The 506,764-nt window shown below is 45.0% G+C and overlaps 12 protein-coding genes, 3 long non-coding RNA genes, 1 other non-coding gene and 2 pseudogenes across 57 annotated transcripts; 7 read left to right on the forward strand and 11 right to left on the reverse strand.

Annotated features, from left to right (window-relative positions):
• Window positions 1–59,820: 59,820 nt before the first annotated feature.
• CACNA1I (calcium voltage-gated channel subunit alpha1 I) lies at window positions 59,821–213,368 on the reverse strand. Of its 11 annotated transcripts, XM_085517461.1 has the most exons (38): window positions 212,852–213,085; window positions 212,643–212,704; window positions 205,568–205,869; window positions 142,991–143,102; window positions 142,300–142,433; window positions 126,172–126,269; window positions 113,192–113,351; window positions 110,873–111,188; window positions 110,096–110,188; window positions 104,280–104,586; window positions 102,509–102,912; window positions 95,317–95,468; window positions 94,526–94,711; window positions 93,728–93,845; window positions 93,106–93,261; window positions 92,599–92,689; window positions 90,733–90,935; window positions 88,587–89,003; window positions 87,596–87,696; window positions 86,580–86,703; window positions 85,600–85,668; window positions 84,528–84,712; window positions 84,077–84,203; window positions 82,908–83,033; window positions 82,368–82,457; window positions 81,279–81,498; window positions 80,084–80,235; window positions 78,375–78,484; window positions 77,681–77,814; window positions 77,179–77,249; window positions 73,183–73,261; window positions 72,479–72,600; window positions 71,409–71,747; window positions 70,649–70,795; window positions 66,368–66,484; window positions 65,632–65,824; window positions 64,608–64,804; window positions 59,821–62,679 (listed from the first exon to the last, which is right to left on the reverse strand). In XM_085517461.1, the coding sequence occupies exons 3-38, from the start codon at window positions 205,846–205,848 to the stop codon at window positions 61,978–61,980; spliced, it is 6,633 nt and encodes a 2,210-aa protein (XP_085373587.1). In that variant the 5' UTR covers window positions 205,849–205,869; window positions 212,643–212,704; window positions 212,852–213,085; the 3' UTR covers window positions 59,821–61,977. The 11 variants fall into 11 exon arrangements, 10 of the variants coding, with proteins under 10 accessions (XP_085373587.1, XP_085373589.1, XP_085373594.1 ...); XM_085517463.1 differs by lacking the exon at window positions 212,643–212,704 and having other exon boundaries at window positions 205,568–205,853; window positions 212,852–213,368; XM_085517468.1 differs by lacking the exon at window positions 212,643–212,704 and having other exon boundaries at window positions 205,568–205,853; window positions 212,924–213,085.
• Window positions 213,369–224,902: 11,534 nt separating this feature from the next.
• On the reverse strand, window positions 224,903–235,104 carry LOC107312745 (uncharacterized). 4 transcript variants are annotated; one of them, XR_014935007.1, is made up of 6 exons: window positions 231,680–235,104; window positions 231,147–231,313; window positions 227,748–227,819; window positions 226,030–226,164; window positions 225,414–225,544; window positions 224,903–225,268 (listed from the first exon to the last, which is right to left on the reverse strand). XR_014935007.1 is itself a non-coding variant. In XM_085517573.1 (5 exons), exons 2-5 carry the CDS (start codon window positions 231,228–231,230, stop codon window positions 225,482–225,484), a joined length of 354 nt encoding a protein of 117 aa, XP_085373699.1. In that variant the 5' UTR covers window positions 231,231–231,313; window positions 232,541–235,104; the 3' UTR covers window positions 224,903–225,481. The 4 variants fall into 4 exon arrangements, 3 of the variants coding, with proteins under 3 accessions (XP_085373699.1, XP_085373705.1, XP_085373687.1); XM_085517573.1 differs by having other exon boundaries at window positions 224,903–225,544; window positions 232,541–235,104; XM_085517579.1 differs by having other exon boundaries at window positions 224,903–225,544; window positions 226,072–226,164.
• A 47-nt stretch (window positions 235,105–235,151) lies between these two features.
• On the forward strand, window positions 235,152–237,297 carry RPS19BP1 (ribosomal protein S19 binding protein 1). 2 transcript variants are annotated; one of them, XM_015860410.3, is made up of 4 exons: window positions 235,152–235,223; window positions 235,307–235,447; window positions 235,579–235,739; window positions 236,666–237,297. In XM_015860410.3, the coding sequence occupies exons 1-4, from the start codon at window positions 235,175–235,177 to the stop codon at window positions 236,798–236,800; spliced, it is 486 nt and encodes a 161-aa protein (XP_015715896.2). In that variant the 5' UTR covers window positions 235,152–235,174; the 3' UTR covers window positions 236,801–237,297. The 2 variants fall into 2 exon arrangements, with proteins under 2 accessions (XP_015715896.2, XP_015715906.2); XM_015860420.3 differs by having other exon boundaries at window positions 235,642–235,739.
• Window positions 237,298–241,723: 4,426 nt separating this feature from the next.
• On the reverse strand, window positions 241,724–244,672 carry ATF4 (activating transcription factor 4). Its single transcript, XM_015860392.3, has 3 exons — window positions 244,461–244,672; window positions 243,193–243,504; window positions 241,724–242,662 (listed from the first exon to the last, which is right to left on the reverse strand). The coding sequence occupies exons 2-3, from the start codon at window positions 243,404–243,406 to the stop codon at window positions 241,812–241,814; spliced, it is 1,065 nt and encodes a 354-aa protein (XP_015715878.2). The 5' UTR covers window positions 243,407–243,504; window positions 244,461–244,672; the 3' UTR covers window positions 241,724–241,811.
• Window positions 244,673–245,369: 697 nt separating this feature from the next.
• On the forward strand, window positions 245,370–249,897 carry LOC107312728 (uncharacterized). 3 transcript variants are annotated; one of them, XR_001554592.3, is made up of 4 exons: window positions 245,370–246,222; window positions 246,367–246,558; window positions 247,426–247,637; window positions 249,177–249,897. It is a non-coding gene; the product is annotated as an uncharacterized LOC107312728 (long non-coding RNA). The 3 variants fall into 3 exon arrangements; XR_014935014.1 differs by lacking the exon at window positions 245,370–246,222 and having other exon boundaries at window positions 246,250–246,558; XR_014935015.1 differs by lacking the exon at window positions 245,370–246,222 and having other exon boundaries at window positions 246,250–246,558; window positions 247,426–247,589.
• Window positions 249,898–250,908: 1,011 nt separating this feature from the next.
• MIEF1 (mitochondrial elongation factor 1) lies at window positions 250,909–259,440 on the reverse strand. 3 transcript variants are annotated; one of them, XM_085517545.1, is made up of 6 exons: window positions 258,822–259,440; window positions 258,160–258,308; window positions 257,858–258,038; window positions 256,226–256,488; window positions 255,753–255,814; window positions 250,909–255,201 (listed from the first exon to the last, which is right to left on the reverse strand). In XM_085517545.1, the coding sequence occupies exons 2-6, from the start codon at window positions 258,301–258,303 to the stop codon at window positions 255,198–255,200; spliced, it is 654 nt and encodes a 217-aa protein (XP_085373671.1). In that variant the 5' UTR covers window positions 258,304–258,308; window positions 258,822–259,440; the 3' UTR covers window positions 250,909–255,197. The 3 variants fall into 3 exon arrangements, with proteins under 3 accessions (XP_085373671.1, XP_015715865.1, XP_085373668.1); XM_015860379.2 differs by lacking the exon at window positions 255,753–255,814; XM_085517542.1 differs by lacking the exons at window positions 257,858–258,038; window positions 258,160–258,308; window positions 258,822–259,440 and having other exon boundaries at window positions 256,226–256,362.
• On the reverse strand, window positions 258,960–259,440 carry MIURF (mitochondrial elongation factor 1 upstream open reading frame). Its single transcript, XM_085517589.1, has one exon. The coding sequence runs from the start codon at window positions 259,202–259,204 to the stop codon at window positions 258,992–258,994; it is 213 nt and encodes a 70-aa protein (XP_085373715.1). The 5' UTR covers window positions 259,205–259,440; the 3' UTR covers window positions 258,960–258,991.
• Window positions 259,441–264,986: 5,546 nt separating this feature from the next.
• On the reverse strand, window positions 264,987–285,391 carry MGAT3 (beta-1,4-mannosyl-glycoprotein 4-beta-N-acetylglucosaminyltransferase). 3 transcript variants are annotated; one of them, XM_015860368.3, is made up of 2 exons: window positions 285,101–285,391; window positions 264,987–271,263 (listed from the first exon to the last, which is right to left on the reverse strand). In XM_015860368.3, the coding sequence occupies exon 2, from the start codon at window positions 271,260–271,262 to the stop codon at window positions 269,754–269,756; it is 1,509 nt and encodes a 502-aa protein (XP_015715854.1). In that variant the 5' UTR covers window position 271,263; window positions 285,101–285,391; the 3' UTR covers window positions 264,987–269,753. The 3 variants fall into 3 exon arrangements, with proteins under 3 accessions (XP_015715854.1, XP_085373655.1, XP_015715845.1); XM_085517529.1 differs by lacking the exon at window positions 285,101–285,391 and adding an exon at window positions 273,138–284,329 and having other exon boundaries at window positions 264,987–271,269; XM_015860359.3 differs by lacking the exon at window positions 285,101–285,391 and adding an exon at window positions 272,426–272,856.
• A 1,043-nt stretch (window positions 285,392–286,434) lies between these two features.
• On the reverse strand, window positions 286,435–295,063 carry LOC146762388 (uncharacterized). Its single transcript, XR_014935025.1, has 3 exons — window positions 294,954–295,063; window positions 286,861–287,103; window positions 286,435–286,775 (listed from the first exon to the last, which is right to left on the reverse strand). It is a non-coding gene; the product is annotated as an uncharacterized LOC146762388 (long non-coding RNA).
• Window positions 295,064–296,774: 1,711 nt separating this feature from the next.
• TAB1 (TGF-beta activated kinase 1 (MAP3K7) binding protein 1) lies at window positions 296,775–305,385 on the reverse strand. Of its 5 annotated transcripts, none has more exons than XR_014935017.1 (12): window positions 305,339–305,385; window positions 304,613–304,749; window positions 304,296–304,449; window positions 303,591–303,677; window positions 302,909–303,047; window positions 302,329–302,442; window positions 299,695–299,806; window positions 299,447–299,591; window positions 298,852–299,074; window positions 298,400–298,556; window positions 298,032–298,296; window positions 296,775–297,451 (listed from the first exon to the last, which is right to left on the reverse strand). XR_014935017.1 is itself a non-coding variant. In XM_085517611.1 (12 exons), the coding sequence occupies exons 1-12, from the start codon at window positions 305,369–305,371 to the stop codon at window positions 297,419–297,421; spliced, it is 1,368 nt and encodes a 455-aa protein (XP_085373737.1). In that variant the 5' UTR covers window positions 305,372–305,385; the 3' UTR covers window positions 296,775–297,418. The 5 variants fall into 5 exon arrangements, 4 of the variants coding, with proteins under 4 accessions (XP_085373737.1, XP_015715820.1, XP_085373757.1 ...); XM_085517611.1 differs by having other exon boundaries at window positions 298,263–298,296; XM_015860334.3 differs by lacking the exon at window positions 298,032–298,296.
• A 3,839-nt stretch (window positions 305,386–309,224) lies between these two features.
• On the reverse strand, window positions 309,225–321,364 carry SYNGR1 (synaptogyrin 1). Of its 3 annotated transcripts, none has more exons than XM_015860344.3 (4): window positions 321,161–321,364; window positions 315,182–315,419; window positions 314,577–314,722; window positions 309,225–312,884 (listed from the first exon to the last, which is right to left on the reverse strand). In XM_015860344.3, the coding sequence occupies exons 1-4, from the start codon at window positions 321,257–321,259 to the stop codon at window positions 312,666–312,668; spliced, it is 702 nt and encodes a 233-aa protein (XP_015715830.1). In that variant the 5' UTR covers window positions 321,260–321,364; the 3' UTR covers window positions 309,225–312,665. The 3 variants fall into 3 exon arrangements, with proteins under 3 accessions (XP_015715830.1, XP_015715839.1, XP_085373790.1); XM_015860353.3 differs by having other exon boundaries at window positions 309,225–313,444; XM_085517664.1 differs by lacking the exon at window positions 309,225–312,884 and adding an exon at window positions 314,190–314,371.
• RPL3 (ribosomal protein L3) lies at window positions 321,258–329,577 on the forward strand. The gene is made up of 12 exons (XM_015860321.2): window positions 321,258–321,536; window positions 323,115–323,207; window positions 323,709–323,897; window positions 323,984–324,019; window positions 324,394–324,586; window positions 325,025–325,193; window positions 326,069–326,204; window positions 327,142–327,328; window positions 327,732–327,994; window positions 328,492–328,587; window positions 328,875–328,994; window positions 329,460–329,577. Exons 1-12 carry the CDS (start codon window positions 321,258–321,260, stop codon window positions 329,502–329,504), a joined length of 1,806 nt encoding a protein of 601 aa, XP_015715807.2. The 3' UTR covers window positions 329,505–329,577.
• On the forward strand, window positions 327,434–327,526 carry LOC116652828 (small nucleolar RNA U83B). Its single transcript, XR_004306047.1, has one exon. It is a non-coding gene; the product is annotated as a small nucleolar RNA U83B (small nucleolar RNA).
• Window positions 329,578–355,518: 25,941 nt separating the features above from the next.
• PDGFB (platelet derived growth factor subunit B) lies at window positions 355,519–368,648 on the forward strand. 4 transcript variants are annotated; one of them, XM_015860305.3, is made up of 7 exons: window positions 355,519–356,673; window positions 361,166–361,262; window positions 364,013–364,102; window positions 364,314–364,519; window positions 366,036–366,177; window positions 366,465–366,634; window positions 367,586–368,648. In XM_015860305.3, exons 1-6 carry the CDS (start codon window positions 356,584–356,586, stop codon window positions 366,599–366,601), a joined length of 762 nt encoding a protein of 253 aa, XP_015715791.2. In that variant the 5' UTR covers window positions 355,519–356,583; the 3' UTR covers window positions 366,602–366,634; window positions 367,586–368,648. The 4 variants fall into 4 exon arrangements, 2 of the variants coding, with proteins under 2 accessions (XP_015715791.2, XP_032300634.2); XM_032444743.2 differs by having other exon boundaries at window positions 355,842–356,673; window positions 366,465–366,630; XR_014935021.1 differs by having other exon boundaries at window positions 355,848–356,673; window positions 364,013–364,179; window positions 366,465–366,630.
• Window positions 368,649–397,739: 29,091 nt separating this feature from the next.
• Window positions 397,740–398,405, forward strand: LOC146762389 (uncharacterized; annotated as a pseudogene).
• A 20,516-nt stretch (window positions 398,406–418,921) lies between these two features.
• On the reverse strand, window positions 418,922–422,838 carry LOC146762390 (uncharacterized; annotated as a pseudogene). The gene has a single exon (XR_014943287.1). The product of XR_014943287.1 is annotated as an uncharacterized LOC146762390 (transcript).
• Window positions 422,839–441,873: 19,035 nt separating this feature from the next.
• On the forward strand, window positions 441,874–491,985 carry LOC107318157 (protein arginine N-methyltransferase 8). Of its 12 annotated transcripts, none has more exons than XR_014935057.1 (11): window positions 441,874–442,563; window positions 460,605–460,790; window positions 462,839–462,994; window positions 472,722–472,785; window positions 476,270–476,412; window positions 476,770–476,900; window positions 480,268–480,383; window positions 482,530–482,633; window positions 483,715–483,865; window positions 486,608–486,729; window positions 490,340–491,985. XR_014935057.1 is itself a non-coding variant. In XM_032446737.2 (11 exons), exons 3-11 carry the CDS (start codon window positions 460,710–460,712, stop codon window positions 490,421–490,423), a joined length of 1,005 nt encoding a protein of 334 aa, XP_032302628.2. In that variant the 5' UTR covers window positions 441,874–442,563; window positions 443,522–443,582; window positions 460,605–460,709; the 3' UTR covers window positions 490,424–491,985. The 12 variants fall into 12 exon arrangements, 8 of the variants coding, with proteins under 8 accessions (XP_032302628.2, XP_085373861.1, XP_032302626.2 ...); XM_032446737.2 differs by lacking the exon at window positions 482,530–482,633 and adding an exon at window positions 443,522–443,582 and having other exon boundaries at window positions 476,813–476,900; XM_085517729.1 differs by lacking the exons at window positions 441,874–442,563; window positions 482,530–482,633 and adding exons at window positions 442,806–442,856; window positions 443,522–443,582 and having other exon boundaries at window positions 476,813–476,900.
• Window positions 448,598–449,797, reverse strand: LOC146762391 (uncharacterized). Its single transcript, XR_014935092.1, has 2 exons — window positions 449,632–449,797; window positions 448,598–448,939 (listed from the first exon to the last, which is right to left on the reverse strand). It is a non-coding gene; the product is annotated as an uncharacterized LOC146762391 (long non-coding RNA).
• Window positions 491,986–506,764: the final 14,779 nt, after the last annotated feature.

Raw genomic sequence — 506,764 nt, forward strand, 5'->3', positions numbered from 1 at the left:
AAGGAAGCTTAACTTAAGCAGCCAATGCTTAATATCAGAAAGAATCTACTCAGAATTTTTGGCTTGTTTTTCAAAGTCTTAAATGCCAGATACTGAATGCAAAGTTACGGAACATGGCTATTCAAGTTGACACACAGCCCAACCAACCAAAGGCACTGCGTACAGCATTTAGTCTGTTGCTGCACCTTTCACCCTGACCCATCATTCTTAAATACTTTTTGCAGCTTAGAGGCAGCCAGTAAAACACAAAGGATGTCACATATTGTTTTAGTTTCACCAGGAGAAAAACAGAACTGTTGCAATTTTTGGACAGGGTGGCAAGAAATGTTGCGTGATATGACAAAGTAATTTGAAATAGACAGAAGATTACATCTGTTTTTATCAGTTGGGACACATGGTCTGTTGGCAGCAGCTCCCATGGAGAGCTAGTATGTGAAATCCTTTGCTAGGCATTCCTTTGCAATAATATCTAAGATTTGTATGTGTAACAATCCAGGTGCAGGATAGCAGAAGGCATGTTTATGGCAGCTGTAGTGTATGGTCACCAGTCAGCAGGCACGCTGTGTTTAGGTGCTGTGAGGTCGTCAAACACAGCTTAATGTTTCCATACCATATGTACTGTAATATCTGATCACCATGGGACTAGAGTCTAGAGATTCAGCTTAGTTTATTTGCTGGCTGATAACAAACCAGCTAGCATGCTGAATGCCATCCTTTCATTGTCACCTTTTAAACAAATTTTAACCAAGACAAAGAAAACCACTCTGTTCTGCAGTTTTTTTTTCCCTTTTTGCCTCCCAAGCTTGCTTTTTCCTTCTCACCAGGCAGCAGCCTTTGCCTTCTCCATCTTCCAGAAAAGTTTCAATTTTCCAGGCAATTTATTTCACCTGATGTATTTGTCAAATCTTGGGAAGACTGCATAGTTCCTAACAGAAGAACTTCAGAGTTCTTTCAGAGCTCATTTTATAAGAGTGATTAAATCACTCTTGATATAAAAGAAATTCCTAACTGCTTATGTACTTTTCCCCTCGCAGCTTCCCAATTCTATAATGCAATGTTAGCTACAAACAGGCTTGCATGAGAATCACTGGAGTCTATGAAATAATCATATTTTTTCCATACTAAATTCTGTTTACAGTTAACCAGGGAAAAATAATAATCACATTAAAGCTAAGAAACTGAAGAATTAAGGTGCCTCCAGTGTGTGCTTTGCAGTACCTTGCAGAATATATCTCACTCACAGACACATAACTTTTCCTTTTTGAAGCAAAACAATGCTGAAAGACACATCTACATGAGACCTTCACAACACAAAGAGAATTGATTTTTCTCATCGTGATTCCCATGACCATGTGCTATATCATATTTGAATTTCCAAAGGAATATTCAATTCCAAAGCATAGGAAATCACCCCTTTCCATCCTCTCAGTTTTAGCTCCACCTATGTGCTTGTACAGAAAGCTGTACTCCGCTCATCCTACAGGAGAACCTAAAGTCTTTTTTAGAAGTGATTAATTTTTTCAGTGTAGGTCCCTTAATCTCTATAGAAGTTCTAGGGGAAAGTAGGCAGGAGAAGAGGAGAAGGGAAGGCGTGAGGCTGCTCGTTTAAACTCCTGCCAACCATTGGGTGCATTTAGCTGTATTACAAAATCACATCCTTTTACACAGCTTTGGCAACGATGAGAAATTTGAAAGCACATGTAAATTACGTTGCATTTGCATCCACTCAAAAAACACTTTACATTACCAGAATGATGTAAAAAAAAAAAAACAACAACACAAAACTGTAGTGCAAATAAAAAGTAGATCAAATATATACAGTGCTGAATTCCACTACCGGTATCTTCCTTTTGATCAGCTATCCCTGTGGAAAATATACTGGATAAAGCAATTTCTTTCTATTTACAGAGAAGTCCTAGAAGGCAGTGGATTTCAACCTTTTTGATCAGCAGAGCCCTAAAGATTGTACAGTTAAGCTGAAGACTACTGAACAGAAAAACTAGGCGTAATGATGGTAGTCTTTTTTTTTTCTGAGCTCTCAGATGACTTAAAAGCACATCATGGAACTGGTAAATATACCTTAAGTATTTGGATGAAAGCCTGAGAACCCTTTATTACAAATAGGTTAATATAGCTGATAAAAATTGCATCAGCTTTCTTCTATGTTTTGCAGTGGTTACAATATAGATGTGCAAGCCTGAACACATAACACAAAGCTCACTTAACCAGACTGAATATGTTTAACGAGACATACTCACTGACAGAAACATAAATAATGAAATATGCTTAGCTAATACCACATGACACCTGTCCCCCTAGGAGCTATGAAGAAAAAAAACAACAAGGCCAGTTCCTCCTGCAAAGCCCAACGAGTAAAACTTTTTTGTAAAGATAATGGTTTTAGTTATATGGTCTTATACGCTGCATCACCAAAAGCAGAAGGAAGACACAAACTGTAAACATTCTATGTTAGGTGACTTTTTGCTGTTCGCTCTTTTTAAAAATTAAAATTTCCAATTTAAATTATGCCTGGAGCAATAAAGGGTTACCTGAAGATACATCTCTACCATTCAGTGTGTCTGTAACCAGAAGTCAAGACTGAAAGTCAGGCTTTCTTCACCATGACCATAGCAACATAGAACTGTCCAGCTGGTAGCTAGATGATCTTAGAGGTCTGTTCCAACCTTAATGATTCTATGCCATGGGGATCTCTCATCAGCATATCTCCTGTGGCTCAGTGTTATGCCAACAGCCCTGCATTATTGCCTTCTTACCTTGATAGAAGATTGGATGGCTTCATGGTGGTGTCACTGCACTGGACACAGGCCTACATTACTATTACTGTCACAGATCTCTGGTACAGTCTTGGACCAATAATCTCTTTATGCCTCTGATGGTAAAACAAGGCTAACATATCTGAAACTCACTAGGATATTCTGAAGATCAGTTGATTAGTCTTTGTGCTTGATGCTTCAAAAAACCAGTAAACATACAGCGATCTTTGATTTCTGATCTTCCATGGCTTTTTTCCCCACTTAATAAATTGCAGCTGGATGACTGCATTTTTTACTCAGCAGTTCTCCTATTAGTTTTCTAAGGTGGAGCCAGTTTTCTTCCCTTCTCATGTCTGGAGCTCTTCACCCTTTGCTGATTTAGTACAACGCATACTTTCCAAACATATTTATTTGCTGCTTTTTATCCTCATGTTCTCAAGTGCCCTTCTAAATACACATATACAAAAAACTTCAAAGAACAAAGAAATAAGAGTGCTGCAGAGATCCCACAGAGCAAATAGATAAAAAGGCTCTTGAATAGTTAGCTATATTGTCCTCTCATGATCGTACTGGAACACCCACAATGGAACTTACAGTGGAAATACCATATATTCCATAGAAACTACAGAGAGGACATTTAATTGTTAAACAATCAGAACCTTAAAAATTTGTGATTAGTCTTTCAGCTATTCCCTACTCTCTTGCTTTGCTCCCTTCATTATGGAGCAAAGTGTCAGACATAATGTAGCAATAATGCTCCCCTTAAAGTAATAAGCAGATGTGGGGGAAGGGATTCTGATCCAGGTTTGCTGGGTGTTCACTCGTCTGTATAATTTTCACATAAATGAGCAAAACAACCCAGCTTCTCATATTCACATCTCCCCTGTTAAAAAAGGAAGCAAGTTTCAGACACTGGGGATATAAACACAGAAGGCAGCAGGTAAGAACAGGAGGGCTACGCTGAACTGTGAATCTGTCTGGCTTTGTCAATTATTGTGAAGAGTTATAAAATCTGTTAGCATTCAACTCCAGACATTGGCAGTTGGCATTGCAGTTAATGGACTGAATGATGCCTCAGAGGCATTTTCTACCCGATTAACTCCAGGAAATTTAACACCTGTGTAAAAAGACACCACCCCAAATAATTAAAGAAATATATATATTTCTCAGCAGAACATTTTTGCAAGGCAGAATCCATGCTGCATTGAAACCCACTTTTCCCAGCATCTGGGTGAGCAGCCTTGACTCAAGACAAGTTCTCAACAGCACTGCTCTGAAATCACCAGGGGCAAATTTTATGGGTAACAGTGCTGATTTAGAAGGGAAGAGTTGATGGATATCTAACAGATTTATTTTCATCATCATTCAATTTCGTCACCTTCACAGTAACTAACAAATAGCGAGCAGCTGGTGCTAGCAATGAAATGCTCCAAATGACAACGTGCTCTCAGGGGCAGATTTTTGGGCCCAAATATCTGAAATAAACTCAGCAATTTTGTCTGTCATCTTATTCTTCTGGTTTCAATGCTGCTGGAATTTGGACTTCACCGTGACTTGCCAAATTTCTGTTATTTTTCTAAATACAAGGGGCCATGATATCTTATTCATCTCTACGCAAGTGGGAGAAGTTTATCAGGAGTAGTCAACATGGATTCACCAAGGGGAAATCATGCTTGACCAGTCTGGTAGCCTTCTATGTCATGACTGATTGGCTAGATGAGGGGATAACAAGAGATATTGAATACCCTGACTTCAGCATGAAGATACTGCAAGCCTGCCTGGAAGTTTTCCTATGTAACTTGCTGTAGGGAACCTGCTTTAGCAGGAGGTTAGAGAAGATGACCTCCAGCAGCCCCTTCCAGCCCTCAAGGTTCTGTGAATCTGTTTCTTGCCTGGCACCCACTGACAGAAATCAGAATTCTATCAAATCAAACACACAAACTGCCATTTAAGAATTACCTTAGAGGAAAAACCTGTGCCATCTAAACATTAAAGCTTTATCTGGGTCTTCCGCACGATCTGCAAAGCGTGACATGCAGCTCAGACTACTTCAGGATAGCTCTCACTGGGATATTTTAGTACACTGAAGTGGAGCTCATTTTATCTCACGTTGTAAAACTGCACTGATCCCAGGTCCCAGCGAGACACCCCTTTTGAACTGTGCCGTGCATTCACATTTAATACTCTTACATCATCAGTAATCCTGTTTAAATCAACCAGATGCTACCCAACATGAATAAATATATCGCAATTTGACTTAGCAACATACATAGGAGATTAGGCTACTTGGCTAAATTGGTTCTGGCATCTGACTACCAGTCAGCAGAAATGAAGCCCTGAGAAAGTATCTTTTGTAAAATGCTGTGTCATTTGCAGAATTACTTTTATTAGTAGTGAATAAATGCATAAAATATCATAAAACTGTGGCTATTACAGTGCAAAACTCTGTAATACCTTAAGTTACACTGGATGCCTGGCTGTGCACAAAAGAGACTATTTTAGAACAAGTTAATTGGTATGTGAATCATCAGTGTTTTATATCTGTCAAGCGTATGAAATATTTCACCTAGCTAGTTAAAATGTTTAATTTGGAAACTGATTTATACATAAATATAATACTATGCATATTTCTCAAGATATGCTCATAATTACTATGTGCTGAAAGATTGCAGAGTATTATGGAACCTACAGTCTTTAAGGTAAGGTGACTACACCATGGTTCTTCCATTAATGTTAGGACACAGGGAAGGACACCACTATGGCCTACACTGAAACTGGGAATTGAGAAAATAATCTATAAAATTATTAAGCAACAACCCACTCCTTAGAGTTTACAGTAGAAAAGACGGACCATGGCTGGATTGGCATTCAGCTGTTGGGTAAATGAGATCTCCAGCAATTGAACTGCAAAGCAGCAGGAGAAGGAAGAAATAATAAGAAGAAAATCTGTACCTGTCCTCAGAGGAGCACTTTTTAAACAAATTGTAACCAGTTATAACTCCACACTGCATGATTCAGAGGACGGATTTTCCAGTCAAGGCAACTAATTCTTTATGCACCCACAAAGGGAGCAGTATGCCCCCAGATATTTTATGATATCTCAGAGGGAAACGGAGTGCAGCCTCATCTCTTATTCCTGCTTACCTGTGATGATTATTTCAATGGGCTCTGCAAAGACCTGCTGTAAATGGTTTGCCTCCTTGAATCCAAGTCACCTCCTATAAACCGTGCCCCTGCTTTTCAAAGAGGTTTGGAAATTACACACATATATATATTGTTTTAAGGACATTTTTGTATTATGGCAATATTCTGCCATATTCTTGCCAAATTTCTTCTCTTATTAGTATTAGCAGCATCCACAACAACCCAACTCTTCTCTCTGCTCAGCAAGCTGCATTCTCAGTGGTTGATGAAACCTGGCATAGATAAACAGTAAATCTTATTAGCTATGCCCACACGTGCTGTGCAAGGGCTTGTACATGATCTATAGCGCTGAAGGATGACATGCAATCTGATTACAAAAGAGGATTTTCTAAAAGGTTCATCTCTATGGTTGCTAAATCAGCATAGGCAAAGCTTGCACGTCTTTTCTTGGTTTTTAATGGTTTAAGATAAAACCTGTTTTCGTCCATTCTGATTTTCATGCATAGTCCACAGGAATTTAGGAAAGCAGAGCTTTCCAACTCATTGCAGCTCTCTCCTCTACCTACTTTTTCATGCTTTGTAACACTAATAGTTAGCATTTAGAAGGCACTTTACTGTTTCAACTCACTGCCTAATTAAATATCACTGCAAGATACTAACTCCTCTAAAACTGCAGTAGTTACTCAGGCACAATACTGCACAATGTTATGATATTTTGCACCATTCTAAAAATAGGGAACTGCTGTACTTTCTCATAATATGATGGCAGCAGGAGAACAGCTGACTTCTTAGTTATAAGAGCATTAGTCTGCACTCTTTCGGAAGTTAGAGGCCTGAATCTTATTGATGGTAGCATTACTTTAAGGCAACATAAAGAGGTTTTTAAGTGTTTGGACACCACTGCATTGTTTAATTCCCAGTTTTGCTTCCGGTTTTGTGTTCTCCAGTTGTCCAGCCTGGGCTCCATCTGGAGCCAAAACCACAAATTTCCCTTGTAAGAGAAGTTCAGCACACTTCAGATGTGGTTGTAAACCATGTTTAGAGCAGCCCATTTTAATACATCATAGAATCATCATAGAATGGATTGGAAAGGACCTCAAAGATCATCCAGTTCCAATCCCTTGCCACAGGCAGGGTTGCACACCACTAAATCAGGCACTAGATCACTTTGCCCAGGGCTCCATTCAACCTGGCCTTGAACACCTCCACGGATGTGGCAGTCCTGAAGTTCCTTCATGGTACGGCCTGGAGTACATATGAAGTACTTTCAGCAACAACCTATAAAAACACAATTCTGGCAAACTAAGAATTGCCCTTGATAGGATATGATCACCTGGCCTCATTAAAATTTTTTAAGTGCTGCTTCATGTCCAAGCTCTTTGCAGCTTGGTTCATAGGCAAATACCAATATATGAGCATCTTCTCACAAAACTAAATGTGGTAGGCACTGGGATGCCAAGGTGATATACCAACATCTCCTTTCCCATCACAGAAGAGATTACCTGATCTTCCTTTAAAAAGGTGCCAAACACTTTAGAGAACAAGCATTCTTAATGAAAGCAACTACAGACAATAAACATCAGATATTTGCACTTCTTTAACATTCTATAATAAAGCAGTGGCCTTGATGCCTCTCTACTCACTCATTTTTCTTTGCATTTTTTCCTGTTCAAGCCACACTTTTGCTAATGCTTGTCTTCCCCATTGCCCCATTCTAGAAATACATGGCCTGGCCACATTCTGAAGCTCCCTGGATCATGGAAGTTTGGACTATGGCAGGCTCACTGTGTAACTGTGCTACAGGAAGAGCTATCCCTCATGCCATCAGAGTGAGAACATGTGCTGTCTGCTACACATCGCAAACTCCAGATACTGAGGCAAAATCTGAGCAATTCAGCTGAGCAATACAGAGGTGAGAGGCTCTTCAAAAATGGGACCTTAGGTTTGTTTGTAATACCTACACCAACATTTTCCATGTGGGACTTGCGGAGTGGCACAGATCACAAGCAGAGGCACAGACTGCAATGCCAGTACCCCGTTGTCTTTCATAGTTTTAGGTTTACCCTGTGGGCCATGCCTGGCCTCCACAACTTGTCTCCAGTCACATCTACAGTTATTGCCTGCTGAAGTGTAATGTCAGCTGACATTATTGGAGATGGCCCAAGAAGAAGACTAAGAGATGAAGGTACGGAAGCTCTTGGGGCACCTTTCTTCATTTGAACTTGCATCCACAGAAGCATTTTTTTTACTGGGAGGAGCCAGTGTAATCTCTGGCCGTAGCTTTCCAGCCCCAGATCAGCCAGAACATCCAAGACCTAATCCAGCTGCCTTGCCACTTGCATCACAGCGGGTAAGTGCCCTGAAGTCTTCCCAAGTGTGTGTCCAAAGTGCCTTTGTTCTGATTTTAAGTGACTTACCATTTCTTTCTCCCCCACAGGTACCCGTGTCTAACCAACGGTTATAGTTATAGAGGTAAAAAAATCCCAAACATCAGACCTTAATAAATTCTGGAATGCTTCTCAAGACTGTAGAAACAAATTGCACAAAGCCCAGAAGCTCATGATGATTCTCACAGTACTGAGGATTTTTATATCCAGTTTTTGATAGTAAGCTCCCTTAGCAATCAGCAATACGAGAAGCAAGGCGCTAACCATGGGGTTAACTGAAAGTTATCTTCTAACATCTTCCACATTTTCATTCTGATTCTGCCTCTGATATATCAAATGTCACTGTAAGAACACACTCCTACTTTGTTCAAGACCAGTGTGTCTGGTCTGGTGTGTCAAGGGAGATGAAATCCAAGTCTATGTGAGATAAATAATTCACTACAATTTAATATAGGAACAGGTGTCTGAGGTTACTGTCAGAATTCCATCATTCAGAGAACAAGAATAATTGTACAGAATAGACAGGAGGTTCCACTAGTTCACTATTCTCTGTTCAGTAAGAGAAGAACAGAAGTACCACTTCATGAAAGGCTACAAGAAGTTAAAAAAATTAAGGGTGATCTTTTGATACAACCTTCTAGATTCACAACACGTTACACTTTCAAGAACCTGACATAAACAGTGTATGTTGGACATGTTCAGCAGCCACACATGTATTTACCCCACAAAAACTTTGTCTGGTTTTGAATCCCTTTCTGTTCTTGGCCTCATCAAAATGCCGTAGCACTAAGTTTTACAATTACATGTTGCGCAGAAAAGCATTGCTTTCAGTTTGCATTAAAACTAATTTATCATAGCTTATAAATTCAGTGGGTGCCCTTTAGCTCCTGTGCTGTGAGAAATAACAAGTAGTCATTTCCTATTCACTTTCTCTGCAACACACATCTTTTATAGATCTGCACAACAGCTCCTGCTTTTTTTTTTTTTTTTTTTTTTTTTTTTCCCCTCCAAGCTAAATAAACCATTTTGCACTTCCTCCTATGTGAGTGACTCCATACCCTAAACCACACTTGCTCTCCTTCCAAGTAATCTTTCTAGTTCTTTGCAATAGTCAAGGTGAAAACGCACCAGGAATTCAGATGGTAGTACAGCAGTGTTTTCTAACTTGTGTAACTCTTAGCTTTCCCTTTGCCTTTTTTCACCTCTGTGCAACAATGAGCTGATGTTTTCATTTATTTGAGACAAGCATAAGATGTCTTTTGCAAGCACTAATGACTAACTTAAAATCCATCATGGAATGCCAGAGGACACAGGAAAGATGAAGTTACTTAAGATCTGAAGGAAGGAGGACTGTGAGAATTTTAGCAGGTTAATTCACAACACCAATGCATCACTTTTCCAGTAAACTGAATTGATTTCCTCAAGCCATCCTCCTACAGAGCCTTTGTTGCATCACGTAACATTGAAATTTCTTGTATTGTGATATAGCAGTAATGGGGTAGGTGAGCACTGGGTCAGAATCAGATGGATCAGACACACATGTATTCAGCTAAGTCATTTTGAACCCATCTCTAGGAGTTCAGGATCTGTTCAGGATCTAAGGACAGAGAGGGAAATCATATCCTCATCAGTTTTAAAGGTATGGACTTGCAAACCTGGTTGTTAAGAACTTTTTTTACTAGTAGTCATACAATTTTACATCGTAACATGGTCCATCAGAAACTGATATTCCTTTATGACTAGGTTGAAAATGATGAGCAAGGGCAGAGGTGGAAGATTAGAGGAGAAAAAGAAATGATGGTGGAAAAGGTTTCAGGAAAAGAAGAGACTGTTACACCCAGACATGATGATAAGAACCTTTTGGACAAATTATTTATATGGTATTCCAAATATGCATTATAACATTAAATATATGCACCAGGTAGAGTGCCTAATTAGCTGTTCTGTAACAAGATTTAAACATTTCTCAATGCTTAAATGCACAAACAGAAGTCTGAAGCATATTTTATTGGAAAAGTAACGTACAAACAATGCAGAGCATAAATGAACAAAATCATAATGCTGCCTAAACTGCCAACGGCAAGCCAAGAAACACATATTTTTAAGTATGTTGGAAATGCTCATTGATTTATCATATAATCTCCCATTTCAGTCCATAAAGCAGGTCTCAGAAGACAAGTTACATCCACTATAATTAATACTCCATTTTACATAGTAATAGTGGGGGGTGGGGGGTTGTGGTTTTTTTTTTTTTTTGCTTTTGTTGTTGTTTTGTTAGTGATTAAGGACATTTCAGAACAGATGTGCATGCTGCCTAGATTTAAAATGACAGCAACAATTTGGTAGCCCATAAAATGGAAGAAATGTAGGGGGAGCAGAGCTAGGTGCAAAAACACCTAGGTTGGTTTGTCTCCTTAAGCCTGAAGAGAATGAGATCAGCCTTAGAGAGCAAATGGGAAGGCTTCAGTAAGGAGAACAGAAATAACACAAGAAAAGTTTTGGAACAAGAGAGAAGTGCAACACTTCTCAGGTAGCTCTGAAAAGAGACTTTCAGCAGACATATACGAGATTAAGCAGAACAAACTACAACATTAAGTTCTAACAGTTCGACTGCTGCCAGATGCATCAGTCTAAGTGAAGGCAGTGCTACTTAATAGATCACAGTGTACTTCACATCTCTTGACAAAAGCTTCACTTCTTAACAAGATCTTGGAAAGAAGAACTGAAATTGCATCAAGATGTCCTGAACAAGGGAGATAACATTGCTATTGATCTTCATTGTTTGCTTTTTGCACCTGGCTTTGCAGTTTTATTTTCTGCATCATTAAAAAGCTCTGAGAATCATTTTGCTGGCCCTAAGAAATCATCACTTCAAGAGAAAGAGTCAGAAGTTTTGGATTTAAGACCTGGAGCATCTAGCAACTATGAAGATACAGTAGAGGAAAAAAAAAAAAAAAAAAAAAAAAAAAAAGCAGACATTGGGCAAAGTATCAATTAATAATTTCTACTGCGGATATTGTTACATCATTTCTTTTGATTGGCTACATACAAAAGCTTTGCCCTAAGGCAAATCTTAAATACAATGCTGTTTCAATCCCAAACATTGTTAATTTACCTTCTTTAATCTTTAATAAAAGCTGAAGACTTCTTCAGCTTTCCTTCTTCCAACTAATCCTGATATGATCACCAGGTATGGCTATTAGAACGACATGTATCAACTAGAGCCTGATTCTCATTTAGAAACAAAACAAAAAAACCAGCCATTGTCTGAATTTGGAGTTAAACATAAACAAATAGTTCTAGAAACCCAAGAATTGTCCGTCAGCTTTTTCCAGTCATTTTTCATTTCAAAGTTCTGTATTTCCAATGTGAAAGAAGATAGATCATTGTTGAAAGGATCTCCTCTTCAAGTAATTCTGGCCTATTTTTTGAAATCTGAGAGGAAGGGGGTAAAAAAAGCAACAAGTAAACTCTTGGTCATTAAGTTCACGTGAGTGTCCAAGACTTTAAAGTTGGGCCAGCTTGGAGCCGCCCAAGAGCAATTGAACTTCTGTAATATGCTTTTTGCTGGGAGAAAAAAGGAACAGACATAGATATGAGTTATTCTTTGTGTGTCTAGTTTTCTTATTGCTGTCATAATTGTCTTGAAGAAAGATAAACAAAGAAGAGAGAAGCATGAATTTTGTGGCATTTCCTGAAGATCTGTGTTTAAACTTTCATCCTGTGCTTCATCAAGCAACTGCTTCCAACTTCTACATGTCTGTTTCTGTTAACCCACCCACAGAACGATCCTATAAGATCATACACATTTATGTCGCTCACAGTTACTGCTACCAGCCATATGTCAATCACAGTTCCTCCCTATCTACCCTGGGTGGCTGTCAATCTGTTATCAGGGCAGAATCTCTAACCGGTTCTGAGAATTTATGTCTTTCATCATGACTGCAGTACAGAAATATCCTTTGCTAATAACAGGTGTTAGCAGTAGATGCAATTAAACTTGTCCTGACATGCTTGGACGCTATTCAGCATTGTATTTCAACTGCATTTCTTTCTATCATCTTCCTCTAAGAAAGTTACTTTTATTCTGGTGTAGCAAAAAGCCTTAGTTCTCCATTCAGTGGCTTTTCACAGTGCACTGATAAACATAAACTATTTGAACAACCAGCATCCTGCTGTAATTTTTAAGGTTTTCTGCAGAAGGGAGATAAGCATCTTAAATATTACACGCTCGGATACTAGCTTTGCATGCTATCAGCAGTATACAAACAGAGAAGCTATTTATCAGTTTCTGGTTTCTCCCTGAGTATTTACAAAAGTCAGTATAGAGAGAGAGACAGATTGCCCCAGTCACTGGGGCAATTCCAACTCAGCTCATGGATAGAACTGACTGCATTTGGACAGTGTGGAGAGATGCAAGACCTCTCCCACATGTCCCTAAGTGTATATCGTTGACCTATGCCAAAGTTTCCATACCTGGTAAGGCACCTAAGTACTAATTTCCTTGTAAAGATTGTGTCAAGAGTCTCCACTCCCCTCCTCCAGATGTTCTGTATGTGGTTGCATAATGCTTCCTCTCTGGTCAAGATGCATTTGGCCCTTTTGCAGCCTATTACACAATAGCACCACATAGCTCATTTGATTTAATTCTCAAGTATCTTAACACAAAAGATACAATAAAATATAAAACGCTAGAAGCACAGTCAAGAGAAGTAAAAGCACTAACTGTATAAAAGATATCCCTTTTTTGAATATGTTTTCAATAGCAGCTATGAAAATGCAGTGTAAGGATTATTTTTTTGTTCTGTTTTACAAGCAAGGTTTGGTCTAGGAGTGACAGTTGCCCGTTAGTAGGCCAGGTCCACTAAAGAGGTCCATTATGTAGTTTTAGGAATGATCAAAGAGTTATGCAAGATCTCCTTACAGGTTTCTGTTCTCTTGCAGAAAAAGCACAGAGCAGCAGCTGCAGTAGTTGCACTGGAAGCACAAGTGGTATTACAGCCTGCATCACAGGAAATATTCTAGTCTTCCCAACATCCTGTTGCAAAGGAGGAAAACAAGCATTCATTTGTGTTTGTAGTTAAGCACCTGCCTCTAATAACCTCAATTTCTCATGGTCACACATGCAGTTACCTGCAGTATTTAGCATTTTAAAAAATACTGGTGCTTGGGCCAACAGGTCCATTATGCACCAGTATCAATCAGATAGGTTGCAATTTGTAAGCACCTGGCCCTTCTTCCTCCAACTTAAATCAGATGGAAAAAAAAAAATATAAGTCATCTTAACAATCAGAGTGGCTCATAAATGAATATTCAGCCCTCCATTTATCATTTCTTCTATTTCTTTTTCATCAGTACTTGAAGACGAGCTGATACCCTCCATCACTACTTCAGCATCATCCTGTTTTGCCAGGAGGTCTGCAGATGAATGGCCACTGGTGGATAAGGATGCTGTCAGCCACGTCTGGAGCTGAAATACGATGTTTAAAATGTGCACAGCTTGAGCAGAGCATACATCCTGGTTACCACACAACCTTTGGCTTCCTGGAGTTTATAAAAATAAATCTGATTTGAAAGTTATCACAATAAATACCAGTACAGAAAGCAAAACAGGCCCTACTTCATATATTAAGATATGCATTTGATAGTGAAGCCCAGTCCACCAGGAAGAACTATCATAAGCAGGGATTCTATAAGATGTTTGGTTTGATTCAGGCAATGATTCACAAGTGCAGATACACAGTGCATCTGTAGATGTTAAATCCTTTTTACTGAACCCCCTTTTTCTTCTAACTCATGGTGCTTGAATCCCACAACAGCTCTGCCATGTACAGATTATCATTCCCTTAGGTTATTCATAGGCATCCTTTACCTTACCATTTAATTACTAACAAAAATAGAGAAAATATAGTGGATTACCGAATTCAGCCTCTAGAGACATTCAGTACTATAAGGGGGGAGGCACAAATTCATTAGATACTGAAAGTTGGTTGGGAAGGGTATGTAGCAGGGGAACATTTTAGGAAGCAGACGGGAGTAGGAAGAGAGGAAGACAGGGTGGTAAAATAGAAATGAGGATCAGATCTAAGTGACATGAGAGGAGAGTACAGGCTAGGAAGACTGAAAACAAAACTCTTGCTAGTATTTTTCAGATGCATTTTGCATAATTCTAGTATAATGAAGGCAATCCTTGAAACTGAGTTTTCTGTATATTGATTTCTAACAGCTGACGTGTGCTTAAAATATATTTTTATGTAGGAGAAGTTCAGCTTCCCCCCAATATGTTCTGCACTTTCCTTCCTTATATCTCATTGGGACTAAAATCAGCTTCTTGAGGACAGTCCACCTCTTCCTCCTGCTGCTTTGTCTCCCACACCTCCAGAGAGAGCCCTCTCTAACGTCACCTGTGTTGTCACTAGCAGAGGGCTAAGGCTGTAAAATAAAAAGCATGAGGTAACAGAATTAGAATGGGAACAAGTGAACTATCAAGAAACCAGGAGACTATTTTCAAGGCAATGCTTGTCTCCTTAGAGATGAAAAATGAGGAGGAGTCAGATGAAGGAAATCTGAGTGATTAAAAAGTGAATTGGTTTTCTGATTTATTTATTTAATTTAAAACATATTCAGTGATATTTCAGCAACTCTTTACATTCATAATGAAGACGCAGAACTGAAGATGTGAAATTGAAGATTTAGGCTGGCTGTAAAATTGTATTTAGGTATGCATATGAGAAATGCATACAGAAGAATATTCCTGTTTATTCCTTCATTGAGGAAATACTGGGGAACGTGTTACTATTAATTGTGCACATAAAACAGGCTATAAATTTCTTTCTAAAAGCCTGTAAAAAGCCCTAGGTGTGGTGGCAATGTAGCAATGCTGAGAAGGTTCATTTTGACTCCTGTTAATGCAATATGCTTCTACAGAATCTGTTGCAGTAAAAGTCAATTAAAGAGCCAAAAGAATTGAAAGACTTGACTATACACATAAGACTGCATTCTTCCAGATAATAGAAATAATTGTATCATTTTCAAAAGCCTCTAATAAGTCCGAGACTGGCAGACCTACAAATACAGGGTGACAACACAAACCTAACATGGCCTTAGCAAACAACAACCTCAAAATGCAGTGAATTTAATGTGGTGAATTGTCTGTCTGTTTTCTAGATTGTTACCTGTCTCAGTTACTTTTAGTTTGGCTCATCTCATGCACGTTTTTACTCTCAAAACATGTAAGAAAAGTACAGTGTAGAGTCTAGTCAGAAGAAGGAATTGAACATCAACAATCCATGAAACATGTATATATTATATGCATATTACATTAGCAATTTTGTGATCTGCATTAGCTATACCTCCACAAGTTGGTATCTTTGTATCAACTGAACAATGCATCATCAGTCATGCATAACTGGTTATATAATCAGCATCTAGGCAGCAAACAAGTCTGTATCTAACTGCAAAGTAACATTCGCTTGCCAATAATGTGGAAACATTCAAGACATCATCTTCTTTCAAATTCCTTTTAGGTGAAGATTAGTGTTTGTACATTTGAACCTTGTAACATAAAACAAATGAATGCTCTTCACATTCTTCAGTGTGAAGCCAGCTTGTTCATTTAAGCACATGATGGAGGTGCTTTAAAGCAACTTAGTTGAGCTATAATTGTCCACACTTGGAATGTAAGGTGGTATATTTGAGTTCCTGGCAAGAGGGAGAATTCTTAATGTAAAAACTTGCATTTTAAAATGCAGTTATAACTACGTTATTGTTCTTGATTTTATACCCCAAACTTCAGAACAGACCATATGGAAAAAAGACATTTTTACCATTCCATTAGTAAATCTAGAGCAATAGGAAAAGGACCAGTGACATGGAAATCCATTTTTAAAAATAATAATTTCTTGTAGCACTTACAGCCTCCTATGAGGTCTTCATTTTGCTATGAGCTGTGACTTAAAAGCAGTCCTTTGAAGAGCTTAATTTTGTTTTGTGAGAAGACAACAGGTAAATCAGACGTTATGGAAGGGTGCAAGTGATACAGCCCTGATTAGCTTAATAAGCTGCAGAATTGCCTGCAGCTGCCCTTGCCTGAATTGCAGCTTAGCAGCAAGTACTTCAGTTTTAGAAACAAGAACACTACGGACAAGACTAGTTTTTCAAATAGACTTTTCCTGCTGACAAAATGGTGGAACACAAATTGTGCTCTCAGTTAAGGCCATCTCAGCTCTTTAGAAGTAGTGCTCCCCACCCCAGCCTTATTTGTGCAATCTAGCAAATGCCATGTGTTTCCTACTTGCAAACCCAATTTCATTGCTTCTCAGCAGCTCACCTATATCCCCTAACAACAGAGGAAAGGTATACTTCAATTTTTAATAAGCAGCAGCAACCTGAAATCGGTGCAAGCTGCTTAGCTCTAGATAAAGCAACAGCAGTTAAAAGGACAGTTAAGCCCCTAAAGAGAGAATGACTGAGAATTGGGAGTGCACGTAAAAAAATGCAGCATTTAACTGTCTCTCGTGATATATACTGTAAGCAAGGTATGAATACAGTCAAACGCAACTGAAGAAATGTTTATCTCGATTCCCTGCTCTTTTTTTCTTTGAAAACAAAGATAATGCTGTTGTGCAGTTCCCCATGCTGGAGTCATGGCTGCCTGCAGTGCCTTGCAGTAAAACTGGAGGACAGCTGAAGATGGTTTTTGACCGAAGCCATCTTATTTCCACGTGATAACTTCAGAAACAGATTAAGAAACTTCAAAGAATCTTTTGAGTTGAAAGGGACCCTTACAGGCCATCTGGTCCAACTCCCTTGCAATGAACAGGGACACCCACAGCTCAACCAGGGTGCTCCAGCCTGACCTTAGTTATCTCCAGAGCTGGGGATCCACCACCTCTTTAGGCAAGCTGTGCCAGTGCCTCACTACTCTTAATGTAAATATATATATATACACACACACACATGCATATGGAAAAGTTTATAAACTGCAGGTTTTACATATATATGTATCCAGTCAAATTCTCCCCTCTTCTTGAAACCATCTCTCCTTGTCCTCTCCCAACAGACCCTGCTAGAGAGACAGTCCCTTTCCTTTTTAGACACTGAAAGGCTGCTCTGAGGTCTCACCAGAGCCTTGTCTTCCCCACGTTGAACAGCCCCAGCTCTCCCAGCCTGTCCTCATGGGGAGTTGGTCCATCCTTTGGATCATGTTTGTGTCCCTCAATTTATGCCTATTTCTCTAGCAGCAGGCACAGCACAAAAGCGCTCCCATATACAGGATCCTCTGCCTTAATACCAGCAGAGCTATTACAGAGTACTTAGACTTCACTTCTTTTAAACTGCCCTGCCACTAAAAGAGGCTGCAGGCACCAGGATAAGCCCAGAGGCATGGCAGAGGATTTGCATCTTTTCAGTGGTTGTGGTTAAATAGGAGACTTCTCTGCCTCTAAATTTTTGTTCAGCATCTTCAGTTACTGCTCTGTCAAAATAGCCTTGAATTTGCCCATAGGCATCTCTGAATGAACAGACATAAACCACAGGCCTTGGAACAGAGACCTACGGAGATGCAGTGAGAAGTCATTCTCTCATCTATGTTTATATATGTGATTTTTTTTTTTTTTTTATACACTGGTACACTGAAGAAGCAATTCTGTGTTTGAATATAGTATTTTTATCTACTGCAGGTGAGATATAAGTCAGACCAGTAACCTTTCCTACAACAGAATCATAAAATATCACAAGTTGGGAGGGACCCACCCCTCATACCTCTTCCTCTCTAGGCCTTTCTCCACTTTTGTAGCCCTACTCAGACAAGTACAAGCAAATTATGGTAAGACACTGGTCTGGTCTGCTAAGCTTTCTCCAATAGCAGAATTCAAAGCCTAAGTGCATGAATCAAACACACAGTTCAGTAGGTGTGCATGCTTAGCATAGGGCTTGGAGGTTCCTGGGTTTGCTACATGCTCCCCTGGGAGTTCACCAAGATGGAGAAAAGGTTTTATAGCCCTACAAAAGACTGTTTTGAACAACATGATGTTTCTCATCTCTGGGATATGCACATAGAGCAAGCTGACCTCTCTGCCTCAAGCCAGTCTGCTACTTTCTTCTCTATAGATTTGCTCAAAGAATCTAGTAATCTAAATGTACCTACTTACTTGACCATGTTCTTTTACTTGGTTACACTCTGATTTTCTGTTCTTCTTTCAAAAGAATTGGGCAGGGATTTGTTAAAAGCTTTTGCTTTACAGGGACTACGTGTGGCATTTGAGTATGTCCCTATCCCTATAATTTTTTAAATTACTTTTTCTAGCTCATGGAACATTAAAGTTGAAGTCTCTTTAGATGGTGGGTACCAAGTTCCTTGTCTATTAGTGCCAAAGCTGCTTATCTCTTTGGGAGCAAAAAACAAGTTTCAGACACTCAGAACGTTAACTAGCACGCTACTGCAGTAATATAGCAATAACAGGATCACAGAAAGCAAGATTATTTTTCTTTTAGCCTTCTGTGCTCCCTCACAGGCATCTAGTTCATTTTTGAGCTATATCAGAATGATTTCTATGGTTAGTTTTCCTTGATGTCAAAGCAGCAGATGAGCAATTAAATTGGTTTTTATTTTTATTTTTTACTTCATTTTGGAAATGAAGAAAGGCAAGCAAACCCTTCAGCTACATTACAGGCACTTTTTGCAAGCAAAGTAGTCAGGTCTATTTCTGTTGAGATAAAACAATGTATTTTTTTTTCAGAGGTGCAGCAATGAAAACAGAAAAGTAGCGATTATTAAACATTAACCACCTGACAGCATAACAGCTGAACATCCTGCCCTCAGAGCCAGGGCCCAAGGAGGGTTTTAGATCCCATGTGCAGTGCCATGGTGCTCTGACAGAGCCTCTCCTCAGATGCCCTTTTGGTAACCCTGTTAAAGCCACTGCAAAGCAGCAAAGACCAAGCCAAGCCTTTGCTTAGTGCTAACAGGCTCAATAGATGTGTTGAGTGCACAGATCTGGGTTGCAGCAAGCATTCATTTGTCCTACTGACTTCCTGTGAAGGTTCGGTGTCTGCAGTGGGGTGCAATGCCAAGAGCATGCATGGGGTTTGATGCTGCACTGCACACCCAGAAACAGAAAGCTACACCTCAGCTCTTATGGCAATACACAGCTGTGTTGGGATCAGGGCTGGACAAGGAAACGATCAAAAGCAGCAAACAAACCCAAATGAGATTTGCCTCTGATCCCTGTCTCGGGAAACTTTGCTACACAAACAAGCTCAGCTCCTAAAATATATTTGACACCACATGTCCAGTCACCATGAGCTAAGGTTCTTACAGTCACAGCAGCTGTAAATTATTGAATGTGACTAAATCCCATTCTCATCCCCCCTGAAATGGGCTGACATTACATTTGTGTGAACAATTTCCCCCAGCTGTTTCAGTGAGCAGAACAAAATTACTTGGTCTGATCCAAACCAAGTTGGTTGCTCCCCCCCCTCCACCCAGTTTTTAGAAAGTCTGCACAACCCAAAAAATTTCTCTTCCCCTCATTTCACACCATCCTTGGCCAATAATAAAGAAAAGGAAGCAAAGGACCATGAACCTGACTAAAACCAAAATAAAGCAGCTAATGAAGAGATTGAGATGCGACTATCACTATTGATATGTCTCACTTTGAACTAAAAACTTAAGCATTCATGACAATACAGGTATTCCATTTCCCAGATGATTACCTAGCAATTAGTCCCTAGTCTTTGGTTTGATGAATATTTTAATCTTTCCATGCCAAGCAGAAAAGGTACAACAGGGAGTTTAGAAGTAAGTTGCTGTGCCAGCCTCACAAAGCCTCTCCTTATCCACAGGGTTTCCCCTTAGCTTGGCAGTCAGGAGAAGTAGATTTAGGTCTTCTCAGGTGGCATCCATTGCTTAGAATCATCAAATCACCATGATTTAGTGATTAGTGTTTCAAAGCCTTCACTTGTGGTTGGCTTCAAGAGGTGCGAACAATCTGACTTGTTCCAGTTCTCAGGTAGCATGGTAATAAGAACCTCTTTATGATGGCACCCATCCCTGTGCCCAGTTGTATTGGTGGTAACTACACAGGCGTTAACAAGGATGGTAACTACAAGGATGGTAATAGAAGTATAGAAGATATAAGGAAAGGGGAACACACCAGTGATGACGCTAGGAGCTGAGGCAATCTTCACTAGCAAGTGATCTCCAAGAGATGCTGCCTCAGTGAGGGTCAGCCCTTAAATGAGATCTCAGAGGAGGTGGAGTTGAGCTCCACCCCTCCCGGGAGCACAGCTACATTACTTTCACCTGTGCTCCCGCAGCTGACCCCACACTCGCCTCAGCTGATTAATCAGTGGTTCACGCTGTGATTACCAATCTCCCATACACCAGTAGACAGCTTTTCACAGCCAGAGTGCTGAGGCAGAGATGTACTTTGGGCAGTAGTTCCTTATTTTAGCATTGCAAACAGCCTTTTATTGAGGCCCAGGCAGGCAGCTCTGGACACTTTAGGAGCCGTAAGGGGCCACTGCTGAAGCCATGCTTGGTCTCTGCAGTGATTACAGGGCTGAGCATGTGCTAGCAGTCAGGACGATGCCAGGAATAGAATCATAGAATCACCAAGGTTGGAAAAGACCTAGAAGATCATCCAGTCCAACCATTCACCTATTAATAATAGTTCCCACTAAACCATGTCCCTATAGTAATGCTAATGGAAGAGGTGATGGCAACATAGCAGCTCAAGGGAAGGACGCAACACTGCTGAGGTCCTCACCCAGGGAAGTGAGGGCACTGTCTGGGTGTGATGGCAGAGTGCTTTTTGCAAGCACTTTCACACTCCCGGCTTGCAATAAACAAATGAACCAATGTTTTTTTCAAGTGAGGTACATGTGAACATATTTTGAAATAGCATCTGAGTCTTCATGTGTGGCTGGGAGACAGCAGGGTCTGCACTGCACACAGATGGCTGCCAGCAGTTGTTAGGGCTCTGATAGCAACCACTTTGCTCTCACTTCTGAGCACACATCATAGCAGCAAGTCCACTCTGCTCCTTCTCAGCCTCTGCCTTCAGAGGTGGCCTTTCCTAAGGGAACAGAAGATGCACTCTAATTTATCAAGAGCTCTTGCATCCCTTCAGAACAACCACATACTCTCATCTACTTGGCTCTTGCACCCAGGAGAGGATATTGCTCATAGAAGCCAAACATCTTTAGGTTATTATTTTTTCCTGGAGCTGAAAAACCCACCTCTTACAGATTCTATATACTCCCCACATTCTGTTACAAAGGAAATGCTCACCACTTCTTCTTTTACTGCCTATGTTGATTTTTCAAGTGCCTTATGTCTCTGGCTTTGTGCACCTGCATCTAACTGAACCAAATACAGTCTGATCAGATAGTCCACTAATCATTTGCTGCAGCACTGTCTAACAAGACTGAGGGAAATAAAACTCTCATTTTAATACTTATACTGAGTATACTTTGCCAAAAATCAAACTCCTACAAAATATTGGAACCTGTAAGAATCATGATATTTCTTCTACATGCAAAAGATTGTCTCGGTTCATTTAGTTTTTCCACAGCCAAAATGCCCCTTTTTGGGTACAGTTTTAAAGGTTCTTCTGATATCTTCTCATAGAACTGAATTTTCTAGAAGATCAGTGCCCAATCTTCTGAGCAATGAAACATTAACTTCATGACTACCCACTGCATATATAGAGGCTGTAACAGAGCAGTTACTATCCCAGTGCTCCATAGATGTATACTCAAGGTTGCTCTCTCAAACCACATAAAATGACAACTTGAACATATCATGTATGTGCTGTTGTATGGGTTGCAAAACATCCACCCAACAAAGAATTCTCTTTCTAGCCATTTGGCTTCTCTTGTGGCCATCTCCTTTTTGTGGTGAAGCTTTATCACCGCCTGATTCTTGATTCTTCACAAGGATCATCAGGAGAGAGCACTGAAATAAAAATATGGTTTGCCTCATCAAACCATTTGCAATCTATTTTAGGATCTCTCACAAGTTCTGTCCTTGTTGAACACAATACCTTTCAAGACTCTGTTACGTGGTTCCATGACTGAGTTTTATTGTTAACTGAAAAGTATTTAGCATCTCATGCTTCATACCCAGACATATTTTCATGTCCGAAAAGAAAGGTCTTCTCTGACTGCCTTTCATTTTCCAGCATCCATTCCTTGCAGAAGAAAGTTTCTGTTTAAATCTTTTCTAACTCTCTTCCTTAATTCTAGAAAGAAAGAAAAGCCTCTTCAGATATATATAAATGCTTTCCTCCCCCCTCCCCCCCAAGTACTATTGTTGCTCAGCAGTCACTCCAAGCCTGCTTGCCTGACAGAGGTCTGCTCCTCAGTCTCTAATCAGAGCTGCATATGCTGAGCTGCTGCACAAGAAAAGCAGAAAAGCAAGCTAATTGTTTCCGGTGGTTAGGTCAGAGCTTCTTAACTTGCAAGAAAATTGGGGTCAAAAGGCATCAGGAAGAGTGACAAAGTACCTTGCCCATCCTCAAACTCTCACCACAAGTTTCAATAACTCAAGTCAAACACATTGAGCCTCAGTACCTCCAGCTTCATGCACACATTGAAACACAGCTTTTATTCTTTCCGCAAAGATTCGCACGACGAAATGAACAGTAAACTCCTCCCTCACCAATCCCCAACTCTAGGATCTTAAGATCAGTTGTATAATAATAATTATTTTTTTAAAACAGTAGTCTGCAGTCAGCAACTCACTCTTACAAGGCTGCATGCTACATTACTCTCTGCAGTGCTTGTCTCTGGGACAGGATCAGGTCACATCCCATTGCTGATGGTGCAGCGTGGACCCTCAAGATCAGGCCACTCTGCCTCCCTCCTCAAGCCTGGCCACGCAAACAGACCAGGCACATTTGCGCTTATCCTAACATACAGCTGAGAAAGGGGGAGGGACAGGAGAAACAGGATTACAAACTACATCATAAAGCTCACCTGCCTCAGTGTCAAACAAGAAAAAACAACAACAACACAATAACACTGAATTCAAGCACTTGAAAAACATCCAATCTCTTGAAAATTCACTGAAGAATTTAGGATGCTGATAGTATTAAATGCCTTGAGACGTTAATATGCTCACAACAGACTTGCTGGACTGTGTATAGAATGCATGGTATGGTGACAGCCCCCATGTCCTTCTAGGTGCCAAAGTTCAGGAGGGTGGTGGAGTTCCTGTACAGAACCTGCAGCCAGCTCCTCATTCACAATCTGTTTTACTACCAGGAGGTTTGAAGAGTTTTCTAGAGCAACAGAAGTTTGGCTGATATCATATTTACCTGCTTAAATCTCCTGTGTCCTCTGATATTGCAGGGAATGAGTGTTCAGAGGGAGAGAAACATGGAAGAGAGGGGAAGGGGTTGAGTTAAGTGAAGTGTATTTTAGAAGCAATATTTCATGGTATTATGTATATGGAAGAGGTTTAGGTGAGTAGACTGGTATGTACATTAAAGCAGTAACTATTTCATCATTAGCATGAGGACAGAAGTCCAGTGAAGAATGAGTTGCCCAAAACACAAGAGAGAAAAGGATCTGTACCTATGACATTTCTTGACAGAGCTCTGCTTTACAGGAGATAAACTCATCAGCTTCACATCAGGTTCCAATGTGTGAAAGCCAGAGGATACTATGTAAAGAATACACATTTTTATCTAATTGGCTGACCTTTAGATGTGTTTTCTGCTGAAGCAGTAGCACAAGAATCCTGAGTGAAGATGCTTCCCCAAAAGTAAGGTTTTTCAAGATCCATAAATCTACATAGACATTTTATTTGTCCATTACTGGCAGAATATTATTGCCTCATCTTTCTATAGGTGGTGGGAGAAAGGAAGAAGGAAAAAATAAGAATATCCCTCTTAAATGGGGTATCTTGAAGAACAGATGCAGGTTGTGTTCTTGGACAGTGACTATCTGCCTTTACCTCAGTTAATTAAGCAGTTCAGATCTCCCCACTGTATCAACTGTTCAGTACTACAAGCAATTACTACACTGGACTTTCTGTTATCTCTGAGCTCTATTTCTTTGAGCAACATAATCACTGATGGCTACATTCCCCCCCCCCCCCCCCATTTATACCTTCTGAAATCAAGAGATAAATTTTCTAAAATCCCTTGTCATGCTTGCCGACTCTGCTTTGTAATCTTTAATGGGATATGGCATATCAGGCTACAAAAGAAATTGCTTATACAGACCATCTCAAAAAAAAAAAAAAAATTCCCTAGCTTTCTGTACGAAAGCTCCAGTTAGCAGTGCACAAAGAACAGTGCAGGATATGCTTACAATAAGAAGCTCAAGAAAATTAGTAGTCAAGAAGAAAAAGGTAGTACAGACCTGTGCAAGTTATAGTCACTGTTGCTCAGCTGGCATTAGTCTGTTTGGCTCAGACTCGTATTATGGAAGAAGCTACATCTCTGTATCACATATCATCTCTCACATGGTAAATAAGGCTACATCCCCATACAGAGCTTCTTGTACCACTAATGTGCCCTTGATTTGGATGTAGCCATAAGTCACATGCAATTCTGCATGTTGTGCTTCAGTGGCACAAGAATCCAATGCACACACCCAAACTGTCCAGCAGAAGATGCCATTTGATACTGCAATGGTGTACGCAGTGAAATGGCATGTCCTAAGTGTGGAGCTGCCCATGGAAGATCCAAGCAACTCCTTGCGTTGGGATCTTCTGCACATTGGTAATGACTTAAAACTCTCACGTACTGTGGTAGCTGCCTCTTCAGAAACCAGCCATGGAAAACTGACTGAAAGAAACTAGAAAGGAGGGGAGCCACATTAACAGACTTCCACTATCACTTATAGAAATGAAGGAAAAAATATTACCATATGCTACACAGTTCTTGAATTTCTACAGATGGTACTTACCTTCTGTTGTGTAGTTGGGGGAAATAAATAAATAAAAAAAATGGGTTTTACTCAGTTTTTACATGGGTCCTATAGTTTTTTGCACACTTCCCTTGTAATCCATGCCAGCATGCTTACTCCTCTCAGTTTACTATACTTTCTCTGTATAACTCCCTGCTGCACACTGTTTTACACTCACCAGAGGGAGACAACAAGATGCTGTGGGGGCACCTTCTGGAGATGCAAGCAACCCTTCATTCTCTTTATGCAAGCTGTTTCCAAAGACTCTTAATCCGAGATTTCCATGCATGGTAGAAACCTCTCTCTACTTTCCCATGACTCTCAGTTTCCAAACAATCCCATTTAAGACCATTTGGTGCCAGCAGCTAACTTTTAGCACTGCTCAGTGAATATGCTGAATTGATGCGGGATGAGTGGGTGGAATGTTTTCTACTGTTTTACTTTTTATGAGAAAATAAAACTAATCTGGTGATATTAACAGTTGTGCTGTCACGGGTATGGCCATAGTGACAAAGAATAAGTGTTCAGTCTTGACAAGATCTTCATCAGCAACAGCAAGACTGCTCATTAGATTTCATAGCATACACACTTCAACTACATTCTTTGCATCTGTGGTACTGTCAACAGTTTAGGATTAGACACACACGCACACACACACAGAGTCTTCAACTTCAAGCTTTTATAGTTGTGGTTCAGTTTATAAACAAACAGGATCCCAAATCTTGACATTTTAGCTCTTTGCTAGTGCGTAATCATCAATATGCTAACCAGGATCCAGCGTGCTAATGAGAGTTGCTCCATTAAGAACAACAATATCATCATCAGAATTACTTCTTTCCAAGAGGCTATGTAAAATCAATTTTACTGGCTGATTTTAGCTCATTATTTTCAGTCTATGATGGGCATTTGTTTCCATGCCAAGTGCTTCTGTAAATCACCTGTATTATGATGCATTAAAGCATTTTAATTTGATAGTCAGTGGTAAAAGCAGACAGATAAACAAAAAGTTTCAATCCTACTCCATAGTGCACTAATTAGCAAGAAGATTAGGGTATATATCTCTGCCCGCCCCCCCTCCCCCCTTTTATTTATTTTTTAAAGTAATATTGGAACAATGAGGCCTATTAGAAAGGCTCCACATTACTTAATTCTAAGTGTTGTGCTCCAGACATCTGTCAGCCCCTACATAAACCCAATTCTCAGGGCTAGCTGTGGATGGAAGAAAAAATGTGCCACTTGACAAATACTGTCACAGCAAAAGCCTTGGAATTATCTTCTAAAAGGACGAAAACATGAGAGGTACGAAATCTTTCCATTGTGTTGTAATTCAATAAAATATTTTCCTTGCAAATGTTAAGGCTACCGTCTAAAGGGGCAGCAGAAAATATTCTCCTCCATAAATAGTATAAAGGATATTCTCTCATTCCATCAGCACATACACCTTAACATGAACAGGCTCAGGGGAAAAAAACAGCTCTCAGTGACTTTCTCCTTCATACCCTTTAGCTGACCTGCTGCCATTAAGCCATGTACCAACAAGTAGCATAGGTGCCAGTAAGGTTTGTAGCAAAGTTACATTTCCTAAAGTTCTTGGGCAAGTTCATTGCTCTTTTTCTCTGACAGATGATTCAGTTCTGTCTTATGTCATCTTTCTTTGTGACTTATCAAGACTAACTCACTTGTTTATTTCACAAGACCATAAGATGATGAATCACAATAAGATATGAGGCCTTCGTTTAGGAGCTGCAGATTAATTTCTAGCAATTTGGTCACTTGAGTTCACTTCCTAGGACACCAATCAAATACCCTAAACCAACGTCACACGTCTCTGCTGATTAGTATAGGCTGGGGGAAGACCTGCTGGAGAGGTGCTCTGCAGAGAGGGACCTGGGCGTCCTGGTGGACGACAGATTGACCATAAGCCAGCAGTGTGCCCTTGTAGCCAAAAAAGCCAATGGCATACTGGGGTGTATTAAAAAGAGCGTGTCCAGCAGGTCGAAGGAGGTGATCCTCCCCCTCTACTCTGCCCTGGTGAGGCCTCATCTGGAATATTGTGTCCAGTTGTGGGCTCCCCAGTACAAAAAAGACAGGGATCTCTTGGAAAGAGTCCAGCGGAGGGCCACTAAGATGGTGAAGGGCCTGGAGCATCTCCCCTATGAGGAGAGACTTAGGGAACTGGGTCTGTTTAGCCTTGAAAAAAGAAGGCTGAGAGGGGACTTGATCCAGGTTTATAAATACCTGAGGTGTGGGAGCCATAGTGGTGATTCTGGTCTCTTTTCAGTAGTGCGTGGGGATAGGACTTGGGGTAATGGGATGAAAGTACAGAATAGGAAGTTCCACACAAATGTGCGGAAGAACTTCTTTACAGTAAGGGTGACAGAGCACTGGAACAGGCTGCCCAGGGAGGTGCTGGAGTCTCCTTCTCTGGAGATATTCAAGACCCACCTGGATGCCTACCTGTGTGACGTGGTGTAGGAAGCCTGCTTTGGCAGGGGGGTTGTACTCGATGATCCCTAGAGGTCCCTTCCAACCCCTACAATTCTGTGATTCTGTGATTAGATCTCCTTTGGACATGCATGAGAAAATTCCCTTTGGGCAAATCATACACTATATTAGAACACTGTGAAGACAGTATTGTTTTAGCAGCTAAATACAAAAATAATAGAATGACTTGGATTGGAAGGGACCCTAAAGCTTCTCATCTCCAGGCTGAAAAAGGCAAGGTGATACACAAAGGGCTTTTATCCCAGGATACGTAATTGTCAGTTCTATCAACAGCACTTGTCCTATCGCTGAACTTAATTGTTGGTTTTTCATTGCCAGCTGATATGGTAAATGAACTTTCTCCATTGCTTTGTTGTTTAGCTACTTTTGATATAAAAGATGCATAGATTCTATCAAAAAGATTGCCTGAGAGCATCCTCATCCAACATAAATGGGTAAAGAGCTTTCCTCATATTAGTAGTGGCATGCTGATACTGGATTATAAAGACTGATATCAATATTTATAAAGTATTTTTAAAAAGCAGTCTAAAACTTATTTTTCAGTTATGTTCCACTACTCATATTTCATAGCTGTTTGACTGATTTATTGCTGCTCATACTGAGCTACTGAGAATTAGACAGGATTCCCTTAGCAGCCATATCTTCTAAGCTGTATTTACAGCTTGGTCATGACAAAGATAGTCATTATCATCATGGACGTGAGCTTTGCATACTACTGTCCTGTCTCAGATGTAATGGAGTAACTCAGATACAAGAAGAGAAGTCTCTGCTCTCTATAAATATAGTCCATCTGCAGTAGAATTAGACATTCTAATCAATGAGAATTTCATTACCTTAAATAGAGATGTTTAATCTTATTTTTTTAGTCAGTAATCAAAGAAAATCTCTGGGAGTGTGAAGTCATTCTCAGCTCCATCAGAATTCATGGAAAAATGCTCTTTTTGCTTTAGCACCTTGTTTCAGAGTGAACCGAGAGTGCTGACATGATAAACTGCTCCTATTGCGCTCATGTCACCAGCACTTAATTTCATCACATTGATTTATCATGAGGAACTGTAACAATTACCCGACCACAATGTTTCCCGTGTTGGTACAGGCGTGTTCAAAAGTGATGCGTTCTCTGCTGCGCTATTTCCTATTTCTCAGTTTATGCTTTCATCAATATCACTACTTGTAGGTAACTTTCTGGAAGCAGAGCTCTTCTTCAGCCCATACAGCAGCCTGAACCCATCTGGAGCCTTTCTGACTTCACTGAATTGTCCCATAGCTGATGAGATTTGATTTATAAAACTCCTAGGCAAGGAAATGGTCTTCAAGTAATTTACCTAACCAAGCCTGAAGATGCAGTGCCTTAAATTATTAACCATATGAAATTTTAATTTAATATCCTATCCTGATAGGTACTATACCCATTTACCAGCAAATCCTCACAAAATTCTATTGATGATATGAGCACTGGATCAAGTCAGGACTAAAGGAGTAACATATTAGGTTACATTTTTCATCTTCACCTTGTGCATTATATTTGGCTCTTCCCACATGGGATCCATGTCTCAGGCTGGCAGTCTGTTTTGCAGCTTTGTTCCAGTCACACATTTCACACCACATAAACACCTAAGTGATCAGAGCACATGTCAGCAGAGAACTCAGAGCCACCTGCACTCACTTAGCTTTAAGAAATGAGTGCTTAACAGATATTGTCTGCATAGCAGGAAGGGAGTGACATCAGTAGAATTGTACCATATGGTTTATCAGCAGGTCAAGCTTCATGCTCTGATCATCACATTCATAATTCCACAGCATTAAATTACAAAGTGGTTATACCAAATAAGGAGGTGATGCTCCTCCAAATTTAAGATCTGAAAGTACAGAGACTATTCTAAATGCATAAAGTAAGCATACAGTTAAGATCATACTCCTGATTAAAGTAGCTTAACAGTTGAGGTTAACACAAAAGCAACCCCTTCACTCCATTTGAGTAGATCAGAATGACTGCCCTATATATTTTGCTACCAAATAATCTTCTGTGCCTGATTCAGTACCAGAGTAAGAAGATTGTAACTTTCTGATTGTTGATGCTCTATTAATAGAAAAGAAATTTAGATTTAGCAACTTATGCGCAATTTGCTATAGCGATTGCAATTTGCTATCCATTGCAGTTTCCTTAAATTATTCTGAAGAACTACTTGATACATCAGTCAGTTTCCTCCCAGTTGAGGCACAGCACAGCTGCAGCAGTCACTCTGGGAGCCTCAACTGTTCCTTCTCTACAGACACAAAGCTGTATGACAAGATCACTATTTAAGACTCTTAAAGAAACTAACTTGCCACAGGACAAGTGTCCTCAAGAGAGCATGTAACAGGTAAGAGATAAGTATTAAAGTCTCTTTGTTTTTTTGTTTTTTTTTTTCTCCTCCTTTTCAGTAGAACATCCCTAATAACATCCCTCAGGAAATCTGTTCACAGACATACCCCACTTAATATACTCCTGAAATAGAACATGCCATGAGATGACAAACTTTGCCGAGCATCCTAAAGGAATCAGATAAATAAGACAAAGATGACCACACGCATTTGCTAAAAAACTGGAGAGAATGATTATAAGGCAGCATAGGTCAAATAACACCCATAGGGAAAAACAGCAACTTAATCCCCAAACCATTCATTTTGTGATGGCAATGAACACTTGGGAATAAGGCATTGGAACTTATCTGTGAAAGTATCAGCTCAGTGGTCAAAAAACACATGGAATGGCATTCCAATTAGGAAGAGAAAGACACCAACATAGATCAATATGCAACCATATACACTTAAGGCGTGCGTATATTTCAAGCATGATATCATGTTCTTAGGAATGGTCTAGAGCATGAGTCATATGGGAAACAGCTGAGTTCAGATCCTACTGTTTGTTATAATTTCAGTCATTGTATTCAATGGTGCATTTTAACAACAAAGGCTAGAAAACTAATAATGAAAACCAGTAACCATAATCCTGAAATGGACATTTCAAGATAGGGCAACACATCTGTACATATCCACTTACACTGGTTTCAGACATGGCTGGAGGCCTTAACTTACTGTGTACAATACCCCAAACTCTCCAGTTACCCATAAAACATGAATAATTTCATCAGGGACACAACAAGCTTTTCCTTGATGCAGCCTCCTCTGTTTGTCCTTTCAATTCAAACTTAAACTTATTTCAAGACAATAAATGAGTCTTAGCTTACAAAACTGCCATCTGTGATTTACTCCTGTAGGTAGGGCCATAGAGAGCTGCACTTAGGCTGATATGAAAACTGATTGTTTTGGTAGCTGAGCTGAAGAAGTGATGCTCACTCATCGTTATATTGTTCACTACTGGAAAATGGAGGTGGCGTTCAGAACAGCCGCTCTGCTGGAAGATGTTGCTGTGGAGTAAGTTCCTGCCTTCTGTCCATGGGTGTTCTGCAGAGTGTAGAAAAGAGTTCAGAGCATCCTAGAGCAGATCACTGCTCACAAGGACTGTCTGCTGGCAAAGAGGAGCCATAAAACTTTACTGAAGAAGACATCAGCACATTCCTCCATAGACAGGGAATTATGCCAGTTCCAGACACACTCCTGCATTCCAAAGGAGGAATATATTGAACTGTAATAAATGGCTGCAGGGTTATTTCAAACCAGCATAATTAATGAGCTCAGAGACTGAGAAATCCCCTCCCGGCCCTAGGAAGCAGAGTAAGAATATGAAGCTGACATTCCTATTTGTGCAGTTAGTCCTCGGTGTGATCTTGTCATTGGGTTGGAGGCAGCGCTTGCAGGAGCGGCATAGATGGAACTTGCAGGTAGAGGGGGAGTGAAGAGCATGTGTGAATTTTGGAGCTGGTAGCTGCTCTGCCTGTATCATAGGATCATTAAGGTTGGAAAAGGCCTCTATGATCATCTAAGTCCAATCATCCACCTACCACCAATATTGCTCATCGTGAATCTGCACCTAGATATGTTGCTGTTTAGCTTGCAGTGGTTGGGTAAGTGTTTTCTGGTACACAGATCACACCTGGAACTGTACCAGGAACAGCACTGCACTATGACAGGTAGGGTCACATCACACTTAGGTTTTCTGAGGATGTGTTTATCTGCAGGTGTGCGGCTGTTCTGGGAGACAGAACCCAGATCCTCAGTAAAGCTGTAGGCAGCTCTGCTGACAGCATCTGTTTTTTCTCTCTCATCTCTCCTTCCCTGCTAGGATACCCCCAGGCTTCCCTCCTTAGGGATAGATGTTGCATCACTCTCCAGTGACAGTTCCTCAGGCCCACAGCTGTCAGAGGAGCAGGTCTTCCTCTCTCAAGTAATATGCTGCCACACTACATGTGTCCCGTCAGGTTGCTAAAATCAGTTTGGGTCATAAAACTTTTGCAGGAGCCTGCAAAGCACAGAGCCAGTTTAGGTTTCACCTTTCCAGAAGAGGTACCCAAATGTTGCTCTCTGCTGCAAGCCAACATTTTCTCCCTTTTCTTATCCCTGGGCTCTGGCTTGTTCACTGCTGTTACTACTCTGTTACCACTTTTTGCAATATAAAATAATGGATTTTAAACAAAAGGCCAACACCTTAAATTTACACTCCATGTCAAAGCCTTAGCTTTAGTTTAGACAAACATTTATTCTGCAATTTAAATATATTTTCCACTTAGAGTCATAGAACCATTAAGGTTGGAAAAGATCTATTCCAATCATTTGCCTTCCACAAATACTGCCTACTAACCACATCCCTCAGTTCCGTGTCCACACGGCTCTGGAACACCCCCAGGGACTGTGACTCCACCACCTCCCTGGGCAGCCTGTGCCACTGCAGCACCATTCATATAGACAAGAAATTCTTCCTAAAATCCAACCTGAACCTCCCCTCATGCAACTTGATGCCTCTACCTCTCATTCTATTCTTAGAGAAGGAAAAACTGCTTACAAACTGACATCAACAACTAAAAAAAACCCACAGAAACAGAAAATTAAGGTAATATCTTTTCAGATTTGTAGTATATTAAATCCTCCATTTTATTTTACAAGAGTATTGTGAAGAAATGTTCCTATATATTTTCTCTTGGAGAACTAAATATGATTTTTCCTCTTCTCCCTTTTGACTTTCCATTTGGTGGGCTGAGGATTACTGTAGCTTCACTCTGTGTGTTTTGATACAGATGGATGAGGAATCATGTGGAGTTATTTTTCCTTCTTGGTATGTAGAACTGAGTGATCCCACAAATGAAACTACAGATAAGTGAGTGGTACTTGCAGGGGAACACTTATCATTTTTAAAAGATCTTCTTAGTTTAAAATAAGCAGTGATATTCAGTCCCATACAAACCAGAATGCATGACATCTTCATACAATAACACTACCTGGAGTCTTGAGGTTTGGTATTTACAGCAGCATAAAGTTGGATGTGAGTCCTTGCTCATTTTAAATTAAGCTTTTACACTGACCTTTGCCAGAGCATGCAAAAACCTGCCAGAAAATCATCAGGAAGCCTCATTATTTCCTTATTTTTCTTCCCACATCCCCTACCCCCACTATTGCCTGTGGTCAAACTTCTAAAATTCGCTCAGTTTAGGTAGCAATCAGGTCAACAGGAATTTTCATCAGATACCTGTTAGCGTACCCATTAGCAAATACCTGCTGTAAATAATTTCTCTCTCATTTCAGAGCAACTATTTCTGACTGAATATTTAGTGTTTAAAACATGAATAGTTTCAGACACCTGATTTTGGACAAAGATGTTTATGTTTGTGCTGTTTTCCACAAACTTTCTGGGAATTCTTAAATGAAGCCAGCACAGAAAGGATTCAACACACTTTTCCAACTACCTGGCTTTCTGTGAAGTACAGATACATTCAGTGTGTCTTGAAAGGCTATTTTAATGAGGCTAATTTGCTCTGCACTCACTGCTAACAAAGACTCTCCTTAAACCTTCCTTTTATGAAGCCTTGGTAAAATTCTGATTTCTGTCTTTTTCACGTGTATTTTAGATTCAACCACTCCCATGACATCAGCTTGTCTTTAAATGTCTCCTTGTCTGATTTAGTTGACCCAGCAGACTAATCATCCCTTCCTTACTCCTGCCATACAGTCTTCACATTTATGTTCAGCTCAGGAGTTCTCATCTTCCATTTCATTCAAAGAGCTTAAATACTAGATCATAATCAGATTCCAAGCAATGTCATCCAAGCATATTTCCACTGACTTGCAGTTCTCAAGATGACAACACGAGCCTTTGTTTGCAACTTTATTCTCTCCTAATCTATATCATAGAATACTTAGAGTTGGAAGTGACCTTTAAACATAATCTAGTCCAACTCCCCTGCAATGAACAGTGACATCCGCAGACAGATTAGGTTGCTCAGAGGTCCAGCTTGGCCATGAAAGTCTCCAGGGATGAGGCATCCACCATCTTCATGGGCATCCTGTTCCAATGCCTCACCACCTGCACAGGAAAAGACTTTTTCCATATGTCCAAGGAACCTTGGAACCTTCCTTAAATCCATGTCACATGTGCCATCAGATTTCATTTATGATGTTCAAGTTACTACAATCTAACACCAATTTTTTCATTTCCTTTCTTGAAAATACACTTTCTACATCTTAATATTTTCTTACTATTTAAACTGTTAGTGTGACCCACTGTTCGAGAATGTAATCCTTAAGGACACACCACTTATACAAAATAAAGCACTTATGCTGTCCTGCTGCCTGAGTATTGCTAAGGAGTTTGCATTTTCATCTTTATTTCCATCTGTGGACTGTCCCTCCATGTCCCAACCTTCTCATTTTCTCATAAACAGGAAAATAAATATGTCTTATCAAGATAGCAACAGGGTAGTAATAGGGAAATATTTAAAGTGATGGTATGAAGATAGTCCATGAGCAGCTATAGGAAATAGTGGGCAAGAAGTGGAGAATTTACGATCAAGTCCTTAAAAAAAAAAAATTGAAATATCTATATATTTTTTATTACATCAAACTATATTGCAGAGGGGGAAAAAATAAAAACACTGCCATAAACTAGGGAATATTCTATGCAACACAAAACCTGACATAACAGTTCTAAACAAGGGCCTACTTCTCTAAGCAATGGGCTTCTTAAAACATTATTTTACAATTTGTTTCACATACCACAGACTCAACAGAGTCCAAAGCCGTCTGTTTTACAGCCCTCAGCCTCTGCTATGTACCGTCCTTCTACAGCAATCAGAAATTTTCCTCTTGGCAGCTTGCCAGTGTATGTTCTGCATACCTCCATAAAACAGCTGGCAGTTTCTTCCCTGGCTATCAGACCAAAACAGAATAGACAATTTTTTCCCATTATCCTGAGAGGGGTCCTGTTGCGAGGGCAAAGCACAGATGTACAGTGGTTTCCACTCTTAGGAACTGTCCAGCCCTGCAATAGACCCAACCCTATTTTGCTCTGCGTATCATGGGAATAAACAATGAACTAGAACTAGCTAGCAACTAAAATATATGATTTAACTTCTTCCTACTAGCAAAGTCCAGATGCACACATAAATTAGTCTTAACAACCCTGTGAATTACAGAAAGAAATCTGCCCTGAAGTTCCCAGGATGTTCTCACTTTTAGAATATCTTCCGAGCAGACATTTATTATGTGCTCTGTGTAGAGCCTTAGTTGGAATTGAAGACTTCTCCTTAGGCAGGTTCCTAAATACAAGCAACCTGACTTTCAGTAAAGCAGAATGCATCCATGGCATGCCAGACTACCAAAACCCATCTCCTTCTTGGCGCATGGCATTTGAAAAACTGAGTAAAGCAGAGAGCAGCAGAGAAAATAGTTTGATCCCTCCAGCATAAAGAGCCAGCAGTATGATTCAGACAGGTTGGACTGAGATGAGTGGTTGACACATATCCCTAAAAATACTAGTATATTGAAGAAAACAGAAGCTGCAGTTCACATGACATCTTTCAGTTTAAGCTAAAATTTAACTGATCAGCAAGATATAGAGGAACTAAGGGCTCACGTGCACCACCTAGCAGAGATAGCACAAGAGAAATTCTGAAGGCTTGCCTTCTTCTGTGGTACACTTGTTTGTGACAAGGCTTTACAAGTATAAAGCCCTCCTGCACTTTAACCACAACTCCAGAATATTTCATTTAACATAAAAGTCCTCCCTGCAGTTTTACTGAAAGTATATTTAATTCCCTGTCATTAATGTCACATAATATTGCTGAGAGCTAGATGAATTTAGCCTTAGAAACAGCAAAGTTCTCTCTATGGTTCAAATATAATTTGTATAGCTGTTTAAGTAATTTAGGATCTATTTGGAGAATATGTCTGTATGTAATATTACAAAAACATGGAACCTCCCATCCCCTCAAAACTTAGTAGCAATTTCAATCCGCAAGTATCCTTTTCAGACTGTCTTTAATATCAGGAGGTGCCAGCCACACTTAATACAACACAAATTATTGTATATAATCTCTGGGTCTGTTATACAATATTCCATACTCAATATACAACCTTCCTTGCTAAAGTATGCTCCATATGACAAGAAGGGAAGGGAGAACAACAAGAGGTTAACACAATTATGTGCCAGCATGGAATGAACAGACTGATGGGTTTAAGGACACTGAAGAATACACAATGATAACAGAAGTTTGACTGGAGTAGCTGAGAACTGGAAATAGAAGGGGATATGCCAATAATAGACTCAATGCAGCTGATTTCAAGTGGCAGTTTAAGCACTGTCTGATAAAGGACTAATGGGAAAAAAAGTGACTGGTGAGGGTTGTTTGGAAGGCAGCACACAGAGAGAGACAGAGGATGGATGGGCCCTGATCGTCATGCTTCAGTGAAAGAGACAACTCCTGTTAATCAGAATCTGTCTGGCACTGATGAATATATTACAGTCCATTGTGGGCACATGTCCTTCTTCCCTCTGTCCACTCAGAGGAGCAGCTGGAAAGCTTCCATTGTGATTGCTGCTCACAAGTTGTATTTTGCTATACAACAAATTTGCTATAGCAAATTTTTGTATCCCTAAGATATGCCTCCTCCCCTTCCACTCCCTTCACCCCCCCCCCCCCCCCCCCCCGCCCAATGGGAGGTTTGTCTGCTGAGAATCCAGCTTTGCAAACCCTAACCAGAAAGGTATCCAAAATCAATCCAAGTAACCTCCATCAAAAGGGTAGGCCAAAAAGAACTGACAGTGTATAAAACAAAGCTGGTAATCAAACAAGCACAAAGAAAATTAGTCCAATGCTGGCCCTTCATCCTCAGTTAAGGTAATGAACCAGCAGCGGATGTGCAAGAAGCACAGGCAGCCTTTTCTCCTACTGCGCAGTTTTCACGCTCATCTTAAACTCCTGCCAAATATTTTTGTTCAGTGTTAATCTTTCCTTGTGACCCAATTTCCACCTCCCCCACAATTTGGAGTATTTTGGCAGATACCTGTAATTTTTACGAATTAATGTAAATGTCAGAAAGGAAAGCTGCTTCTCCCATCGCTCTCAAAGAGCTGGAAATAAAACCCAGTGTCTAAGGTTATAAAGCTCAATGCTTCACTTTGGAACATGGATAAAACAAGTTAACTCAGCAGCTCCACATTACAAATATTTCCAGAAAAATTACTGAATTCCCTGAAACCAATTCAAAAAACAGCACAAGCTATATCCCAAAGTCTTTTTCTTTTTCCAAATGCTTTTCCCGTAGCAGTTTCAGCCTGCATGCTCATTTTAGCACTAGTCTTCATGCTTTATAGCTTTTCAGATAGATTTGTAACTGTAAAAGTCTTAAAGCAAAGCTTTTAAAGGCGAGCTGAACTTTATCACATTGACCCCAAGCCCCAGGACTGCAAAAGGAAAGGAAACAAAACAATTTAGTGGTCAGATGTGCAACTTCACACATACGCTTATGAATCTGAAACTCTCTCTCATTACCCCCATGTTCTTTTTAGTTTCTTCTCCTAGCTTCAGGAATTATCTTTGTCCACCTCTGCAACCACTCATTGCTTTTCCCAGTTTGAGAAAGCGCCCTTACAGGCACCATAATTTTCCCAGTATGAGCACATCCTAGGCTCTATAGCAGCACTTTTCTGATGCTTGCAAAAGGTTCCTGTGGCCTTTTTTTACATGAGAAATGAGAAAAGACAGCAACAGGGAAAAGAGAAAAAGCAACGGGCAAACATTTCTCCACTGTGATGGGACAGAAGGGCACAGGCAAGAATTTCAGATCTGCAACTTATTTGAGGTGTACTTTCACCTCTGCTCCTCAGCATAGCACACAGTTCTCGTGCAGACCTTGAGCTGAAGCTCTCAGTGGAGCTGACCACTTGAAGATCCCCCAGGTCACCGTAGAAAGGTAAATTACTACAGCAGTGAGACATTCTTTATGTATGTCCACTAAGAGCAGAAGAGTAGGACTCAGTGACCCTCGTGGAACTGTTCCAATTCAAGATATTCTATGGTTTCATTACTTATTTTTTTAACGTGTTTTGAAGTTCTCTTTTTATAAGTCGAACTACAAACTTCTTAAAAACTCAGCAAGTCTGCAATACTGAATGTGTGTTTCTAGCCTCTAGATTAATTACGTTAATGATCTAGGCAAGCTAATCTGCTCCGACTCAGACAAATTAGTATTTCCATGTGGCTCATTCATCCTTACCTCTTCATGTTAAGACACAGTACTTCACAGGGCCAATGAATATGAAAAAAAACCACCAACAATAAAAAACAAAAATTAAAAAAAAAACAAACACACACACACAAAAAAAAAAAACAGCTTGTCAGGAATATCACAGGCTGGAAGGGTTGAAAACAGCAGAATGGCCTCAAATTTATCTAGACGCATACAGTGGCATTTTGTAGACTCCCCACCTTCCATTTATTCCCTCCTTTTAAAAAAGCCCAGCATATCACATAACCACTAAGGTTGGAAAAGACCTTTAAGACCATCTAGTTAAGGAACAGTCATATAATGAATGTTTTGCCATTTACGCTATTGCCATCTGGACAAAGAAGAAATCAAAGCATCTGCAAATCTGGTACAATTCCTCTTTAGGCAGTGCAAAATCTACAGTCCAAATAAATTACACATGATAATTATCAGTGCTTGTATGCGATCACGCACAAAGTCCCTAACAAGGACTGGTTTTGGTCATTGTACTTTGGGATCCAGCCTGGGGATCAACTCCCTTCCCTCACAGTCAGTCCCAATTTGGAGTGATTTTTCTGTTCTTTCCAGGTACTTGATCCCAAGGCCCCAAATCCTCAGTGTAGGTGCCACTGCTCACAAATCAATTGATACCATCACATATCATATTGATTCCTGTAATGCCTTGGAGCAGCAGACTGAAAAATGCCAATTTCAATTACTAGACAAAACAGGAGATTAATTTGTGATTATATGGCAAGAGGAAGATTACCACTAACTACATTGTGGGGAAAAAAGAAATCAAATGTCCTCACTTCAGTAAAGATGCAGAAGTCTATAACAGGTACTTGATGCATCCAGCTACATCTTTTCTTTTTCCAAACTGAAGTACTTGCTTTTACTTATGTATTAATTAGCTCCATGGAGATAAATAAATATGTATACACACAAACATACCACCATACCACAGTAAAATACCCTACAATTCAGACCCATGAGAGAAGTGTGACAGGGAGATTTTTGAGTGTATTTTTCTGGACTCTCACGAGCTGCAAAAAATTTATAAATTCCACTTGGATCTTTTTAAAGTCCTCCCTAGCTGTCTTGTCCAAGCTTCTCATTGTTATTATAGAATTTAGTCCAACAAAACACTCACAAGTGGGAATAGTATCTCATTGTAGATAGAGAGGAGCTGGAAGGGTAAGTGCAAGAAGAAGCAACAAAAATGGTTGAAGAGATGGAACTCCTGCCTATGACGACTGGATGAGAGAGCTGGGGCTGTTCAGCCTGGAGAAGAGAAGGCTCTAGGGAGACATGGGAGTGGCCTTTCAGTATCTGAAGGCTGTCTGTAAGTAAGAAGGGGACAGGCTCTTTAGCAGGGTCTGTTGGGATAGGACAAAGGGAAGAGGTTGCAAACTAGAAGAGTTTTAGACTGGATATAAGGAAAAAGGTAGCAAGGCACTGGAACAGGTTGTCCCAAGATGTGGTAGATGCTCCGTCCTGGAATCCCTTCAGGGTCAGGCTGGACTGTGAGCATCTTAATCTAGCTGTAGGTGTCCCTGTTCATTGCAGGGGAGTTTATGGAGGCAGACAGAGAAGCTCAAGCTGACTTTGGATGGCTTTGACTCAGATCTTCCACAGTAGGGATGTCATAGGTAGAGGTGGTCCATCCAGTACTGCCTCAGTTGTCAAGAACTTTATATTGCTGATGGGATCTCGTGTCATCCTAATTCTTTTCCACTGCATGCATGTAACATAGAATGACATGTGACACTGTTTTTGTGACACACAAAAACACATGACAATATCCAACACTTGGTTACATGCAACACAACAATTTTATGACATGCAGTGATGTGTGTGCACCATGCAATGACACAATACTATTTTCCATGACATGCAAGAACATGCATGTTGCACACAGCAACAAGCAACACTGCTTTCATAACCTTTTCATCTCTCCAGGTCATTACTGCCAGCAAGTTGGCACTTAATGATGGTGAAACTCTGTACTTCTGTCACAGAGAATCATAGAGACATTTAATAGAATCACCAAGGTTGGAAAAGACATCCAAGATCCTTTATTCCAACCATCCAACTTCAACTGCTGGGTGAGACCTGGCAATAATTTGAATTGTATGAGGTTAATTGCTAGACAGTAATACATGTCATCACTACTATGGTTGTTACATGCCTCATCAGTGGTATTACAGTAAGAATCACCCAGACTAAAGAAGAAAGAGTTCTGATGGAAGCAGAACTAACTTCAGCTAGCTGTAATCCAACACTATGCACCATCCCTTTCACACTGAATGACTGTTATAACAAGATGGTGTCAAAAGTCATGGACTAAATTAACTTCATGGACAATTTACTGGGATGGCCTCCCACTGGGAGGGGGAAGGGAAGTAAGGAAAAGGCTGCTTGGTGTTAAGCTGCTTGCAGGATTAAACTACAACAGCAGCTTGGAAGAAACATACCATCCCATGCAGTCAGCTGAACTTACTCAGAGCTGGAATGAGACAGGAAAAGAAAGCTATCATTATCATGGTGTATGTATCTGAGCCCAGTACCACCAAGACAGACTAGGAGTCCCAACACTGCACTCCCTGGTGCTACTGGGCTGAGGAAGCCCTTCCTGTTGAGACCTCCAGCCATAGGAAAAGGCAGTGCCTGCTTAAGTCCAGAAAGTAAAACATTTCTGTGTTATGGGAAGGTCTGCCCATTGGAAAACCAATTTGAACCCCAGATGACAGAACTGTCTGTGCAGTAAGTCAGGAGCAAGGGCAATACTGTTATCCTTCGTGTCCACTGTGACCCTCACATTAGGAACTCCAGTCTCAGGGCAGGATGAGGAATAAAACTAAATACTAATACTCCAAATGGAGTGAAAAATCATTTAAAAATTCAACATTTTCTTTTTCCTTCCCCTGCTGGCCTTCTCCCTCCCTCAGTAATGCAGCAGTACACTCTCTGAAGGCCAGGTGCTTCCTGACAACCAGTAACATGATTCACACTTCCATGGCAATTTCATTTTAATGGATGGGAAAGGACACTTTGAACTATCCTTTGTAGAGAAATTCTTATGCCTGGTTTATGAAAAAACTGCATCACAGAAGTATCACATGGTAGCTTCATGACAAGCAAAGATGAGTATCAAAGGTAGTTGCAAGAGGACTTTTGGTGAGGTTTCTCACACTGGTTCTGGCTGGAACAAGAAACTCAGCATCTTCCCCATTCTTAGGAGGGATGGCACAAAGGTCTCAATAAGTACAGGTTTTTGTATCTCAGAAGATTATATGTCCTAGAGCCAAAATCATATCAAGAAACTGGAAAAAGTGGAATTAGTAATAAGTCAAAAAGAAACGAATTCCACTTATGGGGTCAGTCCTCATTACAACCCACCATAACCCTATGTCTTCCCTCCAGCACTCACTCATCATGCTCATAATGACTTCAGATGAAATCACAGCCAAGCTCAAGGCAATGCGTCTGGATGCAGAGGGCTCATCCTCTGCCGAATCAAACTGACAAGATGCCATTGAGGCTGATGAAGGACTATCAATTTACAACAGCCGAAGATATGTCACATAAGGTAATCAGACTTTAAAAGAAATATGATGGCAAGAGTCCTAAACATTTCCAAAACACTGTGCTGTCAGAATAGATATCAGAGTACAAAGCCCTACTTTGAGAAGTTGTCAGAGACCCAGATGGGTTGCTGATTTTATCCTGCCTGGAACATTGTGCATCTACCTTTCACCCCTTTCCTGTTATTACTAATTCTTTTTTTCTTTGTACCTTAAGACCCTGAGAGAAGTCTCTGATATTATGCCAGCCCCAAAGCTTGGCTTAGAACAGGGCAAATACTTTGCTGAGCTCTTTCCTCTCTAACTCCTTGTTGCTAGAAATCTCACTTGAAACACTGCTTTATCATGATGTCTGTAAAGTGTGGAGTTTCAAAAGAGAAAAACAACCTATAAAAGGCAATTAAGAATATATGCCAGTGCTCTCCAAACTGTTCACAACACTTCATTCAACAAATGAACTTAAATTGGCCACTGCAGTAGAAGAGAATAAGAAATCCTTTTACACACATATCAATGGTAAGAGAAGAACCAAGGAAAATTTTCCTCCTTTAGTTGATGCAGCAGGGAATGTGACTACTGAGGATAAGGAGAGGGCTTAGGTCCTCAGTGCCTTCTTTACATCTACTTTTAATTGGCAGATCAGTTATCCTTAGGGCACTTAATGCCCTGATGTGGAAGTCTGGGATGCTATGCAGAATACACCCCTGGTGAATCAGGTGGAGACAGAGAGCTCCTCCTCCATCTGGACTGTCACAAGTCCACGGGACTGGATGGGCTTCATGCTAGGGAGCTGGCGGGGGTGATTGCTGAGCTGCTCTCTGCCATCTATCAGCATTCCTGGCTATCTGGAGAGGTCCCAGAGGATTGGAGACTTGCCAATGCGACTTTCCAACCTTGTGATTCTATGATTCAAAACACTGATATATAACGACAGCAAAAGTTGCTAAATAGCATGCAACTAAGCTATATCCATGGAAAGGTAAAATAACTTGCATCTTTTAGGATATTTTATCAAGTACTTTTCAGACGTATGCATAACATATAGGAATCATTCATCCAACCCTGAAATATAGCTGCTTTCACATCAAAACTGAGTTATGTAACAGGACATAATAAGTATAGCAGAGTCAGAGAGAGGAAAATGAAGAGTAACTGTTCTAGCTGAACTACCGAGCAAGTGCTATGTCAGCAGAATACTACTTTATCTAGGTGAGATTTAGTGGAACATTCAACATTGCATTCCAACTCATGTGGAAGATGTTACAGCATTGCTAATGATTAAGCCCTTGGGTTTACAGCTAAATGAAAATCCAGTACCTTTGGTAACAAAATACCTCAGCCACAGTGTGGGAGGGCTCAAGTATTACTTAGTCAGCCATCAGCATTAATTCTTGAATTGCCTGTACTTCCTCAAAAGTCTCGCAGCTTAGCATCAGTCAATGACACCTAGTAAAGCCAAATATTTCTCAAGAGCCACTGTGATTATAGACCAGGCACTAAACTCATTCTTACACTTCTCTTAGGCCAGGAGCACTCAGCGCTGTTTCTGAGGTAGGTCAGTCAGGCCAGAGGATGTTCTAATGGTTATACTAAGGTCTGAAATTAAGTCCCTCACATGCCAGTGGGATTGCACAGAGAAGGGAGAGATTGTATTTCTGTCTGTGAACCACACAAAGCAGTTAGGACACAAATTCTCCCCCCATCAGCTGGAGCATCAAGATTAGATACCCTTTAGAAGGTCCCTTCCAACTCAGTTTTATGATTCTATGAATAGCCTTTCAGAGCACTGGAACCACAGCTTGGTAATCCCAAGTGCCTTTATATCTCCAGAAAGCTTAGAAGGTAGCCGGAGCAAAGCCACCAATTTAAACTCTTCTCCACTCAACTTTGGGTGCTCTGACTAGCTACTACCCACTGCTCCTCTTGGCAACAGCTTCATTCAGGAAGAATTACAGCTAGAGAAGAGGTCCAAGATAAGCACTGATCTCCGTTAGACTCATACCAACTATCACTATCAAGTATGGCAACAGACAGGCAACAGTCCAGCTATGAAACATATGGCTTTCTGGACAAGAAGGAAGCCTAGGCGTCAAAGAGAAGGTATCTGTGACCTGGCGTGCTTCATAGGACTGCAAAGTGTGATCTGCTCTTTGCCCCTACTAGATGATGGTCAAACAACAGTTTGTGTCCTGCTCCCAGAGAAAACTGCACAGCAGTCTGTAATGGTGATAAGAAAAAGAGGTACCATCATCCTTCCCTTCATCCCCCCCTACCCCAGAAAAAACACCAAACAACTATAGGACTTATAGGATCAACACACTCACAGCTGATGAGAGCCAGCCTGGCTGTAGGTGCACCTCCTGCTGAAGCAATATCACCTTCTGTCATTTCTATCTGTCCTTGCCTCTTTCAAATCCACAGCAGTTAAACGATGGTTGCAGGCAGACTTGCCTTCTTATCTTTGCAGTCTGCTTTTCTATCTTATTCACACATATATTTGTTTTCTGTGGTCTAAAATATCTGGAGATATCGTTTTAACCTGTAGCTGAAGCAGATCTAACTAGTCTGAATTCACCTTTGAAAAATAAATAGGAACATGTAAAGGCGTTGGAATCAAAGCTACTGCACTCAAAGACTAGATAGCTCAGCTTTGTCTTGACAGAGCTGATCTGGAGATGAGAGCCCTCGCAATCTGAGAAAAAGATAATATTAACTGACTACTGCATGTCTCTTTCAACTCCTATTTCTCTTAATTTCTCATCTTCACATGGCTTTTGTATTCCATCTCCTTCCAAGCTATTTAGAGCAACACACCAGCCTGAACACAGGCAATACTTTGCCAAATCAGGGAGATTACTGGGATGGACCCTCACCAGTCAGTCAGCACCAGCTGATAAGAAATAATTCAATACCGCCTATTCTACGGTGTCTGGCCCTGAGACACTAATCCAGAGGCTAATAAAACAGTAATCCTCTGCTGATCCTCAAGCTCCATTTCCCCTGCTCAGCCCCACATCATTGCTCCTGGATAGATCAGGTCTTGCCACCCTCAGTCTCCCCTACCTCACTCTCTCCTCACTGGTGCAAAATTGTACCTGCCTTTTAGGACCATCCTCATCTGTTCATATTGTTGTTTGCACTTTGCCTCCTGAGTTGCTGCTATCCCTAAGCACAGAATATGTCTCTGGATTTTTGTGTTGGAGTTGAGTTTGTCTCTAAGCATACTCCTGGTGCCCCCACAGTAGGTTTCCCCCTCCACAGTTGCCCAAACGCACTGCAGAATGGTACATATACAAATGAGCTGGTGAGAAGCCCTGCTTACAATATGACAGACTACATTTAACCTGCCAGGAGTTTGCTCATTTGGAGTGGGAAGCTGTAAGTCATAGCATGATCATCAGACACTCTGGTTCACTTGATCTTCCTGTAAACATCACTGAGAGCTACCAGTAAAGATAGAGCAAGGGAAGGGAACTTCTATACTCTGATTTCTAAGACAAAGCAGCCCTTGAAAAGAGCTGTTTCTAATCATATCTAGATTCATGGAAGACAGCAGAGCTGCAGTAATCTCCCTAACCATGGAACCACTATTTAAAGAGGATTAAAAAGCTATCTATGTTCTTCATCTTCAATCTGTTCCTCCTGCCTTTCTTTCATCATCCCTAGTCTCCACATACCAAGGAAAATGGTTGCAGCCTGAAGGCCTACAAGTTGGGGTGTTTCCATTGCTTCTTTCCCTCTAAGAGGGAATAGAAAAGCAAAAGCACAGAAGTTTGTAAGTGACAGGATTGCCTCAAAGATACAGGAAATCTCTAAAGGCACATCATACCTATGTATAAAATAAATGGTGACAATAAAAACTCATCTAAAAGCCTCCATCGTTCGGTGAGGCTTTTTATTGCCATTCATTAGTGGTCACAAGCACCCAGTGTCAGAGGGACCCTCAGCTGCTGGGCACAAAACTCCCTGCACCAGACCTTACCATGACCTAAGTGGCAAACCTAATATACACATGCATCCTTCTTCATGTTCTATGGGAGAAAGGAAAATCTTAAAGTGAGAAAAAAGAGCTGAGGAAGACACAGCAATGTCTGCCCATCCTTGCTGAGGATGCACCACTGCTTCCAACCAACTCCTGTCCTCCTACCATTAGAGGGTTTGAATGTGCCAGCAGGATAAGGACATGATACATCTGTGATGGCCCAGCATTGGCACCAGGAGGAATCTTAGTGATCTGAATCAACTTTGGAGTGCAGACACTGGCTAGGAAGGTACATCACCACATCTTGTGGCTCTTGCTAAATAAAATGCTAGAATGATCCTTGCCCCAGGTTGTCTATTCGCTATGCAGTGACTGACAATCTGCATATAAACCCTGCAGCTACAAAGGATCCTAAAGCAGGTGGGCAATCCTGCATCCTTCCCACACACCACCATTTCCTTCTGTTGTATAGTCAGAAGAATTCATCACCTCCTTCTTCCCTGCCAAGCACACAGGAACTTTGCTGCTCTATCTGCATTGCTTCTGGCTACCTGTTGGCTCTGGAGATGGCAAATCTGTATCTGATTAACAGATCGCAAGGAGTCAGTCAATGAAACCACATTGCTGTGTCAAGATCTGGAGATGTGAAAGCAAGGCTGCAACCTCTTCTGACCCCATCACCCACTCCTCCTTGTGGAAACCTAACCTGTGACAGCCATCCTGCATCTAACTTCTCCCCTAGAGATAGGTCCTGTCCTTAAGCACCTGGCTAATTCATTTGAGATTACAGTCACAGACAGAGCATATGCTTGCTGCAGCCGTGCCTCTCTATGCTCTTTACAAAGCTCAGACGGCATGAGGATGCAGCACAGGGAGACAATGAAGGGGGACAGAGAGGGAAAGGATATTTGAGTGCTGACTGGGCTGTCCTCCTGGTGAAGGACGGTGACAAGCCAGGATTCACTGCCCACAGCTGCTCCCATTTAACTGCTTATGATGACTACTTACAGAAGGAAAATCATGACATTATCTGTTCAGTTGTTTTTTTCTTTTTTTTTTTTTTCAGCAGTTTTTTTTTTCCTTCCAGAGGAGAGGCCAATGACAGCCAGCCAGGGTGCTTCCAGCCCTCTCTTTATACCCAGCTGCCAAAATCACTGAGTTTGTACATACATACACACACCTGATCCATCTCAGTACTGATGTGAAGAAGCCTAAGAAAGCAGATTGGAGAAAGTGAGGCATAGGAACAGGTTGCCTACAGGAGTGGTGAATATCCCATCCCTGGAGAGACCCAAGGTTAGGCTGGAGGGGCTCTGAGCACCCTGATCTACCTGTAGATGTCTCTGTTCATTGCAGGGGAGTTGGACCAGATGGCCTTTATGGGTCCCTTTCAACTCAAACTGATCTGCAGCACACTTAAGACAAAGAGGCTACTCCCTGCAGGCAGCTGCTATCTGACACTTCATCACCACCAGGCAAACCAAAGCATTAACCAAAACTCCCAAAAGCTGAGCAATAGGTCTGCCTTGACTTCATGCTTACCCCTGACTTTGGCGAGGAGAGGGACCACAGCTTCACCAGTCTCACCTCATTGACACAGAGATGTGGCACAGCTGAAACAGAACTTGGCCAGATGGGATTCTCAGGAGAAAGAGATATTTCCCACCTTGCTGCTTTCTTCACCTTTGGAAGAAGAGCCAAATAAATAAATAAATTTCACTTTGCTCCTCCCCTTGTACAGCTCTTTATTCTTCCTTGCTTGCTTAGGCTGTGCACACAGAATCATGCCCCAATCTCCAGTCTATGTTTGCCAGTGCTTTGAAACAGTCCTCAAGGGGAAAGTCAAACAGCCTGTGCTGCTGAGAGCTGTTGTTTGGAGAAAACAGGCAAGCTTGCTTTGCTGAGCGGTCTCATTGGGCTGCAGCAACCTGCAGGTCTGTTCTGTTCTCAGGGGAAGGTTGGTACTGGATGATGTTTATGTCCCTTCTAACCCAAGCCATTCTATGAGTCTATGTTTGAGGTTTGGGAGGAGCAGGTGAAGCAGCTGCTTTGCTATTTTAGTATTTCACCAACTTCTGGGCTGGAAAAGCCTTAGTCCCAAGGTTATTTTCACTCCCATCAGAGGGCATCAATAACTCTCCAGCAGGCTCAAAAGAATACAGCTGCTTTAAGCTCCCACCCTTAAAGCTAACAAGCAAATCCCTTTGTTCTCTAGCTAGCATCAGGTTTTTCCACCATCTCCTCCAGTTCTGGAGTCATCTTGTGAGTGTTGTGTGCAGCCACTGATGGATGCTGATAGCTGTGGGTGGGAGGGTGTCTGAGCACAATGATGACCCCTTCTCAGAGGCTCAGCAGCTTAGAAGAATTTTCCTTGAGAAAAGAGAGTGGTACCAAGTACAGGGCTGTCCCTGTCAGCCAGCTTATTTCCATTACCTCCATCCAAGTGAGTGGGAGAGAGCTGTCTGCTTGCATTGAAGTGGCTGCACTGTTGACGAGCTGCATGCCAGAAAGGAGTTCACTCTGGGAAAAGCAAGAAGTGCAGAAGGGCAGTTGAGACCCTTTTAAAACACGCTTGTCTTTTGATAATCACAGTAATAAGGTCTCTGGTGGAAAAATCATACCTAATAAAAAGTTCAGTAAGTCCAAGGAGATACTGAATGCTAGACAGGGACTAATTGGTGAAAACCTGAGACTTACTCACTGCCCATCAATATGTTAGCATGTGATATTCTTGATAGGAGGACATAACCCCAGGCTCAAGAGTTACTGCTGCAAGGAGGATGGGGTGAAACTGGTAGAAGGTAATACCACACTCTTTCTTCAGAAGTAAAGGGAGTAAGGAATAGATCAGCTATTTCTACATGGGCAATTGCAAGGACCTGCCTGAAGTCCTGAAATCATTAAGGCTGGTCAGCCTCAGTTTCTGTAAAAAGCATTTCCAACAGGAAATCCAAGCAAAGTGAGAAGATGGTTTTAACGGGCAAGCGCGCAGACAAGCGTGAGCAGTAACACAAGAGTAAGGCAGGGTGCCAGAAAGGCACTTCCACATGACACAGGGCAAGCTAAGAGACATCTCTGTCTGCAGAGTACAAGGAAGGAGAGATGTGAGGACTTTTGAGCACTTGCTCAAATAGGACCATGTGTCCATTCTTTGCCAATAGAGATGTACACAGGACAAGTTTTCCTGCACTATCAAAAAAAACAGAAACAAGCCCTGCACTTCAGCTGCTCAGGTCAAGAGATGACGCTGCTGCTTAGAGGAGTTTTGGGGGAATGCTACCTCATGCACCATCACACAAACCCCGGCAAACAGGAAGGATTCACAGCATATTTTAGGGACATGGAGATATTGGTGCTCAGTACCTCTAGCACTAAGTCCAGGACTCAAAATAACAAATGCAGATCATCAGACGCATGAAAATGGTCACCAGATTTAACTCTGGGCCTGTAGCCCAGGAATACCCATCCCTGAACCCATCTAAGACATAGAGAAATTGAGATGCAGCACTGGGCAATGAAACTGCCAGCTCACCCCCCTTCTCCATCCCTCTCCCAAGTGCTACACAGGAAGATGAGCAAATTTACCTTTCACTCCTTCCTTCACTAACTGTCTTATCACCATAGCAACTGTAATCCTAGGTCATGCTGCTAGGAAATAAATAAATAAATCAAAATGCAGCACAAATGAAGATACACACTATCACCAAACACAGCCTCGGTGGTAGAATCTAATTTCCATTAGAGACATAACAGTGGTTTTGCATAATTATACATATATTAATGCCCAACATGCCCATCTTCAGTTAAAATTAATGAATTCAGTTATAAATAAAAAGCATGGCTTATTGCAGATATTTTTTTTAAATTAAAATGAAAAAGGGTGGGGGAGGAGTTGGGGGGGGGAAGCATTTCCAAAAGTTCAAGTCACACTCGTGTGGCAGTTTCTTAATCCTGAGATTAACAAAGAGAGCAAAATGTAATGATTGAGTCAGCTTTCAAGTAGGAACTTCACATAAAACACACCAGGAGAGTCTGCAGCTTTCACAAAACGTGGGAGGGAAGGGAATAGTATAGAAGCCAGTAGATGCTGGAGCATACCTGGGATTGAGACCCAAAGGAGGACGTCTCACAGCTTCTCCCACTGGTGCTTTTGGTGAAAGCAGTACCACAGCATCACACAGAGGACCAACATACCCTTGCAAGTGGTTGAGCGCTGGTCTGGCTGTCAGCAGCATTCACAGGAAAGGGTTTGTTTATTTACTCTGATGGAAACATGCAGGTAACAGTCAAGGAAATCCTGAAGAACAAAGAAACTCTTTTTCCTCTCCTTTTTTATCTGCTTCTACCTCCAGCTTCCTTCAGTACTCAATAACTGTGAATGACCTTGGCCTGATTAGCCAATTCCCCCTCTTTATTACCAAGTTTCCAGGTGGGCCTTCCTCGAGTAATGGGGCAGCCTTGGTTCTGGACAAACCCCACCTTTCTTACTGCTTGCTTCCACCATAAGTGATAGGGATCAGAGTACCTAGAGGCATCTGGACTTCACAGCAAGTGCTCATGTTTCAGCTATGCACATAGCTCTAAAGGTGCTCCCAGAAACCTGATGTGGCACCAGACAGGATGGTCTTCATCCTTCAGACATAAGTACCAAACTGCCCTAAGAGAGAGCAGCAAGGACCGATGTGACGTGGCCCCTTGTTCCCTCGGGGGAAGAAGCCACAACAGGGGGACATTTCAGCCTGCTCTTGAAGCATAGGGCTCTCCCACCCCCTACTCTCATGCATTCATCTCTCTCCTGCACACACTGATTAAAACCACAGTCATTGCAAGTGTATTGGATCAAGCACCTGGTCCTTTAATTGCTGCAATGAAGAGGACGGATGGAGGAGATTCTGAGATCAGCAAGGCAGAAAATTAGCATTTAGTGTGAAAATGATACCACTGCATCATCACCGGTGCAAAGCAAACAACACAACTGGACAGGCTACCTCCTTCCCACTCTACCTGCACATTCAGAGCTGATGGGTGCTGCACCCATGGGGCTGCTGACAGGGACTTGACAAGCCATCAGGAGTGGTGATGAATCAGATTTATATACTCACTTCTGAGATAATTCTCCCTCAAATGTCAAAAGTGCCACTTTAGCTGCCGCATTGATTCCTGCAGGGTTTACACAGCAAGAAAATGCTGCAGCAGCCAGCAGGAGGCTGGAGGGAAGAAACCCATACCTGCAGGGTGTCCCTCAGGGCAAATCAGTCTAGTCTCAAGGTAGAAGCCAGATCTTTGTTGTAGAACGGCAGGAGACAAGCAAACGACCACACCTGTCATTGACATATGATCAGTTAATCTCATTTATTCCTTGGCTATGTGTACATTTATAATACGGATAATTAGCTCATACATGTTGCAAAAGCGGAGCTCATCATTGGTTCCCAAATACATACCATCCCCAAGTATCTTTGCAGCTTGTTGTTATCATCCTGAAAGTTACTCCCTTGCTGAGTTCACGAAACGATGGCTAGTTTCTCACCATCACAGGGCATCCTGTTGTTCTTGTTGTCCTTGCAGGTGGTATGGCTGCTTTTTTAGCTGCACTGTGTTTACGACCCTTCTCAGCTAACCAGCTGTAAATAACACTCTCTACAGATCTTCACCTCCTCCAGACCCTTAACTAGCTTTCCCCATCATTAGTGCAAATTCCCCTTGGGCCTTTCCACCTTTTTGTTACGTAGGCTGTATTTTTGCCTGGTTGGACACAAATAAACATTATGGGGACTGTGTCCATCCAAGCATGAAAGGGAGGCCTGCTTCCCAGCCAACATGGGATGGAGCCATCAGCCCCAGCCCCAGGTGGAGGCAAAGGCTCTGTAGCAGGTAACAAGCAATACAACCTTGCTGGTTATTATTATTATTATTATTTTAAATTTTAATTTTCTAATTTATTTCCTATGCCTGGGCTTAATGTAACAGCAGAAACTAATCAGTGGCCAACTCTGATTAACAGTCTTTCACATGTTATTAACTTTGTGCTCAATGGGAGGTCATTTTTTAAAGATTTGCAAGAAAGATAAGTGTACCTGTAGGTGTGAATGTGTGGGGAATATATAAGTAGCAAAAACACACACACAAAAGCAGAACTTTTATCCAAGCCACCCCTTGACATTCCTCTCGACTCTTTCTTAGAAGTACCTATTATTATCCATTATGTGTGTAGCAGATTGTATCTTGAAGCCCCTCACAAGGCTCAGAGGTGGGAGAAGTGTGTAAATGGGAGAATAAATTAACTATGACTTCTTAATTGAGAGGAGAAATGGAGTCATTTGCTTTTGTTGCTATCAACCTAGCAAGGATTAGAAGCAGCTAAAGGTGACAGAAGTTATTTTAGAGGAAAGCTCACCTGGCACTTCATATCTAAAGCTGTGGTAGTTCAAGGGCAAGGGTTATCCTGAGCACTGGCAAGTAATAAAGATAATGCACATGCCATGTACTTTAGGTTCGTGCATGATGCTTCCCTTACTGTTGTGGGCTGAAGTGTACTGGCCTCCAGGAGAATTGGAACAGGCTGCCCAGAGAAGCTGTGAGTGCCCCATCCCTGGAAGTTCAAGGCCAGGTTGGATGGGGTCTTGAGCAGCCAGAGATGGTGAGGGCTGGGAAATGGGTGGGCTCTGAAGTCCTCTCCAACCTAATCTATTCTATGACTTGATTAAATGTCCTTGGAAATGCATTGATGTGGGGCATGTACCCTGCCATCTGCGTGATCCCACTACCTGCACAAGCTGAAAGGAAGAACCCGGAGACGTCTGCTTGAGCAGGAGAGGCGTGCTGCAAAGTGATGGCTGGACTGCTGGGTTTGATGTGTGTATGGGAGATTGGTAATCACAGTGTGAACCACTGATTAATCAGCTGGGGCAAGTGTTGGGTCAGCTGCGGGAGCACAGGTGAAAGTTATGTAGCTGTGCTCCCAGGAGAGGTGGAGTCGAGCTCTTCTGAGACCTCATTTAAGGGCTGACCCTCACTGAGGCAGCATCTCTTGGAGATTGCTTGCTAGTGAAGATTGCCCCAGCTCCTTCAGCTAAAGCATCATCACTGTTGAGTTCCTCTTTTACTTATATTTTCTGTACATTTGTTACTATCCTTGTAGCTACCACATATAAATTTGGCAAACCAGGCAGGAGTCACTGACTCAGCACCTATAAAATATAAGAGGAAAAATGTCTTTTGTTTGGAATATCTTTAGTTGGTTCAAGGGGGAGAAGACCACCCCCTTAAGAAAAATCCTCCCTGGACAAATCCCAGAATTTGAGGCATCCCAATATTATCAACTGGCAACAATTACTGAACAATGGGGCCCTTTATGAGTAACAAATAATATGGACCCCTACCATCTAACCAAATATTTCCAGGGACTGCAAAAAAATATTTTGATTACAAAAGAAAGGTGAATGGCTGTGTCTATGGCAGCCTGGCCATTACTAAATGCCTTAAATCAAGCAGAGATAAAATCAAACAATATTGAACATGAAAATAAATTGTTAAAGGCCTGCACTGAAAAACTGGAGGGCGAGATCAATTTGTTGACGGGGAAGAATCTGTCATTTTTTTCATTCAACTCCCCAATATGGCCAGTGCAAAAGATGGATGGAACATGGAAGATGACAGTAGACTACAGGGAATTGAATAAGGTCACGCCGCCCGTTCATGTGGCTGTACCCAATATTGCCTCCCTAATGGATACACTAAGCAGGGAAATTAAAACATATCACTGTGTCTTAGATTTAGCGAATGCATTCTTCAGTATTCCAATCAGTGAAGAGTCACAAGATCAGTTTGCATTTACATGGGAAGGGAGGCAATGGACTTTCCAGGTCCTACCCCAAGGGTACGCCCACTTTTTGTCATAATTTAGTGGCGTGTGATCTGGCTAAGTGGGAAAAGCCAAATAATGTCAATTTATATCATTATATTGATGACCTCCCGTTAACATCTGATTCATTAGAGGCAGTGAGACAAGCAGCAGATTTGTTGACGGCTTATCTGCAGAAAAGAGGGTGGGCTATAAACCCACAGAAGGTGCAAGGCAAGGTGCGGGGTTATCTGTAAAATTCCTGGCAGTAATTTGGTCCGGGAAAACCAAAGTACTACCCAGTGTGGTAGTAGAAAGTCCAAGCGTTTCCAGTTCCTACAACATCAAAACAGTTGCAAGAATTCTTGGCTATGCTGGGGTATCAGTGCTCCTTTATACCTCATTTAGCTCAGCTATTGAGGCCATTGTATAAGCTCACGAAGAAGGGTCAATCGTGGAATTGGGGAAAGGTAGAACAGGATGCTTTCCAACAGGCAAAACTGGCAGTTAAACAAGCTCAGGCATTGGGTATATTTGATCTGACCCTCCCAGCTGAACTAGATGTTCCTGTTACCCAGGATGGTTTTGGCTGGGGCCTGTGGCAACGCCAGAGTTCTGTTCGAACCCCCATTGGATTCTGGTCTCAGGTTTGGCACGGAGCAGAAGAAAGATATAGCATGATTGAGAAACAGTTATTGGCTGCCTATTCGGTGTTACAAGTGGTAGAGCCGATAACACAAACAGCAGAGGTCATAGTTAAAACTTCATTACCAATCCAGGGGTGGGTGAGAGATTTGACTCACCTTCCTAAGACGGGGTGGCCCAAGCACAAATGGTAGCACAATGGGTCGCCTATCTAAGCCAGTGAAGCAGTCTGTCTTCATCTCCACTTAAAGAAGAATTACAGAAGATCCTAGGCCCAGTGACGTATCACAGTGATACATCAAAAGAACCGATGGTTGCTCCACCAGAGAAGAGTCCCGTTCAGGAAGGAAGATATCCTATTCCTGAAGATGCTTGGTATACGGATGGGTCCAGCAGAGGCAACCCGAGCAAGTGGCGAGCAATAGCATACCATCCCTCTACTGAGACCATCTGGTTTGATGAGGGGGATGGTCAGAGCAGCCAATAGGCAGAATTGCGAGCCGGGTGGATGGTCATAACTAAAGAACCTGGTGATGGTGTCCTGAACATCTGTACAGATAGTTGGACTGTGTACCAGGGGCTCACTCTGTGGATTATGTAGTGGGCTACCCAGGAATGGACTATCCACGCCCGACCGATTTGGGGTAAAGACATGTGGGTAGACATTTGGAATACAGTCAAACATAGGACAGTATGTGTCTACCATGTCTTTGGTCACCAACCCCTGCAGTCACCAGGAAACAATGAAGCTGACACAGTGGCCCGAATCCGATGGATTGAGAATTCACAATCTGAAAATGTTGCCCGTTGGTTACATCAGAAGCTACGGCATGCTGGACAGAAGATAATGTGGGCAGCCGCTAAAGCATGGGGGCTGCCTGAACAACTATCTGATATTGTCCAAGCATGTCAGGATTGCGACGCTTGCTCAAAGATGAGCCTGAAACAACATCCCACATTGCTAGAGGATGTAGTCCTCTTCAGAGATGGCAGGTTGACTACATTGGGCCCCTCCCTCGGTCTGAGGGGGTGAGATATGCCCTGACCTGCGTTGACACTGTAAGTGGACTGCTGCAAGCCTATCCTGTACCAAAGGCAAATCAAGCGTACACAATTAAGGCGCTTACTAAACTGATGTCTGCATACGGGACACCATCAACCACTCAAGTTATCGAGAGTGACCAAGGGACTCACTTTACTGGAGCGATGATACAGCGACAGGCAGAAGAAAACAACATCGAATGGCGATTCCACCTGCCATATAACCCAACAGGGGCAGGCCTTATTGAACGCTACAATGGTATCCTTAATGCTGCCCTGAAGACAGACTCTCAATCCCTGCAGGGGTGGACAAAAAGATTATATGAAACCCTGCAGGACCTGAATGAAAGACCTCGGGATGGCAGACCCAGTGCCCTGAAAATGTTACAAACTATATGGGCCTCCCTTCTTAGGATCCAAATTACAGGTACCGATAATGAGGTAAAACCGCAGGTTGGTAATGAAAATCATCTTCTGCTCCCTGCCCCTGAGAACTTAAAACTGGGAATCCATAAGATAAATTGGCCCTGGAAGGTGCAGGTAGGACCCAAGTGGTGTGGCCTACTTGCACCTTGGGGGAGATTATTGGAGGTGGGAGGTTCAGTCACCCCCTTGGTGATAGGTACATGGCCTACTGGCATCGTGGTCAATACTCCGGTCTTTATTGCTAAAGGAACACCTATTATGTCCCTATGGCAGATCAAGACTCCTCCTCTGGTGTCAGATATACAACCACAGATATCTGGCCAGAGGGTATGGTATCGGAGGCCAGGACATAATCCAGTACAAGCAGAAGTATTGACCCAAGATAAGAATATGGCTTGTATCTTGCCCTGGAGGGCAGATCTTCCTCTCCTGGTACCTTTGAAACATTTGTATTATTCCCCTTAAGATTCTAAGCCTCTAGGACCATCAGAGAACAATTCCTTTGGACTGATGAAATGCAGATGGACCTGCACCTTAAGATGGCTTGTCTCCGCTAACATCTATCAAGCACTGACCCATGGAAGATCGTGAATACCCATCCAATCATCATCATCTGAATAACATCAACATTCAGTGCGATGGGAGATTGTATCAGTGCCGCGTTGGGTCTCTGTAATAAGGGAGAACTCACCTAATCATCTGGTCTAGAAGTAGCCGGGAGGCATAAATATTGAATATCATATTGCCAGCTCTTGTTCAAAGTGTGTCAGGATCCTAGTAGAAATAAACATGGGGCTTGGAAATATGCAGAAGGGAAAAGTGCTAGAGAAGAAATATATTTATCTAAATAAGAGGGAAGAAATGAATAATAATTCAAAGATACTGAGCTCCTACTGGAAACCAGTGCCTAGCAAGGAACAAAAATAACATGGAACAACTGAGAAGTAAGGCACATCTCATAAAATAAAGTATTCACGAAGACCAGAGAAAACAATATTTGGAAAGTTAGATCACATGCAGACAAACTGATCTGGATGGCATACATCCAGGGGCCTGCCTTTGCAAAGCACTGAACACCTCCTACAAGGTGTGCTGCATGTTTTGTACTGCAGTCTACTAGAAAATCAGCAGGGTTGAATCTGCCTCTTCTTTGTGCAGTTCTGGTGATGAGATCAAGCAAAGTGAAGCTCCTTTAACATCATGACTCTGTAACAAAATTCTGAATTTTCTGTTGGCAATTGGAAGCACATTGGCCAAAATAACTCTGCTTCAAACCATTGCAACTATACCTTTTGCTTCCATTGTGAGTGCAGAGGACATTTCCTGTGATGCCTCTCAGATGTCTCCCTGGAAGAGGACTCAAATCATAGAATCACAGAATTGTTAAGGTTGGAAAAGACCTCTAAGATCATCTAGTCCAACCATCAACCCATCCCCATGACCACTCTAAGCAATGTCCTTCATTTCAGTGTGACATCTGTCCTTTTGTTGAATGCCTCCAGGGTCAGTGACTCTACCAACTCCCTGGGTGGTCTTTTCTGATGCCTCACCAAACACACAGCAATGCTAACTTTCCATTAAATGTAACTGTGTACACTTGACCAGTGCTTCCCATGTCTTTAAGCTAATGGTAGCTGGGGTGAGGAAGACAGATGAAGATGGAAGAGCCAGGAGAAGTAACTCCAGCAGTGCACCTTGTTCATGTGGAAACTCTGGGAAAGTGTCTCTGAAAAAAGACCAAATACTGGTACATTTTCCATGGGCACGTTGGAGCAGGTGAAGAGTTTGGGTGAAAGAAGAGGTGGGAACTACTCTGGATGGATACTGCTTTACAGCTGCAATGAACTACACTGGCCTGAACTGAAGGATATGACAAGAAGGTCACAAGTGTTGTTCCCCAGGGGTAGGTACTGGGGCTCATCCTTTATCCTCACCTGAGCAAGGGTGCTGAGTGCACCCTCAGTAAGTTTGCACATGATGCTGTGTCATGGGGAAGTGTTCATCTGCCTGAATTAGGAAGACTCTACAGAGGGACCTAGACAGGCTGTATCAATAGGCTGATGCCATAAGATGAGCATCAAAAAAGTGCTAGGTCCTGCACTTCCATTGCAACTCCACACAGCCTGTAGCAGAGGAAAAGGAGCTGGGGGTGTTAGTTGATAGCTGGCTGAACATGAACATGAGTGTTCCCAGGTGGATAGAAATTGGGCATGGTGGGCATGGTAATAGGCTGATGGTTGGACTAGATGATCTTAGAAGTCTTTTCCAACCTAATGATTCTATGATTCTAAGGCAAAATACACACAGAGGGCTTAGTAAAAATGATGAAAGGAGGTGTATGAACCTGATGGCAAGGTAAGATAAAAACAGTGAAATGCATCCAGCTTGGCAATGCAGGAGCTGAAGAAGGATTCAGCAGCAGTATGTGAGCATAAGGAAGAACCTGGCATCAGAGTGAGGAGATGCTTTTGGTGGCAAATGGAGGGGAGAGAAGGGTATAAAGATGATGTGGCAGTAGGACAGAAAGGAGTGATCTTGGGCTGGTGCCAGCAAGGAGCACCCAAACAGAAGCTGCTGCAAAATGGTCCCTGCTGGGAAGTGGGAGTATGGGAGGCTGGGCACATCCTAGGCTGCTATCAGGTGTTGTCTGGAAGGTGGGCGGGTGATGATGGAGATTTTTGCTGGTGCCAACAGCTGGGCAGACCTGGGAAATGCAAGAGAGAAAGCCTGCAGCCCACCCCACCACAGGAAGCCCCAGCAGATACATGATGCTCTTGCTGGGTGTTATCATCCTGTGTCCTCCTTGGGAAGGATGGATGTTTCCTTCTTCAAGCAGTTGGTAAATAATTAAAAGAGTGAGACAAAATATTCTCTAAAGATAACCTAGTCTTCTGTTTCCATGGCAACCTCTTTCCAAAGCCTTCTGCTCAAGTCATACGGCCCAGGTTGAAAGTCCTTGCAGGGAGGCAGAGGCTGTGGCATGACCCCAGCAGGAAGTGAAGAGGAGGCCTCACAAGGCACAGGACTGCCTCAATCCCCAAACCATAGTGAAGCAAAGATTTCCCCTTGCAAGTTACTTCCAGAGGGCACTGAGAACAAATGGAGGCAACATCCTGAGGGCTGCAAGTCTCCCCATGAGGCCACCACCACAACCCTTCCCATTACAACACGGAGGCTCAGAGCTGTCACTCAGGGACCTCTGCCAAACAAACAGAGGGGACTCTGCAGAGAAAGCAGATTATTTGAGCTCCTCACAGGAGGAACTGAAGCCTTCAGCCTGGCCATCCATCTATCCCTCCTGCTGCTTACTCACGTTGAGGTGATGAAAGCAACCACATGGACAAAGGGCTGCAGAGACATGCTGAGATATGTCTCAGAATCACCTGCATCTTCAGTGGGGCTTTATTCCATTTAACGAGGGAGGAGTGTTGATGGGGTGACCTCTTCCTGGAGTGTCACACCTCTTCCAACTATCTTAAGAGCAGGCCATATATCTATCGTGACAGTATAGCAGGGTAACTTCAACACTATGTCGGCCTACCTCCAAGTCCCCTTATCGTGGAATCATACTGTCATTAAGGTTGGAGAGACCACTAAGATAGATCACCTTGTCTGACTGGACTTATGGCCACCTAACAGGACACAGTCTACATACTGACCTGTGTAGGGTTTGGAATTTTTTTTTTTTTTTTTTGGTTAATTTGTTTTGGAAATTTCACGCAGTCTGAGTTTGATGTTCAGTTTTTGGGACTGACTGGTCTCCTTTCCCAAGGACAGGGAATTAATTATGGGGGGTTGGAGCTGAATAATGTTTTAGATTCCTTCCAATCCAAGCCGTTCTATGATTCTGTGTGTCTCATCTCTCCTCTCTGCCTCTGGGGGAGTGGGCAGGGCAACCCAAAGAACGACGAGTGCAAAAAAGGCATTTAAAGACCCTTATTATTGCTTTAATAAATCTAGACCAGCAATCTTTCCGCAAGGAGAAGGACCTGGGCTCTCCTGTCCTTTGCCCACAGGTCTGACCTCCCTGCAGTCAGTCTGCACACTTGTAAGACAACAAACGTTCCTTTCAGATAATAAGTCAAGTCCATGTAGCAATTATCTTTTTCCTTTCTGTTCTTTGTCCCATTTGATGTGATTACTGTTTACGATTCCAGTTCGTAAGATGCAGCAGCAGCTTAGTAATCGGACAGATAATGACAAAACCAGAAAGTCTGTGGTGTGCCACCCACTCTCTGCAATGCCTCAAGTGCCAGCAAGGAGAGCTTTGCGACAGCAGCCCTCTTTATCTGATGGAAAAAAAGGGACGGGAAGTCTTTATGCCCCCCTACCAGTTGGCTTCTGATGCCCCTTCCTACCTACCCAACAAACCTGGGCAGGGTATAAAACCAGGGGAGATGCAGGCTGGCCCCAGAAAAGGGGGAGATGTGTGTGGTCGCATTGCTGTTAAGGGAACAGGGGTTGTGGCCCCGGAGATGCTTCTGCAGCCACGTGGGAGAGAATCACATCTGCTGGACTGAATCCTGGGTCCTGAGGCAGGGCTTGGTTCATGGAGTTAGTCTGCCTTCACAGCCACCCTGCAGCACACAGATGGTGCCCTCTGATGTAGGGCAAGGAGAGCCACAGCTCCCTCCTTCTTCCTCTCCCTTTCTCACCATGCAGTGAGCCAGCCAGTACACAACACACACGAACATCTGCCACACACCACACACATACACACACACAGCTGGTGTTCTCTGCTCCTCACATCCGTGGTTTTTGCTGAGCAGGGGTTTAGTCCCAGCAACACCAATGCAAAACGCCAGAGGATGGCAGTGATACTTGAGAAGAAGAAGAGCTGACACTAAGCCAAGGATGCTCTCGTAGGGTCTTCCTGCTGGGAGTTGGGGCAGGGTTGGTATCCAGCCAGAGGGCCCACTACAATTTATGTTGAAGCCCTCTTTGCGTTTATTTGTCCTTTTCAGAATTCCGTTTTTTGTCTTGTTTATATATATATATGCATATATATATATAGCTATAGATACAAAAATAACAGGTTTCTCTAGAGATGGTTTTTGCAACTTTGGGCTTCTAAAAGAAAATATCATAATTACTGCAAATGAATGGGAAAAGTGCAGTTTCCCCTCCTTTTTTACCTCCTCCTCCCTCTTCTGCTCCAGATTTCCCTGTAACCCTTGCCATTTTTTTTCCCTCTGGAACAAAACAAAAGGCATAAAACCAACAAAACAGCAACACAAATACACCGTGGAGCCCACATCCCCTCTACCCATGAACATGCCTGCTGTGCTCTCTCACTCCCTTCAAAGCCAGGTTTTTCACCTCTGTTTGTTTCCCATACTCCACAGCTGTTTGCTTTTCACCTGCTGTAAATCAGCAGCGAATCCCCCTCCAGCCAGAGCACCGCTGCTCTGCACCAACAGAAGAGTACAATCAACATTTGCTCAATTTACGCTAGACTTGAAGACTTGGCCCACGGTTTTTAATGTTTGAAATGGAAGCATGAACAAGAAGAAAGTTCCCAGAAACAGACGAGGCAACTTCCGGGTGCTCTTCCCTTGCTACTTACCCCACTTCCTTCTATCCCACCCCACTGGCCCACCCTCCTTAGTTCTGCATAGCACCTCCTTCAGCCCCCATTCGCTTGGTCCTCCTTCATACTTTCTGAAATTCATAATCTCTCAGTAAAAAAAATAAATAAATCAATCTCTCTCTATATATGTATATGTATATAACTAAATGGCTGCCAGGCAGTGGCTGCCTGGCCGGAGGGTCCCGTCCCTCCCAGCCCCATGGCCTTTTCTTGTCTCTGTAGTCTCTGCATTGATGGTCCAGGTCTTGCCCTAGGGCAGGACTGTTCCCGTATTGCTTGCATTCTCCCACGCCTCTGAGGTACGGTACCAGAGTATTTATTCTATATATATATATATATATAAATTTATGTATATATATATATTTATAATTTTTTGTTTGCCTGGTTCTTTTCCCCCAAAATCCTTTGGAATTGCTGCTGGGGAGCAGCTGCCAAAATGGGCTCCCCATGCTGTTGGCCAAACACTCTGCACACCCCATCCCCCAGGGACCCTCATCTGTTCCTCTTGCTGACCCCATCGCCAAGCTCCAGCTCGGATGGCAGCGGGGAGCTGCATTCCCCTGTTCCCAGTCTACTGGGGCCATCAGGCTCTGCTCCTTGCACTGGTGGAGGGGTGTCCTTGCAGAAGTCTGTCACCCAGGAGGGCATGGATAGGAAGCCCTTGGGGTCAACGGTGTAGAAGGGCTTGGTGTGGTGGGCAGTGGGACGGCAGGGCGAAGGGCTGGCGTGGAGGCTGCTGGTGCTGCTGCACTTCTTCCCCAGTGTCAGCCCTGGTGGTGGGGGTGAGAAAAGGGAGGTCAGCGAGAGGCTGCTGAGGGTCTCCGAGGGCTCACTGTTGTTGCCTCCCCCCCGCAAACTGCTTCCTGCTCCCTCCTCATCTGAAGGGTCCATGGAGTCATGGTGGGTGCAACCAGGGCTGGTGCTCCCACCACTGCTGTGGCTGCGCTGGTGCTGACGGATGCTGCGCAGGGTGAACAGCCCCCGGCCCCGCAGGCTGCGGCGACAGGAGGTGGGGGACAGGGGGGCTGCCAGGGGTCTTGGGTCACTGGTGGCTGGCATGGGGCACAGGGCCACTGGGAGGTCCAGGGCACACTGGGGAGAATCACTGAGGTTGAGGCTGTCCTCCAGTGTGGTCTGCAGGCTGCCCACCGAGCTGCTGCTCCGACTGTCCAGCGACGTGTTGCTCTCATGAGCCTGGGGGGTGAAAATACATCATGTTCAGATGGGTAGAGTAGCAAGACAATTATTTGTATTTTTTATTTTTAAATGATTCAGGGTATGAAAATAAACTCCATTTCTTCTCTCACTCTCCCCCTGTTGGGAGTGGTAACTGTCATCCACCTGAAACCCACTCCAAAGCAGCGTGCCAAGGATGTTCCCTTCTGGGGGAGGAAAGTTTCTGAGCTTTGATTCCACAGAATCACAGAGTCATGGAATAACCTGAGTTGGAAAGGGCTCTAAAGGATCACCAATTCTAACTCCTGGCTCCATTATAGGACCACCAAAAAAAATCAGACCCTATGGCAGAGAGCATTTTTCAGATGCCTGTTGAACTCCTACAAACTCAATGCCATGATCACCCTCTCATGCTGCTCCAGGATGAACTTTTCCATCACCCCTGTTCTCCACCAGAAGGAAGGAATCCTGGGTCTATGAGCTCTGCTGTCAGTCCAGGAGGCAATGGGGCCAAGGTCCTCTGTAAATTCCTACTCTGGTGCTCATGTGAACCTGCCACACAGGCTGCAGGCACATCAAAATCATCAGCTGGCCAGAAAGCAGGTGGGCTTCTGTGGAGACCTCAAGAAGCCTCCTCTCATTAAAAAAATAGCAACATTTTGGGAGAGAAAAGAGTTTCTTCTGACCAGCACAAGCAGCAGTGGCTATATTTAGGGGAGAAAACTTTAATCTCCTTTTAGGAAGAAGGGAAAATTACCTTAATGTCCTTGTGACAGTACTTAGTTACTTAACCCACACTTCATTTATTCTCAGGAAAATGGTCTGAATCATGAGGTTTGCATGGGCCCACCCCTCAAGCCTGTGCAGGTCCCTGTGGATGGCATTCCTTCCACCCAGCATATTGACTCCACCACTCAGCTTGGCATCATCTGACTTCCTGAACCATAGCTATTCTATACAGTCTGTCTCACATAATGAGAAGTTTACCAGTTTCTCCTTTACAGCACTTTTTCTTCAATGCCACGCAATCTCCAGAGGTCTTTCTCTTCATGTCTAAACTTATATCAGAAGTTTCAACACTGCAACAACTCAATGGTCTCAGCTCAAGGCTAAATTGATCCCTGGTGAATTCACAGACGTTTGTATTGTGCCAACAGTGTCTAACACATAGAATAGGATAACATATGATTTTGTTTTATAGTTTGTCTGGAATAGAGTGTCCCTAGGAACAGGAATTGTTCATGGGGTGACTTCCAAGAACAATAAGCGGGATCACTGATGGACTCCAATCTCTGTCTCATCTGCAATTCAGAGACACTTGATCTTTCCTCAGTGCCTTTATTCTTCTCAGAGAGAAACAGATGCCTTTTCAGAGATAAAGTCAGTGTCTTTCTGAGGTGCAAGAGCTAAGCGGCCAGGGGAAAATAGAACTCAGAAACAGAGCATGACTATGGCACAAGTGGCTGTGTAGAAGGAAGGTGGGGAGAGGCTCCTGCAGCAAAGCAGGTGTGTGATCCAGAGCCACAGCACCAGGAGAAGCCGAGGTGGTTGTGTGGCTGCCATCTCCCTGGCTCACACAGTGACTGCTGTGCATGCAGGTGGCTGCAGTACACTCGGTGCATGGGGCGCAGGGGCAAGCTAAAACGTGATGCGATTCCATATTTACATGGTGCTAGCTGCAGCTGTCAAACTGCTTTTTGATTCAGAGCAGAAGAGAATGTAATTTTAGTGGGTAGAGCTATACAATCCTCCCTTGCTGTACAAATTATCTCCTTCCCAGCCCTCCTGCACACTGTGGTTCCCTGTGCTCCTCCAAGTCAGGTCACCCAGCCCATGACCACAGCTGGCCTCTCTCCTTCGTCTGCCTTCCACCCTATTCAGGTCTCTTTTTTTGGGTGTGATGTGGAAATCAAGGTTTTCAAGCAAAAGCAAGCAGGGTACCTCACCTGGCGAAGAAGTGAACAGTTCACACTCGGAGATCTCAGTGATGCCCATGAGCCTTGCAGAGAGATCTTAGGAAGGTTATGTGTGCACGAGACCTTCTCAGGCCCTGTCTGGGCAGCAGAGATGGCTGGGTGGAAAAATTCTGCTGGTACAGGTAACAGAGGGCAAGATGTACCTGGAGAAAAGGGGCTGGAAGGGGCTGAGAAAACACCAAAATAAATGGGGAAGAGAACACAAACGGAGAAAAAAAAAAGTTCAGGAGTCCTCCGATTGGATTTGGTGCTTTTGCTGCTGTTATACTGAGGGTCCTGAAAGTCCAGTGTATAGATGATATCTGACAACACACACTCTTGGCCAAGAAGCCTCACTCTAGAGTTCACACAATGAATCCCACTTTCTGCACAATACCAAAAGCCTGCACCAGACCCTAAAGATCTAACACAGCTCAGAGCTGTAAATCAACAGCCCAGCTTGCCTCTCTTGTTGCTGCTCTTAGAGAGAAAAGCTGAGCCATAAGGCTTTGATTGAACCAGGTATCATTGCCAGAGGGCTTTCATCCCAGATCCTGCAAGGCAGGGGATGAAGGGAGATAAATAAACTGGTGGCTTAGGAATCCTGTGCTCAGGAGTAGAACAGCGGGACTTCCACAAAGGGCAGATGTTTTATATGTTCCCTTTGGCTTTATCCAAGGAGCCTGGTCTCATGGGATAGCAATAATTAACCCTGCAGAGCAAACACAGGTTACCCAGCTTGATCATCACTGAAGCCTGTGTCCCTTCATCTCTTTGACACTCTGCTCTGACTACATGCAGGTGCACTACTGCAAATAGGAAGCAGCTCTTTCATGATGCTTCACACTGGCAAGTCTGAAGGGGTGTATAAGATCTAGCAGTTGAAGAAGGAAATGATCTTCACTCCCAAGGACTGGTGAATTGAAAGTGAATTCTTTGTTAGTATAACCTTGCCTCACATTAACTCCATTCCTCACAGGAGAAAGGCAAATAAGCTGAACCAATCCATGCAAACCTGGGGAATTATGAGAGCTGCCATCACCTTTGGTACCTTCATGCTTTAGCCAAGACTGGACTGAGTTGAAAGGAGTTTTCTCTATTTCACACAGGTAACTGTCTGGGTTTGTGGAGCCATCTGTGCTGGATATTGGAAGCAAGCATTCCCCCAGATCTCCTGCCTCAGTGGAGTCAGGGCTGTCCTGGCCATCCTGGGAAAAAATAAATAAATAAATAAATAAATACACACACACACACACACACACACACACACACACATATATATACATACATATATATATATACACACACACACACACATATATATATACACATATATACACACACACACACACACACACACACACATATATATATATATATATAAAAATTAACCATAATAATAATAATAATAATAATAATAATAAAGACAAAGCCTGGTGAAATTTAATGGCAAACCACAGAGCAGACTTGTCAGGAAAGGGCTGTCTCTGAAGGTGCCTATGAATTAGTTAAAATGTGCTCATATTTCACACTCAAATCCCTTAAATTTAGGCTCATTCAGAGGCAGTTATTAATAGTGATGGAGAGAACATTCAAAAGCATACATCCCTTTTTTCTCTTCCATGGAGAAGCTCTTGAAAAGTGACCAACATTTATATTCCTCAGCAGGGACATATGGATGAAGACAGAGCACTTCTGAGGAGCAGGGACAGACATACAGTGCAACATGCCCACGATCACCTGAGGCTAACCTTGGTCTCCTTAGGACTCAGCTGAGAAGTGCTGCGATTATCTGACTCATCTCCTAGAAGGATGGAAGAGGACTTGTCTGAATTGAGAGATAATGCTTCCATTTCAGCCAGCTGGACCTGCAGGAAGGGAAAGGAGCTGTCATGGGATGTCTACAGCATTTCAAGCAGTCACACTGTTTATGAAGGATAAGTAAAAGCCTGTAGGCTTGAGATGAATTTTAAGTTATATTCATTGGATACATCAGGTTTTGCCTAGCCCAGATTTGGGCTGGACAGGAGAATCCACTTTCTAAGGAAGCCTGAACACAGAATCTGCAAGCAGCCCATCTCCAGTCCATGCTCCCCTGATTGCCAGTATTGTAGAAAGCAGTCCCGAATCTGTCCCAGGGTTCCCTCTGCTTAGTGGCAAGGCAGTATGCTTTATAGAGGGATGAGGAATAGACCCGTCTCTAAAGGTGTAAAGGACAGCCCTGATTCAACACAAAGATGTTTTCATTCCAGGGATACTCATGCCTCTTGCAGTCCATGCCAATATCATGCTTTTCGTATTCTCTTACCTTCATCACTGAAATCCTACCTCCCTCCAGCTTCCCTGCATCTTCTCTTTCATCTCTAACCTACCCAAGATTTCAGCTAACATCAAGCCCCCCCCACCCCCCCCCCTCTCCATTGCAAAACTCACCCCTCTAGCTCACCCTGAACTATTTATCTCCTGAAATCTATTTATCTCCTGAAAACCAGTCTGACTACTGTGTCTTTCTCATCCTTGAAACTCAGCTTTGCTCTAGTCCTGCTCCTGAGCTCACTCCATCATTTGGCCTGTCTCATACCCATACCATGCATACCCCTCTCCCATCTTTCCTCCAAACTTTCAATTCCCCTCTGCCAGACCTCATCTTGTCCTACAATTATCCTTTTTCTAGGAGCCTAAGCACTGCTCAACTTATTGGATTAGATTATTTTAGTGGTCTTTTCCAACCTTAATGAGTCTCTGACTTTCTGTGGCTGGTCTCTTGAGTCCCATCAGTTCCCACCACCAGCACCTGACTCAACAGCCATATTCTAGGTTGCCTCAGTCAGGAGAGCTTTCTTCCTGGGCAGTAATTTTGTTCTTTCCTGTATTTTTGTTTGCAAGAACTGGGTGCAGCTTCTATACTGTAAGAGCAGGTGGAATACTTGTAGACATGACTCCTTTGAGCTGGGAGTTTGATGGCTTGTGCCAAGTCCAGAGACTGGAAGAGTCTCCATCCTTGGATAAGGCACATAGAATAAACAGAAGGGAAAAACTGAGCTGGATTTAAATAAAGGGCACAAACAGCATCTGTGTTTGGGATATTATTCTGGCACTTGAACACGGTGTCACTCAACCATGTACAGAGCTCAAATTAACCAACTGATGCTTGAGGTGCATACACACACCAGAGAACCCACAAAGATGTTACACCAAGCACACTACACAGCCACCAGTCAGTAGTTGTGTACAGAAACACCATCTTCATCCACTCCCATTTAAGGTGCATACTCATCCATTACTTGCATAAGTGCTTGTTACACCAGAACAACCTTACAGCTTGTAGAAGCGAGAGTTTGAAATGTGACAACATCTGCAACCCCCTTCACCATCCATAAGAAAGAGTTTCGACAAAAGCCAGATTTGGCTGTTCTTCACTGAACTGCTTGCTCAGAATTTCTGGCCAGCTTGGGATCTACACAAAAAGCACAATCAACAAAGTCATGAGCAGATCAACGGTGTGAACACTGTTCACTGCTGCTCCCTGGCTAAGTATGCCGTCAGCCACCAATACACACATCTAATTGTCAACCAGCCCAAAAGTGAAAGGGCAGAAATGACCTGAGAAGAGGTTAGTCATATTCTGTTATGTTCTTGTAGCTTCCAGTCCTGGAGAATATTGAAAAATGCTCTTAACTAAAGATGAAGAGAAAAAAAAAAAAAAAAAAAAAAAAAAAAGTGAAACAAATGGCAGTGCAGGACTAATGGGATGTTCAGTAGAAGCACAAATTGTCTGGGACACCAACTGCACCAACTGCAGGCACTGAACCATTCACACATATCCCTTGGAAAATAACTAATTGCAGGTATAAGCTATGTTTTAAACAGAGCCATGATTGGGAAAATCCTTAATTGTCCAAATAATTGGTTCGAAAATAAGGACACCAGCAGTTTAACTCAGAAAGACACTGAGCACTTCTACTCCACGCAATACAAAGCTTAGTACACATTAAAAACTTGAGCATATGTTTAAGCATTGTATTCATCCACTCTGCTCGGTATCTTCTCAGATTAAACTACAAATTAAATGGGGAAAATAAACAACCTTTTCATTTTCTGATAATGTGATCGCTTTCACAAGGGCGAAGCTAAGGGTGATTTGGTGTGCATCCAACATCCTGTTTAGTTATAAAAACACACGTACTGAAAAAGACAACATAAAAGCGATACAACTCCATGTGCACAATCTACATTCTGGCAGTGTACAACTGGTACTAATGCACAGCTCTGGTTATGTTGATGCACCTGAGTATGGTTAATTAATGACTGTGTATTGCTGGTGTTACTGCTGGGCTCAAGTCTAGCTGTGATCTTCTGTTGGAATTTCTGCATCGGTTTCTACACTATGAAATACAAAGAGAAGGTCACAATCAACCCATGACTTAAAATCCTGACCTTTCACTTTGATTCATATAATGAGAAATAAAATAACTACTCTTCACTACTGAAGTTATTCCTATGGATGTAGATAATTTCATTTCAATTCCACACTTTAGATACACTGAAATATCAACTTAGAAAATCAATTTATAACTCTGTAACAGTCACTAGAAAATTTGAGCTAAGAATAATTGTTTGGTGATGATTATTCTGTTAAACTCTTTGCTGTGGGCTGCATTTGGAGATTTTGCCATCCAGTTTCCTTGATGGGATGGTAAGAAAATTGATGTTGCCTTAATTCCCAGGCAGGACACTGAAGACTATCTGGAAGGTTTTCAAATGCAGCAAACTAGCTGCAAATGACTTGATTTGAGGGCAGTCATTCTAGAATTCCTTTAGAAGACCTAATTTTTCTGAGAAGGCTTAGTATCAGCTGCTGAATGTAAAGACTTACCTAAAGCACTGGAAAGCGCAATGACTTGAAAACATTTATTTGACAGCATTAATGCAGTATCCATGGGTAAAATGTTGCACTACTGAGAAACATGGCAATTTTCATTTTGATATTTCCAAATGGAAGCTATTGGGATAAGCAGATTGCTGAAAGACTGAAAAAATGTCAAGCATCAGAACTAGGGGTCCAAAGCCAAATGAAATATTGTCATCTTCAAATGTGGATATCTACCAATAAGAGCTCTCTTCTCAACTTTGCTGGTTTCCTTACAAGCAAGAGCAACATAACAAGTTAATTATGGGGAAGGAGATGGTGTAGACTGCTGATGATGTAGTGATGTACTGACAGATGAGAACAGCTACTGATATGAGACTAATCACAACCACAGTACTTAAATACAACAAATTGATTTCAGAGAAAAAAATAATTATGCTTCTCACCTAACATCTTCCAGGCTACTTTTCTCTGGTTTTATAACATGAAAAGACAAATTGCTTATGAAGTGGTTTTCCAAGGTATCTATGGTCCTGCTCTCAGCAGCAACTCATTTGTCAGCTAACAGATTTCACAGCAGAAAAGAGGACCTAAAACTTCCTCAATGGGCTCACTTTTGTTTAGTTTTTTATCAAACTAAATAACCAGTTTTAATCACAAACTAATCCTGCCTTACAGACAGCAACTCTATTCCACAAAGCATGTAAGCATGTGCTTAGCTAACTCTCCTCAACAGGAAGTAAGCAAACACATGCTTCAAATGAAGATGCAACATGCTTAAATCTTCCACTGAATTGTCTTCAAGTGCTATTACCGGGGTGTGAACCTTCCAGTTCTTTATATGCCATGATCTCCAACCTCTGCTCTTCTTGCAGAACTGAACACAATGTTGTCTTCATCTACATCTCAGTCAGTTCCGCCTGACCTACATCATGGCACATCTCAGATTTCTACCACCTCAAACATCCCCCCATGGCTAAGGTGGGCAGGCTCATACCAAAGGCAGTCTCAGCAACACATGATAGATGACAAACACAGGCCAAGCCCTCTGCCTACACAAACTACAGCCAGGAGAACGCACTGGATGCCCTGTGGGCTTATGAGTATGGATGTGTAGGTCTTGGGGGAAGAATCCCCTCACGCATCCTCGTACGCAGGTTACCTCTTGCTTGTCATGGTTACACTTCTCGCACATGGCCGGCGAGGAGTAATGATGGAAGACGGAGCCCGATAGGTTATCGATGATCATTAACTCCCCGTCGAAGGAGTCCTTAATAATTAAAGAGACACTGTCCAGCCATAAGTTCTCCTAGGGGACAAGAAAGGGGGGAGGATGGGAGAAATCATTTTAAGAATGCCGAGCTTTTGCTTCAAAGTTCAATGTGAATTTGGGGCTGGATTCTCCACCCTGACTCATCTGAAGCAGTACCTTGTTCTGCAGGTACTTGCACAGGGTCACAGGGGGAGCATTTGCTCCTTAGGGTGTGTAAAGGTGCCAAAATCCAATGCAAAAAAGAAGGATGGGCTGTCTTCACTCACTGTAAGCGCAGCCTCGTGCTGCTCATTCCTCCCTTCCAGCTCTGCTGGTGTGCTTCACTCCATCTGCCGTCTCTTTTCTTCTGAGCTCCCCTCTCAAATTTGCTCCTAACACAGCTTCAGCTAATCTGCTCCATCCCTCCTCTGCTGACCCTCAGGATCCTACACTATAATGCCAATGAGCCTCCAGGCATTGCTACAAGACCTGCTGATATTACATCCTTGCCTCCTCACAATGCTACCAACTCAAAAGTCTACTGCTGAAAGCAAACCTCTCACCCTGAAGTGGAAGAGTCTGCCTGCTGCTGCTAAGCCCTCAATCATCTAGGCCCCTTGGCTTCTCCCACTTGCTGCAGTCTGGTTGGTAAGCTCAAAGGTGTACCCACCTGTGCTGGAGAGTAGCATCTCGTGCACAGATGTCCTTCAGGCTCTGTTCTCCCACCACCGCCTCCTGTTCCTGCTCCTTTTCCCTGCCTTGATTTTGAGGAGGCTGACTTGCGGGAGCACAGCCCATGTGCAAATTCCAGCTCAATCTCAGCATCCATCTCTGCATCCTCCTGGGCTTCCTTGTTGCTGTCATCCAGATGTTTCATGAGAACAGCTACCACCACATTGATGAGGACAAACTGGGCTGTGAGCACAAAGCTGACAAAGTACAGTGGGGAGATGAACTGCAGGTTGCTGAGGCAGCTCCGGTCATCATGGCTGCAGTCGCGTAAGGTATCCTTGAGAGGAAGTTGGGTTTGAGAAGGAATGATGAAAGGAAGGAAGGACTAAAGTAAGAATGCAGGCTTGGGTGATCTTTCTGTCAAAAAACACCAATGCCACTGGAAAGAACAGAGCAATGGTTCTACCACTTTACAGCCTCTAGAATCATGAAGTCCTCCAAGAATCAAGGACATTATCTGATCACGGGATACAACTTGTGCTCTCCGCTTCAGAGTAAATATGCCCAAAGGTCTACAGAATTAAGTCCTTCAGACCCTTGCATTTTGCTGCCACTGTAGCCCCAGCTGTGGGAACTGATGCTGTGCAGTTCTGCCTTCTCACATCACACTCTAAAGTAGCATATATTTGCAAAGAACTTTCCTTCTCCTTTCTTCCTATCCTTTGAAGGAAAGAAATTTTAGATTGCCCTGATAGCTCTGTATATGGGTTCCATGCCAAAGTCATTACCTTCAATAACTGGCCTTATAACAGTAGGTATTCTCTCTTAGCCAGAACAGCCTTTTTATTCCTTCCAAGGACAATCTGCACTTCTCAGAGCTAGATGGCTGTAGGACCAAATGGGCCTGGGGTCTGAGTTATCATGGCAAGGAGGGAGACTCTGGCCCAAGCTAGCACCTAATCTGGTAACTCAGTTCCTGTGCTCCTCTCTCATTTCCAACCAAAGCAATGAACACTGCTGACGTGAGCTCAGGTCAGAATTTTTCACATACCCCTAAGGCCCAGTTACCTTCATGATTCCATTCCAGTTGTCTCCTGTGGACACCTGGAAGAGTGTGAGGAAGGCCATTCCAAAGTTCTCAAAGGTAGCATGACGGCTCATGCCCTCGCAGGGGTTCTCATCGTTGCATACTGTAAGAATGGGGATCACAGCTATCAATGGGGGACACACTACATGCTCTGAGATCAACAGCAGGAGCTGGACAAGGGGTCTTCAGGCTCCTCACTACCTGGAGGCCTAAGTTAATGGCCTCAGCACCATGCTGAAACAGTGGGCTGTTGTCCAACAACACTTGACTGTTGTCCAACAACACCTGGCTGTTGTCCAGCAGTGCAAAAAATCACTCGATTGCTCTAGGTGACCCTCCCAACATGTCACTGTATTGCCTTCCTCCATGATCAATATTCCACCGCAAGAGATATGAGTAATCTTTCCCCGACTTCTTTTTGTAACCCTAAAGCATTACCAAAGAATGCAGTGAAGAAAAAACTGAAGGTTGAAGAATGAAAGAAATACTAGAAACTACTTTTACTCTTTTAAGCTGTTAGAACAATCACATTATTTTAGAGAGAAATTCTGCATATATCAAGTTCACAAAAAGGAGAATAAAGGACAATGAATAATTCAGTCCCTTTATTCAATAAGTACTGAGCTTGAGAAAACTCCCAGCAGATCTATAGCTTACACCAGAGCACAGGCTGCTTGAGACTTACCCAGTTTTCCAAAGAGCTCCACTCCTAGAGCAGCGTAGATGAAAAAGAGGAGCATGAAAAGCAGTCCAAGGTTCCCCACCTGAAAGCAAACAGCACAGTCAGCCTACCTCATCTGAACAGGCAAGTGTGAATTGTGCACATATTAGTTTCTGTCTTCCAAAGCCATGAGAGAAGAGCAACAAATTCCCAGGGTATTAGTTCAACCAAACAATTGCTCAGTAACCTGGGCAGTCACCAGCGACAATGCCATCCATGGAACAAGAGCTGCCAGCAGATTCAAAGGATGCTGTTTCTAGCTAGTACTGACTAAAGTGTTCAATTGCTGGGTCAGGTGAATGCAGGCATACTGGAGCAGGAGCATAAGGAATTGAATCTGTTTTGGCTAAGTGAGAGCCATACTGTGGAGTACAGCACACAGATATGCTGCTTAAATTCCCCCAAGTTATGCTTGGAGCAGAGCTCCAGAGAGATGGTGACACAGATACAGTCCTCCACTTGTGGAGGGAAATGAGAAAGAAGATAGATAAAGAGCCTCTTTTAAACTGTTTGGAGAGAAGGAGAAGAGACTTCAAAAGAGTGAAGAGGGGAAGCAAAGCTTCTTCTGCATCCTGTGGAAAATGGGGCAAAGCCAAATTTTTGAGCTTCCAGCATTTGATGTTTCAGAAACTCCACAATGGGAGGGTTGCTGCTCCATGGCACACAAAAGTAGCACCAGCAGTGTGTGCACTGCTTCCATATCCTCACTCTCCCAAATCATTACTCTGCCTCTGAATCTCCTGCATCCCAGCATGTGAGGCATGTGGATTATATGTGGAGAACAGAAGGGGTTTTAAAAGTGGAAGGCTGAAAATGCCAGTAACAATTAGCACACCACTGGTGGGGCAAAGGGAGGTGGGGAATTAAGGACCTGGTATTCAGTATTTTTCAAAACCCAAGTAGTATCTGACCTGAATGCTTGCGAGTGCATGTGGTTGCCAGGCCTTTATTAGGATCATCTACTTCAGGAATCTAATTTAGTCAATGCAACTGCTGTGACATCCAAATTCAGGAGAGAAATGAATGATTCAACACACCCACTCCTCCAGGTTGCCAGATTCTGGCTCCCTACACATGCAGTGGAAGGAATTATTTCTGATGGCTAAATTGGACACCATAGTAAATGCTCCAAACACACACCTTTGTGCCTGTGCCTATAGGGTATTAAAAGAAAGGAAGCTAATAAAATTTAGCTAAGGACTAAATTTCCAAAGGGCTCCAAAATTAAAGCTCTATTCAGTATTAACCATTGCTGCAGTATAACAGAGAAAGGAAGAGAATTGGAACAGGACAACTGGAGTTGCCTTATATGCCATTAGCAAGCCAAAATCCCTGGTGTGAGTCTGTGCTTTAGGAATACAAAGAGAAAGGCTGAGATGAGGGAAAAGCACAAAGGAAAGGACAGCTTATTTTAAACTGCTTCTCTTGGCAAAGCCAATAAATCTTGGAGAATAATATTATAGATAATTCAATTGTCCCCTGAAGACTCAGTGTGTAAAATATGGAGACAAAATGCAGTTTTTAACAGTGAAAGTGGGGGACTTCAGCCCTGCTTTGAGTGCAGGTTTTGACACAGGTTTAACTATGGAGTGATTTTTGATCTATCGGTTATATAACTTTATTAAGTGAAAGCAAGCCTTTATAGAAGGAAGCAAAAGCCAGACAATAAGAACTGGACTGGTCATAGGTTTTGATACTGGGTAGCACTATTCATTTTTACCTTCCAGGAAATACCTAGAGGCCAGAACTTCAGATACGTGTTTGTGAAGGATGTTGTGGCAAATATTAATGACCTCCAAAAGACAGATCATCTTGATTAGCAAAGGGTCTGGAGGTGACTGTGAGGAAAAAAAGCAAGAATCTGTAAAGCATGGAAAAAATATTCTTGTGGTTTTTGGCTCTGTCCAAAGAGCAGGGTTTGAACTGAGGTCCCAGCCACACTCTTTGTCATCCTGAGCAAAACCCTTCAGTGTCTGATGACTTCACTTCTCTGCATGACATGGATTCAAACATTTCCATGGGATATGAGCAGCCCCATGGGAGTTAGACTAGATGACCGTTAAGGGTCCCTTCCAACTCAATGATTCTATCATTTCCCCCTCTCCTGTTTATTCGCTATATTCTAAGGGTCAAAATTGAGTCCCACCATTTAACTACAAATATACCACAGAGTTTTCTTACTGAGGGCTGAACACACTTCAGGCAGCTCATGCTATCTGTGTGTATTTATCTGTGCTGCAGAGCAAACACACCACAGCTACAGATGTTGGATATTGGGGAAAAAAATTCTTCCCTGAAAGAGCAGTGCTGCAGTTGAACAGGCTGCCCTGGGAGGTGGTGGAGTCACCATCCCTGCAGGTGTTCCAGAAAGGGGGAGAAGTCACATGAGTGACATGGTCTAAAGTGGTCATAAGGATGAGCTGATGGTTGGACTAGATGATCTTAGTGGTCCCTTCCAATCCCAAACACTCTATGATTCTTTCCAGCCTTAATGGTTCTATGATTCTTTCTTGGATTGGGAAACCCGTTCCATTTCAGATCCTTGCCTGAGCCAGTCAGTAGTTGTGGCTCCTGGAATGGAAAAGAGCAATGTGCAGAAGGGCTGCTCTAGGCCAATCAAGGGCAGCAGAGCCAGAGCTAATAAATTTCAGGGGCACAAAGCTGCCTCCAACAAGAAAACTTCCATTTTTACATTGTTCAATGTATCTCAGTCCCAAACTACCCTGGATGACAAAGGATATTGATATATAGCCTAGATGTGAGTTACATCATTAATATTATACAAAAATAGAAATTAATATTGTAAAATAAAAAGACTGGGAAATCAGACAGTGCTCAGGATTCAGAAAAGATCATAGAATGTCCCCTGGCTTTTGTACTATGGGTTTTCTGTAATTCAGATTGACATCACTGTCTGCCACTAATATTAGAAGTAAACTCCTTTTGTAACTACTCATGCTGTTTTTGATTGATTCACAGCTCCGCAACACTCACAGAGACTGGCACATTAGCTGATAAAGCAACTGACAAATGCCTGTACATTTTGATATCATGCAAGATAGCTGCTTGCTCAGGGCCTGCCAGGGAAATACCTAATGTGTGATCAGTAGGGAAACTTGGTGCCATTACTGCTTGCTTAACACTTCTCTCTAAAGGATCCCCAAGGAAGGGGAATGGTCTCTCAGGTCACTTCTCCATCACAAAGGATCCTCTCACTAGGCTGGATGACTGTGTAAAGCACCATGTCAGCATCTCATTCAGGAACAGCTGCTGCTCACAGCTCATGGAATCCTTCTGTCTAGCTGTCTTGTGGTAGACACTTCACTGCCGGCTGCGTGAGCCACAACAGAGTGCGTCACCACTTCTCATACATGGGAGGCTCAGAATCATAAAGGGATCCAGGAGGAGAAAGGAAGAAAAGAAAGCACAAAGGGGGAGGCACTGGCTAAGAAAAGGAGTGAGAGGAATGCACGTGAGAAAGAGGAGGGAATAGGGGAAACGTGCAGGGAAGGGTGAGAAGGACAGAGACCGGTTTTCCTCCTGAAATGGCTGCCAGTTGCTCTCCCTTTCTTATGGAGAAGGGAGAGAAGAGCTGGGGACTTGCAAGAAATGACAGACACTAGCTAGACATGGTGGGAAGAATCCTGCCCTCACCCAGGATCAAGATTCATTTAATTCACCCACTGGCAAACTGGGATGTGAGGCAAGCTGTATCCCCAGAACTTAACATTAAAACTCAGGTATCACTTTCAGGCAGGTACATGTACAACACAGTAAATCTAGAATCACAGAATCACCTAGGTTGAAAAACACCTATGAGATCATCTATTCCAACTGTCCACCTACCACCAATATTGCCACTAAAGGCAATCATCTTTGAGACACCAAGAGAATTGACCCTTTGGGGGGGGAAAAAAAAAGTGCAGAAAGAGAATCTTGGGGGAAGCTTGTAGGTTTTACCTGTGGTAAGGCTTGAACGACTGTATCCAGCAGTGCTCGCATTCCTGTGGCCATCTTCAACAGCTTCAGGACTGTCACAAGAAACACATGAGAAGTGTCACTCAAACTCAGCTCAGAAGGTTCATCCTTTTGTACGCCCTACTAATGGCGGTAGAACAAGACAGAGGCCTTGATTCCCTTTGCCCTTGAAGAAATGAAATGTACTTCTGGTTCCCACATTCCCACATATTTGCAATTTACATTCCTAGTTCCTTCTCCTCCAGTCTATCTACTCCTTCCTAAATACACTGTTTCTGCCACCCATGCCTATCAGGCTTCTGCTTCACCCAGACACATTCTGGCCAAGATTCTTCCTCTAAGCAATTACTCCTTTCCATTCTCTGCTTCCAGGGCTGAGGACAGCAGTAGTGTGTGTCCCTACAGCCACTGCTCAATGAGTCACTGCTCTGGGCCCCACCCCATGGCCACATCCATCCCTGCCTCCTGCCCGCGCCTCTCTCACCGCGGGCGATGCGCAGCACTCTCATGATCCTGATGATAGTGGGGTTAATTGGGAGAGCCGCATTGATTTCAATCTCTTCCAGTGTAATGCCCATGACAGACAGCAGCACAATGGCCAGATCTAGCTGGTTCCACCTTAAGAAGAAAAATCAAAGAGAATACGGGAAGACAATTTCCACTTCCCTGACAAATAAAGTGAATTGTTTTCACTTTAACCTAAACATTTCTTCACGTATAAATCCAAGGCCCCACTCTGAGTCAGCCTGTTTGGGTTTTTGCAGACAAACAGAGATTCACTTTGCACACAGCCTGAGCAGCCAGAGGCAAACCAGCCTGATCTGAAAGCATAGAGCTGTGTTACTATGGTGCTATGCTTTGACTAATGGGCTCAGCTTTTTATGGCCTCACTACCTCGTATCAGCTTCATTATATACGTTCTGCTTCAGCATGTTCCCAGTTTGCCTCAAGGGCAGGAAAAAACTGGATGTTTCTGAGCCCACCTACTTTGCTTTCTAGCCTAACTAGCAGATGCCAACAAAGATGTAGTTCTTGGGCAAACCTTATTAATGCCCAGGCATTGCAGAACTAGGAGACAGTTTGGACTGCTACTATATCCCAGATAGGGATTCATCCTCGAGGTCTCCCCCCAGTGCCCAGCTGTCCCAAAGAAATGTGTTACACAACCCTTTGCTCACCTGTCCTTGAAGAATCGACGCAGACCAAAGGCCACCAGCTTGAGAACTGCCTCCAACACAAACACAGTGGTGAACAGGTAGTTACAGTATTTGAGAGCGGTCTCCAGGGACTGCCAGCAGAAAGAAAGGGTGTAAGAATTGAGGCAAGAGCAACAAGTTCATAACCTGTGGGGTCTCTCTTGAGTGCCAGGGATTTGTTACAAGATGGAGAAGATGCCCCATGCTCCCTATACTTGAACATGGAGGCCTCCTACTGATGGCAACCATCAGCAAGCCCCTCTACCCCATGTTGTTCTGGGAATCAGTTATTGATCCTTTCTCCTATACTTCTCAGCATAACAGGAAGATGGCTATTGCAAGGAGATTTCACTGAGGTTCCATCAGTCTCCCCTTCAGCCAATAGCCCATGCCATCTGGACGCCAGCACATTAATGGTATTGGCCTAGCTATGGACAAGGAGTGAGGCAGGAAGCTTATTGCTTCAGTCATTTATAAATGCCATCTCTGATGGGGGGAAACTCCTGTGTGCCTCAGTCTGGGACAGGCATGTGTCATCTCCCAGCTGTGGGCTTCTGGTTTTCCACTGTGCTGCCCCTTCTCCACCACCAAGGACTGGTGAGACCAATGGGCAGCACTGGTGGCACCTCATACTGGAATAGCTCAAAGCAGTTTGACAGGATTTATTAGCAGAGCCTGACTGTGTTGCAGGGGAAGGAGCTGAGGATTAAGAAAGTCCAGTGACCTGATCTGACACGAGTAAAGGACTGACACAAGGGTGACAACAAATAAGGGCTGAAAGTTCCTGCAAAGTAAAACTGGGCCCCTTCAGGAGCAAGATAAAAGGTGGGCAAGAAACAGGGGAAATAGGCAACATATCTGAAAGACAACAGACCATTTCCTGACCTACCTTAGACAGCAACTGTTCAGGTACTAGAAGTGTCAGCTAAACTACGAGTCTCCCCAAAAGAAAACTGAAATGCCATTGGACAAATATCATACGGAATGCTTTGTCCACATATAAAGGCAAAAAACATCTTTGATATATGCAGCATACTTTTAAAAAATGTTATCAGTAGCATCCAGAGCTTTGCCAACAACACCGAGAGGTACCTGGTCTTCTCCAGACTAAGTAAAAAAACTCCTTTAGCTCACGATGTACTTTGCTGGGAATCACCCCCCCGCGGCTGAGAGGCTCTTTTCAGTGCTTTACCCCTTCAGCGCCTCTTACAGGAAAGAGGTGACACACAACCAACTAACCCAGTCCTTGCATCTCAAATCATGTGGCAGGAGAACTGGAATGACATTTAGAAATCTGATGCAATGCCTGAAGCTCCCAGGGCACTGCTGCTTCCACCACACCTCTTGCCAGGGTCCAGGGAAACATATCAAGCAGACTAGGCAGCTAAATTTGGGTGACCCACTTATTAATAATGTAAAGCACAGAGACCTAATTATACAAAGCTTTCTAGGGGCCCTACTCTTGCTTATATACCTAATATCTCTTCATTTCAGGTGATTTCAGATATCTAAGTAGGGGCTGCCTTTCTAAGCACATACCAAACTCCTCACATAACTCTGCCTACTACATTAACTCTTGCAACACTTTGACAGTATTTTTAGAGACACAAACATCCTACCTCTTCTGGTAGACAGTGAGCATTAGAGAGCTGTAGCAAAAGAGCATAATTACTCTCCATAATCTCACTCACCACAGGTTGGTTGTAGTGTTCCAAGGACATGGTGACCACGTTGAGGCAGATGATGAAAGTGATGAAGATGTCCAGATAGTGGCTCGTGCAGACCGAATGGATAAGGAGGCGTATGGGGCAGTAGGTAGCATAGTACGGCAAACGTTGCGCCTCTTCAGTGGAAAGAGGGAGATGGGGAGAGTTAGGAGGAAATTGGAAGAAAGAGAGAGATGGGTAAGAAACACTGAGGAGGAAGCAGGCATAAAAGTGGTGATAAGTGTTAAAGACAAGGGAATGAAGGCAGGAGAGAGAAAGGACTAAAAAGCACAGGTAAAAGACAGAGGGCACAGGAGAAAAATGAAACACAAAAAAGAGGAAAGTAGAAGTGGGGAGAAAAATAAATAGAATAAAGAAAATGAATGCTTAAAATCTGTCAGTCTATGTTTGTGGGAATGGTGCTAAATCAGCATTTCATGCCTCAACAAATTAAGATCATAAATGATAAAAGGGAGCAGATGGTTCCAGGAGAGGCCCCAGGGTGTCACAAGAGAGAGGTAAAACTGGAGCAGAGAAAGGGAAAGTATGCCCATGGGCTGTGAATGGAAGAAAACCATCAGTCTGGGGTAGTAGGGAAGTTACCTAGGGGCGAGTATGCTTTTGCAATTTTTGTTTAAAAGTAATACAGAAGAGGACAGATACACCAAAAAGAGGGCTTACTTCACTCTAGAGGACATGGGACCCCAAGAAGTGACACCGCAACACTAATGGAAAGAGCCAGGAACAAAACACAAGGGTTTTCCTCTTTTTTTTCCTCTTTCTTTTCTTGAAATTTCGGTTTAAACACAAAGGATAGCTTGTCTGGGTCTTCTCCCTAACACTAGCAGAGGTTCCAGAAAGCCCAGGAGGTCTACTGAACTGTTTATGTCCTGTGCTGACAGTGCATACCAGCATGTACACAGGTAAATTTTTGGTACACCTTATTTCCACGCGGGCTGGATGCTAAAACCTCATGGCTTCCCCAGCACCATAGTTCCCCAACAGACTTTATCAGCCAACCCCTCTTCCCCAGACCACTGGTGTGGTGCATAGCGGGGCGGCAGTGACACAGGGAGGAAGGCTCAGAGCACGGCCACAAGCGATGCATTTTATTGACCATCCCATCAATAAAAAAAGAGAACAGGAGAAGGTTTTTCTCAGAAAACCTTGGCCTACGAACCAACCAAACACTTAGGCTGTGCCTTACTCCTTCGCTTCTTCTCCAGGCGCCTCAAGCGCTTCTCCTCTCGTCGACGGGCCTCCTCAGCCTCCTGGTGCTGTCGGCACTTGTGGAAGTTCTCCACTACTACCCCCACGAACATGTTGAGCACAAAGAAGCTGACGATGAGGAGGAAGGAGATGAAGTAGAGGAGCATCCAGGGGTTGTTGTTGGTCACCGGCTGGAGGAGAACAGAAAGGCTATGATCAGATGGGTGCTGGTACAGAGATGATGGGGATGGGTATGCCATGATGACTGGCTGCTGAGGAGGTGGGGTGGGATTATGAAATAAGAGGAGTGGGATGGGAAGAGCTAGAATTATGGACAGTAGTGCATCCTGTGCACAGTTTCAGAAGTAAATAGACCTTCAAACCCAAAGTTCAGGACTGTGGCTGTGTAGCCCATGGCAGGCACCTATACCAGCACTATCAAGTCATAGCCTTAGCAATGGAAAAGCAGTGTTATAGAAGGCAGCAGCTCAACACTCTCTTCTTACAGGGTATTAAAGCAACCATCTGTGGGCCAGAAGGGAGCCAGCATGTCCAGAAACTCATATGGCATTGTCTCTCTGTTGTTATAAAGACCTGCCATGTGATCCAGACTGGTTAGAGAGTGAGAATTACTACAGACACACACTACATGGTCATAGAATCACTAAGGTTGGAAAGATCATCTAGTCCAACCATCAGTCCATGCCTGTGGCCACCATAATCCATGTTATTCAGTGCCACATCCACATGGCTCTGGAATACCTCCAGGGATGGTGACTCCACCACCTCCCTGGGCTGCCTGTGCCACTGCAGTACCGTTCTTTCTGAAAATAAATTTTTCCTTACATCCAACTTGAGGCCATTATGGTCACAGCTGTGCTTCACTGCATGGACTTGGCACAGTCCAGGCCCCGTGCAATGGGAAGAACAAAGGATTAGGAAGAACCCTGGATGGATAACCTGGCTAGTGGAAGGTGTCCAAAGCAGGATGTTAGAGTACACTCTCACCTTACTAGCTTCAAGAAGTGAAAAAGGCCTTTTTGCAAGGATGTATTCATACCTGCTGGTCAACAGCCACAGCATCTAGTCCATTATACATAATATTGACCCAGCCATCCTTGGAAGCCAGAACAAAGAGAGACATCAGGGCCTGTAATAAAAAAGCAAAGCAGAGGTGGAGCAGGTGCATCTGGCAGACTGGGAAAAATAAGTGAGTTTTTACGCTCTAACACACATAGTGTTAAAACATTCTTTCTGCCCATGTCTCTGCACACATCAAAACCTGCTCCTTTCAGTGTGGAAGAAGGGGCCGGGGGGGACAGGAAGTCAGATCCACTAGAGTGGAGAGGTCATGAAGAACAACTGCTTCACAGCATGAGATAAACAAGAAAATCAAGCTCTCCGCTGCCACCCCTTTCTTTCCCCACTACCTGTACTCATAATCGTGTTACTAAACCACTAGCAACAGCCTCTACACTGATACACATACCAAATAACTGCTCCTCCTAGACCTAGGATCAGGCTTTTCAGGCACTCGGGAAGGTACACATAGGAGGAGAGCTGAATTCCCATCAGAGATATGGGCTGCAAGCACACTCACCTGTCCCAGGTTGTCAAAGTTGTATTTGTGGTGCACCCACTTGTAGTTGGCAGCCACGCAGTCAGACCGGTTGGTGATGTTCCTGATGTCAACCCCTAGGCAGTGGTAGAACTTGCCCTTGAAGAGCTGTGGAAGGGGAGCAACTCCATCAGCCCCTTTCCCCCTGGGCCCACCATGCTCCCTGGGATGTGCAGAAGCTCCCAAGGAAGTAGGTGGGCTGCCGGGTTCCCTCCAGGATAGATATGGGAGAACACCAGTACATTATACAGCACTGGTTGATGCACTGGTAAGGAGACAGGGCCAATCCTGTAAACTCACATCTGGCTTTTCATCCTCCTGTATTGCTCCAGGCCAGAAGTGACTGTAAGTCCTTGCTATCTGATAGCAGTATTTGGGGGGCCCAGTTAGTCATTAGCCCAATAATCTTCTATTCAGCCACTAAGACCAATCACCTCTCCCTGCCTCCCAGTTACCAAGAAAGCCGATGGGAAAGAAAATAATCCGTGGGTAAAGAACCAGAAAATATATCCCCTGCTTCTCAGATACTATTTTTTTATGCATTGCTCTATCTCTCTGCCCAGGGCTCCCTTCCCTATATGGAAGGCACTGGACTGTGCATTTGTACAGATGCATAAGAGCAGACTAAGTATAGCACATTCCCTGAGATGGAAGTAACACCCACGCCCTCTCTCATCTCACAAAAAATAAAAGAGAATTAAAAAAAAAAATAAAAGGAGGATGTGGGTGGACTAAGGGTTGATAGCAAGGGGGAGGAACGGAGCTGGCTGGAAGGAGGGTTCGTGCAAGTAGGAATGGAGCTGCTTGCCCTTGCTGTGTGCCATGGATGTGCCCAGTGAGCCAGCCCTGGGCTCTCCCTGTAACACTGACCCAAACCCTGACCTGATCCTGTCATGTGTAGACAAGCATTAACTCCTTTCTTGCACATTCAGCAATGTCTGCACTCCTTGAAGAGCTGGATGCACTTGCCAAAGGCCATGAGGACACTTCAGAGGGAGACAGCTCATGGGGCTGGAGCAGCTGCAAAAGTTTACCAGCTTGCTGGCCCCTGCTGCTTTGCTCAGTTCCCTGTGCCTGTTGTTGCTGGGGGTACAAGTGCCCGTGCTAAGTGTGGGAGTGCCAGGGCTATTTGAGGGCAATAGGAACCCTACCTGTACACCTAAGATGCCAAAAATGATGAAGAAAGCGCAGCAGATGAGGACAATGTTTCCTATTGGCTTGAGGGAAGAAATGAGTGTCTCCACCACCAGCTTAAGGCCAGGAGCTCGACTGATGACTCTGAAAGGGAAGGAAAGGGGGGGGTGACAGAGAGACAGAGCAGAGGTGTTTGGCCACAGATAAGAGTTTTCAGCAGCAGAGGGCTCCTGTTCTCCCTGTGCAGTGGCCTGTTATGGGGAAACACTGCTACCAGGGCCCAAAATCCTCTTTTATCCCGTGGGTTGGGGGCCTGATGAAATATCTCCATGGTCAGAGCCATATGACTAAGGTTTGTGGATTCTCAAAGAGCACCCTTTGACCATTACAGTGGGGTCTGACTCCAGGATCCTTCCTGGGGGGACCAGTAAGAAGGAGCAGCAGAACAGAACATGGAGGGATTCTGACCGGAGTGGCCGTAAGGTGCGCAGCAGCCGGAGGACCCGCAGCACCCCTAGGATTTTGGCACCGCCAGCAGAAGCCACTGAGACCACAATGTCAATGAGAGACACGAAGACCAAGAAGCCATCCAGGACATTCCAGCTGCTGCGGAGATAAGCCTGATCCCCAAAATAGAGGCCTAGAGAGACCACCTGCAAGAGAAGGAAGAGGATGGGGTCTAAATTGCTCCTCCATGTTGCTTGATAGAGGACATTCACAGAAGAGGGGAAGACTGGCACATGGTTATCACCTCCATGCTCCTAATGGAGCAGCAAGGACTCACTCTGAATCCTATAATCAGTCTCATCACCTTTTCCTTTTGAATGGAAGATTACAAAGGACAAATGTCTTTTTCCAAAGTGGTGGCACCTAACACTACAAAAAACAAAGCCAAGCTCTGGAGCAGCATTTCACTGTGATTGCCATGGTGTCGTCTCACCTCTTCTCTGCATCCCTGAGCAACAAAACTCTGCAGGGGATGTTCCGATATCACATGCCTCCTAGTCCAGAGATCAGTTTTGTTTTGAGAGATAGAACCAGGAATTAAGACCCACACTCTTGGTCACTCTAAAAATCATGGCAGTAGTTTAGGAATGAATATTAGGAAGCTTTGCCTCAGGCTAAGTTTTGAGACTTACTTTCGCCAGTATTTAGTCTTTTTCCTCAACACAAGCGAATTAACTAGATTACTCTATTGTTGCAGAGACACCTATTAAATAATTATCTCAGCTAATGGCAATTCATTAATATCATTGTAATTTCTCCCCCTCTTGGATGGACTTTTGATATTATTACAAAATCCATAGCCAGAGGACTAGCTATTCCTCCCAGACACATAGATCCTTTTCGTTTTAAAGCTCAGGATAAGCATCTCCTCCATGCACAGCTAGAGGGGACTTAACTCCCCTTTACTTAAGCAGGGAGAAAGAGTGGGACACTGAAAAAATTGAGAGATTTTGCAAGAGTGCCAAGCAAACATGAGCCATGGTATTCCTGACACTGGGGAAAAGCTCTGAGCCATTCATTTCCATTAACTTACCTTCAGTGTCATCTCAGCTACAAAAATTGCTGTGAAAATGTAGTTGGACACAGTGAGAAAGATTCTCTCCTAGAAACAAACAAACAAAAAAAAAAAACAAAAAAAAAAAACCCAAAAAAAAACCCAAAAAAAAAACCAAAAAAAAAAAGGAAAGGAGAAAAAAAAAAAAGAGAGAGAGATTGAGAATAGCCTTAAATGTATCTTGACTTCTTGTTACTCCATGAGGCCCCTGTGGTGAACTTGATGTATTTTTCTTTCTTGTGAAGGGTCTGAAGGTTGGAAGAATAAGAGAAGCACTCCTGGCAAAGGTCAGCACTGACAGCTTTGGGCTCACAAGCCTCAGCTCTACCTTATGCCACAGCTGGCACAGGATCCCATTTAGCTCTTGTGGATGGGATTTGCAATGCAGTCTACAAATCTGGTTCCTAGGTGCTCACTGCCTCACTCTGCCAGTACTGCTCAGTCCTGATTTACTGTGCTGCCCTGGGACTCCTTCCCAAAGGGATGCTGAGCACAAACTGACTGCTGAAGGGTGTATAAGCGCCACAGAGCTGAGGGGTCAGCTAAGGAAGAAATGCAAAAAAAGTCACTTGCCATTTAAGTCTCTTTTCTGATGCTCCAGTCTGAGCCATCTCCAAGTAGCATACATGATGACATACTGCACATGGAAGGCACTTGTTTTATTGCCCAATCCCCGAACCTTGGCAAAACATCTCTTGACCATGGGGTCCCAAAGGACTCCCTCACCTCCAAAAAGTGGGTCAAACTAGGATTACTCTATTATAAAGAAGATTGACACATTATAAGACCCTGCAGGGGAAGCACATATGATGTGAATCACTAATGCATAGACATGAATAGATGAATTAGAGTTATGTTTAATGCTAAGTTATGCCCAAAGGTCATTATGGTACCAGGAGTGCCTACACACCTCTGTCAGACATTGTGTTAAAAGGTAGATGGGAGGCAACAGTGCTCACCATGCTTCTGTGTTCTATCTGTGGTCTCTCCAGTGCAATGGTGATGCAATTCAGGAAGATGAAGGCCAACACAACATAGTCAAAGAGTTTGTGAGCAATGATGGTTTGGCAGAGGAGGCGAAACCTGCAAAAGAGTTCCAGTAGGTAGCTGTTCCTTGGGCAGAGGGAGGTTAGAAGCACAGAAAATTGAGTGGACTGTTTCAAAATGAGTTGTGATGTAGCTAACCCTTCCAGATTCACACTGGGGCAAATGAGGCCATGTCTTGAAAGCTGAGGAGGGGCAAGTAACTTGGTTGCCATGGAGGCCACAACTCTACCTGCTCTGAAAGACATAGTGCCTGGGTGTCACATGGAGCAAGGAGCTCTCCTCCATGGGCTGTAACAAAACTCCCTACTCCTCAAGAGGTGATGGCACATCAGTGAGAATGCTGTTGGCTGAGGTATGTGGGCATTTTCTCCTGGTGGGATGACCCTCTAGTGGGAAGAAAATATCTCTAAATATATGTGGGTACTTTTGTTTTTAGTATGTGTGTTTGTTTGTTATTGCTGTTGTGTTTTTCTTTTCCAGCAAAAAGATTTCTTACATTACCCTAAAGGGTATGATATGCTGGTAAGTTGGCAGTGGGACTGAAAATGGAATGGAGAGGCTGTTATGGTACCAGGGGAGAAAATATCAGTGTTATGGAGTCATTAATAATATATTCCTTCTCCGAATTGGTTTAATGTCAGTATCCCCTGCCTCACTTTGCCATAAATATTTATGATTACACAATAGAAAAACGGGATGCTCCACAGGATAGGAAAAGCACAATAGGCATTTAGGATTCTCATCCTCCCTCTCATCTGCAGAATCAAGGAAGAGAAATGTTGTTTGACTGTAGAAGGAGAGAAGAAATACATTCCCAGATGCTATGTTCAAAGTTACAATCTAATGTCCAGCTCAGGGAAAGCAAATGGCACAGTGACAAAATCTGTCCCATCTTCTAAACCCTTTTATGGAAAAAAACTGCACAAACCTGTTTTGCGGAGAGAAAAGATATATAGACCAGTCTTCTCGTAACTCACACCAGTCTGGCTTATAGACTTCCATCATCTTCCGGATGCGAAAACACAGGCTCTGGAGGAATGCAGGAGAAGCAAGTGTCACTGGCTGACTTCTCATTGCCTAACAAAGGCACTCTTACTTTCTCATGCAATCCCGAAGTACCACTATCAAGGTTTTCCTCCCCACATACACTATCTGCCTTTCTTTAGCACCTGGATGAGGGAGTGGACCCAAAGAACAAGAAGACACTAAAGAGGAGGTAGGTACTTCTTTGCCAGGTTCTGTTCACCTCTCACCTTCAGATTTCCTCCTTGCATCATTAAAAATAAAACTGCTGGTCTCCTGTCCACAGGTGGATGTTGCCCACAATAGGGACACTAGCTCTATTACAAGAGTATGATGTTTCCTCAATATCTCAGTTGAATGAGAAGGACAGAATGGTCTTTTGGTGGCACTTGGACTCAGAGGTGATTTAATTTCATATATACTGTATGTCTGTTCCCGTTTCTATTGACTCTCCCCTCTGTTTCTTCCACCTTTCAATCTGCTCACAGATTGGGTATGGTGGTCTCCCAGGCTGGCACAGAAAAACACATTTGCCATCTCTCTTATGCATCTGTTACCAAAGCAAAGCTCTTCCTTTTCACAAAGCCTGACCTTTCCTAACCTGTTACAATCACTGGCTGCACTGCTCTGAAATATCAGCTCTCAAATGCCTATGCATGTGCCTCATTTCTACCCTCTTCCCACCATCTACCTGCATGACTGCCTTGTGGGCAGCCTGACAACATGGTGTGGGCTTGCCTAGACCCACCTACATTCAGTGACATCCTCCACTTGTACTTACAGCACTTCTGCAAACTCTCCCATCCACATGACAGGGAGACTGAAACTTGAGGACAGAGCTGGGGTTTCCCACAGCACTGCATTGTAAGCCTAGGTTCCCCTCACCATGTACTCACATAGTCTATCTCTTCATCATCCTCTCCCCGTTCCTTGCGGTTGTTCATCCTTGGGAAGATCTCTTTTGCAATACTGGGCATTTTGCCATTGCAGTCTTGATGATCACTGCCTCCTGATGTTGTCCCTGGCCTACAGGTCCCTCTGTGGCCAGATGGGATGGAGGCCAACTCTAGCAAGTCGCAGGAACCTTTGTTGTCCAGAGAGAGCGTCCGGCGGTGGTGAAACACTCTCTCTGCTCCATCCAGCTCCCTATCTCCTGCCCTGTGCCTCTCCCGAGACAGAAGGGACTCGTGCTCAGCAGAGGGAGGTTTGTGCTTCAGGCTGTGTCCTCGGGCCAGGCTGTTCCAGCTGGAGCGACGGCTCCCCCAGGCCCCGCTGCGGCCCCAGGCACCATAGTGGGAACTGCGAGAGCTGGACTGTAAGAGAGTAGGTTGGGACTCAGACACACAGGATTGTGGAGGTAAAGCACTGCCTCGTTGCAGACATCAGACATTCCTCCAGGGGTCCTCAGCCATGTGCACCCTTTTTTACCCCCTCAATAAAGACACATAGTGGGAATGTAGCTGTCATTGCTATAAATCTAACACCAAATTGATAATGAGCTAGCAGGGGTGTTGGCTGTGATCACTTTATAGCACCATCTGTGTGCAAGGCACTTAAAGGGAAGGTAAATAATAAAGCCAAAGGCCAGATGCCTGATGTTGTTACTTATATCAGCACAGAGCGAGAATAAAGATTTCAAAAAATCTGATTGGCAGCATTTTACTCAGCCCCAGGGTAAAGAATAACGCAAGGTACAGGGAGATGGATAATCTGACACAACATCTTTGAGCACAGTCTTCATAAAAAGAAGAAATTAGAGAAACAGGCCTGTTGGTTACAGTCTAGTTCAACAATATCGGCGAGTTATCATGTAGTACATGGCTGTCAGTTGTACCTGTTTAGAAATAACAGGGGCACGAATGCTTCTAGTATCAATGCAACCCCTTCAAAAGCCATGTGTGGTAGTGTGTAGAGGTCACAGAAGCTTATGTTGCTTATCCACAAGGTGGACAGGTTTGAGATGTGCTGACTGGACAGCTAGCAGTGTTTGGAGAAGCACTGGGGGACAGCGCGATCTGATATGGGTAAGCTCCAAGCCGAGACATGTCTATTCACTGTAACAAAAGCTTCCAGAAAATGCATCTACTATGGGACTTTGAAGTTCTGGCAGCACCTAGACCTTTCTATGCTCTCAGCATAGAAAGAGCATGACTTTTTGTACTGGGCGAGAGGACAAAACATAGAATCATAGAATCATAGAATTATGGAGTCCTTATAGTTGGAAGGGACATTTAAAGGTCATCTCGACCAACTGTCTTGCAATGAACAGGCACATCCACAGCTAGATCAGGTTGCCTATAGTCTGGCCAGCCTAGTCTTGAAAGTCTCCAGGGGCAGGGCATCCACCATGTCTCTGGGCAACATGTTCCAGTGCCTCACCACCCTCACTGTAAAATACTTTTTCTTTATTTCTAACCTAAATCTCCTGTACTTTAGTTTGAAACTATTTTTCCTTGTTCTATCACAACTAACCCTGTAATAGAGCCTGTTCCCATCTTTCCTGTAGCTCTCCTTTAGATACATCCACAGCTAGATCAGGCTCCTCAGAGTCTGGTCTCCCAAAAAGAAAAGCTCTGTGCCCATGGTGTACCCCCTCTCTCACCAGAAGAATATAAAAGCTATAACCAACATTCAGTGGAATACTGTTCAACAATCTGCAAATATAGATCAATAAGGCTGATAAATCACTCAGAGGTTGGTGAAGCAGTGGCACAGGCTGCACAGGATGCCTCATCCCTGGAGGTGTTCAAAGCCAGATTGGATGGGTTCCCAGGCAATCTAACCTAGTGACTGGCAACCCTGCCCATGGCAAGGGGGTTGGAACTAGATGATCTTTGAGGTCCTTTCCAATCCAAGCCATTCTAAGATTGACTGATTGATCTAATCTGGAAATACAGATGAATAATGTGAACTGGCTTCCTAAGGACAGGCAATGTGGTTGTGTTACAAGCAATGCAATTCTCCATAGTAATCCAACAGATGATGAAAGGCACTTGCACTTCAAAAGAAGGGTATGACAGATGTTCCTACTCACTCACTCACCAAGGATCGCTGATCATAGGTCATTCTCCCCAGGGACATCACACTACTTTTCCGGGAGCCAACAGCAACACAGATCTGGTCAGGCTGCAGGGAGTTGCGTGAGGAGTTGGAGACTCTGCCAGCAGCAACTGGGGCATTGGAAGAGGGCAATGATGGGTCCAAGTGGCCATTTGGTGTCACAGAAATTGCAAAAAGCTTGGGATCTGGGTGCAAAGATAGAAAAAGAGGGAAAAAGGAGAAAAGAAGGAGATTCGTTCCTCACCACTCAGTGACAGTTTCAACACCCAAACTGCTAAGCATGTCAGCAGCTAACAGCGTGTTAGCTGTTTAGCATCAGCCAGCGTTAATTCCTTTTGCTTTAGGATGCTATGGCAAAAGTACAATCTAGCATGACTTTGAAATGTTCTTTTCAATCTACAAAACTTGCAGTGGCTCTCCTTGAGGCTAGATGGTTGAGCAGAGTGCTGGTCAGGAGGAAAGGCAGAACAGAACAGCCTGTCCTATGCTGGGCCTCTTCAAATGACTGATCATTGACCTTGAAGATTCAGGGCACCTTTGAGGGCTGTGTTAGCTGGTCTGAAAACCACTGACATTTGTCAAGATGGATGGAGAGAATGGGATGCTGGCTTTTAACACCCAAAGGGAGTGGAGCAATCATTTTTGTTTGACCTGTTGAATAATGAAGGTCACATACCATTGCCTTCTCTCTGTCACTGTTGCCTGTGACCAACAGACTCTAACCTTTCTTCTTTCTGCCCTTCAAGGGTTTTGGCTGCCTACACTCAAGATAAGCCCTGGCTCAGTGTAGCTATGCAATCCAGGATAGTACTGCTATGAAAAAAATCTAAGTTGTGAGAACAGGCCGTGACAAGCCAAGCCTGGAGCCTCTGCTCCTCACCACAGAAGATGCATTCAAGCTCAGACCTATGCCTGTAATACTTGCCTGGGTTATGCTGTGAATATGCTTCTGCCCGTACTTACACCTTATGGATCCTGACCTTGTCTTGCTGACTGAGCTTGCTGGCTCCCTGTGGACTTGCACGACAGACTCTGAACCACTATTAGACCCTGTCTACCATCATCAGACCTGCTCTGCTCATGTGTGCAAGTCCTATGCCTTTGCTGGTGTGGTCTCTGTCCTGCAAGCTTGGATGCTTCCCCCGGCTTCCGACTCACTATTCATACTCTTGCTGCTCCCTGCCACCAAGTCCTGCCTGAAGTATAATACCTTTTGCAGTCTTCAAGGGGTGGAAACCTTACCCAGCAGTTCTAGGCAGACTGTTCCAACAGTTAATTATCCTTCTTTAAAAATATGTGGCTTTTTGCAGTCTGAGTTTATCTAGCTTCAGCTTCCAACCTTTACAATCTCATTATGCCTTTTTCTGCTCAATTAAAGAGTCATCTACCATCTAAAATCTCTCCTTATGGCCAGCATTTACAGAGTGTGTGATCAACTTACTTCTTCAGTTTCTCTAAGCTTCATTAACCTCACACTACGAGGCAGGGCTTCCAGATTTGCCTGAGTCCTTTTTAATGTGTTGGTATCCCCTCTCCAAATGGGGCCTCCAGATCTGGACACGGTGTTCCTGAAATGGTGTCCCCAAAGCTGAGCAGGAGCGCCATCTTCTCACTTCTCTTTGCTGTTTTTCAGGCATTCAAAACCTGCTCCCTTTAGTTATCACTTTCCTTAAGATGCCAGTGCAGCTCCAAAATTTCCACATGTAACACCACAAACTAACATTAAGTTCAAAACAAAAGTAAGTTCTGCCTTGGAGGTGGGAGCCAATTTTCTGCCGAATCTTCTTTCAGGCTTCCCACTAAGCACCAATGGGTTGCAAACAAATGAGACAGTTTGAGCTATCATACCTGAGCCTTCCTGGATCTCTTGGAACTGATCTAACTCCTCCATGTTTGATGAACTCTGATCTTCCTCTGAGTATGATCGGTTGGCATCACCCTGTAACACACAAATCAAGAAGGTGGGAACTCATAAAAGGCCACTTTTTCTTGTATATCACTGTTGCCAATCTTCCTTGACAGCCATGTACTACCATGACCACTGGGGAGTCCAGCATGACCTGTGATGGCTGATAATGCATTCTTGCTTTAGGAAATGGAAAGGACTCACCTTAGCTGGTGTAGCATGGGATGGAAATTGTTAATTCCCTTCTGGAGGGTTTGTCTCTTTCACTGCAAGGATTAATACTGTCATCTTTTTTTTTTTTTTTAAAGAAGCCCACCCTGAACTTAAGAGGAAGAATGTCAGAGGTGTGATACTTCGTGAGTCCTTCAGTATCTGCCAAGTGTCTCAGAGATCCCTTTTAAGCACCTCTCTTCCTCCTCTCCATTGGAGTAGCATCATTGATGACTTACCTCAGCCTGGAACCCCTCCACGAGGATGGCCACCAGCAGATTGAAGAGTACGTAATTGCCAAATGTCATAAGAGCCACAAAGTAAAGGGATGCCCATGGTGAGGTGGAGGCCATGCCATTATAGAGCACAACATTCCAGTCTTCCTGGGTTAAGATCTGCAACCAGGATCAGAAATGATGTAAACATGCAGGAAGAACACAGAGAGGATTCCCAAAAAAGACACTGAAAGTATACACTTTAGGATACATTAGGCCTTTTAACCTCCCCATAATCACACAGCTACCGCCCATTGCTACTGTCCAGTATGGTGATACTGCCCCAGTAATGCTGGCTGAGCAAAAAGAAACAAGAACAAATATGAGGGTAGCCATATGCCAGGGTGACAGTGTTAAACACAGGTGTTGCCACAGCATAAGTGACCTTTGCAAACTTCCATTTAGGAAGGAAGGAGCCCCTCTGCCTGAGAGATACCAGTCACCAAGCTCTTCTTCTTTTGATGTCACATACTGAAGCCTTCTGTGTCATTAGAAATGAATGAATAATCCACAACAAGAAAAAAAAACAAAACCCTCACGATCCTCACTTTGCTTTTTCCACCCATGAAGAGCAAAGTGAGCTCACCTGGAAGACAGTGACAATGGCCCACAGCAGGGAGTCAAAATTTTTCCGATCAGGAACTGTATCTCCTGTATCTGTCCTCAGACTGAACTTGCAACCAAAGATGTGCATTCCCAAGATACTGTTAGGAAAGGAATAGGAATTGGTGCCCAATTTAAATGTCTCTGCCATCACAATAAATTTGTCAGAGTGACACTCCATATCAATTAATGATCATATAATTATTTGAGATGAAAGATACAGGTGCTAGAACAACACAGCCAGACCACTGGGACTTAACCATAAAGAAAGAGCTTTGTGTTTCAACCCTATAGTTGCGTAATTGTAACCTCACTTCTCATCTGCACTGCCTCAGAGCCCACTTAATGCCTTCAGACCTGCTTTCTCCATCATTCTCATTTGCTCTCATTTGTCTTCATCTCCCTGTCAGTGCAACCATAAAGTACACTGACAAATTTTCCTGGGTGCTTCCTGTGACCTTTCTGCCAATCAGCATCCAGGCTGAGATCTTCCTGCAGATACTACTAATTGCCAAGAGACATCACCTGTTCCACAATGGGACATTATGTTCAGCACACACATTTGGAGGCAGCATTTCTCCACCCCATCCAGGACAAATCTTCAGCTACTAAAACCAATTTACGGGAGCAACAGCCTCAATCTCTTTAAGCAAATATCTACCAGTGCTGCCCAAGCCTAGAGCCATAGACAAGATGAGCCACGTGCTCACTCACTGATGTTTACAGCAATATGAACCATGCAGTGCCTCCTCAGAACACTGCAAAGCAACCGCCTTCTCACCTGAAAATGAAGATGAAAAGCATGAGAAGCATGCAGAAGGTGGCTACGTTGTCCATAGTCTTCATCAGCACCACCAACTGGCGGCGCAATGCAGGCATGAAACGTACCAACTTCAGCACACGCAGGAGACGGAATGTCCTCAGCACTGAGAGGCCCCCATCCGACTGACCGATGATCTCCCAGATGCTATGGCCAAGAGAGGCCCAAGGAGCAAAAGAAACAAAATGAAGAAGGGAACAAACAGCAGAGAGAGAATGTCAGAACTCTGATCCAAGTTGTCACCTCTGCATTGGCAGCATACACGTATACAGGTCAGACAGAAAATTTGTTTGAACAAGACATAATTAGAAATATATATATTACAGGTTTGTAATAACGTGTAGAAAATGGCATTTCTACTTTCATGAAGCACTACGTGTTGCAGAAATGAGGGAAGGATTTCAGCAGTAAGACCCAGCAAGACACCTTCCACCACACATTAAACTTCTGTAGTACCCTTCATTTGTGCATTCTGAAAAATATTTTGCAACTAATATTTCTTGTGGACTTGCAAGACAATCATGATGGCTTCCATCCAACAGAAGACAAAATGAGGGACAGAAGTGCTCAGGGTTATCAAAAGTATCGGGAAATGACAACTTGTTCTCCCAATCCTTTGTCTTGTGTATCAGCTTGTCCCCTTTTTTCTGTTAAAGCTGCTAAATTTTGTTGGAAAAGGCAGGTGAAAACATGCAAACTTTGTGGTACTCTCTACTATATGTATTTCAGTTGATACCCAAGACCCTTATCACCTGATGATGACGATGATACTGTCAAAGATGTTGTAGGGGTTGCGGAGGTAATCAAAGAGGCCAAAAGCAGCAAGTTTCAGAATCATCTCCAGGGCAAACATGCTTGTAAAGACAACATTGCTGATCTCCAAGATGTTGGTCAGTTCCTCTGGCTGGAGAGAAGGCAAATTCAGAGTCAGAACTGAAAGAGCCCTGAAACTGTGGGAAATAAAATGCCACCGTTCCTAGGGGACAGGTTCTGTTGTGAATTGTGAAGAACCATGGGTGAGATAGAAGTGAGGCTGGACAGTCGCCTTTCTGCTCCAATTCCTTCCCACATTTACTACTTCCTTCCCCTAGTTCCCCACTAAATCTTTGATATGCATCAGTTTCCTGGTCTTGCTTCAATAATTACCAAAGTGAATATCAAACTGTATGAGTAACATAACAGCAACGGCCACAGTGCTAACACCTACCTATAAGAGATAGGAACAGCAAGATAAAATGAGAGAGTAAGAGGAGAAAAACAGATGCACACAGTGGAAATCTTCAGAGATGACACAAAACTACTGTGTTGAAAAAAGAGAAAGGAAAAGAAAAAACAAACCAAAACAAAAACCCATAACCTGACCCTACCCCAGGCATTTTTTTTCTGATGAATCTCTGACACATCTTTCAGTCCTTGTGAAACAGTCTCCTCCAGCAGAGAATGATGTGCTTGTGCATAAGGGAGAAAGTGTTTTAATGACTCCATCAGTGGAACAAGTCTGAGCAAATTAAATTACTCCTTCTTTTGTTTTCTGAATTAATGACTTTTCTTCACCGTGTGCAGCCCTGGAAACTTCCCTGACAAGGTTAACAAAGAATCTACACTGTTTCCAAAGGAATGGTGAAATGTTGTTTTAGGGGGAGACAGAGGCTGCACTGATGTCATTTGTGAGGGATGCCAGGTTCTTGCTGTCCTGCTGTGTGAAATTAAGGCATTCCCCGTGCTGAATTTGGGATGGAAAAAGCACCTTTCACACTAGAGACTGGGACTGCATCAGGCCAAACAGCAAGAGTTGAAGTCTGAACTGATGCCAGATTCATGAGGGGTAACTTGCACAAGCACAACATGCCTACACAGACGCCATACACATACAGACCATGACATTGGGCAGGTAACAAATTTTCCCCAGGTGTGTGAAAAATCTCCTTCCAGTATAATGGATCACATGTTGTGATCAGACTGGACTGCTTAAGGCCTTCAGATCATATGAAACCACTAAGACAATTTGTCTGGCTGCAGTACACTGCTGGCCATAACCTTTCCGAGCAGCATCTGGTAGGAACCTGTTCCAGATGAAGGTGTGCCACCTTCCCAAACAGAGGAACATGATATGGCAGCTCCAAAGTTCCTCCTCAGAGCTCCTCTGGTCCAGTTTTCCATGTTTACCTTGGGGCAGGTCTTTCACACCCCACTGAAGGCTAAATATTTGATGTTAGCCTACAGTGCCTTTGAGCCCAAGATCTGTGCCTCTGTGGTAGCAAACAGAAATCTCTCTCTGTTTTGTTGTCATAAAATCATAGAATCATTAAGATTGAAAAGACCAGTAAGATCATCTAGCCCAACTATCAACCCATGTCTGGGACCTCTTTCTGGTTCTGGGTCTGAACCTCCCCCTAAATCTGAAGATTGCTCAGGGAGGACCCCCAAAACCATAAATCTGTCTGTTCTTCTCCCATATGAATAAATAGATTGGAAAGTGCTTCCCACAGTCATGTGTCTACCCCATGTCCATTGGTAATTTCATGCATTCTTCAGTGCAGGTTTAACTGAAATAAAATAAAATACTTTTTTTTTTCTTTTTTTTTTTTTAAAAGGAGATAGCTCAATTTATATCCATAATTACATTTGAATAACAAAACCATCATGAAAATGAAGAAGAGAGGAGGGGAGATAAGAATGATGAGAGAGGAAGAATGAACAAGTGCACAAGGGAAGGGAGAGATGAAGAACACTTTACCAAGAGCCAGGCAGTAATGACACAAGCTGGGAACATGAGGCCCATATGCTAAACAGAGATGCCAATTTCAGCCTGATTATGCCAGTGAGAATGAGGAATGCAAAAAAGCAACAGGCTATAATGGTGGATTATCCTTCTCTGCTGTCCATGCTTTCTCTCCTGTGCTGTCGTAGGGAGCAATTGATGTTTGAAAAGCCATGCTTGCCTCTCACGGAAAAGGTCACCTGTTCTCCTGTCTCTCCTTCCCTCCCTGACATCTGTTTCTCTAGTCAAGCCTCCACCTGTTAATCTTTCTTCTAATGGGCTATCAATCAGACCCAGAAAGCATCATTCCCAGGGAGAGGGGCAGGAAGAACAGGGCAGGGAAAGAAAGGAGCAAGAGACAGAGATGAGAGAGGCAGCAAAAAGAAACTACAAAAAGAGCAGGAAAAAATAATAACATAATGGGCTCCAAAAAGAAGCAAAAAAGACACTGTTAAAAATGAAGTAGGAAAGAAATACTGGCTAGGGAGGGAAAAGCAACACAAAAGAAATGCACTCAGGAAAAAGAAAGGGAAAAGAGAGAAGAGCCAGCTGGAAAGGCGACAGGCAGATCCTGCACTGCAGCCATTCCTAGAGATATTGCCGCTGGCAGGGCAGGGGCTGCATGCTGCACAGGTATGCGTTCATATCTAGATCAGCATGGTCAAGAATGTCAGTGGATGCTGCTGGAGTGGGAGACTGGCCAGAGAAATGTGAATTTGATGAAGAGGGCAAATGGCTAGGGAAAAAACAAGGGGAAAATGTCATTATCAGACTGCAGCCAGAAAGGTGAGCACTATAGGAAAGGCTGAGAATATGCAGACTACACTGCAAGAGTTTATTCTAAACAGGAATAACCAGGTTATTCTAACTAGGCAACTGCCCTAGAAACAAGAGAGTTATTGATGTGATCTATGTAAACCTACCAACCTACCTGCACGTCACCACCTCTGAGAACATGAGAGAGAAAAATACATACACAGGTCTCCTCATTCTATCAATTTTACTTGATAATCAGAAGAATCACAGAAATCAGCTGTGGAACAGACCAGCTAGCTTTTACTTTCTCTATCACCACCCCACAAGCAGATAGGGTTTCATAATATTTTGTTATTCCCTAGTTTTACAAGACTGAAGTGATGTGGCTTCATCCAGCACCCTGGAGAGCCTGTTCCATCATTTACTAAATGTCAGCATGATGAGCTGGCTTGGACACTTGCTGAATGTTTCTGACAAGCAGCAAATAGCAAAAAGAGAAGCAATAACTGTAAAATATGAACCAGCGGATCCAATAAATGCCGGTATAAAGGGAAATCATGCAGGCTAAAGGATACAAAGGTGGCAGTACGTGAGGCTAGTTTAACCGGGAAACAAGTGATGGCCTCCTGACCCACACCTCATAAAGTATTGCAATGATGCACCAAGGGATACTGGAAGTTGACACAACAGGAAGGAAATCAAGTTTCTCTGTAATTGTCTTAATGGCTACTAATAGCAAGGATGTGCAAGTCCAACAGGCTCAAAGAAATATATGAGAAAGGAGTCTGAGACATTTATCTGGGAGTAACCTTGCTCTGAATAAGGAGAAAAGTGAGCAGCACCAGATCCTCTGCGAGTACCAACAAAAAATTACGGCTATTTAAAGGATCCTTCTGGACAGTCACAAGCATTTAATATCTTGATTTTCTACATTGGATTTTAAAAAGCAATTCTTCCAAGCAGAAGCAAATCTGAAGAACTGCAAAAAATATTTCAAGCAGGACAAAGCTTGAAATGATGGATTTTGGCCTGTGCCATGTCCCAGGAATATAGGAAGACCCAATACTAAGGGTACTGCATGTCATAAAGCACAGTGACGGATTTGTATAAACTAATCTGTTTACAAGTGATAACTTGTGATAAGCTTAAGGATTAAGAATGAGTCATAGCAATACAGTTTGTCCCAAAATGAATCGATTTCCCTCACAAGAAATGTATACGGAGATAGGAAGGTGCCTCAGACACACATGCAGAATGACAGAAAAGACTTGATGGATGAGACAAATTTTAAAGGTGATTTGGATGCAGAGGTTCAGTTTCCTGGCATAAAACAAACAAACAAAAGCAACCACCAAATCAAGCCAAAACAAAACACAGTAAAATAAAAAAATAAGCATGAACTGTAATAGAACTGCAGAACAGTGGAGGTTGCAAGACACTTCTAGAGGTTGTCTGGTTCAAACTCCCCTCATTCAAAACAAACAGATAATTCCAATTTACATCTTTCTTTCTGCTGGTCAAGCTCAGGAATCAAAAGTTAGACTTGCACATTGGCGCAGTCCTCAAGACACCTGTGTTTCTGAGGCTGACCCCTCTGCCCAGCTCCTGCAGTCTCACCCATGATTCTGGGTCACAGAATCATAGAATCATTGGGCTGGAAGAGACTTCAAAGCCCAGCCACTCCTACCCCATGCTGTGGGCAGGGCTGCTACCCACCAGCTCAGGCTGCTCAGGCCCCCATTCAACCTGGCCTTGAACCTCCAGAGATGGGGCATTCTACAGCAATCTGAGCAGCCTGTGTCAGGGCCTTCTGAGCAGGGAATTTTTTCCTAACATCTGACCTCAATCTCCCCTCTTTTAGTTTGAAGCAATTCCTCTTTGTCCTATCACTACCTGCCCATTCAAGAAGTCCAAAAAGTCGGTCCCCCTCTTGCTTATAAGCTCCTCTGAAATAGTGGAAGGATGTTTTTCTACCCTGGGCCATCTCATTTGTATAGTCCATGAACAACCAGAGCAACACAAAGATGATGGACCATACCATACAAACCTGCAACACCTTCACACATCCTCTTTCCCAGACAGGTGCATCCCTAGCAAGTGCCTGGGATTGTGATCTCTCACACACCAGAAAATCTAAGCTTGAAGGGTCTTTATTTCCATTAGCTCTCATTTGGGGGAGATTCACATGATGAAGCAGCTGAAGCAACAAAAACTTGCTTCAGTCATAAGATGGTGTCAAGCTGCAAATCACAGCAGAGGGGTTTTGCTGAATATTTTTCTGTGAAAATATATTTTTCTGGAAAGAAAGAAAGCAATGGGAAAAAGGGAATGGAAGGAGGGAAAAGGAGGCAGTGAAGCATCAGTTTGAGATATACCAACAACAGGGCTTGAGAAACATGAAAGAGCAAAGGGAAGCATGTACATGCTTATGTGGTTTTGAGGTAACTTTCGCCAGAAAAAGGCCTGGAATTCATGTCAGAAACTAAATATTCTTTTTAAAAGAGTCATGTGCTAGGCTAACAGGACTCAATGCACACATTTTAAATAAACAGCTGCACCACAATTTTCAGTTATGATCAATACAGTCAACTTTTTATATATACTATAAGCATCCCAGAGGGCCGTGAGCTTTTCCTAGATACTTGTAGATAAAAAATGATAGCATAACTTCCAGGATGTGTCATTAATAACCTGCTACCAGAAACCCTGAGGCTGCAGGCAGATCCTGCTCTGCCAAGGCTTGTACAAACACAGCAGAGGTGGCCCAGAAGGGCTTAGATCTGCACACACAACAGTCAGAGTGAATCCTCTACATCCAGTTCAAATATTCTTCAGCTAAACTTCGAAATCATGCTGTCTCCAATAACACAAAATGAACAATGCATCTTTCTGCTTTGTGCTTGCATCTTCAAAACATCAGTGGGCAGTTTTCACGTTGTCCTGGGCTTCAACCCTTACTCATCTCTCTGCTGCATGATAAAAATATTGCTCTTTTTTATCTGTTTTCATGAGTCAACCGCTCCAGACTCTTCTTCATTCCCCCCTCTCTGAGCTTCCAACAGTATTTTTCCTTACTAAAGCATCCCGAGCAGTTTTGTATTTTGTGATCAAATTAAGGTTTCCCATCCTTGTATCAGAAATCATCTGGGCTTTGTAAAATGGTCTAATGTTTGCAGTGTGGGTGGGATCCAGGCATCTGAGGCTTCAAATATTGCCTCAGCCTCATTGCCTCATACAGGGAAATTCATATACTCTGGGGCTCAGGATATTGAACTAGATGATCTCAGAGGTCTTTTCCAACCTTTATGATTCTATGATATCTCCACCCTAATAGAGCACAGGGCAAATCTGAGTGCATGCTTAAACCACTCTCGCTGCAGGTTTCTATGCTTCCTGAGATTGCATTTGTGGCTAAAATTTGCCTTGGCTGTAAAATTCCCTGATGCAGTTAGCATTTCTGCTGTGGGCCAATCTCTTATTTCTTGTGATCTTGGCAGACAAGTGGTGTGAATCATGGCCACATTCAGACCAGCGGCACAGATCTGAGGCACAGATGTACATCACAGAGTCCTACAACTCAACATGCAATAGAACCATCAGCCAGCAATGCAGATGGAAGGTCATGGATACACTGAACACCCTCTCAAGCCTGCTCTGCACATCACAGGATAGACATAGCTTCTGATTTCCAGCTATAAAATGAGGGCACACAATCTTTCTCCATCTCACAAGTCTGTCGTTAGGATAAAGTGCACTGCTGACTCAGATGCCTGCAAACTATTGGCATGAAAAGCAGAACTGTCCTCACACATGCTATCTGTGCCTTGGCCTATCTATCACTTCTTGCTGTCAGAGTAAAGGAAAGGCTCAAGCCATATGAGCCCCCAGAACGACTGGAGGTGGGAGGTGGTGCCTTCTTTTGCAGTTAGATGACTCTCAGGCATCCCTTAATTAAGCTGGAAAGGCTAGCAAGCTGATGGATTTGAACTGAGATGCTGGTGAAGTGCCTGTGACATCCCGAGAGAGCACATTAAATTAACCACATAGACTAAGGATTCAGTAAGCTAATGAAGAGAGAAATGAGAGATGAGAAAGATGGAAGAGTCGAGGGTGAAGGAGAGAGAAGCAGATGTAGAGAAAAGACAGAAAGAAAAAGAAAAATAGAGGAATAAAAGTGAGAAGGGAGGAGGAAAAAAAGAGAGACTGAAAGAAACTGGGAAGAAAATAATCAGAGACAGTGAAAGCAATTAGGTGCAGGGATGGGTAGGAAAAGATCCTGCAGTATCCTGTGGTTTTCTCAAAGCTATGCTATGTCCTCAGGTACAAACTGCTCAGTCTCTGCCTTTAGCAGATTTTGGTTCTGTGTGGCCAGTCCTTAACCCCAAGCATGACCCTCTGTCCCCCAGGGTCTGTTCTGCACAACCTACCTGCTCATGGTGCTCGATGCCCATGCTGATAGTGTTCACAAGGATCGCGATCATGATCCCACGGTTGAAGTACTTGCTGTCCACAATCCCTCGAAGCTTGACTCTAACTTCCCGCCACATGTCACTACACAGCTTCATCCTCCCACCTTCCTCCACCTCTTCTTCCTCCTTCTCCAGAGCTGATGCACTCTGGTCACCTCTGCAGCCTTCTCCCTCTGCTTCACTGTCTCCTCCATCTTCCTGGTCTGAGTCAGCGCTGTCCAGGACAGAAAGCCTTCGGGATGTGTCATGTTCCCCCCTATGGCATTGGGGGCAGTTGGTGAGATCAGAGGTTGCTGTCACAGCAATGGGCTGGACCAGGCCTTGAGGAGGGCGGTCAAGAGGGTTGTGCTGTTGGCACATTCCTGGGGAGATAAATGATTGTGTTTAAAGGAGAAAGCTTTGTTCCCTCCAAAAAAATGCATCCAAACTGAGAATTTTTTTGGCTTTTAGTTATTTAGACTCTGCAACTGGGCTTTTTTAGCTGTAAGGATGACTACCGGCAAATCATCTCAAGGGCAACAATAAAAGCCAGTGCCGCTGGGTGCTTTACACTGACTGGCTGTGTCACCAGAAGGCATGATACTGCTCATCTGCCAGTGATTAGGCTCAGTGGGGTTTCATGTCCATCAGAGGAAGAACTGTTTTGTCTGATGCAGGAATCATAGCTTGAGATTTAGACATTTGGGTTAAGTGGGAACTGAGGGAGAAAATGATCAAGGGGGCTGCAAATGGCCTAAACAGTTGCAAGTGGGGTCCAATAATTCAGATGCTGAACTCAACTCTTTAAATTAGGGAATAGCAAAGTATCTCAAGAAGCCAGAAAAGCTAATATGAGAATGGTTCCTCCCGACAGTCGGTGCACTCTGAGAACAATTTGCTGACTTCAGTGAGAAAACCAAGTTCCTCAAACCTCCAGTTGTGCCTGGAAGATCAAACAGACACTGGAGGGATTAATCAATTAATTCATTAACTGCAGTAACCTTCTTCCTAGCAAGTAAAGAAAATGAAAGACTGTGCATGCAAGACTAGTTGAAGGAAAATCCATCTTTTCGCTTGTTAACTGAGAGAATTTCTTACGAAAGGTATCAGCAGGCAGTTAATACTAACTCTATAATACCATTTTTACAGTCACTTTTCAGGCCAGGAATCCAATTAGAATGGTATCTCATGTCTAATTTTACACAACAGGATGTGTTCCCATCAAGAGAAATCGTCTCCATTGCCTTAACACATCAAACTGACTTCAGTATTTGCTCTTCTCCCTTGGCTCAGGGGAAGCTCTATTGCAATTCTACTCCCTTTACTTCTCTCCTGTAAAGTCATTTTGGAAGGAAAATGCTGGGATACATGCTGTGTCCCTCAGTACAATCCTTAGTCAAACTCCTTCGTACTCCCTTAATACATCTCTTTCCTAGGCTGCGGTCATTCTGCTGCCCTACCAGACCTGGAGCCCTTCCCAAGCCTCATTTGGTGCCTTTGATGTTGTCCGTTATGATTTCAGATCTGGGTTTCCAGCATTTCTGATTGATCATCCCTGTTTCCATTCCCACTCTTGCTGGTCACCCCCACCTTACTGGTCTGGTGCGCTATCCATGACCTCAAGCTCAATTATCAATATTAATTCTAACTCCGTGCTTTGCTGACCAAAGTCCTTTGGAAACATAGCACATAGAGCTGCTCCCAGTTACGCTCCCGTTCCCACTACTGACATTTCCAGATTCATCCTTACTGTAGTGCCTCTGTTTTTGCTTGCTGATGCCTCGCTTGGCTTCACTCGGCTCTATGTGGCCCTGGCGCCGGCTCTGTATGCTGTTGTACAGCCCAAGGGTGCGGCGTTTGGCTTTGCGCATGATGTGGCAAACATATTGGAAGATCTCCTCATAGCAGTCTCCAGGCTCCATGTAGCTGGCAACAGTGCTGGAGGAGAGGTACCGGGCCCGCTGCTCCTGCATCAGCTGGTGCTCCCGCTGCTTGGTTTCTGAGAACTGTGTGGCGATGACCACCAGGCACAGATTGATCATGAAGAAGGAGCCCACCTAGAAGCAATGGAAAAGAAGGGACAGGTAATGTTGCTGTGAAGAACATGTGGGAGAAAAAAGGAAGTGAGAGGTGAGGAAGGAGAACAGGAACAAGAGCCAACACCAGTCTGTGTATGAATTTCAGAGGAGCCAGGACTTGCTGAGCTTGGTCTTGAGAGCTCCCTCAGTGTCACTTCCATGCAGAATTCACACCCCCGTTTCAGCAAACAGAAACCCACTTTTTGGCTCTTTTGATGGGCTTTAGGAACTTTCGCATGTCACTTAGAACTTACCTACAATGTGTTTGACAGAAATTGGGCTTTTTCTTTCCCTCTCCTTTGTGTTAAGCAGAAAGTGGGAGATGGAGGATTGCACTAGTTTGCTTTCTCCTCTGCTTACTCTTTTACTACTGGAAAAATCATGTGTTGTCATTTATTGTCTTGAGCTCTTGTAAGACATGTCAGTGTTCTCAGGGAATTTTATTTTTTTCTATCATTTACACCTTAATTCACTACACGGGAAGATTAACTTTGCTGAAATGAATGAGTTCTTGAAACTGGAGAAGTTTGCAAAAACTAATGACTTTGAGAAGGATGCCATACAATCTGTCAGAACGATACTACCTTCCTCAATTTCTATTCTTCTGCTACCAGGCATGCATTTTCCATTGTTTTACTTGTCTTCCAGCCTTTGTCAGTTTTTCACTAAATGTACAAAAACCACCACAGCCCACTCCCCCAGCTTCTTAGAAATAAAAAGCCCAAGTTCTTATTCTCACAAAAGCCAGAAGTCTATGAGGCTTATTTTATACATTGGCAAGTTCCCCTTTAGCTTTCTTTACCTCAGTTTTCTTAGCTGTAAAACTGAGACAGTTCCTGGTGCTGAGAGATCTGGAAGCAAATCTTTCTCTCCATGTTGTGTATTATGAAATTACAGATGAATGTCCACTAGGAAATCTTTCTACCACACTCAAATGCTATGAGGCTGTGATTGGTGGCCTCTCCCCACAGAGCTGTAAGCAGCAGTACAGCACTGAGAAAATGTAGGGTGTTATTTCTGAACAAAGATTACACACCACACTCGGACTCAGAGCTGGATCCAGTCCTGCCTCTATGCTTTGACACATGCCCTCCTTCATACAACCCTTCCAGTGAAGGGGAGAGGACAAGAAAGTTGGGCGATAAGATGATCCCAACTCTCAAGCATGTAAAAAGTGGTGTAGGGTTTTGGTTTTTTTTTTCCTGAAAGTACCCCAGCAAATTTTACCAACCCAACAAGCCTTCCTCTCAGTGTACAGCCCTTTCTGCTCTACCCACAAACCTGTCCCCTTTGGATGTATTTTTCTTTCTCACATAGGTGCTCAGCAGCTCCAGCCAGGGGCTCAATACCTTGGCTCCTGGTATTTTGAGGAGGAGACATCTCTGCTACTATCTGAATAAACCTTTCAAGCATGAAGCCTTTTACAACCAGATTTAGCATAAGGACAATAAACCATTTCAAAATAATGTTTGGGGTTTTTTTCTTTCCTCCTCTCAGCACCCTTCAAAGCTGTTCTAATTCTGTTCCCCTTCATCTCTGAGCCCTTCTCCACTATGAAGTTTATTTTCCTTTCAGCTTCAGAACATGGCCTTGAAAAGGAAAACAGTGCCTCATTCAAAGCCATTCTCTTTCCCCCATGGATTTCTGTAGTCCATGATCTCTTGCGTGTTTTCACTGATGAGGGTATAACTGGGAACGTGAACCCTCCTCCAGTGTGCTCTGCTGCCCTCTTCTCCCTCAGCACTACATGACCCTCTCACAGGCTTCTCTCTTCTGTTACCTCCTTGGGCTTGCTCTGAGTGAAGTAGAGTTGACTTGGGAGTTGGATGCTCGCTATGCATTTCTGAAATGCAAATTGTGACACTCCTGGTCACAATTTTGCATCTTCTTTGCATCTTCCAGCACCTCCAGAAAAAAAATAAAAAATCAGCCAATTAAAGCTTGCAACACCTTCTCTCTAGGTGACAAGCAGAGAAGCCAAGTGCAACAAGACGACCTCAGCAGGGTCATGATGTAAGCCTGGGGTTGAATCCTGAGAGGGGTTCAGGTTTACATCACCAAGCCCTGTCCTCACAGGGAACTGTTCACTGTGATCTCCCACTGATAACAGGAAAAGGGAGAAGTGAGAAGACTGGTTATGGTAATGAGCCCCCCATTCCTTGAACCTCTTAGCAAGAAACATCAGACACAAAGCAGTAGAGCTTGCTTCATCCTTACAACGACAAGCAAGTTGTTCACAAACTCTAAACTTCTGCTGAGCTTGACTCTACCTCCAATTTAGCAGGGCAGGAAAGTTCCCAGATGGCTTGTAATTGAGTGATCCATCTCAGCTAGCTGAGCAAAGAGATCACTAGTGTCTGACAGGGAGTCAGACAAAGAGTCTGACAGAGCCAGAAGGAGACCATTGATTCAAAGCCCCATACAGTCATCTGGTTCAGTTCTGACACCAAGCTGTACTTTGATTGAGCTGATCCTGACTTTGTTCAGCCCAAGGCTTGACCCAGGTCTCTGCAGCATTTAATAGGAATTGACTGGTGCTATAGATGCTAACTTAATTGCCCATTACTTTTATTGCTTATTCCTGAATAATCAGGTTGTCTTCTGAAGTCCACACACGTAAGCTCTTCAAGGAGGCCTCAGTACCACTGTGCAGATGCGAACCTAAGAAGAAGAGCCTGTAGTCCAGAAGCAACACTAGTGGGCAAGTAATTGGAGCAGTAATGCACACAAAAAGCTGATGTTCAAGGATTAAGACTGAAATGGATCACTGACCCAAGAAGGGAAAGTAGGCCTTCCTTGATGTCACCTCTCTGGTCTCCAGCAAGACCAGCAAGCTATTTCCTGAATACACAAAAGTTTTTACCAGATATTTCTGCAAGGTCCTTCTAAGTGCCAGAATCAGCTGGTGCTCTTCTCTTCAGGGACACCAATGCAGGAATCCTAGATAATGATGTGAATACACCCAGATGGTGAAGATTTCTTCCTGCCTGATGAACGTAACAGGTGGTGCCCTCATGCAGATATTTGAAGATATATCTGTGAAGGAGGCAGAAGTCACCAATGAAAGCATAGCTCTAAGGAGGAGACTGAGGAGATCTGACCCCAGAAGAATGAGTTTGAGCCAAGGCTAAGTTGTATGTGGAAAAGCAAAGAGTCAAGACTTGAATCATGGCTGCCAGAGCAATCCTGTTTAGCGAGCAAGGCCTTTTAATCATGGAGAAGGAGGGCAGGATGAAGGCCACAAACACTATGCTTCAGAAGACTTGAAGAGGGAAATTTCATTGCTATAAGATGGCCTTGAGAACAAATGACATCAGAAGATAGCAAGTTCACATTGTGGTTTTGCTAAGTGCTGCAACAGCACATGGGAAATATGGCATTACATGTGAAATGAAAGTAACAGAAATGCTAAATCTTTTCCTGGTTTAACTCCACCAGCAATGAAGGAAATATCCCACCTAGCATAAAGCTCCAATGTTCTGAGCGGTCCCCAGAGAAGCTGAGGTTCTTGAGCTCTTGTGTTTGATGGAAATAAACCTACATGGCTTCTGCAAATGAGGAGGGTGTGTCTAGAAATGTCAACGACACTCCACAGTAAAATCTCAGGTGGAGTGCTTAATTGAGGGTTTTCAGCTGCCTGCAAATTCACAGACTAAGTTTGAGTCACTGGAAGTACACGAGGTGAGCCAATACTAAAGGATGCTGCTGTTTCCAATCAAAAAATATTCCAGCAGAATTTATGTAATTTGGAGGTGGGGCCAGAGGGTGCAGTTTTTGAACCTAGCCATCAGGAGATGGACATGCCCATCTAAAAGGTCAAACAATGGCTCTGGGAGAGATGGCATATGAGGCTGGGAGTGAATTCTGTGCTAAACTACATGTTACAGAGATATAGGTATCCTGGCTGTGCTACTCAAAGCAAAGAAGGAATAAAAGTAGGTGCTAAATATTAGTTGCGTAGCGGGAGATCTGAACAAGCCATAAGGAAAATAACTGTTTTATGGATTCACAAAAAGCAGTAAATGTTTGGTTTGGCTCTGGGAATAGAGCTGGGGAGAGCTCCCCAACCATCCTGTGCAATCAGACTTCTAGCCTTTCCTCATTGCAACTCTCCAGACTCAAAGTAAAAGCAACATTCTTCAAGACACATTTCACCTTTGCTGTCCTGGCTCACACTTCAGCCCAAGGGAACAGGTGACATTTCTGTTTTTCTCTTGTCTTTTCCTTGTGATAGTAGAAGACCAGGAATCAGGAAGAAATGGGGGATACCATGAAGATTCAGCTTTTTCATAAGGCCTCCAACCTCAATGGACCAGCAGATTTCTTCTTGTGCTGCTCCCCATACATACAGTTTACAAAATTTCTCCCAGGAACTGCTAAGGTTTGTTTGCTCTCAAATAATGACATACTAATCTGAATTTAAACTATGCCAGCTAAGTCTGTTAATGTTACCGGGCACCTGCTTCTAAAGATCTGTTTCTAGGAGATCATGACTGGGTGGGACAAGTAGTAGATGCAGAGAGAATCTAAGCCAGGTCCATTCAACAGTCCGTCCAAGAGTATGTAGGCTTTGGAGATGCACACTGAGGTCTTTACTGGTGAAGTGACCTAGATCTGAATTGCTTCTACCATGTATATTTTAAACTTCCCACAGTACATCCTGAGTTCTTCCTTTCTACTTTTGACTTTGGTCCCCATGTAGGAAAATTGAAAGTGCAAAGTTTTCATAAACATGGCAAATTCTTTCTTGTTACAAACATGACATTCCTTCCAAGGAAACATATTTACACATGGGAGGAGCCTGAGGAAAGGCATAATGTTTGTCAGCTCACCTTCCATGCACAAACAACAAATCTCCTTACAATAAAACAGCCACCCTCACCTTTCACATGTATAAATCCACAGGGCTCACAAACTGCTTATGAAATTCTCATCACTGATACGCTGCTCTCCTTCCATCTCTACCAGCCACAGATGATCTCACACAGGCAGTTTGTGTTGGACTGAATTCACTTTGGGAGCAGCAGCTCCTTCTTGTTCATAGTGAGGAAGTAATTCAGCATGACAGACCCTAAATCTGACAAAATCTGAATCTGAGACCCTGAATCTGAGGACTCCAGGTGCTGCCAGAAGCCATAAAACAGGAATGACTCAAGAGCTATAAATGTACAAAAGAAAAAATAAGAGTAAAGATGAAGAAATGGTTTTCTCTACTTTTGGGTCTACTGTTTTTAGAGGAGATGTGTGGATGAACACATTATCCTGCATTGGTATTGATTCTCTATCCTGAGCACATTTATTTGAGTGAAAAGGAAGAACCTGACTCACAAGTACATGATCCTGCCATAGAATCTTGGTGAGAAACCTCAAGCTGGATTCCTGAGGTTCCAAGAAGAAATCTAGATAGCCAGTATCTGTGTTGACTTAATGTCTGACTTTTGTAGGCTCTTAGCTTGCAATGCTGAGACACAGCAAGTCTTATACTTACAATTATCAGCAAGATAAAGTAGATAAAATTGTAGAATGAATGAGCATCCATCACATAGTACATGATCTCCACCCACCCTTCCAGTGTGATCACCTGCAAAATCAAGAAACAAAAAGAGAATCAGGAGGGAAACGGGCATCTAGAGTTCATTTCTCAGTGTACACAGGCAGATACTGGCAAGGCTGTTGTATTCCAAGGAAGGTGAGAAACAAAAAGTCCTTTCAAGGAGGCCAAATTTCCATTCCAGGAAATCAGCGTGGTACTGCTTGGTGACACTGGCACACTGTCAAAGCCTGTGAGATCATGCTAGTCCACAGCAGGAATATTTCATTAAAATAGTTCATTTCCCTGGATCACAGCAGGGGAAAACCCACAGCAAGTTTTTGTGCCCCTTGGGCTGGAGACTGCGTACAGCAGGTGGAAAAGAAAAAAAGGCAAGGATTTTAGCTCCCATCTCAATGAGTGCAGGTAATTAAAAAAATAAAATTAAATTAAAAATAAATTTTAAAAAGACTCCTTTGCTACAGTGATCTGTATTGAAAACAGGTACAAGTCAGCCTGAAAGGCATAGCCCATTCCAGTGCCTGGAACAGCTCTACATCCCTACCTGTCTTCAGGAACACTTTGTGGAGAGCACTTGTTCTCACTTGCCAAAACAGCTGCAATGCCCCTTTCTGCAGCTGCATCACACCCTGTAGAAACCACCATGGGAACAAAGAAAGACTGGGCTGTAAAAAAAAAAAAAAAAAAGCTTGAGCTTTGTTAGAAAGGTCTTACCTGAAATATCACAATCCAGGCATACCCAATATTGTCAAAGTTGATGGCACCCTTGTGTGGATTGGCATTGCCTGTACGGCACACATTATAGTACTGGTTCCAGTTGACACACATGCCACTGACGTTGAACTCTTGACGGACAGAGTTGTAGTAATAATAATCATCTTTGTCCAAACAACACTCATGGCCCCGTTCCTTCAGGGGTGGGATCTCATGACAGCCCATGATTCCATTGTCTCCTGACAGTGAGCAGATAAAGGGCATCTCATCATCTTCCTCAGGCTGATAATATGGGGGCAGGACAATGTCACCTTGTCTGTAAGGATTAAAAAAAAACCAAAACACAAGTCATACATTTCCTGTAGCAGACGTTTTCTGACCAGTGATATTGGTGGAGCTGGGAGTTGCTATTCTGACATAGGAATGGTAGTGAGTAAAGGATTTCCAAGTTTATTTCCTCAAGAGAAGAGAAGAAGAGAGCTCCTTAAAACCAGGGATTTTCCAGGGGTGAGTCCCCCATTTTCAGAGCTCTGTCCTCCACCTGACCACCCCACTCCTAAATACAAAATCTGCTTGCATGGAGATGAAGAGAAGTTGAAATGCAGGCATTTGCATTCTGATCACTCTCCCCATTAGCATCAAAGCTAAATCTGATGCAATGATATTAAGGACGTTCATCGGGCTTTAACACAATGCACTCGTGTAAGTAACTACCGACAGACATGTTTTATAACATTTGGCTCTGAACCTTCTGTATTTCCAGCAAAATTAAATAAAAAATACCATTCATGCATAATTAAGATTGCACTGCTATGCCTTAACATCAGGAATTGCAGAGCTGGAGATGACTTAACCTTAACTTTGACTCCTCCTTGACAGTTGGCATTATTGGTATAATGTTTAATGACAAGTTCACGTGCTTTTTTCCAGATAATGCAGGCACCTTCCAAATGCAGGAATAATTAAAATCATCTATGCTTGCCTAGCTGGAGATGAGATAACGATGAGGATATGAAAGACAGAGATTTAAATTTTTCCATTAAACTCTATCTGGTGCACTTGCATTCCTTGCAGTGCTACAATACGCAGCCTTCACATTGCATTGAATGCAGACTTTTTCACTATGTGTCACTGGAAGGGGACAAGTGTAGATGAAAAAGAAAAGAGAAGCCTCCCATTCTGAGCTAACTCGGACTAAACCACTAACTTCTGTCATTACGCGTCTACATCACTTGTGAAATGGCTGCCTGCAGACTTCGTTTCTCTAGTAATGGTCAGCCAAAGATTATTAACTATCTGTCACTTTGCAGCCCGTAGCTCCAATACACTTCTCAGTTACATTGACTCTGCTTGGATTTAATTACACTCATTAAAGTGGTATCACTCTGATTTACACAAAGGCCAATCATCCTAAGCATATCTTTCTCCCAGAGGAATATATAAACACTGTAAACCGATGCTTTAAGCAGCTCCTACACCCCAACCCCACTGCTGTTCCAAAGATCATGTTTTTGCACTGATTTTTTTTTCCCTCCCAATTTGAGATGGTCTAAATCTTCAGAACTATTTAATCAGTTTAAACTGATCTACACCTTTTTTTTTTTTTTTTTTTTTTAAAAAAAAAAAAAAAAGCAGTATAAAATCATCAAGAGTCTGGAAATGTATATGGTCTTAGGAAAACATTTTAAAGCTAGTGATCAGTAGTTAAACCTGCAAGTCAACAGGAGGAGCTATGCTCTGCTGAGGGACACCCCTCCCAGTACATCTCCATCCTCTCCCATGGCTCTTCCTAAAGAGAGGTCTGCTGCTGAAATTTCCTAGTAATTTCCTACACCTCCCTCCAGAGCATCTGGAGGTGAAGCGCTACATCCAGACAGTGACCTCAGCTCCAATCCAGAGGTGCCAAAGTTGTCCCTGGAGGCATCAGACAGCAGTATGACTTTCTGTAAGACTGTTGATCTTTTGAAGATGAGAAAGACAGCATAGCTGGTATTCCTGAATATCAGCTATTTCTGGGATAAGGAGCAGCATCTCTCTTCATGTCTGGAGGAGGAAATTTTGTTAGCTTGTGCCTAGCCTAATCCCAGTGTGCCAAGGCATCTATCTAAACACTGTGAAGATGAACTAAAGCCAGATGCTTCTGCCCTCTCTTCCTCTCCAATCACACTGCAGGACATGGCCAATGTTCTACACCGTACCACCTTCTGTCTGTTTGGAGCAAGCAGTTTGCAGAGAGCCAGACAGCAGAAGCAGAGAGAGAAGGAGAAAGAGAAACATCTTTGGGAGAAAAGAAGGGGACATCATCACTCAGGGACTCACATTGTGAAGTTCTCCTCCATGAAGCAGCGGTTGCGGAGCAGCCCAGCCCACAGCTGCACCCCAATGATGCCGAAGATGAAGAAGACAAAGAAGCAGAGCAGGAGGACGTTCCCCAGCATGGGCAAAGTGTCCAGGAGCAAATTCACAAGGATGCGCATGCCTGCGGGTGGAAGAGAACCAGAAGGAGCAAGAGTAGTGTGGAGGGAGAATGGGAAAAGGAAGGAAAGAGTAGGGAAGCGAGGAACAATTTAGGAGACAAGAAAAAAAAAAAAAAAAAAAGCTACATAAATACAAAAACAGAGTGTTGGAAATTAATTACTTCCCAAGTTGGGCTAGATTTATGATCATTGCCCTTTCTTGTCCAAGCCCCTGCTGACAGGCAGCCAGTAGAGCTGCTGAGATGCTGTGATCTCTTAACCCTAGGCCTCCATCTGTATCACTGAGAAGAAAAGGGAATGAGACTTTCAGCACCATCAGCCACATAATTGATATTCCCCCCTCCCACCTCCTTTCTCTGCAGAAAGGCAATGGAGTGAAAACACTGTCCCAAATGCGCACAGCATCTCAGTGACCCCACTCTCAGATGGCTTGGCCTGAGAATGTGATAACTGCATGGTGTAACCTGTGAGAATTGTTCTGGCCCAATGCCAGCCTGCCCAGTGGGATGGACCTCTACAGCACACACAGACTGGAATAAATTGGTCTTCTTGGTGGCAGTCTCATCAAGGGATGGTCATGGAGACCATGCTCTCCACTCTTGGCTAACCATCCTTCCCACTTAGGGCTGATGCATACAGGCAGTAGACACAGCTCACAATCAGTCAGTACACCACCTCTGGCCAGTGCAAATGTTTCTAAAATCATCCCCTTTTTTCTTTTGTTAAATCACCTGATGAATTCTTTCTCTGGTTTTATTTCTTCCCCAACTCTTCAGCTCACACAGCCAGAAGTAGGGGTGAGGACAGACTTGTTTCTCCATGGTGCTAATGACTATTCCTCTGGTCTCCAGGGATGATGAAAGCCTAGAAATCCTTCCAAGCATCACTGTACCACCATCACTCCTGCAGTTGTCTCTGCTCTCCACCACAGAGGGGTTGCCCAGGGAGTTCCTTCACTGAAGATATTTTATGTAGGCCAGCCAATAATTAGCTAATTAGGTATTTATAACCAGTTCATTACTTCAGATGGCAGTGGAAGGGGAAAGAGGAGGGGAAGATAAGATTAGGCTTCACTGACAGCCCTTTGAGGCACAAGTTAATCCCCTCTGTATGCCCAGCATCAAGTAATTAGCCACACGATGCTATGCATTAGGATGTCTCCATTCTCCAGCTGCTCTTGTTGCAAATGGGAAGGGGAGGGGAGGAAAGGGAAGGGGAGGGGAGGGAAGGGAAGGGTCTGTGGGGCATGTGCAGGCACAAGGTGGGAGAAAGAGAAGGGTGCTTTGAGAGGGATGTCAGCCTGGGCTAGGTCAGGAGGGAATATCTGGGGATGGGATAGGCAGGTGATGTGTAGGGAGGAGAAAATGTTTAAGGATGGATTATGAAGGAGAAGAAGTGATGGTGTCAGTTCCTCCAGGGGATGGCTAAGGCCAGGCTGTGGGGCAGCTGCTATGTCCTGCTTGCCTGCCTGCCCAGCTGTACCACCAGTTGCCAGCTATGGCAGTTTCTAGAAAGTACATCAGTAACATCAGCAGTCCAGCCACTCACTGGGGATCTCAGACATGTCATGAGTCACGGATGGCTTTCTGATCTGTCACCATACGAAGCCCAACAGCACAGACATGGTGCTCTGCTGCTTGTCCCCATGACCTCCCATGCTCTGCAGCAACACGCTCTGCATCACTTCAGCTCTGCAGCCACACACCCTCACTGCAGTGCAGCATGTTACCAGCATTAACACTGCTTCACAGCACAAGATCACCAGTTCCCACAAACTGCCCTGGTCAGTACATGAGGGAGAGCCAAGTAACACAGGAAGCTGTGCCAATAACACTGCAAGGGAGGGGGATGTTTTTCAGCGCAGCTGATGCTAGCTCCGTTGCATCTCAGTGCAGAGGAGGTGGGAAGAATGAAACCACTCATCAGCTGAAATGCAGAGCAGACATCCCTTGGGGATCTTAGAAACATGAGTTGTATTGGGATTTGTTGGATTTGCAAAGATTGATTTTGTTTGTCATTGACTTGCAAAACTTGCATGCTTTTTCCTTGAAAGCATCCTGCCTGACCATATAATCTTCTTCCCAACTCTCAGAGATGCTACTGATGATACAGGATTGAGTTATCCACAGCTCCAGGATCGCAGCCATTGTTCTCATGCACTCTGTGTTCCTGGGTCTACAGCCCAAGTACCAGGCAGCTGACCCCAGCATTTGGTATCTTTTTCACATCACAAAGCATTAGTATCAATCAGCATTAGTAGGTTTCATTCCTAAATCTAAACAAAGCCCCATTTTTGTTTTCCTTCCTTGCCCATCGACACTGACTGTGGATAGGAGAAAGAACACTGAACCTACACCCATCCAAATTGTAACTCTCCTGTGGACCAGCAGTTTCTTGACAACTTCCATTGCTTCCCTTTAGGCAAAACCTCTTTCATTTCCTGGTCTAAACTGCAAAACAATTGCTCTGGGAACCCATGTGTGGGGGAATGAGGGATAAAGGTTGAGGAGCCTAAGGATGGAACATGGTGATTTATTGGAGAAGCTGGGTGAGACGACACTGTCTCCAAAGAAACCACAAAGCCACAGAAATTGACAGAAGGTGAGGCAGGGACGGCAGCAAGTTTGTCAGCACAGCTTTGGGAGCATCCTGCCCTGGAGAAGCACAGTGGGCTTGTTCTGGACAGCCCCCACCTATGGTAACACTGGTGTTTCCTGTGCAACAGCTTCTAGAAGGCGCTGGAAAGCCAATTCTTCACAATTCATCTCTGCCCCTCCACCACTCCACAACACCCATGCACAGCTCTCCCCGCCTGCCTCCCCCTCTCCCACTGCTGCCCTTCCCCACATCACCATTTGTCCTTTACCATTGGCAGAGCAGAAGCCACACTGGCTCACAGCAAGGAGGGAATATGAAAAGGACAATGACCTTTTCTGAAATAACCTTTACCAAAAAAAAAAAAAGAAAAAAGAAAAAAGAAAAAAGAAAGAAAGAAAGAAAGAAAGAAAGAAAGAAAGAAAGAAAGAAAGAAAGAAAGAAAGAAAGAAAGAAAGAAAGAAAGAAAGAAAGAAAGAAAGAAAGAAAGAAAGAAAGAGAAAAGAAAAGAAAAGAAACATTCCTTGAGAAGAGAAAGGAAGAGGGGACCATGCAGTCCAGTGGAAAAGCAGGGAGGGAAAGCATTGACGAAGCAACATTCAGCAACCAAGAGGGCTCCCAGGGCATCAAATATGAAAAGGTTTTGCTCTTCGTGGGGAAGAAAAGCTAGAAACATGAAATATTCATGAGTGCCATGTGTGGGCTCTGAAAGGCCTTTTCTCCTCCATGCTCACCCTCAGAAGGAGGCCAGTGGAAAGTAGAAAACAACACTGACATTAGCCATAGGCATCTGAGGAAGGATCCTGCCAGCCAGGCGTACATAATAGGGCGTCTGAAAACCCATCCATGATGTCCCATACCCACAAACAAGTGTGAGGGGTGGGGAAAGGTGAGTGATGATGACCTTTTGCAGCAAGGCTATGAACATAGCAGAGATGCATTCACAGCTCCAGCACGGCAAAAGGCATTGGTCTCAGGGGTGAGAAATGATAGGAGGGAGAGGAGTGTCGGATCCAGAGGCCCTTCCTACTAAATTCTGCAGATGCTACAGCAACAGTCACTCCCTCCAGACACTCACTGTCGGCTCTGATTAGCTCTGCTGCCACAGCTGAAGCTTCCCTAGGCAGATTCGCACAGCATATGGCAGGGCAGGGCTGGGGAGGAGGCAAGATCCTGGCAGGGCCACCAGCCCTGCATGTGCAGGTGAGCCCAGCTGCCTACTGCTACTGCCTCCTTGCTGTGCTTTGCCTTTTCTCCACCTGTCCCAACAGGGACACCCAGAACAGGGTGTCCGGGAACATGTTCAGGTGGGTTTTGGAGATCTCCAAGGAGGACACCCCACAGCCTCTAGGACAAACTCTGCCAGCGCTCCATCACCTGCACAGAAATCAAGTGCTGCCTGATATTTTCTTCTCAATTTGTAAAGCCTCAAAAACACTGCAGATCATCATCTTCTGCTTTGCACTAGTGCTACAGAGGACATGCCCAGATATCTGCTCTGACTCAGATAAAGCAAATGCTATGGAGAAACAGGTCAAGATGATGCACAGTGTAGTAGGAGTTCCTTAGCCAACTTTGCTACTAAGGAAAAGACAGCTGCCCCAGGCACAAATGTGAAGCATTATCTGCATTTAGGGGTGACTAAAGTCACCCAGTCCAACCATCAACTCATCCCCACCATGCCCACTGACCATGTCCCTCAGTGCCACATCCACACAGCTCTGGAACACCTCCAGGGACGGTGACTGCACCACCTCCCTGGGCAGCCTGTGCCACTGCAGCACCACTCATTTTGTGAAGAGATTATTCCTAATATCCAACCTCGCCGATGGTTTAGGAGTGGCACTAGGTCCCTCACTGGTGCCCTGTTCCTGCTCTGACAACAAGCAGATCTTTCTTGCACCTCCGGCTGGCTCAGAGATCTCATCCCATTCAGCCTGCTGTTGGCCTAAGCTCCAGTTATCCAAATCTTTGTCCCTTCCTCAGCTTGACCACAGACACAGAAAATATAAAAGAAAGAAATTTCCAGCACTTACAAAGCTTCACCTGATAGGAAAAGCTGCTGTTCATTTTCTCAGCAGCATAGGCACATAAAGCCCTGTCTCCCCTTAGGATACTGCATCAAGTTCAAGCATTAAGTATTCTCACTCCTTACCTTTAAAGTACTCCTCAGCTTAAGCCTTAAGCAGCCAAAACAGAGACAACAGCTGCTTAGCCAATGCTGAATGTATCACTTAAGGGGCACAGGTACCAGTGCCAGGGCTGAATCTCAATATTCCAAATCCCTTCCTACCTGCCCATCAAATGACAGAGGTGTGTCTGGGAAATAGGTTCCTCTTAGTGAGACTGAGGGTGCAAAAGTGTCAGCAACCTTGGAAATGCTAATTCCCTTTAGTGTGGTGACTAACACAGGTCTGCTGCACCTTCACACCATGAGGGATGCTCTGAGCCCAGCTAAGATAGGTTAGCAGATAGCAGTAAACTCAGCACAAAGCCCTTCCACCATTGATACTCACACATAGTAAGTACCATTATAACATTGTTGGTAGCCACATAACCAGTGACATGGGACCTTCCAGTACTTGAAGGAAGCTTATAAGCAGGAGGGGGACCAACTTTTTACAGTGTAATAGAGATAGGAAAAGGGGAAATAGCTTTAAACTAAAAGAGGGGGAGATTTAGACTAAATGTTACACAGGTTACTCTTTACACAGAGTACAGTGAGGCAGAGGCACAGTCTGCCCAGAGAGCTGTGGGTGCCCCATCCCTGGATGTTCAAGGCCAGGTTGGATGAGGCCCTGGGCAGCCTGAGCTGGTGGGTGGCAGCCCTGCCCACAGCACAGGATGTGCTTTGAGATACCTTCCAACCCAACCATCCTGTGATTCTATGTGCAGAAACTGAGACTATAGCATTCAGGAGACCATTTTTTGCCCTCTTGTGCCATGAACCTGTACAAGGCTCGGTCTCCTTGTCTTGGAGAGCGATGCCAAGTGTGGGATTATTTCTTAGAGAGGTGGCTCTGGGGGTTTGCTGCCATTCTGTTTCTTTTTCTAACGCTGCACATCTAATAATCAACACCTACTACCTACCACCTGCCACTGCTGATCACTCACTGATCAACTCGTTGGTTGTTTTTTTTTTGCAGTTATCACTGCAATGATGACTACATTCATTGTCAGTGAAAATTCCATTAGAAATGTACAGCTCCGCCTTTTCTTTCTGAATTGCAGGGGTCATGCAGCACTGGGGACAAGAAGGAACTGTAATGCTGTATCTGCAAGCCTCTTCCTCATTCCTATAAATACCCTTAAGTTCTTACATGTATCCAGCATTGTATAAGTAGGACAGAATAATGCAAAATATTATGTAAAGCAGTGGTAATGCAACTCCTGGTTAAGATTTAACGGCACTAATTTCCTCTTGCTGTCACTGGCATGAATCATGTTCCTTTCTACTGCAGGCAGCGATGTGACATTAGGCAAAACATGTGCGAAGGGGAGAATCAGACCCTAAGTACACAAAGATCAAGGAACTTAGGGTTGTGGTTGTAAATTGCCCTGCCCACACACGCAGAGCGCAATCTGCATTAGTGCATGCAACATTATCTTTTACCTGATAATACACTGTCATTACTGCTCTCATTTCCATGGTATCCATCACTTGATAGGTCCCATAGGACAGATTTTGCAAAACAGCTCAGCTCCCATTTAGGCAGCGAAATACACGGCTGGGCTTTGGAGAGCACCGTGTCTACTGAAGGCTGAGCTTGTTTGAAAAGGCAGCAAAACCGGCACATAGGGAGCTGTGCATCTTCTATAATCTGCCTGTGCCAATTCCCTTGGAGGAGAAGGGAGAAAACAAAGATTCCAGCAAAGCTCTCTTTATGACTGGCTTTTTGTTGCTGTTGTTGTTGTTGTTGTTATTGTTTTGGAGTGTGTGTGGGTCTGTTGTTTGTTTTTTTTTCTCCAAGCTTCCTTTACTTCCAGTAAACTCCAAAGTGCTGTTGCTAACTCTTGAGGTTTTTTTTATCGGGAGTCTTGAGATGTGCGGCCTTACCCTTCAGGTGTGAGATCTTGCTATGACTTGATAACCTCAGATCACATTTAAAAAAAGAGGTTTCTATTACTCACTTCTATTGGGAGAAAGAGGAATGCAGGATCTGAGTCAAAGGGTCTGAAGGTCTACAAACCATGGGAAAAGCAAAAATAATCTCTGATTTTCTTATTCGTTTTATTCAGATCTCGATTCTAAACACAGATGATGACATAAAGGGGACACAATTTGTGTCTTTTGAATACTTGTTTGTAATAACAGTGAAATTGAGCAGACTGGTTCAGAGAGGGAAAATTTACTTTCTCCCATGATTTGTGACCATAAAAAAACAAATAAGAGAAGCTGAACATGTGGCACAGAACAAAACATTGCCAGTTGTACATTCTGTGCACTTCAGTGTTCCCCAGGTTCCTGCCATGTTGCTACATTAGCACAGGTGTCATTTTCTTTTTGCTTTTACCCAAATTTACCTTGATTAGCCATCAAAACACATGACAATATTCTGAACACTGTGGAAGACACATGGAAAATGATGTTGAGATCAGACCAAAAGTAGATAAAATTGGAACCTGTTTTCAGGGCTTGAAGACGTCCTCCAGCACTACCACTAACCTCATCAGTTGGTTAAGAAAGCCCCAGGCAAGCACTGATTTGCCAACTTATCAAGTGTATTCATCAACAGATTTCATAATAGTGCTTGCCCTTGTTTCACTTTTGATTCCTTGTCTCCTCCCCATGCTTTAGCTCTCCATGCTGCCCTACACACAGAGGTGCACCACACCACTGCTACAGTGGGAAAGCCTTCACATGCCATACCCCCAAAAACTGCTGCTTTCATCTCATGCATCTCTCCTACATCCCCAGTTCCTTTCCTGTTCTCACTCTGCTCTGCTCTATTCCCTCCCTTGCTATTTTCCCATACCCTAAAGTTTCTGTCCAATTTAGAGCTCAGTTGACTTGATAAAGAGCTGTGCTGCTCAAGGAATAGCACATGTGGGGGAAATGTGGTTCTGAGTTACTTTTCCATCACCAATCTGCCCCCTCTCCAAGGAAAGGCATCCTCTAATGGCCTGCTCCAGGCATAAATTGCATTGCCCTTTTCATTGCTTCGCTCCACTTGGCTGTGAGATTGGGCTGGGAAGGGAGGAGATAGGCTGAGCTTGACCCCATCAGCACACCCCACACACTGTGGCCGCTTAATCTCTGGATGCATTCAAGTCACACACGTCCAACTAGAACATGGAAAGGGCTTTGTGGCTTCTTAACTTCTATGTAGGCATTGTCTGAGAGACGCATAGAATAATCTAGATTGGAAAAGACCACTAAGATCACCTGGTCCAACTCCCAGCCCACCCCCACCATGGCCACTAACCACATCCATCAGTGCCACATCCACACAGCTTTTGAATACCTCCAGAGATGGTGACTGCACCATCTCCAACATCACTCCTGTCTCAGGGCTGACCCTAATCAGGACGATGCCTGTGTGTGGATAAATTTGTGTGTGTAAATTTTCACACTGTTGTAATTATGGTTTCCATGTCACTGAGATGTGATTGTAAACAGTGTGTCTTACGTGAATTGAGAATGGGCTAGTTTTAAATATTTGGGATATACAGTAACATCTGAGTTTCATTTACCTCTTCACAAAGAAAGTCATGAGAGAAAAAAATAAAAATCTCAAAAACAGTTAAATGAAGCAATACATTTCTGAAAGGTAATCATTGCTGGAGAAGAACAAGTGACAGTCCTCTTCCAGAACGACTGAGACATCTGAAGCTGGGTGGGGCTGGGCCTTAGAAGGGGATTCTCATAATCCCTTTGCATTTCCAACTTCTAGGGCAGGACTGTGTCCATCAAATGCTCTTGGCTTTTTCTCTGATCTAGCCGTAAATGAGACTGCTTAACAGCCTAATATATCTCCGTCAGAAGCTAATTTCACACATACTCATCAGAGAAATTAGTTCTTCAAAAACACATTTAGAGAAGTAAATGTCATTACTTTTCCCCCCTGCCAGGTGTGGGGTTCAGAGCCAGATCACTCTGTCTTCAGCCCTGTTACAGCACTGAACACAGGTAGCTCGTTGTGCAATACGGATTCAAAGCACAAAATATAAAACAACTCCCTTTCCCACTCCAGAATTCAGCTGTTTCAGAATATTTTTATGTTGCAGCTTTGGTCTATTGCGATGAGAACAGGGCTAAGGAGGCATCAGCTGCATTTCTGATATCACTGGTGACACTCTCTGAGCCTCACTCACCCGCTCTGAAGCATGAAGAAGATTAAACTAACAAGTCTTGCTTTATATTTCTGAGATCCGTAGAAGAAAAATAGAGAAATCTCATCTATTTAGACCCATAGAGCTACTGTAGTAATAATAATAAAGAAAAATAGGGCTAGACCAAGAGTTTTGTACACAGCAGTTTTGCTGGTAAAAAATGCTGCTTCATTTAAATGGAAACACTTTGAGTTGAGCTTTGTGACAGCTACAGCTCCTTCATCTAGCAAAAAGGGAAGGAAGATGGTAGTAGGGGAAAGTGTTTTGATAAAGTTGATATATTCTATTTCCATACTTCTAGAGTGAAACGGTTGATGTTGTTTGTTTTGAAACTTCTTTGTCATAACTAAATATAGGAAGCAATCAGAAATACAAACAAACCCACCTAAAAAATAGGCAGAATAAAGCCATATTAAAATGAATGGTAAATTCTTATTCTTGTTCTGAGGAGAAAAAAAAAAAAAAAAAAAAAAGAATAAATAAATAAAAAGCAGAACTTCCCACAAATCTGAAATTCTATTTCCTGCACAGCTAGAAACGACCATATAACATTATATTTCTACTGCTTATACCTCCCCACTTAAGCATCACTGTGCTAACACACCAAATATTAAGCAAATGTATACACTTTCTATTCAATAAAGTTGCTATGCAACACTCTGCAACAGACTCCTTCACTTCCGCACAGTGTGCTCAGCTGAAGTAATCTGCTTTCAAATGATGAATTGGTTACTAAATTGCAAGTGGGAACTGGAAGGCATCAAACACAATGCAAAGGCTATTCCTTGCATGAGATCAACGGGACAAGAACGAGCAAACCAAAGAGACATTTTCTGCTCCGACGTCGAAAAATGTAATAGCAGAAGTGAAAGAAATTCATATGATCAGAAATGACTACAGACTCCCTGCTCTAGAGAGGGCAGAAAGAAAACAAAAGCAGCCTCTCTCCAAACCTGCGCAGGCAGAAAGGCCACAGCTCACCTAGCAACCTGCCGTGCTGCTGCAAAAGGACAACAACAATAAATGGAGGTGGAATTTCACCCCCAGTCCAGGACACAGGCATGCTCAGAGCAAAAAGCTTTGACACAGACCTGAAGGGTGTTTTGTTCCTTTACACTTGTTTAGTGGCTTGTCACATCAGCTAACCACTACAAAATTGAATCGCAAGGCAGCAAGACCAGAAGCAATCTATAATTTGTTGTTTCATGCATTTTCAGGCAAAACCCCTAAAGGCAGCACTCCTGGGGCTGTAGTCAGGAAAAGCAAGAGAGAAGATGGAATGCTAATGAAGGTATGAGACATATTACAAAAAACAGGGCACTCGTGTTTTCTCTGGTACTCTTTAAGTATACTTTGAGTGTAGGAATTATGATGCAGGTCAGAGCAATAAACTGTTTCCACAAACATGAAATGCTCAGTAGCACGTCCTACTGAGAATTACAAGAAATGCAATTAATTGCTGATAATTGGCAGCTAAACATCAGCTCTGACCCTAAAGCAAGGGAGTCTGAAATTCAGAAGAGTCACTGTGTGAGCACTCATCCCTTGGGCAATCCCCTTTAACTCACTGTGCCCACAACTGAGTCTTGATCTGGGACTGGAAAGATTTCCCCTGGCAGTGAGCTTCACAGTCTAATTATTAACTGCATGGAGAATGTTTTCCTTAATGGATATCTGCCACAGTACCATACAGTAATGGGCATTACATTTGCCACCTTTTGTTTACACACTGGATGTCATTTTCTTCTTCAGTTAAAAAATAATAATACAGAAGCCTCTGAGATGGCCACTGGGGAATGCTAGACCATGTTGTCCCATTGTGGTCACATGAACATGGCTGCACATCTGCATTCAGGATTATCATCTGCTCCTCCCCAGATAGATCCAGTGCTTCCACCAAGACCTCAATCCCACTCTGCCTCCAGCTGTGTTATTTCCCTCTTTGTTTGCTCACACCTGCAACTCCTCCAGTTTGGTATCATCAGCATGTCTCACTAATAGACTTAGCTCTTTCCTCAGATCAATAATGAAGAACTTTAAAAAGACATTAAAAAAAGATTTGTGGCCAAAGGTCCTATTAATTATGTTTGCCGTACCCCGCTGGGCACCTTCTTCCAATGCAGCACGTTCCCATTTATCATAAGACTTTGTTTACAGCCTCTTCGCCAGTTTTCAACCCACAAGTAAATGCTTCCTTTCCCAGGGACTCTGATATATATATATTTTTCTTTCTTTTCTTTTTAATTAATAGCAGGATGTCTTTCCTCCAAAAACTTCTCTCCATATAACCACAGATTTATGTAGCGAGAAAGATACATAAAGGCTTAACCACAGAGTGGAAATTAAAACAGCATCAATTTCATACAGGTGGAGCTTTATACTGATAAAAGGAGCAGACAGACAGCTTCACGGTCAGGACTTTTAGGAGATTCAATGGCTTGCACTCCGTGGAGGTCAGCCGAGATGATGGAAAGCCTCTCTGAGGCCTTCACATCTACAGAACAGGTCTCTGGTGGGCCAGTTCTGGTCTTGCCTACACCACTCCTCCCAGGAATAACGCCTGCAAACAGAGGGCTGACTCCAGCTGTTCCAGGCTATGAAAAGGATAAAACATGCCCCTAGCTTTTTGTCAGTCAAGCTTTGCTCCTGACCACTGGTACCCAGCGACTGACATGCCTTTGGCAGATGTCTAAAGGAGTAATTTGGTATTATTCGAGATGTTTCCACTCATTGTTAAGGTTAAGTCTACCCTGACAATAGGTATCAGCCTTAAAGTGATCTCTGAGTAAAGACTCAGAGGACTCCCTAGGAAGAAGGGAAGAGAGGGAACTGCACAATAGGAGGATAGAGCTGCCCTGACACAACCAACTCTGTGTCCCAGAGGGACAAAGAAGCCATGCTTCCACAGCATTACCCACCACCTCACCATCAGTTTCTAGGGTAAATGGTCCCATGTTGTCCCCACCATGGTGGACATATTAAATGCTTGAGCATGTGGTTAGTGCCCAAAACAGATGCTTTTCCACCTGTCCCCTTTCTGTCACATTGGGGGAGCAGGACTGTGCCTCAACGCCTCAGTCACATTTTGTAGTAGTCTCTGTCCCCGGCTATTGCCATGAGATAAAAACACACCCAGCAAGAGGGACAAGACCACTTTCTAGATGGCTACTGCATGGAGCCACACATTCAGACATCTGTCTTCAAATAAATGTCATTTTAAAATTGACTTTGGCACAAAGAAAAAGGTGTGTAACACAAACTAGGAGGACAACTGTGCAAATTTCCTCAGATCAGGGAAAGAAAAGGAAGAGTCTGAGCTCAAGAAAAGGATTAGGAGAGCTCTGGTAAGGTCTCAGCCACTGCAGACTGCCTGATTAAGGAGATTATAGGGAAGAGCAAAGAAACTTCCTGTCGTTCTGTGAGACAGAAAAACATATGGAAGAAATGCTGAGTCTCATGGCTGCACATAACAGCTGCTGTCTTTGAGTAGAGAAGAGCCAGAAACATGGAGTGAAACAGAAGGTTGAGGTCAGAGCTCCTACAGTCACTGGACCTCAACAGCACGCAACCTGCCCACTGGTTCCCCTCCACCCACTTGGATACAACCAAAGACTTCATCAATACCTCCTGTGGTTAAATAACAGTGACAATGCCTGCTTACTCCGTCCAGGACTGCAGTGAAAGCAATGCTGACTTGAGAAAAAAGAGAGGCAGAGGAAGGAGGGATCAGGGCTCCCCCATAACGGGGAAAAGCCTGCACACACCATGCAACAACCTTCACTCATTTTGCAACTAAAGCCAGCCTTGAGAACAACACCACACAGAGACTTACTGGTCATGTATTCACCACATACAATCCAAGCTGGCCATATATGAGAGGCAAGTGTGACTTACTAGGCACACGGTTGATAGCTTTCAGGGGTCTCAGGACGCGGACAGTACGAATTGCAGACAAGTTAATATTTTGGAGATCCAGAGAGTACTCCACCATCCTGCAGAAGAAGAGAGAAAGAGTTTAAACAACCCAAAATCTCGGCTTGAAGTACAGGGTAGGGTTGTTCACATAGTCAGTGTGGTGCTGAATTTCAGTGCCACTCTGTAAAGCTCTTCTGTAAGTGTTCTGGCAGTGCAGGATGAGGTCCCTGGAGGAGGCTCATATTAACCTGTTTTACCTCACGCAGAAACAAACTCTCTACTTAAAGAAGTAACATTTTCAGCTAGGTGGGAAGGCTTCTCCCATAGCTGTGAATCACCCCTTTTTGACAGCAACCAAAAGAGAAAAATCCTAATTTTAGGACATATGCTAGACCTCGGCTTTTCTAACCCAACAGTATGCTACCTAAATAACCTCGCATTGCAAATAGCTATGACTAATGTGTTGGCTTTGCTGCGTGAGCAGCAGGTGCAGGTTACAGAAGTGACCTGGCTCAGCATCCGTTAGCCCAGTGCTCCTCTCCCTGCCCAGTATGGCAGATGCCTGGATAACTTGTCTATCTCTGGGAATGAAGTAGGAGATGCTGGATTCTAATAACCATTTACCTTGGCCAGCAAAATCCACCTGAGGATCTCAAACTATTTTGCATGAAGAGCTTAAGTGATGCTGAGAGTAAAGTGAGAGCAAAGCCACTCCATGAGAAATATCATGGAGACGACTTGAGTGAAACTTTTGGATTGTGTGAATGCAGCCCTCTGTTCAGGGCAGACAGCTCTCCTTTCTCACAAGCGCTGACTTCTCTTTCAATTACAGATTGCCTTTCTCACTGTCTTTCTGCACATCCTAACTCCTACATTTCTACAGACTGCAGCAACGGACTGATCCTTCCATTGATCACCCTCTTGACTCAAAAGGACCTTGAAGAGCAAGTGTCAAGTTATCTGTCTACACCTTTCACAAAAGGGACTTGTCGGAGTGATAGATTTTCAAACACAATAGGGTAAACCTGTCGAAGTGTTGTGATTATTCTCTCTCATGCTCTTTTTCTTTCTCTCTCTCGTTCCTTTCACTCTATTCTCTCATAGACTTTTAGGGTAATTGCATGAAATAATTCTTCCTCTGAAATGCAGTGGCATTCATTTACCTCCCTGGAGCTGTCAGTTCCACATACAACGAATGCAGAAGCAGAGAGAAGAGATTCCATGTAGGTAATAAAAATGTCCACACACACGAGATGCAACAAAAAGCAAACCCAGAAGCAACACACAGATAACCTACAGAAAACATTAGTAATAGACAGAGGATCAGGATGTGATCAGCTGAAATTGGGAAGTGGGTAATGAAAAGAAAAAGAAAATGCAGTGTTATGCGTGCACATACACAAATACAGGGCATCAAACAAAGGACATGAGGTGCAAATGAGCACAGTGCGAAAGCCCTTCAGTGAACACTGATCGGCCTCTCTACAAAAGCATAACTCAAGATTGCCTCATCAGTGTCATGCTGCTCCAGAATTAGACATATCTTCTGGAAAGATGGAACTACATTCAAAGGAAAGCAATGTACGGACATGGTTATACTGTTCCCAGGACTTGAACTGACATCTTGTAACAGAGGTCTGACATATAACGGCGGTTTCATGGCTGAAGGAGTCTATACTGTGGTGTCCTACAGTAGGCAGATACTTGCACAGAAACATAATGCTCCCCAAGCCTGATGAGGTCTCACAGAAGATTCTTCCCTCTCTTAAAAAATCTCATCCCCAATAGAACCAGATTGAGGTCAGAACTCAGTAGGAAAAAAAAAAATTGTTTTTGAGCCATAACAGAACAATCTGAAACATATTCTGTCAGATACCAAATTAGCAAATCACCCCAAAATATGTCTCATTTTGAGAAAAGGTCTTCTTTGAACTGCAATTGACCAAATAAAATTCCTGAGGAACATCATGACCCATGCAAAACTAGAGCACAAGGGAACAGCACTGAGCTAACATTGAGAAAAGATTAGTAAACAGAAGTAGTATATTTTCTTAGACTCAGTAATGCACAGTTCAATTAAAGGTGCAACCTACACTTACAGACTGCGTGGGTTTTGCCTTCTTGTGGCTACATCTGTGTTACTGGTATTGTTATGGGAGAGCCCTTAACCACATATATGTACTACCTCTACCAAATTAAATGAGGTTGCCACCTACTTGACACAATCCATGTGTTACTAGAAAAGCGATAATCACCAAAATAATAGATGCAGGTCCTTTTGAAGCAAGATGAATGTTGCCCTTGCTACAACTGGTCAGTTCAGACAACCTGAGAGCCAACCTCCCAGAGTCCTCATGCCCTGCAGATTTGCTGCAATTGTGTTCCAGTTTAGCTACAAAAAGCATGGAACAGTCAATTGCGCTGCCAATGAAAACACCAGGCAGTTACCTAGGATGGGTCAGAGAAGGGCAACTCTTAAATTTTTCAGTGAGCAACTTCTAACAAAAATAAGTTCAGCCCTAGCAGGCCCCAGGGCTTCTCTGCTCGTTCAGCAGACCTTTCCTGCCTACAGTTCTTCCAATGCCCCTTGTCTTGGCTGTAATAATGGAAAGATAACCAAGATGCTTAAATCCCTGCAAATTGGTTATGCCTGTTATAGCTATGTAAATTGCATCCAAAACAACTCCAGTTCAACTCCAGTGTAATTATTGCCATAGGGTCGCTCATTCTTGCCTTTCATAGCGATACCTATGAGTCAGTTTATGCTCACGCTTCCCTTTGCACAAGGGTAGTATGCTTGTACAACAGTGGACTGGGGATGGCTGTCCCTGTAGGTGTTTAAGGAAAGGGTGTGTATAGTACTTAGGGATGTGGTTTAGTGGGCAGTATTAATGATATGCAAATGATTGGGCTAGATGATCTTAGAGCTCTTTACCGGCCTTAATGGTTCTATGGGTTCTCAGCATGGTGAGCAGGGGCAGACTGTATGACCCGACTGCCCCTCATCACTTGTCCCCTTTTCCCTGTCTGCTTTAGGTACACGTTGTTTGTTAAAAGCTTCATTTCTTTATGATTCAGAAGTAGTTGGACAAAGTCTTGGATGCAGAAAGGTTTGTGTGGGTTGCAAGCTGTCCTTTCCTCTTATGGGGCAGAAGGGGAAAGCATCTCTCCCAAGGGAAACGGCAGCTCATTTCTAGCACCACTAAAGTTTTTTGTGGCCTCTGGCGTGGGTTGGTGAGCACAGGGGCAGGTTAGGAAGCTGGAACTGTGCTAAACTGAAGAGCAGCTCTTGATCTTTGATGGAATTTGAGCAGTGAGCTGTCAAGATAATTGAATTTATACAGTAATTCTTCTTCCCTCAGTAGAGATTTGCTTCTTCAAAACTTTCTCTAAGAAACTCTTCTGGAAGGAAAGAGGATTGAGAGGCTCACTGTCCCTGCACTGCACAGCTCAAGACTGAGGCATGGCAGAAATGCCTCCATAGTGGGGAATAGGACAGAGGCATCAGCTGCATACATGGGATTCACCCCATAGAGCAGGTGGATGTCTGCTGGGGAACACCTCTCCATTTGAACTCTGCCTCTTCTCACTCTCAAAGCATCCCACACCCTCACTACCCCATCTTTCTGACTCATTCATGCCTCCAACCTTTCCATATCTTCTTTCAGTCCTTCTGACCCTCCTTAACTTCCAGCTTCTGTTTGACTTTCCCCTTTTTTTTTTTCTTTCTTCTGCTTTACCTCATGTCCCTCAGTTTCCTTGTCAAGCCTTTATTTCCTTTTCAGTCTCCATCTTTGTTTCTTTTGTACCTTTTCCTACTGATCTTCTTAATGTGGACTCCTCCTGCTTAGTCACTGTCTTGCTGATAAATATCAGCCTATACCTAAACAGCTCTGCTTAGCTGAACACACAAGAGACATTGAGTTTAACATAGATAAGGCCAAACTAGCACAAGGGAACAAGCAAGCAATTTATTATCACAGTGACCCTGTACAGAAAGCACCTGGCCTGGAGTACCTCCATTCCCTGCCAAGCTCTGGACGAGACAGAATGCACCTGGGGGGCAGAGGTGCATGCACACAGCACAGCATCACACACCCAGATTGCTCACAAGACCTCAACCATAGCAGAAAAGCTTCATTAGCCACAGCTTGGCACCTGCGAGCAGGTTTGGATCTGCCTTGGCGCTCTGCTTCTCAAGTAGTGATGAAGCCCAGGAGGGAAGAGCAATACTCGATGCTCAACAGCAGCAGAATTGCTCAGCCAACGTGGCTCTGTGCCTGGCTGGGAGAACAGACTGACCAGCAGGACCAAGGAATAAATGTATTTTAAAGCAGACATAGCAAGAATATAAAAGCCACACAAGTTCCAGAAAATTCAGACTTTATCTTACTGTACAGTAACTAAAGGTAACATACCCATGTAGTTCCTTGCTAGCGGCTTCCCCACAATTACCCTCAACAAAATCCATGATTAGAACAGTTCAAACATTACCATTTACCCCATTGTATTTACATTTCCTTACATCTTTATTATCTATTTATTAACTTTCTTAATCTTTACTCTTGGACTTCTATTTGCTGATAGTTAGCACCCAAAAATTAATATTTAAAATGAATTCTGAAAGCATTAATGAAAAATACTGAGGCAGTATTTTTCTTATGACACAAAGCCAATATGTTTTTGTTAAATTCAAAATCTGCCTAATTCCCCTTCTCTGATAGGGGTTTTCAATTGAAATCTAATTAGCTGCAGTCTAATCAATTCATATTTCTTTGTCAAATAACTTTGGGTTTGGCACTGAAGCCAAAATCTCATGGCTGTGTCTTCTGAGCTGCAGCCTCTGGCTTGCTGCAAGCCTCTGTGCAGAGAGAAGCTTTTGCTGCCTGAGGACTTCAGCCATTTGTTCCTAGCATCTGTGAGCACTTGGGGCGACCAAGACAGAAGACAACTTGCTTGCTCCTCCCCGAATTCCTTCAGCCAAGTATGCTCATTTTTCCTGATTTTTTACTACAGATAAAACAAAGATGAAATCTGCTCCATTTACCATGGCACTGCACCATTTACCCAGGTGTCCCTCCAGCACACAAACCTATGGAGGTAGAGTATCCCATAGATCAATACCTCTGTACATTCTATAAGAACTACAGTTTGTGGGGAGATGATGGGAGGCAGATATACTCCTTAACCTTCCTCCTTGCTGTGTTTGGCACGAGAACAAGCTCTGGAAGGTCTGGGTTCCTCTGCACTAGCTATATAACTGTGGCTGCAGCGCAGATGTGAAGAAAGGTCGGTCTCATTCTCTTCTGTTGGAAGGGAATTAAAAAGCACATGCATTGCTAGAAGTCAAACCCTCCTTCTAAAGCATCTTCCCTACAGCAGGTAGCCCAGGAAAGCACCCAGTTGGGTTTTGCACAGTTTAGTGCCCATATGGCCCAGCTTGAACCAACCCCTCCTCCAAAACAAACAAAAAAAAAAAGCTGAGTTTAAGTCCTTTCATTACCTACTGCAGAAATTATGGGATAACATCACATAGGATGCGGCCAGACATTACACAGTGGGACCTTAAATTGCTCTGCAAATCGCAGTGCATTCAGCTAAGTAGTCCTGCTTATCACTGTTAAAGTTAGAGCTCATCACGCTGCATAAAGACAACTCTCTGCTGACATAAAAGTTGGAAGTTAGAAGCAAAAGGGGAAAAAAATGCCTTGCGAGTAAAATGAGGGCTGCAAAATTATCTTTTTTTTTTCCTCCCTTAAAAAAAAATGTTAATGAGGCTGTAACTCTGTTAGCAGAAAGACATCTCTTCAGGGAGTAATAAATTACTAATTATACAGCTCTGGAGCTACAATGCTTAGTAATCTTTAAAAAGGAACAACAACCTGCAACCCTTCTCCTTGGTACAGGACTTTATTTTATGTTAAGCGTCTCTACCAACAGAAGCTTGCTGAAAGCTTGCAGAGCCTGTGAGACTGCTGCCTGGCTGCCTGGGATCTGATTATTTCACACCCCTGAACACTCAGAATTCTCTCCAAACTGAGCACTAAGAGAAAACGTCAGTTTCTTAACAGTTTCGGAGACATGATATGAAAAGACATAAGCAGGTTTTCACACTGTGATAAGAAAGCCAGAGGGACCTGGCGGCTCAGATGACTGAAGACAAGTGATGGGGTCTCGCTTCTGAAAACAAGGACTCTGAGCACAGCCTCCTAGGTCTGTGTTTCATTGCTCAGATGAAAAATAAATGAAAAAAGAAAGGAAAAAAAAGCGTTTCTTGCTTGGTCCTGCAAGCTACTGGTTGTGCCCACTTTATTTACTTTAGTAAAACCGAGGATTTGTGCAGTAGGGAATCAGATTTTAGGGAGGTGAAGTATTAGCAGTAGTAATTGAGAGCTACACATAATGCAATGGGGTACCGTTGCCTCCTTGTTTTGATTCCTCTCTGCTGTGATTCATTTCGTTTTGATGACTCTTTTCATTTCAATATGTTGCACTTCTACAGATAGTTTTACTAGGGGAAAGCAAATGAAATAATTAGTATCATTAAGGAGGAAAAAGTGAGTGCATGTTGGTGGGGGAGGGCTGCAATTCTGATATTTCTGCCTCTGGTTAAGATGTTATTTATCCTGCTGCTCGCTGGTTTCCATCTTTCTCTGATCGCTGCTTGAAACACCTAATTGCTGTATTTATTACAGTTTTCCTTAACTTGCCACAATTTCATACAATCTTCCATTTGGCAGCGAAGATCAGCTAACAGAGATTTTCTGACTATTCGTTCTGTTTACACTGCTGCTAATTAGCATTTAATGATCTGAGATTTTAAAAGTCATAACTATGCAAATTCTGGCCAGGTCCCTGAAGGACCATTGTTAATTAAAAGCAAAGAGAAAACAGAAGATAGGCAATCCACCTCCCCATAATGCAAAATTAACATCTATCAGCATCTCAGGCACAGCAACATCTCAGCTTGGACAACTTTGTTTCCTGGGCCTGGGTGGGCATTTGAAGAAGGGGACCGATACCTCTTGTCCTTCAACCCCTTGCCTGGGCTGAAATGCCGTGGGATGAACTTGGAGTCCCAGAAGTGTAAAATCTTGGGTTCTGTAGTAAGGAGAGAGTCACTGCTCTCTACACATGCATAGCATGGTCAAGAAGAACGGTGAAAACTGCTCAAGAGAGTGGATTTTGTTTTGAGAAGCAGCATCACTGCAGGTCTATGAAAGAAGGATTTAGAAGAGGTAGAAATCTAAGACTATAGATAACCACTAGCAAGATAAAGTCCAAATAATGATAATCACACAGATTAATCAGATAACACAGAGCAATGCATTCCAGGTCCCCAGAATGGATGCTGCATAACTCATTTCTGAAGAAGCAGCTGGATAAGAGGCCAGCAAAGAATGTTATGCTCAATCTAAGGGGCTACCAGACAAGACCAAGATGGAATCTCAGCTGTACAGAGACACCAGAAAACCTCCTCCAAGGGCTGTAGAACTATGCAGAATTGAATGGATGCTCTGGAAAAGAAATTTTGATACCGCAATAGCTGTGCTGCCATACTGTGACTGAAACGAGAAAAAAACAAAAACAAAAAAACAAAAACAAACAAACAAACAAAAAACAAAAAAACAAAAACAAAAAACAACAACAAACAAAAAAAAAACCACAAAACAATCTTGGGAAGGTTTAGAAACTTCTGGGGCGATATTTCACCTATGATGTGTTTAGGAATTAACTGTCTTTTTTATCGTGCTATGCCACAGGTAATAGACAATTTCTAGAGGGTGGACAAAAAACTTGCAGCTCCTTGAGCATCCTGAGCAGAAGTGAAAGGAGAAGATGGAGGAATTTGGTAACAAACTACTGTCTGGGTCAGCAAGGTAGGATGAGTGACTTGCAAAGAACCTAGTGACCCCTAGAGAAGCAGAAACATTAACCAGCATTTCATTAGAAATTGATACATTTTTAGGAAATTGAGAGAGAGACCACAGTCTCTGTTAATTGAAAAACCATAGAAAAAAGTGGTGAAATTAGGAAAAAACCTCATCCTTGCAGAGCCTCCATCTCAAGAACAAAGCTAATGAAGGCACTAAAAGATGCAGAGAGGAGAAGTATCATCTGTACAGCAATGCCAGGGGCCGAGTAATAAAGAGAATAGGAATTGTTCATTTTATGAGCATAAGCAGACTAAATGGCATTAGAAAGGGCTGGTGGGAAGATCTGCATGAAAAGAATATTAAAGTCAATGCTTTTAACCTAGCTAGGAAGGCTCAAAAGGACAGAAAGGAAGGGGAAGTAGTGCTCTTTGTCAAAAAAAGACATTTTCAAGTACTGAATCAATGACAATTTTAAAATTAATAGTTAAAGTGCAGATTAATTTTATGTCATATCAAGAAGATAATTCCTCCTGGCTAGGGGAAATGGGCTGACAGAAACTTCATGGAATTCACCAAAGACACAGGTCCTGTACTTGGGATAGAAAGGTCCTCTGCCTCAGTGCTGCATAGTGGCTCTGCTGGTGAGGACCTGGGTAACAGCAGGTGACGCATCTCCCACAGTACAGTCCCTGAAGGAAGATGCTGCACCAAAAGGAGAAAAGCTAGTGGATGAGGAAAGGGATTATCCCTTTAGTTCTGCTTGCAGCTAATCACATAGAATGTCTTGGGTTAGAAGTAATCTTAAAAACCATCTAATTCTGAGCCCTTTGTTGCGGGAAAGGTTGCCAACTGCTAGATTAGGTTACCTAGAGCCCCATCCAACATGGCCTTGAATGCATTCAGGGATGGGGCATCTGCATCTTCTCTGGGCAACTTGAATCCAGAACAGCACATTCAACTTTGGACTCCCTGATAAAAGTGACAAATAGGATCAAGTTCAGGAGAGGATCACCAAGATGTCCATGGGCTGGACACAGTGGCCATCAGTCCAACAGAGAAACAGGGCTCAGGCTAGATATACAGATAGATAAGAAGTAGTGTAGAAGCACAGAGGGGTGGTTCAGCCTCCATCTCAAGGGTTTGAAGACCTGAGGATAACTCTGAACAACCTGACCTGTATTTGTTGTTTACCCTACAGCAAGAGATTGGACTACAGAACTCTCTGAGGTAACTCTATAAGGTACTTTCCATCCTGAATTATGCTCTGACCCTAAGAAAGTCACTAGGCATGTCCAGAGTACACTAGAAAACAGCTCTCCTGGTATTAGTCTGTAACTCATTAAAAAAACAAAAAAAAACAAAAAAAAACCCTTATCCATTCTGCTAGAGTTAGGTTTGGCCAATGTGCTGATCCTAAATCTCCTCACAGCCCCACAGCATTTACAGCAATGTGCAGTATAACTCAAACATTGCATTTAAGGAACAAAGATAGAGCAGTGGGTTTTTGTGTTTGTTTCATTGGTTGGTTTGGATTTCTTTAAATCTGGGACTACTTGATTACATGTCTTATGTACACACCAAGTAAGGCTATCAACACTACTAGATACACTTGGTGGATGAGAAAGGCCGTATGCATGAAGTTTACGACATGTGGAAAGGCTATGTATCAAACCAGACAGGATAAAAAACTGTAGTTATGAACTCTGAATGACAATCAAGTATTTAAAAAACAGAGTCAAGAAACTGAACTGGTTAAAAAAGGTAAAACAAAGTAAGCAAAAGCAGCGACACAGCAAAAGCAGGAGAGAGGAAGTTGGGATAAATGGATACTAAATTAGGGGATGACATTGTAGAAAATTTGTAAGAGAACGGAATGAACCCCAAATGGTACAACAAACATGAAAACATAGTTGTCATGGACTGTTTAAAAAGGCAGAAACCTCAATTAAAAAAAAGAACAAAACATTTTCTGGGGAAGGTCAGCTGGTACATTTGTACTACAGATGACAATGAGCTGTTTTCAACTGCAGCTGTGATCAAGTATTTGCAGTTTTATCTATCAAAGTAGGGATATTCTAAGATTCTAAGCAGGCCTGGACTACTTGTAACCAAGAGTTTAAAAAGAGATGGCCAGAAATGTCCTACACCAGCTCTGCTGATTTTTTATCAGTCTCAGAAAACTGGGAGAGCATCCAAGAGCCAGAGAAATTCTGATGTGCCAGTGCTTTGAAAAACACAGTGATGCCAGTAGGCTGACTGGACTGATGCTGATCATGGTACAGCAATGAAATCACCCATACGTGGCTTTGATAGATTACGGATTAAAAGTGGGTAATAAAATTAGCCATAATCAACACAGGTTTAAAGAAAAATAGACATCATCAAATTAATGCGCTATAATTTCTTATGTGATTACAAGTCTGGTTCACACAAGTAATTATGCTGATATGGCTGGAATGATATGAAATCATCATGACATACATTAGAGGGAAACAGGCTAAGTAATAAACCTCACATACAACAGTAAATGGGGACTTATTTGTGAGCAGTTGTACTGTAATACACAATTCTTGCCACGCTGTTCCTTATTTATTTATCACAACCTGGCAGAAATTTTTTTAAAAAACATTACTGATGGATTTTGCAGTTGAAGCTTATTTTTGAGAAAACAGAAAAGAAATGGATACGTCAGCAATACAGAACAGCGTGAGCTGCTTTGGAAATGCAAATAACGTGTATTGCAGTATGAACAAATGTAACATCACACATCTGGGAACAAAGTTTTCTGTCCCTTCTAATAGGAAGGGATTTTCTTTCTTCAGAAGAGGAGATGGTGGTGGTGGGGAAACCTACAATCGACACGACTTGGAGCACTGGAGAAAGGAACTGAATGAATTAACAGGAAGATGCTGCAATAGGATGGGTTGCCGCAATCCAACCCATGGCTGTAGGAACAGGGAAGTTTAAGGCTGGAATACATAAGCTGGATTATCACTGCACTGAAGTGACTACACAGTGTTGTGTGCCTTACTCTGCTGTCCATTGTCTATTGAACAAGCCTTCAACTCTTAACATTACAAAATACACAAGTCGTAGAATGGCCTGGGTTGAAAAGCACCTCAAATATCATCTAGTTTCAGCCCACTGCCATGGGCAGGGCTGCCAACCATGGGCAGTGTTGCCAACCACTAGACCAGGCTGCCCAGAGCCACATCCAGCCTGGCCTTGACTGCCTCCAGGGATGGGGTATGCCACTCCTCCCCAAAGGCAAGTATGGGATGGGATTGGATCACAGTTGACAAAATCTACAAGGAAAGCTGTTGTGTGATGATGGAGAAGAGGCAAAGATGGGACAGTATGTTAAAGATATACCAGCCTTTTCTCAGTTATTGAGCTAGTTAAAGAAAGACTTTGGATACATTCTACATGCAAACATGTAATCACAATAATTCCCCTGGCCATGCGGTGAAGATCTCTCCCCCTTAAACAACCTACGGTTTGTACAAGTATATTCCATACTAGAACATTTCAAGTGGATGCTACAGAAGAAGTCAGAGCCATTTCCTGCCTCTAATCACTAATTAAAGCACTTGGCTGCAAAGTACAAGAGAGGCCAAACAAGCACTCGCTGGTGGAGTTGACATCCCGAGGCCAGGCGAGACCTCTTTCCCACAGGAAAAAAGGATGCCTCTTTCCCACAGGGCCATTGGCATCATCTCCAACCACATGTAAACACAACTCCAATTCACAGAGTAGAGCAGGAAGGAGAAATTGCTCACTCTTCGTTGCTAGAGAAATGCCTGATTTAAAAAGCTGATGAGCACCAGCTTTGAAATAATTGACATCTCCTAAATTTACACATGCAGCAACACTGGCCTAAGTTTCCAGTGTCAGTGGTGTCCAGATGATCTGAGCTCTCAAAAAATAGTAATCTCAGCTTTAGGAATCTGCCCTTTAAGTTGCTTCAGAGCAAGCCCCCCAAAAGCACCCATCACTGGGAAAAAAAATGACGACAGACACAACCTAAACACAAATGCAGGGGAAGAGGGTCTCCCACCAAGACAGCTGGTGACGAGCACCGCCTGCGTGAAGTATCAGAGAACCTGCAACCTCCCATCAGCAGTGAGCAATGGGAACTGAAGTGTCTGCAAGCCAAGTGTGAGCCCCTGTTGCTTGCGTGCACAAGAGCATTCAACCCAAATTACCTCTCTAGGCTTTAGGAGCACTGTTTGGGGGGTTTTGTGCAGTTTTTTTTTCCTAATCCTTACTGATAAAACGTGTTGAGGGTTGTTGGGGGAGGGAGTGTGTGAGAGGGGAGAAAGTTCTGGTGATGTCAGCTCCTATTGCCATGGAAACTGAGCATTTTTAGTGACAATTGAGTCTTCCTCAAGCTGCTGGGTTGCGTGGGGGGCAGGGGCAAGCAGGGCAGGGGCACACAAGGGAATTCAGCTAACTAAAAATATTGCTTCTGGCTTTCCAAGGAAGTGAGGAGAAACTACATATAAATGCCTGAACACATGGCTTACATAACCAAAGCAACGTCTGGGGCAACAGCAGCAAATAATCATTATGCTCTTTGATAAGACACGCTGTCACACTGATAGCCAGTATGTCAGCCACTCAGGGCCACCCAACAAAAATGTCCTTCACCTGCACTAAGCTTTTCCAGGCTACAGTTCATCCTGCCAACCTTTGATTCTTTGCTTGGGGTGCTGTTTGAGTATAAAGTTGGAAAGGGAGAAAGGAAGAAGGAGTTGGGAAGTACAGTCTGTATTTCAAATCTGAGAGACACTCAAATGCTGTCTAGGCAGTGCATTACTTTTCATCATCTGGATGTTTTGTAGGGGGTTGAATTTATGACCTCTCTTGTAGACCATGAGAAATCGGGACCAAGGAAAGGTGGAGGCCTTTAGAAAAACACTGATGAGCTTATTTTCAGGATGTACCTCATCATCACAAAGAAAATACACAAGGCCCCATGCAGGAGGCTTTGAAGGCTAAGGCATAGTTTGGACCCAGAGCAAGCTAATCCAGGTGTGGGACCAATCAGGATGAAGCCTGGGGCTTAAATCTGAGGTTAAATAAAAGCCTATGTTCTTTACATAAGGGCAAATTTGAGCCTCTGCTTGGATTTGATTTAAGCAGTGCAGACAATTTTAATGAATTTCAAAGAATAATGCATTAATAACCGCAAGCTTTTATAACTCAAAATACATTATATAGTCATTAGTTCTATATAACTAAATGGAAAAATCTTTCTTTAGCAGATGAAGTCTTTTGAGATCAGATATTCTAATGAGATTACTATCATTTCAGCCTGACACCTTATAAGAACAGTTGTATAGAAATCAGGAAACAAATTTCTTTCAGTTCTGGACCTGAAATGAAAAAATCCTCCACAGTGATTATTTTATACCTAAGGAGTTGATTTTAAGTCTCCTTGGCAATGAAAGGAATTCAGATATGAGCTTCATTTCTAATACTGCTATCAGATGTGCAAAAGACTCCCTCTCTTCTCAAATTTCTCCCAGCAGTGATAGCAGAGGGAAAGGCATAAATGGGTATAAAGACAGAAATTTCTGATCTAGGTAGAAAGGATTTCACAGAATCACAGGATGGTTTGGGTTGGCAGGGACCTCTGGGTCCACCTGGCCCAACCTCTGCACCAGCAGGGAAGCCCAGAGCAGGGTGCTTAGGGCCATTGCCAGGTGGGTTTTAGAGATCTCCAAGGAGGAGACCCCACAGCCTCTGGGCAACCTGTGGCAGTGCTTCCATCATCTTCCCAGTAAGGAAATGTTTGAGCCTCCTATGGTGCAGTTTGTTTGTAAAAGACAGAACTGTTTTTCTTTTATTGTCTCAAAGTTTGCTTTCATGAGGCCTTTCTGATGATAAGACTCTGACAGGCAACTGCTAACTATCCAGGAGGGTGAATGGTGGGTGTTATCGTGCCATCCCTGCTTAGGACTGCAAAGATAAGCAGGAACAAGACAAGCAGTCTTTTCCAGGGGTGCTGCTGGGAGGAGCAGACCCCTGCAGAAGGTGGTAAATCTTGTGTCAGGCAACAGAGACCTCCAACCCTTGCTGGCTTATCTGTGGGGCAGGAATGTCAGAAAAGTTAGTTTTAAATCATTTTACAAAGAAGTGTTTGTTAAGAAGAAGAAAACCCCCCACTGAAATGGGGGATAAAAGGCCCTCACTAAACTGGGGATTTTGGAGAAAAACTCCCAAAGACACCTTTGACGGAGAATTCCCTGAGGGGAAAACTTTGTCGGAAGAACCCCGGGACCAGCTTGCTGCGGAGCTCCCTGGCTGTCTCCCATCCCCTGCGGTGATCAGACGAGTTCCTGAGATCCACGGACCTACTGTGTACCTCGCTGGACCCACGGTGGTGACAATCTCTTTCGCTCTCTGCAAAGACTCCTTGCTTACTTTTCCTATCGCCTACCTTCCCTTCCCCATCTCCCTAAAAACAGCTAGGACTTTAATAAACTGGTTGGACCAACATTTGAACCGTTGCTTCTTAATCTCACGCTGGGTATACACATATCAAAGAAACTTGCCTCCCTCCTACAAATTGGAGCGAGACATTGTTCCATGAAGGAAACAAGTGAAAGAGGTAAGCACAATTCGTTGTTTTCATCTAGCATTGTCCCACCATTTCTTCATCACACTGTGCTCACAGGGATGCCAGGCAGAGAAATACCCCCCAGTTCCCAAGCCTTTCCTTCAGTGTGATAGCTATCCTGCACCCACCTGGAATAAAGCCACCCCACAGTGCAGCACATCCCAGTGGAAGGGTACCATGGTCTTTAAAGTCTCCTTTCCAAACAGTTCCCATAACACAGGCCTGTTCTAAATCACATGCTAATCACAGCAGACTCAGCCACAAGAAAGGTTCCCATCTCGTGCATGTTGCACAAGTTCACAAAAAGCTGCAGCTTTCATCTGCCTATCCTCCTTTCACATACAAGCCAGATGAGGATCAGCCTTCACACTTTTACAACTGAACGGAGTTTGAAAATTCCAGCTCCCCCCAGAAGCAAACAATTATACACCCCTCCAGAGGAACGACTTCCAAATCTTTCTGTAGAACAACTGTGTCAGAAGCAAATGTAAAGGCAGCGCTGCTCTGCACCTCAGGGAAAAGCTTTGCAAAGCGAGCTTGAACTCACTGTTGTCTCCGTCAGCAGTGCACTTGCAGGTGACAGCAAATGCTGCTAATGCCTTGGGGAGAGGGAGAGGAAAGTCGGGGGGGTGGGGGAAGTTCTCTGAAAAGATTTTCACCACTTTTCTGTAAGAATATTAATATTACTGACTTCTTTTATGTGATTGAAAATGGACAAATTCCAGAAAAAAAAGCATGCCCACTGATAGCACAGAGGGACGCTTTGCTGTGATTTAATAACCAAATCCTGGTAGGTTTTCCACTTCACACATGCAGAGGGGAAATCAGGGCTTCTCCATAGCAACTTTGTTGTAAAAAACACTGAAATGTCAGCTTGTCCCAATAGTACCATGGTTGAGGCCAATGCAATACAAAGACAAAAGGACCAGAGTAAAAAAATAAATAAATACATAAATTTCTACCCTGAAACGCTGCTGTTGGAAACACAGAAGCTGGCTTAGCTCTGATAAAGGCTGTCCCTCCTCCACTAACAAAATCACTCCTGGGCTAGCTCTTCAGTTGGTACAACTTAACACCCTACTGAAGTTGTGAGATAGACAGCTACATGTGTGCCCCGGTGGCGCAGTGGTAGGAATGCCGCGTTGCAACACCAGAGGCCCTGGGTTCAAATCCTCCTGTGGTGCAAGTGGTAGAAGTGCCACCCTGCTACACCGGAGGCTCGAATCCTGGGGGGTTGGACTCGATGATCTCTAAGGTCCCTTCCAACCCGCATGCGACTATGATACTATGATGATGATATCAGCTAAGCTACCTTACCTACTGTTTCTTCCCCATTCAAGTTTTGCAAATTTACCATAGTAGGAGCAGAATGGAAATTTTTTTATCAGTTGCATCACAGCAAATCAAAAGTAGCATTCATTGGCTTTGCAAAGATTTACTTTCACCATTCCATCAGGATTTGAGGGGCTTAACCCAGCTTGGTGCGCTTAGGGAAAAACATGGGTGGTTGCCAATACTCTTCATTTACTTTCAGACCGGGAGCACTTTTCAGTTTCAGAAAACATTTCAACAAACAGAACAAAGAAGCACAAACTATTAACCTACCCAGCCATGACAATGAAGAAATCCAGGCGGTTCCAGGTATCTCCAAGGTAACACTTCTTGCCAAAGATCCCCAGGGCCACCATCTTTAACACCATTTCCATTGCAAAGAAGATGAAGATAAAATCATCAAATACCTGCCAAACAGAGAGCCAACAAAAATTGTGGCACACATTCTCAGCTTGAGACTTTTCAGTGCAGACAGTGACACAAACATGAATTTCAGTACTTCTGAAAATGATATGAAGACAAGGCTGGACAAGTTTCTTCTGTGCAGCGCTGGCATCATAGCTACCTGCTGTCAGAGCAAGCAAGCAGGGGCTCTACTTATTCCTCCTACGTGAAGTACTTGATGTAGGCTCAGAGCCTCTTTGAATGGACCTGAAAGCAGGTGCTGGCTCAGCAATAGCAAGTCCTTCCTGTGTCAGGAATACGTGATTTATTCACAGGATCAAGAGGATTAGCAACTAGTCTGTATTGCCTGGTCGTAAGTAGACATATTTATTCTCTCTCTCTAACCCCACAGTCAAATCCTCAAAGCCATTTTTCCCCTTTTTATAGCAAGCTACTTTTCTGCCAGGGATGTTCTCACCAAGCTTTTGGTAAGGTATTGACCACACACTGAAAGAAAACACACATGAAATTCTGCGACTTGTACTAATGGACCATCATGACAGGAAGGAAGTGTGCTTACCTGCAAGATTTTACACCTGTCGGAAAGGCAGTCCATATCCTCACATGGCTGGTACATCCCCAGGGTAACGCAGTTTAGTAAAATCACCATCATGCTGACACACTCAAACCAGGTGGAAAAGAGTCAAGGAAAACTGCTGCAAAAGCGTCATGGCTGAGATAAGCTTCCTTGAGATTTGGGATGACAAAACAGGAAGATTAAGGGAAATAGCTGCTGATAGGCTGATCTGTCATAATAAAATATAGCAAACATACAAAACGTTTGTTATGTTTTTCTCCTTCAGTTCCTCACTTCTTCACTCTTTGGTAAAGCCAGAAGCATTTTGTAAATGGGAAAGTACAGGTACACGAGTCAGACTGTTGCCATAGTTAAACACAAGCAGATTCAGATTCCTCTCCTGTTGGCTTACAAATATTACAAATGCAGCAGGAAAAAAAAAAAAAAAACAAAAAAAAAAAACACACAAACCAACAACAAAAAACCTTCCATGGTGCCCTAAACTCATATGCAGCAGAAATCTCTGGGATCTAGTGAAAGGCTATACTGAACACTACGACACTGACAGCTGGATCACTGCATGAGTCCAGTGAGTAGGACCCTTCTGGGAAGGCAGTAGAGCGTAAGGCTAGAAGTCTCCTTCTTCTCTTCAGAGAAGAGTTTGGAGACAAAGGCATGCCATGATGGAATAGGCCAATGGTCATCCAATCCGTTATTCCGCTTCCAGCAGTGACCCACGCAGGATAGAACATCACCATGTGCCTAATTAAGTAATTCAGTAACCATGGGGGGAAATTGTGTTTCTGACCCCAGCTGTTGTTCTGTTTGTGCCCTAGAGCATGAGGATTGATAGCCCTTCTAATTGTTTTCTCAGCTATAGTGGCATCCCTGCAGATGCTTTGCTTATTCATTTGAATCCTTTGTCGAGAATCTTTCTAAAATAACTGCCTCAATAATAGCTGGCAGCCGTAAGCTACATTAGCTAATTATACTTTACATTAAGAAGTATTTCCTCCTATTTATTTTTAATTTGTTGCCTTTTAATTTCATCAAGTACCACTTCATTTATATGTTACAGAAGTGGGTAAAAATGGTACATTTGAGGAACTTCTCTGTGCCCTTCACAGCCTCTATCTGCCTCTTCCTTACCATCCCACTCTTTCAAATGAAGGAAGCTCAGGACTGATTTGCACTTACCCAAGATTCAATTAGTGTTTTAGCTCTAAAAGTAGGCACATGTTTCTGTGACTTCTTTTCAGTGTTTGCATTGCAAAGCAGTGATGTAGATCTAATGAGAACAGACCCCCAACCTCTGGCAGAAACATCACTCATGTGATTTAAGATGCCTCCCAAACATCCCTGCCTGCTTCCCATTTTCATACAAAGTGGGTTGCTTTTTTTTTTTCCTTTTGTTGTTGTTGTTGATTTTTAATTTAAACTAAGAGAGCTGAGAAAATACCTATTGAAAATACAACCCGCTACGTGCACCCATTTTTTCACTCCTCACAGAACTGAACCCAAAATAGTGGTCACTTCTGAAAGACGCTCAAAAGCCATGGTTTGTTCTGAGCAATTCTTCCTTGCTAGTTATGACAGTGATTCATGACTAACCCTGCACAATCTGATCTGGAACATTATTAATTCTTTCTCTTCTCCCCCACCTGGTTTTCAGTGAGCTACCTTCAGTTGCAAAATCAGACAAGAACAAGACACCAGTTCTACTGTGCCAATCATGCTATAAGGTGATTTCAAGAACACGTTATCACTATCCCTTACAAAGTGAATCCAAGCACTGTACAAAGTAAGCACACGGAGGCCACCCTCACTGTGGGCTGCAAAAACAGAGGCATTGTCTGAAAAGGATAGACCAGAACGGCTCGGATAAGAAGACTGCCCTCCATATGGCACAGTTTCAGTCTCCCACCTTTCTCTTTTGTCTTTCTTTTATGAATCAATTCAAAGCCCAGGAAAGCACTTAAGGAGGTTTCCATTAGCTCTCATAGGTCTTCCAGGTAAGACTACAACTCTTTCTTGACTTTCCAAATGGTATTGTTGTTGTTTTAATCTTTCACAGAACCACAGAAAAGCTGATTCGGGATCTCCCTGATAATCATGAGAGTGATCTGATTATGACATCTGTCACCCCATTGATTGCCAGGGGTGACTTGGCTGATCTGGTTGGCTAGGCAGGTGTCTTCTTGCTCTGTCCCTCCTCCATATGCATCCCTTTAGAAGCTGCATGCTTGACTGAAGATGACCTTCCCTGATAGAGACACACTACTCATTGCTTAAAGGTATACAGTACCTGCACTCCCCAGCTAGAACCGCCAAACAAGCTCAAGGTCCTTTTGTAGGAGAATGTACAGTCAAGCTCCCAGGACTGTGGACACACCCATATGAGACACTGTATGGGGCAGTGCCTGAAGGAACATTGTTGCAAGGTGAGGATCAACCCCTTCTTTTGGGTAACCAGCAATAGGAGTAGAAGGAACAGCTTCAAATTACACCAGGGGAGATTCAGGTTGGATGTTCGGAAAAACTTCTCTGAAAGAGTGGTCAGGCTTTGGAATAGGCTGTCCAGGGAGGTGGTGGAGTCACCAGTGCTGGAGGTGTTCAAGAAATGCTTATGTGTTGTACTTCAGGCCATGGTTTATTGAGAAATATTGGTGCTAGGTGAATGGTTGGACTGGATGATCTTGGAGGTCTCTTCCAAGCTTGGTGATTGTGTGACTCTCTGAGGTTAACTTAGCAAAATAGGGTCAGCTACAGCAGATTACTCAGTGTCATGTCCAATTGGATTTTCAGTATTTCCAGAGATACATCTCCTCTAGAACTTCTCTGGGTTGCCTGCTTCAGTGCTTGACTGTTTACTCACTGTTTTCGTATATTTAAGCAACATTTCCCATGTTTCAGTTTATGCCCATTCCTGTCATCAGGCACATCTGACTATAGTCCAGCTCTGTCATCTGTAGTCCCTCAAGCATCTATTATTCCCATCAACACTCGCAGCAGCCCTGGCTGAAATAAACACACACAAAACAAAAAGCAGAAACTGCTTTAAAATCTGGAGTGTTTTCTTCAGCATACAGCCAGAAAATATGACACCGGAAACCTGACAGCAAAGAATACCATGACCAGACTCAAGGAGTTGAGGAAAAAAGGCTTAAAGTCACATTGTTATATTCATACGATTACGAAGGTTGGAAAAGACCCCCAAGATGACCCAGTCCGAACACCAGTCCATCATGCCCACTGACCACATCCCTCAGTGCCACATCCACATGGTTCTGGAACACTTCCAGGGACGGTGACTGCACCACCTCCCTGGGCAGCTTGTGCCACTGCAGCACTGCTTTTTCTAGGAAGAAAATTTTCCTAATAGCCAACTGGATATTCATGTATTTATACAAATCCATGTTTCTGTACATATGCTTTGGCTGCAGCAGTGCATACATGGCCAGGATGTTCGTGTGCTCCCCTTGCAGTAACCCACCCTGGACCACAGAGACCTCAGCAGGGCACCTGCAGGCAGCTGGTGAGATCCTGAGATCCACAACCCCTCAGCCAGACAGATAAAAAACTCCCTAAAACCTTGCAATTTGAACCAGGGGTACGAAGCCATGAATCTTCTCTCTCAGAAATCAGAGGCTGGCTATACAGTTTCTCCTCCCCCGTTTTTCAAATCCCAGCTCTGACAGTTTGCCAGCATTGTCCAGGCTTTTTGAGGACACTGCCGATTAAAGTGACATTAGTAAAAGCTTTCCTTCTGCCACCACATAGTCTTTCTTTCAGGGCAGGTGGGGGCCCCAGAGAAGGCGGGTCCCACCTGTGACAGAGAGAATGAAAGAAAGAGAAAGCATGAGGAGTAAACAAGGTCCTCGACGTCGAGCTGGGAGGGATGGCTGCCTGCTTGGGTCAGTGGAGGGGGCAATTTGAAGTACCTGCTGCCTTTGATGTGTCACAGCTGTCAACCACCATGATTGCCTCTCATCACCACGGCAACAGTGTGCAGCCAGGTTTGTCATCATCCTTTTGGTAATGCCTCCCCGCATCCTTCCCCCCAACCCCGCTTCTCCCTGTGCCTGAGCCTGTAATTAATTTCAGCTGCTGACAAAGCCAGACTTCACAATCTGCATGATTCAGTCAGAAGTTTCATTACTAATTAACTTCTTTCGAAGTTCAAGTGATCTAATTATGCAGTTTGAGCAGGGCCCACCCAGCTGCTGGCCAGAGGCAGCTGCTGTGTATCCATTGACCTTCCTCTATGTTTTCCAGCAGGGATGGGGAGACACTCAAGGGGAACATACATAGAATCATCAAGGTTGGAAAAGACCTCTAAGATCACCCAATCCAACCTCCAGCCCATCCCCACCATGCCCACTGACCATGTCCCTCCATGCTACATCCACACGGTTCTGGAACACCTCCAGGGATGGTGAATGCACCACTTCCCTGGGCAGCCTGTGCCACTATAGCACCCCTCTTACAAAGAAGAAATTTTTTGTACTGTCCAACCTGAACCTCCCTTGGGACAACTTGAGGCCATTCCCTCTCATCCTATCACTGTTACCTGGAAGAAGAGGCCAACCCCCACCTCACCACAATCTCCTTTCAGGTCAGGTCACTGTAGAGAGTGATAAGGTCTCCCCTGAAACTCCTCTTCTCCAGACTGAATGATGCCAGTTCCCTCTTCTGCTCCCCATAACAGTTGTGCTCTAGACCCTTCCCCAGCTTCATTGCATTTCACTGGACACACTAATATGCCACCAGCACACACATGGGATGAACTACCATCCATCTCAAATCATCTGAGATGGGCTCAAAGCTGGAAGCCATAAGTTGCTAGATAGTTAAGGAGACACACAGGTGTCCTTGAGACCCGGACGTGTTGCCATAGTACTTGATAACATTACTACACATAATGCAAGATGATGCTCTCCTAAAGCAGAGCCTTGCCAACTTGGGTACTGAACACCTTGGGCCCATTTAATCTGCTGTAGAAATGCATTAGCTACCAGAGGACATACAACAGGAGAGAAAAGTCAGCTCACTCTGTGGTATAGGTAGTCACAGTCCTATCCCAAAAAAGAGAGCATGGCCTGATGCAGAAAAGAAGTCCAATGGCTGGCACAACGGCAGCAGGTGTCACATTCCCAAAATACACAGTGTGAACGATGAAGTCACACATCCCAAACACTGGCCACTCATGCACATGCCTTCTCAGGGCCTCCCACCTCTGAGCTAGCTCCAGATGGGTATAACAGCAGTCATCCTGCAGATGACGACACCATGTTTGCATGACCATTCCTCCTTTTTCTGCCTGCCCCTTGGGATCCTCTCTACATCCTTCTTGTCTGTGTTTTCCACCAGGTAGCAAGCCCTGCCCTGTTATTTCGGCTTGCAGTGACTGCGTTCTTTTCCTGCTTTTGAAACAAGTTCTATGAGGGCTGCATTTCTTCCTTACTTTACTGCTTTGTGACCCTCCTAGCAAGCCAGTAGGATGTTGTAACTGCTACACGACAGTTAATATTTCACTTATAATGGAAGGAGTGATTTGTGTTCCGAAGGTCAGAGACACAAGCAGCTCCAGGGAAAGAAGTTCTCATTTTCTCTCCCTCAGTGCTGTCGACTTTTGCAGAAGCCCTCAGAGATGGGTCTCATTTTTAACTCCCTCCCACTTTTTTCTTAGCACTTACTACTTTTTCCCCTTTCTGTTATGTTAATGCATCAAAAAGCATCAGAATTTCATGGTCTTTTCTTTTTTTCTTTCTTTCTATAAAACAAGCTGAGAGAAGCAACAGGCATCCTTCTCTTCAGCCCCAGTCTGCTAACCTAACCCACTAGAAAAAGCTGAGTGAACATCAGATGTTACATTCAAAGGAAAACGCATCTCAAAACATATTTGTGTTCAAATAGATCAAAACATTCCTCAGAACAAAAAGCCTTAAAATCCTTTTTTTGGAAGGCTGAAACATTTCTTCTTCAGCTTTTTTTAGTGCAGAGTAACATTTCAACATCAGAGAAAAAAGGCTGTGGGCTTTTGACCTGACTTAGAGCTCTCCCTTTTTGAGTTCTGAGTAAACTGGAAATTAAATACCAACACTAAATGTTGCAGTGCTGGGATTTCAAAGCAGCCAAGCCATCAAGGGCAAGTCATAGAGGCTTTTTTTGCAAGCCCTCAAGGTCAGTACGCTCTAGGTCTTCCTGTGTCACATAATCTCTCATACACATTTGTTTTCATCACATTGCTATATAAACACGCTTCACATGAAAGCAAGGCATCCAAACTTCAGATGACTGGCATGTGCATGCTGAGGTGCTCAAATCTTTCACATCACTGAAGCCAAGGAAAGGACTGCACTACTGCCAGAACAAGGTAGGGTTGTAACATTGATTTGAGAGGCACTAGGGAAGATTTACACAACCCTTGATGGTGATCCTGGGAGGAAGGGCAACGGAGCATGGAAGAAGGAGAAGAGAGATTTTAAGTGCTTGACAAATGCATCCACATTGCTGTACTTTGGAATGGGGTTTCCACCAAAGCTACATTTACTGGAAGAGGGAAAACTCAGTCATATCTAGAATAAATGAGATAAAAACCAACAAAAGAAAACACCACAAATGAGCATCTCTGATCAATCCAACTTCCCAGGATCACTCAAAAGGAGGAGTATCAGGCCACATGGGCTTCTGGCTGCATAGCTCAAATTCAGAGCTGGCTAAGAGACTAATGAGACCTAAGTCAGATGCATCTCATACATCATATCACATCCACTGCGGATGCAACGAGCACTGAAGAGAGCTCTTGGAAAGGATTTTTTTTATTCCATTACAGAAACAAAACAATAAATTTCTCATCTCATAAAACTATTTTCATGGTGATTAATTTAGACCTGATAATTGTGTCCATTAAACACTTGAGTCCTGCAAAATGAAAACTAATAGAAAGGAATTTAACCTGTCAGGAGAAACATACGATTGAGATTAAGAGGCTAAGAAGGAATCTAAAGAGCAAATATGCAGAGGTATTAGCACAGTGAGACAAATCTTCAGGTATTCCAGGAACAGGAAGACAAAGGGAGAGCTCTGACCTAATGTAGGGCCACCAGCGGGCTGCTGAGGGCCTCTAATCAAAGGTAAGACTGCAGAGATGAAGAAAGCCTTGTTTACAATACTCTTCAACACAGCAAGCACAGGAGAGCCCATAGTTTGTACAGCCAGAGCAAGTCACACCAGAGATTCTGTTTGGCTGACACCACCAACTGGATGAAAATCTCAGTCTTCTAAAGCAACTCGTTGTTTTCTTCAGAAAAATGTGTGCAGAAGAGATTTATTATTCATTATTACGCTTATTCAAATAATTCACAAATACCATGCATCTTCATCAATGGTGCGACAGCTCTACTATCAGTGGTTACATCTCCCACCTGTAGCTGCTGGACCCTAGAGCTTCTCCATTTACAAGTCATTACCCACCTCCAAATTGCATCTCGCTCGTAAGGGGCAACAGAGCATCTGTTCAACAGTGTACAACATTCCTACAAAGCTCTTTACTATAGGAAGTGTGAAAAAAAAATAGAGTATCTGGGGAAAAAAAAAAAAAAAGAACCCACAACTCTCAATGATCTTTTATTTTTTAGGTCAGAAGAAAGTAATTATCCAAATTTAAACTTGAGCAGGGTATTAGAGGTAATGACTGTTCCCGAAGAAAGAGATTTTTAATATCCTCAGATGGCTAGGACTGCCACTGCATCTCTTTCCTGCCAGCAAAGCAATACTCCACCATGCTGTGGGATCAGTTCAGGACTGACTTGAGGAATTGCACCTCCTGCTGACCCCCAAATGGTGCCTCCCGCAGCATTCTGGCTCTGTCCTGGAGATCTCTGTCCAAAACCTGGCCTAGCTTCACATTCAGAGCTTCAATAAGGTCACAGCAGGAGGGGATATGACTGCAGCTAGAAACATAATTATAGTACAAGACAGTTGAAAGAACTGTGCTCTAAAACCTCCTAACAGAAGGTTCTGCAGCTGCTTCCCACTGCAGCTGGATCTGCAGAGGTAACATGGCAGGAAAGGGCCACCAGAGAAAGCCCCCTCAACTCAAGCTGTGATCCAAATCTTAAAGCTCTTACTGCTTGTTAGATTTGACTCTGCAGAATCAGTTCTCTACTGGAACCAGTGGTAAAACAGACACCTTAAAAGAGTTAGTCTTTGTTTTTGCACTCAGCTGGAGAGGAAATGAACTTGTGAGCAGGGCAGGCCAAGCCAAGGCGACATATTCACCAGATAAACATGGCACTGTAACAGCAGTGTCTACACAATTAACCATCAAGAAGGAGAGAAGAAAGGAACTAGTGATGGATGTAGGAGAAAACAGTATAAAAGAAGAAAAGGAAAAAGAAGCATCACTCTTCAGATTTCACTCTGCAGATTTGATTCTCTACTGGCATCTGTGGTAAAGGTGGGTACCTTAGAAAAGTTGGTGCCACTCTGACTTTGCTTGCATTCCTGAATTAGAGAGGAGGTAAGATGGGGTAAATGTTTTCAGTTTCTGTTTGGATTTTTTCCCCTTCTGCCTTGCCTGGGTGTTTTCTTTTGATTTCCAGCGCTCTCCCTACACTTGCACTAATAGAAAGTGACAATGAAATGAAAAAGCATAATGGAGGGATTAACTGTTTCTTCAAGAACCATACTGCCAGGTTCTAGAAGACCCTAGCCCCTAAGGAAACACCAAAACATTTTGTGGGACTTTTCCAGCACACACATCCCTGCCCACTGTTGGCTTTTGTGACACCACATTATGTTCCCCAAGCCTATCAAAGGGTCTGATGGCTCATAAAAGCAAATAGCCCATATTGGTGAGCATTACTGGTGGAAGGTGAACAGCCGGACTAAATTATCTTGGTGGTATTTTCCTACCTTAATGTTTCTCTGATTCTATGAAAGGAATGTTCATGTCAAGGGCAGCTGGAGTTAGCCACAAAGTGCTGAGTAAAGTCTAAGGATAAGGATGGAGGCTGGTCAACTCCTTACATTTTTGGCACACCATTGCCTTCCCAGTAAAGGGATTTCTTCTCTGCTTCCTTCCTAGTGTTTTTGGTTTGTCCTCCCACCCCAGTTATGGGTGTTAGAGTCAGGGAGCATTAGGGAATGGTCTTTGGAACACAAGGTGGATATTTCGATGAACCTCCTGAAAGGGACACTCAGGTCTGAAAGGTCAGGGTATTTTGGTAAAAGGTCCTCTCCTTTGCAGGAGGAGCATGGAGAAAGCAATAAAAGCACAAAGAATGGGTTATTATGGACATTTTCACAGCTTTAAAGGACAGCCTCTGGTCTCTGCAGGTAAGTGTGCTGTACTCCAGCACATCACTTGAAAGATGCAGAAGTGAACCAGTTTCCTCCTCTGGCCAGCCAGCTTCTAAGGCTAATTGATCTTTGAGGATACTCTGACTTTGCTTGCATTCCTGAATTAGAGAGGAGGTAAGATGGGGTAAAGCCTCTTTGCCTTTCTCTCTTCTCCCAGCTAGGTGATGATTTCAGTGGATAGAGCATCATGCAATCATGTGCTTGGTGCTTAGCTTAGCAGGCTTTGCTGAGGAGTGCTTCAGCACAGAAAAGAAAGTGATGTGGTGACACAAAGCTTTGCAGCAAAGCAAATAAAGATTAATTCAGAAGCGTAAGGAGCGCTCAGTAAGGTCACTCCAAAGAAACTGCATATAGCCCGAATGAAATGCAGAGCAGTAACAAAAAGAGCTGTGGATGAGCTGTTGTTTGTTTACAATGCATTCATTATTGGTCATAATTAAATAAACTTCATTATTTTCAGGATGTGACCCTCTCCGCTATGAATTCATTTCTTTTTTTCATGTTTTCCTTTTTTTTTTTTTTTTTTTTTTTTTTTTGCAGGCTTGTAGCTGGATGCATCCCAGAGCCCTTCGCTGTGGTTCCTGAGGGTATGCTGGGAGAGCTGGCACCAGTAGTCTATAGGACACCTGTCTGGAAGAAGGGCTGATTGCAAACAACCAAGCCAATCTGTCTCAGCAGATAACTGGAGGCCAGGAGCAGCAGCCAGCTCGCAGCCATGCAGGTTCACTGCTGTTGGTGGCACCTCCTCTAGGAGGAAAAAGGGTTATAGATGGCCTCCTGGAAAGGGAGGTTCTCACAGGTATGCATTGTATTTTTACAGTTTCTTCTCATGCAAGAGGAAGGAACACAACTCAGCCAACAAGAATCACAGAATTTGGAGGGAAAAAAAATCTCTAAGATCATCTAATCCTACCATCCACCTACTGCCAATATAGCCCACTGAGCCTTGTCCTTAAGAACTACGTCTCCAGTGCTCCAAGCACCAGGCACACACTAATTCAAACCCTGAAATCCCTATTCAAAAAACAATACCCAGAGATCACACAGTTAAGTTACTGCCACAGACTGCATTAAAATTCAGGTGTTCCTGATACCCAGGATGTATTCAGTGAATGCCTCAGCTCTTTGGCCAGCTGACAGATCACACCATGCCAGGGAAAGGAGCCAACATGACTCATGCTCAATCACCGCGATACCGATGGTACTGAGTGCTGTTTTAGGGGAGGTTAAATGCTGTGAATGCACTAAGCATTATCAATATTAAAATATTATTAGTATCATTTATGAGGTATCTCTACATGTCTTAGATGACAGTAGCTAAGATCAAATACAAATTATGCAAAATGTTACATAAACATGCAGAAAAACAAGCTGCCTGCTCCGAAGAGTTTTTAATCTAACCAAACAGGACAGGCAAACGATGATTACAATCTCTGTTTTGCACACAAGAAGCCACAGCACAGAGAAATAAGCAGATTTGCCCCAGGGCACGTAGGAGATGTGGGGCACAGCTGGGAACTGAGCAAAAGTCTCCCAATTTGTTCTCCACTGTCTTTGACCTAAGATCATTCTCCATCTCAACTATAACTGCATTTGATGAGGGTGGTACCCACCGGCAGAATCATTCTCCCATAAGTCTTTCTTGCAAACAAAGGGGGAGAAACAAATCTGAGTTCTACTTTGCAGAGATAAGTAATGCATTGCATTTAAACTACTGTAAATGTAGGTCTTCCTTGCCAATTCAGAGAGATCTCTTGCCGTCTGGGTGCATAGCATACAGTCTGCTTGGAGCCAGAAGACCTGTGCTCTCTACCTCCATCTTCTGCCAATACACGTGTTGGGATCAAGATTAAATTAACCTATAGTTACAAGAACATAGCACTAAATCCAGTCTAATACTTACTCATCTCACTTCCCTCCCTCACCTCTCCAAAGCATTTGCTACCTTCCAAGCATGCTCCAGGTTCCTGCAATAGAAGAGTGCTGTGTAAGCACAAATAATCAACACGTTTGACTGCAAAATGAACAGCTGAAAAAGGTGGCTTCTACACAGTACAATGCCAATATGATTGGCTAGCTGGAGCCTCCATCATCATCACAGTGTATTTCAGCTAATTTATGCCTTTCTGCCTGCTATATTCAGCACTTCTCTTCAGATTTAAGACTACTAGTACATTGCTATTACCACATTTATATTCCTGTGATCTATTTGCTTTCATATAGATTCAAATTCACAGTATTTACTCAGAAGTTTCTGACAGCCTCTGGAAATACATGCCTTCTCCTCTTATTTACAACCTGACTTATTTTTCCTGTCAGAAACTATGGGCATGCATTAATCTCATTTCAGTTTGGACATTCTGCTTGCAGCCTAGCTCTTTACCCCATTCTTCCCAGCCATGCCAAGTATCTCCCTTTCTCTCTTTTCAGAGTCCTTCCCATCAGCCTATTGTAGTTGGGTTTTTATTTTTAACCACCACTCCCATTTGTGTGACCCTGCAGGAGCTATTCCTTTATTGGAATACTTTCCACTGTTTCAAAGTCATCCATCTTCTAGTACGTTAATTACCTAGCACCAGAGGATCACTTGTGTTTCCTCCCTCCTCCACAGTACATACGCTGCTTAAACAGTGCCCACTTAACCATGTAATTTTCAGCAATTTACTTCCCTTTTGGTTATAATGACAAAGTGTCTTACTGTAAAGACAGCAGACAATAATAATAATGAAAGATTCTTTAGCTGGAAAAAAATGCCAGTAATCAGAACACAAAACCCATCCATCTCCTCCTGCCCCATAGTACGGGGCTGAGGTGAGTCATGACCAACTTGCAAAGGCCCACAGGCAAGGCTGTGGTTATTTCACCTCAGAAATAATAATAGTGATAGGGGGAATGGCTTTAAACTAAAATACAGGAGATATAGGTTAGATGTTAGGAAGAAACCCTTTACCCAGAGGACAGTGATTTGCTGGCACTGGCTGCCCAGAGAAGCTGTGGGTGCCCCATTCCTGAAGGTTCAAGGCCAGGTTGGACGGTGCCCTGGGCAGTCTGAACTGGTAGATGGCAGCCCTGCCCACAGAGCTGGACTGGGGCTCAGTGATCTTTGAGGTCCCTTCCATCCAACCAGCCTGTGATTCTATGAAATCTACTGGATCAAAAGATTACCACTGAAAATTGTACTGCTTTGACTTTAACAGGAGAATCCAGGTTACTGATATCCTGGCCCAGTCAGCAAGCAGGGACAGTGCTGCTGGGTGGGTGCCAGCAGCCAGCTACCTGCAATAAATAGATTCTTCACACATTTGAACAGATGCTTTAGGCTCACTGCAGCCCTGCCAAGGGTCCATCATATGCTGCTCCATGAGATAACACACCAGCTACCACCAGACTCAGGATACCTGCTGTTAGCAGACTCATCACCTGCCACAAATTTATTCTTCCACCTCTTACATGCAGCATATCCTTTCCCAGAAAGGTTTAGCACTGACTAACAAAGCTCATGTCTTTTCTGTGTGGTCTTTTCATTCATCAGAGAGTAATTCTTCTTGTGTAGATGTGATCAAATACAAAGCCAGCAGTGTATTGGAAAAAGAGGACCATAGAAATTTTAGCTTTAGGCTTTCTTGCTAGTAATCTGCTCTTAGTTTGTTCCTGCGGATTCTTAAATCACTGATACAAAAAATGCACCATGACCACAGGCTCCTCCACAGCTGTTTCGAATGCACTTAAATGCCTCATGGGATATGACACCCTTGTATCTAGTTGGCAAATTATCTCACAGACCACATGGTCATCACACATCCAGCTGTCTGCACGACGGACAACAGATTATCTCCCTTATCCATAGCCTATTTTACACAACACATGCTCTCAGCTTATGCAACCAATATAGCAGGTATCATACCCAAACCAGGAGCCATCTGCGCTACTGCACAAGTTGATGATTCTGAAACCTAGAATGCCACCTGACTGGGGAAACACTGCAGATGCAAAGCAGTACCAAGTGCACCTTCATCATCACCATCAACAAGGTGATGCTCAGCTCAATAGAAACACTGAAGGAAAAAATAAAAAAAATTTAAAAAAAAATCACAGAATCATTGAGTTGGAAGGAGTCATCCAGTCCAACTCCCCTGCAATGAGCAGGTACATGAAACAGCTTCCCAGAGTGGTGGTGAATGCTCCCATCTCTGGAGACACTGAAGGCCAGGCTGGACCAGGCCTAAGCAACCTGCTCCAGTGCTTCACCAAAGATTTTTTCCTTACATCCAATGTGTATAGGAGATGAAGGAGTCCCTTACTCCAACTGGACACCTAACACTTTGCAGACTACCTACATGTATTTCTCCAAGAAAGGTAGACCATAGTCCTTGGCTTGCTCCACTTCAGCTTACCTGTAGCAACTCAGTGATGACAGAACTTGAAAAGGGATATAAGAAGAATGCAGAAAATATTGGTTTTCTTGGAAAGCAACAGCTAAGAGGTTTGAGGGTTGAGAAATCATTGCAGTGACCAGAGCCTCCAGAACCACTCATTTTGCAATGAAGGTATGCTTTGCTCCCCATGTCTGTTCCCAAAGGATGCTGAGCTGCACAGAAAGGATGTCTGTTTTGGCCTGAGCTAGGTAAAGGACCTAAACATTTTTCCTCTATTGGCTGCAGTCACTGCTTTTCAGGGAGAAAAAGAAGACAGGATCCTGCCATAGCAACTCTTCTGAAGAAGAGAAAAACCCTTTGTATCACTTATTTTTTAGAAAAGAGGTTGCTGTGCCCATGCCTACAACAGGAAGCTGATGAGAGGCATTTCTCCCTGCATGTGTGGACAGCCCAGCTTCCTTTAGCCACGTTCTGAGAACCCTCTTGGGTTCACTGCACTTAAATAGCTTTCATATGATTAAAAATAGCAAGGAAGGAAAAGAGAAGCTGGAGATTAGGTCAGGATACCAAAGACAGTGCAAGCATGCCTGGAAAAGCCAGCTACTATGGACCAGCTGTAAATCTTGAAAAATGAGCACAAGTGAACTCCCATCACTTTTCCAGAAAGAACAGCCTGTCCCTGCCACCAGATCCATTCCTACCCCTCTGCTGCTGGGGAGAATGACAAATTGCCAGCCAAGGACCAGGTGGCCAAGGTCCCATATCCCCATGGGGAGAGGGATCCTGGCCAGGCAGGTAGCCAACATTGTGCCAGCATTGATGTCTGCTATGCACCCCAGCCCTGCATGCTGCGTCAGGCTGATAAGGCATGCCTTCCTGCTCTCCTGCCCTTCCCACCAGCTGCCACCATGACTGCAAGCAGGGCAAGCATTACAAAGCACAAAGGAGAAAAAGCCACACATATTCATCAGTACTTTCTGCACGGTGCCCCTTATTATCTTCTTTTTTTTTTGTCTCAGCTCAGCTTCATTTCTCCAGTGTAATTAGTTCTAGTGACCCTTCAAACATACTTTGCAGCCTTACAGAGCCATGGATTTCCAAGTGACAATCATCATACTGGGCTGCACTGTCATGTACAAAGCTCTCTGCTTTCCCTATCTGTCCCTGTGCATGAAAGCCTCCCCACATGCATATGCCTGATCCAGCCCTCTCCCACCAGCAGTCATATCTCACACCCCTCCTTTCAGCTTCCTTTCAGGGTTTGGGTTGAAGATTTATGAAAAGAAAAAAAATAAATGATAGACTTACATTGGCCCCGTTATAGGCTGCTGCTTGACAGCCTTCCAAAGGACGCATGCCAATGTATTCATAACTTAAAGAACAATATAGGCCACATGCACAAGGCTCATACAGGGCTGTCACAGAGTAGGTGTGTACACTCAGGCATTTTGATAGTTTGTCTAGTTTTATTTCTTCATCTAGCATATCCAGGCTTTTTGATGCCATATTTGATGCAGGAGTGTTGTGGGGTTTTTTTTTGTTTTTTTTTTTTTGTTTGTTTGTTTTAATACAGCCAAAGTCCTCTATTTTAAGATAGTCATATCTAATTGGACACCCCTTAAGAAGGCTTTCTCTTCCCATAGCTGAGAATTCACACAGTTTCTCTGATTAACCCTAATTTCTTAGAAAGGCAACAAAAGAGCTCATTATTCTCTATCCCTCCTTGCAGCAAAGTCTTCTCTCGTGTCTGCCACCATCAAGGTCTGAAATAAATCCACTACAGTCAATAAACGCCTGAAGGCATCTCAGCCAAGCACCTGAGTAAAACAATGGCCTTTCAGACCACAGCAATGGGGCAGTAAATGTCTCCAAGCACAGAGAAGCCCTTCAAAATTTGATGTGGGGCTACACAACAATTTCCAGCTCACCTTTCTAGGTCCCACCACATTTTGGTCAGCATACCACTAAGGAACAGCAAAACTATCTTTCAACATCTAGATCCACTTGCGCCAGTATTTTGGATTCTCATTTCTCAGTTCACATCAGTGACCCCACAGATGGTGGGGTCATACCACCAGCCAGGTTGGTGAAATGTGGAACAAGAACCCTTGAGACATGTTGTAACCCCAGGGAAACACAGTGAGTCTGGAATCTGATCCAAGGAGCAAGCACTGCCCTCCCATGGAAAGGAGCCTCCCACTTTCTAGCAGAGCTCTTTGTTTCCCCATAGCTCAAAAAACTGAAATAATAAAGCAATTTAGCATTGGAGAAGTCATCATGGATCATCTCGTAAAAAAGATGATGGCTCTTTCCAGCCCCGTTAAAGTGATTCTGATGGCAAATTACACACCTGACCCTGCCTGGCAGAGATGGAAAAAACAGCTGCAGGAAAAATCTGAATTCCCCAAGCCCTTCCTCATGCAGCTGCTTTCTAATATGCATTGGAGCATGTGGTGGAGTGATTGAAAGGTTTTATTAATACTGAACCTGTATAACTCAATTGTAAGTTTTAATCCATTCCAAATCATGTCAGTAAAGTTCATCTGCTTAATTCCCTTTCTGCAGCCAGAATAGCAGAGGATGGTGGCTCTGCCTGAAGGAGTATCTACTGAGACATTTCTAGTGCTTATCACAGAGAGGTTTTTTCCCCCTCAAAAAGGGCCATCTCATTGCATCTGAAGTACACTATCCTGCAAACCCATCAGACAGTAGGGCTCTCCAGCACCTTGTGTGTCTCAGTTCACAGTCTGCAGGTTGCTGTAGCAGAGGGACATGTCCTCCTCAGCCCTTCTTGATGGCAAAGAGCCTCCAGGACTGGGACAAGATGGAGAACGTTCATGCCATTTTACCCTCTTAAATAGTGCTACACGCAGGCAAGGCCACAGGGCTACAGTTAAAAGAGCTCCAGTTTGTTAGTCAGTCTACTAGGTCACCTGGACAGCATACATGAATCACATTTTCTGTAATACAAAAATAGCTTCAGCATTCTTCAACCTGTTTCTGACACCAAATGCACACTGATGACTGCACAAAAACCTGCCTTGTAGTAGGTATGGGATAATTATCTCACACCCAAGGGAGCTCCCATTCTTAAATGGGAGCAAAGAAACATCCAGCACGCACTCTGTAGTAGGGAAGCCAGCTGGAAAGCTTGAAAGACCTTTCTCAGCTCTAAGACAGCATGACACAAGGGTGATCTGTTGCTAGAGACTGAAAATTGGGTGGATTTGGTGCTTGTGACATGATGGAGAGCACGCTAAAATCCAGTGTAGGGCTTGCAAGCCCCAGTTCATTCACTCAGCTCTGCCACCTCTAACTTCTGATTAAAACTTAATCTTTTTCTAACAGGACTTCCAGCTGGCTCAAGCCTATGCACAGCCTGGCAAAATGTTTGGTTGTGGATAGAGTTGCAATCCTAGGAAAAGCTGTCAGTGATGCCAGGCTCCTTGTGCTGGTATCCTGCATGCAGCATAACTGCAAAAGTCATTTCTGCTGTCTTCACCATGAGGTTGCTGTTTCTAGACTTACACAATTATATTATGAAGGATCATTTCTGAAGGCACTCAGCTGTGGTACCATTTTATTTGCAGATGACCAAACCTAAGTAAAAAGAGAAAAATAAGCCAGCAGATCCCTATCACATTGCTGGATGTGTAGAGAAAGAGGAATTGTTTGGTTTTTTTCACGACCCTTTAAAACAAATGTTTTCCTGTCCGGATTAGGAAAACATGTCACCTCTGAGTAAAATTTAACAGAAATCTCCTTTCTGCTTTCTGTTGCTCTTTAAACAAGGAGTTTTAGAGGCTTCTTCGCTGGTGAGGAAAAAAAATGGATTTGGTTTATTTCAGGAGCGGAGGCTGTGCCTTGGTTCTCTCTGATATATGAAACATCTTCTGATTGTGCAAATGCATCCTGATGGTGTCTTTGTGTTCCTGTCACTCCTGATTTATGGGGGCCTTTTCTGCACTCAGAAGAATTTGCATTTCAATTTCCATTACTCGTACCTCTCCCCACAGTGCTCCAGCCCTGGGAGGGAGCTTGTGCCTCACATCACCCCAGCTACCCCATGCAGCACCAAGATGATCATAGGAGCAGGGGTGGAACAGTTGATGCTCTATGGAAACAAGTCCTGGCCACTGAGATCTCCAGCAACACCTTTTCTTGTGCCATTGGCACATTTTCTCCTGTTTCTTAATGTATAATCGTTTGGGTTGGAAGGGACCTTTAATATCATCTAGTTCCATCATGCTGGGGCAATGGAGGGAGAGGGCAGCAGTGCCATGTCCTGCCTGGGACATAAAATCACAAAGGTTGGAAAAGACCTCCAAGATCACTCAGTCCAACTGCCAGCCCATCCCCACCATACCCACTAACCATGTCCCTCATTGCCACAGTTCTAGAACACCTCCAGGGACAGTGACTTCTGTATACGTTCAGGCTTTCCTCGGTAGGTCACTCACGCCCCACCTTCCCTATTCACTCAAAAGCAAGAAGATGAGTGTGAAGACCACCCAGAGGCCTCACCCTTATCTCATGTGAAGTTGTCCCTACTCTGACATCAAGAGCTTGCAGGCAGATACCTACACCAAATAAACTAAGAGCAGAGGAAACATCTCAGAGAAGCAGAGGGCTGAGGCTTCTTGCATCCCTGGCAGTCATGAGAAGCCGTTGTGTCTGCCCAGGATCTGCACACCCAACCACACTCTGCCTCTTCTTATGTATGTACTCAGTAGCTGCTATGACAGGGAGCCTGAGCTCAAAACGAAGCCTGAGCATGTACGAGGTCTGGATGTGGAACCAGCAAGAAGGGCTGCATTACAGACCCCACTATCCAACCTTAGAAAACTGTATAATATCCTGAATCAAAAGGGACCCATAACAACCGCTGAGTCCAACCTTACAACTCAGGTCATGCGTGCTTGGACGGACACTGTCCATGCCCACCTAGAAAACTCCACAAGCCTTGAAAGAAAGAGAAAGATAGCTCCAGAAATGGAAGAGGAGTTGCCAGGACATATCAAGCTTTAAGGATGCAAGTCGCACAAACGCATTAAGGCTCCTTCTTTGGAGCTGTCAGCCTCACAGCCATCATGAGATCTGAACTGCATTAAAAAAAGAAACAAACTGAACTCTGTTGAGCATTTGCATTAAGGCTGTGGACTCCTAATAGGCTCTCAGAAGTCAGACATCATGCCATGTGCCATAAGCATGCGTCTTCCTAATTCGCAATGGCCTGAAATGATATATACACAAATATAATCTAAACAAGTCAAAGCCAAATATGCTGTTTTGACCTAAAGGTTTTGACTATTGCTTATTACCATGTTGACTTCTACATTAACACACAAAGCCAAAAGGAAACACTCTGAGCTGATTAAAACAAGCACATTGTTTCCAAGGGGTAACAACTAATGTGCGCTGATTTTACTGAATCTGCATTTTCTAACTGAAGTCTTGTCCAGGGCAGACATCTTCAGAATCACCAGTAGGAACTGACATGCTGTTCCTAGCATACATCTCATGCATACATGGACAGACCCACACAACCAAGTTTGGTCTTTTTCTCTACTGGCCTCCTTTTTGGCACCTAGAGGTTTTCAGAGTGCTGAAAACCCTTACGTTCAGCAGTATCTGCCCTATTTACCCAGCTCACAGCTGGCTGCAGAAGAGCTTTCATCAGTGGGTCTAAGCTCATGAATGCTGACACAGGATTATCTGCCCTGTGAAGGATGGTTTAACCAGATTAATCTGCAGGGAACCCTACCAACTTCTTCCCTGCAGAGCCCTGCAAGAAAAGGACTAGCCTAATCCTGCAGCCTACAGCCCATAACCAACCCCCGGACTCCAACATAGGAAGTTATCCCAGATCCTCTCCAGGGAAGAACCAGGTGTGAAGGGACGTAGTGGGATGGGGCAACAGAAGATACTTTGATTTCCCACATCCTATGGCAGCCCTGTGTGAACACAGCTTGCTTTCAGCACCCCATGGATAAGCACTGGGGCTGACGTGCACTGGGATCCGCATGCAGCACCAGCTGAGACAACAGGGAAGCCCAGCATGGGGACTGGCCTGGTAGCTCAGTTTGTTACAATGTGGGAAGCCACAGCAGTAACACACAGAACACTCCACACTTACAGAGATTCAAAGCCCATAGCTTTCAGCCCATTCAACCTACCAGGCTCAACCAGCGGAGGAAAGGAAGAACTGTTATGGGTCTAACCTCACACGCCTGCTTCCAGCTCACTTGCTTTCATTACAGAAGATAAAAACGTAAACCAGTTAGCAGGCAAATGCAAGCCTAGAAATTGCATTCCCTCAGCAGCTCACAGAGCTTCAGAGGAGACAGGAGCAGGAAAGACACATCAAGCTGCATCTTACACAGACTCTTAAATCAGGGAGGAAGGTTAGGCATTAACATTTCTACTAACGGCTTCCTCTTTTCCTCCTCTCATCAAGCCTGGCTTAAAACACTTCAAAATGGGCTGGTTTTAAGGTGGACTAGAAATCCTGGTGATGGATGATGACTAATACACTATGAATGACAGAAACTTGGTGGAACACTAAAAAGCAAATGAGATATTATACCTGGCTGTAAGTCATAGAGAGAAGCAAGAGAAGCGGGATTAAGCCAAAGGGTTGGAGGAATAAAGCAGTCTTTTAACTACCTCTGTGGAGTTAGCTCAGAAACCTTAGAACTCTTATGGGGGAAAATTTTAAGTGCAGAGAATTTCACCTCCTCTGTGCAGATCCACAAACTCATGAACTGTAATATCTTTGTAATCCCACACTGCAGAGTTATCATTAGGGCTCCAGATAAAGACAACTGGGTGTGCAGTTTTGCAAGGAGCAGTGGTAAACTTTGATGAAATGAAAATGGGGAAATCCACCTGTAAGCTGGCACGAGGAGCACAACAGCTTCTCAGTGCTTTAAGCAATTGCTTCTTGGAACAACTAATTCCAGTGCCCACAAGAAAAAGCAGCAATTCCTGACTTCATTTTCAGTAGCACACAGGAACTAATTCACAAAGTGACAATAGCTGAGCCTTTAAGTAATAGGGTTCACAGCGTAATTAAGTGCAGCACCTGAGGGGGAGGCAGTGAGCGAGAAGATACACAAGTGACACTGGATTTCAGGAAAGTGTTTACAGCAAAAAAGACTTATTCAGAAAGACACTGGTTCAGAGCAAAGGAAGCAAGCACTGTGCAGATGGTTTGAATAATGTATGTGATGTGGGAAGGGAGTTCTTGGTGGGGTCACAGGATCTGCAGAAGGTACAAGTTATTTTGGGTAGGTCAAAACAGCCTCTCAAGATGAGAGAAGGCTCTTGGGTACCAGAGTGAGACTTAACGAAGCGAGGCAGATGGCAAAGACAACAATAAGTGTCTCCACGTCAATAAAAACAAATTGATTATCTCAGAAAGCCTGCATCAAAGCTACTTTAAGTCATATCAGTGTGCTCAAGTGGCCAAGAAGGCCAACGGCATCCCGGCTTGTATCAGCAACAGTGCAGCCAGCAGGAGCAGGGAGGTGACCGTCCCTCTGTACTCAGCTCTGGTGAGGCCACACTTCCAGTGCTGTGCTCAGTTCTGGGCCCCTCACTGCCAGAAAGACATGGAGGCCCTGGAGCTTGTCCAGAGAAGGGCAGCGGAGCTGTGAGGGGTCTGGAGCACAAGTGTGATGGGGAGCGGCTGAGGGAAATGGGGTTGGTCAGGCTGGAGAGGAGGAGGCTCAGGAAAGATCTCATCTCTCTCTAAGACAACCTGAAAGGAGGCTGTGATGAGGTGGGGGTCAGCCTCTGCTCCCACATAACAGCGAGAGAGAGAATGGCCTCAAGGTGCACCAGGGAGGTTCAGGTTGGATATTAGGAAAGATTTCTACTCAGAAAGAGTGGTGCTGCAGTGGCACAGGCTGCCCAGGGAAGTTCCCTACAGTAGGTCACATGAGAAAGTGTCCACGTGGGTCTTGAGTATCTCCAGGTAAGGAAACTCCACCTCTCTGGTCCCTTTTACTAAGGAAGCCCTCTCCTCTGCTGCAAGCACCAATCACATCAACAGTACCTTTGATTCCTCTCAGGACTGTTGCCACAGTGCATTATTGCTCAGTGATTTTGATCTGCCATTATGTAGGTCCCACATCTGCTGTAGAGAGCACAGAAATATTTCACAACCTCTGATGTGAGAGTACATTTCTAGTGGCCTGTTCTGGACTTAAACACAGCAGTTGATGATTTCAGGGTGGTGGTAGAGGCAATTCCAGCTGCCCCTCCTATTCAGTCCTGAGCTTCCCAGGACAGAAAAAAAGGGCAGAAGTGTACTAAGAAGTACAGGTTACTGGGGAGCTTCTGCACTCTCAATACAGGGCCAAGGAGAAGCAGATTTTGAATATTACAAATCCAGAACTGGAAGATGGAAAATACTTCCTCCCCTCCTCTCCCCCATTTCAAGGTAGGTTTCCACAACAGAAGCTACCTTCCAGTGGCAAAGACAAGACCAGAATTCCACAACATGCAATGTGGGACCAAGAAATCCATAGAGAAATAAAACCATAAACCACAGTTATCATCACTACAGAAGCTCAAAGCACCAGCTCTTACATCAATCTCTAGTGCACACCCCTGGGATTAGCCCACATTGCCTGCAGCAAGGTCTGGATGCATTCCTGGAAGGTACTCACTGCCCGTCCACCAACAGCAGCTATGCACCAACCAGCACCAGCCCAGCCATTCCCCTTTCATCCAAGCTAAATTCATGCTAGTTAATAGCCCAAAATGGTAGGGAAAAATTCAGACAGCTGTCACCTTCCACACAAGTCATTGTCAAGGAGGTCAGAACAGCAGTTCAGACTCACTGGAGATGCCTAACATTCTTATTCTCTTCAAATCCACTTCTTCAATATGGTCAGGTAGAGGAGAATTTGCCTTGCTTGGTGTACAGGGAAGACACAGCTACAAGACCATCTTGCTCTGCGAAGCTGCTGTAACACAAACCAGTTTGAGGATAAGTACATTGCTTTGCCAGCCAAATTTTTCACAGAGTTTTATCCAGCTCAGTTTGCCAAGGTGCCAAGTACCCAGGCACTCTTTGAGCTCCGAGCTCCTTTTCAGTCACGGCACTTGACCATCTTCTCTTTATAGATTGCCAGCCAATCTAAAACAGCGCTCCCAATTCCTAATTAATTTGCTACTCATTTCCTTATCATTGAAAAAGCATGTGCATGCAGGACTGCAGCCTCCACACACACATTATGAGCAGCACGTGTCATTGCCTTTCAAAGTGAGATCATTCTAAATCTCAGCAACACTGGTCCCTGCTTGCCATTGCCTTTCACTCCTCCCAGGGTATTGTTTATTCCTTCTCACATCTGAGGCCCTTCCTCATCTCTTGTTCCTTTTGCACTGATTTCCACTCCTTCCCAGCTCTCCTGCCCCTTGTTGCAACACTGAATTTCTTCTCCTCCATCACTCCCCCACAACCTCGCTAAAAGATACCACTACTCACATGTCCTGTACATCCTAACCTTTGCCCTGACACATTCTCACTTGGTCACCTTCCCTGCTCTCAAGAAAGCAAGGAAAAAAAAAACACTTCACACTTTAATCTACAGTGCAGACATGGCCTGTTTTAGACCAGGCTCTGGCAGAGCCACAGCACTGAAGCTACTTGGGATAGTTAATGATCTTCTGCAAACTATGAGCTTTTCTCTTGGCTCGTTCTCTTTGACCTTAGCACAGCCTTAAATATTGAGCTGCTGTTTCCTCCTGGAATTCAGCGTTGACATCGCTTGCTCCTGCCTGGCTTCTCCTTGTTTGTGATACAGCAGCTCCTTTCTCTAACATTACTTTCAAACACGCTCTTGCCTGCCATGGCCTCCTGGTCACCTTTGTTTAAAAAGGAACTGTAAGTGGTCCCTCCTGGACTGCAGCAACACCCGGAAACCACTGCCATCACTCATGGGGGCACTCCAGCCTCTGTCACTCCTGATGATTTGCATCCAGTAAAGTCCAGGACATTCATTTCATAGAATCACAGAATGGTTGGGTTGGAAGGGATCTCAAAGGTCACTGAGCCCCAGCCCCATGCTGTCAGCAGGGCTGCTACCCACCAGCTCAGGGCCCCATCCAGCCTGTTTTTGAATGCCTCCAGGGATGGGTTATCCACAGTTTCTCTGGGCAGCCTGCACCTCATTGCCCTCTAAGTAAAGAGTTTCTCCCTAACACCGAACCTAAATCTCTCCTTCTTTTAGTTTAAAGCCTCTCTCCCCTGTCCTATCACTACCAGACAGTGTAAAAAGTCCATCCTCCTCCTGCTTGTAAGCTCTCTTGAAGTACTAGAAGGCCACAACAATGTGAAGTATTTCTTTCCTGCCTATAGCCAAAACTCAAACTAGGACTTTCAACCTGACTATCGGATAACTGTCACATTCCTTCTTAATTTTGTCCTTGAGCTGATGCTTCTCTCCTTGGGAATATGGGAGTCAGCAGCAACAGAAGCACAGTCAGCAGTCATGCATTTTCTCTAGGATACTACCAGAAAGAACCTAGCAAAGCTGTTCCTGGTTCATTTAGAGATGGGTTGCAAGTGTCGCAATCCATGGGGCATTCATCAGCTTAACAACTTCACAGGCACAAAGCTCTTTGGAATATTCAAATTATTCTGTCCCTTTCCTCCATAAGCCTGCAGCGTTTCTTTCAGTCTTAAAGCAAATACTCACCCTCCATGGGACAGAAACTTCCTGCTCTTATCAATTCCTTCCAGGCTCCCCCCTGAGCTGTTGCTCAGTCAAACAACCCACAAGTTGGTACTTCTAATCTTTCCTGATGAAAATTCCTCAATCCCTCAAGTCCCTTCAGCATTTTTTCCTTTTTTCACCATTTCTCTTCCCAGAATCATCCCTGAGCTCAGAGTATTCAGTGTAGAGATCCCATATGAAAAAGTGACCTTTTGTGTCAAATCTACAGGGTGATGTCTTGTTCTACACTTGGACAAGAAGCTCTATGCACCATGTTGCACTACAACATTTTACTATCTATGTTTTTCAACTCTTCACCCACTCCATAGTCTACATCCATTACCTCCCTTGGGTACGCCTCACTCATCGTGCCATGCCCTACCAGCTCAGCCAGCTGAAAGCACCATGACTGCCCCTGTATGCACCAAGAAGAATGGATGGGGACTTGATTTCGTCCATACTTCTCCCTCCACCTACATGAAGTTATGAAATTGAAGTTGGCCAACAAGTTCTTCCAGAGGGCATCAATCACCTCCACTTCTTCCCTTAGGAAAAGGAAGCTAAAAAAACAGATACTGTAATGCTAACAACGCAACTCAAAATTGTGCTGTACTTCCCCTTTGCATCCATTTGTAACTTTGTGCCCCATTTACTTACCTTTATTACTTGTAGGAATCTCAAACTGCACACTACATATCTGAGCTGTTTTCAGACGTACAGATAGGAAATGCAATTTAGCAGAGGAACCTTATTAAGCACTGGCACAGTTTCCCTGAGTATCCCCTTCACTACAGCCTTTATCCACATTTTCATTTCCTCTCATCTTGACCCATTTCCCCATTTTGCCTCAAGTCCCACTTCACTTTAGCATGACCCCAATATCACTTACTGTTCACATTATAGACAGAAAAGCTATCGTGTTTCTTGCATTTCAATAACTCTATTAATATTCAATTCATTTAAAAGGAGTTAGTTACACATTTCCTCACATTACAGTTTCTGTCCCAGCTTCTTTTTGGTCTCTTCTGCACTCGAAGTGACACAGTACTGCTGAAGATTAAAGAACCAAGAGAATAAATAGGCTTAGGAACAAACCTATATTGTTTAAAAATAAGCATGAAAATGAAAATACATATATATGCTATTTCTACATAGAATGGCTTGGATTGGAAGGGATCTCAATGATAATTTACTTCCAACTCCAGTGCTGCATAGATGGATCTCCAGATGACTTGCAACACGAGGCATCTCCATTGCTTACAGATTCAGACTGAATTACATTCAGACTGAGAATTAACATGTAGCAAAGGCCACACCAGACATTTGGCTCTCAAGATAGTTTCCAATCTAGAGAGCATCAGACAACAAGTCTTCAATTCAGGCCCAGCAAATGGGATAAAATGACCTTGAAAAGCAGAGTACTGTGACACTCAAAAGACCATACTGTCACAAACCATAGAATTCGAGGTGCTTATATATATATATATATGTACGTATGTATGTATATACACACACATATATGTATATATATACACACATATACACACACACTCATATATATGTAAACCCTATATATATGTAAACCCTAAAGAAAATCATGTCTTACCAGATCCACAGAATATTTTCAAACATGACAAGCTAGTGAATGAAACTGATCAATATATACACTCAGTAGAATCAAAATCCTTACTATGGCAGTAAATTATTTTTGTGATGGATACAGTTTAATTTCTATGTTGCCACGTTATTTAAACACACACTCCTTGGAATACATAACATCCAGCGTGTGACAAAATCACAAGCAACACCAAGTTGTCTGAGGTAGCCAAGCCCAGAAGGAGCAGGGAGGAGCTTGAGTGAGATTTAAGCAAATAGACCATGAGATAATAAATTATTCAATGTGGGTAAATGCAGATAATACCTCCAAAGAGGTGAAAACTGCACATTATTCACATATCTTTCAGATTTACAAAATAACTGTGTTAGGCGAAGAAAGGAATTGAAATGGCAATAGGAACAGCTGAACGCTGAGCTCAGCTCACTGTGCAGCTGTGCCAGAAAACCCAACCACTATGTCAGAACACAGCAGGAATGGTATAAATGGACACAAAAACAGTGCTGAGCCCTCCATAATTCAGGGACAGGATCGCACCCTGAATATCATGTACAGCATTTGTTCACCAACTCAGAAAGGAAAGAAATCAGACATAGGGAAGTTGGGTAATACGCTGCGATGAGCAGGACCGTACTATACAGTTTAGGGAGGAGATACACTGGTTGCTCTTGTTGGTACCATACCAGTCTGGCTTAAGTTCATTCCCCACATTCCTACCTCCTCCACTGCATTTCAGGAAAACCAGTCATCTGGATTCCCCTTACATCACTCCTCACCAAGGTTTTTCAGGACCAGCCTGCAGGAATCAATTTTGCATTGAGTTTAGCTCATATGAATATTAAAACTCATAGCTGGAAACAACTCTTGTTTTTCCAGTGGTTGATTTCCCCCTTCCCTCCACTGTTGCTATTATTGAATTCTCTACTTCTGTTATGTAAAGTAATTTGTGCTATTGTGTTCAGAGAATGCAGCTAGTGCAGCAGATAGCACATAAAATAGGTTGATATTGTATCACTTATCTGAAAATCAGCGCTTACAGAGAGAAGGGAGAAGGCATCTACAGCAACAGCAAGCAGGGACTGGGCTATAGGCATCAGGACCAGATTGATATGGGGGGAGGGGGCACTGCCTTGTGGTACTACATACACTGGTTGAACAAGTGACCAAGAGAGATCCCCTGGGTGGATGGCAACCATTCATCACAGGTCTTTGGCCACTACCATCCCAGGCACTGCTTGCCAATGAGCAGAGTAGACACATATAGCAAAAAAGGTCTCCAATCCTCCTTTTCCATGCCTTGGAAACTACCTGCGGCAGCACAGGCTCTGTCAGCTCTCAGCATTGCCAGCTACTGGCTCCTACTCTGTGTATCCAAGAGAAGCTGTGGCAGAAATGATAAAGCTGTCCTCCATTTGGACAAAGGAAAGGATTTTGGAGCACACAGGTTTGCTTTGGCTAATTAAAAGCACAAGGCTATGCAGGAAAAGCAGTGCTCTAATCACTGAAAATAGGTGGAATTAAAACTAATCACAAGCATTTAGCGAGCCACAGATAAAGGTGTTTTAAAATCTACCAGGGGCTGCATGCTTCCTTGACATAGCTACAGGATAAAAGGTACACAGACTGATACAACATCACATAAGCCTGCTTGCCACTCTCCTCAGGGGTTCCACAGCCCACAAAATGGCAGAGAACCAGGGCTGCACTTCTCAAGCAAAGCCCAGTTTCCACCCCAAGTAAATAAATAAGTAAATAAATAAATAAATATCAGGCCCTTCTTCCTGTAGCTCATCGTCAACCCCTGCACTCTGCTTCTAAGATTCTTCTCCTTGCACTCAACACTGGTGGCTTTCTGCTCTGAAAGGTGATTCCAAAGCAGCTCTGATAGCAGTATCCTTCCACTCTCTTAGCCAACCTTAACAGGCAATATAAACTAAAAGCCATTATGTTCCCTGAAGTATCTGATAAGTGTCTGCTTTGCAATATGGGAATGGACAAACTCCAAGCTCCTAATTCAACCAACTACACCAAACAGCTACCACACAGCCAAGAGATACCATAATACCTCACATTGCTGACAAAGTACAAACTGTTCATCTCCAACCACTTCCTACCACGACGCGAAGCCTGATTCACAGTAAATCCCATCAACAAAACCCTGCTCTCTGATTTCCAGAATAAGAAGCACAAGCACGTTTGTACTGTTCATCACTCCCCAGTTGGTCTACCTAACTCATCAATGGAGCCATCCCTCTTGATGTGGTAGCAGATGATGTCCCTGCCTCCCATTTAGAGGCTCTCTCAGGAAAGAATAAAGAAAGAACAGCTTTAGCAAATCCTGATTCTAAGCTCTGAAGCATTTTAGGCTGTAATGCATTGGAAAGTGCAGCAACAACAGCAGAGTAACAGGGTCCTAGGCTACAACAAATGAGGATTTGCTCAAATGCAACAGCCATGGGCATAGAAAAATGGAAAAGAAACTACTTACCTTTAGAAGGCTTCAGATAAGCAGGAATCTCCAACAAGATTCCCTTACCTCTTCTGCCAACCCTTACATGAGGTCTGGGAAAAGGTGGATCCTGGCTCCACCCCTTCCAGTCACTCAGGGGCACTGCATGCGGCTGAGCTCCCCTGCCTTCCTACCAGGTGCTCAATCACTGATTCAAGCCATAACCTTTCTGCTGCATGGGTCATACCAAGTTTTTCCAGCTTCCCAGCTCCATTTTCTAGTATCCTCTCACAGACCCTAATCATGAGTGATTTATAACCAAATTCAGAAGAAAGGGTACTCAGCTTGCAATTCTAAATGGCTTCCCCTTACAGTATGTCTGTAATTCCTCTTGCTGAGTTTCCCCTATATTTTTCAATACCCAAACTGATTAGGAAATGCCCTGTAATTTATTAATAACATGCTTTAGCTACTTACACACAAAGATGCAGAAGTGAATAATTCTAGCCCATAATATTTTAAACTTCCATTGCTGAACAAAATCAGCACTGGAAGTAAAACAGCTTTTGAACAGCTACTGCAAGTTGTATTTTCACAAGCCCATAGCTCGTCGGTCATGCCATGCCATGCAGGTTAGGAGAGCTGAACAGCTACAAGTGCTCTTTGTGTGAATGGCAAAGGTCTGTCACGCTACACTGAAATTTAAAGCTTAAAGTCCACTGGAGTCTGAATAAAGAGATTGTTTCAGTAGCATTTTTGCAGGCATGTTTTCTACTCTCGACCATGTTTAGAAAGGTCTATGGCTGCTGGAGGATGGCAGTCATTTAATCTGATCTCATATGTCAAAGACAGACATAACAGCGGCCTCACGGAACCAAGTGAGATACCAGTGTTTGAGCAGTGCCTTGTGGAACACATTCAGACACAAATAGAATCTCAGAGTGCTGTGTTTCCAGTGTGCCAAAGCTAACTGATGCCAAAGAAGCTGATGCTGAAGCTGCAGATCCCTTTGCTCCTAGTATGTACAGCCCCCTAGTATGTACAAGATGGAATGTATCTCCTTACTGCTGTACATAGTAGAATGTGGTCATTAAAGAAAACAAGAGAAAAAACCTTTTCGCTATGAAGGTGATTAAGATCAGACAGGTGTTGCTGAGGGAGGTAGTGCAGTCCTCATCCTTAGAGGTTTTCAAATCCCAACCAATGCCCTGAACAACCTGGTCTGAGTTCAGTGCTGACCTGTTTTTGAGCAGGAGGTTGGACTGGAGGTCCCTCCCAATTTGAAGGATTTGACAGTTTTTTCCCTCCAGAATTACAGCGCTCTCTTCATCTTCCACTCCCATCCAGGCATTCAACAACAGTGGGTGCAACAGCAGCCAAATAAAACAGGAGGACTTTGAAAAATTCATTAATCACAAAATGCAAAAGAATCAATAGAGGAATCAGTGGGACCCTTCCTTTCCCTCATCCCTCATGCAGGCAATGCCCCTCTGCCCTCCACAGTGTCCTTTCCTGAGGATGGATGCTCCATTTACTCTTTCAATCTTGTTTATGAGATTACAGCTCTGCCACTACCTTTGCTTTAGGATTTTGCAGCCTTGTTAGCTTTCTGGGCAGGGAAAAAGTTTCTCTTCTATGACATGAAAAGTGTCACTTTTGTATTCCTGTCATTCTCCCCAGATGCGCATCATTCTCGGTCTCCAAGGGAATATTCACATGAAGTTGGGAATGAATATGCCTAGATCATCCCCCAGACCAGGCATGCATACACAGCTTGGTGCTAACGCACCCACCCACTCAAAGATTAACTAAATTTTGACCTGATTGCATCCAATTAACCTGAATTTCTCACTTTCTCGCAAAGCAGTTTCCTTCACAAGCCCGTTGGCCTTTACCTTGTGGCTATATTATTAGTACAATGCCCTAGAAAAACTCAAAGGGAGAAAAAATCAAGAAGTATAGAAGGAAAAACAATATAAGATACCAGTACAGGAAAAAGACAAGGGAATGGGAAATTATCAGGGGTATAATTTTCTTACCCTATATACAGCTGCTAAAACAACTATTTGTTTCATGCCTCCTCTCCATGTGCCTATAATTCCAGCCATGGGACAAGTACTTCACCTTCTAATGAAACAGGAAAGCGTCTGCTTTGCATATGCCTACTAAAGTACAGCACTTGGGCCAGCAGCATGCCAGGGAGACCATGAGCTCCATACAGAATGGGAGTAGAATAAGCAGAACATTAACTGGAAGAGGAAGAGAGATGACATGAAAAATGAAAGGGAAAAAATGGCAGAAAAAAAGAGAAATCGAAGCAAAGTAAGACAGGAGAATGAAAGAAGGTGTGTGCATGCAGCTGGTGAAAGGTGTGAGGGGAGCAGTGGATGGAGTATGAGCTGCATTAAAATAAATCTGGATCAGTAGAAAAAAGCTCCTGTCCTAAAGTGAAAACATCAAGCTGATTAGAAGAGAAAACAACAACAACAAACATAGAACAAGCTCCCACAGCCCACTGGCCCCTTCACCACAGTGCAACTGGGGACAGACCCAGTCTCAGCTGGGGACGTGATGCCCCAGAATACAACCAGTAGTCACGGCAGCATCACAGAGAATGGGGGCAGGTGGAGAAGAAAAGGGAGAAAACCAAAAAAATTGGATGGAAATGAGACGAAGGCCATTTGTCAAACTAAGCAGGAGGAAGAAATAGGAACTTATTTTTGGACAGTGCTTCTGAAGCTAGCAACCCTGCCCCCTCCTGCCTGGTCCTGTACCCCAGCACTCTCCCTCAGTTCACTGCTCTATTTTGGGTTTAATTATATGCCATGCACAGGGACTGCAAGACACAGTGATCTTCCCTGGTGCAGAATTAAACTCTTCCGTTTTTATCTTTTTTTCCCCTTTTCATTTTGTGCATAAACTTATTAAAACAAGAATTTAAATTAAAAAAAAAAAAAAAAAAAAGTAATTCTTTTGTTTCTCAGAGGAACAGGAACATCATTTGTTTTCTCCCTCCTTCAATCACACTCACTTCTCTGTGCCATAGTGCCAAGAGAGCCCCATCAATTATGAGCAAAGTTTTTATGGGGCAATTTTTCTCTTTTCAAATGGGAAGATAGCTTGAAAGGGGAAAAAATGCAAACAACTGAGAAGCAGAACAAAGTGGGCAGACAGAGAAAGGAAATGTTCGTATTTTTTATAGAATAGTTGAATCTTTAAGATTGGAAAAAAGACTCTAAAATCACCCAATCAAACCACTATGTATATCACCCAGATACAGACAACTGCTTCTTCACTGTGGTCCCCTTTGGGACACCCTAAACTCCTGTCTGACCCCTGGATCTGAGGGTGTTAGTTGACAACCAGCTGAACATGAGCCAGCAGTGTGTCCAGATGGCCAATGGTTTGTATTAGAAATAGCACAGCCAGCAGGAGCAGAGAATTGATCACCTCTAGTGATCACTAGAGGCTGTACCTCAAGTGCTGTGTTAAGTTCTGGGCCCTCTCTAGAAGAAGGATATTGAGGCCCTGGAGCATGTCCAGAGAACGGCAGAGGAGCTGTAAAGGGCCTGGAGCACAAGTCTGATGGAGAGCAGCTGAGGGAACTGGGGTCGTTCTGTCTGAGAAGAGGAGCTCAGGGGAGACCTCATCACTTATTAATGACCTGAAAGGAGGATGTGATGAGGTGAAGGTCAACCTCTTCTCCCACATAGCAGTGTTAGGATGAGAGGGAATGGCCTTACATGCACAAGAGAAGGATCAAGTTGAATATTAGGAAATATTTCTCAGAAAGAGCGGTGCTGCAGTGGCACAGGCTGCCCCAGGGAGGAGGTGCATTGACTGTCTTTGGAGGTGTTCCAGAACCGTGTGGATGTGGCACTCTGGTACATGGTTAGTGGGCATGGTGGGGATGGGGTGGTGGTTGGACTGGGTGATCCTAGTGATGTCTTTCAGCCTTAATGATTCAATGATTCTACAGCAGAATATGCCAAGCCTGGTGCCATCCTTTGCCACCAAGGGTAAGAGGTGATGTGGGGAAGGACCTGCAACCAGCAATGAACCAGCAATGAGGCTGAGCAGAGGTTAAAGAGATGGGGATGGAAACTGCCTGGCAGTAGGGTAGCAAGAGTCTGCGTGAAGCCCTCCTGCTGCCACCCTGTTTGTTCTCAAGGGAAACCCTACAACAGTACATCTCTTTCATCCCAAAGCCAGGATTTTCTGTCCAGTCAGCCCACACTGAAGTGTCCTCTGCTGTGTGAGAGCATGCAATTAGTGCTACTGATCATTCACATTATGACAGTGTGCTCATGTGCTCTGATTGGGATCCATATGTCTGTCATGAGACAATACGATTTCTTCCATCCACCACAGAGCATCAAAGGGACCGCAGCTGCAATGGCACTCAAAGCAGAAATATGAAGTGATTGTTGAGGGGTCTCCTCTCTCTGCAGTACCCACAGGCATGTAATAATTCATTCCTGCAGTGGGCTTCCAGCAGAGCAGGCATGTGAAGTTTTCAAGTGAAGGGGAGAATGACAGAAAGCAAGAGAGAGCACAGATGGTTGCAAAGGCAGCAAGCCTCTTCCATGCAGAGGTATCACTGAGAGACTTTCCTCCCTTGTTCTTGTTCAGTAGAAAGATGTATCAGGTGATGCATGACAGACATAAAGCTCTGATATGTCAATATGAAGAAATATGGCTATTTTAATGACAAGATTGAGTTTATACATGGAATACAAAGGGAGCAAGCAAATCAGACACTCATATGGGAAGTCGATTTAACCTTAGCCCAAACCAGCCCGTGAAAAAAAAGAAATAAATCTCCATGAAATGTAGACTTGGGGAACAGCAGAAACAGCTATTCCAGGTGATACCATTTCCCCCCTCAGACAAATAAATAAGTAAATGAAATGAAATGGGGACAAAGAAATCCCCAGAGTTGAAAAACACAGAAAATTAGTGCAACATTCAGAATAATCAGGTCTCCAGGCCAGGAACACAAAGGGCTGATTCTCCACCCATAGCAGCCAACCAAGATCCTCCAGAGTCTCAATGCAGCTGTAGAACACCTTACAGAACCAGGGACCAGAGCAATGCTCAGCATTTTGACAGATATACCATCAGCACTTACGTGAAATGTCTTTTCTTTGTTTGTTTTTTGGAAGTTTTTCATAGCTATAGCCAAAGCCTCACACACACCTGAGGAGCACCAAGGCACTGATCCACATCTTTAGGTAACAGTGGTGACCATAACATGAACTGCTCCAGATTGACAGCTACAGCTGAACAATAGACACAGAGCTCTATCATTTTATGCCAGGCAGCGTTAATCCTACAAAATAAACAGCACAGCTAAAAAGAAATGCACAGAAATCTAATGCAAAGCTCACTGCTCATCTAGGACTTGAAGGACAAGAGCAAATTGCTATTACCACCCTGCTCGAAAACTACAACAGGAAAAAAACAAGCCCCAAAGCAGGAGCACTTAGTGACAACTCCCCATACAGTGAATGCCAATTAACACATGGCAGCTAGAAGCCTCCCTCGCAATGCCAGGCACGAGGAGATCGGCTGTCTCCAAGGCCCTGCGGAGGAGTGCAGGGCTTCTCCGCCAAGCCACCTTCCCTTCGTGAGCTGCATGAAGATGGAGGTAATCACTGCTGAGTCACTGGCTTGGGATAGGGAAGTGTCTCTGAGCAGGAGGTAGAGGAGGTGGAAGAAACCTCCAGGCTGGAGGTCAGCTATTGGATGACTTCAGAAGCAGAGCACCGGGGGAAATAAAATTTTTAAAAAAAGCCATTGCTTCAGATTTGATTTTCATCCCCATTGTGGCAAAATGCTCATCTTCCAAGCTGCATGGACTGCCAAAGGGTGAAGATTCCCTTCTGTTAGGGGAACTTGACATTAATGCATACAGAGCTCGCAGACCTGTAGACCCATCCAGAGGGCACAGAAAGGGGATCTGCAGAGAGTGGGGTCTCTCCTGCCCCAGAGCCGAGCAGTTACATGAGTCCCTGATGTCAGATTTCTGCAGCAGGGGCCTTCTCATGGTCTTTTAAGTCTGTGCTGGGTGGTGAGGCAGTGGCACAGGCTGCCCACAAAAGCTGTAGGTGCCCCATCCCTGGAGGTTCAAGGCCAGGTTGGATGGAACCCTGAGCAGCTTCAGCTGATGGGTGGTAGCCCTGCCCACTGCAGAGGGTGGAACTGGGTGGGCTCTGAGGCCCCTTCCAACCCAACCATTCTATGATACATGGCCTCCTTGCAAGTGCTTTACATTGCTCCTCTGTCAGTATGGATAGAAGTAGGTCCAAGGGGTTCAAGAGGCAGGTAGTACACACATGCCCACTTCCCTTACAGAAACAGGGAAAATCTCAATTTTTCCTAATATGCAAAATTTTATATATATATATATATTTATATATATATACACACACACACACATATATACATATATATATGTATGTATATATATAAGACAGGAGAGTTGAAAAAAATTAAGCTTCCTACAAAGTCAGAGCCTCTGATAGTTACTGAAGGCAGTCTTAAATATGGCTATCCATTGATTGATGGGATTTACATAAAGCCATCAAGTATGAGCACTGACTGAGAAAAACCAGTGCTGAGAATATGTATGTATTAACCAATAAATGCATTAAAGTTGTAATTATTGCTCTGCTGTCAAAAGAGTGCCAAGTTGAAAGAACTTCCAGCAAGCTACACAATACCACAGCTCAGAACTGACCAATGCACACTGCCATCATAGGCTTCCCAAAACAAGCGTCCTGCTAATTTCTGTGATCTCTCAAACCCACTATTTGAGATGTCACAGAATTTAAGGCATTCTGCCACAGTAAGAAATCTTACTGGCTTTGGCTTACAATGCTTCACTTATCTGTTTATGTTCAGACTACAGGATGGTAGAACTGTCTGGTCCCAAGAGGTATCAAAACATCAACAGGTTGGGAGGGCTTTATTTTTTGGAAAAACCAACTCAATATTCACATGCTTCTTCAAACACACACAAACTGCATCACATGCTTGTGTGCGTTATATTCCCATTTAAATCTTGCAGCTCAAATAACCCACATATAAAATCATAGAACATCCCAAATTGGAAAGGACCTGCAAGGATCATCAAAAACAACTCCTGGAATCTTGAAGTCCTGGACAAGGCTGAGAGCACCCTGATATAGAAACAGGCATCCCTGTTCATTGCAGAGCAGTTGGAATGGATAACCTTAACACCTGGAAGGTATTCTTAAAGGCAGTCTCATCCATGTCTCCTGCAACAAACAGGGACACCTACAGCTAGGTCACAGTGCTCTGAGCCTGGATCAAGGGTTTAGGATTCCAGGAGCTGGACTCAATGAGCTATATGGACATTTGTTAATGCTCTTGCTTGTGGAGCAAACCTATCTGTGCACATAAATCATACCTCAGCTCCATTTCAGGAGTCCAAGGATGATTTCACATGCACATTCCTAATGAAATCCAGGCAGATCCCTCCACCCATGTCCACTCTGGTCAACCACCTTTCTGAGATGTGGCTTGCATTGGCTGAAGGTGGCTTAAGAAGAAAAATAAAAGAGAAAAATAAAAGCCATGGAGGAAATAGCCACATCAGAGCATAAACTGAATCAGTGAGAATTTGTGGGTGTGATAAAGTGTGGACTAAAAACACAGCAAATCTACCATTAGACAGTAAAACCACTTCAGGAAAGCACTGGAACATGGCTTGCCTCCAGCAGCTGCTTTGATAGGAGTCAAAAGTACCTGGGCAGTTCAACACTGACCAACTGCCCAGCTTAGTACAGTGTCTTAAATAAGTCAGCTGCACTGCTAGCAATTTTCCTCTGAAAAAGTACTGAAATTGTTTTGCTCCTCCTTAAAGAGAATCAACCAGTCTCCACAAAGAGCTAAAAGGAACCGTGTCCAGGTGTTTTGTTATCTTGTTTTCAAACAAGTATTATATAAAGGAGGGAGAGAGAAAGATTTAAGTGGCTGAAAACCTTTTGATAGGTTGTGTGCCCTTTAGCTTGGTTTATTTTATGCCTGCCTTTTAATATAGAATAATAAATTCCCTGATATAAAATTACAAGCTCATAAATATCAAACAGATTGCTGCAGGCTCCTCTTAAGAGCGTGCTTTGGAGCAGCACCTCGACCAGAATATACGATGCCAAAGCTGAAAAGATAATGGAGCTCGTTTCACCTGCAGTTCAATAAATCCACTTCGCACATCCAAAAATGACTGCTGTGGTGCAAGGGGGGGCAGCAAAAAATGCCTTTTATTTCCAGATGGAATAGAAACTGAGAAAAGAGCTAACACATGACACAGACATGCCACTGTTGTTTCAGAGGGATATTTCTGAGTAAGCTGCACATGGCCAAGATCTCCTTTAGGCAGAGGGCCAGAACAGAGGTCATAGAATCATCAAGGTTGGAAAAGACCACTAATATCACCTAGTCCAGCCATCAGCTGATCTCCACCATGCCCACTAACCATGTCACTCAGTGCCACATCCAGAGTTGTGGAACACCTCCAAGGACAATGATTCCACCTCCTCCCTGGGCAGCCTATTCCAGTGCATCATCACTCTAAGAAGAGATTTTTTCTCATTTCCCAACTAAACCTCCCCTGGTACAACTTAAGGCCATTACTATTTGTCTTATCACTGTTACCTGGAAGCAGAGGCCAATTCTCAGCTCACCACAACCTCCTTTCAGGTTGTTGTAGAGAGCAATAAGGTCTCCTCTGTGCTCCTCTTCTCCAGACTGAACAAACCCATTTCCCTCAGCCACTGCCCATAAAACCTGCACTTCAAACCCCTCACAGCTACCTTGCCCTTCACTTGGCAAGCTCTATTACCTCACTGGCTCCCTTTGCTTTGGAGTGGGCAGCACTGGACATCTTCCCACTATTTTGTGAGGACCAAGCCTTCCATGGCCTCACTGGTGCTCAGCTCAGAGAAGTTTTGCCCAAAAGCAATATCTGTGCAGTATCTGGCAAGCAGTATTCACACTGTGGTTGTGCTCAGATCCAGCTGGAAGTTGTAGTATCACACCAGCACAGCACTCAGCCCTGTGCCCTCAACAAGACTTAATGCTCCATTTCATGCCAGATGTAACTGCATGGCTTCGACTTTGCTCACAGGGGGACAGTTGAGAGTTCAGGCACTCAGAGCTGTGCCCACCTCCCAGCTATGTGCAGATACAACCCTCATAGCACAGCTGTCTCTCCCCACATCCAAATGTGCAGCACTTCAAGTTGAATGACAAAGACACGCCTGACTTTACATAAGCTGCAATTAGCAGTTTCTCAACGGTAGCTTGCAGCAGAAGCAAATGGGGATGGCATCAGCCATTGACGGAAGAAATCTGAGGGGAATGTTCTGCTAAATGGAGCAAGACAGACTGCTCCAGCAACACCTAGAAAAAAAAAGCACTCACTCAAACACATAGCAGTCAGTCTTGACTTGGAAAAGGCACATAACAATTGATTCAATTCTGCAATGGGAAGAAAATCTCCACCGGCAGACTTGATCATTTGCTGCAAATAGAAACATGGGAGTCCAATTCCTAGCTGGGAAATTTAAGATACTCTCTACAACACAAATTTCATCCTTTTACCTCCTCATCAAGATGCACACAGAGAACCAGACAACCCATCATACAGCAAATATGTATGCCTAAAACATAGTTAAAATTGACAATAAAGAGCTATGTCTATCTCTGCTGGATCTTAGAAATGCTCCAATGAAAGGATTAGCTTTTCTATCACAAATGCCAGCAAGTAGATAAACAAGGACTTTTTCCCCACAAGACATCTGTTATCAAAATCCAAGCAAACACCAGAGTTGCAAATACAGCTGGAAGAGAGGCAAAATAAACTAAGATTTTACTATGACATATAAAGCCATCATTTAGACAATCAACCAATATGGCTGAGATCAAACAGCGGCAGCAAGAAGTCAAAAAGAAGAGCTGCTAGTCCTGAAACAGCAATGCAATTATGTACTGCAAAGTGCGGCAGTGTGTGTTTCTTCACCTTCCCAGAGAAAAATCCACTGTTTTTGGCAAGAAATCAAAATATTTATTGGAGCAAAACAGATGAACTGTTTGGATTCTGAAATGCTGCTCCATGGTTTGCTTAGACACTTGCTCTGCAATCAAACACTCTCTGCTTTAAGATCCCTACCGACAGCTCTTCTGTAATGCAAGGACAACTGTTTTGGCAACCAGAAACATCAAATCCCAACAGCCAGGTGAGCTGAGATGTCTCACAGCCAAGGGAAGGGCACCTCGGGAAGACCAGCTTCAGCTGTAGGGCAGGATGTCTGCTCCAGAAGCCTAAAATTTAAGTATTCAGATTTCACTGTTCTACTATAAAATTTTGATAGTAAAATAAACCCCACTGAGAGGTTTCCCATACAGTCACTCTCCTGTGCCAGCACACACACAACCCAGGTCAGCTGGAGAGAACATGCTATTCTCTCCCAAGTCTGTGGTGCGCCATCTCACAACCCATTGCTATGATGGCCCACAGCAGCTTTCTTCCAGGTTTCAACACAGGGTCAGAAGAGTGCTGAGCATGGAAAAATGTCTGCCCCAAGGCTCCAGTCTTCATGACAGCAGTGTGGAGAAGGACTATTTCCATTCTGAGTGCTAAGAAAACAACATCTAAGCAAATGGAGAAGGAAAGAAGGATCCTGAGAGTCTGATGAGGCTGAGATGAAAGGCAAACACATATGGGAGCTGAGGAAAAGACTGAGACTTCTTCCACCTGAATAAGAAACGGTATCACAGAGAGCAGACAGAACAAGATAGGAGCAGAATGAGAATTAACGGTGAGCAAAGAACAGAACAGGACAGACTGAAGGAGAAATCAATCTATGAGACCTGTGCTCCCTCCATCACGCTGCCGGGCACAACTGACAATAACTTTCTCTGACTTCCCAATACTCTTCAAAAAACCCTAACAGGCAACAAGCGCATCTTTCTGCTTAGCCACGTAAAAGATGTAATTGCAATGTTAAGTGGCTGAAGTCCACTGAGAGTGCCTACAAGTGTAAGCTAAGGAACTACATTTGCATTCCAGGATGGTGCTGTGGGTTGGCCTGTGTTTTGCTTCACTAAATGTAGAAAACACAGAGGATTACCAGAATTTTACAGTTGCATACCTTTTAACGCTCAGAGTTAGAGAGCTGAATGCTTGACACACAAGTATGGGAATGCTAGAATTAAAAGTTGTCTGTGTAGCCCCAGCTGGATCCATGTACTTACAGTACTGCTAGTGGTGCCAATATCTGTTCTTTTACTATTTTTTCCATTGTTAAACATGAAAGACAGAAACAGCTAGAAATGAACTAGGACTACACAGATAGAAGACATTAAAAACAGGTGTCTTTCTGCTGTTGCAGAGCATTGAGGAGAGAGCAAACACTGAGCACTGAACTGCAGGAAGGATAGCTGTATTGCTGCTGAAAGTGAGTGTGGACTTCAGATCATCAAGCCTTGCCTTCCTGCACAAAATAAGTCACTTTAACCTGTGGTCCCCAACTCCGTTATTTGCATTATGCTCTACAGAAGTCCTGAGTGCAGCACAAGGGAATACACACAGCTCACTTCTGCACCTGGAAGGCTTCCCACTTTGAGCATAAGAAGAGCGGTATAAAAAACCCCCAAAAACCTGTAATCAGGTATTTCTAATTAGGATTTCAAAATTACTGGACGGTTTTAATTTCCACCTGTGCACACTGCCATCCCCTCTGTATAAACAGTGAGCTGGGAGCAGCCTTTTCCTCCCAGGGGTGTTGTAAAGATAAATTAATGTTTGTGAAGCACTTGGGTTCTATAATGATGAGCACTAAGATACTACTGTGATTAAAAAAAAAAAAAGAAAAGGACCATGAGGAAATCAATAATCCTGTCTTCAGCATAATGCAGAGCTTAAACAGCGTGTTGTCAATAAAGCCTAGAGCCACACATCGAACAAACACAGGAAAACTAAGTAATATCTGGATGCTTATTAAGTGAGTACCATTGTTCCAGCACCTGACAGAGCAAGAGACTGATGGGAAAACACATGGGCTATGAGCACAAACTGAAAAGCACCAGCACTTCTAAATGCTGGAGTGCTTGGTTTTGCAACAGTTCCTTGTTTTTCCATCCTTCCCTTTTTGCCTGACTGTCAGGAGCAATTGAAGTCTTAATTAGACATCACAATAGGTGGCAGAGCATTACAAACTTTTTTCAGATGAGTGTGATGTAGAAGAGACCAGTGACATGTTAACTTCAGGGGGATGTAAGAGAAGAATTTGGATAGTACAGCTCATCCAGCAATCAGTGTCCAGCTGAAAGTGGAGCATTCCCCTTGTGCATGGGACAGCTTTAAACCTCGAATCACTGAGGTTGGAAAAGACCTCTAAGATCATCTAGTCCAACCATCCAACTACCATCAACATTGCCCGCTAGTCCACGTTCTCTAGTTCCACATTTACACATTTCTTGAACACCGCCAGGGACCACCAACTTCACCACCACCCTGATTTAGGCAATAAAAATTCTGAAACATTAGTACAGACATATTCATGTTATTTTCATAGAAGAATGAGCAACTGAGGTCTGAAAACTATTCGGTTACTGGAGAAAGCCATCCTTACAGCATTTTTGTGTGGCGAGTCCATAGAACTATAGAATCATTGAGGTTGGAAAGACCACCAAGATAACCTAGTCCAACCTTCAGCCCATACCTATGACTGTAGGTCTGCTGTTTGAATCCAGTGGATGCAGAACTGAGCTCTGTGATTCTTGCCCAAGCTAAGTAAGCCAACCTGGAAAACCTTGTTCCCCAGGCAGACTCGTGCTTCCCAGTAAGAGGAGGCCAGGTCCCAGTGGGCTGCCATTGCTTCCGCTGGCAGACTTACCTTGTAGCAAGAATAGGATAAGACAGGAAGAGATGCTTCCCTGACCTCAGGGTAAAGGAGAAGATGCTATCAATAGGGCTAAAGTAGGAAGTGTAGAAAGTGGCTGTGTGCAATGAGATAGCTATTCACCAAGAAGAGCAGAAAATTAAAAGGAAAGTGCCAAGAACAGCCACCATGCCTTGGATCAATGACAAGAAACAACATCTTTATGTAATAAGATCCAGTGAGTCTAGTGCTGTAAACCGCAAGGAAAAATTGAAACATGTATAAAAAAGCTGAAACATTTCCAGTTTTGCTTATGTTTTTTCAAGCCTTGAGCACACTGGAACACCTCTTCTTGCCAAGGCAAAATAACAGATAAGATCTGGGGAATGAAGGCAGAGAAGAGGCAGCAGCAGGAAGAGCTCAAGAGAAGGAAAATGTTCCTTGCATCTCTGTGCCTGAACAGACACATGTTCACACATGACGGTTGCCCCACCAACAGCTCTGTCACCAACTGTGACCACTACCAGGGAACAAAGCACTCAGCTGCTGGCATCCAAAGTGCCACTCTCATCCCTGATGAGAGCAAACAAGGACAGGGTGCCCACCACTGACACACACGTCGCTGGCGCAGTATTGCTGTTAGCAGTCAGTAAGAGCAGGGCTGCCTGCTGTGCAACAGGAGGATAACCAAGTGATACGCATTCAGTACTGATAATGGCACATACCTCCCACGCACACACCAATTCAGATTCCCCTTACATTGCTCCAGCCTGAAAGCAGGGAGCCCAAGAGAAGATAAGGGTACAGGTTCAGCTAGTAAATCAGGCTCCCCTCCTCATCATAAGTGGGAAACCAGCACTTCAATGAGACCTCCAACCTACCTGCCTTGGGCATTAGCTGGGTAGACACTTGTTCTAGACAGTTTGCCTCCATGTCTCTCTCACAGTGACAGACCTGCCGGAATTTCATAAACCCACTCTCACCCAAATGCATTGCTCCCAGGGAAGTAGGATTAGTTAAATTACTTATGTCCATCAGCACAGCACTCACCTGAGCTCAGGGAGGCCACAGTGACACCAAGGTGCTGAGGATACCCACACTCTCAAGACTGCAGGTTCTCTGCACTGAGGTCATAGCTGAACAAAAAACCTTTTCTATGCACCCACGTCTTGATAGCACTGCTGGTGGGGCCTGTGCAAGAGGGGATCTTCGCACAGGCTGCAGGTAACATATTCCTGTAGCCAGCCCTGTCATTTCATAGACTCATTAAGGTTGGAGAAGACTTTTAAGATCATCACATCCAACTGCCCACCCACCATCAACATTATGCACTACTTCTGGGGGAGAGGAATCTCTTCCCATGCTCTGGACAGCCTTGACTCATGATTATTCCAGACTGCCTTAATTCTGATTGTGAAGCCCTCTCTTCCTTTAAAACACTGTAATCTGTTCCTTCACTACCACTCAAATTGCCCTTATGCATCAGGACCTGAGAGAGAGGAGACACCTGGAGAGGGCTAAGACAAAGGTAGGAAGACCACCACTACTATCTCTTGTACATCACCTGAGGGCAGCTGCTGTTTCCTATAAATCACCCTCTTGCATGACTGCATAGTGGAGGCTTTCATGGTTGGTTTGTCCACGCCACCAAAAGTCAGAGCTGGCCTAGGTTACAAAGGGAGCATGAAGGGGTCATCTCCCAACCCAGGGAACACCAGATCACCATGGCATTGCTCTGAATCATGCTGTATCCCTTCTCCCTGCCCACCATGCAGCACCGCTTGACCACTGCTCCAAGGGATAGCAGAAATGCCAACAAAGGCTAAAAGATATCAGTGAAGGGGGAAACAAATAGAGGAGTCACAGAAAACTGTATGAGAGAAAGGAGAGAGCACCCAGGGGAGCTGAAGTGAAAAGATTAGAGAGAAAAACAGACATTCTTAACAAGGTAAGAGCTATCAAAGTGATAAAACACTAGATAAGAACCAAGGTCCTAGAAAATAAAACAGATGGAGAGACTGAATTTGGGAGAGGACAAATATGTTTATACTCTACTATAAGAAAGGCTTCAAGACAACAGTGCATACAGACTATAGCACTCTGCCTACAAACCTCCCTCTCTGAGGAACATGATATTCATCCCTCCTTCTAAACAGGGCTTCTCAACTTGCCTCCTTCCCAGATAGGAATAATACAGGAAAAGCTCAGGCAGATGCTAAAAATCAACTATGTTCTTACTCCATCACCCATCAGCAAGTAAACCATCTCTTAAGCCATCTGAGTTTGTATCATCCTCTACGTCATTCAACAATCATTTCCATCCTCTAAAATAGTACTTAGTACTAGAAAGTAATTTCTTAAAACTAAATATTTCCTCTAGGCAGCTTCTTAAGGAAATCAGACACTTTTTCTAACTTGAGTGTCTCATTCTGTCAGAATAGAATCACAGAATCATTAAGACTGGAAAAGACCTCTAAGACCACAAAGTCCAACGACCAGCCCATCCCCACCATGCCCACCAACCACATCCCTCAGTGCCACATCCCCACTGCTCTGGAACATCTCCAGGGACAGTGACTGCACCACCTCCCTGGGCAGCCTGTGCCACTGCAGCACCACACCTTCTGAGAAGGATTTTTTCCTTATATCCAACCTGAACTCTCCCCATCCTCTTCAGTTTCCTTCTGAAGAAAATTAACATCGGCTTAATCCATACATTTTTTTCTAACTCTATGAGCTATTTCTATTAAGAAGGTGGATTGATTTCACTTATGACCACTCTGAATTCCTGATCATCTTCATCACTACTAGCATTAGGCTCTGCTGCTGTCATTACAACACCTGCAAGCAAGTACCAGCTCACACGGGTTGGGAGCAGACTTTACCCAGTTGATCTAAAGGTAAACAGCAGGCAGCATTTTCCTGTTCCTTTCATTATGTTGTTAAGTAACCACCCCTGAATATCTCTCAACCCTTTATAGGTTTGTTTCCAGATGCTCATCAAAGCCTGTGGTTATTCACCCCTCCCTTTCAGGTTGTCTTCCTTCTCTCAGCTTCAGACTCCTGCAGTATGTTTAGGTACAATCCTGGAAATAAAGCACGGCTCTAGAAAATTGATTAGTGAAACTACAAACAGTGCTGAGTCTAAAGAAGTGGGCATGGGAACTTTACCAAATGCTAAGCCCATTAAAAAGAGAAGCCTTCAGCTGGGAGGATAGGAGGAGCAGTCTGCAGGAAGTAACACCTAACTAATTCTGAGTACAACTTGACAAGGAAAGATACAAGGGGGGGTGGGGAGAAGCAGTTGTCTGTGAAGCACATGCATCTTCTGCCGACAACTAAATGTTATGACTAAATCAGAACTTCACAGTCTGTGGGAGCTCGAGCTGTTGTGAGAGCATGGAAAATGCTGCAGGTCTGGTGCAAAGCCACAAGCAGGGCACGTAAAAGTAATGCAGCAGGTCTGGGCTTTTGTGCAGTGACAGTAAGCCTTCAGTCCAGGCAGCATGTTCCTAAAGCAGCCTCAGGCAGCTGGATTGCCCTCGCACTTTTCTCCGCGCATCAGGTTTATCCTCAAGTGAACTTCAAGACATAACTGAGCCTCCAACTAGTTAGTAGGTTGATACAGATCTTACTTTGTTACCAGCCTGTATCACAGTCTAAAAAGAAAAGGAAACAAACCCAGAACAGGCCATAACATAGAAAACAGGGTGCCCAGATGAGCCAGAGAAGACCAACATGCCCAACCAAGAGAGGTGATATCCCACTTGAAGGTCCCATCCTCCTCAAGCAAGCTGCTCATCTACATATACTGCATCTATTTAGAAAGCGATGGGGAGTCAGAGCCTCCCATTTACCTCTCTGGGAAGGTTACTGATCAGGAGCCAGAAATTATTCCCTCCGAGCAGACTGGAGGAGCTTCTGCTCTGTCCAGAGCTGGAGATCTGTTATCCCCTCTACTAAGAACACTGAGAAGGGCAAGAAGCATGAAAGTGAAAAGAGTGAAAAAGTGATTGGGAAAATTAAGCAGAGAATATTTACTGAAGGAAATGAGTGTTTACAGACTCCCAGAAAACCTAGACAAGTCAGGGAGCATTCAGAGGAGTATAAGTAAAACAAATGGGCATCTCTTGTTGTTTGATGAGACACCAGGGCTGCCCAGCCCAAGTGTTAACATGGCTGCCCAGGGAAGTGTGAACAAATGAGACAAGAAGGCACAGTGCTACCCTTAGGCAATCCTCCAGCCACCAGCCACTGTCTGCTCACCAACACCCTGAGCCAAATTAGGTTCTATGTATTCACTCTCCCTTCCTGGGTTCCTCCTGACAAGAGGCAAATGGGAACAGCCAAAGAGAATAGGACGCTGGAGGAAAGATAAAGCAATACTGATACCAATCTTGATACAGTATAATTGAGACAGCACCAACACAAAGGCTCCCCATATGTAATCTACTCAGATATGAGCTATGTGAGCTGCCATACTGCTCTTGTAAATGCAGACGCATGTCTCATCTTCAGAAGAAATTGGGTGAGGTGCTGCTGTCTTGCAAAGTGGATGTTTCATCAGATGCCCTAACCAGGCATTTCAGTACCTTGGATCCTGTTACAAAAATCCCCTGGGGAATAAAAAATAAAATAAAATAAAAAAATAATTAAAAAAAAAAAACCTGAATGTTTTCTGGTTGTGATTATCAAAGAGTGGAAAACCAGCTCAAGCTTATTGGAAGCCATTACTTCTAGGGAAGGGTGTGAGTTCATTATTAAAGCCTGTTATTTTGTCATCTAAGATAACATTTACTTTTTGCTCACTCCCTCACCTTTATTAAACTTGTTCTAGTGTCATTCTGTTCTTCTGTTGAAAGGACCTAGAGCACATTTTGCCTTTAATACAGTAATATTTGTCTACTCAGCTGTGTCTTGCAATGTTTGTGATGCCAAGCAGAGCAATCACAAAAGCTCAAGATTGGCAATCCAGACTCATTTGCTTTGTGAACCATGCCAAGTGTACTTCAGATCCTCCCTGCCACCAATAAAAGGGTGAACAAGCACTCGCTGACCTGACACCTGCAGAACTTGGATGAATCAGTAGGAAAAACTATTCCACCCTCTTAGAAAAAGTCAAGCATGGTTTGTATGAAAGCAGAATGCAGCAAATTGGTGGGTAGGATGCAACATGCAGGGGAAGACCACAGAAAGGCAGGTGCAGTAAGTCACCTCTACATTTCACCTTCAGAGCTGAAAGACTCAGATTTAAGCCTGAAAAGCTATCTACTTTTAAAGCAGTGGTGGTACTTGTAGCTAGCATGCTCATCCTCTTGTAGGGCTGAGCAGGAGAAAATGGCCTCTGCCATTGCTTGGATCCCCTGGACTTCATGAACTCCACTTATTTCAGAGCTTTGCCTCTACCAAACAAGTCAACAAAAAGTTCCTTGTGAATACTTTCACAACCATATTTTTCTCCTGCATCTTCACTGTTCTGGTGCTGTGGTATTGGCACAGGGTGCCCAGAGAGACTGTGGAGTCTCCTCTCTTCAGAAGTCTCTTGGGCATGTTTCTGAGTACTCTGCTCTGGGTGTCTTTGCTTAAGTAAGGGTTGGATCAGATGGACCCAAAGGGTTCCTTCCAACCCAAACCTCTCCATAGTTCTGTGATCACCACAAATGGGCACCAGGCTTCATTGCACTGAGCATTATTCAAGCCTCCCAACTCCCCAAGATCAGACACACAAAGGGATGCACCACATGGGAAGAAGGAAGGGGTTGGAGGAGGTAACTCCTAGTGTCATGTCCCTTGCTGCAGTACAAGGAAGTGAGGGAGAATGGGGGGTTATTGCCCAAAGGAGGCAGAAGTATGTCCTACTTTAGCTGTAGAAAAGAATGAACAAGACCTCACACTGATGGTATTAATGATGATCTGAGAAATGCATTCAGACTAGGGAATGGGGAAAAGGAAAGGTAGGGGAAGAATGAAGAAGAATCAATATAAATTTTCAGTGTCTAAAAATTTTCCTTGTGTCTGACGTGAGGAAACAGTATGTCACCTCCACAGACAACTAAACAAGAGGTAAGAAGAAAGATGTAACGCACAGAGCTGTATGTTGGCAGAATCTTTTCAGTCTTCCCACTATCAGCCAAACCTTTTCTTGTCCTCTTCCTGCCCAGCATCTCACCACTACCAACAGGCTAGTTCTATGGAGCATCTTAAATATTTCATGCAGCCTTCAGACTTGCAATTTCTCTCTTCCCATCTGCTTCCCCTGCCAAAATCTCAGCAGGCCCAAGGCCCTTGGAATCCTGCCTGGGCAAGGGCTCCCTTGGCCCTCCTTTCCCTCAGTCCACTTCCCTTCACTCTCCTCTCCTGTCCTATTAAGCCTCCTATTTTTTCTTCTTCTCTGCTCTGCCTCCAGAGTAATCAGCTCTCAAACTCAATTTCTTCTTCCCTCCTTTCACAGTTCCTCACAGTTACTTTCTAAACTTTAGCCTCTTCATCTCCTTTTTGATTCATTTTATGTTTTATTTTCATTCTTAATGAGCCATTGCCTGAGGTCAGTATTAATAATCCACACTTTAGACAACCATTAAATCCCTCAGTAATCAAGTATGGGCACAAGGAACTCAGCAGCCTGATGTGCAGGAAAGAAACCCATTGGCAAAGTTGCACAGGGAACCTAAGGATAAGGGGACAGGAGAGGGCAGCCTGGGACAGGAAGGTGACAGGGTCTCCAAGGAGAAGGAATTTGGCCTCTTCTCCCATGTAAGAGCAATAGGACAAGAGGTAATGCCTTTAAGCTGCATCAGGGGAGGTTCAGGTTGGATGGTAGGAGAAAATTCTCAGAGCAATGCTGCAGTGGCACAGGCTGCCCAGGGAGGTAGTGGAGTCACCATCCCTGGAGGTGTTCCAGAACCACCTTCAGTCCTTCCTTACAGATTATTCCCCTGTTAGATGCTCAGGTAATACTGATTCTCAACTGTTTCCCTACCAAGCGATGAGAGTGAACAAAGGAAGCAATTTTTCAAATGGAGAATGGGGATGGTTGCATGCACAGATGAGTAAAGAGCACTTTGGCTTTACTGAGACTCCTGTATGTGCAGCAGCCACCAGCAACAAAAAAGAGACATACAGTAGGGACACAGTGGGCCCCAGTCAGAGCAGCAGAATGAGCAGGACACTGAAGGACTAGAGGTGAGGATGCCAGTCAGATCTGATAGGGCTGGTCCCCAGCACTCTGCAGCAGGACGGAGCATGGCTCACCCAGCTCAGGAGCTGAGTCAGGGCCAGAGCTGGAGCTCAAGTATAAGAGAGGCTGTTTTACCCAGAAAAGTCATAAGAACACACAGGCAGGGGAAGGTGCAGGGGCCAAGGGTACATGCTACAGCAGGAAATGGCATAGTTTCATTCTGCTTTGAATTCCCTCACAACTCTTCTTTGCCTGAATGGGATTAAAGAAGCGACAAGGAAGTTGCACTGCCAGCCACATTCCATGGAAACACATCAGGTTTAGACACATATCTCCTCAGTACACTGCCCTGCCCTATTCCCCAGGTTCCCTCTCTTGTGCATTTTCCATGCTGCAGCTGCCATGGCTTCCTCACGAGTTCCTGCCCAGCATTTCTCCCCTGTACGGACAGATACACAGAGGACCAACAAAATACCTGAAGCAAAACCTCCACAATTCTTGGGCTTGCTATCAGCTTTTCTGTTGGACCTTTCCCTTGTCCTGTAGCAAGTTGTACCACCAGAGCATCCCCAGAGCAGTGTCTCACCCTGTCACAGGAAGCACAGCACAGGCTCAGCTGGGAACTCAGCTCCCCACTCACAATCAAAGGAGAAGGCAGGAGATGTTCTGCTTTGTCTCCTTCTCCCCCGGGCCTCTTAAAAGCAGAGAAATGGTGGTTCAACAGCTGCCTCCCTGGCTGGGGGACAGGGTGAGAGATAGGAGCATTTTGGGGAAAGGAGACTGATGTGAATAAAGCACAAACCAAGCAAAGCTGAAACTCAAATCCAGCTCTCCAGCTCAGATTCCATTGTATTTCAGCAAATGCCTTTGCATGAAAACAGCACAAAGACTGTCCCTTATGATATATTCAGCCTGACCAACACAGGAAAGTTGGATGAAGTCATGCAAGAAGGAGCTCATTCCCTATTGTAAGATTTATACTCCAGTTTGAGAAACTCCAGAGGCTCTGAGCTGGGGTTAACAAGCAGAGCTCTCTGGAAGTTAATGGAGCTGTGTCAATTTATTATCCACACTCATGTCTGAATGCTTACCTGCCTTGAGTTCCATATTTCCTAAGGAGGCTCAGCCCACCACTCCTGCCTCTGCCAAAGCAGGGCCTCCTCACCACTAGCCAACAGAGCACTCCTCAGAAATAAACCCCAATCCCTGTAGCTCAGTTTTCAAACAAATCACATTTTGCATCCTTCACTGGCTGCCTGAATGCACCACACCACAGCACTGAGAAAGGGTTGGGAGAGCTTCGCTGCAGCCATCAAAACACAGCTCCTTGCACTGGTGATCTAAACTGGGATCCCACCTACAAAACAATTGGGGTCCATTTGGTTTGGATGCATTTTAGTCACTTTCACCCCTCAAAGTGGCCCAAAACTCATCACTCTACTGGATGTCCTCCACCACGACCTATTCCCATCATAGCTTCACACTTTCCCCTCCCCTGCACCTCAAGCAGATTTAAATTATCAACTTCCAGACCAAAAAAAAACCAAAAAAAACCAAAAAAAAACAAAAAAACCAAAAAAACACCAAAAAAAAACCAACAAAAAAACCTGAGATAACTCAGGAACTTAAGCACTAGTGGAGACCTCCCCCCTTCTTTTCCCTGTATCCCCTGACATCACCCAGCCTGATACACAGGGGAAAGCACAGTAAGTCTCTCTTAGTGATAATTAGAGAGGAACTTGCCAGTAGGTTAAATATTTACCTTAGCTTCATCAATGTAAATGTCTTCTAATCCTCCTGTATCTTTCAGGGACAGCAAGAGGAGAATGGCGAATACTCCTTCCATTTATATAGATGCTCATAAATTAGAGTGATAAAGAGCTCATTTAGATTTATTGTGTAGTAGTTAGCATTATTATTCAAATACATTTATTCTGCATGTATCACCAGTGCAAAGGGCTAATACATACAAGCAATATGTGCACATTACTGTAGTATATCACACATTCTTCTGTCCAATTATCAGGGCACTCTGACCATCTGACCACTGCATCACCTGTTAGTTAACTCTTGCTCACATCTCAGTGTGTGCATGTGGAGTATAGTGGGGGAGAAGACTGAGACATAACTGTAGTTGAGGGTGCATTTAAGGTTTCCGTATCAGTGCCAAATGCAAGCCTGCAGCTAAGTCCTTCAGAAAGGAGTAATCCTGCATCCAGTTGAGAGGTGTCACAGCAATGGATAAGGAAATCCTTCAAGCACACACATGAGTGTGTAATGCCACAGGTACAAGAGAAAGCCTCAAGTGCATGACACTAATCTGCCTAGTTACACTCAAGTACCCAAAGAAATCAAGGGGACTGAGAAGGATATAATCACTTAGTGCTCTCCTGCTAGAGCTGCCCAACTTAACACACCTCTGCTTTCCTCTGACAGGGCCACAGACATCCCCTGCCCTATGGGGAAGGCCCTATGTCATTTGGCCACCACCTCTTCACACTTATGTAGCAGCCCTATGGTATGCACCCCTTAATTCAAGTGATATACAGCCCTTGTTGACAGCATTGCACAGGGCTATGCCCTTCTGTCTCTTTAAATGATGCTCAAAAATGTCTCACATGTGCATACTTACTGCTACAGCAGCAGAATAAGCCTTGGGACTTCTGTTTCCCAGAAACTCAGTTCAAGCTGAGCACAAGGAGAGGGGCAGGACAAAGAACTCAGTTGTTCCACAGTGAGAAAGCACATGCATTTGCCTCCTCCAGAGACACCCGGTATTCATCTCCACTCCATTTATCTCCAAGGGAATATGTTGACACAAGTCCTAGGTTCAGAGGAGGTTGTCCCAAGTGTGGTGCTCAATCTGTGTCATAGAATCACAGAATGATTTGGGTTGGAAGGGACCTCAAGGATCATGAAGTTCCAACCCCCTTGCCACATGGAGGCCACCAACCTCCATATCTAATTCTAGACCAGGGTACCCATAAGGAACAGAAGAAAGGAAACACAGGGACATGACTTACCACAGTGCAAGGACAGGGGGACAGAAAGCCACATTCAAACACGGTAGAGAGGAAGAGATGTCAACACAAACACCCACCAAACCTGAGCAAAGTATGGCTAGTGGAAAGCAATACCTGGATCTGTCCCTAAGCCACATACAATTGCATACAGTTATGGCCTGACATAGCCACAATAATCACAATTTATTACTCCATCCATCCAGGAGTCAAATTCAGCAATACCCAACCATGAAGTGTTGGCTTTGTTCTCACTTCAACAGCTTGTATCACTAAAATAAGGAGTCTTCTGAAGGAATGAGAAACCTCAAAGCTACCATCTTCCTACTCCTCATGAAGAAAGGCCCCAGTGCACAGTTAACACTACTTCTGGACAGTCTCATGGAGTGAGATATCCCCATGTATTTCTGCTCCCCTTACAGTGCTTGGAGAAAGATGAGGTGAATCCTGGAGCACGTTTCTCCATGGGAAGTTCTCCTTCACCCAGAGAAGGAAACACATTTCTCCTTCTGTGGTCTACCTACGATATCAATTCACGTCTCACACCCAGACAGAGAACCTGTGGTGTGATAGCTCAGGGAATTCAAATGAAGTGCCAATCCTATTTCATTTTTCAGTAAAATAACCCCATATGGGAGAAAACACAGTTCCTCCAGACATCTGCCACACATTCCAGAAAAAAGCATCACAGGCATTCCACTAAGTGTGAAATAGATTAATTTATTTATTTTTTAAGTTAAAAAGCTAATTGAAAATTTAAAGGATGTGTGAGATCTCATAATGTACTATAAATGCATGTTAAATAAATAACAGCATCTAAAACGTACTGTGGAGTGATGCAATTAATTCTGCTTAGAAAAGGTCCCAGGTCATTGTTCTCAAAGATGATGATGTCTGTGTTGGGCTTTTTGTTGTTGGGGTTTTGTTGTTTTAAGTGCCTACTTTAATAGTTAACTACTGTATTGTAGGGAAAGACAAGGCTTCAGTTAGAGATAAGCTAAGTGGTAGAAGGTTGTATGTAGCTAATTAGCCCCACTCTAAGCTCTTCCTACATTCAAGCAGTCTTACAGAATCATAGACTCATTAAGATTGGAAAAGACCTCTAAGATCACCTGGTCCAACCGCCAGCCCATCCCCACATGCCCACTGACCACGTCCTCAGTGCCACATCCACACGGTTCTGGAACACCTCCAGGGATGGTGACTGCACCACCTCCCTGGGCAGCCTCCAGCACCGCTCTTTCCAAGAAGAAATCTTTCCTCATATCCAACATCCTAACATCCTCCCCAGGCACTTAAAGAATCACCTGACTGGCAGCTTGAGATGAAGCTTCCATAGCAGGTATGGCTATTTTTTGTTTTTCTGATGGATCCCTGCATCCACAGGGAGGGATGGCATTCAGTCAAGACCCAGGCAATCTTTACTCATGCCCATTGCCCCAGCTTTTATCTTCACAGCCAGTTTCTTCCCAGCCACATACACGTTCACCCCTTCATCAGCCTTGCCCATTCCCATCACCAATCCCTGCCCTCTGATGCCATTTCTCCTATCACACTATCTCTCTACCTTGGCTCCCTGATTCTCCAAGCTTAATTTGCTCACCAGTTTCTTTGCCCTCATCTCCCGCATCTCAAACTAGAATTTCTTTAAGTAACAAAGTAACTTTTCCCTCTTTAAGAGGCATCTTTAGAAAAGTGTGTTACCAGCTCATGTGACACAACAGAAAAACAGGAGTCTTTCACATCTTTGGTCACGTTGATATGGGCGCACATCACTCGCATGCACCATATGACTTCAGAGATCCCATTGGACAGAAGACAAGGGGGAAAAACACTCCTGTGCACCCAACAAGGATGAAACTATATTATCAAGAGGTCATCCATACTAGGAAAAACAACAGGGTCAACCTGTAAGAAATGAGGAAGCAGTAGTATGAGAGGAATAAAATGCTACAAAGAAACAGTGAGGAGTCTTTTTCCTCTGGAGACTTCCATTGTGTAAGGAGGCGAACTACAGTCTAGGCCACCCCTAGTCACTAAAATCTTATATCCAAAGAGGGTTCCAGGCAAGAAAACAACAGCACTTGCCAGCAGAGAGGCTGCTAAGCAGTGAGCTACACTATGGGGAAAAGAGCAAATTACAAAGCAGGGAATGATCTTGCAATATCAAGATGAATCAAAGGAGCCACAGGGAAAAGAAAAATAAAAAAGAAAGGAAAAAAAAAAAGAAAGAAAGAAAAAAGAAAGCAAAAGAAAGAAGTGTTATGAGGAAAAAAGAAAAAAACATCTTTCATTAAGAAATATCAGAGTTGGCCAGCGGCAATGAGCATCAAGTGGTACCACAAAGGCAATGTATTATTACTGCTACACTTCTCTGAGCCTGTCTTTTTAAATATAATTCATTTGTGACACAAACACTTTCAAGGCCTGGCCTGAAACTCAAGTATGCACAGAGTAGAGCCTGCCAGGTCCATCTACAAAACCAGGGGACATAAGCAAAGCAAAAATTACATCATAAGGCAATAAATGTGTGAATAGAAACAAAGACTGTAATACATCACAAGGCATATTTTGTTTGAACATGGTTTAGCTTAATTATTGATAACAATGTTTTCCAGCAATGCTTGCTAGCAGGCTGATAGAACATTTTATAGAAAATAAGGACCTTGTATTCTTATGGGGACTTACTGCTGCACTTGAGTGCTGAGGTTTTGTCTGTGAAGCAGGATACAAGGTATAAGTAAACACAGGGAGCATCCCCTTGGGATGTATGAATTACGGGGCATGCAGATTTGCTGAGCACATTTTCATGGTGTTTTAGTGTGCTCCCAAACAATAAACAGAGCACGGAAAGCAAATAAACATTTTGGATCTCTGACTTCAGAGAATATCCACTTCTGCATGGAAGAAAATACTCCTCCACCCCCAAATATTGAACTACTGCCTCTTCCATGCCATGAAACAGAACAGCTGCTGTTTGTTATGAGCTGCCTGTCACAACAGGAAGGTTAATATTTTACCATTTTCTTCCCATTCCTTACTTCTCCTTGTCTGTTGAGGCAAATCTCATAGCCAACATTACAAGCACTGGATTCAGCAGCTTTCTTTTGGATGAATTTGTACTGATGTTAGCCCTTTTCAGCCACGACTCTTTAAGAAATCCCACAAGAGGTGCATTTGGTTCAGTCTGCCTCTCAAGACATCCAGTTACTTCAAACTACAAGCAATCTGGAAGTCCTTGTGGTATTTCAGCATTTATGCTACTCTGGGGAGGCAGCAATAAGCAAAACTGAGTTATGAAAGTAAAGCCGAAACAGCTCCCACAGTGGTTTGGGGGTCAGGAACAAGGCTGAGGCAACAGGGTTGGCTCAACTTGAGCATACAAAGCCTCGAGCACCTTGCCCAGCTCCCAAGCCAGAGCACAGAGCCAGGACACCACAACTACATGGCTTGTGGCTAGCAGTCTAATCTCACATCTGTCTGCATCTGCTTGTGAGAGCTGGAGCCCAGGGAGTGTGGTTCAGCAGGGAGCTGGGTATTTCCCAGAGGGGACTGGGAATAGATGCTCCAAGTACCAAAGACAGCTTCTCTCTGGGGCTGTAAAGGCCTTTCCAGCACAGAGGCTGACCGTTTGTCAGTCTCTTTGCTTGTGTTCTCTCCAGACCTGAACCAGGCCACGTTTTTCTTAACCATCCTGGGTATAGATATAGGTCATTTTCTGCAGAAGGGCTGCAGCTCTTAGCCATTTCTCACCTAACATAATCCCAGCCAAGCGTTCCATTCAGGATACTTAGCATATTCAACTAATTGCCGGCCCTTTCTCATCATCCAGGGTGGGAATAGTATCAAGTCTTCAAATTGGCAGCTGGACAATTTGTTAGTGGTTAATTGCATTATTTAATTTGAATTGTTATGGTGGAAAACGCAATCAGACATCTGGTCAGAATATTTTATAGGTCTTAAACTCAAAATGAGTGTTTTTATTGCCCTTTGTGTTACACAGAGAGCCACATCCGGCTCCCTTACACACCCTGCTCCAGTGGTCAGCAATTGAAAAGGGCAAATTGACCATTTCTCAGTGAGCAAATGCTTTCCATCTTCAAGGCAGAATGTACTCCAGTGAACTGACACAGTACTCTCCAGAAGGTTTTTCAGTGTTCTGTTTCAGCAGCACACTTTGCTGCTGGTGTGCAGCAGCAGGTGCTTCTACCATCCCCATACTCATCACACAGCCTCTCCTTCACTACAACTACATTCCCTCCCAGGCTGGCACCAGCCACACCATCTGCACTGGATAAGTGTGCAATGCAACAAAAATCAATCCTTCTAAACTACCCTGATGAACAACAGCAAGTGAAAATAGGTTTGTTTCTATTAGGAATATTAGAATAGCAGGAGGTAGACTCAACCTTTGTGGCTTTCTTCCAATTTAACAGCAATTTACACTAGACAAAAATGAGACTTCCATCCCCTTCTACCTGCTTCCCCACACTGTGCATGTACACTGACCACAAGCCCAACAACTACCTTGTTAAAAGCTACTGCAGTAAAGTCCTGGCACCAGTTTTCTGAAGCATCAGAGCATGCGGCATTGGTTGGTCTTTTATTGCTTTTGGCACTGGTTGGAGAAACACAGAAGTAGGATACACACACAGCAAAAATCACTCCTCTTCTAAAGCAATCTCTCCTCAATATTTTGCTGTCAGCCCTTCCACCAAGAACTGGGAATCTATCCTCTAGTAAAGAGGAAAAAGCACAGGAATTTGCATCAAGACAGTAGAGATGCATTCAGACATTTTCCATCCTTACTGAGGACATTGAAGCTACAGTCAGAGCTCTGGTTTAGTCTGTGCTGTTGCTTTGTTTCACTTCCAATCCATGGTCTTTGATGTCTCGTTGTAAGAACCTCCAGAGAATAAGCTAAAGGGACAGGTGGCAATGAGATACCCTGTCTCAGCATTCTTGCTTAGATATACAGGGCCAGCTTGTAAGCCAGCCAAATTTAGATCTCATGCCTTTACATCTGCCCACTTGCCTGGAACTGTGTACATCTCACATATGTGCAACCCAGCCAATTTCTCACAGACCATAAACATTCAAATCCCCTTCAAACATATCCATCCTTTGTGTGCCACTAATGACAATGCAGGAGTTCAAATTCAATTTACACCGTGTCTGACTGTGCAAATGATCACTCTAAACTTCCCATTGCAAACTTGCACATCAAATGACCCACACTAATGATGCTCCCCTGACACTAGCTTTGCAAAGCTTCCTTTCCAGCCATCATTGGGGGTCCTAAGTACTATCATGCCACTTGCCTTTGCCCACAAATTGTACCTGGGTGTCAGGGTTTCTATCCCAGGAGATAACCTGAAATTTACCAGAGTATTGCTTTCCGATCCAGAGTTCAGGCAAACAACCACCGAGTAAGCCCAGAGAGCACCCAATATTTCATTATGGAAATAATGAACTACACTGTTTGCAGAAATAAGCCTGCACTCTCCTTTGCCTCACCTCCACAGGATCAGAGAGGAGCTGTGCATCAGCCCCAAAGACAACCCAGGATGCCAGCCAGCCAGCTCTAAACTTAATCCTCCCCAGCAGTGAACCTGATGGAGTGGCAAAAAACCCTGACACTGGGGCAGGTTTGTCCTCTTTTAAAGCTTGGAAAGCCTTCAATGAACACGCAGGAAAGCACTGATGCCACCTAAACCGCATCCTCTGCAGAGCTCTGATCAGCTCAGTTCCCTACACAACATCAGCAGCTGTAACATCGGTCTAGAACACTGTGATGCGTAGAGAGGTTATACAACCTCTTAAACAGAAAAACAGCTTGCACTTGTTGGTTCCCAGGTATACATACAGATATGCCTGTTGGCTGAACAAAGGTCTACAGAGCAGTGTAACCCACAGAAATCAATCCATGCCTAAGGGCAGAGCAGCACCTTCCTGTTGACCTGAAACAAATACTTATCTATCCAAGACCTCAAATAATTGCCAGACTCTTCACCTGCTTGCTGAGCTAAATTCGCAAGGAGAAAGGAGAGATCTGTCTGAGATGGAAAAGCAGGAATAACACAGACATTTTAGTGCTTCCAGCTATGCACAGAAATGCTGACACTGCTGACCCCAAGAATGAAAAGCCACAATCCCTCCCATCCTCAAGAATGATGAATACTGCTTAAAATTCATAAGCCACTCAGTTTTTGATGTATTGTAATACCTTCCGGTCACAATTTCAAGTTTTTCCTCTACCTACTAGAGTGGTAGGAGCCTTTCTTTTGTGCATGTGTAGATATGAAAATATAAGTAATTAAAGTATATTTTTAATTGCATATAAGTATATTTAAGTGCATATATATATATATATATATATGTATGTATGTATACATCTAAAATAATAAATGTAGATGCATAAAAAGTAAACCTAATCAGAAGACTGAAGAAGCTCAGGCAGTATGACAGCAAATATTTTTAAAGTTGAAATAAACTTATTAATTAATAAGCTGTCTGCTTATTAATTAATTACATCCAGTTGTCATAAGGATTGCAGGCAGGGGTTTAACAGCACACAAAGCAAAAATAAGCCTTTGCTTAAGGCAAAAACAAGTACAAGGCGTTTCAGAAACTGCAGATGGAAATTCGTTCACACAAAACAAATCTCCCAAACTGTAATATATAACACAACCGGACACCAAAAGCTTATTAACAAGCAAAAGATTTGTCGACTCCTCAGCTGCGTGCATCACTGTGTCCCCATGCACCACAGCTCAGCATCACAGAGAGAAGTACCAATTGCTGATCCACACACATCATTCTCCCTCCTCCTCCAGCACTTGATTCTCCACTCTGTTCACACAGGGCAGTGCCTGCAGGAAGCACTGCTGTTGCAACCTACAATTGTTTCCATATGAAGAAACGGAGTGTGAAGCAATGCCTGCGGCATCAGGCAGGGAGGAGGTGGGGAGCAGACCCGTGGGCTTCCCTGGCTCTTTCATCAATGTGCCCAAAGTTGTTCCTCTCTGTGCACTTAACACACAGCCCAAACTGAAACATGCCTTGAAAAATATCTCCAGAACCACAGAATCATCGCAGTTGAAAAAGACCTCTAAGATCACCTGGTCCAACCACCAGCCCATCCCCACCATGCCCACTAACCAGTGTCCCTCAGTGCCATATCCACACGGTTCTGGAACACCTCCAGGTGTGACTCTACCACCTCTTGGGCAGCCTGAATCATACTAATAGGAAATTTAGAGACATAAGGCAGCAAAATCCCTATTTGGGAAATCTTCAACAAACTACAGGGTTGCCCTCAGTATACATAAGCATTCCTATCAGTTTTGAGTAGCTATCCTGACTTACACCCCATAAAGCAGCCCCCAGTGCTAAAAATTAAGTGTGTACATCAATTTTTTTAATGGCAGACTTCATTCTCACTCTTGCTGTCACATCAATATTATAGATAGTACAGCAAAGGGAGGTCTAGACCCCTGTGAAGTGCTTTTTAAGGAAAGTCTCAAAGGATAAACCAAATCTATTGCATTTGACCCTATGATGAGCGAAGCATGCAGTCTTCCTGGAACTCCAAGGAGACTAGCAGAGATGCACTTTGCAAATGATGAGAAGACTGAGAGATGCCTGAAAGTCTGCATCAGGCACTTTGTGCGAGACACCATGTGGCACAGCTTTTATTTAGTTCCCAGTGTTTTATGAATTCATAAGATGAATGCTACACAGTTGTTTTGGAAACACGTTTCATACTTTTCACCCTATTTCCGCTTCAAGCTCAGCCTGGAATCTTATTTGACATGGAGTTTAGGTTTTATATAAGGAAAAAAATCTTACAGCCTCTCTCAAATATTGACTGTGTTGGCATTTCAGCTCAAGCAGTCCCACTGTCTGCAATTCAGAGCAGCAAGCCTGGTATCTGGTCATCAAAACAGAAATAGCGATTAACCAAAGTAACCAGCTTTCACAGAATCACAAAGGTTGGAAAACACCTCGAAGATCACACAGCCCAGCAATTCAAACGCTCATTCACCCCATACTTAAAACCATCCCAGTCAATATTACATGTGGGGAAAAGAACTGGAAATGTTACACGGAACAAAGTCTGTACCTTAACGTTCAGTTGCATCTACAGATCTTGTTGGATTTTCCCAATTCATTTGCTCTGTTTTGCAAAAACAGCATCACATATCTGTGTGCTAATATGCATCTAGAAGGGACTTTCAAACATAGACATAAGTTTCTGATTTTTTTCCCCCTTCTTGCTGCACTGCAGCAAAGGACTATGGCAGTTGCTTAATAGCATATAAAATTGCAGGACTGCTCATGGAAGAAAAAATAATCTTCAGGGGAGGGGGGTTTAAATAAGTGGAATGCAATTACCTAAATGGAAATTTGGTGGTTAATGACCTTGTGCTTACAAAAATTACCACACAGTCCTTAATGTTCAGAGCTTCCATTTTAAGTCTCATTGACAGCACTTCCAAATATAATGATCACGAAGCTCTGCCCTAGTAGAAAGTCAATGAGAAGATTAAGAGGCTTTTAATTAATACCTCCCTTCTTTTGCTGAATCTTCAGGAGAGGCCAGATGTTGCCCTGTGGTGTTGACTCAGCTTTCTCCTGCCTTGGCACAAAAGCCCTGGAAGTTGATAGCCCGATATAAAAAGGTGAAAAAGCTTCAGAATGCAAAAATCAAGCAAGCAAATTCTTAGAAGACATGATTTGACTTTCATAGAAACACCCCTTACAAACGGGCTCATTTCCTCATGGAGTAAAGACCACAGTGAGCAATTTGCAGCCAGGGCATAGAATCACATGATTTCTATGATGCTGTCAAAAACATATGTGATGCCAGGAACATGTGATGATGTGATGACCTGTAAGCAGCCTCGAGGGTGCAGCAAAATTCTCCCATTTAAAACAAAAAACAACACAGAAAAAAGATAACTACTTGCTGCATGATTCATTCCAAAAAAGGACTAAAAGAGGAAAAAAGCAAATAAGCAAACTTCATCTGAATGAGCTGAAATCGCAGCTCTGAAACAATCTTTTCAACAGGCTTCCAGCAGCCCCGTCTTTGCCCTTCACATGTGCCACATGAAGCCAGATAGGAAGGCATTCTGTAGCTTCTATGAAAAATCCCTCTATAATCAATGTCATGTATATATGCTTAAATGCAAGCATGTGCTTACAGCACCAGACTCCTCGAAGAATACAACTATGAGATCTTAAACTCTGTACTATGCAGGGATTGTTTTGACTGATTTAAGCCAGAAACATGGATACTAAAGCCTCCTTCCTCCATTCGGGAGTAAATCTTGATCCCAAATCTGTCCTATTGCTTTTCTCTCATCTTTTAAATGCAGTCTTTTTGTAGACGTAAATCTACCATGCTTTCCTCGGAGCCCACAACACACTGGGAAGAGATTCCTAGGACATACAACTAGAGCAGTCATGCAGCAATTGAAAAGCAATGCATAATTCAGTATGAAGTTCCAAAATTTTAAGAAGCAACCAGTAGAAAGAAAAGCAGAAACCCTGAATCTCTGATAAACTCTCATTCAAAACCAGTGCTTGAGAATGCAAAACCTTTCCAAGAGCTTCTGAACTTTAAGAGCTCAGATCAGAAACTCAAATGCTACATTTGAAGTTGAAACAAAACTCCAGATTCATCTGCACCTAAGGTCATCTGTTACTGCTAACAGCACCTCCAGGCTTCACTTGGGGTTTCCATCCTGAACCTGAAAAGTCTCTTGGTGATATTTCCCAAGCCTCCACTGTGCAGCCACAGAGATTTAATTAGAAGCCAACGCATCGAAAACACAAAAATCATCCATTTAGATAACAGCCACCTAACTAGGAGCTAAAAAATTCCCAGGGAAAAAGCACCTCCACATGAGATTTATGACCAGAAATACATTTATATAAAATTTCAAACCAACCTCTCTGATGTTTCATCATATCCCCCACTTCCTCCCACCTTGAAGGGTCTCACAATCCAAAAAGCAACAACTGTCCTCTGCCTGCTTTATATAGCATTACTATCAACCTTGGTACTAATTAGCTATGTAGGTGTTAGTTGTTTGCGTGATTGCATTGTAGAGTCCTCCGTGCATTAAGAGTGAATGGGGGCATATGTGTATGACTGGTGGCCTCCCTTGCATAGAAAGGATTTGCTTGTATCCCAGAGGACATACAGGGCTCACCAGCACACCTATAATACATTGTCCTGTTCATTTTTGGACAGAAATCACAGCAAGATTCCTCCAGGAGAGCTCAACATAGAACCATTAAGGCTGGAAAAGATCTCTAAGGTCATCTAGTCCAACTGTCCACCTACCACCAACATTGCTCACTAAACCACATCCCTCAGGGACACTTCCACAAATTTCTTGAACACCTCAAAGGATGGTGACTCCATCTCCTCCCTGTGCAAAATGAGTGAAGTTTGATTGTGGGAAAAAAACATTGATTGCCATGGTACCTTGCAACCAAGGCCCAGGACTGGTGGCTCCCTACCAGATCTCACTAAAACTATGTACTCAGAACCAGGGGACAGCTCATCCATTCATGGTAGCCAAGTTCCTGGGCCAGAAGCTTCCTATCTCTGTCCCAGGGAGTGGGGAAGGAGAACAACAAGCAGTTTTGCAATATTTCTTCCCATCCTTCCTTCTTTCCAACCCATTTTGCCGTGATCTGTGCTGTCAGTATCTCTCTCTGAAGTTCTTTCACAAGCAGCTTATTTTGATCACACATTGCAACAGCTGAGGTTCTGTTTAGAAGTGAGCAAGGAACAAAGCGGTTCGTTAACTACATAGGAAAATTCATTGCTTACCTGGAAGGTGCCATGAGGGGACAGGGAGAGAGAAGGGATGGGGCAGGAGGTGAGGACGGAGAAGAGGCAGCTCAGAAAGGATATGGGTTGCACACCATTTTGATGCACCAGCTCCGTGGGCTGGTAGTTTGCTTCAAGCAAAAGAAGACAACTGGGGCCAAATCAGGATAGGGAACATCAGGGTCCGGTGGAGATGTGACTTCCTCATCTTCACCCAGCTCTGGGGAGGATAAGGGCTGCTCCAGTGGCATTTGCTGTTCTGAGACCTCCATGTTCACAGGCTCCAGTGGGCAGGCAGCGGAGGTGTTGTGGGGCTGTGGGCCAGCAGACCAGGTTGGAGGAGGCTGGGGGATGCACTCTGCCATGTCCACTGCAAACAAGAACCCCTAGAGAGGAGGGAGAAAGAGTAAAGAAACTCAGGTGAGAAACCAGCAGTCAGGGCACTGCATGCCATGCCCTTCTACCTTCTGGCTAGGTCTTTCCATAACTAAAACTTCCCCACAGCCCCAGAGATGCCCCAGCATGGTGCTGCACCTTCTCAGCCAATGATGTCTGCTCACTTTTGAGAGGTGTGAACAACACTGACACGTCACAGCCAGCCTGCCCTTGCAGCCCTTCACATTCCCAGTTGAGGAAACTGGGCTGACATCACACCACAACTTGTGTTGAACAGTCCCCAAGACTGGCAAATGTGTGTCATAACCATACAGCCCAGGCATTCGCTGATGGTTGGACTAGAGGACCACGGCAGTCTTTTCCAACTTTAATGATTCTATGATTCCAAGAGGTGAGCATAAAGCAAGCTTAGAAGAGGGCATTCAATGAAGTGCACCTTTTGCTGGAGATTGGGGATCTCTTCTGTGCTAGAGCAGTGGAAGCAATGGATAGGTGGGTTGCAGAAGTCATTTGACTAACTAGGAAGGTGGGCAGAGGAAGAACAAAACAACAGGTCTCATTCAGTGGCACCCACATGCTGCATAGCACCATGCCTGTGCTAAAAAACGTCACCTTGCTGGTTGGATGCACTTAACAGCAGCCTTGTTCTGGGAAAACATAAAGCCAAGCATTTTCTATTAAATAATGTAGTGGAAGTGGCTTGTTAAAGTGAGGGGAACTAAATAAATTCCAGGGCCTCCATTGAAAGAGTGTTAGTGATGATCTCAGGGACTGCTTGCCCAAGGACTGCCCAGTGGTAGCCAGGAGGAATGACTTATTACAGTGCTCAGAGCATCCTTGCTGATGAGGGCACCACAATTCCAAAAAGTGACGTACAAAGGTTCACAATTAACGACACAACTGAGCAAAGGGATAGGGGAGACAACTCCATTATCACTTCCCTGCTTTGCCTCCTAACAAACATCACTCCTCCATCCCACCACTGCCAGATGCAGCTGGGATTATGGATGCAGATCTGCCCAAGGCACCTTAACAGTTGAACCCATATCTAAGAGGAGTGGCTGGTGGGGAAAGGCATGGGTTGACAAACCATCATAGATCAGGCACACACACACAGATCAAGTAGTAGCTGCATCACAGGCAGTTTATCCACTTCAATCCATGCTACTCAGCATGACTCATTTCAGGTCCTATGGATACAGAGCCAAGTGAATCCCTCTGGGAGTCCTGACGCTAAATGCAGCCTTGAAATGACAGCTGCCCCTTTCTTTCTTGAGACTACCAGCCCTGAGGCTGTGATCACAGCATGTTTCCTACATTAAGCAGGATTCTCATACTATGACATAGGAGGCAGAAGGAAAACCCAAGTGGTGGGACACTCCCAGGCACTCCCTGATCACCACACATGTCCATTGTTTGAGGGTGTTTCTGAGTGCACAGCCTGTACATACATGAATATAAACCTGTGTATGTGCCAGTGAGGAACTGAGTGACTTATTAGCAATTAGCCCACATATGACTAATGATATCCTTCTGATGTCTCTCTAATTTGAAAGAAGAACTTCTGCATCACACTCTTCAAAGCACTTCCTCATGCAAAGGGAGAATGTAGCAGAATTGAGCAGAAAACCAACAAGAAATAGGTGCACTCCCTGAAATGTATCACCTACAGCCTGTACAATGGACAGCACCCCATAGCTGTAGGAAGAGTGAGCCTACATCTCATAGCTTCTCCCATCCTTATCCTCACAGCACAGCAAAGTGGGCATCTGCTGACACTGCTGAGAAGTCCTTGGCCAAGCCTGCAGATATCACTCAAGGTGTTGCTCATGAAATGGAATTAAAGCAAGTCACAGAATTAGCATAGTTCCCACAGACACCCCAAAATGTCCCTTTGGAGAAGACTCTCTTGTCTAGCAGACCCATGGGGAGGCTCTTCCCCTTCCAACTTGCTCACAGAAATGCCTCCCTGGGACACTGGCTCTTTCCAGGAGAGTAGATTCCCATCATATCCTTTCATTTAAGCCACCTCTCAGCCAAGTTGCACAGCTTTAGCCCTTAATCCTCACTCATAAATTAAACTCCCAAACCCTAGAGCCATTCTGCCCAGATCCTCAATGGAAACTGCCTCTCAGCCATCCATGTGCTCTTCTGATAATTATGTGCTAAGCACCAAGGGGTGAGCACCTCAACAGCCACAGAGGCAGGCTGCCACCTGATGTCTCCATTGTTGTCCCAGTCACAGAATCACAGAAATATAGGGGTTGGGAGGAACCTCTGGAGATTGCTGAATCCAGCCCACTGCTAACCTACCTATAGTAGGTTACAGTTACTCTGCAAGCCCACATCTGACATGCCATCTACTGTCACACCTTGCTCTTATTGCACACATCATCCCTTCTCTGCCCCTGCCAGCCCTGCAAACCACCTCTTTCAAGCTGCGTTGCCACCAGATGCATTTGATTGCATTTTTTCCCTAGGCAAATCTCACTGTATCTTTTTCTGCATGTGTTTCTGACCTCGCTACTTCCCTTTCTGTTGTTTTTCCATGTCCTCACCAGCAGGTACAAACGTTTCCATTTCATCATCATCTGGGAAAGTCATTAGCATGTTATTTACTCCCTTCCTCACATCAGTAATGAAGGTGCCGGCTAAGACAGGTCTGATGAGGATGGAAAAGAAAAAACCTGTGGGCTCCCAGCTATGATGTCCTTGGAGCCATCCTCACATCCTCAGCCTTTGAACTGAAATATAAAGCACTTGCACGAGAATTAAAGTGTATGAATACACCAGCTGTGCCCCATGGAGAACCTCACACAAGGGGAACAGAGTCATGGCTTGTGCAAGCACAGATGGCAGCCAATGCTAGAGAAGCACTGTCTTTTCTTCCAGTCTCTTCTGGACCAACTCCTTCTGACATGGTCACTAGTCAGTAGGTAGATTTGGACCTTGTGATGGCACCCTGCATCCCACATAATCTGTGTACCGGCTCTGCCACTCATTGTTATGAGCCAGAAAATCCTCTTCTCTCCCCACTGCCACCAGGAAAAATAAAAACTTGGATGGCTGCTTGAATAGAAATCACTGAAAACCAACGAAGACATCAATGCAAGCCACTCCCATACCTCATCCCTGAAGTCCAAGTCCAATCATTCTCTACAGTGGGCAAAGGTGCAAGAAAAATGAGTTTCATAGAAGGCCATAAACACACAATATTGCCCCATCCCCCATCTCCTCTCACCCTTACTAGCAAACTTAGAGTAACTCTGGAAGCAAAAAAGCAAAAAAATAAATACGCCAAGGAAAATGAGCAATTGAGTACATCACCATTGTCCCAAGTCCCTGCGCTTGGAGGAGAGGTGGGATCATAGAATCATTAAGGTTGGAAAAGGCCACTAAGATCATCTAGTCCAATCGTGATGAAGCTGGAGATTACACTGGGCAGCACACACTGCAGCAGAAGTTCCTGAAGGTCGGATCTGTCCCTGCCAGTCAGGCCTGAGGGTAAATCCACTCCTAAGCTGCATGCTGGCAAGTAGTATAATTGAGCCTGTCAGCAAGGTGTGTTTACCCAACACCTGAGAAATGCTTAACACCACTAAGGACACCTGTGCTCCCTGTACAATGCTGTTTGTTTTTTTTTTAACCACAGCCAAACTCTGACACTTCAAATAAACAGAATAAATACCTCCTTTCCCTCCCAATGATCTCACCATGCAAATACTCTCAGCATCCACATCGCAGCTGCAAAATCCCCATCATTCGCACCTTCTCCAGCTTCCCGCAGTGCAGCACAGCAGCTCCTCTCTGTCCCATCCCACAGCCAAGCTCCAGTGGTCTCACAAGGGAATGTCACTCACTAGCTGTCCCTGTCAAGCTTCATGCTGGGGAATGGTGGGGTCGGAACCTGTGAAACTCACTACTGCAGGAAAGCAGCAAACAGTATCTCCCACCATCAGCATGTCTGCTTGCCGTCAGGCTGGCTCTGACCCATCAAGCCTGGTTGGCCAAGGGACCCACTCCCTGTGACCCCCCAGCAGCAGGATCCATCATCACAAGCAAGTACTCAGGCATTTGCTGAGATCTCCTCATCACTATTAGTCCCTGATGCACAGGGCTGATTGCTCTTCAGGGCACACCGCAGCGTTTCAAACGCAGTGGGCTGATGAGTAACGGGAAAGCAAGGAGTTTATTACCAAGTTAGTGGGTTGATTTATGGAACCTGAGTTATGATTAGACGGCTTAAATAAACACAGTATCAGCATAAGACATTTTGTCAAACCACCACACTGTTTCTAACAGCTTCAAGCTACGCATTTTGGACACAGATGAATAAACTGAATCTGGTTGGCTCCATTAGGTCATTATAAACAACCACACACCTGTGCATGGCTGGAGAGAAAACTCTGCTTTCCAATAACAGGTTGGGGTTGTGCAGACTTTAAATGCTCTTAAAATCACCCCTGTGTTGTTCTGTCTTGCAGATTAAAACCACACAGCTAAGAGAGGGAAATATTTGCTCTCAAATCCACCTGCACCACCTGGTTTCTGAGCCCATTGGTAGATGTGGAAGCTTCAGCGGGGCTCTGTGAAAGCAAAGCCATTCACCTGCTCCTTTGAATTTGCAGGATTAGGGCTTGGATTTAATGAAAAATCAAATTGACTTTAAATCAGCAGCCGGCCCTCTGCAAGAACCCTAAACATTGTGTGAGCGTTCCATGGGTTTCCAGCTGCAGATACTCATTCCCTCAGAGGAAAATAAATAGAAATCGGTTTCAACACTTTTTTTTTTCCCCCAGAAAAGAAGAAAAGGCTGACCAAGCATTTTTTTCAGCAAAGCCCAGGACTGCAAGATTTTACCCAGATGAAAGGTGTCAGGCTGAACTGCCCTTAGTTTGGGATATCCCCTTGGGTGGGACATGGCTGAATCACTTTGGGCATGGATACATGTGTTCCCCAAACCTGGATCACAGAGCAGGAATGCAGCCATGTATGAAAGGAGTTGGTGAATGGATGGAAGGATCTGGGATCAGAGGAGAGGCCATAGCCACAGCCACAGCACAGGTGAAGTGCTTGGAGGATGCTCAGGGCTGGACCAGATGGGAAGGCGCTGATTTGGAGGGGACAAGAATGGGGACAGAGAAAAGCTTGCCCAGCATCCGTGGTGCACACAAGCAGCCCAGCCATTCTCATGTCACATCTGAGGCCACCCTGTCTACCCAGAAACAACCACGCAAGCAGCGAGCTCCTGGTGAATCAGCATCCCCCTCCCACGACGCTTCTCCTCGATGGCTGCGGCGGCGCTGGCCTCACTCCAGACATGTCCACTGCTGCCTGGTGACCTCCCATTGGGATCTGCAGGGATCTGCTCCTGCCAGCCTCCCACAGAGGTGCTCTCCTGCCAACCCCAAAGAGAAACCTGATGAGGGGCTGGATCCAGCCCTGCTCACTGGTAGAGAAGTTCACACATTGGATGGAAAGCATCAGTGGGTGGGGGTCAGCAGACCCCTTCCCACTCCCAGGATCACAAACCTTTAACCAACAGCCCAAATGTCAGACCTGTGCTCTGCCACAGCACACAGAAACAGCTGACAATTAACATAGCAGAGCAACTGAGATGCAGAACCACGAGCAACCCCCAGATCAATGAGAAAAACGCTCCCTATTAGCAGGGAGGAAACACAGAGCAAGTTCTGCATTTTGAGGTTTATCATTTTCTTTTGTGCCAGTTTGCAGGGAAATGATGCATGTTGCTTTTCCTTTTTCTCCTTCTGTTGTTTCCAAAGCCCCTGGTACTTTTCAGCCAGATGCTGTTACCAAGAAGCAAAAGGTCTCTACCAAGAGTGTGACAGACACCAGTATTGGCAGAGAATAAACCAGATAACATCCAGTCACCGATGTCTGACAATATTTCTGGTTCTCTTCCCTTTTAATCCTCCATTCCTCACCCCTCTGACTCCAGCCAACAGTGATGTACAGAAAATGATGCATTTGCTGTATTAAAGTACATGCTATTCCCTGTTCCTTTTCAGACACTTTGGATGTTGCACACGCAATTTGAATGTAATAATAATCACAGGCAAAAAAAAAAGGGAAAGACAATTTATGAAACCCAGACCTGCAACCCAACTCTCACTTGGCAGAGAAAAAAACAACCCCAAACCCAAGGAGCCCCTCACCAGCGAGATGCTTTTAGGAAAAGTTATATATATCTGAGTCTCAGACAGTTACCTCTCCGGGGAGGAGGTTTTGTAATCCTTCCCCTTCCCCACCATCCTTCCCCACCACAACGGCACAAACTAACCACAGCTTGATTCTAAATCACTGGGATTATTCACACACTGTGTACCTTTTATAGCCATGTATCAAGAGAAACGTGTGATGAACACATCCTCTCCTGCAATCACCCATGGATGTGGATTGCTGGACTGGTGTTCATCGCCCTTCCACCACCCTCCCCTGCCCAAAGCACACACCAAACCCATTCTTGAGACTTGTTGGGTAAACCGAGTCAGCCTCACATACATGGGCACAGTACACATATGCACAGAGAAACAACTTTCCTCTCCGGAAAGCCAGGATCATTAACATGACAGACATGTCTACCTCAAGACTTACTTCTGCCGGGGAGGAAACAGGTAGGAAAGAGCAGAGGGGTGATGCAGGTACAGCGGTGGACGCAAGTTTTCCAGGAGAAGGGAAGCACAGACAAGCGGAACGAGACAGACACAGAGTCAGACAGGTGTGCATGCATCTCACCTACCTTTGCATGGAAAAGAAATCTCCAAGGGAGAAGTGTCCGAGGCGGAGAAGCAATAGAAATTACTAACGAAGGTGGTTTGAAAAATTCCCCCACAGGGGAAAAAAAAATAAAGATTAAAAATAAATTAAATTTAAAAAGGCATCCCCCTCACTTTCCTCCCCCCCCCCACCCCCCACCTTGCACACGGACACACACACTCACACACGCACCTCAGCACCCGGGGGGTGGGGGGAAATAAAAGGCAAAGATGAGGATCAGCTGAGTGACAGGGAGCACAGGACCTGCAGGCGAGGACCGGGGAGTTGTGTTAGATCCGTAGCTGTGAGGACTGAGCGTGTGCAGGAACGAGATGGTTTAAAAGGAGAATACATGGTAAGAAACTGTGGCTGCTCAGGCTGGAGTCTGAAGCTGTGCTGTCCAAAGGAAAAAAAAAAAAAAAAAAAGAGCAAAAAAAGAACCCCCCCAAAAAAAGAACACAAAAAGGACCTCTTCTTTAGCGGGAGGGCTTGGGGGGGCTGTGTGTGGCTGTGTGTGGCTGTGTGAGTGTGTTTTCCAGGCGGGTGGTGTTAAGCGACAGAAGCTTCTTTCCAAAAAGCCCGGAGGGTCAGCACGATGGTGGGGTGCGATGGAGGTGCGGGTGGGGGCAAGTTCGGAGGCTCCGCAGTGGGGAGGCCAGGAGGAAGGGCCGCTCTGTGCTGTCTGTCTGTCTGTCTGCCTCTATCTGCGTCTTACGGTACGTTCACCGGCAGCTCACGGAGCGGCTTCACAGCGAGGGAGAGAATCACCATACAGGCATAGAGGGAAACGCCGTCCTTACAGTGACACCAAATGTCTTCAGGGGAAACCTACAATTAGAGGTAGGGATTTCAGAGGAAAGGGAGAAAGCTCCTCATGCACACAGCCGTGGGGGTTTCAGGGCCCCCTGCCCTCAGTCGTGTTCCCTGATAGACACTGCCTTTGGCACATGCCACCACAGAGGGCTGAAGCCCCATCATCCCCCACCAGCCCCATGGCTGAGCAGCCTGGCCCCACAGCACCACAGCCTCCTCATCCTTGGTGCTTTTCATTTGGGTGCTGAGGGGCCCCAAGCTGACCACAGGAAGGATACACAAGGTGAAGTGCTGCACACAGACAGCGATTGTGGGGGTTCATCTCAAGTCATCTCAATCCTCAAAGCTGGTCATGGGTTCTTGTTACTCAGACCAACAAAACCCCAGGTGTAAGAAGAGATGGAGATATTCTTGCCACATGGCTTATATTGTAAATAAGCACATTAATAACAGGCATTCTGCACCCCAGAAGCTCGTCTGTTCCCACTAGATTCTGCATGGATCCTTCTCCAGACCTTCCAGACAAGGACAAAGCATTTGCATTTACAGCTAGAATAGCTGCGTCAGGGTAATTAACACTTCAAACCTAAAAATGGCCAGGAAAGCAAGCATTTCCATCTCACTGTGGAAGAGACCTTCCTATGTTAATTCTCTTTGGTATGGACACAGAGATGTTTACAACTTGAAAGGAGTTCATACAAAAGTAGGGTTTAGCCTCCATGCCCAGATAACAGTGATCAGATGAAAGGGAACAGCCTCAAGATGCACCAGGGGAGGTTCCGGTTGGATATGAGGAAAGATTTTTTCTTGGAAAGAGCAGTGCTGCAGTGGCACAGGCTGCCCAGGGAGGTGGTGCAGTCACTGTCCTTGGAGGTGTTCCAGAACCATGTGTATGTGGCACTGAGGGACGTGGTCAGTGGGCATGGTGGGGATGCGCTGACTGGATGATCTTAGTGATGTTTTCCAATGATTCTGTCTTCCAGTGATCCATTAATGATCCACCCCTCCCTGGGTAGCCTGTTCCAATGATTGACTTATGCTTTACTTCAGGCTGCAGGGTAACAGCTCAGGGTAGTGACTAGTGCTGAAGCAAGAGCAGACTTCCCAGCCAGAGAGCTCAAAATTGGCACAAGTTATTCCCACTCTCACTCCCACATACAAACACCTACATGTGCCCTCCCCATTCTTACATATATCAGAGGGGCTGGTTCACTCCCCAGTGCTCTCAAGACAGCAAGCTCCCACCCTGGCTGCCAAGGTTAATCCCCTTCGCTCTCTGTCTTCGCCCCTGACAGTCACAGGACATTTGCCATTCCTTCATCTCATAAAAAGGCATCTGCTTTTTCTTCCTGGGAAGAAGGGCTTCAATTCTGTCCCCAAAATGATGAATCTGAGCATGATATGATTTCAGATGCCTGCAATTCACCAACAAGCCCCTTCAGGGGGAACAGGGAAAAAATGCAATTGAATTTATTCATGCATGAATATCAAATGAGAAAAGGAGAATGAGGAGGAGGGCAGGAGAAAAAGGGAGAGGGTGAGACAGGAGGAAGAAACAGAGCAGCAAGGAGAGGCAAGAGAAATGAAATGAAGGAAGATGCAAAGAACACACAGAGGGGGACAGGGAGATAGATGCACACACAGCACAACCTGAGGGTCATCACTGATGCCCACAACCCAGGACCCCATATATTTGTTTTTCAGCATAGCTACACCATGAGGATTAGGCAACATTTGAACTCTTGCTTAAATGAACCTTCCAGATTCATAAAACCATGCGGCACTTGGAAGGAGGAGAGATGGAGAGGGACCAGGAAGGGCAACACAGCCATGCCATGCAGCCCATCACAATTTCAGTGATCACAAGAGCAAGCCTAGGGCAGTTTATTCCCCATACTCCTTACACCAGGGAGGACTTCTGCAAGCCTGGACTGTGGTAAACCCATCTTTGTCACAGAGCATAGGGGCTCAGACACCACTGCCCTCCCTGAACAGACACTCCTTTCCCCCAGCCACAAGAGAAGTGCCTGCAGACAAGCAGCACCTCATCTTGCAGCTCAGGAAGTCACAGGGCTCCATTTTCTACCACCAGAGCTCCTTCAAGGAGTTTTGTCATCTGCCTTGAGGCATGGAATGGAACAAGATGGGATGAAATAGGATGAAATGGGACAGAATGGAACAGGATGGAATGGTCGGAATGGGATAGGATAGGATAGGATAGGATAGGATAGGATAGGATAGGATAGGATAGGATAGGATAGGATAGGATAGGATAGGATAGGATAGGATAGGATAGGATAGGATAGGATAGGATAGGAGGGAGAGTCTTACAGTGATTATTAAGTCCAACAGCAAATAGGAATGAGATCTGCTGGGAGCATCCCAGGGGTGGGTCACCTCAGGAGTAAGGATTGGCATGCACTGGCCCTACACATGCACATACAGCATTTTTCAAGGTCCCTCCCTGTCTCCTCTGCAATTTTTGAGAAGAACAGCAAAGCCCAGGTCTGGCAGTGTACTAAGGGGTAGCTGAGCCTGCAGCACTGGACTTGGAGGCATCCTCTGGCCATGTCCCAGGGGCAACAACCAGCCACAGCCATGCACAAGCTGAGTTCATCCCAGACCTACAGGAGGAAGAGGCCAGGCACACAGCAGACTCCTCTGTGGCACTCCCAGGTAGGGCAGCAGGTTCAGCATCTGTTGCCACCATGGATTTGTGTTTGCTGCTTCCAGGAGACCATGCTCAGCTTTTCCCACAGCCTTCAAAATAGAAAGAAAAAAATAAAATGAGAGAGAGAGAGAGAGTAAGCTCTGACGTGAACCTAACTTTAGATCCAAGAGCTGATGACTCACTCTGCTGGGGGAGAAGTGGCTGAGCTGGCTGTAGGTTTCTGTTTATATACCTCACTGAGCTAAATATATAGACTAAGAAGTTCTGTTCTAGCCCAACAGCTTCGATCTGCATATTATCCCTCTCAATCTTAATGTTCCCTTTCCTTCTAAATCTCTCCCTTTTTTCCCCCAGCACTGCCTTCCTAATCCCCTTACGCTTGCTCTGTTGTAGGAGATGGAAGCAACACATCTCCCCACCTTCCCCTCACCTTGCTGCTGGGGGATCTCTGGGAGTGATTCAGTGTTGTGGCTCTGAGGCAGAGCTCCTCACGTGGAGCAGCCAGAGCCTTCCCCAGCTGTCCTGGCACTCTCTCACTGCTCTTTGATGGGTTGATGGTTGAACTAGGTGATCTTAGTGGTCTTTTCCAATCTAAATGATTCTATAATTCTATGCCAGCTGCAGGGACAGCATCCAGATTTGAGCATCCGTTCCTGGTCCTGGGGCCAGCATTCAGATCCAACATCTGCTCCTGGTCCTGGTGATCCATCTGGGATGGATGATAAAGTAAGAGCGTCTTATGTGTTGGAGAAGAAATCTCTGTGGTACCCCATGCTTCTCCTCTCCTCACCCCAGAATGGGCTGAGACAAGTGGAAAAGGGAGTAGTAATGGCTTGGAAAGAGGCCAAAGGAAAAATATCAATTCCTGTAGCAGAGGAGGAAAGCAAAGAGAATGCAAGGGAAAAGGAGTCTCTCTAGCCCTCAAAGGGCAGCCAGAGGTACAATGGCAGACTGCTTTCTAGATGAGAGACAAAGACCATGTGTGAAAAGGTGATGCATAATGGAAAACAGCAGCAGAGAGGAAAAACATAATGAGGGGGTGTGTGTTTGAGGGAGAGGTCTCTGAGGGATGGAATTCAATTTAGCACAGCTCAGCCTAGGAAAGGAAGTTGAGCACTGAAATGTGCCAAGCAGCTGCTGGGAAGAGCAGCAGTGCCTTCAAAAGCTCTGGGTGAATTTTCTCCAGATGCTGGTTTGTGGGATACGTCTGGGCCATGAGCGCTTCCCCAAGGCACCCTGTAGGGTCAACTCCAGCCTCTAAGGGGCTGTCTCACCCAGCAGAGCATCCTCCCTTCAGCAGCTCCTCCAGGGAACAGAGGATGAGGTTAGAGCTGAAAAGAAACCCATGCTGGGCTGCACTCCCAGGCATCCTCACTGATCCAGAGGAAAACCAGATGAGCAGCTGTAGTCATCCCAGTGGCAGAAAGAAGCAATGGGATGAAAAGGGAAAGGATGGCTTAGGGCTAGGATGTAAAATAAAGAGAGGGTTTATTAAAACAAAAAAGAGCAACAAAGGCAATCTTGTGGTGCCACCTCGTGATAGGTTTGCACAGCATAGTCCTGGGTCCAAGGGCAGTCATCTTCCAAGGCTCAAGAACAGGAGCAGGACCAAGGTGGGAGCCCATAAGCAATAAGAGCTACAAACTGTGAGGCTCATTCCCATTTGCCAGGCTCAGAAAGATGTGACTCTGGCTCAGATAGTGCAGCTGACTGCAACACAGGAAGCAGGTAACCAAATACAAACAATAAAGTTTCCACTGGGACACCTGAAATGCTGATAGATACAACTCTTTCTATTTGTATCATGTCCTGCAGCAGAAAAGATGGTGCAGTAAAGGCACAAGATGATACAGAAACGAAGAACATGCTTTTTAGGACAGCCTGTGAAGTTCTCTGCTGCAGAAGATGGCTGAGATGTTTCTTTCTCCTCGATTAAAAGCATAAACCAGGACAAAAGGAAAGGTTTGAGATTCAGTTGACCTGCAGGCTGGATATTAGGAAAAAGTTATTCTCAGGAAGAGTGGTGCTGCAGTGGCACAAGCTGCCCAGGGAGGTGATGCAGTCACTGTCCCTGGAGGTGTTCCAGAACCATGTGTATGTGGCACTGAGGGAGGTGGTCAGTGGGCATGGTGGGGATGGGCTGCTGGTTGGATTCTGTGATCTTGGGGGTCTTTTCCAACCTTATTGATTCTATGACTCTAAGTTGAAAACTGACAACACCCAGTGACCCTGGTTCTGGGCTCCAGAGCAACACAAAACAGGATCAGATCCCCAGGACATAAGCTGATCGGGTCCTTTTCCTTGTTCCCTATGTCATCCCTTGTCAGCTCTCTCTGAAGCATGACACACACTGATTTGCACCCTCACTGACGAGGATATGTTCTCCCATATCTTTAATGCTAACAGTGAGGAATTTTCTAGGTCTAGAGGTAGCTGATGTACTTTTATATTGTTGGGATACAAAACAAGACACCTTCTCCAGCAACTTTCACCTGGAGAGGCATTATATAAGCACTTGATGAAGGGAACAGATCTAATTAGCTCTCCTCTCAGAGATGAAGAACCTGAGGCCCAACAGTGGAAGCAATTGATCCAAAATTGCACCAGCTCAGCACCAACTCGTTGTGCCTCAGTAGATGCTACATCTCACCAAACACCAAGCCAGTCTCAGGCTGCAATGAGCACATTGCCAAGGGAAGGGCATTCCAATGCATCTTGCACTGGCATTCACACTGGGAATCATAGAATCATAGAATGGCCTGGGTTGAAAGGGACCACAATGATCATCTAGTTTCAACCCCTCTGCTAAGTGCAGGATTGCCAACTACCAGACCAGTCTGCCTGGAGCATGTGAGACCGACAGAAGGCATCAGCTCCACACCCTTCTGGGGACACCACATTCTCCTGCTCTGCAAGGAGACACAGAGATGCAGCCCATCAGTGGGCAGTGTGCTGTGGGCTGGACAGCACAGTCAGAGCCAGGACTAAGCAAGAGGTATCAGGCAGAGATTCAGGTTGCCTGTATCTTCTTCCCAGGTCTGGGCAGCCCTGTGTGAGTCATGTTGCTCCTCTTCACAGAGAGAATATTTCCATCCTTCTGCTTGAGCATGTTAGAGAACAAGGGTGAAGAGCAGCATGTAAGAGCTGAGTGCTTGTTGTATATCTTAAGTACAAGCTTGGTATTTCTGCATGCGTCATTGCCCACCAGCTGAACTTGCAGCAGAGGGAGGGCATGGGAGCAAGGGGAAAGAAGATGTGTATGATTTCAGCTGTGCTCAGCAGGAGAAGGAGAGGCAAAGCAAAGCAATGATGATGTTCTCCCAGCTGCTGCAGTGAGATGGCAAGAAAGCAGAGCAGTAGAAGGCAAATCAAGCAGAGAAGGGAATGTCTTTAATGTGCAGGGAGTGATTCGAGAGTGACCCTGCACTGCAAGCCAGGCAGATGGGAAGCAGGATGAGGGATGGAACTGCATTCTTGGATACCCAAAAAGATTGCAATACTGCTGTGTGTGCAGGGCCCTCATTCATTTGTGCTTTGTGTCTGTTCCAGGTGCCTGAAGAGCATGGGAATAGCAAGCTATGAGGGCCAGAAGGCTGACAAGGCGGTTTCTTCTGGACTGAGCTGAGGAAGGGATACATCAAGACAAGCCCTCAGCTGTTGCAGAAGGCAGATAGACAGAAAGATGATCCAGAGATAAAGGCAAAGAACAGCTCACAAGGCTATGTTTGCTCAAGTCTCATTTGCTGGGAATCCATGAGAAGTTTGGGGAGAATGACCTTTGTCAGGGGGTTCTCTCTAGAGCTCACTCCGGGACAGTGGGTACAAACCCGGGGCAGCAGGAACAAAAGCCCCCCCCCCCTTTTTTTTTCTCTAGCGGCAATGCGGCGCGGCCCGGCGCGGCCCGGCCACGTGCGTTTAGGGAGACGGGGAAGGGAAGGGAGATTGCGATTAGGTCTAACAAAAAATGAGGGAGGAAAAAGGTGATCTGAGAACGAATGGCAGTTTAATAACCTAATAACACTAAACAACAACAAGAGAGTTTCAACAAAGAGAATACCAAGTCCCAAATCTCACCGATGGAGCTGTGGAAGGCAGGAAGGTCTGACCACGTTGTCTCCTCGCAGGGAGCCGGTCCAGCAACGCCGTCCCCTTCCCCACTTCCCTTCCGGTGCCCCTCCCCACATGCTCATTAAGGCAGTTCACAGAAAAAAAACTTGTCCCCTTTACTCCCATTATGAAGCATGGTGTTCTGATGTGGAATACCAACACCAACCAAATTGCAAAACCATAACAACCTTCCACCAGTCCCAATAACACACGCTTCCTGATCTTCCACCCTCACAAAGTAAAACCTGGAAGCAGCATGACAGAATCCCAGTAAAACATTTTTGTGCTCTTCTCTGTACCTTGGCACAGAGGAAACAGAATCACAGTGCTTAGGTGTGCTGGCTGAGGAGACCTGAAGATGGCTTTCACAGACAGCCTCCCAGGGACTTCTCATCCGTTTGCTGACTGCAAACCTCCACAGAGAGGCTGGAGATGGCAGGGATAGCTTAGAGCTGGTTTCCACTGCAGAGCTACTTTTCCAGGCAGCATGGGTACCACAATGCACAAACTGAAAGGTTCTCCACCCTTTAGAGCTACACTACAGCAACTTTGTAAAGGAGACACACACACACACACACACACACACAATCAGTTTTCATTCAGACACCTTTTTGGCTCACATCCAAGCCAAAATTCAGCTAGAATTAATTGCTTGAGAGAACAACAATGCACTCCAGTCCAAGTCTTGTGGGAAAAATCTGATGAATGATTTCAGCTGTCTGGAAAAATGACATGTCGTCAAAGTTATATTTGAGGAGTGAAGGATAACGTGCGTCTCCATCAGGGCTTATGGCTGGAGGGGTGAGGGAGAGGTTTTCTGCTGTCAGTCTGAGAGTGATGGGGGAGGAAAGTAAAGCACTCCCACAAATAGTTAGGAGAATTGTGCCAGCTTGATCAGAGATGCAGAAAATACAACCTACCAAGAAAGGATGGAGCAAAATGAAGCTGTTTAGACTGCAGACAATTGAGGAGGGACACAGTAACAATCTTCAAATGCATAAAAGGTTGCTACAAAAGGTCCTCAGTTCTCAATGTCCACAGTGGGCAGAGGAGGAAGAAACGGGCTTACACTGCAATACAGGCCTGCACTTGAGGCCCTCAAAACTTGGCCAGCCCAAACATCTTGGGAATGATGCAATTGAGCCTCACAGGATGGACATGAACTCCTGAGGACTCTGTCTTCTCTGGGTCTCTAATTCCAAGTGCATGTGGCCACTGCCACAACCAAGTATCGCTACTGAGGTTCTTTCTGGGGAGAAACAGCAGCTGCCTACCCCCTGGCCACTCCTTTCCCAGCAATGCCCATTTGTCTTCTTGAGTATCTCTTGGAGCCCAGCATGTGTTTGCAATGCTTTGTGAATAATAACGCTCATATATCTCCAGCAAAACAAAAAACTGGGTCAGCAGAGGTGCATGCTGGTATACAGTGGGAGCAGCCAATGCATTTGTCGATGGACCCTACAGTGCTGCAGAGTCCAGCTCGCCATGAACACAGGCAGTGTTCAGATATAACTGGGGGAAAAAAAAACACCAACAATTTTAGTGGCATTTCATATGTGAGGCCATGAATAAAACAGGACCTGAGAGAGGTTCCTAACAAATTGCTCACGCTAATTGCCCAGCCACCAGGAGAGAGGCAGTGAATGAGCAATTACACCAGGTCCACAGGCTGCCCCCAGCGCCCCCCACCTGCGTGCATACCTATCAGAAAGGGCTGGATGCAAACAAAGCAACAGATGCATACAGACCTGCTGCAGTCTGCAGGAGGGGGGATGTTCAGAAGGAAAAAGTGAGTTGCAAGCTCTGAGGAAGTGCAGGGGCAAAACCCAGTAGACTGCAAAACAGAGACTTCTATTGGGGTAATTTAGAAGGAAGGGAGAAGGCTGGCTCTGAAAGTGAAGAGTGGGTCCCACAGCTGCTAAGGTCTCAGTCACCCTAACCCTCGCCCGCATGTATGGATGCCAAAGCATTCATACTCTATTTGAGAATAGCAGAACTTGGGATGTTGGCCAAGAGACCAGCATCTGTACGTGCTGAGCAGGACCTTGGGCCACCACACACATACAGGCATACATAGTACATCTGTCCTTTCCAGGCCAAAACCCAGATAAATCAGTCCATCATCTCTCAGTCATCCCCAGCCGCCTCTCAGCATAATGGGCCTGGGTCAGTACCCCTGTGAAGCAGCTGGGGGACAGGAGGGAGCCATCCGATTGTAATGCGTCCGGTGATAATCAGGCTGGCAAGGATGCATGGAGCACAGAATCAAGCAGCAGGAGCATGCAGGCAGGGAGCTGGAAATAATTACCATGATACTGTAACCAGAAAATGCAAGGCCAAGCTATTTACCATACTAATTACTGTTTATTCCTGTTTATGGCTCCACATGGTAGTGGGACTGGCGACCTGATTGAAGGTGTAAATGCTTAAAGGAACAAGCTCTGGATATCACAATTACAAGCCAGATCAGTGGAAGACCTTTGTTGACCTGAGGAAATAGACGGGAGCTGAACGTCCCTCTCTCCCCATTTGCTGAAGGGAAGACCCAGCTGGCCTGAACCGGGCACAGTGATGAGGAAGTGCCCAGAGTCCACTGCCAGCTATTTATCTGCTAATGCATCACTGCGCCTTCGTATCCCTCAGGTCTTTTTCTCTTACACTATTTCTCTTGGATGCTGCTACCAGATTAAAGATTTCCCCAAAGTGTTCCTTAATGTTCCTTCTTTTAAAGTGCATCTGCTCCAACAAAATAAGATAGACTTTTCCCCTTATTACAGTGGAGTTATTTTTCCAAGGTAGTTTTCCTACCTGCTCTCTTCTTTTCCTTTCCTTTTTTCTTCTTCTTTTCTTTTACTTTTCCTTTCATCTTCTCTCCTCATCTCTTCTCTCCTTCTCCTCTCTTCATCTCTTCTTTTTTTTCCACATACAGGTTTAGAGAAGAGGCACACAGCAATAGAAGAGATGTGTTGCAGAGTGCCCGGTGTCACCAGAATGGTGAGCATGGGGATGAAGGCTCAGAAGGGCACAGCAACAACCTCTGCTTCCAACCCTGGTGCTTCAGTATGAACTCCTGCTGAGATGTCCTGACTGGGAACAGCCTGGACATCTTCTACTGGTCTCACCTCTACTTGCTGCAAAGCATCCTTGACAATAGCCAGAGGCATCCAAAATACTTCCCTACTCTTATTTCCTCCTTCTATTCAACTCTAGGCTATGCCCTGGATGCCATTCCATCCTTGCCACTGCTGGGAGGACAGCAGCAATGACCACAGGCAGGATACAAATGTCACATGGGGAAACATAAAAAGAAAGAGGAAAGCTTTGTTGGTCACAGTCTGTCCTATACTTCCCTCCACAATACCTCAACAGATGCTACTGTGGATCTGGGCATGTCCTGTTTGCTTCCACTGGGGCTGTGATATCTGAAAACCCCTGGGAGAGAACAGCTTTCCAGTATGGAGGATCTGTCTCCCTCACTGCATCAGATGTGTCAGAGCAGCATTTCATTTACCTTTTCCAGTGATTTTTATCCATCTGGTTATTAATGAGGACGCTTAACCCACTCCTGGGCAGATCTCCAAAAGATAAATAAGCCAAGATGAGGGGGAAATGGACTGCAAGTGGAATAAATGTAAAGAGAGATGGACTGCAAGCAGGCTTCCTGCCTTGGGGGCATTGCCATGGCACCTATCTGAGTAAGGTGTTTAATTGCCTTCTGATAAAATGAACTCATACAGTCCGCTGTGGTCCAGTTCTTCAATAGCTTTTGCACATCTTCTCAATTTCCTCCTCTAGTAGCTTGAATGAAGCCCAAGTTTGCTCAGGCTTTCACAAACCACGTCCATAAGGAAAGGACATAAAACTGTTAGAGAGTCCAATGGAGGGCTGCAAAGATGGAGAAGGGTCAGGAGAGCAAGACCTGTGAGGAGTGGCTGAAGTCACTGGGTTTGCTCACCCAGAGCAGAGGAGCTGATGGAGGCCTGATGGCGGCTGCAGCTCCTCACAAGGAGCGGAGGGGCAGCGCTGAGCTCTGCTCTGTGTGACAGAGACAGGGCCCGAGGGAACGGCATGGAGCTGTGCCAGGGGAGGGGCAGCTGGGGGTCAGGGACAGGGTCTGTACCAGAGGGCGGTGGGCATGGAACATAAGATGCCCCGAGATTCCAGAGTTCAAAGAGCATTTAGACACCGCTCTCAGACATATGGTCCGAACACCCATGTGCATCTCACAGGCTCAGCACAGCTGGCTTAATAGGCAGTCTGCTGGGAGGAAGCCTGCGGAGGAGAGAGAAGGAAACAGAAGAGCTCAAGGGAACACAAGCCAAAGGGGAAAAAAAAAAAAAAAAAAAAAGCAGGGGGAATGAGAGCCTGTAGAATAGAAAACAACATTGCCAGGGAGCACAGTGCCCAAATTGGCTGTGACAGTCTGGCCCTCTCTGCACCTGGGATTCAAGCACTGGCAGCCAGTACGGCTGACACAGGTGTGAAGGCTGAGGTCATGGGTGGCCTTTCCCGGGGATGGGCCGTGAGGAGTAAAGTAGGGGAAAAGAGATAAAAGTGAGCAACAACTCATCCCTACTGCGACAAGTGATTGCTGCCAGCTGAACACAGCTGTTTTTGCTGGTTTAAAAAAACAACAACAACAACAACAAAAAAACTATTATTGAAATTTAATTTACTCAATGACCAAGAAACATGGGAGGCTGTGTGCAAATGAGCCAGAACTGGCTCAGGTGCCAGCAGGAAAGAACCTGAAGCAGAAGCACAGTGAGGTGACCGGGTTGAGGTTTTGGATCCTACAGGAGGTTTTGGATCAGGGGCCTCAGCCAGAGGAGGGAGCAAGCTAAGGTACCCACTTCAAGTGGTACTTGCAGCCCCCACTGACCACTGCCATAGCTCATACCTCAACTCACGTCCGGGAAATCCAAACCTGTGCTTCACTACCCAAAGCTTTTCCTGATGTCTCCTCTAGCAATCCTCTGTCAACAGCAGGATGAGGACTCGGAGGATTCTGCAAACCTCTAAACAGGGCCAGGAAAACAGAAAACAGACTGTAGTCCCATCTTCCCTGCCCAGCTGTCAGTATGGTTTGGGAATTAACTCATCATGCTTTATGTATCATCAAAACTGTTACATTTTCAGTCAACAGCCAAAACAGAGACACACATTTTTCTGCAGCAAAACGGTCTCAATCATATCCCGATCTCCCTCAACATCTGCTTCCACCCAGCATCCTAAAACCTCTTCACTTGACTCTGGAACAGGAGGGATACCAACTTTGGGAGTCCCAGTTGTACCTGTTAAAGGGAGGAGGAAGGAACAGAGGAGGAAGGCAGTAAGTCACAACATCTTGATATATAAAACGAGCAAGGGAAGGAGCAGGGTGCAAAGGGTGCAAAGGGGAAGGCTACTCTTTGCCAATGATGGTTGACCAGGGGAACACACTGCTGCAGGACTTCACCAACACAAACAGCTAGACCAGGTGTTTGCCTGGAGGTCAGTGTCTCTAAAACTATAGACAGTTGTTAGATCCTCCACTGAGTGAGAGGGTATCTAAGGGCTTCCATGGGGAGGTGTGTGGGAGTCATTAAGGACCTCCTCTTCCTCCTTCCCACCTCACGAGAAGCATGATATAGGTAAAAGGAAAAGGTTTAACCTCCTACAAAAAGATCTGCACACTAGGTCTTCCACTTCCCTGGTACCTGGCCAGCAGCCTATCCATGTAATAGCTTGCCCCATTACAACAACTTAAAGGAGAACCTCAGTGATGCCCCACACTCACTAGTGGGAAGGTGCCATGGTTCCTGGGATGCCCCACACTCACTAGTGGGAAGGTGCCGTGGTTACTGGGATGACCCACACTCATTGGTGGGAAGGTGCCATGGTTCCTGGGGAACAGCGCTGTGATTTCCATCACCTGGAGGCATTGGAGAGAGATATGAAGTGAGATGCATGGTCCTACTTATCCCAATTCCCCACCCTCAAGCTTCAGTTGCTGTGGCAATGGCACTGACAATTTCAATGCATAAACTCAAATTTGCATTTTAATGGGACATAATTAGAATGCTGAGATAAAAGATTCTTCCTCACTAAAAGGTAATACAAACACCACATCTCACAAATATTCTATACCAGAAAGTATTATAGGTACATAGACACATGTAAGGCTCATACATTGCTGCACTGTTAAGACCTGTGAAGTTGCTTCCAGGTCTTCTGTGCCTAACTGGAACTTTTCTACGTGCAGCACAAAACCACAGATCCCAGAGTGAAACAACAGATTTTCCAGATGCCCACCACAAATGGACCACACCACCTCCTGGCTTCTGTTTTGCTATGCCATGTTTTCCTTCCCATCTCCCAGTGGGCCAGGCTGCCTCTGAATCCAGAAATGCTCTGAGTCACAGCTCCCAGCTACCCAGCAGCAGGGATGTTTTCCCAGAGCAGGTGCAAAACCACTTCAAATGTCCCAATACATACGTATTTTGTGTGTGCACGGGTGTTTTTGTAGTTAAATGTGCTCCCACTTGGTTGTCAGCAATATGCCTAAGAGTTTCCTCTCTGTCTCTTGGATCAGGAAAGGAGTACTGTGTCAGCACCTGTCCCAGCAGAGAGGCCAAGGATTTATGAGAGGGCATAACAAGGAAATGTTTCCAAGCATCTCCCTTTACTCCAGAAACAGGCAGGGAAGGAGAATGGAGGGAGGAAAATCCATTCCGCACCAAACAGGAAAGCAGAAAATGAATTTCTCCTGCCCTTGATACAAACTAAATTCAAAGCAGGCAGCTGGCAGGAGTAAATTAGAGACAGGAGCGAGAAAGAACAAAAAATAAATTAAAAAACAAAAAAAAAAAAAAGGGGGGGGGGGGGCGGGGAAGAAAGGGAGAAAAGCAAACAAGTGCATCATAAAAACTGCAAACTGCCTGGAAATTTCATTTGTTTTTTCAATTGGGAAGTGACATGATGTCTGCTTGGGAGGGGGCAGTCACATCTGGGAGGGGCTGACAGAAGCAGCCCAGCCCTCAGAGACAGCAGGCAGCTCTGCCAAGATGGGAAGGGAATGGATCCATCCCAGCTTCATCCACTTGCCTGGGATGCGGAAGCAAAACCAGAAAACCAACAGGATACTGCTAACTAGTGTTGATTGGAGTACTACAAAGCATCTGGTGAACTGGCCCTGTATGGTGAAAAAGCATTAGAAGGAGACTGGGAGGGATGAAGGATCCAGGACATGTAAGCTGTGAGGACTTGGGTTCATTAGAAAAGCAAAGTCCCAACAAGCTTGTGGCACCCATGGAGCTGGGAGAAGTAGGAAGGCAGTGCTCGGGCATTCAGAGGATGTCCCCATAGCTCACACCAAATGGATTGTATAATCTGAAGGTTTGTAACCAATCTCTTCCACATCCTCTACACCACTGATGCACGTGTCTATGTAAACACATACACCCCAGTTACACACAAATGCACATATTTGCCTATAGCTATCTAAATCCTACGCACAGAATTACAGAATCTTCTGAGTTGGAAAGGACCCGTAAGAGTCATCAGGTCCAACATCTTGCAGCGAATTGCCTGAAGAAAGAAAGAAAGAAAAGTGTCAGTGAGGATGCAAGGTTAGGAACACATGCATTGTACACTCAGAGCAAGATTTCCATATATATGTATACACACAGAAATTCATAGGGACATGCAAACAGATACATGGGGTTAGATCTTACAGCTGTGTAAGTCACAGAGTACCTAGGAGGATGTAGGTGTACCTACAGGAGGCTGTATTCCTGTGCACAACCAAACCAAAATGCTCTGCTGGCATTAATTGTTTTCCATGTAACACTCATTCTCATGCTCCTGGCTTTTAAATGATTCACTTAAAAATAAAAAAAAAACCTCATCATTTTCTTAAAGACCATTTGTCACAGGCAGTACAGTTCATGGGGTATTTATCAGCCAGTTCCCTTCCCCTACAACAGAGAGAGGACAGAGATATCATTGCGAAGTCCAGTTCTCAACACAAAGATAAAGGAAAGCAACAAACAGCAGAGAAACAGAACAGGGAGGTTAAACTATCCTAGGCAGGAAAGTGCACGGTTGGTATTTCCACTCTAACATTTTGCTGAGTCCAAAGAGAGAAGGAAAGGAGTAAGGGAAAAGTAGAAGGACATACAAACAAACAAAGAGCTGAAAAGAGCTGGCCTTATAATGTAGAGGAACTCAAGTGCTGGCAATCAAGAACAAGAGATATAAGCTCAGGCTGAGCTGTTTTCCACACAGAAATCATTGACCCTGGTTGGAGAAGCAAGAGCTCAAAGAGAGAACAGTCAAGAAGAGAAGAAAATAGGCAACAAAAGGACATGAGAGAGAAGGAAAGAAATAAAAAGTGAAAGGAGGAAAAAAGAAAGGAAGCAAAAGATATAAAAGCATCTGCCACTGTGCTCTCCTTGAAGCCCTGCCAGGGCACAGCCATTTCTGCAGGGAGTTGTGCTGCAGCCAGGGCAGGAAGGGGTGTTCACAAAGTGCATAGGGAGGGCTGGCAGCAGGTGGGGACAGTGAACAGTGATCCAGGGCTGAGTGTGAGCTAGGGACTTGCTGCCAAGCCTGTATCACAACCAGCAGGAGACGAGAAAGTCACAATGGCCGATTCACACTGATTCACACACAGGTACAAGCTGGGGTGTTCAAAGGAGTTATTATGGAGCTGTGCTCCAAAAAGCCCTCTTGCATCTTGCCAAGCAAGATTGGGGAAAACCACTAGCAATGCAGTGTTTGCCCTGGAAACTTCTTCTCTGACCTCATCCTGTTCCTGGCAGGATGCACCCACATCAGCACCTAACACATGCAGCAGGCAAAACCCAGCCTCACAGTGACACCTAGTGAGGAGAGACCTCGTGGCACTACGGACCAGCCTCAACAAAATGCAGCCCGGCCTGTCTGCCCACCTCTCCTGCTGCTTTGTCCCGCCTCCTCCCCCAGACATAAGGCAGGGCAGAGTAGATGTGGCCCTGGAGGAGAAGGAGGCCTGACCCAAAGGGGCCATACAGTGTGGTGAGATTAAGGATGCCCTGTAACCAGCACCTTCAGGGCTGCCCATGCACCCCAATTGAGTAAGGGTTGTGTGGGTGTCAGGAGCTTCCTGGGCATGCGGTTCCACACCATACAGGTCAGTAACATTCAATGAAAGAGAGATGGATGGAGGGGGAAATAAAGGAGTGAAAGAAAGGAAGAAAGGAGAGAGACAGCAGGTTATTTAGAAGGACTTTGCAGCAGGGAGTCACAAACAAATGATAAAAAGTCAGGTTGAACTGTCACTTTCACACAGCCACAGAAACTGCTGATCCTGGTTGGAAAGGGTGAGAGAGAGAAAGAGAAGTCAAGGAGACGGGGATAAACACAAGGAAGGTCTAAATACATTATTAGAGAGAGAGCAAAGGAAGGAAAGAAAGGAAAAATGGAGGAGCAAAAACGACAAAAGCAGGGAGAAGGGAGCACAGGGCCTGGCAACGTGCTGATAAACACAGCCACGAGACTGAGTATCTTGCTCTGTAAAAGCCTCACATACAGTTTTTTTGAACAATTCTGATGGGGAAAACAAACAAACAAACAGAAATCCTAGGCTAAGAAACCACAAAGTACGCATTGTGGCAAGAAGCAGCCAGCTGCCCTGCTGCTTACAGCTGAATGCACAATGCAGCCTTGCTGTCCATCCCCACATCAGTGACAACCAGCAAGATTTTATTTCCCGCTGTTCCCAAGTGGTCCCACCCAATCATGAAGGGACACTGGGGAACAGGAGAGGGCATGACAAACCTTCAGCCAGCGAATGGTATAGGAAGATTAGATGGGTTCCAGCAGAGGATGAAGCAGATAGGAACTGCAGCAGCCAGCAACGCTCTAACAGCCCCCATTCTGCATCAAGCATCAAGCTAACAAGGCCTGCCTAAGGCAGCAAAAGCCTGTGACAGCCCAAGCCCATCTCCTGTCTGCCTCCAACCCTTAATGGTAGGTGACAAGCATAACTAGCTAAACTTCACTGCATCCAGAGCCAGCTCTGGGGCTTGTAAACATTTTATGGCCCTGGAGCAGAGAGTCTGGGAACAAAACACTGAGCCTTCCACCTCTTTGTCACTGCTCTGAAAGCTGCCACATTCAACAATGACTGACAGACCCCAGTTTTGTATCTGCACAGCATGAGGGTGCTTAAGAATGCTCAGATCTAACGCTCTTTACACGAGGGATCATTATTTTCATTGTAATTGTAGATAAAATGCACCCTTCCCAGAAGAAACTAGACTGTGCTACCACATGCTAAAATATTTACTAAATTAAGAGCTACAGCCTTTTTACAAATCTCTTTAGTTAAGGAATCTGTGTTATACTCCATACCTTATTTCAACATCCCTGTTTCAGTTTCTATCCATTTGCTCTACTCCACAGTGAAGCATTTTGAGGGGCAAATTTAACAGATTCTGGCATGACAAATCTGTGGTTCTGAATGAAACAGAGGGGAAAGACGGGAAGGGCAAATTGAACAATGTAAGGGAGAAATCAAGAGGTTAAGGCCCCACATTCTCATTCAGAGCTCGCATGACCACATCCTGTCTCAAATATTTTGTGAGTTGCTTAATCTTTAAGCCTTCTTATCTCATCTGTATAGGAAGGATAATAACTCTGCTTTGTTTGGAGGCAGAGTTCATTTCTTACTACGGCATCTAGTCCAGAGAGAAGCTGATTTAGTCCCATCTTGAGCCAATATTACTTGCAGAAGCTGTGCAATGCAGAAACGGTTTCTCAGCGACCTGGAAAAGTGCACTGAAGAGGCAGGTATATGCACTGCCTTAAAACAAAATAATAAAAGATCAGAATAAAAGGCTTTCTCTCCATCTGCAGTAACTACAAGCTTACCCATGCAGGGATATGAATCAAGCCATTGTCCAGCACTTGTTCAAACTCAGCAGGCCAGAAAGTCAAATCACTTTTCAAAGGCATGTCACACAGTTAAAGGACAAAGGTTTCTGTGTATTTGAAGTACAGGGTAAGCAGTGATCCATGGTTCTTTGTAGAAACTATGACTGCAACAGAAACCACTGAGGTTAGCAAGCACAGATAAGTAGTAATGACAGCAGCTTTGATTAAGGCATCATCATGTATTGCTCTTCAGAGAAAATACAGAACACCAGATGTGGTGAAGCTGGACAGTTGTCTAAAGCAAAGCATATTGCATGACCCACATGTGAAGGAACATGCAAAGGTGAAAATCTGTTATAAATCAGCTTGAAAATCAGCCTGTTTCATTTTGAAAGGGAAAAAAATACGCATGTCTGTGTGTCCTCAGTACAAACAATACCAAGTGTTTAAACATCAAGATCCCATCTCTCAAAATGATAAGAATGTTCAAAACAGTCCTAAACTAAATCCTTGTGATTGCTGAATCTTACTTCTATTGCATCTCTCAGCTTCTGTTTTCTAACATTCTTCACCACAAAAAAAAAAACACAGAAACTGCTATTAAGAACTGCTACAGACAGCAATATGACATTATAATATTAACCAGAAATAACAAGGTGGCACAGACCAAATGAATGATAATCTCAAACATCTTCCAAAGCCCAGAATAACAGGGAAAGTGACAATCACTCCAAGACAAACCGGAAACTTTATTGACTTATTCAAACAGGGAAATTTTCCATTTTCAATGTCATAAGATATAAAGCAGAAAGTAAAATTCTAATGGTCACATAAGGAAGTTACTTAAAACTTCAGCTGATCTGTATGCTGAGTTATTTGTAATTGAAAAGCCAGCCAGCTCACACAGGTAATCACTGAGGCATGAAATTTAGAGAAAGCTATAAAACATGAACATTAGAAGCAGAAAGCTTTCGAAGATAGCTTAACTCTCAGAAGCAAGGCCATTCTCCATCTGAAAGGCAGCGCCTGTGGTTTTTGCCATCACAAGTTAGATTATTCAGGCTCTAAGACAGCGATGTATCTGGATGTTATACATTTAAATGAATACCATTTGACATTCATTCTGTCCCCAAAGCTTTCCAAATAGCTAACTGCACTGATTTTTGAGGGATTACAAAGTGATGAAGTTTTCTTGGATGAAATTTTAATTTGAGCAGATCCTTTGAAGAGTACAATAAAATACTGACTTATTTATTCATATTTTTTTTTTTACTAACATAGGCACAAAGTCTCCTGACATTAAATTTTTAGAAGTATGTACCAGTCAGGAAAAAAAGCTGCTCATCTGCTCTCAACAGTGATTCAGGTAAGTGAGAATTAAGTATATATACCGTGATGAAAAAAAGGAATGCATCCTCACTGCGAGAGCGATAAACCCACCGAAGCTCCTGCAAAGAAAAATACAGTGTATTATATGCTGTGCTCAGCACAAAGCAGATTTCTCAAACACAGGTTACTGGACTTAATCTAAAGTCAAGAGAGGAAATGTTATGGTTTATGACATGCAGGAGATGAGATCGTGCGATCCAAATGCCTAAATTCTACATCAGTACAGGTTGAAAGGGACAATACACAAGTAAAATACAAGGCAATAAACTTAGCTTGTTTAGCACTTCAGGAAAAAAAGAAGTGTAAATATAATTTTCTGTTAAAAGTCAAAGAATAGGGGAAGAATGTGCAACTATATCTGCAGGAGTATGGCAGGTATTGGCTCTGGGTGACTTTGGTACAGCTATGACAAATGCTGTTCTCACAGTGTCTGCCAAGACCAAGCACAGCTGAAGCCAGACTATAGTTAGGAGAAACACTAATGATCGTCCCCTGAGAAAGGCTGCCAGATCCTGTTAAAAGAAGTGGAAGAAATATAATGTATTAATAATAGCTACATGGTTTCACAAAGCACTGAAAAATCCATGGCTCATGTCAGACAGTGATCTTTGTGCAGTTCTAGGGCAACAACAGATCTAAACCTGGGGAACACGTTTCACCAACAAGTGTGTGCCTATTTAACTTCTCAGTGAGCTTGACCAGACTCCAAGAGCTTGACCAGACTCCAACGCAGGAGACTGTGAATGCGCTTGAAGAAAATATCTTGCCTTCCCTTTTCAGCAAAATGACCCCATGCGCTCGTTAAATTTTATCCTGCAGGTAATTGTGGATTAAAATCATAGCAGGTTTGCACTCAACCTTGCTGGTCAAAAGAGGCATTGCCTGTATTAAAGTTTCTTGCTACTGAAGATATTTAACAAGAAGGGACTCAGAATTTCTCAGAGGCCTACATAATCAACAGCATTATTAATTGGTACAACAGAAACAGAAACACAATACTATTTGCAGAGGCTTATTTTTGAGTTAGAAAAGGGCATATATTTTCCAATGAGACAATAAATCAGTGCAGCTTGTAACACATTAATTTGTTAAATCTAAACATGTTTAGCAGTGCAGGTAATTATATTTTTGCATTAGGAGGCCTCATAAGACATTTATAAGGTTACATTGCTTTGACACTAAACACATGTGATGATGTGTCAGGTGAGCCTGATAAAGTTAATCGATGTAAATGCCACGTTTAACTAGTAGAAAAAGCTATTCTGTGTGATATATGTCTGTGAACTGCTTACAGAGAACCTGTAATTCTATTTTAGGGGCTAACGGAGAATGTTTGACAGCTAAGGTATAATCAGGAATGCTTTCCTCACAGTCATAACACTGACAGCTCTCCTCCCAAATATGCTAACTTACATGAATGCAGGGACAACCCCAGCACAGAACAAGGAGCTGAGCAGTCTCAGTCTTTGCTAGCTTAGTAGTAGACAAGAAAATGGAGAAATATTCATGAAATCATAGAATTATCATAGAATGGCCTGAGTTGAAAAGGACCACAATGATCATCCAGTTTCAACTCCCCTGTTATGTGCAGGGTCGCCAACCAGCAGACCAGGCTGCCCAGAGCCACATCAGGCTATGCACCCGGCCATTGCCCACCCAAATTAATCCAAAAATGTGGTTTGGATTTAAGAGGAAAAATCACAAGTGAGAAGAGACCTGCTGAACAGGAAATAAATGGTTAATATTTCCCAAGAATGAGCACCAAGACAGTCTGGTCCAAAAAGACGCATCTGCACAATCACAATGACAAATACTGACACAGGATGCCAGGAACGATCTAACAAGAGATTCCAAAGAGAACTAAGAATAAAAAGATTGGCACTGAGGTGACATCTGCAGGGGCTGGAGAACAACCTGCAGGGGCTGGAGAACAACCTGCAGAGAATAGATGCCTGTTAATGAACTGCTGTTTAACTGCCATCAGCCACCACTAGAGATCATTGCCATGAGAAACAACCAGTGCTGTTTGTACCGCTCTCTCCCCATGGGACACTGTCTGAGGGAGAATAAACCTCTCTCCTTCTCCTCCAGCACCAGCCTGTTACTGCCAGCGTTGGCTATAACTGAATAAGCTTTATTCAGATGATAAATTTAGCAGACATTAGCAAGACTCTAGAGAGGCAAAAAACGGGGGAGGAAAGCTTTAAATAAATACGCTAAAGTAATACTGAATAATAGATGCAATTAATGGTGGAGCAAAACTGTGCCTCAGGAGCTGGGCACAAAGTTAAACCTGTTTTGGGGGGCCTTCCACCACAACAGCAGGGCCCTACAGAGCCCATTCCCAATGCAGAAGGTCTGTGAGGCTGCACCACACGCAGGAGAGAGGAAAACGAGGCAGCAGCGCTGGGTTTGTACATCAAATCAGCTCAGGGCTGACCTGAGGCAGCCTCCACAAACCACAGAACCCCAATATGGCTCCGCGCTTCCCCCTTCCCGCCTAAACCGCCTAAAGACGGCAGTAGAGTCGTTCAAAGGGCGGAAGTGGTGTCAGGAGAGGGCGGAAATGGTCTCAGGAGAGGGCGGAAGTGCGGTGGGGAGCCGGAAGTGGATGAAAGGCGGGGGGGTGTGTGGCCATGTCTGCGTCGTTGATACGGCGGGGCCTGGAGCTGCTGGAGGCACCGGGTGGGCTGGAGGGGACGGAGGCGGGACAGGAGGGGGTTATCGCAGTGTGTGGCCCTGGTAACCTCCCTCCTCTCATCTTTCAGGCCGGGGAAAGGCCCCGCGGGGACTCCAGCAGGGGCGTGATGGCACCAGGCCGGCAGGAGCTGCCCGGCGGAGGAAGGTAACGGTGGGGCCTGGGAAGAACAAGGCCACGATCAAGGGCAGAGTGGTGAAGTCGGCGATAGGTGAGTTCTGACTTTAGTTCTGGTAGTGATCAGCTCCATTGCGCTCTGCACTCTCAGGCCGGGTCCCTGCATGGTGTCCTGCAGCCCCTGTCATGATCAGTTGTGCTTATCCCTCTCCATCCTCCTTGTAGCAGCCCTCGGGTGCTGCCTGGGCAAGCAGGTGATGTGTTTTGTCTCCCTGTGCTCTGACCTAGAGGAGTATCACAAGAAGAAAGCTGTAAATCACCTCAAAGCAAATCTGCAGTACATGACGAGCGGACGATGTGTTGCTGACAAAGCTGTCACTAAACAGGTAAAGGTGACACTTCTTTCTTCTTCTGAGGAGCATAAATGAATGGGAATTATCTTCACATCTTCCAGCTTAGGCCCTGTGCAGTAGAGTTGACTTTCTTTCTGGTAGTTGCCTTGAAGTATTTATTTGTGCTCAAACAAAACACCTTACTAAGCTTTAAATTTTTGTTGATAGCTTATTTCTTAGTGTTCTCAGATACTAGTTAAAATCTGGTCATTGTCGACTTCTCTTGGTTACCAAAGGTATTTCATAGCAAAGAAGCCCTTGTTCAGGCTTCCCTTCTGTTCTCTTCTAACTGTCCTCTTCTGTAGCTAGAGGCTGTTTTAGCAGGGATCCAAACATGCTGCTGGCTCACATGGTAGGAATTTCACAGCTTCTTAAATTATGTTTCTCATAACCTGAAAATTTAACCAATAGTCTTTCCCAAATAGTAATTCTGAGCCAGGATTTGAAGGTAGATAACACCACTAGATTCTTAGGCTGTTTTTATGACAACACTTTTAACTTAAAGAAACTAAGTGTTTTAGGCCAGTGTTTTTCAGGTTTGAGGTTGTAAATGGCAGGAATGACATATTAAAGAACACCAGGGGAATACTACCAATTTCTTGGATTTTCTAGTCATCTTATGAACTAAAGAATGTTACAGTTTCAAAGAAAGTTTAAGTTAAAATCAATATTGCATTTTCAATAAGAGTTATCTGAAAGTAGCTTCCATATTTGACTCTGAATGCTACATGGGTGCTTGCTGCTGTCCCAGTGACCTGCTTTGGCTAAGATAATGTTTGCATCTCACACTTCTCTGGTGGCATTCCAGAATGTAGCATGAATGTAGCAGAATAATAAAGGTGTGGTAGGTGAGCTTGAAAATTACTGTTTTGTGATTTGGTCTGGGTGACAATGAATGTTATTTTTGTTTTTTCACGAAGGTTCTTTCACAGAACAGGGGCAGGAAGTCAAAAGATCAGCCTGCAGAGAAGAAGGAAAAGAAGAAGCCTGAGGGCACTGTCTTTACTGAGGAAGACTTCCGTAAATTTGAAAGAGAATACTTTGGAATCCCATAAACAGCATGAAAGGGACTCTTGCAGCTCCAGTCCGTTTGCAGCTGAGTGCTCAGAATACAGGACCGGACACTTAATCAGCATGTTTGAGAGTGGATGTAGGAGATACATCACTTTGTCAGCAAATATACTAGCATCAGACCTGCAGAGTAACTGCTCCTGTCCGGAACTCACTGCTGGAGCCATGGAGGTTCTTTGTTTTTTGCAGTATGTTTTAAGATCACCTCCCTTCAGCCAGCATGTCTTGTGTTCTTGACTTAGAAAGGTGGACTAATCCAAAACCAAATCTTATTCTTCAGTAAGGCATCTGCTATTGGTCTCCAACTCAATGATGATACATTTTGGACAGCAAAAGCAAATCATTAAAAGGGAAGGATGCTTCAAAAGACTGTGAAATCCAAGTACTCCAGCAGTTTCTGTCATTATTACAGTATCTGTCAGGTTTTTCTGGTATTGTAAATATTTTGTATGAGTTGTATGATTAAATAATTGTTGTTACAGGTGCTGCCTATCTTTGCCTTTGCGGTAGCGATTGTTATGAGTGGCTGTGATTGAAGAACATAAACCAGATCATTGTTCTGATCCAAGCATTCCTGTCACTAGGATGACTCAGTTGTGTGAATGTCTTCCCTCTGATTCCTGTTGACACGTGCGTCTTCTCTCCTGCATGCTCAGGCTTTTAGAGTGCAGGTAGGAACTGAGGTGACTCCTCTTCTGCCTGCTCAGTCACCCCTCTAAGAAAGAGGTCTTATATGGAGAAAACTTTCTCATGCTTCAACCCAAGCTTTTATCTGAGGTTCCAACTAGGAGGGTGCTGCTGCTGGATGCTGCCAGCTCCTGTAGGCAGGAATGCTTGTGACCCAGAAGTCAGCTTTCAGCATGAAGATCAAATCATCTGAACTAGAGGCTGTGGTGCTGGACGGAAGGGATGGGTGTTTGCTTTTGGTTGTTTTTGGTTTTTTTTTTTCATAGTGCTAAATTCCCTGCTGCAATAAATAGACGGCCCAGCAGGTGGGAGTGTTGTTTCAGATTATCTTCCTTGCTAAACTACTGTGAATGTGCTTTTTGGGAGCTCTTGTTACTGCCCTTTCCCACCCTTTTCTTAAGATGATGGGAAGTGTTCTCCCTTTGGAGAGGAAAAAAAGAAGAGACAAGTTCTAATAAAAGAGATTCAAGAGCCAACCCTTGGTTAGAACTAACTCCTTGGTTCAGATGTTAGCAGTGGAAGGAATTCGGTATCCCACCCCCTGCATCCTTAAGTTTGTTCCACCTGTGTTTTGTTCTTCCCGTTGTGTCTGCATAAAAGGGAAGGTCACATAGATGTACTTTGTCCAAACAGGGGAAATAGTGAACATACTAAAGTATGTGTTCTGGAAACTGTGCTTAACAGCATGTGGGAGGGGATTTCTTGTAATAAGATCAGTTCAACAGTTTGCAGCCAAAAGTGGTAAATAAAACATTTCAAGGACCAGTTTCCCTTTTTTTCAGTTTGTCCCTTCTCCTAAAATGGAGAAATGTGTAGGGGACCTTGAGGAAAACAAAAACATCCTTTGTTGCTGCAGAAAGGTACAGTAGGGAAGTGTGGCTCATTCTGTTTGCTCAAAACCCAGCTTGTTTGTTTGCAAGCATAAGTAAATAGGGAAGTTGCTCTTTCAAAGTCAGTAAGGTACTTTAAAGCGAGCTCCAAAGCAGTCTTCCCCAAGGATAACACCCAAATACATGGAATTATAAAGTTGGATAGGAGCCCTCATTACTGGGAAGACTATTAGTGCCAACACAAGTAATCCCCATACTTGTAGCTGTATGCCGAGAGACGTAGTACTTGCTTGAGAAGATAAAGCCAACTGTCAGACTGGGTTTTGCCAGCTGAAATCAAACTTGCTTGTCGAGCCAATGGTATCCTCAACTAAACTAAATTTTACCTTGCAGGAGGGAGGAAAAGCAAGCAGAAGAAAAGTGTGGTTCTAGATAAATCGCCCTTTTAAACAGCAAAGATCTGGCATGTCCTAGCCTTGATTTTTTCACCTTTCTCACAGAGCTGGAGCTCCGGGAGAGTATGGCAGTACTACCTGCTTGCCATATAAGAACATGAGTTGGCCTTTGAGAGGAATGTCTTCATTGCCTGGTGGTAAGATAAAACTGTGTTCTCACACTCCCAACCATCTATATATTACAGACTAGTCATGCTTAGAGCATGCCAGCTCCTCACCCCAGCTGGGACCCCAGGTGGTGGCTATCTGAGCTTCATGTACCACCTCTCTGTTGCTTGTTCACAGCCAGGCTTTTCTGCCTGACAAAAAAGAGAAGAGTGATTAGGGAGGGAGCAGCTCCCATAGTTTCATTTCCTACTAAGCCTCCAACCTGGCTGGTTCCCATGCTGGGAGCAAAGATGCTGCATCCCGCAATCCTCGGACCTGCTGGACAGCATTTCTCTCCTGTGCAGCTGCAATCCAGGGACGCTGAGCTCATCAGGCTGCTGGCTCCCTTCCCAGCTCTGCGACATCAACCAAGCATCCTGCAGAAAAAAAAAATAGAAGTGGTCAAGCTGAGGAAGAGAGCGTGTGCCATCTTCCAGCACATCTCCACCCTCCCACAAGCAGCTTTAATATAAACACAAATATAAGCTCTGGAGTATTAATAATGTGGTCAAACCTTTCCAGGGAAGTGGTTTAGAGGAGAAAGAATAGTTCCCAGGTGCTCAGTGCTGGGTTGGCTTCCTGTGAGTAAGATTCACAAAGCCATTTAATGGCCTTCCTCTGTTCTGTAAATGGAAAGCAAACAGGAAAACTTGTCTGAGCAGGTATGAGTGGCTCAAGCTTCTGCTGTGTCAGCAAATGTGTTCTTCCTCAGCGTGGAAAGCAGCGACAGCCAGTATCAGCATAGAGGTGTATCAGGAAGGCTGCAGGTATAAACTAATAAAACAGGATTGCTCAGGATACTCAACAGTTTCTTCCCTCTGAAATAACACAGAGGGACAAGCCAGGCTGCAAATGAACCAAGGTAGCTTGGCAAACAACTTAAAGTGCTGAAATGACCATAACAGGGAGAGGGGAAAACCGTGGTTGAGAGGGGTCCTAGAAACCTTTTGGAATCTCAGCCCTTGGCAAGTATTTTGGGACTGACTTCCCTTCCAATCTTGCTGCTGATTCATACAGTGTTGGATCTACGCCTACAACACCGATAGGTTCCGAACACCTCAGGTAAGGGGCTGGTTACCACAGAAAGGGGCACACAGCAGCAGTGCCCCAAATAGCTCACAAATGTAATGGTGAAGCACATGGAAGTTTCTCACCTCGAAACAAGAACAGTCAATTGAGGAATGTAAAAGGAGGCAAGCTGCCTAATGCTTATTTATGGCTCAAAACCTGGAACTCCAGCTGAAGCAGGCTGAACGGTTAGTAGGTTTGAGATGGATTAAAGGTTTGTATGACTATCCGTAGTTACATTAAAGAGGATTAACAGCACCAGCCACTGACTGTTGGGGGCAGGGGAAATGGAAATCATGACGGTTGCTCTGCCTGCAGGGTTACATACACCTTGTTCTTAAGGAATTAGCTGTTGGCAGGGCTGAGCAGCAACCTAGCCAAGTTGAGCAGCACCGTTTGCATGCAAGAAAGCTTATTTATCTCCTCCACTAACTTGTAATTAATGGAGGGGAAAGAGGATGTTCTTTTCCAGTTGTCCAGGCACTGCAGTGGTGATGCAGAGGAGTCAAGCTCACAACAGGCATCCTGTGCTTTGGAGATCCTCTGCCCTATATAAATTAACATGGTGGTTCTGTCACCACAATACATGGCCAATATTTCCCTGCCACCAGCACAGTGCTGAGGAAGACACCTCTCCTGAAGGGCATCCTGTCCTTGCTGCTGTTCTGGACTTTCCGCCAGGGCTCTTTGGAAGCATGTGCCATCATTTCATACTCCAGCACTGCAGATGGAGGTTATTTTTGCCCCTTTGGTTATTCACAGGGGTAAGTGGTGGAGTCCTCAGCAGCAGCATTTTCCTCTTCTCGTTTGCAAAGAGAAGTAAGAGCACCTGGGTCTCTCTAAATGCATGAGAAAGAGGAAGGTAGCTATTAATACTGAGTTTTTATAGGGCGCAGACTGGGAAAATTCCACTGTTTCCAAATATACAGGAAAACTGGCTTCCTCTGGGGGCTCTATTTTGTGCACCAAAATCTATTTCTGGGAATGGTGTCACCATGCACGTAAACCATAGGGATTGTTGGACCACATTTGTTCTGAGCCTGTGAGAAAAGGAAGAGGCTCCTGCAGCCTGCCAATGTGAGATCAGCCAGGAGGCTCTCTAATGCTCGGATGCTTTCTCCCATCTCTTAATCCAATGCTCTTATAAATGCTAAGTGAACATGCAGAGGAAGAGCCAGCCCTAATCTCCAGCCAGTGCAAAGTCTTAACTAAGTTACTAAGTATGGAAACAGCATCATTGCAAGGGGCACCAGCATAAGATCAGCTTGTTGGCTGCCCCTGAAAGGCTGCAGAGACACCAGCTCCATGCGGATGCTTGTGCAGTATGATTGGGACAAGTCAGTGCAAGAGAGAAGGAATTAACACCCTGGGGAACTGCTTGAAGCCATCAGCTTGTCAAAACCCACTAACTCCCACAAGAGCCTTCTCCAAACCGTATTTATAAGCATACTTACATGGCTCCTCGTAAGGCTGAACCTTTATGATTTTGCTTTTGCTATTCAAGATCTGGGACTATCTCCACTTGATCCCCTCCATTTTACTAGATATCTGCAAGTATTCTCAGCTACACATGAGCTGTAACATGTACTGTATCACTTGAACCACATTAACAGTAAATGCTATTTGCACACTTCGGTGGAGCAGCACATTCCAGCTGGTTGAAGCCCCAAATGACACGGTATAAACCCTTATTTTACAGATACTCAGTTACCACACAAAATTGCAAGTTTACTATAAAATAATTTATTAGACACCACACAGCTTAAGCAGCAAGCATATATACATGCACACAAACACTACTGACTACCCTACTCAGGGACTCTAGCTCTTTTGACTTTGGCCTTCCTCACCTCTTCAATCAGATCTTTCAAGTACTGGATTTCCTTACTCAGGGAATCTGCTTTCTCTTTCAGGGCCTGATTTTTCTGTTCCAAATCTCTGCACTCCCCTGACAGAGCCTCCTGTTCTGCCCTCTTCTTTTGCCGGTAACGTGTGGCAGCAGTCTTATTTTGCTCCATCTTTTTCAATTTCTTATCTATTTTCTTTTCTCCTTTCACCTTTGCTGACACTACCTTCTCAGCAGGGTGGTCATATGGTTTGGAACGCAGAGAGCCACGGGTGGCATCTGCAGGGAACTGGTTGTCATTAGGGGATCCAAGTGAATTGGTAGGACTGTGCTGGGGCGTTCCCAAATAAGAGTCTGGGCTCATGCATATTCCACTATCATCAGAATGGTTCTCCTCCTCTTTCTCTGACTTCGTGATCACTACCAGAAAGGTGGGGGCCTCCTGTTTCCTTTCACCTTCCAGAACATCCACTTCACTACCTAGTTCTAAACTAAATGAATGGTCTGGAACAGAAGTCAGAGACCCTGGGGAGAGGGGAAAAGGCCACAGGGAACCTAATGGGGCCATGGGATCTACTCCAATTGGAGATTCGGGGAGATTGGTGATTAGATCAGGTATGAGTGGAGGTTCTTTGTTGTGAAATTCCTGGGTGGTAGGGTTAAACAGGAGATCACACGTGTCTTCCAACGTGGCCATCAGGTCGTCTGGTGAGACGGTGGCTTCCAGATGTTCCATACCTAACAGGGCATCAAAATCAAATTCCTTCAGATCCATCTTCTCCACCATCCACTCCATGCCAGAGAAGGCATCCTCTAAACAAGGAGAAACAGTATATTTTTCAATGAGCCAACACAGAGATTCTATACCAGTTATACCAGAAATAGTTATATCTTCCCCCATTCTTTTTAATGGTAAAAAGATCGACTACCAGACCCCTTCCCCCTACTATGAACTGGGGAAGTCTGCATGATACGATGTATCTGTCAGCTGCTGACATTCCATCCCTCTTAGTCTTAGCTCTCTAAGAATTCAGGCCTATTTGAAACACACCACCACACTTGTTTCTTGTGACCTCTTCCAGGGAAGGCTACTCTTAACAGTTGGCATGTTATTAAAAGGGCAATGCAAGTGTCATTTTTCCACAGGCTGGTCGACTACAGAGCCATTTGCTATTGTGTATAATCAGTGTTTTATGGATGCTTCCCAGGCCAGAAGACACATACGTGATGTTACCTTTCCATTTAGAGAACTTGTGCAATTTATCTTTGAACAGGAGGGTTACATTATTTATTATGTGCCATGACCTCTGGTGTTACTTCCTGCACATGAATTAGTGCCTTACCCTGGCCGCTATCTATGGTGTTGCCTAAACTGTCCACAGCGAGCCAATTGGAGGAGACTGCCTTAGCCTTGTCGCTGGAGAACCCATGCGAACCGAGGGGCTCGGCCACCTCCAGGTAGTCATCGAGGAGTCCCAGACCTTCCTCAGCCACCAAACACGGCTGGCTGAGGGGGGAGGACTCCCCCAACAGCATCTCGTTGTTCAAGAGGCTCATCTTGGTCAGGTTTTAGCGCTTTGACGTCAAAGGATGTAGACAAGGAGAGGGTCTTTTTGTTGACTACAGCAGTGCTGCTGTGCGGTGCCTTGAAAAACCTGTAAGACAAACATTTTTCGCATGCATCAGTGCTTGTTCTACTGGAAAAACAGCCTTCACAACAAAACGCAGCCTCAGGGAGAGTGCTGTTGCACCAGACTTGTACGACTGCAGCATTTTCAGGGCTGTTTGCCTCAAACTCTTGCTTTTTATTTGTTTGCTTTCATAAAAGCTTTTCTATTCGCATCTCCATTGCCCAGCACGGCACTGCCAGCCCCACGCCCCGCCGAGGCCCCGCCCACCGCGCCCTGACTCACGCCCACGCCGCAGCCATTTCGCGATCTGCCGCCTACCGCTCCCCACCCGGCCCCGCCGCCATTTTGTGCCGTGACACGTTTTCACCCCGTGTCGATGGGAACGCCATCAACGTGGAGGGGTGGGGGGGAGGGGAAGGTGACAGGACGATAGAACGACAGAGCACCTTTTGGTGCTAGGCTGACTTATGGACCAGGTGGATTCGGGTGATAAATACCACGACAGCCTTACACCCTTCTATCAGGCTGGGTTCGACACCATTCCCCCCCCTCTCCCCCCACAACCCTCCTCCTCCCCCGGCCAGCAGCGCCGTAGCATTAAGGGATTATCTTAATGCCCGCTCGTTGGAAGCCCCGTTTAACTCCTCCATCTGCTGTGGGAACGCCTCTATAAAGACAATCCCCTATACTACTAAGACAGCCGTCTAGGGAGCTAATACTCTCACAAAAGCCTTACAAAATAGAACAGCCCTGAGCTTTCAGGATGTGGGCTTCTCTAAAATACAGGGTATTATGGCTCATTTTTCCTCTTAAAAGTGTCATTTCCTGCCATTTCCGTCACCCTCAAGTAGGTTTCCAGCCCCCACCCTATTAACCAGGCAGCTTTTCCTATGGGGCGTCCGTTTCGCACCCCAGAACCCCGCTTTTTGAAGCAGGGGGGGGCTGTCATACAAGGCGCACTCCCCACACGCGCTACTCACGCCATGGTTGCAGATGCCGGGGATGTGCCGAGGCCGCCGCCGCTGCTGCTGCGCCCGCTGCACTGGCCGATGCCGCCGCTGGCCCTGCCGCCCTTAGAGAGCCATGGCGGCTGGGGGGGGGGTTGGTTGGTGCTCCGGTCAGCGCCGCGCGGAGAGGTGCTAAGCACAGTCACAGCTACAACCTGTCAGCTCAGCCAAGGGCACACAATGAGGTGGCAGCGCGCGCGCTCCGCTTTTATATACCTTCACGCTAATCAAAACGAGATCCGGCCTGATGTGTCCTTCCGCTCTTCGTCACCCGCCTCTCGTCAGCACCCTTCAGCCTGTAGACCTTCAACTTTCTGGGCCGCTCTCGTTCCATCCTGCTAAAGATTAACCAAAAAAGCTGTCAGCAATAACTTTTCCCTCCATCGTGGGCTCCTAGACAGAGGGACTATATGGTGTTCCTCCGCGCAAACACCGCCCAGCCGAGATGGGCGGCCACGTGATACAGCAGCTGAGGACACTCCTCCCGCCCGCCGCGGAGCGCAGGGGGATGTGGGGGGGCTGCTGCTCCTGCCCGCCAACACAGCCAGTGAGCTCTGCGCGCCGATTGGCTGGTGGCGTGGTAACCGTGTGAGCTCTGAGCCGCCATTGGCTGACGCCCGAAAAGGGAGAGATGGTGAGAGGCACGGAGAACGAGGAGCCGTAAAATGGCGGTGGCGCTGGTTCTATTCTCTGCTTCACATTTCCGTGGCGTGTCCTCTTTGAAGCACCACGCCTCCTTTGTTACTGACAGCTCTTTATGCCCTCCACACGAAGTCCTGTCCGCTCTCCCTGTGCGTTCTTAACAGCCCCTCCAGACGAAGTCCAGTAGAGTTGAGGGCAGAACTTTGCTGAGGAGAGTCACTGCTCCCTCAGATAAGTGGAAAACTCCCTGCCTGCTACTTGCCCCACAGAGATAGGGCTGTGCGGTGCATGGGCTGTGTGTTTGTGTCCCTCACACCCTGCTAGCTTTGTAGCTGAGCTGTAACATTGGCCTGGGGTGGTTTGTGAGGAGATGCAAGAGCAGCCATTACTCAATGGAGGAGAGCATTAGTGGGTCATCTACACAGCCTCACGGCCCTAGTAAACAGCCTCACCTTGGGAAGGTTTTCAAGCAGGTTTGCATTATGTTTTATCTGAACTAAATCAGCCAAATGAGAAGGCAGCCCTGCTCCATCACGTCTGGCCCTGTATGTTTCTAGCAGCTCCTCTGGTCCTCACCTAACCCTGTATGAAACCCATGGGGAACAGATGTTTTCAGTCCCCTCGTGATTCTCTGAGGACACTAAAGCACCATATGCAGCTCTGAGTGAGGAAGGTGAGCTGGGAAGGTTGCTACCCATGTTTTCTTTCACTACCTGGCTTTTGGTTGCTTTCCCACATTACCAGCCCTACAACACACCATCAGCTCTGAAGGTTGATTATAGAATGACTTAGGTTGGAAGGATCATCAAGCTCCAACCCCCCTCCATGGATCCTTGCTTGCTCAAAACATTATCACCCTGTCAATAAAACTCCTCTTGGCTCCACTGCAAAAGGCTCCCTTGTTTTCCATTTAGGGCTTGTTAGTATTTGTGTACAGCCATGGCCTTGGCTCAGTTTGCACAAGTATACCTGCCTGGAACTCATTAAACAGCTCCACTGATAATCCCAGAGGATGGGCATGGCCAGGGAGGACAGTCATGGCCAGGTTTCTACTTTTAGCAGCAGGATGTCACCATCACTGTAACAAATTGGGGTATGTATGTCATTCCAGCTCTGTAAACTGAACATTGGCTGCTGAAAGTAAAAATACAGCTTTTCCAATGTGCTGTGGTGTTTTGTGGCTTTTTTGTTTCTCTGTGGGTGTGTGAATGTGTTTGTTTTATTTTTGCTTTTCTAGAATCAAGCATCGATTTTTAATGGCTCACTAAGATGGAAGAGGCAGCAGAGAAAAATGCCCTCCAATATCAAAAAACACGATAGCAACTGAGTGATCTCAGATGACTCCTCTGATACGTGCACCAATGAGCAGGCAGATCTTGCTTCAAAGCAAAATTCAGTGGATGGATGCAGCAGCTACTGAAGAAGCCTGGTGGGTGATTGGCTTGGGTGGATGAGAGGCAGCATCTCTGTGTCTTGGCTGGTCGAGGGAGGGCTCTCACATCCCCCACATCCAACTGCAAAGAAAAAAGGTGGTTGTACCACTGTAACTGTAGCAAAATAAACAGAAATGCTTCTCTTGAAATGGTAATTACATATTTTTGAAGAAAGGACTCTGGGTATGTGTGAGTAAGAATTATGCAAGCAAAAATGATGCATGTCATGAGGAACTTAACCCAGATCTGCCTGTTTCCTAGCTGCCTGCTTCCCTTTTTATTTTGCAAATGTGCACATTTGTCTACATTTTGAGCACCAAACAGTTTTGGGTTTTGTTTTGTTTTGTTTTCATCATCTTCAATTCAGGAAGTGAAATGAGGTAACAAAAAGCCAGACATTTAGTAACAGTGTTATTTCTCCCTGTTTCCTGAAAGAGACTGCAGAATTATTGTTACACAATTTAATGAGACATGTCTCAATCCATTACAAAATACGTCTCTGCTTTTGCAGGTACTACATCACAGTTTTCTCCTTTGAGGAGTGAGTTTTGTGACTGAGCTGGATAATAATTCTTCAAGCTTAAGTAACCATTCCTTAGGAATTTTTTGTGCAAGTAAAATAGCAAATGTTTTCTAAGCGAAGGGCTAATAGGTACTAGCTAACTCAAATGTTCCCTTTTCAGTGCTGCAGAATATGTTTGTGGCTTAGATGTGTGGAGAGAAGCCTGATAGCTCTGAAGGAAACTGAATTTGCAGCACAAAAAGATGGCTTCTGAATGAAGATTAATGTGCGTTCATGGTCAATAAACTCCTGATGACACGTTAACAGTTTTAGCTCTGCTGATGTTATTTTCCTGCCATAGGCTCCTGTGATAAGTTGGATCCATCCCTATGCAGAAGTGAGGGGCCAGCTGCAGGCAAGAGGAAATGCTCATGCAGAGCTCACAGCATGACAGAGGCCAAAATGACCTTGTTGGGGAGTGACAAAATGCTCAGTTATATACAGCACTGCAGAAAGCACCAGGAGGTAAACTGATTCTCCTCCATTCACCCTTCTTCTTCATTAAAATGGAAGGTCAGTGTATGAGCTTGCTGTTTTTACTGTCTGCTTGCCTGTCCTTCTTTCTGTCTGTCTTTCATTTTAGAAGCTAATGCTGCTAAGGAAAAGACTTTTTCTTCTATCAGCAAATATACAGGAGATAAACATGCCATATGCTGTTATTAAATACACAAAGGGAAGACGTAAATGTTTCCATAGTAACATCTCTGCACAGTCTAGCTGGCCTGTATATGACGCTCGGGGACTATCAAGGGGGGGAGGCACTTGTGGTGCTGCATAGCCGGGAGTGAGGAGGGGATATGGAGGATATGCATTACCAGGGCCAGGAAGATAACCAGCAGTGATTGAAATGGTGGCCCCTTCCTGCAATACTGGAATGGGGCAGCCAGGAGGGTTTGCAGGCCCCATGGTGGCTCTGTCAGAGTGCTTTGGACTCCCGCAGGGTCTCACGCCCCAGGGGGGGGTCCTTGTGATAATTTCTGTCCTTGAAGCTTCCATTCATGGGTGGGGCAACAGGAAACAAACCCCAGGCATGCAGCCTAAAATCTGCACTTCAGTGAGCAAAGAATTTCCAGACACCAGGAGGAAATTTTCCGGCAGAGATTGTTGAGGGAAACACAAAGATGGATTGAGGCAAAGTGCATTATAAAGTCTGAGCAATTCTGAGGGAGAATTACTTACAGTCTCTGCAGCTCAGGGTAATTTGCAGTGCTTGGTTGCTTCTCCCCTCATGCGGCACAAACAGATAACTGGAGAATTGGTTCTGCCAGGTCCTCGTTGTAAGCTCTTTAGGGATTGCTTTTCAGACCTTCCATTTTAAAACCGGGTGGAGAGATGAATATACGTGATTAAAGTTCAAGCCGGGAGGTATTAGCATCCATTTTTTATGATGTATAAACAAACATTATGTTAGCCATATGCTGGGCCTCGCTTGTTTTGGACCGGCCCACCAAATGGAATCTCTAATAAATCATTCATTGCTTACTTACCCTCTCACTTTCTTATGTTTCCATCCTGATATGTAAATATCACTGACCTTTGAAAGGAGGCTAATTAAATAAAATAAAATAAATAGAAAGAAGGAGTAAATCTGCAATTTCCATTTGCAACTTGCAGTTCAATAATTTCAGACAGATATGGAAACACTCCTGGTTGTCCACCTACATTTTTCTTGCTGAGCAAAAGCAGACATACCAAGCACATGCTGATAGCTCACAAAATACATTTCTCCACAGTCTCAGCTACTCAGAGCTGGACAGGCTGTGGCCAGCTGCCATAAGGAAAAACATTGTGCAAATCCAGTAAGAGGGAGGTGAGATTTAAACTTGTAACTTGCCCAAGCATGAATTTCCTGAGCAAAGCTACAACAGGTTGAAAATGATGTTTAGCAAAAAGTATTTGTGAAGGGGGAGGGGGCTGACTTTTGTTCAGAGCATCTGGGGATTTGGGGTTTTTCTCATCTTCCAGCTGTATTTTATTCTGATGAAAGGACTTGAAGGCAAAGATGTCTCTTTGCCATAGCCCTTCCAGGAATGATTGCTTCTTGCCTTTCAGAGGTGGTGAGGAACCTGCCTACAGCACATTGTGAGTTTAGACAAAATACCTGCTATGGGACCAGATCAAGAGCCAATGCACTCCATCATTTGCCATCTATGCCCTGTGTCTGTTGCCTACTACGTTCATGTCCTTTGCAGTGCTGAACAGAATGAGACAAGAAAGCCTTACAGGACTGGGATCACTGCAGTGGGATGTCTAACAGAGCACTACGGCGCTGCTGCCTTTGGTTCTGCGGAACAGCAATGATTCTACCACGAGAGGCAGGGGTAAGGGTGGGCTTAAAACACTTAAACCCAAACCCAGAAGACTCATGGAAGCAACTTTTGCTCATTATTTATATGGAGAAGGCTTTTCATGAGGAATGTGGATAGGATTTATATACGTATGTATATATATATATATATATATCCACACGCATACATATTTCCTCTGAGAAGTTTAGCTCTGAGTTTGAAAAGATGGATCAGATTGCTGCTTAGCTACTGGAGCCAGGGAAACTGAACCAACAAAATAAAAACCTGTCTGACTTTTAGTGTGCATAAAGTGATCGTGTTCAGACTGTGACTGCTGCATAAGTACTTTGGAAAGCTTAAAATGGAGGAAAGTTTGAGTTCCATATACTAAACTCCTGCTCTCCCGCTATCTGTAAAATGACAATACTTTGGTGCTGGTCTTTGCAGCAACCTTTTGCATACATTAAATAATTACCATGACTCCACTCAATTATTTCTTCTCTCCATTAAACAAACTCTATCTTTTGATCTCACTGTGCATGCCAGGACAGCTTTTATGCAAAAGTGCAAACTGCTGCATACATTAAACATGGATTGTAAGCCCTAAGCTTTCCAAGGGCATTAATGTGAGGGGTGTTGTAGCTGGAACAGAGCAGCTTGTATTAGCTGTTCCCATAAATGACCATATGATGTGAAATACGCTTGATCTCAGCTGACCTGTTTCTATCGTGGAACAGATTAAAGGAAAAAACAAGAACAACAGAAAACTAGACAAGGACTAACAGGAAGAATAATGCTAGGGATGAAGGCTCCCTTTCTAACACAACACATCCTCCAAGCTAGTTAGAAGGTAATTGCTTAGCCCTCATTAAAACAATTCTCACAGGATGCCTTCACCCTAGCGTGCCTTTTGAGAATTAAGCAGCAGGGATTCATCAGAAGTGGCATCACTTTGTGTTTCTCTTTATGTCAGACACTTCCCCCACCTCCCCAAGCAGACACATAAAACCACGGCTTGCGGTGTGCCGGAGCTATAACAGCTTCCTCACCGCCCCAAGGGTGATGCTTGGATAAGACATGAGCATACTCGGGCATGTAGAAACAAAGGTGTCACTGAGCCAAGGGCAGGGAAAGGCTGTGCAGGAAAGCCAGTATTAAAAGATGCACAGAAGCCTGTGAAGTCTGGAGAACCACATGAATTGCGGGTGCCAGCCCAGACGTGTGAGCTGTCAGAGAAAAGGAGAAAAGGCAGAGAGTCATCATTATCTTGTGACTGGTGCATGCACTGACAGGAGCGAGCTGCTGCAGCACCAACCTACTTGTTCTCAAGGCAGCTGCAGAGCGCCCCAAGCTGCAAAGGGAAAGCGGTGAATCAGCAAGGGGCATGACAGTCCCCAGAGAACAGTGTGGTGCAGAAAGCTGCCAGCAGACACCCCTCCCTGGCACAACAGCAGAGAGACGCTCCTTTGTTTATAAACACATCAGAGACAAACAAGTTACTACGGAAAGTCATTTTATTTCAGAATTTCACGCACTCTGTCACAGAACATGCACTTGAGACTTTCCCTTTTACAAGTCCGCAGCCTCCACACCTAGGAGCAACGGGGCATCATCTCTTCACTGCACACTGCGAGTACCCACTTGCAGAGTGCGGGTCGAGAGGCAGCAAGTAGCCTCTTGGTTCCATAACTGCTTCTGAACACTTTAAAAGAAATACATCTGAGCTGAAAGATTAGTGGTAAAGCTCAGCAGCAGTTGAAAAGCTACTGCTGAGTGAGTTGGTCCTCGCCCCGCAGTTACAGGGAACCAGATAACAATACTGTGAGAAGCTTGTGGAAGTTAAACTATAGCAGAATACACCAAGGCATTCCAGGAGCCCAGGCAGCAAGCAGGCAATGCACGCTCTGGGCCCCTTACAATCAATCTGTCTCTGAGCTGCTCTGCCAGGAAGGTGGCCAAGAGCTGCCCTTTCCACATTCGTCTTTAGGTTCTCCTGCTCTGTGCTATGGCTCTGATGAAAAAGGAGCCTACCTGTGATTCAGCCCTCCTGGCTGTATGTCAACATGTGCACTGCATTTAACACTGAAAGGTGCTGATTCAAAAGACTACAACAATCCCTTTGTCCACAAGCTTCATACAGCTTCAGTGTAAATTTCCTGCATAGTCGCTCTGCTTCTTCATCCCTGCCTTTATCACCCCTTGCACTTGAAACACTCCTCATTGCAAGTGTCCCTGTGACCCATTACATCTTTGGCCTTTGCTGAGACCACCACTGCCAGGGCTGCTGCTGCCCGTGGTAGTGGCCGCCCATAGGAGGGGAGCTCGTGCCTCCCAGCAATGGGCTTGTGGCTATCTCAGAACAGGGAAAAACTGAAGGGAAGAAAAGATGGACGTGATTCAAGTGAAGCAGAGCAAAGTCTACAGAAAAGGCAAAAAGGCAGCTTCACTCTCCATTTGATACACAAATTGAGCTCAATAGCAGCAAGAAATGGCCATAAAATATTAATTCATTAGGTTGCCAGGAAGAAGTAAAAGCATTCATGTGAAAAAATCTATACACAGATATGTACGTGGAAACTGCTCTTGAGCAGCTCAGACAGTGGCTTCCTCCTGCTTACATCTCACCTTTGCATTTATAATCTGTCGTTCCAAACCATGCTGCTGCTCAGTTCCACATGAAGACCACGGCATTGGATTCAGCACCAAATGAGATCACACTGAAGAAATGAACAGAAGGGGAACACCTGACAACCCCGATACGTTAATATTTTTGTTGACCTTCAAGTAATGAGAAGAAAGGGGAATTTCCCCAGACAGCTTGTGGGCTCCAAGTCTTATCCATCTGTTTTTAGGGTAGGAAGGCTGACAGAAGGGCAGAGAAAAGCGGGTGTAATCTGGGAACCAGAGTGAAGAGCAATTAACACCTGAGCAACAGTGACTGCTGCACAACATACAGAACACAAAATCATACAAACGGAATTTGTTTACCTTTTACAGACTACAGACTTTATACACACGCACGCACTTGTGAAAAGAATGCATCTGGCAGTCTAGAAAAGACCTGTAACCTAAGGATTAAATAATTTAAAATGCAAGGTTGTGTTATCACTGGATAAGGAATACTATCTGACACACTGTCTAAAATGGACGGATCGTCCGAGAAAGATGCTCCTACCTTCATCTCACCAGCACTGCCTTGAAAAAGAAAACAAGTGGTAAAGACTCTCCCTCCATGGTTCCACTCACCTTGAAACTTCCCTGTCAAAGGGGAGTCCTGAGAGGAAGGGAGAAAAAGATACCTGCTCCCCCTGAACTCTGCCTCTTAGGCTAGGGAGGCTGGACAGTAAGAGGGAAAAATAGGTGCTAAAGATGAGTTATGTTTCTGTAACACTGGCTGTGCTTATCATTTGATACACATAGCCCCAGACCCAGGAGGGCTCCCACTCTTTGAAGACAGGAGGTCAAAAGGCTGACAGCAGCACAGAGTACATGCAGCTAGTGTAAGAGATACCCACAGTGCATCAGCTGCCCCCAAAAGCCACACCACAGTCCAGAAGCAGATGAGAGGACAGCCAAAGGAGAATGGCCTGATAGCAGAGGTGAACAGGAGTGGGCAGAAGTGCATGATCAATAGGTCCAACCATATAGAGGGGGAAGGTGTGCCCTCACCAGCTTTCTAATGGTACCTATAAACTGGGAACGCTGGAAAGTCAACACATGGGAATGAGGAAGGGGAAAATGCTTCACCTCTGAGGTGCCAGAGGAGAGACCTACAGCACACAATGAGAGTGGATGGCAAAGACAGTTCCTTTCTAAATGCTAACTCTGCATAACAATAATAACATCAGCATATGGAACAGATCCTCTCTGATGACACCAGTTTAGCCCCATCACCCTTACCAACTTACAGCTGGTGAGAGTCTGGCTTACACATGCTCATTACAAAACCATTTGAGGCATAAAGTCCTGCTTCCACCTCCTATAAACCAGAACAGCAAAGAACTCAGAAAAGATGAAAAAATAATCTCTGTTCCCATGTGCACCTCCCACCCCTCTTCCATAATCAGCTTCTCTTCCTCTAGGCCAGAGAGACATCTGAGGAGCTGCCTAACTCCCAATTCACATGGCCATTCCCACCAGCAACACGCAGTTGATCTGGCTAGGCTGGAACAGCAAGCCCTACTCTTTTGGCCTCATCACACAGACACCACAAAAGCTTTTTCCTCCCTGCAGTAACACCCGTGAGAAGTGCCTATACTGGAGGCTGTTGCAACAGACTGGATGAGCTTTACTCCTGAACCCAGATGACAAAGGATGAGATGGCTCTGTGGGAGCCAGAGCCATATCCATCCTCCTCTTTCAAGAACTACTGCACTAAATACTGTCAATCATGATGCACTCAGACATACAACATACAGCCCTACTAAGAACATCTCATTCAGTCTGCTCTGTATGACTTGGTAAAAGAAAAAAAAGGGGGGGGGGGGAGAAGTGAGACAGTGTGGTACAGCAGGAAAAAAAGAAATAGAGACAAAATCTGACCCCAGGAAAGGAAAGGACCTCAGTGCAAGACTGCTAAAGCTGTCACTGGATTCACCAGCCCACTTCCACCTTCTTCAGACCAAAACGGGATTCACTGCAGCAAGAAAGACTCACTACAGGAGAAAGAAGTGCATAGTTGTGGTGTTTGTTGAGTTTGTTGTTTTGTTTTTAAGCATCAGCAAGATTTCTGCAGGGATCTTACAGCTGCAGTTTTAGCCTCTTTTCCATAGCCAATGGGTACCTGTTGGGGCACAGACGGTGGAAATGGACCAGTAGCACCAAGAAATCCAGCGGGAGCAACAACTCCACAGCAGGAAATAATTATGAACCAAATGAACCAAAAACAGACAGTGTGAGAGAGGGAGGGTGGGGGGTAGGAGACACATTTCAAAGTCCAACTTGGATAAATCATATCTATGTTTCCCCAGTTAAGGCCCCCATTACGTCTGGAGTAAAGACTCTGGCTCTGAGAGAGAGCTATAGAGGGTGTAGCCCAATTCATCCACCTCTTCTGGGGTGAGCTCTGAAAACAAGTTCACCTTGGGGTTTAGAGAACTAGGGAGGACACCTGCCTCCAAGTAGCGGATCAAGCCCTTCAGCGCTTGCAAGAAGCGATCAGCCAGCACATCCTGGGACCAGTTGGACTCCTCTTGGGACAGGTGCAGGATGACATTGGTCAGCTGGCTGGCAGTGAGGTGACCCAGGGCTGGGTTCAACTTGCATACCGCTTTGAAGATCTTCAGGCACAAGCAACGGCAGCCAGAATCACACTGGTCCAGGGCCCTGAGGCGAGCTGTTTCTGCTGGCCGCAGACTCAGTCGCCATAGGTTGTCATTCTGGGCCAGTCGATGAGGTTTGGCCACGAGGACGATGTCACCCAGCGTGAGGGATGGTAGGAAGTCAATAAAAAGACGCCGTTCTGGATCATACTGGACTTCCAGCGTCAAATCTGCTGGAGGAGCTGCTGGACGGATCACATAATCCAAGAGAGACCCAATTGCTGGCCAGTTGATGGATCCAGCTACAACCTTCTCAAAGGTCTCTGCTACAGCTTTGGGGGAAAGGTAACCTCCCACAACACAGCGGTCCCAGTAGCTGCTCCCACGGGGAAAGTACTCTGGGTTTTCCCGACGCACCAAGTAGAAGCCAGGAATATTCATGATAGTTTCCTCTCCAGGGATGCATGACCACAAGTTCTGCTCCAGCATCAGAGGCACAATAAGCTGGATATGGTCAGCTGTCACTACCTTTCACAAGAGAGAAAAGTCGGTAAGAACAAGCTTTCTCTCCACACCATTTCATTCACCACTTTTTGGAATGCCTTCTGTTCAGAGGAACTTGCAATAAAGGTTCAGCTGTCTCAGTTCCCTCTCTGACAGTTCCCTCAAAAGACATTTTGATAGGCTATTTCCCATCATCAGTAGGTAACTGCAAGGTATAATTACAAGATAAAGCTTAGGTGGTACTCAACATTTAGAGATCTTCAGATACTTCAGCACCTGACATGGACTACATACAGAAGAATCATTTTACCTCCTATTGCTCCAAGGTGGCAATGCCACATAGTAATTTGAAACTGGAGGCATTTCTAAACAAGCTTAAGTTGCCATATTTTAATTATTCCATGCTAGAAGTAGCTGCTGCCTTCACCTTGTCTGCCACTCTGATGAGAAAAAGGTCACTAAAGATCTCTTTTCACCATGTGATTAAGAACCCAGATCTAAGTTTCACTTGACACTCAGCACTCCATTTCAGAGCTCTGACTCAAACAAAAGAAGCGTGCCTATGAATCACTCACTTTAGCCATGTACATTTTTCCACTGGGCAGACATGCAGCAGGGACTGCTGTTCAGTCAAGGTCTGTCATGCGTTTAAAAAAGAGAAAAAAAGAAAAAGTAAAAAATAAAAAGACTAAGGAAGACCTACATGAATGCAAAGGAGTTCTGAGGGAACTATGTTTGGAAGAAGATAGCAGGGATGGAGCGAAAACAGAGCTGTATGAAAAAGCAACAAGAAAAACACAGCTAAAGGGAGAAGGAAAGAACAGCCAAGACAGCCTAGAGAAATGAAAGAGCAAAAATCAAATGCTTTGCAGACAAATCCAGAGCACTGCAGTAATCAATGCCTGGCTTCACGGTGGGAAACATGACACCAAGAGCCTTATTACAGAAGAATGTTGTGCTGAGACAGCACTGCCGAGAGGGACGCCTGAAATGCTCCTGTCTCATCAGCCTGCTGAATAATGACCCATCACATGGCCATGGGAATTACCTGCAGATCATCATACAGGCTGCCACTGAGATACATGTCACGCAGGGGCATGTCCGGCAGCTTGGCACGGAGGAAGCTGCGCAGCTCAGCACAGATGTCCACGGCTGCTTGCTTGGCCAGGGCTTGCTCATCTGTGGGGATAGCGACCTTCCTCTGGTAATAAGCAAACAGCTTTTCTTGCAGAGACAGACGAAGGCGGGATTGTTTCAGCTCCACTTGGCTCCTCTTGGCAGGTGGCTTGGATTTAGTGGGTCGAAAAAAGTCTGCAAGACAGAAGGAAAACTGTTGATTGTCTGCAGTGTTTCACTGCAGAAACACGCCTCCTCGGTCCCGAAAAGCTTATGGCAGACATTTTGCAAGCTTTACATAGATATCAGTCAAAAGAGCACTGAGAATCTCAAAGAAAATTAATGGCTGCATGGACAGTTTCTTAGCTACACCTCACGCTGCTTTTAACATGATGCCAGACCAATAGAAGACCAAAACACCCCTGAACAACCATCATTAAGTTTTTAACATTATAATGGATTTTTACAACACATCAGCAAAACCCAGTTGTAACCAGGGTAAGAGATCTGAGATCATATTGTCTGCAAAGAAGTCGTCATTGGGTCTCTGATCATCATATATGAGAATGGTAAGGTAGGCAGTAAAATGATGGATTTTAGAGCCATTAGAGCACAAACAATTGTAGCCTTAATGAAAACCTCCTCAAATTTTAACTGAACAAAGAGCCAAGAGAGTGTTCTTATGTGAATAACAGCATCGTAACACTTTACATCACTGCTTAAATTATAAAGCAATCTCTAATCTACACTGTTTCTCTAACACCTTCTTATCAAACCAGTAAGAACAAACTAATGCAAAAAATCACATAAAAAAAACATTTACTGGTTGAATTGCTTATCACTGCACTTGGAAAGAAAACTGCCAAGTGCCTTTTTACAGCTTGATGAAGATTAGCTTAGTGATAAGCAGCACTAAAAAGGCCAAAAGTGTTACAGAAATTATTAGAAAGATCACAGAAATAACATGGAAAATAATGTTATAAATGACTAGTACAGTCAAGCTTAAAGCAGGGAGATTTAGGTTAGATAAGAGGAAACAATCTTTTACAGTGAGGGTGGTAAGGCAGTGGAACAGGTTATGTAGTGACGTGGTTGATGCCCCATCTGTGGAGACCTTCAAGGTCAGACTGGATAAGGCCCTGGGCAACCTGATCTATCTGTGTTGTCCCTGTTAATTGCAGGGGAGTTGGACTAGATGGCCTCCAGAGATCCCTTCCAACTCTAAGGCTTCTGTGACTCTCTGCTTAAGTATTTTCTTAAAAGAGGTAAAAGAATTGGAAAGGCCCAAAGAAAAGCAACAAAGTGTCAAAGAAAAGTCTGAAGGAGAATAAAATTCAAGTCTGTGAAATAAAGGAAATGACAAATGCCAATAGAGATGACTATTACTCAAGGTCTCAAATCTGACTTCTAATCCTGGAAGCTAACAATAGATCAACTTCAAACAACAGCATCAAAATACTAGGCTAGAGAGAGCATTCTCCTCTTCCAGTGTTTCTTTAAAGGATTAACAGGGTTGACAGGCCAAAATGATTCTGCAACATGGAAATGCCACACTGCTCTGTACCTGTGTCGGTGGCCGAACTGTCGGTGGGAAGGGTCTGCAGGGAGCGGCTGAGGTTAGTCTTCATGTCCTGGCTCAGTAAGCGAGAGGAGGATCCCAACCAATTTGGCTCTTCCCAGCTTCTCTTTCCTGACTGGTTCAAGCGAGTGGGGCTGCTGGGAGCACTGATTGCACGATCATACATCTAAAGGAACATCACCAAGCACAGTTTGAGTTGACAAGAGCCCGGTGTTTTTGTGTTTCTTCCCCCATCTAGTGCCAACATCCCATGTCTTTTCACTTCCCTCCCCACATCATCAGCTCACCCGTTTGACAGCCAGCGTGGCAATGCCCAGCATGGCAGCTCCACCCACGCCCAACACAAGCCGTGCGTTGGACAGCACAAAGTCGATGGCCGTGCCAATGCCATTGTCGTCCTTTTTGCCTTTGCGCGGCCCAGCGCCCGCCATCTCACCTGGAAGGGAGCATCAAACAAATGGGTCACAACAGGGCAACTCTAACTGGTGCTTCTTAGCCAAAGCAAACCCACCAATTTATCCTCTCATCCTCCATCTAAGGCCTGCAACTTCGCTCATGGATATGGCTGCATGGACTGCCAAACTCTTGTCTTTGATAAAATATCAAGAGCTTCAGAGTGTCCACTCTCAGACAGTGGCTGGCACCAGGTGTTTCAAAAACATCCAGGAGTCAGCACTGCAAACCACAGTGCACCACAAAGGGAACAACTCCTCGCTTCCACCTGATAGTTACTCCTGCACTCAAGGCTGCTGGGTTTGGTTTTCATGCAAGTCCCATATAACAGAAATGTTAATGTTCTCCCAAACTGATTCAAGATCACAATTCTGAGGCAAAAACAGCTGAAGGGGCAGAACCTGCCTGAATTTGTCTTTTCTAAAGCCAAGTTACTATTTAAAAACTAACATTCCTACTGCATCTGATCAGAGTTACATCAGCATAAGGGACCTACCTGCGACCTAAAGCATTTGTAGAGAGGAGAGCCCTCCTGGTGCGGCTGTGGAGGCACCTTCTGGCCAGTTTCAAGGTAGCAGCGGGCAGGAAGCAGCCATCGTGCCGTGACAGGTAAGAGGGTGTTTTAGAAAGAAGAGTGTGTGTATGAGGGGGGGGGGGGGGGGGCTATTACACCAGCCCCCCCAGCTTGCTCTGCAGGAAGGCCTGCCCCTTCTCCAGCTGCCTCTCCTTGTCCTCCAGCCGCTGCAGCCCCCGGTTCTTGCGAAACTCCCGGCGGATGGAAGCCAAGTAGAAATCCCGGTCAGTGTAACGCAGCCCGCGGCCCTCGCGCAGCAGAGCCCGGTAAAGGGTCAGGACGGCCTGCCGGGACCACGCTGCCATGGGGAACGGCCGGCCGACAGAAGGAGGGGGAGGCTGGGGCCGCTGCTCCCTTCCCGGAGGGATGTTCCGGAGCTGCCGGGGCCGCGAGCTCGGCTACGGCGACCCAGCGGGACCCTGCGGCCTGGTCCTCCCGCAGGCAGCGGGAAGGGCCGTGAGAAGCACCCGGGACCTCACGGCACCCCCATCCTACAGCCGCCGCTCGCGGGGTCACCCAGCAACATGGCCGATCCGCCTCCGGGTCGTGACCCCACGACCAGCCAATCCCAGAGCGGCCTGGACGAGGCCGCTAACGCTCTCCGCGCGGAGGACTTCCGGCCTGAACGGGAGGAGGATGGCGGCGAAACGCTGCTGCCCCCTGGCGGCGGGGCTCCGACGTACGGGGAGCGGGAAGGGACACAACGCGCCGGCAGTGCGCCCCCTGCCGGCCGGGAGGAGCACACACACCCAGTTCTCCTCCCAGTTGAGACTGGGAATGAATGGCACGGGCTGTGTCCTTCAATCGTCTGCCACAACAGCACCCCCAGGGCAGCCTGCTCCACTGATCAACACTGCCAGAGAAAAGCTGTGTGTGACAGAGGAAAGCCGCATCACTTTGCACTGTCCTTAACGACAACAGATATGACAGTGATAGCACTGAATGGGAAGAAAACCAGAAGCTCCGGTCTGGCTCGGTCTGTGCCGACCTCCTCTTGTTCATTTCCTTTCCGAGATAAACAGCCCCAATCATTTTGATCTCTCTTTGTGAGCGACTTGGCCATGCCCCTAATCAGCCCTTTCCGAGAAAGGCTTGAGTGAACTGCAGACAGTATTCCCAGAGAGGCCACGCTGCTGATTTACATAATAGCATTATCATATTTTCCATATTATTCTCCTCTTCTCCCTTCTGCATGCTGATGTTTTGTGTGTGCTCTTTTTTAACCTGCATCCACTCACAGAGCCCAGATCTGTGTGATATTCATACCCTTCCCCGAGTTGCTACAGTCAATCTGGGGCTTCATAATATCTCTTTAATTTCTTACTTGGCATTTGACAAAGTTAAACTTCATCAATCGCACCTTATTGCACATTTGCCACATTTGCATTTTACTTACAGTCCTTTCCAATCTCCTATAGAGTCTATAGCTTTGAGTCATCATTTAAAAATGCTTAGTATATTGCTCATCCTCTTTTTTTTCTCCTCATCATCTGCTTAGACTCTGAGCTATATGGCACATCAGAGGCAGCCTTTAGATTCCCTATTCCTATATCCATATTCCCTACCCTTAACCTTGTACCAGAACCAACACTGATTTTTGAACTCTCCATTCAGATTCCTCCCCGGGTTGCCACATAAACACTTTGCTCCTTGCAGCAGTTCTCTGAACAGGTGCACTGATAAGCCCAGTCCCTGAAACACCAAAGTCTGGATCAAAGCATTCACAGCTACACGTGGCGAACCCCTGTTGCAGTACAAATGGGATCAAACTGCTCCGAGATGTACAGCAGGGTGGGCTTTGAACCAGTGGTGCTGTGTCAGGTGATTCCAGCCCTGCTCCCCATGCTCTCCTTCACCCCACCGAGTCCCATGCAGAAGATGTCAGACTGTGCTTCCTCTCAGGATCCTCCTGCATGTACCGAGTGTGAGAGCAAAGGTGTGACCATGGCACAGGAGAGCAAGACCTCCCTCCTCTGAAGCACAGCTTGTTTTGAGCTGCGTAGGACATGCCAAATGTGCTGACCTTCCCAGGCAAGGTTGTTCTTACGGACTTTCAGGGACTTTCTGTCCCTTCTTGCTTTGGGAGCCAAGGACCACGGTCTCCCACAAGCACCCCTCCCCATCCTGGCTCCCTTTGGTTGTGCCTGTTTTAGTGTTTTGTTCTGTTTTTTTCTCCCTGGACCTCTTGCCAGCTCCTGGGCCCTCCACCAACAGCTGTGTGCGTGTGTTGTGAACTCCTCCAGCCATACTGCTCCTCCTGCCCCCAACTGCCCCAGCACCCCAGGGCTCGCTGTGCCTGCCACTGCTTCACTGCTGTGTGCTCCACGTGTCCGAGCCACATTCACTGTGCCCCTTTGGTCTTGTAAAGTGAGCAGGTGCAAAGGCAGAGTGACCTGCATCCATTGCCTTCTCACTGCTGGAATGCTGACAGCATGCTGGGGTTGTGAACTTGAAGCCAGTGAAGCAACAGCCCCTTCAGTGCTTCCCAGCCCAGCCTACTCCTCTGTTGACCCCCCTGCAGCCCTGGTACAGGATGGACTTGTGCTGCTCTGACAGGATGCTGAGCCCTTGTCCCATTGCTTGCAATGCTGCTCAGTGTCTGTCCAGGATGCCCTTTTGCCTCCCATTGGGCTCACTGGGAAGGTGGGGTAGCCCACAGTGAGCTGAAGGCTCCATGTCTCCAGCTTGCATCCCTGCAAAGAAGTGGATTTATTCCCTTTAATTCAGGCAGAGGAGATAGTGCACCTTCACTGTATGCCTGGAGAACAATAACAACTTTTGTTTCCCCAAATGATGAAGTGAGCTTGCGAAATATCAAAGGCAGCATGGGTTACAGGGCACAGTCACCCAGGCTGTTACCTGCGTGTAAGGCACAGATATCCCCCTCCTCTCTTTCTTCTGGGAAGCTCTGGAGCTACAGCTCTGTTGCTACTGTTTAGGAGCAGAGAAGAAGGGTAGTGACCCACCAGCACCATCTGAGCATGGGAGTAACACCCATCGTATCTTATCATAAAGAGACCTTTTGGGCCCGTTCAACAGCTTTCTCTTTTGTGCTCCTACTTCTTGACTTTTCTCCAGCAAAGAATAGTGGCATTTGTGCCCTAAGTGGATGCTTTGCATCCTTGTGCATTTTGAATGGCTTTCCACAGTCTGGCAGACTGGAATTTGGTGGAGGAAAAGGAAAAAAAAATAAGGAAAAAAAAAAAAAGAGAGAGAAAAAACTGGGCTGCTGTTGATAACACAGCAGAAATGATGATATCTTGCTCTCCAGCTCTGATGTGCCAGCAGTGGAGAATAACCAAGGCTGGCGCTGATGGCTTCTTTCCACAGAATCCATCAGCTTTGGTGCTGAACAAACACAGCTGAGAAGGAACACAGGTGCTGAGGGAGGAGAGACTGCTGCCTTTCAATGTGCATTCCTGACACACAGCCCAGACTCAACCTTCACTCACGGCTTCAGAGAACACTTAGGGAGGAATTCTGGGGGGTCTCTTTTTTTGCCAGGGGGAAGATAGGGAGAGCTCACATCCCAGCTGCTTCCAAAGTAAGGCTTGCAGCCTCAAGCCCTGGAGCCAAGGATCTGCACGCACCGAGCTGCCGCTGCACCACATTCACATTTCATCCCATTAAATCGTGTGTCCTCAGTTAGAATAATTCCTGTCCCATTTAGGGACATCTGTCTGCTTTGGGTTTTGCAGCAGTTTGACATCCAGTCCTGGGCAACAACATGTGCCAAATCCTTTAAAAACACCGACAATCAAACAGAAGTGGGTGGACGTTTTCGACATTCCTTTATTTGTGCATGTGTGCCTGATTCTTAGTAAGTGACTGTGGGGGGAAAAGAAGATATGACTGATAATTTGTTGCTCTCTCTTTGGAAAAGGTCCAGACTGTAGAATAGGGCTAAAATGTCAGGAAAGGACTTGCTGCATAGAGGCAGGCATATAAGGTCTGATTTTATGCATTATCTGAGCAACATGGTTTCTTTAATTCGAGCTCCTGTAGAAGTCATTTTGTATCTTTATTCAGCACGGCTTTGCCACTCTTTCTCGGTTTTCCTTATTTTTAGAAAGGTGAAGCGTGGCTCCCAAATTAAATCATTACTGGGATGGATTTCAGCCAAGGGAGTTGTGGTCTGAGCCGTAAGGCACAGGAAAGATAAGCAGAAGTGAAACAATGTGGGGGTTTTTTTGTTCTTTATTTCATTTGGCAGAGCGAGGAGAGAGATGGCCTTGAAAGATTTGTGGCTTTACATAGAAGTTATGTATTGCAAACAATGGGAAGGACTACATTATCTCTCTTTGCTAAAAAGGAAAGAAAGAATGAAAAGCACACCCAGGAACATTCAAAATGTCAAGATTGCCAAATTTCCCTTAATTCCAAGAAAGCATCTATGTTTGGAGTTCTCAGAGATGCTTACAGTAATGGCCCAAACACTGGCTGGAAGGGGCTGATCCTTACCCTTCGCTGACGTGCCTCTGCCTGCCACAAAGGCACCGCTCATGGCAGCCTGGCCCACAGCACTGCCATCCCTTGGGTCAGTGCTTTGCTTCAGTGACCTGGAGCCCTTTCCCCAGATGGGATAGTTCTGCTCTGCTCCTTGGATGCTGTTTTGCAGTGACAGAGCAAAGCTGGCTCCCACGAGATTTGCTGTAGCTGGGGTATGAGGTACCAGTGCTGGGAGCAAGCACACATTTGCCTTCTGCCATCACCATGGCCAAATGCTCCCTGTCAGGGCACTGGCACCTGCAGCTGAGCACAGAGCTGCTCACCATGACTGGGGTGGCTGCTCCCAGCTGCTGCCCCAGCTGAACCACTCGGAAACCCCAGCTTAGGAAAAAGAAGCAAGCTAATAATTAAAAATTTACTGCCCATGTGAAACAGCTTATTAAGTGTTGCCCTTGTGCTGGGAACAAATGTAGCCGAGCAACAAAAACAAACAGCCAGCAAACTAGGCTCTTGGTATCCCCTTTCCAGCTCTTTAAGTGATGCTGTAAGTTTATATTAAAGTCATTTTGTTTCTAAGCACTCTGGTGTTTGGAAGCAGCGTGTCTATTCCCCACATCAGCAAAGTCTGGGCAGCCTGACCTGGTGGGTGGCAGCCTTGCCCAGGGCAGGAGTAGGAACTGAGTGGGCTTTAAGGTCTCCTCTAACCTGAGCCATTTGGTGATTCTGTGACTGGCTCTATGAAAACATACAACATGTGGAAGAAAGGAAGAGGAAATGGATCTCAATCCCTACAACAGCCTGAAAGGAAACTGTAGTGAAGTGGGCTTGGCCTCTTCTCCCATGTAACAGTGATAGGATGAGATGGAAAGGCCTCAAGGTGCAGCAGGGGAGGCTCAGGTTGGATGTTAGGAATAACAGCTTCTCTAATGGAATAATGCTGCAGTGTCACAGGCTGCCCAGGGAGGTGGTGCAGTCACTGTCCCAGGAGGTGTTCCAGAGCCGTGTGTGGAACTGAGGAACGTGGTCAGTGGGCATTAAGGGGGTGGGCTGGTGTTCCCCAATACTGTCTACTTTTGTTATCATTGAGACCAGGAACAATCTCAAAGCACAAGGCAAGTAAAAAGACTAAAAAATGAAATGGTTGCAGATTGCACGTGAGCTCCTGAAGGTCCCTTGCCAAAGCCACTGCTGAGACCAGATGCTCAGGATTCAGGGCAGGACCAGGTTTTGATAGGGAGTAATGGGAACTGCCAGAATTACCTTAGATGGCTTTAAAAATAAGCCAAGGAGGTCATGGTCTTTCACACACTGCACAGAAAATCAGCCACTAGAGAGATGTTTCTGTAGTGGAATGGTTTCATCTGGGGCTCCACATTTTCCATGGCTTCATTTGAAAGTGAAGGGACAGGGCATGGTGGTGTGTGACCATTTTGCGAGTGGTGATGCTCTGCTCCCCACTCACATCCCCCCACATGCTTGGATTCATCCAACACACTGCATAGGGCTGCTTTGGGCACAGGAGTCACCCCTCAAAGCAATGGGGCTGCCCCTCAACCTCCCTCCTATGAACCTCAGTCCCACTGAGGTGGGAAGCAGCAACCTCCCATACTCAGAAATAAAAGCTGCCACAAATATGCCTTGGTTTCCTTTCAGACTTTGTGATTTTCTTTATTTTCTTTTAATTATTATTTTTATTATTTCCTCCTTTTAAGCATCCCTTTAAGGGTGAAATGAAATCCAACCATTTACAGAGAAAATGATTTCAGAATGTACAGTTGATTTCTCCTTACAAAAAGTTCATTATTACTTTGCTGTTTATAAATTACAGAGTGGAAAGGAGTTTTGCAGATTCTTTTTCCTTTTTTCTTCTTCTTTTTCTTTTTATTTTTTAATTGTTTTTGGCAAGTCCACACGTTCCTTCACCAATACAGTGTCCTGGGGCCACCCCAGTGGCAACACCACTAGGAGATCCAGGTGGAACCTAGTGCTGCTGGGCCTCCCCCAGGACAATTCTGCATCACCATCCTCAAAGGAAGGAAAAAAAACAACAGTGGCTTTGATCCTTAGTTTCAGAGCATTTCAAATCCCTTTTTAAGCCATTTTCTGTAGTCTCCAATGCTTTAGATGTTGGTGTATCTCATCAGAAACAGCTCTCCTTGGTGCTGGATTAGAGCCACTCCTGACATCTCCAGCTCCCCGTCTTTTTTCAGTAAGAGCAGATTCATCCAATGTCTCAGAAATCAGAAGGTGATTTTTTGGTGGATAGGGGAAACGCAGCAATGGAGGGATTTGGGATCCATTCTACCATGCTTCCCTCCCTTCCCACCAAGGATTGAGGTCAGTGAGGCCAGGAAGAGCCACCCCTTCCCTCTTCACCGCCAGTGTTTGCTAACAGGACCAGGAGTGACTCCCGACACATCTTCACAGTGCAGAGGCATAGCAGCCACAGAGCGCTGGCAGAAGCAGTGGGACAGGAAGAGACACTGCCACCCCACAAGGACACACCAAGAGGCACCAGGGGAACAAACAGCCGTTCTGTACTAACGCTGCCCCCATCCTGACTTGTAAGTTACCTGGAGGCCACAAGGTCCCCTTCCTTTAACCAGCACAGAGGCACACAGAACAGGCTGCACAACAGCAAACACCTCAGCAGGACACATGGATCAGAGAAAGCAACAGCGAGAGCGGACTGTTGAGTGTGCTGTCCTTCATGCAGGCACAACCCCATCCCGTCCCTTGCTGGGTACTGCACCACCTCACTGCCTTTATTCCTCCAGAGGGGCAGAGGCATCAGCCTACATCCTCTTCTTCACCAGAGAGAAAGGAGGAAGAGAAGCTCCCCATCCCAAAGCCATGCATGGGCACAAAGGAAGTCGAGCAGAGTTGGGCATAAAGAAAGGCAAAGTATAGGGATGCCATGTGCTGCCTCATCTATCCAGCCTTCCCTGACACCAATTAATCTGAAGGTGGAAAGGTTCTGGGGAAGAAAAAGCACACGGCTGCAGGGAAAGGTTGGTGAACCATGGATAACATTAGTCCCAGAAAGGCTCATGGCTTCGCTGCAACAACCAGTCCTGGGGCAGAATGGGATTTGCTTTTCAGTTCTTCTCTTTCCAAACTTCATTGTCTGGCTGAGACAGGGATGGCTGAGGGCAAGCCATCACCTTGGGAAATCACTGTGCAGAAATCATCGTGCTTGTCCCCATCCCTCAAGGGAGGCGATGGAAGATTTTTAATGACAAGCACTCCAACTCCCTAAGGATAATAAACACAGGACTTACAGAAACAACAGGAACATTAACTGGTTTGGCCTTAAATCAAAAGACTGGATGATTCTTGAGAAAGAAAAAATGCATTTCAGCTGTGTCCCTTCCTCCATCCACAACAGAAGCCTGTTTTAAATCTGATTTCCTAATAATAAGGAAATGGAGACATCCAGGAGGTGGACAGGACCAGAATCACGCAGAAGAGCCCCAATGCTGCTCTCATCTCATCTGTTCCAGTGGGACCTTCTCAGAAGAGAGAAGAGGGAAACAATGGAGCAAATAGTGGAGGAGAGGGGAGGGAAGGGAACAGGGTGAACTTTGGGAATAGGAGATGCTGATAACTGCAGTTACGGCTTATCTAAATCTCCTGAGACAAAAACCATTCCCCAGTGATGAAAACACAACTTGCAATATGCTAAAAATCCCAGCAGGAGCCAATGTAAGGGAAGGGCTGGTAGGAAGGGAGCGGCTGCTCCCACTGCAGATTGGGTGGTGCAGCCTTAGCAAGTGTGTGCTTCAGCTCATTTCTTGTGGGGCTCTGCTTCTCCCAAAGCACCCATGCAAAGACTGACTTCTCTCTCGTCTTCAGGAATGCCTGATCTGAGGCTTGTGTAGCTGTCACCAAGGTAAGGCAATGCCTGAATGTAGGTCCTAGATTAAAAATGAGGAATAGCTTATTCCCTTTTTAATTTCCACATTACTGCTACCAAATCCCTTGTGTTAATACACCAGGCTCTCCTCTGGCTATCCCTGGGGAAAGCCCTCATGCAGCAGGCTCAGTGCTATCGCTCTAATCTTGCTAAATGTCACTCCTTCTTTGTCAGCTGAGTCCTGATTTCTCTACAGTCTCCCCCTGCCTAAGACCTCTCTATGACCGTGGCAAGATTCCCTCCTGCATCAACAAGACTGAGCTCGGCACAGCCACAGCTTCTCTATGAGGGGAGAGCATTCCACCCACCACGCCTTCTCCTGCTCAGTTCTCAAAGGGACGTTCCTCTCCTTGGGAGACACACATCACAAGGGAAAACAGCAACATACACATGTTTTTTGTTTTTAATACAACAAAAACAAAACAAAAACAAAACCCAACCAATAAGAGAAGAGGGGATCCCTCAGTTCTTCCAAGCAGGCATTATGGCATGTGAGATGGGGTAAGGAACTAAGATGAACTCCAACTCGGTTTGATCAGAAAAATGACACTCATTTTTCTGTTCAAATTTTATTCTTCTTAGGGAACCAAATTATCTTTCGTGATGCTTTCCATTTCTTTAGAGAAGCAAACAGAAGAGAGAGTCACAGAGATAGGAATGGAGCACAATGGAGAGAATGGGCTGGATGACACAGGCATATGAAGCCCTGATGGAGTGAGTTGAGGTCGACCAAAACCCTCTTGCTCCAGCATAGCTGGCCTGATATCAGGGTCACTCTTCGTTATGACAACATTCTCCTCCTCCACATGATCCTCACTTATTTGTTTGGAGGACGAGTCAGTATTTCCACTGTAAGGCCAACAGAGCACGTTTATGTTTTTTTCCCTCTTCCCACCACAGTGCAGGCTCTGGGCACTCTGTCAAGCCATCTGCTAAGGAAGGGTGGTGAGGGTGGAGATGCCAATCTGCCTCCTCCATGAGCTGAATGAATCCACTACAGCAACAGGCTAGATCTTGGCTACCCATCAGCATCCAACTCTGCGTGGGCACTGGCCCACCAGCTGCAAGGGATGTCATCCTACATCTCGTCTACTCTGCATGGCCTCATCTGCACAGCTCAGGCTGTGGATCGCGTGATTGTCCCAGAAAAGTCTTCTGGTCTCAGATGGAGTCAATCCACAGCCCCATTCCCCACAAGCTCCCAATGGGTCCTGTGCCTTGACATGCCTTGTGTTTCCCCACGACACCCGTCAGTGACTCAGAGCTTTGCCCTTCTCCTCTCATTTCCCCAATGGCAAGAAGAAATAGCCAGCACATGTAAACAGAATCTTTGCAGCAAGCACAGCCCACAGGGGTGGAAAGGCAGCCAGAGAGGCATGTAACAGCTCCACATAGCACACCCTGCTATGCAGAGCTGATGCTCTCCCCAAAATGTCATCCACGACAATACAGATCACAGCTTATGGACCCCACCATTTCCTGAAACCACGCACACCACCCAAGACCAACTCTGACCCCTCCCCTCCCAACACCAGTAACAAACATCCACATGCATACCAAAACCATGCATGTTAGCACTCATGCACATAGGAAACCATGCACTTGTAAACATTTACTCCCACCATCTGATTTAGTCCCCTGCAGCTTATCCCAGACCCAAACAAAGCACATGCTGCAGGGAAGATGCTTCAGCTCCTATGGAGCAAGCCAGTGCAGCATTGTGGGGGCAGGGTGAAAAGGGAGTAAACAGAAAGAAAAGACAAAACAAAACAAAAAACACTAAACAAATCAGCATTCCTCTCTGCTTCCCACCTGCCTGTTTCAGGTCTGGTAGAGCATCAGGCCAAGAGACAGCCCTGGGCACACATACTAAATTAGTGGGAGGAGGCAGCGTGTAGGAGAGAACACCTCGGAAGCAAAGGATTTGCCTTCCCCAAAATACTTTGAACATAGAGGTATTAAAAAAATAAATGCATACTGAGATGCTTTTGCACATTCACTCATCCAAAAAATGCCTGTGACACACATCTGCACACGTGATCCCTCGCATCGCTTTGTGCCTGTTGACTCACATGCTCAATGAACAGCTCAGGCTCACATCTGTGCTTGCTCCTATCCACAACAGACGAAGGTGGATGGGAACAGCTGCCCTCTCTCCTCAGGGAGCCTTCCCAGCCCCCCATGGAAGAAAACCCACCAGCTGGCTGCAGCAATTCACTCCAGCCAGCAGAAAGGTCCAGGAGACGCAGGGAGGTCTTTGTGCTACTGCCCACACTTCTCCCCTCCTCCTGCCCAGGTCTCCCTTCATTTGTCTGAGGAATTTGTCCCCAGGCATCACCCTGGGAAGAAGAGAAGGGAAGGAGGACAGAGACCATGGAGAAATGGCACAACCCACCTGGAATCAAAGAAAACAATAAAGAAAGGAACAGACAAACACCCGACTCTTTCCCTTTGTCATGTTCTGATTTCCCACACAAGTCCCAGTGGCCTCAACCAGCACCCTCCGCTTTTCGATACGGGTTCTCCAGCAAGTAGTGGAACTGCTGGTAGTTCTTGAGCAGATACTTGGGAGCATACATGTGCTCCTTAGGGTCAGCAGGAGGATATTCCTGCGTCGTACCATCGAACCAGCCACCAGTCCGGATCAGCTCCCGGATATAATTGAGGTCTCGTTTATCCTCATAGTCACCCCAACGGGGGAAGTCCCCATTCTGGGCAGATACCAGTTTGAAGTAGATCCCCTCTGGGGTGAAACACCAGGAGCAGTGCCAGCCAGCAAAGTGGAGGGGGCTGCCCAGCGACCACTGCACCAGGATGTGTCCCGTGCTGTTCTCATACTGCCGGAAGCCAGGCATGGTGTAGTATTCACGGCGTCGCAGACGGATCCCATCGGTAGCATAGACAGCCTGGAGCATGCCCATAGTGCAGCCTGAGACCACCTCCAAGGTGCCCGGTTGCTTCCAGAAGAAGCCGTAGAGAGACTTGCGCATGTGAAAGGCGAAGGGTTCTGTCCAGCCATCGTAGAGCTTGAGGAAGAGCACTCCATCACGAGCTGGTATCTCATCAGCATCATCGATGATGAAGACGTCATCTGGGCGCAGGTTGCGGAGACGAGAGATACCATCTCGGGTGAGGAAGGTGCGCAAGTAATCGTCAGCGATCCAGCCATCCTGGCGCCCACCAGCAGGGAAGTGGTCCAGGAAGACATAGAGCACTTTGTGGCGGATGTACTCGTAGGAGCCATTGAGGAGCATCTCGCGGAACTTGAGGGGCCGTGGCTCTCCATAGGCCGTGAAGTTCGACTCACACACCACAAAGACATCCACCACATCTCCTAGCTCGTGGAAGCGGACGTCCAGCAGGTCAAACTCATGGTTGATGTTGATAGCGTTGATGACCCGCCGGGGGATCTCCCTTGGCACCAGGCGGTCCTTGGTGGGCAGGTTGGAGTACTGGACTACAGTGGGAACACCGCAGCTGGGGCCGTGCCAGCCTGGCAAGCACACACACTCCACCCACTTGCGCCGCTTGGTCCCACTGGCGCTCAGTGGCTTGCGAGCAGGCCGCCCTGAGGCCACACCATCTGCGCGCTCCTCCAGCTGCCCTCCCACTGGTGGCTTCTCCAACACCTTGGTACCTGGTTTAAAGCAGACACCACCGGCTTTGGTTCGGACAAAATATTCTGTTGTGTCTTCCGGCAACACAAACTCGACTTTATGCAGCTCTTCACTGGCTCTGCTGGGTGGCAGGGGCTGGAGTAAAGGAGAGTGGGAGTACAGGGGTGTGCGGAGGAATTCTGCACCCCCTGGCTCAGGGCTAACCTGTGGTGTGACGGGGGCATTGTTCCAGAAGAAGCTGGAGACGAGGTTGGGGCTAAGTGAAGCCAGGTCCCGGGGGAAGGTGACATAGGAAAGGGCCTTCAGGAAGTGCAAGAAGGAGATGAGGCAGAGACCAGCCATGCAGAGAGTCAGAAAAAGCTTATGGCGTCTCATCTTCATCCTGTGGAAAAGCCATGAAAAGGAAAGTCACACTCGGGAATTGCCAGGGTGCAAAAAAGCTTGCCAGTGGTAGGAAAATAGGCTGGGGATGCTACAGAGCAGGTCCAAACTAAGCATGCATCTGTTAAGACTTAAACCAAATCCCCCACCCTCTGACATTTTTAGTGGGCTCTGGATGGGTTACACCAAATTGAACCTCCACCAGAGCAGTTAGAGGCTTACAGTCTCACAAAGACAGGAAAGGTGCCGGATTTGGGGCAGAAAGATGAGAAATCCATAACAAGAGGAGTTCACTATCTAGTGAGGCAATGCACTTAGCACATCTGTCCCCACTCACTAATGGGAACAAATGAACACAGGTCTTGAGTCAGGGAAGATGAAGAGAGAGCAAGAGGGATAAGAAGGAGTAGAAGGTACACAGCTAAAACCCAGACAGCATAAGAAAGGCAGTCTTAGGGGCTTGAACTCATAGCCAGTCTGCCAGGACCAGGAAAACACCGACGCTTCTCAGATCTTCCCAGTGTTTACTCTCAATACACACCATAAAATCCCCTTGTTCCTAAGAAACGCTAGCCAAGTTTGTATGGGAAACAGGGAAAAAGTGTTAAGATTTTCACTTTTATTCCCCTCCCACCCCTCTGTGCCCACCATGTTTCCAGCTGTCTCCCTTTGCTTTTCATCTTCTGTGGACAGATGCTGGGGGGTGTTGTTTTTTTTTCCATCTGGATGAAGGTGGCTATAAAAACTGTCCAGCTGTCTCTGCTGGCAATACAGTGCTGTCACGATGGGTCCACATCAAGCCAGCAAGGAGCCAGCAGTGCTCAGCCCTTTCCTCAGAACAATAAAAAAAAATACAGCCTTCATCCTCTTCCTATACCACCTCCCATTCGCCAGTCTGTGCTGGGAGCGCAAAGCTGCTGTCAGGCAGAAAAGTGATTGAAGACTACAATCCAGAAAAAGGAAGAAGGGAAAAAGATAAAAAAGGAAGGGAAAAAAACAACCTTGCCCAACACTTCATCAGGCAGAACAAGAAAAGGTAGCTGCATGCTGCTGCTTAGGGAAGGTTGAGGCAAACAGATAAGAGAACAAGGTGACCTAAACACCCTTGGCAAGGTGGAGGCTCCCCCCAAAAGCGTAAAACCCTCCATGCCCACAAGACCCACCAGCATGCTCCTGACACGTATGTTCCTCAATGGCAGCTCCCCACCATGGTATGACGCCCGCACATGTGCCTCAGTGTCTCCTCCCCTGGCCAAAGGTCCCCACGATAGGTATAACACATCTCATGCCATTGCTTATAACCCCCCCATGCAGCACTCAGAGGCAGCCCAAGCCCTTGGTCCTGTGCCAGGGTGCTCCCCTTTCCCTGCCTGGCACTCCCCACAGCCCACGGCATCCTGGATGGGAGCAGAGCGGAGAAGCACCCAGCCCACCCAAGGGGAACGAGTGAAATACAACAGGGCACGTTTACTGATTAACTTGGGGAGAACTTAACACTGAAGGGAAAAGCCATAAATTTAGGCAGATGGCAGCCACTCAAAGGAAAACATATCTGGCCGCCTACCGAGGGCTCCAACATGGACTTTGATAGAAGGGTTGTCCACATTCATACATTACAGTTCAGCAGCAAGCATTTCTAGAAGCTTCACGGTTGCCTTTTCAGTGACATTTTTAGGACACCCGCCAACGTCATCCCCTGCATTCTGGCTGTGCCACAAGGGCTTCCTTGTTGATTGGGTTATTTCACTGTAAAAACAGACTGTAAGCCTGAAGCCAGTGGAAGAGTTACAGGATTTGCTTTTGATATATTCTGACACAGCACAGAGGAGGGCCCCTCCACAGCCATGGCCTAGCTCATGAGAGGCTACCTCTGTGGTGATCCCAGCGATGGAGGGCCTGGTGCTGTTCCCTTCTCTGAAGCTATAAAGAACCATCTTGCTCTTCCTCAGGAGTTCTTCATGGGGGTAAAGCAAGGGGCTATGGAAACCCAAGGGCATCTCACTGTGCACAGGGTATTTTATTTATCTTTAAGTCTTTATTATTGTCTTTCAGGAGCAGTAGGACCACTCATGGTGTCAAGAAAGAGTATCTGGCACCTCTTACTTCTACATCCCCAGTTTTGCTCCATCCTGAGGTATGGGGAAGAGAAGAGTACAAGGAATCTGGAAAGACAGCAAACAGATACTGCTAGAAGACATCCCTTGTTGGTACATTAGTGCAGCTCTCTCCAGTTGGGTGTCCTGTACTTCCTGCAAGGTATTACCTCTGGATATCAGGTCACCAAGGCTCAGGTGAGATGCAGGACTGCTCTGCTCCAGTAAGGCTCCAGTTCCTACAGGACACAAGTGCATGGCATCCAGCACCCTCAGAGCTGGCTCAGCACACAGGACAAATGCTGAAGGAGTCGCATCCAGGTCTTCACCTTCTTCCCAGATGGCCGCAATGCTCCACATGCCATGAGAAACTCCCTAACAGGAGTTGTAGCTCCTGACATTTAACAAACTGCTTCACTTTCCAGGCTCTGCCGTGCCATGTCAACCTAGCAGGACACACGGTTTGAAGAAGCAGAGCTTATTTTCCTCACCTGACATTTGCATACATCACTATCCGTCAGGCTCAGCACAAGGCTCTGCAGCTCCTCAGCCAGTGCATGGCTGCATTGCCTCCTTGTTATTGCAGCCTGCCCTGCAGCTCTGCCAAAGCAAGCTGGCCCTACAGTACCCTCTGCTGTTCCGCTGCTGACATTTCCCAGGAGGCAGTTTTCACTGCTCAGTTGCTTTTGTGAAGGAGTGGGAACACGAACCTACTCCTTATCCCTTCTTCAAAAGAGGGAAGCAAAGAAGCCGTGTCCTCTTCAAAAACCTCTTCCCTGGGAACCACCTCCATTCTCACATGCCAGGGATTCCTCTGCCAGGGAGTGGAGAGCTCATCCACCCCTGGGTGGGCTGAGACGCCGAGAGCCATCTGTCACATATCCCTTCCCATATCATCTGATCAGCACTGCAGGAAAAGATGTGCTTTGAGCAGTGGCTAATTGGAGACAAAGGCCAGCAGGGGAGGAAAGCATTATTACCCACCTTCCCCACCCAGAACATTTATGTGTAGCTGAAATGAGGAAGGGCAGGGAGACATCTCAGCTTGTCATAAGGAACCCCAGCTGCTCTGGCACAAAGCAGTCATCAGTTACTGGGAACACAGAAAAGAGCAAGAGGAGAGATCTCCCTTATGACAATTTTGAGTGAGGAGGGGGAAAAAACGAAAAAGAGTTTAAAAAAAAAAATAGGGAAGAGAGAACAAGTTACTGTCAGGTTAAAAACAACAGCATGAAAAATAAAAGCTTTAACGTGCAAGCAGAAGAAAAAGCTAGGAGGGGCACGGGCAGCCAGCTCCTTTCAAAGCTTGTTAGGGAACATGCAGTTATAAACAGCTTCGGGAGCATTCAGTCTCAGCAAGCGGAGCCGAAAGCTCCTCTTTGAAAGGGACAACCTTGGTATTTCCTTGCTTGAAGATGCATGTCTCTGCCATGCAAGGAAATGGCTTTCAGAAGAGGAAAGCATATGAGTTATCCCCAGGCACCTGTTACAGTTTTACTTTGCCATTATATCAAGTGACCGGTTGATTTATACCATCCTGAAATCATATCCTGATTTCAAGGAGCCGGAGAAAGATATGCACAGCTAAGAGCTGCCAATTCACCAGTCCTAATGTTCTCCTCTAGAGGACGCTGGCACAGGGCCATACTACAGGGCACTGGCTGCACAATACATAGCCTCTGGGGCACTAGCACTTCTTCAGTGCTAAGTCAACCTACTCTCGGAGTACCACACATCATCAGGGCCACAGTATCTTAAAAGATTAAAATCTCGAACTGCTTTTGATCTGCAAACAGCAACAGAAGGAAGAACTACTATTCGTTTGCAGCAGAAACGTAACGAGCTCAAGAACAGCAGGACTGTGCCTTGCTTAAGGATAAGAAGAGAAGATTATCCTACAAAGCTGGGCAGCAGAGAAAGTGAAGAGAAGCATGAATGTAACAGAAGGTAGGTAGGGCTCAGCATTTCCCTCACGTGAAGGACGCCATGATATTATTGGGAACTGCAAAGTACAAGGATGTTAGCAGGAAGTTTCTCTCAGGGTCACAGTACAAGGTGGTTTGAACATAGGCAGGCCCATATCGACTTCCATCCACATTTCAAGGATGAAATACAATATTCTTCCGCCATCTTCATTATGAGCTACTGCCCACAGTCCTAATGCAAAGCAGCAATACCTCATGCTACGCATTTCCTTTGCAGCTTTGAGGCAATTGACCACAAGGTGCCACTGACTCAATGCCAGCACAGCCAGCTGGAGCGAGCCATAAGCACAGTTACCCTTCTGATAAGGTCAGCCAAAGGGAAAACTAGGCTCTGTCTTAATTATCTTCTTTTCCTTTCAACAAAGGGGCAAGCAGAAATATTTGTTCAAGGCTAGTCTGGATGGAGGCTGGGCAAACCGACCCGGTGCCTGGTTAGCAGCCCTGGCCATGGAAGCGGGTTGGAAATGGATGATCCTTGAGGTCTCTTCCATCCTCAGCCTTCCTATGATTCCATGATTATATGATAAGGTGTCTGCTCTCAGTCAGGTGTTACCACACCAGTTGGCTTCCAGAGTTGCCATCCACTCATCAATGGAAGTCATCAAGACAGGAAGAAAGATGGATGGAAAAAAGAAAACTGAAGGGTGAATCTATACAAGGCCAAGGTAAGGCTGTTCAGAACACAACTGAAAAACCAAGGCACTGCTTCCCCTCTCCAACACATGCCATACTTGACAACAACCAACAATGGGTTTGTGCACAAGGCTTCGCAATGCCTCAACTAACAAGTAGCATCAGTGGTGAAAAAGAAAGGTTTCTCCTCCTCTGTGCACTCTTACAAGAGACCAGAGTGCTCTAAGCCTGCAGCTATGATCTGGTATGTAAAGAAACTAAAATGGAGAAACTAAGATGGACACAACATAGGGATCTAAGCTTTTTACATTCTGTGTCAGCCCAGCTTTCTACCCTTCAGAGGAGCAGTACCTTTGGACTCCACACATTCTGTAGTCTTCCACTGTTTTGACCATTTTCACCTGTCTTGCCCTGCTCTTTAGTGGGCAGCCTTAGCTATTTTAGATGCCATATCTTCAGCCACAGTAAGACAGAATCATATAATATCCCAAGTTGGAAGGGATGCACAAGGAGCGATGAGTCCAACTTGACAGCTATGTACTCCACAACAACACAGCTCTCAACTCTCAGAACACAGCATGTGGGACCTAGAGATAAAGTGGTCTTTGTTGACAGCATTCTGTCTCATTCCATACAGTCACAAGAATAAACCAACGTCTAAACACCTTCAGAGTCCATTATAAAACTCTTCATTCGAACAGCTTGTTCTTACTGTAACTACCATAATACTAATAGCAGCATAATTATATAATTCTCCAGCCCCCAGTTTAAAAGAAGATCACCTCAAAGAAGACTAAAAAACTCTACTGAAATCCAATAACAGCCTACGAGACACCAATTTAATTTTATCCAAGAACTACTTGGCTATCACAAGGGTATAGTACTGCATGCTAAAGAAAACTTCAAGCTGGATTTCTAAGACCACGGGAATCTAACAAATATTCTTCTCAGTATCCTTCAGCTGTGCTAGGCTCCCTAGTAACTAATGTTCTCTCTCTAACCAAAGCCAGCCCCACCATAGGGATTTCCAGCATGCTAGAGATGCCTCAGCATGTTCTCATCCTTCAGATGCTCTCAGAAAGCACAATTTTGATTTTTTAGCATCACTAGGCTAAGCATTCTTTCCACTAAAGGGAAAACAGCACTTTTGCCCTCTTCTCTCCTTCACTTATGCCTGTTATCCTGGAAGGACTCTTCCTCAGCCTCCTCACAACATTTACTTTCCTGAAGAGTGCTGTGATGACTCTGCAGGCTGCATCACCACTTGGCCCCAAAATCGGGTCCCAGGACACGTGCTCACATACATACACACACACCCAAGGATGCAAAGCCTATCTCCCAGCCAAACACAGCGCTGTTGCTCTCTGCTTCACGTGTGCAGTGATTATAGGAACACAAAATGGAGTCTGCTAGTTCCACTGCTTTCTGACTGATTTCTTACAGGGAAGGAATGGTCCATCATGAATCCAAAAGGAAACAGGGACAAGACTACACAAAAGCAACTTCTGTCCTCAGGGAGGCCATGGGAAAATCAAAGAAGTATGTGAGAATTGTCAGCTAGACTCAATGTACTGCAGACAGAGACAGGGCATGGCCACTTTGAGGATAAAAAAGTCTGCTTTCAAAGACCAAGCGGTGCATTACGGAAGCATGGAGGTGGTTTCATAGGTTCTCACTCCTCACTCACCACCTTCACGGCTCATCACCCCTAGGCTGTCAGTATGAAAGTTCACATTGGAAATCCAAATCAGCAGCCAATCTGAGTTAAAAAAAACTTCAAGAGAAGTGCCTAAGGATGAGAATAAGTGTCTGACAGCAGAAACTTCCTGGATGACAGCTATTCACTTCTCACCGTCACTGCTGCATCATGTAGTTGCATCCTCAGACACTCAAAGGGACAGGCCACTTTTCGAGCAGGGCTCATCTAACCAAGGCTCCAGTGAGGCTCACAGTCAACTGCTGTGAGCTAGCCAGTTTCTGGAAGCATCAGGGAAGAAGAACATCTCAAGGACACATCTAGAAGACAAAGTGCTTTCAAAGCAGACCCTAGCAGGCAGTCCACATCTGCTGAGCAAGTCAAGAATCCTGAGAATAGCACCAAAATGAGCAACTAAGATCAAACTCAGAGCTGAGGGCATATGGCAGTGGGGCACCAGATCACACAAGCAAGAAGCACCTGATGCCACGGTGATGGGCTTAGTGCACAGGACCACAAAGGCAGGAATAAACCATGTCGTCTTTGGTTAGTTGTGAAGGGGTGGCAGTTGTTTGTGCCCCCCAGGATAAAAGCTCTCCAAATTAGGCAGCGAAGGTTACTCACTTAGCCCCAGAAAGATGATAAGTAATGAGGCCACAGAGCAGCAGGAAGATCCTAGTGGCCACAGGGAAGAGCTGGCCCTCCATCCCCGCATTCCTACCTCCCCCATCCATCACCAACCACTTGGGGTTTGGCAGGACGCTCTCTTTCCCACAGTAGCTGATCTATTCCTCTTTGGAAGAGCATTCCCAGCCCCTTCCTTCCCCTCCTTTCAGGCCACAGGGGTCTCCCACTTGGCAGCCCCCAGATCCCCCTCTTCTCTGAATGTCTGGTGACCAGCCAACCCCATGCAGAAAGCATTAACCCCTCTTCACTGGGAGCAGCCAGAGAAACTTGACTCCATGCTGAGAGCTTCCTCTGGGCGCCCACCCCAATTCCCTCCCACACCCTATTCTCCCTCCCTTCTTTCCCCTTTTACATCTCAAAAACCAACTCCAGCCCCGGGAGTGTTGCATCTTCCCAAGAATGCTACACAAACCCATGGGAATTTTCCTTGGACCAAGAACAGACCCTTATTTATTTGTCTCTTCTGCCTTTGTTCCTCATTTCCTCTTTCAAGACTTAGGCAAGACCTTGACACAGTGCCGCCGGGATCCCCCGCTGCCACTTCACTTTGTTATTATTTTCAGGAGCAGAGCACTGATAGGCAGAGAGCTCTTCAATGCCTTGCCCCAAGGCAGGAGTGAATCAGCCCAGACACCCTCCTCCAGGCTGGGCAAAGGGCACAGGGCAATGCAGAGCACTTCAGGCTCGGACACACAGAGACAACCCCCTGCCCATGTAATCCTTCTGACTGCAGCACGGCAGCCCTTCGGATTAAATCCGCACAAATCAAATCGTGGGGAAGGGCTCTATGCCGGTAACAGGCATATAGCACCACGAAGAGGGGCAGTTTCCCAGAATGAAATCAAAAGCCTCCTAATGCACTTAGCTCAGGGTCACATAAATCTCTCTTCTGCCTCCCGCAGAAGGCTGGATCTTGTTTACAGGCGTTGCAGCAGGCCTGAGTCTCAACAATATGTTTATTTCTCTGTACAAACATTCCTTTTCACAAAGCAAAGCAGTATCCTCAGATTAAGCTGAGCGGAGAGGACTATGGAGCAGATCTTTGGAGAAAGAGTGCTTGTTGTCATCAGTGAAGACAAACACCATAGCAGACATCACATGGGTGGCTGTAACACTTCTCTTCCCACTCTTTGGCACTGTGAGGCCGCACCTTGAATGCTATCTACAGTTCTGGGCCCTTCACTACCAGAAAGACATGGAGGCCCTGGAGCATGCCCAGAGAAGGGCAGCAGAGCTGTGAGGGGTCTGGAGCACAAGTGTGATGGGGAGAGGATGAGGGAACTGGGGTTGGTCAGTCTGGAGGAGAGATGAAGAGGAAAGCAAGGGCCTGTCTCAGGCTGAGACCCAAGTGGAACCACACAGCTCATTGCAAGGTTCTCTGGTTGTTATCTGGCCAGCCCCTCCCCAACACAAAAGCCACAAACTTACACCACAGATAAAAAACTGAGCCCTTCCGTTCAGCAGTACAACACAGGGCTGTTAATGCCACAACCTCTTGATCACAGACCAAGTTCCTCTCCCCTTTCATGTATCCAGTGACATAAACATTTCTTCTGAATTCTGTTTCTGAGAAGTCAGCTGCCTGCACAGCCATGCCAGAAAGAAAGGAGAAGAGGAAGGCACTAAAATCTCATATCTCAACAGTCCACAGGGAACAGGAAGGAGATGCAGGGCAGAGGGGACCACAACCACAGTTTTAACACCTTGCAGAATCTGATCATAGAATCACAAGGTTGGAAGGGACCTACAAGATTATCTACTCCAACCGTCCTCCCATTACCATTGCTACCACAAGCCACTAAACCATATCTCATAGTTCCTCATCCAGATGCCAGATGTATTGCTAAGAAATGCCTGGTCAGGACTGCGTGGTCTTCCAACAAAGGAAAGGTCTCAAGCATCTGAATAGTGTAGAATCATAGAATAGCTAGGGTTAGAAAAATCCTCTAAGACCATCTAGTCCAACCATCCACCCAGTACCAATATTACCCTGCAATGTCCATCCCAGCTCCACTACACTGCCCTGTAACTGAGTCAGAGACCAGATCCAAGCATCAGATTCACTATCTCCAGCCTGACATCATCTCCTCACTGCAAGGACAGCGCTCTGAGCTCGGGGTGGCCATGCCTCAGAGATGCTCCACGTTTGAACGATGCAGAAAGCGAAACTTCTCTTTTTCTTTTTTTCTTCAACAAGAGCATTTGCAAGGCAATTCAGCTGCACCAAGACACATGCAAACAAACAGGGCCAGAAAGGAAACCCACAGCACTTCCTCACTGTTCAGTGATAGAACCTGGATGCCTGACAAACACCCTTCCCTCCTCCACGCCCCCCACCCCCCTGCACTCACAGGAAGCAAGAAGACTCTGTTCCAGAGCACAATGGCACCATAAATAATTCAAGAGACTGCTAAATTATGCAGAAGCAATCCCATCATCCCCCCCTGGCCAGGCTGGGTGCAGGTGTGGTCAACCCTTGCTCCAAAAGTTGCTGCGAGATGGGGAATTTGAGGCCACGGAGGCTCAGTGCCAGTGGCACATGTAGAGGAACACAGTGACCACTTGCATCACGCAGCAGCACGACAGAAGGTATTTGGGGACACCCAATAGGGAACAGCCATTTCTTTGGGACACCACTTCTCCAGAGACCTCAGACAGCCCTAGGAGGGAAGCAGGTCCTCCCAGGCTGTGTAGAACAGCGAGGCACAGGGAGAGAGGCTGCAGGGCAGGCATAGAGGAACAAATTGTGTTCAAAGAGGAAGCAGGTCATACTGATTAACCCAGGGCACCACTCACCCAACCTGCCTGTGTTTGCCTGCCCCACACCATATGGGCACAGGGCTCACCCACAGCCCCTACCTCTTCCAGCTCCTACAGGCTCTGTGCTGTGGCTGTGCCCAACGTGCTCTGTCTGCAGGGAGCTCTATCCTCCTCCCCAGTGTTCAGCCAGAAGCATTCTCACAGGCAGAGATGGAACTGAAAGCCCTCACTTCAGCCTCAACTGAAAATCACGGAGCTACAGCTTACCTTCCTCTTCCTCCTTAAAGGGCTCTGCATCAGAGATCAAGGCTCCCTTTGGTGCCACGCTGCTGTCTGCTGGCCTCCACTATCTGAGAGCCGAAACAGGGGATGCTAACGAAGACAAAGTCAGCAGAGCAGCTCCCTGCCTTAGATAGCAGCTGCTGAAGGCATTCTGCAGCAGCGCTGATTTGCATTGGTCTCTCGGTGTCTTTAAGTCCGCTCGCTGCGGTGCTGCTATCATGCAAAGCACACGCAGAGCAACACCCCCAGACTGAAGGGCCCAAGAGGATGGATGGCAGAGTGACTCTGCTCACTAACCCCAGCCTGCAAGGGTTGGCACACCAGGGGACAATGGCAGAGTGCTACTAGGATGGGGCAGCAATAGCCATGGTGAGTAGGGCAGCGTGGAAGTTATGGGCAACCCCCAGCTCAGCCATGGGGTACTCCCCAAGGACAGCATCATGCTGCCCCAAACTGCCTGAGCACCCCCATCCTGACCCCACAGCCCCACCACGGATGGTCACGGTGGGTTGGTGGTTGGACTAGATGATTATCAAAGTCTTTTTCAATCTCCATGATGGTATGATTCCCTACAGACAGGGCTGATAGCCTGAACTAGCCCTTCCAGGCACCTCACACTGTACCAGCCGGTGCACCCCCACTCGGTGCACCCCCACTGCCTTCCCTGCTGGCAGCTGTGCCAGTCTTTGTTAGCACCACCTCCTCCAGCCACGTCCCACTGATTGGGTCACAGACTCCAACAATATACAAAGGGCCCATTTTAGAGCCAGTAACCCCACCTCAAACCTCGCCAGCTTGTAGAAATGAGCAGTGGCCCAGTGTGCCCCATCCATCCATCATCACGTTTCCTGGCTGCTTTCCTCCATTTTTACAATCCAGCACATGAGGAGGATTAAATAAATAAATGAGAAGAAAAATATCAATTTTGGATGGCAGATGCGCTTCAAGGATGCTGTTTGGTGGACAGGAGGAAGCTCAGGCACAGCACGTTGAGAACTTGGCTATAAGCCCTGCCATGAGACTGAGTTTATCTCTGCCTGCTGACAGAACCTCATCCCATTTACCTCAGCCCAGCGATTCACCTTATCCAGATCCCTTTGGAGGGCCTCCCTACCCTTGGGCAGATCAACACCACCTCCCAACTTGGTGTCATCTGCAGACTTACTTAGCTTGTACTCAATTCCCTCATCCAGGTCATCAATGAAGATGTTAAACAAGATGGGCCCTTGAACCGACCCCTGGGGGACACCACTTGAAACAGGTCGCCAGCAGGACTTAACTCCATTAACCACTACCCTCTGGGCACGACCCTCCAGCCAGTTCCTTACCCAAAGAAGGGTATACCTGTCTAGGCCACAGGCAGCCAGTTACCTCAGGAGGATACTGTGAGAAACCGTGTCAAAGGCCTTGCTAAGTCCAGATAGACTACATCAACTGCCTTACCCTCATCTACCAGCCTGGTCACCCAATCGTAAAAGGAGATGAGGCCGGTTAAGCACGGCCTGCCTTTCATGAATCCATGTTGACTAGGCCTGATCTACTGGACACCAAGCAGGCCACAGAGTCACACCGTGCATCACCCACAGCATGTGGGAATGAGGAGAGGAGGATAAACAATGCAGAGGACAAGCACAAACACCAACTCCATATCTACAGACACTGAGGGCAGCTGTGATTGAAGCCTGTACATTAAGCAGCCCCCACAGCCCAGCCGTCCCCATCCCACGGTGGATACAAGGCCTAGTTACAGCTGTGGGCAGCTCCCACAGTGCAGATGCACCCATTGGCTTCTACCTCCTCTTCCTAACCACCTAGCCAGTGTGATTCCCATGTGCCACACAGGTAGATCCCTCTTCTTCGAATTTAGTGGATGGAGGGATGCTGATGCTCTACATACCTCTGGTGGAGATGAGCTCCAGCACTGCCTCATCCCATAGGTGGGCAGAGCAGGCAGCAGTGGCGCCACAACATTGGGAACCAGGCAAGAGCTCACCTGCAGCTACCAGAACCCCTCCCATAAGGAGATAATAGCTGTATCCAGGACATTGATAAACAAGCCATGCAGGTACTGGCTTCCCTCACATGGAGGGAATGCTGTACCTTGCAGTGTATTTCTTACCACTGCTGCAAAATCACCTGAGGGCACAGAGGGGCTGTAAACCTTCAGGGGGACTTTTAGGACCCGTCCCATCCCCCTTCCCCTCAGCCCTTGTCCAAAGGCTGAGTTATATCGCTTTGGGCTCCTGGGGAGCAGCACACTGGGCTCTCCTCTCCATTCCCAGCCCAGAAGATGCATTCCCAACACCACCACGGGGCTGAAAGCCCAACACAGATGCTACAGCTGTGCACAGGGAGCTCTGGTAATTGGGGGAGTGCTGGAAGGCGGGAAGTCTGTGGGTTTTTCCTCCCCTCCGAGACAGCTCTTTGCTGTCTAAGGGTCAAGCAACAGCAGACCCTACAAGATTTCAGCTCTCCCAGAGGAGCTGGCTCCAGCAGTAGGGTCTCACCAGTGACTCACAATTCACAGGCTGCAACTGGACTCAAACACCACTCTAGGCAGGGACCAATGGGTCAGCCTCAGAGAAGGGGGCTGAGAAGTCCCCGCTGACTCATGTCCTGTTGTGGTCAGGTGAAAAGGGACAGGAGAAGGTGGGCAAAGAGCGATGGATAGGAGTAGGTGGGGGAATGCAGTTTGCACAGGGCTGGGGGCTCCTGGTGACTTGAGCATTATCACAGGCTCAAACTTCCCACTGGAAGGGAGGGATCCAGAGGTAAATGGGGCATTGTTATGGGGAAGAGAGGTGTTTGGCATGCACACAGGGGCCCTTAGGATGGAGGGGACACAACAGACCCCAGCTGCAATGTTGGGCTCCCAGAACTGCAGCCCATGGACAGAGGCACTGAGTGCCTCACCCTCCCATTCCACACTCCCTCCCTGAGCAAGCCCAGAGCTGCAGCAGACACACACTAACCCATCACCCTTGTCATGCTTACCCAGAAAGCAAAACTCACAAGAACAAGGCTGTGCCAGCCCGTGCCACCCCAGCAGGAACACACAGCAATTCCCATCTCACAAACAACGTGGGTGCCCACATCCCCCCGCAGCCAGCACTCAGCCGGTGGGGGCTCAGTCTGACGCGGAGCTGGAGCAGGGGGGAGGCTTGACGCCGATGGCACACATGTATTTGTGTGTGTGTGTGTGTGTGTGTGTGTTTGCCCTCCCACGCACGCACTCCTGTTACTCCTTCTCGCTCGCTGCAGCCTTGGCACGCATCCCCAGCCCGTGCCCTGCTCGCAGGCAGCAGCTGGGCCTCCGCTGCAGAGCCCCGGCCGGAGGCTGCTCCCATCCACCCATCCATTCATCTATCTATCCATCCATCCATCCCCGCATCTGCGGGCAGGGGGTTGGCGGCATCGCATCGCCTCCCTCCTCCCCAGAGCCGCTGCTCCCTAGCAGGGGATGCTGGGATTATTGGGAGGGAGGTGAGGGGGAGAATAAAAAATAATAATAATTAAAAAATTCGCGCTCATATCAATAAATAAGAAGGGGGGGGGGGGGGGGGGGGGGGGAAGGGATGGAGAGCAGAACTTGCAGGTGGCGGACGAAGGGGGTACTAAGGGGGGGTCCCACCGCCCTGGGGTAACTCCAACGAGAGCTGCGCGCACCGCTCCCCCCGCCCCGCTCCGCGTTCACTCACTCACCCCCGCCCGGCGCAGCGGCGGTGCCCCCCGGGCCCCCGGCGGGGCGAGACTGCCGCTCGCCCCCGGCCCGCCCGCCGCCCCCCGGCATGGCTCGGCGCCGGAACGAGGCGAGGCGAGCCCGCAGCCCCCCGCCGCCTTCCTCTTTCTCCTCCTTCTCTTCAGCCCTTCGCCTCCTTCTCCTCCCACTGGAACGGCCGCAGGCAGAGGGATGCGGAGCGGAGCCCCGCCGGCAGCGGCGGATAGAGCTGCGGCAGCCCCTTTTGTGCCGCCCTCCCAGCCTGTCTCCTCCCCCGGCGCGCCCGCCCCCCCCCCCCCCCCATCCCCGGGTTGCCCCCGCCCGCCGCCCCCCGCCTCCCGCCTCCCGCACAAAGCAGCGCGGAGCTCCGCCGATGGGGTGTGGGAGGGCAGCGGGGCGGCCCTGCGGTGCCCTTGTCCCCCCCGCAGCATCCCTGCACCACCGTTGTGGGGAGATGCGCCCGGCGACGCGCAGGAAGTTTGGCTGCGGTGCCAGAAATAGAGCTGTGCGTCTGCTGACTCTCCATCCTGCGCCCCGACCGCAAAAGCTGCCTTTGCTCAGTTCAACTTTTCCCTTCGTTCTTCCTCATTTAAGGCCGGTTTGGGGAGAGGCGAGCAAAGCCAGGCAGAGCCCAAACAAACCTGGCTGCGAATGCAGTGAAACATGGGTGTGGGATCACACCCCTTGTAACTGAGAGCTACAGAGGTCAAAAGGAAGCAGCGCTAGAGAACACCCTTCCTTGTGAGTTGCTGGGAATTTAGAATAACAGCGTGTTCAAAACAAAGTACTGGTGCCAATGCCCCCCCAACCCTCCATTATGTGATGGTTGAGCTGCGCTGTGTGCCAGTACAGGCAGCCCTTACATCGTTCTTATGGGGACCCAATGAGGATCCACAAGAGGTCGGAGAATCATGGAATTGACAGGGCTGGAAAAGACCTCCAAGATAGAATGGCTTGTATTGGAAGGGACCTTAAAGATCATCTAGCCCCAAAACACCTGCTATGGGCAGGGTTGATCATCAAGTCCAACCATCAGCCCATCCCCACCATGCTCACTGACCACATCCCTCAGTGCCACATCCACACGGCTCTGGAACACCTCCAGGGATGGTGACTGCACCACCTCCCTGGGCAGCCTGTGCCACTGCAGCACTGCCCTTCCAATAAAACCGTTCTACTTTCTCTTAACAGAAAGAGGCTGTCACGGGTTACTTAGATTTACCTATGCCCGTGACAGGGGAAGCCACCCCGTGGGCCCCCCCCCCCAGGGCCCGGAAAGGAGGGGGAAAAGGGGAATGGGATAAAAACAGCGGCAATCTAAGGAGGAAAAACTTATTTTACTAAATATGATATCGAAATACAAGATAACACAATATAATATAATTGAGGCTAACAAATCGAACAGACAGAGAGAGAGAGAGTCCCCGAAAACCGAGAGGCCTACTGTGAACTCTAGGCGACACGGCTGGAACGCTTCCCACTCTCCGAGAAGTTCAAGAGAAGAAGGAGGGCACTCCAGCCTGGGAACGAGATTATATAGCGTCCTGGTCCTGTGACTTATCATTGCCCCTGTTGTTCTCTGGGATATGTAGTCTTCTTCTGTGGACTGCACATTCAATAGGAGTATCCATACTTTACATGATGTTATGATGTGGAATACTGATAGCAAAATTACAAAGTTACAAAACCATGACAGAGGCATTCAGTGGCAACCATTACTAAGGCAACCCAAGAGGTTCCTCACCTAACAGCAGTGGAAAGGCATGAGTAAGAAGAGGCCCAAACTGCTCAGCCAGTGCCAAGGTCTTCCTTGCCAAAGGGCTGTCCCAGTGTTAAGGCCAAGGTTGAGATGGTCCTGGAGGTAAAGAGCACAAATGAAGGAGTACTTTCCCCTCTACAAACTCCGTTGGAGGATGACTGAAGGCACCTGTGGGTGAGCTGGGTTCTGTATGTAGCTCTGCAGAAGTACCGAGAGAGAGGAATGAGGCTGGAGGAGGAAGGAAATGGTACAATAAGTGAAGTTCTTGCCATAGAAGACAGGTGGTTTTGTGGCAGAATGCAATAATACACCAAACAAGTCCTTGAGGAACAGCACATCAGTGAGAGCACACCTTTGAGCTGACAACATCTCCATCTCCAGGTTTGGGATGACATCTCCCATCCACGGGAGGATGCTCCCAAGGACAGCCCAACAAAGAGCTGGGCTTGGATGGAGACCTCAGCTGAATTTCCATCCGATCCCTGACAGCTTTGAGTGATGGCAAGGGATGTTGTTAGTTTTGCTTTTGATTTCAGCTCTGGGATTACAAATCCCATTAGGGATGGGCAGCAATCTCTCATTCCTTACCCACAGCCAGCAAGCACCCATCACAGAAGAGAAGGCTGGCTCTGATGGGAAGAGAACAATGCTGGTACCCTGCTCCCAAGTGAGACCTTGCTTCCAAAACCCTGTTGCTCTGGGGTTGTGGACCCTGGGCAGCAGAAAATTCTTTGTTTTTTTTCCTTTATTATTTTTTTTTTCATGGGTTCGTGTGCTTTGATGGCAGCAGACTGAGGCTCAGATGTAGCATCCAGACGCCTCCTGATTTTTAATTTATGTAGCTTCCGTACCCTCTCCCAGAGGTAAAACCCCCAAACCTTTAGCTCTATTTTACATAAAAGCATCTGAGGATTAGAAAAATGATGTGATTTGCTGGAGGCCAAACAGAGTCTGTGGTAGGGGTGAAATTTGACTGTGGCTCCCAAATTAGCATCACAACCATTGCTGTTCTATAGTGTTTTCTCTCTGCTTTGCATACTTCAGTCTGAGACATGCTGGACAAGCTGCCTTGAGATGAGGAATCATTTTTAGCCGTGTTTCTTGCAGAAATGAAGCTCTCACCATCATATTGTCTATCTGCCTGTCTATCAGCAGCCCACGGCATGGTGTGAATCCATCGGCCAACTCCAACCATGCTGCAGTGAATGCAGATCTTCCCACACCGCCATTGGGATGCACTTGCCTGTAAGTGGGAAGAGTAAGGGATTGCAGAGGATGCTCCACTGGGGAACGAAGGGCTGAGCTCTGGGGCTAATGCTCAGGGCTGGGAAGGGAGCTGGGACATGCTGGGGTGCAGCGAGCATGGTCTTGAATAGGACAGGGAATGCTTGTCCCACGCGCACAAAGCAACTTTTTTCCCCCTAACCCCAAAGGGCTGCTCTGGGGGAAGAAGGCAATTACCATACTGCAGTGAGTTCACCTTAAATGGTCTAAAACCCAAACATCTCAATGCAAATGAATTCTGATGGGATGAGCGAGATGAAGCATTGCCAACCCTGGCTCAGCTCGTTGTCTACCCAACACTGACAGCAGTCCATGCTCCTTGGCAATGTGTTCAGCCCCACAAACATTTCTACCTCCCCCAACCCCGTGCTACAACCTCACCAGGTGCAAAGCTTTCAAGCGGAACCTTTACCACACATGTTTTCTGGTTTAGGTGGCCCTGGTTTCTTCCCCTTGGGCAAGGGGATGGGGCCTGCTTCTTCACTTCTTGGGCTGGCCTTTCATAACAATGCATAGCACCCATCACCTTGCAAAAAGGAATTACCATCATTTTCCTCCCCACCTCTGTTACACAAGCATTTTTCCACCATGTGGCCATTTCTGATAAGGGTGGCTGTTGGGCTCCACACATGCAAAGAGCCTAATATTCGGTTAACTCCTTCCTACTGACCCACAGAGTCACTAATGATCCAACTTTCACTGCATCATGTCTCAGAGAGGTCGCCTCATTTCGCCCTTTGGGATTCCAGCCCTTATAACGCCCTTTCCAGTCCAACTCTGCAAACAAAGTGCTCCTTTCAGCAGGGCACTCCTGAAATCCGATGCCCTTATTCGTATTGAACTGCTGGTGGCAGGGTGGAAAACAACAAAGTGACACTTCTATTGCTGGTCACCAAGAAAGTAGGGTAGGACAAGGGTATTTCTCTCTTTCTCCAGTGTTCCGAGGCCTCAGACCTAAAAAAACAACAGTCGCTGGCAACCACCATTGCTAGCAGTCAGGGTACAGCAAGAAAATGAGATGAACAAACCCCTGATAGAATGCTCAGGGACCAGCACTAGCAGGACCCACCCAGAAACAATGCCTCGTGCACAGGGGAAACAAACAAATGCTGTTTAACTCTGCTGTGAAGTATCATAAAACTCTGCCAGATAAGGATTTTTGCTCTCACTGAGGGCAGCCCTACTCCCTGGGCTGTTTGCTGAAATGCATTCATTTTGTTTTGGCTTTGCTTGGTTTAGTATTCTTTTCCTATTGACGATGTTAAAGACAGCAGTGGGGCTTCATAAAGCAGTCACAGATCATTGAATCATACAATCATTAAGTTTGGAATCATTAAGATCATCTAGTCCAGCCACGATCCCATCAATCCAACCATCACCCCATCAATCCAACTGTGAGACCATCAGTCCAACCATCACCCCATCAGTCCAACTGTCATCACCCCATGAATCTGAACATCATCCCAGCAGTTCCACCATCAACCCATTAATCCAACCACCAACCATCAACTCACCATGAGCAACGAAGCACTGCGAGTCCTGGTGTCACTGGGTGCCCTTATTCCCAATAGCCTTTCCTGAGTATAACAGCCAGTCCCACAGGGGGAAAACCCACGTGTGCGCTCAAGCTGGCTGCTCTGCCACTACATCATCTTCTCACTGGCCTTTGTCCCACCCATCCCCTCCTGCCTGAGCTCCCAATGACACCTGCAGGGTGAGAGCAGCTCCTTCCCCTGAGGGCCTGTGGAGATTTTTGAGTTAAAGCACTCTGGAGCAAACATATCCACTAGGGTCGTATCAATTTCCCTGGCCCCTGTGAGTGATACAGCATGTCCAGATGGGGAAATGGAAAGAAAACAGCCTCAAAACCAATTTCATTGTAATCAGCGCCAGCTGCGTGTGTTGATAAGGCCCTGATAATGCTGTAGAGAGGAGATATCGATGTCAGACAACCTCACAGCTCCAGCTCTGTCTGGAGGCAAGTACCAGCAAGTGCCCCCAAAATCATCCCCTACAGCAGTGGCCAGGCAGCCTGGGGCTGAGAACTGGTGGGAGCAGAGCCTTGCAAAGAGGCTTCAGCAGTCATGCATGCCCCAGAGTGCAAGGCAGCAAAAATGGGATGGAGCCTCCTGTGTCCCAAAGGCTGCTGGAGCAGAAGAGGGTCTGGTGTTGTCTCTAGATAGAACTTTAGCTCCCAGCCATTCCTAATTGTCTTTGCTCCTTGCATGTTGTGAATTGATATTAGCTCGAGCTCAATGGGCTACACACAGGTCTTGGAGCCAGATGATTCAAGCTGGGATTTGTTCCACATCTCGGGTTTCACGTGTTTTCTTTAGCTGCATTTTAATTGTGGGGTTTTCCTTTTCGTTCTGTGAGCCGTGCAACACAGGCGCCACTGTAAATATCCCAAATAAACACCATGCTCTGCTCATGTCGAGGCAGGAAGGAAGTGCCCTACAACAGGACAAGTTGAGTTTTTATCACAGCTTTTTGCCTGGAAGGCCATTGGGAATGTGCCTGCACAAAATGCCCGGTGTTGGTCTGGAAAATAGTGCACAATGTAAGCAGAGAGAGTGTAATTGGTTAAACAAAGCCAGGCTGGAGTTTAGTTCACCTTCACTTCCATCTTGAAGTGACAAACCTAAGAAGGGCAGCCCAGCTCAATGGACAGGGAGAGAAAATTATTGCTTTTCATTATTGCTCAGTGGTCAGTCCTAATGGGCTGCGTTGCCCATGGGCTGCTCCATGCATCCTGAGTTGGCTGCCAGAAGTGAGGTGCTCTGGTCCAACACGGACCCACCAAACTTCATGCAACTGATCCCCATTTCCTGCTGCTGAGATTCTACATGGGTCCACCAAACTAATCCCCATTTCCTGCTGATTCCAAGCATCAGACAGCTTTGTGCTGTGGTTCCTGATGTAGGAAGTGTAGGAGAGGGGCTGGTGGGACCTTGGATGGAGTATGTGGGACAGCTCCCCCCAGACCAGTACTGTAGGACCTGTAGGAGGTCTGGTGCACGGCTGCAGGAGCACATTTGAGCACTGTCCCCATGCCAGTTTAAATAAATAAGTGGCTCCGAATGCTTCGCCTGGCATCTTATTCAGCCACTCAAGCATCAAATACCTCCAGGATTCTTCGGGTCTTAATTTGCAGAACTATTTCCTTTCTGAGTGCTCTTTTATTTTCCTTTTTCTTTCTTTTTTTTTTTTCTTTTCTTTTTTTTTTCTTTTTTTTTTTTTCCTTTTTTTCCTCATTTAAACCAGTTTTTCCTGTGGTGAGTGATCCTTGTGGGTGAAGGGAGGAGACTGGGCTCCAGTTAGAAAAGGGTTTTGGTGGCTGCTGCTTCAGTGGGGACGAGCGTGGGTCTGAAATACCATGGATGCCTCAAGGACGGAACAAGCCGGGGCCTGATGGAGAGGCCTCACACATCAGCATGAGCAGGGAGGCAATGTGCAGCCCCCCCTGTGATATCCTACACTGCTGTTCGGGTTGCTTCAGGCATCAGGGGCTGCGGAGAAACTCCTGGAGAGGCCCCTGAGGCACCTGCAGGTCTGCAAATGGAAGGGATGGAACAGAAATGGAAAGGGGCTGGTGTTGTTTTCTCTTTATTTTAAGCCAGAGATAAGAATATTAAGGGATCTGATTCATGGTGTTTGAACACCTGGGAGTGATATACAGCACAGCCTGCTCACAGGCATGAGATCTTTGCTGGGTGTAATCTAAAACAAATGTCATCCCAGCCAATCTGTAATCAAGGCCTCCTGGATCAGTGAGTAAGTATCAGGGCTTAACGGAATTGGTGAGACCTGCAGTGGCGGTGCTGCAGATTTATGGCTGCCTCCTTCCTTCACCCACATACCCTTTAGATAGACCTTTCCCTCTGGTCCCCGGGTGCCTACTGAAGGTGCCTCTCATGGATCTGCACTGGGTGCTCTTTAATATCTTCATCAATGACAGCAGGATCAATGACACCAAGCAGACTGAGCTCCTCAGTCAGGATGTCAACATATTTAATTCCCTGGCACTTTCTTAGGCCCTGCACCCTAAATGACACTCAGCCATTTATCATGGAGAGTTGGCTCTCCAGCAACTTTTATTCAGAGATGCTGAAAGTAATTCTCTCTGCTGAAATATCCCATTAAAGCTGCCACGTGTGCACCAGCCACCTCAAAACACAGACTGTCACAACATACCCTCTTCTCACCCCTTGATGTGCTCCAGTGGGGCCACACCGTTTTCCTTCCTCAACAGTCATGGAGTTGGGTAACGCTTCCTTCTGCGGGAACTGCAGCCTCACGTGCTGCCTGGGTAGAGAAGTGGCTCTAATTAGAGGAAAGCACGCCGCTCCTCCTGCTTGGAGAGCTGCAGGTCCCTAGCCTCCTTACAGCTCGGTGTAGGGCCATTAGCACAACAGTGCATCTCCCAGCACTGCGCACTTGCTCGTGCTCTTGGCCGCCTGCCCACCAGATGCCAAGGGGAGGTGCCAAGCACAGCAATTAGCAGGCCATGGCAGCAACGAGCTGCAGGTTGGGCTCCGTAGGGGTGATAATGAGGGTCCCTCGATGCCTGATGGTGCAGGACCGGCTGATGTCCCCCAGTGAAGGGCACCAGTGGGTAACGTCTGGGCAAAACTGCTGAATATTGCACTGTGCTTTGCTCTGCTCATCACTGACTGGGGCTGCAGGCAGACAGTAGCCTCACCCAGGTCCCAGCAGGAAACCTGCTGCCGTCCTCGTTTGCAGCACGGGTGCAGCCAAAAGCTGCTCTATTAGTCCTTAATTACACTCTTGCTATCCCAAATCCTTAAGTTCACCACTAAAGGCAGATTGAAATAAAAATGTCACACTTTTGCAGCTCAGATATTTGCAGCCATGAATAATACACTCGCACACTCATTTACTAATGGATACACTTCTCTTCTAATTTCTTTTCCCCTCCAGACATTTGCAGAAGCTCTTTTCATTCCCATCACACCTTTAGCTAGCAGTAAGATGCCCTCTGTTTTGTTGCTCTTATCTCTTCGCTGAAAACTTTTATCGACTTCCCCGTTGTTTTTTTTTTTTTTTTCTCCTCACCTTTTCCATTTCACATGCAGCTTTTTTCTTTCTTTCATTCTTTCTTTTTTTCCCCCCACTGTTGTTGTTTCAAGGCTTCAGATCTCTGAGCAGTCCCTCATGTAGCTATTTTGGAGATCTCACTCTGCAGAAGCTGGGAGCTAACACTGGGAGCCATGGGTGAGTGCAGATCTGGCACCAGAATTGCAGGGGATTGAGCGGTCCTCAATAGATCACAGAATCACAGAATTATTATGGCCCTAAAAGACTTTCAAGACGACATTATCTTAGAATGCCTTGGAAGGGACCATGCCTTCGGTTGGAAGGGACCCTAGAGATCACCCAGTTCCAACTCCCTGCCATGGGTAGGGCTGATCACCTGGTCCAACCGCCAGCCTATCCCCACCATGCCCACTGACCACGTCCCTCAGTGCCACATCCACACAGTTCTGGAACAACTCCAGGGATGGTGGCTCCATCATTTCCATGGGCAGCCCATTCCAGTGCCTGAGCACTGTTAGATTTACCTGTTTTCTGTCACTTCTCCAAGCACAGAAGAGGATTCAGGCACTGAATCTCTTATCCTGAGAAGAGCATGATGGAGAGCTGTTACCTGCTTTGTTTCTGCAGCCAACTGCTGTTGGCTGGAGTGAGGGACTTTCCAAGCCACTGATGCACGAAACCACTAACAGCTCGGCTTTGATCCCACTGCTTTGAAAGCAGCACTGCATTGGCCAACACCACCAGCTCCTGCTGTAGTTTCATGCTGTGGGTTGGAAAACGCCTGTCCACCTCTAGGATCCTCGTGTTGGGTGACTGGGAACCAGCCACAGTGACAAACCCAGGTACCTTCAGAGAATCATTATGGCAGGAAAAGACCTCTAAGATCACCTGGCCCAACCACCAGCCCATCCCCACCATGCCCACTGACCACGTCCCTCAGTGCCACATCCACACGGCTCTGGAACACCTCCAGGGACGGTGACTGCACCACCTCCCTGGCCTGTGCCACTGCAACGCTGTTCTTCCTGAATTTTCCCTCCAACCTGAACCTCCCCTGGTGCAACTTGAGGCCGCTACCTCTTGTCCCAGCTTTGGTGGCTGTTTGCTGCTCAACAGCTGGAAGGTGCTTGCTGACTTCAGCCTGTCCTACCCAGCAGGGTGCACTTCCCCTGCAGCATGCTTGAGGCACCCTGGCTCTCAAGTCTGAAGGCAAAACAGCTGATTTGCTCTGCAGAAAGGGGCTGGTGCTGCTCCCCACCACCACGCAGTTTTTTGCGAGGCTCAGAAAAGCTCTCTGCTCAGAAGAAACACTGAGTTTCTAGGTCACGCTGTTCTTGGGAGACAAGGCAGAAAGCAGGTTAGGAGAGTCAAAACAGGAGAGGAGGATGGGACCAGAAGCCCAAGTCATCTCCTCCACCCCCTGCAAACACCATGTCCAAGCTGCCTCTTGCCGAGGCCAAATCCTTGTGTGGGTTCCTGCAGCCAGTGGGGGAAGCAAGGAGTAGAGATTCTGCACCCGCCCTGCCTGCCCCATTGTTATCCGAGGGCTGCACAGCCCTTTGCTTTCCATGCTCCAGTGGCGGCTAATCCTGCGTGCTGATCCCTTGTGCTGATTCTTCTCGGGCATCTGCTTTCTCTTCCATTCTGCTCAGCAGCCCGAACTCAGTTGCTCTAATCCCTCCATCTTCAGTCGCATTCACAGCTTCGCATAATAAATATTAACAGCTTACATGTACCTTGGGGTTCTTATGCAAGGACTCCAAACAGCTTTACAGTTCGTATGCGCATGGGGATGGCTTTATACAGCCACCGATGAGAAGGCAGTTGTTTAGCAACCTCCAGAAACAACACACAACGGTTAAGACGAAAGCAGAGATAAATATCGCATCCACTTGAAACTCCAGGAGGGGATTGGAGTTGGCAGAATATAAGCACTCATCTTGAATATTAGCCAGGATACTCCAAACAGCATTCCTACACTTACAGAGAGAGCTGTAGGATTTTAAATACCTAACCCATCCCCAGCGGTTTATTTACAACTCGCATTAACAGCGCTGACATTTCAGGATGCCAGAGATGCTCTTCATTGGAAAGAGTTCCTCCAGCAATGAGCATCGCTGGGTTCCACTAACGCCCTTCTTCAGAACGTCTGTGGAAGGAACAAACAGACCCCATTGGCTTGAATAGGTTTTTTTTCCACTGTTGTTGCACAGCTCCCTAAGGACATTAAATCCTGACATTTACTTCCGAGCTGCTTTCCCCCATGCACACTATTTCTTTGACCTGGACTCCTAAGCCAGGGTATACGGCACGCACAGGAAACCTGTTTTCCCCTTCTCCTTCCAGTGGCCATGCAGCTCTGTATGCTCCTACTCCTTTTTTGTACTTAGCAAACCAGGAGCTGAGTCAAAGGAAAAGTTTGTTTTGTGTGATCTGCTTTATACGAGGGCATTTGGCAGTTCTTAAACTCAGTCTGGAGCATCCATGCACTGGAATATTTCCCATTGGAAGCACTCTTGGTATAAGTTAGGAAATACCATAGATGGATGGGATAGGGGAACTTTTTTGGTGGCCCTGCTAGGCAGGGGGGTTGGAACTACATGATCCTTGAGGTCCCTTCCAACCCGGGTGATTCTGTGATTCTGTGGGAATAAGCAATAAAAACTTGTTTGTATGGCTCTCGAAAACTGTACCAGGTTAGAGAATAAAATACCTTCAACTCCATTTCAGTCTGCACCAGGATGGCACCATCCTTTTCAGGTTGGAAAATAGGGAAACCTTCATTTCAGGAAGAATGATGATGGACTGGCACAGGCTGCCCAGGGAGGTGGTGCAGTCACCATCCCTGGAGGTGTTCCAGAACTGTGTGGATGTGGCACTGAGGACATGGTTATGGGCATGAGGGGGATGGGCTGGTGGCTTGGACTGGGTGATCTCAGTGGCAGAGGAAGGAGAGCATCTGCGGGCAGCCCAGCAGCCCTGCTCAGTTCCCAGGAAAGCCAGCAGGGTGTGGGCAGGGCCTGGGAAGGCAATGGCAGAGAGCCAGTGACAGGTGTGCAAGGGATTCCTCCCGTACCTTCCCAGGAAGCAAGCACTTCTCACCGCTTCGATCCTGCCCACATAGTTCTCAGTAAACTCTGATCTCGCCTCGGGGCACTCTATGCTATTTGATTAATGGGAAGGGAAAAATCTCCCTCCACCTCTCCAAAGCCAGCATGCTACAAACCTGCACACATGGGAGTTCGCTGCATGCTGGCTTCCACCAATGCTCTGTTCCTTCCCTTCTTCCCTTACAGTCACCCCAAAGGCCTCACCGTGTTGCCTGCACCTCTAGGCAGCAAGGCAGGCAGGCAGCAGCAGGAATGCAGCAGCAGGCAGGGAAGAGACACGCTTGCCACCTGCTGTCAGAAGCCTGAACTGAAGGGGAATCCACATGCAGGGGCTCAGGATGCTTTTACTGCTCGCTGCAGTGGGCTGAAGGTTTTCAGTGGGAATAGCTGTCACACCCACATCCTTTTCATTTAAGGAAGAGAGCAAGCCACACAGGTGCCAATGAGTGTAGCTATAAGTTATTTATTCTGCAAAATAGAGGTATCTTCTATGGAGTTGAACACTGGAATCACAGCATTATGAATTGTGGAAACATTTTGACAGCACACGCACACGCAGGCACACATGTACACCTACACACGCACACACAGCCTTTGTACAGGCCTCTACTCTTGCATTATCCAGGAGGGAGCCCTCTCTGCAACTTTATTTGTAGAAACCTGCAGTGAGGGTTGCATTCGAGACCCCTTTCCACGTTCACTGGGCTTCCAAGGGAAAGAGGTCGGTCAGGATTAGGCGCATTGCGCAGGCAATGCGTATGACAAGAGCGCAGCTCCCCAGCCTAGTGTTCAGCACATCCCGCATAGGAGTTAACTCTTGGCGGAACACAGAATAGAGCTGGAGCGCTGTTGCTCCCTCCTCAGTCCTTTCTCGCGCAGCCGAGCACCGGGTGGGTGGAAGAGGCACATTTCCAGGTTAGGATACAGTCAGTGCTCCCTGCTCACCATGGTCCATGTTCCAAAGCCGGTAAAACTCTGCAAAGTCCACGTAGGGCTCCACACGCCCGTCTTCATCTGGCTGGAGCGAGTGGGTAGGGCGGGAGCGGAAGAGACCCCCGTCCGAACTTGAGCTGCTACTCTGCGTGTGAGTGTTAGTGGACTGGAGAGTCACAGTGGGGCTTTGGCTGGGGAGAGAGAACAAAAGCAACTTTATTTTTCCACATCCACAATCTTGCCCAAGGCACCAGAACAAGAGGCAGCTTCTTTAAGGATTAAGCTATCAGGTAAAAGAAGTTACATATCCTTGCTCTGTCACAGCATTAGGTGTGCTGAGAACAGCATGCTACTGATGACTGCCAAAGATACCTGCCTCACCTTTAACTGGACAGCTTTAAGTACACCCAGACATCTGAGAAACAAAGAAGGGTAGCAAAGAAAACTAAAGAAGAAGGGACACACTCTGCTGGCCTCCTCATACCCATACAGTACAAGCTTTACGGGAAGAGCCTGGCAGCAGAAAAGCTATTCTTGCGTGACCTGCACTACAACCAAAGCAGCTCTGGTTTGTCAGCTTCATTGTATCTAGAGCTACCAGAACACAATAAGCATAGAGCTTCTTCCCTATGCAGCATGTACACACCCCTGTGCCAAAAACTGAATTCAAATCAGAGCCACTAGTAGGATCCTGCACAAGATTCACACAGGACCCAGGTCTAACCTTTATCCCTTCTTCTACCCTCATCTCCCTCCTCTGAGCAAGCCAACCTGGTGCAGCACCTCCTCTTCAGCAGCCTCTGTTCATCATTAAAACAGAGGACACCCACTCTCCCTCCATGCACAGCATCCAACATCCAAAGAGTTGCTTTGGACTGCCAGAGTGTCCTCTGGTGACAGCAGCAGATGCTTCCAACAAGGCATGTTCCCAGAACTGGCTTCAGAGCTGCTTGCTTTGCTTGTTCCCACTCCTCACGTATCACTTTCCAGCTAACAACTTACACTGGCTGTCAATACTGCAGTCAGGAGGGCCACGCTGCAGATAAGGGAATGAGTGACAGGTGTGTCTCTGCTTTTCAACCACTTCACACAGCGTGAGCTGCAGGGGACTGCGGGTATCAAGAGAGCAGCATATTTACTTAGTGAGGGTGGGGGTGGCTTCATCCAGAGTTGAGCTGCTGTGGGCACCATTGACCATCTGGCCTTGGGAAGGCATGACGAGAGACAGTGTGACACTCATTTTGCTCGTGCTTTGGGAGCTGGAATACGGCACAGAGACGGGGTAGACACGGCCCCCTGAGAAGGAAGAAAACAGAATTATACGTGCAGGTGAGACATGAGTGACAAGGGGTGCAGAGCATCAAAGAAAGGTCAAAGATCCCAAGGAAAGAATTTATATTAAGTTTAATTTCTTAAATGCAATAGTGCATCATCAAGTCGTTAAGGACTCTAGGTCTCAGAAGCCAATAATCCCTTTAATAACAAAATTCCCTCTATACTGAAGTATCTACTCTCTCAACATGAGGTCAAAGCCAGATCAAGGGCTCTTATCTTCCACCCTCTATTCCGTTTCCTTCTCTCTGCAGCATACCTTGTGTTGGTGTTAGCGTGGGCTGACTCATCTCACCCAAGGGATAGCCAAAATTCCTCACAAGTAGGGTCATGTCTTCATGTCGGGGACAGAACTTGGACCGTTCCCCACCACTGGCAAAAGTGTCACAGTGGATCCGTTTCACCCGGTCAACTACAGCCTGGGCCACAGCATCCAGCGATGTCTGCTTGGCAAACTCTGTGGCTATCATGGCTGCAATTTCCTAAGCAGAGGAGGAAATAAATGGAACAATGTTTAAGGTATTCTGAAGGAAACCTTTTCCAGCCATGTGACCTAAGTTTTACTGTAATTTATCTAGCTGCAGTCCTTGCCAGTCTCACTCGCTGATATGTGCTTTGTACCTATAATCATCCCATCCTTTTTAACAGGCTTCTCCTAAAAGGAGGGGAAGGTGCCTGGATGAACTGGCTTGGCAAACCAGCTCTCACATTATTACTAACTGGAACGAGGTGGCACAGGCATCCGGTTCGGGTAGCACTCACACGACAGATGTGGAGGATGGTCCATATGAGAACAGCCAACACCCTTGAAATAAGTCAGTAGCTGAGAGAACAACTCCCATGTAAGCACTCACCTGGTTGGCCTGCCCAGGCCCATGAGCTGCCTCCAGAGCTTTGTAGAGGCCTTCAGACATAAGCACCAAGAAGCCAGTCACTCCATCCAGCGAGTGCCCTCCATGGATTTCAGGCTCTGCTATAATAGGCTTAGATTTAGCAGCACTGGAAAGAGACAGTGTTTTTAATAACCATTGGTGTCATAGTGAGTGAGAAGGAAGGGTCACAAAGAGAAGAGATTGAAACCACAAAGTTGAGTTTTTCTGACCTGAGCAGTTCAATATCAGTGTAGCCATATTTGACTTTGTAGTCTCCAATGCGCCGAGTGCTTTCCTGCCCACGGATGGTTCCCACTTGTTTTATCTTCCCTGCATCCAAGCCTGCCAGATTAAAAGATAAAAAGTGAGAGTGTTTGGGAAACTCGAAGGGCTTACTGCAGTCACATTGTCAGGAAGGAGAAACAAAATAACCACAGCTAAAAAGAACACTTACAGTAGGACACAACAAGAAACCAAAGAATTATCATAGTATCATAGTCTCGTGCAGGTTGGAAGGGACCTTAAAGATCATCGAGTCCAACCCCTGGGATTCGAGCCTTCTGTGTAGCAGAGCGGCACTTCTACCACTTGCGCCAAAGGGGGATTCGAACCCAGGGCCTCCGGTGTTGCAATGCGGCATTCCTACCACTTGCGCCACCGGGGCACACATCATTCCTATCCTTCCTCACAGGAAGCAAAGAGCAGTTTGCTCTGTTTTCAAAGGACACGCTCTCATTAGCCATAATCTGGGAGTGAGAGTGAAGGAGCACAAGATGCACACAGCCCAACACTCACACTCCAAATGCAATGGCTGGCCCTGAAACCAAGTCCAAGTCTTGGTCCAAAGCCACCGGTGGCAGCTGGCCTGGGAGCACAGGCATACACTGAAAAGGCAGTGGAACATCTGTGCCTGTCAGCTCAGGACCATGCGATGGGAAGAGAAAAGCAAGAAGGAAAAAATAAGTGAAGGATTCTGCTTTTTCTTCTATCATTGATCCCTGTTCCTAAGTTCCATATGACAATTTTGCTAATAAGCTAACTTAGGAAATCAACAAGAGCCATGAATGTATTCAGGTGCTCAGACTGATGCTGGCTACTCCTAAAACAAGGACGGTAAGCAAGCAGGTATTTAGTTCAATTAAGGTTAAGCGAATAACTCGGACCTGTCAGGGGCTAGTGAGGAATCTTATCCTGAAGAAGGTTCTAACAGGGACTATCTGAGAGGGGCTGTTATTTGAGGCAAGACTCAGAGCAGATGAGCCACTTACCTGGTCTGTTCTGGCAACCTCCCCCCCCTTCCAGGTTAAATGTAGAGCTAACAGACAGAAAGAGTTATTTTGAGATTTCTATCTAGAGATGACTGTCCTGCGTACAAGGTGAAGGCAAAAGTCCAACTGAAACTATCCCTCTGAGTCAAACCAAGCCTCACCACACAGATGGCTCCACACCTACCCCAGCAGTAAGATACAACTCTGCCATCTGCTGCAGACCAAAGCTGACTCATCAGCATGGCCTGGCTCATTTGCCTGCTCCTGGCAGGGGGATACAAACTAATGACAGACACAAACACAAGGAGGCTTCGAGCACACCAGAAAGCTTGCGTCTAAATCACAGTGATGGTCCAGGAGCACTAAACAAGCTGAAATGAGCAGGGTGAAGAGCCAAGCAGGTAAAAGGCCTCTCTCTCCCTTCCCCTAGGACAGGTGAAACAAATACCATGACAGACACCATCCCTGTGACTTCTTAGCACTGTGCTTCAACTTGGGCATACAACAACCTTGGGTAAGTCCCCAGAGCAGCCTGTACACACTAGCTTGCTCCACAGGCTCTCCCTTCCATTAGGATTGCCAATAGGAGAACCACTGCTGCACCAGATGAAGAAGGTCAGCATACCTAGCAGAGTCCTGTCCCACTATAGACCACAGCTAAATTGAACCTAGTGTTTTAGTAGAAATGCCACCTAAGGCTCTTTTTCCCTGGATTCCTGTGGTCAGTCCTCTGTTTTATGGCACACAACATTACTGCAGGAATAAGAAACAAAAAATGGAAGAGAAACGGAATAAAACAAGACCTAGCAGCAGAAAAATTATCACACTGACAGCTTCATCAGATAAGAATGTTGGTCAGGTGAACCTAATGAAGAATGCCAAGCTATATATATCAGAACAAAGGCACGGAATAGAAGTATCTCTATATGAAGAGTTTGGTGTTAACAGCCACACAAGTGGTCTGGCCTGGCTCCAGACAAAGAGAAAAAAAACATGTCAAACATTGTAAAGGAAAAGGGAAATTGCCTGAAGCATGATGACAGTATAGGCAGAGTTCAATAATTTCTGATGTAAGAGCAGTAAACGCCACTTTGGTCGGCCTCTGTCTGATGTGTACTTGCTATTTTGCAGCAGCCTGTACATAGGCAAATGAAAACCCACCATCCTCAGGGTGTGGCATCACACAGAATTTAACCCAGACTAACTGTGGTTTGTCTCCAAAGGGGCAGTCACACGCTGCCCACCCCACTTCTGCCCTCTGGCTGCATGCTTCTGTTCCTGCCTTCCTATCGACTCCAGCAATCACACAGCTGCAGGGCAAATCAATGACAGCTTGGCAGTGGGACACAAATCTGACTCTCAAAGCGAACAAAAAAGGAAGAAGAAAAGGACTGTTTTCTGTTGGTTCAGCAAACTGAACTTGCTCTGTAGCTTCAGAGTATGCAGAAAAAGAACTCGCTATTTGAAACAACAGCCCACAGGAGAGCTTCTTTTTGTTCTCACTTACTGTTTCCAAGGGCTTATATCATTCCTGGTGCCCCAGATAAACGGAGACACGAGATGTTCTCAGGTAGGAACATGAAATTGAACACTCACCCAGCTGAGAGAAGCGAAAAAGTTCATCCTCATTCTCTGTCGTATGGTCCACATTTAGCTGAGTCACCTGCAGTCCATCCACTGTGGACTTACACAATAGTGCACGATTGGTACCTGCAGCGGGAGTAGTGAGATGAGGCACCAGATAGCTCTGCCGTTAAGGGGAAGAACATATCCAAATGGAAAAGGAACAGGAGAGGGGAATAAGGACAGAAAAGAAGAGAAAAGCTCATGTACTCTCTCTTCATAATCTCCTAGAAGTAGACTTGCTTACAGCGTGCTAGGCCTGTTAGCTCTTCACTCAGGCTCGAGCCAGTGCCTCACAAGACAGTTCCTCGCTTCCCACTGAATCTCCACTACCTCTCAACTCATTTTCCCCTTTTCTTTGGTCATAAACATTGTATCCGCCAATATCTGTAGAGATATGACCTTTAAGACTGATCTATCAGTCCCAAAAGTAACAAGGAAATCACTCCTTGACGAGAGAAACCCTCCCCAGCATTCAAATTGCTTCTGCTTCCTAGAACTTCAGCCATGCTCACAAGCACCTGAACCAGGATACTAGCAAAGAAAAACTCACCAACATTGGCGATATAGAGCTTATTGTTGAGAACAACAGCCACGATGGCCATGGCTCCTCCAGAGATCTCCTGCTCTACAACTTTCAATCTCTCCACGATCTTCTGGTATTGAGGAGGCAGCTGGTGATGAGGAACACCCTGGAATCCGAGATTATGGGGGAGGCTTAAACACTCAGTCCACAACAATGAAACCACAGCTACAGTCAACACTTGCATAGAGAAAGAGGACTCATCTTGACAGTCTTGCCTTGAGGCCAAGATGTGCAAGTCATACAATTATTTGTTCAATCCCAATAAACCACATGGGTTTGATAAGATTCTGGAGATGACACTCTAATCCACCTCAAGACCAGAATTCATATCTGCCCATGTGTCATGCAAATCTGAGGCCTTGCCTACCATCCACATCATATGACTTTGTCCTGGAAGAGCTGTAAGTACAGGGCTGAGGACCTTCCCACAGCACCTTTAGTTCTTTACTAAATAAAACAATCATAGGTCTAAGTAGCACCAGTGCAGAACAGACCACGGCACTTCATTCATTTCACACTAGCTCCCAGATGAAAGCTACAGAAACATAGATTTCAATTACAGCCTCCTTTGGACAATGCTGATCAGCATCCCATCCAGTAGTCTGGAAGGTGGGAGCTCCAGCAACTTCTGTCCTTAAGGCTACATTACCTCTGGCAGCTGGGACTGCAGGCTGGCCTTTTCTGCCAAAGCATCATCAATGGACTCCAGGAAACTTCTTTCTACCACATCAAAAGCCTAAAAAGGATCATAAGAGAAAGCGAGCTCTTATCCAGTACCTAGGGAACTTTGAAGCTACCCACCCCCATCTCCTAAGACTAGTTCATAAGAGCAGTTCATAGAGATATTGAAGGATCACAGCATCATACTGAAATGCAATTATTTTAGTGCAGCTAGTTAACAGCTTGTGAAAGCAATCTGCTAGTGCTCAAAACAGGAGACAAAACACACAAATTACAAACACAGCAACATCAGAGACCTATCTGATTTTGTATGTTGATTGTAAAAATACTCATCCATTACTCAAGAAAGTGATCTTGCACATGCATCCCCCCACGCCTTAATTTCTCCCTTTCACTCCCTGTCATCTCCTTCTCAGGCTGACTTGCTCCTACATGTCCAGTGAAGGCTGGCTGCAGATTCCTGGAGAGCTGTCAGCAGCACATTGACAGCCAGGGGAACAGACGGGTACGAGGTGGGAGTGAAACAAAGCACTGCAGCTGCTCAGGATGAGTGCAAGCACAACCACTGGCAGATGTTTCAACCCCCTCAGAACCAGATGCTGCTCCCTGGTGGCAAAAGGAGGAGGTAGGTAGTGTGAGAAGTAGGAGCTGTTCCCAGTTAAAGGTGCTTTACCTGCAGCAGAACTCGGCGAACATCAGCATCACTGTGATCTGCATGCAGCTGGCCCAGCAGCAGTTCTGCAGACAGCCTCTGGCCCACAAAGTTGGTGACTCGGTTGCCATCGTAGCCATTGAAGACACCATAGAGGTAGCAGTTGTTCTCACTCCTATCAGAGAAGGCAAAAGAAGTCACAGATGCCTGTGATACAAGGACAGACATAACAGGTTTCCCCAGAATCCTGTATGCTCTGAGTCCTCAGTGAAAGGCTAAATATCACCTGCAGACAGAAGCAGGTAAAGGAGTCTGTGACCCAGGCACAATCAACTTACCTGAATTTCAACCAGTTATCTTCCAAGGGGTGACCCTCTGTACCTTTGCCATCTGCACTGTAAGAACGGTTTGGAGCCGAGCCCACCCCAGAGAGATGGCAGGATGGTAGGTCATCTGTCCAGCTGGGCTGCTGTTCCTGGGAGACAGAAAGAGGTTACGTAAAGGCTGATGTGAGAATGCTGCTTCAGGATGAGCTACAGGTTAATTCCCACCCTCTCACTAACAGGGCAGAGCACCTCCCAGAGAACTTCATGATCCCTGCAGCAGAGCTGCATCACTTACCCCTTGCTTTCCCTCTGAAGCTGAGCTCTGGTTGCATGCCCAGCTCTTTCCAACAAGAAACCAGAACTGAGACTTGCACCCAAGCTTAATACACAGCACTAATAGTGAGTTTAGTGGATGGGACCCTCACACCTGGAGGACACCCGCTAAGAAAACGGGTCCGCGGGGCGGCCAACACCGACGGAGGGTCCCTGTGCCCACACGGGCCTACCCACTACGGCTGACCCTCACCCCTCAGGCAAGGGCCCAAAGCCCCACACAGCGCTGCGGGCCGGCCCTGCTGCAGCACGGAACGGGGGACACCCACCTCCCCTCACGGCGGGCATCTCCCCTTGCCCGGGCAGGAGAGCGAGGAGGAGGCGCGGGTCCCTCCTCACACACACCTAAGGGGGTGCGCGAGCGAGGAGGGGGAGGGGGGAGGGGGGGGGAACGGCTCCACTCACACTCTGCAGCAGACTCCTCCTCTGCGCCGCCATCTTGCAGCAGCAGCAGCGGCCTCCTCCCTCCTACCCGCCCTTCTCCCTCCAGAGCAGACAAATCTGCCGGGCAGAGAGGCCGCCACTCACAGCCCCGCCCTCTTTCCCACACGCAGAGAGCAGCGCTCGCAGCCAACGCCCCCTTCCGTCACTCCGCCCAATGAGGAGGCGGCGAGGATCACTCTGAGATCCCTTGGTGCGGCCACCAGCCCATCCCCGCCATGTCCCCTGCCCTAATCCCTCGGTGCCACATCCACGCGGCTCTGGAACACCTCCATGGACAGTGACTGCACCACCTCCTTGGGCAGCCTGCAGCGACTCTCCTTATGAGAGGAGGAGTTACAAGTCATTGCTGTGCTCGTATGTTGTTAAGTGTGTCCTTCTGAGACTAACGATTGGAGTCTGCATGTTTGTCCTGTTCCTAATTTGTCTGGCTGCAGCTCATGGTCACTGACCATTGCCATCCTGTTTTATTTTCCTTCTCTCTCTCTCTCTGCCTCTTTGTACTTACTGTTTCTCGTGCTTCCCTGGTCCCAGTGCCAGGGATTATATGCACAGTATTTCTAGTGCCAAGCTGCGCTACTGCCTTCCTGTTTGTTCATATGTTTCCTCTGCAGAAAGGGAAGAAGCATTCCACTGGTCACCCTGCTGGGCTAGCAGATAAAAGATGAACAAACATTATTGAACAATATGCTGTGGAGAGCAGGGAACATAATGCAGCCCCCATCACGGTGCTGTTGTAGGCATTCAGAGACACCCTCACAGTAGAGAGAGAGCTGTCACTGCAGAATAGATTTTGGGCAGAGCTTTAGGCTTGGTTCTGGCAACATTTGGCCTCATCAGTTTTTAACTTGTCCTGTTGCCAAGACATCTGACTTTCTAGGGGCATGGCATCTCTATAAGACTGTAGGAAGGAAGGGGTCTTTGTCCAAAGAAAGAAGGGATGGGTAGGTATATCAGTACATTTAGGTATATGCTTAGGTGCAGCTACAGTGTGTACCCAAGATGGAAGACAGTCCAGAGGACTTGATGCTGCCAGTTGACCATCATGTACTTGTGCTTATCGTCCTCAGGCTACACAAGGGTTGGCACGTTAGATACCTGGGTACTCAGGCGACAGGTGCATTAAAAGGGGATGAGAAGGAAGCTCTATCGAAGCACTGCTGAAAAACATTATTTTGAATCTTGTCACGGAGGAAATTGCAATGATATCCTCCTCAGTGTTGAGCTATCTATTACTGAAACCCAGTCAGCAGTATCTTGAGGGCTCTTGTTTCCCAGTACTTGATTATGTTTTGAAAACGTGTGCTATGCTAGCAATGGTCACACAGAGATAAATAGAAGACACATCAAACTAATAAACAGATCTTCTTCCCTGGGTGTGAAAATAGTGATGTTTATTCCATATTCTTTCATATTCCCCATCTTCACCTTCTGTGACTATAGCCATTTCACAATAACCCCTAATATAGTACTTCAAGATCCTTCTCATGTTTTCCTCTTGATAAGGTAAGAGACACTTGATGGTAGGTGTGATTTCAAACAAGCCAAGCAGAACAAGCCACTCTTAGAACCTCCTGAAGCATCTCTCTCAATAAGGGCAGCCATTTAAGTCTGTCTGCACTGATACTGCCGACTTTCACTAAACCTGGAGGACTGTGGAATCCTGGGTTCAAATGGGACAAATGTTGGCATGGACACTCTTGCTCCTTAAGGTGCCCCAGCTTATGTCCCAGCTTCAGGAATCACAGAAACACAGAATTATCAAGGTTGGAAAAGACCTAGAAGACCATCTAGTCCAACCATTACCAATACTTCCCGGCTAAATCATATTCCTCAACACCACATTCAAACATTTCTTGAACACTCCCATGGTCGGTGACTCCACCACCTCCCTGGGCAGTGCATTCCAATACCTGACTACCCTTTCCAAAAAGTAATACTTCCTAATGTCCAGCCTGAATCTCCCCTGGCGCAGCTTAAAACCATTCCCTCTAGTTCTATCACTGATTACACGAGAGAAGAGACCACCCCCCAGCTCACTACAACCTCCCTTCAGGAAGTTATAGAGAGCTATAAGGTCTCCCCTGAGCCTCCTCTTCTCCAGGCTGAACAATCCTAGCTCCCTCAGCCACTCCTCATAAGGCCTGTGCTCCAGACCCCTCACCAGCTTTGTAGCCCTCCTCTGAATACGTTCCAGGGCCTCAGTGTCTTTCTTGCAGTGAGGGGCCCAAAACTGAACACAGTACTCAAGGTGCGTCCACACCAATGCCGAGTACAGGGGGACAATTACCTCCCTGTTCCTGCTAGTAACACTGGTTTTGATGCAAGCCAGGATGCCGTTGGCCTTCTTGGCCACCCGGGCACACTGTCGGCTCATGTTCAGCCGAGCATCAATCAGTACCCCCAGATCCGTTTCCTCAACACAGTCCTCCAGCCACTCCGCCCCAAGCCTATAGCGCTGCCTGGGGTTGTTGTGGCCAAAGTGCAGGACCTGGCATTTGGTCTTGTTGAACTTCATCCCGTTGGCTTCGGCCCAGTTCTCCAGCCTATCCAGATCCCTCTGTAGGGCCTTGCTACCCTCAGACAGATCGACACTCCCTGCCAATTTGGTGTCATCCACGAACTTACTGAGGGCACACTCAATGCCCTCATCCAAGTCATCAATAAAGATGTTGAAGAGGACAGGTCCCAGCACCGACCCCTGGGGAATACCACTCATGACTGATCTTCAACTGGATTTAACTCCATCTACCACCACACTCTGGGCCCGGCCCTCCAGCCAGCTCCTTACCCAGCCGAGAGTGTACCCACCCAATCCACGGGCTGCCAGCTTTTGTAGGAGAATAGCATGGGAGACAGTGTCAAAGGCTTTGCTGAAGTCTAAGTAGACCACATCAACAGCCTTTCCTTCATCTATTAGACGGGTCACAGGATTGTAGGAGATCAGATTGGTCAAGCAGGACCTGCCCTTCACGAACCCATGCTGGCTAGGTCTGATCTCCTGGTCATCCCACACCTGCCGCGTGATCTCCCTCAAGACAATCCGTTTCATTACCTTCCCTGGCACCGAGGTCAGGCTAACAGGCCTATAGTTCCCCGGATCCTCCTTACAACCTTTCTTGTAAATGGGAGTCATGTTGGCAAGCCTCCAGTCTTCCAGGACCTCACCCGTTAGCAGAGAGCGCTGAAAGATAACGGAAAGAGGCTCAGCGATCACCTCTGCCAGTTCCTTCAGCACTCTCAGGTGAATCTCGTCTGGACCCATGGACTTGTGACAGTCCAGTTGGAGCAGTAATTCCCTGACTGCTTCTTCAAGAATCACAGGGGGTTCAGTCTGCTCCCCAGCCGAGACTGGGAAGCCCTGGGAACAACCAAGATGACTTTTAAAGACAGACGTAAAGAAGGCATTGAGAACCTCAGCCTTTTCCTTATCCTCTGTGATCACATTCCCAGCCTCGTCCAGTAAAGAATGGAGATTCCCCTTTGTCCTCCTCTTACAGTTGATGTACTTGTAAAAGGGTTTCTTGTTTGTTTTTACTCTAGCAGCCAAAAGGAAGGAAGGAAAGGGAGGAAGGAACCTTTTCTAGTCCTCATACGCACCATCACAGTTGCTGTTGGCCTTCCTGGCCACCTGGGGGCACACTGATGCCTCCCCTTCCCCTTCGGATGGCTCCAAAACCGAAAACTCCGGGACCTAAAGGCCTTTCGCCTTTGTCAGCCACCACGTCTGAAATCACACTTGGCCCGTACAGAGATCGAACCCGCGACCTTGCCGTTATTAGCAGGAAAACCCTCCCCAGACCCTCTGTGGCTAGAAAACCCATCCAAATTGCAAAGAAAATCACACCAATTTTTCATATTGTTTCATTATTTTGAATGTTTTAACTTTATTGAGACACCAGTAGTCACCACCTTCACTTTGTTAACCACAAATATATAGGATATTGTAAACACATGTGCCGAGGTGGCGGGGCTTGCTGTAGTTGGATTTGAGGACGGATGGGGACAAGGGAAGAAGGGGTGAAGGTACACTCAGGCTTAAACAAGACCACTCAGGGGATCCTGCATGTGGCAGGCCATCCATGAGTCATTGTATATATGTATAGCTTTATATTATACATCTTTTAAAATATATATATATATAATATATACTATACACAGGCAGTAATGTGGCAGGGGAAGGGGCAGGGCAGCCCAGATGGTGTGATGGATGCCACGAGGGCAGCAGGGAGGTGTCTGGATGGACGGTTTGGACTTGCTGCATGAGGTGGCCTCGCTGTGTTCCCTGCCTTGTACCTGCTCTGGAGACCAGAGCCAACACTCCCATGGAGACTGTCATACTACGCTGCCTTCCTGGGTCCTCCTGAGTGCTCCTCAATGTGTGGAAACACACTGTCTTCCTGCCCTGAGGGGACTGTCAGGACTAATGCAGAAGGGATGGGTGTGTAATGAGATGATGAACAAGTTGATGGGGACATAGGTGAGCCAGGGATGGGGGGTACGTCAGAAGGCTGAAGTCACGGGTAGAGCTGGGGCAAGTTTTCATTACTCCTTTGACCTTCACAGTCCCTGCTATCATAAAAGTACCTTACTTGGGGACTTGGCAAGATAAGAAGACATCAAGGGGCCACTGCTCCCAACAGGGGATGAGTAATCCTCTGTAATCCGGACAAATGGCACGGCGGGGAAGAAAGCCTTCTTATCGTTTTGCTTATGCAGCCTTCCCTCTGATCTCCTAATCCCTAGAGTGGGACTGATCTCACACTCATTTAGGATCTAAAAGGGACATGTTCCAGCCAGGTGCCCAGGCCTTCATATGATCGCCAGCAGCCCCTTATCAGAAGTTCCCAAGATATGATAACCACCTACCTTGGGTAGGTCCATCTCCTCAGAGCCAGCTCTATGTCACTGAAACTGCATTTTCAAGGGCTGTGTGCTAACCAGATGGGTCCCCCAATCAGGTTTGCCACCACCAACCCTCCCTTGCAAAGGCTCAAAGAAAGTCAATTCAAGGAGAGCACCCCTTCTCCCATGAGCAAAGGCAAGAAGTTGCCCAAGCGTCTACTGTTACAGCGTCCCCTACCATACCAGTGCTTTTGCCATAACACAAAGCAAGGAAGAAAGAGACAAAGACGGGCAGTAGCCCAAGATGAAGCTACCTGGCTTACGTCCTGCTGAAGGGTTGGCTGAGGAGGAGGTTCGTCCCACCTCAAAGCCACTGAAGTCCACCAGCTGGTTACATGAGGGAAGCAAGCAAAAGAAGGATAAAGAAAAGCTTTGTCATGAGTCACACCCACAAGATGTTCAGCCATTGATGTAGCTCTGCTGGGGGAAGGGGCATAGATAATTGTCCTGTGTCCATCAAAAAGACCCCAGGTAGACCCTCCAACACCCTTCCAGTTTATGGCCTGTACTACTCATGTGACTGGTCCCTCATCCCAATGAGATGGGACAGATGATGGGCAATTCCCAGCAGTTCAACAGATCTTCATGCTGAGAGCTTGTTATTTATAGCCTCCTCCTCTTGGTACCCAACCCACACATCAAAATGAAAGCATGAAGGATGACAGACGACTCTGGGCAAGCACAACTAGTTTGTCTTCTCCACCTCACTGTTCTTTCCTTCCTCTCCCCTGGTGGAAGAGGTGGATGGAAGGAGCTCCCCCCACAGTGAATCTCTCAATAAAGTAACCCCCTCCCAAGCCTAAATATTAGGCTGATCCCATCGAGAAAAAAAAGCCTGAGGTTCTTCCCTCTGAAAACTACCCCTCCTATGTACAGTATTGCTTTCGCTCAGAGCCATGGATAAAGGTGTGGAGCAGGTAGAAACTGTGCCTGCATGCAATGGAGAAGTGTCCTTCCTTCCCCCTTGGAACCCGCAACTCTGTGTTGTCTACTCCCTCTCCACTGATGTGGGGCAGCTAGAAAGGAGTAGTGCTAGGAGGAGGAGGACAAGTGACCTGGATGAAAGAGGACTGTGTCCTTCAGATGAGGTGTTTGCATGACCAGACCCGCATCCTGTCCACCAATGGATGCTGGATCTGTTCCTGACCTCTGCTCCTTGGGCCAGTGCCACATGGACCATGGTGGCTGTCCAGGGGACAGAGCTCCACTGCTTGTGCTCTGCAAGATGTCTGTGCTGAAGCAGTCCAGCTGGCTACTGTTCAGTCCCTTACTTCTAGGCACTAACATTAATTCTATCCTGGAATAAATACTGTGGTTCCGGAGCTGTTTCTTGAAGCAAGATTCTAAAAAGTGTGGAGTAATGTCAATACAAGCTCTATTTAAGATTCACTACTGCCACCTAGGTGAGGCTTTACAGACATGTCAAATGCTGCAGGAGCACTAAGTTAACTAAAAGTGCACAGGACCAGTGGTCAGGGAGCCCACTGCGGCCTCAAACAAATTGGAGAGTGGAAATGGAGGGAATTCTCCCATCTTTGCTGACCTTCCCATCGGAGTGGGAGGTGAAGACCACCTTTGGACTCTCCACCACTTGCTGCACCCCAATGTGATGTCTGGACACAACAGCTGCATCTCTTTTTGGGGTTCCTGCTCCATTCCCATGTGCATTATCTGGCTAGCGGAAGGGAGGGAGATGCATCAGTACCCAAGCAGTGAAAACACCTCTGCACAGAGAAGGAGTGTCCCTCACAGTACTGCCTTCCTGCTCTGCTCTCAAGCCCTCTACAGCAAAACCTGTGAAAAACACTGGATTTTGATTGTACCTGCAAATATTCCTCTTTCCTATCCCATTCAATCTCACCAAAACCTCTCAAAACAAAGCATCCCCTGACTCACAGTGAAAAGCACCTTCTCTCCCCATCCCTTCCTCCACTGTTGCATGCCTGCATGCCAGCTCAGCCTGCCCATTCCACCCTCCCCTCCCTGAGCCAATTCAGATGCTCCTCAAGCACGGAGCAGCACTGCAGCACACAGCAGTACCACCTCGCCTATGAACATCCTGCTCCCTCTCACCTCTTCCACCTCTGCTGTAGCCCCTCTTCTCTCTTCCAAGGAAGGGGGAAGGGGGGAACCTCCCTCGGTGCCAGATTTTGGAACAATTTGGTGCTGGGTAGTTCTGGGGGGAGGAAGGAGAAGAGGCAATGGGGAGCGCTTTTTTTCTTTTTGTTAAAAATAATAAATAAAAACTGATGACCCAGAAGGCTGGAGCATAGCTGAGAGCCACCTCCTGTGCCACTACGCACGTGTCTGGCTTGTGCCTCGGCTCACTGCCGGCAGTGGGAAAGGGGGCAAAAATGGAAGGGGACAGGGAAGGGGCATTGGCGGCTCAGTAGTTCTGCGTCTGGTACCCCTGTGTCTCGGTGTCAAAAGCATCTGCTGCAGGGGGCTGCTGGTACGTCCCCACCGTGTCCGTCGCATCCTCCTCATTCATGTAGGGAGCGTAAGGCATGCTGGAATCCTGGCTGGGGTCCATGTAGTCCTGGGAGAAGAGGGCCGAGTCGGCACCCAGCCGGAAGCGCTGATATGCCAGGAACGCCTGGCCCACCTTCAGGAGGATGGAGAGAGATGGGAGGCAGAGAGGGGATGGGAAAGAGAGAAAGGGGAACGTCCCAAGAGAGAGAAATAAACAAAAAGGAGGTTAGTCGTGGTTACTGGTTAGTATGCGAAGCCCATCTGGGAGACAGTCCCACAGTATGCACTTGGACTCCAGCAGTCTTCCCAGAGCATCCCCTGCACAGGTGAGTGGTAGGGCAGGCTGTGAGCTGCCCCTAGAGGCAGGGTTTGGGGAATGAGGGCTGAGGGGAATAGAGAAGACACAGCAATGGGGGGCAGAAGGTATCTTCTGGCTGAGACATGAACAGTCATCAAAAGAAAGGCACAAGTGTTACGCAGCATTAGTTAGACTGAGGGAGAGAAGGGGCCGAGGAGGAACACAGATGGAGCCAAGTGCTCAACAGCTTCTCCGTCTGCACCCCTCTTCCCCAGGCTTCTCATCACTGAGGGGCATTATGGCAGCAAGGATGGGGAGTTGGGGAATAGCGTGTTGTATTCTTCCTGAAAAGTAATGTCTCTGAGCCGTCGGACAGCCAGAAAGGCAAGGAAGCCCTGTGAGGAGAGAGAGGGGTGAGGAGGAGGATCAGTGAGGAAGATCAGAATGGAGCGTTTGAATGAGATGAAAAATAAACACAAAGATCTGGGGGAGAGGATGCCTTCAGCCACCCGCAGCCCATGTGTCCAGGAGGATCCTGCAAGTGCTGCAAACACCGCTCTCCAAAAGGCTCCTTGCACAAGCTTTGGTTCCCATCATGCCTTCTGCTGAAGCTTGAGGGATGCTGCTGTTTGCCTTTGGCTCTTAAGCTGGGGGTCACACTGCTGTCCCTTGTCCCCACTGCCACCCATCTCGGTGCAGTGCCCAACTACTGCAGTCATGTGTGCAGGCTGCATACCTAGAGATGGGAGAGATGCAACTGCAGCCTCTTGTGGCCACTCAGGACATTTCATGTGAGCCCCCAGCCTGCAGCTCCCTTCTCTGCTTAGCATCTGTGAGCTACAAGTGCCGTTCAGAATCCTTTCATGGACAGGAAAATGAAGTGGAGCTTCTATCCATGGAGACCCATGGTGGAGCAACACCTGAAGCATGAGTCCCATACTACAGAGCCATGTTGGAGCAATGCTTGGAGAGCTGCAGCCTATGGGAAGCCCATGTGGGTGAGTCTGAGAAGGACAGTATCCCATGGGAAGAAGCCACATGGAGCAGGGAGTGACCATGGAGATGACAGTGGTATAGACTGACCACAGTTTCCATTCCCCGCCCCTCTGTGCTGCTTCAGAAGAAAGTAGGTGGAGTAGATGGAGAAAAAGGTATTTTTAATTCACTTTTAGTTCCCACTGCTATAATCTGTTATTAGTAGACAATAAGTTCTATTAATTTCCATATGCTCAGCTTGTTTGGCCCGTGACTGTAACTGGTGAGTGATCTCCTTGTCCTTATCTCATCCAAACAGCTTTTTCCAACATATTTTCTTCCCTGTTCTTTAGAGAAGAAGGTAGTGTGAAGAAGCCGAGCTGTCTGAATCCACTACACCAGGCCTCCCTCCTAATTACCTCTGCTCCTCCATTTCCTTCCATAAGGCCATGTCATTTCCATAAGGAATCACTTATCTTGTCACCTCTCATTCCCCGCAACCAATACAATATTAGAGGAGCCTCAATCTGACATCATGGTTGCTTTACTTACCCAGGTGAAGATGGAGAAGAATGAGAATGTGATGGCTGCTCGGGCTGCGTCTCCTCCCTCATTCAATGGGTTGTCCTCTTCTTTTGAAGCTTGCCACTGGTTAGTCAGAAAGCAGAAGCCAACAAACCAGAGGAATGCCCAAAAAGCTGTAGAGGACAGTGATCAAGAAGGTGTGCGTGAGCCCAAAACAAACACATCACATTACTCTGCAAACTAGAACCCCACACAACCCATTGTCATACTGCAAAGTGGGTGATGTGCTGGCCATGAGGGCTTTCTAAGCTTCCAGGTTCACTGAGGTACCATATCAAGCAGCGCTGGGCCCCTCTCCTTTTCTGCCCTATTGGCTGTGTGTGGGACTGCTAGGCTAAACATGAACCAACCTGGAAGACAGAAGTCCTTGACAAATTCAGATGCTGTGCTCTTGCTCTACCTGTGGTCCCGTCACACCACAGGGGATGTAGGGATCTAGGTAAATTGAGCTAAGAACTGGAGAAGATCCTGCACAGCTATCAGGAAGGGGGGATGCCAGGGATCTGGCAGCAGCCCACCGTCAGCAGCAGGACAGCAGGGCAAGGGCAGAGAAATCCAGTTGGGAAGCTCACCTGAGACGCCAATGTCTGAGAGCACTGCCTTTTTGCGGTCCTTGACGCTGCTGATCTGCGGGAAGTAGGCATCCAGAGCCAGGTAGAGAAGGCAGCTGAGGAAGGCGAGGACACCCACAGTAATGCCATAGTTGCAGGCGTTGCGGTTGCGGTTGAAAATGCAGTGCTCCTCTGATTCATCCAGGCGGTTCACATACCCCTCATTGACAATGGAGCCAAACACCACGATGGAGAACACCTGGAGGACAGGCAGAGGGACATCAGGGCAGGTTGCTCTGCATGAGCTCCACGGATCTTGGGCAAGCCCCCATCCTGCTGCCTCACCTCAACTGTGGCAGTGTAGCAGGGGTGGTTTTATTTGATTTCAGAGGATTAGCTTAAAATAGGGCACATCTAGATGGAGTCTGTTCATCCATCTGATCCAAACCTATGTGAAGCAGCCTCAGCCTGGAGGAAGGGCGGCTTCCAGCAGACGCACAGGGAGGCGATGTGGAGTGTAATGCAGATACAAATTTGGTGCGGGTGCCTGCGTGCAAGGGCTCCCAGCAGCAGAAATCCGCTTAGTCTGCACTTATTTTCCCACCCACTCCTTTCCCTTCTAGGAATTCCTTGTCTCACTACACATTTACACTCCAATTTTCTCCATCTGGCTACTTGTGCTCCTTTCCTTCTTTGCCTTCCCACAGCCCCAGCTCCTCCTGCTGACCCACTAGGCTCCTGCTCTCCCTATCTCCTTGCATATAATCTCCCCCTCCCCATTGCCCTCCTTCAGCCCAGCCCATGACAAATACTAACCTTCCCCACAAATTTAGCAGAAGCACTAGGAGTCTTCCCTACCCACCACCAACACTGCAGCAGTGCATTATGTTAAATAAGGTGGAATTAAGGATGAGGCCAGGTAGAGATGCCATAATCCACACCTGCCAGTTTAACCTTTGCGCACCGAATTAGCCTTTGCCTTCTGCTACATGGCCAGTCCTCTCACACAGCAGGAGGAAGAGGAAGGAAAAGAAGGGAAGGAAGGAAAAGGAAAGAGAGAGAAGGCAGCATGCACAGATTTCTCTTTGCAGGGTGTCTTGAGATCTTCAGGTCTCAACCCAAAAAGCAAAGAAGCTTGGTGACTGCAGAGAAAATTAAGTGTTGATAAACACCAAGCCCATACACAGCCTCAGGCTACTTAGAGAAGTTGTGAATATCCCATCTCCTGGAGGTGAGGTCCAGGTGCTCCCAGGGCTTATGTGACTATGGTAGGATTAGACAATCTTGGTGGTTTTGCCAAACCTTAATGATTCTATGATTCTATGACCACCTAAGGTATAACCCCCTGGGTACTGGGGCTACAAAGTGGGTGCCTGCTTTACTGCAGCACCAGGCAGAAAGCACACCTTCTCTTTGGAAGATGAGAACAACCTCCAAAGAGACAGTTTGGTGTTCACTTCAAGTTTAGGGCTCATAAATGGTCAAGCCAACCCTTGCAACAAGTTGCAGTGAGTCTCTGCTTGTTCATTTCAGGTTGAGTGAGCTTCTTACTCCCCAGAGATGCTTCTGTTTACTCTGATCCTTCCTTGACACTCATCTCACCTCTATCATCTATAGGCTTGCTGCTGACCTGGAAGGGCTCTCCCCAAGCAAAAGCAGCAGAACTAGTCTTTTTTGTACTTGCTCCTTCACAGCTATCCATGTCAACATTTGAATGAATCAGTTGAGTGCATGAGACCAGAGGGACTGGTTGGAAAAGACCACAAAAATCACCTGGTTCAACAGCCAGCCCATCCCCACCATGCCCACTGACCACATTCCTCAGTGCCACATCCACATGGCTCTGGAACACCTCCAGGGACAGTGACTGCACCACCTCCCTGGGCAGCCTGTGCCACTGCAGCACTGCTCCTTCTGAGAAGTTTTTCTTAACATCCAACCTGAACCTCCCCTGGCTCAATTTGAGGCCATTACCTTAAGGTCATTCCATAGGTTGGGAAGATAAGCATGGCAAAATGTCTCCTTACCCTGATGCCACATCCCTCACTCCCCTGGGGGCTGAGCCCAGTTTTACTGCTGCACACTTAACCCCAGCTGTGTCTTGGCACAGGTGGTGGGTGGAAGCTCGCTGTCTTTGCAAGGCATTTCAGACCAATTAAATACTCGACATCTCCTAGTTTGCACAAGCTGCACATATGCCAAGATAATCCAGGCAGCATGTGCAATGTGAATGTCTGCCTGGATTAAAAACCAAACACCACAAGCCTGCAATAATAAAACATTTGTGTTTCCGTCATCAGCACATCTGCATCACTTACAAAGAAATGCCAGCCACCCTCCTTCCCCTGCACGCTGCCATTCCTCATTATCTGTAGGACTGCAGCACCCTCATTTTCCACTGCAAGTGCCTGGCGGCATCCAGGAAGCCCAGAGCCAGGCATCTTGTAGAGCTGACACAAACAGAGGAACCAAAAAATGAACTGCTTCCTGCCATACAAAGCCTTGTTTTAATCCTGCTCTGGCCAGGCAGAACCTGCTGAGCATCATGTGAGGTCTGTGCAGTGCGCCCATCCCCATCCCCAGGCATCATGTGATGTGCCCCGGCACCATGCAAGGATTTTCTGGCACCTCCTCCTGGGAATTTGCCACAGTTTCTTCCCCAAAAACCCTCTGACAGCCTCAGCAGGCACAAAGCTGTTGGGCTGATGTGGTGCCAGCCATGATTCCTGCTGCTTCCTCCCCTGCTTTATTCCATTAGGGAGAGGAAACAGTTCGGTGACATAACATAACCCGTGGGACTTCAAATCCAATCCACCTCAGACAGAACGAAGCGATGACCTCTCCCATGCTGATCTGGCAACGAGCAAGAATAAATCTATTTAAAAACACGGGGACGAGGAAGAGAGCAAACATCAGAGATGATGGGGTTTTCATCTGCACTCGTTCACCTGCAAACACAGCTTCTGGAAAGAATCAGAGCACCCTGCACAGACATGGATTATCATCATCATCCCCATCATTAAATCTGCTTGTATTTAGCTCATTTTGAAGAAAAACACACGTGGCTTTGGGTGCGTGTGGGAGCAGCAGCCTGAAAGCAGAAGGCCTCTGTTTAACCCCCAGCATTCTGGTAAACCCTGATCCCAAAGTATTGCCCATCCCTGTGAGCCCCCCCTACTTTTCTCAGCTCCTGGAGGCAGTCCTGGCTGGCAGCCACGTGGCGTCTGCCACTCAGCTGAGCTGGAGCAGGTGATGCTGGGGGGAGCAGCTCCACATCCCTAATTCCTGCCCTGGGATCAGAGCAGGGCTCTCCCTGCCAGGTAGCTTTTGTTCACCATTAGCCCTTCTGCTGACCGCTGTCACCCATCCATCGTCATTCTGGGACCACACAGTGCACCTTTCTCCATTGGGGTCTGGCCCTCAGCACATCCACCACCCTTCTGTTAGCACAACCTGGTGTCCTTATCCCCAAAGTCCTCATCTCACCATGTGTCCCACCATCACACAGTGGCCATGGCAGCCAAAGCCATTCCAGGTGCACACAGTAAGGGCAGGAAGAAGGTGAGTCTGGGGTCTCTTGCTCCAATACTAGGACAGTGTTTCAGTTCACACTTTACTTATTCATGGAGTTGGTACTGTGTTCAAAGCCTGAGGGGTTGCATCCTTCCCTTGGTGTCGAGCTGCTCTGTTGGCCAGGTCTGTGCAAAGCACAAGCAGAAAATTTTGCTTAGCAAGTACTATTTTGGACAAAGCCAGCCACAAGCAAAGAGGCAGTATGGGGAGTAATGCCTTAAAAAAGCCTCTGGAGCATCCAAGTAACCTGAGCTTGTTGGATGGGCTCTCCAGAATTGCTAACCTTGTGCCACAGCTCAGCATCCTCCTTTTCCAAATCCACCCCATCCCTCCCTCCTCTGCCAGCCCATCTGAGCCCAGAGCCTTCCACTGCTGGCAAAAGCCAGTGTGGTCACCTGTTGGTACAACGCCCTACACTCATCCACACCTCGATGTCGCAACCAAGTCTGCTCCAAGGCATGACCCAAGTGCATGGTCACTTCCTTGGGAAGCAACTATAGAATGTTCTGCTCCTTATTAAAGTCCATCACATGAAAGTGGCTATAAGGAGCCTCCAGCCTCGAGCATCTGAACTCCCTCCCACAGGGAGTGAGAAGGGCAAAACAAAAGTGAACTTGTATTTTTTGAGTGTTCATGGAGAGGCCCTGGAGGTGTTCAAGAACCACGTGGATGTGACACTGAGGGACATGGTTAGTGGGAATGGTGAGGATGGACTGATGGCTGAACTAGGTAATCTTGGAGGTCTTTCCTAACCTCAATGATATTATAGCAGTTCTGGTGCCAGTCACAGCCTGAGACAGGCCTTGAACACCCATCAGAACCCTTCTTGGTCTCAAGACTGGAAGTCAAATTCAGGACTAAATACATGGGAGGCAGCTTGTGGCTCCCTGGACAGAATAAGTAGGAGGAAGAACCCATGGCTGAGGAGAGTAAAGGGTGATGTGCCACTCAGGACAGCCCGACCAGGTCCTGGCTGACCCACAGTGGGATATGGCCTCCTCAACCCCATGCAGGGCTAGTGAGCCCCATCCTGTCCTCTGCCAAGGTCAGAGTAGCAGCCATAGGGGAATGTTATGGGGAGATGCTGGTCCCCAGGACACGCTCCTTGCTGTGGGCTCGGGGAGCACTGAGGTGCTGTGGAGCAGAGCAGGTGCCTAATAAAAAGACAGATATCCTGCTCTCTCTCTGCCTCACCTTTGGGAAGCCAGAACCCCGCAGTGCTCGAATGAAGTCATGAAGGAAAAAAAACAAAAAGGCAGAAAGGGTGAGAGAGAGAAGGAAAGAGGAAATTCTGCCACAGAGATCAGAAGCAGGAGAGCCTTTGTAGGTCACACTCTGTCCATTATACTTGTGCAGGCAAAGGGACAGGGCTGCATGCCCCCATCACAACCCCAAGCCTGGTGTCAGTGAGTCCAGACATACAGACAGATGGACAGACACCTGCATTAATGACATCCTCAGCCATCCTGGGGCTCTGCAGCCATCCTCACATCACAGCACCGTGAGGGACAGACAGCACCCCCATGCCCAGCTTCAATTCCCCGTTCCCCCTTCGGTGCTTATTCCCTTTTATTTCATTTATTTTGCCCCACCAGTGCCAGCACGCATGTGCCCTCTCTCCTCTGCCTGCCCTCCCTCCTCAGCTCCCAGCCCAGACCTCAATCTCTCCCGCGCCGGCTCCTGCCGCAGCTCGCTGCCTTAATCCCAATGACCTTCGTGCGGAGATGGAGACGTGCGGGGCCGGCGGCCATGGGATGGGGGAATGCGTTACGGAGAGCAGCAGAATGAGAGGGGGCAGGTAGAGGAGGGAGCACAGACCCCACCCCAGCTCACCTTTACCACTCTGTGTACCCCAAAGCATCACCCCCAGCCTGCTGGTACCCCACATCCCACCAACACCCCAGCCAGGGGGGAGGACACACGGATCCCCAAACAGATGGAGATGGAGGCAGAGCCCACCCTGGATCCTCCCCAGGGCTGCAGCCCCGCAGCAGAGCGCTCTCACCCCACATGGCTCTACAGATGGCCCTATGTCTCTGCATATCTGCGTGCCTACGGCTGTGCACCTATGGGGGCGTATATATATATGGATGGAGCTATGCACGGAGATCGGCACATCTGGAGGCAGATGCGGGCACGCAGATATACGCGTATGGATGGAGATGGATCCCTATGGAGGCACGGATATGTCTGTCTTATATACGCGGAGAGCTACGCGTGCACGCACGGATGACAAGCGATATATATTAAAGCATATATAACATATACCGTTGGAAGCAACACGATAATCTACGATATATAACCGCACACGGCGAGATAACGCGCACGCACACGCGCCCATGCATGCGCGGGGAGGGGAGCCCAGGGCCCCGCCGCTGCGCCCCGCAGCCCCGTCCCGCTCCCCCCCGCTCCGTGCCGCGGCCTCACCCAGGAGAGCAGCCGGAGCAGCGTGTGCGGCTGCCGGAGGAAGGCCTGCAAGTCGAAGGCGCCGCCGGCTTTCCCCGCTCCGAAGGCGCCCCCGTCCATGGCGGGGCCCGCGGTGTGCTGCTGCGCGGGGGGCTCGGCGGGGCCGTGCCGTGCGGTGCCGTGCGGGGCCGAGCCGGGCAGCGCCGCGCCTGGCAGCACGGCGGCGGCGGAGGCGAGCCGCGCGCTCACGTGGCAGGGCCGCACCGCACGAGAGCGCGCACTCCCTCCCCCCACCTCCCTCCTGTCTTGCTCTGAAGCAGAGAGCTTACATAGCAGTGAACAGGGACACCCTCAGGATACTCAGTGCCCCTCCAGCCTGACCTTGCATGTCTGCATGGTTGGGGCATCCACACGTGTATAGGCAACCCATGCCAGTGCCTCACCATCCTTACCATAAAAGCCTATTTCCTTTTATCCAATCTAAATCTCCATTTGAAACCATTTCCCCTTGTCCTGTCCCAGCAGACCCTGCTAAAGAGTCTGACCTCTTCTTTCTCATAGCCCCATTAGATACTGAAGCACCTCTACAAAATGGTGGCAGGTATGGGGTGTCCCTTTGTTGTGAGAAGACACTGCATCACTGGGCCAACCACCCCTCCAGCTCTTCTGACCTCAAAGGCAGATAAAGCAACATGGCAGGTTGGACCTCTTCTGGGCCTGTCACCTTTAGGTCATGCCTGAACACATCCAGCTCCATGGGGAACGTGCTCAGTTTGCTCCAAGCGTTGGGTGGTGTTTTCGGCACAACCTGTGAACCAGCCCTTCAATCTGACCCAGCTGCGCCTTGTCTTTAGCTCTCAGAGCAGGATCTGGCTCTATAGGTTGGTGTTTGCTTCAGCTCTTTAATTAATGTTTGCAGTAACTAGGTATAACCATAATGTGCATCCCAGCAGTGGGAATTCAGGTGGCTTTGGCACAAGGGTAGGTGTCTTGTGTCTCAGCCATGTAAAAAACATGATAGCCACACACTGACCTTTGTTACTGCGAGTGGTGACTGGTTCATTGTGCTTTTGCTGTCCAGGTAGCACTTGATTAAAGATGAAAACCCTACAACCCCACACCAAGGATCAGAGCCACTTTAGGGCACATTTCAGCCAGAGTCATGTGTCAAATCAGTTATCCTGCAATGGCACTCACGCCATTTCAGGTCTAGGGAAGTCTGAGTTTCTTCAGCCTGATCCTATCCAGTTTCCTGGTGCTCACGGAGGGAGAGTGAATAATTTATCTCCCATCCTCTGTCTCCCTTCCTGTTCAGGTTTCATCTCTGCTTCACCTCTGTGCTGATGTTTCTGTGCAGCAGCAGAGCCAGCATCAGCAGCACACAGAGCAAGAGAAATAATGTGCGAACAGCATGAGTGATAAGATCTCCAGACAGGTCCCACAGTAAGCCTTATTTTTAGTTCCTCTTCTGAGGCATAACTTTAGCACTTAAGTTGTTGATATTGACTATTATTAATTCAGCAGTAGCACAGAGAGGCCTTAATTGAATTGGGAGCTGTGTTGTACCAAGCACCATAGAAATACACAGTGGGACGCAGTTCCTGGAGAACACACAATCTGCTTGAGAACGTGTCCCTGCGAGAAGGAATTTATGTGATCTCCTTTGATGCTTTGAGATATGCAAATAAGCAAAACGGGTGCCAATGTTCACAGGAAAACCTATTTGATCTTATGAATGTTTAAATACCGTGTTTCCATTTCTTTGTTGTTCCCGTGTTTCTTCACATTGACGAAGATTCGTCAAGCATCATTTGAGTTACAGATCATTAGGAGATTCATTTAAGAAGTTGCAGGTGTTTTACTATATACTTCCCAATGGTGACTGCACCACCTCCCTGGGCAGCCTGTGCCACTGCTTCAGAAGAAGAAATCCTCCCTGATATCCAATGTGAACTTCCCCTGGCCCAACTTGCAGCTTCACAGACCGAAGACCTCCAAACAGTCTATCTGCTTCCTGCTTCTCATGATACCACCCAAAGCACAAGCAGAGGAGCAGAAGGCCATACCAGTGTGATCTATTGTCCATGATGATAGAGGTGTACTGTGTGTACATGGTGCAGTCACCGTCCCTGTAGGTGTTCCAGAGCCATGTGGATGTGGCACTGAGGGATGTGGTCAGTGGGCATGGTGGGGATGGGCTGGCCATTGGACCAGGTGATCTTAGAGGTCTTTTCCAACCTCCATGATGCTGTGGATGCACATAATGGCCTCATCTGCATGTGAGAGACTGCTACACTCCTGTTAGGAAAATGCTGCAATCATCTTGCTTAATCACCTTTATATATATAAAAAAGAGACAGAATAGAGTCTTCATCTCTCTTCATTTGAATAAAGAGGACCCACAGGGGGCATGTGCTGTGTGTAAGTTTGTTTAATCAGATCGTTGTGACTGAAATTCTTCTCAGCTTTGTCTTTAATTTTTTAAATAAAATTTAAATTTTAAAATAAATATTCCCGATATTTATTTAGCAATGACACCTTCTGCTTGTTTTTCCTTCACCCTGCCCAGCCTTACTTCGGCCTGGAAAAAAAGCAGGTTGAGGTGGAAATAGGGACACAGCCGGTAGGCGCGCAGGAGCAGCGGGTGGAGATGAGGCGAGCGCTCAAGAGCTGTCAATGCCCTCCGCAGGACAAGATGGCGCTCGCTACCCCAATGCGCCTTCGCACCATTTTGACCCCGCTCCCCTCCCGTAGCGCCGTACGTCCCCTGCTCTCGCGAGATCTCTTACGCTGCGTGTTGCGTCACCGGGGGCGGGTCGACTATAAGTGTCACGTGCGCGGAAGGCCTCGCTCTTTCCGGTCCGGCGCGGGGACAAGATGGTGGGTGCACGTCGTGGCGCTGGCCGGGCCTGGCCTTGCCATCCGTCCTCTACCGCTGCCATCCTTGCCACAGCGGCTGCCAGCTCCTCACCCGGCTGCCCCCTGTCTCTGCGGGACATGGCGCCGGGCTTATCTTGGGGCTCTAGTCCCTGTGGGCGGGCGAGGCCTTAGCGTGGGGACAGCGGCGGGCCTGGAGCCCGTGTGTGTGGGATCTGTGGTGGGATGGCGGGCAGCTGTGGGTTCGTGGGCACTGGAGACTGCTACGCTTCTTAGTTCAGCTTCTGTACTAGTTAAAGCCTTTTTATTATTAATTATATGGCGGATATCAGTGAAACTCTGAAGCAAGTGTTATATATTTATTTTCTTTTTTTTAGTCTCACCGCAAGTTCTCGGCCCCCAGGCACGGCTCCCTGGGCTTCCTGCCCCGTAAGCGCAGCAGCAGGCACAGGGGCAAGGTGAAGAGCTTTCCCAAAGATGATCCCAGCAAACCCGTCCATCTCACTGCCTTCTTGGGGTACAAGGCTGGGATGACTCACATTGTCCGTGAAGTCGACAGACCTGGGTCCAGTACGTATCAATCTTTCCTTATGAGTGGCAAAAGATAGAAGATAAGAGATACCTTCTTATAGGTAGCTGTGAATGTTAATCCTGCCTTAGCTTTACACCTTTTTCGGCAGGTGTTTCTGCTCAGTGGGTGAGGTATGAAGCATCCTAAACCATTCTTCATCATGAATGATAGCAGCAGGAACTCCTATTTAGCAATAGTTGTCATATTAACAGTGCTCTTTGTGACATGCGTGGAGGCTTGCACAGGAGCCTCATTTTGGTTTAGCTCTGATGTGCTACTTAAGGTTGTTTCTTGATGTCTAAGTAAATCACCTCTTTCATCATTGTTACCTTTGTGAAAGGAATTTGTGCCCTTTAAGCTTGAAACTGCCAGTGAGGAAGAGCAGAAGGTGCTTAAGAGCTGCTGTTGGTTTAACCTGTATTTCTGTCTCACTGCAGAGGTGAACAAGAAGGAGGTAGTTGAGGCTGTCACTATAGTAGAGACTCCTCCCATGGTCATTGTGGGCATTGTGGGCTATGTGGAGACTCCTCGTGGTCTCCGCAGCTTCAAGACCATCTTTGCTGAGCACATCAGTGACGAGTGCAAGCGTCGCTTCTACAAGAACTGGTAAGAGAGCAGGACTTTCACTTACTGACTTAATTTTTTTCTTCTAGGTTGCAGATTATTGTAGCGTAGCTTCTTGATGCAGCTTTTCCACTATAAGCATTTGGCCTTGGTGACCTGGTATAGAAATATGACCTGCCAGAGCAGGGTTTCTGGGAAGGTGACTGTAGCACTAATGATATTCTTGGCATGGGGTGACAATAGTAGTTTTGGCCTGAGATCTCCTTAACAGGCTACATATGATGATACTTCGACGGGCGGACATAAGGAAATCGCCTCTGGTGCTTGTTGTTGAGTGTCGAGTCCTGACTGTAGCCCTGTTTTCTCAGGAAAGGGGAGGCTGAATGTTACTTTTGATTACTGTTCCGGGCACTGTTGTGATTTCAAGTATGCACAATTGCCTGAGTATGGCTCCAGCGTGTCTAGGGCTCACAGCTTGTTTATGAACTTTGCAGGCAGGGAAAATGTCAGCGTAGTGCAATAATTGTCTCACGGGTGTTACAGTAATGACCTTGCTGTCAGGCATAGCTCAGGCTTACAGGGGGGAAATTACGGTGTTGTGTAGCAGATAGCAGTCGTCTGACGCAATTGCTTTAAAGGTCTATTTTTCTGTTATTGTTCGACATCTCTCTACAGTCTTTTGTCTTCTGTACTGTGAATATTAATGTGCTTTGGGATTCATGGCAGCTCTGCTCAGCTTTGGCAAACTTGCATTTGTCTGATGAGCTCCGGGCTCCGCTTGCCAGTGGAAAAGATTGCTTAGAAGCTGGCAATGAGCCACAACTGGCTAAGGTGGCAGCTCCTTCCGCTCATCCCCCCTTCCCTGGGGGGATCGATGAAGGGCTCAGCCAAACCTTGTCTCTGCTCTGCTCCTGAAGGCACAAATCCAAGAAGAAGGCCTTCACCAAGTACTGCAAGAAATGGCAAGACGAGGAGGGCAAAAAGCAGTTGGAGAAGGATTTCAATAGCATGAAGAAATACTGCCAGGTTATTAGAGTCATGGCTCACACCCAGGTAAGTTGTATGCAAGTACACAGTGGAAACAATTAAGATTGCAAGAATAAAGCCTGGTCCATCTCAGCAGTGAGATTTCTACCCGCCCCACAGTCTAGTGATAACTGTTAAGCACATGATGAATCCCAGTAGTCTTTAATTCTGTATTAAGTGTACACTCAAAGTGTGCATGATTAGCCCTGAAGGGGACCACAGACTGTCATCTACAGCTGTGCTCAGGAGAGGCTGAACCATAATGGGCACTGCTTGGACTCAGTCCTGTGCTACAAATGGAAGTGGACCAGATCATCATCATAGTATCATAGTCTCATGCGGGTTGAAAGGGACCTTAGAGATCATCAAGTCCAACCCCCGGGATTCGAGCCTCTGTGTAGCAGAGCAGCACTTCTACTACTTGCGCCACAGGGGGGGATTCGAACCCCGGGCCCCAGTGTTGCAAGGCGGCATTCCTACCACTACACCACCGGGGCACACAGATACTTAACTATACACAGATACTTAACTATAGCGTTTGTGTGGTTGTAGAGTTTGAAGCCATTCTGCAGGGATGGCAAACACTCAGGATTTCAGTGGCTTTTGCTCCGAGGAGCTGCTGGAGGAGCTGTACTTCTGAATGGTGATATCTGCCTAGCTGTCAAGAGTTATGTCAGGCTTGTTTGAGGTGTAATTAAATTGATGAATTGTCTATAAGCATGGTAAGATGTCTAATTACACCTTTGCTGATTATAATAGAGCTAGTTTCCAATATTAGACAGCAAAAGCAGCATCGCAGCTGCTGTTAATACTCATATCAATCCCTCCCTTCTAAATATAAATTATAAACATGGCTGCTGTTCAGTTACAAGAAAGATTGGGCCAGGACTGGAATAATACTGGAGTAGGTGATACAAGGTCAGTCTGGAAGAACGGAAACTACATTTCATCCTTTGTTTTACAGATGCGGCTGCTTCCCCTGAGACAGAAGAAGTCTCACCTGATGGAGATCCAGGTGAATGGTGGCACTGTTGCTGAGAAAGTGGATTGGGCTCGGGAGAAACTGGAACAGCAGGTCCCTGTGTCAAGTGTCTTTGGTCAGGATGAGATGATAGATGTCATTGGAGTCACCAAGGGCAAGGGGTATAAAGGTAAATACATGGAAGTTCTCTGTAGTCAGGGTACGTGTTTTAATATAATCCTGGCCTTTGGTTCTCACAGTTGAGTGGGCCAAGAGCTGAGGAGGTATTGCTGTCACAGTTCGGTGATGAAGCCATGGAATAAGCGCTGGGCACAGCGCCTGACATCTGTGAGGAGTCATTCCATGCTGCCTTCCTTCTGAGAACAACACTTCCTAGGGACAGCCAGGGAGAGAGTGTGGGCACTTTTAGGACAGCGTGCTTCAAGAAAAGCAATTCCTGGAGTACTGTGTCTAGGCTTCCGTTTTATTGTTTAGGGACAGTAGCTCAGAAGGTCTTCTGAGCTCTATTTGAACAACTGAAGTCATCACAGCATGCCAAGAAACATCAACACTGCTTGCATTTCTTGTTCTAGGTGTTACCAGCCGTTGGCACACCAAGAAGCTGCCCCGCAAGACTCACAGGGGGCTGCGCAAGGTGGCCTGTATTGGTGCATGGCATCCTGCTCGTGTGGCCTTCTCTGTGGCCCGTGCTGGTCAGAAAGGGTATCACCATCGTACCGAAATCAATAAGAAGATCTACAAGATTGGCCAGGGTTACCAAATCAAGGATGGAAAGCTGATCAAAAACAATGCATCAACTGATTATGACTTGTCTGACAAGAGCATTAACCCTCTGGTGAGTTTTAACAGCTGTGTGGGAAGAGTTGGAGTCCTCTGAGGTGGTTGGGTGTGGTACATGATGTGAAAGGATTGAATGAAGAGCACTTGAGGAAAAAACTCAGCTGCTGTGGGTGGTGGTGCTGCTGAGTCATTCTCAGTATTGACTTGTGTAACTTTTGCTTACTGCATTTAATAATTGGCAGCGGTATCAAGGGATGCTGGGAATGATACTCATGTATATAAGGAATAATTCAGCCACAAAAGCAGGTGGCTTTTTTTTGTCAACCTCAACATTGCTGCTGTTATTAGCAGAATTCACATTGCAGCAAGTGAATTGAGAGACTTCAGTGAAAGACAATAGAAAAAGTGGGGATTTCAGTGAATGAAGGAATGGCCAAGTTGCAGAATGGGTGCAGGAGCCTCATGCTATTGGCATATGATGGTGATATGTTGATATGTTGCCACTGCTGATCTCACCTTACAGTGTGCACTGACTGTTTTCTTCCTATCCAGGGTGGCTTCGTCCACTACGGCGAGGTGACCAATGACTTCATCATGCTGAAGGGGTGTGTTGTTGGGACCAAGAAGAGGGTCCTAACCCTGCGCAAGGTAAGTAGGGCAGACATCTGTCAGATGGGTTGAAATAGCTTTTCTCAGCTGCATTGCATCTGGTTTGAGTGTCTTTGCTGCTGTGGGGGTTCTTAGATTCTTTGGTGGTGGGGGCTGACCACTGTTGTACAGACTGTAAGTTGGCTTATGCTCCTCATGTAATAGCAGCTGAAATAAGAGGTCAGAGTGATTTAATGGTGTTATTGAGATGATGAGGAGAAAGCCACCAGCCTTCTGGCTGGTTGAGAGGGTGCTGCTCCTGGACTCAGCTGGAATCTCTCTTGTAGTCCCTGCTTGTGCAGACCAAGCGTCGGGCTTTGGAGAAGATCGATCTGAAGTTCATTGACACAACCTCCAAATTTGGTCATGGCCGCTTCCAGACAGCTGAAGAGAAGAAGTCTTTCATGGTAAGGATATTATCTAAAACTGATGAGTTTCTTAGCGTTACACATATCTTGGCAGCTGGCACTGCCTGTGGCTCCTGGGGATGATGGTGTTTGCAGTGGACTGTGGGTGGCATTTTCTATTTGGCACAAGAAGCAGTGGAGCTGTAGTCCCTGTGCTCTTTCAATGTCAGACCTTTATGAAGGCAATGTGCTGGTGAGCAGCTTGGTAGGTGTGCAGGAGCTTCCCCACTAGGTGGCACCAACATTTCTTACCTGCTAAATTCCAAGTCTGATTTGATGCAGTGCGGCTGCACCAAGTTCAACTTTCTCCTGAAGCTTCTGGCTTCCAACAGGTGGCATCACTGAGGGCCTTTATCTCTACTAATAGAGTTTATTAAAGAAAGTAATAAAACTGCAAGAAGCTAATTGGGATGCGATGTGGTTATTGATGGAATAGACCACTAATGTTTCTTTTTTCCCCTTCAGGGACCACTCAAGAAAGATCGTATTGCAAAAGAGGAGGTGGCTTAATGTGTGAAACTATCTTCTGCTCTGTGGCCTGTGTGCTGTCAGACCAAAAAATAAAAGATTTTAAAGAATTTAACTCTGTTTCCTGCTTTATGCATCAGGTCAGGCATTCTGGCTGCTGCAGGTCCTATGCATGGGATCGAGCAAACAAAAATCTCCCATGAGTAATTGCTTAATCTTCTGCCTGGCAGCTGGGGATCCTTTGCACAGAACTGTTAATGAAACTGCTTTAGGTAGTTGATATATCCCTGAATTTTGTGTAAGTACCTTTAGTGTGGGTGGCTGATGATTCCTTGTGTGGTGTAACTGCCTGGCTCAAGGAGTGGGCCTGCCCCAGAGGAGGGGAGGGTGATGTTTTCACCCTGATCCCTCTGTAATGCTGAGGAGGGAGCACTGTGTGCTGCTGGTGTTGTGTCACTGGCTGGCTGAAAATATTGCTCTGGTCTTTGGGGGGGTCAGTTTGGCTGCAGTTCCCAGCAGGGTTTCCTTGGTGTGGGGATGCAGCTCTTCTGCACAGACTCAGCTTGCTATAGCAGGAGTCCTGACAAACACTGCATTTATGGGAGCTGTGGTGTTATACCAAGAAAGGCAGCACAGCCCTGAGCGCTTGGGTGCCTCCAGCCGCAATAGTGAGATCACTCGTGCTTTGGGCCATAGCCTGAGACTGAAGGCTTGTGTAAATTTAGATAACTGAGCTGGTGGAGCCTTTGCTGCCCATAATTGGAGAGGAGGCTGTGATTAAGGCAATAACCCTCCAGATTTACACACCAAATGAATTGGCATGTGGCTCTGCACTGAGATACATCCAGGCCGGTGCTGTTTGCTTTGATAGGAATGGAAAAGGATAGATGTAGAAAATAGCTTTCATCATCACGCATAAGAACCTTCTAAGAGTTAAAAGGTGGCTGTGAGGAGGAAAAACATTTACCTTGTTTCCCTAGAAACCAGACTCCATGACTGCACAATCCGGCTGGCTCCCTGTCAGCCTCGTTTAACACATGAACCTGTTGGCTGCTTTCAGCCAAGTGTAACAAGAGAGCTCTCAACAACCAACGTTAACTTGATTATTTTCCCCGAGTTCCCCCTCAAATTGGCAGGCAGGTAAAGCAGAGTCCTCAATTACTAATTCTCCAGTGCAGGAAAGTGGGGTTTCCAATCAGCAGCCATCTCGAGGTGACAGCTTTATGAGCGGCTCTGAAGATGGAGGTTTCCCTGCCCCCTAGAGAGCTTTGTTGCTTGTGGTTGGCTGTGAGTTGATCGTTTTATAGCACACATGTGGAGCTCTTAGCCAGCCCTACCTGTTGCTGCTGCTTGATCGGACCAGCCTGAGGCATTGGAGGGGATGGGGATTAGCAGTGAGGTGATGGGGATGGAAGCCCACCGTGAATTACATGCTGCTAATTCTGCCTCTTTCAAAACCACTGAGACCTTCTCGCTTTACCAAACCGCAGCTCGTGGCGGGGTCTCCAGTGGCAGCTACGAAGCTGGTGAGTTTATTTCAAAGCAGTAAGGAGAACAGCCGGGATTTTCAGTCAAATTAGCACCTAATTAAAAGGAAGCAATCCTTAAGAAACGCCATCCATGTTAGGGATGCTCAGTGCCCATCTCACACAAGGAGCTCTTTCCTTCAGCCGGGAACCTGGTGCCAAACTTTCATTGGTTTATGCCTGGAGTGGTGGTTGCTGTTAAAACACTGGGTGGGTAAGAAAACAATACTGCAAAAGTAGTTTTTAATCCTTTTTCCTCCTGAAAACTTGGGGTCAGGAGGACATCCAACGTCAGGAGATGGCGCTCCTCCCTCTACCAATGGTTGGACACCACTATTGCAGGTGGCAGGGGGTGTCCATGACATTTGTCCCCAAGTCCAGTGGGGCTGCTCTGGGATAAAGCCCCACTTGACTGGTCACCCAGGTCTCTTTGCAATTATTGGAAGCTGCCTGGGTACCGAGCACTAGGCTTAGCTGCAAAGCCACTGAGATCCTGGCAGGGCCACATGGATGGGAGAAGCTGTGGAGCACCAAGCTACACTTCTGTCATGAAGGTCTGATTCTCATCTCCTGAGCCTTCCTGCTTCTACAGACCTCCATCCATCCCTCCTCCATCCACACATCTATTCCTCCATCTACCCCTCCATCCACCGCTCTACTCCTATCCATCCAGCTATCCAGGATGACAGGGACAGTCCCCATAGGAGTGCTCAGAAGTCAGTGCAAGTCATACATTGGTCCCCCAGCAAGGGGACAAAAAATGGGCTTCTCTGCCCTAGAGCCAAGGTCTTTATTATTATTATTGCTATTATGATTATTTTAATCACTTATCTTCACTCTGAGCTTCTCCTATCACTGCCAACTCCAACCACATTTGTGGGGCAGCAGGTCAGGGAGGGTCCCGCACCCTGATGATGCACAGGGGAGACCTGCTGGTCCCTGAGCCGTGGGGAGCAAGCAGCACCGTGGGAACATGCCTGGCCCCAGCTGGATGGCTGGGAAGTGGGGCCAACTTTCACCCCCAGCACCTGGAAGCCCCAGTGCTCCCCAGCTGCTGGCAGTACTGGGACTGGGGGGGTTGTGTTTTCACAACTTCCCGCAGCACATCTGGGTCGGAGCTCTTCTTAGTGCTTTCCCTTGTTGGAGATGAAACGAGGTGCAGCTGTGATACTCCAGCGGAGACGTCAGAAGTGTGTGAGGCTGCCCGGGGGGTGCAGAGTGAGTTCAAGTTGGGGGTCTTGGCTCTTGCAATTAGCTCCGCAAGCAGCCCAGCTGACACCGTGCCTTTGATCTAGTGACAGGCGCTGAGCTTCAATCATGCTCGACATGGAAGAGGAGATCATGAACGTGCCCTGGGGTGGTGAGGCTGGGTTCATGCGGTGCATGCTAAGCCCAGCAGCACATGTCTATGGATTGGAGCGGGCAGGTTGGAGGCTGTTGCTCCCCATCTCACTGCCTCTTCCAAGTTGCTGTTTGCTTTGTAGGTCCCCTGAGCACAATGGACTCTAGCCCCCGACTGCACACTCAGTGGGACCCCAAGGTGCTTTGCGTCCCTCCAGCCCCTGATGCAGCATTGCTCACTGGATGGCATAGGACTTACAGGAGGCCAAATGGCTTTTGGGAAGCCCACCTCAGCCATCAGCAAGCTGGAGAACCACGTGGTGTTGCTGTGGCAGCCATGGGATGAAGTGAAGAAGACTAAATATATACCCCACCACACCACCATTTCCATAAAGCATGGGTGCAGGGCTAGGATGGCCACCATGAGGTCCCCAGGGTTCCATCCACCACATCAAAGAGCTTTAATTACTGCCATTATTTTTTAGCTCCCTCTTTGACAGCAGCAGCAGTGAGGACTGAGCTCAAACAGCTACATGTGGCTGCAGGTTGAGTATCCTACTGCCATGTCTAGAAGAAGACCCCCTCAGTTTTACTGATGCACATCGCTCCTATGTGCCACCATTGTCTGGGTCTGGATGGAGCCCAAAACTCATTTGTCCCGTTGGGAAAGGACAAGCCAGCGGGTCTGGGAGATGCTGCTGGTGGGAGGTGTTTATAATCTTTGTTTAGTTACAGAGAGCCTGGACACCCACTGCCGCTTCCCTGCACACAATAGGATCAAACAGCTCCGGGACATTTCCTCGCTCCTTGAGGATGAAATTGCCACATCTGCCGCCCTGCTGCAGCCCCTGCTCCTGCCTTTGTGGGTCCCACACCCCATCATTGCCTTGGTTTTCAGAGATGCCGTGTTTTTGTTGCTGCCATCTCTGCCCCAAAATGGGGCATTTCCTCATTTCCTAACCCTTTTTCTGTTTTCAGAACCTGTGGGCGAGGGGAAGTGGTGTTGCTCATGTGGAAGAAATCATGTCACCACCTGCCTCCAGGGCAGAAGATAAGACACCCGCCGGTGGTGCCCTGCCCTTGTTTTGGGAAAAATGGAAACCTTCATACCTCTCTCCTCTGCTGGTGCCAGGCCCTGGTATAGACTTTCCCTGCCCAGTGTTGGACCTCTGCGGATCTGTTCTTGGAATGGAGTGGGAGCATCCACATAGCACAGCTGGCTGTCTCACCATCTCATCCCAACCCCCTCCTCCTCCTCAGGATTCCCTCTTTGCCCTCTATTGTTGCCACAGATCCCAAATCCCAGTCCCATCTGTTGGTGGTGTGCCTTGGGGAGGGGGACGTTTCCCCTATGCCAGCTTTGGGAATACCAAAAATACGAACAGTCCCTCTTCTTGCAGGCAAATTTCTCTCTCCCTCCCATCTCCACCAAGGGTTAAATCTCCTCCCGGGTAAGTAATGTTTAACCTAACCCATTACTAATTAAATGGATGACTTCAGGCAGGTTTTGTTATCGTCTTGGAACACCTGATGCATGTGTCACCCGCAAGAGCTCTGCTTGTCTCAAGTTCACCGGCAATCCTTGAACTCCCGATGCCTTCTCTCTTCCCGTCCCACTGCAGCAAAGCCCTGTCAGGTGGGGGACCCCCATCCCCACGTTCCCTTTGGGGGGACACCACTGGGATGGACAGGATGGAGATGAAGCATGAGCAGCCCCATGCTGGAGGACATCTCAGCCCCACAGAAAGCCCTGGGGCTGGTTTACCTCATTCTTATGCTTCAAGGTATAAATAACCAACCTGGTAAACAAAGGAAACTCCCCACGAAGACCATGTAAGGCAGAGCCGCCGTTGTACCATTTATTTATTAGCTCACCATTGCTATTTCCTGCCTCTGTTGGTCAGGGACCTCCTATGTTGGCCAAAAGTCAACTTTTCTTCCCTCACCATAAATGTGCAGTAACCCTTGAATTACAGCTCTGGCTCTCAGGGGATGCACCAGCACTTGGTCCTGGTCCCAAGAAGGACCATGATCCCTGGTGGATTTTCCAAGCCGTAAGTCTTGGGGAGCATCAACCAGGAGGGCTTTATCTTGTAAGTCCTTGATGCAGGAGGCAAAGGGAGCACTCGGTTAAGGGTGAACACACACCTGCAAGGGGGCTGGAAGGTGCTTGCTCGACAAGCCAGAGGCCATGCACGCATCCTCTCCAGGACCCAGCTGTGCCCTCGCTCCTCAGCCTGTCACTACTTCCAGAGCTGCCAGTAGTTTGGTCCGTGCTTGTGCTTCCCATCTTGCTGTAGGCAACAGCAGCCAGCCAGGCTTGTGTGGGCCCCTTCTATCCTTGTATCAGATGTGTGCCGGCCAGTTTGCATGCAAAGAAGCTGTAGGACACTGGGGAGTGGTGTAAAACACCTGGGGATGAATGGGAGCTGCTCCAGATCCACAGCTAAATGTAGTTGAAAATCTGGGGCCGTGGGAAAAGGTTCTCCACATTTTGTGCATGCTAAACCACAGAGTTGAGCTGGGAGCCACAGAGTGCATTTGCTTTGCCACTGTGGGGATGAATGGAGCTGCCAGAAGGCTTGGGGGTCAGCCTGGATTTCTCCTTTCTGGCTGTCCATTCCCTACTCAAGTTCCATAGCCTACGGTTGTTCAGGAGCAGGGAGCTGGCGTTCACCCCATCCAGAGCTGTCTCCTTGGTCATTGTTATTGAGGCAGTTCTCAAGCAGCTTGGATCCTGTTTTTGTGCTGATGCTGCCTGGCCCTACAGGAGAGAGAAACACAGGAAATGGCTGCAACGGAAGCAGAATCATCTCCTGGAGAGAGCAAGGAGCAGCCCTCACAGCCGCTGAGGGAACAAAGAGAGGGATTCAGAGGGGCTGTGTTACTGCCAGCCCCACTGCCAACCCATGGCTTCCCTCCACCCCAGTCCCCTGGGATGAGCCTATGGATACGCTGCCATGTTGTGCCCTTTCCCTGTGGTTAAACAAACTGGGATTTCTGCACAGCTCTGCATTGGGATCCTTGCAGCACCACAGCAGCGTGGGCAGGAGTCTTGCTGCTGTACCAGAGCTCTGTCTCTTTCCCCAATGTGCCTCTATGCACACAACAGGCCCTCTGTCCCGCAAGAACAAAAGGAAACGTTGAGCCAAAAGGCCACTGGGAACGTGCGAGCCTATTCCTGGTGGCGTCATGGGCTGTCCCAGCCCTGTCCCCAGTATGTCCCAGCACCCTTGCACACATCCTATCCTCTAGGTGCTACTCATCCTAAAGAACAAGGACATCTCCTTGTTTTCTGAACTAAGACCACATACAATGGGACTTCTGTCCACATGGCACCAGTGCAGGAAACTGCTGTTGCACCCTTCTGAGAGCACCATGGATCATGGGGATCTGAAGGTATCCATGGGATGGCACTGCTTGGGGGAAGCTCACAGCACTGCTACCCCGAGGGCCAGCAGCTGGAGGGCTTCCATGGGGAGTGCAGCAACTCCAGGGCTCTGTCTTTGTGCACAGTGTTTGTGGCTGCAGCATGAGCACCAAAATGTCATCGGCCCCTTATCTGCAATGTATCCAGGTCCTTTCGGTACCCACACAGCCTCCAAAAATAGCCCCAAGGGGATGGCAGCTCTGCTCCTCTGTGCCTTCCCACTCCTCCCAGACCAGCGCTGGGAGCTCTGGGACACACCAAGACAGTGCTACCAATTGTCCCATGTGCAGGTCCCGCACAGCCTGGGCCAGGTGTCCCCCACCATGGGATGCGGACACTGGAGGCGCAATCCAGCTGAAAGCCTCTCCTGAAAAGGAGTGCTGGTGAGCAGGAGGAAGTCGAGAGGAAGGAAGGCCTTGTTTGCCTGTTCCCAAAGCACCGCAGGAACTGCTATATGAGGCATTACCTGACCTCACTTACAACTCCGGATACCCTTCTCCTGCTCCCTGCTGGAGCCTCCCCCAGCTCCCAGCACCTTGCTCTGTGCCACTTCTCTGAGCTGCCCATACACCCACAGCTGCATTCCGCCAAGCTAAGCATCCTCTTCCGGCTCCTCGCACTCCAGATTTATCTGCACCTGCTCTTCCTGCTGGATAGACCACGTTCAGTCCCTGCATGTGGATGCAGGAGCATCTGATGACCCAGGGCAAAGCTGTGGTGCCTGGCGGTCCATGCAATGTGAGCTTCCAGTTCTGGGGAAGATGCTGTGGGGTGGAGTGGTTGTGGTGCCTTACACAAACCCAGCTCGGAATCACAGCTCTGCATCTGTCACTGATACACACTGAATTCAGCACCATATTCAGCCAGGATGGATATTAGGAAATTGAGGTCAGGTTGGATATTAGGAACAATTTCTTCTCAGAAGGAGTGTTGCTGCAGTGCAGTCACCGTCCCTGGAGGTGTTCCAGAACCATGTGGATGTGGCACTGAGGGACGTGATCAGTGGGCATGGTGGGGATGGGCTGGAGATTGGACTAGGTGATCTTAGAGGTCTTTTTCAACTGTAATGACTCTATAATTCTATATCTCAGTTTGCTCCCTGCCTCCTACAGTGCCATGCAGCTGGACTTGTCAGTGTCCACAAAGGGCTAACAGACAAGACAATGACACAAAGACTTCATGCTCTTTGTAGACTATTGCTTCCTCTGACGCCCTTCAGAAGAGCTGGGAAAAGATGTTTATGCAGAACATAAAAGGTCTGAGGATGTGAATTGGATGCGGAGGGATGAAGCCCAGCATGACATAAATGCTCTGCAAGTTGAATGTTCCCATTGATCAGCATCTCCTGCTTTGTGCATGGGGATGCTTTCCACTGTGGACGACGTATTCAACCAGGGACTGCTACAGTTGCAGCCTCATAGCACCTCACCAATCCCTGGTTAAATCTGGGGCCCGAGGAGGAGGAGGAAGAGGGTACATAAGTCAAAGCAGCAAAACACAGAAGCCTTGAGGAGGAGGATTTCAAGACTGGAAAGGATCCTCTGAAATAACAGGTTATTTCCAGGCTTAGGAAATGAACCAAGCAGCCCACTGGCCCAAAGGGGACCATGGAGGTCTCACATCCCTGTAATCAACAACCCGGTGAGCGAGCTGAGGTCACCACTAATTCCAGAGGACAGGAACTCAGGGAGAGGAAGAGGGGACCGGATGCTTAGCCAAAATACCTTAAGAAGTGATGTTAAGGATATCCCCTCTCCTCCCGAGCCAAGCGGTGACGGTACATTCCTGGGGCTCTTTTGGGAGCAGTGGTGGGGGGTGGCTTCCAGCAGGTGCCCCCTGGAAGGGTTGCCCCACTCCTCTTCCCTCCTCATCCATTTCTCCTAGCCTTCCTCCACCCATACGGTGTGTTTCTACCTACCCACCCTCTTCATTTTGAAAGGAGAACCAGAGACGGAAAGCTTCCAAATGCACACAAAGAGGATGCAAAGGGATTGTGACCCAGTGGGGAGTAAAGTAGGGCAGAGGCATGAAACTGCTGACCCAGGAGAGGCCATGGGGAGAGTGGTTTTGGGTGGTTGAAAGAGCAGGACACCAATGTGAACATCACCTTTGCCCTCCCTTGTCTACCAAGGACCATAAGAGCACTAGCCCATTCACTGCATTATCCAAGTCAATTGTGAACTGCAGTGGTGCCATCCCGAGGTGGCATGGTGAATCTCTGCCAGTGTGGAGATGCCCACACATCTTCATCCTCTGCCTTGCAATTGAGGCTCCAAGCTGAAGGACATGGGCCACCTTGTGCAGGTGTCACTCTCCAGGATCCCTTGGCTCTCCCAGCTGACAAGGGTATTCCATAAAGCCTAGTTGGCTGCTTACTGGCAGTTACCTAAAATGGATGTGTGTTTGTGCGTGAGGTCATGAGTGGGGATGCTGTACACCAAGAGGAGAGATGCACAGCTTCTGTACCTGGGGTGCTGTCTCCTGCAGGACTACGGGGACCACAATGTTCAGATCACGTCCCCAGAACAAAGCACACCTTGTTGATGTCCAAGGGGTCCCCAGAGTAATCAGACAGGCTATGCTCAGCCCCGCTTTGCTCTGTGGGTTGAGATCTGTTGGAGACCCACTGGTTAGCACAGGCAGTGGCAGCTGCGTCATCCTTCCCTTCTCCCCACCCCCTTTTTCCCTGAAGAAATCTTTAAGAGATCTTTTTTCTTTAAATTGACATTGTCCATTGGATCTCTAGTTCCTAGCCAGGCAAAACAAGGCATGCATCTTACTGGAGACAGGATAGAGGACTCTTGGAGTTAATCATTTTCTCCATTGTCTTTCCAATGTGTGCTGAGATGTCCGTAGCTGGGGAACCCATTGTGCTGCCTTCCTGCTTGTTTCTCTAGCAGTCTCCAGTGAATAAAAGCAATGCAGGGCTCGTAATACACTTTTGTGACCTCTAATCTTGCTGTATGATCTAGCTCAATGTTAAGTCGTATACAGTATTCATTAACAGCAGTTCCACCTCCAACTCATTCCAAATCCCAGCTTAGAATCATAGAACTGTAGAATGGCTTAGGTTGGAAGGGATTTTAAAGCCCACCCAGCACCAATCACCTGCAGTGGGCAGTGCTGCAACCTACCAGACCAGGTTGACCGATGCCCCATCCAACCTGGCTTTGAACACTTTGAACACTTCCAAAAGGCTTCCCCCAGCTTTCTCAAGCTTCCCATATCTGGGGCACTACCTCCTCCATTTCCATCTGCGATCTCCTTGGCGGGCAGAGCACGCTTGCCAAGGACCATCCCACCTCCCTGTCTCCCCATGAGCAGATCAGTGTGATGCAGTGGCCGTAACGCTGCTCCCTTCCAGTGTCAGTGTCAGCACGAGGAGCCAGAGTCTGGAGGCAGTTTAGGGATAGACAAAGCCTGCAGGTTTGCCTTCCCACCCTGGCTATGAGCTCATTCTGCCGCGTGGGCTTGATGAGATTCCCAGATGCAGAGGCACAATGAGGCAGGGAAACCCTTGTTGTTCAGTGGTTATTTCACATGGCTCCTCTGGGAATATTTCCTTTTCCTAGCTTTTTCCTGCCACGCCGGAAGCCCTCAGGTGTCCCTGGGCTAGGACGGCCACCTGGGCTTCAGGCCTGAGTCATCCCATCTTCCCTCAGCCTTCCTTTTGGCAAGAAGTGGAGAGAAAAAACAGGAATAAATCACACAGAGGAGGAGATGGCTAAGGCACCGGTATCCCTATTCAGGTGCCCTGGTACACAGTGTCCCAGTTCTGGCACAACAGGACCGTGGTCTGGGCACCACACATCACTGAGTGACAATGGGCTGGGGACTCCGAGGGACAAGGAAATCTCTGAGTCATCCCACTGGAAGCTGTGATCACAAGTCCCTTCCTAAACTGGTCAAGTTAAGCCTTTCCCAGCTCAAAAGGGCCATTCTTAGAGACAGAGACAAATCCCACTCCAGGGTTTTGTGCTCAGACCTGGCTGCATCCAAGGAAAAAATACCGGCTCCATGTTTATCACAGAATCACAGTATGGTTGAGTTGGAAGGGACCTCAAAGCCCACCCAGTCCAACCCCATACCAGAGGCAGGGCTGCCTCCCACCAACTCAGGCTGGCAGGGCCCCATCCAACCTGGCCTTTTCTCTTGTTTGCTTCTTCACGCCAAGCAGTGAATGGGTGGACACCAGACCCCACGAGCCCACCTTGAGGAACTTGTGTGCCCTTCCTCTCAAACTGACAGGGCAATCTGCCTGCTGCAAGTGGGCACAGGCAGCAACGGGAGGGTGTGGAGCTGGGGCACCACCACAACCCATCTCCAGCCAAGCTCATACTCCATGCTCGTCAGCCACATCTGCCAAGGAGGCAAACCAGCAAGTTTGATCATGCTCTGGGATTCCCAAGAGCTGTGCAGCTGAGCTTGCCTTGAGAAAACTGGCAATAGGCTGAGCCCTGCTGGGTCTGCCTGCTTGTGGATTCTCTGTCTTCTTCTCAGGTCCCAGAGAGGTGACAGCTTCTTCTCAGAACGAGTGGTGCTGCAGTGGCACAGGCTGCACAGGGAGGTGGTGTAGTCACTGTCCCTGGAGGTGTTCCAGAGCCATGTGGATGTGGCACTGAGGGACGTGGGCAGTGGGCATGGTGGGGATGGGCTGATGGTTGGACCAGGTGATCTAAGAGGTCTTTTCCAATCAAAACGATTCTATGATTCCACGACTCTATGAAGAGACCATCATCATGCTGCGTGGCTTGAGGACTGTGAGGATCAGCAGAGACTGACTTTCCTGACTACATGCCCAACGCAAGCCGGAGACAGCTCCCCCTCTGACAGACCCATAGTGAAACACTGCCCAAACATTCTGCCATCATTATCAGTCTTGGCTGTACTGTTTATAATCTCATTTCTCTTTTCCGAGCTGCTCCTTGGATTACAGTTCCTGGCAGTGACCAGTTTGGGGGAACATAGGGACATGGGTCAGCTGTGGAGGTAAGGAGTGGGGGTTTTGGCTGGGCTGCTCCCCTCACAGAGCACACAGAATGTACAGGTGCTGACAGGGGTGCTGGGGCTGCCCCTTCTTGCACTGGCCTCCAGGTAAGCTGCCTGAGCCTCGTGTTATCTACGATGAAATGCAAACAGGGGAAAGTGAGAAGGAATTCCTCATTCGAGAGGGCTCTTATCGCCTTTCCGCTTCCCGTGCCCCAGAGAGATATGGTGGGCTCAATGCTCCCTTGTTCCCCAGGGAGCCTCTCCACCCCTGTCCCCAGCCTAGCATGGATACAATGAGATCAAGTCCCACTGCCCTCTGGTCATCTCCCATTGTACCTTCATATGGGTGTTGTATGCACATCGGCCCTCCCTGAGCACCCACCAGCATCCTCCTCACCTTCAGGGGGTTCCTCCAGGAAATGGAGGACATCTGCTTGTCTCTGGAGGTGCCGTGGTCTCACTCCAGTCCCCGCAGGTGGTACAGTGTCCCCAGCCATGTGATGGTGACAGAGCTCTCCACAATCTTGAGCAAGAGCTGTAATTGAGGCCATGAAATCAGAACTAAGGTTGTTATCAGCAGAGCAGTGACCAAAGTCACCGGAGCCTGCTGGCTGCAGGTGGAGGAGGTGTGGAGGTGTTCAGATGTCCCGCCAGCAATGGGGAAGCAGAAGGAATTAAATAGTCCATGTGGCCACCTGTGGGAGAGGCAGAGATACTGGAAACCCATTCTCCATGCTGGTGGCAGCAGGAGGAAACCACTGGTCAACACCATCATGAAACTGCAAGGCTCCTTCCACTCCACTCATGTAAGACGAGAGCTTGGGAATGATTTTATGCAGTGTGCCAGCTGCCAGGAATGGAGAAGCTATTGATCATCGGGTTACAGAGCTACGGAGTGAAACTGTGTGAATCCCAAGAGTGAACAGATGGCCAGCCTGAGTGGGGAGGAAATTATTTTGTCGCAGAACTGACAAGCAGCTCAGCTCAGCGCTAGCGCAGGAGTTGGGTTGGATTTGGCAGACAAGACAGGGTGCTTGCAAGGCTCAGCAGTGCCACAGTTTGCTCGGTGCTCAGATATTTATTCATCCCAGAGTTGTTTCGCTTGAGTTGGGGATGTACTCACAGTTCGATCAGTGGTGAGTTGAGGTAGTTGCTCAAATACCAGCATTCAGTTTGGCTTCGGATGAGGTGGTGCATCCTGGCTGGCTGCTCCAGAAGGGTGTGGGTCTTCAGCAAGTCCCATGGCAAGTCAGAGAATCATAGATTATGTTTGGAAAGGACTTCTAAGGTCACCTAATCCAACCATCTACCTACCATCAATGTTGCCCAATGAAGTCTGCCAGCATCTCACATATACAAAGGCACTTCAGATAGCTTTGTACAGCACCCTGACAAAATGTTCATAGGGCAAACAATAAAAAAGGGTTTGCTCATCATGGGGACGGGGAATGAGATTTTTGTAGAGTAAAAGCCACAGGAAGCACCCCTATATCCAGATTCTCAAATGTTGGAGGCTGTGGGTGCTGAATGCTCCTCATGATACATGAGGTCTCCCACAGCAAAATGTCTCTGGCAGGTCTTGAGAACCATGGAATCATAGAATCACCAAGGTTGGAAAAGACCTCCAAGATCATCCAGTCCAACCATCTACCCTTCACCTGTAGTTCCCCAGTAAAACATGCCCCTCAGTACAGCATCTAAATATTCCTTGAACACCTCCAGGGACGGTGACTCCACCACCACCCACCTTCTGCAGACTGAAGAAGAAACATGTCAAATAGAAGATCTTTGCCCCAACAGCAGCAGAGCTCCTTGCAGCATCAAGCCCGGAGAAGGCAGAAGGATAAGGGTAGCTCAGAGCAGCTCATTCTCAGAGCTGTCTCATTGTGGTACCACTACAGCAGGATGTCTGGGAAAGTCCCCTTATTTTTCGTTGAAGAGGAGCTGGTGCCAACATAAAGCAGCCTGGCAGAAAGCAGGGGCAGGTTCCAGCAGGTCCAGCTGGAGAAGCAGGGCTGTGCAGGTTCTGCCAACTTGATTCAGCCAGCATGGCCCAGCCTGCTCTCTGGGGCCTCCCATTGGTGACGAGCTTTGCTGGACCTCACTTTGCTGGCAGCAAAAGCAAAACCCACTCTGGTTTCTCCTCGGCTGGTGAGGAAGAGCAGGGAGAAGGCTGGGGTGGAACGTTTGGGGAAGAAGGATCCCAAAGCAGAGGAGCCTCCTGCTGACCTGCAGGTGTGTCCGGGGCATGGTGAGGTTCTGCAGGGTCTGGGGCAGAAACCAGTTCTGTGATCTTTTCCAAATGAGGATGGCTCATAACGTAATGAACCAGGGTTCTCTGAGTGGGCACCCAGGGGCAAACTGCTCTCGCTTTTCATTCTCCCTAGCTGCCCTGCAGCTCATCCTGGGCACGTTATCTGAATTACAATTAAACGCATCCCTAATTTTTCTCCATTCTCTTCTCCCTGGAGAATGATTGTCCCAGGGCAATCTCTTCGATAATGAGAACAGCTTGTGAAAATTAACAAAATACTTGTTACAGAAACCCCAAAACCAAATACCTTGACATTAACAGAGGCTGTAAAACTGGGTGGATGCAAATTTGCAGAGACTAGCAGCTGCTCACGTGCAAGATGATCACCCAGTGCTTCCAGAGCATTGACTGAAGCCCTACAGATCTATGAATAGATTAGGAAAAAACGCTGGTAATGGCTCTGCTTTGCAAGTGGTTCCATGGCTTTAGGGAGGCAGAAGCCAGTGGAGCAGCACACCCACCCTTGGGCTGGTAGTGGCTGCAGTACACATACTCAGTAATGAAAAAAGGAGGAATATTTGTTAGTGAAATTCCAGTGAATTTTCCAGAAAGAGAAGATGAGGGAAAAGGAGAGGACTGCCAGGAGGGCCCCGGTGCTGCAGTGAGAAGCATGACATGACTCGCTGCACTGAGGGGTGTAAGGAGAGACGGACTGGGTGATGCTGCTGTAGTGGTGGTGCTAAAGCCATTAAAACCTTGAGAGCAGAGCGTGGCCAGTTATGGGAAAAGCAGGTCTCCATGGGGAGCCCTCAGACATTCCCAGAGAAGCTGTGGATTTGTCACTTACTCAGAGAGCTGTGGGTGCCCCATCCCTGGAGGTTCAAGGCCAGGTTGGATGGAACCCTGGGCAGCCTGAGCTCAGGGGTGGCAGCCCTGCCCACGGCGCGGGGTGGGAGCTGGGTGGGCTTTGAGGTCCCTTCCAACCCAACCATTCTGTGATTCTGTGATTCTGTGATCCCACACTGTGGGTCTGGGTGCTGCCCACACCGACACAAAGCTCCATTCTGCAGAAACCAGCTACACTCTGCACGGATCCACCCAGATCTCCTCCAGCCCCTGTCCTCTGTTGTCCTCATGGCCACCCTCATCCCTTCCCCATGCCCAGTTGCTCCAGCAGAAGCCTCACTCTCTCTGCCGCCCGCTCGGCTGACCTTTCCAGGACAATGCATGCTATTGAAGCCGACGATGACACGGAGCAGCAGTCCCCTGGCTGCAGGGAGGGCCCTGCCCAGCCCCATCACAGCTGGCCATGGGGGAGGCTGGCCTGGGAAAAGGTCTTCAAACCTTGGCATCTCCCCATACATGGTGGCTTTGTGCGTCATGCAGATGGCTCGGCATTTAGACGCACAGCTTAGCCGAGTTAGTCCCACTTGTAGTGTGCCAGAGTCCAGCACTGAGCCCAGAACGTGACCTCAGGAGCTCGTGGCAATGGTGAATGCCTTCCCATGTGCCCACACAGGAAAGAAATAATCCCAAATAGTTTTGGAGAGATGTACTTTGATGTGCTGAGTTGGGCTGCGCTGGGATGGCTTAAGCAACTGACCGTGGCAAGGTTGGTTTTGCAGCAGGCACTGGTCACACCAAACCTTCTGAACATGAAACGAGAGGACAGGAACCGATTTATCGACCAAACCTCACTCTGGAGGGGATATCTGCTTCCCCATGTCTGCCACGGGCTAACAATTCCTCCCTGTCTCACCCGGGAAAATAAATGAGTCAGTGCGTATGCGGAAGCTAAGATGGAATTTGATATCTGAGGGCTGTGATGATGATGAATATTACTATTGTTGCGATTTTTCCTAGTTCCAGACAGGACTAAAGGATCTGTTCTGTGCAACTCATGCTCCCTCCCCCCCGCTCCCTCTCCTGCCTGAATTTTTGCTGAAACACCAGTCTCAGTCTGGCATTCCTACCCAGCACCATCTCCAGGCAGAATCACAGAGCCCATCACTGCATCCCTGCCCAGAGCTGGAGGAGGACCGGGGAACACCTACAGAATTAGGGCATAGAATCATAGAATCTTTAAGGCTGGAAGAGACCTCTAAGATCACAAAGTCCAACCAGCAGCCCATCCCCACCATGCCCACTGACCATGTCCCTCAATGCCACATCCACACAGTTCTGGAACACCTCCAGGGACGGGGAGTCCACCACCTCCCTGGGTAATGCAATCACACATTAACCTTTAGATTGGTAATTTCCAACAGTGTTAAAAGAAAAAAAAAAAAAAAAAAAAAAAAAGATGTCTCTGGGAACAAAGGTATTACAAAATGCTCCGTTAGCCTAGCACCAGCAGCTCTGACCCTGATGCATGTCCTATCACTCCCAGAGCATCCCCTGGGGCACTGCATGGGGTCAATGTCCCTGCTCCGTGCCAACCATCCACTGCCCCCAGCCCTCCACACTGGGTTCCCATGGGTGTCCTTGGGAATAGGTCTCCTTTGGAACTGGTAACACATCCCTGTTATTTGTTTTGCCATTGGGATGCTTTCCCTGTAGAGGGAGGAGGAAAGGGGGGGGTGGCTGGCTCAGGGTTTCATTAACCTGAGAGCTCATTGCAACAGCGACTTGTCCTAGTTAGGAATTGTGTCAGGGAACAAGCTGGGGATGAGGCAGAAGACCCAGAGATGCATACATCCCATAGAGCCTCCTTGGCAGGGAGAGAGGGGGACTCGGTGTGAATGCTTTCAGAGCTGCTGTCAGATTTTGCCACCAGCAGCCAGCAGTGGGGCTGGTGCCTCCATCCCAGCCATGCTGCCCAGCTTCCTTGCCAGCAGGGTAGCAAGCTGACCCCAATCCATCTGAAAACAACCTCAGTAAAAAGAACAAAGCCCTAAAACATCCAGAGGGAATGCTTTGCCAGAAGGAGAGGGGTGCAGGAGGAGAGCCGCTTTCTCCAGAAGCTTTTTCCAAGTGGCTCACGCCAATTCCAAAACCACACCCTCAGTCACAGACAGAGATGTAAATGTGTCTGTTCCCACAGCGCCAATGTACCCCTCCTCCCCCAAAAGCCCCCATTTGGCTGCCCTGTAAGGCTGGAGGACAGGAGAGCATTTCTGCCCAGAGCTTGCTGGAAGACCTTGGATGTGGATCTCAGCGCACAAGAGCTGCAGAGGTGGACGGATGGATGTGGGGAGGAAGGAAGGAGCTATTGTCACTGTGTGGGCTTCATGGGACTGGCATTCCCAAAATCCCTGTGGCTACAGGGCTGCCCTGGCAGGGGAAGGAGAATGAGGCAGGCTGGCCAGAGGTGTTGGGTTGTTCTTGGAGCTGTGTTTTCTTGAGATAAGTCTGACCTATTTGCCAGACTTTACGTCTGACTTGACCTTCTATTGTGGCTCAGACAACGATCAAGTGGATTCCAAACTTCAGGATGGACACAGCGTGGGGACTGGGGCAGTGCTGGGCAGCCCAGGGTTCCCAGCCCCAAAGTAGCATATATCCAAAACCCGGGTGTTGAGTGGGACTTTCGGTGGGAAAGAGAAGGTGTGGTTGCACCTTGGAGCATGAGCCCAGCAAAAAAGGGGCCATGGGGTGCAGGCTGGATGCAAGGGGTTGTGGAACATGAGGGTTGTAGCTGTGCCACACTCTTCTCCTTTGTCCAGGTTCTTCCATTTTTCTATTCTCAGTCTTCCCTCTGCCCAAGATAATGGAGAGGCAACAGAAGTGGCATTATAAACTCTTGGCTCCAACCACCAACAATCAAACAAAGCAAAAAGAGGCAGGATGGGAGAAACTGCCTTTCTGGAAACCTCAGTTCGATGGCAAGGGGTCACACCCCCTCAATGGAGCTCAGAGTCGGGGGTCATTTTACATCTGCCTTTGAGGAAGAATGGTGGGAAGGGAAATTTAGCTCCGATGAGCTAATTAAATATATATATAATTTCCACTCTGCTACCAAGAAGAAGAAAAAACACACACACAAAAACCCCCTTGGAGCAGCTGCTAAGTCATTGTTTGTGAATTTAAAAATAAAAGCTTCTTGGCATAGGTTGCTGAGGTGGAGGCAGTGTCTTGTGCTGTCATTCCAGAAAGGGAGAGCGAGCAAAGGAGGGACAAGGCCAGGCGAGGATAGCTCATCCCAGTTACGTGTTGCTCAGGTGTGTCTTGGCTCTGAAGCCTCTTTTCCCTCTGGCTGGCTTAGGTAATCCGCATCCTGCCCAGATGGTGTGTCTCACCCGGGACAGATTTACAGGCTCCACGCCCTGAAGCGCTGGGAATATCCTACCAGGGGATGGAGAATGGTTGTTGGCACCCCATGGGCAGCAGTGTGATTCTGTGGCCCCAGCTATTCTCTCCTTATTTCCCAATGCTCTGCCCAGGGACCAAGGGGTCCAGGTGAGCACCTGGCCTTGGTGATTCTGCAGGTGTATCTCTGACTGGTCTTGGAGTCAACCACAGGATCATTAAAGTTGGAAAAGACCACTAAAACCATCTAGTCCAACCACCATGCCCACTAACCATGCCCCTCAGAGCTGTACCCACACAGCTCTTGAACACCTCCAGGGATGATGACTTCACCACATCTCTAGGCAGCCTGTTCCATCGTGTCACCTTGTCCCCTGCTGTCCCAGCTCCCTCGTGGGTTGCCCTGGATGGACTCCATCCCTAAGCTGCTGGTAGCTTTGTTCTCAGGATGCACCTTGGACCTCCTGTGCATCTCCTCTTGGTCTCTGGGTCTGACTCATCACCAACCATCAGCTGAGGAATCACCCTTTGAGCCCAGGTCTCCATAATGTGTGAGAACCCAACCTGCTGGTCATCAGGACCCTGGGTGCGCTAATGTGCCCTTTGAGCCTTAACAAGACCCACCTGGGACTTGCACTAGTTCTTCACAGCCCCATTTAACCCAAGTTGTGCTGTAGGTGCATCCCTGGCTGGTCTTGTCTCCTGCTCTTCAGGCTTACTGACTGGTTTTCCCACATGGGCTCTAGACTCACTTTGTAATGTGGCATCATAGAATTACAGAACTGTTGGGCTGAAGGGGACCTCAAAGCCCATTCAGCCCCAACCCCATGCCATGGGCAGGGCTGCAACCCACCAGCTCAGGCTGCCCAGGGCTCCATCCAGCCTGGCCTTGAACCTCCAGGGATGGGGCTTCATCTCTGGTCCTGTCTCTATCACTGTTCAGATGCTGTGGGACTGCATCTAGGTCAGCAGGGCCACAGCCTGGGCTGGTGTCACCTTGAGCTGGAATCCCCCACCTCCTGGCTTGTTCCTCTCCCACACAGCAGCCCCACATTTGCTTCTGGTTGCAGGCCAGCTCATGGCAGGCAGCCTCATCTCCAGCAGCCTCGATGCTGATTTTTCCCTCCCCGCCCTGCTGCATCCATTAGCCTGATGCTTTCTGGCACCAGCTGCATGTGGGATGGGAGACCTGAACTTTTCCATTCCCCCTGCCCTGATGGGTGCAGCCCCATTCTGTTTTTCTGCCCGCTCACATGGTGTTGGCTGGGGCTGCAGTGGCCATCCCCATCCCTGTGAACACCCAGCGCTGCTCCTTTCCCCTCCTGTCCCACGCCTGGATTGCTGTCCTTGGCAAAGGCGAGCATCACTTCAAAGAGCTGCCCCTATATTCTTGGCAAAAGAGAAATAAGAATTTTAAAAAAATAGAAAGAAAGAAGAAGGCTTGTAACTCCCCCTTGCCAGATTATGCAGTCGGGAAAAGGGAGCAGAGCGTGGGAGAGCCTGGCTGCCTTCAAAGCCCTGCTCTATCCACCTGCTCGCTGCTCCAGCACCCAGCTGGGATGGTCTGCCCAAGCACCCCACTGCCCACCTGCCCATGTCCCACTGTGGGAACAGACCTCTGCACCTCCAGACACCCCATTGATGCATCAGCGCGCTGCTCTTGTCCCTCCGCTGGCAAGTGTGCAGGGCTGTCTGCACTCACATCCTGGGCTCCTTCCTCCCCAGGAGCAGGACAGAGGCTTCCCACGTGGACCCTTCAGACAAGGCTGTTCATCAAGAGCTGCTGGCTCCCTCCTCACCACGCTTATGGGAAGGCCTTTTTGTTTAAAGAGGAAAACAGATGAATAGATTTCCCTGACACCCAGCTTATCAGGCATGGGCCCAAGGGAGTCCCTTGTTTAAACATTGGGAGTGCATTGCTGGATAACACCCTCTTGGCCTTTTTTGTTTTGTTTTGTTTTGTTTTTTTGGTGTTTTTTTTTGTTTTTTTTTTTTTGTTGTTGTTGCATTGGATTTTTTTCTGCCTCTATCTGCTCTTTCTGAGCCCCTTTTCTGTGCCAGACCACTCAGGGTAAGCAGGATGGTGGTGAGGGCCCTTCACCATGGAGCTGAGTGGGGTCCAGAGCACAAGTCTGGTGGGGAGTGGCTGAGGGAACTGGGGTTGTTCAGTCTGGAGAAGAGGAGCTCAGGGGAGATCTTACAGCTCTCTACAATGGTTTGAAGGGAGGTTGTGGTGAGGTGAAGGTCTCTCTGTTCCCTGGTAACATCAATATGTTGAGAAGGAATGGCCTCAAGTTGCTACAGGGGAGGTTCATGTTGGATATGAGGAAGGATTCTAATTCAGAGAATTCTATTCTCAGAAGGAGCGGTGCTGCAGTGGCACAGGCTGCCCAGGGAGGTGGTGCAGTCACCGTCCCTGGAGGTGTTCCAGAACCATGTGGATGTGGCACTGAGGGACGTGGGCAGTGGGCATGGTGGGGATGGGCTGGTGGCCATTGTACTGGGTGATCTTAAAGACCTTTTCCAGACTTAATGATTCCATGATTCTATGATTCTGTAAGCCTTGGCATGAGGGCTCTTCAAGGAGAAATCCTAGGGCCAACGATGGCTGCAGTTGGAGGATGAAGCATAGGGACACCATGACACATTCCCACAGGATGAGGTGGGAACGTTCCCTTTCTCCTGACCTTAAGTTTCCCTCCTCTCCATGCGTATCTAAGCTGATGAGACAAAAAATGCCCTGCTTCCCCCTCCCTCCTTGCAGAAATAGTCGGACTTGGAATTCCCCTCTACCTCATGGCTGGGGACACAGGGTCTCACTGGTGATCTCAGCCCAGCAGAAACCTTTCTTTGCTGAGGGCAGGCAGCAGCAGAGCAGGAGGCTGGGAAGGAGGAGGGGAGCCATGGCAGGAAACCAAGAACACATCAGACACTCTAAATTTAGATCTTTTTATTCAGCTCGGACAATATTCCTTGATTTCTCATTGTTCGGCAGAGGGCAGAGGGCAGGGGATCTATTGAAAGGCTTTGTCCTGAGAGATGCCACTTTGTCTGGGCACAGGGGGGCGGAGGAGCCACAGATTGGGGCAGACGGGGGCACCCATCCCACTGCTCCAGTGTTATGCTTGGGCACCTGTGCAGTCCCACTACCCGCAGGGTACCTACCCCCTGTACCCCATCCATTCTGGGGAATGCGGGCTGTGGATCCCTGTGGTGAGCGGTCCCCATGCCAGCGGGGCAGCGGGCGCAGAGTGTGTAAATACAGGGTAAATACACACCCGCTCTATACGTCTCTCTGCCTTTCCGGCACTGCAGCTCAAAGTCTATTTTTAAACTCCCTCCTTTATTACACACACCAGCAGATAGCCACGGCCTGCCCACCCCCATAGCAAGGTGCTGCTCTATTGTGTGCACAGCATGGCGACAGGGTATGTGGTGGGCCACCGACCTGCTCCTCTGCCCATCGCCATAGGGCAATTCGGGGTGCCCAGCTGCGTGTGCACTATTGCAATGAAGCTGCAGGGTGCACATAGCCTGGGATGATGGCTGTGCAGAGCCTGTGGTTGATGGCAGGTTGATGGGAGTGGGATGCAGCATCACCAGAGCCACCCAGACTGGGGTGGGCACACCCAGACTGGGTGGGCAGGAGGATCTCGTGGGGCTTCCCCTCCCCTGCCCATTCTCTGCCCTGACCACACATGCAGGGCTTGTAGCACGTCTTGCTTCAGCACACACACATATAGCAGGTGGAGGGGGAGGCAGAGCTGCTTGCTTTTGGTTTTCGACCCTCATATCTTCATTTCACATCATGAGTCATGTTATGTTCTGAGCTGAGTAACTTCTGGGGCTATTTTTACTCCAGCTCTGCGAGCTTCCTTCTCACCACCGCCACCGCCACTCACTGTGCACCCAGGGGCAGAGGATGGGGATGAGGTGAGTGGAGGGGCTGTGGGCAGGGATGGGGCCGGGGGTGGGAAGGGGGAAGGATGCCCAGCTCCTCACCCTGGGAATGAAAATAGCCAATGCCTCGTCAAAAAAAACAGCTGACCCGTGGTGTGTGGCGCATTCACACACACGTATATATATTTGTTATACCAGGAGAGGGGAAAGGGGGGAGGGAGAGAAATTCCTTTCGAGTGCTATTCACCAGTCTGGAAAAATAAAGAAGGAAAGCAGAACATTTTTTCCTTTCATCAAAACAGGAAAGAGAGGGGGAATGGGGTGGGGAGCAGATCCATAGACATAATGGATGGTTGCCAGAGTAAGGAAATTGTTCCCTTCTACCCCAAACTTGGGGGTGGGGGGGGAAGAGAAATATCTGATGGTGTGAGCAGAGAAGACTGCACTCCCTCCTCTCTGCTGTATGCCTGCAGGAAAGCAATGGGAAATCAGTGTCCCCAGCTTTGCCCTCCATCCCTGAATCCTGCTCGACCTGCATGCTCCTAGAATTGTAGAATCACTGGAGTCGGGAGAGACCCTCACAGGTCATCCAGTCCCACTCCCCTGCAATGAACAAACAGATGAATCAGGCTGGCAGTGAGTGGTGGTGCTTTGCTTCTCCTTCACCTCAAGGACTGGCACAAGCCCTCTCCCATCTCCTGCTGTCAGGGTCAGTGCACTGTCCCAGGGATGTGTTGTACTCACATTTGCCAGGTCTCCTTTGGGAAGGGGTGAGCAAACAGACAAGGTGAGGGGCAGGAGGAATTCCTCTGCCATGGAGCTCCTAGAGGAAGCCTGGCAGGTCCTACCAAACTCCTTGCTCTGGGGTCAAGTGCTTTACTCATCCTTGGAAAGCACTTTCCCTGTCAGCGCCAAGGGCAAGGAGGCAAATTGTGCAAGCCTTGCATGCCCTGAGGCTCTGCTTTTCTCAGGCACCAGATATAAACAACAAGCTGCCTGCCTGTCTCTGTCTCCTTCCTTTGCTCCTCTTCCCCTTTCCTCCTGTCTTCCTCCCATAGACTAAACCCAGCCATCAGGAAGCTGTGGCAGCTTCATCCTGATGGCTCTGTTTGGGATAAACCCAATGACACCATTCCCCGTGGCGTAAAACAGATGCACCCCAAGAACCTCCCAGTGCAAAGCTGCTCCCCTCCATTGACAGCAGCCACGGGGAGAAGGTTGGGGATGGCTCACTCTGCTCCAGGAGCAGTGCAACACCCAAACTAGGTGCCTTGAGTGGGCGGGCTGACTACACGCGGGCTGTCAACACCTCCTAATTTCTTTCCATTGATGTTTTGCAAAGGATTCATCACCGAGAGGCTGAGACACCTCAGCTGTTTGGATTGAGTCTTGCTTTCCATTGTGAACCCTGTTTTGCTTTCTGCTGTTTCACAATACTCAAAAAAAAGTGGGGGTGGGGGAAGGGAAGATAAAGAAGATATCACCCTAACATTGTACCTCTGTGGATGGTGGCAAGTAGATCATTTTTTCCACCAGTGTAAGAAGAAGGGATGGTGGCCTCACATCAAGAAGCCATGTGTCGCCCTAGGGCATGTACTGACCTCCTCCCTTGTGATTAGATAATAAGTGAAGAGCACAGCTGTTTGCAGCTGGGGAGCTGCTGTGCTGGTGAAAGAGTTTGAATAAGAAATCCCACTACAGGTTCTGAAGGAAATCTGTTTGTGTTGCACTTTGTCTGGGGGCCACTGCCAGCCACCATGGTTGCAACAGGAGCTTGTCAAGTTGCAGTGCTCCAATCTGTCCACTCTATGTAGCCTTGAAGCATCTTCCACTGCAATGCAATGGCACTGGGCTCCAAGCCCATGTGCTGTGAGATCTGTGGCACTGATCATAGAATCACAGAATTATTAGGGTTGGAAAAGACCATAAGGACCATCTGGTCCAACCGTTAGCTCACCCCCACCATGCCCACTGACGACGTCCCTCAGTGCCACATCCACACGGTTCTGGAACACCTCCAGGGAAGGTGACTGCACCACCTCCCTGGGCAGCCTGTGCCACTGCAGCACTGCTCTTCCTGGGAAGAAATTCTTCCTAATATCCAACCTGAGAGCTCCATCAGTGGACTTGCAAGCCTCCACCCAACAGGCCATGAGAGGGGACAATAGTGGTCCATATTAAACTTAGGGGTTCATAGAGTAGATCATGAGCTGATTTCACAAAAGCAAGAGAATAAAGGGAACACTAATCTCAGGGCACAGTAGTGTTGAGTGCATGCAGCCCTGCTGATCTCAACCCCAATGAACTTGGTGGAGTGAGACTGGCACAGACTGAATCTCAGTACCTCACTGAAGAAAAATCTGTTCCTGTCTTAAAAGCAGAAAGAGCAAGGCAACACGGCTGAAGCCCGAGCATATCGCATATCGTCTTGCTCTATTTCCAGGCAGGGTCATAGGTAGATGATTAGTCAAATTCCAAACATCCTCTTCCTTGCTGTCTGGAGATTCGGCGGGGATTAGCTTTTTGTTTCTGATGTCGAGCTTCTAAAAACCGCCCTGCATCATCCACGTGAAAATAAATAACTCTATTTCTATCCCAGCTCACATGTAACGTAGCCGGATATTATAAAAAATATAAGCACGTAGCCCCCCAAAAGCATGCCCTGCAGCAGCTCTTGCTCCTACCAAGCAAGAAAATTAGCAGCACTCCCTGCTAGCTGCATCCTTTTCTTCTCTGATGGTGACAGATCTCCCTGCTGAGGAGTTTAATCAGCCCTCCCACGCGCAGGCTGTTCTGCCCTGGCACGGCGGCCAACACTATGGCACGGGGCAGCCTTGCACAACTGGGATGAGGCCACACAAGTTGTTCCAGAGCTCCTCGAAGGGCACATCATGAACATCAAACATGTTGTGGGGTCCAGAAGCTGGTTTGGCCATGCTCCATCATCACTGTTCCCCCACTGACCTCTATGGTTATGGCCTTCCTTCAGCTGGTGCCACCTGGAGTGAGGTAGAGCTTTCCCAAATCCTTTTTTCAGAGCCTCCTACAGATTTAACCCAGGTAGACAGTAGGGCAGCAGCTCCACTCCACGGGGTGGGGAGTTGGGGAGCGGGTTGGAGAAATACCTGGTATGCTATGGAGAATGAGTGGAATTCTAAGAGTGTCCTGAGGAATTCGAGGTGGGACAGGGCTAGTACGGCTGGAGCATCTAAGGTGAAGTCCTTGCTAAAGTGTCTGGCCATGGACACAAGAGCAAAGGTATGTGTTGCATTTCCACTTCCTCCCACTTGAGCTTCAGGCTGGGACTGAGCCACCTGAGGGACTCCCAGGACAGTCTTCATGTTCCACTCATGCAGATTCCCCAGCCTTTGGAGCTGGCACAGCTCTGCTGAATGCCCCGTTGGTGGGGAAATCCTCCCCTCATCTTCTGGAGCAGGGGCAATCACTGTGATCATATGCAACTTAAAGGCATCTTGATCCCCTGCAACCCAAGGGAATCTTGACACATTGCCCAACCATAGGTCCTTCCATTTTGCAATTGAATTCTGTGTCTTTGAAAGGGAAAGGCACAGAGGGCCCCCAGCCTCATTATGACCTTCCACGCCAACCCTTGGGACCAAAGTCAGGTTAGGGGCATAACTATCCAACTTGGAGGCATTGTCATGCCTGCTACGCAAGGACACTTGATGACACCTCGCACAGTATATATGTGAGTGCTGGCGTGAGGTGGCGTGTTTCAGAGAGGATTTGCTGCACGAGAAACCCAGATAGTCTGAGAGAGAGTGTGTGATGCTGTGAGATGAGGCCATGAGGGTGTGCGCATGTGAGGAAAGGAAGGGAGAGGGGGAGAGTGAACGAGAACACATGGATGCCCAGGGATGTGTGAATGAGATGAAATCTGCACGTAGCCGAGCATGCGACGTAGCAGATAGGAGGAGAAGGGAGATGCTTGGGATGCAGAGCGATTGCCTGCCGAGTGCCTGCAGTGCATGACACTGCAGGAATGTGTCGGCGCAGAGAAGGCTGCACAAAGATGTGTGCTTTGCGAGTGTGCAACTCCCCACCGGGAGATCGCCCGTACCAACATGAGAGGGTGTGCCAACGTGTGTTTTTGCAATAGGTTGTGACTCTTTCCTGCACTCACCTGTTAGCAGCTTCCCTCCCCCCCAGCACGCCGCTGCTGGCTCGGTTTCCCTTCAGATGGTTACTACATTGTGAGGATAATCAAGCCGCACCCGGTGCCACCAACACCAACAATCGCCTCGCAGCAACGTTTCGATTTCTCTGGCTTATTTTTTCTTGCTCCCCCTCCCACCCCACCCCCCCCCACACACAAAGAGATGCAGCTATGAAAGCCGCTCTCTCCTCACAGTATTGTAAGGGAAGGAGCCGGGGGGAAAACCGGCTCCCGAGAACCCAGGGCAGAAAAATAAACTCCTGTGCTGGGAACTCCGCTCTGCTTATCTCTGCCCGAGGAGGAAGGAATTGCCGTCCCCGCTCCTCCAAGCCACGTTAAAGGGGGTATCATAGAGTCAGTCGTTTTTAATCAATTAATCATTCCAGTGAACACACTTTTATTTTGTCAGCCAGCAGCAGCGAGATTTTTTACTTGATACTCGGCAAAGAGGAGGATGGCAAGTTATGCTCCACCCATCTCTCCTTTATAAAAGCTGCAGCCCCGGGTGCTAGTTCAGTCTCTCCCAGCTTGCAATAAAGCCCCAGCGGCTCGCTGCGCTCCCATTGCATTTCACTTTTTTGCCTTTCCCTCAGCAGGGCGCAGGAGGTGTCCGGGCTCTGAGGCTCATCGAGGCTCGCACACACGCAACCCGGAGCAATAAAAGCCCTCTGATTGCCCTCACCTGTCTCCAAACCAAAGCTAAACCAATTGCCGGCAGGAGAGCCAGCGCCCGGCGTGGGGATCCTATCTAAAGAGGGAAGATCCAATCTACATGGGAAGGTCTGATCTAAAGGGGAAAATCTGATCTGCAGGAACGTCTGAAGGAACAAGAAGAAAGAAAAAGGAGAATTTAAAAGCAGAAAGGAGAAGCTGAGGAAGACTTTGGATTTTGCACCAAACTTTGGAAAAGTTGTTTTTATTTTAATACCTTTTTTTTTTTTTTTTCCTCCCCCCCACCCCCAAAGAACACTGCTACCCATTCCCAAAAGCTCTTCTTTTTCAATGCGCATACATTTAAGAAAGCAAGAAGACCAAGAGGGAAAATAGCACACCGACCACCTGCTGAGGAGCCGCTCATTGGAACACATAGCTGGATGCCTGGTGCTCAGAGGGGCTTCTCCCCACCCACCCTATGAGATAGCAGAGCCCCCGGGCCCTGCTCCCCGCACCCCCCCGGTGCTGAGGCGATGGGGACCGGCAGCCTGCTTGCTGCCTGAGGCCAGCTGCCAGTGCTTCCCTCCCGGGGCTCTCCGTCCATGTGCCCACAGCCGGCAAGGCCTGAAGCCGGCATGAATTTCGGCGTGGTCTTCGCCGTCATCCTCTCCCTGCCCCTGGCCCGCCTGGAGGTGAGTCCCATAGAGGGAAACCCGGGGGGAGGTGGGGAGCGTGCACAGAGGAGCAAAACGGGGAGGGGAGATCGGTCGTGCTGCCGAGGATGGGAGGGGGCTGTGCCTGCAGGGTGTGAGGGCTGCGGGGTGTTTTGCCCCAGTTCCTCAGGAATATGGGTTGGAACTGGGGCTGGGAGGGGGCTGCCCTGTGGGTATCCTGGCAGCTGGAGCCTCGGGACCCCAACACATGTAGTGCCCTTTGGTCTCTTGTAAGATTTTGGTGCTGCAGTGGCACAGGCTGCACAGGGAGGTGGTGGGCTCCCTGTCCCTGGAGGTGTTCCAGAACCGTGTGGATGTGGCACTGAGAGACATGGGCAGTGGGCATGGTGGGGATGGGCTGGTGGATGGACCAAGTGATCTTAGAGGACTTTTCCAATCTAAATAATTCTATGACTGAAGGGATCAAAAAGATGCGGTGCCCAGTTCCCACTGCAGCCCTAAACAGTCAAGCCATGTGTCAGTGAGCAGCTCAGCTACTGTCAGAGGAAATCTTCCACCCCAACTTTCCACCCTCTGCATCATGTCTGCTTTTTCCTTCTCCATTTTCAGGCAGTTCCATTCATGGGTGGCAGGGAAGGGACTAGATCGTGGCACCACCACCCCACAGTTCCATTTTACCCAAGCCACAAAGGGAAGCAGCTAGAGCTGCGGGCTGCCCAGTGGTTAAGTTTGTTTTTGGCAGAGGATGACATTTCCTCTGTGAGTGGCTCAGATTTTGCTCTCCTATGCAATACCAAACATCAGCTCTGGTTGGTGCTGGGGTAGGGCAGATGTGCCCAATCCCAGGGCCCTGCTGATTTATGCAGGGTTAGAACTTGGCAGTTCTGGGTTTCTTAGGAGGAACAGTGACATTTATCATTTTATGACTGGAGAACTGAGAAGGCTTATGCATGAACAGGCATAATCACAGAATCATTATGATTGGAAAAGACCTCTTAGATCACCTGGTCCATCCACCAGCCCATCCCCACCATGCCCACTGACCACGTCCCTCAGTGCCACATCCACACGGTTCAGGAACACCTCCAGGGATGGTGACTGCACCACCTCCCTGGGCAGCCTGTGCCACAGCCCATTCAGTCCCAACATCTGCTTCAAGGATGGCATGTCACCTCTGCACCAGGAGCATGGTGTGATTCCTATCAGACTGCAAACAGCTGGCATCCTCCGGTGGGGGCTTGCACCCCTGCTCAGCCCTGCCAAGGACAGTGCAGCAGAGACTGAGATGGGGTCTCCCCAGTCCCACTCCCTTCTCCATCACACCCACTGGGAGCTGGAGGGCCCTGGAGCCCCTTCAGAAGGAGGGAGCACGTGCCCCAGCGGGAAAATATTTGCCAGTTGGAAAGTGAGGATGCAAAGTGATTTGCATTTGTCCTGAGGGCTGCAATAGCTGCCTTGCAACATTTATGGAGATGGGCTGAGCCAGGCGTGGCTTTGCCTGGGTGAAGCCCTGTTGGCAGGGCTTTCTGGAATTCCCAAGGAATGGGGTGCGGCTGAGCATTCACTAAGGTAGCTTGGGCTCTACCATGCCCCTTCCTGCTGGAAGGTGGCAGGGCTCATCCCAAGCATCAGGGAGTGACAAGGACACTGAAAACTAAGGCAGACGGTGATGGATGGATGGATGGCATACCAGGGTTGAGCTGGTGGACAGAGCCAGGAGGCAAGTTGTATGTGTGCTTTGTGCCATGGCAACATCCCACGTGGAAGTGGTTCTTGCAAGGAGGGTTGTCCCCTCCTGCCATGACCCATAGCATAGTCAGTGTGGAGATTCCCTCTGCTGGGCAGAGGAGCAGATAGCTGGGTGCTCTCCTACCTGAGGCCAGCACATGGATGTATAGAAAAAAAGAGAGCTTGAGTCTGTCCTCAGCTTCTTTCTCCAGGCTCAGAGGGTCTCCTTTCCCTCCCTGTTGCACTCCCTCCTTCATACCACGTAGGCAGGGGTGGTGATACTGAACCACCAGGCAGGACTCGGCAGCTCTTGCCCATACATTGAACCTTTCAGCATCCCTGCTGCTCAAAATCCTATGTTGGCAGAAAGCTCCAGAAGTGGTGGGGCTGGGGGCAAGGCCAATTTTATGGTGACATAGGACAGAGCCATCTTGTGACTGTGGCACGCGGGTTCACAGCAACCTGAGCTGCTGAGATCTGGGAGGAGGTCCTGTCCTTGCACCCACAACCTGCCTGTGGCTCTGCTGTAGGACGTGCATGGCATTGGGAGAAGGGGAGGGGACGTCCCTGTGAGTGTAGTTCAGGGGAGAGCCAGGCACTGGGGGCAGAGGGAGGGAGGGAGGGAGGGAGGGAAAAACAAACTTGCTTTCTTCTAGTAATTCAGTGGCCATGCAAGAATATGAGGCCAGGCCTTGGGGCACTTGACAGCCAGCCAGGAGTCCATTGAGACAAAAGTCTTCTTTGATCTGCCCCGCAGTTAAAAAAGGAGATTGTTAACCTGTGTTAGACAAATAACTCCAAGGAGCTGTTAAGCAGGAAAAGCACCAGCTGCTTGGGCTGTGCTGCTGGGGATCCCTCCTCCTGCACTGCTCTCCACATCCTGACCCCAAAACCTCCCCACTGGTTACCCCTAGGTGTGCAGTCTTTGCTTGGGCTCGGTAGCCAGCAGCAAGGTGACACTACCCAACCTCGTCACACCTACTGATGCTCTCCCCCAGTGAGTGGTGGAGTCTGAAATAAAAGTCCCATTTCCTACAAGTATTAAGTATCAGGAAGGAGCAGGGCCATCAGTGCACAGCAGTGTTCATGCACAAATGCTCTCAGCTGACAGGTGCAAGTGCTAAAGAGTATTTCACCACCTGGTGCTGAGAATTGCAGATGACTGCTTTGCACCGTGCATAGCACAGGGTGGGGAGGTTGCCCAGAGCTTTCATTGCTGGGCTGCTGGTCCCTCTCGTCCTCACACCATGGGGTTGTCAGAAGGCATCTTCATTGTGCAGCGATTCAGTGATCCCTGAATTATGTGAGTCACTCTCTCACTGTGCATCCATCACAGAGGCTGAGGAAGTGATGCCTGAGGCTCTGAAATCTGCATCCAGACCTGCTGAGAGATCTGACAGAGATAGAGTGGGGCACAGAGGCTTGAGGGGGTCACCCTGTGCTGCCTCTGCTTGTGTTGCATGCAGAATTCCCAGGGCTCTGACTGTTGGGTCCAGCTGTGCACGTAACGTCTGTCCCAGGAGGAGGTTTCTGTCTCACAACATTCAGCCACCACATTTATCACTACGTGGAGTGCCAACTCAATGGGATGGGAGCACTCCCACTGCCCCATCAGTAGAGGTGATGGGTGGGTGGCCATGTGTTCGGGATCGTGTCACTCACCTGCTGCTTTTCCCCAAGCAGAAAAGAAAGGTTCTGCCCTGAACCCATGCAGGGAAGGGGCAGCACTACACCAGAGAGACCACACACATGCCACTGACCGCCCATAAAAGCCCACATGAAAGTCCTTGATGCTTTGCAGGCGCACGAGCCAAGCTGTGCTCTCAGTTACAGGGCACGGCGTGGGGCTGTGCCTCCAGTGGCATCCAGTACCCCGCTGAAAGAGCTGCTTTTCTGCATGAGTAGCCCTGAATGGAGAAAGCTAGGAGCTAAGCAAACACTCCAGCCAGCACTTTCCTCCTCTCTTTTTCTCCTCTTTCGGAAGTATGTATCAATCAGTGCTTGCTTTCCCACACCACTCCTTTGTTGTTGCCTTGTGTGCTGCCAACCGGACCCATTCAAGGTTGCGTAAGATTCCCAAGAGATTCATAGCGTTGCACCTGTCTGCAGGTCTATCATCTGATGTCTACAGACCTGATGACTTCAGGTTGTTGGCACCAGCACCCGGTGACGTCCCACATCAGCCCTTCTGCCCACCCTTGCTGTTCTCCCAGCACTGTTTGCAGTTGCACTGGAGTGGTGAGCTCAGCTGCAAAGGTCCAGCTGCCTCTCTTCCCCAAAGCTCTGTTTTTTGAGAGTATGCAAATGGTGGATATAATTGGGCCACTGTGGTTTGAAAACACACGCATGCACACGCACATACACCCGGTAATCTCACAAAGCCTGTGAGGGAGTTTCATAACAGAGGGAAATATTGGGAAGGTTTTATCTGATAGCGTAAGGGAAGTCTGTTAAAATGCCTGTACTGCAGGCAGCAGGAATCAGGGGCCACCTGGAGAAGTCATACGGTACCGGAGGAGGAAGCACTACCGACTGCTTTTGTCGTGCTCAAGGCTTCACTGCAGAGCTGTGGCATTTCCTTGCATTTTTTAGGGTCTATCAACCACTTTGGTAGTGGTTTCAAGCTCATGCTTTCACTGGGCCGTGTCTTTCTCCCTATTTTTCTCCACTGTTTTTGCTGAACTTTCCCCCACACTCCTTTGATTCCCCATGCTCCATGATGCAGCATTTGTTCATCACCCCTCTAATTCTCTTTTTCTTCCTTTTTTTTGTTGTCTGGCAGGGGGACCCCGTACCCGAAGATATTTATGACATTTTGGGTGGCAGCTCCGTGCGCTCCATCAATGACCTCCAGCGCGCCCTGCAGATAGACTCCGTAGGTAAATCTCCTCTTCACCAAACACTCCTCTCTATTTCCTTTGCTCTTTGGGGAGAAGGGAGGGAGCAATCCATCATCCAGCAGGCGCACTCCCAGCAGACCCCACTATCAATGCAGTAACCAGGAGCACGCCCATGTCAGGGGGTTGGAGCTTGATGATCTCTGAAGTCCCTTCCAATCCAAGGCATTCTATGATTCCTTAACCACTCAGCATTCGAGCCCGGGGCATTTACACATCCAGTCCCCCTGAAACCTATGGGAGTTAGGCAAGTAGATGCTTCTGTGGATCTCCAAACCTGCCAGGTCTACAAAAAATGATAGGGGATGGGCAAGGGGAGTACTTGGAACAGGGGTCAGCACTTCTCACCTTGCAAGGTGCACAGACAGCAGTGCTCCTGCTGGCCAAGGGTCAACTTGGGAAGCGGAGAAAAGAGAGGGGGAAGCGGCAGAAAGAGGGCTGAGTGATTCTGTGCTTGAGCTTGCAAGAGAAGCCACGTGCCTGGGGGCGAAGTCAGGTTGTCCGGGGTAGCCCTGCCTCACCTCCTGCCCCCAGATAAGAGCTCTGGGGGCTGCAGTGCTGCGGGGTCACTTGGCGCAGAGCGATGGAGCGCACAGGGGTCGGCACGTGTGGGAATTGGAGCACGCGCCACGGCGGCTGGGCTGGCCCAGGAATTTATTTATAAACGGTCTCTTCAGAGCAAATTCCTTTCTATTCTAACCCCGCTCCTGCCTGTCGTCCCCCGGCCCCCCCAGCTCGCCTTCTCTCTCGTGTTTTGTCTGTTTGGAGCTTTGTAATCCTTGCCGAGACACTATCTACGGGGGAACAGAATTTCCTGCTTTTGTTTCCTATGCCAGTCCAACCACTGGCGCAGTCTCAAAAGCATTCCCGCTGCCTTTCAAAACGGCCCTGGAGGGGCGGGGGGGGGGAACGCGAGGGGGAGGGCACCAGCTGCATTCTGCTATTGTTTGCCTTAGAAAGAGGCGACGAGGCTCCCCACCACCGCCACAGCCGCTCCCTGCCCTCGCCGGTTCCCTCCTCCTCATCCACTAGCTGCACAATGGGGCAACTTCCAAAATTAGCCCCTCCGGATTGATTGTCCCAAGCTGGTCCCCCCGCCCCGAGCCTCTTCGGTGCTGGCCCGGCATATAGAAGGACAACCTGAAGAGGGAGGGACTCGCTTTTTCAATAGGAGATTTGTTTCGAGTCAACAGTTGTTGCTATTTTTCTCCCTCCCTCTCCTCTCATCAGCTTAACCTTTGCGCAAAAGGCAGCCCCCACCCTCGCTGGATGAAATGCAGGATGGAGGGGTGGGGAGATGCATGCAGTCTGTCATCTCCAGTTGCCCAAGGAACAGATACATCTCTATCACAGCCACCAGCTGCCTTCAAGGCTGAGATATACAGCGAGCTGTCTCTTGCTGGCTTGGTGACCCAAAGGGTACAGAGCAGGCTAGAGAGACTGGAGTCATCAGTTTCACTTGAGGTCCCTGGCACAGAGGACAGGGACACAGAGTCAGGATCAGGAGCTCCAGGAGCCGAGGGGACTGAGATGTTGCTCTCCTGACCTTAAACGCTCCTATAGACCCAATAGTTAAGGTGTGTTGGGTGGGAGTCATCTCCATTAACTATGGCTGCCCACTGGCTAAGCCACAGCCACTTAAGCCAGTCACCCAAACACCCTCTGTACCTCTTGTAGAGCTGTAGGTCCTTACAGAGCATGACCCACCAGATTCTGGGTGTCTGCTTCTGGATGAAATAAATGGTGACCCAGAACTGATCACAACCTCTCCAGACACTCCGAAGGGAGTTCGCCTTTTGCACATACGTGGGCTGAACAGACACAATTCCTCCTCATGTACACAGCATCTGTGCTCATAACCCCAATCCTTCAGTAGCTGCTTCAGAGCTGAGTGGAGAGCAACATCCCCACAGGGAGGGCTGTGCTCAGATAGCATTGAGGAAGAGGGATGGGATGTGATGGGTATGGGAAGTCTGCTGCAGCACATATCTGATAAACAGATGTCTTCCACTGGCCCCAAAACCCCTGTATGAATATTGCTCCCTCGATGCTGATGTCCATCCAGCTTCCTTCAGCTGCTAAAGCAAGCCAGAGAAGGAAAGAGCCGTGGCCGGGTGGGAGCTATCTCTGAGAGCAGCCATTGTCCGCAGCTCAGGAGGGGCTGCGTGCTGGAGTGCTCCGTAGGGATTATGGGCATTTCTCCATTCAGCACTTCCTATGGGAAAAAGTGGAGGGGTGGGAGGGCCCTGCACAGAGTTGGGCTGAATGCTATCTGCTTTCCTCTCCCATCTTTGACAGAGCTACCTCCTGGTTCTGCAGCTTGCTATAAAGCAGTAAAGGGGAAAAACAGCCATTTCAGCTTCACTTTCATGTTCTGCTATCAAACTGACTCTAGCCTAGAGGTTCTTATGCTGGGCTGTGGACCCGCTTGCCACATCCTGGTTGCAGAAGACCAATACAAACCCCTTGGCTGCACCTCTCCCACTCCAGGTCACAGCTGTGATTTGCTGTGGATTTACACATGCAGCATGACACCCCAGGGCCTTGGCTTATCCCTTATGCTATGTCTTTGTACTGTGCTTGGTAGGCAGAGCACCAGTGCCTGGTGGTTGGACTAGATGATCACAGTGATCTTTCCAACCTTCATGATTCTATGATTCTATTGTTGTATGATTCAATGATTCTTCTCCCACCCCTACCCACTGCTACCAGCTCTCTCTTTCCCTTTGCAGAGGAGGACAGCTCTAGCTCTAGCCTTGACCTGAATGCAACTCAGCCCAGCCAAAACCATGTGTCCCTGGTTCGAGAGAGGCGAAGCCTTGGTGAGTGTGGGGTGCTGCACCTTGTCCCTGTGGTAGGGTACATGTGGAGGCACTGTGTCCAGGAGGGAGGTGGTCAGGTGAGCAAAGGAGAAGAGCATATGAACGTGGCAAAGCCATCTGGGGTCTGTTCCTCTCCCCACTGATGGCTGTAGCAGATTGGTGACAGTTGCACAGCCTCTTTCATCCTCACTCCTCCTCTTGGCCTCTACAGATGCTCTGGCAGCAGCAGAGCCAGCTGTCCTCGCCGAGTGCAAGACGCGGACGGTGGTCTTTGAGATCTCCCGTGACATGGTGGACAGCACCAACGCCAACTTCGTGGTGTGGCCACCCTGCGTGGAGGTACAGCGGTGCTCCGGCTGCTGCAACAACCGCAACGTGCAGTGCCGTCCCATGCAGATTCGTGTCCGGCATGTCCAGGTAAGGCAGGCATAGCCCCCTAAAACCCAAACCCTTGTTCAGAACTCACATAGCTGCCTGTTCCCTGATGCTTTCTTTATGGTCATGTGGTCCTGCATGATCCATGCAGTGCTGCAGTCTCTGGCACAGTGATGTCCATGCTGTTGCTGTCCAGCAGGTGTGAATTGTCACTGCAGCATCCCTGTTCATTGCAGGGGAGTTGGACTAGATGACCTTTAAGTGTCCTTTCCAACTTAAAGGACCAGACAAACCAGGATACTTTCACTGCAGGAACTGTTTTCAGTGCAGAAAGAGGAGGGCTAGATGATGTCAAGGCTATTGAAGATGTTGCAGCAGCTTCTCTTTGCCAGCCCCATGGTTACCTCCTGAGCCAGTCCAGAATCAAACAGACACCTGACTGCTCACCTGTCTGCCCGCCTCTCTGCTAACAATGATCTCCTTGTAGCTTCCTCCCGGACAGCTCTCTTAAAAATAATACCCATTCTTCATTAATCCTCTGCCTGAGCCCTAAGAGACTCCCCCAGGCAGAGGTTGACTGGGAGAGATTGCATTCAGGCAGCTCTGTTCATCAGGAAATTCCTTTCTCAGAAAAGCCAGGCTGAAATAAGGGAAAAGCACGGGGGGGTGTGGGGGGGTGTTCAGAAGTTGTTTTTGTGGAAAAAGCAAGTGAGAGGTCAAAAGCCAGCCACAAAAAGTGACCTGGAAATGGTTTCTTTGAGGACAGAGGTCTCACTATTGTTTGGCTGGAAGTGTTTGTCTAGCAAGCAGCGTGTGGTCTGAAGCGCATGGAGTGGGCTTTCAAGGAAAGATAAACAGCGTGGCCGCAGCAGCGCTGCCCTAGGGATGCTGCTGGGGGCAGTGGGTTTGGAGGAATTCAATCCCACAGGCAAGTATTTATAGCTGCAGAGCACTTAGGGACTGTGTGCTTGTCAGATAAGCTGAATGGGGTCAGACCCAGAGTGGGAGGACCCCAGGCTGTGGTGGGACGCAGAGTGAGCCTTCCCTGAGTCAGCACCGGTGGAGAGTCTGAGGGAATTTCCAGAGCACTGCCTTCCACTGAAACACAGGGCTTCAGCCCCATGAGTTATTAAAGAGCTGCAGACAGATTCAGACAGGCCTGGTGAGGCTATGTCTGCTCGCACTGAGCACAGGCTGTTCTCCTTTTGCCCTTCCTGCGGGATCCTGCGGTGATTAATTCTGGTTGCCCCCAGGTGCACACCATCACAGCTGTATGAACAGCTTCTGCATGTGGTCAGCCACTCATCCTTCTTCCTACCACCAGCAGAGACAAGTTAGGAATGGGAGAAACAAGCAGTCAAATCCAAGTTTAGCTCTGCCCCACTGATGTGTGCAAAATTAGCTCCTTATACACCACCCCTGGCCTCAAACTGTGCGCTCTCCTCTGCCTTCTGCCCCGATAGGAAGAGCCAGTGTGTAAGTGCACAGACACTGATGATTTTTGCAGAGTGGGAGTTACAGCCGTGTTCATCTTTTGGCTGCATCTCTCTTCAAACAGGTGAACAAAATCGAGTTTGTCCAGAAGAAGCCAGTATTCAAAAAAGTCGTCGTGCCTTTGGAGGACCATGTGCAGTGCCAGTGTGAAGCGGTGTCCCGGCCGCCCCCCAGGAGCAGCCGACCCGCACCCCGTGAGCAGAGACGTAAGGGCCTCAGCCTTTGTAGTACAGGGGGAGGCATGAGAGGGAGGAATGAGCTCCCTGCTGGGCGGTGAGGCGCTGGCACAGGAGCTGTAGTGCCCCATCCCTGGAGGTTCAAGGCCAGGTTGGATGGGGCCCTGCGCAGCTGAGCTGGTGGGGGGCAGCTCTGCTTACAGCAGGAGGTGGGGCTTGCTGAGACTACAGAGCTCTTTGGTGACAGTGCGTGGGGAAAGGCACTCCAGCATGACCCAGCTTCCCCTCACTGTATGCCCTCCCCTCTGTTTTGGCAGGCTTCTCGCCGTCGTTCACCACAGCTGTCATCTCCCAGAGGAAGCGGGTACGCCGGCCACCAGTGCAGAAGAGAAAACACAAGAAATACAAGCATGTTAATGATAAGAAAGTGCTGAAAGAAATCCTCATAGCATAGAAGTACTGGCAAGGGAGAGAGAGCACAAGGCAGGTGACAGCAAACTGTTTTTTCCCTGGGTCAGGGTTCTGTCCTGGTGTTTTGGACCCTTCCCACAACTCCAACAGCAACTCAGCATGGGGCTGCAGCAGGACCCAAGCGTGGGAAAAGCCCAGTGCACATGTCCCATGTATGGCTTTGTGGCTCTTGGGCTTCAGCCTCTCCTTTGCCTCCCTTAAAGGCAGACAGCAAGCCTGACTGCTCTCCACACCTAAATTCCCGTGGGATCCATGTTATTCATCTCTTCTGTGGAACAGCTCTTGTTCTCCTTTCTCTATTGATTCTCTGCTGAAAGAAGAGAATTAATGTTGCTCTGGGGATCCCTTTTCCTTTCATTTCATTAGTTTAGTTGGCAGAAATACTCTGAAGCAGCAAAGCGCTTGGTTCATCCCTCTCCTAGCGGGAAGCCTGTGTGCTTGAGAGAGGTCACACCAGGGAAAGATGAGCTGGAATCTCAGGCAATAGATCTGGACTTTGTCAGTCCAAGGCCTGATTCTTCTCTTTCTGACTTGTGTAAACAGGAGTAATTCCCTCGTCATCAGAAGAATTTTGCCCCACCACAGCTGCTTGGAGGAGCCTGGGCCATGCCCCACTCAGGACAGGGGGACAATGGCTCCTGGGGATCTGGGGACAGATCAGCTCAGCTCTGGTTTGAGATAACTATGAGGAAATATAGAGAGTATCAAAAGCCCTCCTGAGCTCTTCTGTTTGGTACCTGAACATTGCTGGAGGACATGGCAGAGGGTTATAGGTTTCCCAGGGTGGTGGTGGGGTCACCATCCCTGGAGGTGTTCCAGAACTGTGTGGATGTGGCACTGAGGGATGTGGTCAGTGGGCATGTTGGGGATGGGCTGGGTGATCTTAGAGATCTTTTCCAACCTTAATGATTTCAACCTTCTATGATTCTTTATCCTAATGCTGTGCCTGTTTTTGTTTGCCCTACAGGTTAATTTAATATATTTGCTGTATTGCCCCCATGGGGTCCTTGGAGTGATAACTTTTCCTCTTTGCCAGTCTGCCTCATCAACTGATTCAGGCGGCAAATGGTGCTTTCCTTTCCATCAGTGGACAGTGGACCTTCTCCTACCGAAGCCTCTTCCTTCTTTCATTTATTAACATTTTAAAGTTTTACAAAAAAAAACCAAAACCAAAAACAAAAAAAAAACAACAAACAAACAAAAAAAAGCCAAAAAAAAAAAGAAAAAAAGACAAATGCAGCTTATATATATGTCTGTGTGTATATATATATATACATATATATATATATACGTATGAGAAAAGAACAAAGTAGAAATGAAACCACAAACCCCCCAACACACAACAAGGACAGAACAGTGCCCTCCCTGCTCAGGTGGACAGGATGGAAAATGTGAAAAGGAGAGTGGGGCCAAATCCTTACTGCAGGGAGGAGGAAAGTGAATGCATTGAGGGAAGAAGGGGCATTTTCTTCCTTCCCTGTGTGTTTCTGTATGGCCAGGGCCTGGCTGAGATCAGCATTTGCACTGGACCTGCGATTTGACACAGGCGTATCTCAGACTGTGGGCGCCGTCCCATGATGGAAAATGCACTATATGGACCTTTATCTCCCTACCTGGACAGAGATCTATTTTTAACATGCGTGTGTATATTTTATTTGAAAAAGAAAAACCAAAACCACTGAAATATACAACATCTCGGGGAACAAAAGTAAAAAACAGAGTGAAAACAAAGAAGCCAAATGCCCACCCCCCTGCTTTTCCCCTCCTGCTCCTGGTGCTGACTGGAAGGTGTTTGGACCGAGGGGAAGGAGCAGCCGGTGGCAGAGCCATCCCCATGCCCCGGCCCTGCTGAGGAGCTGCCTTTGCACATGCTGGTGGAGAACTCAACTTTCCAGGCTCAGACTCAGAGTTATTTTTTAAATTCACTCTGTATGTGTGAGTGTGTCTATGTGTGTATATGTATATGTGTGTGTGCGTGTGCGTGTGTATTTATACATACCTATATAAATATATATATATATGTTCTTAAACGGATTTCATTCCCGGACGTGGGCAGTTTGGAGGCACACGTCCCCCTTGGTTCCATTGGGTTGGCATTGCACTGCTCAGTGCCTGTGAGTTTGGGGCCAGGGCAGGCAGATCCCTGCTCACAGCTCTCTGCCTCGGGTGCTCTTTTCTCTCCCTTTCCACCACCACCCAGCACCACTTCCTCACAGGAGGTGAAGTGGCGGCGCAAGGCGATGAACAACAGCCAAACTTAGAAGCATGACTTAATTCCATCAAGCTGTCCTCGCCTGCTCTGTGGTCCTGAAAGCAGAATCATGTCATTCCCCCGGGCTCTTTAACCCCTTTGTGGGTGCCCTGTGCACCATGCCTTCGTTGCTCTCCAGCTCTCCCATCTGTTTTTTCTTTCCCCTCTCAAACTCTGTCAGGATTTTACCCATTGGATGTTACAAGCTCCTGCAGGGAGCGAGCTGTGCACCCCTTCATCATCTCCATCCAAAATGGGAATTCCCACTGTGGGACTGCTCCATCCTGGCTGTGCCATGCATGGTGTCACCCAGCAAAGCCCCGGGGGAACTGGGGATGGGGGCAGAGCCACAGTGTGCGGCTTCTCAGGTTGTGTATGGGCTCAGCCCCCAGCCCTTGAGTCTTAAGGCACTTTGTTTTCCTCTTTCAAAATGTTTCCTTCAGTTTGTAAAGATGGTGAGGCTTTACTTTATTCTATTTTTTTTTTAATGTAAGATTAATTTATATTCAGTACTGTATTTAAAGTTGTAAAAAAAAAGAAAAAAAAAACAAAAAAAAAAAACAAAAAAAAAAGCCCCAGAAATCAAACCAAACCTCTCAAGGAACATTTTCTTTTGTGAGCTGAAGGAAATTCAATCAGAAGCACACACAGCTCATGGTCAGGCACAGTGGGATTCCCAGCATGTCCTGTTTCATTTGCACTCACTTTTCACACTTACACACAGGCTGCAGCACAGAGCAAGCACTGCAGGGAAAGTCCTGCTCGCTCCCATGAGGGCAGCTCAGCAGGCACCTGCCTGCAACATCTTAGCCAGCTCATGGGCTTCATTGAAATGAGTCAGGCCTTGGGGATTTCTTATCGAGGGTCCCCTTCTCATTAGCAGCTCCGCTCCAAGGCACAGCCAGAATTTCCCTGCGCTTTCATCGCAGCGCTGGATTCCTCTGCTTTGAAGGAGCTGGGACGGTGTTTATGCTCTTCAAAGCTCTGCCAACATTCAGCCAGGTCCCCCCTTACTCACACCATCTAGACGCTATCAGTCCTTCCCTTCTTCAGAAGGGCTGCTGTCTTTCCTGTTCCCCTGAGCAAGGGAGTGTTGCGCAGTCAGTGGGTGCAAGACTGGCAAAGCTGCTTGCTGGGTTTGAGTTTGTGTTTGCGTTTGAGTTTGGGTTTGAGTTTCAGTTTGGGTTTGGGTTTGAGTTTGGGTTTGGGTTTGAGTGTGGGTTTAGGTTTGGGAGAAGCATTCCCTCCTTCCAGGCAGGTGGCATCTCGAAGCCACACTTGGAGCCCCCATCATGACACCAAACCCACTCGGGATAGGACATGGCAGGGAGATGGGTCACAACTCATGGGACACCAAGGCAAGGCAGGACATGGTGGGGAGAGGGGTTGCATCCCATAGTGACCCCACTGTACTGTCCATGCACAAGAGCCCGGTGGGTCCTGGGGGTGGAGGAGCTGCCTGTGCCAAGCAGAGCACACAGAGGGAGGAAAATATGAAGAATTAAAATCTACTTAGGAAAAAAGAGCCCACAAAGCTCTTCTCAAAGTGGTGCAGCTGTTCACAGCTCGCCTTTACACAGCCTGTGACCAAGCAGAGCCATGTTACCCCTGAGCTGTAATCTGCTGTGACCAAGCAAAAATGTTGCAGGCCTGGGAATTTCCCCTCTTAAAAGGCATCGAGAAGGAGCCAAATAGCCTTGGCTGCTTCCAGCTTTCATCTTGGGATTAGCGGAACGAGGAACCCCCGGACCCCAAAATCCAAATAGGCTGCCAGGGTTTTGGGAGCAGAATAGACTTGGAAAACACAGCCCCTTGGAATTAGCAACTCAGCCAAAGGAACTGTTTGCAAACAATTAAGCAGTGACCCAAAAGTAGGGAGCAGGGAGGTTTGTGGCTTGACAATCAGTGTCGAAATGCTTGTGTGATTTTTTCTGCAAGCACTGCAAAAGCCAAGAGGCAGCACACACAGTCTGGGGATGCCGAGAAGCTTGGGAAACTCCTAGGTTCCTAAATCTGCTGACCTTCAGCCAATTCAGTCACTGAACCACAGCTCCATGCCCTAAAAGCCCAACTCACAGGGTTCTGCTGCAGAAGTAAAGAGGAGGAAAGATGTTCAAGGCCAGATTAAATGGGGCCCTGGGCAACCTGATCCATTGCCTGATTTAAGTGGTTGGCAGTCCTTCTCGCAGTAGGAGACAGGTAATGGATGATCTTTGAGGTTCCTTTCAACACACGTCATTCAACGGCTCTGTGATGCTCCGTGCCTGGGGTCAGAGCAGAGCACAATGATGGATGAACTGCAGCGTGCATCCCTCTTGTGGAGGCTGCAGGGGGACCTGTGCCTTTAAAGCCTGCAGAGGTGTTATTTCGGTGGAAAAAGTGTTTCATAGCATTGATGGAAATTGTTTGTATCTGACTGGTTGACCAAAGAGAGAGAAAGAGAGAAAAGACCTTCCTTCCCTGCAATGGATTTAGGAATTTTTTCCGCTAATCAAGAAGAAAAACAGAAATCATGTGCTGGGGGGCCGGGAGGAAAAGGAGGCCTCCCTGGTGTCCTATAAACCTGGGGACTGTGAACAACACATGGAGATGGGAGCACAGCTGGCCCTGGAAAATGTGAGGCAGCCAAGAACCATGGTACAGGGGCAGCAGCACTGTGCGAGGACATGGCAGCATGGCTTTGACCGGACCAAATCTGTGTTCCCAAAGGATGCATAAACCCAGATGAGGTCTGCAAAGGGTAGGATCAGAGATCTCTGCCGTAAGGTTTCTCTCAAGGGAGGGATGGATCTCATCAGAACGTCCTTCAACTTTGTTATGGGCTCATCATCTACCTAATACAGCTCTCACCAGCGGGGCTGAACCTGGAGCTGAGTCCTGGCACTGGGGTTTGGCATGGATGAGGCTCCTTTCCTGGCTGCTGTGGACAGCCCCGACACCAAATAAAGCATTTTCTCAGCACAGCCACCTCCAAGTGTGTTAAATGAAACAGAAAGGAGCAGCTGAACAGGATCTGCACTTTTCCTCCATGATACACATTTTCCCTTTTCCATGGATAGTTCCACCAGCTGAGCTGCAACCTATTGTTGTGCTTCTTTATTTACTTAAGTTTCAAAGCCTGTGGCCAAGAGGGAGCCACCAGAAGGCATGCTCTAGTCATGGGCATCCACATTCCACTGCTGGAGCTGCAACAGCTCCCATCCATCCATGGATCTGCAAATGAATGTGGGGTGTTGGTGAGGAGTTGCAAGAAACAGCTACAGTGAGCTTGTAATGGAGCAGGAGAGTGCAGTGAAGTTCAAGTAGTGTGGGAGTTTCTTTTGGGGGACTTTTTCTTCTACTCATTTCTACCCTTCGCCCAGAGATCCCCTTTGCTTGCCAGGAAGCCCAATGGGGGCAAGTATTTTGCCATCTGGCTTATGCACGCACCAGTCAAGGAAACAATTCTGCAACTGAAGGAGGAAATCTCCATCCCAGCTATTTCCAACCTCTATTGTTTGTTCCCCTGCTCATGCATTACACAGCGCAGTGAGCAGAGCGGTGAGATTGCAACACCGTGCATGTGCTTTCAGACATTTAATTTTAGCCTTGCAAGAAGGATTTGTGGTATCGAGAAAGCCCAGTTCTAAGGAAAGAGGAAACCTGTGATTCTGACACTTGACTTTGACCAAAAAAGGAAGCAACTCATGTTGGTGACCTAATGGCTTTAGTCATCTGTGCTGCAATGCTCAGAGACACAGTGGGTGCTCAGAAGGGTTTTCCCACCCCAAGGGCCTGTGGCAAGGCTGGAGCCCTTCTGCACCCAGAGCTTCATGCTTTGGGCTCTGGGACCTGCATGTCTCACAAGGACAGCATCACTAGGGCTCCCTCAGGAGCCTTCCTAGTACTGAGGCACATCTCTGCTTTCTCAAAGGCAGCAGCATGCTTGGTGTCCTTTTCCGGATATCATTATGTATATATTTTTTGAAATCTTGCAGATAAAACAGTCTTTCAATTCCTCAAAACCTGGCTTCTGCATGTGACCAGAAACATCATCTCCTTTCTTGCCTGTCCCTTCCCCTTCCAACAGTACATGTGTACAATGGGTGGCTGGAGCCAGGGCATCTCCTTCTCCTTTTGAACAGCCCATAGGGTACAATGTGTGCATTTCTCTGAGAAAGCCACCAAGCCCCAGCATGGCATGGAAAGGGAGAGCCCAGCTCCTCGCATTGACCATGAGGGAGGATCACCGCAGTGTAGCAGATCTTAGTGATCTTTCCAACATTAATGATTCTACGACAAGGGGGGTGGGTGCCTGTTCCCCAGCACCAGGTTGTTCTGCAGCTTTCCCATTCCTGGCCAAAGCAGGAATGCCAGGAATGTGAAATCCCAGCACACCACCCCCATCCTCCCCCCCTTCAAACGCATGTCCCTGTCCCATCACAAGAACAGGATATTCGCCCAAGCAACATGCACTCACACACAGTTCGCTATCAGGAAAAAACACTCAGTCAGCGTCTGGAGGAACTGATGGTCCGACAGGGCTTCTGTACGGGGAGCAGGAGTGGGAGCTGCAAAGGAGGCATCAGAATAGACAGGAGAATCAAAAATGTGGGGATTTAACTCCATGCCAGAGCCATTTGACTTCAGGTAAAATGGGCTAGGGGCTTCTTTGTGGGTGCCCCCAGCCTCACGGACACGTCCTGCTTGCAGTGCAGGCTCCATAAATCTGTCCTGTCCCAGGTAAACAGGATCTGGTTGTGCTGCCTGACCTTGTTTACCTCCCCGAAAGAATCTGGCTGGAATTTTTTTTTTTTTTCTTTTTAATATATATATATTTTCTTAGGGCTGGTGAGTCAGCCAGCAGAAATGCGCGCAGCCCTTCCACACTGACTCACACCGTTGCCAGCCGCTCTGCTCTGCCCCACACCACTGGGCCAGGAGAAAGCCCCACATCCCCCTGCTATAACCCATGTACCGGTGGTGGCCGTGTGCTAACAGTGGCATCAGTGGTGACAGTGGCAGGTAGGAAGTGCTGCCAAGCACTTGAGCAGCCCCTGTGCCGAAACACAGGAAGTGCGCTGAGCAATCACCCCGCGCATTGTCAGCTCCAAAAACACCAAAGCAAACAAAACAAAACAATTAAAAAAAAAAAAAAAGAAAAGAAAAAAGAAGAATAGGTTTAACTAGAACAATTGCCTTGGAGAAAAGAGAAAAAAAAAAAGAAAAGAAAAAAATCAGAGGCCAAGGGGCCTGGCCTGGTGCCAGACCCCTTGTTTTCGCTTCCCAACACAATGCATGTTAAATAATGCTTCTTTCTCGCAACACGGCCCTCTTGGGCTGCCCCTGTTTGTCGCAGGGTCCAAGCTTAGGGTAACAGCCCCTGCCTGCTCCCACTGCTGCTGAGGAGGTGTGAGGGCACCTGGTGGCTAGGGGTTCCCTCTGCCACCCATTGGCAGACTGGGGCTGATATGACTTGTGGAGTGGAAGCTCCCCAGGGTCAGCCACACAGCCATCCCAAGTTACCCTCATGTAGCCATGCCCAAGTTTAGGAGCCATGCATAGGAGCTGATCACAGCAGTCATATGGAATACACTGACTTATTGCCAGGTTAAATAAAATAGAATTTAAAATATATATACGCAGAATTCAGAGGATGAATGGTTTTATGACATTTCTGGCCAGGCTTCCAGCTTGGGATATTGGGAAAAACAGTTCCTTGGCTCTCCAGTCTTCAGGTCCCACTTGGCTTGAGCTCAGCTTTTTTCTCATGGGCATTTCTCTTCCAAACGATAGTGCTGCTGGCCCCCACACCGTACAGATGTTTGTGTTGAGGAGGAATCCAAGGAAAACCAGTTATGTTTATTTTAGCTTCTTTCCTGAAATATTTATCATCTGAGGCACCACGCCTCTTGTTTGTTGGCAGTGTCAATCAACAGCCATCTCTGTTTCTACCTCTCTTCTTTCTCTGCCTCCATCTCCATCTTTTTGTCATAGGATTTTGGGGATTTTTCATTAAATATAAGGTGCAAGAAATTCTGCATTTCATCCCCCCATCCCCTCCCCAGAGTGTTTGTACACAAAAAGGCATTGCTTCAGCTGCACATGTGCTACCAGATTTCTGCTTTCTTAGTTTACTGGGAGAGATGGAGCCAGCCTTTAGGATGCACTCAAATCATCAGTTACCTGCTGTCACAGAAAGTGGGCCAACAGCAGGGTTCACCTGACAGCACACCATCTAAGCACTGGCTCCTGAAGTCTCACCCAACCATCTCAGCTCCCTCCATAGTCTGTTGAGATGGGCACCTCCGTGAAGCAACTCAGCTTAATTTCTGGAGGGTTGGGATGAATCATGCTGTGGCAGTGCTCAATGCTCCATTTTGTCTAGAGTAGGAGACAAAGGCTGCAGGTGTTTGACTGCCTAATTTTCAGCCAGCTCAGTTGAAGGTGCTTAATTTTCAGCTGGCAAACAGTAGGCACAATGTATCCCACCTCGGGAGAACAATGTGCCAGTGCACTACAGGCAGCGACAGGTCCCAGAACAGGGCTCCCACCCTGATTTTATTGGACAGCAGCAGTCACTGCTCACATTTGATCATGAGAACCACTGCCTCAGCAAAATGCTGATTGCTCAACCTACAGAGCAAGCCTCGACCTCCAGAAGTGTTGTCAAAGAAAATGTTCTGTGGGGACATCAGAGAGAGGAGTGTAGGAGCGTGGGGCTTTCCCTTGGTCTGGCACAGCACTTGTTCCTATCAGCTGCCAAGCCTTTGACAATTCTCCCTCTTCTGATAACATGAGAGAAAATCTGTGGTAACCAGACCCAAACACTGAGCCCAAATCACCACGTGCATTCCCTCCAGCCTGGCACCACCTGTTTGGCCATTTCAGCCCTTGTGTTCTGTTGGTGGCTGAGCAACAGTGCCGACAGCTCTCCCTGCTAAAGGCGAGAGTACAGTGGAAAGTTTATTCAGCCCAGTGTTTGTTGTTTGGCCTCCTTGCGGAGGGAGCAGGTGCTGGAGGGTGTTTGGTTAGCTGGTTAAACAAATTGCAGTGATCCTGCCAGCTCCTGCAAGCTCAATGGGCAGCAAGCAGCAACTCAGATGTTTCTTTCTGTGCTGGTTTGAGACATGGGGGGTTGCTCTGGTCATTGTTTTACAATAGCCATGTGTTCATTTGCTGAGATGGCCCTAGAAAAGGATGTACAGAGGATGTACAAGGTATAGGAAGGTGAATATTCACATTAGCATAGTCCAGGTTGTCTCCGAAGGTAGTTTAGGTTGACTCAGCACTGCTCCTTCAAACACTTCTCAATGGTCTTCACAGCTCCAGCTTGGAATTCAGCGCAGACAAGTGGTAGCTTGGCTTTTGCCTGCTGAAAGCCATGTCAACATCACACCAAGCCACTAGACTGGATTATTTTCGAGGTGACCATAGGTTGAATATTAAGAAAAATTTTTGGTGATGCTGCGGTGGCATGGGCTGCACAAGGAGGTGGTGCAGTCACCGTCCCTGGAGGTGTTCCACAACCATGTGGATGTGGCACTGAGGGATGTGGTCAGTGGACATGGTGGGGATGGGCTGACTGTTAGACTATGTGCTCTGACTGTTAGACTGTGTGATCTCAGAGATCTCTTCCAACTTAAACAATTCTATGATTCTGTGATCAAAACAATCACTTGCCATGGCAACCTGTCACAGGGACTGTGCTATTTTGACCTGGAAAATCCATTCATACCTATTAGTTCTCATGCTCATGCTCATTTGGGGGCAGCTCTGCTCTCTGCAGACATAATGTCTATCATGATCCTATTTTACTTCTGGGGGGCGGGCACACATCTATGAGGTGTGATGAAATCCTGTCAAGCTGATCTGATTCACAGACAGTGGGAAGCAGTGGTGGGGTTATCAACAGTGGCCAAACAACACAAAGTCCTGAGAACTCCTTGAAAAGGGGAGTCAAGATGCCATCCCATTTGCTTGGAATCTTCCAGCTCACTCCTTTCACAATTCAATTATTTAAATGTTGGTTTAAATACTGACTATGTTGGTTGGGTATCAATCAACAGGTAATCAGTGCCTGCACACAATCTGAAATCTCTGTGGCGCTTCTAATTACTTGTTTGCCCAAATCTTGCCAAGAACTATCTTCCCACCAGGTTCTGCAAGCAGATAATGCTGCAGCCATCAGCTGGGCTGCACAGACAGATTTCCTTAGCAACAAACCTCACTATGTTGCAGTTTCAGGCACTTCCTAAGAAAACCTTCTGAAATGCATCCAATGTTTGTATAATTTCAGAAGGGAAGCGTAACTGCCTACTAAAGAAAAATGGGAACACGCGCTCCATTTTAAGCTCATGACAGAAAGTAGTTGTGGAGTCACACGGTCGCGAAGATCCCATCATCCTCTGGCCGGCCCTTGCCTCCAGCTCTGCTCAGCAGTGTGCAGAAATTGCTATGGGCAGAAATGTGCCCAGACAAAAGCTGGGGAGGTTTCTGATGTCAGCTGGGCACCAGACACAGCTGCTGAGTTCATGTCCCGTCGTGACACCCTGTTCCCCAGACACCGCCATTTGTCTTTGGAATGGAGATGTACCAGAATGCAGAGGGAGAAGTGGAGAGATGGATGTGACCTCATCTTGTGGTGAAATACAGTGATACCCCCCCCCCACCCCCTCCTAAAAAGAAAAAGCTTTTTTTTTTTTTTAGTTTTAAAAAAAAACTGTTTGGCTGAATCACCAGACCAGCTGCTTCCTACATAAATAAGAGGCATGCACCGGTGTGCAGAAAGGAATAGTTGACATTCCTAATCAATTAGATGAGGGGAAAAAAATAACAGTTCATTTTCCTGTTCAAAATCAAATTATCATGGTTACTTCAGATTTCAAGGGCATTTATCTCCCGGCCTCAGACAGTGAAGGTTTGGGGGGGGGGGGGGGGGGGAGCACAGGTGCTGGGCTGGGGTAGGACCCAGCTGCACAGCCCAGCCAGGACAGGAGCAGCCATGGTGTTTGCCTTTGTAGAGCCAGGGTACGTGCTCTTACCAGGTCTGGGTTGGCTGGCAGTGCCCCAGGAAGAGCCTTAAAACTCTTCTGCCAAATGCTGCGAGAGAAGCGCTCTGAGATCCTGCCTATGTACTGCCTGGCTTTGGGAACCTGGATAAACATTTACCCCAGCCACACCAAGGGAAGTGAGGCAAGGAAGAAAGTGTCTCCCAAGGCTGTAGGAGAATGGAGTCACTTTCCCTTCCCCAGTTCGGCTTTGGGTGTTTGGGGGGAGGAGGTGCACCCTCAAAACGTGGGGTGTCTCCTGCCAAAAGCAGAGCCAAGCGCCGGCCCCACGGGCCAGATGTGGCATAAGGCAGCATCTTCAGGTCGCTCCTTGCACATCACACCGCTGCGGGCTTCAAGATTTCCCGGCAATCTGGCGATAAAACACGCAGCTGAGGAAAGGAAAGCCCGCAACAGCCCTGCTCCGAACCTCGGGAGCCTGAGCTCGCCCTAAATCCCAGCCTGCAGTGCCACCTAACGATCATTTGCTGAGAAGGGAAAAGCAGGCGATGGCTGCAAGGGCTTCCTCGGGGCGCTCCCTCTGCCTCTCTTGGACTCTTGGGTGTTGTGGGGTGGCACAGCAGGTCACAGTGTAACACTTATTGCCCGAATGTCCACCTCCTAGCTCCTGTATCCCCAGGGCTCAGCTCAGATGCAGTTCAGTGTCCACTTCTGGCCCCAGACTGGCTGTGAGCACAAGTGCCTATCCCATCATTCATTCCCAGGGTCTGAAACGCTGAAAATCTCACTGGAGCTTCCTGAGAATGTAGCAATCAGCACCGTGTACTTGGTGTACCAAAGCACTTCAGACCTGCTTTGACACAGAAGCATTCAGCGCTCAGAGCAGACTAGGGAGAAAGAATACCATTCTCTAGCAAAGTGTTTGTCTTGGAAGGTGTTTCAGCACCTTCACAAGGACCCGTTTATGTATTTTGCATGAATCAGTCACTGGACAACACGTGCATGAAGGCAGGGATTGGAACCAACACCAGGACACGGATCTCTAAAAAAATACCTATGAGGTTGGGCTGTGTCATACAGTTCCCTGGTCCAGTGAGCTCTGAATGTGGCTTGCAACAAGAAGGATGATGTCAGCAGGTGATTGTGTGCCCCTTACTCTCAAGATAGACAAGAACAAGTCCTTCAAGATGGGATTTCATAGACCCAAAGACAGAAAAGGGCTGGGACCTTGATGTCTAGCACTACTGGGTGTGTGCTGCAACTGCTGAGCTACAGTTTAACATATAAGAAAACAACAGATCTTCTTTCAGCGGCACCTTCAAAGACAAAGAGCAGCTGCTACTTCTGGCACCGACCCTATGCTCGGACCTAGCTGAGCTCTTGGAGGAAGTCCACAAAGAAACACCTAAGAATGTTTTCCAGTTGCACCCAGGTGTGAGCCAACATGCGGGAAAGCTGAGTGGCCCACCAAGGTGTCATCTTACCTGTTTAGAGGACCACAGCCTGGGATTTGGTGTTTGCTATCCCATTTAGATGGCAAATCTGGCACCTCAGAGCTGCACTCAAGGCATGGCTGCAATGGAAGGGAAATGCAGCACATAGCATTGAGGCAGAGCAGCACCTTGTGCTGGGGCTCTTGCTTGTTGGCCATCTGATCCTGGGAAATCCCTGAGCTGGGAGAAGATCAGAGCAAGGCACACACGGCAAAAGCGCAGCTCTAAACACATCATTTGCTGGCGGCTGATGCGAGACTCTGGGTAAACCAAGGGGCTGCCAATTGGCAGAAGAGGGCAGCTGCATTCTTTCCACAGGCTTTAAGCAAACCTATAGCATTAAAAGCACCGATCAATACAGGCATTCCCATTCCCATAGGGTAGCTTTTCTGGAGTCTAATTGCTGACATTCAGCATACCCTGCATTTGCCAAGCCAGCTCAGCTCTGACTGGGCTGGACTCAGATGCCAATGCAGCACTGACTTTGTCCTTTTGCTGCCCTTTATTTTTGCAATGTGTTATGAGGCTGCATACCAAAAGCACAACCCGCATATAAAACAGACCAAACAGCGTGACGAGTGCCATCTACTGATAACTGAAGACACAGCAGAGCAGAGCAATAGGCCAGTTTACCAGTCAAGCCAGCAATACATTGCAAACAGCATTGGCAGCACGACTCCCATGGCTGCCAGCTCCTGTGGCGTTACGGAATCACGGTGGCATCCTGGCCTTGAATGGCTCCAGGGATGGGGCATCCACAACCTCCTTGGGCAACCTGTTCCAGTGCATCATCACCCTCTGTGTGGAAAACCTCCTGATATCTAACCTAAACCTCCCCTGCTTCAGTTTAAAACCATTCCCCCTTGTCCTATCTGCAGTTCCTGCAGAAACTGGACTGTGTTTGAGGCAGCTCAGGTGAATATTAGGGCTGAGTTTCATCTGCCCCATCTTGATACCCACTAAATAGGTGCTGCTATCTGAATTATGGTCAGGCTTGAGATGCACTGGAGAGACACAGGCACTGTTAAGCAGCAGTTTTCTAACCTATCTCAGATATCTACTTTTGGAGTGGTGAGTTCACGCCCTAGAAATTTTTCTTTAATCAGGGTGCTTTTCTTGTTTTGTTGAATGTTTCATTCTCAATTTGTTAAACAAAAGACTTCTTTGTAATTCATTGTAAGAATGAATCAATATTTAATTTGAAGTATGGCTGTGAAATGACAAATTACTGTGTGACACACCATCCAGGGTCAGAGCCACAGGAATCAAATCTCAGTCCCTGTCTTAGCATCACGGTTACCGTAAATCAAAATAACCATACATCAAATCAGGTCTTAATAGGCTCAAACAAATGTTTATCAAACCTCAGCCTAAGGTTGTACTGCTACTGTTGTCATCAAAAATTCAGGAAGAAAACTCACTCTAATATGTTGTTAGAAAGCAGCATTCCTTTGTTTTCGTAATACATACCAGACAACTCAATAAATCAAGAGCATGCTCCCAGAGTGCAGGTTCTATATTTATACAATTTAGACATACTTGTGTGATACATCAATACACAGATTAATGCTAAGAATTTACATTAATACTTGCAAAAGTCACACTGGGTGTGTGCAGTCACACCTATTGTGGTCATGTGACCAACCACTTCCTCTCCTTTATTTTCTTCTGTCTCTTCATTATAGTGCCCTTTGGCTGATCTCTAGATGTTTTACAATGATTTGGCAGACTTTCATTCCCTGTTATGCCATAATGAGTGGCTTTCTATCCTAGTGCGTAGACTCAAAACAGTTCAAATGAAACACGGGAAAAATTCCTTGGACCTGGTGGATACAAAGATAAAGAGTGGTCTGTTGTGATGTCAGTGAAGCATGGATTATTTTAAAAAAGGGCAATTTAGATGCCAATCAAAAATATACTGAGCCTTTGGGCTCAGCAAGCCCTTCCTTCTGGCCTTCAGGATTGCTAGCCCCCATTCTTCTTCATTTTGCCCCAGAAATACCCTTTCCTTCTGCTTTTTGGCCCAGCAAGACTACTTCCTATTGGCTTTCAACCCAGAACACCTTCCTTCTGGGTTTCAGCACACTATCCTTCATTCTGTCTGGTTTTATTCACAGAAAAGCTGCTTCCTTCTTGCCTAGGGCCTTGCAAGCCCCCTTCTTTCTGGGTAAGGGATGAGTAAGCCCCCTTCCATTTGGGTATGGGGACAGTAAGCCCACTTCCTTCTGCACATCAGACCAGCAAGCACCCTATGTTCTATGTTTTAGTCCAGGAAGTCCCTTTCCTTACGTATTTTGGACCAGAAGGCCCCATTCCTTCTTAATTTTGAAACATCAAGCTCCCTTTCTCCAGGGTTTTGGGGCAGCAAGCACCCTTCCTTCTGATTTTATATTCAGCAAGGCCCCTTCCTTCTGTTTCACACTAACAAGCTGCTTTTCTTTTCTGTTACAGCCCAGCAATCTACCTTCATTCTGCGTTTCAGCCCAGCAAGCCCTCTTTCTTTTGGGTTTCAGCCTAGCAAAATCCCTTTCTTACTAGGGATCCCTTTCTTACTCTGCAGAAAATCTTTTCCCTATTGATTTCTGTCCAGCAAGCACCTTCCATCTACATTTCAGTCCAGCAAGCCCCCTTTCTTCATTGTTTGGGCAATGACAACAGCTAACTCTGGTCCTGCAGCCTCTGGGCTCAGCAAGTCCCCTTCATTCTACATTTCATATCAGGTAGCCCACTTCCATCTGTCATTTCCTCATTCTGGACTGTGGTCCAGCATACCCCCTTCATTCTGGTTTTCAGCCCAGCAAGCCTCTTTCCTTCTGAGTTTTGGGCCAGCAAGCCCCATTTGTTTTGCATTTTGGCACAGCAAGCCTCCTTCCTTCTGGGTTGTGGAACAGCACTGCACTCTTTCTTCTAAGTTTTGATACAGCAAGCCGTACAACTGGGTTTGAGCCCAGCAACACTCCTTCCTTTCCGCATTTGTGCACTGCAAGCACGAGTCATTCTGATTTTTCCCCCAGCAAGCGCCGTTCCATCTCAATTTCAGCTCAGCAAGCACCTATCCTTCCACATTTTGGATCAGAAAGCCCCATTCCTTCTTACTTCTGGCCCTTTCTTCTTGGATTTGGCCCAACAAGGATCCTTCCTTCTGCATTTTGACCCAGAAGGCCAGTAGCTTTTTGGATTTCAAACCTGCAAGCACCCTTCCTTCTGGTTTTTTTTGGCACAGAAAGAACTGTATGTTACAGATTTCTGGCCTGCAAGCCTGCTGACTTCTGCATTTCTGCACAGAAAGACCTCCTTCTAGGTTTTGGCCCAGCAAGCCCCCTTCCTTCACTGTATCATACCAGCAAGGTGCCTTCCTTTTCTGTTATGGCCCAACAATCCACCTTCCATCTATGTTTTGGAACAGCGAGCCCCCTTCCTTCATAGTTTGGGTACAGCAATCCCTGGACCTACAGCCTTTTGGCTCAACAAGCACCTTCCTTCTGCCTTTCAGCATTGCTAGCCCCCATTCTACTGCATTTTGCCCCAGAAAGACCCTTTCATTCTGCTTTTTGGTCCTGCAAGACTACTTCCTATTGGCTTTCAACCCAGAACACCTTCCTTCTGGGTTTCAGCAGGCTGTGCTTCATTCCTTCTGGTTTTATATACAGCAAGGATGCTTCCTTCTTGCTTGAGGCCTAGCAAGCCCCCTTCTTTCTGGGTAAGGGAAAAGCAAGCCCCTTTCCATTTGGGTATGTGAACAGAAAGTCCCCTTCCTTCTGAGTATTGGACCAGCAAGCTCCCTGCATTCTGTGTTTAGGTCCAACAAGTCCCTGTCCTTCTGCAATTGGACAAGAAAGCCCCATTACTTACTTCTGGCCCATCAAGCTTCCTTTCTTTTGTGTTTTGGCCATGCAAGCACTCTTTCTTCTGTGTTTCAGACCAGCTAGCTCACTTCCACCTGGCATGGGGTAAAGCAAGCCCCATCCATCTGGGTTTCAGCATATCAAGATCTGTTTGTTCTGGCTTTGGGTTTAGAAAGCCCCCTTCCTTCTGGGTTTCCACCAAGGAAGCTCTCATTCTAGGTTTTGGCCCAGCAAGCCACCTTCCTTCTGCGTTTTGCACCCGATGTCATACTTCCATCTGGCATGGGGCCTAGAAAGCCCCCGTCCATCTGGGTTTCTGCATATCAGGCTCTGTTATTTCTGGCTTTCAGCTTAGAAAGCCCCCTTACTTGTGGGTTTCCACCCTGGAAGCCCTCATTCTACGTTTTGGCCCAGCAAGACCTCTTCCTTATCTGTTTTGGCTCAACAAGCCTCCTGCTGTCAGGATTTGGGCTCAGCAAACACCAGTCCTTCAGCCCTTGGGCTCAGCAAGACCCTTCCATCTGGCTTTCAGCACAGCTGGCCCCCAATCTTCTGCATTTTGCCCCAGCAAAACCCTTCCCTTCTGCTTTTTGGCACAGCAAGACTACTTCCTATTGGCTTTCAACCCAGAATGCCTTCCTTCTGGGTTTCAGAATACCATGCTTCGTTCATTTTGGTTTTATATGCAGCAGGGCCCTCCCTTCTTGCTTGGGGCCTAGCAATCCCCCTTCTTTCTGGATTTCTACCCATGAAGCCTTCCTTGCTTTTGGGTTTCTGCCCACCGAGATCCCTTCCTTCTGGGTAACAACCCAGCAAGACTTACTGTGATTGGGTTTTTGGACACCAAACATCCTTCCTTCTGCATTTCAGATCAGAAAGCACCATTCCTTCTTACTTATGGCCCATCAAGTTCTCTTTCTTCTGGGTTTTGGCCCAGCAAGCATGCTTCCTTCTACATTTCGTACCAGACTTCCATCTGGCATGGGGCCCAGACATCTGGGTTTCTGCATATTATGCCCTGTTCCTTCTGGCTTAGGCTTAGGAAGCCCCCTACTTTGGGAATTTTTGCCCAGCATGCCCACCTACTTCTGGGTTTTGGTCCAGCATGCTCCCTTCCTTCTGCATTTCAGCACTGCAAAGCCCCATCCTTCCAGGTTTGCGGCCAGCAAGCCCCATTCATTTTGTATTTCTGATCTGCATGCCCCCTTCTGCATTTTGGCCCAGCAAGCCTCCTTCCTTCTGGTTTCTGGCCCAGCACTGCCCTCTGCCTTCTGGGTTTGGGGCCAGCAAGCCCCACTCCTGGGTTTGAGCCCAGCAATACCCTTCCTTCTGCATTTCCTCACCACAGGCCCCAGTTCTTCTGCTTTTTGCCCCAGCAAGTGCCCTTCTTTCTCAACTTTGGTACAGCAAGCACCCATTTTGGACCAGAAAACCCCATTTTTTCTTACTTTTGGCCCAACAAGCCCCTTTTCTTCTGGGTGTTGGCCCAGCAAGCATCCTTTCTTCTGCGTTTCACACCAGCTATTGCACTTCCATCTGGCATGGGGCCCAGCCAGCCCCCATCCATCTGGGTTTCTGCATATCATGTCCCATTCCTTCTGGCTTTGGGCTTAGAATGCCCCTTCCCTGCTGCATTTGGGTACAGGAAGGTCCATTCCTTCTGCCTTTAGGCCCGACTTGCCTTCTTCTTGGGTTTGGCCCAGAAAGCATCCCCTCCATTTGCATTTCCAACCAGCAATTGCCTTCTATCTGATTTTCTGTTCAGCAAGATCCCTTCTTTTTGGTCTCTGGTCCAGCAAGCCTGCTTTTTTTTTCTGCATATGGACCAGCAAGCCCCCTTCATTCTGGGTTTCAGTCCTGCATGACCCCTTCCTTCTTGTTTGTTCCCCACCACGCCCATTTTCCTCTGTGTCTGGCCTTACAATCCCTCTTACTCCTGGGTTTGGGAGCCACAAGCCCCTTCTTTATTAGTTTTGGCATTTGTGGAATCAAACTCTATAACCCACGTAAGGTTACAGAGCAGGTATGTTTTATTCAGCTCTGAGCACACACACTGGGTGCAAGGGGGATCACTCCTGCTAACTTGCACACTGTAGGACAGAAGTTTAGTATAGATATAGGCAGAGCTAATACATATTCAATAACTTTTTCTGGAATTAGTATACATATTCATTACATTTCTGAGAATGCCTTAGCATATGGAACCTCCCCCTAGCGCATGTGTCATATCCTCCTCTGGTGGTCATTGTATGAAGGCTCAGTGTCTTCTTCCCCTCCTGGTGGTCATCTTCATATGAAGTCAGTAGTCTTCCTCTCCATGTCCTCCTGACCTTTATCCCAGGTTTAGAACACTTCCCTTGTCTTGCATACCACTGCAGTTTCTTATGGTGTTTGTTCCTCTTTCTACTATTCTCTTACTAGTCTGTTTCCTGAAGACAGGGGAAACTTTCTTTGGGGGGCTAATGTGGGGGTTAGCTTGTGTCTTGCTCCAATTTATAGGAGGGAGAAAAGATTCTTCAATATATGTATAGCTGGCGTGAGATTAAGAGACGACGGTTCAAATGTTGGTTCAACCAGTTTATTACAAATCTTAATCAGGGAGATGGGGAAGGGGGAGGACATACACTATTATGATGTAGGGTGATGCCGAAGGGAAGGCAGGCGATGACAGGAGGAAGAGAGAGATAGTCACCACCATGGATCCAGCAAGGTTTGTAGTTCAGTCATTGATCTTCAGTAGTGGTGGGTTGTCAGGCATTGTTGTTCCATTGATGATGACAGTGACCATGATGACAATTTCCAATGGTAGTACCAACTTATTTGTGAGTCCAAAGTGGTCAAATCAGCTCTTTTTGGAGTGACAGCTCAAATCCAAAGTAGTTGAGTCAGCTCTCTTTGGAGTGGAAACTTCTGACTCTGGGATCTCAGCAGAAACTCCTTTGTTCCCATCTTCCAGAACTTGCCAGCAGATAAGAGGGAGCAGGGATGCCTATCTGCATCCTGTTTTTCACAGAACACGATGGTATAATTCCCCAGTTTTCTCATACCAAGCTGGAACTATTTAGTCCCAGGCCAGATCTTCCACCTGTAAACACTCCTGAGCAATCTCTGAGGCAAATGGCTCTGAAGGAAGGTGATTTCAAATGCCCACAGAGTGATGCTGATCGTCACAAGGTAGCACCCATCACTTGCCTCCTCTATAAATCAGTCTTATCACAAAAAATCCCTCAAGCAAGCTTTGAGCCAGACTTTTTCTGCCCAAAATATTGCTTTTTATCCCCTAAAGAAGACATTTTCTCCACAAAATGACTTTTTTTTTTTTTTTGCACAATATGACGCTTTGTCCCCAAAGTATCCTTCTTTTTTCTCTCCAAATTACGGAAATTCCTACCCTTAATATCAGTTTATGTCAAAAATTAGACACTTTCTCCCAAAATATCACTATTTATTCCAGAAATAAAATGTTCTCATGTAAGTATCACTCTTTATCCCACCAAAAAGACATTTTCAACCCAAAATACTGCTTTTCATCCCCCAAAGAAGACATTTTCTCCACAAAATGCCTCTTTTTAGCATAATATGATTCTTTCTACCCAAAGTACTGCAGCTGATCCTCCAGTATTATGCATTTTCTACCCAAAATACAATTTTTGTCTCCAAAATATGACAACTTCTTAACTTATCAATGTATGGCAAAATTTAGATTTTTTTTCCACTGAATATTGCTACTTATCCCAGAAATAAAATGTTCCCTATTAAGTATAACTCTTTAACCCAGCAAAAAACATTTTCTTCCCAAAATAATGTTTTCCTTCTCCAAAAGAAGGAGGCTTGTTTTTAACACAATTTGACTGTTTGTCCCCAAATACACCAATTTCTACACTTAATATCAATTTATATCAAAAATTGGTCACATTTCCCCTGAATGTCACTATTTATCCCAGAAATAAAACTTGTTCTCTCTTAAGTATAGTTCTTTATCCCAGCATATAGTCATTTTCTACCCAAAACACTGCTTTTCATCACCAAAATAATACATTTTCTTTCTAAACTATCGCTTTATAACTCCAAAGGAACATAATTTATCACCTAAATGCCGCTTTCTATCGCAACAGTGGACAATTCATTATCTCCCTTAAATGTCACATTTCAACCAGAAATAATTAACCTTTTCTTCCAAATAAATGTAGGCATTTTCTCTCTATATTTCCAACTTATACTCCAGTAATGAGGCATTTTCTCTCCACAATTCCGCTTTTGATGCCAATCAGTAGTCATTTTCTCTCCAAAATTTAGCTTTTTGTCCCCAATGGAATACATTTTCTCAACGAGATGTCTCATTATAACCCGAAAATATATTTTCTCTCCAAATGCAGCACTTTTTCCCAAGTAACCTATTTCCTAAACAAAATACCGCCTTTTATTCCATAAATAACACATTTTCCTATCATGATGCTGCTTTTGATTCCCAGAATTTCACTTTTTTTGACCCAGCATACAGCATTTTTCTCAAAGATTAATTATTTTCTCCCCAAAACACCACTTATTATCCCAATATTAGACTAATTATATTATAGTCTTATATTATCCCAATATAAGACTAATTATAATTAGTCTTTGTCTCACCAAAATACTGCTCTGTGTCCCAAAATTTAGACATTTTCTCACCAAAATTCCAATTCATATCTACAGAAAAAAAGACATTTTCTCTACGAAATACCACTTTTTACTACAATAAGATGATGTTTTCTCCGCAAAATACCACTTCTTATTTCCAAATTTCTTATTTTAGGGGGAAAAAAAAAAAAAAAAAAGTGATAGTTGGGTGATTGGGTGATAGTTGGGAGAGAATATTTCTTTTTGGGGGGGATAAAAAGAGGTTTTTTGGCCTGAATATTTTAAGGGTGAATGTGTCTTACTATTAGAATTAATTTTGGGGAGGAAATGTCTAGTTTTTGGGATAAAACATGGTAAGTAAGAGCTAAAACATTATAGGGAGGAACTGTCCCTTCTTGGCATCTTAATTGATATTTAGAGTGGAAAATGTCTTAATTTTGGAACCAATTATGACAATTTGGGGATTAAAAGTCTTGTTTTGGGGATAAAAAGAGAGATTTCTGTGGGAAGATGTCCTACTTCTGGATAAAAAGCTGTATCTTTTTGGAGAAAGAATCATATTTTGAGGATAAAAATGGATATTTAAGGGAGTAATTGTTTTATTTTGGGGTTAAAATCTGATACTTCAGGGAGAAGAAGTCTTATTTTTGAATTAAAAATTAAAATGATGGGAGAAGATGTCATATTTGGGATATAATTTGATATGTAAGGAAGAAAATACCATATTTGTGGATAAAAAGCAGTATTTGGAGTAAACAGTGATATTTGTGGAAGTACAGGTGGGGACTGGAGAGAAAACGTCTAGTTACTGAGAGGATTAGCTGTATTTTTGGAAAGAAAATTTGTTTTTTTGGTGATAGAATTCGATACATCCGTCTGGAAGCAAAGGAGAAGTAAAAACTTCATCGTTCTGGTCTGCCGAGAGTAACCCCCCTCCTCAGAAGAAAGCAGCTGGAGTCACTCTTTCTCAGCTACCAACTAGACTGAGACCAGTCTTCTCAAAGAAGCAGCAATCACCGAGAACAGTGATTCGAGTGGCTCCATTGCAGCTGAGTCTGTGTGACTTCAGCCGGCTTCTTTCTTCCGAGGGAGGGGCTTTTCCCCGTAGCCTAGAAAGCAGCAATTTAGACTTCAAGTCATATTCTCTCCAACAGCGCATCTCCCAGCTCTACTCAGCACACCTGTCTCATAACTAAGAAGGAGATCTTGTTTATTTTCTCCGTCGAATGAGAAACGAGGAGTGTAGTAATGGAGAAGGAGAAAAGAAACAAAATCTTTCCAAATGGAAGGATAACCGCTTGGAACAGTGCTAGGAGACATGCTTTAGGCGAAACAAGAAGCTGAGGACAAAAATGCTCCTTTCCAGGCTGCCAAGAGAACCCCCCCCTCAGAAGAAAGCAGCCGTCTGAAGTCACTTTTTCTCGGCTACGGACTTGACTCAGACCGCTCTTGGAGAAGCGGTGATCGCCGAGAGCAGCGATTTGAGCGGCTCTGTCGCAGCCGAATTCATGTGACTTCAGCTGGCTGTTTTCTTCCAAGGAGGGTGCTTTCCCTCATAACCTAGAAAGCTGCGATTTGGGATAAATAGCGGCATTTTGGGTAGAAAATTTCTTTTTTGGTGATAAAAGCAGTATTTTCTGAAGAAAATGTATTTTATTGGTATATGATGCTTTATTAAAAAAACACATATTTTCTTCTCTAAATACCACTTATTATCCCCCAAATAAGATTTTTTCTCCCCAAAACATCAATTTGTTTCCTAAATGTATGACAGTATCTCATAAAAACGCTGCTTTTTATCCCGAAAATTAGAAATATTCTCCCCAATATGAGTTATTCCAAAACCTAGACTTCTTCTTCCAAATCAATTCTTTTTTTCCTAAAAAATAAGATGTACTCCCTTAAATATAAGTTTCTATTGGAAAATTAGTAATTTTCTAAATAAAATTCCAAGTTTGTCTGAAATATATTATAACACCACTTTTGTACCAAAACTAAGACATTTTCTCCCAAAAACATCCCTCTATATTTGAAACATAACAGATTTTATCTCCAAAATACTGATTTTTACCATCCAAAACAGACATTTAAACAGACATTTAGTGAACTAAATTCATTTTAAGCTTTAAAAAAGAAAAAAAAATTGTTAAATATCTCTATTCATCCAAAAATAAATTTTTTCTAACCAAAATGTCACTTTAGAAAAGCCCAAAAAGGCATTTTCTCCCTAAAATAACCACATTTGATCCAAAAATTAAGAAATATAATCATCATAATATCACATTTATATCTTAGTTTTTTTAAAAAATAAGACATTTGGAGTTAAAAATGTCTTTTGTATCTCTGTATTTTGGGGAAGAAACGGTCATACTGTTGTGAGATATTTCAGAGAGAAAATGTCTAATTCTTGCAACAGCACGTGGTATTTAAAAGAGAAAAGATCTTATTTCTGGAATCAAATGTGATATTTCAGAAAGAATATTCCTCATTCTGTGGATAAAAATTGGTCTATTTGGGGGCAAATGTCTTCTTTTGGAGATGAAAAGCAGTATTTTCATGAGAAAATGTATTTTTGCTGGGATAAAGAATGATAATTAAGAGAAAACCTTTTATTTCTGGGGAAAATAGTGATATTTGAGGAAAAAATGCCAAAATTTTGACATAAACTGATATTAAGTTGAGAAATTGTCAGATTTTGGAGACAAAAAAGGGTATTATGGGGAGAAAGTGACATACAGTGTAAAAAAGGCATTTTGTAGAGAAAATGTCTCCATTTGGGGGTGAAAAGCAGTATTTTGGAGAGATAATGACTTATTGCTGGGAAAAACATAATTAAGTGAGAGATAACTGTTTATTTCTGGGATAAATAGTGATATTCCAGGGAAATGTGTCTGATTTTTGACATAAATTTATATTAAGGGTAGAAATGGTTGTATTTTGGAGAGAAAAAAAGAGTATTTTGGGGAAAAAAAAACTTCATAGTCTGCTAAGAAGAGGTATTTTGTGGAGAAAATGTCTTCTTTTCCAGATGAAAAAAAGTATTTTAGGGAACAAATGTCTAATGATTGGCATCAAAAGCGGTATTATGGGGAGAAAAAGCATTATTACTGGGGTATAAATTGGAATTATAGTGACTAAACACCTAATTGTTTTTGGAGGGGTGGCTTAATAATTTTTGGCTGAAATGTGACATTTAAGAGATAATGTCTTATTTTTGTCATAAGGTACGGCATGTCAGGTAAAAAGCTGTCTTCCTCTTTTTGAATTAAGATAATATTTACAAAAGAAACTGTCTTCTTGTTCTGATAAAAAGCGGAATAGAGGTTATAAATTATGTACTTTGGGGATTAAAAAGTGATAAGTTGGGAAGAAAATGTCTTCTTTTGTGGATGAAAAAGAGTATTTCGGGTTGAAATGTATTTTTGGAGGGATAATGAGTGTTACTTAAGAGAGAATAGTTTATTTATGTGATAAATAGTGATATTCCGGGAAAATGTCTTAATATGACATAAACTGATAGTGAGAAATTGTCATATTTTGGAGATAAAAAATGATATTTGGTAGAGAAAGCATTAAATTGTGCTAAAAAAAGGCATTTTGTGAAAAAAAAAAGGTCTTCTTTTGGGGATGAAAAGCAGTATTTTGAGAAGAAAATATTCTCCACAAAATGCCCCTTTTTAGCACAATACAATGCTTTTTCCCTAACATACCCTTTGTTTCTCTCCACAATACAACAATTTCTACAATTAATATCAATTTATGTCAAAATTTAGATAATTTGAATATCACTATTTATCAAAAAAATCAAAGTTTCTCACTTAAGTATCACTCTTTATCCCAACACAAAGACATTTTCTAAACAAAATATTGTTTTTCTTCCACTGATTTTTTGTCTCCAGAATACAGGGATTTCTACCCTTAAAATCAATTTATGTCAAATATTAGACAATTTTCCCCCGAATATCAGGACTTGTCCCAAAAATAAAATGTTCTCTTGTAAGTATCAATCTTTATTTCAGCAAAAAGAAATTTTCTACCTAAAATACTGCTTTTCATCCTCCAAAGAAGAAATCTACTCCACAAAATGTCTCTTTTTCACACAATAGGATGCTTTGTACCCAAATTACCCTTTTCTGTCTCCAAAATATGACAATTTCTCCCCTTGATATCAGTTTATGTCAAAATTTAGGTATTTTTTTCCCCGAATATCACTGTTTATTCCAAAAATAATTGGTTCATTCTTAATTATCACATTATTTCAGCAAAAAGACATTTTCTTCGTAAAACCCAGATTTTCATCTCCAAAAGAAGAAATTTTCTCCACAAAATGCCTCTCTTTAACACAGTTTGATCTTTGACCCCAGAATAATTGTTGTTCTCCACAAAATATGGCAATTTCTACCCTTAATTTCAATTTATGTCCAAATTTAGATATCTTTCCCCTGAATATCACTGCTTATCCCAAAAATAAAAGGTTCTCTCTTAAGTATCACTCTTTATCCCAGGAAAAGTTCATTTTCTACCCAAAATACTCTTCTTCATCATGCAAATATGACATTTTCTCCCCAATATGTCACATATTAACACCAAAGGAATATAATTTATGACCTAAAAACCACTTTTTATCACAAGAACGTAGTCTCTTCTGTAAATATCATCGTAGTGCAAGAAGAGACAGATATGTTTTTCCCTGAAATGTCGGAATTTATGATAAAAGGAAGATGTTATCTCCCTTAAATGGCACATTTCACCCAGAAATAATGAACCCACTTCCCAATAAGCAATTAGGCGTTTCCTCACTATAATTCCAATTTATGCTGGAATTTATGCTGGAATTTATGCTTATTTATTCCAATTTATAAGGCCTTTTCTCCCCTTTATACTTCTTTTGATGCTAATCATGAGACATTTGCTCCCCCAAATACTACTTTTCTTCCCCAAAAGAAGATATTTTCTCCACAAAATGCTGCTTTTTAGCACAGTATGACACTTTTTCCCCAGAATACCCATTTTTTCTCTCCAAAATCTGGCAATTTCTACCCTTAATTTAAATTTACACACAAATTTAGATATTTGTTTCCTGAATATAACTACTACTCCCAGAAATCAGATGTTCTCTCTTAAGTATCACTTTTAATCACATCAAAAAGTCATTTCTACACAAAATTAGTTTTCATCCTCAAAGAATACATTTTCTCCATAAAGTACCTCTTTTAAGCACAATATGATGCTTTCTCCCCAGAAGACAGAAATCAATTCATTTGCCTAGAACAGAAGTAGTAGTCAGATCTTCACCGTTAAAGTCAGTGGAGAGTAACCCCCTCTTCAGAAGAAGGCAGCTGTCTGGAGTTGCTCTTTCACGGCTATGGATTTGACCAAGACCACTCTTCTTGGAGTTGCAGTAATCACCAAGAGCCGCTATTCGAGCAGCTTTGTTGCAGCTAAGTTTGTGCAACTTCAGCCGGATGCTTTCTTCTGAAAAGGAAGCTATTCCCCATATCCTAGAAAAGAGTGATTTGGACTTCATGTCGTGTTCTCTCTGACAGCTCATTTCCCAGCACTACTCAGCTCGCCCATCACCTAGCTAGGAAGGAGATTTAGTTTCTTTTCTCTGTCGACTGAGAAACTAGAAGTGTAGTACTGGAAAAGAAGAAAAGAAATGAAATCTTTCCAAATGGAAGGATTACACCTGTGAATAGTGCTAGGATTCGTGATTTCTGTGAGAAAAGATGCTGAGCACAAAAGTGCTCCTTTCCTGGCTGTGGAGAGAAACCCCCTCCTTGGAAGAAAGCAGTCAGCTGAAGACGTTTTTTTTTGGCTGCAGACTTGACCGAGACCTCTCTTTTCTCAGACAAGTGGCAATTGCCAAGAACCACGATTCAAGCAGCTCCATTGCAGCCGAGTCCATGCAACTTCAGCCTTACAACACTGCTTTTGTCCCCAGACTGAAACATTATCTTCTCTAAATATCACTCTATATTCCAAACAGAACATATTTTCTCTCCAAAATACAGTTTTTTATCACACAAAACAGACCTTTCCTGAAGTAATTTTATTTTAAGTCTTAAATAAAATATATTGTTCCTTAAATATCTCTTCTCATCCAAATATAATTGTTTTCTATACAAAGTGTCAATTTTGAATTTCCCAAAAAATCATTCTACCCCCAGAATACCACATTTTATACAAAACTAAGAAATAAACTCCCCAAAATATCACATTTGTGGTTTTTTTTACTGTTTTTGAAAGTAAGACATTTGGAGATACAAGAGTGTTTTTTTGGGGAGAGAAAAAATCAGATTGTTGAGATATATTTCAAAAAGTCTAATTTTTAGAAATACACTTGGTACTTAAAGTAGAAAATGTCTTATTTTTGGAATCAAATATGATATTTCAGGGAGAATATTTCTCATTATGGGGATAAAAATTGGCCTATTTGGGTGAAAATATCATATTTTGGGGAGGAAAAGCAGTATTTTGGGGAGAAAAAGTCTTTTACCTGAGGTAATGAGTGATACTTAGGAGAGAAGATTTTATTTTTAGGATAAATAGTGGTAATAGGGGGAAAATGTCTAAATTTTGCCAAAAATTGATATTAAGTAGAGAAATTGTTGCCTTTTGGAGCACAAAAATCTATTTTGGGGAGAAAGCATCATATTGGTCATATCTTTGCTGGGATAATGAATGATACCTAAGAGACAACTTTTTATTTCTGGGATAAGTAGTGATATTTGGGGGAAAAATTACAATATGTTGATATAAAATAATATAAAGGGTAGAGATTTCAGTATTCTAAAAAGGAAAATAGGGTATTTTGGGAACAAATCATCATACTGTGCTAAATAGAGGCATTCTGTGAAGAAAATGTCTTCTTTTGGGGATGAAAAGCAGTATTTTAGGGACAAAATGTCTTTTTGGAAGGAAAATAGTCATATTTAAGAGAGAATATTTTATTTCTGGGATAAATAGTTATATTCAGGGGAAAAATGTCTAAATTTTTTCATAAATTGATATTAACAGGTAAAATTGTGGTATTTTGGAGGCACAGAATGGTATTCTTTGGAGAAGGCATCACATTGTGCTGAAACACAGCATTTTGTGGAGAAAATATCTTTTTGGGGGGATGAAGAGTGGTATGTTGGGGAGAAAATATATTTTTGCTGAAATAAAGAGTGATAATTATAGGGAGGACCTCATATTTTTGGGATAAATAGTGATATTTGGGGGTAAAATGTCTAAATATTGACATAAATTGATAAGTGTTGAAATGGTTGTATTTTTGAGACAAAAAAAGGTATTTTGGGGAGAAATCACCTTATGCAATAAAAGGACATTTTGTAGAGAAAATGTCTTCTTCTGGGTATGGAAACAAGTTTTTTAGGGAGAAAAGGCCTTTTTGCTGGGATAAAGAGTGATACTTAAGAGAGAACATTTTGTTACTGCAATGAATAGTGCTTCTCGGGGGAATGATGTCTAAATTTTGACATAAATTGATATTAAGTGTAGAAATTTCCATATTTTGGAGAGGGAAAAAGGTATTTTAGGGACAAAGTGACTTATTGTGCTAAAAAGCAGCATTTTGTGGAGAAAATGTCTTTTTGGGGATGAAAAACAGTATTTTGGTGAGAAAATGTCTTTTTGCTTGGGTAAAAAGTGATACTTAAGAGAGATTTTTTTTTTCTGGGTTAAAAATTGATATTCAGAACAAAAATTTTTAAATTTTGACATAAATTTATATTAAGGGTAGAAAATTCTGCTTTTTTTTGAGAGGAAAAAATGGGTATTTTGGGGAGAGAGTCTAATATTTGACATGAATTGATATTAAGGGGAGAATGCACCATATTGTGCTAAAAAGAGGCATTTTGTGGAGAAAATGTCTTCCGTTGGGGATGAAAAGGAGTATTTTGAGGAGAAAATTATTGTTTCCTGGGATAAAGTGTGATACTTTAGAAAGAACACTATTTTCTGGGATATGTAGTGATATTCATGGGGAAAAAATTAAATATTACATAGATTTACATTAAGGTAAGGAATAGTCTTATTTTGGAGAGAAATTTTTATTTTGGGGACAAAGAGCCATATTGTGTTGAAAAGAGGAACTGTGTGGAGAAAATGTCTTCTTTTGTGGATGAAAAGCAGTATTTTGGGGAGAAAATGTCTTTTTGCTGGGGTAAAGCATGATACTTAAGAGAGAACTTTATATTTCTGGGATTTGTAGTGATATTCAGGGAAATAATATACAATTTTAGACATAAATTGATATTAAGGTTGGAAATTGCCATATTTTGGAAAGAAAAATGGGTATTCTGGGGATAAAGCACAATATTGTGCTAAGAAGAGGCAATTGGTGAAGAACATGTCTTCTTTTGTGGATGAAAAGAAGCGTTTTGGGGCGAATATGATTTTTTCCTGGGATAAAGAGTGATACTTTAGAGAGAACTTTTTTTTTTTTTTTTTTTTTTTTTTTTTTTTTTCTGGGATAAATAGTGATATTCGTGGGGAAAATTTTTGAATATGACATAAATTGATATTAAGAGTATGAATAGTCTTATTTTGGAAAGAAATTTTTATTTTGGGGACAAAGCATCATATTTCATCCCGAAAAGAAGAAAATTTCTCTTCAAAATAACACTTAATAGGACAATATGATACTTTCTCCCCAAAATAACTTTTTTCTCTCAAAAATACAACATTTTCTTATTTTAATATCTGTTTATGTCAAAATCTAGACTTTTTCCCACCGAATATCAATATTTATCTCAAAAATAAAAGGTTCTCTCTATAATTATCACTATTTACTCAAGATAAAATATATTTTCTCCCCACAATACTGCTTTTCATTTCAAAAAGAAGACATTTTCTCCACAGAATGCCTCTTTATAGCACAATATGGTGTTTTCTCTTAAAAATACCCTTTTTTTTCTCAAAAATATGGCATATTTTTCTCCTAATATCAATTTATGTCATATTTAGACATTTTTCGTGCCTTATATCACTATTCATCCCAGTAATGAAAAGTTCTCTCTTAAATATCACTATTTATCCTACCAAAACTCATTTTCTCCATAAAATACTTCTTTTCACCCCCAAAAGAAGACATTTTCTCCACAAAATGTCTTTTGTTAGCACAATATGATGCTATCTCCCCAAAATAACCTTTTTTTTTTTTTCTCTCCAAAATACAGCAATTTCTATGCTTATAACAATTTATGTCAAAATTTTGACATTATCATTGTTTTGTAATTTTTGCTATTGGTATTCCACATCATAACATCATGTGGAGCACAGAGGAGAACGACACCTCCCAAAGGACTTCACCATCGGAGAGGGAAATGCGTCACAGAAGTGACGCTGGCTCTCTCTCTCACTGCCTGGCAGAGGGTGTGGGTGTGCTTCCAAGGCGTGGCGCCTTCAATTTCAAAGTAGGCTTCTCGGTCTATGGAAACCTCTCTCTCTCTCTCTCTTATTTTACTTGATTTATTGGCCTCAATTTCAATTAGATTGTAATTAGTAAAATAAGTTTTCCTCCTTAGATCATTGCCACTTCCTCTGTTTGTTTCCTTGAGCCCGGCTCCCATCTCCCTGCCCCTTTCCCTTTTTCCCTTCCCATTTGTCGGGGGCCGGGGGGCCCATGGGCCTACTGCCCATGTCACAGACATAGATTGATCTAGATAACTCTGTGACAGTTTTTGGTGGAGGATGCGAGCATAAGCATAAGATTTTATATTAGTTAAAAGTTAGTTATTAAGAAAAAAAGAAAAATAAAAGATTCCTTTAAGCCAGGGACTGCAAAAGCATTGCTATTTGACCTTCATAGATTAGATTGTAGTATGGGCAGTCTGCCAAACTCTGCACACTGTACAGAGTGTCTTCTGTTTGATTCTTTGTTTTTGTTTTTTCCTTCCCTTTTTAGCAGCTACCATCTATGAATTCACTCTTCATTCTAGCTGCTCTTTTTAAGGGATTGAAAGCAATTACGATCTTCTCAGCGTACTGGCTGATTATTAATGTCATACTTTCTTGTTGTGGAATTGTGTTCGTATATAACCAAATAAGGGCACTGATGGAGACGCCTGCCTGGTACTTATATGCAATGTGGTATAATTTGGATTTTGATACTCATATCCCAGATTGAATAGTTAATTTTACAAACACTTGCATCCCAGATGGAACAGCCAATTTTACAAACACCACAGTGTTCAATACAGTGTCCAGGCTGTCTTCTCAGATTGCCTCATGCTTTTAGAAAACCAAATTAATGTTTGTTCTCGTGAGCATGTTATCAATAACACTGAATGTACTCCTCTCCATTTGTTCTATGCAGAAGTTTCCTCCAAAACCAGAGAATGTGGACTGGCAGAGAATATGGAGAGATCTAGGAAAAATCTTAGAAGTGTGGGGGACTGCAGTGTCATGGGATTTCACTCTTAAACACCTGTGGGATCCCAAGAAACTAAGCCAGTATTTGAGTCAAGGATGGTGCAGCTTAGATAGATCTAAGCAGGTACAACTTATTTTGGACTTGGCTTGTGCTTAACGTGCTCTATATAACACTATTCTGGAAAAAGTAAATGTCTTCTTTTGTGGATAAAAGGCAGTAATTTGGGGAGAAAATGCCATTTAGGGGGATGAAAACTAGTATTTTATGGAGAAAATAATATTTTTCCATGGATAAAGAGTGATACTTAAGAAAGAATTTATTACTTCTGGGATAAGTAGTGATATTCAGGTGAAAATTTTTCTTAATTTTGACATAAATTGATATTAAGGGTGGAAATTTCCTTATTTTGTAGAGGAAAAATCAAAGGTATTTTGGAAACAAAACATCATATCATGCTAAAAAGCAGAATTTTGTGGGGAAAATGTCTTCTTTTGGGGATGAAAACAAGTATTTTGGAGCAAAAATGCCTTTTTAGTTGACGAAAAGCAGTATGTTTTGGAGAAAATAATTTTTTTGCTTGGATACAGAGTGAAACTTGGAGAGAACTTTTTATTTCTGGGAGATGTAGTGATATTCGGGTGAAAAACTTCTAAATTTTGAATTAAATTAACAGTAATTGTAGAAATTTCCTTATTTTGGAGAAGACAAAAAGGTATTCAGGGGACAAATGGTCATATTGTGCTTAAAAGCAGTGTTTTCTGGAGAAAATGTTGTTCTGGGGATGAAAACCAGAATTTGGGGGAGAAAATACATTTTCCTGTGGATGAAAAGCAGTATTTTAGGGAGAAAGTAATATTTTCGCTTGGATAAAGAGTTATACTTAAGAGATAACTTTTTATTTCTGGGATAAGTAGTGATATTCATGTGAAAATTTTCTACATTTTGACATAAACTGATATCAAGTGTAGAAATCTTTGTATCTTGAAGTGAAAAAGAAGGAATTTAGTGGACAAAGCGCCTTATTATGTAAGGAGCTGGCTGGAGGGCCAGGCTCAGAGAGTGATGGTGAATGGAGTTAAATCCAGCTGGTCATGAGTGGTGTTCCCCAGGGTCCGGTGTTGGGGCCTGTCCTCTTCAATATCTTTACTGATGACCTGGATGAGGGCATTGAGTTTGCCCTCAGTAATTTAGCAGATGACACCAAATTGGCTGGGAGTGTGGATCTGCCTGAGGGTAGCAAGACCCTACAGAGGGATCTGGACAGGCTGGAGAGCTGGGCTGAAGCCAATGGGATGAGGTTCAACAAGACCAAATGCTGAGTCCTGCACTTCGGCCACAACAACCCCAGGCAGCGCCATAGGCTTGGGATGGAGTGGTTGGAGGACTGTGTGGAGGAAACAGACCTGGCGGTACTGATTGATGCTCAGCTGAACATGAGCTGACAGTATGCCCGGGTGGCCAAGAAGGCCAATGGCATCCTGGCTTGCATCAAAAACAGTGTTACTAGCAGGAACAGGGAGGTAATTGTCCCCCTGTACTCAGCACTGGTGAGGCTGCACCTGTGGCCGAAACCTGTGGCTGAAACTGAACATGTGTTCAGTTTTGAGCCCCTCACTGCAAGAAAGACACTGAGGCCCTGGAATGTGTTCAGAGGAGGGCTACGAAGCTGGTGAGGGGTCTGGAGCACAGGTCTTATGAGGAGCGGCTGAGGAAGCTGGGATTGTTCAGCCTGGAGAAGATGAAGCTCAGGGGAGACCTTATTTCCCTCTATAACTTCCTGAAAGCATGTTGTAGTGAGCTAGAGGTCGGCCCTTTCTCTTGTGTAGACAGTGATAGAACTAGAGGCAATGGTTTTAAGCTGCGGCAGGGGATTCAGGCTGGACATTAGGAAATATTACTTCTCAGAAAGGGTAGTCAGGCACTGGAATGCACTGCCCAAGGAGGTGGTGGAGTCACCGACCATGGGAGAGTTCAATAAACATTTGGATGTTGTGTTGAGGGATATGATTTAGCTGGGAAGTATTGGTGATGGTTGGACTGGATGATCTTCTAGGTCTTTTCCAACCTTGATAATTCTGTGATTCTGTAATTGTGCTGAAAAGCAGCATTTTGTGGAGAAATTTTCTTCTTTTGGGGATGAAAACCTGTATTTTGGGGGGAAAATACCATTTTTGTGGACAAAAAGCAGTACTTTGGGGAGAAAATAATACTTTTCATTGGATAAAGATTGATAATTAAAAGAGAACATTTAATTTCTGGCAGGAGTAGTGATATTCAAGTGAAAATATTCCAAATTTTGAATTAAATATATATAAAGTGTAGAAATTTCCGTGTTTTGGAGAGGAAAAAAGGGTATTCAGGGGACAAATCGTTATATTGTGCTAAAAAGCAACATTTTGAGGAGAAAACATCTTCAACTGGGGATGAAAACCAGGATTTAGGGGGAAAAATGCCATTTTTGTGGGTGAAATCCAGTACTTTGTGAAGAAGAATATTTTTTTTTGCATGGATACTTAAGCAAGAACTTTTTATTTCTGAGATAAGTAGCAATATTCGGATGAAAAAATTCTAAATTTTTACTTAAATGTATATTAAATGTAGAAAATTCCATATTTTTGAGAGGAAAAAAGGGCAATCAGGGCACAATACATCATATTGTGTTAAAAAGCAGCATTTTGTGGAGAAAACATCTTCTGTTTGAAATGAAAACGAGTATTTTGGGGAGAAAACACCATTTTTGTGGAAGAAAAGCAGTATTTTAGGGAGAAAATATCATTTAGCTGGGGTGAAGTGTCATACTTAAGATAACTTTTTCTGGGAGTTGTAATGATATTTGTGGTAATAGTGTCTTTTTTTTTACATAATTTGATATGAATTGTAGATATTTCTGTGTTTTGGAAAGAAAGCTTAGCATTATGGGGACAAAACATCATATTGTGCTAAAAAGCATAATTTTTTGGAGAAAATATCCGCATATGGGGATGAAAACCTGTATTTTGGGGAGAAAATGATTTTTGTGCAGCAGTAAAGAGTGATACATAAAAGAGAACTACTTATTTCCGAGATAAGTAGTGACATTCCTGTGATGAATTACTAAATATTTAAATAAAAATATACATTAGTGCTAGGGATAGGGTTAGGGTTTTGGTGAGAATTAGGGTTATGGGTTTGGGTAAGCTTTATGTTTAGGGTTTGGTAAGGGTTACGGTTACGGTTACGGTTAGGGTTAGGTTTACAGTTAGTGTAGGGTTAGGGCTAGGGTAAGGGTAGGGTTAGAGTTAGGGTTACTGTTAGGTTTAGGGAAGGGTTGGGTTTAGGGAAAGGGTTAGGGTTAGGATTAGGGTTAGTGTTAAGGTCAGGGTTAATTTAAGGTTTTGGTTGTGTTAGGGTTAGTGTTAGTTTTAGTGTTAGGTTTAGGTTTAAGGTTTGGATTAGGATTAGGGTAAGGATTAGGGTTATGTTAGGGTTAGTGTTAGGGTTAGCATTCAGGTTAGGATAAAGTTTAGGTTTAGGGGTAGAGAAAGATTTAAGTTTATGGTTAACTTTAGGTTTAGGTGTAGGGTTAAAGTAGGGTTAGGATTAGGATTAGGGTTAGCGTTAGGTTCAGGGTTAGGTTTATGATTAGGTTAGAGTTAGGATTAGGTTTAGGTTTTGCATTTGGGTTGGGCACATTAGCGTTTGGATTATTCTTAAGATTAGGGTTATGGTACGAATTAGGGTGGTGTTGGTGTTAGAGTTATGGAAAGGTTAGGGTTAGGGTTAGGATAGGGTTAGGGTTAGGGTTAGGGTTAGGGTTAGGATAGGGTTAGGGTTAGGGTTAGAGTTTGGTTTAGGGTGAGGGTTAGTTTTAGGATTAAATTTAGTGTATAGTTTGGGTTAGGGCTAGGGTTAGTTTTATGGTTAGGGTAAGGCTTAGGGTTAAGGTAAGGTTTATGGTTAGGGTAAGGTTTAGGGATAGGGTTAGGATTTAGTTTAGGGTCAGGGTCAGGGTTAGCGTTAGGGCAACGGTTAAAGTTAGGGTTATGGTAATCATTAGTGTTTGGGTTAGAGTTAGTGTTAGGGCTACAGTTAGAGTTAGTTACGTTTATGATTAGGGTTAAAGTTAGTGTTAGAGTTAACTTTAGGGTTGCATTTTGGGTTAGGGTTAGGCAAATTAGTGTTTGGAATATTCTTGGGGTTAGGGTTAGAGTTACTGTGGGGGTAGGGTAGGGTTAGGTTTATGGTTAGGGTTAAGGTTAGGATTAGTTTAGGTTTAGGGTTGGGGTTAGGGTCAAGGTTAGGGTTAGAGTAAGTGTTCAGGTTAGGACAAAAAGTGAAACTTAAGTGAGAACTTTTAATTTCTGGGATAAGTATTGATATTCCTGTGAAGTTGTTTGAATTATTGTCAGAAATGGATATATCTGTTAGAAATGCCCTTATTTTGTAGAGGAGAATAGGTATTCTGGAAATACTGTGTCATATTTTGCTATGAAGCACCATTTTGTAGAGACATCGTTTTCTTTTGGGGATGAAAACCAGTAATTTAGGGAGAAATTGCTATTTGTAGGGATGAAAAGCATTAGTTTGGGAAGAAAACCATAGTTTTTCAAGGATGAAGAGTGATACCTAAGAGATTACTTTTAATTCTGGGATAAGTATTGATATTCCTGTGTAGTTGTTCAAATTATTGTCAGAAATGGATGTATCTGTTAGAAATGCCCTTATTTTGTAGAGGAGGAAAGGTATTCTGGAATCACTGTGTCATATTTTGCTACAAAGCATCATTTTGTAGAGAATATATCTTCTTCTGTGGACGATATCTACTTTCGTGTGTAGAAAATGCTATTTGTAGGGATGAAAAGCATTGTTTTGGTAAGAAAATTAAATTTCTGCAAGGATAAAGAATGATATCCAAGAGACAACATTTTATTTCTGGTGGAAGTATTGATAGTATTGTGAAATATGTCTAAAATTTGTCAGAAATGGATAATTCTGATGTTAATGTCATTATTTTGTAGAGGAAGACAGGTATTCTGGAAACAATGTGTCATATTTTGAGATATGTGTCACTTATGGGTTCAAGTATGGGGTCACTTATAGGGAGATATGGATCACTTATGGGTCACTTATGGGTCACATATGGGGTCACTTATGGGTCCAGGTATGTGGTCAGGTATGGGATCAGGTATGGGGTCAGTTATGGAGAGATGGGGGTCATCTATGGGGGCAGCTATGGGGAGATGGGGGTCAGGTATGGGGTTATGGGGTCTGTTATGGGGTCAGGTTTGGGTCACTTATGGGGCCAGGTATGGGGAGAAGTGGGTCAGGTATGCGGTCAGGTATGGGGAAATATGAGTCACTTATGGGGTCACTAATGAGGTCACTTATGGGGTCAGTGATGGGGCTATGGAGAGATAGCTGTCACTTTGGGTCACTTATGGGGCCACTTATGGGGTCATGTGGTCAAGTATAGGGTTATGGGGTCAGGTATAGGGCCAGGTATGGGGTTAGATATGGGGTCAGGTATGGGGAGATAGGGGTCACTTATGGGGCTAGATATGAGGTCAGGTATGGGGCCTGGTATGGGGTCAGATATGGGGTCAGGTATGGGGAGATAGGGGTCACTTATGGGGTCAGATATGAGGTCAGGTATGGTGCCAGGTATGGGGCTATGGGGTTAGTTATGGGGTTATGGGGTCAGTTATGGGGAGATAGGGGTCAGCTATGGGGCCACTTACGGGGAGATGTGGGTCACTTATGGGGTCAGGTATAGGGTCAAGTATGGGGTTATGGGGAGATGTAGGTCACTTATGGGGTCAGCCATGGGGTCAACTATGGGGTCAGAGGAGTTATGGGGTCAGTGGGGTCACCCCATAACCCCCCATAACCCCATAGCCCCCCATAAGCCCATTACCCCCCATAACCCCCCATAAGCCCATTACCCCGCCATATGTCCCCCATCACTGCCCCATAGCCCCCATAACCCCCTATAACTCCCCCAAAGACCCCCATAACCTCCCCACAGCCCCATAACCACCCCGTAAACCGTCATAACCCCATATTAGACCCTCTATAGACCCCCATAACGACCCAATATCCCCCCATACTCACCCCATAATCCCCCATAGATCCCCATAACCCCCCATAACCCATATAGCTCCTCATAACGCCCCCATAACACCCCCATACCTACCCCATAACCCCCCCATAACCCCATAGATACCCATAACTGCCCCATAGCCCCCATAGACCCCCATAACCTCCCTATCACCCCCCCATAGCCCCCTATAGACACCCATAACCCCATATTAGACCCTTTATAGCCTCCCATAACCCCCCATAGACCCTCATATTTCTCCAGTATCTCCCCCCATAACTCCCCATAGACCCCCATAACCCCCCATACCCACCCCAAAACTCCATTAATTGAATGGCTGTTCACAGCGCCACCCAGCGGACGGGAGGATACATTGCACTGCATTAGATGTAATGTAATGCAATGTAATGTAATACCCGCCCTCCTATTTTAAGGATTCTCACCCTCACTTAAGACCCCTCCCCATTTTAAAGACTATCACCCCCACTTTAGGAACCATCCCCCATTTAATGACCCGCCCCCATTTTAGGCAACTCCCCATTTTAGGAACCCCCCCACCCCACACCCATTATATCCCTCTCCATGTCCTTTATGGACAAGGAACCCCCATTTAAAGGACACCTACCTTTTAAAGCCTCTTCCCCATTTATGGACCCACCGCATTTAAGTACCTCCCCCTTTTAAGGACCTGCCTCCTGCAGCTCCTGACGCTGATGCTTATACGGGTCATTTATGGCCAATGAACCCCATTTAAGTCCCCTTATTTTAAGGAACCCAATTAAAGACCCCCCCCCATTCTAGCACCCCCATCCATTATAGCATTCCTCCCATTTAAGGACCCCCCACAAATTAATGAACCCCCCCTATTTAAAGGACCATCACATTTTAACCCGCCACTCACATTATAGGGTCCCCCCCATTTAAGGACACACACCTTATTTAAAGAACTCCTCCCATTTAACCCCCCCCCCCTTTTTAAGACCCCCACATTTTATGGTCCCACCCACATTAGTGGACCCCTACCCATTCATATGGATCCCCCCCCCAGTTTAAAGGACTCCTCCCATTTTAAAGTACCCCACTATTTAAAGACCCCCCCCAATTTTTATGTCACCCTCCTTTTAAGAACCCTCTCATTTAAATGCCCCCCCCCCTTTTAAAGGACCCTTCCATTTTAACCCCCTTACACCCATTATTGGTTCCCCCTCAATTTAAGAACTACCCCCATTTTATGGACCACCCCCCCTATTTAAGGACCCCCCCTTATTTAAGGACCGCCCTTCCCAACCTGCCTCCTCCAGGTCCTTTATGGCCATTGACTTCCCATTTACAGGCCACCCCCAATTTAAGGACCCCCCACATTTTATGAACCCCCCCATTTTAACAATCCCCTCCATTATAGGGTACCCACATTATAAACCCCCCTCCTTATTTAAAAACCCTCACCCCCATTTAAGACCCTTCCCCATTTTAAAGACCCTCACCCTTATTTTAGGAACAACCCCCATTTAAGGACCCCCCCATTTTATGCAACCCCCCCATTTTAGGAACCCCCCCACCCCACCCCTGTCTCGCTCCAATTTAGGAGTGAGGCAAAGGTTCTTTTGATATGTTATGCCCGGCGTGAGATTAAGAAGAACATTCAAATGTTGATCCGACCAGTTTATTGGAAATAATAGACAATTGAGGGGATGGGGAAGGGAGAGTGACGAATGCCAAAATTAGGGTGATGGGGAAGGGAAAGTAGGCGATAGAAAAAGGCAGAAAAAGAGCAAGAATTACGTTAAGGCGGGGAATAGTCACCTCCTGAATGCAGCAGCATCCCGTAGCACGTTGTTAACGTTGGTCTGGGGCAAAATAAGCGTAGGGGAGAGCAGCAGCGAAGTAGCAGGCCGCAGATCGATGAAACGCAGAGAAGATGGTCAGAATAGCGAGGTCTCAGGAAGTGGAGTCTCAGGCAGCGAGGTCCCTCGGAGCAGAGTCTCAAGAAGCAATCCCAGAAGAGATAATAGGCAGCAGTAGGACAACGGTGGAGGAATCTGAGGTCAGATACCTAGATGCCCACAAAACTGTGGTTTGTCCGTGCCCTTTTTATCCTTCTTTCCAGCCTTCGAGACATTTCGGGACGGCTCGGGTCAGAGTCTTGTGATTTCCTCCGAGATGTCAATCTTCCTTGAGATGGGCCAACACGAGAGAAAGACCACTTAAGGGCCATCAGTCCTCAGAGATGGCCATCTTCCTTGAGATAGGCCTACACCAAAGACCACTTAAGGGCCATTGATCAGTATCTTATCTCCCTTTCGTAGCTCCTGGACTTGTCCATCTCCTAAACAAAGGGATTTCTCGAACCTTGGTTCCTGTGTGTCTGAGACAAAGGGAGTCCTGGAACCTTGGCCAGGACTTGCCTGAACTTGTCCATTTCAGCAAACTTTGAGACAGTAATGTAAAAAGCATGGCCTCTTACAACCCCCATTATGTCCCTCTCCAAGTCCTTTATGGCCATGGAACCCCCATTTAAATGAACACAACCCCCCCCCCCCATTTAAGGACCCACCCCATTTAAGTACCCCCCTTTTTAAGGACCTGCCTCCTGCAGCTCCCGACGCTGATGCACCTCCAGGTCATTTATGACCAATGAACTCCATTTAAGTCCCCCAATTTTAAGGACCCCTCCCCTTTAAAGATCCCCCCATTTAAAGACACCCCTGTTTTAAGAGACAAAGCATTTCTTTTTTACAAATTGCATTTTCTACACAAAAAAGTAGATATTATTCCAAAAAGAAGGCGTTTTCACTACAAATAATGCTTTTTAGCAAAATATGACACATTGTCTTCCTCTACAATTTAAGGACATATCCAACAGATACAGCAGTTTCTGACAATTATTAGAAGAATTTCACAGGAATCTCAATACTTATCCCAATACTTATGCAATAGCTCCTTTCTGGGCTGCGGGGACAAGCTTTTTCCTCTGAAGGAAGAAGCCGGCTGAAGACGCGCTCCCCGAGTGCAACGGAGATGTTGGAATCACGGTTCCCTGCGACTGCCACTTGTGCGAGAAAAGAGCGGTTTCGGCCAAATCGGTAGCTGAAAAAAAGTCCTTAAAATGGAGGGGAGGTCTTAAATGTGGGTGAGGGTCCTTAATTGGGGATGGGCGGGTTAAAATGGGGGGGACCCTATAATGGGTGGCGGGATGTTAAAATTGGGGGGTCCATAAAATGGTGGGGGGGGTCCTTAAATTGTGGGGGGCTGTAAAATGGGGAGTCAATGGCCAAAAATGACCTGGAGGAGGCAGGTGTGTGTGGGGGGGTTTTACATGAGGGGGTGTCCTTAAATTGGAGGTGTCCATAAAATGGGGGGCAGTCCTTAAATGGGTGGGGACACTATAACGGGAGGGGGGTGTTAATTGGTGGGGGTCCTTTAAATAGGTTTTTTTTTAAAGGGGTGGGCCTTAAATGTAGGGGGACCTTAAAATGGAGAATGACTTTAAATGGGTGGGGAGGGCTGTAAAATGAGAGGAGTCCTTTAAATTGGAGGGGGGGTCCTTAAAATGGGGGTTGCATTAATGGGAGGGGAACCATATAATGGGGCGGTCTTAAATGGCGGTGGGCTTTAAAATGGGAGGTGTCCTTTAAATGGGGGGGGTTCCTTAAATGGGGGGGACCCTATAATGTGGGGGGGGGGTTAAAATGTGATGGTCCTTTAAATAGGGGGGGTCATTAATTTGTGGGGGGTCCTTAAATGGGGTGGGACCCTTTAATGGGTGGAGGTGTTAAAATGGGGGGGACCTTATAATGGGGGGGGTCCTTAAATGGGTGGGTTGTCAGTTTTGGGTCTGATTTGGGGTATATTTTCTCCCCACTCTCCGCGTTTGATAATTTCCAGCGGGTGTTTAAGGCGATGGAGAAGCTGTGGGAGCCGCTCCATGAGAACATCCAGCATCATTTCCTGCTGGCCCCACAACTAGCACGGTTACATGGGATGCAGCTATGGGGCTGGGGGGCAGCTATGGGGCTGGGGGGCAATTACGGGGGTCTGGGGAGAGGCTGGGGGCTGTTATATTGGGCTGAATGGGTAGTTATGTGGGTCTGAGGGGCAGTTATGGGGGCACAGGGGTAGTTATGGGGGGCTGCTATGGGACTGGGGGACAGCTATGGGGCTGGGAAGCCTTTTCTGGGGCAGCTATGGGGCTGGGGGGCAGCTATGGTAGGATGGGGGCAGCTATGGGGCTAGGGGGCAGCTATGGAGGGCTGCTATGGGGATGGGGGCTGTTAGGTGGGGCTGTGAGAGGGATGGAGTGGGGATGGGGGCCGTTATGGAGGGATGTGGGGCAGTTATGGGGGGAATGTGGAACAGTTATGGGGGCTGTGGGAGGGATGGGGGCCGCTATCGGGCTGGGGGGCAGGTATGGGGGGCTTGGGGGCAGTTATGGGGCCTGTGGGGGGGATGGGGGCAGTTATGGGAGTCTGATGCTGCGTTTGGGGCAGGGAGTCAGATGTGAACGATCCAAATCATTTATTACAAGTTCTCACATCCCTTATATACCTTCACAAGTTGTTATTTTCTAACTTTCCCATCCGCCCTTACAACTTTCCCAACCACCTTTACGTGTCAACAAAGCATTCTACAAAACACTTTTCAACTGTCCATGCAGGCACATATCCAATCAGAGCTGTGAGACTCTTCTTCTCCTTGCAGAGGTGTCCTTGGTTCTCATGCTGTTTATCTTGCTCCACAGCTGCTGCTCTGAACAGCTTTTCTTGTATTCCCACAGTCTGAGAGGCAGTTATGGGGACACAGAGGCAGTTATGGGGGGCTGGGGGGCAGTTATAGTGGCACAGGGGCAGTTATGAGGGGTTTGGAGCAGTTACGGGGGGCTGAGGGGCAGTTATGGGGGGCTGAGGAGGCAATTGCGGTGGTGCAATGTGTCCCCCTGTCCGCTGCGTGGCGCTGTGAGCAGCCGTTCAATTACATTGCATTACATTACATTACATGACATTGCATTACATTACATCTAATGCAGTGCAATGTATCCTCCCGTCCGCTGGGTGGCGCTGTGAACAGCCATTCAATTAATGGAGTTTTGGGGTGGGTATGGGGGGTTATGGGGGTCTATGGGGAGTTATGGGGGGAGATACTGGAGAAAGGTCCCTTCCAACCCGCACGAAACTATGAAACTAAGAAACTATGAAACTATGAAATATGAGGGTCTATGGGGGGCTATGGGAGGCTATAAAGGGTCTAATATGGGGTTATGGGTGTCTATGGGGGGCTATGGAGGGGTGATAGGGAGGTTATGGGGGTCTATGGGGGCTATGGGGCAGTTATGGGTATCTATGGGGTTATGGGGGGGTTATGGGGTAGGTATGGGGGTGTTATAGGGGCGTTATGAGGAGCTATATGGGTTATGGGGGGCTATGGGGTTATGGGGGGTTATGGGGTGACCCCACTGACCCCATAACTCCTCTGACCCCATAGTTGACCCCATGGCTGACCCCATAAGTGACCTACATCTCCCCATAACCCCATACCTGACCCTATACCTGACCCCATAAGTGACCCACATCTCCCCGTAAGTGGCCCCTATCTCCCCTATCTCCCCATAACTGACCCCATAACCCCATAACTAACCCCATAGCCCCATACCTGGCACCATACCTGACCTCATATCTGACCCCATATCTGACCCCATACCAGGCCCCATACCTGACCTCATATCTGGCCCCATAAGTGACCCCTATCTCCCCATACCTGACCCCATATCTGACACCATACCTGGCCCCATACCTGACCCCATAACCCAATACTTGACCCCATGACCCCATAAGTGGCCCCATAAGTGACCCAAAGTGACAGCTATCTCCCCATAGCCCCATCACTGACCCCATAAGTGACCTCATTAGTGACCCCATAAGTGACTCATATTTCCCCATACCTGACCGCATACCTGACCCACATCTCCCCATACCTGACCCCATAATTGACCCATACCTGACCCCATAACTGACCCCATAAGTGAACCCATAAGTGATCTCTATCTCCCTATAGCCCCATAACTGACCCCATAACCCCATACCTGATCCCATACCTGACCGCATACCTGGCCCAAAAGGGACCCCATACCTGACCCCACAACCCCATACGTGACCCCATAACAGACCCCATAACCCCATACCTGACCCCCATACCTGACCCCATACCTGGACCCATAAGTGACCCCATACATGACCCATAAGTGACCCATACGTAATCCATATCTCCCTATAAGTGACCCCATACTTGAACCCTAAGTGACACATATTTCAAAATTGTTTCCAGAATACCTGTCTTCCTCTACAAAATAATGACATTAACAGCAGAATTATCCATTTCTGACAAATTTTAGACATATTTCACAATACTATCAATACTTCCACCAGAAATAAAATGTCTCTTGGATATCATTCTTTATCCTTGCAGAAATTTAATTTTCATACCAAAACAATGCTTTTCATCCCTACAAATAGCATTTTCTACACACGAAAGTAGATATTGTCCACAGAAGAAGACATATTCTCTACAAAATGATGCTTTGTAGCCAAATATGACACAGTGATTCCAGAATACCTTTCCTCCTCTACAAAATAAGGGCATTTCTAACAGATACATCCATTTCTGACAATAATTTGAACAACTACACATGAATATCAATACTTATCCCAGAATTAAAAGTAATCTCTTAGGTATCACTCTTGATCCTTGCAAAACTATGGTTTTCCTCCCAAACTAATGCTTTTCATCCTTACAAATAGCAATTTCTCCCTAAATTACTGGTTTTCATCCCAAAAAGAAGACATATTCTCTACAAAATGATGCTTTCTAGCAAAATATGACACATTGTTTCCAGAATAACTTTTCTCCTCTACAAAATCAGGACATTTCCAAAAGAAATACCGATTTCTCACAAATTTTAGAAGAATTTCACAGGAATATCAATACTTATCCCAGAAATAAAATTATCTCTCTTAGGTATCATTCTTGATCCTTGCAAAAATATGGTTTTCTTACAAGATAATGCTTTTCATCCCTACAAATTGCATTTTCTACACAACAAAGTGTTTTCCATCCACTACAGAAATAGATTTCTCTGCAAAATGATTATTTGTAGCAAAATATGACACATTGTTTCCAGAATACCTCTTTTCCTCTACAAAATAAGGACATTTCCAACAGAAATATCGATTTCTGACAATTAATAGAACAATTTCACATGAATATCAATACTTATCCCAGAAATTAAATGTTCTCACTTAACTATCACTATTTATCCTTGCAGACCTATGATTTTCTTACCAAACTAATGCTTTTCATCCCTACAAATAGCACTTAAAATGGGGAGGAACCTTAAATGAGGGTGAGGGTCCTTAAAAAAGGAGGGGGGGTTAAAATGGGGGGACCCTATAATGGAGAGGATTGTTAAATTGGGGGGGGTCCATAAAATTTGGTGGGTCCTTAAATTGGGGGGGGGCTGTAAATGCGGAGTCAATGGCCATAAAGGACCTGGAGGAGGGAGGTTGGGGAGGGTGGTCCTTAAATAAGGGAAGGCCCTTAAATGGGGGACGGTCCATAAAATGGGGGGTATTCCTTAATTTGAGGTGGAACCAATAATGGGTGGGAGGGGTTAAAATGGGGAGGGTCCTTTAAAAGGGGTGGGCATTTAAATGGGGGTGTTCTTAAAAGGAGGGGGACATTAAAATGGGGGGGGTCTTTAAATGGGGGGAGCTTTAAAATGGGAGGAGTCCTTTAAATTGGGGGGGATACATATAAATGGGTAGGGGTCCATTAATGTTGGCAGGACCATAAAATGGGGGGGGTTTAAAAGAGTGGGGGTTAAAATGGGAGGAGTCCTTTAAATGGGGGGAGTGTCCTTAAATGGGGGGACCCTATTATGGGTGTGGGGGGTTAAAATGTGATTGTCCTTTAAATAGGGGGAGGGTCATTAATTTGTGGGTGGTCCTTAAATGGGGGTTAGCCCTATAATGGGTGGGGGTGTTAAAATGGAAGGGTCTTTAAATGGGGGGGTTCCTTAAAATGGGAGGACGTAAATGTGGTTCATTGGATATAAATGACCCATATAAGCATCAACGTCAGGAGCTGCAAGAGGCAGGTCCTTAAAAGGGGTGGGTACTTAAATGGGGTGGGTCCTTAAATGGGGGGGGGATAATGCTTAATTAATTATTTAATTAATTAATGCTTAATTAATTAACGCCTAATTAATTAATTAATTAATGCCTAATTTGGGGTAGCATTTTCTACCCAAAATAGTGGTTTTCATCCCCAATAGAAATTATTTTCTCTTGAGATGATCCTTTGTTGCAAAATATTAGTTAATTAATATAGCAAAATTACTTGTTTTCATCTCCAAAAGAAGACATATTCTCTTCAAAATGATGCTTTGTAGCAAAATATGACAGAATGTTTCCAGAATAATTGTCTTCCTCTACAAATAAGGACATTTCCAACAGAACTATCAATTTCTGACAAATTTTAGATGTATTTCACACGAATAACAATACTTACACCTGAAATATAATGTTTTCTCTTGGGTATCACTCTTTATCCTTGCAAAAATTTCATTTTCTTACCAAAACAATGCTTTTCATTCGAACAAATACCATTTTCTACCCCAAAATTAGATATCGTCCCTGAAAGAAATAATTTTCACTACAAAAAGATGCTTAGTAGCAAAATATGACACATTGTTACCAGAATACCTGTCCTCCCCTACAAATTAAGGACATTTCCAACAGATACATCAATTTCTGTAGCCTTGCTGTGTAATACTAGAAGGAATGAAACATAGGTTTCTGAAACCCAGGAGGAAGGTGTTCTGGGTTGAAAGCCAATAGGAGGTAGTTCTGGTGGGCCAAAAGCCCAGCAGGGAAAGGATCTTGCCAGGGCGAAATGCAGAAGACCAGAAGGGAGGAGGCTTGCAGGTTTGAAATCCAAAAGGCTGCTGGCTTTCTGGGTCAAAATGCAGAAGGATGGGTGCTTGCTGGGCTGAAACTGAGAAGAAAGGGTGCTTACCAGGGTGAAAAGCAAAAGGACTAAGGCTTGCAGTGTGCAAACGCAGAAGGTAGGCATGTTGCTGGGCTCAAATCCAGGAGTAGGGCTTGCATGTCAAAACCCAGAAGGAAGAGTGCAGTGCTGGGCAACAAACCAGAAGGAAGGTGGTTTGCTCAGCTAAAATGCAGAAGAAAGGGGGCTTGCTGTCCAGAAAACGATAAGGAAGTGTTTATGCTTGCCCTAACCCAGAGAGAAATGGGCATGGTGGGCCAAAACCCAGAAGTCGGGGGCTTTATTGGGCTGAAACCTAGAAGGAAGGGGATATGGTAGACCAAAACCCAGAAGGAGGAGGGCATGCTGGGCATAAACCCAGATGGAAGGGGGCCTTGCTGGCCAGACATGCAAAATGAATGGGGTCTCCTGGCTCAAAACTATTCACAAATACTAATCCAAACACCACCCCTAACACCAACCCTAACCCTGACCCAGTCCCTGAATCAAACTGAACCCTAAACCTAACCCTAACCTTAACAGTTACACTAACTCTAACTAAATCCAACTTAACGTTAACCCTAACCTGAATACTTAAACTAACTTTAAACCTAAACATAACTTGAACCTAACACAAAATGAATGCTGACCCTAACCCTAACTCTATCCCTAAATTAACCCTAACCCTAGCTCTAATATCTAACCTGTTCCACCCTTATCTTTATGACCTTCATCCCCCTTGTTATTCCAGACCCAGTGTCTGTACTCCCCATCTTCTAACAACTTTTACATAAACGATCTTTTCACTCCCCCTGCCCTGGTTTCTGTGACAGTTTATTTCACTCCCTTACTGTGGGGCCCTTCTCTCATCTTTCACCTACTCCTAGGTTTGAGCCCCCCAACACACCTTCCTTCTGCATTTGCATACTACAAGCCCTAGTTGTTCTGGTTTTCGCCCAAGCAAGCACCCTTCCTTCTCAGTTTTTGGCAGAGCAACCACCAATCCTTCTGCATTTCGGACCAGAAAGCCCCATTCCTTTATACTTTTGGTCCATTGAGCTCTCCCTTTTGGGTTTAGGCTCAGCAAGTACCTTTCCTTCTGCATTTCGCACCAGCTATTCCACTTCCATCTGACATGGAGCCCAGTAAGCCCCCATGCATCTGAGTTTCTTCATATCAAGCCCTGTTCCTTGGGGTTTTGGGCTTAGAAAGCCCCCTTCCTTCTGGGTTTATGCCCAGCATGCCCTCCTCCTTCTGTGTTTTGGTCCAGCATGCCCGCTTCCTTCCAGGTTAGGGCCAGAAAATCTCTTCCTCATGGTTTTCTGGACAGCAAGCCCCTTTTTCCTCTGCATTTTGGCTCAGCAAGCCTCCTTCCTTCTGGTTTGTAGCCCAGCACTACCTTCTTCCTTCTAGGTTTTGGAACAGCAAACAGCCTTCTTTTTGCTTTGTGGGCAGCAAGCCCTCTTTTTTCTGGGTATGGACCAGCAAGACCCCTTTCTTCTGGGTTCAGCCCAGCAATACCCCTTCCTCCTGGTTTGTTGCCCAACAGTCTCCCTTTCTTCTGAGAGGGAGGTCTCCTTACAAGGCCGCTTCATTCTGGGTTTAGCAGCATAAAAACCCTTCTTCATCCCTTTTGGCCCAGGAAGAAACTTTCCTTCTGGCTTTGGGCCTAGCAATCCACATTCCTTCTGGTCCTTTCAAGCCTCTTTTCTTCACTATTTCATCAAAGCAAGTCCCATTCTTTCTGGGTTTAGGCTGATCAAGCCCCCTTCCATCTGGGTTTTGGCACAGGATGCCCCATTTGTCCTGCATTTTTACCCATCAAGCCCCTTTCCTTCTGAGTTTTTTCCCAGAAAGTCCCCTCCTTATGGGTTCCAGTCCAGCAAGACATCTTCCTTCTTGTTTTTTCCCCAACATACCCCCTTCTTCTTTGTATGGCCTTACAAGACCCCTTCCATCTGGGTTCCTTCCCAGTTAGCCCTCTTCCTTCTCAGTTTATGTCCAGCAATAACTGCCCCTTGTGGATTTCTGCCCAGCAAACCCCTTTCTTTCCTAATTTCTGGCTGATTACAGCCATTTCCCTATGGTTTGGGGCACATCAGGCCCTCTTTCTACTTGGTTTCTTCACAGGAAGTCCTGGTCTTTCTGGCTTTGTCTCAGCATGCACCATTCCTTTTTGGTTTTGGCCCAGCAAGCTCACATCCCACTGTAATTTGGACCTGCAGTCACCATCCTTCTGGAATTTTGCCCTGCAAGCCCCCTTTCCTCATGCTTTGTGCCCAGCAAGCCCAGTTCCTTCCAGGTTTCAGTACAGCAAGACCCCGTCTTTTTGCTTTGTGGCACAACAGGCCCCCTTTCTTCCAGGTTTAGGCACAGCAAGCTCCCTTTTTAATTGGGTTTGGTCTCAGGAAGTCCCATATCTTTTGCCTTTTGGCACAGCAAGCCTTATTCCTTCTTGGATTCAGCCCAGCAAGCACCTTTCCATTTGTGTTTCAGACCAGCCATCACTGATTTCTATTCCTTCTGCTTTTCGGCCCAAAAAGACCCCTTCCTTCTGGTTTGTGGCCCAGCATGCCCCCTTTCTTCTGTGAATTCCCTGACAAGTCCTTTTCTTTCTTTCTTTCTTTCTTTCTTTCTTTCTTTCTTTCTTTCTTTCTTTCTTTCTTTCTTTCTTTCTTTCTTTCTTTCTTTCTTTCTTTCTTTCTTTCTTTCTTTCTTTCTTTCTTTCTTTCTTTCTTTCTTTCTTTCTTTCTTTCTTTCTTTCTTTCTTTCTTTCTTTCTTTCTTTCTTTCTTTCTTTCTTTTCTTTCTTTCTTTCTTTCTTTCTTTCTTTCTTTCTTTCTTTCTTTCTTTCTTTCTTTCTTTCTTTCTTTCTTTCTTTCTTTCTTTCTTTCTTTCTTTCTTTCTTTCTTTCTTTCTTTCTTTCTTTCTTTCTTTCTTTCTTTCTTTCTTTCTTTCTCTCTCTTCTTCCTTCCTTCCTTCCTTCCTTCCTTCCTTCCTTCCTTCCTTCCTTCCTTCCTTCCTTCCTTCCTTCCTTCCTTCCTTCCTTCCTTCCTTCCTTCCTTCCTTCCTTCCTTCCTTCCTTCCTTCCTTCCTTCCTTCCTTCCTTCCTTCCTTCCTTCCTTCCTTCCTTCCTTCCTTCCTTCCTTCCTTCCTTCCTTCCTTCCTTCCTTCCTTCCTTCCTTCCTTCCTTCCTTCCTTCCTTCCTTCCTTCCTTCCTTCCTTCCTTCCTTCCTTCCTTCCTCCCTCCCTCCCTCCCTCCCTCCCTCCCTCTCTTCCCCCTTCCCTCTCTTCCCCCTTCCCTTCCCTTCCCCCTTCCCTTCCCTTCCCCCTTCCCTTCCCTTCCCTTCCCTTCCCTTCCCTTCCCTTCCCTTCCCTTCCCTTCCCTTCCCTTCCCTTCCCTTCCCTTCCCTTCCCTTCCCTTCCCTTCCCTTCCCTTCCCTTCCCTTCCCTTCCCTTCCCTTCCCTTCCCTTCCCTTCCCTTCCCTTCCCTTCCCTTCCCTTCCCTTCCCTTCCCTTCCCTTCCCTTCCCTTCTGTCACGGGTTACTTAGATTTACCTATGCCCGTGACAGGGTAAGCCACCCCGTGGGCCCACCCCCCCGGGGACCGGAAAGGAGGGGGAAAAGGGGAATGGGAGAAAAACAGTGGCAATCTAAGGAGGAAAAACTTATTTTACTAAATATGATATTGAAATACAAGATAACACAATATAATATAATTGAGGCTAACAAATCGAACAAACAGAGAGAGAGAGAGAGTCCCCGAAAACCGAGAGGCCTACTGTGAACTCTAGGCGACACGGCTGGAACGCTTACCACTCTCTGAGAAATTCGAGAGAAGAAGGAGGGCACTCCAGCCTGGGAACGTGATTATATAGTGTCCTGGTCCCATGACTTATCATTACCCCTGTTGTTCTCTGGGATATGTAGTCTTCCTCTGTGGACTTCACATTCAATAGAAGTATCCATACTTTACATGATGTTATGATGTGGAATACTGATAGCAAAATTACTAAATTACAAAACCATGACACCTTCCCTTCCCTTCCCTTCCCTTCCCTTCCCTTCCCTTCCCTTCCCTTCCCTTCCCTTCCCTTCCCTTCCCTTCCCTTCCCTTCCCTTCCCTTCCCTTCCCTTCCCTTCCCTTCCCTTCCCTTCCCTTCCCTTCCCTTCCCTTCCCTTCCCTTCCCTTCCCTTCCCTTCCCTTCCCTTCCCTTCCCTTCCCTTCCCTTCCCTTCCCTTCCCTTCCCTTCCCTTCCCTTCCCTTCCCTTCCCTTCCCTTCCCTTCCCTTCCCTTTTTTGAGTGCAGCAAACCCACTATTTATGTGTTTTTGTCCAAGCAAATACTTTTTCTTCTGGCTTTGGGCCTAACACTCTTCATTCCATCTGGCTTTCAGCCCTGCAAGCTTCTTTTCACTCATAACGGAGGACTTGGGTAATTTGTTTTCCAGTTGTCATGGTTTTGTAGTTTTTGCTATTGGTTTTCTACATTATAACATCATGCGGAGCAAATAAGAACTACATGTCCTAGAGGACCTCACATTCAGAGAGGTAAATTCGTCATAGAAATGACACTTGCTCTCTTTCTCGCTGCCTGGCAGCAGGTGTGGATGTACTTCCAAGCCATGAACCTTCAGTTTCAAAGTAGGCTTCTTAGTCTTTGGAAGACCCTCTCTCTTATTTTAATTGATATATTAGCCTCAGTTTTAATTAGATTGTATTATATTGTGTTATCTTGCATCCCAATATCATAGGTAGTAAAATAAGTTTTCCACCTTATATCATTGCCACTGCTCTATTTGTCTCCTTGAGTCCAGCTCCCACCTCCTTACCCTCTTCCCCATTTTGGGGTTAGGGGGCCCACAGGCCTGCATAGATCGATCTAGATAACTCTGACACCAGTGAAATCATGATTTCAAGTTGGCTGCTTTTCGCTGAGGAGGATGGTTTTCCTCCACAGCCCAGAAAGGAATGGTTTTGATTTCACATTGTGCTCAAGGAAAGCATGATTCCTAGTAGTATTCAAAGCACCTTCCCTTTTGTTTAGTGAGAGTATTGATTTTTCTCCTTCTTCATTGCTACCCTCATTCCTTCTGTGCTACATTTTATCCTTTTGCAATTCTGTGTTTTGCTTTCTCTTTCCATTTCTCTTTCCACTTTTCTCTTTAAAATACTGTACTTTCTCTAATTTCATTTTTTTCTCCCTATAGTTTTCAATTGCTTTCTTCTCCTGTATTATTTTCCTTCCATTTTTCTTATTCCCTTTTTTTCTTCAAACACCTTTCTCAGTGAAGGGCAGCAATGAACGTAAAGTAGTAGGGGAAATCTGGTGTAGCTTGCAGTTCCTGGTGTCTGGCACATTGCATAGGCAGTCTGTTCCTCCCCTAGCCTCGCAGACTGACATGTCCGAAGTTGTGCAGTATTGGGTGCAACCAAATGGTTTAAATAGCAGTTCTCTGCAAATGCTGCTTTCTGCAAGAAGAGCTGACTCAGGCAATTCCGTAGCTGAGAAAGTGCAACTTCAGACGGCTGCTTTCCTCTGGGGGGGGGGGGGGGGGCACAGAAAGGAGTAATTTTGACTTCACCTTGTCTTCTCACTGGAAGCATAACTCCTAGCACTATTCAGAGCACCTTCCCCTTTATTAAGAGAGAGAGAGGTTTTTTTTTCTTCTTCTCCATTGCTGTACTCTTACTTTCTGTGATGAAGGAGAAAAGAAAGTAAGACTCTAAGTAAGGAGACTTGCATGTGGAGTAGTGCTAGGAGTTGTGCTCTCAGGATGTATGCAACATGAAATCAGAACTGCTCTTTTCCTGGTTCTGGAGAGAAACCCCCCCACCTCGATGGAAAGCAGTAAATTTCTGCAAATAACTTTTTGACCAAAAAAGGGCCAAATCTAATTTGCATACAACGTTTTTGCCAGATAGCACCTCCCTAGGGAAGTATCGAGTATCACTAAAAATCCCTTGCAACAACTACATCGTAACACAGCAAGTACATAATAATAGATAATAATATGCAAAGAAATTCTCAGAATAGGCATAAATTTCAAAGAAAACATATGGATATTTGTATGTTGAATGTATATAATGAGTGTGCTTTAATTCTGGCATGTGCATGCTTGGAGCAGAGATCCCTCATGCACCTAGTGCTGCAATAAATTATGTTGGCTTTATAACCTGAAATTTGAGTTGGAGAGTTTTATTCTCAGATTTCAGTGACAATGTTGGCAACCCAAATGAAACTAACTCTTGTGAGAAACACTCAGAGTAAAAAAATTCAGGTTTTGGCATGGGTCTTAGTGATAACAGCAAAGTTTATTCATTATTTCAATAATGGACACACTATTGGCAAGGGAGAAATTGCGCACCAGTCAGAAAAATTCATTCCATTATATACTCAAAGCCCAATACAGGTAATGCTCTCCTGGCACTTGCTCATTGGTTGAGTTTCTCAGGCTCACAATTTCCCCGACACTGTTGCTATGTTACATTCCCATATAAGGTCTGTTACCAACCTGTTGTTTCTCTGGTATCTTTTATACTTCCCCATGGAGATAGGAGGGCAATATTTCCAAGAGTGAGCACATTCTTTCTGTCCTGTGCTAGGCTCTCCCTGCACCCTGCACACTTGCCTTATCTTCTACCTGTCTCAATTCAACCTAAGTCAGAACACCCCAAATCCTAACTTTTTACTCTTTTCAGCAACTTTCTTTGTGGAAGAAAAACAATTTATGTAACTGTTTCACAGGAGGGTTATAAGTTCAGTTAAGGTCTACACTACATACAGAAAATACTGGAAGTTTCTACTGAAAAGACACAATCTACCTCTCACAATCCCCCTTTTTCTTTTTATCCTCTTGTATTTTTGTACCAAACTATGGAACATTTCTAATACAGGAAAACTATCTTACTAGCCTAGCTTGCTAATTGACTGCAATAATCTATCAAAACTAATTGTCTTACTATATTCCAAACTCTAATATATGATTATTATTAAGAGTAAGCAGATCAGACATAAAATCAAAATAACCACAATAGAATATAGCATCATCCAAAAAGAATATCCCACCATTGATGTTTTACATCTTTCTTTACCACTTCCATTATTCAATGTATTTCCTTCACATCGTGGTGTACAGTGATCAGAGTTCTTTGTTCATTCTCTCCGGATTGCTTCAGTAACTGTTTCAGGTCCTTATGTTGTTACAACTTCTTCATCACTGTAATATTCATTTTGATATGAACTGCTAGTAAACCTTGGATCAATGTGTAATCTTATTGTAGTAGCTGATATGAAGTGACAGGTACAGTATATGTAAAATCACACCCTGTTATTCTGGTGAGGTTACAAATACAAAGATTAGCATGAGTTCTAGTATCTATGGTATCATTATTAATCACAATAAAATTACAATGAGTCCTCAAAGTCCACAGCCTTTTCCTATATAGATCAATACAGTTTCAGGTTTTTCGTTAGGATGGATTTCAAAATGACATACATTCTGTTTTGTGTCAAGACAAATATCCTGGGCCCTGATGGTGTTGCTTTCACAAATGAATCTTTTCTGAGTTCTTACTGTACAAGCACTGACATCAACTGTCTGCCATTTCTCAGCTTTGTGATAGGCCCATTCCCAGTGTTCAATAGAGTAAAGAACAGACTCATTGTGATCTATACCTAAGGTGATTATGGCATATATAGTGTACACTGATACTTGGGCTATGGTCATCACAAATGCTGTAATGGAATCTTGTATTGGATCACAGGTGAAATTAACCTAATTCTACCAAAACTGGAACCTTCTTTCAAAGTCATTAGCATTGTCACAAATGCTCTTTTGAATCTCCTTGGATAGAGTACCTTCTTCTCCTTCCCTTATTAATGCAGATAACATAATTGAGCCTGTCTGCAACTCAGTGCCATAGAGATGTTTGCCTGAAGTGTACCAAACACTTCAGACATCAACTGATGATCCTGGGCATTAAACCCTTCCCACTGAGGCTATATATATGACAGTAACCATTATTTCTCAGTGCCAAAAGAGAGGATTGCATGGGATGGTTCAGGTCCATCATTATTGCAGACATTTTATTCATTAACAGTTCTGAATCTGTGCTGCTTATGACACCCAGTCCTTTTCCTAGAAAACCAGTAACATCCCTTTTCCCCTGATTTCCTGAGGAGAAGGTGCATTTACGTATCCAGGTTGACCATCCCACTGATGAGGTCCTCAGATATGGTGTGCAAGCAGGTTGACTAGCAGAAACATTGCCTCTCATTCAGATCTCTATCTGCTTAAGAGACCATAAGGGATTGCAAAGCCTCTGTTGCTGTCCAATATTTTCAATTACATAAGGACCTGTATTAAAAATATAAGGAATTAGTTTAATAGGAGCTTGAGTAGGTATCAATGGCTCAACTTCAATTTTCATTTGTAATGCTACACTGGGATGAACTTTGGAATTCACCCAAAAACATGTTATCATTACTGGATGTGACAAAGTAAAAGTACACCAGCATTCACGTTTAAAGGGGCAAATATGTATTTGATCTTCCAACTTGCCTTTGTCATACTTGACAGTGATCTGAGATACAGCTGCACATTTTGTGTCATTTTCAAACTGAAACCCTATCGAAACAGTTTCTCCATTGTTTTCAGTTACTGATGGAATCTGTCTATGTTCACCCTCCTCCTTTATTTTCCATTCCTGTCCGGAAACTGTGTTATTATTTCTCAGTACCACTGTCCTACTTGAGCAACATATGCACCAGTCCATGTCCATCCTATGGTACATGGGTACCATACATCTTGGGTATCAACCATAAAATCAAATGTCAATTCATTTATATCCCCATTTGCAATATATAAATAGTGGTTTCGTATAGATGAAGTTATACCAACAGTCTTGTTCTAGCTCTGTCATCTTGTAACGATGAAAATCTTCATTCTTAGGATTTTCCAGTTTAACCACATAGTTCTACAAGCCTTCAATTTCAGTGGGTCTGTGATAAGCAGATCCATTTATCACTCAGCAGCCAATTTGTATTTTCTCTTCTGGTACTGCATGAAGTTTGGCTGTTTGATAGGTATCCTTCCATCCCCACTCTTGCTCTGAATACATTTCATCCCTGTGCATTGCTATAATAGTCAGGTTCAGATCCTTATCATTGGGATGCATTCCCACAGTTCCAGTATGATTGATATGGCCATGTGACCAGGGCTACCCAGGAACTCTGTCAGTCACAAATGACCTGAGTGATCTAGATCCTGAGGAGAAGACATCTTCCTAAAAGAAGAATGTCATGGTGGGGACGAGGGTGGTTATGAGGGCATCTATTTTAAACATAGATGATAGCCTGAAGTTCTGGACAAACCAATGACAAACTGCAAATACTGGATCTGTTAGTGTGAAGTTATGCCAACAATCTGGTCTTTGTTCGGCACAGGACACCTGTTACCTACTCTTAAGATCTCTTACAGAGACTACTGTTACCCGAGATGCTTTTTTTAAGTATCCTTTTTTTTTTTTTTTTTTTTAAGTTTCCATTTTTCATTTGGCATCCTATTTGAATTTCTTCTCCAGTCCTACCAATTAAGGAGATTACTTGCTTAGATTTATCCCAAGTCCATTCCTGTTTTGAATATACTTTGCTTCCCTGCAAGACAACAGTGGTTAAGCTTAAATCCCTATATTTGGTTTTGGCTGGATTACTCATTGTACTTGCAGTGTATTGTGTATGTCCATCTTGCCATGGCCATGTTAGCTCTCTTTGACTACTGACTTTTCCTATTATGATTAATAGAAATATTGCCTCCTTAATTGTGACTTTATTTTGTCCATTTTTTTTATATATATCTTTTTTTCCAATTTATAGTTTAAAATAACAGACTGGTTTTCAGTATCTTGTTCAAACACTCTTAATAGAAAATATGAATGAACAAAAAGTCAAAAACATTAACAACCCCATTTGAGCACACTCCCATTTAATATATGTCAGTACCACTTCCCAGTCACAGGTTATATTAATTAGTTTGTTAATCCTTCCTTCTCAGTGATTCTTCTGTTTCCTCAGTGTTGGAATGTGCAGAGGCTTTTAATCATGTGTAGTGAGTCCAACCTTTCTCTGCTGTCCTCACCACTGTTTCAGTGATCAGCAGTACCTGAAATGGTCCTTCCCACTCAGGCTGAAGCCTTGAATTCTTTCAGGTGCATATTAGGACCTAGTCTCCAACACAGAATGAATGCACTAGAAATTCCAGAGGTGGAGTTTGAGCCAACAGTCCATGTTCCTTCATATGGAGATATTCCTAAGTCCCTGCTGGAAGAGGTTCATATTCAGAGAAGGGCTGAAGGTAAACACTTTGTCCATAGTAATTTGGTCTCTAAAATCAGTTTTGACAAGTGCTTTTTCAGTGTCTGATTCATTTGTTCTATTTTCCATGAAGAAGGGGGGTGCAATGGAGTATGGAACTCTCACTTTATTCCTGAAGTTCTCATTAGCTCCAGTAGGATGTATGAAGTAAAGCGGCTTCCCTTATCTGAGTCTATATTTTGCACAATCCCATATCTATGGGCTATTTGCTCCAAAATGGTCCTTGTTACTACACTAGCAGTTGCTGACGCCAAAGGGTAAGCTTCTACCCAACCCAACAAGTGATCTGCTAACAGATACTTGAACCTTCCTACCTTAGGTAGTTCAATAAAATCTACTTGTATACTGTGGAAAAGTCTAAGTCCTCTCACACTCTCCAAAGTATCAACAGAACTGAGAAAGCATAAGAACTCCAGTATGCACAACAGCATTTTTGTAGTGTATTTCAAATTGGCCCTCCAGTTCCCTGGTATGATGTGTTTCTGTGACAGCTATCTGGGAGACTAATTATGTAAAGGGGTTCTTAAGGTTCAGTGTTTGAGTTCCAGCAGGTACTGCCCACCTACAAGTTGTGATTGAAAGATCCTCCAAGACTAAATTGAGTTAAGCTGATGGTGATGGCTAGCCTAAGGAGCTGTATGCTAATACACAATTGCCCAGAATACAGGTCAAACTGGAATACTGTGGGTTTGAGTCACATTTGTCAGGTTATCCTACTGTTGTACAAGAAATAGTTGTTGCAGTATGGGATTCAGACTGTCCTCTGAAGAGAGGATCCCAAATGTTATCCCTTGAAGTGTATTTTGAGATACTGAGAGAAGCTTGGGAAGACCTGTTTGTAACCAGTGCTGGGCAATGGACACCTCAGAAGATCAAGAAAAATGACCTGTCAATGGGTCTGTTAATTACAATACCATCTTCCAATTAATGTTATTCTGTAGACATAAAGGATAATGAGGAGGGATGCCATATGTAAGTTTGTTCCTTGTATTATGATATATATGTGTACGAAGTGTAGCTTGATTACAGATGAAAGCGAAATGTTAGCATTAGATGCAGAAAACAAGAAAACACCTGAGCATTGCTGTTCAGCATGCAGCAAAAGAAAGAGGTGCGACAAGTAAAAGGAAATACATGAAGGAGTAGGTTGAGATATTGATTGAGCCACGGGGGGGTGACAGAGGACAAAGGAACAAGGATTATGGTGAAATGATGAAATAGGCAAGGAGAATGGGAAGAAAGGGATGAGGGAAAGAGAGAATGGGAAGAGGAAGGAGGAAGTAGCTTTGAAAGGGGTCTTAGCTTGATGGCAGGCCAGACCAGAAGAAATGCTCAAAATATATTTTTTATAATATTAACAATAATATTATAACATTAATAATTAATATAATTAAATAATAATTAATAATCATATATATATATGATTATTATATATATATATATATATATATATATGTATATGTATATATATATATATAAATTTTTTTTTGTAACGGACATATGGAAACTATTATTAGAACTCAGGATCCAGATTGGAATAAATTGCAGGTGATGATGGATACACTGTTAGCATATGAGGAAATGAGTGTAGCATCAGCAAAAGCCAAAGAAGAAGCAGAAGAGGTTTTAGAGAGAACAGGTGATGATTGATTCTCATTTTCCTTCCTAAGTGACAAATAAGTAACCCAGATCAACAGCAACTTTTGGACAGATATCAGTGGTTGATTGTATTTGGAATGAGACATTATTCCTAAAGCAAAGTCCAAACTGTATCAAGTGGTACAGGGAAACTGTGAGATCATATCAGCCTTTTTTGATAGATTAATTGTTACCGGTAAGAAATGTAATGATTTGAATCCAGAAAAGGAAAAGGATATACAATTTCTTGTAGCTACAGGAGAAACTTATTCTGTTATTACCACTCTTAAAGGGCAGTTTAAGTAAGCAACCTCAGCTGTTGGTATCACAGAGTGGAAGAAGAACAGGCATTGTTTCAACCATTAAAAATTAGGATCAGTTTTTGTACATATCTGAATACCTTGTGCTTATTTAAGTAGAGATGTAACATGTTTAGTATAAGCACAAATTACATTTATAGAGGGGAAAATGCAAGTATATATCCCTGAGGACAAGGCTACTAGGTCCCAATTCTTCATGTTAGAAGAATGATCTCCTGAGTCTGAAATACCGGAAGAAGTACAGAATGCAGTAATGCCATTGGTGAGCTGCAAGAACCCTAGGACAGTCAAGTTGGACTGAACTGGTAACTGTACATCTGAAGCTAAATGCCAGACTGGAAAGACAAAAACAATATCCAATTATGCTAGAAGCAAGAATGTCAAGATAAATGTAACTAATCTTTTGAACCCAGCAGTGTTTCTGGTGGCAAATAGAGAAGAAGGGTAAATAACAAAATGGCCTTCAAACTATTGAGCAGGAGTATTTTAGTCAAGTCAACTTGTGAGGTGCTCTCCTTGAAATAATTGATTGGGAGTTATTTGTTTGTGGCAAGCAGTTTCATGCAGGAAGGGAAATAAAAAGTGGAATATGTTGTTGTCACCCAAAATGAGATGGCAAAGCTTTGCCTCTCAGCACTTCAGCAGAAAAGGCAGGATTGATCTCCTTATCAAGATAGGAACTATCAAAAGGGAAAAGAGTAAACATATGGACTGATTCAAAATTTGCATTTGGGGTACTACATACCCATGGAGCAGTATGTAATGAAAGAAGATTGCTTTCTTCCCAGTGATTATCAATAATACATGGATCCACTGCTATGGAATTACTGGAAAAGATATTACTACCTCTAGGAGTAGCCACAATGCCTTGCAAGGCACACGAGATCAGTAACACTCCAGTAAACTGGCAATTGATTTGTTGCTAAAGTAGCTATGGAAGAAACTCTTCTGTTAGTAAACTTGCATAGATACAAATATTTAGGAGCAGTAGCTCCACATTATCAAGGATGAGGTGGTTGCTGAGCTGCTCTCCATATCTGAATAGTTGTGACTGTCAGGTGAGGTCCTGGATGTCTGGAGAAAGGGTCTCATCACTCCCATTTATAAGAAAGGAAGCAAGGAAAACTTGGGGAACTACAGGCTGGTGAGTCTCACCTCTGTACCTGGGAAGATCATGGAACAGATCCTCCTAGATAGCATACTTGATCACATGAGGAATGAGCATGTCATCTGAGACAGCCAGCATGAATTCATCAGGGTAAGGTCATGCCTAACCAATCTGGTGGCCTTCTGTGATGGAGTGATGGCATTGGTGGACAAAGTGAAGGTGACTGATGTAATTTACCTGGACTTGAGCAAGGCCTTTGACATAGTCCCTCACTACGTTCTTATCTCCAGGTTGGAGGGATATGGATTTTGCGGGTGGACCACCTGATGGATAAGGAATGGGTTGAAAGCCAGAAGACAGAGGGTTGATCTATGTTCAGGTGGAGGCTGGTAATGAGCGGCATCCCCCAGGGGTCTTTCTTGGGACTGGTACTCTGATGACACCAAGCTGAGGGGTGAGGTTGAGACAGTGGAAGGAAAGGATGTCATTCAAGGGACCTCAACAGACTCAAAAGGTGGGCCCAGGTGAATCTAATGAGGTTCAACACAGCAAAGTGCAAGGCTGGAGGTTGGAGGAATCCCAGGCATATACACAGACTGGGAGGAACAGACCTTGAGAGTAGCCCTGCAGTGAAGGACCTGGGAGTCCTGATGGATGAAGAACTTATCATGAGCCGGCAGTGTGCTCTTGCAGCTTGGAAGACAAACAGTATCCTGGGCTCTGTCTAAAGAGGGATGGCCAGCAGGGACAGGGAGGTGACTGTCCCTCTCTATTCTGCCCTTGTGAGGCCCCACCTGGAGTAGTGTGTCCAGGTCTGGAGACCCCAGTGCAAGAAAGACAGAGAGCTGTTGGAGGAGGATCCAGAGGAGGGCCACCGAGACGATCAGGGGGTTGGAGCACCTCCCCTATGAAGACAGGCTGAGGGAGCTGGGCTTGTTCAGCCTGGAGAAAAGAAAGCTATGATCTAATTGCAGCCCTCTAGTACCTAAAGGGAGCCTATAAACAGGAGGGGAGTAAACTCTTTGAAAGGGTAGATAACAGCAGAACAAGGGAAAATGGTTTTAAGTTGAAGAAGGGCAGATTTAGGTTGGATGTCAGGGGGAAGTTCTTTATTATGATGGTGGTAAGGTGCTGGAACAGGCTGCCCAGAGAGGCTGCAGATGCCCTGTCCCTGGAGATGTTCAAGGCCAGATTGGATGGGGCCCTGGGCAGCCTGGTCTAGTGTTATGGTTTTGCAATTTGGTTGGTACTGGTATTCCACATCAGAACACCATGCCTAATAATGGGAGTAAAGGGGACAAGTTTTTTTCTGTGGACTGCCTTAAATGGGCATGTGGGGAGGGGCACCGGAGGGGAAGTGGGGAAGGGGATGGGGTTGCTGGCCCGGCTCCCTGCGAGGAGACAACGCGGTCGGAGCTTCCCGCCTTCCACAGCTCCATCGGTGAGACTGGGGACTTGGTACTCTCTTTGTTGAAACTCTCTTGTTGTTGTTTAGCGTTATTAGGTTATTAAACAGCCGTTCGTTCTCAGATCACCTTTTTTTCTCCTTCATTTTTTGTTAGACCCAATCGCAATCTCCCTTCCCTTCCCCTCTCCTGAAACGCACGTGGCCGGGCCGCGCCGCGCCGTGCTGTACAGTGCCGCTAGAGAAAAGGGGGGAACTTTTGTTCCTGCTACCCCAGGTTTGTTCCCACTGTCCCGGAGTGAGCTCTAGAGAGAACTCCGTGACATCTAGTATTAAATGTGAAAGTTGGTGTCTCTGCCTGTGGTGGGGGGGCTGGAGATACATGATCCTTGAGGTCCCTTCCAACCAAAGCCATTCTGTGTGTGATTCTGTGAACTAAGTGGAAGATGATAAATTGGCTAAATTGCTGGAGGCAGCTAAAACTGATGAAGGATGGGTGGGTAACTCTGAATAGAGATTATTATCCCTCAGTCTCTTATGAAGAAATTGGCAGAAGGGTATCAGTCATCAACATGTTAGGGAATATAGGCAGTTATTAAAAGTATGAAACATCAAGTTTTATGTGTGCAAATGGCAGGAATCATAGATTGTTGAGAAAATATGCAAATTTTGTTTGAAAAATGAACTTCATCAACCTAAACAACCTCTACCTGGAATTACTAAGAAAAAAACTGTCCAGGAGATTATTGTCAGATAGATTTTTTCTGAGTTACTGCTGCAGTCGGTATAGATTCTTAAGGGCACTAGAACATATAAAAGGGTCCAGGAAGCCTGGATGCTCCTCAAGATGGAAATCTTAAAGGCACAAGAACAGGCTGTCTCTGAATGCTGCAAGACGAGCCGTAGGGGAACAAGACCAGTGTGGATGAACTGGGATCTATTGTTGAGAATCTGGAAGAAAAAGAATCTATGTCCCCTGGAAGCAAGGACAGGTTTCTTGGGGAGATTACAAGGAGGTTGCTAAGGTATGTAAGGAGGAAGTTAGGAAGGCAAGAGCCTGACTTGAATTTAGATTGGCCACTACAGTAAAAGACAATAAGAAATCCTTTTACAAATATATCAACTGTAAGAGGAGAACAAAGGAAAATGTTCACCCTTTACTTGATGCAGTGGGAAATGTGACTACTGAGGATAAGGAGAAGGCTGAGGTCCTCAGTGCCTTCTTTACATCTGCCTGTAATGGGCAGACCAGTTATCCTCAGGGCACTTTACACCCTGATCTGAAACTCTGGGATGGAATGCAAAATACACCCCCAGTGATTCAGGTGGAGACAATTAAAGAGCTCCTTCTCCACCTGGACTGCCACAAGTCTATGGGACTGGACAGGCTTCACCCTTGGGTACTGAGGGAGCTGGCGGGGTGATTGCTGAGCTGCTCTCTGCTATCTACGAGCACTCCTGGTTAACTGGAGAGGTCCCAGAGGACTGGAGGCTTGCTGATGTGATTCCCATCTACAAGAAGAGCTGTAAGGGGCATCCAGGGAACTACAGGCCCATCAGCTTGACCTCAGTACCAGGGAAAATTATAGAACACATCATCTTGGGTGAGATCACACAGCATGAGCGTGGTATCCAGGTCAGGCCCAACCAGCATGGATTCATGAAAGGCAGGTTGTGTTTGACCAACCTCATTTCCTTGTACAACTGGGTGACCAGACTGGTAGATGAGAGAAAGGATGTTGATGTAGTCTACCTAGACTTCAGCAAAACCTTTGACATGGCCTCTCACAGTATTCTCCTGAGGAAACTGGCTGCCCGTGGCCTAGACAGGTATACCCTCTGGCTGGAGGGCCATGTACAACGAGTAGTGGTTGATGGAGTTAAGTCTGGCTGGCAACCCATTACAGTGATGTCCCCCAAGGGTCGGTACTAGAGCCCATCTTGTTTAATATCTTCATCAATGACCTAGATGAGGGGATTGAGTGTACCCTCAATAAGTTTGCAGATGACACCAAGTTGGGAGGTGGTGTCAATCTGTGTGAGAGTAGGGAGGACAGGGAGGCCATTCAAAGGGATTTGGATAGGCTGGATCACTATGCTGAGGTAAATGGGATGAGGTTCAATGTTACCACCAGTGATGACAATCAGGGTGTATGGATGGGGAGATAGCTCCCAAAGCGCCTACGGCTAGGTAGACAGAATAATGGACAGGCACTAATATAATATCTGTCTTCCAGCTTTATTATGCAAAATAAAAGAAAAAAAAAAACACCCACCCCCCTACAGCAAGGTGTACATTCTTATAGTGCTAAACAAACACAGCTGAGACCCAACTACTCACTTTGGCATCCAGTTTGGATTGGCTGTTGCCAGACTTCCTCATTAACATCCATCTGGGTCAGTTCAAGTAGCCTCTTGGTATACTGGGTTGCTCAACTCCAGCTGCATCAAATTCCATCAAAAAACATCTCCACAGTTCAACAAGGCCAAGTGCTGGGTCCTGCACTTTGGCCACAATAACCCCATGTAGTGCTATAGGCTTGGGGTTGAATGGCTGGATGACTGTGAAGAGGAAAAGGACCTGGGGGTGTTGGTCAGTGCTCGCCTGAACATGAGTTGACAGTGTGCCCAGGTGGCCAAGAGCGCCAATGGCATCCTGGCCTGTATTAGAAATAGTGTGACCAGCAGGAGCAGTACTCAGCACTGGTGAGGCCACACCTCAAGTATTATGTTCAGTTTTGGGCTCCTCACTACAAGAAAGACATTAAGGCCCTGGAACATGTCCAGAGAATGGCAACAAAACTGGTGAGGTGCCTGGAGCACAAGTCTTATGAGGAGTGGCTCAGGGAGCTGGGATTGTTTAGCCTGGAGAAAAGGAGGCTCAGGGGAGACTTCATTGCACTCTACAACTTCCTTAAGGGAGGTTGTGATGAGGAGGGTCTTGGCCTCTTCTCTCAGGCAACAAAAAGGACCCAAAGAAATGGCCACAAGTTGTACCAGAAGATTAGACATAAGAAAGAACCTTTTCTTTCAGAGAGTGGTCAGGCACGGGAATGGCCTGCACTGGGTGGTGGTGGAGTTGCTGTCCCTGGCAGTGTTCAAGAGACATCTGGATGAGGAGCTGTGAGATATGGTTTGGTAGCTTGTGTTAGCAATGGCAATGGGAGGACAGTTGGACTGGATGATCTTGTAGGTCCTTTCCAACCTTCTGATTCTATGATTCTATATTCATTACAGCAGAGTCAAACAGGGTGTGAAACAAGGATGAAACGAGCCACTCTCCACCACATTTGAAAAATCATGGCTGTTGAGTTGTTGGATCAACACCTCTGCATGCATGGAGCTTTTGGTACCACAGCCTTTCACCTGATATCTGTGGCTGGGTTGCTCAGGTACCAAAGGGGGGTTCTAATTTGTAACAGGGACAAGATTAACATCCCCTTTGCAATGAAGGTAGAGTCTCAATTACTTTCTCTGCTGGCAATTGCTGGAGGGTACATCAACCCGCCAGCCTCCAACAATCTCCCTGAGTAGACCATACTACTTCTGTCCTACTTGGATGTTCCAAGGCCATTTTACCTTGTGCTTTTCTGGATGTAGGTACTCAGGAGCAGGAAGCAGAAGATTATTCATGGTGCCAATCTGCCACTTGAGTGAGATGCTCTTGTCTCTAATTTGTATCCTAAGTGAGGAGGCTCAAGTTATCTGCAACATTCTTAAGGCACTGGATCTGCCATCCCTTGGTCTCTCATTCAAATCCTGCAGGTTTTCAAATAGTCTCTTGGTCCACTCCTGCAAGGACTGTAAATCTACAATCAGAGCAGCCTCTAGGATCCTGTTAAATCTTTCTATAGGGCTGCTCCCTCTGGATTATTCGGCATACGGTCCTGGTCAATGGATGGTATGTGATGGCTCACTAACTACTTGGGTTCATTCTGCTGGACCAATCAAGGTATCAGGGATCTTCTGGAACAGGATATTTCCTTTCTTGAAAAGGTCTCCTCTGGGTGAGTCAAAGGTTGGAGATGAGACAAGGAAGGTGTGGGAGTAAGCAGGAGAAGCATGCTGTCATACAATGATGGTGTGGCAGAAGGGCAGGCAGACCACATTTCTAGCTGTCCTGGTCTGCAAGGTCATGGAGCAGATTATCTTGACTGCAGTCATGTGGTGTGTACAGGACAACCAGGAGATAAAGCCTAGCCAGCTTGGGTTAATGAAAAACATGTACAGTTTATATCACTGCTGTTCTTTACAGGCAAGTTCAGCTTAGAGTACGTTACAATCGCTACCTGTTATTCCTAGGGTGATAATAAAAATACTGTGAAAATGCCAAAGCACATTCAGAAATCAGAGGCTCTATTGCTTGCTTTGGATTAAAGCCTCTGTTCTGAACAGCAGACTGAGCAAGCATACGTAGAATTTGTTCACTGAGTGGTTGATTTCCTGCAGAATTGAAATATAAGGTGCTAGCAAGAGCTGACATATCTAAACTGCATCAGAAATAACACCAAGTATTCAAACCAATGCAAAGATCACAAAATTGTGCAAATCTGTTACTTACTGTTGGAAAGGTAAAGAGGAATTTTGGTATCCAAAGCCAAATGTACAATAGAATTATAGATTCATAGAATCATTTGAGTTGGGAGGGAGGGACCCTTAAAGGTCACCTAGTCCAGCTCCTCTGCAGAGAATGGGGACATCTACATTTGTAGGTTAAGGGGACTTTAATAACCATCTAATTCCAACTCCTCTGCCATGGGAAGAGGCACCCTCTGATACTCTGTTACATCAGGTTGCTCAAGGCCCATTCAGCCTGGCCCAAACACTTCCACAATATTTCTGGGTAACCTCTTCCTAATATGTAATCTAAATTTATCCTCCTTTGTTTTCTGTTACCTCTACTGCATGCAGCCATGGCACTGTAGCACAGAACTGACTGTGTGTGACCTTATGGCGTTCCTAGTCAAACCTCATCAAACAACCACCATTACTATGTTTGCTTGGCTACAAAAGAAGAAAGATAAGAAGCAGAACTGATATGCTGATGTTTCTTCCACTATACTGGACATGCAGCCTCTGGCAGAGAGGTATGGAGTTGAGTGGTCTTCAGGCTTACTGAAATCAAGTCCTACTGCCTCTTGCCACTCCTTAGTTGGTGATGAATTTAGCAGTCTTGCAGACTGTGAGATTTCTCTTACAGCAAATAAAATCATTTAGGCTGAATTAATGAATTTTGTTTCATCCCCTATCTTTATAGTCAGAATAAGTCTTATTCTCACAATGCTATAAAAGAGAAATGCTATGCACTGGGAACAGAATTGATACTTCCTGAGGCTCGTACAGAAGATTGACCTTCAAGGCTAGTCTCTTTTCCTCTTTTCTATTGTACAGTAAATTACACATGAATAGGTAGTTTGACAGCAACAGAAATGCTGATACTCCACTGGTTTCATTTAGAAAAACTGTCAGTCATCTCTCAGAATCACAGCGTCACAGAGGCTGGAAGAGACATCTGGAGGTTGGACACCCTCAGCTCAAGCACACTGTTTAGGACTGTATCCAGATGGCTTCTGAATATCTCTAAAAAAGGGACTCCATAACATTTCTCTGGGTAACCTGTGTCAGTGCTCAGTCACCTGCACAATGAGAAGGTGTTTCCTGATGTTTACGTGGAAACTTCTGCCTTTCAGTTTCTGTTGATTGTCATTTACCCTGCCATTTTACCCTGGGCACCATTGAAAAGAACTGACTCTGTCCTCTTTGCAACCTCCCTTCAGATGTACTCACCGACACTAATAAGATGCCCCCAGAGCCTCCTCTTCTCCAGGCTCCAGCTTTCTCAGTCTTCCCTCATAGGAGAAGCACCCCCCTTCCTCCTTCAGTTTTGTGGCTCTTCATTGGACCCTCTTTGTCTCTCTTGTACTAAGACACCCAGAACTGGACATACTACTTCAGCTCGGGCAAAACCAGTGCTGAAAAAAGAGGGGAAGGATCATCTCCCTTGGCCTTCTGGTAATACATTGCCTAAAGCAGCCTAGGACACCAATGGCCTTCTTTGCAGCAAGTGCACATTGCTGACTCATGCTCAGCATGGTGTCCACCAGGACCCCCAGATCCTTTTCTGCCAGGCTACATTCCAGCCAGGCAGCCCTCAGCGTGCTCCTTCCCAGAGGATGCGCTTTACTCCTGTCTTTGTTGTAACTGTTTTCTTTGTAGTTACTGGTGTTAGAACATTGCTTAATTTTGCTTTGAGATAGTTGACTAATAGTTGTTGAAAAGCTCTACAATTTTTTCTTGTATTGTTCGTCTGAGTCAATATCTGTCACCATTTCTCCTGGGACCCTGTCAAGCAGGGAGTGCTCTATTCAGATGATTCCAAGGATTCACCTCCCTTGCAATTCACTGAGGGGAATAAGACAGCCTGGAGGATGTCTAGACTAGACTTTGTGCCATTGGGCCCAAACATTCAGTCACATTTTACCACCTTACTGTGGATGACAAAGATAGAGAGGAACAGTGGAGAAATAAAAGAAAACAACAACAACAACAAAAATAAATACAAAAAAAAAAAAAGAGAGAGAGAACTCATCTCAATTTTTGCAACTCCATCAATTATCTAGTTAAATTACTGTAAGCCTATGTAACACAAGAATTTAAAAGCTAAAGCACAGAATGTTACCTATGAATTAAAAATAACTACCAAGATGTACTTACAAAGTACACCTCCAGCTTTCCTGTAGGCCCACTTTAGGTACTGGTGGGCCACTATAAAGCCTCCACAGTGCCTCCTTTTTTCTAGGCTGAAAAACTCCAGCTCTCTCGGTCTGTCTTCATAGGAGAGATGTTTCTGACCTTTGATCATCCTCATGCTTTTTGTCTAGACTCACTCCAACAGGTCCGCGTCCTGTTGGGGTGTCCCAGAGCTGAGCACAGTAAGAATACTCCATGTGGGGTCTCAACAGAATTAAGTAGAAGAGGAGAATCACCTCCATCAACCTCCTGGTCATGCTTCTTTTGATGTAACCAAAAATACGGTTGGCTTGCTGGGATGAAAGTGCACATTACTTGCTCATGCTGAGTTTTTAATGAGTCAGCTCCCCCAGGTCCAACTCAGGCCTGCTCTCAATACTTTCTCTTCCCAGCCTGTATTCGTGCTTGGGCCTTGTTGAACTTCATGGGGTTCACATGGGCCCAGCTTGTCAAGCCTGCCAAGATCCCTCTGAATGGCATCAATCCTTCCCTCCAGCACACTGACCACTCAGTGTCATCCACAGATTGGATGAGAGTGCACGCAAACCCACTGTCCATGTCACCAAGAAAGATGAAAAATAGTTCCGGTTCCAGTACTGATCCCTGAGGAACACTACTGACCACTAGTCTCTGCCTGGATGTTGAGTTGCTGACTGCAACTCTTTAAGTGTAACCATCCAACCAATTTCTTAACAATCACATGGCCCATCTAACAAATCCACATCTCTCCATTTTAAAGACAAGGATGTCATACAGGACAGCATAAAATGCTTTTCACAAGTCCAGCTAGATTACATCAGTTGCTCTTCCCTTATCCACTGATGCTGTAACCCCATGGTAGAAAGCCACCAAATTTGTCAGGCACAATATGCCCTTAGTGATGCTATGTTGGCTGTCACAGATTATTTCTTTGTTTCCCATGTTTCCATCTTCAAACAAATATATACCTCTTCTCTCCTCTGAGCACTCAACAAGAAAATGCAAGCAATAGTCTTTCACTTCTCTCAACATAATTTTTGCCTGTTAACTCTTTGGCTACATTTGTCAAATTACTTTCGTACAAAGGGTGTACATACATACTATTCCTTTTAAAAGCTTAATCAGACATACCTTTTCAGAGAATCACATAGAATCACAGTATCATTGAAACTGTCAGAGTTCCCCGGACAAGTGTGTAACTCGTTACACTGAAAAACATTTTGTATAATATCTCTTAGAGTCATCTATGAAGATGATTTTACTATCAAATTCCTATCAAAATTCCTATCAAAAGGTACTTTGCCATCTTTTTGGAATGGATATGATTTGGAATTGTTCAGACCGTTAGCTGGGAGTCAAAGAAGATTGTATTATGACTTAGGCAAGCCATAACATACCAGGATATTATGCCTATCTATCTCTGCTGTGAGGGGTAAATCCAATTCTCAACAGCTTCCTTAGCTCTTCAAGGCATCCTAGTGGAGGATCAGAGATGAATTTTGGTGGCCTTTATAGAAACTGTCAGAACTGTCTTCCAATAGATTCTTTTAGTTGGCCTACTAAAAATGTTTATAAATTCATCACTCATAATGAAACAATAAGATATTAATAAAAACAACACAAAATAACGTAACATTTTGTTTAAATTCAAATGAGGTTTTCCTTTCTTGACTGCAAAATAGAATAGCTGTTGCTAAATAAAGTGATGAGTCTTAGAAAAACATAAAAATGCTAGTGATGAATCTGCAAGGGTCAGGGTACTTGCCTGATGTTATATTTCCTATAAGCAGTTATGAATGCATTTCATGTCTAAGTTTCCATAGTTTTACACTGAGTTATTTGTGTGCTGGTAATTGTTTTATGACTTGTGGCCATGATGAAGTATACCCAACCCCCTTAGCTTTTGATAGATACTTCCTCTCTCAACCCAAACATCAGTGCTTGAAAACTAGCAGTGTCCAGGAGAAGCTTGAAAAGTATTAGTGCTCATGAAGAAAGACAATAAAAAGGTGATCTATTGGAGGGAAAAAAAAAAAAAAATCAGCAGTAAAGTGAATGACAAAGGCTAAAGGTCAGAGGGAGTAAAATAAGATATTAAAATGCACAGTGTCAGACACAGTTCACTTCAGAATCTTCAGAATGAACATGGGCAAATCACAGGAAATGAGAAATATCTGTACATATCTGACATAGTGGCATTTCTGAGAAAAAACAGTGGAGATAAAGAGGTTTGGAAGCATGTGCCTTCAGCCTATCTACTACTGCTATTCCTAGCCTATCATGACTAGCTTGTGCCTCCCTATGAAAATCTTCATTACACATTCATTCCCTTTCTCTACCTGTTCTCTTCTGCCAGCTCTCTGCTTTGCTATTCATATTTTCTTGTCCCTTATTTATTCATCCTTTGATTTCCAGTCCACACAGTTTAACTGGACTACTGCCATTATCTTGTACTCAAAGTTATGCCAGATTGTCAATGTCTGAAGACCTTCTTGCCCACTTCAACTGAAATCACCACAGTAGCACCTTGATTTTATCTTCTTTCCCCAAAAATTATTTTAGGGAGAAAGATTTTATCAGCAGGAACATTTTTTCTCTTTTTCATGTATGTTTCCCTTTAGCAACTCACATATCATTGGCAGATGAAGGAAAATCTCTTTCCTTGATGTATAAAGCTCAATTGATCAGACTTTTTTTATGCACTGAGACCCTTCTTTTGCCAACACTGAATCTCAGCTTCCAAAGCTATGACCTTCAACAGTTGCCTTTTTCACATCATCTGACGTTATCAAGAAGAGTTTCACACAGTCATCTTAGTAACAATCCTTAAGGCTAGACATAAGCCATTACTGAGTGTTTTACCTCTGCTTCACCATGCCCAACAAGCCCAGATTTTCTCAGAGGTTTTCCACCACACCAGACAATCTTAGTAGTACTCCATTGTACCATCTCCAATGTATTCAACTCCTTTTTGAGACAGGAGACTCGGAACTGGACGTAGAATCAAAGATGGAGTCTTAATCATACCAGACAAAGAGATAAAGTAACATCACTTGGTTTAACCACATTTCATTTAACGTAGCTAATTATGCATTTTACCTCTTATGTAGCGAGGAAGCATAATAAAGCATTTTTAACCTAGCTTCACAACTCCCACCCTGTAAACTCAAAATGCTTTTCATCAGGATTGCTATGCAAGATTGCTATGCAGTCAGATTCTCAGTCTGTACTTATGGGATAACTCTGCTTCAAATGTAGAACCTTGGGTTTCACCCAAGCTAATGACAAAATTGGAAATGAGTATGAACTTACTGATGGTGAACACAGTATTTTTGCCACACTCAGCTATAGTTGCTATTATTGGAAATCTGAAGAAATGAATGTTTCCATTACCATTTTCTCTTCAGTTCCATTACAATTATATTTGTAATATGGTGTGACCTTCACATATACTTCATGCATAATATATTTAAATACAGAAAGTTTTTTTGATATTTGGATTTTTTAGAAATGCACTTTTTCTAATATGTCATTAAATCTGCGCCAGTCCTGTTTTCCTTGAGACCTAACAAAATTGAGTTCATAAATATGTCCCCAAGCTCAGTCTCAATGGTCAACTATAATTTTTAAATATTCCCAGGTTCAGCGTTCCTGTGAATTTCATTGTCAACAGGAAATTCAACTGAGGTCAGTGCTATGGTCTGGCCAAGTATTCATATATCCCCGTGGATTAAAGTTTGCTTGCCAGTCCCTGATTTTGCATCACCAACAGTCTTACTGAGTGTGCGCTCAGTCATGTTTTCTAAGTCACTACTGAAGATGTTACAAAATACTGTACCCACTACTGACCTTGCAAATTTTCTTAGTTACTGGCCTCTGACTAGAATTTATGCTGCTGACCAATACCTTATGGGCTTAGCCATTCAAGTTTCAAAGTAATACACTGTTTTCCCAACCAGTCCATACATTGGCAGTGGGTATATTCAGTGCTCAGTAGTACCTCTTATTCTCCAGTAGATAGCTCTTGTGCAAGTGCCTGTGATGTATCTGGTGGCTTTCTTGCCTAGGAGAGTAACACAGTGGAAGATTATGTGAATATTAAATTTACATTTTGTGCTTATAAAAAGATGGAGAGTGTAAGATCTAGGAGGAAAGTGTAAGAGTCCATATTAAATTAAAATTATAGAGTCCATATTAAATTAAAATGCTGTTGGCTGCTGGTCATGAGTGTTGCCAGTACTATGGTCTGATCAAGTATTCATATGTGCACATCCATATCTGTAAAACACTCTGCTTTCGGTCTCTGAAAAGACAAATTTATTCTTAACAGGAGCAACTTCAAGACATGATTGCTTAAAAAAACAGTTCTGAAGGACAAATTATCTTCCCTTCAGATTAAAAAAGATTAGACCAAATGATGCATTTTCAAAGCTGTTTCCTCAGTCACACATAGAGCATGGAAGGAAGACTGGAGGAGTAAAGAAACCAGCCATCTGAAGGATTATTAAATGAATAGTGGGCCAAAATATTCACCCTTATGGTGGAAATCCTGAGACGGGAAAATTTTCCTGCTATCTGTAAAGCACCAGGTTCAAGGCTGTATAGCCTGGTATTGTGTGTGAACAAAGACGTGAGGTAGAAAAGTAGATAAATCGATCAGTATCTGAAGAGGGAGAAGGATCTATATAAAATCTCTGCCTGCCAGTTTTGATAGTTGCTGAGTGCTTTTGAAGATTTGACTCTTCTTTTAAGTGCCTAGACAGTGTTTGAGCAGTACTAGAAACAGATCTAGCTGTCAACGAAAAGAGGTCCAGGAGTTGTTTTGAATAATCTAGTTCTTGTTTTCTATACAGAGCACTGTTTTACTCGAATATGTTTAATTTGTCTAATGTCTATTACCTGGAAATAGAGAAGAAACACTAAAACTATGTGGGCCAGCCCAAACACACAGTCACTAACCACTAGATCTGCATGACATAACAGAGAAAAGCTATGAGAAAGGATTGCAGAAACTTTCAAATTCTTTTTTGAAGAGATTTTTTCTTCTTTCTCCCTCAAGAATTCAATGTAATTAATGAGAAAATTTCTGTAGCCCAAGACTAAGGTTAATTTTGGAAAATTCTAAAATAACTTCCCTGGGAAACAGCTATGAGTTTTCATGTTTTGAAGGCTGTAAGATCCTCAGCGCTTGATAAATGTCCCCAGACAATAGGGAAAATGCCCTGTTTCCACTTACGTTGCCATTTGAATCCCATAAATAAAAATCTACTTCATACAAGAGGAGTTGCTGTTACTGAAAAAATTTAGCATCATTTTGGACCCAGATCTTGAATTATTAGAATAATTGTGAGCTGAAAGAATTAGTAGGCTTCTGAACAATTAAATGATCAAAAGGTTTTGCAAAGTACATTGTAGAGGTTCGCTGTCAAGCTGTGTGGCACATGTCTCTGTAACATTCTCTCACATTCTGAAATATTTCATACAACACCATTGTATCCTACATGTCATATTCTCACTGTCAGTTGACGTACCAGCATGTTACATACTTTAGCTTCTCTGGGTTTTATTGCATATACATGAATTATATCATGTCTGAGGACAGCTCTGAAAGTAATGCCTCCTATTTTATGATGTTGGTCAACAATATTGGAAGTAAATATTGGTGGTATGTCAGTAGAGGTTGAATCTTCCTACCAACGTTTTGTTAAATTCTATTTCCATGTGAAACAGATGGCAGCAGAAGGACAGTCTAACAAAATAGCACCTGACTGGGAAGCGTGTATGAGCAAAGCTGCATAACTGAATTCCTTCATGTGGGAAGAATTGTACTCAACTGACATTCATCAATGCTTGCTGAACATTCATGGAGACCAAACAGTGGATGCTAGCACAGTGAGGTGGTGGTGTGTTTCAGCAGAGGTGACAGTGGCAGTAACTTACCTCCACTAGTGCAGATTTTTATGAGTGCGGTATGTAGGCTCTAGTTTATCATTGGTGAAAACGCATAACTGATCATGGTGAATGTATTAAAAAAAAAAACATTTTGTAATTGCGAATTTTCTCTAGCAAATAATCTTACTGTGTTTTTTGTATCTGCTGTAGTTTCTATGGAAATAAATAGGAGGCACTTCTTTCTGAGCACCCTATGTATTTTATATGTCACCCAAGACAATTCCTCATCACCATCATCACTTTTTGCGTAGCCCAGGCAACGCAAAAAAAGGCTGGGTACTCATGCACTAGCTGATGATAGGTCAGTATTGTAGTGGTCAGCTCAGGATAAACTCTAATTAAAATACTTAAAAATAGACTCTAGGGGACAAAAATTCAACAAATTCAAATTTCTCACTGATGTAGCATCTGAGTTGGATATGTGCTTAAAATAATGCACTGAAAGCAATCTTTTCAAGTCTCCATTGACACCTGCAGAGGAAATGATTTCAGACTCTTCAGAGAGCAGCAGTCTTGCTCTGGTCCTTGAAATCTTGCAAGCTACACACACCCACACACCAACATTATTTCCTCACCTCCTCTATATAAAAACAAAACAAAACCATGAGAACAGTGGGCTGAAAGTCGAGCTGTGGAATATGAAGTTGAAAGGATTAATTATGTAATACACCCCCTCTCACCCTTGCTCACAGCAACGCAAGGGAGGTAAAACCAAGAAAAAACAAAACAAAACAAAACATGTCTGTATGAGAGGGACAGAAAATGAGGGAACATGCTTGTATATGAGAGGGAGTAGGTAACAAGTTGGGGGGAGCTTGACATAGTGTTTTTCCTATGAAAGACGTGTAAATGCAATTCTCAGAGAAGAATAAAAAGTATTTCTCAGGAGGAGAAAGGGTCGAGAAAATGAAGGATGGGATGAGTGATGGGGAGGAGAGGGGAGGGAGAGGATGAAAAGGAAAAGGGGAGGAGAAGGCAGAGGAGAGGGAGGAGGAGGGGAATGAGGGAGAGAGAGGGAGGGGTGAAGGGGAGGAGAGATTGGGGAAGGAGAAAGGAGAAAGCGAAGAGAAAGGGAAATGGAAAGGAGAGAGGAGGTTACCGTACTTTTTCATGGAAAGACAGTGGCAAATGTGTGACCATCTTTAAAAGAAATTTTCTGAAGACCTAGAGAGAAAGAAGTCCAAAAAAGGAAAGTAAGAGGCTATGTTTTCCTTGTTCTGCTGTTTTATCTCTGCCTCCCTCTCTCTCTGGAAGATTACCCACAGGACACAAAGATGCCGAGCTGGTCCCTGCATGCACAAGTTCAGTTCAGCTGGTGCTTCTCTCCTGTTTAGCTCGACAGATTTCTCTGAAGGGGTGGACTCACAGACTGACAACCCATTAGTTTAACCTGAAGAGTGCGTGCCACCTCTCTGCCCATTCCCAAAGCTTGCTGGAGGTGGAGGTGAGAGGAAAATACTTGAAAGTGCCAAGGAGCTCCTGATGCCAAAAGACGACAAATAGTCTCTTGGGTGAATTAGAACGGACAGAGAAGACTGATTTATTGCTGTTTTCTGTAGAAGTTTCCTCCCTTTGGTGAAAACCTGTATTTGGAAATCTTTGAAAACACCAAACAAAATACCAATCTCGAAGCCCCAACCCCGTGGTTAGCTCTTATGGGAATGAAACACTCCTCCCGCTGCCTGCTCCTGAGGAGGAAAATGGCGGAGAACAGTGCCGAAAGTACTGAGGTAAGAACGCAAGTCAAAGCCTGTAACCCAGTTTCCCCAGCCCTGGGCTCCCTCAGCAGAAGAAGTAATAACTGACGATGAACTTTCCTGAGTCCTTTGGCTTGTCTGCCTCTTTTGTTATGATTTCCTGACTGCGCTTCTCTTCCCTTCAGACCCCCCTCCCCCTCCCCTCACTCCCTCCCACTCGCCGCCGTTCACTGCTGTTAGAGAACTTTGCTCCCGGATGGACTGTCTAGTCCCTCGGGCAGCTTCCGGGAAGCATCCGCGGTATGACTTCTTCCCCGGAAGGCTAGGTGGGTCATTGCAGGCTGGTTGGAAGAGACGTTTTGTGTCGTGTACCGTGAAAGGGAAAAAAAGAGGTTGTGCAGCGCTAAGGAGTGGGGGGGGAGGGGGCGCGGGGGAGGAGGAGGCTGTTACTGCATGTTTGAGGAGGTTGACAGGAATTTTTCTACAGCACCTTGGTCAGCTCCTGGTGCTTTTCAACTGAAACGACGCAGTGTCAGGGCTGCGTGGGGGTGCTGAGAGAAATCTCCCTGCAGCACCCGGATATCACAGCGAAACTGCTTGAGCACGGTTCGGGGACAGGAAGAGCATTTCCCCAAGCGCCTGTCTGACCTGAGCTTCCTTCAGCCTTTTTTTTTTCTCATTCAGCTGCAACCCTCATTTGCCTCCTTGGAGCTGTCTTGATCTCGCTGAGTCTTCTTAAATTTTACAGAAGTATGCAAAATCTCAGCTCTGAAAAAGTAAAAGATGCAGGATGTAATCTCAGTTTCTTTGGGAACCTGTGAGAAGCAGACAGGTGAATGTGCAAATATGTGCCCATTTCTATTAACAGACTATGCCTGAGACTGGCTGAACATTTAACATATTGTTAAGCTATATGCAGCATAGCCATATGTGGACCCCCAAGGACACTGTACCCTAATTAAGTTCAACTGCATTGTCCTTGTATGCACAGATGATACTGGCTCTCCTCCCCATTGCCCTGCAGATAATAAAGAACAAAGCACCACTCCAGGGTGAGTGAGCATGTGACTGTTCCCTCCTTTCTCCTTTCAAGGTCTTTGCTAAATGTCTCCTGCTTTCAAATAGTCCTCACAGTAAGTGCTCTGCACCTTTATGAATCCAACATTACTCCTTGTATAGTGTTTCCTCTGTTAAGAAATATGTGTCCGATGTACATAAATATACCTTATTTGCTATGCCATGTGAAGAACAGAGCTATCTCAGTAGTTTAATGTGAGCATTAAATCAAAGAGCATACCTAATATTGCATTAAGTAAAGTGCTGTTTGCAGGAGATGTGTGTATATGTAGTATGAAATCTAGCTGCACATCAATAAAACTGTTATAGTACTGACAGGATATATCGCATTAAGTGTCCCAAGTTCCTTGGTGATATTGCAAGGAACATTTCCCATCAAAGCTCTTTTCCTCTGTGATCTGTCTTTAGAAAGCAGCAGACAAAAAAAAATTAAAATTCTTTAAATATTGTTCTTGTATTTCAACTCACTGTTAGTACATTTTTATTGCTTAAATTCCTCATCATGTTTGTGCAATGCTACAATGTGCTTTTATGAAGATTTTCTAAACAATGACAATTTTGTGAACTGAGAATGATGAGTGAAAATTGTAGATTAGGTGCCTTCTGCTGTGTCTTAAGAAAACCAAGAGGCATATACTCATAATACCTGCAAAAATATTTCTCCTGTTTTATTAATTTTCATCTTAGTGACTTTAAGTTCTCTTTTGTTCTGAGATGTCTTAGAAATGCACAGACAAAATTTGCCAATACCTTTGAAGCTTTTTTCACTAGTCAAGCATCTATGTTTAGTGAAGCCTTAAGATACCAGTTTGACCTGCAAATCTATATTCCCCTAACATATTTTTTTTTTTTTCATTTTTCTAAGTTAGCAAATGTTCTTTGACAAAAGGAATGCAGAACAAAGCACCTTACATTTGGATTTGTCATAGTGTAGGAGAAAAATTAGGAAGTGGCATAAATCTCATTTGAAACCACTGGGATTTCACTAATATGCTGAATCTGATGCTCATTGAATTTCTAAAGTACTTTGATGTGCTGGTGATAGGCATGATGTGAAAAATACTATCTAGAGAGAGAGAGATGAACAGTTAAAAACATTTAACAAATGGTCAAAACATCTCACAACCAAATCATTCCAAAAACCTCATAGTTCTTACACAGATTACTTTAAAGTTCCTAATGAGCCAATTACAGCTTCACAGCAAAAATGCATGGATTTCTAGAAATCTGCCACAAATAAAAGGGTTTCAGTCAATCCTTTCAAGGTTAAATATGGTTAGTATACAAACTCAGTAGTAGGACAGCTTACAATATATGTTAAGATGGAAAATATGGGCTCTATGAGAAACATTTCACTTCCTTGACTCTCTTCTGATGACCATCATACTAGTCCCCAAAAATTTAAAGAAATGCCAATGACAAATATAGGCAAGAGAAAAACAAAGCTGCAATAAGACAATACTTACAAAATCTTACAAAAAAGAAAAAAAAAATTATACAAGCATTTACATTATTGATACATCCATAGATTTATATCTCATTCCAAAGCCCACTTAAGTAAACACAGGTCTTTCCACAGGTGCTGTTGGATCTCCAATCAGACGAAGTGTAATTCTTGAATTTTATTCAGCAGTAATGTTAGTGTGTTAATAACAGCCAACTATCAATCTAACAGTTTTAACTGGAACAAGTGGGGTTTTTGTTGTTGTTGTTTTGTTGTTTTTTTTTTTGAACTTGTGTTTATAGGGATCTAAGAGTACATAGTACTTTGTAAAAAAATAAATATTGACAGGAATAAAAAGCCCATAAAACTTCATGTTTAGAGCTGTATTAAGGACATAGGGGTCCAACTAATAGGAAGGCTGCTAGAATCATTTCAGATCCTGGTTTCCAGATTTTTAAGACTGCACAGTGAAAAAAATACTCAGAAAATTTTTATTCCCCTAAGCCCAGGATAGCTCGATCTGTGACTCTCAGCCCCTGCTGCCCCAGGATCATGGTGGCAGCTGTGTTTCCACATGGCCCACCACAGCCCTGGGACACAAGGAGTGGACACTGAGGTACTGACAAATAATAAGGCACTATGCTTAATTTGCAAGGAAATCATGTCAGTTTTCAAATATTTGAAAAGATGTTATCTGCAGTAACATGCTGCCAGATTCAGTGTGTATCAAGAAATGCTTCATAAAGACAAAATAGCAGAACTGAAAAAAGTCACCTCAACTTTATTTATTTATTTATTTATTTATTTATCTATTTGTTTTTAAGTGAAAACACAAATGGACTCTGTTATAAAAGCTAGTTATGTGATAGCAAATCTGATTGGAAAAAAGATCAAGACCATTTCCTGATGATGAGATTATTAAGTAATGGATGGAAAGTACAGAAGATGAGTCCTGATAAAAAATGTTTTTTTTCTATAATCAGCTTGTCTCACTAGACTATAGCCAGGTGAAATGAAGAAACATGAAAATCTATCAAAGAAGATTTGGAGAGTAAAGACACTAATTTCAAATTTTATGCTTTGGTGACAGATGAAATTGAAGCAGATATGGCTCGACTTGCCATTTTCATTAGAGCTACTGATAACAAATATAATGTCACTGAAGAAATGGCTTCATTGTTGTCACTGAAAGACTCAACTAAAACTTATGAGGTTTGTGTGAAGTAGTAAAAAAAAAAATTCATTAAAGAAATTTTCTTTGTCAACATATCTGGTATAGCTACTTGATGGTGCCCTGGTGATGGTTAGTAAAAAAGAGGGACTTAAAAAATTAGTAGAAGTTGATGCAGCTACCACCAGTAACTCACATTTGATGAAATATCACTGTGTTAGACATCAAGACAATTTATATGCACAAACTTTAAAAATGCATAGTATCATGCAAATCATCATCAAATTTTTGAACTTCATAAAGTCCACGGGACTGAATCATTACCCATTCTAGGAGTGCCTTAAAAGTGTGGATGTTGATTATGGGGTCATCATTTATGATTCTGAAGGAAGGTGGCTAAGTCAGGGTAAAATGCAAAAAAAAAAAAACCAAAAACATGACAAATTGACTTCAAGGCCTTAAAGGAATCAAAATGAAAATTTGTGCCGGAATGTGAAGACTAAGAATATGAAGATTAAGAATGGCTCACAGATTTAGCATTTCTCATGGATTTGACCACTCATTTAAATGAGTTAAACATGCTCATCAAGGTGAAAATCACCTTATCTGTGCTGCGTTTCAGACAATAACAGCATTTGAAATGAAACTTATATTATGGCAATTTGAATTTATGTGAAATAATTTCATGCATTTTGATACATTGGCTGAACACAGTCCTGTGAAGAGTGAAATCTGTGCTTTCTATTTTGATAGAGAAATTTGAGAAAAGGTTTCAAGATTTAAAAAAAAATAATTCTTTTATCAGTTGACATAAATTTATTACTTGCAGATTTTCACGTGGAATGTATAGAGTTGCAATCAGAAGCTCAACTCAAAGAAAAATTTGGTTTTCTCTTTATCAGACTTTCATAAGCCTTATCTTACCAGAGAAAAATATCCCTTGCTTCACAGTCACACCTTACTCTTGTCATCACTTTTTGACAGTGCGTACATTTGTGAACAATTATTATCAAGGTTGAAGCACAGGAAGAATAATATTTCATCAAAAATCTCTCTCTCTCTCTCTCTATATATATATATATATAATGTAATGATCATGATGTTTCATTGATCATTATCAACCAAAGCCAAGTGAGTAAAAAAAATAATGTGTATAATTTATTTTGGAGAGTTTTTTGCTTTTACCTAAAGGTTCAGCCTTAAATTGTTTCAAACACAGTTTATCTGAAGTCAGCATAGTCTTTTCATATTTAAAGGCACACAGAGAAAAGGGAAATAGAAAATTGATTCAGACCAAAAAAACGGTCATTACTCATTACTAATTTACGCTTTATAAATGACTCCTTCATATCATGAAATCAATTACTGTCTCATTGATAAAGATTTATAGTGATGTCAGCTAAAATTTAGGTGTCTGACCTCTATGCGGTGATATCTAGGCATCATCTGAACTTTAACTTAAAAGAGATGTTACTTCTTCTCTTAGACTGCTCACTCTTTTTGTGATCGTGATGGGCAATACAATTCTCCTGTGTGGCTTCTGGCATAAGCATTATATTCAGATCAGATCTCTTTAAAGCTGTTCACTTTCAAAGTAGGTGTTAGTTTTACTGTCAAAGAAACAACCAAAATTGTAATAGAGATGGACTTATTTTATAACTAGAGATAATCTGCCAGTGAAAGCTTTTAATGCATTCCCATTCCCATGCATGCACACATACTGTTATTCTAAGGTGTATCCTAATAATCACTGCTATCAGTAGATAAAGAAGAAAGAGCAACACTTTTTCCCACTGGTTTCTGTTCCAGGATCTTGGGCAACAGCTTGGCTTCAGCTCACCACAGATTCACCTGAGACACTCACACTGGTTCTTCTCACTTTATGTTGGATCACAGTCACATTGCTCTCACAGAACCTAACATAAAGTCTTGATCCACTCAGATCTACTCTGAGTATTACTGTGAAGTTCATTTTCATAGCTTGTTTAATCATACCACCATTCTATTAATAAATTATCTAATGAATCTTTTTTATTGAATCAAAAAAGTAGACTGTCATTTTCAAAACTGTTCAAAGAATCTCTGTGCTACCTTGTCTCTTCTCATTCAGTACCAACAGACTAATTCAAGCCTCAAGAGTCAAACTCCACTGCAAACTTTTTAGATTTTTTCAGACATATTTTAATAGAATACTAGTACTGTGACAGTACGTACAGTTTTAATGAAAGTAAGCCTAGAACATGTTGAAATAGACAAATTCTAAATCTTTTTTTGTTTGTTTCTGCTTCCTATATATTTGACACTCCTTTTCTGCCATGACTTCTAACAGAATTTTTATATTAGCACATGAACTTAAAGGGAGACATAGATAAGGATTTCAAGTAAAGGATTATTTCATTTATTAGTGTGAAATTTTCATGAAAAAGTGATACTTTTTCTAATATATATTTTTTTTAGAGGAAGAAATGTTTTGTTCTATCCTCAAGTTCATTATTTTACTGTAGAAACAATGTCTGTAAGCCATCTTTCTGCTTTACAGGCCTGTTCTTTAATCAACAGGAAGCAATGCATTCCTCTGGTTTTCCATCTCCCATTTTGTTGCCCTTGGAGAATCTGAAGGATCTCAGAAGCAGTCTTCTTTTTGCCATTACTATGGGACTTAGGCCCCAGTGCTCTACGTCAACACTTAAGTCAGAAGAAAGTAGTTTCATATTTTCCTGCAATTTGAAGTCAGATAAAGTTTAATTCCTCTTTATTTGTGAACAAGATGTGTTCATTATAGATGCATTAAAGGAATTAGTATGGGACTGCTTGTCCTTACAAGTGGCAAGATTGAAAACTCTCATTTCTCAGAATCTCACATTAGAATATTTTGACATAGAAAATGGCAGTGATTGATGCAGTTTTTGATATATGGAGTTGCCCATTTGTATCAATTGAAACAGCTGAAATTCTTCTTTGTTGAAAACTGGATGTATTGTCTGTAGGACCTGAGTCAACATAAGCTTAGAAGTCTCGCTAGATGTACAATTCCCATAATACAAGAGACAGCTGGGTATTCAAGAATCATTTTAAAAATTTGAGTCTTTTATGTGTATCAGTCTACCCACAGAGAGAAGCAAGGTGGGTCTGAGAAAGGAAAATATGCTCAACTCCTTTTTAGGAGGAAAACTAAGGTATAAAAATAAACCTGAATTTCAATGTCAATTTCTTGACATTACTATGGAGACAAAGGACTGGAGATTAAAATTCAAATCCTTGAAAAACTGCAGTGATTTCTCCTTGTCTCCTTGTCAAATTCTTATCTATTTATGACACTTTATGACATTGAAGTGGTTAACTATTTAATATTTAGTTTGATAATCTACACGTTCATTCTGCAAGAGATTATCATCTGTTTTGCACTGACCTTAGCAGTTTCAGCAATGCAGCTTCTTCCTCCTCCTGTAGACAGAAGAACATATGTACAAAGGCCAGAACCAAGGCTAACTTCTACAACAGCTTCTTGGAAATAATTACAAAATGACACTGGTTAAAACTTCCACTGACTCCTTTGGTGTGTATCCTTTTGGAATACTTTGTTCCAGGTTAGTGGGAGCATCACTTGGGTGATCTTTGGACTGAACAAATACTCTGGTTCACTCTCTGAGGAAATTTTAACCTGATTTTCTAGGAAAAAGTGGCTGCCATAGTATATTGCCTGTGTACCCAATTGATAAGTTTTGGGCTTATATAACTGAGCTTAATTTCAAATTACAGTGGAAGTATCAAACACATTTCTGTATATATAATTTTCTTGAAAAACTGACATTTGGTAGAAGGACATAAAATTTAACTATTCACTGAAAGTGAAGAAGGTAGATCCCAGTTGTTATTGTTTCTCCTTGCTAGCAGCTTATTTTGCTAACTGGCTTGTTTTATGTGTGTATTGTTTGGTCTCCAGACTAACTGTGCTGTGTGATCATTAATAAAAACCTATGAAGAATTCTTGGTGGTGCTCAGAAATAAGCTGGGAGATGAGAGGATAAAAAGCACCTATTTGCAGGGAACAAGGTTTCCTTAGCTTTCTTACTCATGGAAAAGCTTTTTTTTTTTTTTTTTTTTTTTTTTCCCAAGGATGTGAAGTTCACAAAGAGCACAGTGTGGACAGGGATTCTGACAGAGGCCAGATGAGACAAACATTAAGCTACAGAAAGACATAGCTGGTTTGGTCAAAAACCATATATGTTTGTCTTAGGTAAAATGTTTTCACAGAGTAAGGTCTTGAGAGACCGTTAAAGAATTGTTGCCTTTCTGTGGGGGTTTTCTTTTTGTGTTGTGAAATTTTTCAAAATCAGAATGAAATAGGCCATTCCTCAGCAACTGCAAATCTACTTTCTAAAAATTAGACTCAGTTTATTTGCTGCCAATAAGTCAGCTTCATCAAGGACTAAATTAAACATCTCTGTGCAAATGCATGTAGCATGGGAAATAGAAGAGTTAAAAATGTGTGCATATGTGAAAGGCAATTATTGATATCATGGAGATGTGATGGCACCCATGACTGGAGAGTTGGAACGGAACGATACAGGATCTTTAGGAAAGACGGATGGGATTTGAGGAGGACATGTTGCCTTCTGTGTCTGTGACCTGCTGAACTGCATGGCATTCTGTCTGGGAATGAATAAGAAGTCAACAAAGATCTTATGAGTCAGAATTAAAAGGAGATCAGGAACAAGTGATGTTATAGTAAGAACGGTGCCACAGGCCATTCAACCACGAAGACTGAGAAGATGAGACCCTCTGTGAGCTGAGAGGATCAGCCTTACATTCACAAGCTCTGGTACTCACAGGAGACTTCAGCCACCCTGATATTTGTTGGAGGGACAACTCAGCAAGGCATAATTAACCCTGAAGTACATTGATGATAACTTCCTTCAAGAGACAGAGGAGCCAACAAGGAGGACAATTATACTGGACCTCATTCTCACCAAAAAGGACAGACATGTGGAGAATGTGAAGCTCAAAGGCAGCCTTAGCTGCAATTACCACAAACTGCTGGAGTTCAGGATCCTTAAGGTATTATGGGAGGCAATGTCAAAATCTTGAAGCTCAGGAGAGAAGACTTGGAGCTCTGCAAGGATCTGTTTGTACAGTACAAATGGGGTAAAGCTTTGGAGGGAGAAAAGAAAAATGGTTAAAACTGAAGGATCACCTCCTCCTAGACGGTTGGTTCTGTGCTACAGTGCCATGGCTGCATGCAGAAGAGGTAACAGAAAACAAAGGAGGGTAAATTTAGGTTATGCATTAGGAAGAGGATACCCAGAAATATTTTGGAAGTTTGGGCCAGGTTGAATGGGCCTTTGAGCAACCTGGTGTAACAGAGGGTGCCTCTTTCCATGGCAGAGGAGTTGGAATTAGATGATTATTAAAGTCCCCTTAAACCCAAACCTTTCCATTAAAAAAGACTGTTATTTATTCTAAACCGCAGATAACCGAGTACAATGTAACTGTGAACCTATCCTCTACTGTTCCCCAGTAGTCAGACAGACTCTTTAGGGAGGAGGAACAGGTTGTCCCCTTTTACTGTAAAATGAGCCCCAGACTGGGTGAACAGGGAGCATTTGCTGAGGCTCTATCTTTGGAAGAAGGGACAGGCAACTTGGGAAGAGTGCAAGGATGTCTCTAGTACAAGGATTTGACTAGAGGGAAAATTAGGAAAGCAAAAGCCCAGTAAGAACTTAACCTGGCCACCACTGTTAAAAATAATAAAAAATGATTTCACAAATACACAAACAGCAAAGAGGAAGGCCAACGAGGATCGCCTGTCTTCACTGGACATGATGGAAAAGGTTTTCACTGAGGGCAAGGAAAAGGTTGATGTTCGCAGTGCCTCCTTCTGTCTTTAGTAGTCAGGCCAGTTATCCTCAGGGTACTCAGCCCCCTGAGCTGGAAGGCAGAGATGGGGAGCTGAGTAACCTCCCCACAATTCAGGAGGAAACAGTTAGCAACCTGCTACTCCACCTGGACTGTCAAATCCATGGGACCATATGGGATCCACCTGAGGGTATTGAGGGAGCTGGCAAAAGTGACTGCTGAATCACTTTCCATCATTTATCAGCACTTCTGGTCAACTGCAGAGGTCCCAGATGACTGCAGACTTGCTAATGTGGCACACATCTACACAAACGGTCAGAAGGATCCAGGGATCTAAAGGCCTGTGGGCATGACCTCAGTACTGGAGAAGGTCATGGAGCAGATTATCTTGACTGCAGTCATGTGGTGTGTACAGGACAACCAGGAGATAAAGCCTAGCCAGCTTGGGTTCATGAAAAACATGTACAGTAGTTCAGCTTAGAGTACATTACAATTGCTACCTGTTATTCCTAGGGTGATAATAAAAATACTGTGAAAATGCCAAAGCACATTCAGAAATCAGAGGCTCTATTGCTTGCTTTGGATTAAAGCCTCTGTTCTGAACAGCAGACTGAGCAAGCATACGTAGAATTTGTTCACTGAGTGGTTGATTTCCTGCAGAATTGAAATATAAGGTGCTAGCAAGAGCTGACATATCTAAACTGCATCAGAAATAACACCAAGTATTCAAACCAATGCAAAGATCACAAAATTGTGCAAATCTGTTACTTACTGTTGGAAAGGTAAAGAGGAATTTTGGTATCCAAAGCCAAATGTACAATAGAATTATAGATTCATAGAATCATTTGAGTTGGGAGGGAGGGACCCTTAAAGGTCACCTAGTCCAGCTCCTCTGCAGAGAATGGGGACATCTACAGCCAGATGAGGATGCTCAGAGCCTGCTCCAGCCCAACACTGAATGCCTCCTGGGATGGGGTATCCAGCACATCACAGGGCAGCTTGTTGCAGCACCTCACCGCCCTCACTGTAAAAACCTTCTGCCTTATATTGAATCTAAATCTCCCCTTCTTTAGTTTGAAACCATTTCCTGGACATAGTTAAGTGCAAAAAGAAGGTCTATAGGGAGTGGAAGCAAGAATGGGTTACCTGGGAGGACCACAAAGAAGCTGCCCAAGCAGCCAGGGATCAGGTTAGGAAAGCTTAAACCCAGACAGAATTAAATCTAGCCAGGGACATTAGGGGGGACAGGAAGAATTTCTACAGGCATACAGTGACAAAAGAAAGGCTGGGAAAGATGTCTGAGAAGCAGTTATTTGCCACATATTCTGCACTGCACACAGTAGAACTAATAACTCAGACTGCAGAGGCTATTGTTAAAACAACTCTGCCAATCTAAGGGTGAGTAAAAGACTTACCCATATTCCTAAGACAGGGGTGGCCCAATTGCAAAGGTGTTGGGTCACCTACCTTAGTCAGAGAAGATGCCTGTCATCATCTCCATTAAAAGAAGAACTGCAGAAGGTACTTATCCCAGTAACGTATCACAATGAGACACCCCAAGAAATGGTTGTCCCTCACCCAGAGTAGAGTCCCTTACAAGAAAGGAAATACCCTGTTCCAGGAGACACTTTGTTCATGGATGGATCCAGCAGAGGGAACCCAAGTAGGTAGTGAGCCATCACATACCATTCTTTGACCAGGACTATATGGTTCAGAGATTAGTCACCTAGTTGACTAAAAGAAGCCAGCTGATATAATCTTAGGCTTTTAGTTAAGTTTTCTAGACCTGATAAAAAGCTTTCAGTAACTTAAGCATGGAAAATCTAGTATTAATTGCTTCACTTGTGCCACTGAAGCACTGGAGGCAAAACCAACAAATGAGAAATAGTGATTTTTCTTTTTTTAGTACAATGTGCTCAGTTTCATCAGAGTTCTGAAGCATGGCAAATTTCAGATGACTGTACCTGCTCTGTGACTGGCAGCAAGGCAAGCACAAGTTAAAAATCACTAGCAATAAGGTTTCCTTTGAAGGCCGTACCATATCATAAGGAAAAGAATAATTGATTAAAAGAAGAAGGAAAAAAAACTTATAGCAGCATCTCCTCTAATTAAAAACAGCCAAATGAATAAATCCATCTTGATTACATGCAGGATTTTTCACTGAAAACAGATGATTAAGTAGAATTAGGCAGAGCGTGTGATAAGTCTATTATGCAGATAAAATGAGACTTTATTCTTCACTGCTGCCAATCATGCTTACCCTTTGTCACCCACCATAGACTGCTGAGTCTTCTTTTAAATGGCTTTGCACACTGAATGTAGGTCTATGTAGTAAAGTAAGGGCAGTCTTTTTATTGAGTGCAGTCTACCTTAGTGAGCACTAAGGAGAAGGAAAGAGCACTAAGCCACCCATGAGTCTTTTCAGATGCATGTAGAAAGGAAGGGGCCAATAAGATGTGATAAGACTTAATCACCCTCCCAGCTGGTCCAGCTAGGTCTATGCAAAGGGCAGTTCTAGAAAACTACTTCATTATTCACTGATTCGTACAGAACAAAACAAAAAAGAACAGAATCTTGACTTAGACATAGCAATTTAAACTTTGAAATTTAAAAATGATATATGCGCTATTGTCTGGTTTTACTTTTCCCCATCATTTGAGATCACCAGAAGAAGAAGCAGATACAAAGGAACAGGAATAACTTACCAGATTTAATCTTTTTGGTCAAAATAGTAGTTCTCTGCTGTTATTTCACTCATCCTACACACTTAAAACTTCCAGTCCTTTTAGCAGAGCTGTGACTGGCACTGCTTTTAAGGTAAACTCTGATCCCCAATGAGGCCACTGGGGATGTACCACATATGAGACTCAGATGTGAACAATCTAAATTGTCTGTTGCAAGTTCTAACATCCCTTTTATACATTTCCGTGTCTTTTATACAATTTCCAAGTTTCCTCTAGTAATTTTCCCACAGTCCTTTACATGTCAACAAAACATTCCACAAACACTCCTTAAATGTGCATGCAGATGCTTATTCAATCAATGTCACAAGTCATTCCTAGCTCCAATCATTCTTCCTCCAATCAGGCTTGTTATCACACAGTGTTCCCACAACTCACTAGACTCTTCATTTTTCTCTTCTGGAGGTGTCAATGGTTATCAGCATTCCTTTCTCATGCCATTTATCTATCTCTGCAGCTTCTGGTCTGAATAGTCTTTCTTGAATTCCCACAGAGGAAGTGATTTAAGATCAAAAAAAACCAAACATGCGGTGTCTTTTTAATAGGAATTATGCTTTCATACCTCTGAAAAGTCTGCAAGTGTTTGATGAAGAGGCCCTACACAAAAAAGTGCCATGGAAAATATGAATGGTGCTTCATAGCGTGCAGTTAATGTTGATGTTCATTACCAGGATATCTTAAAAAAAATGATTTTTTTTTTACCAGATGCTAGAGAACAGTTGTCATCTTTATATGAAAGAAAATATGCACAGTCAGCACAATCTTTATACAATTCAGAACTACTGTTTCCTGTTGAAAGTTGCCACCGTACCTAGGTAATTATTGCATTTACGCCTGTCCCTGTAAGATTGCATTGATAAGAGATTTTATGCATGCCTGCTGTTGGTTTGCAAGAACAAACACTGTATTAGGGTTTGGTCATGTATTAAGACTTGACAGACTTAGTACATGATCTCTGTTTGGCACGGTTAATCTAACCTAGCTGCACTTAGCCTAAAGATGCAACTGTTTTTTCCTTGCCATTCTGCATACCTGATGAGGGTGCACTCGATCCCACTGTCCATGTTGCCTACAATGATGTTAAATAACACCTGATCCCTGAGGAGCACCCCTTGTCCACTTGGACATTGAGCCATTGACTGCAACTCTCTGAGCGTGACAATCCAGCTAATTCCTTATCCAGTGAGTGGTCCACCCACCAAATCCATTTTTCTCCAATTTGGTGTCCAGGATGTCATGCGGGACAGCGCCAAACGCATTGCACAGGTCTAGGTAGGTGATGTCAGTTGCTCTTCCTTTATCCACTGACACCGTAACTCCATCAGAAAAGGCCACCAAGTCTGTCAGACATGGCATGCCCTTGGTGAAACCATGCTGGTTGTCACCAATCACTTTGTCTTTATTTTCCTTGTGCCTTAGTAGAACCTTCAGCAGGATCTGTTCCATGGCAGAGAGGTGAGACTGACAAGCCTGCAGCTCCCTGATTTTCTTTTTCTCCCTTCATGAAAATGGGGGTTACATTTTCCCTTCTCCAATCAGCAGGAACTTTGCCAGGCTGCCATGTCCTTTTAAATATGTTGGGTAGTGGCTTGTCCACTTTATTCACCAGTTCCCTCAGGACCTGTGGATGTATCTCATTGAATCCCATGGACTTGGGCCCCTTCAGGTTCTTTAGATGGTCTTGAACCTGATCTTCACTTACAGAGGTTGTTGTGAGCTGGGGGTCAGCCTCTTCTCTCTTGTAACTCATGATAGGACTAGAGGGAATGGCTTCAAGCTGCTCCAGAGGAGATTTAAGCTGGATGTTAGGAAATACTACTTCACTGAAAGAGTGGTCAGGCACTGGAATGAGCTGCCCAGGGAAGTGCTGGAGTCACCAACCCTGGAGATGTTCATGGAACATTTGGACATTATGTTGAGGGACATCATAGTTTAGTGAAAAATATTGGTGGTAGGTGGATGGTTGGCCTGGATGATCCTGTAGCTGTTTTCTAACCTTGGTGATTCTGTGATTCTGTGACTTGGGCCCCTTCATATTCTTTAGATGGTCTCAAACCTGACCTTCACTTACAGTGGGCAGATCTTCCTTCTCTGAGCTCCTACCTTTGCTTTCTGCAGTTTGGGCGGTGTGGCCAGAGCCCTTGCCTGTGAAGGCTGAGGCAACACTGAAACACTGAAAGCAGTGTGCCCAGGTGGCCAAGAAGGCCAATGGCATCCTTGCTTGTATCAGGAATGGTGTGGTGAGCAGGACTAAGGAAGTCATCCTGCCCCTGTACTCGGCATTGGTGAGGTCTCACTTCAAAACTGTGTTCAGTTTTGGGCACCTCAGTACAGAAAGGACATGGAGGTGCTAGAGCAGGTCCAAAGATGGGCAAGGAGGCTCGTGAAGGGTTTGGAGAATATGCCCTATGAGGACCGACTGAAGGAACTAGAACTGTTTTGTCTGGGTAAGAGGAGACTGAGGGGAGACATTGTTGGACTCGATGATCTTTAAGGTCTTTTTCCAACCTGAGTGATTCTATGATTCTGTGCATTGTCTAGCATCTGCAATTGAAATCTTTGTAATTCAGCAGAAAATTTCAGAAAGGACTGGAGGGCAAGTTAACTATAAAGATTCAATAATAAGTACACTGGTGGAGAAAAACATTAGATTATAAAAGTAAAGAAGTAAAACTATCTGGATTAAATTTGGAAGACATCTTGACAGAACTAGATAAGACAAAAATGAAAATATCATTTGGCAACCGTTATATTATTTAGGAGAGTGAACTCAGTGAAACGGTGGAGTCAAAAAAGTTAGAAATAGAAAAGAAGGTAAGGAGTAAGGAGCTGGTAAGGAAAAAAAAAAAAGGGGGGGGGGGGGGATAAAGGGGAAGAAAAAAAAAAGAAAAAAAAAAAAAAAAAGGGTAAGGAGCTGGCTGGAGGGCCAGGCCCAGAGAGTGGTGGTGGTAAATGGAGTTACATCCAGTTGGAGACCAGTCATGAGAGGTGTTCCCCAGGTGTTGGTGCTGGGACCTGTCCTCTTCAACATCTTTATTGATGACTTGGATGAGGGGATTGAGTGCGCCCTCAGTAAGTTTGCGGATGACATCAAATTGGTGGGGTGTGTCGATCTGCCTGAGGGTAGAGAGGCCCTGCAGAGGGATCTGGATAGGCTGGAGAACTGGGCCGAAGCCAACGGGATGAGGTTCAACAAGACCAAATGCCAGGTTCTGCACTTTGGCCACAACAACCCCAGGCAGCGCTATAGGCTTGGGGCGGAGTGGCTGGAGGACTGTGTTGAGGAAATGGATCTGGGGGTACTGGTTGATGCTCGGCTGAACATGAGCCGACAGTATGCCCGGGTGGCCAAGAAGGCCAACAACATCCTGGCTTGCATCAAAAACAGTGTTACTAGCAGGAACAGGGAGGTAATCGTCCCCCTGTACTCGGCATTGGTGCGGCTGCACCTCAAGTACTGTGTTCAGTTTTGGGCCCCTCACTGCAAGAAAGACATTGTGGCCCTGGAATGTGTTCAGAGGAGGGCTACGAAGCTGGTGAGGGGTCTGGAGCACAGACCTTACGAGGAGCAGCTGAGGGAGCTGGGATTGTTCAACCTGGAGAAGAGGAGGCTCAGGGGAGACCTTATAGCTCTCTATAACTTCCTGAAGGGAGGTTGTAGTGAGCTGGGAAGTGAGCTGTAGTGAGTCTCTTCTCTCCTGTAATCAGTGATAGAACTAGAGGGAATGGTTTCAAGCTGTGCCAGGGGAGATTCAGGCTGGACATTAGGAAGTATTACTTCTCGGAAAGGGTAGTCAGGCATTGGAATGCACTGCCCAGGGAGGTGATGGAGTCACCGACCATGGGAGTGTTCAAGAAACGTTTGGATGTGGAGCTGAGGAATATAATTTAGCTGGGAAGTATTGGTAATGGTTGGACTAGATGATCTTCTAGGTCTTTTCCAACCTTGATAATTCTGTGATTCTGTGAAAAGAAGGCACTTTTGGATCTTCTGGTACAGAAAAGGTGTTACAGGAACATAAACTACTTTTATTCCTTTTCCCCAGACAGACCAAAGAAACTATCAGAAGTTGACATACTTAAATCTTCAAAGGAACTAGGGAAAAAGTGTGGGTTTGTTTTTATATATATAGAAGTAAACTAGGCTAATTGATGCTATTCATAGAGAGTACATGTTTTGCATTACTGTAGTATAGAATATAGGGCATTTTTTTTAAAAGTGCCTAGCAGTGGCTGAATTAAATCTGTTCTGCACTAGTAAACTACTGAATTTGAAAATCAGAAGGAAGTAGAAAAGGTGGTTTAAGTGGGACTGCCTTTCTCAGTACCTGAAGTTGTTGACCCCATTATTTGCAGATCACTTAGTGCACACGTGAAGCTGTAATTTTTTCTTCCACCTTTCTCAGTTTTCATAATTTTGTTTCACATTAAGGATGAAAGATGAAGACTCACAGATTTGACTATGATCTTTTCATTTAAATTGTTTGCAAAACTTTTTGTCTTTTGTTTTAGGGACTGCAGCTGCCAGATCTGAGTCCAGGTAGTGTGGCAGTTCTGGCTCTTTTGAAAGTTTTCTGTTGAAGGGGTAATACCAAGGAAAACCAAAATGAAGTAGTCCAGAGCATGTTGGTACCACATGATTCTCTAAAATAGTAAAACAAATTAAGAGGTAACTGTGGTTCTTTAACAACTAACAGCATGTTTAACTGAATAATATGTTTCTCTTTCACCTCCCCTGTCTCAGAAAGAGTGAGTGATAAAACACAATAAAAAGAAGAAAAAAAAATAAATAAAAAAAATCAAGTTTTGAGAAAAGGTTTAGATAAATGATGGGGGGGGAAAAATGTCCTGTGTAAGCAAAAGGAGAAAAACTACTATTTCCCAACAACAATTGATGTTCAGCCATGTCTTGTGAAAGAGCCTCACTATTTGTAATGGTTGGTCAGAGAGATGAACACTTCCACAATGAGGATCTCCCCTTCTCCTTCTTCCCTTCTTTTTGATCAGGACGATGTATACAGTATAAAACATCTCTTTAGTTTTAGGTCACTTGTATGGACTAAATCCCCTCCCAGCCTCTTGCCTGTCTCTTGCCTTTGGTGGGAGGGAACTTAGAGAGACAGTCTTGATGCTGCTCAGCAATAGCCAAGACGTTGGTGCTGTATCAAGGCTATAAAAGTGGAAAGCACAGCAATATATGGGCAGATGTGGGGAAAGTTAATTCGATACCAGTCACATCCAGTACAATAATATATCCTACACAGCTCCTAACACTGCTTTCTGAACACACTGATAGATTTTCAGAGAGTGATAGGGACTTTCAGACATTGTGAACTTTCTCAGGCCTGCCTCTTTTATAAAGCCAGATAGATCACCTTACAATTAAGAATCTATTATGAATCCCATCTCACAAGGCTGTGGTAATTTGCTAGAAAAGCGTGACACTAAGGGAGAAAATCTGGCTCTTACTGTTTTGTGTTAATGTTAATCAGAGTATGTTTGGAATCACTCACTTCAGTCAACACTGGTATTATCCAGTGACTTTGCAATGATGGTTATTTGCAGAGGGACAACAAAGAAAAAGGCACTGAGGAAAATTTTCAAGACAGAGCAAATAAGAGCTCAGAATAGAAAGCAGCCATTTTCTTGGATTTCTCTTATGATAACCCAGATGTCTTTGGTGTTACTGTTTCTTATCTATTTACAATATCAGTACACTGGGCATTGAGAGAAATATTGTCTTCTAATGATGCCTCTTAACAAACAACACTCTGTATTCTCCTAGGTCTGCCCTGTCCCATCCCAGACTCCTCAGCCTACTGTTGTTCCAAAGCCAGTTCAGTCTGTCATACATGTCCCATTGCAACCAGGCTGTCCAGGCCGAGGCAAAATGGCAAAGCTCCTCAGTCCAGAAGAGATGACATCCAGGGATTATTACTTTGATTCCTATGCTCACTTTGGAATTCATGAGGTAATATTTATTTTTTATCTCAGTAATTATTTTAGAAAAACAATAAAAGTTTACTGTGATTTTCATTTATTCCTTCTCACTTCCTAATTATTCCTCAGCTTTTCTTCAAAACAGTGAATGAACTGGTCAGATGCCACTTCTCCCGAGATCCACATTCAAACACATCCAGAGACAGCAAGACAACCACCTCACTCGGGAGCCTATTCCAGTGCTTAACTACCCTTTCTGTAAAGAAGTGTTTCCTAACGTCCAACCTGAACTTACCTTAACACAACTTGAGGCCATTTCCCCTCATCCTGTCACTTGTCGCCAGTGAGAAGAGACTTGTCCCAGTCTCGCTGTAAGCACCTTTCAGATACTGGAAGAGAGCAATAAGATCTCCCCCCAGCCTCCTTTTCCCCAGACTAAACAGCCCCAATTTCCTTAGTCTCTCCTGATAGGGTTGATTTTCCAAGCCTTCACAAGCCTTGTTGCCCTTCTCTGGACCTGCTCCAGCACCTCCATGTCCTTTCTGTATTGAGGTGCCCCAAACTGAACACCAGGTGAGGCCTCACCAATGCCGAGTACAGGGGCAGGATGACTTCCCTAGTCCTGCTCACCACACCATTCCTGATCCAAGCCAGGATGCCACTGGCCTTCTTGGCCACCTGGGCACACTGCTGGCTCATATTCAGCCAACTGTCCATCAGCATACCAAGGTCCTTTTCCATCAGGCAGCTTTCCAGCCACACCTCCCCAAGCCTGTAGGGTTGCCTGGAGTTGTTGTGACCAAAATGCAGGACCCAACACTTGGCCCATCAATCGAGTCTATCCAGGTAGTTCCCTTCTCCCCTCAGGCAGATTGACACTCCCTCCCAACTTGATGTCGTCTGCAAACTTACTGAGGGTACACTCAATCCCCTCATCCAGATCATCAATGAAGATGTTAAACAGAAGCAGCCACAGCACTGAGAGGGCTCATTGCACAGGATGCCGTTCATGACTGGCCGCCAACTGGATTCCACTCCACTGACCACAACTCTCTGGACCCAGCCATCCAGCCAGTGCTTCACCCAGTAGAGTGTGCGCCCATCCAAACCATGGGCAGCCAGCTTTTCCACTAGAATGTTCTGGGGGAATGTCAAAGACCTTACTGAAGTCCAAGTAGACCACACTGTCAGCTTTACCTTCATCTACCAAGTGGGTCACTTTGTCATAGAATGAAATCAGGTTTGTCAGACAGGATCTACCATTCAACAACCCATGCTGACTAGGCCTGATCCTCTGGCTGACTTTTAATTGGTCCATGATGGTTCCCAAGATTATCCATTCCATAACCTTCCTGGGCACCGAGGTGAGACTGATGGGCCTGTAGCTGCCAGGATCATCTTTCTGACCCTTTTTGAAGATGGGCATCACATTCGCCAGCCTACAGTCCAACAGGACATCCCCAGTCAGCCAAGACTGACAAAAAATGATGGAGAGTTGTCTGGCAACCACATCTACCAACTCCCTTAGCTCTCTAGGGTGCAATCCATCCGGCCCCATGGATTTGTAAATATAAATGAATGAGTGAACAGAGGAGTGGAAACAGACTTCAAAAAACAGCACACTACTTCCAGGCTCTACTGTACACTAACTTCATCTTTTTCTGGAAAGCTCTTGCCTTCTTATAATGTTATATGGAATAATTCTCTTGTGTTCAAGGAGTATCCTCAGAAAGTTGAGGTTCTAGGTTGTTCGCATCATAGGAAAAAGTTTGCATTTCTTTTTTGCTTCTCCCTACACCCAAATCAGTGCTGTGACTGAATTAAGTTCTGCTTGCCACTTGTAAGAAATATATAATATTTATAGAAATAAAACTATATGAAGGGCATCATGCTTAATCTTAATAAATCATTCCTAAGTTGCTTGCCTTTTAAAATAGCTTTGATGCACACACTCCAAAGTACTTGGAAAACTCTTCAGGGTGCTAATGATTCTTAAATTACAATAAGGAAATTAATTCAGCAGTAATGTTGAAAATACATAAGCATTTAAATAATAACATTTTACTTTTTTCACTACAGGAAATGTTAAAGGATGAAGTGCGTACATTAACTTACAGAAACTCAATGTATCACAATAAACATGTTTTTAAAGATAAGATTGTCCTTGATGTTGGAAGTGGCACAGGAATCCTCTCCATGTTTGCTGCAAAGGCAGGAGCCAAGAAAGTATATGGGGTAAGAAAACTTTCCCTCATTTTCATAGTTCGTTTGGAAATTGTGCCTGAGAGGGAAAAAAGCAAAATGGATTTACACTAATTTCTGTTTCTTGTTTGCTTTGTAATTCTCCCTTTCAATCTTTGAGTTACAGTCTTCATTGGAGGTCTGAAACTTTCTATGGCTTGCAGTAGTATATGCTTTTAAAATCAAGAAACAGTGCTTGCTATTTTTGTGCATGTTGGAGGAAGGGAAGGTGAATTTTCAATTATCCGGTACATACCCATATTTCTAAGACAATTCACTGCCAGATAATTAAACCAGTAAAATAAAAAATTACTTTTCACTGTTTTTTTGTTATTTCCTTTGAATTTCTTTAGAGTTTAGACATTTATAAAGCTCACTGAAATGTCAGCTCACCCACAGACTATTCAGCTGAGAAGTCAGGAAAACTTTTAGTTTGAATACTCTTGCCACATGAGCTACATCACCATGAACTTGTCACCTATCAAGCTACAGAGTTGTATTTGTGCTGTAAAAACAGACATTTCAGAGCCATGGAGGTGGAAATAATTTACAAATTCAAATTTAACTCTATGGTACTTTTAGCAAAGATTTCCACTAGAAACTGTGAGTATTCCTATTAAAAAGCATTTGTATGACAGGTGTTATTATACAGAACTGAGTTGTTACTGTTACTTCTCTAAAGTTAGATTTGATTTTTCAAATAGTGTGTTATGGGCACTGTTGATAAATGCAGAGTGTTGGTTTTCTGGCTACAGTGATACTGAAATCGTTATTTTTCTCCCTTTTCCCCCTCTTTAAGTTCAAATTTATCCATAGCCCTATCTGTTTCTTCTTGTTCCCTCTGAGCCACTGTTGGATGTTCTCTGCTACTCAACCAACTGTTAAAATCATCTCAGGGTCTCCAGGATGTGTAAATCATAGAATCACTGAGTCAGAAATATTTAGTTTGGAAGTCCTCTAAAAGTCTTTTATCCAAACTCCTGCTGGAAGCAGAGATAAATGTAAAGCTGTATCAGATTGCTCAAGTCCATGTGCAGCTCTGTTTTGAAACATCTACGGATGGAGACTCTAAATTTTCTCTCAGCACTTATTCTACTGCTGCAGTTAGGTCTGTAGCCACAGGTCATGACTGCTGCCTTTTGTTCTGTCAATGTTCAGTTCTGAAAAATATTTGACATTTTTTTTTCTGCTAGCCCTTTATGGATAGTTGAAGACAGCTTTTGGATGACCCCTCAGGTTTGCCTTCTATAGAAGAAACAGAACTTGTCTTCTCAGTTGTTCTTTCTTCATGTGCTCCAAAACCCTAGCCATCCTGGAAGATAACACAGTAAATCCCAACTGGGGAGCTGCTGGAAGATGTATAAAGTTATGATGGGAAGGCCTGTTCATGTTTGTCAGTGGGAATTGGATGGAAAAATATGAAACTTTGTCTTATCCACTGCATTTAGTCATATAAAATTCAGACCAGTTTCAAATCAATTCTATAGAACATTCACACAAACAACATAGTATAGTTAACGAGTTAAACTGACACATGATATCAAGACACGTGGTAGATATTACCTGATTTAGATTAAAAAAAAGGCAGTGGTCAGGATCCAGCACAGGGGAAAGAAAATGGGAATATTTCCTTTATATATTAAGTATGATATAAATTATGTATATATGTGTGTGTGTGTGTGTGTTATGTATTATATATTGTATATTGTGTATTGTGTATTATATATTGTATATAGAGAGAGCTGTAGTGGCTGTGCAAGGTCCTGCAGCCTGAGCTAAGGGAAAAGAGGGAAATGTACAGAAGTGGAAGCAGGGTTGTGTAGCCTGAGAGGAATACAGGATTTTTGTCCGTGTTTGTAGACATAGGATTAGGAAGGCCAAGGCGCAGATGGAGCTCAATTTGGTGAAGGATGTGAAAGGTAACAAGAAGGAGTTCTACAGGTACATAGGCAGAAGGAGACAGGCCAAGGAGAGTGTTTCCCCTCTGTTGAAATTTAATGGGGAGCTGGCTTCCTCAGACATGGAAAAAGCTGAGGTACTCAATGAGTGCTTTGCCTCAGTCTTGTTGGGTGGTCAGGCTTCCCATGTCTTGCAGGACCGTGAACCTCTAGGTGAGGGTGTGGGTAGTGTTTTCGGTCCCACTGTAATGGTGTAATAAGTCTGAGTTGTCGTTATGAAATCGAATATGTATAAGTCCATGGGGCTGGATGATATCCATGTAGGGTTCTGAAAGAGATGGCTGATGTGGTTGCCAAGTTGCTCTCCATTATATTTGAAAAATCATGGCAGTCTGGTGACTGGTGACCTATGACTGGAAATAAGGAAACATTACTCCCATTTTTAACAAGGGGAGAAAGGATGACCCAGGGAACTACAGGCCAGTAAGCCTCACCTCTGTGTCTCTGAAGATCACAGAGCAGATCCTCCTAGAAGCTATGTTCAGTGACATATGAGACAAAGAGGTGATTCAAGATCACCAGCATGGCTTCACCAAGGGCAGATCTTGTCTGACCAATCTGGTGGCCTTCTATGATGGACTGACAGCTTTGGTGGATGAGATGAAGTGCACCCTCAGCAAGTTTGCAGATGACACCAAGCTGAGGGGTGTGGTCTATATACTGGAGGGAACAGAAGCCATCCAGAGGGATCTAGACAGGCTGGAGAAGTGGGCCCATGAAAACCTAATGAAGTTCAATAAGGCAAAGTGCAGGGTGCTGCACTTGGGTTGGGGCAATCCCAAGTATTTATTCAAACTGGGGGAAGATCTCCTTGAGAGAAGCCCGGCAGAGAAGGACTTGGGAGTCCTGGTGGATGAGAAGCTGGGAATGAGCCAGCAGTGTGTGCTTGCAGCCAGGAAGGCCAACTGTGTTCTGGGCTAGATTTAAAAAGGGGTGGCCAGCAGGGACAGGAAGGGGACTGTCCCCCTCTACTCAGCTCTTCCGAGGCCCCATCTGGTGTACTGCATCCAGGCCTGGGGCCACCAGTACAGGAAGGATGTGGAGCTCTTGAGTGGGTCCAGAGGAGGGCCACTAAGACGATCGGATGGCCGGAGCATCTCTCCTATCAGGAAAGGTTGAGGAAACTGGGCTTGTTTAGCTTGGAGAAGAGAAGGCTCTGGGGAGACCTCATTGAGGCCTTCAAGTACTTAAGGGAGTGTATAAGCAGGAGGGAGAATGGCTGTTTACAAGGGTGGACAGAGATAGGACAATGGTCTTAAACTGAGACAGGGGAGATTTAAGTTAGATGTTAGGAGGAAGTTTTTCACTCAGAGGGTGGAGGCATTCAAGGCCAGGCTGGATGTGGCTCTGGGCAGCCTTGTCTGGTGGTTGGTGACCCTGCACGTAACAGGGAGGTTGAAACCAAATGATCATTGTGGTCCTTTTCAACCCAGGCCATTCTATGATTCTGAATAATATCACAGTAGTGACTCTATAAAGAACTATATCTGGTAAAAGGAGATACAGCATTAAACTGATGTCTAAGAAGCATAATGGAAATAGGAGTGAATATACGCACAATGAACTAAACACAGCTTTAGAAGCTGAGATTTTATTCATTGGAAATACAGCTTTCACAAAATCTAAGTGCTTTATAAAACTGGACAAATTCAAGTTGATTACCGAGTGGAAAGAGAACAGGGGAAAAGTCTGGCAAAGAATTTGTTTTTTCTTTGCCTACAGAATTAAGTATATTCTTGTTCAAGAAAGTTTTGAAAGCCAAGCCCAAGGTTTTTTTAAAATTTTTTTTCTTAAGAATCATCTAAAACAAGTGAAAGAGAGAAAGAGAGAAAGAGAGAAAGAGAGAGAGAGAGAGAAAGAGAAAGAGAGAGAGAGAGAAAGAGAGAAAGAGAGAAAGAGAGAGAGAGAGAGAGAAAGAGAGAGAGAAAGAGAGAGAGAAAGAGAGAGAGAGAGAGAGAGAGAAAGAGAGAAAGAGAGAAAGAGAGAAAGAAAGAAAGAAAGAAAGAAAGAAAGAAAGAAAGAAAGAAAGAAAGAAAGAAAGAAAGAAAGAAAGAAAGAAAGAAAGAAAGAAAGAACACCAGACAGAACTGAATAAATATTAATAGTTGTAGGTATGGAAAAGGCTTTTAATCTATACATCATAAGGCTATGTAGAAGGAAAGTGACTGTTCCTGAGGGCATCTGGTCAAAGACCTTTTCCTGTACAACAAGCTATAAAAAGAAAAAGTGATAGAGACCAAGTCTGATTACAAACATGATCATTAAGTTTGACTCACAACACCTGATTCATAAGGGAAGTAGTATTGTGCATTGACACAGCCTTAAATCCTTGCAATTGGAAGAAGGCAAGCTGGTTTCCAGCCCTGAGGTGACAGACTGGAATGACATACAAGACAAAGGATACTGGACCTACCAGCAACTTTTACCCTTGTCTGAAGGATAGGATCGAATACACCCAGCACCCAGGCCTGTTTTAACAGCTAGTTTTGCCTGCTGGAAGGGCTCTTGTTCCACCCTCCACCAGACCCATACCTGGCTTTTCTCTCAGTCAGTATAAAGTCCTCAGCAGCTGCACTAAGTGGGGTTTAAAGGAATGACAGTATACCAATACACCCAAAAACTCTAGCAGCTGCTTTTGGTGTGGTAGGGACTGGCAACAGCTGAGACTTGTCTGTTATTGCACTGGGTTGTACCTTGATCCTTCCTGATCAAACTGCACCCAGGAATTTCACCAACAGGCCTGGTCCTTGCACCTTCTGTGGGTTTATAGCCCACCTTTTCTCTTGTAGATAGGTAGTCAACAAATCTACTGCCTTTTGTAATGCCTCCAGTGAGTCAGATGTTAGCATGAGATCATCAATATAGTGGTACAGCTTGATGTTATTAGGATTATTCCAATTGGCTAGGTTATGTACCACTAGGTTATGACAATATTTAGGTGAATGCACATGACCTGAAAGGATGGCAGGACCTGAAAGGTCCACTGCCTGCTTCTCTACATGAATGCAAACTGATTCATGGATGTGAATACTGAAGAATGCATTTGCCATATACAGTACACAATAGGTTTCTATCTTCCTGCTGAATGTGTTAATCAGAGATGCAGCATTGTGTATAGCTGCATGAACTAGTGACATGACCTTATTCAGTTCTCTGTCATTCTCCATTTGCTGTCTGACTTCCATGTTGGCCATACAGGAGAATTACATGGGCTATGTGCAGGTCTTACGATACCCTCTTTTTCTAGATCCTGCATCATTCTTCAGATTTCCTATTTCCCTCCCAGGAGTCAATTCTGTTTTGTATTAGCTATCCAGCACAGCTCTGGCAGTCAGATAGGCTCATGTTTCACATGGCCTCTTAAGTTTGCCTTTACTTACCCAGATACTAATACATCTCTCTCTCAGTCTGAACTCTCCCATAGTCATCTGGAGAGTCAGATCCCATAGTATGTTTATGCCCATTATTTATTCTGGGTTACAACTTGTAAATTCAGTCATGTCTGGGATACAGGGATGGTCTGCTCCCAAACCCACCAATCTATAACCTATATCTCCCTGAAATTTAGTCAGATCACTGTAAATAATTGAGGTTTCTGTACTAACGTCATCACTCTTTGTATATTTTCTGGGACCAAAAGATAGTCAATTCTACATACATTCTGAGTGCCCTAGTTGTAGAGGTGCTGACATTCCCCACCATACAAGTAATTGCACAGTCACCAATTCTTTTTTCTCATGTGTCTTGGGCATAGTGACCCAGGTCTCTTTAGGAGACCATTTCATTTTTTTTAGGAACTATAAAATCTTCTAGGCTTCATGTTCTCATTAAAACATCTTCAATAATTCTTACCCCTGCTTTTCTGGGGGTGTTTTGAAATTTTTGATTTTCCTCCAGCTGCTTCCATAGCTGGAGGAAAACATGATTGAGCTGGTGATCAATTTTTGCAGATTAAACTCCAGCGTCGATTAAATATTGAACACCTGTTTTGGGGATACCCATATGAGTCCCGGTCATGATGTCCATGGTGCAGACCTCCTAGTTTTAGCTTTGGGGAAGACCTCAGCTCCTTCCATCATCCTAATATTGAGCCTGGCCCTCAGGCACTGTTTCCCCACAACTGGACACCAGGTGGGTAGCCTGTTGGACAGTGGCCTCTGAGGCAACCAGGGGATTTAGTATAGACACTAGTGTGCCATACTGGTGTGGAGGTGCTTGTAAGATGAGATTGCTTATCCCTGTTGAAGACTAGATCTGGACTTTCAAACATGTCCTCACAGAATTCCTCCTTCATACCTAATACTCTAATGTAAGTTTGGAGTTCTTCCACCTCAGTTCTTTCACTGAGGTCTATAAACAGTATTTATAGGAATTAAACTTTTATTTGGCCACGAGATTTTACACATTAACCACTGGATTAATGAATGATTTTCTTCACTGTGTTGAACCATAGCATAAACCCTTTGCCTGAGGGCAGGGTGAGTAGTGATGAACTTTGAAAATTTCTGGCCTGTTCACTATGACAATCTCCACCCCCATATACCACAGCCGAAGCAGCCATTTTGGCAGCTCTCTTGGCTTTTGTCTAAAATGTTCCAGCATATCCATACAGCTCAGCAGCCATTCACAGGCATGTCATCATATTTAAGGTGGTGTGGGCAGGGGGCCATTCCTCAGGTGGAAACCCCACCAGTCTATCCTGGACTTCCTTTGTTTTTGGGGTTATGACTGGTCTTATCTCTTGAAGATCTGGGAACCCCAGATTCCCTACTTGAGCTTTTGACTTGTTAATTTTATTTTTTGATTCAGCCAGGTTCCAAGGATCCTATTGATCTGGGTCCTTTACCTCCTCTAATGATATGGGTCTTACTTTTAGAGGGGGAGTAACAGTTGAAGATGGGGCAGTTCCCTCTGTCAGAGGGGACCATAGTTTTGTTTTCCAGTTGTTTGATACTAGCTTTTAAAAGTTTGTTTTACAGAATCACAGAATCACCAAGGCTGGAAAAGACCTACAAGATCATCCAGTCCAACCACCTTTCACCAATAGTTCTCGCTAAACCATGTCTCTCAACACTATGTCCAAACGTTCCTTGAACACCTCCTGAGTTGGTGACTCCCTGGGCAGCCCATTCCAGTGCCTGACCACTCTTTCAGAGAAGTAGTATTTTTTAACATCCAGGCTAAATCTCCCTTGTCACAGCTTGAAGCCATTCCCTCTAGTTCTATCACAAGTTACAGGAGAGGTCGACCCCCAGCTCACAACAGCTCCCTTTAGGTAGTTATAGAAAGCAACTATGTCTCCCCCGAGCCTCATCTTCTCCAGACTCAACAATCCCAGCTCCTTCAACTGCTCCTCATAATGCCTTTACTTCAGACTTCTCAACAGCTTTGTAGCCCTTCTTTGTTCCAGGGCCTCAATTCCTTTTTTGCAGTGAGGGGCCCAAAACTGGACACAGTACTCAAGGTGCATCCTTACCAGAGCTGAGTACAGGGGGAACACTCCCCTGTTCCTGCTGGCAACACTGTGTCTGATGTTCTTGGCCACCTGGGCACACAGCTGGCTCATTTTCAGCCCAGCATCGATCAGTACCCCCAGATCCATTTCCTCCACACAGTCCTCCAGCCACTCTGCCCCAAGCCTATAGCACTGCCTGGGGTTGTTGTGGCCAAAGTACAGGACCCGGCATTTGGTCTTGTTGAACCTTATTCCATTGGCTTCGGCCCAGCTCTCCAGCCTATCCAGATCCCTCTGTAGGGCCTCGCTACCCTCAGGCAGATCCATACTCCCGGCCAATTTGGTGTCATCCGCAAACTTACTGAGAGTGCACTCAATGCCCTCATCCAGGTCACTGAGCCCTGAGGAACACCACTCATGACCAATAGCCAGTTGGATTTTGCTCCATTCACCACCACTCTCTGGGCCCAACCCTCCAGTCAGTTCCTTACCCAACCAGTAGTGTACCTGTCCAAGCCATGGACTGCCAGCTTTTGCAGGAGAATGTTGTGGGAGACAGTGTCATAGGTTTTGCTGAAGTCTAGGTAGACTACATCAACAGCCTTTCCCTCATCCACCAGATGGGTCGCTAGATCATAGAAGGAGATCATTGTGGTCAAGCAGGAGCTGCCCTTCATGAACCCATGCTGTGTAGGCCTGATCCCCTGGCTGTCCCGCACATACTACGTGATCTCCCTCAAGCCAGTCTGCTCCATAAGCTTCCCTAGCAATGATGTCAGGCTAACAGGCCTGTAGTTCCCCAGGACCTCCTTACACCCCTTCTTGTAGATGGGAGTCACATTGGCAAGCCTTCAGTCTTCTGGGATCTCACCAGTCAACAAGGAGCACTGATAGATGGCTTGACCATCACCTTTGCCAGTTTCCTCAGCACTCTTGGGTGAATCTCATCCAGCCCCATGGACTTATGGCAGTACAGTTAGAGTAGAAGGTCTCTGACTGTGTCCTCCTGAATCAAGGGGGGTTTTGTCTGCTCCCCAGAAAAGACTACCAGGTCAGGGAGTGGAGTACTCTGAGGATAAAAGGTTTTCCTCCTAAAGTTCTTCCACAGAGTAATGATATGCACTAATAGTTAGTAGTAGAAGACATGTTACAGTGAATGCCACTACTACTCTTTCCTCTGTTGGTAGAGAAAGTTTGATCTAATTTATTCAAGAATTCTGCCATCTTTGAAGGAGATTTGATATTGTCACTTACAGGTCCTCATTCTTCTATAATCTGAGCAGCACTTAAGGGAACCCAGGATTCCTTCTTTGGGGTATTTTGGGTCCTGGTAACCAGCCAACACGTTATTCCTTTAAGATAATCCATCCTTAGTATGTATTCTGCTGTCTCTTCTGCCTGGCTTGCTAAGAGCAATGTGACAAAATGCATAACAAAATGGCAAGGTAGCAAGGTCTTAATTCACAGGGAGTGGGGATCTGGTTAGATATAACAGCAGAAGACAGAGAACTAAAGGAAAAAAATCTGCTTACTTTCAGAAGGCCTCAGGTACACATGGATCTCCATTGCCAACCTTTAAATGAGGTCTTGGAAGGGATGGATCCTGGCTCCACCCCTTCTTGTCACCGAGGTCCATTGCATGTTCTGAGCCCCCCTAGGTAGTCCCTGCCTTCCTTCCACATGCTCAATCACTGCTTCCAGCCACAACTTAGAATTTCCACTACACTGGTCATAGGAAAAGTAGATATGGATGGTTTGTAAATATAATTATTTCAATAACTTCTGTGAAAAAAAATCTTAATTCTTCTTTAATACTATAGATTGGGATAGAATTTAACAATTAAAAACAGTTACTTTGGAAACAGATAATATTTCCATGGTTTGAATTTTAACATTAATCACAAAGCTTGAATCTGTTTCATTTTAAAGTATATGAGGAAATGTACCATCATGCTATTTGATTCCCTTCAGGAGATGTTTCTGAATGAAGGGTAATATCTGAGGTAGTGAAAATAAATTATACAGCATGACTATATGTTAAGTAAACTTGTAGTTGGGATCTCTTTTTTTCCCACATTTTAACAATTTTTAAAACAATCTTTTCTAATGAGCCAGTTTAACTTATGCACAGACTTCAGTTTAAATGCTAAAGTATGAATGATCATGACAGTGAACACACAGGTTTGATTTACTCTTCATCAGTAATTGAATGTTTTGCACAGGCTCTGCTGATTTAAGTTGTTTTTGTATATATTCACATACATGATGTCAGTAACATCTAATTATGCTTCCTTTTCTTTTTTTCTAGATTGAATGTTCAAGTATATCTGACTACTCAGAAAAAATTATCAAGGCCAACCACTTGGACAATAGTAAGGCATATTATAAAATATTTCAGGAGAATTAAGTTTTTTTACTTTTCCTAGTTGATTTACATTTTGTGGTCTACATGTAAATTATAACTTTGCATTATTTAGTTATATAAACACAAAACTAAAACAAGTGCTCATTGTAGACACTAGAGCAACTCCTCACAGAGGGAATTACTTCTACACTTACAGACTCACAGACAACAGAAGTAACAGATGGCAGTTTGATTTAGTAAGGCAGTGAGAACAGAATTCCCCTTTCAAATAAATTGTGCCATTTCAGTTCTACCTTAATGTCTTAAATAGAATCAACACACATACACACATGTACACTCATAAATTAAAATTGAAATGCTGTTCTGAGCAAAAAAGTATTCCAAATCAATACGGATTTATTACTGTTTTTTCTTACTTTCAAAATCACATAAATATATTTAAAAAAAAAAAAAACTGAAATACACATACACACCAAAATATTTAATTGTCAGAATAGCAGTATCACTGAGAACTTTTCTTTCCTGAACAGAAACTGTAAAATTTCCAAAGATGTGGAAATACTCCAATTTAAATACATATATATTAAAACATCCCCAACAGTGTTTCAATTTACAGGCAGATTTGGTGATAGATGCAGACCTAATATCATTTCTAGCTCTGTATTCATATCCCTTATGAATAATTTGGCTTGATCCTCTGTGGACTGGATAGACATCCCAAGAATCATCGTATTTGTCAATCAGACTGAAACTAATATAAGAAAAAAAAAGTAACCTCTCTTTGCTGAAGTAACTCCTTCTATATAGTTCAAATTTGTAGGGCTGCAATAAAATGAGGAACACCTAAGCTCATCTATACTGAAAGGAAGAAGTCCCCCATCTCTTTTCCTTTCCTTCCTACTCTTATTTCTGGCTTATCTTGTTCTAGCACTGTCATCTTGTAGGCCACTCCATTGTCAGATTCATTTCACTACCTTGTGAGTTCAAATGGCTCCAAGAAGGATCCAGTGTGCTCCAGAGGTTAGTCTTCTCTATACTTTTTCCAGGGACAAATTCTCGTTTAAATAGGAACAAGTCCTTGAAAAATGAGACTGCTCTGCTCTGGCAGGAGACTGGATGATTTACACTTTACTCTGACATACATTTACATTTAATTTAATGTGAGCAGGTACTGAGTCAAAGGATCTTCCTGCTTATGGCAATTTTTCCTTTTTTTTTTTTTTTTTTTTCCCCCCACTTAATTGTCCATTAATATGCAGAGTAAATAAAAAGGACTAAGCCAAAAGAAAAGATGCTGTTTTGAGAACAGATGTAATAACAGCTGGGGACAGCACAGTTTGTTCTCACATGGTGCCTAATGAAAATGTGTCATCAAAGTAAAGGGAAGTAAGAGGAACTATTCATACTGTGGCTGTTTTTGGTATAAAAAGATGGCTTCGAATTCTACAGATGTGTAACACTGGCAGCTGTTAACAGTGCTATTATTCACTCCAAAATAGTTGTGGTGGTGAATGTTTTCATCATTAACCAACCACTGTCCTGCAAAAACTGTAAAGGAATGAGCTTAACAAATGGAAATGAGGAGGAAACTGTATTCTTATCCAGACTGGTTCCTCTCACCAGATGACATTTCATGTTATTTGTTTGAATGAGAACTTCCAAACTTCATAGAGGGCCAATCTGTTTTTGTTTACTGTGAAAGTATAGTAGCTATATCTGGTTAGAGTATGACTAGTACTGCATGTACTTTGGAAAAAATGACCCTTATTTTTCTGGGCTAAGTTCTAAAAAATGCTAAACATCTTACCTAGTTATAGCTAAGTAAAAGTGCCTAACTTTTCCCCTCACTAAATGTTGACTACTTGCAACAGTAAAGCTTACCACCAATGAAAACTGCCAGACATTAAAAGTTATACAGTCATGCTGTCCATTATTATATGAAAATAAAATTTTCTCTAGTCTTCCTGAATTTAAAGTGAATCTGTTACCTTCTCAAGGTAACAAACTTATAAAATACAAAACCACTAGACTTTGCCCCTCCGCAACAAAAAACAGCAGACGAACTCAAGCTAAAAAATATTGTTCTCAAGAATTTAGACTGTTTGAAAATAGAAGATATGTGAAAAAAATTCAAGAATGATTGGAAAATACTGTGATGATCCCGAAAGGAAATTGTTTGTTACAACTGAACTACATATGGATCAGTATTTAGTTTTCATTTAAGTAAAATATCTACTCTAATATAAACTATTTCTATTAATTGCTTGTTGACCTGCTTTTGCAGTGACACATCCCCACTCTACTGTAAGTAGTTTACCACATTGCCATTAATATAATGCGTTGTATCACTGAAGATCTGGTGTTCTGTTGCATATATTCTTTCAACTCTTTTTATGTGTTTGAAACTCATAGCTATCAAATTATCTGACAATATAAAAACTTTGCCCGAGTCCCTTTAGATAACTGTGTGTGCCCCGGTGGCGCAGTGGTAGGAATGCCGCCTTGCAACACTGGGGCCCGGAGTTCGAATCCCCCCTGTGGCGCAAGTGGTAGAAGTGCCGCTCTGCTACACAGGAGGCTCGAATCCCAGGGGTTGGACTCGATGATCTCTAAGGTCCCTTCCAACTCGCACGAGACTGTGATACTATGATACTATGATGAAAAGCCATCCAACCTAAACTAGAAAGAAGATTCAGACTAAAACCACCAATATTTTATAAAATATTATTTATAATAATATATATAAATATATATTATATATAATTATAATTATATATTATTTATATTGTGTATATAAATATATATATGTGTGTGTGTATATATATATATATAATTTATAAAATAATTGGATTATGAGGCAGAAAGGAATAATTAACCATTTTTCGTGACAGAACTGTGTTGGTACAACTTCCCTTGTTTACATACAGTCATGCTTGAATTGACTTTCTCAGCTGAGTCAGTTTCCCATGATTCATGCAATGTCTAAGTTTTCTCACTGTAAAGCCAGAATAATATTTGAAAAGCATATGAGAATTACACTGTAGCTCCATAAATCTCTAATATCTCAATAATGAGATCACATGTAATTCTACAGGAATGTTTAAATATTTAAAGTGGAATCTTAGCTCTACTTTGTTAATAATCTAGAAAACTAAATTCATCAGGGTATGAGAAATGAGATCATGAAGGTAAACAGGGTAAGATCATTTTTCTTTTGATTTTTATATATGTGCTTTATTAGTTTGGTGGTGGGTTTGTTTTTTTTTTTTGTTTGTTTGTTTGTTTTATAGTGATGCTAAAAGTTACATTTATTGAACTTACTGAAAAAAACTACAAAATAACGTAAAGTTTATCTGAGTCTCATGAGATCATTCCTGATCTGCAGGCGGTTAAGAAGCAAATGACATTGAAAAGGCCAACCTGACATTCACTAGCAAAGAAGTCGGGTGTTTTATTACGTGAAATATATTTCTGTGGATTCTTTTTTTCAGTAATCACAATATTTAAAGGTAAAGTGGAAGAAGTTGAATTACCTGTGGATAAAGTTGACATCATTATCAGCGAGTGGATGGGTTATTGTCTTTTCTATGAGTCAATGTTAAACACAGTCATCTTCGCACGAGATAAATGGCTGGTAGGTGCCCTGCATGTTATGCTCCTCTCTGAAATGATCAACACTTATTTTCTGACTACAAGCTTTCCTTCTCCTACCATTCTCATAGCAAGAGACAGCTACATCTCCAATACAATTTTGTAGGCTTTAATGGAAAAAATAATAATAATAAAAAAATTTTAAAAAAAGATTCTCAGTAAGAGATTTGGTTTTGATTGACTAGTGGTGAAATTCATATAGACTAATAGCATTGCTACAGGCTTCGAGATTTGCTGAGATTAAAGCCGATGTGACAATCTGAAGTAAAACAGAAAAGGCATGCAAGTGGTGCTTGTCTGGTTTTTGTATGTGCAGTTCAAAATGTGATGTCTTTGTCAGGTGAATAGATTACGAGATCCATTTCCCCACAATTCATCAACAGAAACCAGGAGGGCTAATGTTTCCAGACCGAGCTGCTTTGTACGTGGTAGCAATTGAAGACAGGCAGTACAAGGACTTCAAAATTCACTGTGAGTACATGCTTAACAGCAACCCTTTTCTACTGTTATTTACCTAAAATATTTGACTTACAGCAGCCTGCTGTAATCTCCTCACTGAGAACATTTTGCAAAAGACATTAATTAACAGTAGCCAGGGCAGAATTCCAATGCAAACAAAAACTAAGAAAATTCGAGTCTGATAAAAAATTAAGTAAACTTTCAATAATTTAAAGCATGCAAAGGATAGATTACATCTATATTGATAACTCTACATCTATTTTAAAATGAGTATTTTATGAGATTTAGTTTCATTGTTGATTTGGTAAATATCATCGCACATAACTGTCATTAAAATTAGAATCTCAGAATGGTCTGAGTTCGAAGGAACCTTAAATATCATCTAGTTCTAACTCCCCTGCCATGGAAAGGGCTGCTTATTCTAGATCACACTGCTTAAAAACTCATCCAACTTAGCCTTTAACACTTCCAGGAAAGGGGAATCTATAAGCACAACTTCTCTGGACAACATCTTCCAGTGCCTCATCACAGGCACAGTAAAGAATTCCTTCTTAACATCTAAGCTACATCTGCCCCCTTTTCTTTAAAATCATAGCACACTTGGTAGTGAACACTACCAAAAGAGAATTCTTTTCATTTGGGTGCTGTTTTAGTTGTTTATTTTGTTCTTAATCAATATAGCAACAGAAAAATTAACTTGATGCATTTGAATTGTAAAGGTTAAGAAATAAGTGTCAAAATTACATCTAACTAATAACTTGTGAGGGAGGAAAAACATGCAGTTCTTTTTAAAACACTTCATATGAGCATTTTTAAATAAAAAATAAGGATCAGAATTTTCCATTTACTTTAATGTGAAAAAGACCAAAGTTGCATAAGATTTACCTGGCATTTACATTTAATTTTCTTGCCTTAGGTTTCATTGAATAACTCATGTTTTAACTGACCTCTAGAGGTTATCTTCTTCAGCCTCCCACTCAAAGCACACTAAATTTCCAAATTAAATCAGGTCATACATACAGGTCTCTTATCACCTCAAACACAGTTTTTCTGGAAATACTTCATATCTGAGTACATGCTTCACTGTGTCATAATCGTAGTTCATGTTCATCTTATAGTCCCCCAAATCACCCAAGTTTTGAATTTATTTGGTCATAATAGTTTTGATGAAAGGAGCAAATTCTACATTGCTTATTTTTTTCTCCACTTTTTTTTTTCTTTTCAACTCTTATTTCTTTACTCTTTAGAGTTTGTCAATTTCACTTACAGGCATTTTCTGTTGTAGAAGCTGGGGAGAGGGCTTGGGGGGGGGGGAGGGGCTGAGGAATGACAAAATTCCTAAGCAGCTTTGTTAATTAAAGACATACACAAAAGTTTCAGCAAAATTTGCTGCAAAATTTGCTGGTCCAGTCCACCGACAGATGAAAATGCCTAATTCCTCCTTTTCCTCTAAAATTACTCTCAGAAAAAGAAGTTGAGTGTTTCCCTCGTCAAACTTAGTTTCAGTACATAGGACTGCAATGCATATGACAAAGTCATCATGGGTGAAAAGTAATCCCAGTGCAGTAAGACAGTGAAAAAAAAAAGTGTTTCTGTAAGTGTCAGGTAATATTTTATCAGCTCCTCAAGCACTGCCTAGGTTTTTCTCCTCTCTTTTCTGGCAACTTTAATGGTTAAATTCATTACGAAATTTACAGATTCAGAAGGATTGCATGTGGCATCCATTCTTTTCTTTTGAACTCCTCCCTTTCCAGGCTTTGAGTTTTATTATTTCCTCAGAAAATATGCCTGGATTTAACTCTTCTTTTATACTTCAGAATTCTTCAGGTTTTCTTTTCTCTTTTAAAATGTTGATTTTGTTTAGGACACTTTCTTTTCTGATTTCACCTGATTCCCCTCACTTTTTATACCTCCAGTGCTTGCGCTGTAGCTTCTTAGTTATTTCCATCTCACTCATAGCTGAACTGCCATCTTGCCTCTTTTCAATTTGTAACTCCTCAATCATATCTTCTTACATTTCAGTTTTTCCTCTTTTTTCTCTCTTAAGATGGGGGAGAAAGTCTTGCCTTCATGTGAGCTTGAGGGCTGAGCTTTTCCAAGTACACTCAAAAGCCATCAAATGAAGTAATAAAAGACAAGAATTCTAAAAAAACATCTGATATCTCAAATTTGTAATACCACAGACAACTACTTTAGTTAATTAGCCATATTTCCTGCAAAATGTAGAATATATTCTTTAATCTCTTTACTCCTTTGACAGATATCTAACATAGACTGTAGTATGCACTCAACGACATTTCATGTAGGCTGAAGTACATCAAAGAATTTTTTCCTCAAGGTTTCCTAGGTGATCTTATCTGAGTAATCATTATAAAAACATCTGTCTTCTCAAAATAAAATTTGAAGTTCCTTTACTATCTACTGTCTTTACTAATCTACTTGGAACACCAGTACCACAGTTCTGGGGAGGAAGAAGAAAAAACCACACCAGTGTATTTGACACTTGTCCAAATAGTACTTGTATAATTTTTAAGTATTCACTGAATTTTTCTAGCCAGAATTCTATTCAACACAGACTGTAATACTCAACTAGTTTATCACATTATTTTTAGACTTTCAAATAGACTGCTGAATGAAACTTGATTCACATGATTAATAAGATCATTACATGTTTTTTGAAGTTTTCATTTTATGAATCCACCTTAAAAGCAGCCAGCTTACTTTTCTCCATGTTATTATTAATTCAAGGAAAAAAACAAAAACACTCAGAAAAAGGCAGTTGTTGGTATAATCAGAAGTTTAAATGCTGGAGATCAGCAGGGATTTAAAATAGTTTAGAGGAAGGATACTTCGCTTTTGGTCATGATATAAATGTGGATTAAGTTTTGAATCTCCCAAATGCTGAAACACACATGAAATTCTACTTATGTTATTTGCTTGTAAAAGAGCATATGTCAAACCAAGTGACTGAATAACAACCTAAAAATTAATGAAATACTATCCCAAATGAATAGGAAAGGATAAAATACTCTTGAAGGCCATTTCTAGGTCTTGGTCTGACAAGTTATATGATTTTGAGCAATACTCCCAGATATCTAGAACTCTGAACAATCATTGAGTCTCATATAACACAGTTTAGGGTGGGAGTATCCAAAAACATAGGCCATTTGTTAAAAATGTATATCAATGTTTATTTTGCCGCAACTGCATTATCTATAAAATAGCAGGAATGACATAGACAATTGTGGCACTCAGCAAAGAGTTAATGAGAACAATATCAGCTGACCAAAGAAATACTTTCAAAGGAAATATGCTTTGAGAAGCAAAGAATATTTATATTACTACTGCTGATTTTTGACACATCCATTTGCATTGACAGGGTGGGAGAATGTGTACGGCTTTGACATGACCTGTATTAGGGATGTTGCCATGAAGGAGCCTTTGGTGGACATAGTAGATCCAAAGCAAGTGGTGACCAATGCCTGTTTAATAAAGGTTTGGTAATTTCAAATATATCTAATTATGAATGCTTACATCTAACTGAAGTATTCTTTGGAGACCTGCGGCTTTTGCTTTCCTAATATCTTTGTATGTTTCTAACTAGCTAGAGAAGACATCATCGTAGAATTCTACCACATAACACATACATTTTTAGAAAGTTTTAAATCAAATTAGTTTTAAAATTAGTTTAAGAATAGATTAAATTGGTATGTTGCACATGCTCAGTTGCCGGTTAAATTAAGCAATACTTAATATGGAATGCCTCAAAGTAGGATGCTCCTTGTGACTCTACTCATTGGACTACTTCTATAAATGGTTGGCAAACTATAACTTAAAATCTTAGAATTATAAATGTGCAAATACAGGAGAGAGACATGATATATTAAATATGAATTCTAATTGACTTACCTTCTTGTACAAAGAGGCTGACAATTACCAATGGCAATCTGCTGAGAAAGAGTAAAATATTTCTGTTTGAAATTTCTGAATTGCTTGGGTCTGATGAAATAACTCTAGTTTTTTCCAGACAATGAAATCAGAAATGGAATTTTTGTACATATTCCTAATTCTTAGACTTACCCAGAATGTTGCTGCGCTCTCCCAGTACCAACTCTTGCAGGCAGAGATTAACTCGTACCCTCTTCTACATAAAAGACAGAATGGTCACAAAACCAGGTTATCAGTTTGTGGCTACAGGAACACATGAAAGCTCTAAAATTCCTCTCACATGCAGGAATCCTCCATATGTGGGATTACTTACATAAATAGAGCTTTCTGCTTCTTATCTGTTAGTTATATCAGTGAACTGTGAAGTTTAATAGAAGAATATATACTTGACAGAATAATACCAGCGGAATAGTTATCAGGCCAGGCTCAAAAATAAGCTATTTAACCCCCTAAAAGGTTTTAACATCCTGCATACTAATGAAAAAATAAATTCCAACAGCAGGTTTCTGTTCTTAAAAGACTCTTCAAAAGTGAAACAATTTTACCCAGCATACCAACATTTTTGAAACATTTCCACTGACTTATTTAATTAAATATTTCCTAGTGTTTTTTAACCACTTTACCCTCAAGAGCCAACACAGCTCAGAGAAAAGATACGTACTCATTGGGCTTTGATCACAAATTCTGCATAGCAATGTTGCTGTCTGCTCCAGCATACTTCTGAATTTCTTATTCCTGTTACGCTTTTTTTTTTTAATTGATGGGTTTTTGGTTTTTTGTTTGTTTGTTTGTTTGTTTTTGTTTTGTTTTTTTTTTGGAGGGGGAGGGCTGTAGGGGTGGAGCTGGCTGTTTGAAGGCTATCCCAGCTCTAAATGATCATTTATAAGCACGGATACTCATAGTTGTAATACCAGGTAGATATTTCTAAACTTCCTAAGGGGGGAGATACATACAATGAAAACAATAATCTTCCCTTGAAAGGAACGGTATATTGTCTATATTTAATCAATATGAACATAAAATTCTCTTATCAAGTACTGCTTATACTAAATCAGAGTGTTTTAACACTGACATTATCTGATAAATCAAGGACAGTTGTTCTTGTAAAACAGGCAAGAGGAGAACTGTTCATCTTGCTCTTGAGGATAAAAAGAGTAAAGGGAGCGTTCTCTAAACAACCACCAAGGGTCATGCATGACCCCCAAACGACCCTGTGGAAGAGCAGTCAGGAAATTAACCAAAAGGGATGAAGTATCACGATTGCTTAACCTTATGAATATGTAGGTAGCAGATGTTTCTTCTGTACTGGATAGGTGGAATATTTGGGAATTTAATGTACAAACATAGTGAAGAAACTTGCATTATTGTGCTTCCAGTGGCACCTAGGCCTAAATAAAAAAGCAATATCTCTCCTGACTGTCTAGGAATTGGTTCACTGCACACTGGGTAAAAAATCCTCTTTTCAGATAAAAGCTGTAGTGAGTCATGGTTACATAGGAATGTAATAGAATCATTTTCATTACAGTCAGATTATTTTTGAATGTTTCAAATAGAAAGATGGACCAAAACAATAACTTGCTTAAATCTCCTCACCATAAGCTCTCAGTTTATCAGAAAGATGTGGTATGTAGAGAGTTACAGAGAGTCCAATAACTGAAATATGGTTGTATTTTTAATGTTTATTTTCACACAGTTCTCTTAGGTTATAAAGTATAATTGCCAAAAGATCCCTCTATTCTGCATGGACATTCTAATCTCTGCTCTCCATTACTGAAGTGCAAGTCTGAAGTAATACTGGTGAGATCAGTGATATGATTCATAGTTTACACTGAAGCAGTAGAGGAATTTTGGATTTCTGCCTACAGAACATTTATGGATAGCATTTGATTTTGTTTTTGAAACTGATTTTCCTAATAACAGAAACCAAAGTATTTTGAGATCTCCTGCTAAATATGCCCTGACAAAGATAGTGGAGCTTGAGACACTTATGAGAATATCAGAAAGTAAATTGATAGGAAAGATTTTCCATAGCATTGGGATGTAATTGATAATATTTCTATATGTGTGATTTAGTATCATCCCTATTATCAGTCTTGGAAGCACCTCTGATAAAAGCAATGCCTAGCCGGGAGATTAAAAAAAAAAAAAAAAAAAAAAGTGTAAGCCTTGAAAACTGTGATTTAAATATCGATATAAATAAGTAATTTTGTAGAATCATCTTTGCTCCAAACAATCAAAGAATTTACAGAACTTGCTTTTGTACAGTTGAAGGGTAATATCTCTGTGCCTGCTAATTAGAAACCTTTGTCTGACACAAGATTAGAAAACATTATCAGCAAAAAGCAGCCCCCTATAATGTTTTGACTGCTTAACATGACATAGTCACAGAATATTCCCTCCCAGAAACACTCAAACAAGTCAGAAGTTCATTTTTATTAAAAAACAAAAACAAAAATCAAACAAACAAAAAACAAAACAAAAAAAACTATCATCTTTTCTTATGCTGACTGTACCAGAGAGGAAAGTTCTTAAAACTGGATTACATATCACCATTTCAACATCCATTGTACCTATATTTGTCAAAGTATCATTTTACTTTAATTTCCTCAAGCTCCCGTCATTGCTCCCTCCCATTCCCAAGGGCACACACTCTTCTATGACTGGCCTCTCGTATCATATTGTCAACTCAGGCCAGTAACTGGATCATTTACTGATGATTTAATATATTAAAATGTACCATGAATTTCTTATATCATAAATGATTGCCAGTTGTCTTAGTTGTTGATAATTAAATAAAATTCTTAAGTACATCACCTTAACAATTACCTTAGTCACAGACATCTGAATCTAAAAAGTTACTTCATTCTCTTCAAAACAGGAAGTAGATGTTTATACAGTGAAGACTGAAGAACTGGCATTTACTTCAGCATTCTGCCTCCAAATTCAGCGTAATGATTACATTCATGCATTGGTCACCTATTTTAATATTGAATTTACAAAGTGCCACAAGAAGATGGGATTTTCTACAGGTAATCTGTACTTCTGTTCCATTTCTGTTTCAAGCTGTTTGTCAGTACTACCAGTAAGATGGTACATGAGGGTTTACCGTAACAATAAGTTTTCATTTCAGTGATAAAAACTACACCTTGATGGAAGTGATCAGGATGTAGAAAGGACAATTGTAGGAATTCTGCAAAAGAAGTGGCACAATAGCTACCAGTCTTACAGCTCAGAAAGAATTATAATCCTGGAGTTCATGCTCATCAGCAGCTATATCCTAATCCTGTATCATGTTTCTTGTAGGAAACAAGAATTAAGGGATTGTTGCCTCAGTGAGAAATAGCAGCTCTAGGTCCCAGCTTCCATGAAATCTGAAACTCCACAAATGTTTCTTGCTTTTCTCAGAATCTAAAGCAAAATTATCAGTTTTTCAATAACACACATATTGCTTATGTAAATTTGCTCAATCAACTCATACATGAAACTCTAACTTACCTAGGTGAGCAGATATTTAAAGGAATAATTCCATTCCTGTGAGGAATGGTTTGACAGAGTGAATAAACCAGTTTTGCAAGAAATGCAGAAATCTTGTAACTGCTTTAATGATGAGAACAATAAGCAATAATTGCTGGTTGTTACTCGCACCATTTGTGTCACTGGAATCTAATGTAAGTTATGAGCTTTTAGAAATATTTTCTTTTTTTTTCCCCCTTTTTTCCTGTTTTTTTCCCCTTACAGCAGCTTTCAGCTCTTCACCAAGAGTCAAAACTTATGTTTTATTCTTCTAGAATAACCATAGGGAAGCTATTATTTGGTACCTCAGATTCTTATATTTTTTCATCAAACACATTTCCCTGGTCATTCTATAAAGCCATTGCAGTGCAATATTTCTCACGCTGTTACAGGTATCAGTGACCAATGACAGGCAAAATTACCAGTGCAAATTCACTAGGGACTGCTTAAACTTTTGTATTTAAATCAAGGATAAAAACAAATATGCAAAACAGAAAAAAATAAAATTGCTGAAGAGAAATGACAACTAAAACAAACAGTACCAGTCAATTAAAGTTTAGAGATGTAGTAAAAGCAGAATTAAACAAAGTAATTCCTGATCAGCCAGCCCTACACAATAGAAAGAAATCTGTGAAATAAGTATCCAAATAGACTAATGGCCAAGGCAGAGTAAAAAACAAAATAATAATTCCTTTTTTCCTACACTAGAGTAATACATTAACAAGCAGAAGGGAACGACTGGTTACATCATTCAAAAACATGCTTGAAACAGTCACAGTATCACAGTGCCACAGTCTCGTGCGGGTTGGAAGGGACCTTAGAGATCATCGAGTCCAACTCCCAGGATTCGAGCCTCCTGGGCAGCAGAGCGGCACTTCTACCACTTGCGCCACAGGGGGGATTCGAACCCGGGGGGAGATTCGAACCCGGGGCTACGGTGTTGCAAGCGGCATTCCTACCACTGCGCCACCAGGGCAAACAGTCATTCCAAAAGCAGTCATGTCACAAGCAGGTGCTAATTGCAGCTTTATGTAGGTGTTGTCAGAGTGATATTGAACTTCTCTCTCTAGTTGCCCTGAAGTTTGGGGCCAACTGTATGCAACATCATTTACGTTCTCCTATACTGAAACAAGATAAAAGGCAGTTCTCACCTATTTTAGGACAAGATCACCTTTCTTTGGCGGCAGTCACTTCTTTCTATTAAACTAGATGATGATTTAGCATTGTCATCTCTCTTTGAGATTAACTTCATTTCGTAATGTAGTATTCTGACAACAGGCAAGAGTTCTAAGTTTTGGATAATCCCTTTCAGGTCTCCCTAACTTGAAAATGCAAGCATTTCTGAACAGCAAGTAGAGCAATACTGGAAATTTTGAAGCATGATTGCAAAGTGTGTGCTGCTGTCCTCAGGATTTATAGTATTTTTGTTCTCCTCCAAATATAATGAACAGCAATGGAGGTTTTTTTGGGGGGAAGAAGAAGTCTAAATACAAAATAGTTTAATAGAATGTGCTCAGTCCTGAATACAAATATAAAATGAAGACAAACCAAAGCGAGCATTCAATTCTAATAAACTTAATTAATTAAAATACTTGTGCAAAGGAACCCCAGATTTAACTAAGACTAGCACTTGGCAAAATCTGTCATTTAGTTCTAAACTCAGAGGGCATCAAAGCAGTTCTACTAAGTGAGACTAGAAATTCATTTGGATTGGTATCCATCTCTGTCAATCATCCATAGCATATGCTGTTAGAAAAAAAAAGAAAGAAGAGGTTGAAATGCCCTTTCCCCAGACATGTTCTCCTGAAAATCTGATTTATATTCATTCAGTATCATGAATCAAAGGTTTTTTCGTCACCATGTTTAGCATTTTATGCATATTCCTTTGTGATTTTCTGTTTTTGAATTAATCTATACTTCTGACATTCAAATTACATAGCAGTAAAGATTTTCCCAACTTGAATGTGTGTAAGTTAATAGGAATACATAAAGGAAGTGCCTGTCATGCTCCCTAATATTCTTCATGGAATCCCTCTTTCTGAGTGTAATCACTTCTGACATGTTCCAGTTAAACTTAGATGACAAACCACTATGAGTCAATAGAATTGTGTTGCTATGATTGTCCTGCTTAAGTTCAACTGTGTATTGTATATGAGTTAAAAGTATTCTAGGCCTTTTTTCAATTGTTTGCAAATCTTCATTTGATTTATAAGACAAAGACCAAATTTCTTTAAATAATGCCTATATATGTTTTCTAGCACCTGATGCTCCCTATACTCACTGGAAGCAAACTGTTTTCTACTTAGAGGACTATTTAACTGTGAGACGAGGAGAAGAAATCTATGGGACTATATCCATGAAACCAAATGCAAAAAATGTGGTAAGTCAGCATCATTGCTTCTAATTCCAGCTCTACTGATGACAAATGATAATCAGCAGTAAATAAAATGTGTATAAGTAAAACGAGTATGCAAAAGACACTAAATTTGTGTATTTTATTAATTAGCTGTATTCATAGCTTTGCCAAAGCTGGTGACTGTAATGATAATCTAGTTCTTACATTACAGAAGACAGCTTGCAAAGCAGCTAGCAAGGGAAGGAAGAAATTGTCCAGCTACATCACCAAGTCAACTGCCCTCTGAAATAATCTAGAGTCATATTTTGTGAAAAAAAGCAGGCAAGGGTTTCTTCATACTGTCACTAAAATCAGAAATAATAGCCCCCTGCCAGTACAAAAGATCAAAGGGTAAATTCTATACTTAGAGCCACTCAGCACCCAAGAATTCACCTTTCAGGAAATTAAGTAACAGATTTCAGTTGAATTTCTGTATGAACTCACTAGTCAAACTCACTATGGTTATTTCAAAATTGTGGCGATATATAGAAAATATTGATGTTCTATTCAAAACTAAAGCCAAAACATGATGGATATCACTCTATGATGACCAAGAATTTCCTCAATTTGTCTGCTATGGGCTGATGTAATTAATTAAGGCTTCTTCTAGCTTATAAGGAGATTATGGGACATAGTCTGATGGACAACCCCTGCCAGTATAGAAAAGCAAGATATGAGAAGTATCGCTTCTGTGAGAAACAGTGGTACCATTTTCTGCCAAAACCCTTTAGTGAAATCTCCTTGGTTTTGGTTACTATAATTATCACATACAGATATTAATATAGTGTGATAATAATCCATTCATGCTATTATTGTAATTGTTAGAATATCGTATTAATTGATTGCAGTGAATCTTAACATTCCATCACTTTCTTTTATTGCATTACTTGCTTATTTTTGTACCAAAACTAAATTGTATACAGTTTTCATAAGTGTTGATACATGGGAAGAATGAAACACAAATTAAGGCTAGCATTAAAACAATAGCTTTCACTTCTGAAACTCGCGCCTTGCTATGAGAATACAGTAGAACAGTGTGATTCCCACTTTAATGTTGTCTTCAGGGGGGATGGAAATATCTTGGTCTGACCACTTGGGAACAATACAAGAATGTAGTCAGGGACTGCAGAGATGCGACCAGGAAGGCCAAAACCCACCTGGAAATGAATCTAGCTAAGGAGATAAAGAATAATAAAAAAGGCTTTTTTAAATACGTTAACAGCAAAAGGAAGGCTAGGGAGAATGTGGGCCCCATACTAAGTGAGGGAGGCGCTCTGGTAACGGGGGATGCTGAGAAGGCGGAAATACTGAACGCCTTCTTCGCTTCTGTCTTTAGTGAAAGGGCTCTCCCTCAGGAATCCCGGACCCTGGAGGTTGATGAGAGAGTCCGGGGAATGGGAGATTTCCCTTTAGTCAGGGAAGAGGTGGTCTGTGAGAGCTTAGGAAACATTAAGGTCCATAAATCCATGGGACATGATGGGGTGCATCCGCGGGTGCCGAGAGAGCTGGCGGAGGTCGTTGCTGAGCCGCTCTCTGTAATCTTTCAGAGGTCTTGGAGAACTGGGGAGGTGCCTGAAGACTGGAGGACAGCCAATGTCACTCCAGTCTTCAAAAAGGGCAAGAAGGAAGACCCGGGTAACTATAGGCCAGTCAGCCTCACCTCTGTCCCAGGGAAGGTGATGGAACAGCTTGTGCTGGATGCCATCTCCAGACAACTGGGTGATAAGGAGGTTATCAGGAGTACCCAGCATGGGTTCACCAAGGGGAGGTCATGCTCGACCAACCTGGTGTCCTTTTATGAAGATGTCACTAGCTGGGTGGACAGGGGGAGGGCGGTAGATGTAGTCTACCTTGATTTCAGTAAGGCTTTTGATACTGTCCCCCATCACATCCTTATAACAAAGCTGAGGAAGTACGGGATAGAAGAGTGGACGGTGAAGTGGGTTGAGAATTGGCTGACTGGCAGAGTGCAGAGGGTTGTTGTTGGCGGTGCGGTGTCTGGCTGGAGGCCTGTAACTAGCGGCGTCCTCCAGGGGTCTGTACTGGGTCCGGTACTGTTCAACATCTTCATCAATGACCTTGATGAGGGGATAGTGACCAGCCTCAGCAAGTTTGCTGATGACACGAAGTTGGGAGGATTGGCTGACACGCCTGAAGGCTGTGCTGCCATTCAGCGAGACCTGGACAGGCTGGAGAGCTGGGCAGTAAGAAACCGGATGAGGTTTAACAAAAGCAAGTGTAGAGTCTTGAACCTGGGAAGAAATAATTGCATGCACCAGTACAGGCTGGGGGAAGACCTGCTGGAGAGGAGCTCTGCAGAGAGGGACCTGGGCGTCCTGGTGGATGACAGATTAACCATGAGCCAGCAGTGTGCCCTTGTAGCCAAAAAAGCCAATGGCATACGGGGGTGTATTAAAAAGAGTGTGTCCAGCAGGTTGAAGGAGGTGATCCTCCCCATCTACTCTGCCCTGGTGAGGCCTCATCTGGAATACTGTGTCCAGTTCTGGGCTCCCCAGTACAAAAAAGACAGGGATCTCTTGGAAAGAGTCCAGCGGAGGGCCACTAAGATGGTGAAGAGCCTGGAACTGGGTCTGTTTAGCCTTGAGAATAGAAGGCTGAGAGGGGACTTGATCCAGGTTTATAAATACCTGAGGTGTGGGAGCCTTAGTGGTGAGTCTGGTCTCTTTTCAGTAGTGCGTGGGGATAGGACTTGGGGTAATGGGATGAAAGTACAGCATAGGAAGTTCCGCACAAATGTGCGGAAGAACTTCTTTACAGTGAGGGTGATGGAGCACTGGAACAGGCTGCCCAGGGAGGTGGTGGAGTCTCCTTCTCTGGAGATATTTAAGACCCGCCTGGACGCCTACCTGTGTGACATGGTGTAGGGAGCCTGCTTTGGCAGGGGGGTTGGACACGATAATCTCTAGAGGTCCCTTCCAATCCCTACAATTCTGTGATTCTGTGATTCTGTGATCTTCTTTTGCATTGAATACATCAGTTCATTGCCCTTTTCTCTTGAGGAAAAAATAAAAATCTAATTTGTTCGCACAACACCTATTGCGGTGGTAAAATTAAAATCTTCTTAATAGTTATCGTAAGGCAGACTATTTCAGTACTCTTAGATTAAAAATGATTTATTAGCACTTTGTTTTTCTGAAATATGAAATCTTCCAAAAGCCTCTAGGGAGACACCTTCATCATTTTGTGAGACTTCTTTCAGAAAAACAAAGAATTATAAGAAAAAGAAAGACTTAGGGCTAGTTTACAGGGGGAAGTTTACCTAATCTGTTCTGGAATAACTGGTAGCTTGAAGGCTCTTTACTCATTTGGACATGCTTTTAAAAACTATTATACAATACTTATGATAGCACAGCATTTCAGAAACCTTCTAATTGTAACCAGGACAGTAAAGCAGACTTGAAAAGAATACAATATACCCTAGACAAAGATTGCATGATGACATTATACTTCTTACACCCTCTTTTTCAATGCTAGTGACATTTCAAAACAAACTCGGAAACCACAGTATGTAACTCTTAAGACTGCAGGTCTTTTCAAACTTACTGTACGCTTACATTTACATTTAATTCTACAGCGCGACCTGGATTTCACCGTAGACTTGGATTTTAAAGGACAGCTATGTGAAGCATCAGTATCTAATGACTACAAAATGCGCTAGCAAGAAACCTTTCAGAGAGACTAAACGAATTCTATCAAGTCCTGAGCTGCTGAACTTCAAGCTAGGAACAAATGTTTTCATGATTACTATATTAAATATTAAAATGCTTACTCCAGTGGAAAGCGGTAACATAATCCCTCTTACAGATGGCATAGAGGGCTGGGATCCCACTGTGAATGTACAGTATACAGAACTACAGCTTCTGTCAAATATACAGGGAAAACAAAGAACAGACTTGAGCATTCTGTTTAACTTTAGGATGGCAGAAGATACGTATAAAATTGTACTATTTATAATGATTTTCTGGTTCTTCCAATCTTTGCATGTTACAAGTGATTAGGGCAGTTTCGTAAATATTGAAGACCACTAAAAGACATGATAGCTGAACTTATGTTCAATATAAATACTTTATAATGTAGTATAAAATAGTATACTATAATATGATATATACTGTATATGAGAAAAATGTCTATTCATAATAGGAACTAATTTTGCAATTACTTGATTTTAAATATGCAGTTATAGAAAGATGATGACATTACTCTAGACAGTGATACATTTCAGTTCTAATTAACTGCGCAAATTATAGTTTTGGGAAATACTCTGAGTAAAATGTAGATAAGAGCTGGGAGTTTATAAAGGATCAACAAGTATCTCATACAATATCATCTGGAAACTGTGGACCATGAACTCTAAAATTCACCTTCATAACTGGATGTTTGTAAGAGCTTTAAAGAACATCAGCTTTTTATCATTGCAAATATTCTGTGGTGAGTTTTTATAGTTGGATTTTGCATGAGACCTGAAATCAGACACATAGTATTTAAATGTGATGAATGCAAAGTCTCTGAAATGGTGGGTAATTCATGTTTTGTGGCCATGTAGTTTTTGCCCATTTGAGTTGTATGCAAGATTCTTAATACAAAATCATTTTAAAAACTAGGGAGTTAGCGTTTCCTTTCATTAATGTTTCAAATAAGTTTCAAATTGCACATGCTATTCTCAAGGATGCAATGGTATGCTGGAATGAGTTAATGTCTTAAAATATATATATATTGCTTCCAATATTACTAAGATGTCTGTAGCTTCCCCATCCTCTTACACTCCTTGTTTTTCTTAAGAATATGCTTATACGTAAATATTGGCTGTTTGTAATTATTCATATGTATTTTTACTGTATGAACCACTTAATCACAAGTAATTTGTCAAAAAGTAAGTCATCAGTCCTAACTATGCATCTTCTAGCCTCTATAGTGCAGCACACTAAACCATGTTCCATGGTTCTTTTGCCTGAAAAATCTTTTTAATCACCTATAAATAAAGCTTACTTAAATATGCAAGCAAACAGTACTGCTCATCAGTACGCTTTTTGTAGGCGCTTATTTTGCTAGGATAAGCTTGCCTGCTTTTCACTTTCTAGAATGGTATTTCTCTTGCTTTTCCCTTAATGAAAATTGTACAGTACCTCCATTTTTATCTAAGGTCTAGGGATTATGGTTTAGGGATTGTATTAAATGGTATCTATGGAGAATGAAATTAAACTATAATTTATCAGAAAAAAATACAGTTTGCAGCGCAGTTCCTTGCAGGTCTTTTAAATCACTTTATTTCATTTTCCTGGAATGAGGGTAAACAACTTTTCTCACCAAATTACTGGCTTTTTTTTTTTTTTCTGCCAAATACTGCTATCATTTTCGAGGGATCAGCTCATAACAACACACTGAGTGAGAGCCTGGAACATAAAATCTTAAAGAAATACCTTTCTGTCAACACTTCATGAATCTAGAATTTCAAGGTAAGGAATTCTACCAGATTTTTTCTCTGTCCTCTCCACTCACAACGAGGCTCTCAAATTAAAATAGTGCTTGTTTTTATATTCTCCTTTTCTGCTAATCGCTGAGGTGATTATAACTTACTTAAAGAGGAAAGACTCCGGCTTTGTTTATCTGTCTTACTCCTTGATAAAACTTCAAGCCATGCACTGGCGATTAATTGTTCGGAGATGATGCCAAGACAAATCATATTTGACTCTGGAATACTAACTTGTACTTCTCTTCACATCATATTGAAAGCATAGCAAACGCTTCTCCATCACATGAACTTAGAGAACCTACTACAGAGCTGGATATGTTCAAATCACAGTGATCAAAAGGAAAAATTAGTTGCTGAGTTCCATATGGGTGTTTCAGACCACTAAGATTCTGAAACCACCAATGAGTTCAGCATACGTAGTGTCTGTTATGTTGGTATTAGTGAAACAAAATGCAAGATTGACAGCTACATGCAATTAGCTGATAGGCTTTCTTCAGCAATCCAGCAAGTAAAGAACCTATTACAAATAACTAACACAAGGTCTGAGCCTAACCGTAAGATCTGAATAAGAAACTCAGTCATATATGTCAGGATTTAATCCAAGTCATTGATTTGGGTGCATTAAAAAAAGTGTGGCCAGCACGTCAAGGGAGATGATCCTCCCCCTCTACTCTGCCCTGGAATGGCTTCATCTGGACTACTGTGTTCAGTTCTGGGCTCCCCAGTACAAAAAAGACAGGAATCTCTTGGGAAGTGTCCAGCAGAGGGCCACAAAGATGGTGAAGGTCCTGGAGCATCTCCCCTGTGAAGAAAGGCTGAGTGAACTGGGTCTGTTTAGCCTTGAGAAAAGAAGACTGAGAGAGGACCTGATCCAGGTCTATAAATATCTAAGGTGTGGGTGGAAAAGTGGTGAGACCACACTCTTTTCATCAGTGTGTGGAGACAGAACAAGGGGAAATGGCCAGAAACTAGAGCATAGGAAGTTCTACACGGATGTGTGCAAGAACTTCTTTACGGTGAGTGTGATGCAGCACTGGAACAGGCTGCCCAGAGGGATTGTGAAGTCTCCTCCTCAAGACCTCAAGATACTCAAGACCTGCTTGGACGCCAAGCTGTGCAACCTGGTGTAGGAAACCTGCTTTGGCTGGGTGGTTGGACTTGATGATCTCTGGAGGTCCCTTCCAACACCTACAATTCTGTGATTCTGTGATTTTTAAAGCTGTACATTAAAATACTAATGACACAATGACTTGATCTCTGAAACAGACGCATCTTTAAAGCTTTTCTTTTACTTTCCACTGACAGGGAAAGAAGATGAAGAGCTGAGCTCAAAACATGAAACAGAAATTTAAATATAATAGCTATACATCTCTGATGAGTAATAAATACAAAACTGGCAAAAAGAGAAAGCAAGTCACTTTTCCTTGACTGGGATCTTCAAGAAAGTTTATTAAAACTCATCAGGCATTGTATTGTCACTTCAAGAACAAAGGAGCATCCAAAGAAGCTATTAAGAACACTGTTCTATATTACTAAAGTTCTTTACAGAACAGGAAAAAAAAAAAAAAAAAAAAAAAAAAAAAAAGAAGAAGAAGAAGAAAAAACTATCCAAGTAAAAAGGATAGTGGATTTGCAAAACAGAGGAGCAGGGGTTATTTTGCTATAGGACTAATTGCATATACTAATTTGTGACAGAAAAACCTTCTGGAAATCTTCAGTCTAACTCCTATTAGGGGTTAGGGCTAACTTCAGTCTAGGTCATGTTTCTCAGAGCTATGTCCAGACAAGTTCGGAATGTTTCCAAGAGCAAAGGTTTCATAGCCTCTATGGGCATTAACTTCAAGGTTAATCTCATAGATGCATTTTTTATGTATGTTCAGCTGGAATTTCTCTTGTCACAACTTGGGACTGTTTTGTTTTTTACTGTGTATCTCTGAGAAGAATTTATCTCTATTTTTACTGCAATTGCCCATTGGATAGAGGAAGATACAGTTACTTCTCACACCACTCATGGCAGCTCCCCTCTTGCCCTTACACTACACTCTAGCATTTCTATATGAGTTACATCACCTAACTGCCCTCTCATCTCCCCTTCCCTTCTCACCCTCTTTTTCCCCCAGAAGCTAGGTGTATATGCATTGGCTAAACATATTAATGGGTTTTGCAAAAAATGTAACTCCAACTGTAACTACTTAAAGAGAATTTTGTATTTTCTTACCATGTTGTGGTATGTGTACACATATTTTGAGGAATATTCAGATGGAATATTTCTTTAACCAGTTTGAGTCAGCTTTCATGGTTCTGTCCCTTCCCAGCTTCTTGTGCACCCCAGTGTCTTTGCTGGCAGTGCAGTATGAGAAGCAAAAAAGTCCTTGACTCATTGTAAACACTGTCCAACAACAACTAAAACATTGCCGTGTTATCAACATTGCTTTTGTCTTAAACCCAATATACAGAATCATATCAGCCACCATAGAGAAAATTAAATCTATCTTAGATGAAACCAGGACACATCCACAGATCAGTTCCAGTTTGAAAAGTGAGTTCCCTAGTCTTTTTCAAAAATTTCTTTTCAATGTCTTTGAGACTTCATCTCAGATGTCAATGCACAAAGAGCACAGTCAAGTGGGAGGAAGTCACATCTTCTAACTAATAAACTTCTTAGAATTTAGTTGTGAGTTCACAGCACTTATAAATCTTCTACAAAAACAACTAAAGAAAAAAGATGACAGATTAAGTCTTATATAACAATACGTTTGGTTTTGAACAGGTTCATTTTAAAAGAAAAAAAAAAAAAGAAAACATTGAAATCATTTTCTTCTATTTTGTTTTAGAGTAAAGAAATTGTGAATCATCCCTCAGAACACTAGTACTTCTGCATGTTGACTGAGATGAGCTGGAATATTCGCATGAAAATTACTACTAATCAAGAAGGGTAAAAACAACATTTGCTAAACACAGTGACAATGCAAACAATGTGCATATTACTTTTTCTTTTTCATTTTATTTTTTTCTTTTTTTTTTTTCTGAGAAAGATTGAGAAGCATGTTATGAATGTGAAATAAAAGGATATTATTTTAACTTTGAAATAACAACCACAACCAGTCTGACTTCCTCACAGAACAGAGGTTTAATTTAGAATCCAATCCATTACGCTGAATCATTAGTCATGGTGTTTTAGAAGCAAGGCAGTCAGCAAAATTAAGCCTAAGCTGACAGTTGATTCCTCATGTGCAAAACAACATCCTCTTTTGCAGTACAGTTCTCTACTTTCATGTCTAGTCATTTCTGTTTACCAAAGTGACCATCAGTATTTCCAACATGACACAGCCCTGGAACCAGAGATATATCCCTGTGTTAAACTTACAACTGAATAAATCATACTTGTCTTACCATTTTGATGCAGAAATACAAAATTACAGTCCAAAAAGACATATATATTATATTTACCATAACTTGTAATGTTGGTCAGTTAGCAAAAGTATTTTATCATCAAACGGTGGCATATTTTTCACAGAATCACAGAATGACCTGGGTTGGAAAAGAATTCAAGGATCATGAATCTCCAACCCCCCTGACTGGCAGGGCCACCAAACTTACACATTTACTAGATCAGGTTGCCCAGGGCCCCATCCAACCTGGCCTTGAACACCTCTAAGGACGGGGCATCCACAACCTCCCTGGGCAGCCTGTTCCAGGACCTCACCACTTTCCTAGTAAAGAACTTCCCCCTAACATCCAACCTAAATCTACCCTCTTTCAACTTAAATCCATTTCCCCTTGTCTTGCTATTAACAGCCATTTTGAAGAGTATACTCCCCTCCTGGATATAGGTTCCCTTCAGGTACTGAAAGGCTGCAATGAGGTCACCCCGCAGCCTTCTTTTCTCCAGGCTGAACAAGCCCAGCTCCCTCAGCCTGTCTTCATAGGGGAGGTGCTCCAGCCCCCTGATCATCTTTGTTGCCCTCCTCTGGACCCTTTCCAACAGCTCCATGTCTTTCTTGTACTGAGAGCTCCATACCTGGACACAGTACTCCAGATGGGGCCTCACAAGAGCAGAGTAAAGAGGGAGAATCACTTCCCTGTCCCTGCTGACCACCCCTCTCCTGATGGAGCCCAGGATACTGTTTGTCTTCTGAGCTGCAAGAGCACATTGCTGGCTCATGTTAAGTTTCTCATCTATCAGGACCCCCAGGTCCTTCTCTGCCGAGCTGCTCTCAAGGATCACTTCTCCCAGTCTGTACAGATGCCTGGAGTTCTTCCGGCCCAAGTGCAAAACCTTGCACTTTGTCATGCTGAACCTCATTAGTTTCACCCGGGCCCACCTTTCAAGTCTGTCAAGGTCCCTCTGAATGGCATCCTTTCCTCCCTCCGTATCAACCGCACCACTCAGCTTGGTGTCATCAGCAAACTTGCTGAGGGTGCACTCAATTCCATCATCGATGTCCTTGATAAAGATGTTAAAGAGCACCAGTCCCAAGACAGGACCCTGGGGACACCGCTCGTTACCGGCCTCCACCTGGACATAGAGCCATTGACCACCACCCTCTGTCTGCAGCCTTTCAACCAATTTCTTATCCATCGAGTGGTCTACCCATCAAATCCACATCCCCCCAATTTGGAGATGAGGATGTGGTGGGGCACCATGTCAAAGGTCTTGCTCAAGTCCGGGTAAATGACATCTGTCACCTTCCCTTCGTCAACCAACGCCGTCACTCCATCATAGAAGGCCACAAGATTGGTTAAGCATGACCTTCCCTCGGTAAAGCTGTGCTGGCTGTCTTGGATTACACGCTCATTCCTCATGTGATCAAGCATGTCATTGCGGAGGATCTGTTCCATGATCTTCCCGGGCACTGTGGTGAGACTCACTGGCCTGTAGTTCCCCAGGTCCTTCCTGCTCCCCTTCTTGTATATGGGAGTGACGTAACCCTTCCTCCAGTCGTCTGGGACCTCCCCTGACAGCCACGACTTCTCAAATAAAAAAGCGGCTCGGCAACCACCTCAGCCAGTTCCTTCAGGACCCTGGGATTCATGCCATCTGGCCCCATAGACTTGTACTCATCCAGTCTCAAGAGGCACTCTCAGACTTGCTCAGCCCTTACAGTGGGGAGAGATTTACCTCCCTGGTCCCCACAACATAGAGGGTTGGGGATGCAGGGCTCGGGGATGCGAGAAAGACTAGAGTCCTGGCTGCCAGTGAAGACTGAGGCAAAGAACTCATTCAGTACCTCAGCTTTCTCTTCATCCGTTGAAGCCAGTCCTCCTTTAAAATTTACCAAAGAAGGTACACCTGTTTTGGACTGTCTCTTCTGGCCAATGTACCTGTAGAAGGTTTTCTTATTGTTTTTCACATCCCTCGTCAAGTTCAGTTCTGCCTGCGCCTTGGCTTTCCTGATCCCACATCTGCAAGTCCGCACAGCATCCCTGTATTCTTCTCAGGTGACACAGCCTTGTTTCCAGAGTTTGTACACCCCTTTCTTCACCCTCAGTTCTCTCAGCAGGTCCTTGCCGAGCCATGCCGGTTTCCTACCTCATCTGCCCACTTTCTTATTCAGAGGGATGGAGACCTCTTCTGCTTTCAGGAGGGCATCCTTGAAGAGCAACCAGCTCTCCTCAACATCCTTGTCTTTAAGGACAGTGCACCAGGGGATCTTGGCCAGCAATCCATCAAGCAGCTTGAAGATCGCTCTTCTAAAGTTCAGGGTCCTGACCCCGCTCTTTGCCAGGCCCACATCCCTTGAGATTACAAACTCAACTAGAGCACGGTCACTGCAGCCCAGACTGCCTCCAACCTTGACGCCTTTGATGATCTCCTCCGCATTGGTGAGCAGCAGGTTCAGCAACGCTTCACCTCTGGTCAGTCTGTCCAATACCTGGACCAGAAAGTTATCATCAATGGATTCCACGAGCCTTCTGGACCTCTTGCAGCTTGCCGTGTGGTCTTTCCAACAGATGTCCAGATGGTTGAAGTCTCCCACCAGGACAAGAGCCCGTGAGCACAACGCTTCACGCATCTGGAGTAAGAAAGTTTCGCCAGCAGCTTCCCCTTGATCAGGTGGCCCCTGATATATCCCTATACTAGTATACCCCTAACACCAGTTGACCTTTATTAGTCCCTGTAGAGAGTGTTTTTTTACAGCTAATTAGCTGAGAAGGGTTGTAAACACGGTGCAGTTAAACAAGCAGCCATACCACCTGCAAGGACAGCAAGAACAACAGGGTGCCCTGTGATGGTGAGAAACTAGCCATGGTTTTGTGAACTCAGCAAGGGAGTAACTTTCAGGATGATAACAACAAGTTGCAAAGATACTTGGGGATGGTATGTATTTGGGAACCAATGATGAGCTCCGCTTTTGCAATATGTATGAGCTAATTATCCGTATTATAAAAGTACACGCAGCCAAGGAATAAACGAGATAAGCTGATCATATGTCAATGAAAGGTGTGGTCGTTTGCTTTTCTCCCGCTGTTCTACAACAGGTCCCATCTCTAATTCTACCCCACAGGCTCTCAACCTGCTCCTGATTGTTTCTCAGAGGGAGCTCCTCACAGTCTATCCACTCTCTGACATAGAGGGCAACTCCCCCACCCTTTCCTACCTCGACTGTCCCTTTTAAAGAGTCATTAGCCATCAATGGCAATATTCCAGTTGTGGGAGTCATCCCACCATGTTTCTGTGATAGCAACAGGGTCATAACTTTCTGAGTGCATCATAGTTTCCAACTCCTCCTGCTTATTACTCAGGCTGCGTGCATTGGTATAAAGGCACTTAAGCCAGGCTTTCCATCTCACTGCCTTTATAGGGGATCCAGGATCCCCTAGAACAGCAGCATCCCCAACATCCCCCTGCCCTACTCCATCCCTTTGCACTCCACCATCTTTGCCCATGGAGTTTGGTACGAGCCCTCGAACAACCTGTTCAACCCCAGCGGCCCTTTTTTTTTCCCCTCCCCCCTTCATACCTAGTTCAAAGACCTGTCAATGAGTTGTCTTGCTCCAGTTTATAGGAGGGAGGCAAGGTTCTTTGATATGTGTATACCCGGCGTGAGATTAAGAAGCAACGGTTCAAATGTTGGTCCAACCAATTTATTAAAGTCCTAGCTGTTTTAGGGAGGTGGGGAAGGGAAGGAAGGCAATAGGAAAGGTAGGAAATATAAGCAAGGAGTCTCTGTAGAGAGCAAAAGAGATAGTCACCACCATGGGTCCAGCGAGGTGTACAGTAGGTCCGCTGATCTCAGGAACTCATCTGATCACCGCGGAGGATGGGAGAAATCCAGGAAGCTCCGCAGCAAGCTGGCCTCGGGGGTTCTTCCGAAGAGGTTTTCCCCTCAGGGAATTCTCCGTCAAAGGTGTCTTTGGGAGTTTGTCTCCAAAGTCCCCAGTTTAGCGAGGGCCTTTTATCCTCCATTTCTGTGGGGCTGTGTTTCTTAGTGTGACATTCCTGACCCACAGATAAGCCAGCAAGGAGGAGGGGTCTCTGTTGCCAGACACAAGCTTTATCGCCTTCTGCAGTGGTCTGCTCCTCCAAGCAGCACCCCTGAAAAAAAGACTGCTTGTCCTGTTTCTGCTTCTCTTTGCAATCGTATGCAGAGATACTGTGGCACAATAACACCCACCATTCACCCTCCTAGATAGTTAGCAGTTGCCATTCAGAGTCTTATCATCAGAAAGGCCTCACGAAGCAAGCTTTGAGACAACAAAACAAAAACAGTTCTGTCCTTTCCTCAGCTAAGATCCTCTTACCCCTTGGAGACAGGCTGTTTGCATCAGCAGCCATCATGCCAGGTGCTGAGTAAATTGCCCCATGGTCAAAAAAACCAAAACTCCTACGTTTGCACCAGCTTTTGAGCCATCTGTTTTATAGTTTCATGCGGGTTGGAAGGGACCTGAGAGATCATCGAGTCCAGCCCCCGGGATTCGAGCCTCTGTGTAGCAGAGCGGCACTTCTACCACTTGCGCCACAGGGGGGATTCGAACTCCGTGCCCCAGTGTTGCAAGGCGGCGTCCTTAACCACTGCGCCACCGGGACACACCAGTTTAAGAGCTGATTTTTTTAGATTCTTTCAGTACCTTTCCTTGCCACTGCAGGTATTGAAGAAAAGACCACCTGCACCCCAGTTCCATCAAGTATTTGCCCCAGCCCCCTGAAGTCTCTCTTGATAGAGCTCAGGCTTTCCTCAGCAATTTCCTCACTGCCAGCCTGAATTAACAAAATTGGGTAATAATCAGAAGGGCAAATCAGCCCAGGAAGTTTCCTTTAAATGTCCCTGACCCAGGAAGTTTCCTTTAAATGTCTCCAGGAGGCAGAACACCTCCCTACAGGTAGGGTTAGGCCGACATATAGGGCCTTCCGTTCCTGTCAGGAGGGAGTCGCCTATAACAACCACCCTTCTTTCCTTTCAGGTAGAGTCAGTCCTGAGGCGTGGGGTTTCCTGCTTTGCTCAAGGCAGCCTTACAGGTGGACCTCCCTCTACACTCTCACTCACCCCTCCCTCAATTTCCAGGGCCTCAAACCTATTGCGCAGAGGCACATGGGGAGCCAAGGATGGTTGGGATGAGGGATGCCCCCTTCGCCGAGTTGGTACCCATTTCCACTCCTCCTCCCCTCTCAAAATGCTGCTAGGGGGAGAAGAGGACAGAGGGCACACTGCAGCACTGTGTGCCGTTCGGTTCCCCTCAACCACCTGTTTGCAAGGTGGCAGGGGCTGACATGCTCCATGTGGAGCATCAGTCATGTGCCAAGATCTTGAAGCCGACAGGGCAATCTCCCTCTCACATTCTTTTATGCTCCTCAGCCTCTCCACCTCCTCCTTCAGGTCAGTCACAAGGCTGAGTAAGTCAGACAGTTGTTCACACCTTATACAGGTGCTGTCTCCATCCTGTGGCAATGCAAGGGCCAGGATCTGGCACTCCTCACAGCCAGTAACCTGCGTACTAGCATCTTGCAATGGGGCCTCTGTCTGAGTAGCCACACATTTCATACTATTATTCACCCTCTTGCAAATACACCAGACCTCATTCTGGCTTGCTACAGTCTTAATGCTACGAGAGCATGGGACCTCAACCTGGGTCTCCACAGTTTTTGTTACAGTAGCCTTGCACTGGGATGCACCCATGGCAAGCAGCAGGCTGAACTGAAATACAAAAAAAGCCCTAAAGGTGTGCCAATGATCAGCTCTGCTCTGCTGAAATTTTTCAATTTTGATGACATGAAAAGCAGTGTCGTTAGCTAAAGGGACCTGATTAGATCAAGCACTATTTATTTCCATAATTATCTGATTGTCCTGTAATTGCTACTACCAACACTGTAATAGCATCTTAGAAAAAAAAAAACAAACACAAAACTTTTTCTTTCTTTCCTATGGGATGAGTATAGGAGGCCAGCAAGTGTTGTGTGAAGCTGAAATGGCAGTATTTGAGGGAAAGCATTTGTATTCCAATTAGACAATAACACACATGATGACAACGATATGGGAGGATATGAGCAACAGAATTCAAAAGATGTGTTTACCAGTAAATACCTACAGATTTCTGAGGAAAGTACTTAAGACAATACTGATCTGATAAATTGATTCAACACCACCCACTATTAAATATAGATGAGACATTAAAGTATAACATCTTCTTGCACCATGGAGTGCTTTCATAGCTTATTTTAGAGTTATATTATGGCAGTTATAGTTGGCCTGAGACCAACTGTTAGACTTTTTTTTTAATATGGGGCATGTATTACAGAGTGTTTAAACACCGTTTGGTATATCATCAGAAAGAAAAGTCTAGAAAGCATCTAGCCATATTATTACTTGAATTACAGGTCTCAGCTGAACCAACAAATGGCAAAGTACTCTATACACTTTGCAGGAGGCAGTGCGTGACCTGAACAATGCCAGATAACAAAACACTGCACTTTTCCACTGAGAACCTGATGGGTGAAAATAAAGTTGTACCAGAAAGTAGCTCCCCTGCTCTCTGATGAACTATAAGGCTGTGGGGCAAGTCAGCAGCAAGTGGAGGAGTCCCCAGAGCACTGCCAATGCCCCTCAGCAGAAGTTCTGCTCACAGCAATAAATGGTATGCTGTGACTTTAACCTATATTCATTGTAGGAGTAAACACTACAGAAGGAAGTCCATGGAAGCTTCCTTGGCTGCAAAACAACTGCTGTGATAAAAAAGACTGTTCTTGTACTATCTGAATCATCCATTACAGAAGGACAGTATGGCCTGCATAAAGAAACCTGCATCTTCAAACCTGTGACAAGTCCCCCTGTATGCTGAATGACATTTTAAACAAAAAAATGTCAACCAGAGATGTCATCATAGTATCATAGTATCATAGTCTCGTGCAGGTTGGAAGGGACCTTAGAGATCATCAAGTCCAACCCCCGGGATTCGAGCCTCTGTGTAGCAGAGCGGCACTTCTACCACTTGCGCCACAGGGGGGATTCGAACTGAGGGCCTCCGGTGTTGCAAGGTGGCATTCCTACCACTTGTGCCACTGGGGCACACCATGTTGTCATGTCAGTTGTGTTTTGGTGCTCAGTCCAACATTTTTCCAGGCTCACACTGATCCTCTGTGAACTACCTTCTCTGCCTTGAAGAGATAACATTTAGACTACTGTGTCCAGTTTTGGGCTCCCCATTTCAAAAAAGATAGGGATAGTTGTCCAGTGGAGGGCCACAAAGATGATAAACTTCCTGGAGCATTTCCCATATGAGGAAAGGCCTGGGTTTGTTCAGCCTGGGGAGCCTGGGTCTGTTCAGTCTGGAGAAAAGAAGACTAAGAGGGGACCTGATAAATGTTTATAAATGTCTAAAGAGAGGTGGGAGACAAATAAATGAGGCTGGGCTTTTCTTGGTGGTGTGCAGTGATAGGACAAGGAGTAATGGCCAAAAACTTGTACATAGGATGTTCCATGCTACCATGCAGTAGAACTTCTTTACAGTAAGGGTGATAGAACAGTGGAACAGATTGCTCAAAGGGGTTGTAGAATCTCAATATGGAGATACTCAAGACCTGCCTGGACACCTACTTTTGCAATGTATTGTAGGGTGCCTGCTTTAGCAGGGGTCTCAATCTCTTGAGGTCCCTCCCAATCCCTGAAAATCTGTAATTCCGTGATCCTACATTAAAACTTTCCATAAAGTATAATACAAGCATAGAATCATAGAAGCCTTGGACTTGGAAAGAACCCTAGAAGTTCATCTAGTCCAACTCCTCTGCAATAAACAGGGATATTTACAGCTATATCAGGTTGCTCAGAGCCTGATCCAGCCTAACCTTGAATGTCTCCAAGCATGGGGAGAGCCTACGACCTCTCTGGACAAACTGTTCCAGTGTCCAATCACTTTCATTGTAAAAAACATCTGCCCTACATTGAATCTAAATCTCCCCTTCTTTAGTTTGAAACCATTACCCCTTGTCCTGCAACAGCAGACCCTGATGATGAGTCTGTCCTTTCTTATAGCCCTTTAGGTATTGAAAGATAACTATTAAGCCTCCATGGAGCCTTCTCCAGGCTGAACAGCCCCAGCTCTTTCAGACTGTCCTTGTAGGAGAGGTGTGATCAAATCCCTTGGATCATTTTTGTAGCCCTCTCTGGATGTGCTTTACCAGGTTGATGTCTCTACTATATTGAGAACTTCAGATGTGGTCTCAACTGTGTAGAGAAGAGGGGTAGGTTCACCTCCCTTGACCTGTTGGCCATGCTTCTTTTGATGCAGCCTAGGCTACAGTTGACTTTCTGGGCTACACTGATGGCTCATTGTCCACCTTCCATCCATTCACCAATATACCCAAGTCCTTTTTGGCAGGGTTGTTCTCTATCCTTTTGTCCCCATGCTTTGATAATGGGGGATGACACAACTGTAAGAGGCCATGCTTTTTAATATTGTCTCAAAGTTTGCTGAGAATGGACAAGTCCAAGAAAGTCCTGGGCAAGGGCTGAGAAATCCTTTGTCTGAGGGACACAGATGGGCAAGACCAGGGGAAACGAGAGAGAGAAATAAGCTGCAGATGAATGGCCATGAAGTGGTCTTTTGTGTGGGCTCATCTCAAGGAAGATGGCCATCTCAGGGGTACTCACATGACTCTTACCCAAGCCCCCAGGAATGTCATGTAGGCAGGAAAGAAGCAGAATAAAAAGAGCATGGACAAACAATGAGGTTAGGTTTTCTGACATCAGATGCCTCACTACATGAACAAGGAGGTTTTCTGACATCAGATGCTTCACAACGTGACACCTTCAGGCTGAAGAAGATGGCTCACGACCTGACACATGCATGCTGAAGAACAAGATAGGTATCTGGCTTCAGATCCTTCGCTGCCACCCTACTGTTGCCAATGGACTCTCTTAGGCCTGCTGTGTGAGATCTTGAGCCATAAAACCCTGCTGCTTTATCCACCACCTGCTCTGCACTGCACCAGCTTGCTGCTTGTGGCCAGTCACTCTGCTGCCATTCCCTTCTACTGCTGCTCTCCCCTGCATTTTTACTGTGGACCAACAGAACGACGTGTGGCAGGACACTGCTGCATCCAGGTGGTGACTATCCCCGCTTTATGCAGTTCTTGATTTCTTGCTACCTTTCCTATCACCCACTTTCCCGTCCCCATCACCCTAATTCCACCATCCCTTCCCCATCCTCTTGGCTGATTAATATTTCTAATAAACTGGTTGGACCAACATTGGAACCATTGTTTCTTAATCTAATGCCGGGTATAATATATCAAAAGAACCTTGCCTCCCTCCTATAAATTGGAGTGAGACACACAACCCAAGTGCAAGACTTTGCATTTGGATTTATTGAATCTCAAAATCACAGAATCACAGAATTGTAGGGGTTGGAAGGGACCTCTAGAGATCATCAAGTCCAACCCCCCTGCCAAGCAGGCTCCATACACCATGTCACACAGGTAGGTGTCCAGGCGGGTCTTAAATATCTCCAGAGAAGGAGACTCCACCACCTCCCTGGGCAGCCTGTTCCAGTGCTCCATCACCCTCACTGTAAAGAAGTTCTTCCGCACATTTGTGCGGAACTTCCTATGCTGTACTTTCATCCCATTACCCCTAGTCCTATCCCCACGCACTACTGAAAAGAGACCAGACTCACCACTAAGGCTCCCACACCTCAGGTATTTATAAACCTGGATCAAGTCCCCTCTCAGCCTTCTTTTTTCAAGGCTAAACAGACCCAGTTCCCTAAGTCTCTCCTCATAGGGGAGATGCTCCAGGCCCTTCAGCATCTTAGTGGCCCTCCGCTGGACTCTTTCCAAGAGATCCCTGTCTTTTTTGTACTGGGGAGCCCAGAACTGGACACAATATTCCAGATGAGGCCTCACCAGGGCAGAGTAGAGGGGGAGGATCACCTCCTTCGACCTGCTGGACACGCTCTTCTTAATACACCCCCGTATGCCATTGGCTTTTTTGGCTACAAGGGCACACTGCTGGCTCATGGTTAATCTGTCATCCACCAGGACGCCCAGGTCCCTCTCTGCAGAGCTCCTCTCCAGCAGGTCTTCCCCCAGCCTGTACTGGTGCATGCAATTATTTCTTCCCAGGTTCAAGACTCTACACTTGCTTTTGTTAAACCTCATCCGGTTTCTTACTGCCCAGCTCTCCAGCCTGTCCAGGTCTCGCTGAATGGCAGCACAGCCTTCAGGCGTGTCAGCCAATCCTCCCAACTTCGTGTCATCAGCAAACTTGCTGAGGCTGGTCACTATCCCCTCATCAAGGTCATTGATGAAGATGTTGAACAGTACCGGACCCAGTACAGACCCCTGGAGGACGCCGCTAGTTACAGGCCTCCAGCCAGACACCGCACCGCCAACAACAACCCTCTGCACTCTGCCAGTCAGCCAATTCTCAGCCCACTTCACCGTCCACTCTTCTATCCCGTACTTCCTCAGCTTTGTTATAAGGATGTGATGGGGGACAGTATCAAAAGCCTTACTGAAATCAAGGTAGACTACATCTACCGCCCTCCCCCTGTCCACCCAGCTAGTGACATCTTCATAAAAGGACACCAGGTTGGTCGAGCATGACCTCCCCTTGGTGAACCCATGCTGGGTACTCCTGATAACCTCCTTATCACCCAGTTGTCTGGAGATGGCATCCAGCACAAGCTGTTCCATCACCTTCCCTGGGACATACGTGAGGCTGACTGGCCTATAGTTACCCGGGTCTTCCTTCTTGCCCTTTTTGAAGACTGGAGTGACATTGGCTGTCCTCCAGTCTTCAGGCACCTCCCCAGTTCTCCAAGACCTCTGAAAGATTACAGAGAGCGGCTCAGCAACGACCTCCGCCAGCTCTCTCGGCACCCGCGGATGCACCCCATCATGTCCCATGGATTTATGTACCTGGGACCTAATGGGTGTATGATGTGCCTCCAAGCTTCCAAGGTCACAAAAGTATTAGCAGTTCTATGCTGACAAGAAAATAAAAGATTTCCTAGAGGAATAATATTTCAGGAATTAAGTTCAAGGAAGGTATTACTTCCCTATAATATTAAAATAATGAACACAAACTAAAG

This window comes from Coturnix japonica, chromosome 1 (genome assembly GCF_054131305.1).
Source record: "Coturnix japonica strain WE chromosome 1, WE-NBRP24, whole genome shotgun sequence".
NCBI lineage: Eukaryota > Metazoa > Chordata > Aves > Galliformes > Phasianidae > Coturnix > Coturnix japonica.

Bases quoted from the DNA above. Each gene is read 5' to 3' on its own strand.
- CACNA1I (XM_085517463.1), bottom strand. From the start codon at position 205,848: ATGGCAGAGTGCATCCCCCAGCCTCCTCCAACCTGGTCTGCTGGCCCA. The intron at 113,352-126,171 runs GTAAGTCACACT...TTCCACCCGCAG, and splicing joins AGCTATCAACCGTGTGCCTA to GCATGCGCATCCTTGTGAAT. The intron at 72,601-73,182 runs GTAAGTCTCAAG...CCATTCTTACAG, and splicing joins GGAGCTCTTTGGAAAACTGG to TATGCAACGATGAGAACCCC.
- LOC107312745 (XM_085517573.1), bottom strand. From the start codon at position 231,230: ATGCCTTTGAAAAGTGATTTGACTTTCTGGCCTGCTGAGTTTGAACAA. The intron at 226,165-227,747 runs GTGCGTAGGATT...CAATGCCTCCAG, and splicing joins TCAGAAGATTCTGTAATTCT to GTGATGGAAATCACAGCGCT. The intron at 225,545-226,029 runs GTGAGTGTGGGG...TCCCTTTAACAG, and splicing joins ACCATGGCACCTTCCCACTA to GTACAACTGGGACTCCCAAA.
- RPS19BP1 (XM_015860410.3), top strand. From the start codon at position 235,175: ATGTCTGCGTCGTTGATACGGCGGGGCCTGGAGCTGCTGGAGGCACCG. The intron at 235,224-235,306 runs GTGGGCTGGAGG...CTCATCTTTCAG, and splicing joins GGAGCTGCTGGAGGCACCGG to GCCGGGGAAAGGCCCCGCGG. The intron at 235,740-236,665 runs GTAAAGGTGACA...TTTTTCACGAAG, and splicing joins ACAAAGCTGTCACTAAACAG to GTTCTTTCACAGAACAGGGG.
- ATF4 (XM_015860392.3), bottom strand. From the start codon at position 243,406: ATGAGCCTCTTGAACAACGAGATGCTGTTGGGGGAGTCCTCCCCCCTC. The intron at 242,663-243,192 runs GTAAGGCACTAA...CTCCTTGTTTAG, and splicing joins CACCATAGATAGCGGCCAGG to AGGATGCCTTCTCTGGCATG.
- MIEF1 (XM_015860379.2), bottom strand. From the start codon at position 258,303: ATGGCGGGCGCTGGGCCGCGCAAAGGCAAAAAGGACGACAATGGCATT. The intron at 258,039-258,159 runs GTGAGCTGATGA...ATGTTCCTTTAG, and splicing joins CCACGCTGGCTGTCAAACGG to ATGTATGATCGTGCAATCAG. The intron at 256,489-257,857 runs GTACAGAGCAGT...TCTGTCTTGCAG, and splicing joins CAGTTCGGCCACCGACACAG to ACTTTTTTCGACCCACTAAA.
- MIURF (XM_085517589.1), bottom strand. From the start codon at position 259,204: ATGGCAGCGTGGTCCCGGCAGGCCGTCCTGACCCTTTACCGGGCTCTG.
- MGAT3 (XM_085517529.1), bottom strand. From the start codon at position 273,259: ATGCCCTTGGGTTTCCATAGCCCCTTGCTTTACCCCCATGAAGAACTC. The intron at 271,270-273,137 runs CACAGAGGTAGC...TTCATGGCTTTT, and splicing joins CCCTCCATCGCTGGGATCAC to CCACAGGATGAAGATGAGAC.
- TAB1 (XM_015860334.3), bottom strand. From the start codon at position 305,371: ATGGCGGCGCAGAGGAGGAGTCTGCTGCAGAGT. The intron at 304,450-304,612 runs GTAAGTTGATTG...CTTCTCTGATAG, and splicing joins GATAACTGGTTGAAATTCAG to GAGTGAGAACAACTGCTACC. The intron at 299,592-299,694 runs GTCAGAAAAACT...GTCTCTTTCCAG, and splicing joins ACTGATATTGAACTGCTCAG to TGCTGCTAAATCTAAGCCTA.
- RPL3 (XM_015860321.2), top strand. From the start codon at position 321,258: ATGGCGGGGCCCGCGGTGTGCTGCTGCGCGGGGGGCTCGGCGGGGCCG. The intron at 328,588-328,874 runs GTAAGTAGGGCA...TCTCTCTTGTAG, and splicing joins GGGTCCTAACCCTGCGCAAG to TCCCTGCTTGTGCAGACCAA. The intron at 328,995-329,459 runs GTAAGGATATTA...TTTCCCCTTCAG, and splicing joins AAGAGAAGAAGTCTTTCATG to GGACCACTCAAGAAAGATCG.
- SYNGR1 (XM_015860344.3), bottom strand. From the start codon at position 321,259: ATGGACGGGGGCGCCTTCGGAGCGGGGAAAGCCGGCGGCGCCTTCGAC. The intron at 315,420-321,160 runs GTGAGGCCGCGG...CCTGTCCTCCAG, and splicing joins TGCTCCGGCTGCTCTCCTGG to GTGTTCTCCATCGTGGTGTT. The intron at 312,885-314,576 runs GTAAGTAAAGCA...ATCCTCCTGAAG, and splicing joins TCTTCTCCATCTTCACCTGG to GTGGGCCAGGCGTTCCTGGC.
- PDGFB (XM_015860305.3), top strand. From the start codon at position 356,584: ATGTGCCCACAGCCGGCAAGGCCTGAAGCCGGCATGAATTTCGGCGTG. The intron at 356,674-361,165 runs GTGAGTCCCATA...GTTGTCTGGCAG, and splicing joins TGCCCCTGGCCCGCCTGGAG to GGGGACCCCGTACCCGAAGA. The intron at 366,178-366,464 runs GTAAGGGCCTCA...CTGTTTTGGCAG, and splicing joins CGCACCCCGTGAGCAGAGAC to GCTTCTCGCCGTCGTTCACC.
- LOC107318157 (XM_032446735.2), top strand. From the start codon at position 442,489: ATGGGAATGAAACACTCCTCCCGCTGCCTGCTCCTGAGGAGGAAAATG. The intron at 476,413-476,812 runs GTAGGTGCCCTG...ATTCATCAACAG, and splicing joins TCGCACGAGATAAATGGCTG to AAACCAGGAGGGCTAATGTT. The intron at 480,384-483,714 runs GTTTGGTAATTT...TCTTCAAAACAG, and splicing joins CCAATGCCTGTTTAATAAAG to GAAGTAGATGTTTATACAGT.